The sequence below is a fragment of the Diabrotica undecimpunctata genome, chromosome 3, assembly GCF_040954645.1.
Source record: "Diabrotica undecimpunctata isolate CICGRU chromosome 3, icDiaUnde3, whole genome shotgun sequence".
NCBI classification, from domain to species: Eukaryota; Metazoa; Arthropoda; class Insecta; order Coleoptera; family Chrysomelidae; genus Diabrotica; species Diabrotica undecimpunctata.
The window spans coordinates 21,706,668-22,170,644 of NC_092805.1; the positions used below are offsets into that span (position 1 = coordinate 21,706,668).

Here is a 463,977-nt window from a genome sequence, read left to right on the forward strand (position 1 = left end):
TGCACGGGCTTGGACTAATATTTAGCGTGACCCGAAATATCGTAACCTTCCGGTATACAGTAATATACATACATATTAACTTTTTTATAACAACTCGGGAGTGACTGATTTGATTAATTTTGATTTTGAAATATTTGTAGAAGTCCAAGGAAGGTTTAAAAGGTGAGAAAATATGATGAAATGAAATTGCAAGGAGAATAGTAAAATCAATAATTTTATTTTCACATGCAAACAATTATATAAACTGCTTTGGATTGACGTCACTAAAACCGTGGCTATCTTACGTCTATTTACTTTTTTTTACTTTTTACGCGAATGATTGGAGTTCAATTTCCTGACGAGGAGAAATTTTTTTTTATTAAATCCATTATAATGAAATATATATAATGATAATCAAAATGAAGTAATTAAACATAAATACAAGATAATAATGAAAATGTAAATGTTGAGTAAATGCTATATTATATTTAACACATTTTGAAAATTAGTAAAATCATTAAACACAATTTTTAAAGAAAAAAATTAGAATTTTTAAATTTTAAAGAACGTAAATGTGTATAAATAAAAATATTAAAAATTCAGTAATAAGCAGACATAAAATTTCATTAACCCACATATAGTAAAAACGCGCTATAAGAAGTATTCGCTTCTGCCGGCACTTCCCAAGTGCCATGCGTGTTTTGTAATTCAAATATATTGTGAATATAAAATTGTCTTAGTCGAAATCAACCGTGTTCTTCATACTCCGTGATTCCCTTTTTATTTTTAGGCTTATAGGGGTCTTTCGTAAACTTTCTAATAGACGATGTAATACTAGTTCTTCGATAATTACTATTATCGATGCTGTTTCATTTTTATATGTTGAATTTGTAACGATAAGACTACCAAAGAGAATTGAAGTACTATTGTAAAAATAATACCTCAATCAACCATGAGAGCTTATCGTCTATATCTTGCCTAGCTCAGTATCTCAAGGGTGAGTTCGTCTTGGCTTAAACTAGGGATTGAACCTGAGTTCTCAGTTGATAGCAAATAAGACAAATTTTAACCAAACATATTTATTTAAATGAATAAGAAAACAATAATTAACCCTGCCAAAGCTTAACAGTTAGTAAGTGTTACTTATTGCTTCGATGGGCTGCTTGTGTGTTCTAGCTGTTGGGTCCTCCAATTAGAATTTGTGGCTTCTGGAGAGCTGCAGTCACAGGTGGCTGTATGTCCTGACCAATTGTTGAAATCCAAATAAGGTGGTTGATATAAAGCCAATAAAACCAATAAAATTTTGATATGTCCAATAAACCAATAAAATGTCCAATAAACCAATAAACCCAAGAGAATTTGTAGACCATAAAAATGAGTCTTATAATAATTTTTGCCTTCTTTTATAAATTTCAAAAAGAGGCAAAAAAAATAATCCCACTACAGAAAAGTTGTTTTGACAGAAAGTGGGAGACTGAATGAAGGGAGACCACGTTTCAGACCCGTATGTTAACACTGGCCTTATTAGTGTTTTCTATATGGTAACTTTAATTTTTCTGGGTAGTTTTGGGGCCATATGTTTCCTCAAGCCATAATAGCACTTATTGGCAAGCACTATTCTTCTTTTAATTTCTTCGCGGATATTGTTGTCTTTGGTCAGCAGCGAGCCCAGGTAGACAAAGGTGTCCACACCTTCCAGTTACAGATCATTAATTAATAGTCTAGTTATCTGGTTGCCTGATCTAGTACAATACATATACTTGGTTTTCTGTGCGTTTATTTTTAATCCCACTCTATCAATGTTAGTGTGCAATAATATTTAGAGTGTCACCACGCCCTGACAAGGGTTAAAGGAATGAGGAGGAGGAGGAGAATGCATTGACAAGATCCAATATTCCTCATTATATTTAACTGCCTTTTGGTTGCTATTAACAATTTGAATAGTAAAAAAAAAAGAAATATAATTATTAAACCTGATCCTAATTGCAGTGCATTCATTCATTCATATTATATATATATATATATATATATATATATATATATATATATATATATATATATATATATATATACACTTGAAATTTCCACAGAAGCTATATGTGCTTTCTGTGGTTTTTCGGGTCTGACTCCGCGTTGAATAATGTTGGTTGTGAGAAAAACCATTACTTTGACGACGTTTCGGCAAGGTCGACCTTGTCGAAACCGCCGACGAAATAGCAGTAAACAATGGATACAACGAACAAACTATAAATCAAATTTTAAATCAAAAACTACATAAGAAACCTCTGAAATTAGTATTTCCACCACCAGACAAAAAACCTAGTACCTTCTGCTCGATTACATATACAGGCACGATATCAACTAAAATAGCTAAACACATAAAAAAGAAAAAGCACTTACACAGTGGTGTATATAAACTTAAACGGTGCTGCCCAAAAACTTACATCGGCCAAATTGATACAACTTTCAACAAACGTATATCTGAACACAAAAGGGCTTTCAATAATAGAAAACAAAATTCTACATACGCACTTCCCCTTCTAGACCATAATCATTCTTTTAATGGCCAATTTCAAATTCTCTACATACAAAATAAAGACCTTAAACTATCTTTATGAGAATCTATGGAAATTAACAAATTAAAAAATACATACATAATTCTGAATGATTAATTTAGGACAAATAGTTCTAACTTCCTTAACTTATTCAGTTGAACACTATAAAGTACAAACGTATACCAAAAATTTATCACTTAAGAAAGGCACTCTGCCGAAACAGCTGAAGTGATAACAAATTATAATAAATTTTGTGGAAGTGTTGAAAACAAAAGTTTTCAGCGTTTTATTGTTAGATAAAATGAATTTTCATCAAGTAACGGTAGAATCCATCACTTAATATTGAACTATTTGAAATTCATTTGCACACTGAAATCTTACAGTATGTTTATGTATGGTTTATTTTTTAATTTCACTAATTTTTGAACTTTTCAATTTGATATCCGCGTTTACCTTTTCTGGTTATCGTGGTAACTAGCATTCTGAAATGACTTTCGTAAATTGTTGAATATCTTTCATAAATTACTGTGGTTTTGTAACTTTTGTTTACGTAAATACATCCGATATTGTAACACAAAGATTAGGAAATGTGCACTACACTAATTGTCTAAACATTAGTCTACAATACCACGTGTCGAAAAGTGAAAAATATCGACAAAGACAAAATTTATGGGAGATCATTTTGGTTGGGAACCAACCCATCAATTCAAAAAGTTTTAGACGTCTAAATGTTTTTGTCCAAATATAACTGAATATCATCAGACAGGCTAGACAAGGTTTGAATAAGACACACCAAACGTTATGACTATAGTACAGCTTTGACAAAATTATCGACAGTTGCAAGCCTGTCGCAATTAGGTGTAGAAATAAGGGTACATGGAATATAGACAATCACATCACAAAAAATTAAAACAAGAAAAAAATAATAAATCTGCAATAATTGGTAATATACCTATCGAATTAAAGATACGATCACAAGAATATACGACGTTCTTTGTAAAATTGTTAACAATGCTCAAAAGAGGGAACGATTCCAAGCGATTCGAAGAACATAATTAGTTAATTTCAACATATAAAAGTTAATTTGTAACGTTATAAACGTCACATCTCTATTAATTTATATTTAAATAATTATTTCATTTGAATTTGTTTATTAATTTATTAATTTCTTTATCTTCAGTTTAATTTTTACTATTTTTCACAAAATAGTTGGCGACCTATGTTTTTTCTTTTCTTCCTCTGTCTTTATTTTCTCTCTCTTTCTGCCCCGTAAAATAAATATTCGCCCTCTCTCTTTTTGTTCGGCACACTATTCTGTTCCGTGTTGACAGACAAGCTAGTTTCATGATATCTATAGCAACATCCTATGACATCTGTGCTAACTAATCATCATCACGTGCAATCTTCGTAAAAAAACTTGAACAATTATTTGAAACGAATTTTAGGTGAATCATATTTTAATCGTTTTCGTTTACTATCGTTTAATTATTTGCTTGTTTGGTATTGAAAATCGATAAAACGTTGTAATTTTTTATAGTTTCATTGTTAATCTTATCTGCTGTAATTACCACTGGTGTAGTTGAAAATATTTTCTACTAATACATAACACATGTATGATGTTGAACACAGGTTTAAAAGTATTAATCAACTATTCGTCATGCGTTATAAATCTTACGAATATTGATTATTAAATGCAATAAAATTAACTGTTGTTATACCTATTAGAAATTTCGCAATGCAAAAAATATCTGAAGCAATACGAACATTCGCTATCGATGTCAACTTTTTAAAAACCAAATAAATCATTTTGTGCCTGGATAAGGAATCAATCATGTGTTACGAATTATTGTAAAAATATAGAAAAAATGTATTCTGAAATGTATAACCTTGAATGTCGTAGATATGCAAAAAAAATAAAAGAAAGAAGAAAGCAACAAACAAAACTAAAACATGATCATTTATAAAAATATATAACCAACTAGGATATTCTGTTTTGTCCCATAATGTTTTAGACGTTGTCTTCATTCTTCCAATATTGGCCTCTGACTTTTCAGTATTCCTACTATACTGTGTTCGCTTCTAAGATACGCTTCGTCAAAATATAAGCACGCCTCATTCCTCCATTCCTGTTTGTTCTTCGCTTTTCTTTCCAATTACTTACATTGAGATACCTCAAGTCGTCATTAACTTGTAACAATTAACAAGTTTGTTGGCATTCTAACTTGTATCATTGTTTGGACATGTCCTATCCATCTTTGTGCTCTTTTTTTTTGTTTTTTTAAGCCCTTCTCTCTATTCGGATTGTCGAATATAGGCCTGTCCTGATTCTCGCCATTCATCTCTATTGTTTGTAATATGTTTCTACATTGGTCCTGTAGTTCTTTTAATATCGTCGCTCCAGCGCATTTGCGGCCTTCGTCGTGGTCTTTTGGCTTCATATGGCCGCCAATTTCCGATTTCTTTATTCCATCGGCCATCCTTAAGACGTACGTTATGTCCAGCCCATTTTCATTTCTTATTACTACAATTATATTAAAATTCATTCTTAATATTTTTGGTAAAACTTCTAGATTTTTTAATGCTTCTTATATGTGTTTTTTCCTTTTATTCTATCAAAAGATTAATAACTAGCGACACAGTTAAAACAATTCAAGATATATATTGCAGCAAATCAGGAAACCAGATGGGGAGGACATGAAAAAATCGAAAAGGACAATTATACAGTATGGTATGCAGGCGAAGAAAAACAGGGATATGGAGAAACGGCTTTTACGGTGATAGGAGAAATTAGAAATAAAGTTATGAAATACAAACCCATAAGTAAAAGAATATCATACATAAGAGTAAACAAGTAGTTATTATAAGAGGGTTCTGGATCACTTAGTGTCCTTTTGGAAATGCCGCCATCTTTGTATTTTATGTTAACGCATTCGTTACCCCCTCCCCTTTCCGACGATACCTCACACGTCACGATCGGACGAGCCGTCGCGCCTCCACAACGAAATGAGCCAAAAATGACCAGAATGGACCTTAGCGATGTCTTATGGGATTTAACATGGGAAAATACGCCGAACCCGTGCTGCCCCTTTACTACTATTACTTTACTATTTGGAGATCCGGGGTTCAGGATTGCAAACATTTTTCTCTGTCGTTTATAATAAATGATTTTTTAAAAATAAAAAATAGTATTTACAATAAACCATTTACTCATTTATAGTAAACAAATTATTATGAGGTTTGTCTTTTTAGTTTTGCATATAGCCGCTTAGAAGGCGCCACCAATAAAACCTTCCGTCACAAATGTAACCTCAATCTTTTATTGACATAAATCGAGAGTTGGATTGCGATACAACAAGTCGTGTAGATACAGTGGATTTTTAAAATTAGCAAGTCGGTCGAAAAATGGATCTTAGCCGAAAATATTTTCGAGCAACATTTTTTTACAATTTTCTGAAAGGATTATCACAACAGCATTGTCTTGCTGAAATGGTTTCTGTGTTTGGGAATGAAGCAACACACCAATCTATTTCCCGCTGGTATGGCGAATTTCAACGTAGTCGCTCCAGTCTCAGCGACGGATTTAGACCAGGTCTATCTAAAACAGTAGTCACACAATAAAACATTGATGCGGTTCGTCAGCTAATTAAGGATAACCGCCGTGTAACATACCAGGAGATAGAGCATCTTTGGGCATTTTAAAGACCTTGATCCAAAAGATACTACATGAAGAACTGGGTGTTACGAAGTTGGTGTCCCGTTGGATCCCTCACTTGCTCACAGAAGAGCAAAAAGCCGTTCACGTCAATTGGTGTCGAAAAACATCGGAACCGATGTGGACAATACAAGTGCTTACACTGCCCAAAAGACACAAGAATTTTTGGAGCTTCAAAATATAGAATTGTTAACCATTGATTTAGTTATGTACGCGACACATTAACAAGATGAGAAAAAAAGTGTGTTGTACATTTTAACTTTGTATTTAAACATTTTGTCAACGGGAAAATTGTAGCATCAATATACCTCTTGTTAATAACAGTTATAAATGTTTTAATCTTCATATTAAGTAGTTTAATTATTTATTAATTAAATATGAAATATTCATTTAGAGTATAAAAACTCGGATAAATTATTCTTCTCGATATTAATATCAAGGATATTCGAAGCGTATTTCTGACATTTGTGTTCCCGTCATTTAAAAATTGTGTTAACTTTTAATGCATTCACGGAAAGCGGAGAACAATGTATTGCCTTGAACTTAATTTGTTTACATTGTTTCGGGTTAGGATTCAGATTGCAAGTTAAATAAAAAAAAAAACGGGGAAGATCGAACTAAACTCTGAAAAATAAAAGCTCGGTACGTGTACCTACTATTTTATTGAAATTAACTGGCAAATATAAAGATTTTTTGTCGCTTTGTTACATATTAGCTAATCCAAGTAAATAGATTATCTTCTTCCTCACTGGCTTTACAACTCGGGATGAGTCTTCGCCGCATCCACTATTGCCCTCCATCCTCTACGATCTTGCGCTTCTATTTCCCATTGTTGTACCTTAATTCTAGATAAATCGGCTTCAACATCATCCTTCCATCTTTTTCTCGGTCGGCCTACTGATCTTCTACCACCTTGGTCTTTCAAAAAACACTGTCTTTAACACTCTCTCATCCTCTGATCGTACCACGTGACCTGCCCATCTTATTCGGTTTGCCTTGATATGTCTAACTATTTTTTCAGTTCCATACAGAGTCACCAATTCAGCATTGCGGCGTCTTCTCCAATCCCCTGTGAATTCATCTCTTTGAGGGCCAAATATTATTCTGAGAACCTTTCTTTCAAATACTAGAAGCTTATTGATTTCCCGCTGGTTGAGAGTCCATGTTTCACTGCCATGTGAAATTTCAGAGGAAGCTTTAACTTGTTATGTCGGCTTGATTACAAAATGAAAGCAAGCAAGCAATTTAATTTAACCCAGCCTGTGAACTCTTGTACTCAGAAGTCACTCCACCGCGCCCCAATGCTCCAGACCAACCCTTTCCCCACTATAGCACTCTGATGCGCGAGAGGGGCGCAACTATCAGCAAAGTGCTTGTCGTGTGGAAGTCCTGACTACAAGAACTCCAACACGATATCCTATCCCGATCAAAGCAGGTTAGCATAAGACGCTCTTGTCCTGCTATCTCTGGTGGCTTATCATCGAATCTGAAATTGCTTGCTCGGGCCCCAAGTCTCCGCTATGGGCTCGCACAGTTCGGCGACTTGGCGCTCGAGGATGTGGGCCCCTCGTGCCCAGGTTTAGGGTTTTTTGGGGGCTTTCGCCCTTTTATTAGTAATTTTGTAATTTTTTTTTTGGTGGCCGAAGCCGGTTTTTGTAATTTGTTTTTTGAGAGATGTCTGAAAAGTAATATTAGTCATTATAAAAATTGCCAGTGTTATGTGCTGGGTTGTCTTCTATTGATAGAGCTTCGATTTTCTAGACTTTATATATTGTCCAGGATTTTCTGTGTTTTGGCCTTTTTTGCTTCCATCGATATGATCTTCCATCATATCTTATTATCTCTCGCAGTATCGCTCTGGGGGGGTTCTCTAGCTCAGCAAACTTTGTTCTGGCTTTTTCTTCCATCGTGTCTGTCACCCTTACTTGTTTCAGTTCTCTGAACAGGACACTTCTCGGAGGCTGTTATTATGTGCTGCTTTTATCCTCTTTTTTTTATTTCCTTATATGTCCACATGCGAGAGATGCATGCGTTATTCTTGGAAGTATGATGCTGCTTATTACTGCTCTGGCTGTGGTTGTTTTTTGGAGAGTTTGGTCCACATGTTGCGTAAAGGTTAGTCCTTTTAATCCATTGTGACTCCTAGGTATTTTGCTTCTCTTTTCTGCTACCTGAGTTATTTCTGAGTTGATGGCTATTTTCCATTGGATACTCCATTCTTCTATGTTATCCAATGCTGTCTGTAAGTTGTTTACAGCTTCATCAATGTTTCTGTGTTTAGCCGCAATTGCTGTGTCATCTGAATAAATACTGAGACGCGTTCCTGCTGTTCTTGGAACATCGGCGGTGTATATTGTATACATTAGAGGTGGCAGAACCGTTCCATTTGGCACTCCGGAGCTCCGTGCTTGGACAGGACTTATTCTATCCGAACCCTAAACCTCCGGCCTCCCAAGTATGATGAGATTAGTCCTGCCATGGCTTCGCTGTATCCATAGCTTCTCATTTTCTAAATCAATCCTTCATGTCGGACTCTGTCGAAGGCTTTGCTTACGTCCAGGAAGGGTGCTCCTGTATACTAGTTGTGGCTAAAGCTACCTTTAAAACTATTACGTGTCCAAAACATCCTAAAAATTCCCTGCTCATCTCTCGGTAAGGTATCGGTCATATATACCAAGAAAAAAACTTCCGCACATTCCCACTAAATTGTTAAATTCTGTCAGCAACGAACTTCCTGACGAATACGTTGATATACTGAAAGAAACTGCACTTTTTTACCGTAATTAGATAAATAACTCACTTCGAGCTTTGCACGCGGACAGGGGTTGTCGGATTTCTATGTTTCTCCCATTGGATTGTACAATTAGATGCATATTAGTTGTTTGCAACAGCAAATAAATAATAATAACAAAATGTGAAGAGAGCTGTTTACTAACAATACGTGCTCTTCTTATCTCCTCCTCATGACATCAAACCAACCAACCACTAACGGTAGCAACCCAGTACACACAAGTGCTTACAACAATAACCGCGAAAAACATACCACGTAGAGGCAGGTGCATAAATGAGCTCCTAATAACAAAAACAAAATAACATCTACCCGAGTGATGATAGTGATTATGAGGAATCATCAGAATGATCGACAGAAGCAGCGCCGGGGTTACATTTAGACCCGCTCCAGCATCGAATTTGATAATGTCTGCCGCAGTTACAGACGAAGCGTCAAAAATAAACAATTCCAAACCATTACATATAAACCCTGATTACAGTGTATTATTACCAAACACCGACAGAAAACCTGCGTTCCTTGATATTCTTATATTAAATGCTTAATGGCTTAATAGTTGGTGAAAATATATCTGAAGGAAAAATATCCATTGGCCAGGTAATGGCCTATAGATAACTAGGTCACGAAATTCGCATGGGAGAATATAATCAAACCGTTGAGCTTCTACGCCGTATAAGACTGGCTTGGGCAGCCTTTAAGGCCGGTTTTCACGCTACGTCTTATTGTACGTTTTGTTGGATAGGACAAATCCTATACAATAAAACGTGGCATGTAAACAGCAAAACGTACGTCTTGTCGAATCGAAATGAAATCCAAGTTCAGATCGTAGAAATGATGGGAGAAGCATAGTTTTGCAAAAATTGATAGGATAAAACGTTACGTGAAAATACATGTTCAGACAAGTCGTCCGATCTTGACTTATTTGACAACTATTTCCACTGCAGTTCGTTTCATTTTTCCCAAAAAAAGCCTAATAATGTCAGATTTGCGGCAGTGCACCTACGATTTTCTCGGAGAATTTATTAAATTGTATAAAAGTTTTTAAGTAGTTATGTTTTAAAACCAAGTAGATTGCATTGCGGGTTTCAGGAATTATTTGGTGTAACGCTGGTTTGGATATTATGATTGTGAACTCCAAGTCCTTGACGCTACGTCCTGTTGTAAGATATCTGAGAGTTACTGTGAGTCTTTCATGGGGTGTAATGGCTTTTCTCATGAGGTGTCTTATTTCAATATGTATGGTGTTACCAACTCTAGCAATTGACAATAGGCTGAGGTGTCCATTCGCAAATAATTGCGCCAGTCATCTGGTTCGCCTCTTTTAGTAACGAGAACTGGCTTCTTTTTAGAATCCCAGTCTCTTGACCACCTTGTCTTTTCCCACTTCATCCCCTTTTCCTCAGTCGTAGTATCTTTATAGTTGAAAAAATAAAAGAAAGCAGTCGTGTTTCCTCCATAATAAAAAAAACACTAAACAAACTTCACACAACTCAAGACTGAATTAGAAATGAGGTAGAAAACGGAAGGAAAAACGTAGTGTGTATACACTGGACAAAACGTACATTTTGTCGTACGTTTTATATGACCCACAAAACGTACAATAAGACGTAGTGTGAAAACGGGCCTTTAGAGAGCTAATTCATGCGTTTAAATCGTCCGACTTCCCAATGCAAGGTACCAAACCATCAGCTACGACGAAGATCATGAGTTGCTCATGCTATAGAGAGAATTGCAACACTGGAATAGAACTGGGCAGATCACGTGGCTCTAATGACAAATATCATATGGACAAAGCGGATACTGGAATGGAGACCGAGAATTAAAGGTCGTCCACCAACACGATGGACTGCTGGTCTAAAACGTTCCCAGAAAAACTTGGATGCAAGAGGTACAAAATCGAAACAGATGGAAAATTATGAAAGAGAAAATTATGAGTGGACAAGGGAATATTTAATGATGCTTAAATAGCAAATATAAATAACCTTTAGAATATTATTTAATATTTTTAGTTTTCTAGAATGATCGTTATTCCCTTCCTTATAATTTAATCATGTCAGACCGCATGTCACTGTATTAAAAAATAAAATCTCTCCAATTAATGGGTACATTGAATTAAAAAATGTATTGAACAAGTCTGTGACATATTTAAAGATATTTATAGAAACACAATGACTTGCTCTTCTCTCTACTTTATATTTCCTATTTTATATTTCCTTAATTGGATTTGTATTTTTAAACCAAGATATTTGTACAGCTAAAACTGTACAATTACTGAATGTCTCATCATTATTATTTATAACAGCTTACAATGCAATTATTACTATTATTTTCGAATCAACTCAGATTATTTCTGCTTGTTTTTGTTGTTTTTATTAAAAAAAAACAGTGATTCAACCTTTTTAGGTTATTGCGTCACGCTTTATGATTGTGAATAATTCGAATATATTTCGTCTGAGTAAAAATTGTATTGTCTTTTTATTGTTGCAGAAAGTTGATGAAAATGGAAACGCTCTCCATCAAAATACCAACACAAAAACCAAGAAAAAGAAAGCCCAGACAGATAAAAACGTCGTCGTTCTTACAGCTGAAAGTGTAAGTATTTCATCATTTGTTTTATACGAAGCTATTTATAAACAATAGTTTTCAATGTTGAAGTGAATATTTCTTATCGCTCGGCATGCCTGTAGGTTTTCTCACGCTTGCAGTATAAGGTACATAATATACAATACATACATATTCACTTATTACTCTGCTCATCGACTTTATGCATAAAATTTTGTAGAATATAATGATAATCAAAATGAAGTATTAAACATAAATTTTTCTAATTTCTTCCGCAATTCTGTTCATTCCATGTGCAGTACAAACAAGTAAAGTGTATTAAGTTGGTATAAAATATTTTTAAAATTTGTTCTGCCTTGACCATATATGGTGCAACATCGGATAAAAAAGCAATAACTTATGGCTAGGAACAGCTGAAGGAAGAAAAAAATTTGATATTGTACAAAACGTGATATTGTTGCATAGTTGGTTTTTCTAATTGCTTGCATGAAATTAAATAGGATTTTCGTAATATCTGATCCCTTAGAACAGCAATCATTAAATGAGCGATATATCTTCCTGACGAATCAGTGGTTTCGTCAACACACAGGTGAAAGTAATTGCCATATATAATATCATAAGAAATAAAATTTTGCCGTTAATATTTTCGACTGGTATGAAAATTTGTTGCCTGGTAATTTTCGCGAATTAAATTTTCATAGAGGTGGGTACAAATATGCGAGCCGAACTGCTCGTGAGCTGTTCGTCCCAAAAACCGACAGGCCGTGGTTCCTGACGAGCAACGAACGAACAGCTCGCAAGCGGTTCGTCCCGTCGTGCAAATTAAAGGCGGGTACACATATGCGAGCAGAACTGTTCGCGAACCGTTTGTGAACGCTATATTCGTTAATTTGTACGACGGGACGAACCGCTAGCGAGCTGTTCGTTCGTTGCTCGTCAGGAACCACAGCATGTCGGTTTTTGGGACGAACACAAAGAATGTTCGCAGAACTATAAATTGTGTCTATAAATTGTTTCTGCTAAGTGTGCGATGATATCATTCTGTTAAACAAAATTGCTGAACGAGCGCGGCTTATCTAAGTAGCGAGAGAAATTAATAACAGATAATGTAAACAAAATACCGAAATGTTTAGAATAACGAAGTAAATTAATTCTTGGTTTGATATTAGATAGTTAGGGTATTGGATAGCCTGAACATAAACATATTTTCGACGAACTCTTCGCGAACAGCTCACGAGCAGTTCGCAAACAGTTCGGCTCGCATATGTGTACCCGCCTTAATTAACGAATATTAACGTTCACAAACGGTTCGCGAACAGTTCTGCTCGAATATGTGTACGCGCCTTAAGATTATTTTGAGATTTTCGATCAACTTCAGATATGATTTAAAGGTGGGTACACATATGCGAGCCGAACTGTTTGCGAACTGCTCGTGAGCTGTTCGCGAAGAGTTCGTTGAAAATATGTTTATGTTCAGGCTATCCAATACCCTAAGTATCTAATAACAAACCGAGAATTAATTTACTTCGTTATTCTAAACATTTCGGTATATTGTTTACATTATCTGTTATTAATTTCTCTCGTTACTTTGAATAAGCCGCGCTCGTTCACCAATTTTGTTTAACCGAATGATCTCATCGCACACTTAGCAGAAACAATTTATAGTCTCGAACACCGTCCAAATTTAACTGCGAACATTCTTTGTGTTCGTCCCAAAAACCGACAGGCTGTGGTTCCTGACGAGCAACGAACTCACGAAGCTCGCAAGCGGTTCGTCCCGTCGTACAAATTAACGAATATAGCGTTCACAAACGGTTCGCGAACAGTTCTGTTCGCATATGTGTACCCGCCTTTAGAGAGCTTTCATTTGAGTGACCCATTAATTTAATTAACTCCTGTTCAGAAACATCTTGCTTGAGCTAGGCTGACACAGCTGAAGATCGATGAGAATGGTTCGTTATTTTATGTTTTTTTTGTCCACTTGTTGATTCAAAGTGGACAACACTTTTTTCCAATAATTTCAATAATAATAATAATAATAATAAAGGTCTTTATTTTTCCTTCAAATTCATACAATACACAAAATATATAATTTATATATGCATAAAATACAATAAGAAAGAAAAAATGCCGAAGATTAGTTGGTGCTGATTTCAAGAAATCAGTACCTCTGCTTTTCATCTTAAGCAAGAGAGAAAAAAAAATATAATATATTTTTTTTGCATGTTATGTAACAATCAATTAAAAACCATAACCAATAGAAACATTTAACATTTAAATATTGTACAAAAACTATCACACAGTTTATACATACTTCATAACAGGTCATCAAATAGTTGCACATGTGTTACTCACTTAGCAATTTAGATTTAAGAGATTTCTTAAAAGATATAATCGATTTTAATTTTAATTCTTTAGCTAATCCATTATATACTTTTGATATTTGATATGTAAATGAATTTTTGAATTGTTCTGTACGATGTGGCGGAGCTGTAATTGTATTTTTATATCTTGTATTAACGTTATGTATGTCAGTTCTGTATATAATTTTTTTAAAAAGATATGCTGGTAGAGAGTTTTTGATAATTTTGTGGAAAAGACAAGCAGCATGTAGAAATCTTCTCTTTTCCATGTTCAACCATTTAACATGTTTTAATTTGTGAGAAATAGGCTGGTGTCTTCTAATCTATCTGGGCATAAATTTTTTGTTTGATGAATTTCTTACCAGCAATTTGCTGCTTACCAAACTTTTCAAACCGCCTTGATTTGTTTTGGAAAAAATGCTGTTGTATTCTATTCGGCCCGAATCTGACAATAGGAGACTATAACATCGAAAGCGTGAAAAATTTTACATACCTAGGTTCACTAGTTACCGCAGATAACAATGTCATTGAAGAAGTTAAGAGAAGAATACATATCGCTAATAAAACATATAATGGACTAATTAAACATCTAAGATCTAACAACATCACAAGAAAAACCAAATGCAAAATATACAAGACCCTGATAAAACCGGTCCTTGTATATGGATCAGAGACATGGACACTATCGAACTATCGAAAAGCAATGAAAACCTATTAGGCACATTTGAACGAAAAATCCTTACACACATATATAAGGAGTAAAGGAAAATGACATATGGCGCAAAAGATATAACTTTGAACTATACACAGCATACAATGAACCCGAGATCATAACATCCATAAAGATCGGACGTCTGCGCTGAATGGGCCATGTTGAACGAATGTTGGAGACTGAAACACCAAAACATATTATGAGGCAAACACCAGTAGGAAGAAGGTCAAAGGGAAGACCCAAACTTAGATACATGGAACAAGTGGAACAAGATTTGAAAACACTTAAGATTACCAACTGGAAAAACAAAGCAAGGAACAGAACAGAATGGCGGAAAATCCTAGAACAAGCCAGGACCCAGAAACGGTTGTCGAGCTACTGATGATGATGATGATGATTCTATTCGGCCCGTAAATTCTCCCATAACATCAAATTCATTCTGGAAAAAGTAAATCTTGCAGTTTACGGTCCCATTGCCTCTCCAAGCAAGTTCAAATGAGCAAAGGTGAAAAAACTTTTTTGTGCTCCGTCGGGGGTTTCCTCTTCGTAGCTTTGGATGATTTTTAATAGTTTTTCGGTGGATAATGCTTTTGAACTGAGTTTTCTTGTTTCTTGAACATTTTGGAGCTGCCTCCGCTTGGTATCTGTGGCTAATCTTGCACATTTAATCGACCCTGTGAAAGGGTCGATTTTATGCCGTACTCTGAGAAATCACGGGTTTTGTCAGTAGGAAAAGTGGCGTTGCTATGACGTTTTATCAGTTGGAAAGAGTCTAGTGAAATAGTCATCCATCCATCCATCCAATGGCGCTACAGCCCAAATCGGGCCTTGGCCTCCTTCAACAGGCTTCTCCAACCATCTCTATTTACCGCTGTTCTTTTCCATGAACGCGTTCCCAGGCAGTTCCTGGCATCCTCATCGACTTCATCTTCCCATCTCTTTTTAGGTCTTCCAACAGGTCTTTTTCCCTGCATTCTTGCATTTAATAATTTTCTGGGGATTCTATTCTCATGCATGCGGACCACGTGCCCTGCCCATCGTAATCTCTGCAGTTTAGTATGTTGTGCTAGAGGTGGTTCGCTATATTGCTCGTATATTTCTCTATTGTACCTAATTCGCCAGTTGTTGTTTTCACTTATTGGGCCCAGGATCCTACGTAATATTTTTCTTTCAAACACATCTAATGCATTGGCAGATTCGTGAAATAGTCACTAATTTTAATTTTACATTATCAATTATTGACGAGTACAACGAGTTGACATGGTTTCTCTTTAAAGTCTTTGGAATATTTAATTTACAATATTTTTTTAAAAAAGAAGTTAAGTTTTCATTGGATAATTTTGAAAGCAGTATATTTAAAGAGATTAATGCAAGGCATGTCTTCATTAAAAGTATCTTGTTAGTTTCCTTCTCTCGAACTTGACCGAAAGGACTTAGAAACCGAAGCTTGATATAAAGCAATTACTATTTTAATTGGGAATAAACCACAATTTAAGTTTAAAATAAGTTTATTGACGTTTTAATTTCCACTTTTATTAAATAATCATTATTATTGTTTTGTATTTTGAGAACGATTTCCGAAGTGGAAATTAAAACCTCAATAAACTTAGTTTAAACTTAAATTGTGGCTTATTCCCAACTAAAATAGTAATTGCTTTAAGATGCCACAAGAAAATAGCTTCAGAACAATATTAAAAAGATTCATATTTTTCTCCAGATTTAGTTTTATGTTTTTTTTTTGGCTAAATGTGACGCAGTTCTGACACGTTGATCTATCTGAAATTTCTTTTCGCATGCAGTCTAATAGATTTTTTAATATAAATAACTGCAGTTAGAACCGATTTCTTTTTAATCTTAAACTAAAGACATCAATAGAAGAAATTCCATTTAAGTAACTGCACGATTATTGCCTGGCAGGCACTGATATTTCAGTAATAAGTAGTTAAAATATTTATTTTATAATAAAATAAACATAAATACGTATTGGTATTACATTAAACTTTAATTATATTATTCCCGTTTTATTACCGTTAATTTATGCAATCATTAAAATATTTTAAATAACATATCAAATATAGAAAAGTATTAAATATTTAGTACTTAAAATTTTGCCACAAACTAAACGATAAAGTTTGTCCATATCCATACACAAAAAGTGTTAATAAACATTTTTATTCAAAATTCGAAACATTCAGCTTGTTCGTATAATTTTTAGAGGTTCAGTGTTAAAAATTGGTTGTTTTTGTTCATATAAAAATTTTCCACCTTTATATGGTTTTTGAAAAGTATAAAGAGACTCTTATTAGGTACATAAATAAACAACAAAAATGACGTATTTATTTTTCCCTATACGGTTACTCAGTTTTTAATAAAAAATTCAAATTTAACTATAAATTAATAGTTATTTAACCAACAAGTGTATTAATAAGGGCGATTAACAATTAAGATATTTCGAGATTGTTAATTGCCATTTTAATTCACGAGTTCGTTACAAAACTTTTTCGTCGACCGTACTTTTCAGAAATAAAGATATCTTAGTTTAAATATTTATTTACTTAACGATAAACGATTTTTTCAGCTTTCATTGACTTTATTCAAAGTTTCCTTAGTGGTAGTTTTATTATAGTAAACATTAAGATTCGAAATAGTACAATTACTGAAATTAAAGGAAGATATTGATATAATGATTATCTGCTGTATAGCATTTTGACAAATTTATATTTGAGTCTTCTTGGACCTCTGTAAATTCTGTGATAGAAGTTAAATTCTGGTGGAGTTTAATTAAATTCTTCGTCAATATCCATCCTTTCATTTTTCAAATACACAGAATTTTAAACAATAAAGTAAATAATGACATACAATGACAGATAGTACTAACAGCGGCTACTTCATTTTAAATTAATTTTTTAGTGGGAATATAAATAGGTATATGTTTGGTTGCCTACACCACAGGTCACTGCCAATCACAGAGCGTTTAATTTATGCAAGCAATGTATGTTGTGTTGCCTATAATAAAATCGTTTATTAATAGAAAATCATTCATTAATAGGGGTCATTAATCAATGATTTTGAGGGTGTTAAAATTGATCATAAATGGACGGTCGACGGAAAATAATTTTTTCCGTTGCAATTGTGTAGGTACATAATTTGACTTTTCGTTTTCCATAGTTATTATTTGTTTGTGTTTATTATACTATCTTAACGTTTTCCATTTGTAGTTTAACAAAATGTGATTTAATTACTTGAATTAATTGGAAAATACCACATCAATTTTATATAAGAGAAAATGTGGCCATTATTTTTGTTTACGGATTTTGTGACGAAATAATAATCGCTTATTATAAAGACCGTATTCATTGATGAAGCCCAATTTACGAAGAATGTAATAAGTAACTCACGCAACTCACACATTTGGACAAATGAAAATCCTCATGCGATCCGGGAATCTCGTTTGCAATATAGATTTTCAGTTAATATTTGGATAAGAGTAATTGACAAGCAACTAATAGGCAGCCACTTTTTTAATGAACCATTGACAGGTGTGGATACTTTTTGTGCAGTATATTTTGCCTAAGCTACTAGCCAATGTACCTATCCGAGGTATGTACTTTATATACGACGGAACATCACCACATTTGTCAGGTGTTGTTCGTCAACATCTCCATGCCACCTACGGGAATAGGTGGATAGGGCGCGGGGTCCCCATGCATATCCACGTAGATCCCTGACTTCAAGCGATTATTCCATATGGAGCTGATTGAAAGAAATTGTTTATCCAGAAAATATAAATACACTACAAAAATTAATCGACGGTATTATTGATTCTTGTAACATTGTTAGAAATGATCCTTTAACATTTAGGGAGACTTTGATGGTCCGACAAAGAAAACGTATAGAATCAGATGGATTTCATTTCAAAAACATAGGAATATAAATCTGAACAATTTTCACTTTGGTTTTCGTTATATCGTTTTATATTTTTGTGCATTTTTATTAAAAATTACACCCTTTTTGTTGTCTATTTTGGTAATTTATAAGAGCCTTATTAGAGTTTTAAAAAAGCATATAGGGAAGGGGGGGGGGGGCAAAATTCCGCTCTTTGTGTATATGCAATGTCACACTTTTTATCGCAGTATTCATATTAAAATTGTCGGGGCATTAGGGCAACGAAAGCCTTTAGCTGGAAATATAAAACGACAGCTAAACACCTGTAAAAAAAAACTATAGTGTAAAGTACAATTTTGACAAATTCCTTTGGATAAAAATAAAAATTAAATACAAATCCTTTATTTTGTCAAAAAAAATTTCAAAAACATGTAAACATAAATCGGTTGAAAAGCTCACAAAGTCCTTAAATCTAGCAGAACTACCTTAAAATTGCTTGGAAAGTTTCATTATAATATCAGTCTTTTAACAAATAAACTCTTCTTCAGTTTCTGAAAAACACATTGTATTGGGTAATTGCATCACTTTCAAAAAAATATAAATTGCTTCTATCATGAAGTGACAAGTTTGCTTTGGTTTGTTTTTCAAATACTTTTCTTATTCTATTTTTATTTGTGTTAATGCTCCCCTTCCTTTTTTCTCTTTAGTTTTGTATTTCTTCTCCAGGTCTAAGATTTCCATTTGCTCTTTATGTGGAGTTGATGTCAGACGTGTAGATTTCAATCCTTGTCTTGTTCGTTTTCTCTTTTCGGTTGGTTTTGGCAATGGAATTATATCTGACCTTATCGTAACAGAAATTTCATTTTTGGAGCTTCCGTTTTGATTTCAGGTTACTTGAAATCTTAACTCTATCTGACAGATTTTCAACGTTTGGTTCTTCTACTTCAACATGTGATTATTATGCTTCATTATTTGATACTTTACTTCATTATTTAGTTCTTCTGCTTCGCTATTTTCCTGAGTTCTGTCTTCGTCAAACACAATTGCATTTCTTTATATAATAATAATGTTTATTTAGGAAGCTTGCATTATAATATAGGTTATAGGCAACAAAAAGCATACTAAATACTAAAGAAACATAAAAACTCACTGACGTAGAGCTATCAAAAAAGTAGCAGCATAGTGCCTGAGACTTAAAAATATATATTCAAACAAAGAAATATTTAACAAATGTATAAATATAAATGAGGAGCGGACTTTCATATCGCACTTTGTCCATTTTGAACATTTTTCAAGAAGTGAGAAAAACTGCTACTCAGTTATTAATAAAGTTAAAATAAAAACACAAAATATGAATAAATGTACTTTTTTATTATCAATTTATCCTATTTATAAGTTTCATCAAGCTTTATTAGTTTTTTCAAAAAGAAATTATTGATGGACAAACCGAATTTGGTTGCCTTCAAATGACAAAATGTAGTTTGATTGTCCCTAAATGATTAAAATAAAAGTATGAAATGAAAATGTATTTCTGCGTCTATTTGGAATGCAATATAGTAAAAAAAATCTTGGTCTTTTTCAATTATTGTATTTTCACGATACTGCTCTTTCAAAATTGGATCTAATCAAGTTAACTCTGGATCGAATGCCTATTCTTTCCTGATAAACTAACTAAAAATGTTGATAAGCTATCCAGTTTTTTCTTTTTAACAGCATTCTTCATTGGCAATTCCGGCAGTACTATGTTACCTTTTTTTCTGTGGTTCTGTGGAATCCTATAACTTTTTTGAGTGAAAGCGCTGCATTTTTTAAGTCATACAAAGTCCAATCAGAGCCCAACTTGCGTACTTGTTCTTTCTTAGAATAGATTTCATAATATTTGTCTGGTGACTTTATAAAAGCATGGGCACGTAAGTCTAGCTCATCTAGACCAAAAACTCGATCAGCTGGCATAAACGAATGTCCACTAACGGGAAACGTCATCGTAATTGTTTTAATAGTTTTTGGGGAATGATTCAAAAGCCACAAGGTGAGTGCATGTACCATGTGGGAATTTTTATTCTGACCCTCACATCCATCCGAAAAAAATCTTAGATGTTTAATATCTGGGTCAAAATCAGTCTTTTTTAGAGAAAGTCAGTCAACGCGCAACTTATTTCTACCACACCTCTTCTTGATTCATGCCATGTATAAAAAACAGGAGTTTTTGTTAAAATATCTGTCACACAAAATGCATAAAAAGACAATTGCTGAGCATAGAATGCTTCCGTAATAGGCGCTTTTGGGAGATTTTGGACCTGTTGCAGATCAAAGCAATACGCCACGCTATCAATAGATTCTTTTAGACTTGCCTCTACCATAGTGGCTTTCATGGCTCTTCAAAGATGAAATAAATTTCATGACACTTTCTAATTTAAGCGCATTTTCTTGGATTTTCTGTCTCCACCACGATTGTCTTCTATACCAGTGCCAAGCATCTTTTTTCTTACTATATCGTATGAATCCTTCTTGGACCGCAATTAAAAATAGAGGAAAATAATTTTTGGCAAACAAAGACTTTCTTGCTAGTATGCCAAACCTAAAAAAATACTCAATCAGAGATATTACAAAGTATTCTCTAATCGAGAGATCAATATGTACTGATGCTGAAACTTGGTTTATTTAAATAAAAACTTTTACATAAAATTCTGTGTGAAAATCATGTGATTTACCACCTTTTCTCTTCCTTTGCCTTTTTATTTCCTTTATATTCATTAGTTTTCTTTTTCTCGTTCCTCTATTTGTATCACCCATAATATGCTCACCTCCACTCATTTTAATATTATTATTGGAATCCAAAACAACTTATTAAGCACTAATAATATCATATACTGTTGATTCCTACAATGTCTGATAACAAAATAAAGTCGTTACATGGTAAAAAATCATTGCAAGCAAAATATAAAGCGCTATTTGTTTGTCTCTCGCTACTGGACAAAGTGCGTTTTGTTTGTCTAGGTGATTTTTGAGGCCAAAAATGTACGTGAAATATTACGTTTAGAATATCTAGGAGTACCTATACTTAATCTAATTTACATACCGTTGCACGTAATCGACGTCATAGCCCGTGACGTCACATGATACCAACACGAAATATTTAGGCGGTAGGTGTGTTCTTTTTTAGAATCACTTTGCCGAGTACACTGGCATTACAGCCACTAGACATATTTTATAATATACGCGTAGAACTAATATTTAAAGATTTCTATTAATGTTAACTTAAAGAAATACAAAATAATATGATTCATTTAATTTGTATAAATGCATTATAAAGCGTTTTTATGAAGAACATTTGTTCGGAACACCCTGTAACTGTAATCGAACGAAGGTGAAATTTTGGCATAAATTGGTAACACTTATTTGACAGTTGCGGTGTTGACACTTTTTGTACTTTATTACTTTAAATTTTAAAGTGAATACCTCTTGTTTTATATTTTTGCCTTTTTAATAAAATCTGTTCTTTTTAGAACAAAATTAGTGTTTTATTTCAAAAATGTCACGTAAGAATTTAAATAGTCGTTGTAAAGAGTATAATAATAATTATGTGACCTATTTGATTTAAAATGGATTCAGGATTTTTTTATACTTTGGCAACTATATCAACTTCGATCTCTGACGTAGATAATGACGTGCAACGGTTTGTAAATTAGATGGACTGTATGTAAATTAATAAATGATGTTTTGACGAATCCAACGCCGCCAAGAAGTCAGAATGTCAAAATATGGTCAAAGTGCGATTTGAAAGTCTGCTCAATAGTTAGTTACATATGAGCACTTACAAAAATACATTCATTTTAATTTTAATGTAGCATGTGACACAAATGTGAGTACATAACATGTTATTACTGCAGTAAATTCAAGAAATGTAGTTGGTAATCAAAGTCTATTTTATATATTTATTACTATTGTCCATTAATCAGTTCTTCATAGAAATTTGTTGTTTTGTTTCCAATCCATTGTTTAATTTCATATTTATATCTGTTTTTTTATGATTTTTTTAATGTTTTAAATTCTCCGGTAGACAATTGCGTAATTTGGTCTTTATGTAATCAATATATCTCGATAACTATCATCTACTTCTTCTTGCACTTGTTCAGTTACCGAAGAAGGTAAAAATCTTCTTTAGTAACGATATTTTTAGCAATAGGAAAAATGCCTGTCATTTTAAACCCACTAACAGCTATTTCTATAGTAGCAGTTTTCTCATAGGCCTACTTGAATAATCCAGCGACGTGGTATTCTGTGACCACTTGCCCGGTATTAGATATCACACAATATCACAATAAGCTTTTAATTGTCTAAAAAAGTTTATCTCAAGTGGTTGAGTTCGATGGCTGCTATGAGGTGGGAGGCTGAGCAAGAGGATATTATTTTTTACGAAAATGATGGTCTCCAGAGTGGTATGAGATAATATGTGGTTATCCAAAATTAATGGGATGGGGCTTTCAGCGTAGAATTTGTATACTTGCGAAAGTGTTAAAAAACTGAAGAAACTTAACTGGGTGCATGTATGCAGAATCGGTTAAAGCCAAAGCAAAACTAGTTGGTGCCTCTTTTATCAAAAGAGGATTTAGTTTTCGAAAGAATGATTAAAAAAATTAAATCAGACAAAAAAATTTATAACTTTTCTCATATTTTTGATAAAATTAATGCCGCACTCTGTAGCGTCTTTCGCAAGGTACTGTACTGACCGATGCATGCGATAATCAAGTTCATATTATTAGCTATGTCTTCTAGAAAGGATAGGCGGATTTTTACCCCATGTGGACTTTTGCTTCCATCTACCCTACATGGTGAATTTTTTTTTAGTTTCAGTAAATCAATTTATTAGGTGGTAGTCATGTATGACTTTTTACTGAAGTATGAGACAATTCGAAATTACTATTCAAATGACCAAAAGAAATTCACAACTCGCCCTTTATATTATTAAACTACGGGAGCAGATACTTTCTATTGAGCATTTGATACATTCCCCCCTGACTCACTCTGTATAATCAGTTAACTCTATTGTTCTGTTTGCGGTAGTAAAGAAACTTGTCGAAGAATTTATTATTTATATTAATGTAGTCCATTATTAATTATTGTATTTTATTTTTTTAGGTTGAAGGCCATCGAAGTGACATAATAAACGATGTCGACAAATTGATCCAGTACATCGGTGGTGATAAAACTGATACGCCTTCAGGCAAAAGTTCAAAATCGAATGTCCACAAATCTAAACAATTACACAAACAACATGCGTCTGAAGATTCTGGTCGAGGTACTTAAAAATATTAATATTTTTATATTATATTGAACCTTAACTTTACTTATTTATCCTATATCTTCCTGCATATCGTTTATCGAGTGTTCCGCTATTCATCATCTTTACACGTTTTGACCATTATTAAATATCTCTATATATTTTATTTCTGTATCGCTTTAGGAAGCAGTGGTAGCTGTAAAAAGCAGCGCGCTCATTCGTCGAAAGGAAAAGAATCTAGGTCTGAAATAAAGAAGAGTAATTCGTTAGGTGAAATATCGACTGCCAAGTTGGACGATTTCACCTTTGCTGCTCCTGAAAACGATGATGAGAATAAAGTCGTTTTGAGAGGGAACAAGTACCAAAGCGATAGACCAAAGGAAAGAAGATCGTGGGGAAATGTTGAGGTAAGGAATTATTTTGTTTTTTTTTTTTATTCGAGTTTAAGATGATAAAAATTCTAGTTATAATGTATATATTTTTGTGGGAATATTTTGGACCAAAAAAGGTAACTATAAGTATCGTGTCTATGCACTTTATGGACTTGTCGTTGATTATCCATCATTTAGAACCTTATATTGTGGATACAACTATTTGTTAGTAGATGTTTAACTTGTTTCATATAAAAATATGCTAGATCATGCGATATAATGTTTTGAGTTGAGTGGGAAGTATATAAACGCAGTTTTTTTGCATAAATCGCTTAAAAATATCCCTAGAAACCATAATTTCACTATGCGTGACTTCTCAAAAGTGGGCTTAACTTTTTATTAAACAATATACTTAAAAAATTCAGTATTTTTCCTCGTTTTTTTTAATATACCTCAGCCTATATATTTGTTCTAAAATCAATTCATCATCAAAGCCTTTCATTCCTGATAGAATGTTTACCGCTCTTACTTAGAGCTCGCAGATTCGCTTATTGTGGGGAATCACTCCGCATTTTTCTTGTACATGTCAGAGTTTGTTGTATGACTTGGCTTTCGTTACTGTTTTCTTCCACCCATTTCGATCTGTGCATAGTTCCCTCCAGTTTCTCACTTTCAGGATTTTGATATCTCCCATGACCTGGTCCTCCAATCTCTTTCTGGGTCTTCCCCTTGGTCTTTCAGTTTCTAGCTACCATCTGGTGACCTTCTTATTCAGTAGGTCGTTTTGCCTTTGCTCTATGTGTCCCAGCCATCTCATTCTCTGCGTTTTAATAAATTTAACTATATTTTCTCCCTTCATTATGTCCCTTAGTTCATGTTCATTCTTCTGATTTCTCCGTTTTCCATTCTTATTGGTCCCATAATTCTTCTGAGGATTTTCCTTTCGAATATTCTTAATTTTTCTTCATCTTAATCTGTGAGTCACATTGTCTCAGCTACGTACGTAACACTGGTCTGATTGCAACGCTTTATATTTTCAGTTTTGTATTTCTGGATAAGTTCTTGTCTTTCATTAGCCTATAATATCTCCAGTATGTTCTGTTGCCTGCTAGTATTCGCTCTGGTACGTCTTCTGTCTGTTATTTTTGCCATTCACAATTACTCACAAATATTTAAATTGTTGAACTCTATCAAAAGTATCGTTTTCTATCTTGGTTTCTCTCGTCCTGTTATCTTCTCTTCTAGAACAGAGTAAATACTTTGTTTTTCCTTCGTTAATTTCTAGACCTCTTTTCGTGCTTCATTTGCCAGGTTTATTACTGCTTCTAATATTTCCTTGTCTCTTCTCATAAAAACTATGTCACCTACAGATGCTACTATTTGTGTTGAGGAGTGGGCTATAGTTCCTTTAATTCCGCTGACCTTTGTTCCTTCTACTGATACGTTAAATAGTGTGGTTGACAGGGAATCGTCTTGTCGCACTCCTGTTCCTACTGCAATTGAGTTTGTGCCTTCTTCTGTTGTTATTTTAGCTCGAGATCCATCCATGGTCATTTTTGTTAATTTGATTAGCTTTGCAGTTGCTAAGATATATGAGAAAAAACGAGGAAAACACTGAATTTCTTGTAATATATTGTTTAATAAAAAGTTAAGCCTACTTTCGAGAACTCACGCATAGTGATATTATGATTTCTAGTGATACTTTAAAGCGATTTATACAAAAAAACTACGTTTATATACTTCCCACCCAAATGTGGTCATTTTAAAACACATTCCGCCGGGTCTATGTATGCGAAGGGGTAGATGTCGCCTCAGTCACGCACGGAACGAATAGTGCTTTATTTTATACACTGGCGGTTCTTTGTAATTTAATTTAAAAAAGATATATATAGTATATTTCAGTGTTGTTGACGTATATCTGCAACCTTACAAAATATGTGCCATTTCCTTATGTGGGCTTGCCACTGTCTATTTTAAAAGTTACTATTTATCATACAGTTGCGTAGGTCAGTGTATCTTAATCTCAAGCCGTAAAATATATATGAAGTACAACCTGCATTTTGAGCACGTACGTTACCATAGAGAGTGATCCGATGACCAGACGGGCCACCGACTCGCTTCGGTCTGAGTAGTCCAGTGGGTTCATAGATCGAATTCTGGCGGGGGCCAGAAAACAAAAAGTTTAACGTAGTAGTATAAAATCCAAAATGGATCTACGATTTAAATTAGAATACGCCGGTGTATCGGGTCGACCTATGAATGAGCAGTACAGTGGAGATCGGGACTTACGGCTCGGTGTGACTTATTCCATTGATCCCTACCAGAAAGACCTGTCAACGCTACAAAAACCGGAAAACGTTTATTTAAACATTCCTTTATAAAAGGTATATATCACCCTAACAGATCGTTAATATATACTAAACATAGAATATGTATCGACACATGAAGTCATGGTAATTCCCTTTTTTATTAATTTCTATAATTTGTACTAGGGAAAAGTAAATAACATAATAGGGTTTTTAAGAACAATGATTAACAAACTAAAATCTGGTGATGTTGTAATTTTATCAAGATCTACAGATGTACTAAGACATGTTTAGTATGCTTAAAACTACGTGAACACATAAAAAAATCAGTAAAATTAGTACAAGTATACAACGTTACTTGCTTCAGAACTGTCATAGATGAGAGCAGGAAGGATAAGTACAAGTTAGATGCAAGAATATGAAAAGGAAATTAAAAGGCAGGAATTCTACCCAAATATTTAGATCAAAAAAGGTGCCGAGACGTACCAAATTGTATATAAATATATGGAAAAGAAAAATTCCAAGAAAAGATCTATAAAAGAAGAACCAATGCCCGGATAATAAGAATATTTAACGGCCCTAAGTAATCAAAGCAACAACTTTGAAATAGTTAAGACATTTAGAAAGAACGAATCAGGAAATGGGACCTATATTGATAAAAATAGTTGGACGATAAAGGAAGAGTGTACTATCAAAAAAAATGGAAAGAAAGTAGAAAAGAAAGGTGTTTAATGTTTAATTAATATTATAAACGTGATGCAAAGGTAAAAAATATCTGAATACATGTAATAATAAAGTAAATTATCAATAAAAGCTCAATTAATCGTGAAATGAACAAACCTTGTTAACCACTCAACACTTTATCCCGAGTATGCTCGGCCAAACAATTTTTAACAAAAATGATTAACCCGAGATATCTCGCGCTGAATGTTGACTGAACATCCGAACAGTAGCAAACCGTTTAAAATCGTATTAAATAGTGGCATAAAATATATTAAAACGTGTTAACTCGTCTAATTTTGTTGCCGCAGATTTTGTTGTCGCTGTATTATACACGATGGTGGGAAACTTGCTGTGCCAAGCCACCACCCACCACGCTGAGCGCAGTGGTACGGATAGCTAACGGTAACAAAGTAACAACGATTTAGTACATGTCTGATCATTGAAAAAGGTGTATCGCAGTTTGTTTCTTTTATTTACGAATACTGTGCGGCATTAATTTAGTGTTATAGTGAAGACGAACGATCAGTACGAAAGTAGTGGATTTTGATGAATTTAATGATTCAGATGATAGTGATACTGATGTAACAAGCAGCACGTGAATGGTGTGAAATAAATATTTTATCGCCACCACCGCAACCACCTAGATTTCCGTTTTATGGGAAATCTTCTATAAATTTTGAAATTCCTGAGCCAAATAACGTCTTATACTTCTTCAATAAATTCGTTGACGGTAGTATTATTGCTCACATTACCACCGAAACCAATCAGTATGCGTAACAAATAACTAGAAATGCTCCAGCTACGTCTAAAGGTTTACATTGGAGAGAAACTACAAATGCTGAAATACGTGTTTTCCTTGGTTTAGTTATTCTACAGAGCATCATAAAAAAGCCGGACCAACAACTGCATTGGTCAACACAATCCACAATATCAACTCCATTTTTCAGAGAAGCTATGAGCTATCGGAGATATTACCAAATAAAAAAATATTTACATTTTTCTAATAACGAAGAATATAAACCAAACGAGCATCCAAATCCTAAAGTAAATAAAATTTGGCCTATTTATAAACACTTTTCAAAAAAATTTAGGAAGTGCTATTCTCTCGTCTAGTGACGTTACAATAGACGAAAGTTTGTTATTATACAAAGAACGACTTGCATGGAAACAATACATTCCTCTCAAGAGAGCTCGATTTGGCATAAAAAGTTATATGTTGTGTGAGTCTAAAAGCGATTATGTTTGGTCATTTATAATATATACCGGCAAAGGAACTGTTATCAACCAAAATTATGCAACGTACGGATTTACATCGCAAATTGTACTATCTCTTATGGAGCTGCTATTCGACTTAGGCTATTGCCTCATAACTGACAACTTTTATTCTTCTCCTCAACTATCTGATTTTCTGATTACAAAAAAAACGTTACTTATGGAACCGCAAAAGCTAATAGAAAAGAAATGCCACCACTCATGCACACAAAAAAAAGTCCAAAAAGGAAATATCATTGGTTATCAACGTTAGAAATTATTAGAATTACGATGGCGAGATAAAAGAGATATAATTATGCTTTCCACTGTCCATAAAACAGATACTATGGTTTTAAAAAAACAAAATGAAGAAAGAGGTGGTAAATGACTACAATTCTACAATGGGAGGAGGTGATAGAGTTGACCAGCATATCAGCGATTACCGTATAACCAGAGAACGTGGAAATGCATACTACAAGAAAATATTCTACCATCTGATAGAGTTATGCCTTTGGAACTCTTATTTGTAATACAAGCAAAATGGAGGACAATACACACCATTACAATTTCGCATGAATTTGATTGAAATGATATTTGAAACCTATCACACCAGTATAATCGTGCCAAAAACTGGTTGCCCTGGATCGACTCTAGCGCCTCTTCGTTTATCTAATAGATGCTTTCCCAGAATATGTTCCTCCAACATAGAAGAAAAATAATCCGACACGTCAATGTGCAATGTGTAGCAGAAAAAGTGATAACACCGGAAAAAGAATTCGAAAAGAAACGAGATATATGTGTCCTAACTGTCAAGTGCCATTATGTGTTGTGCCATGCTTCAAAGACTATCACACTAAATCAAATATATAAAATATAACTATGCTTTTATTGGCAAACAACGTTTTTAGCACTTAATTTTCCTGTGACGAGATAACTCGGGTTAATAATTTTGGTTTTTTTAAAGGGTTCATTTTTTCTGTAATATGTCATATTTTTTATTTTTTTGTTAATTTACATTTTGCTTTACTTTTATATATTAAAATATGCCAATAAAAAAATTGTCACATTTTCACAGATTTCTTCAAATTCGTAAGGCAAGCAGTTAATAAAGGTACACAAAATGCAATCAGCGATAAATTTACAAATAATAATGAAATTGTGCGAGCTTCAGATGATGAGTCGAGATCGCGGGTAGTTTATTTTCGGGTGACTGCATCCCGGAAATCTAAGTGGTGTATTAGCGCCAGTGTCGCTTAATTTTTAAAGCGAGTGGTGATATCTTCTCCGGCTATTCGTACCTCTCGCATGTAGGTGTAGTTGCAGCTTAATTATTTAATAGTTTATGAAAAATTACAAAACTGCAACAAGGACAAAGCTGTATTTTTTATAAATCTTTGTTTTTCTCGTATGTGGCTACCTCGGTTAATAATTAGGTTTTTTGTGTGAATGAGGTGATGACGTATACATTCTTCTTCTTAGAGGGCCGTCTCCCTACGGAGGTTGGCAATCATAATGGCTATTTTTATTTTTGAACTTGCTGCTCTAAACAAATCAATCGATCTGCATTGATACCAATCACGTAGATTCTTCAACCATGAGTTCTGCTGCTCTAAACAAATCAATCGATCTGCATTGATACCAATCACGTAGATTCTTCAACCATGAGTTCTGCCTTCGGCCAGAATATGTATACATTATGAACGCCTAAATAGACTATAATTATAATAATATCAATATTTGCTTATAACAGTTAAATAATAATGGTTATTCCGTTTTAGGCGCCATCTTTTCAAATTTTGTCGAGTAACGTCTCCACAGAGAACCTTGAAGCAGCTGAAAATTGGGTTGTCACTAAAACGAAAAAGAAAAGCAAAAAGCGTCGCAACAGCATCAGCAGTGGCAGTAGGGCACAAAATTCTACGTATGAAAACAACGGCAAACAGCACTCAAATCGCGTTCCTTCTCCGGACTTCCGTGGAAAATCTGCTTCTTCTGTGCCTCAGAGTGAAAAGTCGGACACTTCAGACGCAGATTCCGTTCATTCTCTACCTATTGACGGTATAAATGTGCCTATATCGTATGCAGACATAGCCAAGAATACCGAGAAAGGTAAAGAGAAGAAAACTACTCCTGAAAAACCCGAGAAAGTGCCAAACAAGGACAGATCACCCAAACCCGAGACTGAATCAAATTCTAAGAAGGAAAAATCCAATATAAATATTACTAACGTTAACAAAAATTCTCCTCCGTCAGTGACTAACAATAACATAAAATCCCCAGAGGTCCACAGTTCTAAAACTCTCCCCGCCATACCTACCGATTTTCCGAAAAGTGCCCAACCGCCCGATTTCAACGACGCTAGAAATTTCCCAGCGATGTCCGCCGAAGTAAATGTCCTCAAGAGCCCTCCCGTCGTCAGCGAGACACACGTACCAATATTTCCTGTCTTACAATACACTGAAAACACTAGGCAATATCCACCAGATGTCAACGATACAAAATCATTTCCTGCAATGCCGACAGACAACGCAGCTAAAGGATTTCACGCCATCGGTTCGGACCTTAATAATACGAAAAGTTTTCCCGTTAATAATAATAATAATAAAGTATTAAGTGTGGAGAAGACGAATGTTAAAAATACTACGGTGAGTGGTAAAGTGAGAAACGTGTCGCCGACTACGAGAACCGCCCCCTCCAGAGGTACATTTAACAATAACAATAGCAATCTTAACGTGAAAAGTGGTGTTATGCAAAACTCTATAGGTGTTGTTCATAATGATATACAAAACGATTTGTCGGTAAGTTATCTTGTTTACTGCTCATTACTAATTTATAACATCTTTAAGTACTAAAATGTTTTGTCTGGCACGCCCATATGGGGTTGACTTAGCAATAATCCAGTTATAAGAGCATCATAATACTATCAATGTAATAAAAGTGAGGCTCAAAAATTATCAAAAAGTTAGAGAAAATGGTAAAAGATCAGTCCCATTTAGTAATCAGTGATAGATAAATTATTAATCATATCACTAACATTTGTTATAAGTATGAAATAGTTGCAAGTGATGTAATTTGTAGCTTGTGGAGAGTTGCTGTGTCTTATGTAACAAATATTTCATTATCGTTGGAGTTGAAATGGCCGTTTTATTAGAAACCGCAGTAAATAATATTATGAACATTTTTTTATTCATATTAATCCAACTTAAAACTATGTTACCATTTACCATTCTTCTCTGAGTGCCTATGTGTTCCGGATCTGGTGACCATACTAACAATTCACACATTGAATGTTGTATGGAACACTAACATGATTTTGAAGCCAGGAAATTCTAATGGCATCAAAAGAGTACTCATTTTATTCTCACTGTTCGTTTCTCGTAACATGTCCCATACATTCTTCTAAGATCTTCCACACTAGTAATGTGATCAACCAAAGAAATTCTCAGAATGTGTCAGTAACACCACATTTCAAATTCCAATTTCTTCAAGAATGACTGAGAAAGGGCCTAAGTCTCCACTCTGTAAAACAAAACCAAATACACAGAACACTGGAGCATGTTGTTCGACTTTTGAAGGTGGCACCCATTCTTTTGCTATATGCTGCTTCTATTACCATCAAAGAGCAGAATTTTGTTTTTTTATTATTTTATAACGAGTGATTGTACAGACAAGAAATTTTCCTTAACTTCTAACAGCTCTATTCTTCGTCCCACATAACCTCGCTCTTTCCCTAATCAAGTCGTTCCTGATACTGTCTCTTCCAGTCTTACCCTAGATCCACCATATTTTTATTTCAGTTACGTCCATCTTCTTTTCCTGAACCCTTTTTACAGGCCACAATTCCTTATTTGTACATCTTTCATTTCAGCCCATCATGGGTTTCTTGATCACAGAGACTCCCATTCACTTGCTTTGGTGTACACTCCCGTACAGATACCATACTCCCATACATATCATTCATGAGCCGCAATTGCTTCTCAAGAACTTATTTCTCTCTTATGCATCTCCATAGCTCTTGCCTAGAAACTGTGTTGTATGCCTATGACCAAATCACATCCTCTGAACCTGGAAAACTACATATCTTTGCAAAACACCAGTTAGCCTATACTCATTGGTATTAATTGTAACTATAATTGGAAAAGAAGTTGTAATTAGATAATTTAAATAATATAATTACAAAACATAAGTGCTATAGTTCTCAAAGCCCTTTTTTAGTACCCCATTTCTTTCTAATATGTGTACTAGATAGCCACAAAAAATGTCTGTAATTATTTCTCAAAAGAAAATAAACATAATATATTAAATAATCCAAATTGAATAAAAACAGATATTTTATTGGTTGGCATTTAACCACACCCAGTCTTTACTCTACACAATTGAATATTCAAACTGTCATTTCTTGAGTGAAATCATAATGCTGTCTAATTGCCAAACGTCAAAGTAAGCAGTTTAGTTGTCCAGGACGTTGGGGAAATAATTGTTCGTACTTCAAATATATTCGTATATATTCGTTATTCAAATATATAAAATATGCTAAACTATTCTGAAAAAGAACAAGAGTTAGAGTACTTGAGAGTGTTTTAAAGTGAAAAGGAAAATAACAAACTAACACCTTGTGCTGCTCTTCATCTAGTTAGTGTAATATTATTCTAAACTTACGAGTATTTAGCTAAGCATAACTGATCTTAAGACATGATACTTTCCAAATGTTCATGATCTTTGGCATATTGATATTCTTAAGTTGTTCCTTTTCTTTAGCATCTGCAAGATCCCCATCCATCTCATTTTTTAAATTAGCCATCCTTCTACAATAAGCCAGCTATTTTTTCTCTGATCTTATTTCTAATTCTTTCAATATATCTGCTGACAATATGCCTTGTTCTGTGCGTTTATTATTTTCTAGTTCTTTTATTGCTTCTTTTACCTTTTTTTTTCTCCATTGAGTCCCGAATTATTTTTGCTCTTGGTTTTTTCTGACTTCATTGTATTTCCATTATTGCTATTGTTTCCCTGTCGTTTGTCTTCGAGATATTTTACCGATCTGTATGGTTCTTTTGCTTTATTCTCCCAAAAGTACCCATTTTTTTTTTTCAAACATTCAGTTCTTTTCGCCATCTCTTTTTCTCATCCAGTTCTTTTCTTCTTTTTGACTATATATTTGTTTCCCATGTTCCATTGATTGTGATCATTTAATGATTATCATGACAACAGAGTTTAAATGCAGAATTAAAGTTGCAAGGTCAAGTTTTATCAAGGTGATCAAGGTTTTCACTACCAGTAAAAATCAGATTGTTAAAAATTTTAGATACTTCCAGTTTAGCTGTATGTTGTGGAAACATGGAACATGACATAACACTCCTATAAAAAAGTTATCTACCTTTGAAATGTGGATACATAGATGAATTAACTGTTAAATTAACAAAAAAAAATAACATTTTCATTAAAAAAGAACCAAAATCGTGTCTTTCTGCTTTTTAAACACATTCCCATAAAAATAGTGCGCCTCTGACAAACTTGAAAATTGTACACTTATAGACATGTGTATTATACTCAGCACTTTGAAAGGCATTGTTCATTCTTGTTCTTTTTATATCCTAAGCTGCAGGGTTATTGTTGATATTTCCCGTGTAATTAAAATTGTAATAACAACTATGTATTTGAAACAGCAAACCAATTTACAATAGTTTATACAAAATTAGCAAATGCACAAGTTTTGTTTTTTAATCAAAATTTCAATAAAACATGACTTTAATTTGATAACAATGCATATTTGGCTAATACAATACTGGCAAATGTCAAATCTGTCTCAAATTGCACACAATAAGTCTGGGCCACTTTTGGTCAGACACTCAAGACCATTTTTGGCATTCTTTTCCTATCCTTTTGCACATGCCCCATCCATCACAGTTTTTTGGGCTGTTACGAAATTTGTAATGTTGAGCCGCTCATACATAAAGATGTTTAATAGAGCTATCCCTCTGTAATTTTCACAGCAAGCTAAGTCCCTTTTTTGTGAACTGTGTGAGTGCTTTGGACCAGTCCCCCGTCGTTTATTCTTGTTCCCAGATTGCATATATAAGTTGGTGTATTTTCTTTTGTATCATTTCACCTTCTGCCTTTAGCAGCTTTGCAAAGATTCCACTCTCACCGGTTTTTTCCTTATTTTTTAGTTGATATTTGGATGTTTTCATTAAACTCTTGTTTTAACAAACAAAAAATAATCAGAATCAAAGGTGGTTTGAATTTATCTTTTTGAAGTCTGATAAGGTAGGTTGTCATATCTAGTAATTCGTTTGCTACAGATGGTACCAATTAGATACGTCAATAATAGACACATCTCATCTATACAACTTCATCAATTAAAGATAAAGTCATATTTTAAGTTTTTTTTTTTTTTTTGACGCGCATACATCTTATTAATTTGTCTGTAATCTGTGTCGATACCTTATAAGTGCTTAACCAAGAGCTTTTCACCTTGCTGATTGAAAGTACATTTAAATATTATTGTATAATATTAGTATCAACAATTCAGTGACTTTTAGAGTTACTCTAGTTACCTTATTAACTTTGTGGATGTCATGATGTAGTAGTTTATGAAACTTTTGAAATGATTTTCAGATACTCCATTCAAATGAAAAAGAATCAATCCAGTTCAACGCTCAGATGTTGCCCCCGAATATTCCTGATGTCCAGACCATTGAAAAAATGCATTTCATGAACTGCCATCCACAGCAGCAACAGCCACAACACATACCTTCCCCAATCGTCGTCACTCAACACGTCCCCCGCACGAACCACCCACATCCCGTCACTCAATCGGAATCAACTCAAACATGCACTGAAGTTGTGACATCACTACCTAGCAACAAAAATAAAGTAGACTGTGATAAAAGTGATCGAACAATGGTGAGCGATAGCAATAGTAATAAGGGTGAGGGTGGGGAGGACGAGCGGCCACCTCCAGTAGTGATTCTGAGCGGTATAGGAAATAAGGAAGTTACGGGTCTGGTGTTCGGATTCGACGTGAACGAACAATTATTGCAAGATGACGTTTGCAACAATTTCGTAGCAAGGTTCGTAGCTCCCGAAGGATACACGCACGTATCGCATAATCATGACAAAATCGTCAACTTTATTGGGTCAGGTGAGTCATTATTACTATTTATTATTCCAATATAATCATTATTGTTTACTAATATTCGGTATAATATCATTAAACAAAAAAAACAAACTTCGATAGATGGTGAATATATTAGCAAGTTAGTAAGGAATACAAGAATTAAAAACAAAAATTGTGTTTCAAATCATTAGAAAAAATTCTTACAATATCGGCGAAACCTAAAACCGATCATTTGTATCTCACAGTGACAGTCTTATCTTTCTATATTAACGCCCATTTATCCAAGAGCGCCTCTGTCATCTGTACCACTATTTGAAGTTCTCTGTATTTCCTAATCTAATCCTTTTGTTTGGGATATTCCATACCTACAGAGTGTATATTCGAACATCTAGTTGTCCACTCCAGTACCTGAATGCCAACATTATGTACCTACTGAAAACTTTTTTAGCAATGTGAGGTTGGACATTATCATGCATGAGAATGAAATGTTCTCTAACCAATGAAAAAATAGATATCACAAGTACTTCAACGCTTTCTCAAATGGTTCCAAATAAATTTCCTCTCTTCCAATACTAGTGTATCTACGTCAGCAAACTGTACTCTAGAAAAAATGCAATTCTGGTTATATCTCCATCCAGGATGTACATACATTGAAGACCATCAGATGAATATCTGCTGAAATTGAAATCATTCGGAGAAAGAATTCATCTCCATTAATCCAAGTTTGACATAAAGTTTCAAGCATTGTCTATTATAACATCCAATCAGAAGATTATTAGTGGCAGGTGGATGGGATATTAAATGTTATTCCCTTAACATTCTTAATAGGTAGCGCATGAAATCACTGTATTAATACCTGTCAATTTTCTAGCCAAAGATTTAACAGCAAGTGTTATTCTATTGTCCCATGGATTGTGGAGGTTGGCTATTCATGTTTTATCAGCACAGTTTCATTTTTTTTTCTGGAACTCTTCTCCTATGCAACTTTTCTGAAGAAGGATAAGTTGCTGGAGACAATATTTGTCATATCTCATCTGATAATCAAGTTATTCCATCTTCCTCTTCTTCATTGTAGACATAATTTCTTGTCGCTGCCATTTCGCTGAGAATTTCGTCCAAATAACCACATTTCCAAGGCAGTTAGCTTTTCCATTAGTTGTTCTGCACTTTTTTTGTCACTAATGATGCTTTTGTTCCTTAAACAAGTTTATTTGGGACATTTATTTCTGAATCTTCGAGCTAACATACAATTTGATACACAGAGATGATTTTTTGTGGCTTCAGTCAATATTTGCAGTTGACCTTCTTATGGTCTTTCACTTCTTGGAAAATTTAAACATGGTATTCCTTGTTCAGATTTAGCCATTTTCCAATAAATGAACACGAAAGATGTCTGGATCGCGAAAAAGGTTCACAATTTGACAATTTGTAAATCTGGGTGGCAAATATATTACCCAACTACCATGATCTATCTGTTAAAAATACTCTTAAATCATTGTCTTATAGCTTTGGCATAATGAAACTGACATCCGCCTAAACATTCATCATCGTCATAAAACCTGTGGCTTTCACTGCTGAATATAGGCCTCCCTAAATTGTCTCCTGTCCTCTAGTCACATGTGCCATGTAAATCTAGTACAGTTGAAACCATTATTATATGCATCATTGTTCCACCGTATCGGAGGTCGACCACTACTTCTGTATGCATATAATCTAGGACGTCCCTCCATTATATGTAAAGTTCACTTCTAGTCACACCTTCTGGACTTGCCTATATTCATTATGTAAAGGTTATATTCCATTCCATTGTGAACTGCGACAGTATTTTTTACAACCACGAGTCTAGTCACAGTATGTTGTTAAAGATGCTTCTTTTAGCAATAAACTGTGGTCTAGTGGTATGACCTAAAAATTTGAATAAACAGTAAACGAAGAAGACTTTTTACTTGATTTAAAAACGTATTGATTGAAATCAGTTCATAACTACAAATTTTACTGGGGTGTTTCCAATCTAAATAATATGTGGTAAATTCTTCAATATTAATAAATTTTGATTTTATTTTTCAGCGTGGGAAGCCATAATCAATCAGCCGAACGGTAAGGTCAAGTACTACATGGAAGAATCCTAAACGTGGATAAAGTGATAGTGTTGTACTTGTTTGAATAAAAAAAAACCGTTAAAATACTAGTCAAATCACTGACATTTCGTAGTTTAAACCCAATAAACTTGATACAAATAAAACTTAGTGAAATTTCGGATACACGGATACGGTAGCGATGAGAAGTACTGCCTTTATTAAATGCTGCTTGAACTGTATAGAGCAGATGATGAAGAAGCATGTCGTCGTCGGGAGCAAAGACAAAGTGTCAAAACAGGAAACCTCGAATTTTCCATGATAACAAAGACTCGATAGTTTCAGCAATATTACGAAATAGTTAACGAGGGTGGCCTCGAGATGTCCCGCTAGGATGATCCTTAAAAACCAAACACACTTTACTACTAATGTCACAAAAACAAAATAAAATATCAGGTTGTAGAGGTTAAATTATTTGTCGCCAAAATTATATAATCTTGAATTATTATATTAATTATATTTAGTTTATGTATTCAATATAAAATTGTTCGTAAATGTTTTCGAAAGTTGGGACTCACTTTTCTTAAATTATTTAGGTGTCCAAATCCCAAGTATGTACGTATCGTATATAATGTATCAAATTTACATGAAAATAATTATATTGCTTTGTTGGTTTTATGAAAGCCTTGTCTATCGCTAGATAGTTTCAATAACTATTGTCTTTCATCAATTATTCCTCATTTAGTTTAACTATCTCTTAGTTTTCTTAAGGTTTTTGTTAATTTTAAATAAGAACCGTAAAATAAACTGGACCGCTTGTTACTCTTTATTAAATAGTGTAAATTAATTCAAATGAGATCTTGTTGTTGTTATTCTTTCTTTATTACTTTCATATATTTTACAATATATTTAATTAAAAAATAATATAAATTTTAAAATATTTATATCATTGTTAAATAAGTTTCGTTTGTCTTTATCTACTTGTTAATCACAAATCACTTACCTAATCGTAATATTTCAATCCAACAAATTGTTGACATGGAAAAACAAAATATACACTTCAGTGTTCCTAATTGCAGTAAATGGTGCATTTTTGCATTTAAGGTGAATTTTTGTCGTGCAGATTTTAAAAGGCCTCTTTTGTCGACATTTGTTAAGTAAATCATGACAATGAATCAATAGCAGATACAAATCTATCTGAAGAGCAGATAACATTAAAACTTGACAGTAAATAAAACTTCATAGATACGCCTCTGAACAAATGTTGAGCTTCTGAACATCCGAGTCCTGTAAATCGAGGCGAAAGTACCTCATTTAGCGCATCCCACCATAAATAACGCGTAATGTACTCTGCAATCACTCCAGTGAATAAATATGCTTTATATTCCAATTTTATTGCTTTACAATTATTCGCTATATCTTTTTTGGTTATTTGAAATTTTTCTCATTCCTTTCCAAAATTTTGCTAAAGGTCATATCACAGAATAGGCATGCTTCGTATCATCTTCTCCCCCTACTCATATATATGTTATCTTAAATGTCTGACAATAGGAATTATCATTTCAATTCTTCGAAAGATTTTAAATAGAAATGTTTGAACCGCTGTTTTTTTTACTTGTTTATGTTATCAAGATGTAAAAGAATAAATATATCGATAAATTTGTTTTAATCCATTCGCTGCATATAGTGGGGTTCCATACCACTGCTCGAGGTGTACTGTATGATGAACTAACATACTCCCGTGACAAAAAATAACATTTTAGACATCCAAAGTAGAAGGAAAGTTTAATTTAATCAAACTTACATGAGGTATGAGATAGATACTAAGATAGTATTTATATCACACATCCCATATGAAGAGAATAAAATAAAATAAAAAATTATATGATTGTATTTTTTATGTTTTCACGCTTTATTTCTCTTTGAGTATTGTGTATTTTTTGTAGTATGAGCTGTATCATGAGTAATTGTTCGAAACAATACTTTTCTTTATTAAAAAAGTAAGCTTTTGGCTATGCTCTGTTCAGTACAGTATATTATTAAGGCGCATACTGACTTGAGCAAATTTACTCGCACGTACGCTGTGCGCGCACACACGTTCGTGCGAGTGATTTTAATTTACCGCAATTATTGTGCGCACAGGAGTGCTCCAGTTGTGCGTCGGTTTAGTTTTATACAAGATCTCAACAAGAAATGATCGTAAGAGCAAGTGCAGCCTACTTAGTAATTCATAGTATACTTAGACAAAATAAAAGCGGGCTGGTGGATAACATAGTTGTATAGAAGCAGGCAGACATATAGTGGATCTGTTTTGTTAAGAGATTAAAAATTTCAAGAAACCAGTGGACAATTTCAAAATTTTCTTCTTATGTCTTCGATGAATTTTAAAAAACTAATCAATATGATCGGTCCTAAAATAAGCAAAATGGACACTAAAAATGCTGAGGATGTTTGTCTTCCCATAAAATTCGATGTTACTGATATTCATCAATTAACTGCAAGCACTGTTCGTTACTCTACTCTATTCATTCTAAAAAAAAATTTGAATTAAACAATTCCCAACTAAAATTAATCTGTACGGTTTACGGACACAACCTCTACATTCACAAATACCGTTCAAACTGAGCAAATTGATGCCTAAATATTCTTTGATGTTGTCCAGAAATCGACTACTGACGGATAGCATTCGTGCAGGACACCTACAGACCTGAGCATTTTTGCGCGCATAGCGTTCATGCGAATAAATTTGCAAGTCAATACGCGCCTTTAGATTGATCTCATAACGATTATTTAATTTTCTTTAATAAAAATAAATCACATTTTTTAATATTTCGTCTTTTTTTTCTTAATTAGATGGTTTTGGTAAAGACCAATTAGTCAGACAATATTATTTCGCCTTACTTCATACTTTATCTACCTAAAAATCAATATTAACGAATAATAATCGTGGCATTAAAGTCAACTTATATAGAAAGACGTAGACATTTTCTTTCATGTTTATTAATTTAGTGAACTGAAGATTTTTTAAGGAGTTGTGATGGAAGATGATGAAGATAAAACCCAGACATGGTGAGAAACAGTTTAGGAGTTTGCTGGCTTAATTTACTGGTTTCTGTAACTTTGAATAATCTAATTCTTAACATACGGCTCTCAAGGGTACTGGAGGGAGATAGAGTAAAGAAGGAAAGGTCTTTATTCAAAATCTGTTGATTGAATGATGACGACCAGTTTCATAAAGCTGTTGGACTTGCTAGGCTTGCGTGAATCTCCCTGCACATTTAAATTTATGTTCAAAAAGCGTCCATTTATATATAAAAATTGACTGATATCAGCATTTTTTATAATTAAAAAAAAAAGGACAGAAATAATTATATTCCATAAGTGGTTTCCACCCTGGTCATATGCCACTACGTAGTCCACATTAATAAAATCGTTTAAAAATTGTATAAACACACGGTTGTAGGATTTTTCTTTCAGTTTTATGATGATTTAAGATTTATGTTGCTCACGCGGTCAAATTTAGTATTCAGTTTTCCACATAGCAATTTTTTCAGAATCTTATGAGTCTCTGGACAGAACTATATGACAAAACTGTTAAAGCATAAAAAAAGGTGTCACATTTTTCTTTAAATCATTTTTTGTAGATAACTTTAATTATTCAACAACTGTAAAGAGTTTTTCGATTTCCAAAACGTTATTTTTACTTTTTTTCATCAGTTTTTATTTCCATGCATTGGAATTTTTTTGTAGATATATTTTCCGTACTAAAATGTTTAAATATCTGGATCTATAACGTTTTTCCAGAATTTTTCACAATTGTTTTAGCTGTAACAGACTGTACTATTTAGTTTTCGAACAACAAATAATTATCAACACCTTAAGCAACTTTACTACTAATAATACAAACGACCCAGACCGATCTAAAAGGAAGAATAATTATGACAATATGTTTTAGTTTTATACACTGTTAGTACAAAGAAAAATCAAAAATAAGAGTAAAGTAAAAAAATATTTGCAAGTATTTATTATTATTTTAGGATATTTAGTAATTTACCATGAATCTAGAAAAGAAAGAAGTAAATAAGACATTACCTTCGACTATCAGACTGTAAATATACAACAAATCGTCATTATTCAGCGAATCGCGTCCACTTCTGGATATAGGCCTCCCTCTGTATCGTCCAATGTTCTCCACACTAGACCGCTTGTAACTACTCTATAACTGATCCTCCTCCTCTATCATTTATCCTTCGTAAGGATGTGGTGACGTTATGGTATTTGACATATATATATAACTGATGATAACAGATATTAAAAAAATAACTTTTTTGTGCCTTTAAACATGAAATCTTAACAAAAAAAACCCTTAAAAAGAAAGAAAAACGTTTATTAAAATCCATTTTAGATAGCAGGTTTGTAATATTAACTAAAAAAAAACATTGTTTCGTATAGTTACATAAATTATTTGTCGTTTACTTTCTAATGACGTTTGAAAATTAATAAGATAACAGGAAAACATAGAATAACCCTATGACTTGATGTATTATAAAAAAATACGGCAGAAATCCTAACCCGTTTTTAAGGATCGTCCGAGTAGTAACCCGACATTTCGGGGCCATAACAATAATTTATTATTTAATAATTCAACTGCATGTTGACACCAAAGTGTTACAAGATATCGTCAAAAATAACTATTTTTTTTTTCTTTTTAAAAAAGTGCTTGTGCTATCTTGGCGCTACGTTGAGCCTGTGGTGCGGGAATGTTTGCGGAATGAAATTTTTTACGTTTTATGTAAAAGTACAGAATGTTCCGAACAATCATAGAAATATATGTTTTGTTTAATTATTTATGAAGAACTATATGTATTGTTTTTGCTTTTCAGATGTTGTAAAAATTGACAAGATATTATTTTGTATAAAATATTTAAAGTTAATCCAGAATGAATTTAAATCTTTGAATTTTTATTAACACAGCTACAGCTTATTTGGTTTTTTTTTGTCAAAATGATAATTGTCTTGATTTAAAAATTGTACATATATACAAGTAACCTCCTTTAATATAGTAGATGGGTCTTAAAAAATGCCATCTTGTATTAATTCTTCTTATATGAACAGGCAAAGCAAAAAATATGGGATTAGGTTCCGGAACATTTTTTTAAATTAGAAAATAGTAGTGCCATTCCATCGACTATTAGTAGTATATCAGATCTTTTATCAGTTTCCGTTCCTTTTTACTTTGTTTCTGTCCCTTACAGATTTCTTAGTATGCGAAAAAACAATTTTGCAGTTCTCCTTGTAGTTTACGTCTACTTTCAGCTAGTGCGTTTACATCTAACTCAGCTAAGGTTACACATTCACTTAGTTTTTTTTATATTAATTTATCAAATAACATTAGAAAAGATTCTGAGGCTTCATCACTGTCAGTCTCATCAGAATCAACTTGCATTACATTTTTTAACGAAAGTTTCATTAAATCTAGGCCACCACTTCTTCCGTCAAAATTCGACTCGATTCGAGTGGACAGTTTCTAACATGCCATCAATTTCATTTTGTAAGGGTTCAAGCCTATTTCCGTTCCAGCCAAAATGTAATATTAGTGTTTTCAGTAGTGAGGCAATTATTTCAATAGAAACTTTAATTGAAAATTCCAGGATATCACTTTCAGTTGTATCTAAAATCTACTATAATGATTTTCTAATGTAATACTATTGAAGATAAAAGTGATTGGTGATGGCAAACTCAAATTTTTTTGGATAATCTGAAAAATTGTCCAATGACAGTAGTACTAAGGGAACCAAATTCTTTCTCTTTAAATCTTGTAAAAATTCTCTTCAACTTCTGGTAAAAAACAATTAAACTCAGTCCCTAAATAAATTCCATGGCCCCTAACTAAGTCAAGGAAGATTTAAAATTTGCTTACCAGTACACCTTTATTTAAGCTTTCTCAATTATGAACAAGCCTAAAAGGTAGAATAAATTACCATAAAAATAACAGTGGTAAAGTACCCTACACAAAAGCTCACTGTTAGCTATCTTTACCGCTTAACGACCTTCGGATTGGTGCAGGCATATGCGATTCGTGTGGTGCCTAATTTCACCAAAGATTTTTGCAACATTACTGTTTGTGCATACGGTCTATACATTGCTATAGGCTCGAAAAATATCCTTTAACAATAGTGGTAAACAGAGCTACCACTGACACTTAAAGGGGAATCCAGAGACTTTAAAATGTGTAAAGACTTTACTTATTTTTGGGATTATCCAGAATTTATACTTTTATATTTAGAGAAATTTCTTAAAAACTTCTTAATGTGCCATAGCCAAATTTGGGCGTAGGCAACTTCTCTACGTATATCTGTGCTGATTATCATTCAGTGTAGGGACCAACAGTTAAATGTTAAATCGGAATGACTAACCTTGACGACCTAAATATTTTTTTATTCTTGTAGAGGGAATCGAACCCACATCATTCAGCACCAATGGCAAGGACACTTAAATAGAAGCTACCTAGGCCGCTGTTATAAAAGCTTCTCGGCATAAAAGCTAACAAATATTTTTGCAAACCTGACTTTTACAACGCATACAACAAAATCTGGTGTGACCATATTACACCAGGTTTTTCCTTAATAATTAGACCTGTTAGAGTGAAACTGCGCTGTAGCGTTGGGGAGGGTTTTCTTGTTAGTTTTCGATCTCCAAGCCAAAGCATCAAATAAAACCCCAAAGAGATATTTGAATAAACTTCGATACCTGCAAAGAAACACTTTCATAACAGTACTTGGAAGTTTATATATTTGACATTTATATATTAAGATCTAAAAAAAATGTCTCTTTGGTATTATTGCATGTCACAGTGATCCCTGGTATGTTTCAGTTTTTAATTATACAAGTGTTTGTTTTCATCTTGCCGATTCTGCATAGCCAACGCTGATTTCCACATCTGTTGATCCCACAATAGTGTTAACGTGATATGAAAGTTGTTCCTGTCTTCCTATTTATGCTAAATAATAGTTAATTCTTGTATGTTTGTTCTAGTAGAATCTCAATGTCAATTTGAGGCTGATCACAAATGAACTTAACCTTACATAACCTAAATTTTTATAAAACTTGAAAAACCTGTAGCAAATTTCCGGAAACCACCAATGTTTATTGCATCCTTCTGTTATTAAATTTGATTGTAATTATGCAAACCAAACATATAACAGTAAATGAACTGTGTATAGCTGCGTTAATAATCTGTAACAATTTTAATATACAAATTGGGGAATATGTACAATTCGTACATATATATGTCCATCAATAGAAAACATAGATTTTTATGTACCGGAACATTCTGTATATAATGATAGAGGCTGTTGTTATATTCGATGTATCATTTAACAGGGTAAGGGTGCACTGAATTCAAAAATCAAACTATAATTGTCACCTCCAAACCTGTATCCTATGTATTTTAATTTTTAAATATATTTTAGGAATGATCATGTAAAAAGTGACTGATTGTTTAGTGATATGAAGAAAAAGCAGTTCCAACTAAAAAAAAACCATCGTATGTCGGGAGTTTTCTTAAAAAAAAAATTGTTTTAAACCACAAGACAGATTTTTGAAAGTATGTGGATGTTTTTCAAATTTTTTTTACGTGCGTAAAATCGTGATCATTTACGTGATTTTGTGCATCACGTGAGTGATGGCATGGCAGTGAAATTTGGCATCTATCCTTTGATTTTCCAGGTGTGGTTTTTTCTAGCCAATTTCAATGTTAGCTGGTTTGTAACTAAAGATTTCCTTGTTGAGCATGTATTAATTGTTCATAACAATGTATCAACAATTTTCATAACCATAGTTCATCATTGTAAGCGCTGTTGCCAGAGATGACTTCATTATGCCAAATAGAGTTACATAACAGTAAAAAATTTGCGAATATTTATAAATATCTGTTCCGTTTTGGACCACCTCACAAGCTCATGGTTATTATGACATGAGTACCCTTATTCCAAAGAAATATAGCTGAAAATATCACTATTAGGGAGCCCTTTACTCTTTAGGTGGGCTAAAATTCCAAGGTTCATTTCCTATGTATGTAGTAAATGCTTTTCATTTAGGCTGTCCTAAATGTTAGTTTGGTATTCCAAATTGTTCTAAATTGTAAACTTTGTAATTAAAAATTCGTTACTCTTTGTTGCCCTTTATCTCTTACATTTCACAGCCAGTAATTTTCCTACTTGCAGTGCCACATTAATTTTAGTCATCCATATTTTGCAGTTTTACATCTGAATTTTTTTATCCTAATCCTTTTATGCTATAGATATTTTTGATGATAGCTATTTCAATTCGTCTTCTGAGTTCTGTTGCGTTTCACTTCCTTATTTATATGAATCTTTAAACATATTGTCAAAAATAATGCAAAATGCGTGGCTAGAAATCATAAAATATATTAAGATGACTCCAATTTGTGCGATACAGTTTGGAACTGCTTCTATGTTACATAGCAGAAGTGATAGAGTGTATAAAAATTTCTTTCCTAGGACAATTGTATGAAAGGTACTCTTTTCGGAATAGACGTTGTAGGATAAATACTTATTTTTTGACGGTGATAATATTTTATAGTTTCTTTTCCTCTTTTTGTTAAAATAAAATAAACAAAACCATATAAATATGTAAAAAATGTGTAATAGGAAAAAAATATATATGTAACAATGTGTGTATGCTTTTTTCTTTACGAAAATATGCCGGTGTCACTTTTTCTAATTGCGCAAAAAGTGGCATTCGCTGTATTTGGATACATAAAGAAAAGTTTTATATATAATCTAGATGGTTTTATTTTTTTAATTCAGTGTGTTTCTGTTGAATTTTTTCACAAACGTAAACAAGTCACTACAACAGTGTGTTACTCGTAATATTTTCAATAAAACGACAAAAAATCATTGTACAATTATATCAAATGGACTATTAAAGTCGTGATGACACATGAGGAGTTTTAAACTTCAACATATTTACAAAGAAATTCATAAATGCAAATTTCCGCTTTGTCGTTAATATTTACAATACAAAAAGAGTAATAATTCTTTATATAGATCTCTAATGATCAGCAATCATATTGAACATTTCTCCAAATATGGTACAAATTATGTAATTTTTATCATTTGTGGCTGATTACAAATATTTGAAAGTTTTATTACGGTTATTGCAATTAATTTCCATAACATGCAAACTATTAAATAGTGATTAAGAAAAATGCAAATATTTTTTCAATCTCCGAAAAGCATTCGGAGAGAAAGAGGTAGATGAACTCCGTGACTTGATTACGAGAGTTTTAAACGTAGTTACAGGTCGAATTTACTTCTCCGACTAAGATACCTTCCGGTAATTTTGCTGTGCATCAACTAGGCGTGCCGATTGTAGGATTTTCAAAGTCATTCCTAGTCAACCTGTATCCGTAAATACTCTCCATCGCTGTCGATTTCGTCAGCAACCTTCACCTCCATCAAAATTTCCTATTCTTCTAGCCTCTTGCTCCACAGATTCCTTTCACATTTTTCTTGGTTAACATCTTTGTCTGCGTTCTTGAGGATTCCAATATAACGCATCTTTCTCAATTGAGCTGAAGTTATCCTTATCATAGATTCCATCCGGTTCCACTTTCTCATTAGAATTTCCTGAACACTCTTCTTTTGACCTCTCCAGTGATTGTACCAGGTCACATTCGGCCACCACACAAATTAGAGGCTGCAGGACGCAGGACTTTGTTAACAGGATTAGGAAGTTTTTTTTTCATTATTTAATATCAATATCTAGTTAGAGTTAGAGCTAGTTACTAGCTTTGAGAGATGCCTTGAGACCTTTACTGATTTTAAAATTATAACAAAGTGAAATAAACAACTTTAAAATCTACCACAATAAACACTTAACTTAAAAATTTCATAACGACCCATCTACGAACGTATCCTTTGGATAAATATTCCATATGATCAGTGTTTACAAGAATCAATGATATAACTCTTCTTAAAGAAAAATAATTATATGATACAATGTCTATAAATAAAATATCTATAATCATCAGCTAGTCTCATGTGTCAAATGAAACCTCTCAATCAGCAGGTAATATTTAAGAGTATCTCCTAATTGCCCAAGCAATACCTATGCATTACTATTAAGATTAATTCCTTGCTTGTTTAAAAAGTATATAAGATCCAATCCTAGTGAGCTATCACAATTTAATAGTCTGAAAACAATGGTTTCTTTTAAAACATATTTGTTGTTTGTTTAACGACAATTGAAAACATCTTGTGTCAGTTTTAAATAAATTACGACATTGTTTGTTTTAAATAAGTGTACCTCAGCATTAAACATATCAATTTTGTTAAATTTTTGCTATTGTTTCAATTTATCTGTGATTAAAATATATGGTTTAGAATTATATATTTTTTTGTAATACTCTTGGCACCTTTTGGATTTTGGTGTTTGTAGACCAGGTTTTTACTATAGAAGTTAAAATGAAAAATATGTTAGTAAACTACTCACCCAATATCGACATGTAAGTGCCATTTTTATAAGATTTATGTTCTAAACTCCTGGAGAATTCCAATATAACATAACCTAAAATAACCTCACCTTAATATTGTTTTCTTTGTCGCCATACGCTGGCTTTGTCTCATTAATTTTCCTAATTATTTGTTGTTTTTAACATCGTTGGCCGTGTACAATCTTGGTCCTGAACTCAGGTGTGTACACAGTTTTCTGTAAATTTTTGCTTTAAGTACTTTAAGATTTTGATAAATGTGTCTATTCTGTCCCTTAACCAACGTTTCCTCTTTTTTTCTCACTGGGTTTGTACTACAATTTCTGTCACTACTTGTGAGAAGACTCACTGTGTTTTTCTGATTTGTCATACCATACATATGTATTTTATTCTATTAATATTCTCATTGAATTGCCATTTATGTTTTTCCAAACGTATTTAGTAATAATATCCACATCAAAATTTTGAACATGATCTGATCTGCTAAAAATCATATCAAAAACTGGCTAAAAGTATAAATTTTCAGTAGTATGTATAATAATTTAATATTACAAGCCTGCATCTGGAAACTACTAATCCGTTACACATTACAAATTTAAATTCTTAATGTATGAGCCGACAAATCAATCTTATCTCGCTAAATTCTTTCATTTTATTAAATATAAATATTTAACGATATCTGGTGACGTAGTTTTACATTGATCTATGTTTATTAGCTAAATTGATGTTATTCTGTCAAAGCTTTAATGAGTTGACAATACTGAAAAAACAGAAACATACTGCAAAAGCTTTCTTTGAGCATAAAATAGATATCACTGTTAAAGCTAGAACTTTAACTATGTTTATTTATTGATTATAAAATAATTAGCTACATGGAATAGTCCCAGTGTTATGCAACTTGATCCACGGTCCTCAAATTGCATCAACTTTGAGAACTGTTCAACTCTTTGTTGTCCTATTAGTTATATGCAATATTTGAATAAAAAATATCATTTGTATTTCGGTTGTATATAAACAAACTAAGTCATCGTATTTTCAATTTGTGGTGTATCTTTTGTGCCGTATCAATTGTTTAAATTGTCACAGTAACTAAGTGTCACTTCATTTGTCAAATGTAACTTGTCATTTTTGTTTCATAGTGTATTTGTTTTGTAATATACTTTCAGATTCGATCCGTTTCGTACCATGTCTCCATGTTTTAATGGGAGACCCTGCTTTTTCCGGTTAACATATATCTGTTCTTCCTATTTTTATTCCGTCACTGTTTTTATATTCCATCTATCTAGTCATTTCCATTATAACCACTACTCCACAGTAATTTGAATTGTAGAAAGAATTTTATATTGAAATATTGCATAAAACTGCCCGATACAAAGAATTATTATGTAAAATAGTTGTATTATGAATTATAAATGAAAAAAGGCTAAGTCATTTTTTAGTTTTTTAAATAATACGGCTGAAATAGTTATTTTTGAAAATTTAGACAGATCTAGGTGGACCTATTGCTAGATTTTATATATACAGGTATTTTTTTCAAATTGTAAATTGTTAAAATATCACATTGTTGATTCATTTACTTCTATAGATATCAAGGCTTATTGTTAATGAACATTTGTAATGTGTTAAAGAGAAAATTGAGTGGTATATGAACAGGTTCTTTCAATTTAAAACAATTTTATAGGATTTTCTCATGATCAAAGTATGTTGACTGCAAGAGAGTTTGGCTCGCTATAAGGACTAAAAGGGAGAAGGCTCAATGCTATGTTATGTTAATTACATATGCTAATTTCTCTTTCTTTTACTTTTCTGATCTTTTGGATTGTTTTCCTTCATTCTTCATTCAATGTACTTTCAAATGATGTCACTTTAAGTGTATGAAAGTGTTTACTTTTTTTCACGTGCGGAAAATGCATATGTCTGCAATAGTTTTAGTAATTTTAGATTTTTTCGCGTCTTTATGAATATTTCTCTTATCAGTAAGAAAACTGGATGTATTAAGAAATAGTTGTTGTTTTTGTCGATCAAGTCCTTCAAGCTTTTCTTCTTGCATCTATAGATCTTCCCAATTTTTTGAATTCGCTTACTGTTTATGAAAATTCTTCCATTACTTATCCCACAAAAAATCTATCAGATTCCATCCCTTCTCTTTACACTATTTTATATCGTTTGAGCTTAGCATTTATTGGAATAAAATGTTCACTAATTTCAATTCTTTGATCTGCTTCTTACCGAATGTCTTTTGGTTTCCGGATATTATCTCTTCTGTCGAAAATATTAAATTTTGGATTTTATAATTTTAAAACATTTTTGCTTACAATCATGAGATGTAAGCATATATCAAGCTTCATATAAAAATGGAAAATTGTAATAATTGGTAATTGTTAGAATTTTGAAAATATACAGGGTATTGCACCTCAGTTTTCTCGAAATTGATTGCTTTTTCTGGTACAAGGTGCATTAATGGTACAACAAGTACTTTATTCACAAATATCAACAAAGATTTGAGCTGTCAAATATAAAACAATCAAAAATTGAATTTTGTGATGTTACTGTTAATATTTACTCAGTACTTCGTAATTTGGGATGTACAGTGATGTATAACTTCATTATAAATTTGTATTTTGTAAGTACATTTGATGGAGTAATTGAAATAATTCAATTAACTAAAAATAGCAAATTTTAGAATCATTGTATCTACTATGGAAAATATTGTATTTATTCCAATACAACATTATCAACTACATATCCGTTTGCTGCAGAAACTTCACAACAAAAATGGTGACTAAGAAATATCACAAAAGTTATTATTGTAATTTATTGCAGTGTAAAAACAACGTATCAATTTCCTTGATACTCAGATATGTGTAATAATCCTTCCAGTGCAAACTTAAAACTGGTTTCAAAATAATATACTGGATAGAACTAAAAATAAATTGAACATTTTTCATATTTTCACGATTAATGATTAAATTACCTGACTACTGACCACATTAGCAAGAAAATTAAATATGTATACTCATAGATGTGGTAAAAACTTAGTTATGTATAACTATACTTCAGGGCAGTGTTCCCATTGGCGATAAAAGCTTATTAACCTGGAAAGAGTAATCAGTGATGGCTTTTTTTAACTGTAGCAACATGCATGGTTAAGATGCCCAGAAATAAAGAAGGCAAGTAAATGTACATTTAACGGATGTATACTGAGAGTTATAAATCTATTAAAATAAAAAGAAAACAGGTATTCTGGTTCAAAGCCATTCTTAAAGCACCTTGTACGTTTGAACTACTATCCTCGGAGCCTTGATGTAGCGAGATATGACTAATTTGTAAAAAGTTGTTGTTTATTTTGTTGTTTTTTTATTTAGCTTGAGTTATTTTTTATTTTAGTCTATTTTGTAATAATAAAACTTTAAGATCTTAAGATATACTTCTTGTAGGACATTTATTAGATTGAGTGAATATATATAATTTTGTATTAAAAAGAAAAATTTTTATTATATTTAAAAAAAACATCAATTATCGTGGCAATAAAGATTCTATTTATCGAAAACTAATAAACGAATATGATAGATAACACTATAACGATCTAAATTTTGTAGTTGGATAATGAAAATGAAAATCGCTGCCAGTCAAAGATGGTTTATGGTTTGACAGTGTTTACAACTATTTACTTTTTTATGAAGGTGTTTCCTTCAGATATCATACCTCTTGCCGTTTTGTGGCAACAACTCCGTGTTGTCATATATATTACGCAGTTACCGAAGAATTTTTTTAAAAAGTATTTTTAAACCATATTGTTCGGCAGAGTTTAAATTTTTCAGATTTTAAATTCTAGCTCTAACTATACTGATCTATATGCCATTACATTACGCGTTTATAAAAATCTCATTCCTTTGAGCATGGGCTACCGTGTATAGATGTTCTGATACATGTCCTATTTGGAGTATATAAATTTCGTTTAAAATTTCACTCAATTCCTCTTATTTATTTTTCAAATCGAAATAATAGATAGATATTAGTATTTTTTAACTGAAACTTTTTTCTTTTGTGTATTTTCTTCTGGTTAAACATTGTGTTAAGTAGAAAAATGATTTTTTAATCGGTTCAGTTGTTACATTTTTAAAGATTATTTACACAAAATAAATACTTGCTTTCTAAATATATACATTATTTATTCATTTATTGTTTTATTGTTGCTGTACATGTAGAAGGCGCGTTGAGGCTCAGTGATAACCATGGAGAAGAACATATATTGGAAGAGACAGTCCAAATAAAGAAGAATACTCCCAACATCTACTGAAATAGCAACAGAAACAAAAGACGACATAACAACCTTACGATATGATCTGATAACAGGAGGAATATTAAAAAACGTACCACAGAAAGTCGATTAAGATGAACATTTTTTACAAAATCTGCCTTCAGGCTAAGATATGTTCTAAGACTCTGGAAAGTGGCCGAAATTATATAATCAAAAAAAAAACAGGAAACTTTGCAATGAAGTCATATTATAGACCTACCGGTCACGCCAAAATAGTTTGAAAAACTTATTTTACAAGACTTTTCAACTTATAGAAAAAAAAATCTAATGCCAAATCAACAAATTTACATTCATATACTAACTGATGTAGGTAATAAAGGAATTTTTGGAAAATAAGAAAGTCTTGCTCTACTATCTTCTTGTAATGCAAAACATTTAAATAAGAGTTGTTTTGATGACGTTTCGGCAAGGTCACACGTATCGTTTTCAAGTTTTTAAGTTTGCATAGACCATTTTCAGTTATTCTTGGTCTTTCAGTGGCGTACAATTTTTTTTGTAAGAGTGAGAGGTAACGCTGCTTTCATTGAAGAATTTTTACAAAGTATATGTACTACTATTCTCTCCCTAGCGCTAAGAAATTTCTAAATAATTATGTGGGTTTGGCCATAATGCAACTGAATAATTTACACATCGGATTATATGGACTAACAAAAAGGTTACATATTTCACAGAAAAAAGAAAATTTATAAAACTAAAAACTTAATGTCATGTAATAAATCATTGAATTTTACATTTAAACATAAAACAATAGATGCATTTGTTTGCTCCCAAACACAATTCCACTTTTTTAATTAATTGTTTGGTAATTCCCATTATATTGTTTATCAACATCTGTTTTATTGTTAAGGACTTTGTTTCTTGCTACTACTGAAATACAGCAGTACTATAGTTAACCTGAAGCGGTTATTGAGTTTTTATAGAGTTAATATTATAGTGATAAATATGAAAGGCGAAAAGAGTCAAAGGAAATGTCGAAGTGCCAAAAAAGGAAATTTTTGAAACGTGAAAAAACTATAAGGAATTATTATTATATAATATACAACGTGTATTGTGGACATGAGCATATTAACGTTTGTATTAAAAACGGCGTCAGTAGGTGTGACTAACGATCATACCAATATGTCGGTGTGATCAAGGCCGGACTCAATAATATTAAAACTACTATACAAATATGACTAGTTATTCGGAAGATTTAATCATAATCTAAAAAAGTACAATACATTTTTAATAAACTATGATTTATTTATCCCGCGGTAAACACTAAAAATACGACATATACATAGATAAATTAGTACAGTCAAATAACAAGTTGTATCTAAAAGAGATAATAATATAAATAATATTTAAAAGGGTAAAATAAATATACGGTATGAAATAAAAAAAATACTTTCGTTTTACAACTTATATATTTGATAACTACAAATTAACCGACACTTAAAAATTTAGTTCAATTAACAAAGTTGTTATTAAAACAATAAAATTGAATATCTGCCGAATATCACAATGGAAATACTGTGTAGAAATAAAAATATATAGATATATAGTTAATAAGAAATATATTTAGGATGAAGATATTTGAGTATTCTCAAGAATGGCACGATCTACCTTACTTATAAGATTTTTTATGAAACTATTAATTTATTCTCTTAAGTACGGGCCATTACTTTGTTTACATATTTGTATGCTAACCTGTGAACGTTATTCTCGAAGATTGCTTCTGCTACTACAACTACGTTGAGAACAAGAAACCATTATTATGCACTATCACAATATAATATTACAGTTTTTATAAAAGTATTATAAAACTAAAAATATTCGAAAAACAACAAACAGAAACAATCATACACGATCTGTCAAAACGATCATAATATTATGGCCGAAATGAGGTCGTTTTTAGTCACGTGATGCCCTCTCCATAGATTCTAACTCGATGACTCCGTGAAAGGAATGAAAATATGTTGGCCAATGACGTAACTATATGTAGCGATTTGACTAAAGGATTTACGAGAAGTGTTCACAGAATTCTAAAACAGTACAAACAACGTGAAGGTAAGTCGGATACGTCTGTTGAAGAAAATTGAAACCAGAGGAAGAAAACTTTAAGAGAATATTAAGTATGCCACTCGGAGAATGATCCATGCTTTCTTTTTTCTAAATGAAATTCCAACCGTAAAGAAAGTCGCAGCCGAAATAGATTCCGACGATTTGATACCCAAAATATCACGACGTATATTATTATTGCTAACATTAATGCAAATGAACATTAAATATCGCTGTTGCGGAAGTATATTGATACATCTGCAAAAACTGAAATTTTACAGGAGACGACAAAAACAAAATGATGTTGCTTTTTTTTTATTTTATTAACGCATCAACCACGCAGAGTCATTAGCGTATTTAGATTAATACAATATAGATACAATAAGTGAAATATACATTAGTTTACAATAATAATAATAATATCTTTGTGTGTTACAATGTACGTTTTAGATCTTTTGAAGAAGTTGGCAGTCTTTAAGATAGGAAAATATTTTTCGGGTGTCTGTATTTTCTTCTAGGGCATCTCTTAGGGAGTTGGGTATGTTATATTTGAGTCGTTCACTATTATATTTGGGACACTGTATTAAAAAATGTTTTACTGTTAGAACACTTTTGCACACTTCACACACTGGTTTATTTTTGCGCTGTAATAAATCTTCTTCTTCAAGTGCCATCTCCTTCAAGAGTTAATCATTGTTCCCAGGTATGCATATTTGTCCACTTGTTCGACGTTAGTTTCGTTTATTAGAAGACTCTCGTTATTTCTTTGAGTTTTCGATATTCTCATAAATTTCGTCTTCTTGACATTCATTGTTAGACCATACTCTTTTCCATACTCTGCTATTCTGGTCACCAGTCTCTGAAGATCTTCAAGGTTTTCGGCTAAAATCACAGTGTCGTCCGCATATCTAATGTTGTTAATGGGAACTCCATTTACCTTTATTCCAGCTGTTTCACCCTCAAGAGCTTTTTTCAGGACCTCTTCGGAGTAGGCGTTGAAAAGAATTGGCGACAATACGCATCCCTGTCTTACTCCACATCTAATTTCAATTTCTTCTGACAGCTGTTCGTTAACACGTACTTTTGCTCGCTGTTTATAGTATAAATTTGATATGATCCTGAGGTCGTTGTAGTCAATCTTCTTTGATTTCAGGACATTCATTAAATGTTCATGTCGTACTTTATCGAATGCTTTATTATAGTCAATAAAACATGCGTATATATCTTGATTGACGTCCAGGCATCTTTGTATTAGTATATTAAGTGAAAAAAGAGCTTCACGTGTTCCTAGGCTGTAATAAATAGTCATGAGTAAATCGTGTATGGCCGATACGGAGACGGGTAAGTATCACTTGCTCTCTCCTGTCTTTTATTTTTGGTTTATTATTTGATGTTGAATTATCTGTTGTAATCGCAGTAGACATTGGGGAATTTTTTGTTAAGTGGTTGGTTTGTTTACATGTTTGGCAAGCTTGGTTATCTAATGAAAGGAAAATTCTGTATGTCGTTTCCTCATATGTAATAAGAAAAGAATCAGGTAAGGGCTGGTTATTTAGTGGAGATATGTATGTTTGGCGTCTGAAACTCAAAATATATTGGAATTGTGGTGTTGATGTGCCTATTCTTAGGAATGTTATAGGTAACAGAAGATTTAATCCATGTGATTTTAATGCGGATATTAGGACTGAGTGTGGGATTGAGGAACAGACATTGGACAATACTAATCGCTGACTGGGGCTAATTAGTCTACGAGCTTGTAAGAGTTGTTGGTTTATTTGAATTTTTTCATTTCTGTTTATCCTCAGCTAGTTTTTCGTTTGCTAAATAAATACATACTCTATTATTTGATAATTTTGAACAGAAGAATATCTGGGCTGGTTGTATCAGATGACTCAAAGCGGACAAGTAATCATCTAGTTTGGTATTTTCAATTGAATCAAAAATAATTGCTTGTTTTCTTGATGGACATATATTGGATTGTGGTGTTTGATTGGTTACGGACGAATATGTAGGTGATCCGTTAAAATGATATGATGAGGAGCTGTTTGGTGTATTATTAGTTGTAGGAATTTCAGATTGAATAGAACTATCCATTTTTAATTATCATTTGTAACTGGAGTACGGTCCTGGCAAACAACCTTCTTAGTCTGTAGTGGAACAAGTTTGGTATAAATACCTGTCCTAGATTTTGTAGGTTATCCGAAATAATATTTGATAATAGTAAAAACTGTTGTAACTTACTATCTCTGTTGTATTTATTTTTGTTATTTCACTGCTGGATCACTAATTAACGAAAATATTTTTAGTATTTCACTAGTTTTTAAATTAATTTTGAGAGCTCGATTTTAAAACACGTATTAGCTACTATGCTCAGAGTCCACACAATCGATGCTGCTTTGCTTTATAGAATAGGCCAAAGTTTCAATTTAGTGCTGCTATAAAATTAATATATTGGCAGTATGGGATTCTTATGCAACTTTTAAGGAATTTTATTTGATAAAACAATATCAACTAGCATCACAGTACCCAATACCATGTAAATATGTCATTGTTTTTCTGGAAATATATTACACTCTTTTACGTTTCTCAGAATACGTTTAGTCAGAATAGGACTTGAAAATCTAGGTCAAAATGTAAATATAAGGTTATCAAACTGTTTATTAGAATATAAATATCATGAAGCGATTCCATGTATAGTACAAAAAGAATATTGTCAGAATGTGCACACGTTATTTAAGCTTTTAATCCCTGAGTCGTATTACCGATAACAGCCATGAATGGAAATATGTTTAATCTGCTAATCACTTTATCCGAGTTGGAAAGTTTGTAAGTTCTTTGTTCTTCACACGTTTCCAAATTGAATTTTGTTTTTTTCGGTTAAAATTATCTAGCCGAATTCCGAGTCTACTATACCTAAAGAACAAACAAAAACAAAGTGGTGGAAAACTAAACAATGTGGAAGTAATAAAATTCACAACTTATTTGCTAATGTAATAATAAAATACTTTAAATTGCACTGAAAGTTATGTTATGAGGGGATCATGGTTTTATTTGTGAGACTCAAATCTTTTAATTTTCTTTGCGGAAGGGAAATTATGCTGCTATAGACTGGGGTTAAAGAAAGGGTATTTATACCGCTTGACCTTCTTGTTTTAAATTTTTCTTCTTTCTACTCTACTTCCTTATAAGAAAAAATCCATGACTATCGTCGTGAAGGAAGAAAATCTATTATTTAGATGAAACTTGGCTAAAATAAGGCCATACTGTCTCAAAGGTGTGGCAAGATTTTAAAGTTAAAAACTGTCGCTACCCTTTATTGAAAGGTTACATCGGGTCTGAAAACACCAGCGGGCAAAAGGCGGAGAAACACACATAGGCAGTGATTCGGACTTTTTGGATAACCGCTTGTTACTCAAGAAACAAAATGAATATCATGAAGAATTCGACGCCCAAAAATTTGAAGGTTGGTTTGAATGCCAGCTTTCACACGGCTCGTATAACATCCGAGTATTTGATAGCGAAAAACATCGATTTGGTGAGCTATTTCTTTGCGATCTCGAGAATCAAAAACAAACTACACGGTAGGCGTGTTTAGACGCTAAAGTACATTCGTTTACCAAATTCCCATCTGTAAACATGAGCACGTGTTGATATTCGCCGTCTCATTCGTCAAGAGGCTATTAAATATAATTTATTACCTTAAGCCAGACAGATTCTCATGTTACAGATCCAAACTTGCCAGCATTTTAAATTCAAATTGTATCGTGTTGATTTTTAAGTTAATATATTGTGTTATATTTATGTTATAGTTATTTACTGGTCGTGTTATTTTTTAGAGTTAGTTTAATTGTGATATAATGATTAAATTTCAAGAAATTCTTACACTAACAGTTTCAAAAGTAAATATTTTTAAAAATCATATGATACACATCAGTACGACCCTGTTTGGCTTTCACGTGCTTCTATTGACAATTGGGAATTTGTAAAATGAATAGGGTTTAAACGAGGCGATCTGGATAACTAGCACAAATGTTTTTCTTCTATTATTTGTACATAACTGTTAGTAATGATTTTTATGTTGGATGATTCTTAACGTGCTTTGGTTTACGATCTGTTTTTTGCTGTTTTTTAAATATAACAATCAGTGAAGCACGAAAAGGAACATTTTAATGACTTACACATGCGTTGAACAGCTTTCTTTAATTGCATTGCAGAAAATTGGTTTCTTTACATCTGTTTTTTTCTCTCAATTTTTTGCTTAAAATCTGGATTCATTCTTCAAAATAACTTCGGTCAAAATAACTTAATAACTGAATTCGGTTAAAGTTTGTTTATGTTGACTTATACTTCCAATGTTAAAAGTAAATTGTATTCGAAACAAGGAACTTTTGCAAATATTTCACATCTTCACCAACGTTCTCCTCTTCAGATTTCTTTCATTATCCAAAGTTATAACTGTGAAAGCAGCAATCCGAGCGAGGTCATTCATATTTAGTAACTAGTAAAGAACAAGACATTTCAGTATGTACATGTGAGAAAGTTGTCTTGAAACATACCTATAAACCCTCCCGTCTACAGATAATCGCTCGACTTTGTATCCAGATGTGGTCCCAACCTCAACCCATCAAAAATGGTTTTAAATAATAAACAACAGTTCATTAAAACATTAATATCTATTCTTAAAATATAGAGAACATATTTTCATTGCCAACAAAAAATAGATAATAATAGCAATTGACAAAAAACATTTATGATATCACAGTTTTAAATTAAGTCTTGTTTCTTTCCACTTAAGGTTATGGATATCTATGGGCTCTTCCATAGTGTATTCGATAAACGAGAGATTCCAGTCATAATCTATTAGTATTATAGTGTGAGTTCTGAAAATAAAAAAAAGACTATTAGTAAAACAATTTCGTTATTGATGTGTTTTCTGTATGAGAACAATATCTTTTGTGGCGATTATAAGACGATAATACCATGGAGATATCATAAAAATGATGTACTATTTTTGGAAAGATATATGTGAAATAATTTGAACTATTTCGCTTAAACTTAAATATAAATATTTACAACTTGAGAATAACATTTTTGGGAATTCTGCGTTGATGCTTTTGACAGCATCTCGAGCAGTATTTCAGATGTACGGGGGCTACATTGAATTAGGGGACTCCCAACCCAGTCTCACTGTCTATCAAAATACTGTTAGAGAGTGCCTCGTTGAATTTAGACTCGGAATCTGTAAATCCTATTACGACATTAGTTGGAATGTTACTTCCCAACGGTACTTTTAAGTCCGCCTTATTTTATCGGTCATAAATTTTTACAATAAGCTAAACATTTTGTTTATTGCGGACGATCCTTTCGAGTACCTACAAATCTTATTGTCTATTTAAAACAAAATCGTTTGAATAACATTCGAAGTTTTAAACATCAGCTCAAAACTATGTGAGTGCAATTTTATGTGGTAAGTATTATTAAATTTTATGCCTGGGACATAAGGGTACCGTCGGGAGACTAAGGGAACTAAGTAAATGGGAAGTTTGATTTGGATAGGCTATTATCCTGGATAGGTATTTAATAGGAAGACTTTTAGAGATTAGATGTTGGTCGAGAGGAGCTCGTTGGCTTTGATGATTTAGAAGAATGTTTGCTATTGGCAAATGCTCGAGGTTCTTGATTATTTCGAAATATGAGCGAGAGCGATGCTGACTGTGGTGCGGTTGGGCTTACGCTGCGGATGGCAATTGTGGGATGATTGGAGTGGAGTTTGGATTTCTTGGTCAGTGACAGGAAGTTTAGGAAACATCTGTGAGTAATTCGGATTTTGGGCTGGGGATTGTGAGTCAGAGTTTGTGGCTCATGTAAAATTGTGACTCAAGGGGCACCGAGGGTATATCTATAGTTAACCACTATATGCTCCACTACGTCGAAAGGAACGTGAGGAAGTGGAGAAGTTGTCGTTATCATACGCAACTTGATCTGTGATGAGGGTTGTGGATATCTGGTTGGTGAATTCCTCACTGGATAGGAGCTGGAACTACCTGAATAGGAGATGCTAGGAATTATGTTGGGGTCTGACAAAAATCTGCAATAGGGTTGTTCTAAGGTTGGTTGCCTTTGGAGCGCTAGGACCTCGTGCGAACCATGATCAACGAGACAGAATATTTTTTAGACGAGAACTATTTTTGTTGTTCTTACCAATCCACAACCAGCAGACTCTCTGACAAAAGGGGCCTAGGTCCCTCAGGTCCTAGGTTCCCTCAGGTTCGTGATTTGTCTGGGCGCCCTTCCCAATCGGACGCCTTATCGCGATTTTTGGTGGTTTGTCCACACTTTACTTGACGCAGGGTTCCTAGGCTAAGAGAGAACTCAGTTCAGCACCGAGTTTTGACAGGCTTTCTAATCGAGTGTTCTTACAATACACTTCAGGTCTCGAAAGTAACTGTCAACACTTCACAGTAGAGGAGATTGATTGATGATATGGAAGAAGACCTAGGCTAAGATCCACAACGGATTGTCGAGCCACTTATGATAATGATGATTCTTAAACATAAGAATGGTAGTTCTCGTATTATAGTTTTTCTGGATATGTAATCATTTTATTCAGAACCGATAGTTTTGTTTACGTTTTAAGCAAGGGTTCGCGTTATTCTAGAAGCTCTGTTACAGGTCATCGAACGAATAAAGTTTGAGAAGCACTGTGTACATAATAACTGATTTTGAAAAATAAATATACCTTTTTTTCTCTATAGTGCTTACATACACAATAGTACAGTTTTAAAATAATGTAAAAGAGAATTTTCTTGAATGTTTTGGCACCATGTTGGTAGCACTATCTATAAGTACTTAAATAATTGCTTTAATATCAATTTACCTTGTTCCATAACCTGCAGGTTCCAGTTGAATAAAAATAGAACTCAAACTCTCGAAGGCTAAAGGTTGTCTTCTTTCCAATTCATCGTCTGGTAGGTGCCTGTAATAATAGAGAACTTTTAAATAATTATACCCGGCCATGTTTTGCTAATCTATATCGAGGTCTTTACACTAAAAAATCAAACGCAACTATAAATTTTCAAACTCTTTTGCAACTTTAATTAATATGTCTTTAGCAGTAAATGCATAGTACCTATAATTGTTCGTTAAAGACCAAAAATATCGGAATGTTTCTTCAGAAGTACTCGCATATGACATTTAACACGATAGTTAATGAGAAGCAACCTAAGAAAAACTTGGATATCTGGAACTAGATTTTAACGAAATACAGAATAGCATTAAAACAATTAATACTTGGGGAAACAGGAAATGAGTAAATATATATGTATATAACTAGAAACTGAATAGATAACACAGTATAATCCATGCCAAAAAAGTTATACAAAACGCTAGTAGTTAACAAAAAAAAAATTAAATTAAAATAATCTCATACCTGGTTTCGTTTTTCAGCAATTTCAGTAACTCTTTTTCTAGCTCCTCTACTGATAGGTTCTTTTTTAAAATGTCTTCGAACATTTGCCTTCCTTTCGTGACTTTAGCTAAAGGGGTGAATATTGGAGAATTACCAAATCCCAGAGTCTGCTTGCCTAAGTAACTAGAGTTAACTCTGGGAAAATTACTGTGGTGGTAAATAGTCTGGTCTTCTTTGCTTAAACAAAAATGGAAAATGAATATTGTGATGATAAATATATGAAAGGATATATCTATACTGTAGAAACTGATGATCTGCATCACGGTGAAATTACAGTTTCTAACCCGTCACAGGGCAAGTTTTGACATAAAAAGTATACAAAAACAAAAAAAAAGTGCAAAAAACGTCTGAAGCATATGAGCCGATGAGAATGAAAGTGGCGTAAGTCCAGTTTTGTTGATTTTTTTACTTTATTTATACGTCCATGATTATGACTTCCACTTTGTTATTTTGGTAGATGTTTTCGATAGTTTTTATGATATCTAGGGGAACTTCTCTATTATAGAGAAGATGGATTACATCTTTGAGTCTTACTCCGTCAAATGATTTCTTTAATATAGTGATTTCTCAGTAATTTGCTTTATGACGAATATTGCAACCTCTTATAAGCGCCATATTTCCTTTTGCAGACCATAAAACAAACATGATTTTGAATATTACGCCTCATCAGTATCCTGTCTCGCGTAATGGCAGTATGGCTTCATCACTTGCTACATCTGTTGTTTTTAAGTTGTTGAAAAGGTTATGATGTACAGGTGGTATTAAAAACTAGATAGAATAGATTCTACATGTCTGCTTTTTCAAAATACTCACTGATCTCTTGCCTGTGTACTGCTTTTCGATAGATATATTCAGTAGCTTGGCTACAGTGGATGCAGCAGCACCACCAATAAGCTCGAGGGGCGGCGAAATCCTAACTTTTCGTGTCCATTTTTAACTTTTTTAGCACAAATATTACAAACAAGTATACTCTGCTCCGAATGTCAAGTGTAATTTTTTATATAACGATCAAAATTTATACATATTCTTTAAAAAAAATTTAAACTTAACTTTTTTTACCTTAAACACCCAATACAATCGGTTAGTGGTTAGCGGTTAGATATGGCTAATGTTTATTCAAAAGGTGCAATTTTTGTCTTGAAACCCACACAAAAACAATCCTAGTCAAGCTAATGCGTATACTAGTCATTGTTAGGACTGGCCTACATTTTCTTTTGCTTGGAGCTATATACTAGATTTCAAATCCAACAAAATCTTGTAGGATTTTTTGTACTTTATTTCGAAAGGATATACTTTGTCTACTACATTGTCAACCAATTAAAAGGTTCTTTGTTTATGTTATGTTTCGTTCTGGTAATGGTTTTTTAGGGTTTTTTCGAAAATATTTCGCCACTGTTCATTTCAAAGATAACAATTTTTGCGCCGATAAGTAATCATAACGTCATGCCATTGGTGTGCGAGATATATTGTTTTGCCCTTAGCTGCTTATTCTACAGATCCAAAATCTGAGTAATTGGGCAAGAACGAAAGACCAGGTATAAAAAAATCCTGGTTAATTATCTCAATGCTAGTTTCATTACTTTGGACAAATCTCAGTAACGCCAGTGTCATTTTGTGATTCCGTTATGTCCGGTGCATACATCACTGTAAATAGTTACTCTTTTCTTGATGCTAGTCCGTAATTTTAAATGTTTATGATACGAGATTATGTTTCTTGGACACCTCTCCCGGCTACTGTTTCGTCCCATACATAGAAAAACGTAGATACGTCCCGTATTTGTATCAGGATCATGTATACCAACGTTGTAACAGTATAAATTTCTTTAATAATATGCATCTGATAAGGTCAAAACAGGAAAGTGAAGAGCCTTTTGTAAGTCGATACTACAGGTATGCACATTTTTTAGAACTGCCTTTTTTAGGAACAAAAAATGCAAATGAAATTTTGTATTATAGGTATCTATAATAATGCTGATTCACTGGTGATTTTCCATCTAACAAACAGACTTTAACTCCACGAAGATCTTCACCATTTTGAAGTGTAGCTAGAGCTCTAGTTACTCTTTCTTCAGACAAAATAAATATTTTCTAAACAAAAGTACTGACAAACTTCGATTGATACGCCTTCAATTGTTTTAAAAAATTATATATTTTAACCTTTTTTAATATGCTTGTTCTTGGACGCCTCTACTTCATTCCTTTGGATCAATTCAAAGAGATAAGAATTTTGTTTTCAAAAATCAGCCATACTCCAAAACGAGTCAAAAATGAATTTTCTCTTATACCTTAATATTTTGTTGTTACAGTTCATTCTACAATTACATGGAATATTTAAAAACTTAACATCACACACCTTTCCTGATTCCGTATTTGAAGGAGTGGTATGAGATGTAAGCCTTTTATGATGTTCAATTTGGTCCATAAAACATTGCTTTCAATCCCATTTCAATCTACATTGTAATCGGATCCCTGTTAACCCTCCAGAATCAGTGTCACTTGAAATTTCAAATCTGTTTGATTGGTGATTAATTATTGCAAAATGAAATTAAAATATACAAAAACTTTAGTACTTGAATACAAACATAATAACGATCACTATATCGTTCATTAAGAGAACTGCAACAACTAATGCTCAGTTGATACAGTTAAGCATTACCATTCTCAAAAGTATAAGGTTTTTACTAAGAAAAAAATATTTGAAGTGCTCCTGGTGGCAAATACTTGTACTATGTACTTCAATAATCCTTATTCTAAATAAAACAGTTGCTATAGATTGCGAAACCGGACTTACGCCACTTTCATTCCATTCTGTTCATATATAATCTAATTTACAGAAAAAAATTTCGGCAATGATGCACTGTACTTATAGGCCTGACCTGGGATTATTTCTTCACTTTTTCAAATTAGTGACAATAAAGCTTACCTTAATTCAACCGTAACAAAATTGTAGCCATTATATAAAGTTTGGTCCAACATTTCGGTGTATTCAAGAAAGTTTTTCTTGCTCATCAAATAATCTGTAATTATGTTACCCCTACCGCTGGCATTATCAACTTTCGCTCCAGTTACATTTAAAAGCACAGCCAAACAATGAACTTTGCCTTTGCCGTTTTCCTGATCTTTCGATCCTAAAGAAAGCCAAGTCCCACCTTCTCGACCTGGTTCCATATCTTTACCTAAAAACAATTTGAATTATTTTTTTATAGTAAATACAAATATATACATTTTTTGTTTCAGTTGAATTAAAATATTGAACAAAATACTCAAATTAGCTAAAAATCAACGAAGGAAAAATAAAATACAATAAGGGTAGATGGTTTCAATTTTAGTGTACATTATTCACAGTTGTAAGGTAAATTAACATATTCTATAAATTGACCTTCTTTCTGTAAACGTAACCAAGCTACAGCCTAAATATCCAAATAAATATAGGAAATGTTTTATAATTGGTTATAGGAAAATGTTTCTTTGTAATATGTCCATAACAGAGAAATACAACCTCATAAAGAGCAAAAATTGACTGGATACCACCAGATACAATATCAAAAGACAGATCTAAGATACGAAGGAGTGAAAGAAACTACGAGAAATTTGAAGATAATAAATATGTGAAAGTTAAAGATGAGAGACAATATATAGAAATGAGTTCCAAGTGAAAGCAGCTGCTGTTTCCATGATAGCGTGTACAGCGTACAGTGTGTTTGATGATGATTTGAATTCAGTATTATCAATGGTGTTAAAGATCACTACGAGTCAAAGTGTTCTTTAGAAAAACTCCCATCATTAAGCAAATCAATATTCAATTAATTCAGACATCAATACTTTTTTCCAGATCAATACGCCTTTGCAACAACGCAAGTAGACCCGCAGAACTTTCTTCTCTAGAACAAGCCCCGATCCAAAATAGTTACTGCGAAAATCATATCAATAGGATCATCTACAGACATCTATCTTCCGTTCAATCTCGTTCTAAACAACCAGACATTTATAATAACAATTTTTTTTCCATAAAAGGCGTCACCGATAGAATTTTCAAATCAAGGAGAATAAAGGCAATACACAGAATTTAGAAAATTCCTTGCGCCACGATCTGCGATCTTACACAGGCCAAACCAATCGAAGAACTCTAGCCCAACATCATCTCTAGATAGTTTACAAAATTGATTTTGAAAATTCCAGAACTATAACCCTCATCCACTTACATAAAAAGGATTATCCGAGAAGCCATTGAAATCGAAAAACGCTCTAACTGTTTCAATAAAAAAATGACGGCATTAAGTTATCTTCAACGAGTAAACCTCCTCTCAATCACAATAAAACACCGTCCGCTTTATCGGTCAATCCACCTCCTTTCGTCCAGAAACTTCGCACCACCTCCCACCCAAACATCATGACAGCGAACCATGTAACCGTTGATGGTATAAATGTACAGGTCTCTCAATATACCCATTAAAGACTAAGGCTGCGGCGCTTTTACAGGTTTCTTGCCTTCTTCAGGACCTAACCTTGTGGGAAAGTGGTGTAAAATGTTGAAATATACGCTACGATGACACAACACTTGTTACGTAGAAACAATATAAATAGACAATCACTTGGCACGATACATGTCAATGTTATTAAAATTATATTAGTGGGATGCTATTACGGATAATTGATAATGGCAATAACTGATACACCAACGTCCTGCAGCACTCACCAATATATTAAGACTTGCTTTTTAACTAATCTGCAAAGGTTATATATATATATATATATATATATATATATATATATATATATATATATATATATATATATATATATATATATATATATATATATATTGATACGATTAGGGTTTATAGAAAATAATTTATAAGTTATATACTACATAATATTTGATATTAAAAGTATTTGGTTATTTTAATAAGTTATATACTAGAAAATTTTATAAAAATATATTTATGTGAGGGCATTTTTAATAAATTAGCATATAATAATTGTAAAAAGTTGTAGTTTAATGTTGTAAATATATTTAAGTGAGCCATGTGCATAGGCAACCAACTATACATGTGAGTGATAGACAGATATACATACCCTCCAAGTGACATTTTAGGAAATAATTGGGAATATAAAGTGGGGTTATAATAATAATGTTAGTTTAAAATGTTTAATTTATATATATTTAATGATTTAAATGTTTATTCTGATCTGAAAAGCCTAAATGTCAACAAAATTATTAATAGAAAAGAATGGAATTCTCTAGATCACCATAGATGGCCATGTTTGCGAAATGGTTTGTTCCAGAAAATTTAGACATGTATTTAATAGAACAAATGGAACATGATTTATTGCCAGATGATTCTAGAACAGAAAAAAAAGATATAAATACCCGGTGATTTGGATTAGGATCGATCAGTTATGAGTTACAGTTACTATGAGTCCAGTTTATTATGAAAGTTAGTAGACACATTTAGTTAGTGAAGTAAATTGTTCAGAATTTTCAAGAAGTCAGTCAGAAAAGTTTAGTAAGAAATATGAAAGTTAGTTGGAGTCAGTGAATCAGTTACAAATAGTCCAATTGTTTAATATAGTGAGTTAAATGAAGATTAAAAATTATGCATATATTTACTTATATATTAATTATGCACATTTATAATTATACACAAATAATTATTGAAGATTAAAAAAAGTATATTGGAAGAAATTAAAATTATATTATGATTGGAGATTAGTATAAATCAACTTATAATAATTGGATATTGGTATATTGAAAAGAAGAATAAATATAAATGCTGTTTTGCTGGTTTGCTTGGTGGTTTATAAATGCTGGTGAAGAAAAATATATCTTAAATTGGTAGAAGCTGATAATTGGAGAAAGTAATTTCACAAAAACAAGGATAACCGAAGTACGAAGACATTCAGTGGTGATTAGAATCTATATAGTGGAAAACAGTTCATTTAGGCATTCAGTGAAAGAAAGGTACAAAATTTTGTTAATATAATTTAGTTAATGTCATAACAATTTCAATTTTGAAGATAGTTTGTTTAAATTTTACATTGTCTATAGAATTTAATTAGTTTTATAAGAGTATCAATTTAAAGATAGTTTATTTTAAATTTACATTGGCTAGGTTAGATATATAATATGTGTGTTTCATAATAGTTATAATAAAGATAATTTAAAAAAGTACTTACAAACTAATTCTTTGGGAACCGCGATAAAAACCCTATATTATTAAAATACTCATTGCTCATCATTCAAACAAACAATACATCATAACAATATATATATATATATATATATATATATATATATATATATATATATATATATATATATATATATATATATATATATATATATATATATATATATATATATATATATACAGAAGGGGTCAGAAGACGATATGGTGAAAGACGAAATTCACAGTGGGTTCATGGGGTGGGGTGCCAAGGTGCCATCGCTTATGGTTCAAAGTCACTTCTAATCTTCGGCAGAGGGAACATGACCACTCATCAATACGTAAAAGAAAGTCTGGAACCTTATCTCATACCCTACCTTCAGACGCTCCAAAAATCAATTTTTCAGCAAGATAACTCAAGACCACACATTGCGACAGCTACCATGTGGACTCCTTTGAACAGGATGGAATCAATCTTTTGTCCTGTTCTACAAGAGTCCAATTGAACACGTGTGGGGCATGTTTGGTCGGAGACTTCTTAATTTAGAGGAACCTCTTCAAACTTTTGGAGCACTTTGAGACGAGTTAATTAGAACATAGAACGAGATGTACCCCATGAGTATATTGACCACCCAAATCGGAAGCGAGTATAGGTGCATCCAAGAGTGTGCTACCCATCCAGGTACATCCAAACATTAATAATTGATTTACCCCTGTAAGTTGTTTTATTCACATTGTAAATTCGACCACTTGTTTATTTTGTTACCCTGTATAATTGTACAAAATATTTTCAGAATATATTAGGTGTTCGGATTTTTATGTCACTTAGTATATTCATTATTTCTGCTTTAATAGTGTAATGATTTATATACAATGCTGAATTTCACACACTGTATGTGTGGATTGTTTATAATGAAAAAATTATGCCTGACACAAATTATTGAAGGAAACAAAAATCGAAAACCTTAAATATTCATAGGATCTGTTATAAATATCACGTATAATCTACTGTACAAATGCGTATTTATGGTATAGTATATTTGAAGAATAAGCTGGAGTAAATTCTCAGAATACTAATCTTCGCACCTCGAAATACATAGGCGTGCACATCTTCTAACTAAAACGTAATCTTAAAAGAAAAGTTTGCGTTCAATTTATTTGGATATTTAGAACAAAGTAATTAATATAATCCAATACTGGTTTAAAATAAAAAGATATACATAAAAAGAATAAAAATTCTATTATTTGTGAAACATACAGTTAATGTAAAATAATAAAATACAATAGATTATACTGAAACGTAAAATACATACACAAAAACTGTAAGTTTTTATGTATTCCTATTAAAAATAATAATATTCTTAATACTAATAATATTGGAAAAAAGAATGAAAATTATATTAGCAATAAAAAATAAACAATGAAGTTGTCGGCAATTAGTTCAAATGTAAAATAAACTTCTGAGCTACAGTTTAAAGTTAAGCATCCTCATATTCTGTTTCAGACGAAGTGTTATCCGATCCGGGATGAATTATTATAGATTCCATACTGCTATCTATTATATGATCAAGCTCCCACATAGCAACGTTACTTTTAACTTCGGCCCATACTAATTCAATCGGATTTAGCTCGTAATGATACGGTGGTAGGCGAAATATTTCAATTCCTCGTTTTTTTGGCTATTTCCTCAATGACATATTTTTTATAATTTTGTTTATTAATTTTAGCAAGCTCTAATAATTCTGCTTTTGTCATTGTATCGTCAAAGATTAAATTCTTAGAAGTTAACCACATTGCAATTTCATCTTTCCTCCATTGAGTAGTTGGTAAACGTTCAACTAATCTAGAGTGGTAACTTGCATTGTCCATCACAATAACTGAATTTTTAGGTATGAATTCAATCATCTGTTCGAAATATTCTTCAACCACGTCTCCGTTCATCTCTTCGTGATAATCACAGGTCTTTTTTGATTCAAACAAAAGTAAACCCTCCTTAAGAAATCCATTCATACTACCTATATGGGTAACAATTAATCGTCGACTTTTACATGTTGGTTCCTTGAAACCAGGTGAATATCCTTCCAGAAATGCTTGTCGACATGTTTTTATAGTTTTGTCTTTCCAAACTCTCCCTACAGTATGCCCTTCATTAACCCACGTTTCATCTAAATAATAAATGTTCTTATTTTCTGTCCTCATTTTTTTTTTATTTTTCTGAGGTAGTCTCGTCTCCAACACACAAGTTCTTTGGAATCGATAAGCATTGACTGTCTGCCCACTTTTTCATACCTAAAGTTTAACTCATGCAAAACTTTCCAAAGTTTGTCTCTACTTATTGTGGGTAAATCGGGATCGTCGGTAATGGCTTGTAAAACTTTATCTAAAGTTGGTATTTGTTTGTTAAAAAAAAATGAGTGGACCATTCTACGAATTGCATTTTTGAAAAATTCATCCTCATTCACTTTCGACAATTTTGGTCTTCCTGGTCTAGGTTTGGGTGGCGTTATACGAGCTGATTTTTCCTCTTTTAAAATGTTATATACAGTTGATTTTGAATATCCCATTATTTTAGACGAAATTTCAACTATATTATTAAGAGTATTGGAAGGATTGTGTTGCTTAAAATAATTGTAGACGTTAAGGATAACACTCTTTTCGTTAAGTGATAAATGATTCAACTTTAATTTTTTAACTGATGTATAATCACACGTTAATTCCATATTCTATAAACTCACTATTCACGCTTGCAAAAAACAACTGTGTCAGATCTCTTCACTCGCTTATAATCGACTAAACAAAAATTTTCTGATATTAATGAATGACTATTTAAAGACCATTAACCATTTTATTAATCATTGGTTTTCCAAACAAAATCGAAATTTATACTATTTAAGATAGCGTTAACATTTATCAGAAACCATCTTTCGCTAATCGACTTTTTCTATCTAAACTATCAAAAGACCATTAACTAAATACCTATGTATTTTAAGAGTTTCTTTATTTCTTGTTATTTAATGGGTCATTATCATAACGACAAAAATAACCATAAATAACGTTACTAAAATAAACAGATTTATATAAATATAATGCTTTGAAAATGGTTTAAATATCTAACAAACCGAAACAAATAATGTAATACCCTTAAATTACGTCTATGACCAGCTGAATCATCCCTAGCCTACACAGTTCTAACAATAGCGGGTATTTAAATTTTACGATAGTCCATGTGAAATGAAAAAATTTCTATCTAAAGTCAAACCCAACGTAAAATAAGCTAAAATATTGACGTTGTACGAAAAGCACACGTACTAAAATATGCTTAACAATTTAGTTTTTTTTTCTGAGAATTTACTCCAGCTTATTCTTCAAATATACTATAATGCAGTACAAAGTCCACTTTTTTAAGGCTGTTTTAGCAGTTCAAGCCAACTGCGATTTGAAATGGGCGTATCACTTACTTTTCTACACTTCTTACGCGAGACCATCTTTACTCAGTGCCGCCGGCCGACGGGTAGTTTAATGACAACAAATACATTATTCTCCATTCAAATTAGTTTTAACACGAACTAACTGACCGTACGTTCATGAGATTTGACGTCACGAAGGCGATAACGATGAAACTAAGCCCAATGATGAGTAACACGTTTCACTATTAGATTTCAGTATTTTTTAGCAATTTTCTTTAAAGTTGGAACACGCTTTTCTCGATTATTACTGGACACAGAAAGGTGAAACAAAAATCAACGATTACAGAAAAAAAAACTCTTTCGAGTGATGGGCGTAAAAAGTTTGGTTATAATAGAACGTTAAACAGTATATTCCAATTTTTCAACAGAAGTTTAAAAAAAATAAAAAAAGTAAAACCATCAGTTTAAAGGCAACATAATTTCGAATAACGTGTCCAAATTTCGAGACATTTTGTCAGTAAATAACAGAGAAAACACTGTCCCTAGGTTTTGATGCACCGATAAAACAGCCTTAATTAATCGCTACTGGTGAATCAGTGTACACTTTTTACTTTAAAAATGACAAAATTCAATATTCAAATGCAAATGTTACATATTGGTAATAGTCCATTGAAGTCATGGACTTCATAACCAGTTACATGAGTCCATGTTACATTTTTTAGGGGACGAAATTTTATTTTTTTTGTTAAAGGGAGGGTAAGTATAAGCTCAGCTACATGACGAAGAAACTACAAGAAGAATATACCAAGACTGGCCTAGATATTAACCTCGCGAAAACAGAGTACCTATCTACAAGTGAAGACATAAAAGATCTAAAGGTTGATGACAACGTAATAATCAAAGGAAAGGATAAATTCAAATACTTGGGGTTTATAATCACCAAAAAAGCAACAACAGAGGAAGAAATTACACAAAGATTAGGACAAAAAAGAAAAGCAATCCGACAACTTAACTCAGTATGGTGGGATAGACACCTAAATATGAAGACAAAAACACAGATTTATAAAACATTAGTGCGAAGTATTATGACATAATGGGCTGAAAATTGGATCATAAACAAGAAAAACAGCAGTAAGATAGTAGCAACAGAGATGGAATGCCTGCGAAGATGCTGCAGAGTAACAAGAATGGATAGGAGAAGTAATGAAGAAATAAAGCAAAGAACATCAATAGAAACAGACATACTAACATATATAAAACAAAAAAGACTAAAGTGGTATGGACATGTAAGAAGAACAGTGACAGCAGATGGATAAAGAGAATAACCGAATGGAGCCTCATAGGAAGGAGGAAAAGAAGACAACCCCGAAAATCCTGGATTAACGAAGTAGACGACGCCATGAGTAAGAGAGGCTTAAACGATGGAGAATGGGACAACATAGAGAGATGGAAACGGTTGAGCGAGGAAGGCAGTGAATCCTGTAGAATCCCTGAATATATATATATATATATATATATATATATATATATATATATATATATATATATATATATATATATATATATATATATATATATATAAGCTTAAGTTCAAGTTTGTGGGGTCGCCACCCTTGTCGAAAAAGGGGTGCGACGGGTTTTCGCCCTATATCTCCTAAGCTAGCAATCGTATAGAAAATTTTATTAGACATTCTTTGTAGCAAATTAAATTGTCTACAACTTTATTCCTATTACTTTTTATCGTAAAATGAAAACTATAAAAGCTTTTAACAAATAACTCATTTTCGCAAGCAGATGAAAGTACCTCCATTGTGGAGCCGTTGCCAGTATCTGTCGTGAATTTCAAACAGGGTATGGCTCTTAGTGTGCAAGTAAAACGTGTGGTGTTAAATGTATTGAACTATTATCCGAACTTAAAAAATAGTGACAACTTGACTATTACAATGGAAAAAGTTTCGAAAATGTGCGGTGTGAGTGTTCGCAAAATTTATGACATCCACGAAGAGGCCCAGCAAAGCGAACTGAAACCGGTAGAGAAAAAGAAAGAAAAACAGTTTCCAGTCCAATTCACGTGAAAATACTTATGATGGGAGCGTGAAATCTCGAATAAGGAAAATTATCAATGATTTTTTTTGAAAAACATACCACCAACCGTCGACAACATAATGAACAGAGTGAAAAATGATGAGGACCTACCAGCTTTTTCAAAAACCACATTTCGTAGGATGCTAAATGACATGGTAAATATGGTAAAAGAGGTCGAGATTCTATAATAATGGAAAGAAAAGATATCATATCCTGGAGACATATGTACCTCAGACAAATAAAAACATTGAGGAAGAAAGATAATGTAAACCTTGTTTATACCGATGAGTCTTATAGTACAGATTTAGTACCGAGGCTGTATTCGCTCCGTGCGTGACCATGGTAGGGGTACATTGAAACGATGCCAGCGTGCGTAGCGGCGAAATATGACAAAATTGGAATCTTTTACGCATAAATTTTATCAAAAATGTGTGCAAATACATGTTGCATATTTAATTGTGCTAATAATAGCAAAAATAGTAAGTGTAGTTTTAATAGGTTCCCAAAGATTACATATAAATTAGAGAAAAGAAAAAGATGGATCCGTGCTATTAATATGAAAAAGTAAATATCACATAACCTCATTTTTATGCAATTAAAATAGGAAATATTTAAATAGTTTACCTTAAATGATATTTTATAAGGCTTCAAGCAAACTGCAGAGTGCCTGATGACTTTAACTTTTATATCATAACTTTTAATATTACTGTTTTTAATTATATGCTCTATCACGTGAAAAACTTGATTTGACAGTACTAGATTTTTCCCTTTCTTTTCAGTTTGTGGTTAAAAAGATATATTATGATGAATTTTGAGAAACCCAGTTTTTAATACTACATTTATATATATATATATATATATATATATATATATATATATATATATATATATATATATATATATATATATATATATATATATATATATATATATATATACCCGGTATTTAGGCGGCACACGCCCTTCCGGTAGGGATCTATGGAGGAGTATCACCGAGCCGCAAGCCCTTATCTCTTGCCGTACTGCTCCACCATAGGCCGATCAGATACCAGCATATTCTAGACTAAGCCGCAGATTCATTTTAGAATTTTAAACTGCTGCGTTAGCCTTTTTGTTTTCTGTCACCGAGCTGGGGATCGAACTGACATCTCTCGCAGTGAAGCGAAGGAGAAGCCAGCCGCCCAGCCCGCTTGGCTATCCGATCGACATACTATTGTACATTTGTACATTTATTTTGTACATAAACTGAACAAAATAATTAAAAAGTAAATTATTAATAATTGTCAATTTCGCCTGTATTTAACAATGTCAAACATATGTCATATGTTTAACCTGAAAATTGGTAGGTCCAAAACTGTCAGATGAAGGCGGTAGGTGTCGCGTCAGTCACGCACGGAGCGAATACACAAGTATTTGCCATGAGGTCCATTTAAGAATTCTCCTGGCTTCCTCTTGATATTGTGCGATTGTAGATTGTAAATTTCAACGAAGTCGTTTAGTTTTCTAGAACTTTCCACGCTGTGATTTGAAAGACGTTTTGTTCGTAACCTACATCTATGTTTTAGTCCAAAAGTTTAGTCTAATCCAGCTGTTTTATCCTTAAAGTTGTTGATAGCATATATGATTTTATCTATTATGATCTTCTGTCTCTTTGAAGGTTTTAATTTTTGTATTGCCTGCATTTCACCCCTTTCGTTTTGGAACTTCTTATCTTCTTAATTTCTTGGGTTATTCTCCGTTCTTGTCCCTAATGACTTATATTACCCATTCAGGTCACTTCTCCCATTTTTTCATGCATATTTCTCATATAATCGTTTTCATCTTTCTTGGCGTGTGCGTGTAAAAACACTTGCAATAAGTTGTTTCATCTGTCTGTCCTTGTCTAAGCTCGATTCGTTTACCTCCTTCAGTGGCGGAGCAAAATGTAGCATGTCAAACGAAATAATAGTTATAAAAGAAAATTATAAATTGCGAAGAAGTATTTTTCTAGCTTGCAGTACAATAGGACAGGATATAACGAAAAGTACATTTTAAAAGGATTTTGAAATATACCCAAAAAAGTGTTAATTATTTAACCCACTTTAATTAAAAAATGATACAGATTTTTTAAGTTTTAAGCACTGTAGCGAATTCTGAACTGTTACAACATACTGACCTTGATTAATTAGCTAATCAGTCAGCGTCTTCACTGGAACTGTCTTCATCATTGGAATATTCCGCCAAATCGATGATAATCCTACTTTCATTTTCATCATATGTGACCATATTTGCCCAGTCGTCCTGAATTAATTTTTCAGTATGGTTAACACAACTCGCCCACACTGCAGGTGTTGCCTCAGCTAATGCATCGCCCCAAACTTTTTTCACTGTTTCATCTCCACGTCCATGTTCTCCAATATGACGATCATAGTATTATTTAGAAATGCCCCAGACCAACTCAATCGGATTATATTGACAGTGATATGGAGGCAATCTCAAAACCTGATGCCTATGTTCTTGGAGTAGCTCGTCTATAACGTACCTGGTATTTTGTGGTTTATTCTGGCGACAAAGACTCAATAGCTCTGTCTTGCCCGAATCGTCGTCAAAAATTATTTTTTTCGCTCGTAACCATTCTTGTAAGTCCGATTTTTTCCAACTGGCATTCGGTAACTTTTCTATTAAAGAGCTATGGTATGCGGCATTTTCCATAATAATTAGAGATGGTTCGTCCAACATTGGTATCAGCTTTTCGGAGACCCACTTTTTAAAAGACTCTTTATCCATAGAATCATGATAGTCTGCACTCTTCGATTTCGTAGAAAACAGTAATCCACCATCTTTAACAAATCCTTGCCTACTTCCGGCATGTAAAACAACAAAGCGTTTACCTGTATTTTCGTGTCCTTTTCTGATGCTTTTCACACAGTCATCTTGCCAAGTTCGTTTATATGCCCCTTTTAGGAATATCCATGTTTCATCTAAAAAAACGAACTGAAGTGGGCTTAGACTTAAAAAATTTCTCATAGAATGTCTCAAAAAATACAGTCGTTTGGAGACAATACATGGTTTCTCACATAGCACTCGTCTACTATTTTCTAGTTTGTATGAAAACCCACAATTGTTCATAAGACGCCACAAACTTGTATCAGAATCGTCATAGAGATGCTTGTTTCTTAATTGTGTATTTAGAACTTTAATTGTAACGTGCTCTCCTTTTGCTTTCATGCCATACAGTACATTTCTAATCTCTCCTTTTATAGTATCGCTGACATCATTAGTCTTTTTTTTTGTACATTACGTGACTCCATACAGTACATTTCTAATCTCTCCTTTTATAGTATCGCTGACATCATTAGTCTTTTTTTTTGTACATTACGTGACTCTCCTGGTGTAGTAAGAGCTGCCCCTGTCTTGTATTCACTCTTTATTCTTGTCATTGTGCGAAGACTGATTTTCAAAGCGTCCGCTACACGTTCATGTACCGATGATAACGAAAGCAAAGGTCCGTTGTTTTCTTTTTCTTTTTTAAAATATTCCAATAAATGAATGCATTTCTCCTGTTATCGTTTTTCCCGGCATTTTGTTTTATTAAATAGAACAATTAGTTATTCACAACAAAAAATAATAAGTAAAACTGTTCGGAACAAATTCCAACAATGACTGATTAAAATCGACTAAAACAACATAAAATATCAATGGTAATTGCTACAATTATAAACCTATTAGCCAACTCATTCAAGAATAATGCCACAAGTCATTATTGCAATGGGTATCGGAAGAGAGAGAGTTAATTTATAATAATCTGGACTTTTTAAGGTGTCGAGAGTATTATTTTATGTAATGGAATTCCACACAGTAAGAGCTCAAACTATTAATTAATTAAAAACTGTTTACTTATAAAAACTATTTCATCAGCTACTTCAAACCTGCACAGATCAGGGTAACATGTTATAATAAAAAAAAACACGTCACTGCCAACTATCTGTATTCGTAAAGAGGCCGAACTTATCACCAACACCGTATCGGCCAAACGCATAGGTGTTATTGCTACAATACTGGGAGACGTGAGTGGTCTCTTCATTCCCTTCTCATCGCACTTTACCATGACGAACGTGACTCGCACAATTGAATTACGCATTTGTGTATCAGAGAGAGACGAATATTAAAAATTCCGTAGTAGCTTATTTCAGGCACACGCCAAGAACGATGAAAACGAGTTTACCATATTTTGCTTCTAGTTTTTTTATCTCTTTACATAGTTTTATCAAATACATTTCTTTAGTTGTTTTGAAATTTTCCTTAATTATTCGTTATATCTCTTTTTACTTTTGTACATCTTTTTCTTTATATATGTTCTAGTATTTCTTTTGGTATCCATTGTTTTTTAGCCTCTTGCCTGTTTTGTGTCAATCTTTATTGTGCTGCGTTCAGTAATATATTTTTTATGTTATTCCACTTTTTATTACCTTCATAATTTATCTGTTATCAGTTAGTTTTTTTGGCGTATTATTATTTTTATTATTTCCAGATAACTACAGTTATTCTAATTCTTTCAGATTCTAATATCTCGCATTAGCAGTTAACTCACTCACTAACACCATTAACATATGTACCTTGATTTATTTTGGAGCTCGTGTTTTAATGAAAAATGTAAATTTTAAATATTTAAATGTTTGCTTTAAGAATTGCTGAAATTTAGTTTTATGATAACCTTGATATGTAAAATACATTTCGAAATAAATATTTTAAGTTATGTATGCAAAAAACAATATACTTAAAAAATTCAAAACAAAAGTAGACAGCTGACCTAAAAGAGTTTAGAGGTTCATGGAAATAATAAAAAAAGGTTGTAAAAATATAGCCATATTCCAAGGTTGGTTGAGAATATTAATAAAAGTTTTATTAATGAAATTAGTTTAAATAGATAAGTAACTATTTATATCTATCTAGTATACCGGGAAAGACATTATGAACTCTTGAGGTTGTTGGTGGAGGAGAAAATCTTGTTCATTGTAATGAACACAAACACTGTTAAAAAAAAATCGGTTGCCTGTAAAGTCGGTTTTACGGGCGAAGATTTTACGTGACAACGTCTTTTTTATATATTATATATTATTATATTATTATTTTATATATTATTTATATTTTATATATTATATTTTTATATATTATTTTATATATTATTTATTTTATATTATATTATTGATCTTATTATTTTCTACAAAATTTATTTGAAAATTTTTTCGATATATCAATTAGTTGCGGAGATATCGATCATTGAAGTTATTGTTTGCTACCAGTATTTTATATATTTATTTTTTTCAGTTATAAAAAATTACTATTTCCAATTGTGTCTACCAAGTATGGTCACATGTATTTGCCTACATATTAAATAATAATAAGTACAGATAATGTTATGTGACGTTCACTTCTGATTATATATATTTTAATATTTTTAATTTTAAAGAATCAATTTGAAAATCAAAACACTTATTCAGATCGAAGGTTCAAATTTTTGCTAAATAAATTTGAAATTAATTAAAATTTGTAAATGTAAATGGTAAAGTTGAAAATTAAAACATTTACTAAAATTGGAATTTGAAATTCTTGCTAAACACAGTTAAATTCTAACTCCGCGCGTGGTCATTGGTCGGTTTAGTTCGTTTGTTTGGTCGCCCTGTTTTGACAGGTTAGAAGTTATAATTTGTTATTTTAAATGTTTAACTAGCAATACGCGCTGTTTCTTCTCAATCGACTGAATTACGATTGATTGCAGAGTGATTTAAACTAATAATTTACTTAACACTATCAACATTTGTCAATAGTATGACATAACCTATAAACTCAGTTTCTCAACTTTTGTGTCAATCTAACAATTAATCAATCAATCATAGTTTACGATAATGAAATATTAGTGTACAATTATTTACCTTTATTGTTGTAGTTGTTGTAAATGACGAATCTAAGCACTCCACATTTTCACTACAGACACAGCTGACGATACTTTCAACGATTTTCAACTTTAGCGATTCAACGCGCCTAATTCTCTAGTGCCGCGCGCAGCGGACCGATCATGTTTGAGTGGGAGAGAGACGCAAGGTATTCGCCGGTCCGGCGGGCCTCTCTCTCGTTCGGCGACTCACTGTAACAGACGTGAGCGGGCGTTACACTTTTTCTTAAATGACTCCGAGCCACAACCTAATTTAAGACGTTGTCACGTCAAAACAATTATTATCCTCACCATCTTATACATAAAATCTTTAAATCTAGAATGCAGAGACATTTCAATAAAACTAACAATTCAGCAAATAATAAACCAAATCCATGTTCCTATTTAACCTTGCCACACATAAAAGGTCTTTCTGGACAATTTCAATATTTAATTGCCAAACATAACAAACAAGTAACATATAAAGAATATAACCTTACTAATAAATATTTTGGCAAACTTAAAAGTAAAACTGTCCTATCAAAAAAAACACACATAGTATATACAATTCCATGTAAAGACTGTTAAGGAGTTTAAATTGATCAAGTAAGTCAAAACCTACATTCTAGATTAAACTCACATAAATATGATAAAAGGAATATGACAGCCCTTCCCCAACATGAAAGACAAGATCACATTTTTAACTTTGAACTTTCAAAAATGGGAAATATATGAAGCAATATACATAAAACAGTGTCCAAACGCCATAAATGACAAAAGAAACATGAATTTATTAAATAACATTTATTTTAACATTTTGTAACCGTCCCTGGGCTAAATGACATAAATACATTAAACACATTACTTTCTAACAGACCACTAATATAAGCAAATTGTTGATAGGTAGACATATCCACTAGATGTTGTGAAAATCTAGAATTGTTGTTGTGACAAATTGTGATTATGTGTTATATGTTACATGTACCTGAATCTCTTTTATTAGATTTGACCCATATGAACTAATTTACGTTTTATGTTAAGTTTTTATTAAATTTTTTTGTAAATAACTACTATGACACAATCAGTTGATGTATTTTAGATATTGTTTTGATAAAGACATGGAGTACCAGCCGAAACGTCAACTAAAATAAAGAACTTTTAATAATAATTAATTTTAAATAAATTTATTCCCAAAAAAGGTTTCTCAAAAAATATAAACGTAAAGTTCAAGAAAATAAAACAAACCATATACTTATATATACGTTTTGTGTCAAGTTTTTATTAATTTTTTTTTTTGTAAATACTATAACAAAATCAATTGATATATTTTAGATATTGTTTTGATAAAGGCATGGAGTACCTGCCGAAACGTCAACTAAGTTTTCTCAAAAAATATAAACATAAGATTCAAGAAAATAAAACAAACTATATATATATATATATATATATATATATATATATATATATATATATATATATATATATATATATATATTTGTATATAGTTTTAATATACTATATAAAAACTCTGTTGTTGCTTAGGTAATAGGCCTATAAGGGCTGTACCTGAGAAACACTGAGTAAGTATTACGATTTGTCTTACTGTTGAAATGAATAAACCTTGTGATAGTAGTCAAATAGCAGAGGAAGTAGCAATTCTTCAAGAGAGATTAGAAACGTGTAAAAATCACGGCTATCGGCCTTATCACGCCCAACCTGATACGATCGATAAACATTATCAAGATAGACATCGCAGCATAATCTACAAATAGAAAAAGAACGACGTATTTCGTTTTATAAACGTACGAAGCAGATATTTGATCGTTATCCAAATTTTGCCTCAATTTACAGACGAATATTTTTTCCTCATTGCCAAGTAAAATGCAGTTTCATTCCCTCTAAGGGGAAAATTTTTAGCATAACAACAGTAGAAAAGGAAATATTAGATACTATTTGGGTCCTTTCCAGAAAATGAGTTCATTTGTGGTAAAATGCAAAAATTGCATACGAAAGCTGCACACTTCACTTTTTAAGCCCATTTTATTTTTTGTCTCTTCAAACTCTGTTCAAAAGATTTTTTACCGACGATTTGATACAAATTTTATTTAAAAAAATTGATTTCGCGCTCGTAACTGATATTTAAAATCGCCGATCGCTTCAAGTGTAGAATGTAGATCAACATTTTTGTTTAAAATGATCTCAACTACATTTTTTGTATGAAACATTTTTCTACGGTGTACAGATTCTTGATAAATCGATGTCCGCCCCTACGATGTTGGGTTTTAGGGGGCAGCCCGGGGGTAGGAGTGGCAAACTTTTTTGCATCTTTTTGGGGTCCCAAAATTGACATTTTCAGCAAAATTCAGCTTGTTCGTAAGATTTTTGGGAGTCAAATCTCTGACGACTAAACTATTACATACATACAATAAAAAAAGTTACAAATCACAATAAGACAAGGAAACAGCAATTTGCTAATTAAGGAGAAGGATAAGCCAGGCATTCCGCCATAGTATATAGCTCAATGTTAACCAGGTGTTGAAAAACTTTTCTTTTAAAAGCTTTATGGTTTATTTCCACTTGAAGGTCAGATGATAGACTATTGTACTAACACACGCGAGAGAAGTCCTTTGCTCTGCTAGAGACAATTCGTGAAGTGGGAAATTCAAATTAAGGCTTCTTGTGTTATATTCATGATTTGGAAGCAGGTGATAAAACAAAGTAAAATGTTTAAAGAGGAACATAAAAGATACATTCAAATATATAGATGGCTGAGAAAGTGAGTAAATTGAGTGATTTGAATCAGCCTCTACTTATAGGATTTTCACGCCTGTAATCCTAAGATCATCCGGACTAACAAAACTAGCTTTATTACCCCAATAATAAAATCTGGAGATAATTCTCAAGTGAACAATTATCGGTCTATTAGCATTTTAAGTTGTATTCCCAAAGTTTTTGAGAGCCTTGTCTGCGACTATTTGTCGGCAACTTTAAAAGGCTGTTTTATCGACCAGCAATTTGGATTTCTCTCTAGCCGCTCCACTGAACTTAATTTATTAACATTTACTGATTTCCTTATAGAATCTCTTAAAGATGGCTTCCAGGTTCATGCTGTATACATAGACTTTGCAAAGGCGTTTGACCGGGTCAATCACAAGATTTTAATCAATAAGTTGAGGAGTCTGGGTATCCAGGGTGAACTTTTAGAATGGTTGTTATCCTACTTAACTGAAAGAATACAAATAGTAAGTGTTCAGGGTTTTTAATCGTTTGAGATTAAGGTAGTTTCAGTAGTACCACAAGGCTCACACCTAGGACCTCTTCTATTCAATAACTATGTTAATGGCATTGCCTCCTGTTTCCTCTTTGCTTCTTTCCTAATATTTGGTGACGATTTAAAATTATATTTGAAAATTGAGAATGATGGTGACTATCAAAAACTACAGTCTGATTTGGATCGGTTGAGCTATTGGTGTGACAGCAACGGAATGGAACTTAATGTTAAAAAGTGTCATTTAATGGATTTTGGTCGGCATCTATACTATTAATGGTTGCCCTTTAGACTCTGTATCTCAGATAAGAGACCTAGGTGTTGTGCTCGATTCCAGTTTATCCTACATCCCCCATATCTCATCTGTTGTCTCAAAATCACTTCAATGTTTAGGGTTTATCAAACGTTGTGCTAAAGACTTTCTAAATATCCCATCCATAAAAATTTTGTATTGTTCACTTGTGAGACCCTACCTAGATTACTGTTCATGTGTTTGGCTTCCTCACTATAAAACCCATATTCAAGCTATTGAGAGAGTTCAACACAAATTCTTAAGATTTGTTGCATTTAAACAAAACCAGAGGATTGAAGAAATTAACTATTCAAATATGGAAAGGTCCCACAACATAACTTCTCTCCAAATCCGACGCATGCACAAAGATCTTACTATATTTTATAGTATACAGCACTCTATTATTTTTGGTCCTCAACTATCGGAAAAAATTAATCTCCATGTTCCCAGTAGACAAACAAGGCTAAATCAACCATTTTATGTTAGACTTCATCGCACAAATTACGGACACAATTCCTTCACGTGTAGAACACCAAGGTTTGCTAATCAATATTCCCAAAGGTTGGATTGTTATAGTATTCCAAAAGAATTTAAAGCTCTGCTTAAGAAATGTGTGCGATGGCTTGATGTCCTTGTGTTTTGTACATTCTTTGTTAATGTTTGTTATTTACTGTTCCTACTTTTATTTTTTGTATGATTAAAATTTTTAAATTTAATTTAAGTAGGTTACATTAAGAATCTTCTGTAATTTATCAAAAATGTTTACATTGTATTTTAATTGGGCGATTGCTCGTTGATAAATAAATAAATTTAAAAGCTTTATAGTTTATTTCCCCTAGAATGTCAGATGGTAGACTATTGTTAAATTTTACACACGCATGCAAAGGACTTCTCTCTGTTAGATACAATATGTGAAATGGGAGATTCAAATTAAGGCTTCTGGTATTATATTCATGATTTGGAAGCAGGCTCTATTTAGTTTTTTGTCGGATTTTGTATTTGTTCCCCCAGTTTAGGTTCTGGTCAAAATGAAGACCAAGAAATTTAACTGATCTAATAGGATCTGTGTTTTATTACAGAAAATTGACTGTATCTGGGAACTGTTCTCGTGACTAACTGGTTCTAAAGTAAACAAAAACTATTTCCACTGAACCACTGTTCAGTCTTGCTTAGAGTTTGCTTTGCCACTACGAGGAGTGTTTCTAATGTTTTTCCCAGAACAGCGCGTTTAAGTCATCACCGAAATTTACACGGTTTAAATAACCACTAACCACCGTGTTTGACAGGTTGTTTATATAGAGAAAAAGAGAAAAGGTCCCAAGACGCTCCCCTGTGGTATGCCTAACTTTAAATTGATCGGTTCAGAGTAAACCTTACATCACTGTTTCTCCAAGCATACTTTTTGTGACCTATCTGTGAGAAATGATTTTATCCATTTCATTGCTGGTCCCTGTATTACTGTTTTCATCATTTGAAATTTTGTTTTATTGATAAGTGGGGGTGTTAAAATATTGATCTCAACTAAACAAAATTTAAATATTAGCGTCATATGTATTTTACCAGAAGTTAAGGTTGATACAATGTAAACTATAAATTGTATTCACTTTCGGAACAAAATAAAAAATAAAGTTAGTCTTAACTGTATACTCAACTGGTTCGTTACATTTAAAAGTTCTAACATTAATTGCCTCGCCTAATTTTACCGATTCTTCCTATTTTGTGGGAAGTATTCCAAATAATCGCATTGTAGGATTCTTTATCCATAAAGTTACTTTGTTTACTTTAACACTTAACAATAATATGCAAGTATAAATTTTGTAATTGAAGGCGTATATTACTGATTTTAAAAATATGCAAAATAATTGCTAGTTTGGGTTTTGTTAATCTATTTTTATGTTTATGTCAGCAGACTATAGGCTACTGAATATGTAAATTGTCTACAGTGGCGAATTTATTTAGATACACCTGTGGTTCTGAAATTATTTTTTTACGGCATTTCTATATTATGTACTTATTTAATGTGGTCAGACACATTAAAAACGTCTTTGAGCTCCTTTGATATTAAACCCTCCGTCAAAGACTATACACGCATACAAGGTAACAAAACATCCCGTATAGATAATATTTTAGCAAATCTTGACATATTTGATTCTGTCGTATTCAATTCTCTACATCTGATGATACTGCTCAAAAGTTAAAATTTCGATTAAGTCAAATATAACAAAAAAAAGCGAATATTTAGCACAGAGAATAAAGCCTTTTTTAAATTTATGTTAGGCAATATATACTGGTTATCTGTTTTTAAGACATTAGAGGTAGATAATCAGTGGGTTGCTTTCATGAATATATTTCAGAAAATTTTTATACAAGGTTTTCCACTCAGAGATAAATACAGCAAATAAGAAAATCACAAAAGTACTTAAAAATGATGATATAAAAAACTAACTGTACATCTAGACTTGATATTTTCAAGCCACTAAGTACATAAAAAAGGTAATGTGTCTAAGATGGTGAACTATAGACCAATAAGACTTCTTCCATCATTCTCAAAAATATTCGTAAAAGCGATGTATTCCAGACTAAAAAACTTGTTTTACTACAAACAACTTATTTAGTAGTTCTCAGCATGGTTTTCTAGCTAGGTGATCTGTTGAGAAAAATTTTAGAAAAACTGGGGGCGAAGATGAAAACACTATATGTTTTTTTTAGACATATCTAAGGCTTTCGATAGCCTAGATCATGTTCTTTTATTACAAAAATTACATCGTTATGGAATACAAAAACCAGCATTGAAATGGATAAAATCATTTCTCACACATATGTCACAAAAAATATGCTTGGAGAAACAGATATGAAAGATTTACTCTAAACCGATCAACTTAAAGTTAGATATACCACAAGGGAGCATCTTGGGGCCTTTTCTCTTTTTGGTCTACACAAACGACCTAACAAACGCTGTGGTTAGTGGTTCTTCAAACCTTGTAAATTTCGCTGATGACTCAAATGCGCTGTTCTGAGAAAAACATTAGAAACACTCCTCACAGTGGCAGAACAAACTCTAAGCAAGGTTGAATAGTGGTTCAGTGGAAATAGGCTTTTGCTTCGATAAGACAGTTTTTGTTTAATGTAACAAAACACAGAACCTGCTAGATCAGTTGAATTTCTTGGCCTTCATATTGACCAGAACCTAAATTGGGAGGAACAAATACAAAATGTGACAAAAAAAATGAATAGAGCCTGCTACTAATTTTTGGGGGTTTTAAGAGCTATCTAGACAAGAGGGTCTTACTGTCAGTAGGCTATGTGAACTTTATAGTTCATCTGTCTACCATCTGACATTCAACGGAAAATAAACAGTAAAGCTTTTAAAGGAAAGGTTTTTCAACGCCTGGTTAACATTGAGCAATATACTGTGGCAGAGTTCCTGGCCTATCCTTTTCCTTAATCAGCATATTACGGTTACCTTGTCCAGTTGTGAGAGATTTGACCTCTAATAGTCATACGGACAAGCTGAATTTTGGTGAGAATGTCAATTTTGAGACCTCAAAAAGATACAAAAAGTTTGCCACTACTACCCCCTAAAACCGAACATCTGTGTGCCGTAGAAAAAAAATGGTTCAAAAAAATGTAGTTGAGATAATTTTAAACAAAAATGTTGATTAGCACTTTTTTTGTAGAATGAACCGTTCTCTTAGAAAGAACGCTTGAAGTGATCGGCGATTTTAAATATCACTTACGTGAGCGAAATCAATTTTTTAAATAAAATTCTTATGAAATCTATAAAGTTTCCGGTCACTTCCATTAACCGGTCGCTATAGAATTTTCATTGTTAAAGCCTAATTTCAAAACCTATATGAGTTTTCGCAACAAATATGTAGCATTTGAAATATGCCTAAAAAATGCTGAATTTTAACTTTCACATTACAAATAGCAGAAGAAGTATAGGGCGACCGCGCAAAAGATGGAGTGACAACCTTCCATAGAGGTATTAATCCGCCAATGAACAAGCAGAATTGCTTATAAAGAGGAAGAAGAGAAGAAGACATTACAAATAATCTCACGTCACGGGAAATATGTACACGAAGGAGGCATTGGGTGGAATTTGTAGCTGAAATTGTGTAGTTTTGAAAAATAGTAGCAAATTCATGAAATATGCTATACTATAATGTTGCATGCATTGTATTCAAAAATCATTTGAGTAGATGACTAATTAGGCTACTTAGTAGTCTGATAAAATTTAATTGTTGTTGATTTCTTTGCTTTTTATAGTGTGATAAGAAGCTTGGAGTGGTGCATACTCAATTAAAGTGTTTTATTTGATTCGAAGTCTGGTAATCTATAACATGCAGTTCTATATGTACTTGATCTTTGTATCCCGTTTAAAGTTTATACACCAGGTATATTTATTAGTGATTTATACAGATGATTTATTTGGGGATATTATTGAAAACTGTTTTGTAAAGCAATCAAAAAGCAAAATAGTAGCAATTTATGTTAAATAAATATTTATTATCGTAGAATTCAGATATTTTCAGTATATTATCAGTTTCATCATATTTCTCTAAACAAATTGAATTAAGCAAAATCTATTTTGTTCCTTTAGATGTAATACATTTGTATATGCATTTTTTCTAATCTTCACAGCATTTTTGATAATAATATCCCTTTAAGCACTTTTAGTATGGACTTAAGATTTTCTAGATGTGGACTTCATGTCTTTAATTGTAGCTAATCTCTTCGCTTTAATCACCTTTTTTACAATTATGACCTATTATATAAAACTGCATCACATTATCAAACCGAAATGCCAACATATTCACAGTCATCTGAGAAGACGAGAAGAGTTTATACCCATAGATAAAATTACACCTAGATTGGTAACAGGGATAGCCAAGGTCAAATCATGTTCGGATTAGGCGCCCATTCGTTGGGTGGCGCTGCTAGTCTCGTTCCTGCGCGGAGGGAGTGTGCTGTGATCAAGTCAAAGTTGAGTTTAGAGGTTTAGACAAATACGGCGCCATATTTGTATTTGTTTTATTTCTTATAATTTATTTTATAATTTAAATTTTTTTATATAAATAGTGCAAAATCGTACAATTTTCGACGATTTTTTATTATGAAATCGAACACATTACATGGAATAACAATGTAGAGACGAAGAACTGAACAAAAAAAGATGTGTTCCAGATTGCATGGATACTACTGGTAAGCGATACCGTTTTTTAAGTCCAGGACATTATATGGATATGTTTGATAAATGGGTGAATGCTGTTAAGAGCCCTAATTAGAGAATGCTGCAAAAGAAACTATTTATAACAAATTTCGTGTATGCGCTAGTCATTTTAAAGAGGAAGATATAGTCAATGTTGGAAATAGCGGTATTACGAGACCAGCCGTTCCGAGTTTGTTTTTACCAGGACCAGGTAAGAACTATTATACCACTGACCTATATTTTTATTCACATTATATCTGACCTTTTACAAATTAGTTTATAAATTTAACCTAAAATTATATATTATAAAACCAGTCTTACTTAGCTTAGTATTTGAATTATTTGTAGGTAGTGGTTCAACAACTATCTTAAAAAGCATCACCTTAGAGAGGGTTCGGCATAAATTTCTACAGGTGTGCGCCTTTCAAAGTTGGATTAGATTAGCAGACCATGACTACACTATCATGGAGAGGTATATGAGCTTGCCTGCTTTAAGTGTGAGGAGGGATCTGTCCCTCTCTTGTGAGTGAGATTGGTCTTAGAGTACCATATTACCATGGTTTGCCTCATCTATGTACTTTTAATGTTCCATTTTGTAGAACAACCTATGGTGCTAATAGCCCACTGAATAGATACTTATCTTTGTTAAACAACCTAAATGTAAATATTTAATATGTCCCTCAATAAATATATAAATATTAGTAGAAGAGTTACTGGTACCATAGAGTTTGGAAACTTAACTGTGTAAAATACTTCATGTTTTTATTGTAACTAGGTAATACTTTACATATTTTTTTATTTTTGTTATGTTATTTTTCCACCTTTATTGTGCTGGATTTTAGAATCATAGAACTAACTGTTGGGTTTATAGGTTTTAAAATGTAATTACATGTTTAATTTATATATATATATATATATATATATATATATATATATATATATATATATATATATATATGTATATATATATATGTATATATATATATATATATATATATATATATGTGTGTGTGTGTGTGTGTGTGTGTGTGTACATGCATGTGTTTGTGTACATAATATATTTTTATTTCACATTATTTAATTTTATTATCGTAAAATACTGTGTACTTAACCACTATTTTGTATATTGTAAGTTGTAACATTTAATCGGCTTGTCCCGTATATTAGCCTGCATCCACACAGACAGTGGTAAGGCGTTCAGAGTTATGAATAAATAAATTTGAATGTGTCGACAGGGATCTTTCCTATTCTGTTGATGATAGGGATGGGATGACTGATCTTAAGGTGACATACTGGTGAAAAAATCTGTTGATTGTAATTGTGTTTGTCATTTCAGGCATAAAAACATTATTATCCTCTGTTGTTTGGAGTTTATACTGAGCAAATAAAGTTACTATATCAGGTTTTAGCAAAGCTTACATTCTGGGTGAAAACTTTAAGCATACCTTAGAAATAAATTATTTACCTTATCCATTGTTCTTTTTTTTTGTTCGTTTTTTCTATTTGCTATCATTCGGTTATTCCTCATTCTTGGGTTTTCTTTTTGCAAGAAGCAATATTTTGCTAATCTAATCAAAATCATAATTTTGTTGATAACCAGAATATTTTTCTGGAACTTATATTATGATTGTAAGGTAAATTTTCTGTCTCATCTGGTATTTATTTAGTAGTGGAATTCTCTAGTGTGTTATTTGGACCTTCATCATTATCTTGATTCAATAATATAACAATTCAACAGTAAACTTCGTATATAGTGCAGAGCACATGGTAAAGCAGTTTTCCATTAAGTGAATTCTAAATTTTTGGTTTTCTATGCTAGATTCACCAATTTCCATATAACTCATTGTATTTTTCGACTTAACCATTTCCTTCATGATTATATGGTGTTGTTCTACTTGAATATATTCCTTTAGAGTGTAGATAATTAATAAATTCTTGTGAAGTAAAGCTAGTTCTCCTTGTTAGATTTGATATATACCATCATTCTATATACACCAAATAGTGATTTAATCTGTAATTGGTTAGAATTGCTTTTCTACCAGATAATGTCTGCATTTTTTTTAATACTTCAACTCATTTGCTTTTTTTTCAATTGCATAATGTTTTCATTCAGAATCTGTGAGGGTATGTGTGAAAAAAGCAATTGGTTTTCCAGATTGATTGCTTCGCTTATGTAATCGTAGATTAATTTTTTAAAAGCATGTACTTATCTTTATCTTCTAGGGATTTATCTTTAGATTCATTCCTTTCTAAAAAATTCTTGAATGTTATATACTTACCAATGTTTGAATTCTTTGGTGGAAGTTTGACAGTTTGGATCAGCCTCTAGTTTATCTGGTCTAAAGTACTTCCCCATTGTAAATTTATGCGAATAAAATTGTAGTCAAATGTCTTTTGCAGAATTAGACTTTTATTCACATAAAACTTGATAAGAATGACAAAACAATTATTTAAATACTGACCAGTTCTTGTCACAACATTAAGAAAACTAAATTATACTACACGTGGCTTGTATTATTAATATTTCTTGTAACACATATAACATTTCTTGTAACATTTTTATAAATAAAGATTTTATTCTATATTTTATTCTTTAATTTTTTTAACCACTTTGGCATTTTAATGTAATGGAAAATAAATATAGTCCCAACATAACAAGAAAACCCAAAAAGTATACGAAAAATATTTATTATCGTATAGGATAAGGATTTTTCTTGTTATTTTAGGATTATATCGATTTTCCTTTACTTTAAAATGAGTTCACAATCCTAGGTAATATTACTAAACTTTTGAATTTAGCGCCATGTATATATAGTTACGCGCCCGATCACTAGGTGATGAGCCAATCATTGTTTTATTCCTTAACACGGAAGTTTCAATGCTGGGTGGTAGTGTGCTATGGTTTATACCTATGTTGGCTCAAAGGGGACTCCCAAATGGCATATTAACATTAATTGCATCTGAGATACATATGCTTGATTTTATAGTAACTTTTAGCCACTTCCAGTTGAAATCAAAATTTTAACAACATAGAACAACATCATTGCTAAATTTACTAGACAGTTAGGAATGATTTCAGTGAATATACTTAATATACATATTTTTCTAATTCATTTTTAACAAAACACTGTACAGGTATAGCAGAAAGAAATTTATTTTTTTTTATTCTCTTATTTATTATGTAGTACCTGCAATAAGGCAACTTTCCTTCGTAGCTCTTAATTGTTAATATTTTTATCAACACAACAGTCATTACAATTACTTTCTATTAAAACATTTGATTTTATAGGACCTTTTGTTTTATATATATTAAGTAATTAACTCTTAGGTGCATATTGATATAGGTATGTGCAACATACCCATACGAGAGCACACTTCTGACCTGATAGGTCACAGTTACTATTATAGTTTTTGTACTATCCTCTTTTTCAATATCTAGGAATTGATCAGGTCCAGAAATCTTTACAGCAGTTGACCATTATAAGAAAACATCCAACCTTTTGTAATATGGAACAATAACCATGTTTAAACCATGGAAAAGGTAATTTAGAAATTTATTGAGCACAATATATTTATAGTGTTGGTTTTAATCAACTTCCAAAAATTGATTGACCCTATCAGTCAGATTAGTAAATTATAGTAACAATGGATTTGAATATGTCTACAGAAAATTTGATTGTGATCACAGATACTTAGAAACTAATTTTATCCTATACAATAAACAGCATTAAAAATAAACTTATTAAAATCAAACACGAGGGTTCATAGTTATGCAATCAACAACAGGTAAGAAAATTTCAACAGAACACACACTGAATAGATCAAAAACAAATTTAACTTAAAAAAAATTATTTTGATGTTATTTGGAAAAGTACCATGTCTATATTCTTTGGTACCATCATCAAATAAAAAGGTAAAGTTTACAATTAGTATGTTCAATCTTTTTGTATATGTTTAACATCCAGTGATGAAACAGCAACTCAAGTAAAAACAAAGAAAACCTCAAAGAAAATTAGTCAAAACAAATCTGAAACCCATATAAAAACCAGATTAAAAAAAAACAATTGTTAAGAAGTCATAGTCAATGTAACAAGAGATTTACAAGCTTTCCAAAATAATACTTTCTCTTCTGTTAATTATAGAACTTTTATATTCATACAAAAAATTCTAAATAATTGTTAATTACCTCCAATAATTCCATTTTTATCGATAAGAGCTGACATTGCTGGCCTTTTATAATATTCATCTCTATTTGTGGCCACTATTAACCTAAAACCACCTTTTTCAGGATTAGGATCCACATTTATAAACAAAATACACATTATGTATCACTTGTCTGCTTTCTAACGTCTCACTAATTGTGCTTTTTGCGTACATTAGCGTTAGCTTCCCAACTCCCAGATTTTATAACCTAACTTTTATCTTCCTCTACCATGGAGTTCAAAGATCCAGTGGTAACAGATAACAGAAAAACTGATAACAAATTCCATTAACATTGTTGAGATTGTGTTTCTATTGTGCGACTAAAACTAAAATAAACAAGTTCGAAAAATGTAAAAATACAAGGTCAGACGTTAACCTTAAAGGTATCCACTTTTATAAGATTTCCATGGTCAAAATGTGATAAACCACATCGTATGGAGGTATTTCGCAGTATAATTCAACATTAATATGAATAGGAGTGTTTATATGAATAGGGTGTTTTGATAATTCTGGCATGATACCTATGGATGTGAAATAATAATGGAAGTATGTGTGAACGTCCTTAACCACGGTAAGATTAAAACAATTCCTTTTTTGATTAGGGATTTATAGATTTTTTATCAGATGGTAAATATTTTTATCCAATTTGATTGTTTATTCATTTTGTTTAACCCTAGTAAAATATTTGTTTACAATGGGTTGTTTACTATTTTCAGTGTTATTAGCTTTAAATTTTATTTACGCTGATAATGAGTCAATCAGGAGATAAGAATATATTTCAAATATTTTGAATTCGAATTATTGAGTTATTTAGGTATTACCTCCTCGATTGAAACTGCATAGCGATTGAAAAAGCGCAAGAAACAGGAAAATTATAGATTTTAGACATGAAATATTTCAAAATTATTTTTTTTTAATATCACTGGCTTCGGAATATATGCCCAATCGGTATATCTTAATTATTTTAATTCTATTTTTTTTTTTTTTCACCTTGGTAGTATTCGAATTAAAAAAAATAATTTATTCCAAATTCAAAAATAAAAATTTTAAAGATTTTTTAACAATTTGAAATTTTTTTGACATTTGACAGTAGAACGAATATGACTAATATTACGATACTGGTCACTGGAAGGTTTTCCCTACATAACCAAATACCTACGCAAAGGTATTCTGACTAATCTTCTTCGTGATCTTGCTATATTTACCTCTTATCTTTTAGACTTTAATTGTGGATGTACCTATTCATTTCCTATTATTTTCGACCGGAGGGATCTTCTTCATATGGTACCTATTGGAAAATTTTGAAGTCAGGAAATTTTAATCTAATCAGATATTTTAACTTTTGATCGTCATCAGAATATCACATTCCTTCCTCACTCTTCACAAGACATTGGTAAGCGAGGACATGCGTAGAATACGCCTAAATACCACACGTGAAAAGCCTTGAGCCGATTTATAAAATTGCCACAGTTAGTGTCCATGCCAGTCATGGCACTAACGACATACCTCCATTCCGTATTGAGATTTGATTTTATATATAGTAACTTCTGTGTTGCTATTGAAATTTTGATATTATCTTGCGTACACATCTTTATCAAATTATTATTTTGTCATCTGCAAATTATATGTTAGTGAGCTAATGTCGCTACTAATCTCCAGCTTTTAGAGGTATCGTCAATGTATATCTTGAAGGGGGTTGGGAGAAAGGCTGCAGCCTTGTCTTACTCCTTTTGTTTTTCGAAGCAGTCTGTTGTAAACCGCTCGTACTACAGCAAATTGGTGTGTTGGCTATACTAAAACCAAAAACACGCATAATTTACGCATAATCCAACCAGCATGAATCAAAAGATCTGTGGATTGATCAGTGAAAATGGGATAGTATGGAGATTCAGATATATCCAAGAGCTTTATTGACTGTTCCCATAAAGTCCTATCCATTCACTATTTTCCACAGATTTGGATGGTATTGTCACATAGTGAGATAATAGAACTTAGACTGTAGCACAATTGAATGAAGAATAAAAAAAATCGGTTTCTGTAGTTTCTTCAAACTTTGATGTAGATGGTATAACGGGGTCATAAACGCAATAGATTATTTTTGACATCATTTTATTTGTCGTTTTTTGGATGCGAGGCGATTAAATGCTCACATTAAACAGGAGTTTATATATATATATATATATATATATATATATATATATATATATAAGTATATTATATATATATATATATATATATATATATATATATATATATATATATATATATATATATATATATATATATATATATATATATATATATATATATATATATATATATATATATATATATATATATATATATATATATATTGATTTATAGTATCAGCAATCGGTCAGGAAATAAAACTCTATTTGTTCAGTCTCAATATTTCGTCACGATTTTGTGACTTCTTCAGGAGAAAACTGTAAATTTATTAGAATAATTAATGATTATATTATATATACAATTTTCAGCGAGTAGGTTAAAATAAATTAAAATTAACAACGGGAATTCACTCTATAACATATTGCGGTTACCATAACTCCTTAATAAAATCAAACAAATATGTCATTTATTTAGATATGCCAAAAAAATTTAAATTTTCATTCTTATAGTTGTAAGTATTAAAATATTCATTTTGTTTACATATAATCATTAATTATTCTAATAAATTTACAGTTTTCTCCTGAAGAAGTCACAAAATCGTGACGAAATATTGAGACTGAACAAATAGAGTTTTATTTCCTGACCGATTGCTGATACGTACGGTCGAAAAAATAATTTGAATATATATATATATATATATATATATATATATATATATATATATATATATATATATATATATATATAACAGTTCAATTTTCTGACACGTGGATATAAAATAAATATAAAATTATGTGAATTCATAAAACTACAATGATAGCGTTACAAAATTGATTGGTTAAGGTTAGCACAAGGTGAAAATAACAAATTATCTTAATTATCATACCTATATTGAGTTAAACAACAAAAGTTGCAGACGAGTTTTATGGAATTGATAAGAATCTACATGAAACGGAATATACAAGTAGAGGAAATGTAGTTATCTAATAAAATTAGTCAATAAATACGAGTGTATTAATTTTATAGATATATATTTTTTTATTAAAGTACTTGCGTGTTTTCTTAATTTTTTATTTATTTCATTTGTTTGCATACTGACAATAAGTAAAACACTTAAAATATAACTAAGATTATTGAAAAAAGACATATACAATTTATTAAACAGACAAAGAATGTTTTATATTAAAATTGTAATTATAACAATAGTTCAGTTGTTAATTAGAGATTGGATCTCTAAAAACTAGACGAACAAGCTGAATTTTGTTAAGAATATTAATTTTGAGACCCGAAAAAAGATGCAAAAAAGTTTACCACTTCTATCGCCCTGCTTTTCCTTAAAACCTTACCTCGTACGGGGAAAACGGAAAATATCGATTTACCAAGAATCTGCACGCCGTAAAAAAATTCAATAAACAAGAAATGTAGCTGATATAATTTTGAACAAAAACCTGTTCTTCCAGAAACAACTCTTGAAGCGACCGTCGATTTTTAATGTCCAGAAAAAGAAAAACTACTTTGACCGTTGCCTCTTAAGCTTTAGCAAAAGGATTCATTGACTCTGTTACCCCAATTCACATTCCAATTGAGACAATCATTTGTCAAACTGAAGAAGCCATCTCCAGTTTACCTTCCGAAGATGCTGAAATAACTAAATAAGACATCGCTAGATTTCTTAGAAACTCAAAGTCTCATACTTCAAATATTAGCCAATCCGAGAAAACAGCCATGAACGAACTTCAGTCAAATCCAAATCTAGTCATTCTTCCCGCCGATAAAGGCAATGCCACCGTCATTCTAAACACTTCTTCTTACATTAATAAACTCCCAAATCTCATTAATACTCCAGACTACAGACCAATTCCTAATAATCCAACAACCTATCTGCAGAGAACAACAAAAGCCATTATCAATAAAACCTCTCTTTCTGTTGACATAAAACAATCTCTAATTCCTCGTGAAAAGTCTTCCAGAGCACCTCGAATATATGGCCTACCCAAAATTCACAATCCCGATATTCCACTACGTCCCATTGTCAGTGCATACAACTGCCCTACATAACCATTTGCCAAGTAACAAAACTTTACAACCTCTCGCCGAAAATGCTTCATCATTCGCCAAAAATTCTTTTCATTTCATCGAACTTCTTGAACAATACCCTATATCACCGGCAGACATTCTAGTAAGTTTCGATATCGTTTCACTCTTTACAAAAATTCCTATAGACTAAACTCTAAACATTCTGAAAACTAAATACAGTATCCAGCAAGACCACTTATCTCTCATTAAACATTGTAAGTCCAACACTTATTTCATTTTCCAAAATCAATTCTACAGACAAATAAGTGATGCCCTAATATGCTCCCCACTATCTCCAGTAATTGCCAATATCTTTATGGAAGTCTTCGAGACCCGAGCACTATCCACACCAATGCTCAAACCCATATGTTGGCTGCGATATGTTGACGCGATACATTAGTCATTTGGCCCCATGGCAGGGATGATTTCAACAACAGAAGACAACCCCAAAAAGCAAAAATCTTATCTAGGGTATCTTCTTCTTCTTCAAGTGCCCTGTCCGTTGCGAACGTTGGCTATCGACATGGCAATTCTGATCTTGTTTGCGGCGCTTCTGAATAGTTCGATCGATGTGAGCCCGAACCACTTCCGCAGATTTTGGAGCCACCAGTGTCTTCTCCTGCCTGACCCACGCTTACTATCTACTTTCACCTGGACACTCAATTGCAGTAGACGGTACTTATCGTGTCTCAATATGTGGCCTAGATATTCAAGCTTTCTTTGTTTGATTGTGCTCACGATTTCTTTCTCCTTTCCGATTCTTTGGAGTACCTCTATGTTGGTGACATGTTCGGTCCAGGATATACGAAGAATGCGTCGGTACACCCACATTTCGAATGCTTCTAGTTTTCCCGTCAGCATCTCTGTCAGCGTCCAGGCCTCCATACCATATAGTAAGATCGGAAAAATGTAGCATTTAACTAGACGTAGTTTTAGGGGAAGAGACAAATCCTTGATTATGAGGAGCTTTTTCATATTGTTAAATGCTGCTCTAGCTCGTTCTATTCTCGCCTTAATTTCTGTGACCTTTCCCATTTTGCATTTACGTGGGAACAGGCCACAGAAATTAATTCGAGAATAAAGCAGGGAATCTAGGGTATAAGAGAGAAAATGGTATGGTGACACATAATATTAAAAGAGAAGCCAAGTCGGTAACGGAGCGATGTAGCCATAATATAACGCCAAAATGCTTAAAAAGAACATTCATTTAGATGTTCTCTAATAACGCAGGACGATAAACTACAAATTTTCAAAAAAATTTGGACATTAACGTCGTGGGAACATAAAAGAAATCATGTTAAAAATCTTTTTCGGACAAGAGCAGTGCGAAGGCGAAAGATACTCAAGATTTAGATAAAAGGTCCAAAAAGAAGAGTGCTCATGACTACTTTTTGGTTTCTAAAGATGCAACTTACCTCAAGGTATGCCGCATTATGTTTTTGAACACATTAAATTTAGGGGAACACACAATGAAACGATGGGTCTCAAAGGAGCCAGCCACTCATGAAATTGATACTTCTACAGAAAGTCTACAAGATTCCAGTATTCAACAAGCAAAAAACAAGATTACTCCCAGAAAAATGAATAAAATTTTCAAAGAAATAAGAAATGGTTGCAAGATATTCCTAAAGTTCCTTCACACTATTGTAGAGCATCTAATAGCAGGGTGTACGTTGACAACAGATTCATAATAAAAAATTACATGTACAGAACATGCTCTGCTCATATCAAGTTGTGTAAAGCTGTTTTAGAAACAGAGAAATCATCTATACATAAACAAAGGAAAGATCAATGTGATACGTGTGTTGCACATAAAATGAAGACAATAAGTACTGAATATTATGATCAGCACATGTCAAAGCAGAAAGAAGGAAGACGGGCAAAAGAATTATTAAAAAGTAGTGCAAATTTTGATAAATTGGTTCTCACGGTTGATCTTCAAAGTGTCTTAACGTGTCCAAAAGTATTAGCTTCCCAATCCTACTATAAGCTCAAGTTCCAAGTACACAACTTCACCATTTATTCTCTAAATGATGAAGATGTCCAGTTGTACGTTTGGCATGAATTAAATGGTGGAGTTAGTAGGAATGAATTTACGTCTTGTTTTATAGATTATATAAATAATATTCCTGCTAACTATCAAACTGTTGTATTCATCTCAGATGGATGCAACTACCAAAATCGAAATAGAACTCTGGCTAGTGCTTTAAGTGATGCAGCAAGAGCAAAATCCCTTACAATACAGCAGTTATCTTGAAAAACGCCATACTATGATGGAAGCAGATTCAGTTCATTCAACTTTGAAACATTACCTTCAGCCTCCAATTAATTCACCAATGGATTATATTGCTAGAACGCTATATTGCTCGGCCAAAACATCCGTATAATATTAAAAACGTAGATTTTACGTTCTTTAAAAAGTAAGCTATAGGCAGTAACTTTCGTTGAATAAAACCTGGAAAAAATGCCAAAGATCCACAAGTTGTAGATATAAGACAATTAAAATATAGCCCCAATGGAGAGGTATACTACACCACTGATTACACAGAAAACTGGAAACTACTATCACACAGAAGAGAAAGCCAAGACCCTTCGGTTTATGAAAAATCACTCTTTAAGACACCCCCTGAAAGAGTAGAAGACAAGTTTAAACACCTTCAATACCTCAAATATCAGTTATTGAAAAAAAACATCATTACTTTTACGATACTCTTCCTAAAATCAACAAAAAATAATACTGTCGAGGGTGTTTGTAAAAATATCATACACTGATACTACAAATCGAAATTTGTTTATTTAAAATAAAAATAATACACATCACTTTACTATTGATATTACTCTTTTTCCTTCAAAAATAACAAATTCATCGTTTATAGCAGGTCCAATGGCGGTTTTGTATTATTTTTTTTTATTAGTTTAATGTTTTTTACTGATTTAAGGATTAAATTTCACCTCGATATCAATATCGATCTGGTTTTGTCAAAAAAATCAAACACTAATTTAATAATCTATAGATTAGAATAAAGGTGTTGCCGGCACATTATTTTGCATGAAGTCTGCTTGTTTCGTATTTTACATTTACTTGTCATACACTTCCCTACAATAATGTAAAACTATACTAGATTTAAGAACAAAAAAATGCATTACTTCCTTTTTTATCGTTTTTCTAATCACCCCGTACATTAACTTGCACTAGTAAGGTAAAGGCATCTAAAAAATAATTACTTATGCCAGCATAATATTCGAAGTGATAAAATGACGAGAACAAAAATAATGTGACTATCTCACGATATAGTTGGAATTGATATTTATCTGCGTGTAAATATAGCAGTGTTTTTCATTCTAAGTTTCTTATCAATGTTAGGCGCGTGGTTGTGGTTTATCGATATAACCCAAATTTAGCGAATAATGTAATAAATCTACTCTGCATGTATACTTTGCAACAAAACTAATCAACTAAACATGTGGAAGAAACGGAAGGCAATCATTCTTGAACCTGGTATGTTATGTTTAACAGTCAGCAGAACGGTTTGCTTTTATTTAATAAGATAAGGAAGACATTAACCTGTTGACATTTATGTAAAAGGTTTTATTTTTTATAGAACAGCCAGAAAAACTACACATCCAGTTAACACATTATAAGCAAAAATGGAATTGGGACTGTGGTGTGTCGTGTGTTTTGATGGTACTGTCGAAGAAGAAGAGAGAAGAGTTGTTGGAAAACTTTTCGCAAATTTGCAAAAATGAAGGATTTAATAAAAGGTAAGAAATAGTTAAGTATTTAAGTAATAATAACTCTTCTTGACTTCTTTCTCTGTAAGCGCAGCAAAGAACTAGGGATGATGAATATTTTTAATTCTGCCTAACGATAAAAAATATTTAAGTTTGACTATCTAAATATTTACAGTGGAATCTACGACCTTGCAGATTGTTGATAAAGCAGTAGCTTGATATTTGGGAATTCGAAGTTTTGGTGACTACTTTTAAATAGTTTTCGGATGAATGAGGTTGTTTTGTTTGATGTTGATGCTGGTCTATTCTTGTTCCCCGAAAAACTAGGGAATATTATGGTCATTCTCATGCCAGGAAAAGGCTAATGGCACCATAGTCTCACGGCTTTCGGAGGGAGACATAATATTAATCTTAGTAAGATTTTTTCCGATAAGAGGTAAAATAAAAAAATTAATCCGTTTTTATTAAAAAAAACTCTTATTATGGTATATTAATAGGCCTTAAAAATAATTTAAACAGTATTTAAGCACATTAATAAAAATAAATTTCGTTATAGATTTTTAAAGCGGGCCCGTCAATTTTTAACTTTAGGGGGACTTTATTAAATATAATCATTCTCAAAATTTAACCCCCAATGCGAGGGTGGCTTTTATCTCTAAAATTTTAAGTAGAAAGTGATATATTGTGATACACAAAATGTATAAATACTAGTCCTGTAGCATTTTATAAACACCATCAGATACAACCAAAATGGGAAAGCCACGTATCTGTCCAAATACCATCCGACTGGCTCAAGGTTTTAAATATCCAGAATATCTCAGAGCTAACAAACATCGTAATTAGATTTAAAAACTGATGCCGTTTGCGTTCCAATATCCAATTTTAATTATAGGGTTGAATATTAAGTTTTGATAGCATCGTTATGAGAAGGTCGAACATTTTATTCATTCTCTCCATAAGCTTTTGGACCATTAATTCTAAATTGTTACTTGTTTCTGTTGTAATCAGTTTTTCCTGTGTGGTATTTGAGATAGATGCGGTGGTATGATTTTATCCCTCCACAGCGTTTGCATATGTAACAGATGGGCGATGAGTATTTGAGGAACTTAAAATTTGAGGTTACTGAAGCGGGTAACGAGATTGTATTTTCTCCCTCAACTTTGAAAATTGTTTCCTTTGGAGCTCTTTATAGACCAAACAGCCTCTGTAGTTAGCAGGATGATTCTCTTGACAATTTGTGCACTTCACATCTTTAATTCGTGTTGGGTTGGACATTCGGATGATAAGTGATTGTCTGTAACATTGCAACATTCTGTTGCAATATTTGTGAGTGCGTCCGAAATGGTGACACCTGTGACATTCCGGAATCTCTCTTTTGAGATGTGGTGGTTCAACTTCAACTATTAAGTTAAGTAGTTTATTGACTTTATAAATGTGTTTATTATTTACATTAGCAACCAATTCTATGTAGAAAAGTGGTAGTTGCTTTTTATCCTCGTTTTATGTTGGAGATATTTTTGACTGAATGTCGTAGTTCTTCGTGTGCCCTTTTAATATCATTAATTTCTGTTGAGGGGTGAATATTGCGGATAACCACTCGAAATACACAGTCCTGTTTTATCTGATATGTGTGAAACTGCGTTTTTTTTTTTCGCTGTTAAACTTTTAACAATATCCGAATAGTTTTCAGCTGAATATTCTTGAAGTTTAATTTGGTTATCCCTAAGACATTTAATGGTATATAGATTTGGTATTTTTTCATCAAGCAGTTCGCGTAGCGGTTTTATATACTCGACATTCTGAATGAATATTAGTGGAGTTTTTTTGGATTCGGCATTTTTATTTTCTTCTTGTGTATTATCACTAGCTAAGGGGTTATATCTATTGGTCGTTGGCGTAGGTTTCTGCAACCAATAATCCTGAATAGTAGATTGCTTTTTAATTCTATTCGAAGGGCTATCTTCTGATCGCTGACGCTTCTTATTTGGAATTAACGTCCAACCTGTATTATCATCATGCAGACGAGTTTATTCAGTGGCTCGTGTTTGTTGTGCTGGTTTGTTTTCTGATAAACATGTCGACGTTGTGACATTCTCATGACGATTCTCATGAGAATCATAAAAATCATACAATCTATCCTTTCATTGACTGGTCACTATGAAGTTTCAATTACTAGGGCCTAACCTTCAAAACCTATAGAATAATATAAAACAACAATTCTTGAGAAAACTGAGAGGCAATCCATCAGGACCAGGACCCTTATTCACATCCAGTTCTGATAATTTTAAATAAGTATCAGATATAGTTATGTTGAAATCGGTCAAGTTAGTAACACCAAGTGAAGGTGAATCACTGGGTATGTCACATATTTGAGTTGAATAGACTGTAGAAAAATATTCTGCAAGAAGATTTACAATATCTAGTCCGTGACTGGATTCAACACCACCATAACTTAACACAGCGGGCAAGGAAGGCTTTCCCCTCTGTGAATTCACAAACGATCAAAATCCCTTCAAATTATTTCCTAGTGATAATTCTGTTAAATAAATATGATTTCTGTAGCCTTCAGCTTTTAACAATTTCCAGTTGGCACTCAGCTGAGAAAAAGTGCGATAATCCAGAAGTGATTTAGATAAAAGATATTTTTTGTGAGCTTTCTTTTTCTCAACTATCAGGTCCTTCAACTCCGGTGAGAACCAAGAAGGGAATCTACGTTTTGAATACCTTTTTAGAGGGATAAATAATTCTATAGCTAAGTAAACTATATCATAAAAAATATTCACAATTTGATTCAGTGGTTTTCCTACAAAATAAATTATCCCAACAGAACTGTGACTACTAAAAACTAAATATTACTAAAAAAAACAAAAAAAAATCTATTTTGCGAAAAAGGAAAAAATGTTATATTCAAAAACTTTTATTAAACATCTGTTCAAAGATGTTTTTGTCGTTTTTTTCTCAGGATGTGTCTAAATACTATTACGACTTGTTTGAACTTTGTTAGCGTAATATTTTGCAAGGATTTCCTTGATTAATAAAGAAATAGCTTTTATCCTATGAATCCGAAGATACATTCTAGTCTGATGATCATCGTTCACAAGTTCATGTAATTACTCTGTGGTCAGTTTTTGATTTATGTTTATGCACTAATTCTTCGACATCACTGACATCACCTTGTCTACTCATCTTGTTTTATCTTCGAGACTTGTCTGATGAAAACATTTACAAAATAATCCAGATATGAATATTCCTGTTCATAGATACTTTACACATGATTTTATACTTTTATTAAAGTAATAAGCTGCAATTTTTTTACATGGCGGGTCTTTTTGGATGTTTCCGTGAAAACACCAAGCATCTACTAGTGACCTTCAAATAAAGGAATAGAAGATGTCATCAGATTTGCTGCTATTTTATCTATTTACATGTTAATAGTCTATTTATATGTTTCAGTACCTGGACCATAGATCTCTGTTACCTACTTAAAAGATTCGATGTGCCACATATTTTTTATACAGTAACGTTAGGTGTTCATGAAGGATACAGGGGAAATAGCTTTTATACTAGTATTTTAAGCAAGGTTTGTATAAATTCACGATTAAATGATATTTTTACCAATTTTCTCAATAACTACTACTTTATCTATCTATAAATATTGCTTGAAGTCTGTTGATTCTAACTTAAAGTGGAAAAAGACTGCCAATAACAATGCTGTCCTCACAGACTGCAGAAAAGTAAAAAAAAAAGACGTCAGTTTGAAGACTACAAGTATTTTCATACTATCGCTTCGTTCTTGGCTTAACATAATCTCCTGATTTTCACATCTACGCTCTGGCTCTGGTATCACTCCAATATCTTTTCTTGTTAGGACCAACTTATATTCACTTGTTGTGATACGTTTTTAACTCAACTCGTTCACTGTTTATAACGATATTTAGTGTGAGGTTGTTTTAAAGTGTGATATTGCCTTAGCTGCGTTGTGTTGTTCCACCAATAATAGCTGTTATATGTAAATAATAGGATGATTTCTCTTTCTGACATAGAACTGTATTCACTTAACGTTATAATGTTTACACGCTTCCTAGGCGTAATATCCATGATGGAATTAAACGAAACAAACTCACTAATTACCAAAAACAACACAAAACAGTATAAACCAAAACACAAACTTAGTGGGAAATGTCCTAAAACATCCTCAAATAAAAGGCAAACAAAAGTAAGGTTATGTTTTTAATGCTTGGTCAGTTGTAAACGTGTGGACAGTGTTGTCAACTTTGAATATTGAAAAATGTCACAATGATTCCATTATACGCACAATACTGAAGGTGTTGTTGGTTTTGTAGCTGCTCGATCGCAATGTAGCTTTCATTGATCCTTATCTCTTTGGTTTATCGGTTTTTATATTTTATGGCCTTAATTATTTTGCGGTATTTTCTTGAATTTCGTATTTTTAGTGTTCTACATTGATCAGTGAATTCGAGAATCTCGGTAGTCATCCGTTCTCTTCTCTTAAGGCCGTACGACACTATGCATTTTCTTGTATCATTTCTTATATCGTTTCTGATATAACAAAAAAATGGATAGTGTCATACAAGCGTATAGTTCTTATATCAGAAACGATACAAGAATTTGTGTCCGCTGCAGTTTCTTGTACAAGAAATGCGCCAATTGCGCAAAAACGTAAAACTTCTGTCATAATGGCGGCTGGAGGAGAACTTTAATATATAATAAAGATTAGAACAGCAGTAGCCAAATTGAAAAACAATAAATCACAGGGATTGGATCAAATAGCATCGGAACTACTGAAAGTAGAAGGAGATGTATTACTGAAAACAATACATAACCGCTTTAAAAATTCGTGATTAGTTTAAGATTATTTTATATCTCCAAATAAGAGAGTAGAATTTCAAGAGCATGCCATTCAAACACATAATTTGTGAAAAAAAAAACAAATTATTATTACAACCTAATTATTTATTATTTCTGTCTTCCATTGCAGCCTGTTGAATATCTTCAAAAATTGTGGTTTCCAATTTAGTTTTAATATTGGGACATTTTATTTCTTTCATTTTTGAACCACAGTATTTTAAAAAATAATCAGCATCTGGCTTGGGGTCCTCAGTTCTACTGCAGTTCTATTTTTATATGTGTCAAAATTTCGACCAATCATGTGCCGAATCACATACAATTTCCGGTAAAAGAACTTGCATAGTGTCATACAGAGCACAAATGTACGTGCAAGAAACGATACAAGAAAACATAAATAACTTTCTATATTAGAAACGATATAAGAAATGATACAAGAAAATGCATAGTGTCATACGGCCTTTAGATTTGTCCATTGTGTTCAGATGTTGGTGTGCTGTGTACTGTTTACAGCATCTTTGAGTTTACAACCATGGGTTGTCTTGGATACTTGGAAACTTGGATATATTTTTACTTTTAATATGTCACAACGATATTGTATATATTTATTTATTTATTTTTAGGATGAAAATAGAATAAACACTAGATTTAAAGAAGCAGAACACGCTGGAGTATTCGTAAGAAAAAAGTCTGTCTCAATTTTAGATATTATAGCTCACCTAATAAACGGTCCTGTGATAGCACTAACGAATGCACGAATTCTGAGTTGTGATATTTGCAAACTCAACAAAATTTCAAGCGAATTTCGTAAATGTATTCCTTGGCCAGCTACTTATCAAGGACATTACATCGTTATTTGCGGTTATGATGTTCCTACAAGGAAATTTTTTTATAGGAATCCATCGTTTAGCGATCGTAAGTTTCTTGTTTCTAGTCAATAAATAGTAGTAGAAAATATGTATTATAATAAAAAAAAACAGAGGCATACGGGATACAGCATACAGCGAATGAGTAAAACGAAAATATTTATGAACTTGAAGAAAAAATTTGATAAGAAGAATTTCTCGACTCCTTTATTATATTACAAAATGAATTTTCTTTTTTGTAAAAGTTTATTTAATTCTTGGACTGTACAAATGTTTTTTTTTTAATTTTCCATATTTTTTCCATTTAACACATTCGCTGCCACTTCGCCAAAAGGCATTTTGTGCTACTTGAGTCAGGTGCCGCTGTTGCCTTTTGGCATTCACAAACTATGGAATTAAATAAAATTCTTTTCATATTTTCTCCATACTAAAATAACTGAATATATAAGTGGCAGCGAAAGTGTTAATAAAGGGAGCCAAGTTCAAGGCCAAAAAAAAAGTTATTCGTATATCGCCGACAGTTAATATCCGGATTGGCAAGCCAGAAATAAAAATTCAAACGGTGTTTTAAAAAGGAAGGTTTCGCACATGCAAAATTATCTCCGTTTCGGGCCCCCGCATCGATTTTCCCACGACCAAACAATTTAGTCGAATCGTAATGGTATTGCGATTTGTTCTTGACTAAACTATTTCAGGGTGTCATCATGTCGTATAACAAAAGAGTACTTGCTTGTGCATTATTTTACATGGAAGAGAATAAAAAAAGGAAAAGAAAATTCTGTGTACATCCCATACTAAGCATTTAAACATGTTTAAGTTACATAACTTAAACATCCTAGTATTTATCATCAAAAGTGTAATTTAAAATAAATTTAACTATATTTAAAGCATTTTTACCCATATATTTAGTGACTTCAAACATGTAAACCTAGAAAGCAATGATGGTGGAATAGCCATTCCAAAAATATCCATAGTTCTGTGATGTAGTGTTCTAATATGCCTTTTATAAAGGATATTTTTAAATAATTTTTTTTTGTTCATGGTATACAGCCAGCTACAGGAATTCATTTTCCTTGTGGAGAGGAAGAAATGTTATCGTTAACAGGTTTAAAGAACTGTTCTGATGTATTTTCGGTAATTAATATCCGAATACTCTTTCGAATAACGATCGTCAGGAAATTCTTTAGTTAAGTGTATGCGCTAGGCCATCTAACACCATAGAAATTGAGTTGCTTATCGATAGTTGCCAAACGTGGGGTCCGACAGGGATGTATACTATCACCCTTGCTGTTTAACATATTATACTCTGACGAAATCATTCAAGATGCAGTAGAGGATGTTGAAGCCGGAATTCGAATTAACGGAGAATGTATCAATAACATCAGATACGCGGATGACATTTGCTGACAGTTATGAAGCCCTCCAGGAGTTAATGAATAGAATCACAGAAGTGAGTCAGAAATAGAGACTTTACTTGAACATTAAGAAAACAAAATGTATGATGATCTCTAAGAAGGAACAGCAAATTGAAAGAATCAGTGTGAATGGCCAACCAATAGAAACAGTAAAAACATACACCTACCTTGGTACGAACGTCAATGAAAATTGGGAAAATTCCCTAGAAATAAAATGTAGGATAGAGAAAGCAAGATCTGCATTTCAAAAAATGGCTAAGCTATTCAAATGCCATGATTAATCAGTACCCATAAACATCAGGACCAGGAAGGCGAAGGATTTCCTGGCTGAAAAATCTACGTACGTGGTTCAACACAGCAATCACAAATATTTTCAGACCCGCAGTTTGCAAAATACAGATTGTCGTGATGGTCGCCAACATCGGAAATGGATAGGCACTACAAGTGGAAGATCGATAGTTCTGCGATTTTTCTTCGTTTGATACATGGGCGAATTCGTGTACCCTCTGATGATAACGCATCAGCTGGACTCTGGTCTACCTGGCCTTTCGGCATACGACCGTTAGCTAACCACTGGCCCCTACGAGTCTGACACCATTTCAGGGTGGCGTGTTACATGAAGCAACACGGGGCTTCATCCTCCCCGTAGTACCTGTGTTGCGGTACGCACACCCGTCCGTTATCCCCCCCCCCCCCCCCCGGGGGCGGAAAGGTGAACGCAGGTCGAGGCTCGACCTCACACGTTTGACAGGTCGCCGCTGAGGAGCTCTCCTCCCAGGTGAATACGTGCCGTAACCTCACGCTTTTAATGGGGAAAGGGTGTATCAGGGACGCAGCACGTTCAACCTCACCTTGGTTCTGTGGAATGAGAGTAGAGTGGTCCCACGAGCTCTTCTCGGATACTAGGTGTGTAGACCGGTGACCGTAACGTCGAAGCTCCCTGCGTGCGTTTCTACAAACCCGACACCTCGAACGACGGCTCTCCACCTCTTCATTTCTTCCCATTAGTCGCCTCTTACGACAGGCTGGGAAAATTGCCCCGACTGTATTCTTAAGGTGGGTACACATATGCTCCGAATGCCGTCTCGAACCCCGTCGCGTTCTCAAGTGTGGACGGAGTCATGTAACCGCGTACCGTACCTCGACGCGTCAACAACGTACATCGAAGCGATCCATCGGTTGTCGGTAAAATGCCTTCGCATCAAAAGAAATTTGAGCGCGACAATGTACACCGCGAATTCATGTTTGGACTAGCTTGCGAATCTTTTATCGAATCTCCAGTCATTCAAAATAGTCAGTCTGCTATTTTGAAGCTTGAAGGTGTTTTTAAAGTTGAGTGCATCAAGATGGAATGGACGGAAGAGAATAGTTTACTCTTAATCGAAAATTATCGGAAAACGAGATATTATGGGATACAAATAATCCCAGATACTACAATACAATAAAAAAAACGATGCATGGGAAGAGATTGCTTCTAAAATGCAAATTACAGTGGATGAGTGTAAAAAAAATGACCAATCTTCTATCTGGATTACGGAGAGAAAATCTTGCATCTTGAACATGCAAATTCAACTCAATTACTGCTGGAACGCTAAAATGTTTGGTACAAAGTACGGAGCGGTGTTCGGTTCGTTACTTATTTCAATGCCCCCTGTAACAACGTCGCGAACTTCTGTTGATCGCGTCGCTGTACGCGACGGGATTCGAGACGGTATTCGGAGCATATGTGTACCCACCTTTATCTCCGCGAGCCGCACGGAGTCTTAATTTCAGTTCTGTTAATTTTGGCGAATATTGAAAATTCCGTATGTCCTCGATCACAGAATTCAATTCTTTATATCATAATTAAAGCTCTACTATATGTTTTAGGTGTTTGTATAATTCCAATGGATATTTTTGACTTAGCCCGAAAAAGTTACGGAACAGATGAAGACATTATTTTTATCGATACTTGACGTATACATGACAAAGCTTTCTGTAACAAATATAATCGACGTTGTTTGTTGTGTACTGCTCCCAAATTTTGTGAATTTTTTTTCTACGGTTTTTGATACTGAAATTGTGATTTTAATGTTGCTACGAAATATACACTTTTAAAATAATGAGTTAGTTTTATTGTTGATTTTTGTGAGGTTTGGGTACATACAAGTAGTGGAAATACGACGTGAAGTGAGGCAAGGATGTATTATATCGCCTCTACATTTTATTACCTACTTCTAATTTATTTTCAAAGAAGCCTTAGATGAAGATGTAGATATTAAAATCAACGGGATTAATATCAATGGTCTCAGTTACGCAGACGGCACGGTACTGATTGCTTCCAATGAAAAAGAGTTGCAACGATTTATAAACAGGGTGACCGTAACATGTATTGAATATGGGATAAAACTTAATACAAGATAAAACTAATGGTTGTCAGCAAAAAATAGTTACAGCCAATGAATATCAGGTCGTTTGGAATAATGTTAGAAAGAGTCTACAATATCACCTATTTGGGCGCCAATGTTAACGATAACTGGGATATCAGCAAATAAATAAGAATACGCATTGAAAAAGCTAGAGCCATTCTATAAACTAAAGAAAATTCTCATTAATAGAGATATGACATTGAACCTTAAAATCATATTAATACATTGCTACACATTCTCCACATTGTTGTCTGGCATGGAGAGCTGGACTCTTACAGAAACACTAATGAAGCAATTGGAGGCCTTTGAGTGTATTTATCGACGAATATTGCGAATAAGTTGGGTTGATTGAATTCTTCTTTTTCTTCAGTGCCTTAACCGGTCCGGATGTTGGAGATCATCAAGGCTATCATGGTTTTGTTGACTGCTCTGCGAAACAGCTCCGCGGAGGTCATCCCAAACCATTGTCGGAGGTTTTTTAACCACGAGATACGACGGCGTCCCGATCCTCTCCTACCAAATACTTTACCCTGCATAACGAGTTGAAGAATTTACTCCATCTGCCATAGCACAGAAATAACGAAAACAATAAAAATTCGAAAATTATAATATTTCGGTCATGTAATGAGACATCCAGAGAGGTATAAACTTCTATACCTCATAATCCACGGCAAGATCGCCGGAAGAAGAATCTCGGAGCGGAGAAGTACATCCTGTTTCGAGTTGTAAACTAAGTTATTATTGCCAATATTATCACTAACTTTCGATAATCTGACAGGTTACTGAAAGAAGAGAATATAGGTACATGACTTTCATTACTTAATTAAAGCTTATACTTCGCTCAATTAAAACATCGAAGACAGAAGGAATCTATCTATAGAATAGATATTAGTGGAGTTTGCTTATTAGAACATTTTGGTAATCATATAACAATTTACGATACTGCAGAAATACTTGGCAAAGTGTATATCTTATACGTTTTTCACTAAAAATATTGTCTTAGCCTTTTAAAAAACAGGTTTATATGTACCAAACGGGAACCTTTTTGATGAAAGTGAATTTATAGCTTTCGTTGTATCTTCCATTGTGGTGCCTTATAGAAATTAACGTTCATTCATTAGAATAAGCGAGTGATTTAAATTACCAAAGGTATTACACAAGATTTGAGAAAGATAAACACATTGATCATAAAATTGACCGCTTTCGGTATACCAGCGGAACAATTCACAGAACACATAAGAATAAGACAAAAAACGCTAAAATGAAAAAACTTTATGAGACAATAGCTACACCTATGCTGTTATATGGATGTGAAAGCTGGGTAATGACGCAAAAAGATAACTCTAGAATTCAACTAGCGAAATAAAATTTCCCAGAAAAGTGATAGACAGATTAATGAAGACATCGAACAAAAACTAAATTTGAAATGTCACTTGATCCGTCATTGCCGCTTCAAAATATTTCAACAATTTATTTGGTATCCCGTATTTACCTTACCTGCAGCTTTTCTGTTCTTAAGTCATGGATTTTAATTTTAGCAAAAAATTTTTTTCTAGTAAGCTGTCGATAAAATAATAGAAAAATATGAAGAAGCGTTTATTTCCGAACTGTGTAATAATAACAAATTAATGTAATTAAAGTAAAAAAACAGAAAACTTTAAAGTTAATGTTCAAAATGTCTACCATTTAGTTGAATACAGTTTATAATCCGGTTTCGCAAAGATCTTTTAATATAACCATTGTCTAGTATTTTTAATCACATTCGCTGCTTCTTTTATTCTCTGTCACAATTCTAAAAGAGAATTAATTCTTTTTTGTAAACTGCGTTTGCGACCAAATTGAAAAATCTAAAGAATTGAAATCAGAACTTCTTGGCGGTCAAGTAAACTCACTTCCACGACCAATCCATCGATGCAAAAACTGTTGATTTAAGTATTGTCGAACTTCTAAAGAATAATGTGGAAGTGCGCGTCCCATTCGTGCAAAAACCAGATGTTTTGTCTTAAGGCGAGAGGTATATCCTTTAGTAATTCGTGTACATGTTCTTGAAGAAAGTCTAAATACAGAAGTCGGTTGACAATTCAAAAGGACTTATTAAGTAATCACATATTACATCACACCAAATGTTAATCTTAAAGTCGAGCCTGCAACTGGGTTTCCCTCTCAGCGTGAGGATTTTCAGAATCTCACAAATGATTATTTTTCCAATTAAATATACCTCATCTGGTAAATGTTGCCTCATCAATTTTGTTTACCTTGTAAAAATTGAGCAAATTGCAGACGCGCAGGTAAATATTAAGGTAGTAAATTCTGAATGGGAGTGTATTAATAATAATATGGATGCAGTTTTTCCCTCTTCAATATTCTAAAAACAGACGATTGTCTTATCCCCGTTGCCAGACTTAATCGGCAAATACGTGGATTATCTGCAACAAGAATTAAAATTTCATCTTCTTCACCGAAAGTAATAGTTTTTGTTGCTCCGTGTTGATTTTTAGGCCGTAACTTAGCCGTACTTTAAAAAATGAACGTTAAACCTCGTTTAAATTTAAAAATGCATTGACAATGACACAAGTCTACTTGGAAAAGAAAAAAACAAAAAATAAAAGGCTAAAATCGCAAATGTAAGGTTCATTATATATATTGCAGGATCCAACTATAAATACAATACATTTTGGACGGCTATCGCTCCCGGTCCAAGGCATGCTCCTCCTTCAAACCTCTCGATTCCATCGCTCTTCTAATTTCTTCATTCTATGACCGTGGAGGTCTAATTCTTTTTCTTCTTCCAGGGGGCTTCCATCTGTGAAGTTTTTGGGACCAACGTTCGTCAGGCATTCTCAATAGGTGTCTAAACCATTTTAAACCTCTTCTTTCTATTCTGACAATGACCGTTTTTGTAACATTCATGTTATTTCTTATAGATTCGTTGGTATTCCTTTCCACTCTTGATGTTCTAGCACTTCTTCTCAAATAATCCATTTCAACTGCCAACAATCTTCTCTTTAGGTCTGCATTAATTGTCCATACTTCAGAGCCTTAAAAAAGAACTGATTCAACCATGGTTTGCCCTATTCTTTTTTTATTCCTTTTAGAAATTTTGCGATCCCACGATAAGGAGTTAATGTTAGAGAGTTCTATGTTCCTAATACTACATAAGCAATTTTTTATTATCGTTTTGAGGTTGTTGTATTCTTGTTCTACATCCATATTTCTTTCCATCTCATCTAGATTGAAAAAGATGTTTAGTACTTGGTTGGAATAAAAGGTGCAATTTATATCTCCGTTTTTTACTGTGTAGTATTGATTCTCTCACTTTCGGTGTTCTGTTTGTAGTATTGTTTAAAGAGGCACAAGATAAGCTAAAAGAAAGTAGTGATCTGTCCCACAGTTATACCCTCTTTCTACTCTGTAGTCTTGGTACTTAAATTTTGATTTCTGTCTCAATATTATATAGTCTATGATCGACTTCCGTTGGAGTGAAAAAAATTGTTTTACTAAATACAACCAAGTGTAACTAGCGCTATTTATAAGCAATGCTAAATTAGCAATCCTCGTGCCACAAAACATAAAATTGTCAATTTTTAAATAGAAATTGTGAAAATATACAAAATTATTGCGAAAATTAAAATCCATATAAACTTTAAATACTCGGTATCTCGAAAACTAGCAATATTTGTATAAGGCATATTGGGCCGTGTCATCATATTTTGTGGTCTAGAATCTGCAACTCAGAGATTGTACATTCTTAATGAATCACCCTGTATATATATTTTCACTCGGATTTTGCACAATACTAGCTTATGGTCGCTTTCTATCTCTGCCGATGTTAGTGAAGTTACATCAAAAATATAGCAAGGGAGCAGCTCTTTATTTGAAAGAATATAATCGATCATAAACTTTTGTAATCGGATATTTTAAAAGGTACCTATATTACTTGTCAAATGTAGGAACAACTTTTGAAATCTTGGCCGTCGACGCAGAGAACAAACAGAGAAAGTATTCGGAGAGACAGAGTGGGAACACGCAGATTGAATCCATCATGTATCAAGACAACCCTGTCTCTATGAGCGAAATATTTATAATCCATCAGTAGGGTGCTAACCTTGCTGAAGATTCCGGCAGCAGTACTGTTAAGCTACTCGATCCACGCAACAGCACTACTGGCGGAGTTAATTTAAAAACAAGTCTAGTAAATGATTACAGAAATTTACTGATTACATCAATATGACAGATAATCAAATTTTAACCGGACATAAGCAAACAATTGCTTACGTGCGTCATCTCGACGTCCTCCCCCTAGTAAGTACGTAGGTATACTTATCTAAGGACTATGTCTCAATGTTATTTACGTAGATGTGATAAGTATAACATTTTAGATATCGATTCATGAATGTATCACAATTTACAATAGTATATTAGGAAAATTTATTACTTTAATAAAAAATTATTAAAACAATACTAGCAATAAAACTTTTTCGATTGTAATATTTTTTTCTAATTTACCATAATTCTAGTAGGTATTATGTGAATGCATAAAAAATATTTCATTTCTATCATATCTCATCATCATCATTGGCTCCACAACCCATGGTGGGTCTTGGCCTGCTCAAGGAAAGTCTCCATTCTCTCCTATTCTTCGCCTTGGCTTTCCAGTTTCGTATTCTCAACATTCTCAAGTCTTCCTCTACCTGATCCTTAAATCGTGCTCTGGGTCTGCCTCTCCTTCTCACTCCATCTATTCTTTGATTATAAATATGTTTTGGCGACTCCATCTCATTCATTATCTCTATGTGGCCTAACTACCGCAGCCGGTTTATTTTGATGGACCTAATAATATCAGGTTTGTCATACAGGCGGTAAAGTTCGAAATTTTAGCGTCTGTTCTTTGTCATCGTCCATGTTTCCGACGTAGGTGAGGATGGGCTTGATAAGAGTTCTGTATATCACTAGTTTCGTTCTTTTTGTAACTAGGCTTGTTGTTAAAAAAATGTTTAATCTATAATAGGCTCTATTTGCCAGATATATCCGTCTGTTAATTTCTGCACTTACTGCATTATTCTAATTAATTTGTGAGCCTAGGTATATAAACTCTCTTACTCCTTCGAAAGTATATGTTCCGATCGTTAGATCTTCGGGTTGTACTGCTTGTTTATAATTTGATACTTTCATATACTTCGTCTTACTAGTGTTGACCTCTAATCCCATTCTTTTTGTTGCTGCTTCAAGCGCCTTGAATGATTCTTTTATCATATCTACTTTAGATAAAATTAACTTTTCTATACTTTTTATTTTTAATGGAAAATAACCATTTACTATTTTAGTTGGGAATGTCACAATTTTACTTTAACATTAAGTTTACTTAACGTTTCGATTTCAACTTCGGAAATTTATCTTCATAATTCCTTGATCACTGCGACGTCAACTAAAATTTATTTTTTATTTTCGAACCAGGCATCTCCGCGGAAGGTATATGTGAGACTTCCCAAAACGTAACACCAATGGTGCCTTTTACAATCCAAATCTGACATCGCTTACCTAACGGATTTGTTTCAAAAACTTGAAATAAATCCGTTTTCGAAAATAATCTTCAGCTTTAAGATGATGACGTAACTAATAAAAGCAAAATCTGCTAGTTCCGTATTTTACAAAACATGTTCTGCACAAACGAAACTTTAGACGAAGGTAATTCATACAGTTCCCAAATTTATCAGGAGCAGAAAAAAAGATGAAGATATACTTTCTTATTGTGAGGAGTCGGATGGTCTCCATTCAGATTTGAATCAACGATTTTATGATATTTTGAAAATGAACATACCTGATTGAATTTTGGATCATTTTTCAAGTGCGAACACAGAAGAATCTACTTCTTTATATTTCATATATATTTTTTCTCTTCTTTTCGTTCTTTTATGATATTTTCTTTTAATATGGTTTAATTTGTTTTAAATATCTGTAATTTACACTGAAGTAGAAATCTGCATAGAGAACGTAAATAAAACCACAATTAAAAAAACAATAAAATACAATTTTTTAATTAAAATCAAAGTAAAGCATATAAAAATTATTTACTATAATTACAACTACTCCCACTAAACTCACAAACTTTCACGTACCACTAGAATGTAGCGACATATGTTTCTTCAAACAAATCTTTCGTGTAAATCCCTTCGAGCATACGTGGCATGTAAAAGGTTTATCTTCCGAATGCGTATACATATGATCCCTTAGACAGATTTTCCTTTGAAAACTCTTTGAACATATGTCACATTTGAATGGCCTCTCTCCGGTGTGAATCAAAATATGGCATTTTAAGTAATCTTTCCTTTTAAAATGCTTCTGGCAATATTCACACTTATGCGGAGAGTTGATTACATGGGAAGTTTTATGTAGGTCCAAGTTTCTTTTGCTGGGAAATCGTTTAGAACAAATTTCGCATAGGTATGGTTTGAAGCCAGTGTGAAGATAAACATGGGCTCTCCAATTTTCTTTCTGAACGAAAGATCTAAGGCAGTATTCGCATTTAAATGGTTTGTCGTCGCTATGACATCGTTTATGAGCAGTCAAGTACGTTTTCTGGATAAATCCTTTAGAGCATATATCACATGTAAATAATTTTTCTCCCGTGTGGTTGTACATATGATATTTGAGACGATATTTGCATATAAAAGATTTTAAACATACCTCACACTGGTATGGCTTATCTTTCATATGAATATACATATGACTCTTCAAATACGTTTTGCGTTTGAATCCTTTCAGACAAATTTCGCATTCAAATGGTTTATCAGTAGTGTGGCACAATTTGTGAACAGTTAAAGTGGCTTTGTCTCCGAAACATTTAGAACAAATCTCACATTGGAATGGCTTATCATCTTTATGGCTCTGTTTATGGCGTTTCAAATATTCTTTACGCTTGAAACACTTCAAACAAATATCACACTGGAAAGGTCTGTCTTCCTCGACAGCTTCACTAGAGTCATCCTTAAGATCAATATATTCTTCAATAGCCATTTCATTTTTTATTCGAATCCGCGTTGGCATCAAATTTTGCTTCGAAAATAATTGGTTTTCTTCGGCAAACTGTCTATGATTGTGTAGTTTAGAAAATATGCTTTTCTTTACACAATGTGACACTAAGTGTCGTGTAAATTCATTTTTTCTTATGTAATACTTTCCGCATAAATGGCAAACAAAAACGACCTTGGTGTTGGAAACGTTTGATTTCTTCTTTTTCTTGCGAACATTTTTCAATTCTGAAACAAATAAACACAACATAAATACATGAATTAGTATCATATGATCGTATTATTAAATCATATATTAACGGTTAAAATATAGAGGTAAGCATTTATACAATACACAATATCAGTATACCAGATAAATCTGCCTAAATATCATCAGTGATCTGTCGTCTTCTTTATGTGGCACCCTCTCTAAGAAGGTTGGCAGTGATCATGAAAATTGTACCATTTCTATTTCCTTTCATCATCATGGCAATCTTTATCTTATCTGCAGTAGCGCGGAAAAGCTGCACAGATGTTGTATTGAACCAGATTCTGAGATTGTTTAATCAAGATGTTCTTCTTCTTCCTGGACCTAGTTTTCCAAATATTTTTCCTTGCAGGATGGCTTGAAGGAGAGCACATCTGGATTCATTTCGCATAATATGTCCGAAGAACTGTAACTTTCGAGATTTGATGGTGGTCAGTACCTCTCGGTTCTTATTCATTCTCATGGCACATCTCAAATACTTCCAGTTTTCTGCACATATCTTCGTTCAAGGTCCACGATTCAACACCATAAAAAAGGACAGAGAAGACGTAGCATCGCAGCATTCTTACTTTTGTATCAAGAGAGAGGTTGTGACTCTTCAAGAAGGCCCCCATCTGATTGAAGGTGAATCTGAGATTGATAATATAAGCAATTTTAGTTTTGTTTATATTAACACAGATTGGTATTTGTTTAGTATTTGTTTGATGTTGATTCCGATTAATATTGCGCGTAAAATAAATATCCACTTAGGTTGGTGGGGAAAGTGACGCGGGGAGATATGACATCACTCTGCAATAGACCACGATACGAGTCAGGTCATTGTTTAGTCCGAATTTTTCTTTTTTAAATTCGTAATGATTTTTTAGTCATCAGAAATTGGTTAGTAAGCAGTGAAGTGTAGTTGAGGAAGAGATTGATTCGGAAGAAATAGCTTTCGGGTGTAGTCTTCAAAGCCGGCATTTTTTTTAATTTGAAAGGTGAATTTGTGCTCAAAATGCTAAATGACAGTCTTTGTTGAGTTAATCACCGATTTTTTTTGTGCTGTGCCCTATCTGAGAGATTTGTAAGAAGGCGTTTCCAACCATTTGAGAGGTCCACATGGTTTAAAGAAGAAATTGAGTGGCCGAGTTTTAAAGATTGCAGTTTGTTGTCATCCAGGATAATCCGAGGCCCGAATCAGTTTCAACTTCCCAAGAATTGTCCATTTCCACGGTCCAATTGTCCATTTTTGTTCCATGATTTGTATGGGACACAGTTGTGTGTTGTTTGTAGTGTGTTGGTTCAGTTCCGATCCCAAAAACTTCTTAAAGGAAATACCAGCCAGAGTGATATAAGGTACTTTTTGTTAAAATTTTTCTAAGTAAAAATAGACATTTTTCATTAATAAAAAAAAAATTGCTTTCATGACTAACTAGCAAAAATTATAAATAAATAAAATTATAAGTTTTATGGATTAGCTAATTGTCAGATTAGTTTCTTTTAAATGCAATTAATTTTAAAATTTAATTATTATTTCAAAAAGGTTTGATATTTCATTTCGACAAATGACAGTCGGTATTATCCTTTTTCGGACATTTGGTACATAACCATAAATTTCAATTGTTTTGTTTAAAGGTTAACCTCAATGCAAGCTCCGTTGAAAAATTTAGATAATTTTCATTTTTAATAATAATTCAAATTCCTACAAGTATTGCCCAACGTCTGGAGCTTGTTGTAATGTGAAGTAATAATAAATATGTAACGTTTCTCTCTAAACCAGGAGTTGTAGAATTATTTCCTTTAAAAAGATTTTCACCCATTAAATATTTTTTTAGGAAAGAAAAGCCTTTATTTCTATCCAGCAAGAGGATTCTTTTAAACGGCGTCCTTTTCAAATAGTTTAGGAACCTTCTTATGTTTTGTTGCCCAGGAAATCTATGCAAGTATTTTCTTGATTTCTTTCTTTGTAGTTACCCCTCCCAGTCACTCCTTTATTCACTTACTTACGACCCAGCTCTCCAACGAAAACAAGAGTGGCCGTTCGCAAACGTTTCGGTTTGTTTGCTTACCCTATTTCCAGCCTAGTAATTGCTTAGTCCCCACTTTCAACCCCCTTTAAGTGATACCCATTGTGGTAGGCAAATATATACCGTTACAAAATTCGTATTTTTGATGTAAACAAAACTACATCCAAACCAGTCCTCCAATTGTTCAACCAGGAAATATGTAACTTATCTTGATTTTTTCTTCCCTGTATTATCACTGGCAATGGGATTATTTTGTACATTTTATGCTGAAGCTCTAAAGGAGTGCTCCTGGCTTTCTCCTTGCTTGTTAGGTAGGTACACAATCATAATTCTGTTCTTATTTTAGAAAGATATATAATTAGTTGTTTTTTATATATTCATCCTATTTTGTACTGTTTTATTTTTTTATGTTTTATAGAAATAGATGACAAAAACTTAAGAATTATAAAAAATGTCAGAATGGACCTAGACACTTCTGAATCAATTAAAATTCGCCATAAGCAGGGGTGCATCTTGCTTTTTAATCTGTACTCCGAGCATATTCTTAAAGAGATACTTGCCAGGGTTGATGTCGGTATCACAGTCAACAGAATTAAGATCAGTGATCTGAGATATGGGGATGCTACTGTGTTGCTTGCGAGTTCTGCTGAAGAACTACAGTTATTAATTGACAGTGTTACTGGAGAAGGTGTAGAATATGACTTAAAAATAGAAAAAAAAACGAGAACAATCACTTATCTCGGTTCAAATATAAATGACAATTGGGATATGAGCAGAAATAAAAATCCGCATTGAACATGCCAGAGCAGTGTCTTTCCGATTTACGAAAAAAGTATTACATGGACGGAGTATTGTTAATATCTTGAAAATATGACTAGTCAAATTTTACACCTCCTTGACATTATTGTATGGAGTTGAAAGCTGGACGATCACTAAATCACTATTAAATAAACTTCAAGCTTTCGAAATGTGGGTGTATCAAAGGCATCAACAGATAAGCTGGGTTAACAGAGTGACAAATGAAGAACGAAAGTTGGAGTATTTTGCCTATGTCATGTGGCACCCAGAACAATATGGAATCCTCCATCTTATTATTTAAGGCAAAATATAAGGAACCAGGAGTCCCGGTTGAAGAAGAACATCATGACTTCGTAACCTACATGAGTGGTTTAATAAGTCTTTGTCATCCCTCTTCAGAGCTGTGGTGAATAAAATTATGATAACCAACATTCAGTAATGGACATGGTACAGAGAAAAGAAGTATATTGTACTATGTAAGTGAACCAATATTTCCTTCTGATCTTCTTTTATTAATTTTATTACCTCTACTGATCGACATCCTGATAGGGTAAAAGGAAGAGGAGAGGGAATTATTTCTACTGGTACTTGATGGCTTTGCTTTTTTTTGTTTTATTGTTTGTAAAAAGCACTCTTTCCTTTCTGATCTCTGAACTGCTATCGCTAAGTGTTATTTTAGTACTAGTTCTGGTCTTTTGTCTCTAATAAGATCCTGAATATAGCCTTGTTAACCTTTTAGTCTGTCCCTGTTGTCTAGAATTATTTTCCAGTCTTCTAAAAAAGGCATACAAAAAATGATATGTGTTGTTTATATCCTCCCATTTAGTCTATATTCTGAAAGTGTTTATCCACTTTTAGTTTTGAGCATATGCAATTATTATACAAACTTTATAGGAACATGTCGAAAACTAGTAATTGCTGTTAGCACTCGAAGGCATATAAGCATGTCGTCCTGAGCATGTATGTGAAACCACATTTAGATACAATCATTAACCAACAGGATGACACAAGAATACATGTCACATCAAAAATTGTAGAAGCCTGTAAAATCCTTTTTAGCATTGGGTCACTTCTGGCAAATTGCAATCTTCAAATGAAAACAAAACAAACCATAATCAAAGAGAAAACGAAAATTAATTGATGTCATTAGAAAATCAAACAGTCGAAGTAAGTGTTAAATAAAGATACCAGAAGTTATTAAGTAGTTTATGCATTAAAGCCTGTATTTTGTAATGATACATGGTTTGCCAGGCTTTTATGCCTTGGTAGTTGTCTTTTGCTCAATTAGCAAAAGACAGTTATGATCATTGCTACATTGCCTTTAATTATGTCTACTCCAATTGCAAAAAAATCGCTATGAAACTGATTTCAGACTCACAAGGTTGTGGTATATTTGCATTTCACAGCCATGAAGTGTGGTTTTCACAATTATGAAATTTCTCTACACAATATTGAAGAATAAGAGCTAATAGAAATAAAGGATATAAATTCAGAAAGAACAAATCTACACCAGACACACTGTTAACAATAAAACCAATTTAAGAAATATTTATAGTATAATATAGAGGTTTGATTTATTTTTTGTTATTCTTATTGATAACATGGATATTCTTCATAAACAATAATTACAACTGAGAAATCAAAATAGTTTTCAAATACAAAAGACCCAAATCTAATAAAGAAGAAAAATTGATGAAAATTTAATAGGAGTCATTGACAACAAACTGTGCTACACATAATTACAACAAAACAAATAAAGAGGCATATTTTAAACATTCTTGCAACTTTCTCTTTTTATATTTTGAACAGTATTTGCAGATTAAAAACAGAATTAATACTGATATACTAGATGCAGATGCAAAATTTAAATGAAATCATTGATGGTCAAACATCTTTCATTACATAATGAAAATAACTAAGCATTTATCATGTAAACAGCAAAGCAAGTATTGATCAAATTAAAGGTTAGTTATGCAGCAGTTTGAATTGACCATAAGTTCTTCTATCCCCTACCAGATATTTGTTAATCTGTGATCTCAATTAGATTTATATATATACAACACTATGTATGATCTTACATTGATGATTACATAAAAATTGGAATCAAGTATATATAGAAGTAAAAATGTACTTAATACTAACTTGATTTAAAAGTTGGATATAACAGTCGCTTTTCAAATTTTCCTTTTCTAAATTGCTTTTTAAGAAATTGTTTCGAGTGCTTTTTAATACTAGGTTCGTTAAAAATAGTAATGTGCCCCTCAGTTTTAACTATATCATCTTGATCTTTCGATAAGAGTTCACTCTTTATATCACAATTAATAACTTCTTGCTTAATATTAATAAAATTATCATTTTGAATATCGAACGGATTTGCAGTATTTTCTATTATAAAATCATCAACAATTTCTTGTTTGATTTCAACTTTTAAAGTCTTATCAGTCTGTGAGGAATCTTCAATATAACAATTTCTTTCTTCAATATAAATAGTGTCTGGAGGTTCTTGTTTCACTTCCATTCTCTATATTTATCACTTTAATACAACAACCGCATATAAATTAGTAAGTAAATTTTTACTGTAAAGAAATAAAAATAAATAAAATTGTTGTTTATAAATCTGACAGTGACAGTGACAGCAGGATGGATAAATATACTGAAACGTGGCAACATGGCTTTTAAGTGAATTGAACTCTTACAAAAGAGGAACTTCAGCAAATCCAATAAATTCCTTTACTTTTAACATAGAAAAATTGCTTATAGTTTTTATTTTTCTTATTTAGAATAGTTTTTAAAATAAGGTTAATGTTCTTTAACTATTTATTAAATAAGATATAAATGAAGATATTTTAAAAACTAAAAAGACATTAATAATTATATTGAATATTTTTTAACCTTAGGGTACGTTCATAACGATGGTTCATAGACCATCCTATCGTATCATCGTACCTAGATCATAGCACTGACAGTGAACGCTCGCATTTAAAATAATGCATTTTAAACGCATTTAAAGTAATGCAAATCTTTTTAAACTATTGGTAAATTTTTAATTAATTTTTCATCTAATAAATAATTTAATACGGCTCTTTTAACTCAAGATAAATATCGTAACTATAAAACAGTGAAAACTTTTCTTTCAAGATTACCTGACATGACATGCCTACAACTACAAAATTCAAAGTGGAATATCTTCTTGAGAATATTAATGAGTTAATCTGGCAACAGTGTAACCTTGCTGTCGTCATCTGTTTGAGTCGTCATTATCAATGTCAGATCACTGTCAAATGAGGGGGGTTAATTATAATCAGCGAGCCACATGAACTTTTATTTTTCTTAAATTTCTGTGTTTGAAACAAGTGTTGTTAACAGAAATGAATTAACCATATACATGAGACGCTGAAATCGAAAAGAAACGTGTTTTCCCTTATCGTTGCCAGTGATTTTAGCGGTGATATAACTACTTAACGAATTAAGTAAGTACATTTGAATTATATTACTTTAAACAATAAAATAAGTTCAACAGATAATTAAAAGACATTAACTGGTGGTATCAATAAATCTTTGGGTTATTTGAATATGTATCTGTATGGTAGATCTATATAGAATACTTATAAATGCAGTGAACTGAACGTAAACAAAATTAAAAATAACATTTTTTTGCGCGAAATATAAATTTTTTGTTTTCAGCTAAGTAATTAAAAATTTTCAAATGCCAAAAACGTTAAAATCGGTTTCTTTTTCTCAAATTTATATTGCAGCATCAGATTAGAATTGAAATTAAATAAATGTATGGAAAATACAAATATTGGATACTATATTTGCAGGTATTGTTTTAGTAGATATTTTTACACTGAGTTTTATTTAAAAAGTAAAAGTCAGTTTACTTAGTAAAAGTCATTATCTATTGTTTTTTAATGATTGGTTGTATATATTTAATTTTGAACCTGAACATGGTATAAAAAAATGTAAATGTTCTCCACTTTTCAGGTTCATGAAGTCCAAAAAATTGCACATTTTCAGTGATTGTTGCTAATTTAAAATAAACAGTTAAATGAATTTTAAAGTTTTTCCTCAATAATATTGTATCTATAATTAAAATTATTTTATCATTGCATCATTCTATATATTATATGAATACTTTTTCTGGATATACTTATTCAGTTTATTAGATCTTCGGATATTGCTAAGTTACTATTTAACCAATTTGTCTCTTGTCCACTAGGACTATAGTGCTGTTTATGTATAATGGGTCTCATAATCTTTTATTTCTCTGAAAGCTATAAATATGGGATGTTGTTTTTTAACTTTTATTGTTTGGATTTCATACCATTGCACTATTTTACAGAATTCTCATTATTTCTTAGTTATTATTAAAATTTGCTTTATTGTTAATTTATTTTTGGTACTTAAAATCAGTCATGCAATTTTATGGCTAAGGTATAATGTCAAAAGCTTTTTGTAAATGTGTAATGTTCATTGTTTTGATATTTTTTTATATTTGTTTAGTATTTTTCAAACAGTATTTTGTTCAGTGCATAATTTGGGGCCTGAAACCTGTTTTACTAGTTACTTATGAAACATCTACTGCATTCTTTTTAGATGATATATGTCAAGGTCTTTTTGTCCCTGTTCAATAAACTAGACATCTTCAAGTTTTTTTGTTGTTGTCTTTATTAGGTATTTTGTTAAAGGCATTATTTATTAGGCTTTGTCTTTGAATAAGAAAATTATAATAAATAGTTAATGGACTTTAAGAGTATACTCAGCATGTAAATGAAATTAGAATCCTTACCTCCTTTTTAACTTGTCTTTTATCTCCCATTTGTGAGCTAGTCACATTTGTCAAGCTTTCAGTATTATAGTTAAACAATTGAATATTTGATTTTTGATTATGTAGTTTTCATTTCCCTTAATAACATCATGCATATTTTCTATACAAAATAGTTGCTATGTTTTGCATCTACCAGACTTCCCACCATGGCTTATCTTCCCACTATACCTTCCTTTAGGAACTATTAATATGTTGTGACTGGCTGTGTAGTAAGTACCAATGGCAATAAAGAATTAACATTGTATAAATATTGTGTTTTTGTTATTTTCTTTTAGTTGCTTATCTAGTGAATGTGTCAGTCCTTATAGAAGTGGTTTTGTATGTTTTTTTGTAGTTTTTGCAATCTATTTTTTCTATATATTTTGCTTTGTGTTTTATATCAGTCAATCTTTTCTCCTTTTTATTTTTTTAATAAACATGTGACATGTAAGTCATTTTTTCGATAGTTCTTGATTATCACAGACATAAAAAATTTTTCATAGGAAATCTTATAGATGTCAGGAAATATATTTCTGACAGTTCTGCACTAGAGAATACATCTAAGGTTAAATCTTGAAACCTCATAAGTCAAACATTGGTCATTTTAGATTTATGGGGATTTGGGTTGAAAAATTAAAAGAAGGACACAATTGTCATGGGCTGCTTTTGCTAAGTTGAGCTTCATTTTAAGAGAAACTATGGCAGTAACAAGAAAAATTGCAGAACAATTAAGAGTAACACAACGGGCCATGGAGAGGGCCATGTTAAATATAAGCCTCAGAGACAAAATTCCTAACATCGAAATACGTTGAAAAACTAAAGTAACCGACATCATGGAAAAAATAGCGACATTGAGATGGCAATGGGTAGCACATGTAGCAAGACAAGACACCAACAGATGGTCTCATAAAGTGACATTCTGGAGACCTCGAGAAACAAAAAGAAGTGTGGGAAGACCCAAAAAGAGATGGATAGACGATATAACAGCTGTAACTGGAAAGCATGGATGAGAATTGCAAAAGATAGAAAAGCGTGGAAGCAATTGGTGAAGGCCTATGTCCAACAATGGATAAATGAAGGCTGAAGAAGAAGGGTTGAAAATATAGTTCTGAATGTTTTGGCAAAACCCCAGATTCATAAAAACTATGTTTTTACATGTTTTTTTCAAAAGTAATAATTAAATAAATACTAAAAAGGAAAAAATTTGTACTGAGCATCTAAGGTTTCATCCTAAAAAGTTTTGAATTATGAGGTTTCGATATTTAACCATTGCCTATGCCTATGGTTGTTACAGGTATACATAATATTTTAAGTTCCATAAAAAATTCCAATAGCTTAAGCCCATAAATCAACAATATTCTTGTCCTTGAAATATGAAACACAACAAACTAGGCGAACAGTTAATGCTACCAATATCATTATGAAGCTATATTGGGTCATTATGAACTTAGCATTTTACAACCGAAAATAGGTAAATAACATTAATAATTTTTAAAGTAAATACAAATTACGCGGTGACTCTATTTTATAACAATTTCGGAATTTGAATTATTATTAGAAAAAGTTTATTTAAGTACTTACGAGAGCACTAATAAGAAGTTTACCCATTAAAACCACCATGTAACCTACCATGTAACGATTTCATTGTGAATTATACTTCCGATTTTTTTGCCAGATTAATTTTGTGGAAATATTGACACTCATTGTCTCATGTCTCATCCTCATGTTATTTTTTTTTATATATTCTCTTTTTTGTTACTTTTTTCTTAGACTAACTTGATATTATATGTACGGCTGTGTTGAATATTTTTTATTTCTTGTAGCAGTTGTTCTTTTGCGTAAACATCGCAAAATAATATGCAGTATTTCGAATCATATGTAAACCCACAATCTGTACATAAATCTTTAATTGCTTTTTGTATTCTGTATGTGTAGGATCTGAATGATTAAATAAAATATCAAGCTTTCACGTCAGAGATAAGCATTTTATCCATTGTGACGTCGTTCTTTCTGCCTCCCATTTATTTGGACACATCTCTAAAGATCTCGAATCTCGGTTCCTACCCTTGAAAGATTACTGGTTCCGCTTTTGTATAATAATTGTCTTCCCTTTGAATACTTTTAAAAGAAACATTCTTTGTACTTCAAAGAAACACAACAAGTCAACTTTGAAACAAGCGTCTTGAATATAGCATTGTATATAAAACAAAATACAGCAAATAGACTTAGAAAAAAAAAACAATATATTCCCACAATAAAACTGATAATAAATTTATGCAATTATTTCTGAATTTCTTCTTAGGGTGCCGTCTATCTCCGGAGTTTGGCAATCATAATGGCTATTTTTAATTTTCAAGCTGTTGCTCATCAAATTAATCTATCTGCATTGAGACCTATTACGCAAATTCTTCAACCAAGAATGCTGCCTTCGGTCTACAGATTTTGTTCCTTGAATCTTTCTCTGTATTATGAGTCTTAATATTTCAGTTATTCCAGTTATCGTGTTTGTATAGTGTTGTACTTAATTATATCAGGGTATGATATTTTTAATATGGTTCGATACGACCTGGTAAGGAGGAAGAAAGAAAGATCAAGAGCCGAATTTACAAGTGAACAAATGGCCGCAGTAGTCACAGAGGTAAAAAAAAAATGCCGCGTTGCGGCAGATATGTTAGCACATTAAGGCGATATCCTCTAAAAGAAAAAAATGATCCAAATGCAAAATGGAGCCAAATTATTTTGTTAGATTAGTATTTAACACAGAGCATGAGACGTCGGTGTGTGATTATATCAAGAACTGTAGCAAAATGGCTTTTGGGTTGAATATTCTAAATGTCAGAGAATTTGCATATGAAATGGCTGCTAAAAACAATATCACTATACCAGAATCTTGGAAGACCAGCAAATATGCAAGCAAAGATCGGTTAAGGGCATTTATAAAAATAAATTCATCATTAAGCCTCAGAACGTCAGAAGGATGTTCACTGTCAAGGCTTACTTTATTTACGAAACCAAATGTTGACCGATTTTTGTTAAATTTGAAGAAAATATACGTAAGATATCCATCAATTGCTGAAGATATTCGCACCTACAATTTAGACGAAACTGCTACTATGACTGTCCAACGACCATATAAAGTTGTGGCACAAAAAGGTGTTAAACAGCTGAACCAGTGCGTAAGTGTCGAAAGAGGATTACTCGCTACTACTTGTGCAATAATTCCAGCAAATGGAACAGTTTTTTCTCGTTTAATAATACGATCATGCTAAATGGTGCTCCGCCAGGAACATTAAGACTAACTAATCCAAGTGGATGGATGACCGCCGAACTATTCACGCAAGTATTAGATCATTTTATTAAGCATACTGGTGCTAGAAAAGAAAACCCGTGTATGTTAATATATGACAATCACGAATCCCGCATGTCTCTGGAAATAGCAGAGAAAACAAAAGCTATGACGTACAAAAAGCTATTGTTGTACTAAGAGATTCTACCAATCACGAAGAAAATGCATAAGTATCTCCATCTTCAGTTATTATAGATTCTACTTCATCTAATACAACCCAAGAATCTGAACCGAACTCAACTCTTAAAATACGTTCGACATCAAAAAGTCCTTTTATTACCTGTGATCACTTGAGAAAGGCAATCAGCCGAAACAGCTGTAGTGATAAGAATTTAAAACAAATTTTGTGGAAGTTTGAAAACAAAGTTTTCAGTGTTTTATTGTTACATAAAATGAATTTCCATCAAGTAACGGTCGAATCCATCAAATATTTTTTATATTTAATCATTGATTTAACACGTTTCATTGTGTACTACCTTATGTTTCAAACTGTACCACCGGTGGTACACATTGAAACAAATTAATTATTGCATATTTTTGAAAATGTCTTCTTCTTCTCATTGCGCCGTCTCCTTTCGAAAGTTGGCGATCCAAATGGCAATTGTAGTTTTGGAAACTGCTGCGCGAAAGATCTCTGCGGATGAGCGGTCGAACCATCTCCTCAGGTCTTTCAGCCACGAGTTCTGGCGTCTTCCTACTGATCTTTTGCCCTGTACTTTTCCTTCCAGTATAACTTGAAGTAATTCATATCTTTCGCCTCTCAGCACATGACCCAAGTATTGCATTTTCCTCTCTTTGATTATTCTTAGTAATTCTTTTTGTTTATACATGCGACGAAGTACCTCAACATTAGTAACTCTTTGTACCCATGGAATCCTCAACATTCGTCTGTATATATACATCTCAAAGGCTGATCATTCGGATTCTAAGCTGTAGACTAAGGTCTGATCTTGTAAAAAATGTTTTAATGCTCATGAATGTTTTCCTTGCTTGTTCGATTCTTGATAGGATTTCTTTTTTTGGATTACACTGACTATTGATATTTGTTCCCAAATATTTTATGGAATTTACCTGTTATATTATTTGACCATTGGCACCTGTACGTTTATTGGTGTCTTTGAAAATACTAAAGTTTTAGTTTTGGAAACGTTTAGATGTAAACCGAACATTTCGCTGTGGTGAACTACCGCATTTATTATATTTTGTAGTTCTTGTGCGTTGCTTGCTATTAAGACGGTATCATCAGCATATCTGATGTTGTCTATGCTGATTCCGTTAATCTTAATTCCGCCTTGGACCTCGTCTAATGCTTCTCTGATTATAGACTCCGAATACAAATTAAAGAGTAGCGGTGATAAGACGCAACCCTGTCTCACTCCTCGTCGGATTTGTATGTCTTCGGATGTTGTGTGCTCTATTTCAATTGTTGCCGTTTGGTGCCAGTATAGTTCTGAGATAATTCGCAAGTCTTGTTCGTCAACTCCAGTTGTTCTCAGAATTTCGATCATCTTTTGATGGTTAACGCAGTCAAATGCTTTTCGATAGTCAATAAAACATGCATATACATCTACATTCATGTCTCTGCATCGTTGCGTTAACACATTTAAAGCAAAAAGGGCCTCTCGTGTTCCCAATCCGTTTCGAAATCCGAATTGAGTGTCACTCATCTGGAACTCGCACTTCTTGTAAATTCGTGTATGGATAATTCTGAGAAAAGTTTTAAGGACATGAGACATCAAGCTTAATATTCGATAATCATCGCATTGTGAGGAATTCGATTTTTTTGGTAATGCTATGAATGTTGATTTTAGCCAGTCTGTTGGTATTTTACCTGTGTCATATATCTTATTGAATAGTGCTGTTATTAAATCTAGGCTTTTACTTTCGTTATCTGCAATTAGTTTAAGTATTTCGACATTGATATTGTCTGGACCAGTGGCTTTTCCATCTTTCTGAGATTTTACTGCATGAATCACTTCTTCTTTGGTTATTTCTGGGCCTTTTTCATTTATTCGATTATCTGTGGATGGTGGAGAACAAGGTCTATCGTCGTCAAAAAGAGTTTGTATGTATTCTTTCCATCTATCTAGTTTGTCTTCTGTACCCATAATTATTTCGTTATTATCATTTTTTAATATTGTTGCTTGTCTCTTTTTGTGTCTACCTGTCTTTTCTTTTACTTTTTTATGAATATTAAAGGTGTCGTATTTTTCCTGAAGTTTTCCCTGCACTTTTTTCTAATGATTTTGTTGATTCGCTTGTATTCTATTGGGCTTGTTTTATGTTTTCGTCTTACGTCCATGAGGTCCATGATCTCTTGCGTTATCCATTCTTGTTTTTTGTTGTGTTTTATGAACCCGATGTCTTCTTCTTGTATCTTTGTTATTTTTGTTTTTAGAGCAGTCCATGTTACTTCAATGTCTGTCTGTACCAAGATTTCGATCGTTTTTATTTCTTCCTCAAGCTTGATACTTATTTCTTTTTTCTGTTCAGGGTTCTTCAGTTGTGAGATGTCTATTTTTCTTGTCACTGTTTTCTTTTTGACTTTGAGAAATCTTTTTAATCTAAAATCCATTATAACTGGATTGTGATCGCTATGTATATCAGCTCCAGGGTATGTTTTCGTAGATTGTATGTACTGCTTAAAGGTGTTAATGTCTAAGTTACTATTTTTACTTTAGTCGTAATAACTATCAAATTTTATAGACAAATGTACACAGATAACAGAACTCTAAATAGAGATTTTTTCGAAGATTGCATTCCGACGTTAGAGTAATTTTCCTAAAAAATGTGTGATTGTGTACCAGTCTTCCCTACAATTATGACGATTTACAAATATGTAGAAAATGCAGTTTTGATCCCTCAATTACAATAAAGTCATTTTTCAAAATTTTACAGTTGTGTCAATATACTTCCGGAACAGCGATATGTGTATTTTATTTTTTTCGGCATTTCCAGGTTTTTGTTCTACCCAATAACTTTCCCAATCATTTTTACGTTATTTTTGGTAATTTTTTTGGTAATTGTCTTCGTTAATTATCGTTTTGACAAGTTTTGATATTTATATCTGCTTATTCCATTTTGTCATGTCACTCCTTGAAATCGGACTTAGTTCTTAGTTTCAGTAATACTCTATGCTACAACCAACCTGAGTATTATAACCAACTTTAGATGACCCTAATCCTCTTGAAGTCGTTTACCCATTATACTTTAATCTCTCACTAAAATTTTTCGGTCTTCTTTTCAAACATTATATGTATATAAAGGTTTTAAAGAGTATCTTCTTCTTCTTGTGCCACTCCTATCGGAGATTGGAAATCATCAAGGCTATCCTGACCTTATTTACAGCTGACCAACAACTTTACTAGCTTACAGCTGAAGAGTTCATTAGTGGTACAGCCAAACCACTCTCTCAAATTACGCAACCATGACATTCTTCTACGGCCTGGATTCCGTTTTCCTTCGTTTTTTCCTTGCATTATATTTTGAAGTAATCCTTCGCACTACTTCAAAGTTTGTGACTCTTTCAACCCAACTTAACTTCAGCATTCGACGGTAGCACCACATCTCGAAACTTTCAATATTTTTTATGTTGTTTTATTTGAGAGTCCAGGCCTCTACACCGTATAATAGCGTGTTAAATACGTAGCCCCTTAGCATTCTTAATCGTAGAGATATGCTTATATCTCTGTTGCAGAAGAATTTCCTCATCTTTATGAAGGTGGCTCTGGCAATTTCGATACGTCTTTTTATTTCATTGTTTTGGTCTCCAGTTTCGTTTATTGAAGTCCCCAAGTATTTGTAACTCGATACTTTTTCAATTTGAATGCCGTTTATACTCATGTTATACTATACTAATATGTGCTGAAGAGTATATCGACATTGTATAACCTAGATTTGCATGTCTGCACAAACAACCATTTGCAGTATTATTGTGGGTCCAAGATAAGAGAGATTAATAAAAATACACAAATTTTAAAGATAATACATTTTATTGTGCTCTAATTATAGGATATTTAAATTATTTTGTCATTACAATAACCTCTTGTAACTTTTATTTTAATCATTAATGTTTATTGTTTTGTTTTAATTGGATTTAAGCCCTATAGTTGTAATCAAGAAAAAGTTTGAGATATAATTACCACAAACGTACAAAGGTTTCAGATAATAAACAATGTGAAATTGCGTCTAGCGCTAGATAATTACTTTAATAAGAATTCCGTTGCCAAGTATAAAAATTAGTAGTCACTACAAATCAGAATTGGTTAATTATGTACTGGGTGTCCCAATTGGAAAAGAAAATTCACTACAGTTAGAAAGTAAAGTTGGAGCAAGTCTAAATAATTTAAAATTGCAAGAAAAAACGAATTTTTTTGAATTTGAAAAATTTTAATTTATTTGTTTTTAAGCAAGTTACTAACTTTTTAAAATTTAAAGGTTCAACCCGACAAAATTTACGTCAAAAATAAAATGATCCCTTCTGTCTTTAACGGGTTCTGGTAAAGTTTTTACGATATCGTCTTCAACTATCATATCCGTGTCTTCTATATCAGGCCAAAAAAAGGTGTTACTACTCTTTTTTATATCTTAAAAAGCAAATTTTCCATTCATTTTCAATCTTGTTATCAATTCTTCCAATAAAATGTTTAATATTTTTTTTTAGATGTGTACTCTACAACAACCCAAATACCCAGCGCGATTTGGGTCTTTCCCAACTCTCCAACTGTTGGCACTTCTTTCTCATTATTTGCTCGTTTTCTTCAAATATTTCAGGATCTAAATCATCTTCAGAGTCAACATATTCTACCAAATCTTCTTCCGATTGTGAGCTACTAAAAGTTTCTTCTCGTTTCTTAATCCTCTTCGGTTTTTGAATTTTTGTTTCTTTTTTCTTTCTGCGTTCTTCTTCTTTTGTTTGTTTTTCTATTTCTTTTATGTTCTTCAATCTATTTTCTTCTGTAAGTTTATTCAGAACTTCTTCGGAAGTAACGACTTCTGCCCCTGTAGCTACTTACTTTTTTTCATTTTGAGCCCGAAGGACTTTGCTTATTTGTCTGTTTAACAGTGTTTAATAGCAGCTCATCAAAACTTATTTTTGAAGAACTACTACTTGGAGTTGCATCAGAAATATTGGTTGTATGGTTTTCCACAATCTATTCTTTATTTACCGACTGATCAATATTGCCGGCGGGTATAGCATCCATATTAGTATTTGCGGTTTCAGCTACAACTATTGTTTAGTCTTCTAAACTTTTTTGTTCTTTCCAACTTTTTAGTCTTTCAGGTTGGTATTTTTCCTCTGGTATGACATGACGGTTAAATGGATATATACCAGCTTTTCTAAACCCGTTGTTGATAATTTCTACGCTTACGTTTTTCCATATAGAGCCTATCGTCAGAGAAAACTCTTTTTTTGAAATTTTAAGGCCAGCATTATGTCTCCGCCAGCTTACGAGTTGTTGGTTCCAAGCATCTTTTAGAGACTTAAATATGGCTAAATCCAAAGGCTGCAGAAGGTGGCTGGTATGAGGAGGAAGTTTGATTATTGTGATATCATTCTGTCGTGCTAATTCAACTAGTTCAATACTAATATGGGTACTATGACCGTCATATATCAACAGTACCGGCCTATTTTCCCCTAATCCGAGAATAAACGGTTTTTTAAAATAATTAAAAAATACGTCACTATCTATCCATCCATTGGAACTGGCTGCATAAGCAGTTCCCGGAAATGAGTTCTTGTTATCTGGTAGTCAGGAATCCCAAATATTTTTTCCCTTGAATACGATTAGTGGTGGTGCCTTCGACCCTGATGTAGATACTGCTGAAAGAACCGTGGTGTTTTCTCTTCCTGGACCGGAAGTAATTCTGGAACTTGGTTTACCTTTAGCTCCCACGACTTTGGTTTTTTTGGAGTCGTGAGAAATGGATGTTTCGTCCATATTCCACACGAGTTGCGGCTTGTCCTCTAACTTTAGCTGAACTACTAAATTTTTTTTAAGAATATCAAAATATTCTTGGATGATGAAAGGATCTGTCATTTTTTTCTTGAGTACTCCACAGCTTGGGGTTTTTTATGCTAAGTTGATGACGTCTTTTAAAACTCCCGAACCACTCATCCCCAGGAGTGTTATCCTTAAATAGTTTTTATGTCATTTTTGGTAACAAATTCGCGAACAATCTCTAGTAGTTCCAATCTGGATATTCGAAATCCCCACTGCTCCATAGTTTTTAGTCCATGGGCCAATCTAGTCTCATCTTGGAGTGGAATTGCTGGAGCCCTCCCTTGCGATTTTCTTTTAACTCCTCGAGCTCCAGTCACACGGTAGAATAATGTTGTTTTAGGAATACATATTATACAATTTATGTGCCCGGTATATCGAACAAACCTCTCTTTTTATCTCTGACACTGCGTGATTTAAATCATCTTGGGTATATTTGGTTGCTAGATCCGACTTCCGTTTATAGTTTCTCACCATGTTCAATCTAGAATTAAAAATTGCAAGTTCACAGTTGCCCCAGTACACGTGGTCACATTTATCCCAGTAGGCAATATAAACGAGGTAAGTGTGACCTAAATCATAATTCACTTGAAAATTAAAATTGGCAATTTTTTTAATTCCTAAAAGGTACCATAAAATATTTACTTAAGAGCGTAGGCGCAAAATTTCGGGCCAATGCTTTTTAAATGCATTCATTTTTTTTCGAATCCTGAGAAAACTAATAAGTATTTTTGAAAAATTTAAACTCAGAATGAAAGATTACATTATTACCGAGGGCCGGAAGTCCCTGAAAACTTCTATAATGTTTATTTTAGTAAGATACAGAGGTGAAAAAGAAGAGAAATTTAAGTGTGATTTTTAATTTCAAATAACTCATTCAAAAGAAAGATTTTGTTCATTCTAAGGGACTTTCGGCCCTCTGTAATAATGTAATCTTTCATTCTGCGTTTACATTTTTCAAAAATATTTATTAGTTTTCTCAGGATTCGAAAAAAATGAATGCATTTAAAAAGCATTGGCTCGAAATTTTGCGCCTACGTTCTTAACACCTAATACTCGCCCCTCACAAAATTTGTAAACAAAGTCTGCACACTAACATCAACAAGTTAATTTGTACTAACATACGCCAACGGTCAAATATCAAATTACTTGTTTTCTACAAACTGCGTATTTGCTTAGATCGATGTTTCAAGAACTTAAGTTTCTACTCACAAGCGTTTGAAGATCAAAATCGCAAGGAAATTTCCTCATTTGTTGAAGAAAAATTGTTTTATCATTAAGAGAATGCATCGTTTTAACAAGTTGATGAAAACGATGTCAAAAATGCACGAATTGTGCTTTGAATTGCTTCTGCACCCACCGTATAGTCCAGATCTGGCCCCCAGCGACTACAACCTTTTTTCCTATCTAATAAAAAAATGCTCCGTGGCAAGAGATATCGCTCCGATGAGGAGATAATCGCCGAAACTAAAGCCTATTTTTAAGACAAAGATAAATCGTTTATAAAATTATACAAAAACCCTAAAAATAAAAAAAAAATTGGAGAAAAAAGCATGAAGCAGGCTTGGCCTGGAACAGGCCAAGACCCAAAAAGGGTTGTCGAGTCAGTAATGATGAATTCTTCTTCTTAAAGTTCCATCTCCTATCGGAGGTTGGATATCATAACGGCTATGGTCACTTTGTTGGCTGCTGCTCTGAAAAGTTGTAGTGAACTACAGTTAAACCATTCTCTAAGGTTCTTCAGCCAGGAGATGCGTCTTCTTCCTATGCTTCTTCTTCCTTGGATCCTTCCTTGCATAATAATTCTCAGCAGCTCATATTTTTCTCCTCTGGTTATGTGACCCAAATATTCTAGTTTTCTTCTTTTTATGCTGTTCATAATTTCTAACTCCTTATTTAGACGTCGTAGTACCTCAGCATTGGTAATCCTTTGAACCCACTGGATTTTTAATATTCTTCTGTAACACCACATTTCGAACGCTTCTATTTTTCTTATGTGCTGTTTCTTCAATGTCCAAGCTTCCATTCCGTATAGTAAGATAGAAAATATGTAACATCTTAGAGCCCTCAATCTAAGATGCAACTGAAGGTCTCTGTTGGTAAGCATTGTCTTCATTTTCACAAATGCTTGCCTTGCAGTTTCAATTCGGACTTTGATTTCTCTGCTTTGGTCATTTTTGTCATCAACCGAGGTACTCAGATATTTATATGTCTCTACTTTTTCTATTTGGGTTTGCTCTATCATTAATCTTTCATTTCTATGTTGCGTTTTTGAGACAATCATAAATTTAGTTTTTCTCTTATTTATTTTTAGTCCGTATCTAATGCAATAATCGTTAATTCTATTTACCAATTGTTGTAGCGATTCCAGGGTGTCTGCCATTATAACGGTGTCATCAGCGAATCTTATGTTATTTACTATTCTTCCGTTTACAGAGATTCCATCACCCAGATCCGCTATCGCTTCCTGGAATATGGCTTCACTGTACACGTTAAACAGTAATGGTGACAGAACACAGCCCTGTCTTACTCCTCTCTTTATATCTATATTTTCGGACTTTCGTTCTTCTATCTTTATATTGGCCTTTTGATTCCAATACAGATTGATAATGATTCGTAAGTCTCGTCTGTCTATATCTTTGTTTCTCAGTACTTCTATCAGTAGTTTTTCATGTCGGACCTTGTCCAATGCCTTCTCGAAGTCGATGAAACAGGAATAAATATCTAGGTTCATATCTAAGCATCTTTGAGAGAGGACATTAAAAGCAAACACTGCCTCTCTCGTTCCCAGTCCCTTGCGGAACCCAAACTGAGTATCATCCATATCATCTTCTAGTTTTCTATATAATCTTCCATGAACCACCTTTAGAAATATTTTGAGGGTATGGCTTATTAGTGATATTGTCCTATAGTCTGAACAATCTTTGGCATATACTGTTTTTGGTATTGCTACAAAGGTGGACACCAACCATTCCTGTGGGATTTTTCCAGTTTTATATACTTCATTAAATAGGTCCAGAAGTACAGGTAGAGTTTCATCGTCTAGACATTTCAGTAGTTCCGCAGGTATTTCGTCTGGACCTACAGTTTTTCCGTTTTTTGCGTTTCGTATTGCTTGTTCGATTTCCTCTATTATGATCTCTGGCCCCGTTTCGCTGTCGATTTCTTCCGGTTCTTGTCGATTATCCTCAAACAGATCTGCTATGTATGTCTTCCATTTTGTTAATTTCTCTTTAATTTCTATAATGATTTTTCCATTTGCGTCTTTCAGAAGGGCATCTTTCTTTTTTCTCAGTGTATTTGTCATTTCCTTTATTTTCTTATGCATGTTAAAGCTATCATATTGTTTAGCATATGCCTCTATTTCACTGCATTGATTAGCAAGCCAGGTGGATTTGGCCTCTTTTATTTTTTTTCCTATCAATCTCTGTAGTTCCTTGTATTTTGCTTTACTCCTGCCTTTATGTTTCCTTCTTTCCTCCATTAGATCTAAGATTTCTGAAGTCATCCATCTCTGTTTTTTTCTTATTTTTGTCTGCAGTAGCTTTTCTCCTGCCTTTAATAAAGTTTCCTGTACCATGTTCCATTTGTCATTAACATCTCTTGTTTTTATCACGTCTTGTTTGATTTTCTTTAAGTTATCATTTATTTCTTGTTTTAAGCTCTGGCGTATAGGTTCTTCTTTTATCTTCGAGACATCAAACCGTGGTATATTTGTTTGTTTTTGGATCTTCTTCAATTTTATCTGCATTACGCCTACTAATGGATTATGGTCTGAATTTATGTCAGCTCCGGGGTATGTTCTCAGAGACTTTATAGCGTTTTTATATCTAGATTTTATTAAAATGTAATCTATCTGGTTTCGAACAATGTTGTCTTCTGAATCCGCAGGTGATTTCCAAGTATAAAGTCTTCTTCTAAATGATGAATAAGTTCTTTTAAAATCTGCAAAAATATACAGGGTGTTCCATTTAAACTAAATAAGTTGAGGGCATTTCCGGTGAAACCTTCAATAGAGTAGTAGCAGAATATGTGGCATCATATACGTTACTGTACTGTACGGTACTGGACGTTATTGTACTCGCATACAAAGTTTCATGAATATCGTAATTCTCGTTTTAAAGATATTTACTTGGTTCGGTATTTTATCCCAACTCTGTATAACAGATCTGCAGAGATCCCGAGGACTTGTACGTTGTACGTTAATCGAAGATCTACAATCTACGAGAACTCAATCGGCTGCGGTAGTACCGATGTAGACAACAGACGGCTTTCAGGAAAGAAAAAAAAAATAATAAAAAATAATTTTATAACAACAAAAAATGATTTTAATACCTAACTAAAAGCTCATTTCCGTTATAAGGAAATGAAAGTAGAAGGCTATCTCATTGCGTTCTGTTCCTAAGTGCTTATTAATAAAAAATGTAATTAAAATGACCTTATTTTCATCGCGTTTGAATCAAACCTAATATAAATATCTCATACCAAGTTTTCTTTCATAACTTTCATGTTGTTATTAATCGGTATAGGAATATTAGACAGAAATGTTTAATAAATCGAAGAATTTCTTTTGTGATTAAACAAGGTAACCATGAGATGTAATAACGCAGATTATTAATAATTTTTTATTAAAAAAATTAACATATTTCATGAAAGTTTAAGGTCGCACATGATTCTTTCTTCTGGGTTGTAACAAATGTGTACATCCAGCGGCGACTCTTAGGGGCTATCCAAAAGAGTGTAATCTTCATGTAAATATTAAAAATCTAATATTAAAATACTTACTATGAGGTCAAAACTTATAACGGTATAAAATTTATTAAAAATTTTAAAAATTATTCAAAATGGATTTTTAGAACGTTTTCAGTCCTATCGGACCATCGTCAGTGAAAAGCATCTATGTAGGGGAGAGTTAAACATATTTCGAATTTTAATTTGAATAATATATGTCATATAACTGATAAAGTATCATATAACGATAAAATAATTTTTAAAATTTTTAGTAAATTTGATACCATTGTACTCAAGAAGATTTTACTTCATAGTAAGTTTTTTAAAACTATGATGTACAGCCAACCACTGGAAATTTAAATTTTAATATTAAATTATTAGAAACATTAAAAATACTACATAGAATTAATGAAAATTTTATATAAGAAAGTAAAATATCTGGCATTTAAGATAAAATCATTTAATTAATTTATTAATTAATGACTTTGATCTTAAAAATAAAATGTAGAACAATGGAGAATATTTAATACGGTCTGGTAACTTATTAAAGTTACTGAAACTTTTAAAAACGAGAGATTTCATTTAACTATAACTATTGGTTCTATAAATATGTATCTGGTTGATTGATGTAGTGAAATGTTAATGCAGATCTGAATTAAAAGAAACAAACTCATCAAAATAAGATGGGGCTAGATTATTTAGGATTTAATATATAAAAGTCATTGACAGATAATGAAGCCGTTGCTTAATAGATAACCAATAAAGTACTCAACATAGTTAAAATCGGTGTTAGTCGACTACAATGTAAAATCATGCACATTCTTCGATTTTGGAGCTTTTGCAATTGAAAAAATATGATTCAGTGTAAAAATATGTAGGATAGAAGCACAGTAATCAAAATGTGATTGAATGATAGTCCCATACACCGTTATTCTGGAATGCACAAATAGACGAGCAAACATACGAAAGACAAAATACATATAGTTTTTTTTGATATTTTTTGAGTTATGTACTTAAGGTGATCACTAAACAGTAGATGTTTGGGAAAGTATGTACTATTTCTTTTCATATTTTTACTATTAATATTTCTGTTACGGTACTGTAATGTGATCTAAATTCAATACTGTATTCTAACGACTTTGGTAAAATATATTGTTTCCTGTTATTTCGTAAAATTGTAAAATCTGGTTGTCTCATGTATTATGTTTAAGTACGAAGAATTTGACTCCTTTTGTGTCGCCAATATAGAAACGTGTGTACGGTTTCGTATTACAGTCTCAATTAACTTAAAGTATCGCATTCTAAATCGCAACACAATAGAGTGATTTATGGGTTTGTCCTCTTGCTACCGACCACCTCGAAGCGTGGTCAGAGGGTGGCTTTTGACCGTCTTAAGTCTCAACTCAAAACACTTCATCAACAGACAGCGAACGAAACACACGACGTTTGTTGGCTCTCGTGCCATAGAGCCGCGCCGGCCGGCGCCTCGACGCAGTACCAACGAGATTTCCTTTGCTACGATTCCAATATTTCAAAGGGTAAGTCTATATTCTTTGTACAGACAACAATAATGAGTAAGACCAGTTTCTTTCCTAATTTATTGACAGTTATATTTGCTATTTTTCGCTAATTGATTTACAAACAAATCATTTCATTTTTTCGTTATTATTATTTATCGAATTCATTTAACCAGCGACCTCATTAAGTTTTATACAAAACAGTAGATAACTATCTACTTGTAAACCAAGGTATTTGATAGAGTTGACAAATTCAATTCTCTACAAATGCAACATTTATATCACTACTATAACAAGTTAACAAAGTATCATCTGCAAACAGATTCACAAAGTCACAATCTGGCCCTTTGTTTTCATCCCAAGTCAGGAAATAATGCTACTACATATTTATTTCGGTCATCCTCTGCCTTAGAGCTGCTTATGGTTAATTGCAATGCTGTTTCACATGAATGATGTCTACGAAAACCCGACTGATTGTTAGATTGCTAAATAAAATGTGATTTCTGGTAATATGCTCATAAGATTTGATGATATACACTCAACTCAATTACCTTTTCCATTGGGGGTAAAGTATTAATAGGATGGAGTTCACTAGCTTTGTAGTATTTTTGTTATCTTAGGTACGAACTATAATTACTGACCTTTCATGCATCAGAAAAGTTACCGGCCTCTAGTGAAATATTAACAAATTAAAAATGTCATGGCCTATCGGTTTAGAGGTCTATTTCAATATTTTACAGTTAATAGTTTCATATGCACTACAAATATTATCAAAATAATGAATGATTTGATTTAGCTCACACATTGTGAATATTTTAAATATAGAAAAGTTAAGATATACATTAATGTTACGAAAACTCATTTCACTTCGGTCTATATTGACAATAATGTCCTCAATACTATTTACAAAATACTTATTTAGTTTGTTAGCAATCTTTAAAGCATCATGTAAAACATGATTTCCATTAAAAGTCTCAAATTCAATGCAGTTGGAAAATTAAGTGTATATCAGATTAACACGCTGTTTAAGGGTTCTCCAGATAGGTTTAGGATTATTCTAGAACCTATCAATCTTATCAATAGTAATACCACTAGTGATTCAATTTTCGCGATAAGTCTGTCGATTTACTTCCAAACGAAACTGAGTTGCTTGAAAACACCATGAGTCAGTAGGACGAGTGGTGCTTTCTTTAAGAAACTCAGTTGAGTTTAGAAATAAAAGACAGACTTATAAGCTAAATTAAATCACGAGTGGTATTTTATTAGACTATTTCATGAAAAAAGTGATAGGTCAAAAATTCAGTAGAATGAGAGGAAGGAATTTAATAATAATACTTACATTTGATCTAGGTAACCCAAATCTACCCATTTTTTGAATAATTCACAATTAGTCATAATCATGAAATATTTATTATAACTATAAATAATTTGTTATAATTATTTACTAATTGTAAGCACATATTTTTATATTCATCCGAAGTCATAGCGACAGAACTCATTTTCTCTTACTATCAAGAGCCGCTCTCGCTTCCTTGAAGGTTATATCTTTGAAGGGATCAATATGTCTCTGATACTCACAGAAATATTTTTCTTGTACCAATTTTGCAGTAGTGTTCCATATGGTTTTAATAACACTCTCCTCGTAATCACTACCATCAATTTTTCGCATGTTGAAGGCCCAGTCTTTTAGAATGAATGCTAGTCTTTCGTTGTTATTTTCTGCATCTAATTTGTAGTTGCGATCCACACAGAACATCATAAATTGTCTCCATATATAAGATTTAGATTTTCTTGTGTTATTCGGTATATTTTCTTCAATGTTTTGGTTTGTAACTTCGTTTGAAGTACCACCGAAACGACTCATTTTGACGTATACAGCTACAATATTTTTTTTGGCAAACGTCAAACTTTGCTTTGCGATCATTATCCATGGTTACGTCGTTGAAAACACGAAGCTGATAGACCAATCAGAATTGAAAGACAGTTGGTGTTTTCGCGATAACACAAGCTGTCTTTGGTTTGTGATTGGTCAGATTATGTGAAAATTTTAAGATGAGTGAAATAGTCAAGTCAAGTTCCATTACGTTATTCTTCGTTGCTATGGTAACGCAATATTTCCTTTAACTCTAATAGCAATTTAAGAATTTAGGACCTTCATAATTCGTTTAGAAATCTTTATTACATAATAAAACAATCTACCAAATTTCATTAAAATCGATTTAACAGATTTGGCATAATAATTTTCCAATCTAATTTTTTTTTATTTGCATTTATTATTTTAATTGAATTTTTAAAAATTTTCACAACAAAAACTATACGATATAGAAGTTTGCCAATTTTTTTACTCACAAAAACGTACTTAACATATGTAACGTACTTTATGGAATTGAAATCGGATCATTTGGACGGCCTCGGGAATATTTTAAATTTGTAACCAATATTTTTGTTTATAATCAAATACGGTAACTATTAGCTTAAATTAAAAATTCAGGAAACGGCGTTGGAAAATACTCGTCTAGACATTTCTGATAAAAGAAAAAAGTTGAATTACGAGCAGTGGTTCCTGAGATACAACATATAAAAGTTGACCGGCATTTGCGACGAAGTTATAAACAATAGGATGATAATCTTTCAACTATTACCTTTTTGTTTCGGATCTCTTTCTGGATAAATTTTTTTACATTTTTAAGGCATTTATAACATATTTATATTATAATAGTAGAAACCATCGGTATTGCGCCTGAAAAATAGCAAAAACATTGAAATTCAAATATGAAAATCGTATACGTTTAAGCAATTTTATTAATATTTTTTTAATCCAACGTAACTCGAATAGAGCCATCCAAAAAACGCAAAATATTGAATAAGGAAAGGCTTGTTTCCTTTTCTTCCTCTTTTTTGTATTTTGCAGCAATGCAATAAATTAAAACATTTTTAACCAACCGTGAAAATTAAACTTATAGAAAATTAATTTTCGCTATTTTATTTCCTTACGACTTTGCTCCAAAAGAATTGTTTTAAAAGTATAAACAAGGAACGTTAAAAAAATCGATGTTTTTAGTAATTTTTATATATTTTAATTTTTTTATTAATCTTCCCGACCTATTTGAGAGGAAGGATAAGTCAATTAATAGTTCTATAGTTATCACCTAACTATTTCTGCAAAAATCCAAATGCCACGTATCACATCCAAATTTAGTCGTTTTTTCGAAAGCACAGTATATTTATCTAGATTTGTGACAGATCTACTTTCGCGAGCCGACACTGCATGTAACGCAGGTTTATTTTTTGGTTTAATAATATTATTGATATATCAATGACGAATAACAATCAAAGTAACAGTCGAAGGTCAGAATTGTGCAATTATATTTTTTGATATATATATTCTATCGGTTTATTTTGAAATTATATACACTCTATTGTAAAAACTAAATATTTAAACGTCAACCTTTCGTGTAGGTGCGAGAAAAATGATGAACGATGCACATTTTGGGTTTAATCACCCGAATGCTGCTACATAATGCTAAGTTCTACAATCTACAGGGTCTATAGGGTGCTCCAAATGTAATTATGTTTTTAAATGAAACAGTATTTTATTAACAGGTTATATTAATTTATTCAGAAACGATTCTTTGTCTCTTGAAGAGTTTTATCTCATTTTAGTTGCTCTTCTAATCAAGAGCGGATTAAGGACCGATTTTAGGGGGGTCATGAACTTTTTTTGGGGGGTCTGTAGGAATCTTTTTAAAAATTAGGGTTAAAATGGTGAGTTTTAAGGCACTTATCACACATTTTTGAGTGCCATAAAGATATTCAGCAACGAAAAATCAGCAAATTTTAATTAAAAACCCCATTAAGTCCAACAGGTGCAAAGAAAGAAATGTAGTTTAGTTTATGAAATTAAAATAGCATAAAAAAGGTGAATAATATTGGTCGTTTAGTGATGCACGCGGGACGTCCCGTCCCGCCCTTTGTCCAGCATTTTGTCGATGAGAGCGATCATTCTGCGGGTAAATAAATTTATTATTTGACTACCTCGACAAAAAAAATGAAATTAATACTGACCAAAACAAGGACAAAGAATGCAATCTTATTAAAACTTTCTTTGCAGCTAGATCTTCTATCTTTCAAAGTCGATTTGGCATTGAAAACAGCCTTAGTCGCCAGGTTAGCATCAAGAGATTTTTTAATATTTTTCTGAAGCTATTTTCTTGTGGCATTTTAAATTAATTACTATTTTAATGGGAATAAGCCACAATTGAAGGTAAAAAGAAGTTTATTTGAAATTGAATCGTCAATAAACTTATTTTTACCTTCAATTGTGGCTTATTCCCATTAAAATAGTAATTAATCAAGAGATTTTGTTTGTAGAAGCTGGTTTAGTGGCAATGTTAATTTTAGTATGTCAATCAGTAACATCATTGACACTAGAAACTCAGATGTGCATAAAGAATTAAGTAAAGTTAATGCAAGTGTATAAATCCTTCCATGTTGGGATTTAGTGCTTCAAGAAGAATTTGCAGAAGTTATTGTCAACCTTCGCTAGAAGGGGGTACCCGAAGAAAAAGGAATAGTAAGACAACTGATGACAAGACAAATTGTTGAATGGTAACTAAAAGAACACAAAGGACCAGACACAGATCTCAAACCAGATGGACAGATGACATCAAACGAATTGCTGGTCAAGAATGGATGTAAAAAACATCCAATAGAAAATGAAACACCTAAAGGAGGTTTATATCTGACAATGGATGGAATAGCTATAAATGACGATATAACTCTGAAGTACTACATCCAACAGCAACATTTAAATTTTGAAGCAATTCCTGCCTAAAATTCTCAGTATGATAATTAACGCCCTGTTTTATGTTCCGAATGATGTGATAACTCGAGAACTAAAAACCAAAACGGTAAAAAAATTCCCAACTTCTCTAAGAAGCTAAGAAATTACCCCAATTCTATTACCGATGTCCCTCATGATAGAACCTCCAGCACACAACCTAAAGTTGACAAAGCCCCGCCCCCAACTTGACCTATCCGAAAGATTTTATGATTGTTCCTATTGTTAAAAATAATAATTTAATTGTGAAATTGACATAAGAGTAATATGTCACTGAACAAATTCTTACGTAGGTATCTATTATTTTATGTACTAAATAATTTGTTTATTATCATTAAATTTACAGATCACAAATACATTGGGATATTCCAAAAATTAAGATCTAATTTTGAATATTTACATCTTTACATTTTGTGAATTATCCTCTTAATAAATAATATTGACGATTTTTTCCATGATAAATATTTTTATTTTTGTCCTATCTTTATATGGTTTTAAAAAAATTGTACGTCATAGTTGTTTCCAAAACACTCATTAGTCAACTATTCCAATTATCTGTAGAATATCAAAAATGTATGAGCAACTACTTATCTATTTCCTGTTTTGATCTTGATTTCGTTAGAAGTGAAATAAGACCATTGATATGCATCGTCATCAAAATCTTACAATTTACACTTCGATTACAATCTTACACTTAGATTTTTAAACTTGTTTTAATATTTACCTATATCAAAGTTTCGGTATTTCGATGAAAATGCATCAAGTGACCACACCCTCATTTTTTTTAAATAGCAAATATCATATGACTCTTCATTTGAAAGATTATCAAAATCTGATTTCAAAAATACACTCAGGTGAAAAAATTCGATCTATTTTATAGAAAAGAAGACACATTTTTGGAGATGCCACTTATAGATTGGGCATAGATTTAAGGAGGAACATTAAATGTAAATGAGAAACATAATTTATGCGAAAAAATTACTTATTTATAAAAACATGGCATTATTCGAAAATTGAAAAAGCGAAAAGTAGCTTTATTGTTAAAAAACAGTTATAACTAAATAATGTTTATTTCATTTGTTATTAATGCCTAGTATTTCCTTCTCGGGAGCTTTTAACAACCTGCATACGTCTTAGCATTGCGCTAATTAAATTTTGAACATGAAGTTGGTCCAATTCGTCCCATATTGTGTGAAGAGCCGCACTAAGCTCAGGCAAGTTGTTTGGGCGTGGTAGCCGAACTTGAATTCGGCCTCTCATTGTGTCCCATGTTCAATTGGATTGAGGTTGGGGCTAGAAGCTGGCCAATTCATACAGACAATCCCGGCGTCTGCTAAATATTCATTGACGATTCTAGGACAGTGGGGATGCGCGTTATCGTCTATAAAAATAAAATTAGGACCTATGAATAGCGCAAAAGAAACCACATGCTAATCTAAAATGACCTCCGTCTACAAGTACTCTTCATCCACAAGTTTGCATATCATTTTGGATTCTTTTCAATTCAGTGAATTAACCACAACTTACCACAAGGGTACATTTTGGTGAGTTTTGATGTTATTTAACTTTTTACCAACTTATCTTTGTCCAGCATTATCACTTATTTAAAAACCATTGGAGTAATCTCCAATCTAACTATCCTGTCTCTTGGGATGTGTTTGATCAACAACTATTTTTGCTATGTTGCTAATTTTTTGGTTTTGAAACAGGACCTCGGGCACCCTATCAGTGTTCAATGGTTTTGATCTCCATTTCAGTTCACTGGACTGTGAACTAGAGAATTGCACCACCAATAGCATTTCTTTCTTGGATAGATATGCGAATCATCAGGAGCGCTGGCAACATTTTGGTTACAAGTGGGTATAGTAAACCAATGGCTTCCAAGCGGTTTCTTAATTTCCGTTCTTGTCATCCATTTAAACATAAAATCAACCTCATCCAAGCCCTTAGTTTTAGGTTACACAGGTTGACACATGCGTTTGATCGAAGCGAACCCCTTCTTTTATTAAAAAGTATTCTTGAAAACTCCTACCCACCTTCCTTAATTAATAAATACCTTTTTTCTAAGAGTTATGATACTTTACCTAATGATTTACTCAATGCTAACTAATTAAGATCAATTTTAAATAATACTGTTCTGCTGGCGACAACACTTGGGACCCCTTAACTTCGTCAACTCCCCATTATTCATCCATGTCTTAATTTTCTCAATTTACAGATAAATTTATCAAATGTTTTAAAAATTTACCAGTTAAAATAGCTATAAAGAATGCTAAAACCCAGGAATTTTTTTTCCAAAACCTAAACTCCCTTGCCTCCTCTTGAACAAATCGTTGTTATTTAACACATACCTTGTGCAGAATGTAACACTTCTTGTTACATAGGGCAGACTGTACGTTCACTGAACGGTAGAAAAACTTCACACTGCAGTGACATTAACACATCTAAAAATTATTGTGTCTTGGCACAACAAGCTAAAGCTAACTTTGAAGAGGTGAAAATTTTGTGTAGTGAAAAAAATTATATAAAAATGCAGCTTTTGAAAATGTATCAAATAACTAAGCACTCTACTTCGCTTAAAGAAAGAGCTGACATGAATAACAAATCAAATTTATCATTCTTTAATTTTACATAATTAAATGAACATTTTGATTTACCTTACAGATTCCGTAGAAATAATTAATACAAACGCGATACAGTAATAAATGCGAAACTATTCCACTACCCTTCTCGTGATAGTGACAAACATTATGAAATGTTGAAGGACTGAATAATTAGCCCGAAATATAAATATAAAGCCCCAAAACGAATTAAAACAGTTTGATTTAACCTTCTCAACTTTAAGTTCTGTTATTTTGCTATAATCGTAAAATTAGAAGATGCTAGATTTATTCCAAGTAATACAGTGTTATTTATACTTATATATTTTGGAGTAAGGACCAGGAAAAAGTGGTTTATTTTAAGCTACCGTCGATAACAAAAAATGTTGTACGTAGTTTGGTTAAATTTATATTCCATTTCTATTTCCATAACGTCAATAATCTTTTGAAAAATATGCTAATAAAAAACGGCTCATTAGGATGTAAATACACTGCTCGTCAAAAGTTAGAGATGTTGTTTAAAACATAAAAGAGAAATATTTGTTTTTCGTTTTGAAATAAATTACCATCTATTTATATTACTTTTTTTATGCCAAACATTGTCCATATTTTACCAGCTGTAACTTACTCAGTTTACATGCAAATGACTTTTTGTAGTGCTCATTTTAAGTCTTCTCATGGACTATAAAAAACTTTAATATTATTACCCTGGAAAAATAAACCCTTCTCTTCCAATTTAACGTTGAATGCGTTGATCCAAATATTCGCAAAAAAAGTCTTGTTTCACCGTCCATATCTCACTTTGTATTGTATCTAGAATATCTTGTAAAAAATGAATCTCATTCTTCTTTTATAGGCTTCATTTTTGTTTTGCATACTTTCTCGATCAAAGACATATTTTATGAGTTATTCATGAAAAACCATTCAAAAACGTGACTTTTTTCAATGAAAATTCGCTGTTTTCAACCATAAATAACTCAAACAGTATTGACTTTCTGAAAAACTCTATAGAACCAAAGTTGCTTAGAATTTAATCATCTATCGATTCCCGTGATTATTTTAAGCAAAAGAATTTTCTCCCCCGTGAAGGGGTGAAAACCACCACTGGGGCGGAGGGCACACATCGGCGTCGTATAACTTTTGTTATTTGAGGACTGTCCCATAAGTCACCAAATTTTAAGTGAATAGCTTCAGTCCGACTGTGCATTAAGATGTGTCTTATTATTTTTGTTTTTTTTTTTTCAATGAGTTCCTAAATTATGAATGTTTTTTCGGAGAATTTTTCTGCTTCCAGTGTAACCCATTTCTTCTACAAACGTTGTATGTAATCGTTCAGCTGTCGATAAATAATATTCAATAAAGCACATTATGAATTCAATAATATTAAATGTATATTAACGTTTTATAATGATGCATTAGGTTTGCTTTTTTCAGAACTACTAAAAGTTTATCTATTGTAAACTTGAACACATTAGAAATAATTTTTCTCTTGCTTAGGATCCTAAAAATTTATTTTTCACTGAACTTCATTTTTAATTCCAATATATACCGATTCCGCTTTAAAGAAATATTTAAATACTTGACAACGCTGCGTTAAATTTAACGTTAGGAGCTCGATCTTTTCCACTTGACGGTCAGAGAAGAAAAGAATTATGTACTAATATAAAATTTGGTCAAATCGCAACAAGCCACTTGTCACTTGTCGTACTTTCCCTATCTAGATAGTTAGTCAGAGCTTATTAGTTTTGCAACAGTGCAATTTATGCAACACCCGCAACTAATGTGGATCCTTCGCAGGTTACTAAAAATTTCATGGAAATATTTTGTAATGAAAAAAAAAAAATTGCGAAGAGCAGGCACAGAGAGGCAGCCTTTGAAGAATAGAAAACAAAGAAACGTGTCATATTTGTGTTACTTGTTGGGAAGTTAACGGTATTTCATACTGAAGCCAAGATACGATAGACCTGGAAGAATGTCATTGATATACAATAGCCATGATTGGTGTGAAATTTCCAACATAGCCAGACATAAATGCATAACGTAATGAGGAGAAGGATAACGAGGGCAAGGGACAGCAGAGATAAACCCTGTTGTCGTCGAGCAAATCAAGCAATTCGAAATAGAATACCGCGCACGAAAAGAGAACTCTATACAACAAATCGTACAGAAAAAGAAGGCAGTGGGGAGAACTGTGTGACAAGCTGGATGAGGACATCTTTGGTCAGGGATATAGGATCGCAATGAAAAAGTTCCATACGTACCCCTCATATGAAATTCCACTAGACAAAAAGCTTGAGGTAATACGAGAGCTTTTTCCGTTCGACAGATGACATGGAGTGTGGAGGGACGAGCGAGCTGAGCGGGCCGTACCCTTTACCATGGATGAATTAGTCGAGGCATTAGATGCAGTTAAGACGCGTATTTCCCCCGGACTAGACCGAACACCGCCCGAAGCGGTAAGGGGTTTAGGACGCGCGGAGCCTGGGTGGCTTTTGGAGCACATGAATGCATTGCTTGAAGCACAGATATTTACTGATGCCTGGCGGACATTAAGGTTGGTACTGCTTCCCAACAATGGGGAGAAGTATTGCCCCATATGCCAGCTCTCATGCATCGGGAAGTTGTACGAGAAGACACAAGTTTGAGTGTACTAGAGGCATTGCACAACATTTGGGACGAACAGCGCTGGATGGCTCTGCTGCTCTTCGATGTTAGAAATGCATTCAACACTCTGCAGTGGAAATTAGTGATGCGGGCATTGGAGAAGAGGGAGTGTCCTGGCTATCTGATGAATGTGATGGCGGAATATCTTTCCGAGAAAAGGTCATGGTTGAGAATGGTACATTCATTGACGCCTTGGGTCCGACGCTATGGAATCCTTTGTGGATGATGTCGCTATGCTGGTAGTAGTGCGGGACGAGCCGGATCTCCGATTTCGGGTAATATATATGGGCAACGCCGTGAAGTACTTGGATGGCAGATGACGGACTGGAACTCGCGGAGGGAAGTCCCAAGCCATCATTCTTGAGGGTAAACGGAAAAGAGAAGGGATGGGATTCCAATGTGCAGGGGCACAGCTAACATCAAAGAAATGCGTCAAATATCTGGGAGTGACGCTACAGAAATATGGCGAATGGGGGGAGCAAATACGGGTGGTAGCGCGGAGGGCAGCAAAGAGTGCGGTTGCGCTGGAGAGGGTGGTGCCCAACATTTTGGAACTCAAATCTGAAAGAAGGAGGGCTCTACACGGTATTGTGCAGTGAATCATCCAGACGCGGCATAACGTCTGGATGATTACAGTCTGGAGTGGGGCGGTAGAGATAAAGATCTACAAGGGGATCATAATACGAGTCGACAGAACAAGTCTGTTGCGAGTAGCATGCGCCTACAGGACTGTATCTGGGGCGGCCTTGTGGATTATCACGGGTTCCGTTCCTCTGCATGTGCTAGCAGTAAAAAGGACACATCTCTTTGAAAGAAGAAAGCATTTGACTACAGCCATAAAAGACGAAAGAGAAAGATCAATGGAAAGATGGCAAAAAGAGTGGAACAGCACGGAAGATGTTGCCCAGTGGACCAAGATGCTGATCCCGAGTCTAATGGACTGGGTAGACTGTGGTCACAGGCAACTGGATTACTTTCTGACGCAAGTGCTCACAGGAGATGGGTGTTTTAGGGCGTATCTTCATAGGTTTAGAAAGACAGATAAAGACAAATGCATATAGTGTGTAGTACATGGACAGTGGAGAGAAACAGAATGTATAAAGTGATAAAATAGTGTACACAATACATCCGAGCACTCAATAAGTAGAAAAATGAAGAAGAGAAACACCAAATGGACCAACGACAGAGATAAGATCTAGATAAGAGAAGGGAGTGTTCCAAAATGTCGTCATTATACAGCGTCCATCTCACTTTTGGAGTACGGTACGTTCGACAGTCAACTGCGCACAAGTAGGAGAGGGTGGTTTTTAGTTGGTAGGCAGGATAATAGGAAGGCATCGGTTTGCACTACCTCCTTTTAGGGGGAAATGGATTCGGATGTATTCCTCTACACTGACTCCAACCCATGCCACCATTCCTAGGGATGAGTTAAACTGGTACGGTTTTTAGAAAATTTCCACCCTCAGAAAAGAAAAAAAAAACATAAAATAACACCCTCATATTGCAAAGGCATAAATTAACAACCCCATATTGTTACTTCGAAAATGAATGGTAGTCCCTCACTTATTGGAAGTACATCCGACTAGAAGAAGCAGTACTGATAATTTTTATGAACAAAAAGCATTTACTGCGATTGCTTACTACTATTGGATCTGAAAATAACCACATTTTTTGTTAACAACAGAAGACAAGCTTCTATAATAGGGTTGTATTAATTTTTCTTTATAGTAAAATTCTAAGGCGAGCGTCACGAAATTAGCGACATGAAATATTTGGAAGAGTCCATTTACTCGACGAGTGAGTCCGTTATACAACATGTAAACTTTATAACAAGGATATTAACTCTTAATAGGTTTGATGTACTTTCGAATGTACAAAAAATTGTTAAAATAAATAAATAAAATTAGGTCAAAGTCACTCACATGTGCAACCCATTCATTTAAATAAATGAATTTTGTAAATCGATGATTGTAAAAAAATCGTAAAAGAAATAAATAGTATAAAATTATTTTATTCAATTTTAAAAATATTTAAAATTTTAGAACAGAGAAAACATAGTATGAAGCTTTGCGTTAGTCTACAGTACCGCCTACAGTACATCTTTTTTGTCGAGCAGTTTAATATCGTTCAAAATAATTTATTATTCATAATATTATTTGTAACTATTTCTTTGAGACATTTTAGTGTTATTCGATAACTACCTTACTAAAGAAGAATTTTTGTGTGTGCTTATTCATCTATATAAGTCTATTCCGTATCTTATATTTGGAAAATGATAAAATGTTCTCCTGTTAATGGGTACGTAGCAAAGAACTTACAATAATCTAAGGTACCTATGTAAATAGTTTTTGATTAGTTTCTGTTTACAATTCAAACTATCCAGTTAAACCAGTAAATAATAGATAACAGTGACGTAACCAAAATTTTATTTCGGAGGGTGTCCACTCGTTTAAGTTTAGAAATTCAATCTACCAATGAATTATTTAAATTTTTTTATTAATTATTTTTATAATTTTTTTTTATAACAAGAATACTTATTCTTTTTAATATTATTTTTTGAGAAAGAATTAGTTTGTCATTAACGAAAAAACTTGCACAGAAAAATAATGACAATATAATGATTCTGCTAAAGTATTTTTGTAACTATTATTAATAAATATGTAGTTATATGAGAAACAGTATTTGTAAGAAAAAAAGTTGACTTTTAATTAAAAAAAAAATATAATACATAAAAATTTATAAATCATGTTTTTTTTCGACATTAATATATTACTTTTAAATTGCAATATTTGAAATCTTGGGGTGCCAAAAATAATATCGTGTTATAACTTATAGAAATAGTTATTAAAATCTGTCAATACCATGTAAATTGTTATCAATTTTTTCTCTTTTATGTTTACGATGTAGTTATGTATTGCGGTATGTAGTAAGTTATAAGTGTTCAATAAAACACAATCTGAAAAGTTATCAAGATATTCTCGAAAACCAATATCTGGACACTATTTAAAATAGTTTAAGAGGCATTACTTCCTAATAAAGGTTTTGTGAACAGAACAGATATTACTCGATTTGCATCTTAACAATAATCTTCATAAAAATTAAAATATTTGTTAAATTTAAAATAAAATTGTTCAATTTAATATTTTTTATGTCATTATTGAATTTAAAAATAATCAATATTTTTGATAATATGTATTTTGGATACGCCACTGACAAATACTCACAGTATTCAACATGTTTTAAATTCTTGTTCATTGAAATTTATCAATGAAACTTTTAAAGTCAACATTTCTTTGTATGTACCGAAAATTTTCTATTTAGGATATACTGCTTGTGCGGGACGGTCGAATATTTCGCGAAATTAACATCGGATTGAAAAACTAAACAACTAATGTTTAATATTTTTCAAAACTGTATCGAGTACCATCAAACACGATACCCACCAGTCCCCCCCCCCCCCCCACCATTAAAAGAGAATGATAGCTTAGGATAATTTTTATTAAACTTCTATCAAACTCGATCTAGACTTATCTCTTAAGGCATGCAACAGTCTCCATCTTTGGCTTATAGCGAAATGTTTAATTTGTAGATTTTATTCCATTATATTAAATGTGTGTTAGTCTATTTTACACTGTTCCTTTACTATCAATAATCGAATAAACATTGAAATCTTGTCCAACATTTTCATTTCTTTGTTTAATCTAATCTTGCATTATCAACAAATATTTTTAAACATATTTCAATGAATTTTCAATTTATTTTTATTTCAGAATGGCCATAAAATCAAATATAACGTCCCCGAATGGCGGAGACGGTGATGCAGCTCAAGAACAAGATTCAGGTACATCTTCAGTAACTTATAGCCCAAAAACAAACTCGAGACCGAACGAATCCACCCAGTTGTCTTCTAAACAAACATATTTTGCAGACCAAAGAATTAGGATACCAGAAGTCGAAGGGGTAAGTCATTTTTAAATCGTAAACGTTAAGAAAAATATGTAGTAAGATTTCTTTGGTTTGGAAATCTTCAAAGTATTTCGGGAATGATAAGTCCTTTTTGAGAATAATTCTCTCTCCTGTTGCCGACAAGAATGTAGCGTAGAATAGTTTTTAAATAATTTTAAACTGTCCTTGTTTTAGTGTAATGTTATGTACAATTTATGTTTAATATCATGTTTATTACATTCTGCGCTTGCTGGATAGCCCAAATTTGACGAAATGCCCCTGATGATGCTGTAGAAAGCGAAAGTACTTGGGCAAGATTTGATTATTAAAATTGTGCTCGATATTTGGCTTTAATTTTTCAAAGAAAGACATATTATCAAGAGTTTTGAGGAAACGTGGACACAATATTTGAGGAATGGTACCGTTATGTTCATCTGTAAAAACTTGAGAAAAAATAACGATAAACATATCGAAGATTAGAAGAACATAAAGACCCTTCAGCTTTTTGAAGTAATGGCATGGAGACTTTAGAAGATAAAGATGTGCGAATGTACCGATAAACTTTTTTACTATTACCACTTGCAATAATAGATTCATCAAATTGTATTCTTTACTTTAGCAACGACTGTTTAACTCAATTAGAAAAATTACGGTGATCGAGAAAATCATCAAGGGAACTAGTGAGTTTATTTGTTCGCCCAAGGCTTTCGCTTATATCGAATTAAGCGGGTAGCTGAGGGGTTAATCCAAGGTTTTAGTCGATTTAGTGGTCAGAAAGACCCACAGGACACTTCAAGTGTAGAAATTAATTGATCACCATTTCGAGTCTAAAATTGAAGGAATATTGTTGGCTCTAAACCTTGTAGGTTCAATTATCAGTTGTATTAAATTTGAGTTCATGATAAAGTTTTTAAACAAATTTTGGGAATTTATAGTATCAGTTTTGGAAATAATGGGCCAGCTAATCTCTGTAAAATTGAAATCTCCAATAACAATGAGATTTTCAAGTGATGATAATTCCTCAAGTTTGTCAATAAGTATATTGTCCTGACTACGTACTGCATCCGGAGGCCGGTATATACAAACTATATTAAATATATAAGAGTTATTGGTAATAAGTAAGTGGATAATTTCTATACCTGGTACGTCTATTATTTTATTACTGATTTAAAAAAGTATTAGTAATTTTATTTGCTAAATAGATGCATAATCCTCCCCCTCGACGAGTACCACTGTCTCTATGACGTATAGTAAAATTATCAATGTTTACAATAGCATCGGTATAGAAGAATTAAGCCACGTTTCTGTTAGGAGAATAATATAAGGTTTTAAAAGTTGAGCAGTACTTACAAATTCATTATCTTCTATTTGCTCCAACCGTCTTTTCCCGAGTTCTGTATCTTAACTTCAGTGGAATCCAATTCGTGATTATTTTTATCATTTCTGGAGGTGTTCTTTCCATTATATGGCCTACCGATTATAGACATCTTGTAATGTCTTGCAATTTCTTCTTCCAAATACAGATATGTTATGTCGATAAGTCATAAAAATAACGGTCATACAACAGCAACAAAAACTAGAATATATTAATCGACAATAAGGCCAATATTGTCATAGACTGCGCAGTAACGCACCTAGAATTTGCCTCTGGGGGGGTTTTGGTTGATCACCAAAATTTGTTTTATGGTGTTACCTCCATTTTGAGTCCTTAAAATGTGTAAGTAACAGTGTCGGAATATGGTCCTGGGGGGTGTTTAACCCCCAAACCCCCCCTCGGTGCGCCACTGAGACTGCGAAAAGAAGGCAGATACAACGAAAACACAAAGAAAAAAAATCAACATATAGAAATAATGATAGGAAGAAAACAGATCCGTTAGAATAGGAATCATCTAGGTTTGATCTGCATTTCTTATGTTATTTATAGTTTCTCCATTCACCGTAATACTTGCCACGATATCTTATGGAATTTAATGCCTCTAAAAATATATTCTAATCATAAATTGGCAGTAACTATATTATCATGCACCGTTGACTGTTTTTCATAATGTACTTACCTTCATAGACTTTTTAAATTCAAATCGAAAATTTTTTTTTTCATTACTAATTATGTATAAAATAATCAAAATCCTGTCTCAGTTGTTTATCCATAAATTTTGCGTATTTATTATTTATGAAAAGTCAAGGATTTCTGGTACTTTGTATAAAATTTCCTACAAAGCAGTAATATTAACATTTCTGTGAAAACCCCTGTTAAAATCGAACCAATTACCATGTCCGATCGATTTAAATTCTTAATTGTATATTTAAATGCTAAAATATTCAAAACAAAAGAACCAAAAAGAATTTGCAGATCTGAATTCCAAGAAATATAAATGCCATGTATATAGTTTATGTATTTTTAAGACGTTGTTTTATTTATCAGACGCACAAGGAAGGGTAATGAATGAAATCATAAAAAAATTCCTACTTGATAACGGATATCATTTAAGCGACAATGATAGTTAAAGTTCACTGGATTTTCTTTAATTTTTGTATTTACTCGTATATTTATTTTTATACAATGGGCTTTCGTACATAACTATATATAACCTTTTTATTTTTCTAATTATATTCGAAATTTTCTAGTCAGGGGTCAAGTCAATGAAATCATATTCTCTTGCATTTTTTATTGACTTTTTCAAAGTGAGAAAATTGAGATTTTCAAACAGTACTTGTTAAAATAGAAGGAATGCTAAATTCGACACTCCTTTCCTCTCTTTCCAATGATCCTTCCGATATGAATCCGCCTAACAACTGCTCACTTCTTAATTGGCCGACCAATCAATTCAATCTTTGTACTGTAATCTCGTCTACCAGTAAACGAAAAACTCCAATTTCTTCAGCAATATTTCTGGAAATGTTGGTCTAAAGAATATGTTTCAGAACTTCAACAGAGACAGAAGTGGACGGTGAATCGTTCAAACCTTAAGGTAAATACATTAGTTCTCATCAACGATCTCCAGTTACCATCCAAGAGATGGCTTATTGATGGAGTATGAGATCTTCATCCTGGAAATGATTGCGATGTCTTGTGAAAGTGCAGACTTCCAATTCTATTCTCCGCAAGGCAGTGTCAAATATATATCCCCTTCCGGTTGAAACGAACTAATAATATGAAAGTACACTTTTTCGAGTAGGTCACTCTATTTCACTTAAGATATATTTATTTTGTCATAACGTAATTGTTTTGAAAGTGTCACCATAGGGAAGTTTGGGCTTTATAAAGAAACAACTCCATATAGGCTCCCTAGGTGCTCTACAGAGGACTTCGGCCAGTCAATTCAGAGTTTCCTCTGCGTTTCCATCCCAATTTGGTGGGTTAGTTAATTTCTCACAAATAAAACTCGGTTTGGTGGTGAAAAGGTCCTAGCAAAAGTGTCTAAGGACAAGCAGGGAGCCCCGTGAAGGAGGCTCCCAGGGTGTAGGAGACCCTACATGGGAGCCGGAGTAAGGCTAGGCTTGACTACCCATGGCTAGGAAAATGCACTCTTTTCATCGACGTGCTCGTTGCCAAACGTTACCCCTTTCAAGGTGAGCATGTCTAAAATTCAAACCTCTTTAAATTACGCTCCAATCAGCGTAAGAGTGCCCGAATGGCCGCGTTGTAAATCATAAAAGAGACAAGAAGTTCAAACCAGCGCAAATATATAGTCCACCTTTCATGGTTTCTTCACATTCCTTCACTTAATAACGTCACTAACATATTTTCTGTTCTTCAGAATATAGTTTCCAAATGCTGCTAGACGGTATCTTTTAATTATACCAATCTTATACGGAACCTTTTTTTTCAGACGGGCTTCAGTTTTAGAAAATTATGGGCGTTCACAGGACCAGGGTTTCTGATGTCCATCGCCTATTTAGATCCCGGCAACATCGAAAGCGATCTACAAAGTGGAACCGTCGCCCAATATCGGTTGCTATGGGTACTTCTTAGTGCAACTCTTTTAGGACTTTTAATGCAGCGATTGTCGGCCAGACTGGGTGTTGTGACGGGTCTACATTTAGCAGAGATGTGTTATAGACAATATAGGAAAGTACCGCGACTTATATTGTGGATAATGATAGAGATAGCGATTATAGGTAGTGATATGCAAGAGGTGATTGGTACTGCCGTGGCTATATACCTTCTTTCGAATAGAGTGTAAGTATAAATAGTTAAACTCTTAGATTTAAGATTCTATAAATGTATATAAACCATATACTATCTCATCATCATCATCCTGGCTTTACAACCCTGCGTAGGTCCTAGCCTCCTCAAGAATTTCTCTCCAGTCGTCCCTATCCATCCCTTTCTCCGCCAAGCACGTATTACCATATTTCTCATGTCTTCATCGATGTTATCAAGGAACCTTGTTCTGGGTCTTCCTCTTCGTCTCTGACCAATGGGTCTATCAAGGAGCGTTTTTCTAGCTAGGTCATTTTATTCCAATCTGCATTACATGCCCTATCTACCTCAGACGTCCTATCTTAATATGTTTCACTGCTCCATAGATTCGTCTTAGTACTTTTCTTTTGAAACATACTAACATGTTTTCATTATTTTTTGTTAGAGTCCAGGTCTCTGAACCATATGTTAGGACCATATATTATTGTTTTGTAGAGTTTTATTTTTGTATTTTTCGATATAATTGTGGATTTAAGGAGAATATTGAGCCCAAAATATATTAAACCCATTTTTGTAGCTGATTCTTTTAATGCTACATACGCCTCTCGTACAGCGTTTTCCGTTCTCCCAACAATATTGATATCATCGGCATAGGCCAGGATTTGCACTGATTTATTATATATTGAACCAGTGGTTGTGATTTGTGACATATATATTACTTTTTCCAGAGACAGATTAAACAGTATACGTTATTTGTTTTAATATGTTCAGACAGTGCCCCCTGAATTCGTACTCTACATAACTTTTTCAAGAGTTAGTTTTGTTAAATTTACCAACTGATTTGGTATTTCTAGCTCTTTCATTGCTTTGAACATTTTTCTTCTATTCACAGAGTCGTAGGCTGCTTTGTAGTCTATAAATATGTGATGAGTATCAATGCCATATTCCAGTTTTTTCTAAAATTTGTTTCAGGGGTGCAATCTGATAAATTGTCGATTTAACACCTCTGAAACCAGCCTGGTATTTTCCTACTATTCGTTCTGCATATGGTGCCATACGGTGACATAGTACTGTGGAAAATATTTTATACGCTGCATATAGAAGCGTTAATTCCTCTGTGGTTAGAGCATTCAAAGATATATCCTTTTTTGTGTATCGTGCATTTCTTTTATAAGCTGCTGTAATGCCATTATGGTATCATGACCACTTTCTTTATATAGTTCAGCTGGGAGATTATCTATTCCGGGTGATATGTTTCTGGCTAGTTTTTTAACTTCATCTTTAACTTCAAGAATCGTTAGTGGTTCCTCTTCCCTTTCGTCTGTTCCCCTTACATCATCTCTTTCGTCTTCCAGGTTTTCTTCTTCCTCTATATGATGATAAGTGCCTGGTTATAGTATTCCACCCATCTATTCAATACATCTTTCCTTGTTATTACTAGGTCGCCATTCTGACTTCTGCATTGTCTTGTGATTTCCTTGAATTCTTTTCTGTTGATGTTAACTCTCTTATAGAATGCTCTGAATTCTTTGTCTCTGTTGAGGTTTTCTATATATTTAAGTTCCTTATTTAAGTGGTTTCGTTTTTTCTTTTGTGCATCATATTTCCTTCTCTTCTCTTTGTGTTGGTAATTCTCTACAGTTGTTCTAGTTCCATATACTATCTTCTTCTTCTTCCTATGCCGTCCCCATTAACGGAGGTTGGCGACCACATTTTTAAAGGCTTCTCTATCTTTTGCAACGTGGAATAATTCGTCTACAGTCATGTTTGTCCAGTCTCGAATATTTCGCAGCCATGACTTCCTCTTTCTACCTATTCCCTTTTTGCCATCGACTCTACCCTGCATGATGACCTGCAGAAGACTATATTTATTATTTCTTAGTATGTGTCCAAGGTATGCAGTCTTGCGTACTTTTATCGTTCTCAACAATTTTTTGTCTCGACCCATTCTTCTCAGCACTTCGTCATTGGTGACCCTGGCAGTCCATGGGATTCTCAACATTCTCCGGTATATCCAAAGTTCAAAGGCTTCAATCTTTTTAACTATTTGCGCTTTTAGTGTCCATGTTTCTACCCCGTACAATAGTTGCGACCAGACGTAACATTCAACAAACCTCAGTCTCAGCGCAATATTCAGATTTTTGTCAGAGAACAATTGTTTGAATTTTAAGAACGCTGCCCTTGCCATTTCTATTCGTACCCGGATCTCTTGGTCTGGATCTAATTCTGTGTTGATGTAAGCTCCCAGATATTTATATTTTGTCACTCTCTCTATTTGCTGTCCACCAAGAGTTAGTTGTTCATTATTTATTGGACTCCTTGATACTATCATAAATTTGGTCTTATCTGTGTTGATGTCAAGTCCCATTTGAATGCATTCACTATTTATTGCATCTAGTAAAGTTTGTAGATCTTCTATACTCTCAGCCATAATTACCGTGTCATCTGCAAATCTCATGGTGTTTATGATTTCTCCACCAATTCTTATTCCCTCTTTTCTTTCCCATAAGGCTTTTCTGAATATGACCTGTGAGTACGCGTTGAAAAGCGTCGGAGACAAGACGCATCCTTGCCTAACCCCTCTCGCAATCGGTATATTATTTGTTTCTATATCGTTCACCTTTACTACTGCTTTCTGGTTCCAGTATATAGCCTTAATAAACTCAATGTCTTTTTTGTCTAAATTGATGTTTTTTAATTCATTTATTAACTTCATATGCTGCACTCGGTCAAAGGCCTTCCTAAAGTCTATGAAGCATACATATGCACTCTTGTTATATTCCCGACATTTCTGCAAGAGTACCGTCAACGCAAATAATGCCTCTCTTGTACCCATGCCTCCTCTGAAGCCAAACTGAGTTTCATCTATCTGCTCCTCACATTTCTTATAAATTCGGTTTTGAACAATTTTCAAGAGAATCTTTAAAGGGTGGCACATTAGGCTTATCAATCTATAGTCATTACATGATTTGGGATTGTTGTTTTTTGGTAGAGGTAAAAATATCGATTTAAGCCGTTCTTCCGGGATGTTGCCCTCTACATATATGTGGTTGAGAATTCGGGTGAGTCTCTTTATATTACCGTCATCTAAGGCTTTTAACAGTTATACTATCTATATATACTATCTAAGTAATACTATATATACTATCTAAGGGATAGAATTATGTGACAACACAAAGGGTAGCTTTATATTTTATTTGTCTTGTGCTGCATAGATCATTTTATGGACTCAATGTTGAAAGAATCTCATAAGAGATCATGTAATAATCTTTGATATAGTCATTTGATGTGTTAATAAAAAAATATTAGTTAGGAGGTATACGATCATTAAATATTGTGTTTATATGGGATTAAACCGCAATTGAGTGTAATAAAACTTATCATTAAGTTTCAAGTCTTAAAATTTAGTGTTGTATAAAAAAAAGAAACAATGATCAAAAATTATAAAAATATTACGGGATGTACCCCTTTAAAAAGCACTAACACTGCACGACACAGGGTATATAAAATGTTAAAGAAAATTATAAATGATAGCAGCCGTTTTACCCCTGTATAGTTCACCTTCTTTAAAATATTTAATATAGTTATTTAATCTGCAGTATTAAAGGCAGTACAAAGAAGTTAAAAACTGCGAATTCTTTGTTTTACTGTACTTGTTTCCACTCTAGACATTCTTGTTCTTTTAAATAGAATAAGGACGGTTTCTCCCATTGCTCTTTGGCAACCAAACGAAGAAGAAATTTTTACTCAAGTTGCAATGGACTAAACTCGAAATTACTAGTTTTAAGGACTCAAAACCCTTAGCACCCGGCGAAAACATGCCAGTATTACGGTCCCATTTGTTTGCTTGGTCGGTACTGAATCTTAATTCCCACACATCAACGAATTTTTAGCCGCAAAAATTCCCCCACGGGCTAAAAGTATTCCACTTAGCATGCCATTATCACCCGATCTTAATTGAAAACCAATTAAAAGATAATTTGGGCTGTTAAGATATTTAACAGCCCATTTAACTTTGTTAAGATAATTAACTGTTTATTAATTTTAAGAGACACTCAAAGTTTGTTTTTACAGTTTAAAATTTTAAAACGCATTATATTAAGTGCATATTAGGAACTGTATAGATTTTTAAGGTATACAGGGTCGCATAAAAGTTACTGCTTTCTGTTACAATTAGAGTAATAATGGCATACGCGGGATTCTTTAACTGGAAAGATTCTCTTTCACCATAAAAATGCACCTGTCCCACAAAGCTTTTCGTAATGAGAATCTCTTTGGGACCAATGGGATTTGAAATAGCAGTTATTGCAAAGATTTTCAAGAAACCATATTGAACCAAGGAGAGTATATATTTAGAAGCAAATGCATGTTTTTAATAAAATGCATTTTTTATCTCTAGGCCAGGGGCTTGCTCACGTAGCATCATATTTACCAAAAAACTGTTCGTAGAGCGTTTAGTCCCATAGTATTGTTGATTATCCCTAGTCCTTTTAGTTGTTTGCTTTTTTTTTCTTTGTACTTTTTTGCTTAAAAAATGTTTCAGAACTTTCTTCCAAAATTTCCTGTTCTTCATCGTTTTCGCCTAACATTTGATCTTATCTTCAATATTAAATTTTATACTGTCTCATTGATCCACTGTTGATATTTTTTAATAGTATTTATTTCAAGGCATGAGTCTATTTTTTCCACTTTCTTGTTGATGTGCATAGTATGTAGCATATTGATGGTAGTTAAGATGGTTTACTTCTTTAAGTGTGTTTCATTAATTTGGATTTTCGTTCTTTGTTGCCCTACCCGTGTTTTATGCCTATTTGCAGTTCCTTTATTTTACGACGCATATATCTTAATACATCTGGTATTATTTCCCAAAATAACTATTTTGAACTTAATTTTCTTAATCCATGCAGTTAAATATTTATTGTTTATGAAATATCAAACCAAAAAATACCGTTTACGTAATAAGAAGATAAACATAGTTAATCTTAGGATTATTTGGTCGCTAAATTTTATACCTTGTTATTGTGAATCTCTAACCTTGGGTTAAATATGTTTTACATATTTACATCTACAAATTTCCTACACAAGAAAATGGCAAATTTTGGAAGTAAGTTAAGATTTGAAATATAAATTACTAATTTAAAAAATAGATCGATACTGTTCAGCTAATTATACAGGGGACAAAAAAGAACAATATGACTGTTTATACGAGGCTTGTGCAATTGAAACCCATCTTTGGTACAGAAAAAAATTATTGCTTCAATTAAGGCACATATCCCAATATTTCACTAGCCCATGTATATCCTGCTTAAATAATTGTTGCGGCTGTTGCTCGAAGAATTCTTTTACAGCATTTTGTACTTCAAAAGCAAAGATCGTTTGTTATCTAGCAACCAAGATACTGGAATTTTTGTACGGGTTCTATCTGTTTGTTGTAGATACGAATATTAATGTCGGTATTTGGTGCACGTGTAACGGCCATCACTTTTGTTTTATTTGTGTTTATATTCAGCCCCAAGCTATCTCCCTCTCTGGTTATGGCATTCAAAAGTCGTTGCAAACGATCAGCACTGTCCGCAATAATGACGGGGTCGTCTGCGTATCTTAAGTTGTTTACATATTCTCCGTTGATTTTTATTCCTTCTTCAATATTTTTGAGGGCATTTTGGATGATCTTTTCGGATTATATATTAAACAATAGTGGAGAAAGTACACAGCCCTGGCGAACTCCTCTTTTTATGGACATTTCTGCTGCCATACGATTGTCTATTTTAATCGACGCCATTTGATCCCAATATAGGTTTTTAATAAGGGACGCCGTGTTTTGGTCTATACCATGTTGTGTTAGGGTTTCTATGAGTTCTGTGTGTTTTACTCGATCAAACGCTTTTTCCTAGTCGATAAAACAGAGAAACACGTCTTTTCGTTGATCTCGCTTGTTAAATACAACGCACAAATACAAGCAAATTGCCAAATACAGAGATCTTGAGACATAAATGAGGAGGCACTGGAGAATGGAAAACCAATTATCATCTCTACTATTGGTGTCATTCTGAAAAATAATCTTATAAACAACATGAAACAGCCGAGTCTTGATGAAAATCTGTACAAGACTATACAAAAGGTCTTGCTACGTCTTGCCACGTCCAGGTGCCTTCGAAAATTTTTGGATAATACAGAAATTGCTCTGCAACTGGATATGTCGCTCTGATGATACCTAATGAGGTTGAAATACGTATAAGCGACTGGCGGATGCTCTGCATCGAAATTAAATCTAATACCGTTTTTCTGTTTTAGTTCTTTACTCTGTTTTGAGTACTAGAAACTGAATTCACTAAGAATTTTTACCGTGATGAACGGTATGTGGAATGCAAATTATTGATTCCCTTGTCGATTAATTTATCAATATGTCTGCTTTGCAAGTTTTAGAAAACACAGTGGTAAGAATTTGAATTCAGTTTTGTCTGTTGATGTTGCTGATTTACTGTTGTTTTTGGATAATACTTAGGGCTCGATAACATGGAAAGAGCTCAATTCTTTTGATACTGTGAATTTTTACCTTGAGAGGAATTGAGAGCTGTATGGTTTAAATCTGGATAATTGGAATATTTTAGCTGTTTTAAAAACATGCCTTTTTATATCTAAACGATATTTATCAAAAATATGCCACTTCTACAGAATTGTGGCAATGAGAAGTGACATGACACAGCAGAGCTGCCAACAGACAGACATATTGCCCAGTGAAGTAAGGCATAGAAATTAATATATGTTCTATCATCTCATAGAATATAATAGCGTCTGAATAAAGGAATTTCAACTAAAATAAATGAAAATTGAAAATGAAAAATAAAGATTAAATAGGATATTTAGTTGATTGAAGAATTGAGCGCCAATTATTTTTAGAATAAAAATAGTAAAATGAAAGAAAAAGTTAATAAATGAATAAAATCAAAAGAAAATCGTAATAAAATAATTATTAAAAGAAATTTACAAATTTAACCATTCTCAATGAATATTGTTAAAACTTTAATGACACAATTATTTTACTTTTACCAAAACTTTGTATGTTATTATCTTTATTTCAATCTTAACATCCACATCTTTTTTTTTGTTTCAGAATACCAATTTGGGGAGGAGTTCTAATTACGATCATAGATACATTTACATTTTTGTTCCTCGATAAGTACGGCCTGAGAAAGTTGGAATCGTTCTTTGGCCTTCTAATCACAATAATGGGAGTTACCTTTGGATTCGAATACGTAACCTCAAAACCCAACGCTGTGGGTGTTTTAGAGGGTATGTTTATACCCTGGTGTAAAGACTGTGATAGTAGGGCATTGTTACAAGGAGTTGGAATTATAGGTAAGCATAATTGACACAACAATTACAATTGTAGTTAGTATATTTTTTGCATTCATCAAACATTTAAAACGAAAAGATTTTATTACTACAAACGATTTTTTATTTGTTTGCCTGTAATACTTATGTATGTAATATATACCTATTAGGTTTAATAATGTCACTTGTGTTGGCTGGTGACTTTTGTCAGACCCACACATGCTCAGGGTTTCGAATAAGGGCCAATATTTTTCCTTTCGAATAAATCTGAAAACTTCTACATTATGTCGGTTTAATTTTAATCATTACTAACTTTAAAATGTAATTTAAATATTTTTATACCGGTTTGTGAGAGGCTTTTATGCAAGTACTCAATTTTTCACTGATGATGGTATGATAGGATCTAAAACATTTTGAAAATTTTAATCCGTTTGGATGTTTTCAATATTTCAATATTTTAACAAATATACCAATTACACTAGAAGATTTTTTAGTTCATTATAAAAGTTAATTAAATAATGGGTTATCATGGAATTAGTGGCAGTTATCCAGCATATTCTGATGTAAACTGTGTTAGAATAACTTTTATAATGATAGTTGTCTTTTTGAGAAAAATTCTTGTCCACGACAGTCATAACTAGATGAAAGTTTATCTGAAAATCTCTAACAGGTGATGTTAAGATTGGTAGTGGCATTACATGATTTTCTGAAGTCTGCGGAGATTTTTATATCTCTTATAGTCTGGTGGAAGTCGTGGACATTGAAAGGTATTACATTGATCATGACTTACTCTATAACCTAGATATTACAGACTCACATTGCACAGTTTTCATTATTTTAAAAACCAGCTTCTTTATTATATATTATCTGCTATATATTGGCTTATTCCCAAAATTAATATTTCATTTTCAGGCGCTGTGATCATGCCCCACAACCTCTACCTCCATTCAGCGCTTGTAAAGTCACGAGCCATCGATCGAACAAAATCAGAGAAAATTAGAGACGCCAATAAATATTACTTTATAGAAGCATGTATAGCATTGCTTGTTAGTTTCGTTATAAATGTATTCGTCGTGGCTGTTTTTGCTCATGGATTGTTCAAAACAACCAATAGGCAAGTGGTAAGTAGTTTATTACTTTAGATTATTGGATACATTATTTCGTCATGGTAACCATTCAGCCTCATTAAGGTTTTTCTTTTTTCTACCGTGAGATTTTAAACTTACTATACTTCATTCGGTATTATAATGACAATTTTGTACTGTGATAGGTTTACAAGCTGAGCCCATCTCAAATTGGCTTATGCTTCTACGCATCAATATGGAAGAATTGTGCATGCCACGATAAGAAGTAGCACAATCGAAAGAAGCCTACATTTTATGTTAGTTAGGATGTTCTTTTTAACATACGAGTAAAAGAAAACACTCTGTGTCAACTGACAAGTCATAGAAACATAATTTTAGTTTAAATTCTAATGGGCTTCATCAATACACAATCTAATTGGATACAATTGTCATAGCGCTTACGAATATTTCTAATTACATTTCTTAGTTGTTGGACAGTAATTTCTGCACAGTAATTTTTGCACATGCCTGTCGAATTCTTGCACCAAGTTCGTCTATGTCATTTGGGCGTGTTTGGTAAACGTTTTGTTTGATAATTCCCCAGAGGAAAAAGTCTAAAATTGTGAGATCTGGATATCTGGGTAACCAATCTATCAACGGACTACCACAATATTTGCAGAGGTTTAAAAATTTTCATTAAGCTATTGATTCAGTTGTGGCGTAATAAACAGAACATCCATTTAACTGCTTATTCAAATTTAATTGTTAATAGGACTCCTCAAAAAACACATTATAACATTTTGTTTGTGGTTTATTTTTTAATGTTTTTATTGTGTAGACACATGCAGAACAAGTACAAAATTGTGTGTGGAGTCAAGTGAAAAGGTATGTGGCTTTAAACAACATCGATTTTAAAGAAAAAATGGTAGAACGGTTGATAAAAGAAGCTTACCAACGCGTATCTAAAGAGCAGTGTATTATTATGTGAACCACGTCAAGAAAGTAGAAGAAAAAATGTTTGCGTAGGCAATTTGCAGGAAGATATTGAACCGGTGATAATTTATATAGGAGATGATTCAGAATTAACGATAAATATCTCAGATTTAATGCTACAGTACTATACAAACTACCATACACCTACCACTGTACTGACATGAGCTGTGCGATGTCAGACCAACACTGCATTCTAACTGTGGATTCTACTTTAGGAATTAAATTTTTACACACTTCAAAAATACTTTTCTTTTCATGGGTGCATGAAAATTGCATATGAAAACTGCCCTTTAAACTTTACTGACATTTAAAACGCATTTTGATTTTTGTCGATAAGACCCTCTGATCAAAGTATATCGATTTAGCGGAAAAATCGCTACAAGAATTTTCTATTTTGAATTAAGAAAAAGTATCGAAGTATGCCCTGGAAATTTGAATAAACATTTTGAATTCTGTCCAGAAAGAAGTAAACCTTGTATTACATAACATTTGAAAAAAATTGTTAAAATCGGTTATAAACGTCAAATTTTATGACTGTTTCCAATCTAAATGGGTCACACTGTATATAGATCTATTTCAATACATTAAATTAACTTGAATCCAATTATAGGTGATTCTAAGTACCTCGCTGCTCGAGTGTATGAGCACTACGTATGAGTGTATGGTGGTCCTACAGTATATATCAGGAGCACCACTTAAGTACAGTCTAAAGGTTGCCATATACGCTACGATAAATCGACAACGATTTAACAAACTGTACAGTTGGTCGTTCATTCCACTACCATACACGCTACAATAACTAGTTGCGATTTAACGGTACCGTTAAAACTGTATAGTTCTCTTCATATCAATAATCAACAATTTTCATGTGTAATTTTCATTGTTTGCGTTAGCGGTCGTGGCATTAATATTTGCCTTGAAAAAGATAAAAAAGTGGAAAAACCGTAGCATCTGGTGTATAGACTGGCTGATGAACGGAGAAGTTTATTCTTATGTGAATTTGTTGAAAGAATTAAAAATGTTTCCAAAATATTGGCATAATTTTCCAAGAATGGGTAATGAGACTTACTTACAACCGCTGTCTATGGTAGCGCCAATAATCTAAAAGAAAGATACTGTTATGAGAACTGCTATTATATGAACATACACATATCGATAAAACTGCGTAGTTCCTCTGATTCCGATAAATCTTTTGACATTTTTGTACTGTTCCGTTCGACGGTACCGTTTTTAAAAATCGTAGAAAACTGTGAAGTTTTACCCCATACACGTAGTGATTATCGGTGTAATTTGAACGGTACAGTTAAATCGTAAGATTTATCGTAGTGTCTATGGCGTCTTTAAAATCACTAAGTCTGACACACGTGACAGATATTAATAGGAACCCAGAGCTTGACTTCAAACCAAGTACTATGCCCATAAATACAAGCACTTGCTCGCTGTTCCAATATAGACCCATTTGTAAATCAAACAAATGTTTTCTTTATTTATCATTATGTATACATGTTTTTGAAATAATTAGATTACTAAACTACCATGAAGATAAACATGATAATTAAAAAAAATGCCATTGATTATTGAATAATATACTAATGATTGTGTTTTATTATTTCAGCGTGACCTTTGTGCCAATCATCCGACCCTCAATTCAACTGTATTTCCAGTAAGTTTTTATCTTATATAAAGTCTAGAATTATGAGACAGACAGCGGATTTTGTGATTAGAACAGTAAAGCCGTCATATCCTTTCACTATCTTTCCGCGAAATCTTAATTTATACGATAGTTAAATATTTAGAAGATAAATACAAGGTATGAACAACAGGTAACAAAAAAAAATGCTTATCTCAAAAATAATATTTATAAGAAGTACAGGGTGTCCCAAATTGGTGTGTTTGCAGAGTAGGTATACCGATAACTAGATGAGATAAAAAAAAAGTAGTTAAGATGTCATGGCTTCTTTTTTCGTTAAAGTAACGATTGTCCAATCAAATCATCAATACCTCCTAACATTAGCAAGATACAGGGCGATTATTGAAAAATGTCGAAAACAACAGGGTTATATATTCTTCATTAGGAAAAACTAAAAAAACTTTATTAAAACTTTTGATAGAGATATTATAGAAGGGTTCAGTGGCGTTCACGAATTTTTTTTAGGGGGCCCCGCTACAGAAATATGATACCAACTTGGGTTTTTTTTATATGGGGCACCCCATATATTTTGACATTTTTCGTATACATTTTTATTTCTCTTTCACCTAATATGACATAATCTATATCTACTTTCAGTCGTTGGAGGTACTCTGCAAATAAAATGAGTTGATCTCATGTTAAAGGCACTTAAAAATAAAACACTCGGTAGCATATTCATCATCATCATCACTGGCTCGACAACCCTTTTTGGGTCTTGGCCTGTTCCAGGATTCTTCTCCATTCTGATCTGTTTCGTGCTTTTTTTCTCCAGTTTTTTATTTTTAAGGTTGTTATATCATTTTCTATCTCAGTTTCGGTCTTCCTCTTGTTCTTTTTCCTACTGGCATCTGTTTGAATATTTTGTTTGGTATTTCGCCTTCTTCCATTCTTTCTACATGTCCTATCCAACGCAGCCGTCCTATTTTAATGAATGTTATAATATCCGGATCCTGGTATATTTTGTATAGTTCAGAGTTATATCGTCTTCGCCATATTCCGTTTTCTTTTGTGCCCTTATATATGTGTCGCAAGATTTTTCTTTCGAAGGTGGCTAACAACGTTTCCTCTCTTTTAGTGAGTGTCCAGGTTTCTGAGTCATATGTGAGTACCGGTCTTATTAGGGTTTTATATATTTGGCATTTTGTCTTTCTTGCGACGTTATCTGATCTTAAGTGTCTAATTAAGCCATGGTAACATTTATTTGCAATAAATATTCGCCTCTTCACTTCCTCCGTAACGTTATTATCAGACGTGACTAGGGATCCCAAGTATATAAAGTTTTTTACCCCCTCTATGTTGTATTCTCCTATTGTTATATTTTGTGGCTGACTTATTGCTGCGTTTTTACTTACCTGCATATATTTTGTTTTGGTCTGATTGATTTTAAGACCACTATTTTGTGCAGCTCGTTCTATTTGGTTGTATGCCTCTATCATTTCTCTTCTTGATCTTATGATTATGTCAACATCATCTGCAAATGCTAGTATTTGCACGCTTTTATTAATGATTGTTCCTCGTGTATTGACTGTTGTGTCCCTCAGTATTTTCTCGAGTACGATGTTGAACAAGATGCATGATAGAGCGTCTCCCTGGCGTAGTCCCTTTTTCACATCTATTGTTTCCGTTAATTCATTTTGTATCCGGATTCTACTTTCTACTTTTAACTTTTACTTTTAGAGATTCTTTTATCAGTTCTATTAGTTGTGTTCTCGGTAGCATATTATAACATTTTATTATGAGCATACTAATCCCTGACAGTTTTATTTAGCAAAAATAAAATCGCTACATACCTAACTCAAAAATAAAGTCAATAATTAACTGCTTATTGTTGTTTTAAAGTGAATTTAGGGTTCATAGAAGGTATCATTTTTAAATTATTAAAGAGAAGGTTTTTTGGCAGCTATTAATTCTCTCTTTTTATTTATAAAAAAATCCATTGACTTACTGTTGTATTCTTGGTGCTTCAATTCCAAGTGCCGCTTCAATTTTGAAGGTTTCGTAGGCTCATTTGAAAGTGCAGCATAACAAATAACGCATACTGGTTTGTCATTAGTAAACTTTATAAACTGAAAACCGAACTGTAAGTAATCTTCAGATTATTTTCGGGTCCAGGACTCCTTCTTCGTTTTTGTGGTAGTTGTAGACAGCGCATTGAGCGGCCGTTTGTAATTACCACTCTGTTTCTGCAAGTTTGTTGTGTTTGTGCAAATCTTAGAACTTGTACTTTGTTTCATAAGAAATTTATTCATCATCAAATTCAAGTTAATCAATATGCACGAAAAATACACGCTCTTTGGCTTGACACTAAGCTTAAACTGAATGAAATAAAAGAAGTAGCGGTGCAAGAAATTTGTAATTTTGTGTATGTGGTTGTGGATGTGGAGGTTAAACTAAAAGCAGTGGAGTCAGTCAGAGCGTAGCTTTAAAAAGCAAGATGTAAAACGACGAGGCGAGGCGACCCAGCATTTTGCTTTCGTGGCCCGGTACCGGGTCACGACCCAGCATATGGGAAACACTGCTCTAGAGGATGAACAAAAAATCTAAAGTTCTGATAAGTCCTTTTCAGACAGTGGATAATAGGTTCTGAGAGCGATTGAATATAAGATCCGCAATATCCAGGTGTTTCATGTGCGAATAAATTTAAAAGGTGGTATATATTTCCAGTTGTTGATATGTACCGGAATAATTTCCTTTCTTGCTTGAACTCTAGGTAGAGGAAGCTATAATTATTTATCAAACCTTCCTTTTTTATGTAGAGCCAGATAAATGACTAGTAGCTCCTATAATTATCACACCAGACTTTAAATCTAATCCGTTCATTACAGAAAGTTACTTTGCTAGTTCGCTGGAATTCATGTGTGTACAAGGTTATTAAATTCTTTTCCTATACCTCTACCTATTTTTTTGGGCAGCTCTGCTCCTTTTCTGTAAAAAAACGAAACTTTTCCCACGTCTTCTTCATCCAATTCAGCAACGAGGTCTTTACCTGTTAATGGTAGTCTACCAAGTTTGGCAAACGTTGCATTAGCTATACCGATTCGAATTTTTAACCTCATTGGCACATTCCCCGTTGTTGTAAATATTAGAGCCTATGTCCTAGGTAGAAGCTAAGTTTTTTCAGTAGTAATTTAATAATATAAATTTGTTTTCAATTTTTAGGCAAACGACGAGTATGTAGATGCAGATCTATATCGCGGCGGAATCTTCTTGGGTTGTATGTACGGCGTTCTAGCCATGTATATATGGGCCGTAGGAATTCTAGCTGCAGGGCAGAGCTCCACAATGACAGGTTAATTATTTTTAATAATTAAGTTGATATAACAACTTCTCCAGAAAGACTGCACCGAATTAGATAATTTTTTTTTGTTGTACATATTTTTTATTGTCAGGACAAGGTTTGTGTAAAAGATAATTTTCAAAAAATTGTACAGAAAGACGTAAAAAGGAGTTTTTCTGTTTCCCATCATTTTAAATCGCAATATAACTAATAGATGGCGCTATACTAGGATTCACCAGGGAAGCTACGATTAAAATATCAGTATTGATATATTGACCTAACGACATAGCTGTATTTGGTATTGCGGCTCCAAATAATAACGATGAAGTTTCAACATTTCAGATGTTAAGATATGTCAATGTTGCGGTTTGTAGAATCTCTTCATTTTCCATACACAAGCGTCATCCCACTGTAGTTAATTTATCTGTTCACCTGGTGAATGGACAATGACTTTATTTCACGAGAGAACACCCAACGCAAAGACTGAACGAGCTGAACGACTACCAATGACAAAGTTACCTTTTTTAAGGAAAACTATTGTTAGGTAGATTTTAAGTTGATCGAGTCAGAAAGTGTTTATTTAAATAAAATAACAAAAAAATAAAATTAAAATAAAACAAAATAAAATTGTATTAAATAAAAATAAAATAAATTAGAATAAAATGGAATAAAATAGAATAGAATACAATAAAATAGAATCAAATAGTAGTAGTAAAATAAAGTAAAATTAAATAAAACAAAATGAAATTAGATAAAAATAAAATAAAATAATATAAATTATACATACAGTAAAATAAAATTAAATTAAAATAAAATAAATTAGAATAAAATGGAATAAAGTAGAATAAAATAGAATATATTACAATAAATTAGAACAACATGGAGTAAAATAAAACAAAATAAAATAAAATTGAAACTAAATAAAATAGAACAAAAATATTATAAAATAGATATAAAATATTAAATAAAATTAAATGAAAATAGAATAAACTAAAATAAATAGAATAAAATGGAATAAAATAGAATACAATAAAATGAAGTTAAAATAAAATTCAAATAAAATAGGGTAAAATGGATTAAATTATGGAGATAATATTAAATGGAATTTAAATAAATTAAGTTAAATTAAAATAAAATTAAAACAAAATTGAATAAAATAAAACTATAAAATTCAAATAAAATAAAATAGAATAAAATAGAATAAAATAGAATAAAATGAAATAAATTGGAAAAAAATTTAATAAAATGGAATAAAATAGAATACAATAAAATGAAAAAGAATAAAATAAAATCTTAAATATGACGAATATTAATAAACCCTCAATATGATAATTCAATTGTTTGGTCTTTCTTTTATTTAATTTTTTTATTTTAGTTTATTATCAAGACATAGTTTTTTTAAAGCTTAATATATCTTTTAAAGAAAATTTATAACGCACCATTAATATTTGACAGTAAAAAAATGTTATTCATTTCCTTTGCAAATTTATGAAAGAGAACAACAGCTACAAAGAAAACAGCAGTTTAACACTGCTGATCAAATATCAAAGTGCAATTGTGTTTTCGAAGCAGCTGTTAGATATTGGAAATAGTAAAGTCGCTATTAACACGTCGACTGGATTCATGTCATTACACAGAGATTTGTTGACAGACGCGAAAGAGGAGCTTATTAAGCTTTGGATATTATTTAATCCTAAGATGGTACGAAGTTTGCGACCGTGTCAGCTAGTTAATAATAATAAACAGTTTAAATTGTTATGTTATTACATTAGCGTTTGCACAATAATAGCAGGATTTAAATCTACATACATCTTTTCCTACAGGTACATACGCTGGTCAGTTTGCCATGGAAGGCTTTTTAAACCTACAGTGGGCTAGATGGAAGAGGGTGCTGTTCACTCGTACCATAGCCATTATTCCAACATTCTGTTTGGCATTTTTCAGTAATATTAACGATCTGACAAATATGAACGATATACTAAATGCCATCATGAGTCTTCAGTTGCCTTTCGCTACCATCCCAACCATTGCATTCACCAGCAATCCACAGATTATGGGAGAATTCGTAAATGGAATGTAAGTACACAATTCGTTACTTCAATTTCTTGTAATGGTCTTCTATTTGCAGGTGGTTTTAAGATATATTGTAGAATTTCTTTAATGACGGATGCTTTGTACTTTTATTGCAATTTGAATAATATGAAGAAAATGTTGAAATGTGTCATGTAGTACGATTTTATCGCCCTAAAAATTCCATGCTCTTTGATTATTAACATGGTAGGGAAATTTTAAAATCTAAGGCCTTCGATAAAGAAAAATATCTTTGCTCAGTTTTTAGCCTGAAATCAACATTTCTTTGATTATAAATATATATTGGTTTAAAAAAGCCCACTATCTCTTTGAGATTTAAATCAGGATGGTATGGAAGAGGCCTAGAACAGTACCAGATTCGTCGATATAAGTTATGGAACGCGTTTCATATCTGTTCAACTGTTTCTTATTTCGCAAAAATTTCTCCTTAACCGTTGAATATGTAGTTTTCCAATGAGTAGTCTTCTATCTCATTAGTTTTTCTGTATTGAAATCCATGCCATGTATGATTTCGTATCCTACGTATACTTAGCTATACTATCTTTGAACACATTGTTTCTACACAGACTATACACAACAGTCATCAATCAATCAAATTTGTCACAGTCAAATTTGATTGATAAAGATAGCGGCGTGTTATTATTTGCCAGTTCTATTTTTCTTTTGTATACTGGAGTCATACAATGATTGCTTCTTATTCGACAAATAGTTTTGATGAAGCCCCTGTTGGAAAGTTGCTTGAACCATGTCTTGACGGAAAGTGTAGCTTGGATGTTTTATCATATTTTCCTGTGTCTGAATTTTAGATTCGATTAATATACAAGTTAATGATGTTTCATGTTACAGCTTCAGGTATTTCTATTTCCAACATTTTCGCATATAGAATGTGGAGATTAGCATTGTCATAAGCTAGTTTTACTGCTTTCTTATAAGTAAAGGAACTATAAATGTCTGTCAATAAGTGGCTGATGCTTTCTTGTGTGGATTTACCTTTTCTAAACTCAAACTGAGTTTTTGGTAATAGGTCGTTCTTTTCTAACCAAAATTCCAGATGGTTTTTAATAAGTCTCTCATATGTTTTAAGTATACATGAAGCCGGACCTACTGGAGGGTCCAATTATTTAACGATTTTCCTGGTTTTAAGATCGGGAGAATAGTATAAACGTGCCAATCGTCAGGAATCTGTATGCAGCGTGACCAAATTTCATTATATAGATTCAGAAGCGCAGTCTTAGCTAATTTTTGAAAGATTTGATGACATCGAGTAATGGATTTCATCAGCACCTGTTGCTGAATTTGAATTTTTCTTCAACGAAAAGTAAAGTTCAGTGTCAGAAAATGGTTTGATTAAGAAGCGGATATGTTCTGGATAGTCGTATTGAGCATTCATTTGTAGATCAGGAATTACTAATTATGCAGACAGTGAAGTGATATTTTGGTGGAACTCTTCTATCCACGAAGCTTCCGACAGCATTATAGGGATTTTGTTCTTAATTTTTCTATTTTTTAGTCGATTAACTTTTGACCATACATCTTTAATAGGGACCGACCTATTTAAGGACCTCACATAATCTCCCCAGGTGTTTCTTTTAGCTTGTTAAGTGATCTTCTTGACGTGGGCATCATCTTTTTTATACTTAAGTAGGTTTTCTTGGTTTGGATTATACAAAAACTTTCCTGTCTATGTTACTACTTTGACAAATTGTATATGTATGCGATACACTCTTCGTTATTATTGACATGCAATGAAAGTTGTAAAAATGCATTAAATAATCTTTTTATACTTTTTGTTACAGTCCGAACAAAGTAGCTGCCATTCTGCTGAGCATCGTAGTAATTATGATAAACACGTACTTCGTTGTAAACACCGTGGATGAATTGCAGCTAACTTGGCCCATTTTGGTTGTAGTCGTAATCGTTGGCATCTTTTATTTGTTATTCTGTTTTTATCTCGTAATACACATGAGCATATCTATGGGTAGCACTAACTTACTAAGGTTTAATTTCGTGAACAAATATATCATGGGCCCCGTAGACGCCACGTTGGATATTAGTCCCATCGGTTATGCCAGGTAAGGTTTAACATTTTATCAGTAATATTTGTATAGTTTTTTTTATTTCATAATTACTTTTCAAACTACAGTATGTGCCAAAACAGAGAACTGTGAAAATATTTTGTTGGATTTTTTTTTGAAATATGTGTCTTAACTGCTAGTGGTCATTGACACAGGTACAATTTATATTTATATTTACATTTTTAATACTTTTACATTGGGGACAATATTAGGTACAGTACACGTTTTGGAAATTTTTTAATGAAATTCTAAAGCTTTGTGTTTCTTAAAAAGTTTAATACATTTTTATAGTTACTGCTGTTTGAGATAAGTACCTGTCATTTAGGTTGTTACCAAGGTTGTATTTACTTCTGGCCGTTTTAAGAAAGTCGTGGTGTTGCAGTACTGACATAAAGTCTGATTGCTGGAATTCATTAGGTGTCAATGTGTAAGGCGTGTGTGTGTTATTCTTAATCTCCGAATATTAGATTTGTCTTTTCTTTTCATTGGTGGGAGCTGGTGGTAGAAAATGTTTGGTTGGAGAACGCTTAACTTGGTATTGCTTCTTTTCCAATGATCATTTCAAAGGCCTATTATTTTTTGTTTGAGTGTTCTTTTTAGATCTGATGATGTTGAAATCTTTGTTGTTAAGTTTAGAGAACAGGCTTGTTTTGTCGCTAGATCGGCTTTTTCATTACCTGGAATATCAATGTGTGATGGGACACACACAATTATTACTGTAATTATATTAGTTTGAAAACGAGTATGTACATATAATCTGGATTTCTTGAACTATTGTGTGGATAGAATGTAATTTTTTTATGGAGTGCATCGATGATAGAGAGTCAGTATAGATTGCTATAGTTTTATTGTCGTTGAGTGGATTTTTCACAGCTTTTAATATTCCATATAGTTTAGCAGTATAAATACTGCAATTGCTAGATAGTCGAAATCGGTTGACAATAGTTGTAGTTGTTGTAACAGCAAAGCCAACACCTTCTTGACTCTTAGATGCGTCTGAGTAAAGGATCTTATTGAAGTTGCATTGATAGAGTATTTCATGGAATCTATATTTGATTATGGAATATGATATCGATATTAAGATTCGGAAGTTTGCATATCCATGGAGGAGTTTGAGGGACCCTGAAAGGGGTGGTGGACAACAGATTTATATTGTCTAAATAAGGAATTAACATTTGTATAGTGGACGGTACCATTATAGATGAGATTTCTTGTGGGGTTTGTGGGATTTGCTCAAACTCTAGCGAAAAACGGCAATAAAATTTGCTGTCTTAGATGAAGTGGAAGTTCGAAACATTCTTCAAGAATGCTTTCCACCGGAGTGGATCTGAATGCTCCTAGACAGAGTCGAAGAGAAGTATTTTGGACTATATTTAGTGAAGGTAGTAGTGATTTACATGAGGACATGTATATTTTTAGTAGTGTTTCCTCATCGGCTCCCCAACTATAATTAGCGAGTGATTTAAGGAGATTCATTTTTTAAAGGCAGCTGCCCTTAAGTTCTCGAATGTGTGGTCTCCAGAAACTTTTTTATCGAAAATAATGCCGAGAAGCTTTAATTGATCTACTAATTGGGGAAAAATTTCCATTCAGAGAAATGGTTGGAGATTGCTTGTTTTGACTTCTGTTAACATGAATAACTTTGGACTTGGATGGGGAGAAGTTAAGGCCGAATTGACTGGCTCAGTTGTTTATTTTATTTACCATGTTCTGTAGTAAAGTGTTTGTGGTGGATGTGACCTTTCCATGACAGAATAATATTATGTCGTCAGTATATATTCCATATTGTACAGGATCATTTATGAAAGAAACTTAAATCATTTATACCAAGGAGAAAATAGTATGCTGCTTAGAACAGACCTTAGTGGGACTCCGTTTTTGGTTGTATGATGTGAGGTTGTTTGGCCGTTAGTAATTAATTTAAAGGATCGATCTGTGAGAAAGTTTTTTATAAAAGAATATATATTACCAGATAGCTTGATCTTATTTAGTTTGTTTAGTATCACAGAAATCGGTATAGAATCAAAAGCGCTTTCGATGTCAAGGGAGATTATTTTTGTGGATTGAAGAAGTAGAAGATTGTCCATGGTGCATTGATTCGGTCTGAAGCCTGATTGAAATTGGTCGAGAATATTATTTTGGTCAAGGTACCAAAGTAATCTAATGGGAATTGTTGGGAAGACCAAATGTTGTTAAACAGTTGGAGTATTTTGTTGGATTAAAAATTAAAATTTAATATATACCTACAACAATTTTGCAAAAAATTGTAAAGGCCTCTTTCAGCAATATATAACTGAAGTCGATGCGCAAGTTGAGACCACTAAGAACAAACAAAAGAAAAAAGTAATACCTTTTTGTCATTAGAAAAAAGATAATATAAATGATAGACATAATTAGATTTAGATAGATTAGAAGGATCTCTTTATTATTTTTTAACTTATATTCATTTACTCCTGAACATAAATATCACCCAAGTTCCTCAGCAGATTGTCACAACATGGCAATTTAAATTTTTTTAAATGTGAGAGGTATTTTTTCTTGAGAGGTTTTCAATTTTTTCTTGAAGCTCTTTTATAATACGAATGGGATAAATACGACCCGGTATAAACTACTACTGGGACACTAGAGTCCCGTTTAAAAATTATGGTAAAATCGATGAAAACTATATATATATATATATATATATATATATATATATATATATATATATATATATATATATATATATATCACTAACCTGTGTTAATCAGCAACTTAATTATATATAATCGCTTAAAAAACAGAGCAGCCACTTTTTCTTTACTAAAATTGTATTATTTATGAGTTGTTGATGCACGTGTTTAGTTGACATTTATTTTTGGTTACAGACGTGATATGTAGGTTGCATAGTACTAGGTAATGAGTAAGGAATGTCTAAAAAATATGGATGCGTTCAGTAACATGGGCTTTGGGGACAAACAGATGCCAGCAGATTTTTTGAAATCCGCTGGGGCATAATGTCCCCACAGTAATGGAAGGTTACACAAATCACACTGTTAAATAAACTAATTGAATTTTTATAATCTATGCAACGAGGTATTCAAAATTTAAAGCAACATAAATTTTCGTTAATTAGAACCAGAGATATAGCAACTTTTATAAATTTGAATTTATTACAGAAAGACGGTTTTAGATTCGCCAACTAGGAAATCTTAGGATTTCTAATGTTGAATTTATGAATTCAGTTCTTGAAATAATAACTCGAAAAATATAAAAAGGGCTAACTCGGGTTCTAAGGGTTGTAGGACATTGTTTTTTTTTTTAATTCTTGTAAAAATGTCAACATTAAAAGGCTTTTTGTATTTGCCAGTTTCTCTAGTCTATCATAACTATTTCTAATTTTGCATGAAAAATATGCTTAATTTTATTTTAGATGTATGTATTTATATTTTAGTAAATTCTAAATTTCATATTTCTTCGTTTTGGCGGATACTACAGATATATTTTTTATACTAACTGATTGGAATGAACATCGAGCAGAATTTGGGTAATATAAACTTGTAAATTAGGTAAAGCATGGTAATTACTAAACATATATTTTAGAATAATACCTTTCTTTAAACATCAACTTGATACTGAAGATGATTTTGTTTCTTTTTTGAAACGTTTTTTGTGCTTTTGCGTTCTATTTTATTTATTTTTTGGGGCTATGGAAGTCGGTGGGTCGTTTTAATTTTAGCAGTACCTATCTATAAGTTAATTGGGGATTAGTATTAAATCTTTAAAATAAATTCAAGAGTAATAGCAAGTATTCCTAAAAAGTCCATAACGCGCAAATTATTATTAAAAACGTTTATATTTTAACAAAATAGTTAATTTTAGTAAAAGGCAAACCGTTTGATCACATTTTGTATCATCAAGTGACAGGAAAATAGTCACCTGCAAGTAAGCGATACTCTGCAGAGTTTTTTAGAAAAACGCAGCTTACTTTTATTCACATTACTTTCATTATTGACTGAAAACATATTTGATACACGTACATTAGTTTGTATGTTGATATTCCATGATTTATTTAATTATATACTTTCAGGGAATCTTCCAGCAACTTTGAAGAATAAATCTTTGTTATGTAGGTACTGTGTGTGTAGAAGTAGATAGTTTTTGTTTACAGTGTGCCTTATAACCACAAGTAATGTCACAAAATAGATTACATAACTTTCTATGCGGATCATAAGAAAGCGTTTATTGCTAGAGGTCTTATCCTCTAAACTAAATGAAAATTTTGTATAAATGTATTTGGAATACTCACAACAACCGAAATATTAATTTATGAACTGATTACAATGATATTTAATATTAGTTCTGACCTTGACTAAAGAGAATTGACAGTGGTATTTCATATTCCATAGATGGCGCTTGTTGACAGTTATTTAATGCCACGTCCTCATTTTTAACAAAATGATATAAAAAATTCTTAATTAATGAAGATCATTTAATTTTCTGACTATATCAAAAACATAATAATCAAAGTGTCATCGTTGCAATCTAAATTGTTCAGTGATTCAAGAAAATTTGCTACCTTAAGGCCCTTTACAAATTTTTATTGCAAACTGCTCGACTTGTTAGTGAGAAATGAGTTTTTCATTAAAAATCATTTATTGCTAAATGTCGTTCCTCTTTAGTTCAATACACTTGGTTCAACATTTCTCTAATAACTATTCATCCCTGAAGTCCTCATACATGTCTCTCACAATCTTCAGATATTAACTTTCTTATTGAACGTCCACCACAGAATCTCTTCAGGAACTCTATCATATGCTTTATCAAGATTAATGAATATCATATGAACATTTGTTTAAGAATGGAGAAAGAAATATCCTAAGTGATACAGCCTCAATTTTAAACCTATTCAACCCAAACAAAAGACCACCTACCACCTCTGAAGAGGTTGCCCATAGCATTAAAAAGCACTGCATAAACTTTTACTTCTTGTCTGGCAAAATGAGACCATGCCCTGTGAATGGTCTTAAGGCGTAATATACCCGTTACATAAAAAAGAAGATCAGCTCCAGTATGACAACTACAGAGGTATAACCCTGTTAACAACTACTTACAAATAATAGCAAATATTCTCTACGAAAGGCTACAAGTTTACACAGTTGGCATAGTTGGACAATACCAAACCGGTTTTACTCCAGAAAAATCAACAATTGTCCAGATTCATTCAATAAGACAGATCTTTGAGAAAACATTGAAATTTAGCATTGAAACCCATCACCTATTCGTCTACTTGTAGGCCACATACCACAGTGTCAAGAGAACAGTACTATACCAATCAATGCGTGAGTTTGGTATACCAGAAAAACTTATCCCATTAACGAGAATGACAATGTCTAACCTAAAAGCCAGCGTTAGGATACAGGGAAAATATTCTCGATCTTTTGAGATAAAGGGGATGCCCTGGCTTGCCTCCTATTTAACATTGCCTTGAAAAAGGCAGTCCAAGACACACGAATTAGAGACGGCGATACTATTTACCATAGATCGATACAAATCTTAGCATACGCTGATCACATTGACATAACAGGATGTAGCAAGCGAAATGTTGAGCAATATTTCCTAGAATTGGAAACGGCGGCGAAACAGGTCGGTCTAGTCATATACAAAAACAAAACCAAACAAAGTACATGTTGGTTACTAAGGATTCTATAGCAAATGAGGAACGGGAAAGAGCATTTGGAAATCATATCTTTGAACGTGTTGACAGCTTCACATACCTTGGCTCGCTAGTGACTACTATCAATAAAACAAGCGAAGAAATTAAAAGACGAATAAACCTTACAAATAGGGCATACTATGGACTCCAAAAACAGTTCCACTCAAGAAATAAAAGAAAGAAACGTGGACTCTAACGCAGAAGGATGACAGACTTCTGGGTATATTCGAGCGTAAGATACTCCGCAAAAATTTGGAACTATAGAGGATCAAGGGCAGTGGCGCAAAAGATTTAATTTCGAATATATACCATATCTTTAATGAACCAGATGTCGTAACGTTCATTAAAATACAGCGACTTAGATGGACCGGATACAATACGAATGCCTGACAACATTATTGCTAAAAAGCTAACGACTGGAACACCTATAGGAAGAAGAAACAGAGGCCGACCGCGAATTAGGTGATTAGATGGAGTTAAGACCGAATTAGGGATACTAGAGATCAGAAGAGGACAACACGTTGCCAAAACTAATGGCGACTAATCTTCGAGCAGGCCAGGATCCACAGAAGGATTGTCGAGCCAAAGATGATGATTTGTTTCGTTATTTGTATTTTTCCATCAGCTCATTTTCAGCATTATTCGTCTATCTGTTACCCCCTCCCATATTTTTAAGATGTGATTATATAGTTTTATGGCCCTGTCCTATATGCTTTGCTGTATCTATCTCTCTTTCTCTATCTAGATAGGTTGAGTTCTTTAGTTACTGAAACAAACAACTTACCCTCCTTGTATGCTTTTTTTAATTATCTTTTACAATATTGTCAGTGCAACGAGCTGTGTTCTAAACCTGATATTAAGACTAATTTTTTTGACTAAATAAATCTCAAATCTTATATTGATAGAGATTATCTATTTTGTGACATTATTCTAACCCTAGCTCTAATATGTCGTTCCTTTAGTTATAGACATGTCACTAACTTATTATTAACCGACTAATACTGAATCCAAGATATGCGTGGATCTTAAAAGTTTACTTTTCTTTCTACAGATCTCATTCGGAATGCTCAATAGATTCTTTAGACGAAGAAGAAAAAAAGCTTTAATTTAAATCTCGAATACGGTACATATAATGTACTATTTTGTGTAATATCATTGATGACTGCCATAACATAAAGGCTAATATATAGATAGTAACAGAGATGATATTGTTAAAGAATTGAAATTTTATTGTAAAATTGTATTTATTTTAGGTATCTTGACCTATTCGTTTAAAGTTTAGGCTCTAAACAGCATGTAAAATATTGTATAAATATTGACGTGGTTTCCTGTGTGAAATTCCTAAAAAAATAACCAAAAGCATCTAATTTGTAAACAAATCTATGTTCTTACTAAATAATGACAATGTAATTGTAAGATCCATCAATAGGAGGTTTTATAGCAAATCTTTAAAGAGAACATTTGTTAGTAGGATAGCGAATAAAATAAATAGTGTACACTGACAGTAAATTTATTATTTTCCAAAATATTTATCAATGAGGATCAATACTCATTTGAATGTATTTTTATGAACGTCCTAACTCTGTGATATATCCATTTCTTCAAATTTATATAACAGCCTTATTATAAACTCGCTTTATAGAGTAGCTTCGCCTTTAGACTTGATATCCGCTCGAATTCGGTTGGGCATTACTCGTTTGAGGATCTGCACAGTTCAAACGTTAATTCTTTGCAAATCTGCTCCATTTTGGCTTGAAGTTCGTGTAATGTCCGCTGTGTATTATTCGTTAGTATCTGTTTCATGTTATGCTGTAGTGTTTCAATGAAATTTAGGTCAGGATTGTTGGAAGGCCAAGAAATGACATTTATATTGTGGTTTCCAAACCAGTTGTTTGTGGTTCTGGCCATATGACAGGCCCTTGGTCCTATAATTCTTGACCTTGTCCTGTTAAAATATAATTCCCGCCAGCATTTAATTTCACAATACCTGGTAATATGCTATTTTGAACTATTTGTTGATACTTCGTAGCATTTGTGGTACTCTCAATAAATTAAAAACATCCTAACCTTGAAACTGCCACAAAACCCCAAATCATCACTTATTTGTGCCACTGCAATTTCTGTAAGAAACCGATTTCAGGTGTTTCGAAATGTGAATGTATTTGATCGAATGGTTAGAAGACGCCGCAACGAAACTGGAATAATTGAGAAATCCAGAAAATGCAAGGAAACGAATAATGTTTCTTCGACAAATCACCAATAGGACGTACAGATGGGTTTGGAGATAATAAAATGTAATGAAATGAAAGATATGTCCAAACTTGTATGTCCCAAAGAAAAAAGTTTGTTGAATGGTTTGAACTGAAATTTTATTTGAAGCTTGATGTGAACAGCTCATCATCTACGACCTCTTGAATGCTTACCGGCATATAGAGGATGTTTTGGTAGAAGCAGTTGATACGTTTGGCCCATTTTTAGGGGATAATTTCATCTTTATACCTGATTTACCACGACATACTATAAGAATCGTGATGAATTACTTGAAGAAAGAAGGCATCAATTCCCTAGAACTATAATGGCTAGTTTGCAGCTCTGTGCTGAATATGATCCGAAAAATTTGGTATGAACTTCATCCTATCATTAAAAATCAATCAAGCCAGCCAAAAAGTCTTGCTGAGCTACAGAACGTGCTTCGTAAAGAATATGATTGTCTTCCTCGAGATTTTATTCAAACTTTGTTCCATTCCAAGATATATACAAGTGATTATCGAACAGAATACCCGATATTATATAATTCGCTTTAAGTTCATTCGTAATTTTTATTGTTTGATATCGTATCGTTTTATAGGCTAATTAAATAAAGACTCTAAAGAATCAATTAATTTAAAGGTAAAAAATATTGAGGAATATTTCTTTATTCCAAAATATATAGGGTGACCGCTGTTTTTGCCCTCCAGTGTAGATTGTAACATATTTTACAGCTTGTGTTGTACTAAGAGCTTACGAATCCTTTTGTGCGTATCGCTTTTGTGTTGTTTGTACTATATGTATTGAGTAAATACCTTGTTAATATGTATAGCTTTGTTGTCTTTATGAATAGCCGTGTATTATATCCGAACGACTGCGGCGTCTCGGGCGACAAACCGTCTTAAGAAGATGAACATTTTTATTTCGACCGACCCAAATTTCAGTCGAAATGTTACCACTGGTTTTCCGAGCCTATATCCTGAAATCGTATTGTGAGAATTTAACAAATTAAAAAACACGCATAAATCTTCCTCATACTGAGTTTTCTCCGTAAAATATGCTGTATCCTGTATTTGTCTTAATATTTGTAATTGTCTCTTCCCGTTTTCGTTAACCAGTGGAATAAACCATTCAAAATGAAAAATTTTATTATATAGTTGTTGTATAATTGTTTCTATAACACTTAACTGCTTTCTGTTTATTTGTAACAGATGTGGTATCCAACAGGAACATAATTTTTTTAATATACTTTTCTTGCAAAATTTTTTGAATTGAGTTCTTTGTAATCCCGATGTCTATTCCTTAAACACCTGTGTAGGTTAGGTTAGATAATTGTCAGTTAGTTGGTTAGTTAGTTCAAATAGGCTTTGTTTTGGGTTTAGTACACCTGATAACTTTTTTCATTGTACCATATCATCATCAGTGGCATTACAGCTTATTATGAGCCAAAGCATTCTTCAGAACAATCTTCCATTCGCCCCTGTCTCTGGCAACTCTTCTCCATGCTTTTTCTCCAATGGATTTTAGATCATCCTCTATGTTATCTTGATACCTAAGTTTTGGTCTTCCTCTGGCTCGTCTTCCCACTGGTCCTCTTCGGTCGAAAATTTTTCTGATCGTTGCCTCTTCATGCCGTTTCATCTCGCCTAATTACATGCCCTATCCATCGAAGGCGTGCTAATTTAATACATTTTACAACGTCAGGTTCCCCAAAACTTCTGTATAACTCAAAGTTGTAGCGCCTACGCCACAAACCCTGTTCTTGGATTCCTCCATATATTTTCCTTAGAATTTTTCTCTCGAAACGTTTAAGCATTGTACCATATATGTATTTATATTTAAGAATGTAAGCAATTTGTCCATATCTTCCCTTTCCCCTATATTATTATTACCTACTTTATATTAAAACATAACTTTTTTCACTTATCCTATTATTGCATATAAACTTGTAAACCAAACATTTTCACGCTGGTGAATTGCTCTCAGATATTGCTATTACTGCCGCAAATGAATATACCATACCTTCCCTAACTAGCTAGAAAAATGTTTTTGTTTTTTAAACGTTGAGGCCAAATTCCATTTGCCATTAGCGATGCGCTGAATTTGAAGTATTTATATTCTCTTCAGTTACTCTTTTGTCCGGTTTAAGTAGCTTATAGGTGAGTTTATCAGCGGATGATGTGAATTCGATTCGCAGTACAAGTAGAAAATGAAAAAATATTGTTAAAATGATCTCTCCTACCAAACTAGGACAAACTACGCAGTAGTAGGTTGTCTATAACTATTTCCAACTCCAAGAGTGCCGTCAAAACAATAACGTGTTTGAATCACGTGAACTCCCCAAAGATCTGTAAATATTACTCAACGAAAGTACACAGTTTCTTTACACTTAGATATTCGGAATCGTCGTTAAATTTTAAGTTTCGTATATCCATGTACCCTTAATAGTATGCACTGTAGATATATGCATAATATCGATCTACACCCAAAGTAGAAAGCATATGTATATTTATATTTTGAAAGTCACAGTAATGAAAAAATTCTGAAATCCAATAGATCCAGACTTGAACCCAACCAACGACTGTAGTGAAATATGGGTAGAAGTGCTTCTAATCGTTTTATTCAGTACATATAAAAAGAATAATATTTTGTAGTAGGGTATTCACATACATCACTATGTATTTGTACATAAAATGCAATATAATTGATGATTTGTATATAAAACCTTCTATAGATTAATTGACAATTATATTTATTATCAGTTTTTGATGGGGGCGCTAACAACTGTACAAATATGACTAAATAATTAGAATGTATAAAGCTAGGGCAAATCTTTCAAACCATTTAAATATTTACTAACACAATATAAACATTTTTTACATGTGTCAGTACAGAACTATCAAATAGAATCGGATATTTTATTGTAGAAATATGTAATTTTTTTACTACCACTATTAGTACTATAAAGTATTAAAACGTTGCACGGGTTCCTATTTCAAGCCCTAATCTCTAACGTCTCAGATTATCAGCAGAATTTCTCTGTTTTTCATTGTTATCTCAAGCTACTTGTGAAAGAAAGCATTTGGCAGAGTAAGACTCAAAGATGTAATCCATCTTCTAGGTAATAGAGAAGTTTCCATGGATATAAAAACGATTGAAAACATCTGCCAAAACAACAAAATGGAGGTCAGAATAGATGGACAATGTACAGAAACTATAAACATAGACAACGGAATAAGACAGGGGGACTTATTAAGTCCTAGTCTCTTCAATTCAATCATGGATGAAGTGTCAACAAAGGAAGAGGATCAAGACCAGTCCACATATTTAACACAAGAGCAAAAGAATTCAGCTAATTCAGTTGTCATAACTTATAAAATCAAAACAATAGTAGTCAGCAAAGAACCAACCAGATGTAAACTCGAAATCGATGGCAGTAGTATTGAGCAAGTAATGGAAATAAAATACCTTGGAATTACACTATCCAGCTATGTAGACCTGGACAAAGAAGTGAGAGATCAAGTTCAAAAACCAAATAGACTGGCAGGATACCTTAATAACACTATATGGCGAAACAGACACATTAACACTGAGATGAAGTCAAGAATTTATAAAGATACTGTAAGACAACAGGTCTTGTAAACAAGACCCTACATAGCAACAAGACGAAGGCTACTGGAAACGGCAGAGAAGAGAGTACTGAGAAGAATTACAGGAAATACGCTGAGAGATCGAAAGAGAAGTGGACATTAGAAGAAAATGTAACGTGCAGTGTATAAATGAATGGACACAAAATAGAAAAAAAAATGGAATAACCACATAAGCAGAATGAGGAACCGTGTGGTCAAAGTAGCAAGAGATATATCACTAATCGGTAGAAGAAATATCGGACGACCGCGCAATAGACCGCATTCCATAGAGGTATCAATCCGCCAATGAACAATAACGTATACGGGGAAGTATTGAAAATGCTGTGCGAAACAAACAGTCAATTTCTAGACTCACTCGTCAGACTCTTTAACAATATTTATAACAGCGGGGAGTTTCCTGAAGACTGGCTAGAGTCAACTTTTGTTGCCATACCGAAAAAACCAAAAGCAAAGTCTTGTGATCAACATCGGATGATAAGTCTAATTAACCACATTTCGAAGGCATACACCAAGGTTATTTACAACAGAATAAGCAAAAAATGCGAGGATAACATTGGAGATTTGCAGTTTGGGTTTCGGAATTCTCTTGGGACAAGAGAAACACTTTTTAGTCTACAGGTACTCATCCAGCGCTGCAGAGATATGAACAAAGACGTGTACATATGCTTTATAGACTACCCAAAAGCATTCGATAACGTAAAGCACGAAAAGATAATTGCAGTTCTCCATAAGATCGGAGTCGACTACAGAGACATTCGAACAATAGCGAGTCTCTATTGGGGCCAAACAGCTAAAGTGAAAGTAGGATCTACATTGACCAATAAAATTGAGATCAAGAAAGGGGTACGACAGGGCTGTATCTTGTCTCCTATTCTCTTTAATATATACTCAGAAGAAGTATTTAAGACAGCGCTGGAGGAAAGCACAGAAGGCATAAAGATAAATGGAGAAATAATTAATAACATAAGGTATGCTGATGACACTGTGATTCTAGCAAGTAGCATGGAGGAACTGAGTTACCTAATGAGTAAGATACAAAAAACAAGTGCACAATACGGACTCAGACTAAATATCACAAAAACCAAATGGATGTTAGTAAGCAAAACCCAACAACCACCACAGCAACTGATATTAGACAATGAAAGAATTGAACACGTGGATTCGTACATCTACTTGGGAACAACAGTTAACTCAAATTGGGATCAAGCGAAGGAAATACGTATAAGAGTAGAAAAGGCAAGAGCATCGTTCACTAGCATGAAGCAAATTTTCACCTCTAAAAGCCTCACCCTACCTCTCAAAATTCGACTTCTGAAATATTATGTATTCCCGGTTTTGTTATATGGAATGGAGGCGTGGACAATGACCGCAACATTGATGAAAAAAGTAGAGGCCTTCGAAATGTGGGCTTACCGACGTATATTACGTATATCCTGGACTGAGCACGTGACCAACGAAGAGATACTACGCCGGATAGGTAAGAGAGAGAGGTAGGAATAAGTATAAAGAAAAGAAAGTTGGAATACTTGGGTAACGTTATGAGACATAATAAATATAGAGTACTACAACTGATCGTTCAAGGGAAAATAGACAGCAGAAGGGGTCCAGGGAGGAGAAGACACTCGTGGATCCAAAACTTGCGGCAATGGTTCGGATTGTCATCTGCTGAACTATTCAGATCTGCCGTAAACAAAGTCAGAATAGCCATGTTGATTGCCAACGTTCGGAACGGACAAGGCACATGAAGAAGAAGAATGAACAAGCAAAACTAACGAAGATTAAATTTCATATTTGGAAAATAACTTTTTCGTCTCATAATCAATATATACAGCATTCCTGTACTGAAACTATAGGAACTCAGATACCATCAAAATGACAATATTGCTAATATGCGTCTATACCGATATTGCTATATTTCGAAACTTACATGGTAATTTAATATACTTAAAAACGAGAACAGTATTATTTATTTACTAAGTACCGAGCTTATTTGCTGAAATAATCAATATGTTCCATAACAAGTTGTTTGTTTGCAGGAGATGATTTGCATCTACAGCATTTTATATTTCTTTAGCTTGCAGTTTGCGTTTAAGTAATACTTGACATATTCTATAGACGTTTGTTTTTATTGCTCTTCTCTAATTAAACTACCACTTTAACAGATCCATCAATTTATGACAAATTTAACTGTAACGAACCATTGTCCTTAAGGTAATTTTTAACACGAGTTGCTTCATGAATTTTAATTGTCCTATTAATTTCTAGTTATTGTTATGATTTACAGACTGATATTCAGATAGACCCGTCACTGTTTCATTGTTAAAACGGTACTTTCAAAAATTATGAAACACTTATTTCTACAATAAAAATACCATACATGGATATGACGACATATTAATAATGAACCATTGATATTATCATTATATTTTAGTTTTACCGATTCTGGACATTATGGTACCATATGAAAACAGTAGAAACTATCACGTAGAAGATATATACACCATTTCTTTAAGTTTTTTTAAAGGTCTCTATAAAACCAAATATTTTTTAAACTTTGTTTTTTTAACAAGCTGAAATATTTTTTAAGTGAATACAATTATATGTATATTGTTAGATGTTATAAAAACATAGATTTGTATGATGTATGTTTTTAGGTTATGTAAAATAAAACCAGTTGTTAAATATTTACGTTTGGCCTTTCTTATCTAAATTTATTTTATCCTATTTTTTTAAATCGAGGACTTGACTACTTATTTGAGTCTGATAACCTCTTTTAACGTGTCTTATGTATCAAAAACTGAGAAGAAATACAACAAAGACAAGAATTGACAGATAAAAACTATCAATACAAATAGATAGAGATATAATAGATACTACAAAATAAATTTCCATAAATTACTAAAAGCAACAAAAATAGAGAATGTACGTTTTAAGAAAAGAATGACATCTTTTGAGTGGGTTCCATATGAAACCATGCGCATCTCCCACTGTAAATTAAAAACCCTCAAAGATCATCTGTGCCTTGTTGTCACATTGTTCTGAAGCTATTTTCTTGTGGCATTTTAAATTAATTACTATTTAAATGGGAATAAGCCACAATTAAAGGTTAAAATACGTTTATTGACGTTTCAATTTCCACTTCGGAAATCGTTCTATTTTTGTTAAAAGGTTTGTATTTTGAGAACGATTTCCGAAGTGGAAATTGAAACGTCAATAAACGTATTTTAACCTTTAATTGTGGCTTATTCCCATTTAAATAGTAATTGTTGTCACATATCGTAAAACAGTTAAATATTATTTTATAAGGGATTAAACCACAATTCATTGTAATGAGAATTATATTTTAAATTTATTTTGACGTTTAGATTTCCAAAAAAAATTTAAATGAAGAAATGATTAAATGTAACCTGTAAATCTTTATAAATTGGCGCTGGGTGACACAAACAATTTGACAGTTGACTTACTGGGCCTTGATCTTGTGGACAAATAACCATATTTTGAGTGAAATTTTGAGAGGTGTTGTTGTACCCTTCGATTGAGAAGTGAAGAAAACTTATGAGATTTATAAGTTTAAATTTAAGCTTAAAATTCTCTGCAAGCCAGTTGTTAAAAATAGGGAAACTTCTCTTCTTTTTTAAAAATAGGGGAACTTTTTAAAATGCTAAATTGTATGTTTAGAGAAACGTAGGGATCGCATAATTTACTTCGAGTCCGAGTTGCGAGCTATTAAGATATTTATCTATGACCAGTGCCAATTCGCAATTTGAATTCTAAATATTTTAACAATGACGAAGGTGTGATTTTATAGATTTTTGGTGAAGCATTCCAAAAATTATACTGGGATGTGGAAACTTAAATTTAGTAGTTTAGTATATTAGAATAGTTCCATGTTCTAATAAATGATGTGAGTGTTTTTGTGTATATTCATATGTAATATCTTACGGTCTTTGACGAAAAATCTCACGAAAAATTGAGCCGCCATTTAATCGGAACTACGAGAAAATTCACTCAGTTGGTAATCCAAACGATTCTTAGTTAACATGCTTTCGAAAATTTCCGTTTGGCGACATAGTGTGCCCTGTCAAATCTTTAAGAGTGTATCAGAATTAGTGAGGTATTTTAGAAATCAAAATTTCCAACGATATTAAGTGACGATAGTATTGTTTATGTTGGATATATTAAAGTGTTTATTTTTTTGTTGTAAGTTCATTATGAGACTCATTTGCACATGCTATTTTTAAAAGCAAGTCCTCCGACACACCTAAACGGTACAAGGAGTTTTGAGAAACAAAAGGAGGGTAAGTAAGTTTATCTGAAGAGAGGAAGTACTAGTTATCTCAAAAGTGGGAGTAGTAGTTCATTGCCATGTTTTTTCCAATCTTGTTTTATTTTTATATCGATATGTAATGTGAACAACGGTTTTTTTAAAAAGTAATTTCGACTTTCATCACACTAACAAGTATAGTAATTCTATTTTCATTCCTTAGTTCATTTATTTGTTTAAATTTGACTTCATTGATTTGCCTTTCTGCCTGCTCTTCTTCTTCTTCTAGTGCCGTCTCCACTAATGAAGGTTGGCTATATCCATTGCAAATTCGTCTCTATCTTCTGCCTTTCTTAAGAGCGTCTGTGTGTTTAACCCGGTCCAGTCGCGAATGTTTTTAATCCAGGATATTTGTCGTCTACCAGGACCCCTTTTTCCTTCGATTTTACCCTTCATAATCAGCTGCAACAACTTTCGCCTTTTAATGGTGGTCAAAAGTTCTGTCTCTTCCCATTCTGTGCAACACCATTTCGTTCGTAATATGATCGGTCTATTTGCGGCTATATTCAGCTCGTACTTTCGGTAAACTCAACCCATTATTTATATTTTCACCTTTTCTGCTTGCAAAGTTGAAATTTATTGTGTTCGTTACAGTATTATCCATATTTTACTCTATTTAATAAAAGTCCAAGATAGTGTGCTTGAGTGATATTAATTTTCTGTTCTTCTAGAGAAAGGTCCAAAGACTAGTCCTCTTTTTATTTCATCACGATGCGTGTTTCTAACCATTTATCTCGTCGAATATTTCTTTTCATACTTACTAGACACTTTTTTTATTATTTATTATTTGTTTTTAGCCTCGAAAATATCCATAATGGAGGTTTATTTTTAATAATATTAATAAATTGTTTCAATTTATTTAATGATGCAGCTGTACAGATTATTTACTAGATTATGGACTTCAAATAGCTCATTTGACGTCATCAACGTTTCCTCATTCGATCTGAAAGATCTTGTGTTGGTACCCTACATCTATGATCAGATGCTCCATTTTGTCCATTTTACAGAGACGATACTTGAATGGGCAGTATCCAGTGAGAACATCTTCTGAAGCTTGAGAATAATATGGTGTACGTTCAACCGTAGGTTGAATAAAACAAAAAGCACATCAGTGTGAGCGGTATAATTACAGAAAAGAACAATAAAATAAAAATACTTTAAGCAAAGTTACAGTAAAGACAAATCCATAACTTTGAGTAACCATGAATGAATACAGTCATACCATCCCACATGACCTCTTAAGTGGCAGCGCTCCCAAATATTAATTGTGTTATAAGATTACGAAATATGTCATAAATCTTTGAAAATATCAGCAAAAATTTTCGAATTTAAATACATTGCTTAACATTAGTATAGTTCGAATTATTTATATGTATTTTATACTGTGTGTACATATTGTAAATAACAAAAATATGAAATGTGATCCACAGAACAAATTTATATTTTATGTACTTATCTAGGTATACAGAAAGCCTTCTTTAACAAACTTATAGTTAATAATATATTTTATTATGTCAGTTGACGAAAATACAATGCTGTATTAATCTTTCATCGTAAAAAAATGTAAAATTGTCTAAGGCATGAGACAATTATGCTGAAGTGTGTGAAATGACGCATTTTCACACCGGACTTTTTCGACCAGCGAACCGATCGGAAACAATCGTTTTGCTGGTATTCATTCCGTGGCATTGAGGCAGACTTGCGCACACGACTGTATTCTTGCCACGATCTACTTACCAAATGCGGTCAAAATGAGCTCTTTTAAAATCAGAGCAACAGAACTTTAGAAATCTCAGTGAAATTGCCGTTTGCTGTACATGCGAAAGAGAAGAAGACAACAATGAAATCTAAATCACAAATTATTATGTTCAATAAATAACATTTACACTTACACCATAAGGTTTAGTTTTATTCTAAACTATAAATTGTAAATTTGTAAATTTTGTTATATTGTCAACATGAATTTTGACAATTTATTTGCATCAAAATAGCATGAAAAATAGAACACGTTCTAATTTTTCGACTATCGGAGATATTGCATGGACTGCAATATCTCCTGCCGTGGGCCTGTGCAGTTGCATAACATGAAAATTGCATAATGTAAAGTGGACTTATAATATATATATACAAGCATGATATTCAAAGTAAAAATATTTCAAAAAAATCAAGTTAAATATATTGAGATGGGCAGAACGCTTAGTTAAAAAGTGTTAAACTAAAACTACTATGCAATATTTAAGAAATAGACTCAAGTTTATCATGATAATGCATGCACAATCGATGCCCTCAATTTGTAAACCCAAGTAGATACAAAACGTCATGAAATATCGAAGTTTCTTGATGGATCTAACGCTAAAGAGATCTTAAAAATATAATGAGGCAATGAAAATGTTTTTGTAGATATAACTGTGTCTTTTCTATATTTATTCGACATGAATTGATTAATCGGAACAATCTTCAAATGTCGTGAACTGCTACATACGCCATACCATAAACAATTGTGCCATAAACTTATTCTTTTATAGTTTGTTTTAGAAGGTTGTCTGTAATTTTTAAGATGTTTGTTCGCAGAACCGATCCGCGTTTCTTGTTTAAATTGCATACATTTAGGCTAATTTTTATGCTAGTCTCCTCCGGACTAATGATTTAGTCTGGGTCTTCCTCTTCTTCTCTGACCAATGGGTCTATCAAGGAGCGTTTTTCTATCTGGGCCATTTTGTTCCATCCGCATTACATGCCCTATCCACCTCAGACGTAATATCTTAATATGTTTTACGATATCAGGTTCCTGGTATATTCTATAAAGTTCGAAGTTGTATCGTCTTCTCCACACTCCATTGACATTCGCTGCTCCATAGATTCGCCTTAGTCCTTTCCATTCGAAACATCCTAACATGTGTTCATTATTTTTTGTTAAAGCCCAGGTCTCTGAACCACATGTTAGGTCTGGGCGTATTATTGTTTTGTACCCGTTCAAAAATTGATCATGAACTGATCCCACTTAACCTTGAACAAGATCACTAACTAATAGATCTCAGCACATACCTCTGTAAATGGTATACGCTCATGATGCAAAGAATAAGTTATTCTTTGTATCATCGTATATGCGATGCCGAAGTTGACAGAAGTTTTGCGACGCGAATGAAAAACACTAAAATGCGCATGACCGACTTATCAAAGATCCGTTCAGCGAACAAACCTAAAACGGCAGAAACTAACACTAAAAGTGTTACTAGTACTGTAGTTGCCAATAAAATAATCATTTTAATTGTTTGTTTTTAACGTGAATAGTGGTGTTTACATCCCACTCTAAAAGGGTGGTAAAAATCCAAGCTAGAGTCCATGAACCGACTCTGACATCGAATCATCTTATGAAACTAATAAATTTCTATTTTTGACTGTTAGTTTTTTTCATTTACCACCTATCCAACAATCACTCAGTAATATTTGGTCCAAATTTTTTATTTTTACCTTCATAAATATTTATATAAGCATCGACAGTTAAGAGCCAGGATTCTTCATTGGCTTGAAGGCGTCTGAGCGGCAAATCTAATTAAAGTTCCTAAGTGATCTAAGAAAATAAAGCATTTATATTATTACAGGAACCAATTCAAAGAAACTATCAAACAAATAGAAAAATAACAAAGCGTCTGGCACAGGTGAAATAACTGCAGAAGATAAAGAATGGTGGACATGTGCTATGGAAGCGTATCCATAAACTAATCTGCCGCATATGGACACTAAAAGTCAGCCCAGAGGAATGGAAAGTAGGAATCATACACTAAAGGACTAAACTACATTACGATTATTATTCCTTTCTGTTTGCCTGTTTATAACATCAGGGTTATAATACACATTAACTCGTTACTAGGCCAAGTATGTTGATAAAACTGCTGAATCTACAAGGTTAAGTTAAAGTGTAGCGGAAGTGTTTTGAAAAGACACGCTTGCTATACAATAGGTCTGCCCTAGTTTTCTAGTGAAAAACAATTATTTATTGCAGTAGAATATTTTTGATATTTCTAATATATTTGGATTACTGTATTTATCTCAGTATTTTTGAGATACGTCTTTTATACTACTTTAACACTACACCACAAAGGTTTGTAGCGCTATTAGAAGAAGAAGAACGGTAAAAAATCTGAGAACAAACAGAAAACGAACGAGTAGAATAGATTTAATAGAAGAAAGATCTTGGATGAAACATTACTCACAACTGACCGAAACAAAACCACAATTCACGAACACCATCACAACAATATATGAAGTGGAATACGATGAAATAATAGTACAGGAAGTCGAAGATGCAATAAGGAAAACAAGGTACACCGAACAAATTATTAAAACAGAGCCCACGATTACTACGGGAATTACTGGCGTACCTATGTTTTCACTTTATTCTATAAAGGACATGAGCGGAGTGGACAAAAGCATATATTAACATCTACAAAAAAGGAGTTGTTGAAACGTTGTTCAAACTACAGAGGGCTAAGTGTAATAAATTCACTCTCAAAATTCTATGGAAAAATAATGAAAAAGGAATGACAGATGTAAAAGAAAAAAATGGCTTTCGTGCAGGCAGAACCTGTATAGACATTATATTTTCTCTAAAGCAGGTTATGGAGCATTGAGAAAAGATTAGTTCACAACCTTTCAACTCGTGTAATCTTTATACATCTGACAAAGATATTCGATAATGTACCACTTTCAATGCTCCGGGTATCAATGGAAAAATAAGAAATAAACAAAAAAATATATAAAAGCAGTACAATTTTACAAAAACAGGATGTGGCACTCCGGGAGTGCCACACGCACGGAGCGATGGTTTTTAATTTAATTGATTCGATTTGATTGCAATCGATTTAATTTAATTCGATTAGATTCCAATAGATTCGTTTTTATTTGATACCAATTTTATTCGATTTCAGTTGATGATTAGATCCCAATTGATTCGATTCGAGTAAATTCCAATCTATTCTATTTGATTTTATCCCAAATCGATTTGCTCTAATTCGATACCAGTCGATTTTATTCGATTTCAATCGATTCTATTCCAATCTATTTGATTCGATTAAATTCCAATCGATTCTATTCCATTTGATCCCAATCGATTCGATCTCAATTCTATTCCATTAGATTTGATTCGATTATATTTCTTTCGATTGGCTACCATTCGATTTTATTCGATTCCAGTAGATTGATTCGATTCGATTATTTTATTTCAGTTTATTTTATTTTATTAAGAAATACGCATGGGACAGCGTTCACTACTCCACGTAGTGACATGATCTCAAGGTTCATTGCGTTTCTTTTTTCACACCTCTACTCGATCCATTTCACCCATCAATACATTCTGTGCTTCTCCAGCGATAAGAAAGCTATCACGGAAAAATATCACGGATAACATTAAAACTGTAAACAAATTAACTATAAACATTTCTATTAGTAAGGGTTTAAAGCAAGGCTGCTACCTACACTCTTCAACATATCCGAACGAGGCACTCTCAGTGTGTACAAGAAAGTGCTGCAATATATCCCAATCGAAGATGAGAGATTGTACATGATACATTTCGCTGACGAAATTCAAGCAATTCTAGCTGAAGATGAGAGTGATATAGACTACATACTAAAAAACTGAAAAAGGAATACACCAAGTGGGGCCTTACAATTGATATACAAAAACCGAGGACTTAGTTGCAAGAGAGAAACCAGAAAACCTCTACAAATTGAAATGAGAACTATAAAATCAACTGAAACCTTCAAATACTTGGGAGTTCAAATAATATCAAAAGCAAGAAGTAACGATGAAGAAATACATTCTACTCGTAGGATTGGCTAAGACAGAATAGTCACTAGATACTTACATGGATTATTGTGAAGTAATAAAATAACAAAAGAAAATTAAAAATAATTTATAAAACATGCTCTAGTGGTCAGAGACCACTGAACCTCTAAAAAACCGCGGAAAAAGCGGAATTTTGCTGAACATGTTAATTTTGGGATTCCAAAAATTTACCACTACTACCCCCCAGTTTACCCCTAAAAGCACCACTTGTAGAGGGAAAAAATCGATATAACAAGAATCTGTATGCCGTAGAAAAAAATGTAGCTGAGATAATTCTGAACAAAAATCTGTATTAGTACTTTTATATAGAAGGAACCGTTCTCTCAGAAACATTTGAAGCGACCGGAGATTTTGAATGTCAGTTAGGCGAGCGAAATCAATTTTAAATAAAATTTATATCAACTCGATGGTAAAAATTCGAAATCTTTCGATCAGAGTGTCCTATCGACGAAAATCAAAATACGTTCTATAAGTAAAGAGAGCAGCTTTCGTATCCAATTTTTTATTTTGTAGCAAATGAAGACAGTTCTTATAAAGTCTAGTTTAAAATTAATTTCGCGCGCGTAACTGACATTAAACATCACCGGTCGCTTTAAGCATTGTTTCTGAGAGAACGGTTCATTTTACATAAAAACTGCTAATAAACATTTTTGTCCAAAATTATCTCAGCTATATTTTTTATTTTAAACATTTTTTTAGGGTGTGCAGATTTTTCTTAAATCGATTTTTTCCGTTTTCCCCCTATGAGGTGACGTTTTAGGGAGAAGCCCTAAGGAAGGTAGGAGTGATAAACTTTTTTGCATATATTTTTTAGGATCCCACAATTGTCATTTTCAGAAAAATTCAGCTTGTTCGTATGATTCCTCTGACAACTGGACTAACAATAATAGAAATTGTTCAGTTGTACGACGCCAAACTCTGGGATATAAATAAAAAAATAAGGCCATGGAAATGAACTATTGGAGACGATGTTGCCAGGGCTCACTACACTTGATAGAATGAGGAACAAAGATATTCGGAGAGAAATGGAAATTGATCTAGACATAATTGAAAAGATAAGCTGGTATGGACACCTGTCGAGAATGCCTGAAAATAGATGGCCAAAAATAATAGAAAAACGGACTCCGCACACTAGAACATGAGGTAGACCAACACGGTCCTGGAGAAATGTCAAAGATACAATTACAGCGAGATATGTATTTAAAAAATTAAGATTCAAAAGTTAAACAACATTATTATGTTTGCACACTTTCACTTTTAACTGTATTTTCTTAACCTGGAATAATTTTTATATGAAGTTCCTTGTAGCCAAATATGCACTTTATTTTGAATAAATTATATTAGTTATTCTTCCCAAAATCAATTTATGTATGATAATTTTAAATTGATTAGTGGTTTTTTGTACTTCAAATTATCTGTGAGCAATGCGCCATAGACTTTCTTGTAATAAGTGGTTCTTTAACATTGTACATGCATTTTACGCTCCCAAAATGCTTATCAATACAACCGAACCATCTAAAATTATAGAATTGGTCATTTCAAATATATAAATCTATAATTGTAACTTATAATTCACAGAAGAGTCGTAACAAGATGAATAGGGAGTAAGAAATTATCTTAGTTACATAACATAAGGCAGTAAAGTATGATATTGTTGACATGATACTAGTCAAAATGTCTGAAGATAAAACACATTTCAAAATATGCATACTCAAAAATAAGACATAAATACCTCGAATTGTTGGTGTATTTGGCAGTGGGTTTCCTATATAACATGCTACCCATCAGAATAGAACAACAAATAAAAAAAAAAGAATAAAAGCTTGATTGGATACTTGATCCAGATTGATCCAATGTCATAAAATCTTTTAACAGGGGCTACTAAAATGGATCAGTTTAAGAGATCCTCTGATTTTTAAGGTTTACAAGTAAAGAACAACCATAATATTACAACAAATTTGTAGGATATACACCAACATTTGGCGACATTTGACAACCTATTTAATTTGATCATGCACAAAATTATAGACATGATATTACTACACTCAGTGAATAGAATTAGCTATTCCAATAGGCCTTGAGGGATTAGTAATAAAATAAACACATAAAAACCATTTTTTAATTTAAATATAAAAACTTTTATTCAAAAATGAAATACTATGATATATAAATATTGTATATATTGCGTAAAGAACAAAATCACTGTTTAAAATAATACTTGCTTTAGTCTGAAAAATAGAGTCTATTTTTACATAATATAATAATCACAGTGACACACTATTTAAACTGGTTTACCTACAGGATGTCATAAAGGTGTCTTAAGATGTTAAGAATTCTAAAACATTTTTAAATTAAAAGAATAATAGGACACTTAGTAACTTTGAAGATTCACAACAATTTAATGTATATATTAAAAGAAAGTGATGCAGATCCCATAGATCAATTCAAAAAGTCATTTTAAAAGTATTCAATAGCAAGAGAATAAAAAAATTGGGATATTATGTATAGAAATAATTTTTTCACTTGAAATAGTTGTTGCAGTCTTGTTTCTACAATTATATTCTATATGTATACTCAAATTATTCTACTTTAAAACAAAATACAAAACTATTTCTATTTCCCTGTATGATTATTGAAAACTATTATTTTTCTTTAACATAAGTATTTCCCAGGCTACCTAGACTATAAGTTTGTAAAAAAATTAAGAGAATAAAGTCTCAGGCCCTATAATTATCCTACCTCAGCAGTTGTACTATCAATATTATGTTTCTTTTTTAAATGCATCTTCATATAATAGTTCTCTATGAATCTTTTATCACAATGGAGACATTTAAAAGGTTTTATTCCAGTGTGAGTACAAAGGTGTTTCTGTAGTTTATTGTTAAAAGCAAAAGTTTTTGAGCACAGAGGACAGGCGAACTTCTTTTCTGGTTTTGGAATGTTAATTGATCCTATATTATGAATAATTTTCAAGTGTTTCTTCAAACCATAATGGTTTTTATACTCTTTGTCTTGACATAGGTTGCATTTGAACTGCCTTTCATTATTGTGTGACCTGAAATGTTTGGACAACTCAGATTTATCAAAAAACTTCTTATCACATATGTGACAATCAACCTCTTTGATACCTTCATGTCTCTTCATATGAGTAACCAAGCTCGAATTTATGGGAAATCTCTTTTCACAGTATTTACAAATATATTTCCAGTCTTTTGGTTCAACATGCATACATATTTTATGAGTTCTTAAAATACTTGTAGTGTTAAAACTTTTATCACACAAATTACACTTGTACTCTCTTTTATTCAAATGTATTTTGCTATGATGGTATAAATCACCAGAGCATACAAAACATTTTCCACAATAAGAACACACAAATGGTTTCTCATTGTTGTGATTTCTTTTATGAACAAGGAGGCTATGTGAGTTAGTGAACTTTGCATCACAAAGATCACACTTGTATGGTTTCTCAAAAGTATGCTTGGCACGAATATGAGCAGTATAATGCTGCCTTCTATTGAAATTCTTGCCACAATATTCACAGGTCAACGGGACTTTAAGTTTGTTATATTTTTTCTTTAATACTGGTTTCGGTTTTTCTTCTTCTTCTTCTTCTTCACTAGAATAGTTATTTCCTTCTGTTTTCTCCTCATTTATAACACATTCACTAACTTTGTCATTATCTATTTCTATTGTATTATCTTGGGAATCGAAATGTTGCTCACTTTCTTCAACTTTTTGCTCATTGTGAATTATAATTATATGCGTCAATAGGGACGATTTCTGTAAAAACTTTTTATTGCACTGATCACAGGGATAAGCCTTTTGTTGTTCTGATTTTATAGATTTTCTCAGTTCTTTGCTTTTAAAACAGGTCTGAATAAAGTTGTATGCCAAATTCAGTTGTGCAATGCAGTTTATGCATATTTTATATTCTCTTTTCCATTCCTGTAAAAAAATATATTATAATTCTGAATTAAACAAAACAAATGAGTTTTACCTGGTTATTGTCACACAAACACAGTTTTTCACTATACTTAATATCATTCTCGTCACGATTTTCAATGTATTCTAAATGTAAATTTTTTTGAACACAAACGCAGCAGAATTCATCTAATTCCATTATTTAATATTTGTTTATTTTTTATTTTATAATGCATCAAAGTAACAGAAACACAAGATTAGAATTTGGTGTAGCAAGGAGCCCATCTCTATATATATTTGTGACATTTGACTTATTTTGCAATTTGCAACATTTATTTTTATCATAGGCATATACATTTTTTATATTTATAGCATTTTTATATATTCTGTGGTGTATAGAAAGTAACTTTTAAATTATTTTCTTAAAAACCAATAAACTTCAGTCAAATAAATGTTGCTCTATTAAAAGGTAATTTTCGAGAAATGTGTTATTTGGAAGCTGTTTTCTTGTGGCATGTTATTAATTATTGCATAATGTATGATTTTTAAACAGGAAATCGAAAAGACAAAATAAACATAATATTTTCAACTGAAATTGTTGTCAATTTCCAGTAAATACAATAAAGAAATGTATTGATTTGAATGTGTACTTAAACTGATCAACATTTATAAAAAATTAGTAAATTTAAAATCACAGCTGAGAAAAACGCATATATGTGATATACGAAAACTTAATTTTAAAAATTATAAAACGTTTTTGTAAAATTATGTTTATTTTAATATATTGGATTCTTGTAATAACAATCACCACATGTTAGTATTTGGACATATACATAACGAACAAACTTATCTATAAATGTCTTTGCGACGTTTCTTCTCAGCTGTCAGAAAGTGGTCGGTCAAATGTCAAAAAGTAGGTCAATATTTTACATTTTACCTTTCAATACGTGTGTTCATATGTTGTTTTTTTTTCAGACTTTTTTGCGATTTAAATTATTTTCGACCATGTAAGCGAAGTGCTGTAGGGATTTTTAAATAATCGACGTCAAATGAATTAACCTAGCGTAGGAAATATTTAATTTTTTTTATTCAAAAACCTACCTACCATAGGATGGTTTAAAAAGTGAAATATGGCTGAAAAGTTAGGATTAGGCACTGAGATTAGAGAATTAAAGATTGGACAAAGCTTTGTTAATCCGAAATCTAAAGCATTTCACACAATGAAATGTAAGTTTCCACCCTTGGCATGCTTTGAATGTGACAAACTAATAAATGTGTTTTTTAGATGATTTCAAACCAGCTTCAGTTGATACTAATAAAAAGGCGACTATAGAAGTTCCTGGAGTTAATCAAGTTACTGTTACAGTTCCTCATTTAGGTAAACAAAATTTTTGTTATAATAATCTCCCTTTAGCATGGCCAAAGAAATTTATGGTTAGAGCTTCATATGATTAGACTATTATTCAGTCTTAGAGAGTTTATACTGAATGTATATAGTCAGTTCTATCCTCTAATCATCAATTGTTCTCACCAACTTTTCCTCACCCACAACACCTATCTTATTCAGTCAGGAGCAACCTGGGCCGTACCATTTTAGGTGCTTCAAAAACAAACTAAATATTTTTTATTTTCTCCATATTGAAACAACTTGATTGGTAGACATATTTCAGCTCTAAAGCTAAATTTTGTATGTATAATAAATACTTTCTGTTGTATTTATCTACAGAGTTATGATTATTGTAGTCTAGCAAATTTGCTCAAACAAGGGTGATAGAACTACATGTTTTACCACTATTCTTAAGTTTATAAATATTTTATACATTGCAAATCCATAATGGAATATGTGATGCAATATTTTGAATTGAAAATTTGAAAAAAAAAGAACAGAATAGTCTTAAATGTTCCTATTAACCATGAACATCCAAAAATAGTAATGAACTAAAGTGACTCAGTTATGAAAAGAAGATACTGATAATAGCAATTATCTAAAAAATATTTAAAATCCTGTAATTTACAGGTAAGTTAAAAAAGAGGTTTAAACCCAAAAGGCTATTTTCAGATAACTGAAACTGCAAATCAATACTCAAAAGGAACATAAGTACAGAAATAAATAAAATGTATTGATGGAAAGCCACCAGATAATATGGAGGACTTTGCTACATGAAGTACTAGCAATAGAGGGGTGTAAAACTTCATATAAAACAGAATAAAAAGAATAATATAAAAATAGAACACATTTTGTATGATAAGGTATTTGTATATAAGGAAAATAGGTTAAAGATTTAGATTATTCATATTAAAATAGAAAGAAACCCAAAAGGTTCACAGATTTTGGACTGAAAATAACTAAACAAATTATGATGAATCTAGAAATATCTTAAGAAAAAGAATAAATCATAAAAAATATTGGTAAGTCATAAATTACCAAAATTACTGTACATTACAAGTTAGGCACTATACGGCGTTCCACGTTAAGAAAATAACATTGCGGATATAGGGCCATGTATTTCTTATGGACGATAGAAGCACAGCGATGCCATGATGAACGCAAGCACGATTCAGGGTTGTATAATTTGTATTTTCGTTTTCACAGACATGAATTAAATTAATGTTTTTTAACATAATTGACCAAAAGTGCCCATTCGAAACAAGAGATGAAAAGTAGGGAAAATGATTTTAATTATAGTAACGACAGTTTATTTGTTTTTCTGTAAGAATATCATATACCATGAATCATAGAAATCAGTAGAAAATATTGCTTAGTTAAATCATGCACTTTGCCGGCTATTAAAGATTTAAAAGCAAATAAACAGACGGCTTGGAATGCATATATCTAATTATTAATTGCAACTTAAAATAATACGGTGTGCATATGTCAGCGATTTTATGTCGTTCTCTGAGACTACATAATGATAATACGGCTTTGTGGTTCTTCAGTTGTTATTCTGACTTTACAGTTAAATGTTAATTGAAAATGGAAATTCGAAAAATATATCGACAATCTAGTAAACCGCATTACTGAGAGTTTTGGCAACACTGATCTCTATAAGCCTAATGGTATTTTCTTAACGTGAAACGCTCTATAGTGTTAAATACAACAAGAAAAACTAAATAGAAAATACCATGCTATGGATGTTTTTTGGACAGAATTATGGAAAATAGTCCGGTACATGTGCAGAAAGAATATTTGAAAATAGTCCGGTACATGTGCAGAAAGAATATTTGAAAATACAATAAGCAAAATAGACTTGCCTTTATTGCACAAAATTTTTGTACTTGGCATCATCTTGGCTACTAAAAAAACATTTCTTTGCTTTTGTATAGAGTCGCAGGAAAAGGAAAAAGTGAAGGAGTATGTGGATTGAATTATAGAAGCACTAGAAAATGCAAGATTTCACCAAATTATATTTCATCATACATTTTGTAAATCTACTATTGGCATAGGTTTATATGAATGTTATCGACTGTTTTTAATGTACTGGTCAATTTGGTGATAGAGATTGGAAATAAAACATTTTAAGATTTGGGATTAGGACAGTATTGTAAATTTAGAAAAATTAATAAATTTTTTAAACTATTTAGTTTTAGCTAAAGCCAATTTATAAACATTGACATCTCTAATTATTTAGTTTTACATAGATCATTATGTGCATTGATTGCATCTTTTCTATTTATATCTAGATTACTTACAGATTACTCATAGTATGTGTTGTCTATTACAGATGGAGCGGGTATTCCACAAACAGTCTTTAAAGGCTCTCAAAAACCATATACTAAAGAATGTGTACTCATAATTGACAGGGTTACTGGAGAGATCACTTTAGAAAAATTAAGTTGTAATATTCAAGTCAAGAAAACTAGGAGTGAATATAACAAACCTCATATGTCAAAAGGTAAGATATTATTAATTATTTCAATGAAAAACAATAGTTACAAAATATTTTTAAACTTTAAGACAAAATAGTTATAAGAATTTCCTATACTGATTAGTATAAAAAAGTAGCTGAAATTAAAGTAAGGAATGAGCCAGTGTATCTTCTCTGAAAAAATTTGTTTAAATCATCTTTTTCTGAAAATATTTGTTTTCCTTTTTGTTTTCAAAGTTTGTTTATATAGTTTGAGTGTAGTTTTTTATGTTATGTATGAGGGTCATTTGTAAAAAAGTTTCCCTATGTCGCTGAAAAAGAATGAGATATACTGGGAGAAATCTGGCAACACCACCTTACACATCAACTCTCCCTCTCTCTCGCCCCACCACTCTTGCCTCGCTGTTACCACTGTATGTGAAATTCGTGCTGTGATAAGCTTTTTAAGGGCAAAACGGGTTTCACCTATTGACATTTACTGTCAGTTGATCAAAGTTTATGGAGAAAAGTATCTGTTCAATATGTTGACAAATGGTGTAGAGAATTCAGTGAAGGCTGAACAGAAATTCACAAAGAAGATCAGAGCGGAAGACCTTCACTTTCAGACGAAAATATCAAAAAAGTTGAAAGAATATTGCTTGAAAATCAGAGGTTCACCAATAACGACTTTGCTTTGCATATTCCTGAGTATTCCCACACCACAATTCATAAGATATTAACAGAAAAGTTAGGCTATCACAAAGAGTGTGCGCTGTGGGTACCGCGACTGCTTACAGAAAATGCCAAACAGCAATGTGTCAAGTGTGTCCAGCAGTTTTTGCAACAATGTGAAGACAAAGAAGAAATTTTGGATTCCATTGTTACAGGTGACGAAACATGGCTGTTTCACTTTATCTCCAAAACCAAGCAGCAATCACATGAATGGCATCACTCAACGAGAAAGTCATGGCAACTGTCTTTTGGAACAGGAAAGGCCTCCTGTTAATCGACTTTTTACCTCATGGAACAATAGTTAAATCCAGCAGATATAGTCGATTGTCCAGTGGTGTGAGGCTACTCCATAACAGCGCTCAACCTCATGTCTCACATCAAACTGAACAACTACTGAGAGACTTTGTCTGGACTATTGTGCCCCCACCTACAGTCCGGACATAGTACAAGTGATTATCACTTATTCCCAAAATTATAGGAATACTTGAGTGGCACATGCTTCAGTATTGATGATGAAGTCAAGGAAGAGGTTACTCAATTCCTCAAAGAATTGGTGGTAGAATTCTATATCATGGGGAGAGAAAAGTAGGAGCATCGTCTACAAAAGTGTTTGGACAGAAACAGTGATTATGTAGAAAAATTGCATAAGTTTTAAGTTTTAAAACGATGTATAAAACTAAGAAAAAAAATAAAGCAGTGTATTTTTAAAATTCATGGAAACCTTATTTTATGAATGCTCCTTGTAGCAAATAAAAGAGAGTTAATTCAAGTTATCTATAATATTTTTATATACCTACAATACCAAGTTATATACCTACATGTACAGTTTAGAGATGACAGATATCATTTTTATTACCATGTTTTTTACTATATAATTTATTTATTTATTTCCAAAAACAAATACATTTTATAGTCTAAGATACCACTACAGGATCACTACGTTCAATTTAAAATTAGGAGAATACATTGATAATAGGTTGCCAGTCAAACAGTGGCCGCAAATATTTTGAATTCAATTAATAGTATCTAATCGTTTTGTTCATTTATTTTTTAAATAAAATACGTTTCTCATGACATATATGCATGTTTTTTATATCAAAATAGAGCTAATTTTTTTTCTTAATTTTAATAAATTTTTTTTCAGCTGATAGGTTAAGTCAACAAAGCAATGACAGATCTGGTGGTAGTAGTATGCCTTCGAACAGCTCCTCAAAACAACAACAGAGTCTCCCAATGCGATCTCAAACACCTCCAGGAGGTACGAACTCCACGGCAAGCGCCGTTCACGGGGGCGTAGGTCATCGGGTTTCGAACAAGACGAAAGTCGCTAGCGGCAGTCGTCGAGGGGCCGATAGACAAATTACACATTTGGTGCCAAAACATTCGCCACTGCATGCGAGTCCCAGTTACCCCTCTCCTGGACATCCAGTCAAGAGTCCAAAGAGAGATTTGCACAATATCGCTAACGAGTATGTATTTATCATTTTTGTTACATTTATTCAGTTATTTTTTATGTCTATATTACTAAGAAATTAATACTAGAGTCATCTTCAATGCAATAATATCTTTATTGATGTAAAATCTATACGTGAATAATAACTAAATTCACAAAAAAAAAAAACACTTAAGTAACTATAACTTGTAACCTCGGAAACCTTTTTTGGACGGTGCTAGAAAGGTCACCAATGGAGACACTGGGAACGGCAACTAGATGGTTGGTGGAGAGCGAGTCAGAGTTCTAAATTAGAATTTGAAACCGGGAATGGGCCCAACAGAAGAAATAAAGATAAGATGGATTATAAAAGACAGAAAAATAGATAACAAGAGAGATAGGTAAAATTACCAAAGATAAGAAAAAGGGCGCTACTTAACTTTTTGGGGCTGCAAGGGGAGAATTAAGAAACATTAGAAACGAAAAGAGATAAAGAAAGTCTTAAAAAATGCTTGATACCTTTGCTACACTATTAATCGTTTAAAATAGTAATGCAGTGTTCTGAGGCAGTTATCTATGGAATTATTTCGGCGCATTTACCATACAGCTAGTCTAAAAGTGACGTAATTGTTGTTAATAATAATTTATTTTAGATCACATAATCATAGTACTCTTGCCAGCCTTCCGATGATAGGCATAGACGACTTTTCGGATCTTCGACCTCCTTCTAGAAATGCTCACAGCTCTTCTGGTATGCACAGTTCCAGATCATCTCAAAATTCGAGCAACCAGCGACCACCCACGGAAAAACGGCCAAATCCCACTCCAGTGCCCACTGTTAAGGTTAGTATAAAAAATTATTAGGTTGTGAATCTTTTCTATACCACAATAAAACAACTTTTACAATTATAATATAAATATTTCAGATGTCTAGAACCGTATATAATATGGATGGTGTTATGCAAAAAAGAGTCAACCCACACAAGACTGATTTGAGATAAATAGCTTCAAAGTCTATAATCTGTTGCAAATCACATTATTTATTATAGTATACTTATGATATATCATTATATCAGTAAAAGTTGGAATTATTTTTTCAACACAATTAAAAAAAATACTAATTGTTTCTGTGTAAAAAAAAAAATAAAATGTTGGATAAATCCTTTTTGCTTTCTAGGTTATACCTTAAAGAAAGTAAGTTTTTTTAAACACAGTAACTCACATACTTAAAACCTGTTTTATTAATACAAAGTGGAGGACAAAATATTTGATTATAAGTAATTAAAAATTTTAATATTATTTAAAAGTGTTTCAAATAATTTTAATCCTCTTCATCAATGTCAAAGTCCACATTTTCTACTCCAAAACTATCACCATCATCAAAAAAGTCACCATGTTCAGCTGTTCTAAAGAAATTATAAAATGGTTTTAGATCTCGTTGTCTTTAGCTTAGCTTTAATATTTATTTGAGATCTTTCATTTTTTTCTTTGGATAGTGGTTTACCTTTTGGCCTGCTGATCCAACTCCATATCTTTGGTCGATTTTTGCAGTCGACCTTTCTTGTCTTTTTTCCAAATCTACTGTATGCACGTTTTCTTCGGTTGTGTCTGGTTTCATATAGAGCAAGAAAACTCACTCTTTAAAACTTTGATTTCATGAGTCTTGAACCAATTCACTTTCTCTTTCTCTGAGTCACCTTTGCTGTTTGTGATACATTCCAATAGTTTGTCAATTGAATCCATTTCTCCTCTTTCTATTTTGTTAATGTTTTTTCTCCTAGTATGTCCTGGTAATAAGAATGGTAAAGTCATAGAATTGAGAGATGGATGGTTATGCAATTTAAAGTTTCTAATCTCTTCAATATGTTTGGAATGTTTTCATTTTAGTTAAGTTTTAGAATGTTAGCTTTGCCATACTTCATATAGGTATCGTTTTTAGGTTTCTGTGGAAGTGGAAAAGCTAACTGAGTTATCACCGTCTTCTATAGCATTCTGGTAGAAATTGTACATTTTGTGTAAGTTCACATTAGCGTCAAGATAATGCGATTCTGTATCAAGCCTACAGTAATGCGACATATACCTAGAAAAAGCTTAATGTGATTGATGGCATTCGTTATTCTTTCATCAGGAAGTTTATTTAATTACCCTTTTTTTGATCCTCGTAAGTCTTATTAACCAGATAATACAAGATAAGGACGATTCTCCAATTTGACCAAACTTAAACTTAAAATAGCTGACTGTGCGTTGAGTGGTTTTTAGCTTAAATTAATGGTTAAACGTTTTTCTGCGTAATTGCAAGTTTAACATTCAGTTTGTTGGTTAAAATTTCACTTGTATCACTCTTTTAAATATCGATGTGAATAAATCATTTTGCATTATTTAAATAGCAATATTATCTACCATTTGCTTAGAATCAATTTTTAATGTTTTGTGGTTTAACTCCTTTTTGCATAACACCATCCATATATGGTTGAAAAAACAGAACTAGAAACAAGAAAAATAATTGGGGAGCAGGATTTAACTGTTAGATTGATTCTATTTATCCTTGTCAAGTGTTCCATCTTTAGATATCTGTAGGTCTAGGTACTTATATTTTGGAAAACATTCAATTTCTTCTCCATCTTCCAATAATACCTTTTCGTTGTCTCCTCACGTACACATTTTTTTGTCTTCCCTGTGTTTACTTCCAGACCTCATCTTCGATACTCTTCTATTAATTTTCTTCTCGTCGTCTGCAAAACAAAGTGTATATAGGGTGCTATTGTTGTTTAGGAGTATCCCCATTCCACTGCATTTTTCTTCAATGTTTTTAGAGCTTATATCAAGTAAACTTTAAAAAAGGCGACAGACAACATTCTTGTTTGAGTCCTTTGTTTACTGCAAAGCCTTGATACAATCTCCCTATTATTTTTACTTTGGAAGTTGTTCCTTTGTAGAGTTGTAAACAGCTTTATATATATAAACGTAAAACTTTAAATTTTTTATGTATAAAAAGTTTTGAATTCAAAATTGTATACAGTTAATTGTTATCAATATCCAAGCGATAAGAAAAGATACTTATAATACAAGTGTTACAAGTATTGAAAGAGGTATACAAAAATACTCAAAAAAGATATTTCTATTTTTAATATCTTTATTTGTTTATAATATTTAAAAAATTCATATCTGTGATGAGGGTTTTTTATTTTACAGATTTGTCGCATCAATTTTGTAATATGTACATATTAATTTATATATAAACATTAAATGTTCCTTTAAAACATTCATGTCTGAGGTATTTTATTACTTCGAACGAATTAATAAAATACACTTGGCGATGGCCGCCTGACTGTCAGTTTGAAGATTTCCGAGTGACTTCACAACACAAACATTTGGTACCCTCCAATAGACCTTTACAAAAACATTTGTTATGTACATTAATCACGATTCGTGAAATTTGTTAAAACTAATACTAATTGTATTGATAAACTAAAAAAATTTCCATAAAAATTTTGTTTAGTTTTAAAAATTTTAAAATGAGAAACTATGATACAAAATGTAAAAAACTATTAGGAATTAATTATTATCTTTGTAAGCTTTAAAATGCAGTGGGAAATATCTTTGACGTTGGTACTTTTGCCATGCAACTTATTATCATTACTTAACAAATCGTTTGGTTATAGATCGACAACGGCGTTGGAGTGATGAGCGACTCATCGTCATCGAGTAGCGGCAGCGATTCGGATAGTGACGAACCCTCCACAATAGTCAATCCAATATTTAATAACGTTCCAGCTGGCAAGACGAACGGTTACAGCAACGGTAGCAATAACGCTCCTATGAAAATTGACACGAGGTTGCTCAATGATGATTTGTGCCTGTCTGAAAGTGGGTCTGATTCAGACTGATACGTTATAGAGGTAATTGTTACATGATCTTTGCTACCTCAATATTTTTGTAACTTTTGTTAAGGATAATACCAGAGTATGCATAATGAACAACTAGTGAAGTGTCTCGGTTCTTGACTAAATCCTTCAGATATATCTAAACGGGTGCAAACTGTACACAAAACGAGTACTAAGACTATACACATATGTCCAAAAGTTTGGAATATTAGAATATTTCATCTTTTTTTATATATAAACTCTTCTAAATAGTTAAACATCATTTTGTTTTAATTCTTAACAATACTAAACAAATATTGTTCTGAAGCTATTTTCTTGTGGCATTTTAAATTAATAACTATTTAAATGGGAATAAGCCACAATACGTTTATTGACGTTTCATTTTTTTTTTACTAATGTTTGTATTTTGAGAACGATTTCCGAAGTGGAAATTGAAACGTCAATGTGGTTTATTCCCATTTAAATAGTTATTAGGAGTGAAAAACTTACAATGTACAACTTACATTTATAAGTAAATTAGTATAGAAAGAAATTATTTTTAATAAAACTAATAATAAGTAATTCCTCCATTGGCCTGTATGCATATCTGTAGGCGATTTGGCATGCTGCCGATTAACTGGTCGAGCTGGGCTTGCGGAATTATCTCCCATTCTTCACGTGCAACATCTTTTAGTTCTCGAAGTGTAATAGGGGGATTTTTTCGCTTCTGATGCGTGTTTTGAGAATGTCCCAAGCTGTTCAATAACGTTCATGTCCGGTGAATTCGAGGGCCACTGTAATGTAGATATTTCTTCTTCTTCCAGAAAATTTTGTACTGCTGCTGTTCGATGAGGAGGTGCGTTGTCATGCATAAACACAAATTCATTACCTACTGCCCCTCGGAATAGACGTACGATAGGATTTAAAACTTTCTCGATGTACATAGCATCAGTGAGTCCTCTCTATAGAACCAGCAGTGGCGTCCGTGTACCACTCATAATACCACCCCAAACCATAATACTGCCACCTTCAAATGGGACACGCTGTTGGGGTGTTTCTAATCGGGTTTGTCGTCCTGGGGCCCTCCAAACCAGTGTTGTTCGCGAATCAGATACCAAGCCAATTTCTACGAGCTATCAATGGTATTTGCTTGTCTTGTGCTGCTGTTGTACATCGACTTCTACCACTTCTGGGACGATCCTTAACGTCATTTGTATCTTGGAATTTTTTTTTAAATATTCAATACAGCACTCTGAGTAGCATCAACAATATTCGCGTTATAACTTTAACTAAAGCCCTGTTGTAACAAATAAATTACTCTAGATATGTCAAAATGAGATATCACGTTTCTAGGCATTTTTAAACGGCTCAATTCAAATTTAAACAAACTGAAAAAATGTGTAAATACCCTAATCAGCGTATGTGTATCGGAATGTGATCAAAATCATACAAAAACGATTAAAATTGTTTATCATTTTCATTTAAAAATGCTATAGAATGAATATTAATAACAATTTTAAAACCACCATAGGCGTAGATATATTATTTGTACGTATTCCAAACTTTTGGACATGTGTGTATTTCGACCATCGTATATTCGGTTTTACTGTTTTTAATTTTGATTGCAAAATAAAACATTCACTATGCCATTAACCAAACACTCTTTAAAAAGCGTTTTGAGATCACTTGTCACACTTTCACGCTCTTGCTTGACTTCCGCATTTATCTTGAATGTCGATATGGGGTGGGATCCATAAAAAATTAGGATTAATCTGATTAATCTTATTATTTTGGACAATCTGTAGCTCGAATTTTATTAACTTCTTGACTGAATGGTTAATTGTGCTGCATTTCGAGAACAGAATTAAGTAACACTAATTATTTTTTTTGCTAAAAAGTGTGGTATTACTCCCAACAAAGGTACAAAATTAAAGTACTGCAAAAACTACATCAAAGAAACTTTTTTTCTGTTTCAGGCTTTTATGATGTTCGTTCCGTGTCTTTTGTGAATAAGCCGATTTGGCAAAGTTTATAAGGTAACGATATTTAGTATTTGTAATAAAATAATATATATGTACTATATTTCCAGAAATATATACTGCAAGTGATAGACTTTGTTTTTTTTTGTTGTTAGTGAATTTTTAGTTAGCCTTAATTGCACAATACAAATAAAGAGGAAGTGGTTTTGGTAATGTATATATTTGTAATGCTCTAACAGATAACAATGGAAAGAATATACAGAGTGGCCCAAAAGTCTGGAAACGACCAATTATCTCGTAAATTGCTTGTCATAATTTTACAAAATTTGAGGATACACCTATTTAAATGTAGAATGCTGTGATTTTGACATTTGTTCACCATGTCCATTTACATTATTAACTAAAACTGACAGTAGTTATGTTTCGAAGAGTTTTACAAGATAAATTGCTTCTCTAAAATGGCCCTTAACGAAAAATAACGAATTACTATTCTAATGATGAGACAGAAAAAAGATCTTATTGTGAAGAGTAGCCAACTTGTTCAATGATACTTTCCCAAACCGCTCTTCTATTCATAAGGCGACGGTACAAAAAACTGTTAAGCGATTTGAGGAATCTGGAGAAATAAAATATAGGTACCGATCAGGTAGACCGAAAAGAGTTATGAATGACAACAGAACTTTAGATATAATTCAAAGTTTTGTTGAAGAACCACATACATCCTCACGCAGGGTTGCACAAATACATGATGTATGTCATTCTTCAGTCTAACGTGTATTACGTAAGAATAAATTTAAACCATACAAAATTAACTTATTGCAAGAAGTAAGTGAAGATGACTTCGATCGTAGATTAGAGTTTACTGAGGTAATGATGGATAAATTTGAAAATGATGAAAATTTCGTTAACAGAATATGTTTTTCCGATGAAGCAACCTTTACACTGTGTGTAAGTGTAAACAGACACAATTTAAGGTACTGAAGTGACGTAAATCCACACTGGAAGCGTGAAGACCATACTCAAAGACCACAAAAATTAAATGTATGTTCAGGTATAGTAGGTACTCAGTTAATTGGACCATTTTTTATCGAAGGAAATTTAACGTCAGATAGTTACGAAATGTTACTTAGAAATGAAATTGTACCTACACTGAGAAACTTGTTTGGGGCCAATTTTAATCAGATATGGTTTCAGCAAGATGGAGCTTTAGCTCATTTTGCGTTATTTAGATGAGGTATTTCCTGGACGATGGATTGGTTAGACGAGGTAGAATTGAATGACCTCCACGTTTACCTGATTTCAATCCTAAAGATTATTTTTATTGGGGATACTTGAAAAATTCAGTTTACAAAACCAAACCAGCAAGTCTTGCGGAGCTAAGGCAGCGAATTATCGATGAATCTCGAATAATTTCTAGACAATCATGGAGAAATGTGGTAGACGCATTCTACCATCGATTACGGTACTGTCAACTCACAAATGGAGCACATTTTGAACACTTGATAAAGTAACCATTATGTTAAAAAATCTTGTAATCTATCAATTATTACGTTTTAATGTAGTTGAAAATAGTTAGTATGTATTAAAAAATTTATTGAGACAATTAGGCGTTGCCAGACTTCCGTTTTATCTATTTAAGACTTTCCAGACTACATAAAATAATAAGTATTACATATGGTTGAACTCGTATTGAATAGGAGATTCCAATAATGACTGAATATACAGGGTGATGAATTTGAAAAACCAAAGTTACTAATAATAAAAGAGAAACGTCAAATCTGACAACATTGCAAATATCAAATATGGAATCTCCGTATCCCAAAATAGGTGTACCTCAAATTTTGTACAATTATGACTAGCAATTTACGAGATAATTGGCCGTTTCCAGACTTTTGGGCTACTCTGTATAGAAAGATTATTCTAGAATGAGACAAGAATCAAAACATCAAAAAAAAAATCAAAATTGGCCCAAAAATAACAAAAGAAAAAGTAGTAAACACATTTAAATACAATATATAATGTGCATAATAATAAAAATAATATGCACTGAATAATATTAATACATATGTAATTATCGAACTATTTATCGCAATATATAAATACAAAACATAAATGTTATACCCATCGAACAAACAAGAAGAATTGGAAGTCCAAAAAATGTGAACATCATTAATAAGGACTTAATTATATTTCTGCAATAGTCTAGGAACCTGAGATGCCCTATTTATTTTAAAGCACTGCTGCATGTATATACAAAGATGTACAAATGGACCACTGGATATTAAAATCATAGAAAACCTATACTATAACCAAAGAGCAAAAAAAAATAGGCAATATAACATCTGCAAATAAAATAACCAAGGTATGGAGTAAAGATGTATCCTCTCCTTATCCTACTGCAACCATCACAGATTATTGCTTGTTCCCTTTAAATTTTATCACTCATTTCATATATATATTTTTTTTTTTTTTTTTATTTATTTAAAGGCAGCCGCATCAACCATATTGGTTATTAGCGGATGAATTTAATACAAACAATAATGATTACAAATAACAAATAAATAACATACTTATATGTGGTTCAATATGTTACAGTCTCTTAAAAATTTCACAATATTTTCACTGGTACACTCACTAAAAATGTCCCTTATAACTGATGGGAATTTCATATATTTAATTCATACAAATGTACAGAAATCAACTAAAACCCTTAACCTTACAGCTTCACACTTAATTTGACATAAAACTGAAGCTTTGGCAAACAAACACACTGGTTCCCTTAATCATTTTCTCATTTACTGTAGTTTTTCCAATAGAGTTAAAAAATCTTGGACATTCTTAAAAGGAATTTTAAGTTGCTCTGAAGTTTTTCCTTTCTCCATGCATTGAAATACATTGGCAATTATCTCACAAGTTTGAGGATTTAAAATATTTTTATGTAGTTTACTTTTACCACTACCTATTGTGGCACTGTTCTGATACTATTATCACTTAAGCCAGCTTCCTAGAAACAATTTTCAAAAAATCGAAAAAAAAAAAAATTTATTGTTCAAAAATTTCTAGAAAATAGTCTTAAGAATAGTATAGAATTAGTCCCAAAGGCTGCGCGATCTTGAAGTAGGTAGAAAAGAGGAAAGAGCAGAGCGATCCAAGTGGTTAATCCATCTATTCAAGCGGGCTGGATGATGGTTAATGAACTTTTCTCGAAACCACATTTTTTCAACTGGGTGTCACTCGTATTTTGAAACTATTACTTATCAAGATGAATTAAATGGGATTTTACTCTTTAGATGTCTCTATGGTGGGTGCTTCAACCAAAATATTTATTGTTATTTAAAAGTTATTAACAATTAATATACGAAAAATTCAAAAGTCCACACCATATTGTTTTTTTTTTCAGTGAAAATGTAGTATTGACCATAGCCACTTCAATACAGAATATGAAACTGTTTCATTTTTTTTCTTTCGGGTGATTCGTTTCCAAGAAATGATGACACAACAAATCAGATGAGCTTGGGCAGCCATCTTCAAACCCACAATTTTGGAAAAAAATTTTCAAGTAGTTTAATATGTACTTTCATCTGTAAAAATTTTGATTTTCAAATATCTTTATAAATAAAATTTATTAAAAAAAAACAGGGTTTTTCGAGGAACCTGACCTTAAACATAAGTAATAAAATGCAATCAGGGGTTCTAAATGATATGAATTTTGTGCCCAATTAGGTGGTGGCCATAGTTCGTTCTTTGTATTGTACTTCTTTGAGAATTCTATAATAAAAATTATGTAAGTCTCACATCTTGTTCACATATGCCAAAAAAGTGTCTAAATAAAAGAAAATAGAAGTTGTTCAGTCTTTTAATACAAATATATAATTTAGATTTTTATTTATTAAAATATAAAAATATTGTAAAGATATTTAACTGGATTGGAATTTGAATCCTAGCCTGCTCAGTTCTTCTTTTGCTTCTTTGATTTCCTGCAAAATATATACTACATAATATCTGTATGAATAATTGTAAAGTCAATGTTATAGTTGTTTTCAAATATACCTATTGCTGGAACAAATCAAACAATTATAACAACTTCTAATACCACAATAAATATTATAAGATTGGACATATCTTAGTCAGTTTATTCTCTCCACAGAAAGACAACAAATTGACGTAAAATTTATCAGAAAGCGCCCTAGAGGAAGATTTTAACATGATTAACTATATCATTGCGATTAAAGGACTTTATGTTTCATAACAAGTATAACATAAGTTGATTAGGTTTACAAATTAGGTAACTTACTTCTTGTAATTCAGCAGCTGCTTTCTCACAGTCATTAAAAGTGTATACTCTGTATAAGACAACAGTAGCCGCGTACAACTAAAAGAAAATAGTTAATAACATACAAAATATTATCTGTTGATGACTTACCCCAAACAGAAGTACAAATATAATTGGCGAATATAATATTAAATCATATTGTTCTCTAACAAAATTGTTGGGTTTATTTGTTATTAAATAAAACCACACGGCAAATAATACACCGGCTCCAGAGAGCCATTCCATAAGTTTCGTCATTGTAAATATATTTTCTATATTTGACTTGACAACTCAACTGGTTAAGTTTAAAGAATACTAATAACCTTCAATTTCGACACATCCTTCTTCTCTCAACTATATTTCGTTTGTTAACATATTCAGCAACTTTATTTTATTATTATAATCATGAGAAAATTTCACGAATCTTTTAAATATATTTCTAAATTATTAACAAAACAAAATTAAAGAATGAATGAATAAAAGAAACTGTTAATTATTGTCCACCTGCACTATTTCTTAATTCAACTTCCTATGCTACATTAGTTGAAATATTAACAACTCTAAAAGAAGAAGAACTTATTTGTTTATTTTATTATTTATTCTTAATTTTATTTTAGGTATTTAATCATAAAACGATGTAAACGTTAGAATTTGACTAGAATCATGCATAAAGGAATCAAAAAGTGTTTCTCCGAAAATGTTTATCTATTTTTGGGCATTATAATCGGACTCTATATTTCAACTATAATATCTAATAGTGTAGAATTAACTTGTTCCAAACAACCCTTAATGAAAGATGAAACGGCCCAAGAAATTATAAACTCGTCCGTTAATAAGTTGGAAGTTAAACCACCCAAAAAAACAAGTCCTAATCCAGATAAACCCAAATTAGTAAGACCTAGATACTATTCAACAGAATTGGGAATAAGGGAGAAACTGTTTGTTGGTATATTTACCTCAGAGGAAAAAATAAATACTCAAGCTATTCATATTAATAGAACAATTGGTCATTTGGTGGATAGAATCAAATTTTTTATAACTGCTCAATACAAACTGAAGACCAAACACAATTTAACTGGTTTAGTAGGATTTACAGATGCTAGGCATAAATTCAGACCTTTTCAAGTTATTAAGTATGTAGCTGACACATTTGGACAAAATTATGACTATTTTTTCTTTGCTAATGATTTCACTTTCATCAATGCTTATGAACTTAAGGATATTATCAAAAAAATTAGTGTTAGCATGGATGTTTACTTAGGGTCAACTGTGAAAGATGGAAGCTATTGTAATTTAGGTAGGTATATTTTCTCTCTCACAAAATTCACAATCGGTATTTTCCCCACAGGAACAATTTCTACATATTTTTCTTAGATATCCAGAGAAATGTGTTAAGTGGAGGGAAACCTTGTCCAAAAGGAAGAATAGCTCTAGAGCTATTATCACAAATAGCTCTTATCACAAAACGAAGACATAATAGTGTAAGAAATCCACTGTCAATTAAGTAATCTAGCAGAGATATGCTATGAAATATGTACTATAATATTGAAATATAAAGTAATTAAATGAATATGTGATAAATAAAGATACACTGTACATTCAGACCTTTACAGAAAGTCTTTAAAGATTGTGAAAACAATAGTAGTTGAAGCAAGATAAGTATCTGTAAGTTGAATCTCTATTTCTAAAAATAATAATAATGAAAACTGTAATATACATAAATAGGAAGGTGGAGATAAAGATAATCATAGGAGACAAAAAGGTATTTGAAATGAAAAGTAAAATAAAATAGAGGGGGTTTTACAGTATAATACAGTAACATCATTAAAGTGAGGCCATTGCCACAGTTTAATGCTAAAAGAATTTTTTAGCAATATACTGTGCTATTACCATGTTATAGTAATGAATAAAGATCAATTAGCATATATGATCATTAGGTTAGGAAAGTTACAAAAAACCCTTTTAGGATGTCAGAAAGAGCTTCAGGGAGAAAAGGGTGGATCAAATTGAATTATTGAAAGAAATAATGAAGATAGATTAGTCACAGTAAAACCTCAGCCTATAGACAGAATAATATAGAAAAAACAGATAAAAATTGACTGCAAACATAATCTACTGTATGAAATTTCACTTATAAGTACAGTATTATCTGCATTTTTATTTATTTGTATAATATTACTTTTTTAGCTTTACTTTTCACTCTCAGAAGTGTAGATATTTAAATATATTCTTCTCTGGTGTGAATAATCCAATGTTCTCTTATACCTCGTTAGTTAATGTCAAGTCTTTTGTTTCAGATGCAGGTATAATTTTAAGCAATTCTGTTCTAAAAGCCATGCGAAACCACCTGGATTGGTGTATCATGAATGCCGTTTCAGAGGATCCTAGTGAAAACATTGGAAGATGTGCCTTCCACAGTCTAGGAATTTACTGCCAACAGAACATTCAAATGGAAAGTATTCACTCTTTTAGGATCAAGCAATTTGAATTGGCTCCTTACTTGAAAGATTTATCAGAAAAGGCAGAATTTAATAAAGCTATTACCGTATATCCAGTTCTACAAAAAGAAGACTTTTATTTATTGAATGCTTATTTTCTTAGAGTAAGTAATATTTTAGACTAAAGTGTAAAAGGCTCAGTTCTTGCTGAAAATTTTCAGTTGTGTGCAGTTTTAAACCAGGTCAAGTGAAAAGTATGCACACTTTTTTAAACTATTTTTTGGTACTTCTTTTAAAGTGGAAACACCAAGGGTAGGATGTAAGCCAAATTTAGGATAGTGTAATTTTTCAATATTTAGTTTATAAATGACAAAATAAGTATAATATTAATTAATTATTTCTTTATTATTTAGAACAACATATTACAACCATCTTGTCTTGCTTACAATTTTTATTATTAGTCGTTAACTTTGACATGAGTCATAAGTACACTGTAGCCAACCTACACTATTGTACCAACCTATTCTTAACACTCCTCCTCGATTTGAACTTCAATACATTACATAGGAGGAAAAATCGATTAAACCTAAACAATCAAAAATTTTTCTTTTGATAAAGGCTTTGTCAATATATCTGCAAGATTAATTTCAGAGCAAATGTAATCAATACATATCAATCGTTTTGAAACTAAATCTTTTATATAATGCTCCTTAATGTCAATGTGCTTGGCACATTTAGAATTTTCAAAAGACTGACACATTGCTATTGTACTCAAATTACCAATTAAAAGTTTTGATTTACCCTGTACATTAAAATCAGATGAAATACCTTTTAAGTAAATCAGTTCTTGAGCTGATGTAGCCGCAGCTATGTATTCAGTTTCTGCAATTGAAAGAGCAACACAGGTTTGTTTCTGGGACAACCATGAAACTGGATTGAAACAATGAAATACAATACAACCTGTAATACTTTTTCTATCAATTTTATTTGATGCCCAATCTGAATCTGAATAACAAACTAGTTCCGACGGTTTCTTTTTATATGCCAATAAAAAATTTTGTGTCTCTTTTATCTATCGACATATATGACATAATAAGTATATTATTAATGGATTATTTCTTTATTATTTAGAACAACACTACAAATACTGCTTAATAACTAAATTATAGATGATAGGAACTAGTCTTTTACAGCTAAGTAATAAAATTTGAGATAAATCAGGCAAACAGTAATCTATTTGACGCAGGTGACATCATCTGGGCTGTCTATAGGTATTGTAGCAAGGTATCACTCAAAATAAAATCCATTCATTCACTGAAAGTTTTCAAATTCAAAAACCTGATTTTAAAATGAAGAATAAAATCCATTCTTGTATTTTTTTTCTATAATTTTGTCATGCTGAGTTACGCAAAATATTTTATTTTCAGCAAAGGTTAACAAAGATAAATAAAGAAATTAAACGGATATCAGAACCTCTAATTGATACATGGCCACCAGGGCAAAGACAAGGAGCAAAAGCAGCTACTCGTTTTGATTTGCCAAGAAATTGCTATTTTAATCAATCTCATGTATTTTTCTCAGACGATTTTACAATATTAAGGAAACATACTAGTGAGGAGTTAGTGGATCTAAAGGTAAATATGATTATAAGTTTAAGTATTCTATTTTGTACCTGTTTTATACATATTAAAATAAGAGGTTAAATGATGTTTTTGAGAAATACAGTTGATAAAATTGGAGCTTAGATCCTAAAATTAGTGATCAAGTAAACTATTGAACTAGTGGTTCACCAATTGTGGACACATTTCATGGTGACTAGATAATACACAAAGAATTGGATAGAAGTAGAAGGAGGTATTCCATATATTACATAATTATTCTTCTCATGGTCATATTTTGGTCGATTTTTAATAACAATAACAAACAAATATTCTTTGTTAGTAAAAAAATTCATATATACAAAAAACTAATCTAATTTTTTGTTTTAGAACATTATTGAAGAAATCAAACTAAAAACTGCCAACAACTATTCAAATCTTTTGGAATATGTAGATCTTGTTAATGGTTACAAAATATTTGATTTAAGTAGGGGAATGGATTATACAGTTGATTTAAAATTTAAGGACTCAAGTAATGGAAAGGAAGTAATAAAAAGGTACATATTTTCAAAAAAACATACTTTTACTTTTGTATTTTTATAAAAAAAACCTCAATTTTCTTGTTCATGAAACATACACATCAAAACGAAATGTACCTACTGGGGAAACAACTGCTGGTATATGAAACTAATATCAAGCTTACTAATTACACTTTGAACTTTCAAAAGCTTTCTTAAAAGCTTTTTAAAATCAAGTGTGAATTAGTCAGAAGTTTCACCTTTTTGAGTTCACCCTGCAGCACTATACTTGAGAATCTGCTGAGGCTGTGCTGCATTCTGATAACAAATGCAGTGTAAAAGCTATGCCTCGGCATAGTAATGTGGCTAGTAGTGTATGAGCTTTTTGGTGATTCAGGAGGTGGTTCCTTTTTGGAGGTAATGGAGTGCCTTGATTTCTTTTTTTGAGACATATAGACACTTTTGTGATCTCGATGGATTCTCAGATTATCTATCTGTGGTTTGAGATAATGAATGAGGTATTGTAATAGTGTCTGAGGCAGGATTTCTATGTAATAATGATGGAGAAACATGGAGCATCTCCAAAACAGATGCAGATCCCCTGCTTGTCTTCAAAAATAGGTAGGGTTAGATGGGCTGGACATGTGTCGAGATCAAATAAAAATTACCCACCCATACGAACCCTATTAACAGCACCAGTAGGCAATAGGAGTAGAGGTAGACCAAAAATGAGATGAAGGGAAGGTGTGGACAAAGTTGGCGATGAACAACGGTGGTGCTAGGGCTGTAATACCACCGATGACGATGATTAATGGTGGAGAAAAGGCACTTCTTAAAAGAAGGTTCTGCTTTTATTCAATGTTAAGTGGTTAAGAGGGAGTAAGGACACATCATTATTTGACAAAAACTATATTTGTGCTAATTTGTTAATAAAATGTAAATACATAATATGGCTTCATATGGAACACTGAGAAATTTTTTTTTTTAATTGAAGAGAATTGAGAGTTACACGTGCAAAAAAAAATAACTAAGGTGAATGACATCATAGAGAGGTTTGCAAGACAGAAATAAAGGTGGTATGGGCACATAGCGAGAATAAAGAACTATGCATGGACTGAAAGGTTATTAAAGTGGACTAAGAGCAGGAGTGAAAATGCTTATGAAACTAGGAGACTACGGCAGGACAAGAAAGATGTGGGACAGCTCATTACACAATAGATGGACGACTTGAACAATCTTAACAAAAACTGGATAAGAGCTTCGCAGAATAGATGAGGTGAAAGCTAGAAGCAGGAGGCCTATATTCAGAAGTGGAAGTGGAACTGGATGGTGATGAATTTGTAACACTGTTATACATCGTAACTAATTTTAGTTTGCAGCTGCTATTGATTGACTTATTTCTCCTAAAAGAATTTTTATTATCGTTTTTTTGATACGCAGTATGATCTTTTTTGTTTAATATGGCCCCATTCATTTCTTTTATTTATTCTAGGTTCGAGGTTAGCAAACCTCTTGGAAACATCGAATTAATTTCAGTCCCCTATGTCACTGAAAATTCAAGAGTTCATATTGTCCTTCCCGTTGAAGACACAGAAACAGCAATGGCAATGGAATTTTTAAAAAGCTATTCTGCAACCATCATGGACAGGAAAGAAAAAACTTTTTTGTTATTAGTATTGTTTTACCAATACAACAGTGATAGCAAAGGAAATACGGATCCATATGTAGACTTGAAAAGTTTTGTTACGTCATCTCTAACAAAATATAAGAACGACGATGTCAAAATTGCATGGTTATCTATAAGACTACCAGAAGCTCCAAATCCGTTGTATATAGAAGAATATAAAGCTTTAAATTTTGCTGTAGTGGATTTGGCTTTAAAGAAAATTGGTCTAGACAGTTTAACACTCGTTTTAGATGTGTATTCTAACGTTACTGTAGACTTTTTGAATAGGGTAAGTATTAAAGATTGATTGACATGGTACAGTGATCTAATCCAAATTGTTTTATCAGCTCCCTATAACGTTAGCGATCACTTTGTGTTCCGTCAAATGAAACTGTTTTACGTTATCATAAATTTCTACCCTCATTTACATTCTTCATCCAGATGTTATCTGCTTCTAATTTCTGTGTGACTTTTCCATGATTTATATGTTTTCATATATGAAGCCATGAATTAATTTAACATCTCTGACAAAAATAATGAAACTTGTAAAAGTGACAATAAGTAAAGTAGCCTTTAGAGTGAAAAACAAGTTTTTGTGACACGTTTGAGGTTATGACAAGGAGATTTTAACGTGTTTTTTTTCAAAACAGGAATGGAGAAAGCTATAAGAAATTGTGGTTTAGGCAATAGAAAAATTTTATTAAAAAATCTGACACAGGTGATATGGATTTGATCGCTCACATCACAGATCAAAAGTTTAAAGAAGCGTTTACATCCTTCCCAACTGGTGTACAGAATTTTGGCTTCACAAAAAAACAGAGAATACTAGTTGAATTTGGAACAGTAGAGTTAATTTTGCTCTGCAGAATTTGTTCCGCATTATCTTTGTAACTAATTTCTGGTCAAATTAAGTAAAAAATTAGGGATGGATGGTTGTGGTATAAAACTGAAAACAACTGAATTTACAATTTATACCACAAACATCAACCTTCAAATATCTGGGCGTACTGTCCTGCCTGACAATATCTTGTCCCAACTCGTGAGAATCAAATGGACAAAAAGATAGGGTCCAGAATTGGACTCGGAAATTAGTGACTCTTGACTCATGAGAATGAGTAGAGAGGTGATCCCTTTGCTTGTTCCCTTAAATATACTAAGCTAACTATTTACAAAATATCCAGTGCTTCAGCTTATTAGACATAATATAATAATTGATAGTAAAAGACTTCCATGTAATCTCAGAACTTCTTGGCTGAAAAACTTACAGCACTGGTATTGAACCAACACAAGAGAGAAAGAGAGAGAGAGAGAGAGAAAGAGAGAGAGAGAGAGAGAGAGAGAGAGAGACCATATGGTGCTGGATACAAAATAGAAAAATAGAAATATCTCACACTAACGGTTCAAAGCGCTATCCAAAGGTACGAAAAATTTATCCATGTAAATAACATAAAACCAGATCCTATAATTAAAATAGTACTTACTCGATAATAAAGTCTTTGGAATGCCGTGCACTATTGTCCATCCAAGTCACTATAACACAGATCTTGATGGTAGAGATGTGGCAACCCTGGGTATCTAAGGCTACTAAGAAACATACATACACTTGCTGGTTTACACAAAAGGAATTTTTGTGGATACTAAAAATTTACAATTCCTCTTATGTTAAAAACAGGGACAAATATTTGACAGATCGAAAAGCCCTATATACATTATATGTGGAATAAATCCTTGACGGATGGTGTCCCTGGTGTTTGGGGGGTATTTTGATACTCCGAAATCAAAATTTGTCCAACATAGCACAAAATTAATTATTAAATTTACTAATCACTTTTGACTGAGTATAACTAGTTTTAAAATATGTTAATGATGGAAAATAAAACTTATGTTCCTTTTTAGGTTAGAATGAATACAATTCAAGGTTTTCAAATATTCAGCCCTGTACCGTTCCGACAGTACAATCCAAGGGTGTCACAAATTTCTACCTTCGATGTTAACAAAATATCTGGGCATTTTGATCGGGAGGAGTATAAATACATATCTTTCTATGGCAAAGATTACGTATTTGGTAAGTGTTATGTATAAAGTATTTACTTAGAAATATTTTAAAATTTTTAATTTGAAAAATTCAACTTTTTGTAGTTTTGGCCTACTTTACTATATTCTTCATTATAGTAGTATTGTTTTGCAGTGAGCAGTATTTCGTCACATGGTTTTGTTTTGAGGCACTTCAGTTCTTTCTTAAACATGGTCGCGTGTTTGCGATCTATTTGTTGCCTAGATATTAAGGCAATGCGTAAAGCTACTGAATTGTGGGTTATAGCAGTTGTTTGACATTCAGGTTTTTTGTTGTCTCCAAGTTTGCGTAGAAGGGTCCACGCTTGTCGACTCGATGTTATGGAGTACACAGCTACAGACTATTTTGTACGATGCGTATTGTCATAGGTGTCATATGAGTATTTCCACTACGTTTTGTTTTACAAAAGACACTGAATCATAACCACAGGAATGCTGAAAATTATCTGATTTTACAGTTCTCTTCAATCCTTGGCCGGTCTTTGGGATATGATTTTGCCTATCCGATCCGTAACAGTTTTAATATACGATCAGAAAGCTGTATTTTTGGTTCTCATTGTTGTTCTATGTTGCGGTTGACTCTTCCCAGTTCCCAGACGTACCGAAAATTGTATTACTAATTCGGAACAACCGTCATATGGTCGAGGAAGATCACCTTTGATAATATCTGCTGCAGAAGGAAGACACTCAATTTTTATAACAATTTTATATAAAAAATTATTTCATCAAGTTGACATAAAGGTTATGAAATGTATTATCTAGTTTCTTTTTTTATTTTTAGCCAGGAAAAAGCATCAACATATCATCCCATTAATAAGAATCGACAACGATATTACAAAGATTCTTGACGAAGATCATAAAAATATTGGAAACGTTTTTGAGATGTTCGTTAAATTTCACGAAAAGCTACATTGTATGAGAGCAACGGAAATGAACCTTAAAATTAAATATCACGAAGAAAAGGACCTCGAAAAAAGAAATTTGTTTTTAGGAAGTGAAGCTCAACTCGCTAAAGTGTTATTACAGAAGGATAAGATTACAGAACTTTTTTAAAAATTTGTTTTTGTATTTGTAAAAATATTTTGTATAGTATTATATTTTTGAACGTTGTTTTTTAAATTGTAGATAAATGTTAATAAACGGAGCTAATATTTTTTACATCTTGTTTTTTTTTCGGCAAATATAACCTCTACATAAAACCTCTGTGAGTAGGGGTAAGGATTTCTTTCATAAAACAGATACGGATTCGACTCTATTTGAAGGGGAAAATTATAGAGGCTAAAAATATAGATAAGCATTTACTACAGAGACTGTAATTGACGACCATATTGGAAACTAATTTCTGGTGTATACTCTATTGACTGAACTCAGTCACAACTCTCTAGTTTTATTAATTAATTTTGTATTGTTGGTTACATTTCTATTTCTACTTCTAGGTTAATTTCCAAATTTTAAACACTACCCCCTACATACATAGATGTCACAACAGGTAGCATATATAATTGGTTGCCTAATTATTAGTATTCTGTGGAACCATCGATATAATAATATATTATATTATATGTGTAAAGTAAAACAAAATTCTGCAACCATGATAGATCCTTGCGATATAATATGGAATAATACATTTTAAAATAAAATATTATCGCTGATTTAACTGATAAAGGCTTTCAAAAGTTATATCCTTGTTGTATCCATTGTCACTGTCACATTCTGTCTTATTATTTGTCGTCGTTCTGTTCTTCTAAACATATATTTTGTTTTATCTTTGTTGATTAGGAGACCAATTTATTTTATGGCATTTTTCAATTTGTTCCTTGTTCAGTCCATAGATAAAGAATATATATTACTGGTTCAGTCCCAGCCTAAAGTCTAGTCTAATAAATTTGATATTATAACTGACTTGAACGATTTTAACTACTTATAAATTGCAAGAATAAAGTGCAAGAAAATTTAAGATCTTTCTCAAACTACTCACTAATATTTTGTCTGAGATAGTGTTTTAATGGTACATTCAACGCTAAATAAGCGGAATTTGAGATTTTATGTATTAAATATCCAAGAATTATTTAAAAAAATAATAATTCTATATAAAATGAGATCATAGAGTTTTATTACTATAGACAAATTCAATGAAACCAGAAGTTTGGATCGTAACGATTTTGAGTCTGTCACTTGTGGTTGTATTTGTATATTGAGTAGCCAAAGTGATTAAAATGAACAGCTTTCTATTAGAGGATGACTGTTGATCTACGGGAAATCTAATTTACCAAAAAACCAACCATCAAAAAGAAGATTAGACAAATATTTTACTCTCTTTCCTTGTCTATATTTTACGTCATTGGGCGCGTTCAGCAGACGGAGCAGCTACCGCTCCGCTACTTCCGAATCCATCGGTTAGCGCTGGACCAAATGTCATAAGTCAAAACCTGCTGGATTCCGCTACCGCTACCTTATCTGTCAATGTCAAATAATTTGTCATTTTAAAAATTAAATATTTTTGTTCTTTGTTTATGTTTGTCAGTAGATTGCCAATTTAGCTTGACTTTTAAATATTATTTAACTTTACGTCACATTCATATAATAGGAATATAGAAAGGAATGACATAATTAGAGTATTAGTGGAAGAACTTGCGGACGAGGAAAATAATATCCAGCTAATTGGAAATGTTGTGGATCAGTTGACACAAAATGAAGAATTGGAGCTAAATAATGTTGAGAGAGCTCAAGTGCCTCCTAATCAAAATTTTTATGAGGAAACCATTCACCAATAATATATGGGAGATCTTTTTGTAAAGCATTTTCGCATGAGTAGGGAATGTGATGAAGTAGGTTTTAATAAAGATTATTAGTTCTTTGAAAACTACATATAAATATTTTAGGTAATTACTCAGCAACTAGGAAATTTAGGAGTTATACCCATTTCAATTCAATACCCTACAATTCCTTTAGATAAAAAGTGGAACATCTATTAATGTGGCGAAAAGGCAAATAGAATGATGATACTTGTATATATTTTGGTTCATTAATATTTATGTTATATTTACAAACTTTTCTTATTTGGCTTATAAACACACTTTCCTCTGTAAAATAGTTAATTTTAATAAAACAAAAGCTACTAAAAATATATCATTTTATTTACAACATTTTACAAGTTTTATTTACAGTGCTATAAATGTAGTTAATACAATAAACTGATTTGGAAGAAGAATATATGAATAGTATGATTACAAAAAAAAATAACATATACAGTCACAAAATAAGATAACAAATCAATTCAGAAAAAGTCACAAGGTATAATGGTATTAAGTTATCTAATGCATGCAGATAATGTAACACTAAACACAATACAAAAGCTGAAGTCGAAAGTATTACAAAGTTGGATCAGAATTATCACTTTTGAAGGGGAAAACTGATAGATTAAAAATTTGGAGCTTCTTTGAAGAGTTAGCTAATAGAAGAGTTCTGGGAGTAAAGCTGTTATAAGAGTAATTGAATCTATGAAAAGAATATAAAAAGTCTGCACATACCTAGTTGCAATATTGGAGAATAATAAACAAATATTTTGGAGAGAAGTTTGAAGCAGGTGCACAGGCTGTTGATAATTTTAAATAGAACTATTAAGTCTCTTTGATTTCTATATACCTCAAGAGAAGTTCAGTATACATTCTAATGCAACATATTCACAGTATACATGCATCCATACAATGGCATGACAGAAAATTGGACAGTCTTAAGTTTCAGTTTAGATGCAATGTAATAGGGGGACAAAACTGTAGACCAGTAAATGAAAAGGGATCTAACCATGGAGAAGGAGATCAAATAGCAGAGATGTAAGAAAAATCTTTGATGGTTCTCTTCACAAATCCAAGTAGCTTCATAGATTTCTGTATTGTTGTGGAAATGTGTGATTTATAGTTAGAGTCAAGGTTCACACCTAGATCCTTGGTTTCAAAAGTAGAATATATGGTTAAATTGTATTTACTATATTCGAATATTATTGGGGGATGAGGAAGGTGCAAATGAAAACTATGACATTTTGACGCATCCAAATACCATTTTGTGTGCTCCACTTAGAGGCGATCAATATCCTTTTGCAGACTTCGGCCTGGCATTTGTTTATTTTAAAGCATTTTAAATCGCCAGTAAATATATAGTAAATTTTCACTTACTTGGAAACAACATATTAGATAGTTGACAATTAGATTAAACATTACACACAATTATCATCTAAATAAGGAAAGCTATATAGTGCCTGAAAGAAAGACTTTGATATGTAAGTAATAAAACCATCAACGAATTGAAACAATAATTACATCTATAGGCATGATAACAACAGAACTAAAAAACCAGAAACAGAGAGGAATAACACCAGCTTTCAGAACAAACAATTACTTAAGCAAATATAATAAGCACCAGAGCCAACATAAAAAACATTTATACAGTGGGGTATAACAAACTTAATCAAAAACCCAACTTGCAATATTACATCTGTTAAACCGGTAGAACCTTAAACAAATGTATACCAGAACACAAAAGAGCTTTCAACAACAAAAAACAGAGTCTACATGCACACTTCACCTTTTATATCATAATAATTCGTTTAGTGAACAATTTCAAATCCTTAAATTAAGAAATTTATGAACCCTCACACTGCACCATAGTGAAAAAAAAGGACCCTTCTGGCTGTATATCTTTTTAACTCTATATAGACACAAAATTAAAATCTAAGTATATATCTACACATTTCTTTAAAAAAAACCTTAATTTGTGTTAGTTAGAGGTGAGAATCACTATATGATTCACGCAGCCTTGTTGACTGATATCGTATATTACAGCAGTGTGCATCACATGCCGATTCACACAAAAACAAGTCCATATGATTCATGCGACCGTGTTTATCAATGTAATATCGTTTATTACAATTATATGTCCATTTCCACAATATAGGCCATTTTACAGAAAAATACAATTTTGCTCTAAATGAATATTATTTATTTCCAACTGTTAGCCCGTAGGTGTTTGTTGATTTCACGGTGTACTCTGTGCAATTCTTTATACTGTGAAAATGAGTTAAAAAAAAAACAAGAGAAACTAAATAGTGTAATGAAAACAATATTTTTTTAATATATAAAGTTTTTGTTAATTTCTTATTAAAATAACAATGTATTTAATTTTATAATAGTTTTCGTTAAAAAATAAATATATAATAGTTGACTTAAGTAGTTTTTATCAGTAACCCACTTTTCAGGCTGTGAGAATCAAACATTGGTTCACATATTTCAGAGGCCAAATATAGTTTCTGTTGCTTACAGCCGACTACGTTTAAACTGCATTAATGATATGTACTTTGATATGAGAGACCAAAATTGCTTCTCAGAGCTTTCATAATTTGTGATGTGTGAGCATTACAAATGCGTGTGTATTCGATATTTGATTCTCGCGGCTGTAAAATCGTATTACCCGTGTATCACATTATGCTTCTCATGGCAGTGAGATGTATTAAAATATACAGATATAATTCTGAATGACCAATTTGAGACATACAGCTTTCCCCTCCTTTATTTGTTCAGAGACTATAAAGTGTAAAGCAGACATTTGTTTGTCAATTGAGAAAGACAAAATGCTGAAATAGCTGTAGTGGGAAGAAATTATAATAAAAGTTATAGAGATGTAGAAAACAAAAGTTTTCAGAGTTCTTTTTAGATAACATTAACTATAAGTAATGATCAATTTCGACGTAAACATTTTTAATAGCTAATATATAAAGTGAAAAGAAAGTATGAACAAAACATGAAGGAATGGAACCAAACAGTCATTAAATTGTAAATATAAATAATGGATCACCTTTTTGTTATTAGGAAACAGCTGGAAAGGAATTAGAAATCCAATCAAGAAATACCTCTAAACAAGTTAAATAAATTCAATGGATATGTCCATATAATAAAGTAATATATGGCTGGAAGTAAAAACGTAAAAACAAAACAAACAAACACCTAACCCTCAATTTTAGTACAGAAATGTCATGAATGACATTTCTCTCAACATGTTGGATGGAGGTAGCGATACATTTTTACGCTACCAAATTTGACAGGCCGCTCCGGAAGTAGCGTATCGGTAGCGGTTTGATTTTGCAGACTTTTACTCAACAGTTGTGGAGCAGCTCCGTCTGCTGAACGCGCCCATTGATTTTACTAAACGATCGAATTTTACTGTCAGTTTACTGAAAGTCAGTTGTCATATGTCAACAACTTATCTAAAAACAGGTGTAAACAAATAGTAAATATTATTTGCAATATTTAGCTAATAATAAGAAACTACAAACGCTAGATATCTGACTTCTAAATAATTATTATGAAATTGTAAAGATGGTTGTAGAAGGAGAATATTATGACGGACCCTGTAAATTATTAGAATTACCCCATGATGTATTAAGAATATTATTTTCTTATTTAAATGCAACTTCTCTTTATCATTTAAGCAGGTATGTAGATCAAAGAATTTATTATGTTTAAATTTGTGTATCATCTGTAGACCTTTAATAATATATAAAAACTTGCGAGTAGCCTATGATTAGCCTAATTGCTGTAATCTTCAAAATGGTATATTCCAGAGACATTGATTATTGGACAATTAAACAAAAACGTCATCTTAATAACCAATAAGGATCTTAATGTTCAATTAGGATCTACAAGATGTAATTTCACTATATATGCAAATGGAAAATATAAGTAAACAATGCACTTGATGCTAAATATATATTTTTAGAAATCCTACTTCCTTGATGTGTTCACTAACTTTTATGAAATGCACTTTAGACTGCAGAAACCCTTTATTTATTATTATAAAATACTTTATTAGAACTTTTTGCTATAATTTTTCTTCTATGTATTTGTAAATCTTTTCAGGACTTGTAATTATTTGGAGGAATTTATTTTGGATCCTTTACTCTGGAGATATGTAGATGCAAGGGATAACCCAAATGTTTGTGATAAAATACATTATTGTACCCATAGAGTACATAAGAAAACTACACATTTGTATTTAAGGGGAAATCTGTGTATAAAAGACTTACCAGATCATTTTTTTATTAACATTAAACCTTTTGATAACCTGAGAGTTTTGGCACTGGAAAATATAAAGTTAAATGGATCTAAGGTAATTATCAAATTAATAAAATATTTATTTTGTCTAAGATGTTTTGTCACGGGTGGGCAACATACTGTCCAGAATGATATTAAATTAATTATTCATCTGTATACATGTATATTTTATTCTATGCATACAATTTTTCAATTTTTGATTATTTACTTAATTTTATATTTTTGTATTCCTGTAAACAAACCATTAATTGGGACTCTATTAAGCTTTTGACTTTTGTCAAAAAACAACATGGAAAAAGTTACTAAAGTGTTACAAGTAATTTTATTGTTTCATATGATTGCCTGATTTCTAAAAATAATAAAATTGAAGAGTGCTACAAAATAGAGCCTAGCATTTTTGAGATTAGGGTAAATTTGTCCACTTTTCTGTTGTTTGGCTATAACTTAAAATGCTATGACTCAAAAACTATGCATCTTTAATAAATATTTTATACAAGACTTCGTAGATAATCAAATTATGTGATGAAATGACATTGTTTCTTTAACAAAATGGATAAAAAAACTCTCCAGTGTGTTTTCTAGTTTCCTATCATTTCCAGGTGATCTATGTATTTTTTTTACTTCTTTTACATTCCTGAATTCCTTCTTGTTTTATCTTCCGTGCTATAATTGTCACTGTCATTCTCACCTAGTGTTAAATGGATATACCTATTTGAATCACCCGATGGTATGCCAACTTCTCTTTGTACCAAAATTGTTTCTTATATTTTTGGGATGTTTTTTCTTTTTTTTTTCTGACAACACCACCTGGAATTTGGGCTTTACTAGTTTATCTGATAACCTCACTTTTTGCCTCTGTCCAATGTTTTGTATCACTCACTTTAATGTACTGTTTATATTATTTTTGTCACACTAGGAAGAAACTGCTTTGTAGTGGTACCGACACTACACTACTACTTAAATAATATAATAAGACATGGTTTCTAAGTTAGCATCTGAAGACAGTCTAGGTATAATTTCATATTGTTTGATAGAATGTGGTGCTACAGTTCCCTGAATTATATACTGACTAACTACAAGGAAGTCATACTTTTCGAGAAGTGTGACCACATCATATACAACTGTGCCTGGGGTACGATTTGATTGTGCTGTAAAGAATCTTATATTTATTCTTTTTGACATGACAGTAAGGAATGTTTTTAAATCTCAATTTTTATGTAACTTGAATGGTTACATTTAAAAAGCCATGTTTGACTAGTGTGTCTTGACAGATTGGGTAGGAGGTGATGGGAAAAAAGATAACAGTTAAGAGTGATTTAAGTGTAGACATAGTTTTCCTGGCAATAAGATAATATATAAATAATGTACTAAGGAAAAATATATGTACTAAGTTTGCTATTTCTGAACTTAATCTATCCACTCCTGGAATCACAAAGAGGTATCTACCCACTAGGGAATGAATGCAAAGGACAATGGGGTAGGTAGGGCTGTAAATGACTAACTGTAGGATATATTTAATATTGAAATCACTATGAACCTTAAAAATATATATACAATCAATATATAGTATTTTTCATACAAAAATGTGTTCACATCATTCAAGATTTATGACGTCAGAACCCTACAGTGTTACCAAAACATCAGAATAGTTAGTAAGTGAGGAATTTTTAAAATGTCAACTATTTGTCAAACTATTATATAACAGTAAATACACTTAGATTTAAGACTACTGCAACACACTAAAATACATAAGAAAAAATTTTAATACAAAATTATATATTCTAAATTTTAAACTTACCTCTATTTAGAGCATTAATAGTAAAAACATCCCGCCATTATTTATGGTTCAAAATAATCTCTCTTATATGAAAGCTTATCAGCTTTCTACAGACTATTTAGTTGTTTTCATGATACACAACAATAATTAGTTTTTAAAGCAATTAATTAATCTAAATTTAATATGTATTTATAAATACAATTTATTAATATATAATATATTAAGATCAAATTGTGTAAGAAATCAAAACATCAACAAAATTCTTACTCTAAAAAAGTGGCAACACTTTAAACAATTTTGCCACACGCTGAACTGTTTGAAGTATTCCTGTATCAGTTGCGTACAATTATCTAATATATTTAATTAAAATTATTATTTTGTGGAATATTAGATGTAAAGAGTTATTTGAAAAAATTTATAATATTAATAATAACAAATGTTTTTGGTTATTTAATCAATATAATTCTAAAATTCCCAATATAATGATGATTACATTTTTCTGATTAATATACAATGTTGAAGCCTAGAAAGATTGAGCAGTTCCGTATGGGTTTTGTATTATTAGCTGTGTTAGGAAAATTTGAACTCTAGGTTGACGTTGTGGAAATTTTAAATATAAGTGACGTCACTTTATATAAATTGTGACGTGCACGCATTTTTATATGAAAAAAAATTCTATATGCATCCTGTTATAATATAGGGACTGAAATGTTAACTGTGGTATATGAACTTAAAGGCTATTCAAATGGAGTGAAGATAGAAGAAACCACTGATTAGATGGACAGAGGATATAATCTGAAAATTTGTAATAAAACAATAGTTTTCAATGCTTTATTTAACATTTAATTTTGATAAACAGTTTATATGCATAATTAGAACTAAAAAATATTCTGATTATTTGTTTTTTTTGCAAATTTTAGATTTCACTAAAGGATTTTCCTTCGGGATTAGAAGAATTAAGTCTGAGAAGAACATATGTGAAGAATTCTACCTATTTTTTCCAACACACTGTTAGGAATATGCCAAAATTAAAGGTAAGAATGTATTTTGATCAATGAAAGATGTTTTTATTAACATTTTTGTATATTGTTATAGGTACTAATTTTAGATGATTGCTCATGGGTTACTTGCAGTTTCCTCCTCTCTGTGGCCAAGTATGAGCATTTGGAAATTATTTCCATAGTAAAATGTCCACAAGTACACGTGAATATGGTTCCATACCTGAATGTCGCAAAACTGGGTTGTAAAAAGCTTAAAGTTTTTGATTGCAGGTTTACAGGTTAGAATTTTCATACATTATTCTTTTTCAGAATTTTTTTGAAAAAAATACACATTTTTTAGATTGATATCATATTTTTTGTAACATCATTCTGTATTTATAACTAATTGTTCACACCTATTATACCGGCCTTGGATGGCAAAATCCAGCAATCAATACAATAGACATCGGAAGTAGGGGATGCTTTTTTATACACACAGAGAAATATCAGAACATCTAAGGGTGAAACTAATTTAAACGAATTTTTGGACAAAGAAAAACTAATGCTTGGACAAGGCGTGGTTTTGTGTTTTTGTAATGTTTCAGTAATGTAACAGTTAGTGAAAAGCCATTACAGTATGTTTTTTTTGTTTGCAAAGAAAAAGAAAAGTAACTAGCTTTTAAACTTTTTTTTTCAGGTATTGGTGGTGAGCTCTTACGAACGTTTTATTCAAAACAAAATCTTCAAAGATTATATTTTCAAAGTTTCGCTTCTGCAAAAGTGGATTACAACGAAAACGTTTTCGACTATATAAAGAAAATTGAGAAACGAGAGGGAGATGACATGAGTATAACCGATATACATTTACGAGACTATCTTTCGACCACTGCTAAGCCTAAAAACGAAGTAGAAGAAATTTTCGATAGTGTACTATATCGTGACCCCTATCCGGAATGCATTTGTGGAGGGGAAGGGTTCAGAGAAGGGATAAATATAATGGGTAAGTGAACATATCAACGATTTCTATACCCAATTTCGATTTAACATGTGATTAAAATGACAAAAGGTACAAATGCTACAAGTTTGGCATTTTCACTATTAATAATTTAGCTAATAGGGAACCAATTGAAATAAATTATTAAATTTATTGTCTTGTACAGTTTGGATAAACAAAAAAAAAAATTAAAACAGCTATTACATAGCCCTAGTTCAGACTCAACTTTCCTTAATTTGTTTTGCTGGTCATTTTTGTCCATTACAAATTTGCAATCTTCAAGTTTTTTTCTGGTCCTTCGAGCAGAAAAACTTAAAGAAACTGCTTCTATTGGAATGTACTGTATGTTATGCAGTGGCGGCTCGTGGCTTGAGAGACAAGGTCGGCAAGGTATTTTTTGTCTCCTCAGATAGGTATACCGTCTAATAAAGACTTAAGTAAATCATCATAGGAGATTTATTGTTTTCTTGTTTTTTGTTTTTTTTTTTTGTTTTTTCCTATAAATTTAGAACCTAAACATGTTTATAAATTAACTCAAGTCTACGTTGTTTGGAAGTAGCAAAATGGGTTATAACGTCATCGTAAAATTTATTAGAGTTTTGGAGGGATTTTAAAAGTTTTTTTTCTATTGACATTTGAGACAAGCTTGACATTCTCTCTTGTTTCATGGTATTTCGACAATAAGTTTTGATTCTTTTGAGGCAAGAGAAATATCGTTCATTTGAGGCAGACGTTGGTGGTAATGAGAGAATTAATGACAATAATTTATTAATTTCGGTAACAGTTTGTTGTAATGAATTGCAGTATATAAAATTATACATATCTTGTAACTTATCCCATCTTCCGAAAATATTTGGATCAGCATATAAAACTTTTAATTCATTTTCTAATTTTATTTTATTAAAGAATGATGGATAATTTTTAATTAACCTGTCTAATAAATATCTTGGAAATTCTTTGGCGTAACTTTTAAATTTTGAATCGTCAAAGAGGTCAAAAATTTGCAAATCTTCAAAATTCGAAAAACGAGTATCTATTTGCATAATAATAGTATCCAAAATTTCAAAATATACTCGTTTTTCGATATCTGTTTCTGTGTCATGCCTTTGTCTTTTTTTTTTGGGGGTTCGGAAATATCAAGCGAGTCCAAAACTTCACTGCGTATATACTGGAAATTACTATCATTACGAAAATCTCTGAGATTTTGCACCAGTCTTGTTATTCTATTTTTGGAATGAATAATCTCAGTTAACTGATTTTGAACAACATTAAATATCAAATCGGTTTGGGTAAACACTTTCTTAAAAATATTTAAAAGTATGTTAAAAGAATAATCATTTAATAAAGTTTTCAAACCGATTGCTTCACGGATCGAGATATCATCACTTTGAAAATCGCCGCATTCAATAATAAAATCAAAAACTTCCAAAAGCTGTTCACGAAAATCTGCTACAGTGAAAACTAACCGAGATTTAAAATTCCATCGCGTCTGACAAACTGTTGGCATTTTTTTCGAAACAAACCGTTCTAAAACATTAGTCCGTTTAGGTGAGCTTGAGAAAAATAAAGCAAATCCGCTTAAACTGGCAAAAAAAAGACGACATTCTTTAATTTTTTTACATGTATCCTGCAAAACTAAATTCATTCTATGCGCATGACAGTGAGTAAATAAAGCTTGCGGTGCAATAGTTTTAACTTTTGCAACTTTTGCCTGGAGACCATTTAATTCACCAGACATCACGGCAGCGCCGTCATAATTTGCCCTACCAATTTATTTTTGATATCAAAAAATTTTAATCTGTCCTTTAAAACACCAAAAATATATTCTGCCTTATGGCTTTTACTCACGTCTGTAAAACCTAAAAACCTCTCATAGATATTACCACGTAACGCGTATCGAACAACAATTGATAATTGTGAATGACATGATATGTCGGTAGTTTCATCTACTTCTAGTGAAAAGCAAATGGTTTCCTGAATCTCAGATTCAATAACGTTACTCAAAATGTAACTAATTGATTCTATTAATAATTCATTCTGGATTGTTTTAGATACACCGCTAAATGTCTTCGAATCAGAAAGTAAATTAGAAAATTCCAAATCGTATTTTTTAAACATTTTTATTAGTTCTCTATAATTACCTTGATTTAACGAATGCTCCGATTCATCGTGTCTCCTAAAAGATAATTCCTGACAACCTAAAAAAAATACAATATCAATTAAACGACGTAAAACTGCGTGATTATTTTTTACAATTTCGTTATGTTTAATAGCATTTTCACGTTGGGCATTATCTAATGAAACATAGATATTTTGTTTTCCAAATAAATCTAATTTAATCTGGCTGTAAGTATGATCTTTCGAAATATCATGTTTATGTAAAGCCCTAAATAATTCCTTTAATTATCGTAACCAGATTCACACCACGGATTTTGATGTTTGCCCCTATTTGTCGAAAATAAAATGCAAGGCCAACAAAAAAGTTTGTTTTTTATTTCACTCCCGGTAAGCCATGAGTACTTGCTGTACCAATTATCTGAAAACTATTACTTCCCTTACCCGCACTAATATTTATAAGCCGGGACATTTTAGGCAAAGGACGCCCTTATTTTTAATAACAATTTGTTCTTCGTATGGAATAGATGAAAACGCATTATGCAAAATATAATTTACAATATCAGACTTATCAATACTTACAGTTTCTCCCATGGCTTGTATTTTTTAGGCTATTTACCTGAATTTGTTTACACTTTAATTTAAAAAAAAACTTCTATGTCAAACCCTTTAACCTTTAACTATTTACGGCAGACGTAACGTATCACAGTATTACTTTAGAAAATAAAAATAAATAACATTAAGAAAGGCTAATTCGTTCACTGAATATCACTTCACTTTACTACTTACGTTCTTATATGAAATAACATTTCATCCCGCGCTCGCAATGTACAGTTCGCGACCAATCACTCATCTAAATGAAGCATCGGCAAATTTAATTTTGCCGTACTTGGTAATTAAGTTCATATGGAAAGAAATGTATATTTGGTTGCTAATCAACTAATATTCCGTTGATTTTTACAAGTAAATCGTCAAGGTTGGGATCGGCTCGCCGAAAACGCAAAACGTGCCTTTTTAAGAATCCACAGGCGGATGGAGGTCTCCGATATCGGATCATCAATTCGAAAAGTGTCTACGCAGGGATCACTTAACGCTCAGATTGGACGAATTCTTTTAAAAACCGTGAATAAAATTTAGTCTGGTCGAACTGGACGAATTCTTTTAAAAACCATGAATAAAATTTAGTGCTTATTATCTCATTATCTCACAGATATTTTTTTATTTCACAAAAACAAATGACATCAACTGATTACCTGCCACAATTAATTATTGAAATACTGATTAAATTAAATATTAAAAAAATCTATAATATCTATAAAGGTGTGGGTCGGCACTGCCGACCATGACCGGCCGCCACTGATGTTATGCTGGTTAAGAACTTTTCTTGAAGTGTAGAATAACCAGACTTTGATTTAGTCGGATGATTCTTCAATTAGTCTGCCTGGCGGATTCAATATGATTCTGCTGCCTGACTCTAAAAATATGATCTGCTAAAATCTATTTTTAATTTCAGATAAAGATGGCAACATCCCCGAAAAAGATCTGATTCATTTCTCTTTGGGGCAGTTGGAGTATAGATTTATCTGTGGTAAACATTTACAAGATTTCATAACATTACCTACAGATTTCAAGAACTTTTATCAGCAGCAGTTAGGTAAGTGTTTGTTGCACTTTTTACAAAATTTATTGTTTTATGCGCCTTTATTTTTGTCTTATAAAACCCTAGGAGGTCTTTTCTCTTTTCTACTTGTCTACTAGAGATAGTATAGCATTACTTCCTTGATTTTCAAAAGAAATTCAATTTCTTTTATAATTTTTCTTCATATACCTAATAATTTCAACATTAGTCTCATGCTTTGTCCAGAAGATTCTAGCATTCGTCCATAGGCGTACACTTCTAGAGCCGTAATCCGTTTTTATGCTACTATTTCTTAGATTTGTTTATATAAAGCCTGTATCGCTCATTATGTTCCACAAAATGATCCATGAAAGTTTGTGGTTCTGGTAGGCTATTACCAACGCATAATCAACTTGGAGAAGATGAAAGACTGTAAGTTTGTCCCATTCTTATTTGCATCACTGTTTCAAACGACCTTTTTGCGAGAGATAGCTTTATGTGTGTACATATGATTATAAAATTACATAAAAAATAATAAATCTTGTATTCTATAGACACAAACTTGGATTCCGATTCCAGTACAGATAAAGAAGATGACGAGGATGACGACGAACCTGAAACTTGCTGCCACTACGCCAACAGCTACGTGAGTACTACCAATAACCTGCTTACACCTAGTACGCATGATCGGACACCCTCAGTGCGTGAAGAAATGACTCTTCCAAACGAAGGAGCAAGAAATCAATCGTTTCCAGGACGTATCCGTGTTTTCAAACCACAGAGAGAGGTCAAAGTTAAACGCAAGAAGCAGAGGTAAGCGAATAAATGATTAAAATGTGCTGTTTATAACTATTATAGCTATTTTCTTGTGGCATGTTAAAGTAATTACTATTTAAATGGGAATAAGCCACGATTAAAGGTTAAAGTACGTTTATTGACGTCTCAATTTCCACTTCGGAAATCGTTCTCAAAATACAAACATTAGTAAATTAAACAAATTTTTTTTTTTGAGAGCGGTTTCCGAAGTGGAAATTGAAACGTCAATAAACGTACTTTAACCTTTAATTGTGGCTTATTCCCATTTAAATAGTAATTACTTTATAACTGTACTACATTATGTATTAATTTCAACAACTACAGGATATACACTCGCGATCATAAAATCCAGGTCACCTTGAAAATTTCAAGTTTCTGGAATATTTTTGCCTCTGGTGCAGTAATAACCTTTTTTTAGGCTAACGTATTTTTTATTTGTCATCAATGTTTGTTTTGAAAGAAAAAAACGGTTTTTTATTGTTTTTATTAAAAAAGCAGAAAACAAACCAAATTGTTGATGAAACAGGCATACGAAAAAAAATGGAAAATACAGAACGTGGTAAAATGTCAGTGAAATTTCAATGACTAATATCGTGTATTGCCTCCACTTGCTCTAATGACCTCTTGCAGACGACGGGGCATACTCTCAATTTTTCTCTGGATTACATGTTGTGGTATGTTATTCCACTCTCTCACTAACAGATCCTTAAGCTCCTGTCCGTTGTTAGGAGGAGATGTTAGGGGTTGAATACGTTTTTGCAAATCGTCCCAGATATGTTCGATAGGATTCAGGTCCGGAGACCTAGCTGGTCAGGGTAACCTTGTAATTCCAACCTCGTCCAAGTATTGCATACTGATCGTGGCAACGTGCGTTCGAGCGTTGTTCTGCATAAAAACCGTGTTTTCTCCAAGCCTTGTCATGGTATGCATAACTTGTTCTTCCAGAATCTCCGTAATGTCCCTTCGTGCAGTTAAGGACCCATTTTCGATGAAAAGTAATTCTGTGCGGAAGTCGGAAGATACACCTCCCCAAGCCATGACCGAGCCTCCACCAAATGGCATTCTTGGAGCAATGCAAGCTTGTGAAAATCATTCACCGGTTCTCCTCCAAACTCTTACACGTCCATCGGATCCAGTTAGGCCGAAACGGGATTCATCTGAGAATAACTCTTTGCTCCAATCGTTAATTCCCCAATGCGCGTATTGTCGAGTAAAAGCTTGTCATGCAACTCGATGCGCCAGGCGAAGTGGCGGTCCTGTAGCCGTTACCCGAGATGATAGTCCAAAAGAACGAAGTCTTCTCCTGACTGTTGCAGCGCCAACATTGCGATTTCGTACTTCCTGTAGACGATTTCGATGCATAATCGCAGTTGAGGTCCGGTTTTGTAAAGCCGGAAACAAAAGAAAACGGTCATCTCGTACCGTGGTCATTCTTCTTGGTCCAGAGCCAGGTCGTCTGGATAGCAAACCCTTCTCCTGAAAGCATTGATGCACTCGTTGAACCGAAGAAAGGCTTACGCCAACAGTTCTTGCGACTTGCCGTTGAGTGTGACCGTCTTTCACAAGCGCAACAATTTGTGTCGTTTCAACGACAGTCAAGGGTACTTTTGGCAAAAAATAAACAATAACAAACACTAATAATGGCACTAATAAACACTAATGGTGGCAATAATAAACGTTTGTTCGTTGCGTTTGAACAGAAAGTCGAAGCACAAATGAGACATTTAAAACAAGCGGCAGTTACAGGTACCGTTCATTTTGGGAAGTGTGCGCTTTCCCGCGAAATCGGCACTATTGAAATTCTTTGTTGCAAAGGAAACCGCGAAGCAGACAACAATTCCCAGAAACATGCATTAGTTTGTATGTAAGCATGCATTAGTTTGTATTTGTGTTATTATTATTTACGATAAAGCTCGTTAAAAATGAAATATCGGTGATTTTCAAAGTGACCCGGATTTTATGATCGCGAGTGTATTTAAAAACAACTACAGGATACATTTAAAATGTTGGCAAATATTAACCTGTTACATTTATTTTGCACATAAGTGTAGTTATTTCGAGAATTTAGTGAAAAGTCTTTTCATAAGGTCAGGTGATTTTTTTTTATTATATTTCATGCAAGCATTCTTTTATAATTTTATTATTTTGGAGAACAAAAGTTTCAAGTTTCTATCAACATGATCAATAATTTTAATCCCAATTAAATTGCATTACAAGATGATTTACAGATTACCATCATAAAATCTTTAAATTTGATAACTATTCAAATTTCAAATCTGAAACTCAAACATTAGCAAATTTTATAAATTTAAAATGTTCTCCGTATGATAAAAGTGCTAATAGTATTAGTTCGGGATCAAGGCCGATTTTCACCATTTATTACTAACAAGCTAATTTTTATTGAGTAGCTTCATTTTGAAGAGACGCCTAACTTTTGTCCTTACAACAATTTGCGTTTTTGGTAGCTGAAATATGTTGATTTAACGACTCTCAAAAATTTATTTTTGAGAGCCGAAACATATTTCATCCCTACTAGCTACTGGTAGCTACTCCTGTTAGCTACCACAAACGCAAATTGTTGTAATGGCAAAAGTTAGGCGTCTTGTCAAAATGAAACTACTCACAAAAAATTGGCTTGGTAGTAGTAGTAATAAAGGGTGAAAATGGACCCGGATCCCGAATTTTTTTTCACTAAAATTTATTTTTGTTTGGTTAGCATTAGAACTAGACTACTCATTAACAATAACCGAAATTTATAATTTTAGATCGAATGATAATGCTTTTAGACTATATGTACAACATTCTTCGATGGACAATAACAACGCAAGCAGTTCCAATAAAAGAACCAATGATCAGAGTGATGACATCGACCATTTCAAGAAGCGAGCCCGTGATCAGAGCGATTGCAATATACGAACCCACGAGCAGTGTGATAATAGTAGCGATACGAATAAACCCACCCGTGAGCAGAACGACAATGAAAACAATTCGAATACACGAACCCACGAGGGGAGCGACAATGAAAGCGATTCCAACAAACAAACACATGAATGTCGCGATAGTGACAGCTCTAATAAAAGAACCCATGAACAGAGCGGTAGTGGTAGCGGTTCCAATAAACGAAGCCATGAGCAGAGTGACAGTGGTAGCGGTTCCAATAAATTATCCCATGAGGAGAGTGATAATGATGACGATTCCGAGGCAACAACTAGTAAGAAGTCTAAGAGAAGCCCAGGTCCGTTTGAGGCTCTTCAACCCGAGACACAAGCACAGTTGATCGATCATCTGATAGAAAGCGCTGATGACATTAGTTCGAAGATAAATAAAATAATGACGAGCAACATACGTAGGGGGTAAGTCTTATTTAGTTAATTAAAAAATGCAACAGGGTTTGAAAACTGTTTGTCAATGGGATTTTGGTTGTTCAAATATTTTATAGAAAACAATTGTAATAACAGATTGCTTTTTGGACATTGGATTATGAAATAAAATTTATATTTTTCTGATTGTGTGACTTTCCCATACCATATTAAAAACATGTTTAGTAAATTGTGAAGGAAGACAATCCATAATTTCGGGGTTTAAACCGAGAATTAACAAATTCCTTTAACCATATAATCTATTCAGTCGTATTATTTTGATAAAGAAATAGGCTCGAAGGACCAAAAATGGTTCCGGTAAGTAGAATCTAAGCACATAATATATACAGTAGATCCGTTGGCTCCAGTAAAACTTGACTTCTGGACTACACGCACTAATGTCTTGACACATCCAATCCAATACTCTTTTTATACATGGATCATCTGCTTGAGCGTGGTGACTTACACAGAACGACCAAGAATTGCTTAAACGTTTCGAGAGAAAAATTCTAAGAAAAATATATGGAGGAATCCAAGAACAGGGTTTGTGGCGTAGGCGCTACAACTTTGAGTTATATAGAAGTTTTGGGGAACCTGACGTTGTAAAATAAATTCAATTAGCACGCCTTTCGACCGAAGAGGACCAGTGGGAAGACGAGCCAGAGGAAGACCAAAACTTAGGTATCAAGATAACATAGAGGATGATCTAAAATCCATCGGAGTAAAACCATGGAGAAGAGTTGCCAGAGACAGGGGCGAATGGAAGATTCTTCTGAAGAAGGCTTTGGCTCATAACAAGCTGTAATGCCACTGATGATGATGATCTGCTTGAGCGTCTTGTAACTGTTGAGGCTGCCATTGATCATTAATGACGGTGGTTCATCTCACGGTGCAAAATCGTTCTTCTAATTTAAGACAGTGATTAAAATTTGCACTGCACGGCCGTCTTGACTGAGTATCAGCATTTGAATGACTTTTTCCAGCCCAGTGTTTCTAGCTTTCTGACTGTTGTATTATTTTCTTGCAATTTGCGGTGAATGTGACCTACGTCGTTACCATTCCAACATCTGGGTTCGCGTCTCTTCGGCATCGTGTTACCAACTACTTTTCGTACGATTTCCTCCAGACGTTTATCGTTTTGTTCGTTTATCGTTTTTGGAGGACAGTGCTCCTTTTCACCATAATGCATTGATTTAAGGTAAGGTGAACTTGACGATCAATTTCCTGATAGATTGATTGGAAGTAGTGGACCACCCAGATCACCAGAATTTGATAAAATGGGGTTTTACTAAGAATGAAGTTTATAAAATACCTATAAAAACAAGGGATGATATGAAAGATAGAATACGAAATGTATTTCGAAGTGTTGTGAACAAATGTATAATGTACTTATATAGGGCGTTTTGACTCGCCCTGTATTCAATATAAAGAAAATTACCATATCAAATATCAATATTTTTTTAATTATATAGGGGGTTGAACTTGTTAAAATTTGAATAGAAAATTGGTTATAATTTTGTAAATACCTTGTATAACATAATAAAACACTATATTGTTGTAATGGGGAAGTTGAGACAATTTCGAATATAAAATAAAATATAGGGTGTTCCATTAAAAAAAACACCACTGACCTACCACTGTGTTAGCGAACAGCCTGTAACATTCTATCTAATTTTGTAATGTGAACCTCAAACTTAACTACAGTTTTTGTTATTAACTTTTATTGCTATCTATTATTATAGCGGATCTACTGAGCATTATCATATTAATCAATTACCTTGTATACATATAAACACTATATATGTTGAAAATTGTAATAGTTATTATATAGATGTTTGCTTCGGGATCTTGATGCCTTCTCTCTCTTGTCTACGGCGAAAACCCCATTTTGTGGTGAAGTCTGTTAATAAAAAGCGCAAGGTCTGCTTAAGGTCGGTCAGAACAAGTGGAAATTGACTTTTTGTTACGTATTTCAATATTATAACCAGTTCTCAATTAGATATCTATTAAAAAATACTATTATTATTCTTCATTTTATTATAAAAAACCTCAAGACTACGTGATGTAATATGTTTCAATATTTTTAGATTGGATCGTATAATCATGCGTCAAAGTGTGCAGGAACAGACTGAAAACGCTAGAAAAATTGAAAGGTAAATACTTACTTTCAGGTATCTCGGATTTATCCCACATATCTGGGATATTTTCAAATATTCCAAGAGACAGTTATGAGACTATGAAACATTTATGAGACTACTCTCATGTTTGTATAAACGTTCTAATTGACTATGTGTCCATGCATGTTTTGCATGTCTCCATTCCGATCCATTGTTATATTGTCCTATTATTAAGAAGGGTAATCAATTGGTTCTGTTTTAGGGAAAATCAACCCTCGACCTCTAGAGATACAAATGGTGTATCGTCATCGAGTCCAAGCACGTCTTCCGCAAATAGTGACGCAGAGAATAGACCCTCATCCTCAAAAGCCAGGGCTCCAGAAGGTGATAAAAATAGTAATAATGTGTTGGAAGGTCTTATTGTCGTCACCGAAGCAGGAAGACCGCAGATAGAAATCAATCCGACTGGACCAAGGTAATTTGCTTAACGAGAGTATAGTCTAAGAATATATCTAAGAGAGTCATGAATATTCAGTGTTAGAGGTATGAAATTATATAAACAAGGGATTATTTCATAAAACAAATAGATCCATTGTTTATGGAATTTCACACCTCGGAACGATAGCACCCAGCTGAGCTGAATATTCATGTCTCTCGGAAGATATCTTGTTAGACGTTACACAAAATTTAGTGATCTTTTGTATATATATATATATATATATATATATATATATATATATAATGTAGTTAGGTATTTTGACTGACACATTATGTAAATTAAAGTATTATTTTGAGGTTGCAGTCATTAATAGGGCAGGATAACGAAAACTCTTTGTTATTAGCGTTAGCTTTCGCAAAATTTATTTGCTTCTTCAGGATATGCTAAAATATGATTATACAGTAGACTCCCGTACGTTCGGCCACCTCGGGACCGGACCCTAGGCCGAACGTAAAAGTAGCCGAACTAGCCGATGCTTATCTAAAAAATGCCCATTTATTGTTTGTATGGATCTAGCAAAAACAAAACACTTGTACATTAAGTAGACGACAACACAGAGGAATACTCTGACATATATTTAACACATATGAAAAGATAGACCGTTACAAAAATACTATAAAACAATACGTACAGAACTCTAGGCCTAATATAATTTAAAAATATTGCACATTGGTGGTTTGGCTTCTTAAACACTTATTTTTTTTCTGAATTTTCTTTTCTAATGATTTTCAGTGTGCAAAGTCACGCCACTTTTTAATAATCATTACATTGATGACAGTTACTTCTTTTTGATGTTCGACGTAGGTAGCTGCCAGTTGCAAAGCTGCTTTGCCTTCAGCGTGGCTCATTTTATTTTCTTCATCTTCCTCTTTATTCTCAGCAGTATCTGTTTCGTTATTCTTCTCATTTTCTTTTGGCGTATCTTCTCATTTCCTGTAGCCCAAACAAGGGCTACAAACCTCGTTTTGTAGCCCCTTTTCAAAGTTGATCCATTCCAAAACATCTTCTTCAACAATGGGACCACAGTTCGGTAGTTGCTGAAGGTCATGCAATAGAACTGCATTGTCGTCAGGTTCGTTAACAAGAATGTTGTTTGACTCATCTGCTGATGTGTTTGCTTGGTCAATCTTATCTTCTATATTTGGCCAAAGTTTTTTCCAAGACTTTACAAACGTCGACGGTGGTATTTCGTCGTATGCCTTGGCCGACATGTACACAACATCCTTCATATTAACTGACTTCAGCACTTTTAAGAGGTCTAAGTTGTCATCAACCCCCAGTTTGAAAATAACTTCAGAAAACAGTTTTCGGCGATACTTTCTCTTGAAGCACTCAATGACCCTTGGTCCATTGGCTGTTGAAGACTGGTTACGTTGGGTAGCACGAACAGTAGTTTAATTTATTTTTCATCGTCACACTGACTACCTTCCTGGTGAGTAGGCGCGTTGTCAAGCAGTTGAAGTGCTTTGATGGGCAGATTTAATTTTGTCAAATGGTTTTTCACTTTCGGAACAAATTCCCATACAAACCATTCCCTGAACAAATATATGTCAATCCATGCTGATTTTTGCGACCGGTAATACACTGGTAGGTAGAGTTTCCATGTTTGTGTTCTTAAACGCTCTCGGTTTTACTGCTGTGCAAATGACAAATAGGGGTATCTTGTGGCTCCCCGAGGCATTTGAACACAAGGCGACCGTTATCCTCTTTTTCCTGACTTTAAATCCTGCCGCAGATGTTTCTTGTGGGGTGGCAAAGGTTTTTCTGGGCAGAAGTCTAAAATTTAACCCAGTTTCGTCGATGTTGTAGATTTGCTCTGGACTAAAGTTTTGGTCACCAATAATTTTTAAAATTTTGCAGAAAAATTTTTGGCCGCTGTTGGGTCTGCTGAAAGCTTCTCGCCACAAACTCCAATAAAATGGACCCCGTGTCTCTTTTTCCATCGGGGAGCCATCCCTCACTAGCCGAGAAGGCCTCTTTTGGCTGAAGCTTTGAGTACAACCTTCTCTTTTAGGATTAGTCCACTTAACGGGGTTCCTCGCCTTCGTTCTTGAACGAACCACAACCACAGAGCATCTTCCACCAATTCGAGTTTTGCATTTCTCAGTGTGCAACGCTTTTGTACAACTTTTTCAGTTTCAATCTGCGTACAAAAGCCTTCGATAGTTTTTCTATTGCGCCGCCAGTCGTTGATTGTACTTTTGCCCACGTTTAAATCTCTGCAAATACTTTGCATGAATTCTCCTTTGTCCAATCTTTCCAGAGCTTGTAGTCACTGTTCCATTGACTTGTACTTACGTTTATGCGTTTCACTCATTTTGAAGCAGTTTAATTTAATGCACGACGCGAAACAGTTATTGTCCACACACAAACACAACAAGTATACTGTCTATATAAACAGTAAAAATCGCAACTGAAACAAGACACACTGATGGTAGTCCCACCGTAAAGATGGGCGCTTTACCTGCTCGCGTCTGGCTGGCGCTCGCCAAGTGTGTGACTAATGCTCAGAGAGCCGGTCGGACTAAGCGGAGACCGAACTAACCGAGGCCGAACTTACGGGAGTCTACTGTAATTATTTTATCGGAAAATACAATGAAATTAAAATTAAAAAACATTGTATAAAATAAGCACAAAAACTTACAACATAAGGTTAATCCATTAAATTTTGAACATCACAAAACATTAAACTTAACTTATTAAAAGTATATATGCAATTACAATGTTTTAATTTTATTTAATTTGAGGAAACATCATTGATAATCATTTATTTATGTCAGAGATAGACTCGTTTCTGTTTATTATATTTTTCGTTGTTGATAACTAGTTTTCGATTGTTATATGGCTGCGTACTATACATAATAGAATGATGAAGTATTTAACTTGTCATCTGATTATTTAAACAACTAAGTAAAGTGGCGCCAAATTTGAATATTTTTTTTTAATTTAGTCAAGAAATTTAATATTAGTTTTCGTAAGAGAGAATGTAATTATAGGTATAGCTTAGTTCTTAGTTTATCAATATCAGTTTTTTTATTAACACATTGATATTTATTTATGCATACAATTTCTAAGAATTCCCTTTTGTTTAATTGGTATTCATGTCTGGTTTCATTGAAATTAAATAATTGATTCTTACTAATTGCATGATCTATTAATGCATATATATTTTTATTATTTCTGAGATCACTCTTATGTGATGTTAGTCTGCCTATTAGATTTCTAGATGTGTGTCCGATGTATGACTTATCACAATTTTCGCATGGTATTCTATAAACTACATTTGAGGTTTCCATAATGCTAATAGGTGATTTAGTTTTTGTATACAATGATGCCAATGTTTTAATATTTTAGTTTCAATTTTAATCTGAGAATAGTTAGCAAAGACTTTAGTTATCTTGGATGTTAATGTTGGTATGTAAGGTAGTGACGTGAAAGTAAATTGAGATTGCACAATTTGGTGATTTGGTTCTCTTGTTTGATTTATACCAATCATTCTATTACTGTGGTTGTTAAATAAATACTGTACCTGCAGACAGAAAAATGAAACTTTACAAACTTTTAATAATTATAATGAACATTTACAGTTTACATATGAAAAAAAAGAGATGGAAAATAGCATCCCATACCTTGACATAAGAATCAAACGAAATGCACAAAATGTAAAGCACTGAATGGTACAGAAAAGCTATATTTAGTAACAGATTTATTAACTATCATTCACAACATCCATCTCATATGAAAGTAAATTTGATAATATTGGCTTTAAAAACAGAATAATCAAATTATCACACACAATAACATCAACAAAGGGTTAATGGAACTGAAAGACATTTTATTGGAGAATTTTTACTCAATTAAACTAATTAACAAATTTTTATTTGTTGATAAGATAATTTTCAGTACATGGCTCATCAGACTGATGGTGCGATGATCGCTACATTGTTTAGCATTTATTTTTTTCGGTATCATTACAAATGTTAACAGGAGATACTCTGTTGGTATATGCCCTGTTTCGTATACTTCATTGAAGAGGTTTAGAAAAGAATATTTACCTTTATCGTCGAGTAGTTTGATTATCCTATTCTTTGATAGTTTTATAGCTTTTTCCATTTAATCGAAGCTTATTTTTGGACCAGTCGATATATTTTCCATTTGAATTTTTTCTTTTTTCGTCATCAAATAGTTTTTTAATATATTCCCACCTCTCCATTTTGTCCTGTTCATCAACTATAATATTTCTTTGATTGTCAAGAAGACTACTTGCAGTTGACCTTCTCTATAAGATCCAGTTATTTCTTGCGACTTTTTGTACATATTAAATGTGTCATTATTTTTCTGCAGTTCTTCTATTTCAAGACATTTGCTGCTGTACTATTTTTCTTTTGCATCTCGGATTTTCCTTCTGATTTCTTTGTTGATTTTGCTGCATTCTTCAGTGTTTCTATTTTTCTGTTATAGTCTGTTTTCCATTAGTCTCAAGATTTTATCAGCCATCCATTGTTGTTTGCGTTTATTAATAGTTTTATACTTTTAGTTGCAATGATTATTTTAATCTGATTCCAATGGTCTTCGACGTTATGTGTTTCTTCCGATTTTTCGAAGTTCTTTTCCAATTCGTGTATAATTACTTGACTATTATTTCGAATACAATCGGTATTTATTCGGTTAGTCGATTGTTGGCGTTTTACTTTTTTAAGTTTGAGTTTTATGTCTCTGATCAATAAGTTATGATCTGAGGGGACATCTGCTCCAAGAAGTGGTTTAGATATCTTGATTGAATTTCGATATCTTGCAGTAATTGTTATATAATCGATCTGATTTCTTATGATCTTATCTTTAGTATCTGCTGGTGACTTCTAAGTATATAAATCACGCTTGGGTAGTTTTAAAAATGTATTTGGGACACATAAATTATTTTCTAACGTCTAAACGATCTCCTCTGTCATTACGATGTCTAATTCATGCCTATCTTTTCCTACTTTGGTATTGCAAGCTATCTAAAAACATCCAATTTGAAAATGTCTCACGGTAGTAAGATAATACACAACTAAGATTGCTATTATTGTCTTCTTCTTCTTTTGGTGCCTATTCGTTTCGAATATTGGCGATCTTTCTCTTTTTAACCGTATACATCACTTCTCTTTCTTTCCTCATTCTTCGTAGTACAGTCTCGTTGGTTATCTTGTCCGTCCATGATATCCTTAGAATTCTTTTGTATAGCCACATCTCGAATGCTTCAAGTTTTTTCTCCATGGTTTCAGTGAGTGTCCAGGATTCAACTCGTAGGAGCCTTACTTTTATCTCCATATTAAGGTTGTGGCTTTTAAAGAGTTTGGCCATGTTGTTGAATAGCCTTCTCTATTCTACATTTTACTTCTTGTGAGTAATCCCATTGTTCGTTTACTATTGTTCCAAGATAGGTAAACTGTTTTACTCGGTCCACTGGTGTATTGTTGATAAGCAGTTGGACGCCTCTAATTTTATTTTTGCCGATGACCATAAATTTAGTTTTTGATATGTTTACTTGTAGTCCAAATCTTTCACTTACTTCATTTACTTTGTTTATTAGTTGCTGTAAACTGTTTAAACTGTCTGCAAAAATAACGGTGTCATCTGCATAGCGGATGTTGTTTAGGCGTTCTCCATTTAAAAGGATTCCATGTTCGCAATTTTCCAAGGCTTTACTAAATATTTCCTCTGAATATAGGTTGAATAATATAGGTGACAGTATACATTAAACGATCGTAATAACGCTATTATTGTAAAACTAATATATAAATATTTTTTCTAGGGTTCAAATAAGATGTATAAATTTTCCTCGAGAAGATAACGATCGATGGAAGATTAAGTGGAAAATTCCTTTGAGGAGATTATCATTACGTGGATATAAAAAAATTAGTGATAATACGTTGAACTATCTCAAAAATTTAGATATAGAATTAATAGATTTAACATATACTAGCGTGTCCCAAAAAGGAATTGAAAATTTTTTGGTTCATAATCCAAACTGTAGAGTGATACATCCTTTATATTGCGTATGCAAACCCAACAACACGCTGTATTAAGGATGTCAGTAATCAACCATACATTTTTCAATGAATTGTACTATAGTAAAAACGTTTTCTACAATTTTGCTTGTTAAACATTCATAAAATAAATTATTGAAAAAGTCTTTTGATTATTAACATAAACTTACATTTCATGCGCTCCTATTAACTTATTTATTTTTAGCCCATAAGCAAAATTTCAGGCGACAGTCATAAGAAAGTATACATCCCTTATCTTTAAAATCTTTTAGAATATTGATTTCAAAAATATATAATAAAAGTTTTATTTAAAAATCATTTATAAAAGACAAAGGACAATTCAAACAAAAGAACAGTTCAAATGGACGATTTGGTTACGGTTATTATACTTCAAAACAATCCTTAAGAGGTCAGCTGCAAAAACTCAAACCGTGGCCTTCGGCTTAAAACCAGGGGGAAGAGGGACGGGAGTACGAACGGAGTTATTTATTTCCACCCTTAATCAAATTTCGACGCCAATGATTTGCAAACTGTCTTTTTTTTTGTTTTTTACACAATCAAATCTTTATTTTTAATATATTAAATTGTTAAAGTTTTAATTTTAAATCTTAAAAAGGTATAAAATTTAGAATATTCAAAGTATTTATTTTTTTTTATTATATGTAAATAAAATTTTATAACTATAATTAAAAATAAGTTTGTTCTAACACTACGAAAAACCGTCACGTAACTTTTTATTATACTGTTTTCCTGTCCAAAAATTTAGGAAACATTTTAAATAATTTAGCCTCTTTAGACGGATCCTCATGGTTTCTTCATCAAGCTCTTTCTCGGCGACGCGAGTGAGGACCATGGGGCGCTTGGGCATATTATTTGGATCAATTATATTTAAGTTTGCTGCCTCCCATAGGCTCTCAATAGTCTTTACCAATTCAGTCGTCCATTTTTTTGTACTCGTTAACACAGTTCACCCACAAGATTCCTTCGCTAAACGATGTTTTATGGAACTGCAGAAGTTCATTTTGACCTCCGATAGGAGCCTCATCAGAATAAGTTATATCTAATATTGCAGAGCTTTAATATCCCCCAAAAATACATCCGACTGGTAAAAACAACAATGGATTCGTCAATAGCAACTGTCAGAGTCCAAAATGAGCTCACTGAAAACTTTATGATAGCTTAAGGATTAAAGCAAGGAAACGGGCTGGCACCGACACTATTCAACCTGACCTTGGAATATGTGATAAGACAGCTGAATATAGAAAGAGGTAATCTCCTAACAAATAAATCAATACAGATTGCCGCCTATGCCGATGATATATCAGCATCATGTCTCGCAGAACAGAAGAGGCGGCAGAAATATACTCACAATTAAAATCAAAGGCAAAAGAGACCGGACTAGAAATAAATATTCAAAAGACAAAAAAGTTAACACATGCAAGAGCTAGGGAAAACAGACGCACAGTTGAATTAGAGGACGATATTGAAACGGTAGAAAGTTTCACATATTTAGGAGTTACATTAAACACTGATGGAACAGAAGAACCAGAAATCCAAAGAAGAATAGTACAGGGAAACAAAGCTTATTTTTCACTCGATCATGTGTTTCGCTCCAAAAACACACACTGGAGATCGAAAATCAGGGTCTACAAAACTATTATCAGACCAATACTATATTATGGATGCGAGACATGGGTGATGACAGAAGAGACAAAAAGAAAACTGGAAGTCTTCGAAACAAAAGTCCTAAGAAAGATATTTGGACCTATTAACGAAAACTGAATATGGAGATCCAGGTATAACCATGAACTCTACCAACTGTTCAAAGAGACACCGATCTTAGAATTCATTAAACTTCAGAGACTTCGCTGGGCTGGTCATGTAGTAAGAATGGAGACAGAAAGATTGCCGAAAAGAGCCCTTGACAGTAAAATGCAGGGCGCAAGACCAAACGGAAGGCCACGGAAAAGATGGGAGGATGAAGTGGCAGCGGACGCGCATAATTTGCTAGACGTGAGAACCTGGAGAAGATCGGCGCGGGACCGACAAGGTTGGAGGCATAGTTTGGAGGAGGCCAAGGCCCGACTTGGGCTGTAGCGCCATTGGAGAGAGAGGAGCCTCATCAAGTGCTTGCTTTAGTTTGTTAATGATCAAATTTGCTTGAGCCCGATCTAGTTGAGTATCAGGCTGGTGTCTGTGTGCTACCACAATTCTGAATGCTTTTGTCACTGTGCTTTATGATCTAGTTTGCGCGTTAGAGCCCCTTGGTTTCTTAGCGACTCTGTTACGAGGGGGGTGATGGTATTCTCCCGAAGTCTCTTTTTATCCTCGGGTGTTGCTGATTTGGTTTTCTTGGGATTTGCTATGGTCCATGTCATAGCAGCCATTTTTCTCATCTTCCTTTGTTGAGCTCCAGTGAGGCGTTATTTGAGACTTACTTATTATAATTTAAAAATCCGAAATTATACTTCATAATTTCGAATTTTCAAACTGTAAAAAATAATTCTTTGGCATATGTGCTAAAAAGCTATTTTAGCGTACTAACAAGATCAGGAATTTTGTTTTTTGATCGAAACACCTTACAATTTTTCGAGCTTTCTCTCCCTGTGATTGACTTTTAATTAATTTTATTTATAGTTTATAAGAAGAGAGTTTTAATTATAATTTGTAGATTTGTACATATTTAAATTTAAAATTTATTTTTTTCTAAAAAGATTAATTTATTAAAAGTTAAAATAATATTTTATTTTTTTCAAAAAATGATATAAAACGCAAAAATGTAATGCTATTCTACGACCACGCGGCATCTACATATAAAAATATCTAAAGTTGCATTTGTTGCCACACTCTTTCTTATTTTAGAAGCAGTAATAGCGCTGACATGACCGCTCTCTGGTGGTACAAATAAGGAACTAAAATCATGATCAACTTCTCATTGTTTTGTGTATAAGCCGACGCTAAAAAATGACAGTGAAAGATTCTTCTATGTGCGTCTATATTCTTTGTTAATACTTTGATATTCTTACCTCACAAATTCATGAACAATAAATAATACCAATCCCACAGAATGAATGTTCATAACCAAAAGTCCTTATTTATTCTTCAAACAATTAAAAAAACCAATATTTCCAACGTCTTATGGGACAAATACACACACATTATGTTTGGAAAGGTTTTTAACATCCCCGCTCATTGTGACGCCAGAGCTTAGGCAGTCCATTAAAATCTTGAGTCATATTTTTGTAGTAGGTTTACAAGAATGGATAGGAGAAGTAATGACGAAATAAAGCAAAGAACATCAATAGAAACAGACATACTAACATATATAGAACAAAAAAGGCTAAAGTGGTTTGGACATGTAAGAAGAACTAGCGACAGCAGATGGATAAAGAGAATAACCGAATGGAGCCCCATAGGAAGGAGGAAAAGAGGACGACCCCGAAAATCCTGGAAGAACGAAGTAGACGATGTCATGAGTAAGAGAGGCCTAAACGATTGAGAATGGAACACATTAACACAACAGAGAGAGATGAAAACGGTTGAGCGAGGGAAGGCAGTGAATACTACTGTAGAATCCCTGAATATATATATATATATATATATATATATATATATATATATATATATATATACATATATATATATATATATATATATATTTAAGGAATATGACCGTTTAATTTAATATAAAAAAAAGTGCACTCGGTAAGTTAATGGGATGTTTTCGGTCAATTTGGAGATAAAAAAAGACAAGAGTTGTGCTACTTTATCTATTTAATGAAGACGTTTCGCCCAGTGTTCAATGAGCATCATTAGTTCATCTAAAAGAGTGTTATTAGCGATACATCTAATATGAGAAACAAGTAAATGATCTTACCTTTAAAAGATCTGTAGTATTAATTATGGTATTAATGTGAAGAAACATCAAAAATTAATCTAATAAATACATCAGCAAAAACATAGAACGCCGGAAGATTTCCAATTTAAGTAATTTTATATTAATTTTTTTAATTTAACTTTTGACATTGATTGATTATAAAATCTATCAAAAAATGTAATTGTCAATTTTAAACTGTTATATTAACAACGGCACGGCTAGGGTTCTTGACTGTTATGACCATATCATGCAAAATGAAGTATTTGAAAGCTCGAATGTCAGAACTGACAATCAGCTGGTGAGATTGAAGGAAAAGTTTTGTAGATGCCAACATAAAAGTTATGATATAATAAAAGAAATTTGGCTTAAGTTGCTGATATCACTATATATATATATATATATATATATATATATATATATATATATATATATATATATATATATAACTAACAGCAAATAATGATTTATGTCAAGCAGAAGACTGTACAAATTTCAGTCTCTAGTAACTTTGCTAAATTCCTAATTTAAAAAGGTTATAGTACCAGACGAAAATATCTGCATAGATGAAACGATGGTACCCTTTCGCAGGCGTTTAAAATTTCGCCAATATGTGAAAGGAAAGAAACAACAATTTGGAATCAAATTCTTTAAGCTATGCCTCAATGGGGGGTATACGTATCATTGCAAAATTTATTGTGGTACAGACAAAATTGATGGCATGTCTGTGGCAACTAAAGTAATATTTGAACTTATGGACGAATGTCTCGATAAAGGCATGACATTGTACACTGCCAACTGGTACACCAGCGTAGAGCTAGCTGAAAAGTTATAAAGTAGACAAATGCACCTAGTAGGAATACTACGAAAAAATCGGAAGGGTATTCCAAAAGAAGTACTGGTAAGCACACTGAAGAAGGGTGAAATTGTAGGAAGCGATAGAAACGGCATTGTCATTTTTAAATGGAAAGATAAGCGCGATGTCCTGATGCTTACCACCAAACATAAACTGAATTTTATTGATGTTCCAGGTAGAATTGAGATCAAAAAAGCCGGAAGCTATTGTGGCTTATAATAATGCAAAAAGTTTCATTGATTTATCCGACCAATTGTCGTCTTATTCTACCTCTATTAGACTTAGCATTAAATACTACAGGAAGGTGGCAGTTGAACTACTTACTGGAACAAGCATAGTAAATGCTCATTATTTATATAATAAGAACAAAATTGTACCAGAAAGAATAAGTATAATAGATTTCAAAAAAAAAATGTGCTTGAAACTACTTTCAAAACGTAAACAAAGTTATACTCCCCACAACACACCGTCAGAAAATAAATTTATTCAAGCAGGTAAAAGAAGTCGGTGCGTAATTTATTACCAACGAAATAAAGATGACCATGAACGACAGTATGCAATAAATAAAACTAAGCAAGTTACCACTAAATGCCAAGTCTGTGACCAAAAATTTTTCTGCTTAGAATGTTTTTTTGATAAGCACAAAATTTTGCCAAAATAGTCATTTGAGTATAATTTAAAATATGTATGTGTTATTATTTTATTTTATAGTGTATTATTGTATCTATTATTAATCACAATAAACACTTTTACATCAAAATTAATTAGCGTTTAAGTTATAAAAAAACTACTATAATTCAACTGCTAATAGAAAAATGACGAAGTATTTTTTTCCTAGGCTAAGATCATTTTTAATTTGTCCCAGGTCACGCTAAGTTAAATCCTATTAGAAATACACGTAAAGTGTGCTCCTGTGGAATACACATGGCCAAGCGATCTTTACTGACTGTGTATATGTAATGTATACGCAACGTATACACGTGGCGGTTTGAACTCAGCCACTATGTATATTCAGGTATACACATGGCAGTCAAAGTGTTAAAATATTTTGCTAATATCTAGCAATAATAAGCATAAAACCGTATCCTTTCAAGAATAAAATATTATTGAAATGCCAGTTGGTAGGTGGCGCTAGGAGTTATCTAACCGGACAAACATTGTGTGATAGATTGGGATCCCTAAAATTTTCACCCACAGGGTATCTGAATTTACAATTATGAGGTGAAAATTGAGTTTGGGTCGGAATAGTCGTTCGTAGGAATTCGTTTTATCAATTTTTTTTATTTTTAGAAAAGTAATACCTCATTTCGGTGCCCCTTCTACATCGCGTGTGGGTGCCACGACACCAACGGTAAACATGTCTATGATTTGATTCCATAATAATAATAAATGAATAAGACGTATCAATATACTATTTTAATACAAAATACATATAGATAAAATATACAAAAGTTTAATTTTGAAACAATATATCATCTACTTTTTGGGTTTTAAGCATAACCATGGTTTTTTTTTATAAAATAAATCTAAAGTAGTTATATACGTATAGCAGGAGGTGATGGCACATTCAAACGTTCTTCTGGATCAGAGCAAACCATTTCCAATCCGTTTCATCTAAAAATCAAAAAGAATATTTAGTGATACGTGACAACTTCAAAGAAACAGAAAATTTTGTTAGTTCTACATACTCGAATCAAGGCATCTAAGTTACATGCAACGCCTAAAGACATTATCAATGTACAGAAAAACTGAAGATTTGGGTAAAAATAGAGAATAAAGATAAACAATTGTTGTTCAAAATGATCTTTTCTTCATTTTTTCATAAATAAAACGATAGAAAACAAGTATATATCAATCATGCAATCTAGACAAAAACAATATTTTATCTGCGAGAATATCTGTTAGCGATTTTATTTCTTTCACATGAAATTATACATAAAAAACTAGTATATGCTACACAACAATCATTATTTACTAACTATCTACATCAAGGTTGAGTATTTTTTGTAAAATAAGATGAAACGTGGGTAGGGGTAGGTTCAATGTTACAAAAATATTCTCTATATTTATAGCTATAACGTTCTGCTTGCGTACTGAAAGCTTTTGAATCAGAAAAAACAGCAGGAATAAAAGTGAATGGGCAATATTAGATATGTCGATGACACCTAAATATATTCGATAATTTAGAAAAGAGTAATAAAATTTATTAATACAATATATAAGTACAGGGAAGAATATGGAATTTTATTGAACATTTATATAAAAAAAGTCCATAAAAATAAGTAAGAACGATAATACTAATGGAACCCTAATGGTACTAGGCCAGCACATCGAAAGAATAGGCAGCTTTAACACCATTACCAGAAAATACCGACTGCCCAAATTAAAAGAACACATGCAGCGTTTATATATGCATATTTCGAACGGTATATAATTTTATCCGACTCACAGTCCGGCCTTCTCGTACAAAGACACTCCTTTAAACATATATACCAACAGACTAATTGTAGATGCGCTTGAAAAGCTAAGGATTATAAGTTCTCTAAGAAGAATTGTTAGCTTTGTGTGGGTAAAAGGTCACTCTAATATTCCAGGCAATGAAAAAGTAGACCATTTGGCTAAATACGCTACTTTAGTGAGTATAGAATGCAACGAGTTTCCCAAATGGGATTTATTTACAGCTAGGAAAAAACATGTTAGACTTAATTGGGAAATTGAGTGGCAATCCTTTACTAACAGTAGCAAAAATACATACTGCAGTATATATCCATCTACTCCCCCAAATAAGAAAAGTTCCATCTCTTGGAAAATTGATACCATGTACGTTAGATACCTTTTTGGTCATGCTACAGTGAACGCATACCTCAATAAAATAAACCTTTCGGAAACAGATACATGTGAATGTGATGGCAGTTTTGATGACCTTAACCACTGGATGTTTCAATTTCGGTATAATTAAGAAGCCATTTCAATCCATCTCCCATCAAAAAATCACACTGCCGCAGAATGTTGTTTCCCTTCTCTATTTAAGTAGTCGAAATCCAACTATTATATCGATTTTATGGGAGTTTTTCAAACGCACCAAACGGAAAATTTAAACTGACTTTTCCAAGCAGTGATGTGTGAATACTATATGTTAGGACTTTAGTTGTAATATTTCCGACTGTCTTTCCTTTTATACCATTTATCTTTAACCGTTGCCTGTATTGTTTCTTAAAAAAAAAAGTCGCTATGAAGAGCACCTTAACGTGAAGTATGTGTCCTTATTCAATCCTTTTTGTGTAGTCACCCAATAGTGTTTTCAATGGGAAGGTTAGGAAATTAAGTGAATGAAAGAAATAGGAAATTGTCTGATAGAAATTTAAAGGAAGTATCAAAGTTAATTGTTTTTACTTATCCAACCAATTGTCGGGCTAAATAAGTCTTAACTCCTTTGAGATGTGAACCTATAGCAGATTTTTCAAGATCACTTGGATCACGTTATGAACGTTGAAGTGATATCAACTAGTGAAATCAAATAGTGCTTCTCTTGTGTCTGTGAAGAACAATTAAGAAAGAAAACGAAATTGAACGGACCATATAAGCAAGAAAACTGTAATATCTCGAACAAATAATGCGTGGAGAAAAATACGGCATCTTGCGGCTCATAATCCTGGCAAAATAGAGATTAGAATGGTATGGTTTCAGCTTAAACAACTCTTTAGAACAGTTTCTTACGATTATTGCCAAACTCAGTAAGAAGATACTTGGAGAACTATACTTGAAGGAATTGTATAAAAACAACAATAATTAGAAGCAGTGGAAAAACGACATATTCCAACGAAATGTTAATAGTTACTTAGAAAAAGAATTAACTCGATCTTTTAAATACTCTGTGAGTAATATAAAATAAATACGATTTACAGTCAATTCGTGTTGTAAAAATGAATTGAGTGTAATAAAATCCATCTTTTTCTTCTTCTTAGCCTTCTCTAGTCCATTTTTGGACATAGGCCTCTCCCAACTCCTTCCATCGAACCCTATCCTGAGCAACATACTTCCAATTTGTTCTGCCTATTTTTTTGATGTCACTTACCCATCCCCTCTACCGTCGTCTACCTTTGTAAGGTTTCTAATGTTATATTGTGGTATGAGGTATTTTATAGAGAGAACAAAAAGAATGTTAGAAAGTCGGCAATTACACCGTCGTGTACTGGAACTTCATTATTTTTTAGCTCTTTTAAAGCTTTTTTTTATTTCGAATCCCCCTCTATAGGCGCAGAGGCGTGAAAAAATAAAAACAAAAGAAACGCAATGTAACGACAGATCGCACGTTTTTTAATAAAATAAACTAAAATAATTGAATTGAATAGAAATAAATTAAAACCATCGTTCCGTTCTTAGACGATAATAAAGTTATGCTTCCCCCCCTCGGTCACTCCCGGAGTGCCACATCACGTTTTTTTTGAGTATGGCGTTTGTAGTTATCTTCTTTCCTTCGTTAGTTTGAGTTTCGTTGCTTATTTTGTCTTCTTAGTTCTTGTTTTCTTTGCGACCTGTAGTCCGGCTTCGAGAGGACACTTTTGTCGTCAATTTGGTCCTGATTATATGAAGGATCTGATTCGAACTTACTCGCTAAGAGCCTTTAGAATTTTCCATTTGTTTTTACTTTGAAGGTATCATCATATATAATCTTAATTAAAAAGGGCCAAATGGAGACTTGTATTTTTTGTCTATTATTGTTGTAGTAGTATTAATGTCTTTTCATTATATCTACGTAATATATTAAGAACGTTTAAACTGCCGTTAAAGCGTTTGCCTCTAAATGAATTACACAATTTATTGATAACGTATACAAATGGATTATTACTGAGGGATATCTAACATCAAAGTTCGCCTAACCAACATTAAAGTGTAGTCAATACTAGGTATTGTATGTTTTACTTCAATACGGCATCGAGGTGGCCAGAGAAGATCCTCGACAGCTAGAAATGATCGCCGAATTTTGGTAACAGCGCGCAGAACGCAAAGATTTAGTGCCAAAATAATTAAAAACAAGGTTAACCTAAAACGAAAAGCAAAAGACCTGCTATAGATCCGAAGTTAACGAAGTAACATACAGTTGAAAAGCTAAACTGAACAAAACTTATAATGGTCTTTAGAGAATTGGCAAAATCGTCTGTTCATTGAGTATAATTTTTATCTTTTCAATTCGGATCAACGATCCCATGTCTGGAGAGAGCAGGCCAACGATATTTATAAGAAAACTTAGATTCTAGTGCAGCATACGGAGGTGGTTCAATCACAGTATGAGATGGAACAAGATTTGATGGTAACAGAGATATGTCCATTTGAACTGAAACGACAATGAATGCTGAATTATATGGGGAGTCTACCCATTATTGTAACATTGTCTCATCAAATAGGAGAAAACTTCTAAAACCCAATATTGCACTGCCTCACTGTCCTCGGATATTTAATGAAATCTTGGATGAATTGGCTTACATTTTCTCATTAGTCTCATCATATGAGATATGAATCCTATACAACATGTTCGGAACTATTTGAAAAGACGGATTAGATAAAGACAAAAAACGAAAGAAAAATAGATGTAATAGAACGATTGACCAATATTTTACTAGAGGAGTGGGTTGCAATGTCTCCCCATTTTGTCTACATGTCTATGTCAAGCTTGACATAAATCGAGAGATTCTCTATCCCGTCAAACACCAAAATTATAATTATCTAATACTGTAATTACTGGTTAAGACGTTTATTTCATACCCTAGTATAAATAAAAAATAGAAACAAAACGATAAACCTAACATTGCAATGTTGTAAAACCAGTACAACTATCAAATTTCTTATTATATTAATAAAATAGATATTAGAAATATGTTGTGACTCATTTTATATACAAAAAAATATGTAAATTATTCTAAAATCTACCTAAGGAACATTTAAAATTATTCTACGGTTGACCTTCATCAATAACATAGAATAAACCAATATTAAATAAACACTTAATTGCTATATACATATATTTTGATTCTAACAAACGTTTAAATAATAATCTTAAAATTACTGCGTTTGCTAGAATACAGTAAAAGCAAAATAAATACCGTTACACGTCATATCTCACTTGTCATGTTTTGAGTCTGTCAGCAAAAGGCGGGAATAATATGTGATTGTTAGCATGGCAAAGGTCACAGTGTGCATTTTGTGAAGTAATTATGAAGTCAATGTTTCAGATGGAATCATATGGTTTGTTTTAAATTATCACGATGTTTACTTTTCAGCAAATAGAAAACAAAAAAGCCATTAAAAAACAAAACTTGGGTCGACAAGTTCGTTTTTAAAATAGTTCCTAAATCCGCTAGTAATTATTTATATTGAGATTCCCAGAAATCAAAATCACAACATATTGGACAATTCGATATTAAAATAAATCCATCACTAGTTGTTTGTCCTTGTCAAATATCCATAGATCTTTTTTGTTTGGCAACAGTTTTTATGTGCAGAAATTTAGGTCTTGAAATTAAATAACTGATGAAAGAGAAATTCAACGTCAAACTACTCTATATGAAGGAGTAACTTCGGATGTAGAACATAATTCCGATAGTTCTATTGTTGACGATGATAGAGAATAGTTTAGCGATCATGATACGGAATCTGAGCAAGAGGATATTCCGGAAGCAATACCAATGATTGAAGAACAAACAATTAATGAAGAACAATCTAACAGGAGATTATATTATTATGCAAACGATGGAACTAAATGGAAGAAATTTGCACCACCTACAAATATTCGCACACGACGGGGAATATAGTTTCTCACTTACCAGGAACTATCCGAGAAGCAAAAAACACGATGAGTCAAATTGTAGTAGAATACACCAATATTTGTATTAGAAAGATATCTGGAAGATACAGGAATCAAAACGACGTTAAACTTACATCTGTTCTGGAAATGAGAGCTTTTATTGGTTTGTTATATTTAGCAGGTTTGGATCACTGCTCTCGAAAAAATTTAGAATTTTAAGCAGACGATGGCATGGGATCAGAAATAATTGTAGCGACCATGGCACAAAGACGATTTAGATTTTTGTTAAAAGTAATACGTTTTGATAATAAACAAACCAGAGACGAAAGACTCAAAATCGATAAACTAGCTCCGATAAGAGAGATTTTGAAACATTTGTAAAAAACAGTCAATCTTGTTATACAGTTGCTGACTATATAACTCTCGATGAGATGCTAAAAACTATAAAAATACTATAAAGTAGATAATTCATGTACAGCAGTTACTACAAGGATGTGTGAACCTCTCTATGGAACAGGAAAAAATATTATCATGGATCGCTGGTTTGTTACTTGCAACCTTGTTATCCAACTAAAAAGAGAACACTTTCAGTCCCAAAGGGTACTATTCAGTCCCAAAGAAAAAGATTGCTCCCAATTATTAATAATGTGAAAGACCGCCCTGTAGGTTCCTCTGTTTTTGGTTTTGGAGCACATATGATAGGGACATCGCATGTACCCAAAAAGAATAAAAATGTGTTACTAGTTTCATCCTTTTATCACACTGATACAGTGAACGAAACTAGCAAGAACCAGAGATAATTTTATTCTATAATGATACCAAATGTGGAGTAGATATTGTAGATAAAATGGCGTCATCTTACGATGTGTCTAGAAATACTAAAGGATTGGCCGCTTTTGTAATTACCAAACATAATAATCCCAATACGGAATATACTAAACAACGAAGACAATTTATTAAAAAATTAGGAGACCTACTAAAAAGTTATTTGGAATCAAGGGCTACAACGTCAGGAATACATTCTAACATTCGACAAGCTGTTACGAAATACTCTGGAATGCCGACACAAAACCGACCTAATCCACCACCAGGTAAAAGAGGGCATTGCAAATACTGCAAGAAAAAAACCTAAGAAACGGTCCGCATGATTAATTTTTCTGTATTTTCTGTGCCATAGAATTTTTCTGAACTCTTTGTGTTTTTTAATATAGTTTAATTATTGTTTTAATCAAATTTGGTAAAATAGAAGAACAATTTAATTTTTTGTAAGTGTGGTAAGCTGTCAAAATTATTATGTCAAATATATCACTTATTTTTGATCTACTTTAATTTAATATAAGGTAGGCATAAACCACGGTTCGTAGACTTACTACGGTTGCCTCTTCCGCCTAACCAATGAACATTAAGCCCGAAACTGTACTCTCGTGACGTAATTCTTCCCCTTCATGCAATCGACCTGCCCTCTACATTCAGTTTCAATCGCGAATAAATGGGTTTTGTATTCTTGTGTACTCTGGTGACGTAACTCAAGCATCCCCACTCCAGTCGGAAGAGGCAACCGTAGTAAGTCTACGAACCGTGGGATGTACCCTCTATTGTACATTAGCTGCCAATATAATTTCTCCGATTTAGCCACAACCCACGGTTCGTAGACTTACTACGGTTGCCTCTTCCGCCTAACCAATGAACATTAAGCCCGAAACTGTACTCTCGTGACGTAATTCTTCCCCTTCAACCAATCAACACTGCAATCGACCTGCCCTCTACATTCGGTTTCAATCGCGTATAAATGGGTTTTGTATTCTTGTGTACTCTGGTGACGTAACTCAAGCATCCCCACTCCAGTCGGAAGAGGCAACCGTAGTAAGTCTACGAACCGTGGGCATAAACAAACAAAATATTTCTATCAGATGGAAGAAAATATCCTATAAGTACAAATAAAAATATTGTGTTTTAAAAATACTAATTACAAGAAAATAAAAATAAAGCCTTATTTGTGGTCCCAATAGACCACCGTCGTGTGGACAACGTCGGTCGTCGATCGGAGTGTTAATAAGATAAATATAGTAAGGTAAACAGGAGTGAGGATTATCAATGTAGATGGGAGGGAAAAATTATAACAAAAGTGTACGGAGGCATTCATGTAAGCTATAATAAGTAAGAATGAGTTAGTCATGACGTATGGAGAATCTAACTTGTTCGAGAAACACAACGAGATTAAGACAGGCAGATCACATAAAGAGTGATCAGTACGGAAACTTTACCGAATAATCCTAAGAGACAGAAGGAAACTCTTCCTGGATCGATAGGGTTGAAGAATATTTAAGAAAGCTGAAAGTCACTAAATAGCGAATAATAAGTCAAGATAGATCTGCCCCGAGGCAGATAATTGATCAGACCGGGTCTCCTAGCGCCACGGAGTAAGTATTGCAAGTTAGAAAGGGGAAAATATGCAAATAAAAAGAAAATATACAGATAAAAAGATATATTTACAGATATATACATAAATCAATTGAAAAACCGGTACCCCAGATCGAAGAGAAGAGAATATTATTAAAATTACTTTACCTGAAACGCATTTCCTCGTTGAATTACTGATAAATTTATTGCGAAGATCTGTTTCCAAAATTGAAAAGTTGTTAGACTGTAACTTTCTACTGATATGGCTAATAAAAACTACCATTTAAACCTAAAACAGATTAAACTAAATAGGATATACCCTTCACAATATTTAAGAATTTCAATTTGGAGGAAGCTTGGGCTGTATTTGTAGAGACATTTCACATCTGAGTTATAGATATGGTGCATATATAGAAAAATAAGACGGGAACTCACCTACTTAACTTAGCAGACACGTTATACTAAATATGGGGGTTTCTTCAAAAAATAATACCAGGTTCTATTGGATATTTTATATTACATACGGGTCTTCAAATATTGCAGTATATTACAAGTTGTTCTTAATTTTTATATTGTTCCTAGTTTCTACGAATCATTTGCCGGAAGTGGTGGTCTGTATATGTAATCTACAACATAAAATTTATAAAATCTTTTAGTGTTCAATTATATAAAAAGTAGACACACCAAATCATTTTATCAGTCCTAAAATGTCTAGGCGGTTTCCGTAATAAATTATTTTTTGATTTCGACAAATTATATCTGATAGACATAGTGAGAAAGCAAATTTTTGTTTTCACTTGAGCAAATGGTTTTTAGAATAGTTGAAAGTTTATCACTTGTACTACAACATGGAACAACAATCATTTTGTGTGATTTGTAATAAAAGTGATAAGAAAATAATTAGTTTTATTGAAAAAAAAACATTATAGAAGAACCTTAAGGTGTTATTGATGCACCATAACATAGCTTAAACCATAACACATTAAGTTGTCAAAAAATGAGAATGAAAAAAATTATCACGCACAGCTTACGATAATTTCCCACAGCTACACTATATCTGCTCACGTGATCTTAATAGAGAATAGCTGGCTGTATGGTGAAATAAGTTCTCTGTCTCTCTCTCTCTCAAACAATTGTACCTACTCATAGTGATACTCTCTTGCACTCAACGCAAACATTCACGACCATCTGGTAAGTCCAACTAAAATTGATTGTCTTCTTTAATTGTTGTTTAATTCATAAATATTCCATCCAAATCACAACTTGCTTCAAATAAATTTCTTCGAAATCAAAAGTATAGATATCGCTAACTCGAATGGCACAGTGCAGAAACCGAAATTTGAACTTCGGAAGTCACGCCGTAAAGAATTTAATATGACAATTTCATCTCAGAAAACTAAAACAATAGTAGTCAGCAAAGAACCAACCAGATGTAAAATAGAAATTGATGGCATCAGTACTGAACAAGTAATGGAAATAAAATACCTGGGAATTACACTGTCTAGCTATGGAGACCTGGACCAAGAAGTGAGAAATCAAGTACAAAAAGCAAATAGACTGGAAGGATGTCTTAATAACACTATATGGCGAAACATGCACATTGACACTAAGATGAAGTCAAGAATTTATAAAGCAACTGTAAGACCAATAATGACACATGCCACAGAAACAAGAACCAATACAGCCATAACGCAAAGGCTACTGGAAACTGCGGAGATGAGAGTACTAAGAAGAATCACAGGAAATACGTTAAGAGATCGAAAGAGAAGTGAAGACATTAGAAGAAAATGTCACGTAAAGTGTGTAAATGAATGGACACAAAATAGAAAGTGGAATAACCACATAAGCAGAATGGAGGAGAGCCGTGTTGTCAAAATAGCAAGAGATAAGTCACCAAGCGGCAGAAAAAGTATCGGACGACCGCGCAAAAGATGGAGTGACAACCTTCCATAGAGGTAATAATCCGTCAATGAACAAGCAGAATTGCTTATAAAGAGGAAGAAGTCACGCCTTAGCATTAGATAATTTCAATATCCATTAGATTCAATATTCAATTTAGAATGACTTATGGCGAATGTGTTCGTGCATAAAATATTTGAATAAGTTTATTTTCAAAGAACTTTATTGGAAGTGTTAAACGAAGTGTTTTTTAAGAGCAGAGTAATTATTTTAAAAATACGAAAAATGTAATGGACACTCTGTCAACGGTAAAAAATAACTAACGGGTAAGGATCTTTAATGCATTTAATATTAATTTTTTGATATTTAAACCTGTAAATTGATGATAATTTATTATTTATCAGTAGATTCAATATTCAATTTGGAAATGACTTATGGCGAATGTGTTCGTGCATAAAATATTTGAATAAGTTTATTTTCAAAGAATTTTATTAAAAAGTGTTAAACGAAGTGTTTTTAAGAGCAGAGTAATTATTTTAAAAATACGAAAAATGACACTGTGTTAACGGTAAAAAATAAGTAACGGGTAAGGAGCTTTAATTCATTTAATATTAATTTTGTGATATTTAAACCTGTAAATTGATGATAATTTATTATTTATAAAGCTCAACAGCCCTTGGAGGCCCAAGGGCAAAAATACATTGATTTAATTATTTTAATTCCATATACTTATATCCAATGCAAAGATATGCAGCATGTGCTGCTCTTCTACCTCTCTTCTTTAGTCTATCTTTCCTTCTCTTTGTTTTGGCTTTCTTTAGAGTACCATTTTCGTCATACTTCTTTTCCCATTCTTTCGATGTTTCCTAAATATTTATTCTCTGCGCTTTCATTACAGTCGTTATTTTTGGCTGTTATTTATTTCATTTACTATTTCTTGCCCTTAGTCATTTTTATTACTATGTGATCATCTGCAATTTCATGGTTTATTTTCAATACAATTTCGTTTTTATTTACCAGTTGTGTAAAATAATTCTGCCAATTTCTCATTATTTTTTGTGATTCATTTATTAATATCCCTTCGACATTTTTCATATATGGGTTTCCTCGTAGAAAGCTCGTATTTTACTTTTCTTATTTTATTAAAGGTAAAGTAGGCTTTTCTCCAAAGAAACATAGGGGAGGATGGGGCATCATGGACCATGGGGGTAATGTAAACCACATCGGTTATTTTGTTTAAAATTGGCAACACTGCATCTAGTAACTACTACAAATATGCGTAGACATCTTATCTACTTTTAGTATGAGTGTGAACGCACGGGGAGTACGTTCAGACGTGTTATAATTAAAAACACGTGTTTCGTCGCTGCTGATCTAAGGAATTTACTACTTTTGACTAAAGATTTCTCGGTAAGTAGACATGATTATTTTAACTTTTTGATACTGTGGTGTTGCTTGTAAAATGTGCTTTTAATAATTAAGATTTGCTTTTGATACGTTGTGAACTGGTACGTTAATTTCCATATTTTGAATGTGTACTACGCATGGGGCAACGTGGACTAGGAGTGGTTCACATTGCCCCATTATATTTTCTTGACACTTTTTTAATTATATGCTTCTTTTGCAGTTAGAAATGGTACGAAATTATGTGAGGAAAACTGAGCAACAATCCTGGTCTCTTGTTGCCTTGAAGAATGCTATCCGGACAGTTAAAGCTGGGGAAATGGGCTATTTAAAAGCTAGTAAAGTTTATGGTATCCCGAAAGCAACGTTAATTCGCAGATGCAAAGAAAAAGTAACAAGAATTTCTCCTGACGAAAAGGGTCTAGGTTTCTACAAAACGGTTTTTACCAAGGAACAGGAAGAAGAATTGTATAATTATATCTTAGATATGGAGAAGCGTTTATACGGAATTACTTTGCTTGATCTTCGTCACCTAGCTTTCCAGTTAGCCGAAAAAAATAACATAGACCATCCATATAATAAAACAAACAAACTTGCAGGTTTAGATTGGGCGTACGGATTTCGAAAACGGCACCCAGGGCTTTCATTACGTAAACCCGAATCAACATCTGCTGCAAGAGCTGAAGCTTTTAATCGTTACAATGTAAAACAATTTTTTGATCTGTATAAAGCTACTTTGGATTCTAAACATGTCAATCCAACGCGTGTTTTTAACTGTGACGAAACAGGTCTAGGTACAGTCCCCAAATGTAATAGTAAAATCTTGGCGCATAAAGGACGGAAACAAGTTGGACGGCTTACTTCTGCTGATAGAAGTGGAATAACAACAGCCGTTATTTGCATGTCATCATCAGGAATCTTCATACCGCCGATGTTAATCTTTGCAAGAAAGAGAATGAAAGTTGAACTCCAAGCTGGTGCACCTCCAGGTTCAATATTCGCCTGTAGCGATAGTGGCTGGATAAATAGTGAACTCTTTTTAATATGGTTTCAACATTTTCTTCAACAAACGAAACCAAGTGAAGACGATCCGATCTTATTGATTTTGGATGGACACAGCAGCCATACAAAAAACACAGAAGTCATTAATTTGGCTAGGGAAAAACATGTACATATCATTTGTTTGCCTCCACATTCCACCCATCGAATGCAGCCAACCGATGTTGGTGTCATGGCTCCTTTAGCACGATATTATGATATGGCATTAGAAAAGTTTCTTAATAACAACCCAGGCAGAGTGGTAACAGCTTTCCAAATCTCTAAAATTTTTGGTGAGGCTTTCTTACAAGCTGCAACACCTTTGACTGCTATTAACGCTTTTAAAAAATGTGGGATAGTACCTTATGATCCCAATATATTTACAGACCTCGATTTTGCACCATCTGCTACGACTGAAAGAGATTTGGAGAATAATAGTCTACCAGTGTCAAGTCAAGATGGGGCAATTTCTTCAACTTCAACTGCAGAGCCTCACTTAAGTCAAGATGAGGTAATTGCTTCAACCTCAGTTGCAAAGCTTCATACTGGTAACGATTTTCAATTGACAATTTCCCCTGCACACAATAGAGCAACAACTTCATTTGGAGCAAACAGCCCTAAAGACATTCGTCCTCTGCCAAAGAGAAGTAAATTAATGGAACCAAAGAGGAAATCCAAAAAAGGTAAAACGGCTGTACTGACATCTAGTCCGTATAAGCTAGAATTAGAACTTGAAATAAACACGAAGGAGGCAATAGAAACAATGAAAAAGGAAAAAGCTAAGAAAAAAATAAATGATGATAAGCACGAAGATAGTGAAAGAAGTAACAAAAAAATAAAAGTTTGTCCTTCCAAAGATGGTAAGGGAAAGAAAAAAAATAAATGTAACCATCAAGTACAAGATGATGGCAATGGTGAAGATGCTGAATGTTTTTACTGTAACGAGTGATTCTCCTCATCAGCCAATGAAGAAGTATGGGTACGTTGCTCGGCCTGTCTGAAATGGGCTCATGAAGCATGTGCGGGAATAGATCCAGAAGATGATGAAGAATTTCAGTGTGAATTTTGTATTTCTGAATAAATATAACATGTGTCTATTTTTACTAATGTTCTGTTACCGGTTTTCTAAGTATTTTTAATAAAAAAATTCTTTTTACTTGATTTTATTTACCAAACATAGCCATTAGATAATGAAATAGTGTGACTTTCCTCAGTAGTTCACATTGCCCCACCCTATGGGGCAATGTGAACTTTTGACATATAGTCAGTTGTCATTTTTTTGTTGAAAATACGTTAAATAAATTATGTTTCAATTGGAACTAAATGACAGTTAAATGTTTAATGAACGTCCCTAATTAATTAAACAAAACAAAATCATTTCTGGTTTAACAGTATGTGCATATCTTCCTTAGATGGTTCACAATGCCCCATCCTCCCCTATATGAAAGTCAATTGTCACAGATTTACCAGAATATCAAATTAGCGATATTCGGCGTATAATACACCATTTACATAGAACAGAAAATTGTCATGTTACTGTTAAAAAATTAAACAACAAAATTGAAAAATAATTGGCTCATCAGAAACGTCGCTACGAAGAATCCTTCGAAAGATAAATTTCTGTATTATTATTATTATCAGTCACGAAGACCAATCACCTACTTCAAAGGCGGATCTTGTACAATTGTCAGATGCGCAAGATTATGAAAATTAGTACCATCCGAGCTGGCGTTACCTCTATCACCATTATGTCCACCTAAATATCTAATTATCTAATTTATGATTTTCCCTTTAATCTCAGTTTGCATCTTGTTGATTTCTTGGATGTATTAAAACCAGCTGTTGATATTAACAATAATTCTAATCTACTCCCAACCCCGGCCCTTTTTGAACCGCAACTATCAAATTTATAGGTTATTCGCCCTTCGCCCTGATTTAGAAACAAATGATTTCCTTTTATTCCCACTAAACACAAATAAATTGTAATATCAACATTTCACGACCCTCGAAGAAGAGGGTAATATAATTTGAAGTTACCTTTCAGGAAAGAACAAAATCCTTTGAAACAAATTCAAAATTTGGTTAAAACAAAAACTTGGACTTATCTCTCTCAATGATTAAGATGCCAACATCTCGTATTAAATACCTAATCGATTTAACATATCTGGCAGCTATCAACCATAATGCAGTAGTCAGCGAAGTGAAATATCACACAAACAAATCTGTAATTTTATCAGGATGCTTAAGATAGATTAGGAGAAACACATATATGAATATAATTAAAAACAAGTTCTTAGATTATTTCAGTTGACAATCAACACGAACAAATTACTATGATAATTGCCAACATTTAAAAGTGATAAACATGAGAAGAAGAAATGCCCAAAAAATGTTCTTCACGATTGACTTGTTGCATTTGGTGATAACAGAATATCTTTCATTCTTTTACAGTTATAAATGACGTCCTGCTTTTAATTTATAGTCATATAAATTGATACCCAGATAATTCAGTCACTTTTACCTTATAAAGCTTGCAATGCTTGGTAGTTATGGAAACTTAATAATTTTTTCACCAATTTATGTCTTCCGCCGTATGTATCTGATACCATTTGGTCTTTCCAACATTGATATTGTAAACATATACTTATGTCAAAAGATAACTGAAAATCAATGCTACAATATACTTTTTACATGCCCCTCTTCTATCCTCCACGCATCGTATAATAGTTATTCAAAATATTTTCTCGTATTTATAAGTATTTAAGTATGGTACCCTAGAATTTCGCGAGGAGATACTTTAGAATACGATGGTCCCCTACAGTTTCACGTAAATCATTCGCCTGCAAGGCTAAGTACATTTGTACTATCCACGGAAGAAAAGGTATTTGTGCTAGAAGAACAGTATCATCGACATATCTACCTGTGTAATACAATTTTGCCAATAACTATGATACTCTGTTTAGTCATTTATTTTACCATTTACATTACATTCATTAGTTTTCTAATTAATGAAAAATGAAAAGGTATAACAATAAGCATTAAAACAATTCAAAACTGTACCAATGCATTCGTACTTACAATCATTTTAGCATGCCATAGTAAAAGCTAATACAATTAATATAAGGTGTATTGTTTTAATTATGTAGATGAGAAACAAAGAGAATGCATTTAATTTCTGGGAATAACAAATAATGTCGTCAAATTTGAAGAAGTTTCGTTCATAAAAACTGTAAACTTATTAGGATATATCATTCTTCTTAATTTCATTGTCTTAATTCGGCCAAAATATGTATTGCCTGTAACAGTCAAGCTGCACTTAAAGACTTTGTAATTTACAACTTATAACAGTTAGAAACTGCAAACAGTCCCTTACGCAAGAGATACTGATAGTCTCACAATCGGCAATATACAAAAGACACATCGCTATCAAATCTAATTATAACGACCCCGCTTAAGCTTTCGCCTGTTCAAGTTATGGCTGCTCCTTTTTTTTATTTAACGGGAGTCAGGAATGGAGGTCGAGCGACTTTAGCTTCTTGAGAGTGGCAGAGTTGCTATGAAGAAGATAGAAAGGTGTACGTTAGCTTTGTTAGTTGCTCAGAGAAGGAATCTGCAGTGTAACCAGATATACAAAATTAGAGAACGGCTCTTGAATTTAGTATTTTTGGGTTTGCAGTTTGTTATCTGCGATATTTTATATGTGTAGCTTCTAGAGCGTTATAGTGCTCATCAGAAAGTTCATGGCCTGCTAAGTTGAGAAGCAGAGATAACAGGAATTCAACCTTTCGCTTGGGAAATTTGGTGAGTACTTGCTCTGACAGAGAATTTTAAGAACCTCTTTTGCTCTGGTGTTGGAGCTTTCCATGTACATATCTCTTGCTGAGAGACAGTATCCTACTTTCAATTGTAGGGATGTTGGTAAGTTGATAGATATATGCTGACGGGAAGTGTTAACGTTTGTTCAAATTCTCCTTACGATTTTCCTTTCAGTGACCATTAGTGTTCTAGCAGCTTAGTGTTCATAACGTAGAGGCAGGCTCTGTATTTGATTATTGGCTTCATGTACGTTTTATAGGTGTGCAAGAGAGTGAGTGGGTTTCCTAGTTTACCACAAACGACTGTTAGGAGATGTCTTCTTCTTACCCTATTGAGAGTGTTTTTAATGCCAGTGTCCCAGTTAAGCGTTTTTGTAAATTCTACACCCATTTACGACACGGACTGTCTGAAGTTATTAACTATTTCAGAGCAGAGAAGAATGAACTACATCCCTTTTGTTTCTTACCTACAATGTTAACATACCTAAAAGTACTTACTTCGACTTCTGATGTATCTTCATATAAATATTGGACATTTGTAGAACAAGGTAGTAGGATATTAACTAAACATTCGTTTTATTCTTCATCTAAAAACAAACCTATGGTTCATCTTGTAAAAGAAGTTTTAATTTCACTTACCTTAACAACGATTTTTCTTACTACGGAATCTATGTATAGGTATATTTCTATTATTTTCAACCCCCTCATGTTCAATTTATATAACCGTAAAACTATATCTTAAAATTTTTAAAAACTTATTAAAACAAGTAGCGTTGAAAAACTGTTGTTCAACATCGGGGTCGACAGAGAATGCCCGCAAGGGAGAGTTCTGTCTCCAGTGCTGTGGATTCTGGTGATGGGCGGACTAATAGGAACTTTAAAGGGAAATTATCATAAAACAATTGGATTTGCAGATTGCTGGGTAATCATTTCGCAATAAAAGTATAATACTGTAGTCAGGGTTCGTATGAACGGGGCCCTAGAACTAGTGGGGCTAAATATAAGTCACTACAGGCACCTTCACAGGCAGTCGAAAATTAGATGGATTAGATCTTCTAAAGCTGCAGGGAAAATAAATTCAGCTGAAGCGAGAGGTAAGGTATCTCAGGGTTAAACTAGACTAGAAACTTATCTGGAACCAACAATTAGAAAAAATAACAAGCATCGCAGTCACAACTCTTAAGAGTGTTAGACGTATGTATGGAAAGAAATGGGGATTAAGACTACACATGAGGCATTGGGTGTACAACATGGTGATCAGACCAGATCAATTACCTAGGTAGCGACGATGTTGTAGACTAAGACACTTCAAACAGATTCAAAAGCTAAACTAAGCAAGTTGCGAAGACTTTTGTCTGAGGATAACTGGTGCCATACGCACCACTCCAACAGCAGCTATGGAGGGTCTACTAGGCTAAAATAAAATACTCACTTAAAATTCACAATGAAAGGACAGGACATACGAGTATCACAAAGGTCTGTGACGAAGGACATCTTTAATGTGGAGTAGGATCACATGACAAAAAGATACAATTTTAAGAATTTATACAGGATGTCTATTCCAGACAATGTATGGAGAAACAAGGAATACCACAACCAGCAGGGTCAGAGCTCGTATAGAGAAGGATGAAAAAATGGAGAGGGTATGGGAGCAGGAATATACTACAAAAATTCAACAGTTAGCGAAAGCTTTGCCTTGGAGAAGGAATTGTACCGTTTTCCAAGAAGAGATTTATGCGATACTGCAATGCTCAATCGGAAATAATGAGAGAGCAGTTGAAAAGGAGTAGATTCATATGCTGTCAGAAGATTAAGCAGCTCTTAAGGCACTGGCATGTTAGGAAGTGGCATGCAGACTGGTGTGGGACTGCACCAAAGAACTGAATGAACTGGGAGATCGGAACAAGGTTGAGCTTCTCTGGGTACCAGGGCATCTAAAACGCAGATCAATTTGCAGAAAGAGTATCGAACGAACCAACTGTGATCCTACCAAAGTAACAGTCGGTAGAGTAGTTCGAAGGAATGTAGAGGACTGGACCAGAGAAACTCATGGTAGATAGATATAGGGAGAGAATCCAAAAAACAAACATAAAATCTCAATGGTGGACCATGTACAAAAAGAACAAAGGAACTGCTTCATAGGGGCAGGAATAAACTGAGAACAGCAATAGGAATTATGACCGGACACGGACCATTAAGAGGATTTCTAAATAACATCGGCATTTACACTGGAGACCTTAACTGTAGACAAGTGATAAATACCCAGAAACTGTGAAACATGTATTATGCGAATGCGGGAAGCTGGGCCGCAAAAGACAAAAACTGTTTGGGTAACCAAGTTGAGACCCTGGTATATAGAGGATATAACCTAAAAAATGATATCAAAAGAAAATAAATAACGTATTTTTGAACAAGAACTTTATTCTATTAAAAAAAGAAGGGACGCCCACAAATTATTTGTATACTACATTTAGTTTAAATATTCTGATTTTTTTTATATATATTAAAAACACCATAATCTTTGGTATACCCTGTTAAAAACGAACATTTTTAATAGAGGTTATGTTCTTGCTTTTATTTTTAGTCATATACAAAAAGAAAACAAAAAATAATGTATATATAGTAAGCATATATAGGTTGGAATAAATTAGATAAAATATGTACAAATTTAATACAATGCTTTCTTAAATTTTTATCTGTACATTCCCATGGAGACAATGTTTATGACTCTTTGGATTTCTACAACAAAACATCAACAGCTCAGATGTGTATAAGTTACTACAAATTGACTTTAAATCAAACTAAAATGGATATTCTCATATCTGACTCGAGATCTTCATTAACGAAAATTAAAACAATTACAAAGACGATTAATTAGCAAAATATACCATTAAAAATAATAGATTTTAAAATAATAACACCATTAGAGAATTAAATAATCTAGTTATCGGTAGAAATCATGAAAAAATTAGGAAGATGTAGTTAAATATTCACAAAATCATTTTTTTACTCCCTTACTATGCATTTAAATGTAAAACCAGCGATTTACAGAACACCTAGCGAAACATGATCACTTGTGACACTTGAGGTATGAAGGATTTATAAACCATTATAATTAACATTACCAAAACATCTGGAACAAGACTGCAGTTGTTTAAATCGCTATAATAGGTGAGCGGTTTACCCCTAAAAAGACGCTTACAAAAGGAATATACCGACTAATTTTTTTTTTTTCATTTCTACCGCACCAAGCGAAGTAAATACTGTTTCTCTCTTGGCAATTTTTCAAAAAATGGTGTCTTTTCGAGTTATTTGCAATTTTTTGTTGAAAAAATGCCTTAATTAGTGATTTTTGGGATTTTTTTTCTAAAAAACTACTCAATGAATTACAATTCTACAAAAAGCGTGGATGATCTTTGGACCTTCGCGTTATAACCTAACATCTACTTTAGAGATCTTCAGGACAGCATTGATCAAATCAAAACACACTCTTCAATAGTCCGGAGGAGAGATTTCTTCAATATGTAAATATTAAGTCCATTCAGCTGCTTGAAAACATAGATTTAACAAGAAGATGAAAAATCTTTCGAGTTGATGATTCGCTTACTGAGAATTGCAGATCATGGTGTGACTCAGCGTACACAGCAATTTGCCTATAGCTTAAAAATGAACTACTCATTATCAAACGTTATTCAAGTTTATAGTCACAGCAACCATATATGTAGTCATACGATAATGAAGAACATTAGAAAACATGCGACATAACAATATCGAATATTTGTATCTGACATGAGAAAAATTCGTGTAGTAGATTGTTGAAGTGTGTCGTTTATTGCCGTATTTTACAAATACACGAATAAAAGCAGATGCCCAACAAATTTGAGAATTCATTGGTTTATAAATAAGGATGAAAAAAGCTGAAAACATTGTCTCCAAGAGAAAGCATGTAACTAAAAATTAGAATCGATGTTTAAATTGTAAAAATTCTATAAAATTTACTCCAACCTCTACGAACTCACTTTATAAATATAAATAATATAAATAATATGCATTTATCGTTATATATACTATAAAGAACATGCAGTCACATTTAGATATAATATTTATAGGAGGAAAGTGCTAAAAAATTTAAAAATTGCAAAAATATTTTGTATACAGTCACAGTACATCGACTATAATCTTTATTTACATCCCCCTGGTTATTATCTAAGTCGATTGAGGGGCTGTAACCTTTGAAACATATTTTTTTTTTTCGAGACTACGAATATTTTATACTATAAAAATATTCTGATCATACTGCTGCTGTAGTTGTTGGCATTTAAGGAACTTAGTAGATTTAGTAAGTAGAGCTAGATAAACCAAATTCGCCACTGGTGATTAGTATATGTCATTTTTGTCACATAAGTTTGAGAGAGGAATACGCAGGGGCAAAAGGGTATTGAACAAATAGCACAGTTTAAAGAAACTTGGAAAATGAAAAATATGAAATGAAAGTAGGCAACCGCACACAACTACATTCTAAAAATAGTTCTGATTTTGTTGCAATTATCTCATGAACATCTCCTTAAACTACCAATTTATTTGATGGACAGGTTTAAAAACGTAAAAATGACCAAGATCAAAGGTTACAGCCATTTAAATTATTAATAATTAATATACATTTGAATATTGGTTTCGAAGAGGAATAACATTAAAAATATATAAAATATTGGTTTACCCTATGTTATTGATTATTAATCAACGTTTAAAGTAAATATATTACACAAGTTAAAAATGTACACAAGAAGCAATTCTGTGTTTTTCACGAAAGGGGACCCTGTAAATAACAGTAGAGCTAACAAAACAAAAAACATAAAATCCAAAAAAATATAACGTCATTGCACGGTTTAAATCCCAAGGACTACTCGCAAAAAAAAACGAACAGAGAAAATTACAGCTGTCTACAAAAGCTCTTCACCAAAGAATTCTGGATCCCGAAAGGGAATTTTAACTTTTTCAAATCGAATTAAAATCATCTCCAGCATACGCCATATTGTTTGTAACGACGCAATATTTTGATCATGCATTGATTCTAATAGTCTATTTCGAAATAGCAACCATTCCCAATGAAATTCATAACTGTAATAAATGACTCTTTTGCAATAAACCAAGAATTTTTCAGAACATTATTTTAGCATAAAAAAACAAGTTTTCGAAAGGATTATGATCGAAGTGGAAACTGTTTTGCGAAATATGTTTAATTTTTCATTTTCTTTATTACTCATGAACAGTTCTGTGCAACAACAAATAAAGTGCTGTGGGAATATTTTAGACATATCAGATTGTTTAAAAGCAACATAACCTCCACAATAGCATTGTGATGAGACATTAATGTGGCGCAATTTCTTTTGTGAAGTGAATTTGTTGACATTCTGTAAAACTCCAATTCTAGTTTTAGGAAAATGATTAAAATTTCGGTTTCACTGGCTAAATAATTAAAATCACCCACACACATGAAAAGCAATCTAATATTTTTTAAAATATATTTTTATCGCATATTAATCAAATGTGTTCCAAAAGAGAGCATTATATCAACAAGATGGGCCATATCAAATCTGCGCAAACTCAAGGAAGTGTTGCACATTATCCGATGATTTCCTTTGTTCACAGCTGGTGGAAATGCGGGAGAATTCCTTATTTATATCAAATTATTTAGGAAGCATGATCTTTTATTAAATATTTTAGCTGCCAAACAGAAAATGATACAAATCAATGAAAGCTATCCAGATAAAACATAAGAATGAGGGAAAATACAAAAAAAAAATATTTAACACAATCTTATGTACGTAAAAATGTACTTCAGTGAATGTTATAAACTATCTCGTGTTGGAATAAGCGGTTAACATACGTTGTACATTAAATAGAGAAAGAAATTCGTTGTTTTATATTAGTGTGTTTAGAAAGATGTAGAACTTCTCTGTTTGTTATGTTATCATATGTATGCAAACAAAAAGAAATCTGGTTGAACATTTACATGAAACTCTTTTATACTGGAGCATGGACAACGTGGAAATATACTAAGTACTGACATTTTTCAAAGCTCAAACGATTTACAAGAATAGAGAGTATTGTTGTTAATTGTGAAATCGTTAGTCATGTGTTTGTCCCGCAGAAATAGAGAAAGAAACGCTAGGAGGATATTAGCTGATATTAAAGAGCAGATCCGGAGAAGACTAATCAGGCAATCAAATATTAAAAAAAGTCGTCTTACGAAACTTACCAGACCAGATCGCTTCGATTTGAAAGCACAAAACTCCAATAAAAGTTCGTTTTTATAAACAACAGACTTTGAAGAAACTTTTTATAAAATATATGATAGTAATCAAATCGTTCCGGATATTTCAAACATTTTCCAAAAAATAAAATTCATTCTCTATTACAAAAACACAAAAATATTTTAAAAACATATACTTATTTTGAATGTTTGTTTAACGAAAAAGCTACCTACCTGTTTGAATCAACGCGGAATTCCAACAGTTATCCAATAAATATTGTTACAGATACCCTGACATGGGCAGTTTATCGGCGATTATTGTTTCAATAAGCTAGAATATCATGCCTGGTGAGTCATTAGCAACACTACAGCTCGAACCAATCATAAGATATAAAAAATGTGATATAAATTTGGTCAAATAGATATATCCATTGTTGTTTATCGTTAGTGTCATGCATACCTACATAATCAAGTCATATTACTAAATGTGTGCCATTAAAAAGTTCTTTTTTTTATAAAAAAATTCATCTTTTTAAAAATATCTACATAAAAAAGGAAGAAGCAAAGTAAGCAGCAAGGTTCTGCGGAAATTTTGCGAAATACAAACTATTTTCAATGGACCACCACGTCACAATGAGCGGGACTGAGCGGGGAAAGGAAAACCTTTCCAAATATTTCTAATTCGTATGTATTTGTCCCATAAGAAGTGGAAATATAGGTTTTTTTTAATTGTTTACATAGTAAATAAGGACTTTTGGTTATGAACATTCATTCTTTGCGATTGGTATTATTTGTTTTTCATGAATTTGAGAGGTAAGAATATCAAATTAATAAGATATTTACTCTTAATGTTTATGTTTCAAGGTATGTTATTCTTTGATTAAAACTTTAATTATTTTTTTACTGTATTTCAAGATATTTTTTTGTTGTTTTATCAGAGTTATTTTAAAATAATTCAATAAATCATTGAATTTATTTACGAAGTTGGAAAATATTTAAATTAATGTTTTATTCTTTTTTCGTTGCGTGTGGCAACGTTGCCCGTTGATTTTATCCTATAAAATACTAAATATATTCGTTCTCCCGTATAAACTTACTTACTCTTACCTCACAAATTCGCGAACAACAAATAATACCAATCGCACAGAATGAACGTCCATAACCAAAAGTCCTTATTTATTCTTCAACCAATTAAAAAACAATATATCCAACTTCTTATGGGACAAATACACACGAATTAGAAATTTTTGGAAAGGTTTTCTAAGCTACGCCCATTGTGACGTCAGAGCTTAGGCAGTTCATAGTTCGCTAGCTTCACCTAGTGACGTTATTGTTAAGATGACAGGTGACAAGGATAGAGTGTATTAGTTGACGAGTAACAAAATAGTTGTTTATATTCGTAAAAAAACGTAGACAAAACGTTAGAACACTACTTGCTGTTACATTTCACGTACGTTTTTCATGTTCTTCACTAATATATACAAGTAATTAGTAACTCTTTAACTGTTATCCACTAACGTGGTCGCTGTCAACTGTCATTTATAAATGACTATGCGGGGCGGTACTACATTATGCTCTTAAGATAAATAATTAACAACAGATTAGCGATTCAATACCTATTACAGTGTCTTTATTTAATTTAGGAAAAAATCTAGAATTATATTTTAAATATTTCAACATAACGAAAATATATTATAACTTTGAAATAGCACACCATGTATTATTACTACAGTACTTTTTAAAGTGATCAACAATATCAAAAAAATGTATAGTTTCCAAATATAGTAAATTGTATTTTTATCAAAATCAGCCTTTTCTTTTTCTATTCATAAGTTATTATTCTAATTTGTCTATCGATTTCTCTTTTAAAATATAAAAACTTTTTGTGCTTGTAATTTTTTGAAAATTTAATAGTTACAGCTTGGTATTTGTTACTTGTGTCCTAATAAACAATTTTTTAAACTGTTTTCCAGTCATATTGCACATAACTTAACAGCTTACAATTAAGAAAAATAAATTATTTGTATTATTTTTTTTACAAAAGTTAAGACAATACTTGCCAAGGTTTTCTTTAAAAATCTCTTTAATAAATACACAAGTTGGCTGTGGCAACGAACAAAAATTGTAACTTAGGGTAATGATGTTTTAAAAAGATCATGTCAAAATTTATCAAAAACTCAAAATCATATCAGCTGCCTTATGGAATTGTATTTTTTACCCATTTTTAAATATAATTTAAAGTGTGTCACTCAAATTGGCAATAGATTATTGCACACTTTATTTGTTTAATGAAATAACTTACATGGAAGTTGAAAATTCGTGAAAAATAAATAGCAATTTTTATGACGAAGGATGTTACTAACTAACTTCCACTGTCACATCCTTTGGCAAATCAAAAAGCAAGTCATAGTTCAGTAGAGCAGTTTACAAAATTAAAGTTCAGAAGAATACAACGAAAAAACATTTTAAGTTCATTTGACTCAATTTTGTTAACTAAAACCTTCAGGTAACCAAATACCGTCTTCACTACTTTGTAGAACTAGATATTAAGCAGCTTATAAGACAAAATGTAATGTGGTATACTGATTCGTGGAATCGTAGTTCTCTGATAATATTGATGCTTTCATAATAGATACGTTATAAAATCGTTTTCATGAAAGCAAAACATTAACATTATGGATACAGTGAGGCAATGACTAGACTGCTCTCTTCATACTTGAGCTACCGAAGCTTCAGAGTTCGAATAGGATAAGTTCTGGCCGAACTCGGAACCCTGGAGGCTTGAGTACCACAGGGAGCGGTCCTGTCACCACTACTGTATATACTATACACTGCGGATATTCCAAGAATACCTACAAATGTACTCTAAACATAGAAAAACATAGAAGACATAGCAGTAAACAACCTGCAAACAGCGTTAGACAATATTGAAGAATGGAGCATACAACGGAAAATCGCCATAAACTCCGAGAAAACGCAAGCGGTGCTCTTTAAGAACAGACAACAACACCCAGAGGATCAACTGACGGTGCAAAACAATCCCATCGAATGGAAAAGTGAAGCTAAATACCTGGAAGTTCTAATGGATAAAGGACTAACTTTCCAAAAACATGTAGACGCCACACTATAAAAAGCAAATGTGGCAAAAGCGTCAATAAGAGGACTCGCAGGTAGAAAAAGCAAATTAAGAACGAAACCAAAGATAAAATTAATAAATAGCATCATACCGATATTAAGATACGCATCTCTCGCATGGGGACATGTCTTTAAAACAACTAAGAAAAGGTTACAAGTGAGCAGCTTACACAGCAGCCTAAGAGAAGCAGTCAACGTACAACTCGTGGAGCTGGAGAATCACATAAGTCGTATACTGCAAGAGATAATGAGATATGATGCGTTCCATTACTGGAAGCACAAACGTCCGAAACAGCACCAGAGAGAAAATAAATAAACAAAATCAGAAGGATAGTTCGTAGCTCTATCAACGCAGACAGTCACAGTCACTGTGTAGGTTCATTACAAATGATTATCTTTTCAGGACATCCTTCAAAAAAACCACAAAAAACGGCTTCGGCCATCAAAAAAATACTAATAAAAACCTGCGAAAGCCAACAAAAAATCCCCTCGAGCACCAAATCGCCAAACTGGGCGTAGCCCGGACCGGAGAATTGAGGTCCGAGCAAGCAATTCAGATTCGCGGATAAGTCACAAGATGATAGCAGGAATAAAGCGCCTAACGTTAGCCTGCATTGATCGGTTAGGGAACCATTTACAGTTCTTGTACCTAGGACTCCCATATGAAGAGAATTTGGCTGATTGTTGTGCCCCTAGGCGCATCAGAGTGTTATAGGAGGGAAAGGGATGGTCTGGAGCATTGGAGCCAGGTGGAGTGATTCCTGTTTTTACACGAATTAATACACCTCGCTCCAATAAATTGTAACATCCGAACGTCATTTCAAGCGGTGTACAAGTCTCTCGGGCTGGGTTCAATTAAATTGCTTGAAAACTTTAACATGGTAATTTTTTTGGCAACGTGGTCGCTTACACTTATGTGTCCGTGATTCCTAAGTTGGCACCGTTCGCGGTTTCAGTTATTTCAATCGGAATAAAAATCGACTTTTTTATCTTTCCTTTGAACCAAAAAATGTCAGTGGTTGGCCATGAACAGAAACGACTGGTAAACAAAGTAGGGAGGGTCGAGGCTAAACTATAACGATAATGATTTTTTATCCTCCTTACGTGTGCCTACGTCTTTCTACTTTCAGTACACGAATCAACTCTTTAGTGGGACTAACGCGCTTTTAAATATCAAAACTTGTTCGTGTAATATAATGATAAACGAGTACTGAAAATATTATGTAAATCTGGATAAAAAAATAATTAAGATACAAACTCACAATTTTTATTTAAAAAAAATGTCGAGTAAACTATAAATAAAAACTGGTAAAATGCGATGCTATTGGCGAAACCCGAGGGAATTATTGTTGTTGAAGCATAGGGTATCATCCTAAAATGAGCAAATGCCCTACTGAACATTATAATAATTTTTTTCTCACGTTCAAGGTGTTTGTAGTGAAATGGCACTGTTAGTGATGTAAACTGTTAAATTAACAAGACTAGCAATTATCAAAAGCACACAAATACAGAAAAGTAGTTAAACTAACTTGTCTAACTAATCCTTTGAGGTTAACTCTTCTTTTCAACGGATTTTGCAATCTTTCCATGTAAGTATTGACATAAAAAAATTTAATAGTATTTAAAAAATATAGCTGCCTAAAAAATACTCGTTTTTTATTAGTTAAAACCGGAATACAAGTGGTAAGCTGAAAACCTAAGTAAAATAAACCTGTTTCAAGTACATTTTTTTGCAAAACATCACTAGCAATTGGTGAATCTTTGCAGTTAATACAATTGGATTGTATAGTTGCAAAAGAACGGTTTGGGTTTCAACGAAATAAAATGAAGTAACACGTGCTGACAGATATGAATTCCTAAAACTAATAATGCAGGGAAAGATTCAAGGAAAGCGCAGCATAGGTAGAAGAAGAATGCCCTGGCTGAGAAACCTCAGAGAATGGTTTGGATGCAGCTCAACTGAACTCTTTCGGGCTGTAATGTCAAAGGTTAGAATAGCAGTGATGATTGCCAACTTTCGTAGCGGAGATGGCACGTAAAGAAGAAAGATGTAATTACTGAACCAGAGCACATAAAATTGGAAAGATAATAATGATGCCAAAGCCTAGCTTAAGTCTAGACGTCTCATTATATCCTCCAGTAGCCTACTACGGCGATCTTCAAGTTTTTAAATGACTAATCTACTCCAAAGAGACTGGTGACACATTGTTCTTCACATGCAGTTATACTGCCTTTTTATATATCCACTATTTCTTTGTAAAGTCTGGCATATTAGCTTACTTTGTAAAGTAAATATTATTGCAGAAAGCTTTTGCTCTATATTTAGAGCTTATTCGATATTATCCGATAGTCACTGTAGACATAGAATTTGACAAACAGCTGTGAAAACAAATGAAACACGTGCAGTTAACAGTGATATGAAAATTAATCTGTTATACCAACCACAGGAGCATCAGTTTTTAAAAAAATGCGAGATGATGAAAACTTAATTCCAAAACATTCCACATAACCTTTATTTTTCGAATTGGTCATCCGTACTATCAATTAAATTGGTATACCTAAAATATTTAGGACTTTATCTCGAAAACACACTTAACTATTTATGTAAAAGTTATGTACACCTTCCAGCAAAAGTTTGCTATCTTATTTGATATATTAAAACCAGTATGTGATACAGGAGCACAATGTTATGACGTCATTTCGACCTCCTATGGCCTCATCAAACGCGGGGACTGAATACAAAATCAAACATACAAAGAGTATATTCAAAAAAGATGCAAACGACCGGTAGAAGACTAAAAACAAATGAATAAAAGAGTTAAAAAAGACGTTTTCTAGAGAATGAACAAGACATTCAAATGAGCTGACAATTGAAGGAGACCTAACGCTATCTATTGAAAATATCTCCACAATACAAACACCTCACACAAATGTGAAAGAAACTTAATGGAAGATGAACCTAAAACACTATTCATTCCAGTAAAGAGTTCAATAAATTAGAACGCATGTGCAAAGATTCCCCATTTACTAACATGCGCAACTTGATGCAAGATACGGTAATAGACGGTAAGCAACAGAATATAACTCAATTAAATAATATATTACTAACTCTTAAGTCATTGGTATTAGATGGACGCCATCATAGAGAAAATCAAAATAAGACAGCAAACAGACGTTCACAAAGGTTGTTAACAAAGAGCCTAATATCTACTGCCATATTAAGAAGTGACCTCAGAAATAGTACTTTCAAAAAGATTATGGCTGCTAATAATTCCGATTGCAAACAAAGTCCCCGAGGATAAAAAGCTTAGACACTCTAAAATTCGATACGGTCTAATACTTTAGAAAAGGTGTTTTAGAAATACCGAAACCTGACAGAAACGGTTATAATTTGAGTCATAAGATTCAGACTCAGTGTCTTCTGTTGCAAGATACTAGACCGCATCATAAATAAATTGGTTCAATCAGTAAAATTTCTTAAAAAGAGACACGAGACCCATAAAAAAGATAACAACCATAATAAGTCTAGAAAATATGTTGAGTTTCTCCCTTTTTTATTTTATCACGTTGAAATATGTATATGCATATTATGAATTGCAAATATATCATATTTGGGCATTAGTATGTTAATGGTATTCCAGAAATGTCGCAATTTGTATGCTTAATGATAACATAAAAAAATCTGGGTACTTAAATAGGTTAAATATTGACAACATCGCAAAAGCGCAATTACCGATGGAAAGATAAATGTTGTATACAACTTAAAATATTGTAAGAGACGTGACAAAGCAGGTGCGAAAACTTAAATAAGAATACAGAAGGGGAAAAGGTAGAACTCAGATCATAAACATGCTGGAATAATGTATACATGATAACTAATAACAAATATTACTAAGGACTTCCTCAGTTTTCATTGAATATCATCTATCTATCGTTGTATCCAGCTCTTCCTTTCCAAAAAACCTTTATCACGTAGGTTTCTTCTTTCCATTACCTCTCCTACTTCATCTACATAAAATGATCTTTGAGATCGTCCTTTTTTTTCTTCCATTCCAATCCATTTCCAGATTCCATTCTGTAAATTTTCTTACTAAGGTTTATGTCCAAAAATGGATAGAGGAAGTCATTATAGGCAGTATACATTACAGTATTACTTATCCAGAAAACGATAAAGGACTTTATAAGAAACTAGAGGACCATGCTACAAAATATTTGGAAAAAGATGATATTATCATCAAATTTCGGTATCTTATCGACGTTAATTCAAAAATAACATAACTTTAGTTAGTATTCCAGCATACTATCTTGTATTCTTAAAATATATATGTTCAATCGTATAAAACATATCCACGTACACGAAATAGCAATTATTTTTTAATGCAACACCACATGGACACATTTTGGAAAAACTTAAATATACCAAGTATCAAAACAAACCTCGTCTTCAATGTTTTGTAAAAATATTAAAATTATTGTTTTTAAAACAAATTCATAATATAAAACGTTAAAAATCTGAAATTGTTCACAATTTCCTTATAGTTTCACTTTGTACAAAGTAATGTTTGGCGAACTCCATCGCTCGCGCTCAAAAGTTGATTTTGAACACATTTTTTAGCATCTACTCAATACAAATACAAAAATCAATCACATTCTACATAACATCAACAAACATCTCGCATGGATTGCCCATGGCAATCTTAAAAGATTGTCTACTACCGGCAATGTCTTTAGACTGTGGATTGGTCGCTACTTGCGTTCCACTGCTCTGCTCGGAACCGTTGGAGCTGCCGTTGCCGTTCCCGCTCGTCTTCGGACCTGCGGCGGAACGGGGACCCAACGAGGTGATGTCGCTGTCTGAAGCGCTGCTCTGACCAGCTGCCGTGTCTTTCAAGTGTTCCGAACCACCAGATGAACCACCTTGAAACAAAAAAGACTTATATAAAATATTGTCAATAAATTATGATTTCTTTCACTTATTTTGAGTATAGCGACCTCCAGCAGATAAAGGAAAATTGAATACACATTGCAAAATGGGTATTCTGTCAAAAATATACTGTTGGTGAAATACACTGTCAAAAACTCCCAACAGTAATGGTAAAACATAATCGTGGTAAATAAAAAAATATATTTCTGGGACTTAATTATATTAGGGCCGGTTGTTCGAACGCTAATCAAAACTTGATTGTAATCAACTATTTAATTAAAATCAAATACGTCACATTTTGAGGTTATGTTGACTGATTTATTTTATTCAATTTTATTATTTTGCGATTTGCATAATTAAACTTTTTTTGATGTTAATTTCGTGTTTTTATTTACAAATCAATAATAATAATAAGCAATTTTTAATAATTTTGACAGCTGCTGTGACGTATTTGCTTGTAATTAAATATTTGATTACAATTAAGTTTTGATTAGCGTTCGAACAACCGGCCCTTAATGTTAGAATTCAATTCAAAACTTATATTGTCTAATGGAGAGAAAATCCAAATAATTGCCAGTAATACTATGTAATAGTAGTAGTAATACACCCATCTAATATGTACTCTTTCGAGAACTCCAGCTTCTTACTGTCGCTGTACAATGTGCTCGGAAATTCGAGAGCCGATGAAACCTTGTTATGGTGGAGGGGTGCATTGTGCACCCGGTTAAGGCCGCTAATTCTGAGCACGATCCAGTGGAAGCTAAGGACGGCCCAACTCCATGTATCAGGCTATTTTCACTCAGGTGTGACCATCCAACCCTAAGCTTATCGTGAAACATAAGTGGGGCAGAAACAAACGAACAAAAACCGTGTTGAAACTGGTTAAGGAGCGAAAAATGTGATAGCTAGTTAGCATAACCAATACGGCCAGAATGTTGAAGTACTTGTTGAAGTAAAGCCTCAACAAGAGGCTGACATAGATGAAGGAGATAAACAAAAGATTTTTGAGATCGCAAGGAAAAGGTCTACAGAGCTAAATAATCCCTTTATCAACAATATAAAATAAAGCTTGAAAACATGACATAGGATTCAATCTCAGACAAACCAAAATAAACGTTACGGACAGAAAAGTATCAAAGAAAACACCTGCATTTACATCGTTATCTTGTATATAGTAAAACCTTACCATCTCGAGGAATAAAAAACTGGTCGCTAAAGAGGAGTGGTCGTTTACGAGAGAACATAGGAAAATTAAAGCAACTGATCTTCATATTACGTTGTTTATTTAAATATTATAGTGATTTGTGTACCAAGGGCATTAAGTGGATGTTTATACCTGAGGGCAACTATCTTTATCACTCATTATCTTCTTCTCGTAACACTACAACCTGGAGCTGTTCTTGGCTGACTGCACAACTCGCTTCTATCTCGAATGATCGTCCATGATAGTTTTGTTAGATTGTTTAGATTGTTCTTAAATCTGATCCTAATGTTATCTCTCCATCGCATTCGTGGACGTCCTAAGGGCTTTCCCCCTGTCGGGGCCTCCTCCCAGATTAATTTGGTAAGGCGGTTATTACGGAGTCTGTGGACACGATCAGCCTATCTTAGACGTTCGGATTTAATAGTTTGGACTACATCGCTAGTTCTATACATATGTTTGACCTCTAGTGTTCGGTTCGTGGTAAGGTCAAAAGATTCTTCTAAGGATTTTCCATTGATTTTCTCAGTAACCACGTCTCGCACCCATACATTAGCACCGGTCTAATCACTGTTTTTTATATCCTAATTCTTGATGTACGTGTTAGGCTCGTGGATTTATTACTGTTGTGGAGGATATACATACATCTGTTTGCTGCCTGAATTCCCCTTTTATCTCTTCCGTGATATCGTTATCTGCGGTGATTGTCGCTCCTAGATATTTAAAACTCTCCACTCTTTCAAAGTTATATGGGTCTATTGTTACATTTTGCCCTATTCTATCTCGTCTCTTTTGTATGTTAATGCACATATATTTGGTTTTCTCTTCATTTACCTTTACACGGGATTTTTTGCCTTCATCTCTAATTTATTGAAAGTTTCCGTGTGTTATTAGTTTGTATAATTATCTATATAACGTTTCTCATCAGTACTTAAGGAAATCGGCCGGTATATTGTCGGAGCCTGGAGATTTGCGTACTTCAATTTGTTAATTGCTTGCAACGTTTCGTCTATTTTTGGATCCTATACCAGTGGGTCCACTCCAAGATATACATCCTCTCCATGTTCTTCCTCTTGACGTATGTTTAGTAAATTTTTGAAATATTCCTGCCATGTTTGAAGCAGTACCTCTTCGTTGATTAGTAATGCATCATTATTTTTCCTAAGTACAGACCCGCAGTTAGGTCTGAAGCATATCTTTTCGTTTGACACCAATTTGTAAACAGCTGGACTATTTGACTGTGTATTTCTTTCCATTTTTTCATGTTTCTGTTGTTCGTATTTCCTTTTTCTTTCTCTAATTAGTTTTCTTGTTTCTCATCGTGATGTATAGTTTTCTTTACTTTCTGTTGTTTCTTGTTGAAGCATAATGTTTCGCTTTTTCTGTCTGTCTTTTAGTCCTTCTTGCCATTCTTTATCAAACCATTTCCTTGTTCTCGTCCTGCGTTTTCTATTATTAATTCCGCTGTCTCTGTAATTGATTTTTCCATTTGTTGCCACAAGCTTCCGACATCATTGGTCTGGTCTACTATATTTAGCTGTTGTTTCATTTCCTGTACGTAATTCTCTCGATATTCCACTGTCCCAATCCTTCGTTCGTTGTAATTTAAGTGTCTGTGATGATATTCTCAACCCGATTTTTGCTCTCACTAGGTAATGGTCTGTATCTCCATCTACTCTCCTTAGGCATCTTACATCCACAACATTACTTCCATGTCTAGCATTGACAATTACGTGGTCAATTTGGTTCCGTGTGGAGTTGTCATTAGAGATTCAAGTCTGTTTATGAATGTTTCTATGTTGGAACGTCGTAGACTCTACAAGCATATTGTTTTGAGATATTTTTGCCATTATCGTTTAAGATATCGTGTAGCCTGTGTTGTTCTATTGTCGATCTTAGGCTAGGTTCTTTGTCAATTTTTGCGTTGAAATCTCTACAGACTATTCACATGTCTTTGATCTTCTCTTGGAGCACGTGCGGATATAATTGAGTATTGTACCATATTCCTTTCAGTCCAATATAATACAGTCTCTCACTGATGGGAGTAAAACTTATAACACATATATTTATTATCTGAGATGACGAATTTGTCTTTCTTTAATTTTAAAGGGTCAAAATCCATTCATTTTTGAGTGACACAATTTTAGTACTAATCGACGTTTCACTTCGGAGGAAGGCGATGGATAGACGTGACTGGAAGAATTCTTGAGGATACTTGGACCCACGCACGATTGTAAAGCCAGAATGATGATGACGACGACGTTCCACTTCAATTATAAACAGATTCCTCAACATTTAGTTCGTAACTTACACAATTGAAAAAATAACTAAAATATAAACGTTAACAATGGTCAACGCATAAATTGCTCCTTATAGAGCAGTTACACGAAACGTCTTTGTATGAAGTTTATGAATTCTGTAGGCAGGAAACATGTACATGCCATAAAAGCCGTATGTAAAGTGTTGCATGAGGATTTCTTCATTCCTTCCTTTCATTCCCACTTTATAAGTGTTCTTATTTAAAGTTAGGTTCGAACTGAGTTTTCAACTTGCGTGACTTTTTTAAAAGTAATTTGTAAAGATTATAGATCTACACTATACCACGTGTCCCGAAGCAAGATTTTGCCTTTTTTCATCCTTCTGGACCTAGTTTAATGGAACCACATAATCTAACAAGAAATAAAAGCACGCATTAACTCTTTTAAGCCGTAGTAACCCTTGTAACATAATTTAAGTTATGGCGTACGCATCATCCGAAAAAACTTATTATTATTTCAATACCTGTGGAAATTTTTGTAGTAGAAATTATGTCCAAAATCGTGTGTAAAATAAAATTTTTTGTAAAAGTAAGTTTAAAAGGTTGTATTATATATTTTATTTCATACAAGTAAATTTTTTTGGGCTATTTTCTATGGGTGTGAAAAGCTCATTGAAATCGGGTGACTATTAAGAATAACATATTGGATATACCAATTTGGATAACCAAGACCAAGATAGACCCGTTGAGAGAGCATCTAAACGTGTAAGATGTTATATTTGTCCACGTAATAATATCAAACAATCACTTGTACGAGCCCTAACAACTATATGTTGAAACAATTTTGCGAATATAATAACCAATTTACGGAAATTCTTTTATTTAATTTTTTTTTAATTGTAAATATGAAATTAACAATATTTTTGAAGTTATACTTCTATACGCTCGTTCAACGATGGAAATTTGTGCGGGAGTGAATCGGCAAAATCATTACATATGTAAGATATAGGTAAGAGAGAGACAGAAAATATATTTTCTCTCTCTTTCTCTCATAAAAATGTTCCTTTTGTAAATATATTTAATATTTATTAATATTATTATTATTTTATATTAATTCGGTAGATATATACATTTGGCCAAAGTCTTTTACAAATAAATATTCTTCCTGGAACTTCTATGATTCGTAATAACCTTTTCATTTTTGGAATACAATAAATAAATAAACACAAATACAAAATACAACCAAAAAACTGACATCTTAATAATGTTCTTGCCAAATAATGACATTGATTAGCTACCTTATTATTTAAGGTAACTGGTCGAATGAGTTAAAGCGCGGTATTTATAACCAGAAGTCGCGAGTTCGATCCCAATGAGGGAATATATTTTTTTAATTATTATGTTCTGATTTTTGTCACTTTGGTTTTAAAAATCAAAGAATGGAAAAATCATAATATCTTTTTTAATATTGTTTCGATAATTTTATACATTATTTAATTTTCCAAACTATTTTATTTATCATTGAATATTTAGTACATATAATAGCCATGGGCGTAGAGATGAAAGGGACAAATATAATGATTGTTATTTTAAATTTCTTTTATATATATGTTTATATGTATGGAGGTAAATCTCAAAAAGGTTGATTTTATTTTAAATTAAGATTTTTTGGCATATATATGATACTAGTGACATCCATCGTGGAAAAAAGAGTTATTCTTTCACCGAGAGTTAATTTAATAAGATTTTCACAATTTAGTGGGGACTTTAACACGCTGCCACAAAGAGTCAAAAAAATCCAGGGACCTAATGATTTATACAAGTGCTTTTAAATAATATATTAATTTCTCCATGGTCCCATTTAAAAGTATCTTACAAAATGACGCCAAGACGCTATTAATAAAGCTGAGGCTTAGTTCAGTTACCTAAAAATTTAGTAATTCAAGTTTTAAGGTTCAGAAAAGAGTTGTTTGGGTTATTTCGTTTTTTTTTTCACGTTAGCATATTGAATAAATTCATTCATTTTCGCTAGAATATAAGTTTAATATGTTGTAATTATCTCCACAATTTATGAGAACAAACTATATACTAAAATTTTTGACCCTTTTACTATTTATTATTAAGGACTGATTATTGTCTGTCTGTTTTTCTCCCTTTATGTGCTATAACTATAAAGGAAAAATCCTAAAAACTTGATACTTGTTCCAAAGCTTGGTCCAAGGTCGAACCCTATTGAATTTCTTCTTCTTATTCTTTATAAGCAATTCTGCTTGTTCATTGGCGAATTAATACATCTATGGAAGGTTGTCAATCCGGCTTTTGCCCGGCTGTCCAATACTTCTGGTGACTTACCTCTTGCTATTTTGATGACACGGGTCTCCCTCATTCTGCTTATGGGGTTATTCCATTTTAATTATTCGCTTATACATTGTACGGTACATTTTCTTCTAATGTTTTCGATTCTCTTTCTATCTCTCAGCGTATTTCCTGTAACACTTCTCAGCAATCTCACTCTCATCTCTGCCGTTTCAAGTAGCCTTTGTGTTGTGGTTGTGTCGGGTTTTGTTTCTGAGGCATATGCCATTATTGGTCTTACACTGACTTTATAACTTCTTGACTTCATCTCAGTGTTTCGCCATATAGTGTTATTAATCAATCCTGTCAGTCTATTTGCTTTTTGTACTTGATTTCTCACTTCTTTGTCCAAGACTCCATAGATGCACATTAGTAATAATGGTATTTTATTTCCATTACTTTTCATCAAAATATTGATTCAATTCTTCATTTACTATACTCCTATTACAGGTCAAATGTTGTTTATATACAGCAAACGATGCACCATATACCTATATTCCTGATTCTGCTTCTCTTTCTGCTCTCTTTTACCTATAGCATTACATATGTAATGATTGTGCAGATTGACTCCCATATAAATTTGTAACGGCGAACGCGTGTATGGAAGTATAACTTCTACCGGCAGTACCACTGGACTGCCACACCCGTTTTTTATGGTGTTTTTGCGGCTTAATTATATATTTTATATTGATTACTATTTAATTGTTTGATAATGGAAAACTGCTGACTATATTGGAATATTTTTTGCTTTTCCTCATGTTTCTTGAATTTTATCAGCCTGGCACAAAGAAGGCTTTGAAATCAAACATACGAGTAGGTAGTGCGTTGTCAACAATAATTTTCACGCGTATTTGAGTATGAATAAAGACAACCGTCAGTTTTATTAAAAGTAAAATATAATAATGGCACGTGGAAAACCTATTGATACAAAAGTTCGAGAAATTATTATTCATCAGTACCATGAAGGGAAAAGAATGCGTGAAATTTACAGTGAATTGACTGTAGCAACAACTACTGTGTTTAATATAATTAAGAAATATGGTGAAACTGCCAGTATTGATGTTTGCGGCAAAAGCTCATTCCGTTCAAAAGCTGTTTCTAAAAGGAGTGTAAAGCATTTAATTAGAATACGTAAGTCGGGAAGAAGTAATGCACTACGAGCAATAACTGTTAGAAGAAATAGAGAAACTTGGATGAATGTTTCCAGAGAATCCTGTCGCAAATATATCCAGAAAAGCGGTCTTAGTTTTTATAAGGCATGTTTGATAGGTTCTTCTTTGCGATATAAATTTTCTATTTTTTGATTTATTCGAGTAGGATAAAGAAAAACCATAGTTAACAAAAAGTCAAAAAAGGAATCGTTACATTTGGCTAAATCAAAACTTTCGTGGACCAAACATAACTGGGACAAAGTTATCTATAGCGACGAAAGCAAATTTGATGTCTGCGTGGAAGATTATCGAAAGCGTGTGATTCGGGAAAAAACAGAAGCATTCCATAAGTTTTTTTAGGAACCTTTTTCGATAAGGATTTCTCAAAAGAACTGTAAAATTTCTACTGGGCATCATGGGGTAGGGTTGTATGTCAGCCAAAGGGTTGGGAACTTCATAAATTTTATTGAGGCCATAGTAAACGCAGGAAAATATCAAAATATCCTTGAATATTCGTTTCTACCAAGTGCGGCAAAGTTATATCTATCCTGAGATTACATCTTTCAGCAGAACGGAGCCTCACGGCTAAATCTACCAATAAATGTATGGGATAACATAACATTAAAGTTTTGTCATATCCTTCTAGCATCCTGGAACTTAATCCAATAGACACTTTGGTACAAAATAAAACAACGCCTAAGAAATAACCCTCAGCGTACTTTACCACAATTACGTGCTAAATTACAAGAAATATGGGATAGTTTCAATTAAGTTCAGGCTGTTATTCAAGCTAAGGGCGACGTTATGCCTTATTATTTTTTATTTTAATTTGTTAAAAACCTCGTTCCAATTTTTAGTTGTCAGCATTTTTTCGCTATCAAACAATTAATTAAATATTAATCAACACAAAATATATAATTAAACTGTAAAAATAATTCCATACACAATAAAAAAATGTTGTTAATTTCATATTTACACTTGAAAAAATTAAAATAAAAGAATTTCGGTAAATTGGTATTTTATTCGCAAAATAACTGCTTGTTCCAAGATATTAGTTGTTAGGGTTCGTATGTAAAAATCATTATATCAAAACAAATATTTGTAATATATGTAAGGATTAGCAATTTGTTTGTTGATTTGTTTATATTCACACATTAAATTTTGATTTGAATTTTTTAAAGATATTTGAACATTTCTAAATGAGAATTCTTTATTTTCGACGCAATAATGTGTTTTTTTTTGTTTGTTTCAAGATTTTCAACATTCATCTAGTTTTATTACTGACCCTGTATATTTTGTTCCTGAAACATCCGTAGTAATATATGTTGTTTTTATAGTTTTATTATTAACAATATATTATTTTTTCACTTTTGCATATTTACTTTTTGTTTTATTTACACAAAAAATTCAAAGGTCTAACTTGACCCCGCCATACCTGGTTATGTTGACACCTTAAACTGAAATTCAGATATGTACTATATTATAATCCAGTGGAATGATTATTTCTGTGTATTTTTTTTCTACTCCACCATGGAATGGAAATATTGGATTTTATAAAAAAGTAGAACAAACATAGGCGAACATCGCATACTGATTACAAAAATAGACGAATGAGAGATATATACCTTTCGCACGTTGACGTAAATAAAAAGAGGCTGTTACGAATAATGATGCAGCGCCTTAATATAGTACTAAGTAATAGTAATCTGAAAACCTACTTTGCACATACGTTACCGATTGCTCCATAAATAATTATCATAATGTTTGGTTCTGAAACTATTCTGTTCTGACATTTTTATATTAAATAATTTCCATACCATTATTTTTAATGAAACATACTTGCAAGAGACGAACCAATAGTTAGTGAACTATTGCTGTGTTTAGACAATTTTTAATAACTTGTAATATTTATAAACTATTAAATATACAAGGTGTATGCCCACTTTAAAAAATACCTTGTAAAACCTTCTTGGCATCATCTTCTTAGACCAGGGGAGACAAACAGTTATTTATTTTTGAAATATTTTTTTCTACAACGCACAGATTTTTGGTAAATAGATTTTTTCCCTTTTTCCCTCCTGCCCGGAGGGGTGGTTTTATGGGAAACCCGGGGTAGGAGTAGTAAACTTTTTTGCATATTTTCTGGAGTCCCAAAATTAACATTCTTAGCAAAGTTCAGCTTGTTCGTATGATTTTTAGTAGCATTTTCGGCTTTTACAACTGGAGTATAACTAAATTAATTTATTTATAACAAAACTAAAGCATCTTTAGTTTTGTTTCTCAAATTTCTCCATTGGAAGCCGAGAGAATACATTTTTTACGTATACGATTTTGAACTTTGAAATTCAATTTTCGTCAACCTAATTTTTTTGGTATTTTCACGCATAATACCGATGGTTCTTATTATTATAATACATATATGTATATGTTATACATATTTTGAAGGTATGAAAATTTTTCTGTGGGCCGGTTGTAGGGCAGAATATTAAAGAAGAGGGTTGAAAGACAGATACAAGATATTGAAGAACAAAGCGGCTTTCGTACCGGGAGATCCTGCCTTGATAATATATTTATCCTACGACAAATAATTGAAAAGCGTGTCGAAAGAAGTAGAGAGACCCATTTGGTATTTATAGACCTTGAGAAAGCATATGATACTGTCCCGTTAAAGAAAATGTTTGAGGTCCTCGAAAGGTCCGGATTGGATTCGACGTATATCCGAGCGATATATAAATTGTACGAAAATGCAGTTAGTTGTGTAAAAATTGGAACCAGAACCTCAAATGAATTTAGAGTCACTAAAGGCCTAAAGCAAGGATGCTGTTTGTCACCGACACTCTTTAAAATATACGTCCAAGAAGCATTGAGGAATTGAAGAAATAAATGTAGATTTATGGGCATCGAAGTGGGACAAGAAACTCTGTATACATTGTTGTTTGAAAATGATCAGGTGGTGGTTGCAACCGATGAGGAAGATATAAATTATATGAATCGAAAATTATTTGAGGAATATGCCAAATGGGGGCTTACTGTAAACATAAGCGAAACACAATATTTAAAACTTGGAGGAAATACCACAGATCTGAGGCTTGAAAACGCAGTCATAAAAGGCTGCAACCAGTATAAATATCTAGGAAGCATCATATCAGCAGATGGCAGAGTTAAGATAGATGTACAAAACCGAATAACCCAAGGGAAAAAATGCATCCGAATACTGAATTCATTACTGTGGTCTAATAAAATAAAGATGCATACCAAACTTCGCGTATACAGAGCAATTGTAGAACCAATTACCACATATGGTGCCGAATGTTGGACGATGACAAAGAATGAACGAGATAAAGTAGACGTTGTGGAAATGGATTATCTTAGAAGGTCATGTCGAGTATCGAGAATGGAAAGAATCAGGAATGAGGAAATACGAAACCGTACAGGAATTAGAGATACTCTTTCAGATAGAATACAAGGAAGGCAATTACAATGGTATGGTCACGTGATGAGAATGGAGGAGGAGCGGTGGCCAAAGAAAGCCTTAATGTATGTTCCACCAGAAAGAAGGAAAAGGGGAAGACCACCAAATTCCTGGAGAAGAGAAATTACAAAAACAATGCAATCTAGAGGCTTAGAAGAGGGAGATTGGAGAGATAGGAAAAGATGGAGGCTGTAATTGTTCAAAGATTATCATTCTATTGTTTATAACTTCGTCGCAAATACTGGTCAATTTTGACCGGTTGTATCTCAGGAACTACTGCTCGTAATTCAACTTTTTTTTTTCTTTTAAAAGAACCGTCTTGCCGAGTCTTTTCTCCAACACCATTTACTGAATTTAATTTAAGCTAATAGTTACCTAGATATTCAATTTGTTTATAAGCCAAAAAACTTAAAATCTAAAAAAATAGAGAACACACAGATTAAATAAAAATACCAAACCTTTCGACAAAAACTGTTTCTCACTTCGGTAATGACCTGAATAATATAATTCACAAGTAGAAGCACTCCAACAAACGAGTAGATTATTGCATATTTGCTGACAACAATGTTGTATTTGCAATCGATAAATATATTGTAATAATATTTATGATCGCATTAAGGATTTAGGTAACATTAAAATTTTTAACAATAATGGCAGTTAGTTTCTGGAAAATAAACCTAGACAACACACAGGTTGATATTGTAATAAGTAACTAAAGAAGTAACGTAAACTGATTTTAAGGAAACCTACTAAATATAAGACATCAATACAAATCAGAAGCTACTTTAAGCTCACATGAGAAGATCACTATAAGGTAATAGATAAAATTAAAGAACGTTTAAGATACCTTGACTGCAGAGGAAAGCTATAAAAAAAAATTCGGCCTAGCCCATAGGCCCATTGCTACAAATGTAATTACAATTTTGTTACCTTGGAACACTTGTTGCGTAAGTAAATGTAGAGTGTACATTTGATTAGACAAATTATTTATTTTATACAGTTGTTTATAAAATGCTGTTTTTTTTTGAGAAAAATATTCATCTCGATATTTTCTTCCGCCTACTATTACTTACTATTTTATAGTGAAAAACCACCACTCTATAAGTAAGAAGACAATTGATCAGCTCTTCCTATAAACTAAATTCTAAATAAATTGAGTAAATAAGTTGAGAAAACCAATTCATAATATTTTTATTGATTTCAAACAATCCTATGACCCAATCTAGGAAAGCTAGTTATATAACAGCTACAAAAAACAACATCCCCTCGAAATATATTTGACTAGAAAAATCAACGATAGACTCAACAAAAGCAAGGGTTCGCATACAGAATAAACAATTAGTGAAATCTTATAAATAGTCAAAGAGCTAAACTTTTCAATCTGGCTCTTACGATAACTAAATGTCAAAAGCGTCAATCACCTAATAAACAAACTAATACATCTTGCGTCTTATGCCGATGACATTAACATATACCGCAGAGCGAAGGGAGCGACGAAAATATATTCACCACCGAAAAGAGCACCCTAGGGGATCCTTCTTGTGGCCTGCTCGGTTATCGTGCGTTGGCTATTAAATTGTCTATACCAATTTTGTCAGTCGGTCAGATAGCCAAGCGGGTCAGGCGGCCGACTCTCATTCGCTTCACTGTCGAATGGTTAAGCGGATGTGCGTTCAAGCCCTGGTTCGGTGTACAGAAAAATAAAAAAGGCTAACGCAGCAGTTTAAAATTATAAAACGAATCTGAGGCTTAGACTAGAATATGCTGGTGTCTTGAAATTAGACTAGAATATGCTGGTGTCTTGAAATTTGTTTGGTTAGGTTCTTCTTCTTCTTCACGTGCCATTTCCTCTAAGAAGGTTGGCAACCATCATGGCAATTCGCACTTTCGACGCCGCTGCTCTAAAGAGGTCAGCAGAAGTGCAGTTAAACCAAGCAGTTGGTTAGGTTATTTGGGTTCAATTACCTAGGAGTAGAGATCACTAGTGACAGGGATATAAGAACAGAGACCACAAGGCAAGCATCAAAAGCGGCAAGAGTAAGCGGTTGCCTCCGGGAAACCATATGGAGAAACAAATATCTAACCACGGAAAGCAAAATGAAAGTATACAAGACCAATCCTAACATATGCAGCGGAGACAAGGACCGATACAAGAAAGACGAAACAACAAATCAACAATATCGAAATGAAAGTATTAAGATCAATAGCGGGCAAATCATTAAGAGACAGACAAACCAACCGAAGTATACGCGAACAATGCAAAATTCAAAATATTAACAGGTGGAGAAAAACAAGAAAAAAAAAACTGGAACGAACATGTAAACCGAATGGGACCAGATAGATTAGCGAACATCTGTAAAAACAACAAGCCATATAGCAGAAGACCCGTTGGAAGGCCACCAAAAAGGTGGCAAGATAATGTACAGTCAACAACGACTGAAACAGAATAAGAGGCAGACAAACAGGAGTAATCCTAGTCACGCGAAGAAGAAGAAGAAGAAGGTTATTTGGGGTGAGGATATTACCAGATGACGTCACATATAACTACCTGCTTTGGGGACAAGAATCGGTCCGAAATTCTAGTTTTTGAAATTTTCGTTTTGGCCAGCTTTTTATGTAAAATACCACTCTGTGCAGTGGTCATAACTTTCACCAGTTAACTTGGTTGCTTCTCAAATATGTGCAATATTTATAGCCTTCGTGTGCTTTCTTTGATCCGAATCGATATTGGAATTGGGCTAATCACAGAGACCGTGGAACACACGGAAAATATAAATAGTGCACATATTCGAGAAGCAGTTCCTCAGTTAGCGAAAGGCAGTTATGCCTGCAGTATCGACTTAAATACCGCCATGCTTTAGTCCTAGACGAAACAATTCCAGACCACAGCCTATAAGCCCGAAAAACGATGCAACATTACAAATTAATTTCAGTGAAGTCTAATGATTCTTTTTGATAATATTAGTATTTCTTATTTTCGGATGTACTATATGTAGGTACCAGACTGAAGTACCAGGAAGCAAACATGCACTAACATAAACGCGCATCTACCAATATTTTGCGACATGCATACATTCGTGTGACACAAATAAATGAAAGAGGATGCAACACTTTATTTTTATTATTAACAATATAGTTTATTATTAAGTTAACAAAATATAATAATATCATTGTACAATGTATTTGGCACACCTATATAACATTTTTAGTTATCATTAATAGTACTATACATTAAGTCTTTAAGGGTTTACAAACATTGGCACATTCTAAGCATCCAAATTCAATTTCAACTAAACATTAAATACGTACATAAGGCTTTTACTACATGTTGGGAATTGCGTCACCTTTTATTCTTTTCTTAATTAAAACTTCAACCAGTTATTACCGAAAAATATTTCAAATTTGAAGATGCCATGTATGGGTCTAATATTTTGTAACTTTGTCAAATACTGAAAAGAATATTGTTGACTTTTAAAAAATATGTTTTCAACAAATAAAGAAATAAGTAAAAACGTAAGCAATAGTGTGACAGTTTAGTTTATGTTTTAAAATAGCACGACTAAAAAAATATTCATGTATTTATTAAATAAATTATTTCTAGATTTTTAGGTCACACATGTACATTTAATATTGGTGACAAATCCATCATATTTAATTAATTATGATTATGGATATCTAATCTAAGATCTAAAATCCCGCTTGAATTTGGGAATACTATAGTCGTGACATGAAGCAATAAACCTACCATTTTTTTAGCAGTTGGAAGGAACTCAATAAAACTTGTTGCGTTCGATTCGTAGGAGCGTTAGGAAACTTTGTGGACTAAAGTGATGATGTGGAAATGAAAATTGCATGATTGAACAACGAAAATGCATTTTTTAAAGTGCATGAAAAATAATAAATTTGTAATTTGGAAATGATTGACGAAAATGAGTTGACATTACTACTCGGGGATTTTTGGGGTCGCTGAACACGAATATCATCCCAACAATGGTCTCCGAGGCACCAGGACGGGCCTCGTTTCTTGGAGTTTTGTGGAAATTCGATACAAAATCAGTGCAAACTCGTTATTCGAAGGCTTTTGGGATCGCTTAACTCGAATATTATGTCGGCGATAGTCTCCGAGATACCTAGTCCCCAGGAAGATACTCATCTCATAGAGTTTTATGCAAATTCTGTAAAAAATCAGTTCAAATAAGTCACTCGGGAGTTTTTTTTTATAAAAAGTAACTATTTTGAACAAATGTCTTCATTTTCTTGATCCACCGTCTCATTTTCTTTGTCCATCGATTAATTTTCATGTTTTTCGTTATTTGTGCAATTAACGAATGCACAATTTTTGCACTCGACACTGCAATGTCACCTGTTTCCTACATACACAAGAACACAAACGGTTTTGCATCCGAAAGATATCAAGCTGGTGATGCTTGGTTACGAAAAGTGTCATTTTTCTGAGAACTAAAGTTCCCCTCTTCTCCAGTCTGTGGAGTTAAGCCATTTTGCTCTCAATAAAGCCAGTTTTGCACCTGCAAATAAACTCTCTTCAAGTGCTGGGTAAACGCATCGGCTGTTTGACCGGGAGTATTTTGCCCTGAGTCGTACTCTGTTTATACTCTTCTGGTTTGTTGGATTTTCTAAAGCTGAGACATTGCACATTGCCAGAAGTGGTTGGTCGCCATGTTCAACTAGTTCATCTACGTTGTTTAAATTTTTGTGCATTTAATATTGTCTGAATTTTTTTGAAAGGTATTAAAATTTTATTTTACCTTGGCCCAAGGTAGCAGATACCGTATAGCAACCTGTTATCGCACGCAGCAATAAAATATTTTCTTGCACAGATAGTAGGTGCTCCAAACTCTTAGAAGAATAAAATTCTTCCGGTTTATTTTGTCGGATAGGTTTCATGAGGCAAACTTCAATGTCCGATGGAGTAAGGGCAGTAAGTAGCACGAGTATGTCATTATCTTTTGAAACAATAACTATTTTTTTACAAGTATTTTTTGTCATTTCTATTGTTGTGGCTACTATTTGCATCTGTTTGCATCTGTAAAGCACTGTATGCTAACAATACCTACTTCAGTCAATGTACGTTGTAGCATTTTAACAATATGATTTAATTCTTTGTATTAAGTACTCATGTTTCTTGAGATATTTTTAATGGTATAGTTTCAGTGAAATTCACATCGGCTGAGGCTACGTGGCGTACAGGTCGTGTTCTTTCTGATTTTTTAGTTGTTATAGTTTCATATTCCTCAAAAGCTAGATAAATTTATTACCATAATTCTTACTAATGTATTTAATCTAATTTGTCATAATAGAGGAATAGTCCTGACCTAGTGCCCATTTCACTTTCTGAAACAATAAACCTCCATCAATTACATTCTTCTTCTTCTTCAGTGTCTTATCCGGTCCGGATGTTGGCGATCATCAAGGCTATCATGGTTTTGTTGACTGCTCTACGAAACAGCTCCGCGGAGGTCACTAAATTAAGCACTTCTTTTTCTTTTATCAATTACATAATGTGTTCTAATAGGATCGCGCGTATTAATAGTAACTTTTTAAAACATTGCATATAAATCAGATTTTGTATTTTTACACATTCCTAACGCGATCAAATATGTCTGTGGAAAGGGTGAAAACTCCCATTTTAGGTATTTTTGCATTTCTTCATTTTTTCCATCACACAAATCGTATGAAATTGTACATCAAATTTCTACAGTCTTTTTATCTAAGGTGATCTTTGAATTCGAACAAGCAATAGTTTTCAAAAGAAATATTGTTACGATTATCAATGAATTAGTGTTCAAGATACCCAAGTAACGAGTTTGGTCTAATTTTATATCGAATTCCCATAAAACTTCAGGAGACGAGGTTCCTCACGAGATCAACACTGGGTACTAGGAACCATGGAGACAGATTTTGTATCGATTTTCCATAAAACTCCAAGAGACCAGGGCTATTTTGGACACGCCTCGGAAACCAGCGCCGACATAATATTCGTGTTCAGCGACCCTGATAACCCCCGCGTGTTAATATTGAACTCATTTCCGTCAATTATTTCTGAATTACACACGTATCATTTTTATCACTTCGAAAGGCACTTTGGAAAATGCATTTTCCTTGTTCAATAATGCAATTTTCATTTCGACATCATCACTTTAGTTCACAAAATTTCCTAACGCCCTTGCTAATTGAATGCAATAAGTTTCATTGAGATCCGTCCAACTGCAAAAATTGGTAGGTTTTGGGCTTTTTTTACTGTTTCATTTCCTCTCCTACATGGGTACAAGAGAGGCACTATTTGGATTTAAGGCGCCAATTCAAAGATTTATGAATTTTAATCAATCATTCTATATTTGTGTCATCGATTGCAATAAAATAGAACTACTTGTAAGAAAAATATATAGATAAAAAATATATTGGAATAATAACCTATTTATATTTTAATCAAACTGTTAATGTCAGAATGAGAAAACAATTTTCTGAAGAAGTGGAGCTACATTTCTGAAGAAATGGATACAGAGAAATTAGACAACACGCACACTTTCCTCATTATTATTCAATTTATATTCAGAAGTAATAATTCAAAAACCACTTAGAAAATAAAGATTGGAATAAAAGCTAACGGCAGATCTACTAACATTAGTTATGCCAATGACACCATACTAATTGCACACATCAAACACGACTTAAAAACACTCCTGGATCAGGTAGTAGATGTCAGCGAAAAAAGTTAACACATTAAAAAGATAATTACACAAGCCCAACATCTATGAGGTAAAAGTATAAAAAGTGAAAACAGGTGCATATACCTTGGTACGATGGTTCAATGACAAAATTGTAAGGTCTGACAAGATATCTAAGGGAGTCATGAATATTCAGCTCAGCGGAGTGGTATTGTTCCGAGATGTGAAATTTCATAAACAAGGGATATGAGGTTTTATGAAACCATCCCTTGTTTATGTTTATACGCCTCGGAACAATACCACCCCGCTGAGTTGAATATTAATGAGTCTCTTAGATAGATTGCTAGACTATAAATAAGGAGATAATGAGAATAACGGCCATACAGAACAAATAAGGTGGTAACTAGACAAACTAGAGCTATATTTGATAAAATGAGAAAAGTGCTACGCAGTAGTGACCTTGGTTTACGAAATAGAGGCCAGGATTTTAAAGCAGGAAATAGTGAATGATTAGAAGCATTTGAGATGTGGACCTACAGAAGAATATTAAAAATAAGTTGGGCGTAGAGAATACCAAGAGTTGAGGAATTGATACGAATAAATAAATAAAAGGAAGTAATGAATATTCGTAAGAAAAAAAAGTATTTGGGTCATGAGATGAGAGAAGTTAAGATCAGGATAAGGGGAGTCAGAGTCATACTTTGTCAGACGTTATAATGATAACAGCTTCGTATTCCTTCCTCTTGTAGTAAGATATTTCTGTATTTCTGTAATTACAGCTCTTTCGAAACTTCTGATATTCAATTTTATATCGCGATATTTTAACTCTGGTTTTCCTTATCCTCATGTATCCCGATTTTCTGATTTGACATATTTATTTGTTTGTTAACTGCTTCTATGCAGTATCTATCGCAACATGTCTCTATTGCTAGATAGCGAAGTTCATAAATAAGTTTATTATGTGTTACCTACTTAGGTCATATTCGAGGAGGAGACTTTTTGTTAGTAATTTGCTTCAAACCCATAATATACGAGGTATATTATTTTCTTGTGTTTATTAATTATTACTTTCATGCATTTCAGGTGTATTACATTTGGCACACAAGATTTCTTCATTGACTTATTTTGACACAATATATAGTACACATAAAAAATTGTAGGCTTCGATGTATTTTAAATACTGACATATTAATACTGCCTTTATCTTTTAGTGACGTAATTCCTAACTTACCGTAAAAACCATTTATAATGCAAATATTGTATATCAACACATTCAATTGCGATTTCCATCAATTTATGGACAAATAAAAATTCTGCCTCATTGTTAAAATTAAATAGATCGTTAACTATAATTAATTTAGTACCGCTTCCCACGAATTTTAAAATTATTACTAATTTAAATAAATATTAATTTAAAAAATAATTTACTAAGTACACTAACACGATGGGGCAAAATCTTTAAAAGTACTTTAAACAAACCAAAATGAGACTGAACCAGTTTTTGTAAGTGTCTTTGCGAATACACTATAAATTTCCGATGTGTAATTTGAAACATCAGATAATAAAGAATTTCTTTTACAATTTGAGCTTTTTCAATTTACTACTAGGATCTCTAATGTAAAAATAAAGTTTTAATGTGATGAAAATAAACACGACGGGAATCTATCTGTCACCACAAAAATCAAATCTGGCATGAACCCAATTTCTTATATGACGAACTCCTAAAAATTTACTTGAATAACCTTAGCCCCTATATAATAACCCACTATAGACGGCATACAGTTTCCAAATAGCCAGTTCCTGCAGGATATCTATAAATCTGTGCAAAAAAAGTTCATTGATGCAGTGGCTCAACCAAAAATAATTATTTCTTAATACCAGAGGCACAAAACAACAGCAGAAAACTATTGTCAACATTAAATAATATTATCCATTACTCACAACATACAAATGATACAGTAACAATTCATGAATTACAATATCATAATAATTCTACATTCAATAAAGTTCAATCTATGAATCTATCACATATCTAATCAATTAAATCAATACTTTTCGCAAGTAGGAAAATCTCTAGCAAATAACATACCACCTCCATCAAAACCTCCGGTAAATATAGCGGCAAGAAAATACTGCTTGAATGGCAACAAATCTCGGAAAATGGATCAATTTCAAACTTTATGAAAATGGCAATAGTAGCACCATTTTATAAAGGAGGGGACTCAAAGCACCCTGGAAGTTATCGGCAAATATCTCTTTTAACAGCCATGCCAAATATATTTGAATAATGAGTAAATTACCAAACTACAATTATTTGATTCATCCAGCTAATGGCTTAACAGGCAATATAATTTTAGACATAATTCAAGCTCAGTCTCTTTCTTCTGCTACTGATTTAATTACACACATATACAACACAATAGATGAAGAGTTAAGCTATGTATTTGTATCACTAGAGTCGTAAAGAGCGTTCGAAACACTTGACCATGACACAATTTATTCAATGCTTATTTCAATGCTTAAACAATCTGGGATTGCTCTAGCTTTGAAGTGGTGGACAAATTCACATACTTAGGCTCCCGGATGACCAAGACAACTCCATAACGGAATAAATCCAACGAAGAATAATTCTAAGTGCTGTTTTGAGCTGCATAGACATATGAATAATAATAAACTTAAGCCAGAAAACAAAAATAAGAATATACAAAAACTGTACACTGCCAGTGCTGACATATGGATGGGAAACATGGACCATCTCCAAGGCAGATTAAAAGCTCTTGCTTATAATTGAATGAAGAATCCTGATAGGAATATTCGGTGGCATCCGTGAAATCGGTATAACTGCGAAATATAACACAAAGACAAACAGATATCTGGTGGTAAAGACGGGATATCTCTCATAAAAATAGGAAGACTAAGATGGGCAGGATATCTAGCAAAATCACAGCAGAACAACCCTCCTAGATGAATATTTATGTCACAGTCGATGGGAAGAAGACGGAGAAGTAGGACAAAACTTGACGAAAGGGTGGTGTAGACGAAGATGCTAGAAAAATAGGTCCAGCAAACTAACAACGATTGGCAATAAACTTGAAAAGGTCGAGCCTCTACTATGGGGCTGTAGCACCATTGATGAAGATAATGATGGGAGTATTTCAGTTACCAAATACAAAAAGTGTTATGTAATAATTGTGTGCTGCAGAAGATACTGCATGTGAAGTTCCTCAGGTTCGGACCAACACTTTTCCTGATTTATCTTAATCCAGTATCCAATTTACCGATACAATCAATGTTGTATCTTTATGGTGATGACACTAGTCTTCTGTATGCCAATAACGATTCCACAAAATTAGAAACTGGTGTAGAAAAGGACTCGATTAAAGTAGATGAGCAGAAGTATTACAAACTTGCAGAACAAAGTGCAGTTAAACTTTGGAAAATTTAAATTTAACAGAAATGACATTACCAAGTGTCTCGAATTGTATATAGATAAACGACTCACTTGCGAATAACACATATTATATATATATATATATATATATATATATATATATATATATATATATATATATATCTCATAAAATAACTCCAGCAGTACAATAATTGGAAGAATTGCTAAATTTATAAACCTTCCTCTTCTTAAAACGGTGTATTATTCTCTAGTAAACTCACATTTGTCTTATTTAACTATCATATGGGGTAAGGCTTATTACAAACAGCTTCTCCCTCTTATGGTGTTACAGAATAGGGCTGTTAAATATGTTTTTCAACGGTCACCAATCCCTTCATGAAGACCTGTACTGTCCCAAAAAAGTACTGAACACTGGACTCATATGATATATATGCCTTTGTAAGTCGAAAGCGCTCAACTAGAAAATACATGTTTACGCACTTCAAAAATACTTTTCTTTTCCATTCTTTGGTTAGAAAAAAACTCCCTTACATAAAACTTCAAGTTACACAAAAAAAGTATTACTCCAACAAAATTAGAACAAATTTGGATTCCGATAAAATATTTTTGATACACAGAGGAGAGTAAAAATAACAATTAAGAAGCTGCACCAGATATAAGAGTATACTGAAGAGGCACCAAGAATGGGTTCACAGCTTAAAACTATTTCAAGTCTCTTATTGATTCGTTTATTAAATTTTTTCTAAAAACTAAATTTAGGCAAGTAGAGACATCTAAGTTGATAGCACATGCTAAAAAGTTATAAATAATGTAAACAAATAAATAGAAACGACATAAAAAGATGCTGCAGCACCATGCAACGTCTAGCTTAATAAACTTTAAACCATTTTTCTTATTTTTAGAGTTAATTTATATTTTTTGAAAATTATTGTGAAAAATTATTGAATGCTTGTAATTACAATATCATATAAAAATTAATAGGAAAATCTCAGTAGTTGGCTGTATACCATCGTTTAAAAAACTTATACAGAAGTAAAATACTTCTCATTTGTATGTATGTATAAAACATTTAATTTAAAATTTTTTTAAAAAATGTCGTCAATATTTACACAGGTGCATAACGTGACGTTTTCGATCTCGTTCAGATCATCCTCAGTGCTTTCTTTTGTAATTGAAGCTAACACTAAAAAAGTAGCTGTGACATCAACATATGGTTTTACATGTTTCAAAATTTAAATTCTAATGTGACTCTAGGTCGATGACATTGGATAAAGATTTAATATTTAAACAGCAACATGTTTCTTTGATCGACTTGAACACATGGTGCTTGTAGGTTAAAACGACTTGGTCTGTGTGTGTTTTATACCTACATACAAATGTAAAGTGTTTTACTTCTGTATAAGTTTTTTACAATATCATACTTTTATAGTGTCGAAAGTTACTCCCACCTAGTTTTGTTATACCTCATCTCAATATCTTACTTCCCGTTTTAGTGAGAAGAATATTTTTTACAAGTTTATACGGTAGGCGCCAGTTACGAAGATCCAGCGCAAATCCTTATTTTCGGACCGATTCAATCCGAGCGCCTTATTTACATAATTATTCACGAAGTCAGTAGCGCAGCGGTAACTATTCAGTGCCGTTAATTATATAAAAAGCATAATAACGCCACTGTTCACCTCTTCGGATACAGTCGGCACACGCAGGTTGGATCTTTCTATATGGCGTTTACAGTAAATTATATTATATCTCACGTCAATGTCTCAACTTCTTTGGCGAGAAGAAGCTTCTTTAATATCTGTCTCAATACACAAAGCACACAATACAAATCCAAAGCATTTCCTTCAATGAGAGGGCGGAGAGATAAATCTACCTTTACCTCAGAGGTATCTTGGAGAATATAATAAGGTCACTAGTCAACAAAAAATAACGTATTATATTATGTAGAAGACGAAACCCTTTTCTTGTCCCATTTCGTCTGCTCGTCATCTGTTAATGATTTTTCCGATTGCGTTATTTTTGACTTAAGCTCTTTTTCTAAATGTTTTATCATATCATTCAATCGTAATGTTTCAAAAAGCATCTATATAATTGGTAGAAACACAATCCGACACTAAGAAAAGAACAGGAACAAATCATTGAAAATCGAGATTAAATTATGAACACTGTAGATAGTTTTTACAGCCAACTGTACAAATAACAAGTAATATGTCCAGACTCGACCATTACCAAAGATAATTAATCAGGGATCTGAAATTTTACCGCCAAAATGAAGTTCGAGAGAAATGAAAATGGAGATCAGTGCACCAAACAAAAAATGAAGTTCAATGCCAGAAATGAAAAACAAAGTCCCTCGGATGCGGTGAAATAGATGCCTTGAAAGTGAATATAGAAATAAAAATATGGCGTACCCTTGCCAAACTATTTAAAATATGTCTACAGGAAGCAGTAACACCAGTTAACCTGTAATTAGACCTCCAATACAGGTTAGTTTTAGAAAAGGCTGCGTAACAATCTATCATTTGGTAATAAAAAACCTTCAATAGAAAAGTTTACTGAATATAGTAAACCACTAGCTTTAATATTCGTGGATTATGAAAAGGCCTTCGACACCATAAACCAACAAAAATGTTGGAAGCCTTGACAGAATCGTATCGGTATATAAATATTATTCAACACATATACCAAACCTCCACTAGAGTGGATTATTGTCAAATATAAAAATTCCAGAGCAAGTCAGGGGGACACGATATCACCCAAACTGTTTGGAATATATATGTAAAAAGTGCAAATCTGACCGACAAGGCATAAATATAAACGGAGCAAAGCTTAGTCATCTGAGGTTTGCAGATGATATTGTGCTAATAAATAGATGAAGCCAAGGAACTTCTAAATTAGCTGTACCTTTCCTGTTTAGAATGGGAATGGGAATTGAAAATCAATATGTCTAAAACCCAGGATGACAAATCTTGTAGTCAGTGAAAACATATGTGTAGAAACAAGATCCATAGACCAGGCAATTGCCTATAAATAACTAGGTGCCGAGATTCACGGAGGAAAAGATAATCAAACCGCTGAGATTCTCTGTCGTATATAAGACTGACTTGGACAGCCTTCGAAAAGTTGAACCATGTTGTCAAAACTCGCTCGACTTACCAATATGTATGTCTTAAAAGAAAAACTTTTAATTAATGTGTGTCAATGTTGACCTATAACGTTGACCATGACGAGGAGAACAGAGCATAAGGTCCGAGTGGCTCAAAGGATGATTAAGCCTGCTATGTTGGGCGTTCTTCGATGAGAAAAGACTCCAAACCGCCAGCTACGAAGAATATCAGAAATTGATGATGCTTTACAGATGATAATAACAACTCTGAAATGGAACTGGATAGGTCACGTGGCTCGAATGACATAACAGATGGATAACGCAGATACTGGAATGGAGACCGAGAGATGATGCCTACTGAAGTAGAGGTCATCCACCAACATGATAAACTAACGATCTAAAACGTTGCCAGAAATACTGGATACAAGAGCCACAAAATCGAAACTTATGAGAGAAATCTATGTCCAACACTGGACAAGGGAAAATTGAAGAATGTAATTGTGGCACGCGTTGGAAAGTACATATTATATGCACAAAAGATCCATAATAAACAGTGGACAACTGTGTGAATCTTAAAAATCTGTTTCTGACAACCGATACATAACATCAACACATGTTAAAACACAGAACTGTCCAATCTGACTAGTGTTTCACTATGTTTTGGGCCTCAGCAGACCTTTCAAACAACCAATTATTTCGAGCAATGAAAGTATGGAAGACTTGGTAGCAAGTCACATTTTTTATTCAAGATCGAAAACAAAATGAGGGATCAATTTTTTTAGGTCCTTGAAGGAGTGGTTGGCGCAATTAAAGCGCGTGTTTTAAAATTATATCTGGTTAGAGTGGAAGAATACTTCGAACCTTTATTTTGACACATGTCAAAAGTATAACGATCTCCATGGAGAGTATTTTGAAGAATAATAAATGTTTTCGGTCCAGTCTTCCTTGCTCGAAAGGTAAGACGTATGTTCCTTTTAGGTGAAATCCTATAACATCGACCAAGTGTCACATTTAACCATGATTATCATGCAATTTAAATGTTTTTACACCTATTTTCGCAGCTAGTTTCAACTAATCTTAAAATGGTTCACTGATGATGGTGGGATTGGACCGAAAAGGTTTTGAAAAATCGGAATCTAGAAATCTTTACTTCTTTGTAAGATTTTTTAAACTATGAACTGTGATTTACTTAAAGTACTTTACTTAATAATAAATCCATTTTCAAGGATAAATATCTGTTTTTACTTGTCCTCAAAACTTAAGTAGCAAATCTAGTAGATGATGAATTTTTTGAAAGAAACGTCTTTATTACAACTATTTCTCATGTAGCATTTAATATGTCAAAATTTCTGTGTTAGATAATAAGTGATGCAATAATAATTTATGCCTAAAAGAGGCACCGTTTATTTTGTGACTTAGAAATTAATCTGGTTCTATAAAAACATTGACTAATAAAAGAAATAAATAAGAAAAATGGTGAAAGTAATAAAATTGATTCGTAAAGTAGCATATTGAAATAAAAGTCATCCGCCATTTCAATATGCTACTTGTACTAAGTGATCTTAAGTTAATTCAATAAGTTCCAGGCAATAAAAGTTGAATTTTCAATATCGTCCACCTCGACCCCTCACGAGGACTGAATCAACAGAACATCTGAAAAAGAAGGGTTTTATATTCTGATGTTTTGTTTGCCAAACATATTACATACCTATACTAGAAGGACAAGTATGTCCGAAAACTACAACTAGCGTTTACTGTTTTTATCACCAAAATATCACTGAAATCACTTGTATATACCATCAATAATTACTACTTATCTACGAATATTAAAAATAAAATTTAAGTATTTTTAAAAATAAGTCTTAAGCATATTAAAAACGGTGTAAATTAAATTATTCAAAATTGACATTAAAATTCAAACAATACAGAAAAAAAAATGTTTAAAATATTTAGAATGTTAATTACGAGGACAAATATAAAATTATAAAAAAATATTTCGATCACTTCCTTCCGAGAAATCTTTAAGCCCTACATAAACTGATTTTTGCGTAATCATATATAATTAAAACCCTGAAAAATTATATGAAAATATTTAGCTAAATATGCTGGTTTATTTTAATTTTTATTGGATTTTTGTGGCGGTCGTGGCACAGTGGCTATGTTATTGGCTTTACAAGCTATCTACTCCGGCCAATATAGATATTTAAAATAACAAAAATTCCCGGAAAGACATGGGGTTTACCATTACAAATAAAGTTTTAAAAATCATACAACAACAATGGGCGGGGGTTTTAAAAACCTTTTCAAACATTTCTAATTTGTGTGTATTTGTCCCCTATAAAGTTGGAAATATTAGTTTTTTTAATTGCTTGAAGAATAAGGACTTTTGGTTATGAACATTGATTCTGTGCGATTGGTATTAATTCTGTACCCTGGAGTCAAAATTTGTCAAATACAAAAATTAAGAAAATGTACTTTTATGGTGGGTAAAAACCTTGAAAACGAGTCTTCAGAATATTAATGTTCAATACCAAGCCAAATCCATATTAACGCTTACAAATTGCCCATAGTATAAAAATCAGTGTGATATTCAAATTTAGTCAAATTCTGCCAATTTCAGTTTCAATATTGGGCAAGTCCATTTCGACCAATAGTAACACGGGACTTGCTCACGTGACTATACCATTCTGAATCAGTTATCTGGTACTTGTCGATTAACGACCACGCGGAGAATTTTTTCTAATTTTCTGTTGTAAAATTAAGTTAATATTACTGAAATATGGATAATTCGATAGAGGAAACAACGCCAAACAAAAGTAGAAAAAGAACAAAGCGACAGGAAGATACTAAACGTGTAAAATTGCAAAGACAAAGGTAAGAAACTTTCAATCTTACAACTGTATACTAGCAGGGCTGTACTCAAAATTATTTTATACGCGAAACTTCTTGCATTAAAACATTAGATCAATTTAGGGATATACTAAATCAATGTAAACAGATATTTGTTTTTATGTTTTGTTTGAAGAGTTATAAAATATACAACAAAAAAATCCCGTTTAAAATAATGTTTACAAGGTAATTATACCGGAGAGATACCATTAAAAATGGTATCTCTCCGGTTTCAAATATTATTATAAATTTTTTCTTACAGATACTCTGCCTCATCATTGCCAGAACAGACAACTTGTAAACATAATTCTAAGACATACTCTTGTCAGAAGCTTACAATGCGAGATATAAAACAATTCCATAATGCTTGTTATGGACAAAAAACGAAAAGTTATCAAGACAGTTTCATTGTTAAATTTGCAAGGCAGTTCCAATTCAACGAAAACGTATTGTGAATGGACACGGTAATGAACGATTATTGTCATTTACATATTTTGTTAGAACTTGGGAAGCACAAATTATAACCGTATGCAGAAGTACATTTTTAAAAATACTTTTGATAAAGAAAGGCCGAATAAGGGGAGTCCTTCATCGTTATCATCGTACCGGAGAAATGCATACTGAAACTAGAGGTGGTGATAGAAAAACAACGAAGTTTCAAAGTATGAAAGGTAATATAATACAATTTATTAAGACTTTTAAATGTGTTGAATCTCATTACAATAGAGCAAAACTGATTTAAAAATATTTACCTTCTGAACTCAATATCTCCAAAATGTACAGGATGTACAAAGAGTCATATCCAAATACTCTTTGTAACTCTCATATTTTCGTCATGTATTCAATACAAAGTTTAATTTGGGATTTGGAAGTCCCAGAACAGACGTGTGTTCTAAGTGTTTGAAGCTGGACGGAAAAATTAAGTCTGAGCAAAATGCGCATGAAAAGACAAATTTAATTGTGGAAAAACGAGTCCATAAACTAAGGACAAAAGCTTTTTATCAATTGTTAAAAGAGAAGAAGCCGGATTTGAAAATAATAACGTTTGACTGCCAGAAAAACCAAGTTCTCCCCAAAGTTCCTGACCAGTCTGCCTATTACTCACGCCAATTATATATTTATAATTTTACCATTGTGGAAGGTAGTAGCTTTTTAAAAAATGTTAATTTGCAGGGTATAAAAGTTTTGCGTCTTGCCTCTGACGGTTTCGGGGGGCAAAGTAAAAGCTCAATTATTTTAACAATGTGCATGAACTGGTTGACTACAGAAGTTCCTTATACAATTGACAAGATAGAGTTGATATTTCCAGTAACGGGACATTCGTATCTTCCCCCTGACAGTGTGTTTGAGGTTATAGAAAAAAAAATTTTAAAAATGGAGACCTTTATATCTCCAGACGAATATGTGAAAGTTTTTGAAGAAACTGCAACAACGTACGATGTTTCAAATATATCTATAATAGATTTTAAAGATATGGCGAAGGCTGCTCTGAAAAACACCCAAAACTTTCATTTCCAAATAACAAAATGTAAAAGATATATTATTACACTTTCTAGCAAATATGTAGTCTCCGGCGAAGATTTTTATAAATCCGATATTAGCAACGCTTTTAAAAAAAAGTGTAACAATTAGCTTCATTTAAACTAAAAAGACTAACAACTGGAGTTTCAGTTAATGCTGCTAAAATTGCAGATGTTAAAAAGCTGTTAGAGAAACATTATGGAGTGGACTGGATTGATAGAGGAGTCGAAAATACAAAATTAGCATTTTATTTTAATATTATTAATAACACTACCTTGACAGAGGTCCTTGAAGAAGATGAATCTTGCTGCAATCATGATCAAAACGACGAAAGTGTATGAGTTTGATATTTATGAAATGTTGATTTTTTTTTTAATTCGATAAATGTTTGTAGTACTAGTTTGAATTTATTTAATAATCTTATTAATAAATCTGAAAGTATCACGGCATGATACCATAGATAAGAAATAGCAGAATCCGTACCTGTTTATAGTGGCATTTTGTTAGTTTCAGATTTAGGCAAATCCATTACTGTAATTTTCAAAAGGGGTCAAATCCTCTGACATCCAGTGCCAAATTTTCAAAACTGGTCAAATCCAATTTAGTAGTAAAAAAAGATATTTACTATGAGTGTTCATATTTTAAGGTTATGTTATGATTTAAACTTTAATTATTTTTTTACTGTATTTCAAGATATTTTGTTGTTTTTATCAGGGTTATTTCAAAATAAATCATTCAATTTATTTACGAAGTTGAAAAATATGTAAATTAATGTTTTATTCTTTTTTCGTTGCCAGTGATTTTATCCTGTTAAATACTAAAGATATTCTTTTCTCGTAGTTTAAGTTGTAATACAACATTTTGTGGAAACCTTTCTACAGTCGGTTCGCTATTCATAGTCCGAACTGTCTAGTGAATTGAGTAATTATTTTTTTGCGAAGTTAGTTACTTTTTGACAGACTAAAAGTGGCTGGAAATTACTATACAACGAAGCACACGTACTCATAGCCAATATTAATAGTAAACAAACTAAATAGTAAATAAAATAGAACTTTACGAATTACCAACAATCAATATTTATTTATCTGCACCATATAATAAATAGTTATGTTGAATTATAACAACTTAAATATATTTTTTAAATATATACTAGCCAAAATTTTATGGGTTTAGTATACACTTCCATTATTTATACTAATTTTTCTTTTTTAATGAAAGGAGTCTGTAATAAAAGTTTATTTAAGCTGTGTTCCTAGCTACTGTGCGCTAGGAACTTTTGTGTTGTAGGTCTCCAGCTATGAATCTGTCAAAATATGCCCGAGTTGAGCGAATGGACCTTATCAAATTGCCATAATGAGTGTGTAAAAAATGTTTTTTGAATGTTTTAATAGTTTTTGAGCTTATTTTTTAGATCTGGGCATATAATGGGTAGTAAACATGTGTTAAAGATATCCAGTATTACTAATTTTTTTAGTAATGACAACAAAACTACTAATAATTATTTAAACTACGAGAAAACTAATATATTTCGTCTTTTAGGGGATAAAATCACAAGCACTTAAAAAAGATTAAAACGTTAATTTAACTATTTTTTAACTTCGAAAATAAATTCAATGATTAATTGATTAATTTTGAAATAACCCCGATAAAAACAACAACAAAATATATTGAAATGCAGTAAAAAATAATTCAAGTTTTAATCAAACCATAACATAACCTTAAAATATGAGCATTCATAGTAAATATCTTAATACTTTGATATTCTTACATCACAAATTCACGAACAACAAATAATACCGATCGAACAGAATGAATGTTCATAACCAAAAGTCCTTATTTATTCTTTAAACGATTAAAAAAAAACCAATATTTCAAACTTCTTATGAGACAAATACACACAAATTAGAAATGTTTGGAAAGGTTTTTAAAACCCCCGCCCATTGTGACGTCAGAGCTTAGGCAGTCCATTACCCGCAGTTTAAAGAGATTATGGTCTGAAAACTAGTTAAAATGGGAAGGAATACCACTATGTCTAAGAGCAGCCCAATTCTAAAGTCAACGTTTTAATTTATAGAATGTAAAATATTCTGATTGTTAAATATATTAAATGTCATCGTATCTAACAATGTATATAGCACTTGAAATACAACCTTTTCTTATGCAACTAATACACTTTCAGTACAACAGTACACTTTCATGCAAACCTCTGTTGTCTAGCCACTGTTTATAGTAGCCGTTAAATATAATTTTTTTCAAATTTTTAAGATCCACCACCATTAAGTGAACCTATTCTTCTACATACAAATCACCAAATAATTCCGCTTACAAGTGTATAGAAATACCTGAAACCTCGAAGGTCACTCAGCTAGAAAATCAAGGAGAGGAAACTTCAGTTGAACGACTTCTTGCAAAGAGTAAACATCCATTTCAAAAGGTACATTAATATTTTTTTAATAAACATGAATATTACAAGTGCCGTGAAAAATAGGACACTAAGTGCACAATCCCGTGAAATTATACACAATGGTTTAGCATTATAGATTTGTTATCAATTTTACTGTGAAACAAGTAACAAATAAAAAACCGAAAATCCTTTGAAATCCAGATTGATCTGACAACGTCGCGTAACCAAAGTTCTCGATCGGTCTGACCTTATCGGTTTCAGATATTTCTGTCGACCTGTACTTCACTTATTTATTAATTCATTCTTTTGCAAATACATTGTTATATTCAATAATACAATAATATAGATATTATTTCGCGGTTATTTTTTATCTATTTCTAATACATTCAAAAATAAAATTCATCCGAACTAATGAATTTGTCTTACATTTTAGTACTTTATAAAATTTCGATTTCAAATTTACGTTCAATTGAAGTGATGTTCACATCACTAACTATAAAATGACATTACATCGATTACACTAAGGCACTGATAAAGAATGTGTGCAAGACACATTGCCAATATGTATCAGACTCAACCGCGTCGAACAGTATTTACAAAAATAGATACATCTACTTTATTTCCTAGTCAGTGGTGGGCCATCTATCGCGAAAAAAATTGCACAAACAATTTTTAGTTACACATTTTGTAGTATGTTGTATGTTTTAAATAAAAATTAAATTTGTAACATTACAATCCTGGCTCTACAACTTTTTGTGGGGCGTGGACTGTTCCAAAGACCACTTTTCATTCCTTATTATTTTTCATATTGGTTTTCACGCGGTTCCAATTTCTTGGTTCTAAGACCAAAAACTTAAAGTTTTTAGTCCTTAAATCTTGTTTTGAGACTACCTCTCCTTCTATTCAGTCTGTGGTTGTATATGAATTTATATCTCGTTGATTATTAGAGCTCAAAATTATAGCACTGTGTCGTTTTATGTTCTATTATGCAAGCTAAGCGTTCTTAATCGCGTTTCGTCATCCTTTAAGTTAAATTTTTATGTTACTTGAAATCTCACAGCGATCTACTAATCAATTCCTTTTTTCTGACATGCATGCGTTTATTTAGCGCGACTAAATACATCATTCAGTGCGAGAACACTACAGAGCACTGTTAAATGCCCGTTGTTGTATAATTTCGGTATATTAAACACTATTTGTTTAATGTACCGAAATATTTTAGCAAACTTTCAATGTTGCGAAGTTGCAAAAAGGTAAAGCTACACCAGACGGAAAAAATGATAAACAGTAAATCCTAAACTTCATTATAAAAGGAAAAATAAATTTTTCATTAAAGTAAATAAACAACAAAAGAAATAACTTACCGCTTCCACTTAACACTGATTCTTCCTTATTGTAACCGTATACTGTATTCTCACTATAAAATGGCATCGGCATGTACTCCAGTGGATTGTATGTACCGCTATATGGCATGTAGTTAGGAACATTTGGTAAAGGTCCCACACTATCTGTATCACCCTGTATTTTGAGGTTGGTAATCGCCGAACAAAGGTCACCGAATATGTAATAACACTGAAAAAGAAAAGTCAACAATAGTTGAGTCATAGAAACTGCATAAATTTTAACATATATAGTGACTCTATTTTTATGTTCACTGAAGTGACACGAACGAGCACCGAATTCATGTGGCAGTTGTACTAGTAGGCGAGCGGTTTACCCCTATAAGCAGAGCATCAACCGACTAAAATTATTTTTGCATTTCTAATGCACCAAACCTTTTTTATTCGATTCTATATATTTTTCCAAGATGAAATGTATTTTTTTTTTAATTTTTACAAGTGTGCCGGCAATTGTTATTAACAAATAACTTATACAAAAAAGCAATTTCACCGAATTGTTTCGGAATCAATTTTTTTAGGTGTATCTCATCAAAATAAACACTTTTTCTCTCTTGATAATTTTTCGAAAAATGCTTCCTTTTCGAGTTATTTGCATTTTTTTGTTGAAAAAATGCCCTAATTAGTGATTTTTGGGATTTTTTTTTCTAAAAAACTACTGAATGAATTGCAATTTTACAAATAGCTTTATAATCTTTAAACCGTCGAGTACAAGTTAAAATATTTTGACACGGATAAATGGTTTCTATCTCGCTAAAAACGTGGACCCAAATTTCTGGTGCTTTCGAACCTCGAAGTAAAGCATATGTGATAGAAAATAATCAGTATTATGATTCAAATTTAGAATGTAATCACTTAGAAGCAGATACTATGGTTATTTTTCACGCTTTTAAATTACAACAGCAGCATTTGGATAAAAAAATTCAAATTATTGTTAAATCTCCAGACACAGATATATTTATTTTACTTTTATCTCATTATCATGATTTCACAAGTGAACCACTTTTATGGTTTCATACAGGAAATATTGTAAAAAATGTGGATCGTTCTCGATATATACCTGTACATCAAATTGCAAAAGAAATTGGAAAAATAATGTGCAACAGTATCCTAATAATGCATTCTATAACAGGTTGTGATACCACAAGTTATAAATATTATTTCATCTCTTGATCCATTAACCCATGGTTGGACAATGGAAAATAATTGTTTCGATTTTAATTATTTTGAAGGCGAAACTAGTTTAGATATGTTACAAAAGTATTTCTGCTCATGTACCGGAAAATTTTCTACGAAAAATTGTAATTGTATTTCCTATAATTTAGAATGCTGCGCAGTATGTGCATGTACACCAGAGAATTGTAAAAATGTTAAAGACGACTCTATTGAAGACAATGAAATCAGCTTATTAGATGGAAATCCTGTTGCTGCTGTACACACTTAGCGGTAGACTGCTCGAAAGGCATATTCGAAATATTTGGGTCCACGTTTTTAGCAAGATAGACAAAAATTATCCTTGTCAAAATATTCTAACTTGTACTCGACGGTTTAAAGATTATAAAGCTGTTTGTAGAATTGCACTTCATTTAGTAGTTTTTTAGAAAAAAAAATCCCAAAAATCACTAATTAAGGCATTTTTTCAACAAAAAATTGCAAATAACTCGAAAAGGAAGCATTTTTCGAAAAGTTATCAAGAGAGAAAAAGTGTTTATTTTGATGAGATACACCTAAAAAATTTTATTCCGAATCAATTCGGTGAAATTGCTTTTTTGTATAAGTTATTTGTTAATAAAAATTGCCGGTCCACTTGTAATAATTAAAAAAAAATACATTTCATCTTGGAAAAATATATAGAATCGAATAAAAAAAGTTTGGTGCATTAGAAATGCAAAAAGAATTTTAGTCGGTATATTCTGTTTCTAAGCGTCTTTTGAGGGGTAAACCGCTCGGCTATAGGTGTCAGTTTGTTTCAGCTGTAATAGATGTAAAAAATTCCCTTTCGGAGAATCACTTCCCTTCCTGTATAGCGGTTATATGTGGTTTATGCATTAGTTTGTCACTCTAAAATTAATTAAGGTTTCTAAGTTGGCAGAGGGTATGACCAGAGTGTATACGAAGTGAATATTCACAAATCACTTGGGAGGTTACGATAGGGGAACGATATTTATTCAAAGAACAGAAAACTTCGACCAAACTAATAATATTTGAATCGGAAACAAAAACTATTTCTAAAATAAAAAAAAAATCATCTATTCCTCTGCGAAAGAAAGATCTAAGAAGAATACTTCGAAGTCATCTAGAGAGGATATAAGTTTTAGATTTAACAGAAATATAAAGAAATATCAGACGGGAGAAATGTAATATTCTTCAGAAAAATATGTAGTCTAAGATGGGCGGAACACTTGTCAAAACTGGACGTTTCGGATGAACACCACTCAGCGAAACTGCTGCGGAGATTTGACCGATATATCTGATATTCCATACACGCATAAGAGTAGTTTCGACCAAATAAAAATTTTAATGATATCTCACACATATTGTGTGTTCACACAACATACATCTCTGTCAGCAGAGATTATTCCAGTTAAGCAGAAGTTAGAAGAACATCAGTCATCAGTGACCTTGCCGAAACGTCGTCAAAACAGTGGTTTTTCTAAAACGGGGGAGAAATTCTAAGAGATCTTAGATACAATATAATTAACCTTTACTTGAATGAAATTCTACGATATCTTAGAAGATATGAAAACCTACAGTCAAAGCGAAGTAAGTTGCTGTGTAATCTCAGTTTTTTAGAACGCTGCTGCGATGAAACTATAATACCTACTTGTACGAAGCTGAGTTTCCACAAAAACAACTAAAAATATCTTAAAAAAGAGCAAGACTAACACTTATTAGAGAAGCCGAGTCATCGATAAAATAAATTCAGAGCTGTTAATGCTATACCTCACACTAAGTAACAAATTCCATCTTACTCTGTGGAACATCTTCGACAAACTCACAAGCTTTCAATCAGAAACAGATGCTGATAACAACTTCTTAAAACTTACTTTGGATGAAGCTACAAATAGTGTCATTTGCAAAGGATTCAATTTTTCTATTGCATCGGCACAGATTTCCGTCGAAAATATCATTAGCGAAGTGGAAACTACTATCACTAATCTACTATCCGAAATAGCCGAGATCATAAGACAAGATGTATCACAAATATTAAGAATAACCAAACCACCGAAAAAGAACTTAATAGATAATATTGTTATAATATCTACTAATTACTTACTTGTTCCGAAAAAGTGATCTTATTCACGGTGTGTCTGATGAACCCTGCTTTGAGAAGGTGAGAAGCATATTTTCTGGCGTCCCTCCTCTCTGTAAAACCTTCGACGTGTGTCAATAACCAATCGATCATGTCGGTGCCGATAAATGCATTAGGAATCGTTATTTTCAGCCACATTCTGTCCCTGATTTCCAAACCGCTGTCGGGCCTCTGCATGGCTTGCACCACTTGAGACATCGGAGAGTTGACAGATAGTGGTTCTTCCATGTCTGAAATGTATTTATACTTGCTCACATTAAGAAGGAAAACAACAAAGGTTAGTGTCATTAAGGTAAAAAATATTTTAGCATCCTACATCCTTTTAGCTACAGAAAAAAAATCAATTGGTTAGTAATTATTTCTCATGACCCCGTTAATGATACATATAAAGTGTAGGATAAATATTTTTTCGGCTAATTATCTTGAGAATAAACAAGAAATAACCGAGTTAGTAATACATTTTTGAGAATCGTCAAATCAACATATTTCATCCCTGCTTCCCCTGTTAGCTACCACAAACGCAAATTGTTGTAAGGAGAAAAGTTGGGGATCTCGTCAAAATGAAGCTACTCACGAAAAATTAGTTTGTTATCTAATGGGAATTTGTTATCAATCTACCAAAATGGGAATAAGTTAAAATATAAAAATTATCGAGACACAACATAATTAAGGCCAGAACTTGGAGGTGAGGGGTCTATTTGGTCCCCAAAATACCTTGTCCATAATTGAATAGTGGGAGTAATTCAAGAGGAGAGGTTTGGTTGTTGCCCAACTTATTGTTTTTATTTGACCTGTCGTATTTTTGAGCATTTGAAAAATGTGCTAGGACAATCAAATTTGCGCGAATTGATTATTGTAGCTTACTATTGTTATCAGGAATAAGCCACAATTTTACTTTAAAATAACTTTATTTTAACGTTTTGATTTCCACTTCAGAAATCGTGTTCAAAATACAAAACATAAATAAATAATATTTATTAATGTTTTATATTTTAAGAACGATTTTCGAAGTGGAAATCGAAACGTTAAAATAAAGTTATTTTAAAGTCAAATTTAAATGAGAAATGTCAAAGAGAAATGAAAGTGAATACATACCCGGACCTATGAGGCATTCCCGTTCATTGGCTGGTATTGTACTGGCAATTGATGAGCTGGAGACTGTTGAACTACTAGGTGGTCTTGCTACTGGATCGCCTCGCACTGCAGCTGTGTGTGCCACCCATGCACCTATAGTTATACACATAATGCAGTATTTCCAAAGATATGCCTTTTTTTAAAATAGATTGAATATAAAATAACACTTTAATTAATATTTTTTATTATATCGGCGATAAAATAATCTATGAAGCAAAAATGGATCTTACCCGGGTCTATAGGTCTAACAGGTTCAGTTCTCGGTATTGTAAAGTATCCCTTGGGATTCGGATCCCAACATTTGGCAACTACTAACTTAATGGGTCTAAAACATCAAATAAAAATGAAATATTCATCTACAGCTGTTGATTGCTACATCTCAATTTTATAAAATATGTATTATATGGAAGTATAAAATTTTGTTATATAGTTGATAGTTAGATAAATTCCTTAATAAATTCATCTAAAATTAAATTGAATATTTTTAATTTCTCTCTATTTTTAATGTAAATGTTCTCTCGAAAGGAATGATTTGTATTATATAGATGAAATTATTATTTATCGTTAATATATTTTGGTTCATCTTTCTTGTTTCTTGTTCCGCAATCCCTTGAACAAAAACATGCAAACATTTGGTAGAAACTTCAGTCAAACAAAATTCCTTCAAAGAAAGCATTGGACTACTTTGTTGACGGATCAGTTTGTAACAACGGAAACTGCAGCCTATAGACGTGGAAAAGGACAAAAACGAGTTAGGTTATGCTGAAGATCATTTCATAGTCAAATGCAAAATGAAACAGAACATGCGAAACTTCAAGAATAAGCAGATTCTTCAGGATAAACTCCTGGAAAAGCAATTAGTTGTCAGGCTGCCAGCCTGACAAGATCATTGCATGTGGTCAATTTAAGGGCTAAAGGAGGTGCGAAGAAGCGTTCGTGGAGATTACTGAGAACAAGAGATCACAATAACAATAACGGGAGTTTTTAAAATTGGAGGCACTGTCTGCTTGGAAAGAAAACAGTGATGTAAAGAGACGTTTCAAATTCATTTATTGGTGTAATTTTGCCAATAGCCTAAAACACGTCAAAATAAAAGGAGAACAATAGTTCTATTAAAAAATCTTAAATTCTAATTACATAAAAACTCATATCAGTTTGTGTTAAAATAGTTTAAAATTGAAATTTCAGATATTCCTCACGACAATAAAATACATTTCTTATTAAAATTTCCTTAATTTTAGTTTTAAACTGAGTTGTGGGAAGATCCTTTAAGTTGATCCAGTTTGACACCTCTTTAGCCTCCAGTAGACTGGAACAAGATCGCATGTGTGTCTAGTGTTATGGTCGTGCACCTCTTCATGAGTCTCAAAGCGCCCCCCGCTCCTCTTAACAAATATATGGTTCTCATAGATATACAAGGAGGGCACAGTAAGAATTCCCAGAGTCTCATAGGCCAATCTGCAATCATCCCTAAACCCAAGGCCTGCAAGAACTCTTATTGCCTTATGTTGCAAACCAAAGACTCTCAGCATTTCCGTCGGACGCCCCAAGACCAAGATTGCATATGTCAGATGAGAGTGAAAAATGGCATAATAAACTATTCGTAAGACCTTGTGTGAAACGCCCGATCCTAGATTTCTGAGCACATATAGTTCTTTGATAGGTTTTTGCTCAGTCAATATGTTGATCCCATTGAAGCTTGGGGTCTAGGTGTACTCCAAGAAACTTCACACTTATCACATCTGCGTTTTCAGCCTGGGCATCCCTAAGAGCAAAAACAGCCCTGTTGGTCTTTGCTTCATTAAGCAGGGGCCTGTTAACACAGAAACACTCTTTAGTATCTGTCAGTGCATACCTGGAACCCCTACGGGAGTCCTTAAATGTGTTAGCTGGGAAGGAGACTGTGGTGTCATCGGCGAAGAGTGTGTGTGTATGTGTAGCGTTTGATTCAGTGCTTGTAAGCTCATTAATATATTATAAATAGTATGGGTCCAATATTCAATCAACAACTTGATACTCTGTGGACAAAAGTTGTACCTCTGTAGTTTCTTCAGGAGTACCCCATGGTCCATACAATCAAACGCTTTACTCAAGTCACAAAACACAACAGTGTTGAAGTGCAATCTATGAAAGGATTCCAAGATGCGGGACACTAGGTCAAGAACGCCAAGAGTTGTGCTCCTTTCCTTGCTGAAACCGAACTGTGATCCTGAACAATAATTGTTACTTTCGAAAAAGCTTGTGATTTGCAAAGCCATGGCCTTTTCTACTATTTTAGAGACGACTGGGAGCAATGCGACAGGCCTATAGTTCTCAGGGACGGCGATTTCTCCTTTTTTAAATATGGGTGTTATAATAGCGTTTTTTAGAACTGTGGGAAATGTATTCTCTTTAAAGCATTGATTTATTAAGTGTTTAAGAGGGCTTATGTTAATTTTTTTATGACATTTATAAGCAAGTTTTTTTTAGCGGAATGGTTTGAAGATGGCGAGGAATATGTTTTGCACTAGCTAAGTAATTCTTTTCCTGGAGCAATAGGTGAGATTCCTTTTTATCCATGATATCCGTTGCCATTGCATGCAGAACGAGAGAATATCAGGGAATAACAAGAATAGAGTAGTCATCCTACTTTCCACAGATGAATTGTATTCACGATTAATTGTTTATGCTGATAAATCGAGGCAGTTGGATCAGATCCAGCATCCTCTCAAATATTAGAAAATCTGGCAAATAAATTGCAAACAACTTGCACAGCTATACCTCAAAACTTGATCGATAATTTAATACGAATCATTCCAAATAGAATACCAACAATACGGAGGGGTCCTAATGCGTTAGTTTTTTTTAAGAAATTTGCCCAGAAATGAAAACTATACAATAAAAGGACTCATCCTCAATCCCACTTTTCGTGAGCTGTATATTTCTTTAGAAAATTGATTTTAATGATTCAATTGGCGGTCTTATATTGTAACAGAATGTCAATGGGGGTTTCTTTTATATTAACTGCTGACGATCCAGTAATATCAACTTCAACTGTTAAAGAGTGTATTTGACTTACAGTCTGATGGAAAAAATATCCGTAAAAAGATATTCGAAGAAAAAATTATACATTCAATGGTAATTATAAATAAATTAATATACAACAATGTTAAATATATCTGTGGATAAATAATTTGCAGTAATTTGTAAATAAAATCGACAAAAAAACTTACCCTGGTTTTTGTACAACTTCCCTTAATACTTTTACAGCTTCGTCATTTGACATATTTTCAAAATTTACATCGTTCACCTGTAATATCATATCACCTGGCTCTATCCTACCATCTAAAGCTACTGCCCCCCTAGAAAAATTAACGGTCCTTAAAAAGTAGATCTCTACAAGATTTGCAATGTTCCAATATACAAAGTGTGTGAAAAACGATAATCCGTCCGCATGTTACCCAATGCAGAATTCAAATGTAAAATTTTGCAACATTAGAAATCCTAACATTTCCTACTTGGCAAGGAAGTAGGAAATGTTAGGATTTCTAATGTTGTTAGTAGATGGCGTTATAACGTCTATGGATAATTATTTTTATAATCATTGTACTATGACGGGAGAGACTTAATTTCGATTAAGCCTCTGCATATGATGCTCGATGATACCTAATAAGGTTGAAATACATATACGCAAATGGCCGAGGCCTCTGTATTGAAATTAAATCTAAACCGTCTTTTTGTTTTCTGTAAAATTTTGGATTTCATTATTTCGAGTTTTTGTCCACATATATGGATTGTAATACTGCGCATATATGACATTCCGTACCGGATTCTGTAGGTATGTGATTTCTACATTGACTTTACCAGGTAACTAGTAATTGTATCACTATCTTGCCAGTTGGTGATTCAATTAGCTATTACTGTGTCTGTTGAGATTATTGCTGACCTTGACTGACCTTTTCTATTTGGTTATCCTGTCTCTTGTTTCTCATTGATTGTGAAACGGAGTTTCTTATATTTTTGTCATTTTTTCACTACGATCCTTTTTACTGTAAGATCGATGTGTAATAAATTATTAAGGTTACTATTCATTTCTTTTATCTGAATCAACACTGCAACATTATCTATCACATATTGCACAATGAAGTGCACATGTGGTTTTTATCAAAACAAGAAACCAAGAACTTTCACAGATTGTTCAAAATTTATCGTCTGGGCATTATGAACATATGCTAGACAAAAAGTTATTTAAAGACTTCCGGTAAAGCTAACTTTATTGAAACGCAGGGAGACTTACTTTATATGCACACATCACTGTATGATGATAAAGCATTCCGATAAAGCGGCCTGAACCCGAATACAAAGTTGTTTCTATTTTCTGAAATCAAAGATAGATGTGTCTTCATACTATTTACTTCGGCGTTACGGTCATATGGGTTGAGGGCCTATCTTTCTGTCTTCTGAGTTATCCTTCGACCCTAAGACTATCTGATGAGCCCAAATAGAGCGAAATTTCAGACAAAAAGAACGGGATATTCATGCCTTCTATAGCATATTTCAGACATGCGATGTAGTGTACGAAGGATACGTCTACGCAAACTAAATGAGAATTTTCTTGACAACGTTGCCGCTCTTCACGGCAGCAACCGTACGAACAACATACAATCAGAGATTCTTAACAATTCCATTACAAAATTAGATTCTTGGTATATATTAGAAGAAAACTATCATTTGGATCGCCGTGGCAATGATTCATTATCAAATATAATAACGCTTGTGTCTGACATGTGTGTTGTTTCTGAAAGAAGTAGTCCTAGCCTCCTCAAGAAATTCTCTCCAGTCGTCCCCATCCATTGCATTCTTCTTCCGCTAAGCACGAAATGTGGATTCCCACATTTCTCATGTCATCATCGATGTTATCAAGGAACCTTGTTCTGGGTCTTCCTCTTCTTCTCTGACCAATGGGTCTATCACTGAAAATTTTATCATCTCGTGGAAATAAATACAGAAGAATGTCTCGAAATAGAGAAGAGCGGTATCCGTACAATAGTGCACCACCGACAATCAACTCTGTTCTGGCTACAGTAAATGCTGCGGAGCATTTGCCCAATTTTTCAAGAAGCACACTATGTCGTTTGTTGTGCAATATCGAGTTTAAGTTTGAAAAACGCTGTAGAAAGTCGATTTTAATTGAGAAACAGGAGATAATTTCATGGCGTCATCGTTACCTACGATTCATTCGTCGATACCGCGAAGAAGTCTACAATATTGTCTATTAGATGAATCATGTGTAAACGTAGGTCACAGCGTATCAAAAGAATGGGTAGACACGTCCATTAAATCGCATAGAGATGCATTTCTTCGTGGCCTGATTACAGGTTTAAAAGCTCCTGCAGCTCGTGGTCCTCGTTTTGTCCTCCTACATGCAGGATGTGAAAATGGTTTTGTTAATGGAGCAGAACTGACTTTTCTGGCAAAGAAAAACATCCAAGATTACCATGACGAAATGGATGGTCCACTATATGAAAATTGATTCAAACATAAGCTAATTCCTAATTTGTCAGAAAAAAAAACAGTTGTGGTGATGGATAATGCTCCTTATCATAGCAGGAAGTTGTCAACAGTTATAGAGCAAATTACGATCGATCTATAATTGAAGATATTGCACAATAACACAATTTCAAAATTCTCCGCCTTTCGCCCTATCACTGTGAGCTCAACCCTATAGAGTTGGGCCATTTTCTTGTTTCCGTCTGCCATTTAGATTTGTGGGAAATATAATGGGGTGGTTTTCCCGTTGATTTCTCCATCGCAGTACCACAACCACTCAAACTGCTCCAGTCACGCTCGTAGTATTCCAGTTTCAAGCCGGTCCAGGATCATTTCCTCTGCGCCTTGACCTGGTTCTGATGATCGCTGCCGCCCTTCACCAGGGAGGTATAAGAAATAGGTAACTATATTTTGGAAGGACAAAGGGATGGGACATTATTCTCTCGATAAGGAATTTAGAGTAAAGCATGGCTCGCGTGGGCAGGGTCGCTTCCCTGAAGTAGGCCTATTCTCTACCGAGATCGTAAAAAAGTGTCTACCTGCTACCTCCAGAATAATATATATGACTGATGTTTATTCTTTTTATAGCACTAAGATGGATTCCGTAGCGGGTCCAAGTAATGTACAAAGAAAGCGGAAGTTTATATCGGTAGAAGAAAAGCAGATTGTCCTGTAGAGTGTATAAAAATTAAAAAAAAAATACACTTCTTACAGTAGAAGCTGTAGCTCAATGTTCATTTTTAACGGGAGTATCTGTGTCGACAATTGAACGCATTTTACGTGAAAAAAAGGTGACTGGGACTGTGTAAGCTCCAAAAGTACATTGTCGTTGTAGAAAAAAAATTGTATTGGAAGAGTACCAGAAAAATTTTGTATGCACTACTAATAATTCGTTCTTTTTTGAGAATAAAGCGCCAACCCTAGAATCCATTAGGACAGAGGTAATGGTGAATGACCTCATTCTCCATTACCTCTGACTCATGGAGAAGAATAATAATAAAAGAAGATTTAAAATTTATATATGCCAAACGATCCCGTTATCACATTCAATTGATAATTGTTCTAGTCATAAGAGAAGCATATTAATACCTCCGAAATTTAACAAGTTGGTGTAGAAGCCAAAAAAGGCAGACAATTGGCGAACCAATAGAAGTAGTATTGAAAACACACTCTTCTAGGAATACAAGTCCACTCTTTGAAAATTGGTTCAAACATAGGCTAATTCCTAATTTCCCAGAAAAAAAAAACAGTTGTAGTGATGGATAATGCTCCTTATCATGGCTCTAAGATTTTCAAAATGGTCTAACATAAAATAGTCTGAAACTTCAACACTATAAATGTTTTTTATTAACATATTTTTTTGTTGAATGTTCATGAGTGAATTGAAAGAAAATTGTTTGATGACCACTGAGAAAAAAGCAAATGAAAGTATTAGGCAAGTACTTGTAGAGAGTTATCACTGTTAACTGCTGTTGAATACAAAAGGAGGATTTATTTATGATAATTCACAGAATGGGCGAAATATTCAAACCCGCCTGCAATTTAAAACCACACTAAATCTAATGTTTAAAACGCAGTGTAGATTCGTAATAAGCCGCACTCTATAAACCATCCTTTTAACAACAATTTTAAAATTTTATACCCAAAAAAGAACCTCAAACTTAATTCGTTAGTTAATTCATGGAAATCAGTTCATAAGAAAAAACAAAAAATGCTAACACTAAAATATCATCATGTTAAAAAAATGAAAAGAGAATCTTTGTTTTTTTTTAGTAAAATTAACTTGATCTGCTAATAAATTAGAAACTGAACTAACCCTTTCATTATTGATCCGACATATATACCACCATCTCCTCCTTTATTGCTCTGGCCCACTATAGATATACCAAGAAAATTCACTGTATCCATATTTAGAGTAACTGTAATTATATTTAATGACATGGTAGAATCTGTTATACTTGAGTAAGAACTTGTTCTGGACATCGGCTACAAATAAAGTATTTTATTGTATTTCCAGAACACAAAAGAGTACAATAAAAGAATACCTGTAACCGCTGTTTCCGTCGTCTTTGAGGTCTTTTCCTACTCGCCACATGTAACCTACTAACACTGGAACATTCTGATAGGACAGTATGCCTTCCTGTGGTTTCTGACTGAAAACTGGTTGTTTCCAAATCTGAACTTAGCACAGACGCAGATTCGTACACTCTGAAAAAGTAAAGACAGTAATTATTAATTCTGTTCTATCCACGTAAAGAAACAAACTTTATACAAGAATGATTTTAATTAATGAGTATATTTACCTTGGAAGATGTCCATTAATACGAGATGAGTATTTGTGATGTCTTCTACCCTGTCTTGAGCTTATAATACTTTCTGTATCAGTACAAACTGAGTCTGCTATCGCAGGAGGTAACCTAGTTTCTGATTGGTGTGTAACACTGTCTGTACATTGGGAACCGCCATCTGATTGATTTGAGCCTTCGGCTGAAACCAACTGAACAAAAAATCAAGTTTAACCTTGATATTCCACAATAAATATTTATATTTTTTTAAAAATACATGTTAAGCAACAGAACTTACCCAACTAACTACTCGTCCATTAAAACATGGCAAATTTGCAGAGTCTTCAATGATTTCTTCTTTTACGACACTAAAATAAAATACAAACAATTTTAGATGATAAATTTTAAGTCAAAGGGTAAAACCACTGTAAAATTTTCAAAAAATCGATTTTTTTTGTTATTGGCTTAACATATGCTTTGAACCTTACAGAGAAAGAGTGAAAAAGTTTTTTCTTTAAAATTCCAAACGCTTTCCCGAGGGCACTACCTGTAGCCACAATACCTGCTAGAAGAGTACATTCTAATAACTTTCCTATTGATTTTTAAATTCTCTAATATAATAAGGGATGTTGTTAGGAGCTTGTGTTTATTTGAAGTATTTTAAGAAGAAAGTATGTAAGTATATTAGTTCATAATACGAGGGTTACTACTTGATTATGGGATGTGACAAAACTGTAGTTAGTACATGATTGACAAATAAAAAGCTGTAAGTTTAACGTTATGGTTCAAACTGAGTAGTGATGCACAGTATAGGACACAGTATCCTGCTAGTATCACTTAGCCTATCCTACACAATTCTGTCTCCCACTTCAAAGCTGTAAACTCTGAAAACCTGAACCCAAAGACTGTATTAACACCAAATCCAGAGGAAAACAGGGTTAGGGCTACACCTGTATCCTTAAAAATATATTAATTATGTCATTTGACAAAGAGAAAACCGGACGGACCTTATGACGATGACAACTAACTGGCAAACGAAATAAGGATATGAAACTGGGAAGATGGAATGTAAGTTAATGTACCTGTTGTATACTGAGTATTATTTGATACATCGGACCTTTAATAAAAAAAAAGAATTAACCCAAAAATTGTACTTTTGGGAATTTAAACAATTCTTAACAATGCTTAACAACAATTTTTTTTGTATATGGATATTTTTTATTCAGTCATTAATGAGAAAAAGGGACATACCAGGGGTTTGTATTTTGAGGTTCATTTATTTAAATATTCCATTATTAAAATACTGAATATGCTGTGACATGATGTGCCAAGAATACCTAATAATATATCGTTATTGACACAAAAAACTTACAAATTTTAACATTATTTATTACATAAAATTAGCTTGGAACAGGGATTTTCCATTTAGTGGAGAATTGCCCATACATCAGTTTATTATTAATTTTTTTCCAGTTAAATGTAATGGTTCAATTATTGCAGTTTATGATGTATCCATTAGTAAAATTTTTTTGGTATACACTAACTTGTTTCTCTTTAAGATGAATCTTGAATCACTTTTGAAAGATATTGTCATGGAAATCTCAAAAAATTTTGAGTTTACTCCAACAATCCAATCTGTCTCAAAGAGAAGACACAGTTTCAGTACATACAGAATGTGATGCTGAATCAAGGTCACCAGAAGATGATTCCCTTCAAAAATGTTGTGAAATAAACAACTTTAATGATGGCATAAGTTGTGTTATAATTATTGCTGTTGGTATGATAGTGTTCAATGATTACTATATCTGAAAAATGTTTCAGCATTCTCAACTACTTAACTACTCAAACATAATTTGGTAAACAAATCTATACCAGACAGAGAATTAAAAATAAATCTTGAACCAGATGATAGCGATGGTTATTCATATGAAGATGGGCTGGAAAATACCAAAGAAGTTGAAACCAAAGTGCTATCAAAACATATAACTTCTTCGAGTTAACTAAAATCGTCCTCCTCATTTTCGCATTCTAAAAGCTCAACATCTACAATATATTTCAACTAACGAAGACCCTCAAAGAGTAACAAACCACAAAGTGACCTGATTTCGCCAATTATCTGTTCAGTTGCTGCATTAGAAGAACATGCTGTGTAGTACAAGGCAGAGCAATTAGAGCAATTGTGGATCTAATGTAAATATTTTTATATTCTCATTAAAAAGTTTCTACAACAACTATTACATGTTTACCTACTTAATTTTATTTAAAAATGGTTTCTATTTCAGGCTTTGACTGGCATTAACTGGCATAAGATTTTGTGTGATGAATCACTTCCTATATAAATGATGGAAGTGACTGACAATACTCTAAGGCGATCCTACTATTAACTTTGAGGATCAATTAGGTTACTAATCTGAACATGGAAAAAATTCTTTTATCATTATGCTAGGATTCTGTGTGCCCTGATAGTGATACTTCAAACCAGGAGATAAATAACAAAGGTCTTACAAACGCTTACAGAATCCTATGAGATGGAAACAAAATAGAACAAAAGGAAGGTGAAATGAAGCATATTACTAAAGCCAAAAATATGATATACATTACACTACAGGTCAGAAGAACAAGAACATAATTGGAAGAATACTTCATAGTGAAACGAAGAGAAAAAGGGGGAACTCACTAGTTGAAAAAGAGAACATACTTTGAAAAATAGCTAAAATATATTATAGATCTGAATAGAGAAATGGAATATGGAGTTTCCAGAAAATTAAATTTTACAAGAACAAGGCATGATTAAAAAATACCTTACTGTAAAGGCACGGGTCAAAATTTATCAACACAAGATATAATAAACCACTATGAGGGATATTTTGAATCATTTTGACAAATTCCACAATATAAACAGAACAATAACTGGCAATCAGAAATAGAATTAGATACATCTTACCAGCAGAACTGTTTAAATCAGTCATAGAAAACTATAATACATTTAATTATTGTACTTTAACTACTGGATTTTGCTTAAGTGGTACAATTTCTTTAGACATAGGCCACGGAATAAGACAGAGTACTCATTAAGCTCTATGCTCTTTAATTTAATCATAGATGAAGTCATCAAAAGCGTCAACAAAGCAAGAAGGTGTAGAAATGGGAACAAAGAAGTTAAAATACTCTGTTATGCAGATCACACAATATTGATAGCTCAAGATGAAGATAGTTTACAAAGGCCAGTCCACAGATTTAACATAAGAGCAAACAAAAATATATGACTAATATGACTAACTCAGAAAACCAAAACAATAGTAATCAATGGCATCAGTATTGAACAAGTACTGTCAAGAATTTATAAAGCCAGTGTAAGATCAATCATAACATGCATCAGAAACAAGACCCAACACAGCCACAACACAAAGACTACTGAAAATATCAGAGTTGAGAGTACTTACTGAAAATAATTACAGGCCATATGCTGAGAGATCAAAAGAGGAGTTAAGACCTGAAGACATTAGAAGAAAATATAACACACAGTGTATAAACAAGTGGGCAATAAACAGAAAAATAAGAAGTGAACTACCACATTAGCAGAATGAGGGAGATCTGTGTGGTCAAAATAGAAAGAGATAAATTACCAGTTGGTAGAACTATAAGATGCCCATGCAAAAGATGAAGTGACAATTTGGGGTTATGTATATTGTCTTCACTGTCATGGTTTAACTGCAATACTACAAGCATAGCAACAAGACCTATGGTTATGGTTAAACTAAACTAAATAAATATCTTGGTATAATTAACTATTTCATTATAACTATCCTGGTTTAAATATTACAAATTTTATTTCATAAACAAAAAATTTGATTTTATTTATAGATAACTACAACAATCTTCATATGCATCTGTTTAATATTATTTTTTTTAATAGAGAATAAAAAAAAAAAGAATACTTGCTGCCCTATCCTTTATTAAAGAAGACATTTAGTATATGAATCCATACACATCATCAGTTCATTTAAAATCAGTTAAACGAGCAGACATCTATAGAAAATTTTCCAAAAGGTTTACTTACAAAGATATGCAGCTATAAAAAGATAGAAGTGAAGCAAAAGTTTAATGTATAAACCATAAATAATTAAATTTTTCAGTTTTTTATAAGAAAAAACAGATTTAAGTCAGTTTTTATGTAAAAAATGCTAAGTACATCAGTATATAAGTAAACTTTTTTAGGGTAAAGGAACAATACTGTTATTTATATAAACATTAATAAGTTTTATATTTAACTTTAGGTATTGTTATTTGGACCACATTGTTTCAAATTGTGTGCAATGAGTGAGTTTTTTTACCAGCGAGATTACCAAGCTGAAGGACACTTCAAAAGTCAACCTAAGAAAGGTAAGCCACACGTTGTTAATTATATAAATGTGTAGCAAATAAATCTAGAATGCACCCAATCAAGAGTGGCATTTAGTAAGAGTCAGGCTCAGACTTAGCAGATAAGACATCTGAACTTAAAAAAAGGTTGAATACTTCAAAAAGAAGAGGTGCAAAAAGAAAACTCTTAATAAAGATGAGGGGGAACCTATCTGGCCAAGAACCTTGAATTAATTTAATTTAATATAGATACCCCGTATACATTTATTTAGGCTGCTTAAGACATGCCTTCTAAGGAACAAGTGCAGCCTTTATGTAATACCTCATCTGGAGTTCCTTTTTCATTTTTTGGAGCATAAAAACTAACAATTTTTTTGGGTTGGTAGAAGGAAATATCTCAATAATAACTTTTATTATTCTGAACCAATATGTCATATTAATACATTTTATTAATATTGAATAGATTGTATTAAAAGAGTAGATATGTATATAAACAACTAAATATCAATAATATAACAAAATAAACAAGTTATTTGATGTTTCAGTGTACAAAAATACATTTTTTAATCCAAAATACAGTTAAAAATTTTATTTTGAAAACAACTGCCAACATCTTGAAACAAAATATGAAATTAAAAAAAGTATATAATTTGCGATTTGTTGTCAACAACATTTTTGATAAAAACTTTTCATAAAAATTTTTACATTCAGAGCCAATGAGAAGGGAAAACTTATCATTTACATAATTATTTATTTTGAAGTTAAATATCAACATGTATAAAATAATTCTTCAAAATGCTTATGGTAGAACTTGTCTGGAATTAGAATACTGAAGGAAAAAATGAACTAAATAAAAACAGGATTTGGAAAATCTTAAAATAATCCCTATAAAGGAGTTATATTATAAAATAGTAATAAGATATATAATATTGAAAGGGAGATTTAATACATTCTATGTCACACTTTTCTACAACAAAATCATCAATTATATTTCTGAAGCTCTTGTACAATTGAAGTAACAATTGGATCAGAATTTTGAATTTGAACTCCTATGTTTTATGCTTCTAAGAAGACCTTTAGTTTTTTTTATAACTTATTCTCATGTATAAATTAATGTACATGATAAAATGCAAGATGTTAACTCTTAATTAACATTAATTTATATATTTTACAGCTAATAGTTTATATGGTAATTGCTTTATCTAAAAGGTAATGCATCCTACAATGAATACAAATTGATAGAAAATTTTCTATTTCTAATTATGGTATTGATGTTCTTACAGATGGGTGAATTATTTTTAAACTGCACATACTTGTGTAAAATCAATAAATTTCAATTCAAGTAAATATTTAATAACGTTTTAAAGATATATGAATTGTTTATTTTAGCAAAAACGTTTAAAATATTTAGGTGGCAGCTATGATCTAATTGGGAATATGTTTTGTTTACTTTGAAAGGATATTATTGATTTTGAAGAACATAGTGCACACTTTCTCTCCTTACGTATCTGTAAAATTATTTTGGATACGCAATAAAATTGTAGTGTTATTTAATAAGGGAAGGAAAAACTCACCCAAAATCATCGTCCATCGATTTAAAGAAAAATTTGTAGTTAGGCCTGTTAAGAACATTTTTAAAATCCACTAAAGTCACTTTATCCGGGGCTATTGGTATTTTTACTAAATACGGGGTTTCTTCATCGTCTATGTGATAAATAACTTTCGTTTCTTCCATTTTTTCATGCACTATTTTACAAAATTATTACTTTTCTGACAGAAGCAATAACACACTCAACATGGCGGACACAATAATATCATTGTGCGATTTAGGGACTTTTTAAACTGGGTGATGGTTCCTTTCACCAATAGCCAACATATTATCACAAAACTTACTTTACTGACAGCTTGAAGAATATTTTCGTTTTGTGAATGATTTTAGTTTGGCCCTATTATAACATATTACGATTTAAATAAGTAATATAGCAATAAAAAAATTTCCTAGAATTACACAATTTTTAAAAAATTGTATTCTTATTTATAAATATTGCACACATTACTAATTTGCACTCAGCGCTCAGTTCACCTACTCAATTCAAGGCTCGTACAGCGTCGAACGTATGAATCATTCTACTCGAACAGTTCTCAGAGATTTCTTTATGTCAAAAGATGTATATTATTTGTTATTGAGAATGACATTAATTTAAAAATACTTTTAAAAATTACTTTCTACATTTTTTAATATATCTAACATATCCAGTGAATAATTGTTATGAACAAGTTGACCGGAAAATTAAAACGCGTTCGAATAATATTACGACAGTATTTAATATTTACGCGAGTTTAAATAAAGTATTTCAATATTTACAAGATTAGATAGCACATACTTTACACATTAACCCTTATTTAAAGCATTTTAAAAGTAGATCTTTTATATTAATATTATAAGAAGAATGGACAGCACCGTTCGATTCATACAAAAAGGTAAGAATATTTTTTAGCAATTTAATAAGAGGTAAGAAATGAAGGCCTTTCACTATTTGTTTGTCAATTTTTATTAACATCTGATTTAGCTCTGAAATCATCTTCCAAATTTACGTTATTTATTAACAAGACAAAACTATAATAATACTCCAAAAGTTAAATTTAAATGGTATAACAACAATTACAATACAATCTGGTACAGGTCATACCCAATGTTCTCATCCTGTTGTTTGATTGTTATCTAGTTTGTAAACTTTGAATTGTTGATGAATAAAAGAGTTGAAATTTGAATCAGTCTAATAGATATCTTTCACATGCATCTACATACATTCTAAATAAACAGTATTTCTAATTTTTTAGATATGGAGTTGAATGACCTATTAACTATGAAAATCACTTCCTATGGATTTTTAATCATGAAAGATGAATTATGCAATAACTATATACATTTAAATACAAATAATTTTGCTGGTCTTTTCTGTCTATTACTTGTTGATTCATATATTTTGCTGAGTCATATTTATGGTTGGGGGAAATCTCACATTTAAAGAAAATTTTTAAACACTGATTCATATTATATATTTTAAGCGATAAATGGCATGTATCCATGTATTTGTTCAAAAATTCTTCTTACTAGGCTAGTGTCATTCTTTATGACTACTAGTGTGTTGATCTGTATGGACTATAGAATATTAAAACTATATAAAAATTATTAGATATTACATAAACATTATATCTTTTGTATATTTGTTTAGGTTCATTATATCCATGGATTTTGATTTTTTTTATAGACAAGAAGACTGTGGATTTAACTTTCTTGTCATTTAAATATGATAAATTTATTTTCTTAAATAACTGTGAATGTATTGTATGAAATAAGCTTTACTTAGTTTAGGGGTGTATTTTAACAATGCCTTCAAGCTTTATTTAATAAAGTTTACTACAGAAATTTAAACAAGGTCTTACAATGATAAAATATTATAGATATTTTACAAATCATTGTGTAAAACAATATAAATATCTGGGTAAATACCAATGTCCAGTTTATCTTATCTTTTTTATCTGACAATAAGTTGCAAAACTTATTTAACAAAAGGTTATTTAAAGAAGGCATCTCATAGTTTTTTTTTTCTATTTATAAGGTGTTAGTACTAACAATAAAGTAGGTCACATCAGGTTGTTTTAAGAAGTATTTCTATTAGTATATAAAACATTTTAAAACTATGAAACAATGAAAAATAATTGTATCACAAGATTGTAAACTTGAGTATCATTGTATCTGGATGTTATTTAGTATATCTTATCCAGATCATTTTTAACCTTTGTATCCTTCCATCTACCTTGGTTTGGTTTGTGATTGATTTTGTGTAAAACTGGTTGCCTACATTATGGTAACATTTGTACTAATGTAATATGAATTTAATTTATGTTAGGAATTTATTTGCCTGAAACAACTGCTAATGAAGTGGCATTATTTAATGACAAATAATTAATATGGATGTTTCGCTTTTGCCTTAAAATGCAGGAGCCAGTTTGTTTTTATTTGTTGTAGTTTATTTATCAGTCATATCACTAACATAATTGACCTTCAGGAAATAAAAGCATGTAAACCATGCAAGCTATCTATATTTAACATTTTAAAAGGCAATAAAAATAATTATTATCAAGAGGTAGTTAACAAGCACTAATAAAATTTATTTGGGGATTGGTAGAAAAAGAGCCAATGTCCATTTCATGCCTTTGGAGAAAAATGGGATTAATTAACTGAATCAATAAATTCTCCTTCATTTGGATTTTTCAAATTCCAAAATGTCATTGTTTTAAAATAATACATGCTAATTTTTTCATAAAAAAATAGATAAGTTCTAACAAATTTCAAAGGCTGGTGGATATTGGCCTAAAGACGGGCTAAAGGTAGAGTTAATGCGAAACCGAATGAACTTTGGAAATATTCATGCCCGAAAAAAATGAATCCTTAAAACATGGACCATTGATCATACTGAATTGCGCGGCAGGGTCGGATCTGCACATAGTGTCTAGTATATATCATGTAAATTGCAAAATTTTAAGTTCAAATTCTGCAAATTCAGCAAAATGTATTTGCATTTATAGGTCGTTGTTCTGTTCAGTTCTATTTCAGACTCGCTATCATCTTCTAAATTTATGATAAATTAATTCACTTCATCCATAATGAATTCTCAGCTGAAATACTCTTCTTCAGTTTTTTCAATATATCTGCAAGTATTTGCCCATATCTTTGGAGTGGTTTCATGTAGCTTGGTGTTTGTTATCTTTTAAATATCTGCTAATTTAAAAGTGGTGCTCCTTGCCGCCATTTACACATGCACGAAATTTTGTCATTTTTTTATCAAAGAGAATAAATATATAGTTTTCATATTGAAATTTTCTGTTGCATAAAAATTTAAATATAATTCCCCCTATCGTGTTTCTGGAATTAATACATGACAATTGTTCTTACATAAAAAAGCAAAAATTTCAAATACCTACCTTAAGAGCAACTATTTTTCCATGTGTTGTTTTTTTACACTAATACTGAACATATTTTTTTTCTTTTTGAAGAGAATACTTCTTAGCGCTCGGTATGATGTTTTTAACGGTCCCGAAATCCTGTTTAGCATGACTGGAAAAATCGAGACGGGTGAAGTAACCTTGCAGTATACTGTATTTTTATTTATTGTATGGCACTTGACACATTTACATTTAAATTTACATATATTTTGTATAAAACATAATACATATGTTTACAAACGAACATCTAACTTATTAATGTAGTCTATCATTACGAAATCCTCTGACCTGCCTTGATAGGATCTTGTGGGGCTCTGTTCTGTAATGTGACAGCTGTTTTGTGGTTGTCCACAGTCACAGAGTGGGGATGGTCGTTTACCCCATTTGTGCATCATGTAACCGCATCTGCCGTTTAGGTTTTGATCCGGTTCAGCATAGTCCATATGTTGCGGCCGAGTCCTAGAGTGGTCGTTAAGTTGAACTCATTTTCCACAGCAGTCTGTGCTGTTTTCATTGACGGTCGTCTGGAACGTAGACGGTTACCGTTAGCAGCATCTATATCTTGATGGATTGGCAGGATCTCTTTACTAATTATCTTTCTGTACTCACTAGTGAGGGAGTGTATGCGCCATAGTTTGGGTGGTGGAATGTGGCTCAGTACTGGGAGCCGTTGCGTAGGGGTGGATTTGAGAAAACCACCAATCATTCTTATTGTATTGTTTAATTGGGCATCTACTTTGTGTATATGTGGGCTGTTAAGCCAGGTTGAAGAGCAGTATTCCGCGGCAGAGAAGACAAGGCCCAGGGCAGATGATCGCAGGGTTGTAGCCGATGTTCCCCATGTTGTGCCGCACAGCTTATGGATGATGTTGTTTCTGGATTTAAGTTTTTCTGCTGTTTTGACAGATGTTCCTTGTAAGATAGAGTTCTGTCAAGATTCACCCCAAGGTACTTTGGTGTTTTATTGTAGGTGAGTGTGGTGTTTTCGAATTGGTTGTTGAGTGTTTTTCATGCAATCTTGTTGTTTAAGTGAAAACTGGAAACCTCTGTTTTGGTAGCGTTTGGTTGGAGCCTCCATTTGCGGAAATACTTTCCCACTGTGTGTAAGTCCGCCGTGAGGATTTCTTCTATTTGTTCAAATGACTTACATCTTGTTGTAAGGACTCAGTCATCGGCGTAACCAAACTTCCTTGATCTGGTTTCTGGTATATCAGCGATGCACAGGCTAAAGAGAAGAGGACCTAGGACAGATCTCTGAGGCAGTCAATTCTTCAGTTTTCTTGGGGTGCTGATGTCGGTTCCCATGACTACTTGAACCGTTCGGTCGGCTAGCATGCTGTTGATTATTCGAGCGGTGGTTTTACAGGAGATTGTACGGAGGATCTTGTATATCATGCCTTCTCTCCAGACTGTACCGTAGGCCGCTAGGTCTATGAATGCGGCTGCAGTTTGAAGTTTTCTCCGGAACCTTGCCTCAATTAATGTGGTAAGTGAAAGAACCTGATCTGCGCAGCTTCTTTTCGGTCGGAAACCTGCCTGAGCAACCGGTATTGATTCAAATAGCTTTGGACGGGAAGTATTCAGTTTCTGCAGATTGGAATTTTAAAGTTTTGATCTCTCGTTTGCCTTGATTGTATGTGGCTTGTCTTTCGGGGCCCTAGATGTCGATACCAGATGTGAGGCAATAGTGTTTGGGTTAATTGTTGTTTTGTTCCTTGTTATGGGAGTTCCGCTTCCTAATTTTCTTAGTAGTGTCCATGTTTGCCTACTTGATATTTGAAAATTAAGACTTTCTACAGTTTCCGTCCATTTTTGTTGTCTCGCTGCATCTAGGCTATGGAGCAGTCCATCGGCTAATTCTTGATCGCCGCTTTCAAGGGAATTTTAGTACAGTTCTTCGATGTTATGGGACCAACCAGGAATGTATTCTTTTCGGTAGCCTCTTGGTATATGATTTTTGGTCGTGCTTATTACGACTCCAACGAATCTTTTGTAATTTCTGATGGTAGGGGGTATCCAGCCTACAGCCTACAGTTTCGCAGAAAATCTACCCCACATGGCTTTCTTTAGATTCCACCGTGGGCGAGGGATGGATGTGATTATAGGAATCTGAGTTCCTGCCTCTATGATCACGGGGCGGTGTTGGCTGTGTGGTAAGTCGTCCATTACTATTCGAGAGACTGCTAGAGGTTGCCCGTTTTTATTAGTAGAGACAAAACATAGATCAGGATTGTATTCCTTCTTCGATGCTGCTGACATGAATGTAGGTCGGTCTTTAGCATCAAACTTAAGTGACAGATGTTCGTCTTCCGCCTATTTTACTAGTGAATTCCCATTGCTGTTGTATTGTTTATATTTCCACTGCTCATGGTGACTGTTGTAGTCTCACACGTATATTGACGGGTGCGGATGTGTGTGGATGACTTGGTATACTATCGTAATATACATAATATACATCATCATGATAATCATTAACATCTTGGCAGATATGTTGTGGTTCATCATTGAGCTTCAGCAGCTTGGATAGTCCGATCAATGATATTTCTCCTTTGATTGCGATCATCTGTTACATGTACTAACTGAGTACACTGCTTGTCGAGAAACTTTTTCTGCCCATCGCTGTGGAGATCTGCCGCGTTTTCGTTGATTCTGAGGTCTTCTTTGGACCACCAACCTCTCTATTTTGTGATGACTTTGATTTATATGACCAAAGAACTTTAAAATTGTAGAGTAAACAGTACCGGAGAGACGAAGAAGAAAAAGTCTTATAAGAAGTAATAGATAAATTTTTGCCGAGTTTTTGAATAAATAAATAATTATATCAATATTATTCATTGTGTGGAATTACACATTTACTCGTAACTCCATTTTATAGTGATATTTAACGTGTTGTTTTTATTGCAGATGACACCAAATCAACAACTGAAGATATGGAAAATTTTAAAATCCAAATTCAGAAAATTGATGGATCGGTGGTGAAGACACCAGAAGATCTCTCCTATGTTGATGTAACTGTACCAGAAGGTCATTTCAATTTAATCAGGTAAGATTTTGCATAAATATAACATGTTTCAGAGCATCATTTAGTCCTATTTCTGCGTAGACGATGTTAATGTTTTTCTGAAATAAAAAGTTATTGTAGAATGTATGAAAATGGTTAATAAGATTGTGAAATAATTGTATTGCTTGTACTACTTCTATCGGTTCACAGCGTTCTCCGACGCCTTCCGACTCCTAACCGCCATTCTTCTCTATTCAACCATAGGCCTGGAGGGATTTCTGTTTCCTCTAGTTCTTTTTCAATTCCCTCTCTCTAGCTTCTTCTCGGCCTTCCTCTTTTTCTTCTTCCTTGTGGTGTCCACGTCAAAATCTGTTTCGGAATCCTGTCATCTGGCATTCTCTGTACATGGCCGTACCATATTAACTGTTTTGTTTTTATGTCATCAACTACTGTATTGCCTACTGCTCTTCTCCAGAAGTCCATTTCTGTTGCTAGTAACAGTTTCTCTGTTCTTTGTTTCTTTGGCCAAACTTCACTGCCATATGTGATTACACTTTTAAGTATGGTATTCTATATGAGTTGATTGTTTGGTCCCACAGAATGCCGTTCATCATGGATATGGCTTTTCTACCCTGTATGTTTCTGTCTTTTATAGCAGCATCGAGTGTTACATCTTGAGTTATCTTCATACCCAGGTACTTGTATTCATCACAGTGTCTAATTTCTACCCCATCGTCTAATATAATGGACTTCTTTGTTCCTCCAATACACATGGTTTCAGTTTTATTAATGTTGACTTCGAGACCCCATTTGTTATATTTTTCTATTAACTTCCGAGTCATGTAACTCAAGTCGTCATGATCCTGAGCAATCAGTATTTGGTCATCAGCGAAACATAAGGTGTACAGTGTAGTCTCGTCGTTGAGAGGGATTCCCATGCCATTACATTTTCTTTTCCACAGCTTGAGTGCTTGTTCCAGATAAATTTTTAAAAGGGTAGGCGAAATACAGCAACCCTGCTTTAGTCCTTTCGTGACCTTAAATCCCTCAGATATCTGATCCAGTTTTAATTTTTGCAGTCTTTCCATTATACAGACTTTGGACTGCTTTGAAAAGACCATGTATTGCTTGTATATTTATTTTAATACTAAAGTAAACTCCACATTGCGTGCTTCTATACCTACACATTACACTGGCTGTGATGAAGCTTAGCATCTGGCGAATACACTGCCAAAGGATGAGCATAGAATTTTTAGGATTTTTTGAGCTCGAATATTTTGGTCATGCAAGCTTTTTAGGTTGTCCTGCGGAAAGAATTCGATGAACGTTTCGAATAAAATTTGGCAGTTGCCTTGGGTGATGGTTTATTCTAGTCTGTAACGCTTATCCTTCGCAGTTGCTAAGTTCTTCTTAAGTTTTCCTCTCCTACTCCTCCCAGGAACTTGCAAATAAGTAAATCTTCATATTGGGTGATTAGCATTTCGACGTTTGCTTTGCTCGACGATTCACGAGTCTATGTTTCCTTCCGGAACATTTTACTCCAGGAGATGCCATTATTTAATATTAATATTTTGTGTTACAATGGAGAGGGTCTCTTCATTATTATATCCTAAAAGATTTTCGTACATTTGATGTCTGAATGCCGTTTATACCAGCATCATGTTCTGCACGATTTAGCGAATACACCTCCAATGCAACCAAAGTGCAGCATTACCCCACATCCGCTTACATTTTTCTGTTCAAGCCAGGATTCCTACTGTGAGAACTGCCGTATAAGCTAATGTATTGTTTATGACATACTTCATAGGTACTTTCTTTAATGGCCTTGGCATAGCCAATTGACCAGACTATTTTGTAATTTGTATTCACAGAACAACAATCAGAGTTCGAGTTAGTACTAAATGTAAGTTAAAAGTAAATTAAAAAATATATATTTTTTTTTATTTTTATTTTTATTTTTTTTTATTTATTTTTATTTATTATTTTTTTTTATATCCCTATATTACTTTTTGATATTGTATGTAATATGTATATATATATTTTTTATTTTGTTTTGGTCATCTTTTATAATAATTTTGTTTTACATATTTTTTTAAATTTTTAAATTTTTTAAGTTTTCATAAAAACATGTAATATTTCCTTGTTGGTTTACACATTCTAATAGGATATGTGTTAAATCTCCATATTTACCACAAGTACAATTTGGAGTGTCTGCTAGATTCATTTTGTACATTCTTGAAGGTGTTAGAACATGATTTGACCTTAGCCTATTAATAGTTTTAATAAAAACTTCTGTTGGACTCTGAATGAAACCACCTTTTTTTAAGAAGTGTGGGTTGCCAATATTTAAAGGATGACTGACTTTCGGATTCCGTATAATTGGCTTGCCATTTTAATTTGGGCCGATGTTTACTACATACATCTATATCTGACACCGGTAGAATATTGTTGTCTATGGTTTCTCCGCTTGATAATGCTTCGTTTGCCAAAGCATCTGCTATTATATTACCCTTGATCCATGCGATAATAACTTCTTCTCCGAGCTTTGAAACCTCGTAGTACAATTTTAAAATCTCTATATCAAGATGACTCAATGCTTGGATTTATTTGTTACACATAATCTTTCTACTGCACTTTTACTGTCTGTAAATATTACACAGTTCTTTATTTCCTTTGTCAAAGCGTGAGAAAGAGCAAACTTTAAACCTAGCATTTCGGATGTGTAGATGGTGGCTTCATCAGGTAACTTATTGTAGCGAGATTAAATAAAACGAGCGGTTCGAATTTATATAAATATATTTATTTATAATTTACAGTTCGGTACTCTCTTATCAACTAACTCTACTTCTAACATTGTTACCTATATATACCAAAAGTATTATGTTCGAGAATATTCTGGCGTAGTCCCACCTCTAATTCGCCTACGTGGCCGGTTATTCTCTCTCGCACTCGATACACCGCGAAGCTTCTCGAGATGCAGAGTATTAGAGATGCAATGCAACCGTTACCTGGGCCATGCCGAAAGCATGTTCGTAACATTATATTTATGCTGTTGTCCAGAATTCTGTTGGTATACTGCGCAAGCAGTGTTATTTCCTACTTCATAGGTATGGTATACTCTTTTTCAAATGTATCATGCAAGGTTAAAATGTTATCAAGGCGAGCTTACAACCCAACCAAATCAAGATTAGCTTAATCTTGGTTTGGGCACAGTATAGAGAGGTCTTTTTTTATACTGTGGTTTGGGTTAAAATAGATATCTAAAGGAGTAGCTTTTATGATTTATCTTATGCTTTTATAAGTTTCTGATCATTATACTGTAAACAAAGTATTAAATATTAATATTAAATAATGTATTTGACTTAATAATTCTCTTCTGGAAAAGTTTTAAATACCGATAACCTATTGTTACGAATTAATAAAAAATTGTTTGTTATGGATTTACCCAATTACTATGACATATTAATTGATTTTGAATCGGAATATTAGAAAATAAGCATTTTATGCATCTATTTGGTTTTTCCATGTAAAAATAACACGCGGTTTACTACTCTCGTGGCCAGAAGATATGATTTTAATCTCTAACACTGTTGCAATATCAACTCGAAAGAAAATCCTTGACTATTTTATATTAAAGTTACACTTGTATAAAATCTAAAATATGATTGCTATGCAAACACTAATTTTTTATTTCCTGTGCAAACTACTAACATTTTTACACGTTAGCGTTACCTCGAAAATTCAAGCTCGTTCTGATCGTTTCGCAGGTATGTGTATGGTGCTTTATTCAGGGAAATAAGTTTTTTCAGGACTTTGAATTATCCAGGTATCTAACACATTTTTTACTTAATGTATACCTATATCAAGAAAACCTATACGTTTTCTGCAAAGATTTCAGCGTTATTTTTTTACTTATTAATAATTAAGTGCAAAAATTTTATCTTTTAAAACATTTGGTAGGATAGGTTAACTTAAACTTTCTAATTACATATTCATATTTTATAATGGGAACATCCGTTGAATAAATAAATAAATGTAGCTTAACCTGAAGAAAGCATTTATTAAATATGCCATCTTATCTACGGCTATTCCTGACGTTTTTTTTAAATAGTTTCCCTGTTATGAGATCATATCTTTATAGCCTTTATAAGATGCTTTTCTAATATTTATATTCTCTTATCTCTCTTGCTTCTTTGTTACTTCATTAGGCGATGTTATGATTATTCTTTTTTTTTATTTAGACTGTCTTTTAATCTCTGCTTTTCTCCCAGTTGTTATTTTTGAAAGAAGAGAGAAGAGAAGAGTTCCTGAAGTAAAATTAAAGAAACACCAGAGAATTCAAATAACTTAATATATTGATACGGAAGCAGATAACGGGGGATGTTAAAAGATATTAATAACGATGTGTAAAGGAAGCCATATAGATATAAGTCTAAAGGTCTAAAATGCACTAGACCAAAAAATGACTATGAAAACTTAAGGACAGCTTCAAAGTAGCAAAACCCATATCAAAAATTTAATAAAAATACTCTAAAGTGACCTGTGCTGCTCAAAAAACGATCAAATTATCTCCTTTGTGCAGAATCGGGTAATATCAATAATAAATTTCGACTTAGAAATAATTCCCGAAATAAGCACAGCAGAAATACACTGCGCGTCATTAAAAAGAGGCCATATAGAATTTTATAAGAAGTTTTCAATAATTTTAAGTTTATGCAATGCTATTGTAAATAAACTCCCACAATGCAGAAACACTTTTAAGCACCGCCACTGGGTGCCGACAGGTCATTTAAGGGCAATAAGTTCGCAAAATTGATATCAGTTTTACGACTTCGGAGAATGCACTTGTTGCTTGTACGTTGTTTTTCTTGGAATATGACTGTTCTGTTTTTTAAAAACCGTTCATTAGTATGCATTTGTTCAAAGAGTGAACTTGTGTAATTTTTAAATTTAAAACGGCTGAGAGATTTGCTAGATCTGTTCAAATTGTTACTTTGGTTGATAATGTAATGAGTCAAAGAGAAGTGGCCATACAGCTTGGAGTCAGTCGTTGTATGGTCCAAAAAACATACCAACGATTCGTAGAGGCTGGGTCTCACAAACGACGACCAGGATCAGACGCGAGAAGAATCACAACAGTCAGAGAAGACCGTTCTTTACAACGCAAAATCTTTGCAAAATCGGTTCTTTACGGCTAGAGCAATCCAAAACCGTTTTTAAAATTCTCACGGGTGGATATTAAGCACTTCTACAGTGAGAAGAAGGTTTAGGGAATTTGGTCTAAGGGCTCGCTGCCCAGCAACAGGACTTTTGTAACACTAGCACATCGATAACGCCGACTTGAGTTTGCTAGAGACCACGAGCATTGGACGATAGAAGATTGGAAAAATGTTTTGTTTAGTGATGAGTCCAGGATGGTTCTTTATGGCTCAGACGGTCGCATCAAAACGTACAGAAGACGTGGGAAACGATATGCTGCTTGTGCTCGACGAGCACGTGTTGCTCTTGGAGGAGGCTCTGTAATGTTTTGGCAGGCATTTAATTCGAAGACAGTACTGATCTCGTGTTTATTAATAGAAGAGCGTTGAATGCTCACCGATACATTACCGAAATTCTAGACAAGCATGCATTTCCTTTTGCTGGATTTGTGGGCGAAAACTTTATTTTCATGCAAGACAACGTGCAACCACACGTAGCCAGGATGGTAACGCAATACCTGGAAATTGTCGGTGTGCCAAAAATGAATTGGTCGGCCCAAAGCCTAGATTTGAACGCGATTGAGCATATTTGGAACCAACTCAAACGAAGAGTAAGAAACAGAATACCTACTCCAATAAATTGTGAGCAGCTTCGATTGACGCTCATGGAAGAATGGGAAGCTTTTCTCAAGACAACATCCAGAATTTGATCAATTCAATGCAAAGTCGAATGAGGAGTGTAGTTCAAAATAGAGGTGGTAATACAGAATATTAAAAATCACGACGAAAGCAGAAAAAATTTACAATGTTAATTTTTAAAATTTTCCATTAAAATCATCATTTTGGGAGAAGCTTTTTTGAGATTTGTTATTTACGAAATGGTTGCATACTGCTTTAGAACATATTCTTAAATATTACACAAACATCTAATGACAATCAATTTCTTGTAGGGTTTCTAAAATTTAAAAAATGCCAAAAATTTTAGGTGGTTTCTATTTAATGACGCACAGTATAGAAGGCGTCATCAAAGAAATAAAAAGGAACGAAACACTTATGCGTTTCTCCTATCGCCTCCTTAACATAATGTATCGTCTTCCTATTATAGGCGGTAGCTTGTTTTCAAGCATCGTGTTTTCGTGTAATCTCTTGCGCTGTCAGTTTCCATTTGTCTCGACCATCCCCTATTTTTATTAATTGTGGTAGAGTCTTAAGGTCGAATAACACTATGCATTTTCTTGTATCATTTCTTATACCGTTTCTGATATAACAAAAAAATGGATAGTGTCATACAAGCGTATAAGTTCTTATATCAGAAACGATACAAGAATTTGTGTCCGCTGCAGTTTCTTGTACAAGAAATGCGCCAATTTGTGCGCAAAGCCGCAAAAGCAAAAACGTAAAACTTCTGTCATAATGGCGGCTGGAGGACAACTTTGATATACAATTAGACCAAGCAGACATCAGAGAAAAGTACCCACCAACAATAACCAAGATTAGAACAGCAGTAGCCAAATTGAAAAACAATAAATCACAGGGAGTGGATCAAATAGCATCGGAACTACTGAAAGTAGGAGGAGATGTATTACTAAAAACAATACATAACCGCTTTAAAAATTCGTGATGAGTTTAAAGATTATTTTATATCTCCAAATAAGAGAGTAGAATTTCAAGAGCATGCCATTCAAACACATAAGTTGTAAAAAAAACAAATAAATTATTACAACCAAATTATTTATTATTTCTGTCTTCCATTACAGCCTGTTGAATATGTTCAAAAATTGTGGTTTCCAATTTAGTTTTAATATTGGGACATTTTATTTCTTTCATTTTTGAACCAGAGTATTTTTAAAAATAATCAGTAGCATCTGGCTTGGGGTCCTCAGGTACTGCAGTTCTATTTTTATATGTGTCGAAATTTCGACCAATCATGTGCCGAATCACATACAATTTCCGATAAAAGAACTTGCATAGTGTCATATAGAGCACAATTGTACGTGCAAGAAACGATACAAGAAAACATATCAGAACGATATAAGAAATGATACAAGAAAATGCATAGTGTCATACGGCCTTTACGTTTGAGTTTAATAAAATCTGTATATCTGGTTTGCGGTCTTTCTCGACTTCTTTTCTCGTGAACTATGTCCCCCAGTGTTAGTCTTTCCAGAATATATATTAGACTGTATGATACTTATTTAAGAATGTTTTAAGATTTAGATTGATTGATTATTTAAACAATTGACAACGCTGTAGATACTTTAAAATACATAATATGTGTATCATTCGTTATTGTGAAAGTTGATATTCATTATAAATTATTGTAACAGATACGGGTCTCCCACGAAGGCCAATCGAAAGAATACTGCAGGCTTTTGGGTTTATAATTTTTGCGTTTCCACTTCCTGTACATTGTCGTTGGTTGGTTAATTTATTTTATCCACCTTGAACCTTGAATTACGTAAAATGAGATCGTGGTAAATATGCCATTCATAATCGGGTAGATAAGCTAAATGAGAGATTTATCTGTTATAGTAATTAGTGTTTTAGAAATGGTCATGCTTTACGACTTAACCAACACTTTTACTTTCGAGGTTATTGATACACGCAAAGCACTTTAACCATTTTTATGTCTTAATGTACATGAACATTAATTTGCAGTTACTTTGTTTCAATGTGCTCCAATACTGTTTCTATATTATTATTTTTTAATGTCTTTATGATAAATAAAAAGCTTTAAAAGTACTTATAATATTGGGAAGTTGTGAAGGAGAAAATAAGGTAAATTAAATCATCTTGGACAACGTCAGGTATTGTTAAGAGTATATACCCTAAACAATGACGAGAATGATGTTCAAAAAGATAAATGCTAGAACAGGAAAAGACCAGAACACTACATCGTAGGAAGATATGGAGAACATACAAATTATCATCTTTATTATATATTATGAAGAACATAAATTTCGCATCATGAATCATGAATGGATAATACAAATAAGAGGGCATCTACAAATATACCTAGAGACAATAAACTCAAAGTTTAAAGATAAAAATCTAAAACTATCTTAAACAAGTACCAAAAATCCTATATCATTAACATGTTCTTCATGTAAACTTGGAACCTAGAACCAAATAATCAACTTACCATCGAACAAACTGGCTCTAGACCAGGCAGATCTACAAACGACAACATTATAGATCTAGGAAACGCTATTCACGAAGCTTTTAAAAATAATCAAAAATGTACAGCAATTTACTTTGACATTGACTAAAGCATTTGATACAGTACGGAAACACCGTATATTGAACATTCTAAAAAATGAGGTATATTTTGGCTTACATAAACAATTTTTTAACTCAAAGAACATTTGAAGTCAACGTTAATCGTATGGTGTCAATATTATAAGAACACTTAAATAAACTAGTAAATTGGTCCTTAAGTACCGGTTTTAAGTTTTGCTCTAATAAAACAAAATGTATAATATTTTCAATAAGACATATCGATGATCGCTGCACCTGCACATATCGCTGCACCAATCAGGTTTAGAAACTCAATCAAAGCCGTAAAAACTTACCCCGGTGAGGACGTAGCATCAGACCACAATCCGGTGGTATGTAAGTTTGAAGTAAAGTTAAAAAAGCCAAATGTAAAGAACAGGCCCGAAACGCTAGATATTAGGAAGCTTTCCAACAATAATATTAAACAACAGATGCAGGAGAATTTAAATACCGAAATATCAAAAATCCTTAAAAATAACAATGAACCGCTGGAAAAGTGGAGTGAAATTAAAGAAGAGATTAGGACTTCAAGCACTAAGTTTTTACTACCTGATAAGAGAAAAAAGAAAGTATGGATGACTGCAGAAATCCTTGACATGATGGAAGAGAGACGGATATATAAAACTAAAGATACTGCCAAATACCGTGAAACCCATAGACGAATAAGAGCTGAGATAAGAAAAAATAAAGAGAAATGGGTATCCGAAAGATGCGAAGAAATCGAACAGTGCGAAAAGGTATACGACTATCACAATATGCATAAGAAGATAAAGGAACTCACAACAAAGAAAAGCTACAATATTTTATCGAAAGGGCTGTGCGATGATAATGGAAATCTACAACTAGATCCCGACAAAATAGTTAGAATCTGGGAAACTTATGTGGAACAACTGTTTAATGATGACCGTCCTAGTGGGTATACACTGAGCAATGATGATACTGGCCCTTCTATTCTAAAAACAGAAGTGGAGAATGCTATAAAGGGTCTTAAAAATAACAAAAGACCAGGCAACGATAACGTATACGGGGAAGTATTGAAAATGCTGTGCGAAACAAACAGTCAATTTCTAGACTCACTCGTCAGACTCTTTAACAATATTTATAACAGCGGGGAGTTTCCTGAAGACTGGCTAGAGTCAACTTTTGTTGCCATACCGAAAAAACCAAAAGCAAAGTCTTGTGATGAACATCGGATGATAAGTCTAATTAACCACATTTCGAAGGCATACACCAAGGTTATTTACAACAGAATAAGCAAAACATGCGAGGATAACATTGGAGATTCGCAGTTTGGGTTTCGGAATTTTCTTGGGACAAGAGAAGCACTTTTTAGTCTACAGGTACTCATCCAGCGCTGCAGAGATATGAACAAAGACGTGTACATATGCTTTATAGACTACGCAAAAGCATTCGATAACGTAAAGCACGGAAAGATAATTGCAGTTCTCCATAAGATCGGAGTCGACTACAGAGACATTCGAACAATAGCGAGTCTCTATTGGGGTCAAACAGCTAAAGTGAAAGTAGGATCTACATTGACCAATAAAATTGAGATCAAGAAAGGAGTACGACAGGGCTGTATCTTGTCTCCTATTCTCTTTAATATATACTCAGAAGAAGTATTTAAGACAGCGCTGGAGGAAAAAACAGAAGGCATAAAGATAAATGGAGAAATAATTAATAACATAAGGTATGCTGATGACACTGTGATTCTAGCAAGTAGCATGGAGGAACTGAGTTGCCTAATGAGTAAGATACAAAAAACAAGTGCACAATACGGACTCAGACTAAATATCACAAAAACCAAATGGATGTTAGTAAGCAAAACCCAACAACCACCACAGCAACTGATATTAGACAATGAAAGAATTGAACACGTGGATTCGTACATCTACTTGGGAACAACAGTTAACTCAAATTGGGATCAAGCGAAGGAAATACGTATAAGAGTAGAAAAGGCAAGAGCATCGTTCACTAGCATGAAGCAAATTTTCACCTCTAAAAGCCTCACCCTACCTCTCAAAATTCGACTTCTGAAATGTTATGTATTCCCGGTTTTGTTATATGGAATGGAAGCGTGGACAATGACCGCGACATTGATGAAAAAAGTAGAGGCCTTCGAAATGTGGGCTTAGCGACGTATATTACGTATATCCTGGACTGAGCACGTGACCAACGAAGAGGTACTACGCCGGATAGGTAAAGAGAGAGAGGTAGGAATAAGTATAAAGAAAATACTTGGGTCACGTTATGAGACATAATAAATATAGAGTACTACAGCTGATCGTTCAAGGGAAAATAGACAGCAGAAGGGGTCCAGGGAGGAGAAGACACTCGTGGCTCCAAAACTTGCGGCAATGGTTCGGATTGTCATCTGCTGAACTATTCAGATCTGCCGTAAATAAAGTCAGAATAGCCATGTTGATTGCCAACGTTCGGAACTGACAAGGCACATGAAGAAGAAGAAGATATCGACGATAAACCGAACCTAATGCTTGAGAACCAAAATATTTTCCATACAAACGAAATAAAATTTCTAGGAGTGATATTTGATCAACAGTTAAATTGGAAAAGTCATATCCAGCAGTTAGTTTATTTATGTCGAAATAGCCTTAACTTGTTAAAGTACCTAGCTCAAAAAACTTAGGGTGCCGAAGGTAAAACACTACTCATGTTACACAGATCCTTAATTCGTTCCAAAATTGATTACATATGTGTTGCATATACATCTGCCAGCACAACGACGTTAAAACCTTTGGATACGTTACATAACACCTCCCTAAGGATTATACTTGGAGCGTATAGAACAGCTCCGATAAATAGCATACAAGCTGAAATAGGTGAACCCACGCTAGAACGTAGCGTAAGTACGTACCTTCGTAGGCAGCTATTATCCCTTAATTATTCTTAATAAATAACATTTTAGACATATCCATATCGGACACATGCATATCAATACAAAAATATATCTTCATCTTCACCTTGGATTATAAACATTCCAGCAGTCATAACATAATTTTATCATACAACTCTTCAGAGATGTAATTAACTCCCATTCCGATTATACAGTATACTATACAGACGCGTCTAAAACTAAAAATTGAGTCGGAGATTAACAGGAGAACTCTATGCAATTTACCAAGCGATACTGCACGAAAATGCAAATAAGATGGAACTGTGGAACTGTGGCTTTTTTTTGTTAAGATTTTAAGATAGAGATGCGGCTTAAATATTCTGAAAAAAAAAAATAAACAAAACAGTGCATAAACTAAACGAAATATAATAAAGATCGTTCAAAAGAAATTTACTATCTGGATATTTGGAAGCACAAATGTCATATCGAAATTCATATCGTCTATAGCCCTTGTTTGTTCAAATAAGAATAAAAATGTTTATTGCCCTAATAATATTCTTCTTCTTGATGGTCCTATCCGTTACGAATGTTGGCGATCATCATGGCAATCTTTATCTTATCTGCAGCAGCGCGGAAAAGCTGCACATATGCTGTATTGAACCAGATTCTAAGGTTCTTTAACCAAGATGTTCTTCTTCCTGGACCTCGTTTTCCAAATATTTTTCCTTGCAGGATGGCTTGAAGGAGAGTATATCTGGATTCATTTCGCATCTTATGTCCGAAGAACTGTAACTTTCGAGATTTGATGGTGGTCAGTACTTCTCGATTCTTATTCATTCTTCTGAGGACCTCCTCATTTGTGACTCGGTCAGTCCACGGGATCTTAAGTATTCTCCGATATTCTTCTTCTTCTTCTTAGTCGTTAACCTGATGCAGGTATCGTGATATCATGAAGCTATTAGCTAAATTTCCCAATGTTCCTCCACGTTTTTCTATCTTCTGCCATTATTCTCCGATATAGCCACATCTCAAATGCTTCCAGTTTTCTGCACATATCTTCGTTCAAGGTCCACGATTCAACGCCATAAAAAAGGACAGAGAAGACGTAGCATCGCAGCATTCTTACTTTTGTATCAAGAAAGAGGTTGTGACTCTCGAAGAAGGCCCCCATCCGATTGAATGTGGATCTAGCTTTTCCGATGCGTGCTCTAATCTCCTGGTTGTTGGTCCATTCTTCATTTATTATGGTTCGGAGGTAGTTGTAGTGCGTCACTCTTTCTACAGGGGATTGGTTGATGTAGAGTTGACCTTCTGTTATTCTTTTCTTGCTAATTATCATAAGCTTTGTCTTCTTAACGTTTATATTGAGTCCATATTGTTGACTGTAATACGTGATTTTGTTCATAAGAACTTGTAGGTCTTCTAAGTTGTCCGCAAATACTATGGTGTCATCTGCATATCTGATGTTGTTTTGCCGGCAACCATTTAGTAGAATACCTTTTTCAGTTTCGTTCAAAGTTGTTTCATGCCTAATAATATATAACAGGTCAAAAATAATATTCATGCTCTTGAAATCCTAACAATCTTTTTCTGTTGGTTAATATCTTAACCTGGTTAGACCCTGATTAGATGATCAATCAGTCGGAGTTCTTCTCTGGCCATCATCTGTATTCGGTTTGTGTTGAGGATGTCATCACCTCCCTCAGTGGTGTGTACTGGAGCCTTTTTCGGATACTTGTATTTGATATTTTTATGTCTTTATTAATTCTAATTTATTGTTCTTATTTTAATTTACTAAAACACGATAATTTATATCAATTTATTAAACCACTGTACAACAATTTATTTGACTAATAATTACATAATTTATCTATGCGAACGTTACATTTGAAATTTTCTCCAAAAAGGTCCTGTTATATGCCCAATACCGTTAGACTAGAAAAGTCGATGGCCTTCTCGACTAGACAGAGCGGCGAATGGTCTCAAAACTGGTATTTTTATATCGGCTCGTCTCCAGAAAGTTCGATTGTTGTTTTTATAGCGGAGGGGGACCCATCGTGTGTCAGGTAGGTATTACCTAGACCTAGAAAATACGTGAATGAATGAGAATATTAGTAATAAATATATAATATAATAGGTTACGGTTTTGGGTCAGAATTTATCGTAACAATATTCTGTCCTACCATGTCGATCCGTTGATTAATCTATAGCAGGACGTTTCTGTATTCTCTAATCTCTTCCAGTTAAATTCTGCTGTGGAACTCTAAACTGGGACTGCATACAACATCACTGAACTAATGTAGACCTGGTATAATTGGACCTTCTTGGTCTTCGTTAGGGGGCTAGACCTGAAAATATAAGGTTGAATTGGTCTTTTTGCTACATTCGCTATTTTTCTCGACTTCTTGGGTGGGCGTCGTGAAGTTTAGATTTCTCTCGAGGGGGATATCTCTCCTAGATACTTGAATAAATCTTCTGATTGGATAACGTCTCTCATCGTGAGTTCTTCTACTAGTGGATTATGTTCCTGGGTAAAGATGATAAATTGTATTTTTTGAGCGTTGATTTTGTCTCCATTTATTCGTGAATTCCGAAATTCTTTCTAGATGATTTTCCAATGTTTGGACAACTCTTCTATCTTCTTTTCCTGTTGTATATATTGCCGTATCGTCTGCGTATAGAGCTGTATTCGTTCTTTGCATTTGTGGGTAAATCTGAAACACAAATGTTTTATAAAATGGGCGATAAAATACTGCCCTGAAGCATCCCTTCTTGAACATCTTGCATCCTGGACAAAGGATTCTTCTAATCCCCTGGAACTTGAAATGTTCTATTAGTTAAATATGTGTCGCATATATTGACTAAATAATGAGGCAATCTAGCTCTATCTATCTTATAGATGAGGACTTTCTTCTAGACCGTATCGCATCCCTTTTCTATATTGAGGATAGCCATTCCTCTTTTCTGCTTCCTATTAAAGCGGATTTTCGTATCGCAGACTACTCTTGCAAACTGTAGTTCGCAGTTTCTTCCTCTTCTGAATCCGAATTGGTATTCTTGTATGATTCTTCTTCCTCCTGCATGTTTCATTAGCCTTTTGTAGATGATTTTTTCCAAGATTTTTCCTAGAAATTCAGTAGTAGTCCAGGATATGAAGGTTAAAATAGTAGAAAACGTCTTCGCGGTTTTAGGGAGGTGTAACTATTACCTTCTAAACTAAAATTATTATTAATTGTAATTAATTCAAATTTATAAAACAATAATAAAAAGTAATGGGTTGTACAGCGATGTAGTATATCTTTTCTAAGTAAAAATATTAAGAGAATAACGCCCAGTTCCACCAACGCGATTTAAGTGAAAATTTGATCTTAAGAAATAATTTTCACTTAAGTCCGTTGAGTTTCGTTCCACCAACTAAAAATATTTACTTGAGTACAAATATTTTTGCTTAAGCTTAAGTCACCTACTATGACGACTTAAGCAAAAATTTTAACTTAGCGCATGCATTGAAATTCATCTTCTGTCATATATTGACACATAAGTGAGGTTAAATTTCATCTGTTGATCGTCGATGTTGGTTAACGCATTTTTTCGGTCTAATGGGATTTTTTATTTTTATAATCTTATTTAATCTATAGTAATATCGTAGTATAGTAATCTATAATATAAAAGTAGTAGATAGTATATAATAGTTTATAGTGTATACATAACGTACGTAGATGTTCTTGTGTTGATAGCATTTTTATTTTTATATATTTTTTTGTTGTTGTAAATTCCACCAAAGTGTGTAGTTTATCGTGTGTGTATATATACAATATAGTGTGTACTATAGTTTAAACTATTATATTTAATTTATACTAGCTACAAAATAAAATATCAAAATACACAAGAACACAGATCACCATTTACATTTACAATAAATATTGAAATGACATTGGATTAAATACAGCATCAAAAATGACACAAATGTTCATCTTTTTCTTCTTTTTTTGTTGTTTCTGCATTAATAACGAGTCAACAATTTAAGAATTTCTGACAATTTTGCAAAGTTGGTATTTCTGAGAACTTAAGTTTTTTCTTGGTTAAGTTAAGTAAAAACTTGTATGGTGGAACGCAAATTACAACTAAGAAATATTTTTCACTAAGCAAAACTTAGGTAAGATTTTACTTAGATCACGTTGGTGGAACCGGATGTAAAAGTTTTGATTCTAAAAGTATGTCGAGTGGGAGATAAAAAAAAATTGAACGTATTAAACGAGCACTGAAAGATGTATGTGGGTGGCATCCTTCATCATTTTTAGTGGCGAATTTTGATTTCTCGTCCCAAAAAACTCCAGCTTACCAAATTTCGTGTTGTTATCTCATGCCTATCACGAAATATTTAAAACTAAAAGTTTAACTTTGACCCCCTTTATTTTGGTTATTATCAACTTTCATACTAAAGTAAGTTAGTTTAAATCGGCCTATTTTAATCTCAGGAATCTAAGATTAAGTTATGGCCATTCGTTACCAAACACCATGTATATTATATTAATATATATAATAACCCAAATGTCAACAATAATCATATTAAAATTAACCTAATTATAAATAGGTACATATTTATTTAATACAAGTAGCTTTGTCGTAACTTCTTATGATATTTTTCGTACGCCATTGGAAGACCTACAATAGCAATGAACCATCATTATTACTTCCAAGAATTTACTGCCTAGATTTCTGGATTCTGACTATAGAATAGTAAATTTTAAGTCAAAAGTGTTTTTGAGTTTGAGTATTTTCGAAAAGTCAATATTTTTGGAGTTATTCGTGACTGAATGTTCACAAAGTACACGGCAAAAATGAATGTTTTTAAAAGGTTTTTCGCGAATAACACCAAAAATTCAGATTTATCAGGAAAACTGTTTGAAAATATAAAATGAAGCAGATAAAATAAAGATATTCGTTTTTTATTATTACCGTAAACTTAATATTAATAAAGTTATGGCTGTTGGAGAGTAGACTTTTATTCATCGAATACAAGAAGCCTAACAGATGGTATTGAATAATCGGAAAACGGTAAGTTTTCATGGAAAACTTATGAAAACTTTTTTAAAGATCTTAAAAAATCTTTAAAATGACCACTGGTAAAAGTGATTTGCATGCAAATTAAGGTATAACTAAAATAAAAACCGTTATATTTTTTGTGAAGAAAGTAACAAACTTACCCCCACCAAAACCACTCGGGTTGAAACTTTTGGTTGTTCATTTATAGTTAACCTCATTTATGCGCAAATATAAAAAAGATACAGAAAAAATGCTCTAGTACAAAAATCATCTTTTTTTCTACTAAAGATTTTAATTTCTATAGATTTTACGATTGTTTAAAGGTTGTATTTAGCACCATCTTTACGTCCTTTCAACGTAACTTTTTTTTAAAACGAAGAGTTTGAAAAAAAATTTACTATACTTTGTAGCTTTGAAAATAAACTACAAAGTGGTGTACATTAAATTTTTTAGCCCTTCGTTTAAAAAAAAAGTTACGTTGAAAGGACGTAAAGATGGTGAAAACCGCATGCGAATACAACCTTTAAACATCATATCTTGTTTATTTTATAGTCTCTAGAAATAAAAAACATTTAAACCTTCAGTAAAAAAGCTGTTTTTTGTATTTTAGCATTTTTTTGCATCTTTTTTAGTTGTTGAATTATTTTGAAAACAGGGGATTTTTTGAGTTATTCCGAAAATAGTGGCTTTAATTTAAACTCGGATTTTTTCAAAACTAAACTTTCTAAACCAGTTAAACTTTAAGAATGTAATGTTTGTATATAAGTAAAGTAAATTTTAAATGAACAACGAATAGTCTCAAACAGGGTGTTTTTGGCGGAGGTGAGTTATTAGTGCTTCTGTCATTTTTCTTGCGATAGACGCCACTTTTTTTTGAGTATCGTATCGAGTTCCTTCATCGTCGAATATTTGTGGCATCTTCTGTTTCACTCACTTCTAGGCTTTATCATTTTCCATACATTTCCGTGGTTTTCATCTGCTCTTCTGATGATATTGTGCCATTTATTTTCCGTAAGGCTTCTTAGTCTTACTCTCTTTGGTATGCCCTTCTCGTTCTGTTTCTTTCCTTTATGACCTCTTTAAGCTCGTTAGGAATTAATATTCCTCTGTTGTTCGTGAATTCTTTTGGGATGTTGTTTTCTATAGCTTGATGATTTTCTTGATTGATCTTTTATTTTTCTTTCCATTTCTTCTGTGGATTCGAATAAGCTCTTAATGTCCATTTCGTTTAGCTGTTTTCTGTAATTTGGTCAATTTGCTTCTTTGCAGTTTAATACACTCGCGATCATAAAATCCGGGTCACCTTGAAAATCACCGATATTTCATTTTTAACGAGCTTTATCGTAAATAATAATAACACAAATACAAACTAATGCATGTTTCTGGGAATTGTTGTCGACTTAGCGGTTTCCTTTGCAACAAAGAATTTCAATAGTGCCGATTTCGCGGGAAAGCGCACACTTCCCAAAATGAACGGTACCTGTAACTGCCGCTTGTTTTAAATGTCTCATTTGTGCTTCGACTTTCTGTTCAAACGCAACGAACAAACGTTTATTATTGCCACCACTAGTGTTTATTAGTGCCATTATTAGTGTTTATTATTGTTTATTTTTTGCCAAAAGTACCCTTGACTGTCGTTGAAACGACACAAATTGTTGCACTTTGAAAGACGGTCACACTCAACGGCAAGTCGCAAGAACTGTTGGCGTAAGCCTTTCTTCGGTTCAACGAGTGAATCAACGCTTTCAGGAGAAGGGTTTGCTATCCAGACGACCTGGCTCTGGACGAAGAAGAATGACCACGGTACGAGATGACCGTTTTCTTTTGTTTCCGGCTTTACGAAACCGGACCTCAACTGCGATTATGCATCGAAATCGTCTACAGGAAGTACGAAATCACAATGTTAGCGCTGCAACAGTCAGGAGAAGACTTCGTTCTTTTGGACTATCATCTCGGGTAACGGCTACAGGACCGCCACTTCGCCTGGCGCATCGAGTTGCACGACAAGCTTTTGCTCGACAATACGTGCATTGGGGAATTAACGATTGGAGTAAAGAGTTATTCTCAGATGAATCGCGTTTCGGCCTAACTGGATCCGATGGACGTGTAAGAGTTTGGAGGAGAACCGGTGAATGATTTTCACAAGCTTGTATTGCTCCAAGAATGCCATTTGGTGGAGGCTCGGTCATGGCTTGGGGAGGTGTATCTTCCGACTTCCGCACAGAATTACCCTTCATCGAAAATGGGTCCTTAACTGCACGAAGGGACATTGCGGAGATTCTGGAAGACCAAGTTATGCATACCATGACAAGGCTTGGAGAAAACACACGGTTTTTATGCAGAACAACGCTCGAACACACGTTGCCACGATCAGTATGCAATACTTGGACGAGGTTGGAATTACGAGGTTACCCTGACCAGCTAGGTCTCCGGACCTGAATCCTATCGAATATATCTGGGACGATTTGAAAAGACGTATTCAACCCCTAACATCTCCTCCTAACAACGGACAGGAGCTTAAGGATCTGTTAGTGAGAGAGTGGAATAACATACCACAACATGTAATCCAGAGAAAAATTGAGAGTATGCCCCGTCGTCTGCAAGAGGTCATTAGAGCAAGTGGAGGCAATACACGATATTAGTCATTGAAATTTCACTGACATTTTACCACGTTCTGTATTTTCCATTTTTTTCGTATGTCTGTTTTATCAACAATTTGGTTCGTTTTCTGCTTTTTCAATAAAAACAATAAAAAACCGTTTTTTTTTCTTTCAAAACAAACATTGATGACAAATAAAAAATACGTTAGCCTAAAAAAAGGTTATTACTGCACCAGAGGCAAAAATATTCCAGAAACTTAAAATTTTCAAGGTCACCCGGATTTTATGATCGCGAGTGTATTTTTACAGGTTCATTTTTGGCAGAATTCGAAAATATTTTTCTTTTTGCTCAGTTTATACTTAAGTACTTCTAGACTCTTTTAGATCGTGATCATCGTCATAGTAGTCAATCGAATGTATTTTCTAACGTGATCCCTTTAAACAGTTTATGGTTTTTTAATATTAAAAACACAATAGATATTATTTTAAAACTGAAAACAATAACTTCGAAAACAAAAATATACTGCTACACAATATCAGTTATCAGTGGGAATAGTGGTATTGCGGCTGATTTGAGGATAATATGCTTTGTGTTTCGTGAGATATTAAAAATGTATAGTGAGGTTTCAGCCGCCATGTTAAAACGATGATATTTTCTTTGTCTGTTCCATTATTTGCGAATTAGAGACTGTGGAGAACTGTATCTTCGGAGGATTTATAATCATCTCATTCTTTATGCCAATAACTTTACTCATCATAAATTTAGTTGTAACGTTTCCCAGAGTTGACTAGAAGGCTGCGGTATAAATAGTAAGGTTGGTATATATTTTCAATAATTCAATTTAACATCATGTTTTAAGGTTTGTTATGATTTTATGTAAATCTAGCTGAAACATGTCGAAAAATTAATATTTCAAACACCGTTTCAAAGTGATCTGCAAATCAGAGAGTATCCATAGAGAAAAGTGTTGTCGCTGAATTTCTAATTCCTCATTCCTCATGGTATTTTCAATCATTCTACTTGTGGATAATAAATTTATTTTCACATTTAGACAGAATTAATTAGTGAGAAGGTTTTGGTATAATTAGTAAACTCGGTCGGTATTTTCAATAATGCAATGAATACTTTTTACGATTTTATAAAAATGCCGTGCTGAAAACCTACTAAAAAAGCTTCATTAAGTCTACTCATTTCAAAAAATATATTCATCATAACAATTACTTAGATAAGGAGTTAAAAAAATATTTAAAAATGATAAATGTGTACTTATTAAATATTTGGCTTGTTTGCTCGCATAAACTTTTTTTTATTCATTTGTGCACACGATTTAACAACAATATTTAATTGCTATTTACTATTTGTGCTGGGAATAAGCCACAATTTTACGTTAAAATAACTTTATTTCACTTTTCGACTTCCACTTCGGACAAAATACAGAACATTAATAAATTAAACAAATTTTGTTTTTGTTAAAAGATAAAAAAATTCTTCTAATAACTTAATGCTATCTGACTCATTCATATTGACAATTCAGAAATATATATTATACATTAAAAAGTAGACGACTTTAAAATGATATTGGCAATATTTTTGAGTTGCGTTCCTGGGACGACTTTATTGAAAGATAGTTCATTCGATTACATCTACTGTGGTCTATGAGTACGATTCAGCCCCAGTATAGCTTGCATTTGTCGTTTTCAAATATTTTGTCAAGGACGTATTGATAATAAGGGAGATGGTTATTTTGGAGAAGTCCCAGTTTGTTTTCTTCATGAAGAATATTTACTATTGAGTAATGCAGTTCAACAAACGCCTGTCATCCCCGACACCATGTTGGATGGTTTCTTGGGCTTGACATCAATATCAGCATTTGTCGTTTTGGACCTAAGGTCCTTTGACAATATACTTTAGGTAGTTCAGTAGTCATTTTTGGTTGGAATAAACTGATACTGAATGGCAAGTAGAAACTCTTTGTCCCGGGAAACATCTTTCTTGATGTCCACCAATAATTCGACACTGCATTGTCGATATGTTCTTAGCAAATGTCGCCCATGCATAGGTTTACTCATCCAGGTGCGAAATTTTTCTTACTTAGAAATGTGGTTTATGCACATTTCTTGTTCCCTCAGTTTAACCGACATTGTGTCATATAGTTGTGTCATGTAATTGCACGATGTAAAGTAGATGTCCTGCATCCTGCTTCTGAAAATAGATATTTAAATTAGCAACTGGTTTATCCAGTTGCTCACGTATATACACAAGTCTCCTTCCCTGTATTCCCCGTTCTCTGTATTGCACTGCGTGGACGATGTAATACAAAATGAGTAACTAAGCGCATAATAAGCACCCATATTTAATGCTTTTAACAAATTTTAAGATATAACAGATTTGGCTGTCTTACTCTTCGTACGAACTCGGAAGTTAGTTCGTTTTCAATTTCTTGATGGTCAATTTTTCGCGCTTGCTTTACTCCGAGATATTTATACATATAATTTTCACCCATTGTCTCGATGTTTTGGCCATTTTGCATATCGAATCCTCCAAGCTGAACCTCTCCTCTGACGACATTTCAAACACGGCACCTGTCTAGTCCAAAGTGCATACTGATATTATTTGAGAACGTTTCTACAGTTTTTAGCATCTGATCTAGATGGTTTCGAGTCTTCTTCTTCAAGTGCCATCTCCGCGGCGGAGGTCGGCAATCATCATAGCTATTCGGACATTTGAGACGGCTGCTCTGAAAAGTTCATTTCATGTACATCCTTACCACTCTCTCAGGTTGCGCAGCCATGACATTCTACGCCTCCCTATGCTTCTCTTTCCTTGGATCTTTCCCTGCATAATCAGTTGGAGCAAGGTGTATTTCTCTCTACGTGTAATATGTCCGAGATATTCAAATTTTCTTGTTTTAATTGTATTTAAAATTTATATTTCTTTATTCATCCTTCTCAGAACCTCTTTGTTTGTGACGTGTTCTGTCCACGATATTTTCAGAATTCTTCTATACACCCACAGCTCGAATGATTTCAGTTTTTTCATTGATGTCGCATTCAAGGTCCAAGATTCCATTCCATCAAACAAAGTCGAAAAAACATAGCACCTCGCCAACCTAACTCTTAGTTCCAATTTTAAATCCCTTGTACATAGCACTCTTCTGATTTTGTTGAAATTCGCTCTAGCCTTTTCTATTCTGATTTTGATCTCCTGAATGTAATCTTTTGTGGAGTTAATCATTGTTCCCAGATATGCATATTCGTCCACTTGTTCGACGTTGGTTCCGTTTATTAGAAAATTCTCGTTATTTCTTTGAGTTTTCGATATTCTCATAAATTTCGTCTTCTTGACGTTCATTGTTAGACCGTACTCTTTTCCATACTCCGCTATTCTGGTCACCAGTCTCTGAAGATCTTCAATATTTTCGGCTAAGATCACAGTGTCGTCCGCATATCTAATGTTGTTAATGGGAACTCCATTTACCTTTATTCCGGCTGTTACACCCTCAAGAGCTTTTTTCAGGATCTCTTCGGAGTATGCATTAAAAATAATTGGCGACAATACGCATCCATGTCTCACTCCACGTCTAATTTCAATTTCTTCTGACAGCTGTTCGGTAACACGTACTTTTGCTTGCTGTTTATAGTATAAATTTGATATGATCCTGAGGTCGTTGTAGTCAATCTTCTTTGTTTTCAGGACATTCATTAATTGTTCATGTCGTACTTTATCGAATGCTTTATTATAGCCAGTAATATTTATTATGATGATGACATTGACATAATAGGGCGTAGCAAGCGAGATGTTGAGCAATATCTCCTAGAATTGGAAACAGCGGCGAAACAGGTCGGTCTAGTCATCAACGAAGACAAAACCAAGTACATGTTGGTTACAAAGGATCCGATAGCAAATGAGGAACGAGAAACAGTTTTTGGAAGTCATACCTTTGGACGTGTTGACAACTTCACGTACCTTGGGTCGCTATTGACTGCTACCAATAAAACAAGCGAAGAAATCAAAAGACGAATAAATCTTACAAATAGGGCATACTATGGACTCCAAAAGCATTTCCACTCAAGAAACATTCAAAGAAGAACTAAAATTATTATATACAAAACATTGCTGAGGCCGGTCCTCACATATGGAGCAGAAACATGGACTCTAACGCAGAAAGATGAAAGACTTTTGGGAATATTTGAGCGTAAAATACTCCGTAAAATATTTGGAGCTATAAACGACCAAGGGCAGTGGCGCAGAAGATATAATTTTGAATTGTATCAGCTCTTTGATGAGCCAGATGTCATAACGTTCATTAAAACACAGCGAGATGGGCTGGACACATAATACGAATGCCAGAAAATACGATTGCTAAAAAGCTAACCACAGAAACACCTGTAGGAAGAAGAAGCAAAGGCCGACCGCGAATTAGGTGGTTAGATGGAGTTGAAACCGACTTACGGATATTAAAAATCAGAAGATGGCAACATGTTGCCAGAAACCGAACAGAATGGCGACGAATCTTAGAGCAGGCCAAGATCCACAGAGGATTGTCGAGCCAAAGATGATGATGAATATTTATTATAGTCAATAAAACATGCTTATATATCTTGATTGACGTCCAGGCATCTTTGTATCAGTATATTAAGTGAAAAAAGAGCTTCACGCGTTCCTAGGCCTTTGCAAAAATCAAATTGTGTATCATTAACGTCTATGTCCAGTTTGTGATATATTCGGTTATGGATGACTTTTAGTAGTAACTTTAGCACATGAGACATCAAGCTAATGGTGCGGTAATCGCTACATTCTCTTGCGTTTTTCTTTTTGGGGAGACAAAAATCGACGTTAACCACTCTTTGGGTAATACGCCTGAACTATAAATTTGGTTCAAGAGTGTCACTAAAACATCAATGTGCTTCTCATCTGGAATTTTTAGGATTTCTATAGGAAGCATGTCAGATCCAGGGCTTTTCCCACTCTTCATTGTTTTTAATGCGTGTAATATTTCTTCTTTTGTAATATATGGACCTTTTTCTTTTGACGTAAGTTCTATGTGCTCCAGATCTCATCTTTCATCATCGAACAGTCCGTCGATATATTCTGCCCGTCTTTGTACTTTCTCTTCCGTCTGTGTTATAGTAGTCCTGTGTCTATCCAGAAGTGCACCAGTGGGATTCTGTTTTCTTAGTCTTGCCAGTTCTTAAACTATCTTGTGTTCTTATGAGAATCGTAAAAAATAGCAAAAATCAAGCAATGTTAATTTAAAACGTAAAAATCCATTAGACCTCATATAAAAATAGGGATGGAAAAACATTGGTTCGAGTATTGGTGCTTAAATTCTGATATATTAAAGTTAAATTATTTGTCTAACATAAAACATTGTTTGTATTAAAAGTATTTAGATATAAGATTACTTTTACTTTTTCGCTTTTATCAGCACAATGTTTTGTGTTTTTACACTTTTCACCAAATATTTAATCATTCACACTGTATATTACGCAATTATTTCCTTATCAGTCTTTCGAATTATTTCATCACCAATAATATTGGTGTTTATCGCCATGCCAATAAAAATTGTTAAAACGACTAATATTAAAATAGTTTTTGAATGATTTATACGATGGTTTTACAATGTAACAGCTTTGTGAATAATATTTATGATTAACAGAAAGTTCAAGCAGCTATTTCATTATTACTATGTTTGGTCTGTATGCGTATTATTCACACAACATTTTAACTAACAAACTATAAACAAAGGCATAAAAACATTAAATTAACCAACAACGAGAAGCCAATATTATAAATAGGTTCTATCTTTCTAGGCAGCCGAAAACATTCATCTTTGGATGTTTTCTAATATGTCATTCTGTTGCAATATGTACTAAAAGTGCATAGAGTTCACCAAAATTCACCCTTGCATACGGACTAATGCTCTAACCACAGAGGAATTACGCTTCTAAATGCAGCGTATAAAATGTTTTCTACAGTACTATGTCACCGTATGGCACCATATGCAAAACGGTTAGTAGAAAAATGCCAGGTTGGTTTCAGATGTAAATCAACAATTCATCAGATTGCAACCCTGAAACAAATTTTAGAAAAAACACTGGAATATGGCATTGATACTCATCACATGTCTATAGACTACAAAGCAGCCTAACGACTCTGTGAATAGAGAAGAAATATTCAAAGCAATGAAATAGCTGGGAATACCAAATCAGTTGGTAAATTTAACAAAACTAACTCTTGAAAAAGTAGAATATAGAATACGGATTCAGGGTCAATTGTCTAAACCTTTTAAAACAAAAAAAAAACGGGTGTGGCAGTCCAGTGGGACTGCCGGTAGAAGTTATACTTCTATACATGCGTTCTTCGTTACAAATTTATATGGGAGTCAATTTGCACAATTATGTAATGCTATATGTAAGAGAGAGCAGAAAGAGAAAAAGAATTAGGTATACAGGTATATGGTGCATCGTTTGCTGTATATAAACATTTGACCTGTAATAGGAGTATAGTAAGTAAATGAAGGATTGAATCAATATTTTAATGAAAATGTATATTTTTATTTTCATATATGTATAAAAGAAGTTGAATGCAAAAATTTTTTTTTATACATACTCTGCAGTAAAATTCATTGATAATTTTGTTATTAATATAAAAATACAATACAATACACTGCCACATAATTCAATATGATAATACAATACAAATTAAAATACAATATTCATAAGTATTTAAAATAACAATATACATAACTTACGCATATGTTAAATTTATCATGATAATAATATTAATAAAAAATAATAATATTAATAAATATTAAATATGTTTACAAAAGAAACATTTTTATTCTCGAGAGAGAAAATATATCTTCTGTCTCTCTCTTACCTATATATTACCTACATATGTAATGATTTTGCCGATTCACTCAATAATATACGAATATACACAAATTTCCAACGTCGAACGCGCGTATAGAAGTATAACTTCAAAACCAACAACTGGGATTTTAATAAGGAAGGCCCTGTCTCCTGTATACTGTTCAATCTGGTTCTGGAAAAAGTAATACGTATGTCACAAATCACAACCATTGGTCCTTAATGGGACGGTACCTATCTGACCCACAAGCTATAATCAACCACCCCTCCCCACCGCAGGACATAGCGAATGGGGGGACTTTTGGATTGAGCGTTACTTTGGATGACCTGGGTAATGGGATATCCTCTGTTTTACTTTGTGTGGTTAGGCCACCTTTTTTGTCTCTGTAGGTGGAAATTTCTAAAAACCGTACCAGGTTAAACCATCTCTAGGGATGGCTGGCGTGTGTTGGATTCAGGGTAGAGGAGTACATCCGAGCCCATTTCTCCTTAGAAGAAGGGGGTTCTGCAAACAGATGCCTTCCTGTTATCCTGCCTACCAACTATAATCACCGTCTCCTACTTGTGCGCAGTTCGGAGCACTACCTTCTCTTATCTATATCTTATATCTGTGGTTGGTCCGGTTGGTTAGACCACCTAATTTTAGGGGTAGCTAGAGGAGCTTTTTTCCCTATGACTGATTGAATTTATTATTTGACTTGAGTCCTGAGGGGAGTCTTTATGTTTGTGCCTTAGAATTCACTTGATGTGGTTGCATCGTTGGCATAACTGCTGTAACAGAGGGTGGTTAGTGAAGATTAAGATGAAATAATAATAGAAAGAAAGTAGCAATGGGTGGGTGGGCACTCCCAGGAGTTACGGCCATCACACACCTCGTGTATATATTTTTTTGGGTTTTATCTGTTACAGTATAACTGGTTAGTGATATAAAACAAAACTAAATAAAAGAAATAAGATAATATAGGGATTTTTTTTTCTGTTACTGCGGACGTTATGTTATTTTAATGATCTCATGAGAAGTCTATAAAATGGCAAAAATCGCACAACGTTTATTTAACACCTTTATAAAAACTAACATTATTTGCGGCAAAATGCAAAAATTAGATATGAAAGCTGCACTCTTCACATTTAAAATGCAATTTGATTTTTGTCGATTTCACACTGATCAAAAGATATCGAATTTTTACCGCCGAGTTGATCTTCTTCTTCTTAGAGTGCCATATCCCTAGGAACGTCGGCGACTACCATGCTTATAATATTTTTATATTGATCTCGGTCTTGCGCTACGTGTAGCAATTGGTCCGCTGTCAAACCTGTCCACTGCCGCAAATTCCTCAACCAAGAGAGTTTCTTCCGTCCTATCCATTTCTTTCCTTCGATTTTACCGTTGAGAATACCGCCGAGTTGATACAAATTTAATATAAAATTGATTTCGCGCTCGTAACTGACATTCAAAACCGCCGGTCGTTTCAAATGTTGTGTCTGAGAGAACGTGAGAACGAGGTAACTACCCAAAAAGCACTATTAACATTTTTGTTCAACATTATCTCAGCATCATTTTTTATTCTAAACCTTTTTTTCTACCGTGCACATATTCTTGGTAAATTTCGATTTTTTTCTTCCCCCCCCCCCTACGAGGGGGGTTTTAGGGACAGGAGTAGTAAACTTTATTGCATCTTTTTTGGGTCGCAAAATTGACATTCTCAGCAAAATTCAGCTCGTTCGTATGATTTTTAGAGTTTCAATGGCATTTTCGTCTCTGACAACTGGCGCATAAATAAATTAATTTATTTATAAAAAAAAGGTAAAGCATCTTGGGGATTGGGTGATGCATTTTTGAGTTATTGTAGTATAGTATTTTTTGTATAAAAATGCGTACACGTCACTCAAGATTTACGACGTCAGAACCCCACAGCGTTGCTAAACATCATAATAGTTAGTAAGTGAGGAATTTTTAAAATGTCATCTATTTATCAAACTATTATATAACAGTAAATACACTTACATTTTAATATAAAATTATATATTCTAAATTTTAAACTTACCTCTATTTAGAGCATTAATAGTAAAAACGTCCCACCATTATTTCTTATTCAAAATAATCTATCTTATATGAAAGCTTATCAGCTTTCTACAGACTATTTAGTTGTTTTGGCATAGCACAATTTCAATACACAACAATAATTAGTTTTTAAAACTATTAATCTAAATTTAATATACATTTATAAATACAATTTATTAATATATATTATATTATGATCAAATTATGCAAGAAATCAAAAAATAAACAAAATTTTTACTCTAAAAAAGCGGCAACACTTTATACACTTTTGCCACACGCTGAACTGTCAATAAAATTTGAAGTATTCCTGTATCAGTTGCGTATAATTGTCTAATCTATTTAATATATATATATATATATATATATATATATATATATATATATATATATATATATATACCCGGTATTTAGGCGTTCGACGCCCTTCCGGTAGGGATCTATGGAGGAGTATCACCTAGCCGCAAGCCCTTATCTCTTGCCGTACTGCTCCACCATAGGCCGATCAGATCAATCTATTTAATTCAAATTATTATTTTGTGGAATATTGGACTTAAAGAGTTATTTCATAAAATTCATAAAATTCCCAATATAATGATGATTACATTTTTCTGATTAATATACAATGTTGACGCCTATGAAAGATCGAGCAGTTCCGTATGGGTTTCGTATTATTAGCTGTGTTAGGAAAATTTGAACTCTAAGGTTGACGTTCTGGAAATTTTAAATATAAGTGACGTCACTTTATATAAATTGTGACATACACGCATTTTTATATGAAAAATACTATATATATTATAAATATCTTAAAGCGATAATTGAAACAAATTGATCCAGAAAATATAGGCTGCACAGATGACGAGATTGAGGTGGTTTCGACTCAATTATTTACTATCGGTATTAAGAACGCGATAAATGAAGATGAAAACTATTCGGCAGCGTAAGAAGCTCTAACAACTTAAGTTGGCCGTTCTTTATTTACAATTTTATATGTGTGCGTGTCTATTTCAACTGCATAATATGTTATAAAGCTTAAAATTGTGTAGTTTAAAAAAGTTATGTTGTTTTTGTTTCCGTGAAACCTAACCTAACCTAAACTAATAAAAAATGTGTAAATAAAAATAATATTTTGGCGTTATGTATGTCAAAACTTTTAATTTCCCTTATTTAAATGAACTTCGAAAGAACTTCGAAATAATTTTCCTCTGTAATTTTTATTGTTACAACTTTTGTATTTCACCAACAATATTAATGTGTATGCATATTTAGTTTTATTCTGAAAACCTTGTATAAATAAATAACCTCTTGAAAATCGAGATTAAGTTTTTTACCAAGTTCGAGGTCGCATATATTTGCGCGATGTTTACCTGGTGTCTGCAAAAATTGACGACAACGATCCGTAGATGGAATTTCCATTTTACCATAATAGTTCTTAGAGAGCTTTTAATTTATTGTTTATGGAATATACAATTTTATACTTTGTCTCTCGGTTAATTTCATACATTTACGGTTTTTATTTTAAATTGTAAGTATTATTGATACAATCTTAAACTCATTATTACGTCCTTGCCTTTATCGGTAAGGGGTTGACTTCTTCACAGATCTACAGTAACTCCATACTCAGCAACTCTTTAGAGAATTTATTTTTAAATGTCCAACATCTAGTGCCGTACATCATACATACATAAATAACATAGAACTCGCAGATGAGAACATGATTAAAACAGATAATTTTAAAAATCAAAGATAATTATGCGTGCAAGGCCTGCCGCCTAAAAATGAACCGAAAAAAACTAAATTTATGATAATCACAAAAAATAATTATGTGTAAGGATCTCTTACAGTGAACAATACACTTATATAGTAGAGTTTGAGTAAATATAAATATTTGAGCAGCTTTTTCACCAAAACTCTAGCTAGACCAGTTACTGGAACTAAAAGCGCGAAAGCGCGCTTCAAATACTAATCCCAGAATTCAAGATCACGAATGCTAAGGTGCTATCCTTTATTAACCTTGCTTTACTTTAATTTATATTTAAATGGGAATAAGCCACAATTAAAGGTTAAAATACGTTTATTGACGTTTCAATTTCCACTTCGGAAATCGTTCTCGAACAGAATAGAGGTAAACAGAATAGAAGTGTGACACGTAGACAGAGGTACGCAGAGATCATCTAACCTAATACATTTACCATCTTAAGACACACTTTGACCTTTGACCATGTTAATTTCGTATGCGTGAAATAATCAATTACGGCGGGGAAGCTGTACTGGTAGATAAATTTAACGACTTCGTTAGGACTCTTTTAGTCTAGTGATACAGTTTTGAGAGTTCAGTTCTTTGTTCTTAAGCATTCCCGTTTTGGCAATGTCTTTACGTTTTATTTTTATCGTAACATATTCATTGCCCCTCCCCTTTTCATCGATACCTTACACATTGTTGTACGTTGAGCCGTTTCGACGTTACAAGCTTAGTGCCCTTTTGGTGTGTTTATGCGTTTGATTTTTATCTCAACCCCCTGCGCTTTCCAACGATACCCTTCACGTCACGATCCGACGAGCCGTCGCGCCTCCACCACAAAAAGAGACAAAAATGACCAGAATCGACCTTAGAGTTTCTTATGGAGATTTACATTGGAAAATGACAGATTTTGGGCCAGTTTTCTTGTCGCTCTTTTACTAACTCTTGTTTTGTTTCTATTGATTTACATTAAATATTAATTTGTTTTGTTGTGTAATCCACTTTTGCAATAATTATGTGACCGATTTGATTTAAAATGGATTCAGGATTTTTTTATACTTCGGCAACTATGTCAACTTCGATCTCTGTCAATGATAATGACGTGCAACGGTAAGTAAATTAGATGGACTGTACATTTAAGCTTAGGAAAATATCATAAATTAGTAAAGAAAACCATCACACACCAACAGATATCTAAATTACAAATCAAACAACATCAATATTAAAAAGTGAATCCTTAAATCCTTATATATGATAGAACCAATATTACGGGTTCTAACGAAAATTTGTTCTTAGAGGAGAAACATGTTTTATTAAAAAATGATTACCCCTTGTCGTTTATAAATAAGTAATTTTTAAGAATGGGCTGAATGGAACAGAACAACTTAGAACGGGATCCTATAAAATTCACAAGGAATAATACGAGGAAAATAATACCACACATAAAAGGATTATCGTAAAAACTTAAAACGATAGGAAATAAATTCGTAAATAAATTGAAAAATAAATAAATAAATATTAATAAAAACATATCGAACATCACCTAAGGCCTACTCCAAGGTGACTGGGCACTCTGAAGTCTGCTACCGTGATGGTCCAAATGAGACAGCACGCAATCATGATCACATCAGCGTATGTCTGACCACAGGATCTGGTCCTTAAAGAAGACCTTAATGCCATGTTAAATACAGACATAATGGTAGATTATATATTTACAACATGCTGTAAACGAGCTTGTAAATGGATGCATACAGTGTAAAATTGAAGTAGGTAAATCGCGAGAAATCCCAGGCCGTAATATTTAAAAAGAAGAAAATCTCCGATTAGTACCACCAAGTTTCGACTCCCAAATTGAATAGACAATAGACCAACGAAGCTATATATCTGGCAGTCTCGTTATACATAGGAATAACATTTAAATCCTATGTAACTAACACTATAAAGGCAAAACACATACAAGTCAAGATTGGAGGATTAGTGAAAAAGCTAGCAAACTATCATTTAAAACTAAATCCAGACTGATATACAGCATACAGCGCGACATCATGAACAGCACACAGCGCAAATAAAGAAAACGATAGAAAATCGCCTCACTCTACCCCAAACAAATAAGAAGAAGACAGAAACAAGGTAAATATCCCATTACCCAGAGCATTCATACAAAGTAGTAGTCCCCGACGGTAAAACAGAAGTCTTCATCCTGACACGTCGTGTGTGAGGGATGGAGGAGCATCTGGGGAGCATTGAGTCGGAGAGGATTCGTCTCTGGCTGACAGGTAAAGATAGTTCAAACACTCCTGACCATGGAGCTGCGCAAAGGCGGAGTCAAGTTCACGCAAAGGCAGAAAGGTTCTATTGTAAGTGGAATTATACAGTGCATAGTACAATGCGTTTCGCATGGAAGTGGGGACTAAAGCAAATTTCGTCTACTGCGCCGTGGTCAGGAGTGCTTGCACTATCTCTATCAATCCTCCTTACAAGTTATGGATTTTCGAATTTTCTCTACGGATATCTCCCGAGGCGGAGAACAGTATACTATTGTGTTTGTCTTCTATTATAATTAATGGATCTCACTGATCTACTAAAACCCAATGGAGTCTTCTCTTCTTCACGTGCCATCTCCGCGACGGAGGTTGGCAATCATCATGGCTATTCTGATCTTAGATTCTGCTGCTCTGAATAGTTCAATTGATGTGCATCCGTACCATTCCCTCAAGTTACGCAACCATGAGATGGAGTATGGAGTAATTTTCACTATTAAATAATTGATCAAATAATTAAAGGAAAGACACGTTTGTCTTTATTTCTAATAAATTAAAAAAAAATGTGAAGTATAGGCAGAGTTATTTTATTTCCGTTGTTAAAATTATTGCCAATTAACATTTTTTTATTTTTATTAAAAATGCTATTCTTATAATACTTATTCTATTTAGAAAGTTAAATAAAGAACAAATAGTAAATTAAACGGAATACCCGACATTTCATTCTTCATTGGAGAAAGTTTGGTAAAAATAAACAACTGAACTAGATAATATTTTATTTTCAATAGTTACGAGTAAAGATAATGTTGTTTATACAGGGACGGAAGAGAATGAAGTCATTGGATTTATCGAAATTATATTTAATATTTAATTTTAAATATCGCTAATATTAAAGATACTGCAATCGAAATAATAAAATGACTAGTGGGAGAAAATTTTATAATAAATAGTACGCATGCACGCGGGACGTCCTGTCCCGACTGAGTCTTTGTCGCAATTTACAGGATTGCGAAAAAGTCAGGCAACAAGGCTTTATCTTTGAAACGAATTAACTTAAAATTATGAAATTTTGGGATACTAAATGACATTGTATTCTACATGTTTTACAAGATAATTTAAATTTGTATAACGTCATTATTTCCGGTATCGCCGCCATCTTGATTTTTTTTTAAATAGCAACGTAGGTTAAGTGATATGTCAAAGAAAAGCTTATTTCATCCACTTTTCAAAAATGATAGTAACTTGACGCAATAATAAATAATTAACCAAATAATGAAGGAACTTTGTTAAAAATATTAATTTTTTACACATGGTATTTTACATCTCATAACATTAGTATACGATTGAACTAAATTGTTTCTTTGCAGTAAGTGCTCAAATTGTTGTCCATTTGTTTGTTGACAATGATACAATCTATCGTGAAAGCTGCAAATAGAATTGTTACTAATTTCTACAGTAATTAACTGCGTTTCACGATGTATTCGATCTTTTAATTCATTAAGGTTAGTTGGTCTGTTAATAAAAACGCAGTTTTTTAAGTAACCCCACAGAAAAAACTCAAGTTGTGTCAAATCGGGTGATCTTGCTGGCCATTCTTATACCTTTTCGACCAATCCATCTCTGAGGTAAAATTGTATTTAAATATTTCCTAACGTTCCTTTGTACGACATAAACATTTAATGAATGTCCTGAAATCAAAGAAGATTGACTACAACGACCTCAGGATCATATCAAATTTATACTATAGACAGCGAGTAAAAGTACGTGTTAACGAACAGCTGTCAGAAGAAATTGAAATTAGATGTGGAGTAAGACAGGGATGCGTATTGTCGCCAATTCTTTTCAATGCCTACTCCGAAGAGGTCCTGAAAAAAGCTCTTGAGGGTGAAACAGCTAGAATAAAGGTAAATGCGGACGACACTGTGATCTTAGCCGAAAACATTGAAGATCTTCAGAGACTGGTGACCAGAATAGCAGAGTATGGAAAAGAGTATGGTCTAACAATGAATGTCAAGAAGACGAAATTTATGAGAATATCGAAAACTCAAAGAAATAACGAGAATCTTCTAATAAACGAAACCAACGTCGAACAAGTGGACAAATATGCATACCTGGGAACAATAATTAACTCCACAAATTATTACAATCAGGAGATAAAAATAAGAATAGAAAAGGCTAGAGCAAATTTCAACAAAATGAGAAGAGTTCTATGTACCAGGGATTTAAAACTGGAACTAAGAGTTAGGTTGGCGAGGTGCTATGTTTTTTCGACTTTATTTTATGGAATGGAATCTTGGACCTTGAATGCGACATCAATGAAAAAACTGGAATCATTTGAGCTGTGGGTGTACAGAAGAATTCTGAAAATATCATGGACAGAACACGTCACAAACAAAGAGGTTCTCGGAAGGATGAACAAAGAAATGGAAATTTTAAATTCAATAAAAACAAGAAAATTAGAATATCTCGGACATATTACACGTGGAGAGAAATACACCTTGCTCCAACTGATTATGCAGGGAAAGATCCAAGGAAAGAGAAGCATAGGGAGGCGTAGAATGTCATGGCTGCGCAACCTGAGAGAGTGGTACGGATGTACATCAAATATGAACTTTTCAGAGCAGCCGTCTCAAAAGTCCGAATAGCTATGATGATTGCCGACCTCCGCCGCGGAGATGGCACTTGAAGAAGAACGTTCCTTTGATAATGTGGAAGTGCACCATCTTGTTGAAAATATACATTCACGTTTGGAAACAAACGGTTGATTTCAGGTATAATTTGATTTTGGAGAAGGTCGAGATATTTGGCTCAGGTCAGCGTACCTTCAATAAAAAATGACCAATTAAATGGTTTTTACCAAACCATCCCAGACATTAATTTTGTCTGGATATTGTGTATGAATCTCCTCCATGCAGTGCGGATTACAATGTGACCAGTATCGAGAATTATGCCTTGTCACATGACCATTTAAACAGCATGTCGCTTCATTATTGAATACAACAAAATCTAAAAAAAATGTGTTGCGTCTTTATTTTCTCTGTTACCCTTTCACAAAATTCTAATCGACGATCAAAATCATTTTCAGATAATTGTTAGTGGGTCTCAATTTTGTATGGATGAAATTTATGTGCATGTAAAATGAACTGTACACACTTCTACTAATATCATGATTTTTTGCCAGTTCACAGACACTTTAGGATTCTCCTGAACAGGATATCTAAAATTTTATCGTCATTAGTTGCTGTTTTCGGTCTACCAGACCTTGGACGATCTTTTATACTACCAGTTTCATCAAATTTCTTTATTATTCTGGATACTATTGATTGATATTGATATACCTATAGGAGGGAGTTCAGGGTTTAAATCGTTAAAAAGATTACTTGCTTCTTCATACGTTCGTTTCTGATCACCAAATCCGACTAATATGAGTACTTGAATGCTTTCTTTTTCTGATAAATTTGCGATTATTCTATTACTTTTTAAAGTCTGTAGGTATCAATTTTAAATAGTCAGTTTTGAAAGTTGTCAGAAGTCAGAAAAGTTGATGAATTGAATATTTTTAACGTTTCTCCAATTATTTGGTTAATTATTTATTATTGCATCAAGTTACTATGATTTTTGATAAGAAGATGAAATAAGCTTTTCTTTGACATATCACTTAACCTACGTTGCTATTAAAAAAAATCATATACTGGAAACGGTGACGTCATACAAACTTGAATTATCTTATATTTATGGTTTTTCTTTGTTTATCTGTTTCATCTGGAATTCTTCTGTATTATTTACCCTTAGCTGTTTGATGTATTTTTCTAGTTGTATGAGCTTTTACATTTAATACTGAGGTTTTCCATCTTTTCCTCACGAGTATGTATTTGATTTGATTTTTATGTTCTTTCTTTGGAATAGTCCATGTTGAGAGCCTTCTAGGGTAGTGTTTAGAAAGTGTATTTATAATCACTAGATTGTCTTCACTGGCAAACTGTAGGAGACGTTCTTCTTGGTTGTTTCTAATGCCCAAGCCAAATGACCCGACAATATCTCTCAAATGTGGTTCATTTTCAGATTTTCCAGCCTTGGCGTTAAAGTCTCCAATAATATACACTGCCTCTTTTTGTTGAATTCTCCTCAAGATCATGATGACGGTATTAGATTTTTGTTTCGATACAGGGCGGCAGCGACAGGCCGCTTATACGTATTTCGACCTCTTTAGGTCTTTTCAGAGCGGTATAGCCACTGCTCTGAATCCAAACAAAAATCTTTCCCATCCTAGACAATAGTTATCAAAATAACTATATACGGACGTAACTACGCCATCTAAAAACAAAAAGAGAAATCTAACGATTTCTACCTGGCTAAACCGAATTCAAATTTTTACCACTGTGCCTTCTAAAACTTGCAAAGCAAACAGCTTGATAAATTACTCGGCAAGGGAATCTAAAAATTGCAGAATATGCAGAAATGTAAATGTAAAACATGCAGAATATAATGCCATTTATTATCCCAAAATTTCATAATTTTAATTTTATTCATTTCAAAGATAAAACCTTGTTGCCAGACTTTATCGCAACCCTGTACATATTATACGTACTATGCGAAAAATTCCCAATAAATATTGACATTTATTAAAATTTTGTAATAATAGTACCTACACAATAAATTTCAAAATCAACTATGTTAATAATCAATTACAAAATTTTAACAATTGTAAATATTTATTAGTGTCAAGAGTGTGGCGAGCTGCCGCCGCGGTGGCCTAAACATCGAGTGGACGCGCATAATTTAGAATTAAAAAATAACAGTCTAAATAAATTGAAATTAAGCTCTTCAGAAACTGAATATTTAAACTTCAATTTAAGGACTTGGTAACTTCAATAATAATAATTTACATGAGTTTTCAAGCCTCGAAAATTCGTATTTTCGCATTTTTCAGCTTTTAAATCGCCGATAACTCGAAAACTGTCAACTGTCAAGAAAAAATGACAACAGACTTTTTTTTTAAATGATCCAAAAAAAGGTAAACACATCAGAAACATTTTTCCTACTGGTGCGGTCTCACAACATGGACTAACCTTAAATTCTTTCCTATACAGTATACTTAGCACCTGTAAAAAATACAGTTTTTCTGGCTTATCCTGTAGGTTTGCTTATCGCAAGGATACCGTATTCGACGTCCACGAATAGTTCTAGAACATCTTGCTCATGCTTAGTAAGGAAATGTGACATTACAGTTCTAGAAAAACGTCGTAATCACGCACAGTAAAGAGATGTTGCTAAAAGAAAAGCTGAGTTAGGAATTTGTAGGAGTACTTGTAGCTCTGGAGATTCAAAAATATCATCTAGCGACTCAGCTGATGCATTAACAACGGTGCAGTAATCTTGGTAACCTTTATTACTAAACTCACAGCTATTTGGATATTAAACTGAAGAAGTGAATATATGATTCGGTAGTAAACTACTCGTTTACTCAAACATATTAAACTGATCGTTCAGTGATCGATATTATATGTTATCTTCTTCTTCTTCCTATGCCGTCCCCATTAACGAAGGTTGGCGACCACATTTTTAAAAGCTTCTCTGTCTTTTGCAACGTGTAATAATTCGTCTACAGTCATGTTTGTCCAGTCTCGAATATTTCGCAGCCATGACTTCCTCTTTCTACCTATTCCCTTTTTGCCATCGACTCTACCCTGCATGATGACCTGCAGAAGACTATATTTATTATTTCTCAGTATGTGTCCAAGTATGTGTCCAAAGTATGCCGTCATACCTTGTATATACCTTTATTATGTGTTATAGTGGCAAATAATTTCAGTAGACATTACTAAAGACTATTTTCTATGTTCATGTACTTGTAAACTGAAATATTATTACAAATATCTAAAATTAAATAACAATTAAAAGAGGTTTCTCAAGTTTCAGAGGAAAATAATTAAATTGAGGGTGTCAGGCTTTATTACGAAACATTGTATTTTCTGTTTATACCCAATTTGATAATACTGGAAGTAGATAAATGTGTTACGCTGTGGTCTAACCAGATTTGAAATCGTCATTTCCTTTATGTTTTAATATTTAGTATTGAAATAATTATTTTTCTTGAATAATATCTTTAGATCAATACAGATTCTTGTTTAAAAGACATAAAAATAACCAATTAACTTGTTGCAGCAAATTATGCAAATGACGGATTTCCCCGTCACTACTTAAATTATGTCGAAGTCGACTTTCAACTTCATTAGGTGGTCGTATTTATACAGTTTATTCACTTCAGCCAGTATGGTAAAATATATTTCTTTTCAAAACAAAGTAGTAAACTAAATGCCCAATTAAAAATAGTCCACGTTTGCTCAGTCTGTCGCATGGACTTATCTAAATTGCCGATGATAAACTTACTGGAATTGTATTTTGACATCTAATGTTGTTCGTACAATCGTACATCAGTTAAATAAGATATTTGGTTCAGTTCGGTGCGAAGGTGAACGTAAACGCTCGCTATCTATGGTTTTCAGTAGTTCGGCTGTTGAAGTGTATTGGTGCTTAAAATTTGTGTAATTTTCAATAGAGTGAACTATGTCGGACGAGATACCGTTGTTGGACGATGATGATGAAGGGTACTAAAACATTTCATTTATATTTATTATAAATCTTAATTATGTCATGTAAAAAATCCTGGGTGAAATTATTATCACATTACGTTATTCAAACAATAAATTACGATTATCATATGAGTTATATGTTGCTCTGGAAATTGTAACTTCTTTCATTTAAGTCCTTTTTTATTATAGGGACATATTAGCACATTTTGATTCTTTTTTATGATTTTTGGTGTTTTCCTGCTTTTTATTGGGGAATGGATCTAGTAATCCGCAGTCATATTTCCAACCACACACATACTGCTTTTTATTTTTCTTCATTCTTTCCTGTCTTTCACTTTCTTACCCGTATCTTGTATCTTCATATCTTTTATGTCTTCTTCTATTGGTTCCGTCTGGCGTATTGGAAGTAGTCGAGTTAAGAGGATCAGGGAGATTAGGATTATAAAAATTCGGTACTATATTTTCTAAGAATTTATTTTAAAATACAAACTATTACCTATTAATTATTACAGATTTTTAAAAGAAACATTTTTTAACAAATGTCCATCTAGATATTACTTATGCCCCATATATCCCAGTCAAGGAAGAAAAAAAGCTGAAAAAATCTTATACAGGTATTTAAAGGATCTAAAATGTATATGAGGGATAGTTGATGAAAACTACATGAATACTTACAGTTGACTTTGCTTTATTTTTTTTTATTAACAATCGTAAAGAGTGAAAAAAATATTTTTCGCCGTCTTTACTACTCTATTTATTATCATTCGGCTTATATGATCGTTCCATTCTACTCTTCTATTTCTTACCCGGTTTTTGATGTTCTCCAGCTTGCATCTACGTCGTAGATCTGATTCTAGCTCTGTCCCACATTATCTTACCATCAATTTTTCAAGTGTTTTCATCTCTGTTGTTTCTAATAACCTTTTTGTCCTCTCTGTGTCAGGTCGTGTTTCTGCCCCGTACGTATGTCATTATTGATCTGATGACAGTTTTGTAAATTCTGCCTTTCATTTCTTTCCCAATATTTTTATTTCCCCATATTGTTTCATTCAGATAGCCTGCGGCTCTGTTTGCTCTATTTATTCACTTGTTCTTCCACTTCAGTTTTGAGCTTTCCGTAGGTAGATAATGGGATGCCTAGATATTTAAACTCCATCACTTGTTCTATTATCTGACCTTCCAGCTCCAATTTACATCTTAGTAAATTTACTGTTATAACCATGCATTTTGTATTTTTTGGGGAAATTAACATGTTAAATTTTCTGGCGGTTATATTAAATTGGTGCAGCATACGTTGTAAATCATCTTCACTTTGAGAGAGTAGTATCGTGTCGTCTGCATAGCAGATTATTTTAAGTTGTTTTTCTCCCATTTGGTATCCTTTTTTTAGTTCTTACTTTTTTTATTATTTCATCCATAATCAGGTTGAACAATAGAGGACTTAGGGAATCTCCCAGTCTTATAACATTGCCAGCTTCAATAGAGTCGGTTAGTTCTTCTTCTACTTTTACTTTTATTGTATTGTTTTGGTAGATATTCGCGATCGTTTTGATTATTCCTAGAGGTATCTCTCCTGCATACAATAAGTGGATAACGTCCTTTAATTTGACCCGGTCAAATGCCTCTTGAGATCCACGAAACATATATATATATATATATATATATATATATATATATATATATATATATATATATATATATATATGCCGGTTTGTTGTATTGCATTGATTTCTCTTGCACTTGCCTTATTATAAATATAGCGTCGGTGCATGATCTTCTCGACCTAAAACCTTGTTCACAAGGAAACTAAGTTCCTGTAGTTGGCTGTATACCATATATTAAAAAAAAAATTGAAGAGAGGTATAAGGATGCTTGATCTCCATTCTTGAGGAATTCTGATTTGTTCTATTATTTTTTGGATTAGTTTTAATAGTTGTTTGGTCAGATCTGGTTCTCCGTACTTTGGGAGTTCGTTTGGTATTCTGTTCTCTCCAGGTGATTTTCTAATTTAAGTTTCCAAATTAAAATACATAAACAAATGGATGAGATAATTGCAAAAAACTCTTATTTTGTAGCTGTAATTTATAAATGTTAATAACTTTGTTTTTTGCATAATGATATGTAACATAACCACTCAACATTGTGGCAGTTGATCAGTCATTAAAGTGTGCTAAATTTCAAACAGATCGACTAAATACCTTATAAGTTATTCATTTTGTTTATCCCGGAGAGCTTTAAACAACTGTAGGTATTTGCGCAAACAGTCACCCTAGAGGTATTTAGTAAATTGCAATCGATTCTTGCAGGTTTAATTTTTAAGTTAAAGTAATTTTTTAGTAAAAAAAATTTACAACATTTTATTATTTTTTTTTATTAAAAAACAGTTTCAAAAAGTAACATTGATATTTTTTATGTCACACGCTTATGATTAGGTTCAATAAAAAGCTGAAAGAAACATAATTGAAAAAAAACAGAATGTTATATGACCAATATCAAGAAACAAGCCGAGATATTACAGCGGAAAGTTGTGCCTTCCACTTTTCCCTGAGGGTACTTTACGAGTACCATCACCTTAACGGGTTATAACTTTTTACTTCTTCCCTGTATATGCCACTTATAAGTTGGGTAATAAAATTTACATCTTTATTTAGAATCTGTTCAATTTTCAGCTCTTAATGTTAATAAACAATGGAAATATGATTAAAAAAAAATGCTATCTTGTTTCCTATTGATCATAGAAGGTTCTGTTTTTCATTGGAAAGTGTGTTTCTTCACCAGCTTTTCATTACCAGCGTGTGACAAAAAATGTCAAACTTTATTTTAAATGTTTATAAGCTAAAAAGTCAGCTTTTTCGAACTATTTTTTAATAACAAGTTTAATAAAATGTATTGGGGACTCAATATCTACCTATTCCCTTTTTGCCATCGACTCTACCCTACGTGATGACCTGCAGAAGATTATATTTATCATTCCTCAGTATGTGTCCAAGGTATGCAGTCTTGCGTACTTTTATTGTTCTCAACAATTTTTTGTCTTGACCCATCCTTGTCAGCACTTCCTCATTGGTGACTCTGGCAGTCCATGGAATTCTCAACATTCTCCGGTATATTCAAAGTTCAAAGGCTTCAAGCTTCTTAACTATTTGCGCTTTTAATGTTCATGTTTCTATCTCGTACAATAGTTGCGATCAGACGTAACATTCAACAAACCTCAGTCTCAGCGCAGTATTCAGATTTTTGTCACAGAACAATTGCTTGAATTTTAAGAACGCTGCCCTTGCCATTTCTATTCCTACCCTGATCTCTTGGTCTGGATCTAATTCTGTGTTGATGTAAGCTCCCAGATATTTATATTTTGTCACTCTCTCTATTTGCTGTCCACCAAGAGTTGTGTGTGCTGTTGGTTTCTTTTGACTGTGGACTTAATCCATTAGCCGAACTAAAACACCAAGAGTTAGTTGTTCATTCTTTATTGGACTCCTTGATACTATCATAAATTTGGTCTTATCTGTGTTGATGTCAAGTCCCATTTGAATGCATTCACTATTTATTGCATCTAGTAAAGTTTGTAGTTCTTCTATACTCTCAGCCATAATTACCGTGTCATCTGCAAATCTCATGGTGTTTATGATTTCTCCACCAATTCTTATTCCCTCTTTTCTTTCCCATAAGGCTTTTCTGAAAATGACCTGTGAGTACACGTTGAAAAGCGTCGGAGACAAGACGCATCCTTGCCTAACCACTAACCCCTCTCGCAATCACCTTTACTACTGCTTTCTGGTTCCAGTATATAGCCTTAATAAACTCAATATCTTTTTTGTCTAAATTGATGTATTTTAATTCATCTATTAACTTCATATGCTGCACTCGATCAAAGATCTTCCTAAAGTCTATGAAGCATACATATGCACTCTTGTTATATTCCCGATATTTCTGCAAGAGTACCGTCAACGCAAATAATGCCTCTCTTGTACCCATGCCTCCTCTGAAGCCAAACTGCGTTTCATCTATCTGCTCCTCACATTTCTTATAAATTCGGTTTTGAACAATTTTCAAGAGAACCTTTAAAGGGTAACACATTTGGCTTATCAATCTATAGTCATTACATGATTTGGGATTGTTGTTTTTTGGTAGAGGTAAAAATATCGATTTAGCCATTCTTCCGGGGTGTTTCCCTCTACATATATGTGGTAGAGAATTCGGGTGAGTCTCTTTATATTACCGTCAACTAAGGCTCTTAACAGTTCAACTGGAATTTGATCGGAACCCGGTGCTTTTTCTTGTTTTGCATTCTGTAGGGCATTCTTTACTTCTGAGGGTAAAATTTGTAGGTATTGTTCTTCTTCACCTACATCTTGTTCATTTTTCCTCTCGTCATGAAACAGATGGATTATATATTCTTCCCATACTTCCTTTATTTTACTCTCTTCAGTAAGTATTCCTCCATTATTACCTCTTGTTATGAGTGTTCTTCTTTGTCTGGTGTTGCCTGTAAGTTCTTTCATTGTTTTTATGTAAGCTTGAGGTGTCATGTTTGTTGCTGAGTTCTTCCAGTTCCTGGCATTCTTTGTTCATCCATTCCTCCTTAGCCTTTCTGATTTCATATTTGATTTTATTCTTGATGGTTTTATATTTATTTTCATCTTTATTTTTGTATTTTCTTTTTTCAGTTATTAGCTCAACTATTTCCGGTGTCATCTAGTCTTTTTTAGTGGTTTTCTCTTCTTCGTCTGGGACCTCTTTTCCCGCTATTAGTATAGCTTTTTTCATAGCTGCCCATTCAACGCTTCCTTCAGTTAATTTATTTATCTCTGCGTTTAGTTGCTGTTGGCAGTTGTCGTCTTTTAGGTTTTTGATGTTTATTTTGGTGGTTTTAACTTTTTTCTCCGGTTTTCTGAGTTTAATGTTGACGTTTGCTAGTAATAGATTATGGTCCGTATCTGTATCTGCATGCGTATCATTTAAACTATTGCATACAAGAATTTATTATCAAGCAGCTATGGGATTATAGCATTAAAAGCATAAAGATTGATAATTGTCGGCGCCTTTTATATGGAATTTAACCTATTTAATATAGTCATTTAGATAAAATTTGTTATTGAAATTCATCGTCAATTCAACACTTAATAAATACACAATATATATAAACAAAATATTTAAATTATAACTCTCGCAAATGGTCTCATTATAAATTAACAAATTAAGAAACTAAATTTCATATCTTAAAAAAAAAAGATTTTACATTTAAAAAAAAAACGGGTGTGGCAGTCCCATCGAGCAAAAAGACAAAAGAGGGAATCTAATCGTTATGAAAAGGCGACCAAAAAAGTGGCCTCTGATGGCGGACATATCCGGAAATGCGAATGCGCCAAATTTAAATTTTCCGACACTTATTAACAGTAGCTATAAAATAGTTTTCAGAATGTGTCTTAGACGAGAAAATTTTAATTAAATATTAACGATAACAGTCTAAAATGTGAAACAATTGTTAAAAAACTTCAATATAAATAAGATTTCATGTGACAGTTGGGACAAATAATAACATAACCCAACTAAATTTGATTTCTTAAACAAGGAAAGACTCTCTTTCCTTGTTTAATTTGGCCTCTCAAGATGGCACTTCCTGTCTAACAATATTTTTGCCCCCACTACCTTTACATTCCCTCTTTTGTCTTTTTGCTCGATGGGCAGTCCAGTGGGACTGCCGGTAGAGGTTATACTTCTATACACGCGTTCGCCGTTACAAATTTATATGGGAGTCAATCTGCACAATCATTACATATTTAATGCTATAGGTAAGAGAGAGCAGAAAGAGAAAAAGAATTAGGTATATAGGTATATGGTGAATCGTTTGCTGTATATAAACATTTGACCTGTAATAGGAGTATAGTAAATGAAGGATTGTATCAATATTTTAATGAAAATATATATTTTTATTTTCATATATGTATAAAAGGAGTTAAATGCAAAAAAAAATTTTTACACATACTCTGCAGTAAAATTCATTGTTTATTTTGTTATTAATATAAAAATTACAATACAATACACTGCAACATAATTCAATATAATATTACAATACAAATTAAAATGCAATATTTATAAGTATTTAAAACTGCCAATATACATAACTTACTTTACGAAGATAAAAATAAAAAACCAACAACTCGAATTATATTGTAAATTTTCATTTTATTTTAAAATTTAGCATTTTTGCGTATATTACATATATTTAATAACATTAACGTGAGGTTTTTAAATATTTCAAAAATAAAAAAGGAAATTCATATTGGGATTCGAACTCAGGTACACCAGCGTATGAACCAAACACGTAAAAAATATGCCAATTAGACATGATACTAACGGATTTTAAAATTGACAGTTGTCTGTCATACAGTGATTATTTTGAAATACAAAAGCCTTAAATAATTATGAACATTTAATAAATAATACAAAACATATCACATGAATAATAATATTAATATAATATATTATATTATATATAATATGTTTTATATATATATATATATATATATATATAATATATATATATATATATATATATATATATATATAATATATATATATATATATATATATATATATATATAATATATTTATAATATTAAATATATATACAAAAGGAACATTTTTATTCTCTAGAGAGGAAGAGAGAGAAAATATATCTTATGACTCTCTCTTACTCATTATCTTACATGTAATGGTTTCACAGATTCACTCCCGTGCAAATTTCCAACGCCGACCGTTCGTATAGAAGTATAACTTCAAAAAAAAGATTTTATTTATTTTTTTAAATATGGACGTTTGTTTTCAAACCACTTTAATTGAAAAATTAAGATAAATAATAATAATTATTTTCTATGTCTATCCTGTTTCTAGATATAAATTGTATACCGGAAAATATGAAAAATTCTTAAAAAAGAAGAAACGAAATATAATGGGTTTCAGTATTTTATTTTATTGTCAAATAAGAGTTTGGATCTGCTCTGTATATGTGGATTTAGTTGTAAGGATTAGGTTATGGATTATAAAATAAATATTTTTCTTAGTGTGGCTTATTATTTAAGGACGATGAACGTGGCGATTATCCAGGACCATTTTACTCTCTCTCTCCATTAGTTCTAAAGAGTTTTCGTTTCTACGATTTTCTTTAAATTCATCTTTATTCCGTATATCATCCATGTCTCAGCTATATATTCTCTCATATTATCTAAATCACTTACTTATCTAAAATTACAACTGTAGTAACATAGTAACGCAAAGTATTGACATTTTCTCCATTTATTATGATGCCTTCCATTCGTTCAAATATAACTTCTTGGTAACAATAAAACACTGAAAACTTTGTTTTCAAAATTTCCACAAAATTTATTTTAAATTCTTATCACTACAGCTGTTTCGGCTAATTGCCTTTCTCAAGTGATCTGTTTTTGGTATGGGTTTACACTTTATAGTCTCTAATGAAATAGGTTGAGGAGGGGAGAACTGTTTGTCTCAAGCTGGTCATTCAGAATTATATCTGTGTTTTTTAATTTGTTGATTTCCATAGATTCTAACAAAGATAGCTTAAGGCCTTTATTTTGAATGTGTAGAATTTTAAATTCGTCATTAAAAGAATGATTATGATCTAGAAGGTGGAGTGCGTATGTAGAATCTGTTTTTCTATTATTGAAAGCCCTTTTATGTTCTGCTATTCGTTTATTAAAATTTCTACCTGTTTGACCAATGTAAGTTTTTGGGCAGTCGCCACATTTAAGTTGGTACACACCACTGTGTAAGTGTTTTTTATGTTGGCTCTTGTTGTTTTTAATATATTTGCCTAGGTTGTTATTTGTTCTGAAAGCTGGTGTTATTCCTTTCTTTTTTATATGTTTGGCTATTTTTGTTGATATTTTGCCTGTATATGTAATCGAGCAGAAGGTACTGGGTTTTTTCTCTGGTGGTGGAAATACTAAGTTCAGGGCTTTCTTGTGTAGTTTTTGATTTAACATTTTATTAATTGTTTGTTCGTTGTATCCATTGTTTACTGCTATTTGCTTAATGATATTTAATTCTGTCTCAAAATTGTATTTTGACATCGGAATTGCTGTTAATCTATGTTACATACTATGACAGGCTGCCAGTTTATGTTGTGTGGGATGGGATGATGAATTGTGAATAGTCGTGTCAGTATGGGTAGGTTTATGAAATATGGAGAAGTCATGTTTGTTTTTAAGTCTGGTAATTTTTAAATCTAAAAAATGTATGGATTGATTTTGTTCTGTTTCTATTGTAAATTCAATATGACTATGAAGAGAATTAATATACGATAAAAATTGGTCGAGTTGCCTGTTAGTTCCTGTGAAACATACCTCCTGTGAAAACAAAGTTTTCAGTGTTTTATTGTTACATAAAATGAATTTCCATCAAGTAACGGTCGAATCCATCAATTATAACTTCTTGGAATAAGGCTAAACCAACTAGCCTGTATCCCGTGGAAAATTTCTCGATCTCGTGTTCCAATTTCTCTATTGCTAGTTTTTCCCAAGCAATTCTATGCCCCCAACCATTCCTGTTCCTTCCAACCACATATACTCCGTTTTCGACCTGCTAACGTTTAGTTCTCTCCCTTCGATAGCCTTTCTCCAACATATCTTTACTTTCCTCCACTAAAACGATATCATCTGCAAAGAGCATTGATCAATGAGTCCCCTTCCTTTACTTCTTTGTCAGTACAAAGTAGTGATTCAAGTGGTGATAATACAAGTGGTAATGATACAAGTAGTGATTCAGTGAAGAAGCCGTGAAGCAAACCGATCGTCACTAGAAAACTTTTGGTCAATCCGACACAAGTTCTTACTTTGATGTATGCCCTCGCACTATTGAATCTAATTTTATAATGTAGAATATTTCTTTAAAATGTTATAATTTTTATTTTTGTGTCCCACCAAAAAAACTTAAAAAAAAATCAAAAGAATAACTTTTGTCTTAAAGTTACCCAAATTATCAACAAAAAATGGATTCGAAGTCAAAACAGCAATTTTTTATAATTTTTTTAAAAATAGTTTTTCCGTGGAAAAACCGGCCTATATACTACAATCATTACTATCTATATTTTAAACCATCACATAGAATTCAATACATTACCAAACATAATATGTGGGATAACGCCTAGCATTCTAAGCATAATAATAAAGATTGATAATTTTCGCCGTTTTTTGTATCTAATTTAATATTTAATTTATTCATTTAGATAAAATTTGTTATTGAAAAACTCCAACACTGAATAAACACAGATCATATAAAAATAATATTTAAACTATTATTGTCAAAAAGTTCCTATTTTCTTCTTCTTCTTTTTATGTAGACATAACTCTGTCGGTTTTTCAATGTGCCTCCAGTAAGTTGTCGTTCCATCGTTTTCGTGGTCTTCCTGCTGATCGTCTTCCTATTGGGGAACTGTCTTTACTACTCTATTGTCAGTTCTTGATGTTCTCCACCTTGCATCTACGTCGTATATCTGTACTTCTAGCTCTGTCCCATCCTGTCTTGCCATTAATTTTCAAGTGTTTTCATCTCTGCTGTTTCTAACATCCTTTTTGTCCTTTCTTTGTCAGGTCGTGTTTCTGCCGCGTATGGTCTGATGTCTGTGATTTAGTACTTATTATAAGGCTGTAGTCTCTTTAATGAGTATTTTATGATATTTTGTAGATATAGACCGACGAAATTCAAAAGAAAGTGTAGTTTACATATTGCCAATTATAAATATAATGGGTATTTGATTAAGAGGTTTCTACTTTTAAATATAAAATAAAACAAAGGGTGTGTAAGATATCATCGAAATTTTTCATTCATTTGAAAGGCCTTTCGATACAATACCGGAAAAACCGACTCTATTCCCCGGAGGAGACGTACTTCCAACACATATGGACTATTCTGCATAACCTAGAAATACTGTATGAAGTACAATCCGTATCAATAGGAAGTGAAAACCACAACCCAATCATACTATCTATAGAGGAGTGAGATCAAAATCCACTCCACGTATATCAAAAAAAGAAAATAAACTAGCAAGTGGCAAACGTTCAAAACGACAGTCAAAGAAAACATTGACATAATTCCAACAATTAACTCTGACAATCAACTGGAAGAAAAAGTAGAAGAATTGGAAAAGTGTATACTAAATGCAGTTGAAAGAAGCACAGTAACTAAAGAAAAACCAACTATAAAAGAAAAATTTCAATAGATAAGCAACGGCTAAGTGAAAAAAATAGGGTGCAAAAAAGAGAAAATATAACTAGAAATCCAGAAGTAAGAAAAGAAGCAAACCAACTAAACAGGGAGGTGAGAAACAGCTACAAAACCTCTTCTTCTTTATATCTAGAGATGACTCTGTCTGTTTTTCAATGTGCCTCCAGTAAGTTGTCGTTCCATCGTTTTCGTGGTCTTTCTACTGATCGTCTTCCTATTGGGGAACCGTCTCTTGCGGTCTTTACTACTCTATTTTTTGTCATTCGGCTTATTTATATGATGATTAGATTTCTACTCTTCTATTTCTTACCTAGTTTTTGATGTTCTCCACCTTGCATATACGTCGTATATCTATACTTCTAGCTCTGTCCCATAGTGTCTTACCATTAATTTTTCTAAGCGTTTTCATCTCTGCTGTTTCTAACATCCTTTTTGTCCTCTCTATGTCAGGTCGTGTTTCTACCGCGTATGTCATTATTGGTCTGATGACTGTTTTGTAAATTCTGCCTTTCATTCCTTTCCTCGATATTTTTATTTCTCTAGATTGTTTCATTCAGGCATCTTGCGGCTCTGTTTGTTCTGTTCACTTGATCTTCCACTTCAGTTTCGAGCTTTCCGTAGCTAGATAATGTGATGCCTAGATATTTAAACTCCATCACTTGTTCTATTATCTGACCTTCCAGCTTTAATTTACATCTTAGTAAATTTGCTGTTGTAACCATGCGTTTTGTCTTTTTTGGTGAAATTAACATGTTAAATTTACTGGCGGTTATATTAAATTGGTGCAGCATATGTTGTAAATCGTCTTCACTTTGAGAGAGTAGTATTGTGTCGTCTGCATAACAGATTATTTTAAGTTGTTTTCCTCCCATTTGGTATCCTTTTTTAGTTTTACTTTTTTTATTGTTTCATCCAAAATCAGGTTGAACAATAGAGGACTTAAGAAAGTTCTTATTTTGAATTAATAAATCAAGATTATAACATCAACTACTCTCTCTTTTGTGCCCTTTCTCTTAGCATACATCAATTCATCGTTATTAAATCACTCTCCACATCATCCAACCACCTGGTTCTAGGTCTTCTAATCTTTCGTTTGCTTGTTACAAATGTACGTTTTCCTAGTTAATTTCGTGTCTTATCACCTCTGAACATATCTATACATCTTATAACCTCTGATTTTCTTCAAATCGTATATCATGTCATTCACATTTTCTTCACACACGTTTTTTCCAAATATCCTGAGCTCTTCATATTTTTTTGTCATATTTATGCGTAATGTTTATGAAGCTGATACATTCGCCAGTATGAATCAGGTCTTTCTGGTTTATAACTGTGTCAAATGATTTGAACAAAACAGCTTTCCTCGAAGAAAATTCTGAATGGTCGCATTAAGATCATCGACATCTATATTCTTTGCCACCAATATTCCTCGTTTAGTCAACTAATTATGGTTGTTGAACTGTTGACTTTACCATTTCCAATGTCTAACAACTCCTTTGAAAACACAATTGCACTTTGATCTTGTTGCAAAAACACCCACATGTTAGTTGTGAAGCATGTTTAGTTCGTCCGCAGCAATTGATCGGGGAATCATTAGCAGTTTGTTTGGTTTTCACGAATATCTTTCAAAGTTCTGTCCAGTGCATCCAATAACCCCTTCTGGGACATCCTACAAGTTACAGCTATTCCAGATGAGAAAGAAAAGAATCAGTGAATTAAAAAACAAAAAGTTTCTCCAACGGGGACTTAAACCCCGGTTCTTCACGTGCAACGTAAAAAAAGTAAATAGACGTGATGATAATCACGGTTTTAGCGATATCAATCCAAAGGAGTATATACAACTGCCTTTATGGGATAATAAAATTGTTGCTTCTATTATTTTCGTTACAATTTCGTCATATTTTCTTACATTTTAAACTTTCTTAAACTAATCTTCTACGGATTATTTCAAAGTTAAAATTAACCAAATCAATGCAGTCGTTCCCGAGATGTTAATAAAAAAATATAAAAAAATAAAATGACGTTTGTTAAATAGATTAAATTACTTAAATTTGCGTTAGAATCGATTTAGTGGTTTCGGATACTAGCGTAAACAAACATCGCGACACGAGATTTTTATATATAAAGACATATATTTGTACAAAAATTTAAAATATGATTTCCCACTTACACTACTTGTTTGTTGTTCCAGAGACATTTCAAATACTTTGGGATTCGTACCACTCCTCAGGCAAGTAGACAATGAAATTCCAACGTATTCGTCATGTGCTGGCGATTATTCATCTGATGATAAAAAACGAAAAGCAGAAGATCTGGTTAGAGTAAATATTATTGGCATGACTTGCATGTCATGCGTACGGAGTATAGAAGACACCGTTGGCAAACAACCAGGAATAATAGATATAAAAGTAAGTGTATATACGACATATACTCTATACTGTATTTTCATAGGCTACTAAAGTTCTTTTTTCAATGATAAAATAACTTGATTTGCGTATAGGATTTGATATAATGCTTTTATTTTAGATACTTATGGACTAGTTTATTCAAACATTATGTCGGTGTACGTTGCATCTATAGATTTGGAAAATTGTTCAGCTCTAGACTGAATCATTTTGTTTTGAACAATTATTTTTAATATATTAGGTGTAAAAAATAAGTTCCAACATTCCAGTATGGCAATTGCATTCTCAGCATAGGTTCTAACACCAGGAAGTGCAGTGATGTGCATGATGATGATGACGTCTTGTTTTGACATTTCTTTTAGTGTGATATTTCTTCCAATCTTCCATTTTCTTCTATTCTATTTCATCTCTAATTCTTCATTTTCTAACGTTTCTCAATCTTCCTCATTATCGGTATTTTCCAACCTCTGCTCATAATTATCATATTAAAAGTCGGATTCTTCATCAATTTTTTTTAATTGGAGGTTATCTGCTTTAACTTCTTAAAAATTCAAAAAAAGACGTTCCGACTCCTTTTCATAATTCATCAGAAGGATGCTAATTTTCCATTTGAGAAATGTTAAATACTGTAGATAACCTTAGAATTTTTATTCGAAGGAAATGGGTCTACTGTATAAAACATTTACACAACTACTTGCAAAAAAAAATCAAAACAGCTCGGGTCTGACCGACTGGGCACGGGTTCCTTGAAATGGGAACCCTCTTTAGTAGTGGTACTTTACATGTTTCGTGAACGCATTACAAAACTCGAATACAGCATATCTTGCTATATTTTTACATGTTATTTACACCAAATGTAATATTACCGAAGAATTGTGTTCACTGATTCCAATGCAAGGGACTACAACCGGCAAAGACCTGTACGATGAACTAAAGTCTGTGTTGGAACATGTTTCAATTTTATTAGAAAATACACTACCGAGCATAAAATTAGGGTCACCCCGTAATTTGAATTTATTTTAGAAAATATTATTCTGTTTTAACTATTTTCGGTTGTAACATAGTTTACTAACGGATTGCTTAAAGAAAACAACGTTTTTGTCGTTTAAAGTTTGTTAAAAATAATGGAAATGAATTTTCCTTTAATATACTAGATATTGAAAAGGGACAATTTTAATTTGATGTGCTTTTTGTTGAAAAAAAAAAGAAATTTTAAGAACTTCAGTAGCGAGTATTCCCTCCGCTGGCAGTGATAACATCTTGCAAACGACGAGGCATACTTTGGATCAGATTTTGGATCACATTCTGCGGAAGATTATTCCATTCTTGCACCAATATGTCGCGAAGCTCTCTCGAATTTCTGGGGGCCGGCACATGACTCCGTAAACGTCTCTTCATCTCATCCCAAACATGTTCTATGGGATTGATATCTGGACTGCGAGCAGGCCAAACAAATCGTGTGATTTGAACCTCGTCAGAATACTCAGTAACTATCCTAGCAGTGTGGGGCCGTGCATTATCATCCATAAATGTTGCGTCGTCTCCAAGAATAACCATAAACGGTAAAACATGGTCTTCCAGAATCTGTGTCAGGTACCTATGCGCTGTCAATGTCCCATTCTCGATAAAGACTAACTCCGTGTAAGCATCAAACGATATGCCTCCCCATGCCATAACTGACCCTCCACCAAATGGAAGACGCTCGGCAACACATGTTTGAGCATATCTCTCGCCTGGACGTCGCCACACTCTTACACGTTTGTCTGAGCCCGTAAGACAGAATCTCGATTCATCGGAAAACAATACACGACTCCAATCCTGCATTGTCCAAGCCAAGAGTTCTCGTGCAAAATTCAATCTGGTAATTCGGTGTTCACGGGAAAGCGGCGGCCCAGTTACTCTAGTTCGAGAAGATAAACCAGCAGCATGAAGTCGTCTCCTAACTGTCCATTCACTTATGTTTACATTTCTCACTTCTTGCAGATGATTTCGAAGAGAAACTGCCGTGACCGTTCGGTTTCTCAAAGCACTAGAAACGACAAAGCGGTCATCTCTAGCTGTTGTAAACCTGCCTCGACCTGAACCAGGTCTTCGAGTAAGCAGACCGGTCTCTTCGTACCGTTGCCATACTCGTTGCACACTCGAGAGACTTACACCAACGTTTCTCGCAGTTTCGCGCTGACCGTGACCATCTTCTAACGCCGCCACAATTCTTGCCGCCACAACAGAATTAATTGGTATTTAATAATAATTTTTTGGCCTCGGGTTTGTAAAGGTTCTCTATGGAAAGCCTTTAAATTGTCATCTGGTATAGACATAAACAAGATTTCAAAATATATTTGAATCTTACAAAACAATTATCATGTTAATTGAATTAACATTCTATTATTCGAATTTATTTAAAAATTTCCGTACAAGATTTTGAAAGTGTTGATCTTATTAACATCGTTTTTTTGTAACCTTTCACAGATTAACCGTTTAATCTCATTTTATTGAGTGTCTTATCTTAGAAATTATTACATAATTGTCTAAGAACCATCAAAAATAAATAATAAAAAAATGTTTATGTAAACACCATATCTACTTGTCAAGATGACAAACGATATATTTAATTTCAATGTGTACTACTGAATTACAAACATTGATTTATTTAATACAACTCTTGATAATTGTTGAATTTGATACATAATCTTATTTTTAAATTATGTTGTGTCACTTCATGACTAAATTAGTACATTGAAAAGTTACATTAAGATAAAATTTTTGAGATGAAGCAATTTCATTTTTGTGTGTGTGTGTGTGTGTGTGTGTGTGTGTGTGTGTGTGTGTGTGTATTATGTGGGGGGGGGGGGTTAGTGCTTAAATTTAAGTTTGTGGTGTTGCCACCGTTGTCCCTCGGAAGGGGGGCAAAAGGTTTTCACGCTGTATTTCGTAAATTAGCAACTCTACAGAACCTTTTATAAAGTATTATTACCAGAAATTGCCAGAAGAATAAGGTTAGCATGGGCAGGATTTGGAAAACTGAGTTGGATCTTGAAAAGCACTAAAATAGAACAATATTTGAAAACCAGAATTTACGATCAGTGTATTCTCTCTATACTCACGTATGGTTCACAGACGTGGACACTCACCAAGTCTACTACGGATAAAATAGAAAAAGCACAAAGAGTGATGGAAAGATCAATGCTCGGGGTGAGACTTATAGACAAAAAAAACAAACAAATGGATTAGAAGCAAAACCAAAGTAAAAGACGCAGGAGCAAAATAGAAAACACTGGATTGATTTGGGGGAGGCCTATGTCCAAAGTTGGATTACTTAAGGCTGAAGAAGACAGAAATTTTTTATAAAGTATTATTTGTAGCAAATTAAATTTACTACAACTTTATTTGTATTACTTTTTATCGGAAAACTGAAAATAAACAATTTATAAACAAAAATAACTAAAAATTTTTCAACAAATTTTCTTTTCGGCCTTATAACTTGTTTTCTGGGCATTTTAAAATAAAATGACAGCAGAGCAATATTATAGAGGGTTTTTCATAGAGTAATTTTCACTACATATTTGTTTAATTTCATTAATTTCTCTGGATTTTACATAGATTTTTAAACCTTATATAGTTTTTTTTGGAGACCAAAATTTTAATCCCATCCCCCTTCATTTATTTTTCCAGTGGTAATTTCTCAGAAGCCATTGAAGAAAGAGAAATTTTTTTTTATGAACGCTTTTGGCTTTTCCAACGTCATTGCAGTAATTGGGTTCACCTTGGACTAGAACATTTTTGTCTTTTTTGTAAAAAATAAACCACTTTGACTTATTAAATTCAAAATGCCATGAACTAGGCAGCTTAATAATTCGTTTTATTTGTGTTCTCCAATCAAACACATCCCAATCTATACCGATTTTTCGTACAATGGAATGCTTTCTGATTAAATCGTCGTAGCCACCAATTTCCACAATAACAGGCATTTTTTTTAATGTTTTTTTCTATGAGACCGAAGATGCGATTACGCGGAATAGGGAAATGACCGACAATCGGAAAAATTAATTAAATTTGTTTAATATGTTCGGCGATTCTTCTAGAAGCCAGTAAGCCAATATTGTTATTATATTCGTATTTTTGTTTTGTCCGCCGCAACCATCAGCGAACAAACGTACTGTTTCTGTCCTGACATCAAAATCAAAATTCCGTATTGTATTAGAATATTTTCGAGAGTCAATTTCTGTGCACACGTAAGAAAACACATTTGTTGTTCTTAGTTTATCAGTAGAAGTTCCAGTAACAACAACAGCTGAAATTTGCTGCTTGATCAGGCAGTCTAAGCAGTGCCAAGTTTTTTTGGCCGTCGATGAAAAGTAAGTGAGTTTTATTGATTAGAATAGGCTTCCCTGATAAGTTTGCACAAAATTTTGTGAGACTCATTCTAGCAAATAATTCTTTCTCAGAGCGCCTTTTAAAAATCCCCGCGACCGTCACAATATCGCCTATTGCCATGAAATACTCAGATACATGTAACAAGTGGGACAAAACTTAAACTTTCTGAATGTAATCTACTGAAAAAAAAAACCTAAGTGGAGAAACATCTTAGATTAGGCCAAAAATGATAACGGTTTGTCCATGATTTCTATTTAGGTAATAATGAAGGTGATGATAATTACTATTTCTGCAGAATCATTTAAAATTCGCTTTCGATAATGAACTTGTTGTTTAAACATTCCGATTTAGTGATAAAATTAGTAATTTGCAAAACTAGTCTTTAATCCGTAATTTATATATGAATATGTCTCGATTAATTATTTTTTATAACTCGTGTAAGTATTCACTAACATTTGATTTTTCTTAGGTAAATCTACAAGAACATTACGGTTTAATAAAATACAATACCAAGATTCTTACACCACAATCAGTATGCGACTATATAGACGAAATGGGCTTCGAAGCATCACTTCCACTTTTGGAAAAACAACAAAAAGAGGATAAACATTCTTGTATTGTGGAAATCAAGGGTATGACATGTAATTCATGCGTACAAAGTATAGAAGGTATGATTTAATTTAAAATAATATATGTAAATTGAGCTTTTCTTTATTTACTTTTCTTAAATAGTATAGTAACCGGCAAAAAAGGCTCTATTCTGAAATATTTCACATACACTTCTAAATATCTTATATATTTTATATTTATTTAGTAATTTGATATAATACTTGATTTGTCTTTTCATCATCGTCCAGCCTCAAGAGTCCACTGCTGAACATAGGCATCTTCCTCATGTTTCCAACCCCGTCTATCTTGCGCCGCTTTTATCCAGTTTTTATTGAGTCTTCTTAAATCGTCAGTCCATCTTGTAGGTGGTCGACCGACGCTTCTCTTGTCTTCCCTTGGCCTCCATTCCAATAACCTCTTTGTCCATCGCCCATCTGTCATTCTGGCTATGTGTCCTGCCCATCTCCATTTTAGTCTGGCTATCTTCTCGATGATGTCAGTCACTCCGGTTCTTCTCCTGATGTCTCCGTTGGTTATTCTGTCTCGCAGAGTTATTCCTAACATGGACCGCTCCATTCTTCTCTGCGTGACTCTCAGTTTGGTAGCTGCTGCTTTTGTTAAGGTAAGTGTTTCTGCTCCGTACGTCAAGACTGGGAGGACGCACTGATCAAATACCTTTCTCTTTAGGCATGTGGGCAGCTCACTTTTAAAAGTTTCTCTCAGTTTTCCAAATGCTGCCCACCCAAGGCCGATTCTTCTCTTCAGTTCATGAGTCTGGTTATCCCTGCCAATTATAATTTCATGTCCCAGGTATTTATATCTATCTACGAGTTCTATTTCTTTCCCACCAATACTGATGTTCTGGTTGGGTACCAAATGTCTTTTATTAGTTTTGAAATGTATCATGTCCGATAGCTTCTATGTATCCACTGTTCATTTTCCTTGTATTCATCACGCTTTTTCGTCCTAATGCTATGAATTCCGGCACCTATTTCCCACCTATATGTGTTCAAGGCATTGTTTTTGTTAGTTCTCTTCTATTCGTAGTATCGAGGAATTTTTTGAGGACAGTTGCGCCAATTGATAGCTTTGTTATTATGGAAATTTTATAATTAGTATTTTAATGTATTTTGTACTTTGTTTGTACTGTCTCATGTTGTGTTTTATAAATGTTGAAATAAATGTGTTATAAATGTGTAAACTTTTTTTTTATGACAATAAATTTTTCTCTCCCTTTCTCTATATTCATCGCTTGTTCTATTTCATCGTTCTCCGTGGTTCCTTCTTAGTTCTATAGGTATCCATGTAAATGTTCTGTGCGGCCACCTTCGTCCGTCCGCATCAAATATCCAACCACTTCTCAGTATTCGTTTAATACTGTATGCTGAGCATCCATTTTGTCTCTGATATTCTTGTTTGTCACTCTATCTCGTCTAGTAATTCTAGCATTTAGTTCTTATTCCGTCAAGTCCATCTCTATAGTGTTAATTTTTCTTTTTATTTCAGTATTCGTTGTCTAAACTTCACATCTGCACTACAAGATCGATTCAACAATACTCTTTCCAATTCTTCTATATGTTTAACTTCTTTTCTTATGTCTTTAACCCACCATACTTTATTCAAACAGCCAATTAATTTCTTACTTTGCTCTACTCTTATTTTTATCGCTGCCTAGGACAGGAATATTAATAAAACAATTAAAATATTTAAAATTACTAAAAATGTCGTTTTTTTTCCTTGCTTATAACTTTAAAACGATTAATTTTGTAGCAAACTACTGAAGATGGAATATTTATTCTTAAAATTTTCTGTAATTTATCCCGAAAGGGTCCTTTTAAATAAATATACCTTTTATAAAGGATTTTTTAATAAAAATTGTTTTTAATTATTCTGTTGTATAATCTTCTAATTTGGTACATATAGACCCATAATTGGAAGTATAATCTTTTTTCCCTTGATTCAATTGTTTCCTTACTAAAGTTGGATACTTCTTTTTCTTCAGGTTCCTTCTCCTATCGGAGGTTGGAAATCATCATCGCTATTTTAATTTTATTGGCCGCGCTTCTGAATAATTCTAATGAGCTGCAACCGAACCACTCTCTCAAATTTCTTACCCAGGATATTTTGCGTCGTCCTGGGTTTCTCTTCCTTTGTATCTTCCGTTGCATAATTAATCTAAGTAATACGTACTTCTCGCCCCTCATTATATGACCCAGATATTAAATCTTTCTAATTTTAACAGTTTTTATGACTTCACATTCTTTCTTCATTCTTTGTAACACCTCTATATTAGTTGCTTTTTCAGTCCACGTTATTCTGTGGATTCTCCTGTAGCACCACATCTCAAAGGAGTTTAATTTTTTGATTTCAGACTGTTTTATTGTCCACGCTTCCATGCCGTATAGTAAAGTAGAAAAAACGTAACAACGTAGCATTCTTGTGCGGATCTGTAGATTAAGGTTACGGTTGCAAAGTAAGTTCTTCAATTTTATGAACGTGTTTCTTGCCATTTCTATTCTAGATATGATTTCTTTTGTTTGATCTCCATCTTCGGTTAGCTACGTTCCTAAATATTTATATGTTGTTACTCTTTCGATCGTTGTATTATTGATGACCAGCTTATCTACATTTTGTGGTTTTTTTGAGAATATCATTGATTTCGTTGTCTTGAGATTCATTTGCAGTCCGTACCTTTCACATGCATTGTATACATGTTATATTATGTACTGTAGATCTTCCATGTCACTTGCAAATATGACCGTATCGTCCGCATATCCATTATTATTAATGCTATTTCCGTTGACCAAAATACCTTCCACAATATCCAATAAAGCTTCTTGAAATATCACTTCACTGTAGACGTTGAATAAGAGTGGTGAAAGTATGCACCCTTGTCGAACTCCTCTAAGTATACTTACTTCCTCTGTCAGTTCTCCGTCGACCCTTATTCTTGCTTTCTGATTTTGATACAGATTCGATATAATTTGTAGATCTCTACTATCTATGTTTTTTGTCTTAAGAATACTTAAAAGCTTTTCATGTTGAACTCTGTCAAAAGCTTTTTTCAAAGTCTATGAAGCAAGCATATATGTCCTGATTCATATCCAGACATCGTTGTGTCAGAACATTGACTCCGAATAATGCTTCTCTAGTTCCTAGACCCTTTCTAAAACCCATCTGTGAATCACTTATTTCTTGTTCTAATTTCATGTGGATTCTGTTATGTATGATTTTAAGGAAGGTTTTCAATGTGTGGCTCATTAATGCAATTGTCCGATAGTCATTGCAATCTTTACCATTTGTGATTTTTGTAATCGTTACAAAAGTTGAGAGAAGCCATTCTTTGGGTATGTGTCCCGTCTTGTATATGGAGTTAAAAAGCTCTACCAAGACATTAATATTATCTTCATCAATTATCTTCAATAGTTCAATTGGTATATTATCAGGTCCTGGAGCTTTTCTACCTTTTGTGTGTTTTATGGCATAAATAACTTCCTCTTTCATTATTTCTGGTCCCGTGATTTCTCCGTCAACTTCTAATTGTTCTGCTTTTTGGTCATAAAATAGGTGTTCAATGTATTCTTTCCATCTACGTAATTTGTCTTGCGTTTCAGTTATAGTGGTTGTATAGTATAAGTTGGATACTAGTCATCTGCTAAACTTTCTAACTAGGTTGACCAGGTTTTTCTGTAGGAGTTGTCTGCCTGATCCTATAATTTGCATCTTTACTTTTGCAAAGTTGCAAAATTGCAACTTTTTTCTAAAGGCATCTACATGTTTTAGGAATGCTATCAACAAAGGAAGGCATACAAAAAATTCAAGTAGATTTGCACAAAGGAGAGGGCTATGTTGAATTCCAGCCTAGTAAAGCAACACCTGAACAAATAGCAGAAATGATAGAAGATATGGGCTTTGAAGCGTACATTAAGTCTATTAATGATAAGAGTGTAGAGAAAAATATAATAACCAGTTCGAAATCTAGTAAGGCATCCACTAGCCGTGGGGTCGACGAATTATCCAAGTCTAATTTATCGAGGTGTTATTTGCAAGTAAAAGGAATGACGTGTGCTTCGTGTGTAGCTGCTATTGAAAAACATGTTTTAAAGATACCCGGTAAGTTCTTTTAATTATAATGCCAATACCCGGTAATATAATCGCTCTGGCCAGTCTTTGCACTAACGCTATCATTAAAATTTTACGAATCAAATCAAAATGTTTAATTCAAACGTATTTCGTCGATTAATAGATAAACAAGAATGCTTTTATTTTGTCAATATTAAAACTTAAAATTACTAGTACCAGACACATCACACATATTGTTGTATTTGTTAATTGCAGTCTATTGTGGACGAACAAATGGCTCAATTTAATGTTTTTCGGGTCTTTGAGACATGATAATTGTTCGCATTATACATCTATTTCTAGTGCTGATATTGATGCAATCAATTTGTATGAAATTTTTCCTTACCTATTTGCATTTACAGGTGTTGACAAAATTGTGATATCATTACTCGGCGCTCGAGCTGATATCAAATACAATCCAACGGAGGTGAGTCCGCCAGATATAGCTACTTCCATTACAGACCTGGGCTTCCCTTCTACAGTTATACAACAGTCCGATTTAGACGAAGCTGAAGTTGACATAGAAATCACTGGAATGACATGTGCTAGTTGTGTTCATAAAATTGAAACGAATGTAATGAAACTTCCAGGTTTGAACAGTGCCAAAGTTGCTTTGCCAACGAAAAGAGGAAAGTTCAGGTATAACCCTGAAATAACCGGACCGAGGTAAGTTTTACTACCTAAAATCAAGACATGAAAATGTATATTTTATTCTCAATTATTTCCTTATGTTTTTGAGTTATTTCTCTATGCAAACAGACTGACTCTTGTTCTAAAACCATTTTCTTGGGAATTTGTAGTATTGTTTATTATCTTCAACGTGAATTAACCATAATTTAAATTTAAAATATATTTGTTTTAACATTTCGATAAAAATTTATTTAATTTGTTTAATTACTATATTTATCATTTGTATTCACATCATCATCATATAACGGGGGTCCTACGGCGATTGCCGCTTCCCGCATTTCAGCCTCCATCTTTTCCTATCTCTCCAATCTCCCTCTTCTAAGCCTCTAGATTGCATTGTTTTTGTAATTTCTCTTCTCCAGGAATTTGGTGGTGTTCCTTCTTTCTGGCGGAACATACATTAAGGCTTTCTTTGGCCACCGCTCCTCCTCCATTCTCATCACGTGACCATACCATTGTAATTGCCTTCCTTGTATTCTATCTGAAAGAATATCTCTAATTCCTGTACGGTTTCGTATTTCCTCATTCCTGATTCTTTCCATTCTCGATACTCGACATGACCTTCTAAGATAATCCATTTCCACAACGTCTACTTTATCTCGTTCATTCTTTGTCATCGTCCAACATTCGGCACCATATGTGGTAATTGGTTCTACAATTGCTCTGTATACGCGAAGTTTGGTATGCATCTTTATTTTATTAGACCTCAGTAATGAATTCAGTATTCGGATTTTTTCCCTTGGGTTATTCGGTTTTGTACATCTATCTTAACTCTGCCATCTGCTGATATGATGCTTCCTAGATATTTATACTTGTTGCAGCCTTTTATGACTGCCCTTTCAAGCCTCAAGCCATTTGTATTCAAATTGTCTCATATTTCTTTCCTCCAAAAGTAGCAGACTCTACTACACTGAACACTTCTGGGTCCATACTTGAGTTTAATATCACAAAAACTTTGTTAATCGTGGACTGTATTAATCCTACCATATTCAAATATGGTAACAACTGAAATATAACGATTATCTTATTTGTATTGATTTTACCAGAGTAACATTTGTCATAAAATCTTAATTTGTATTCTTTTTAGAAACATCATAGAAGCTATTAAAACATTGGGATTCGAAGCTCAACTATTTTTGAGGGAGAACGCCAACGGTGATTATTTACAACATAAAGAGGAGATCAGGAAATGGAAGAGGAGTTTCCTGTTTTCCTTAGCTTTCGGTGCACCTTGTATGGTTGCCATGATGTACTTCATGATTAAAATGTCCTCCGGAACTATGCCACACGACGAAATGTGCTGTGTAGTACCAGGTATGAACTCATTTTATTTAATGTCGCCAAGAAATTTCATGTGACACCAACAATATCCGAGTGACGTCACTTGGGGATTCTTTTTTCGGGGCAGATGCTTAAATGCTTTCAACAAAAAAAAATGTATGGTTGGCAACAACACGGCAACAAAATTTTGTAGATCTGCTAACAGATGGCGCCAGTGTTAAATATATTAACTAATTGCATTATATTTTAAAACTGTTTTGTGTTTTAACATTATTTTTCCGATTTACGAGTGTGTTTAATACATATTTTGAATAATCTCGTATATATTAGGTTATTTATAACATTTTAATGAATATACTGTTATTGTAATAATTATTTTAAATTTTAACTGTTTATTTTTAGGTCTCTCTATGGAAAACCTCATCCTCTGGACCCTCTCCACCCCTGTTCTAATATTCGGAGGCAGACATTTCTTCATACAAGCTTATAAAGCTCTGAAACACAAAACGGCGAACATGGACGTACTTATTGCGATGGCGACTTCGATTTCTTATGCTTACAGCGTTTGCGTGGTGATAGCAGCTATGATATTACAACAACACAGTTCTCCACAAACGTTTTTCGATACTCCTCCTATGCTGCTGGTTTTTATCAGTCTGGGACGTTGGTTGGAACATATAGCTAAAGGAAAAACGTCTGAAGCATTAAGTCGGTAAGAAACTTTTGTTACAAAATGTCACTTCTAAAAGGAGCTGCAGTATTAATTTACAAAACTTTATGGATCGAAATATAATAAGAGGTCTTCTAACATAGAACTGCTCAATGCTCTAGCTATCATAGTTTTTGTTAGTTTCTTGGAACCAACAATAAAACCCTCTAGCTTTATAATTTTCTCCCAAAATACTTATAATATTTAATTCGAATCCGTCATAAGTTTTTACGTATCTGTGGCAGTTTTGGCTTCATGAATTCTTAGTCAGGCACAAGCAAATTAACCACGATCTTTATTTCGATTCAGTATACATACTAAAACAACTTTTTTTTAGGTTGTTGTCTTTAAAAGCTACTGAAGCTGTGATAATTACTTTAGGACAGAAGGGAGAAATTTTGACAGAAGAACAAGTAAATGTGGATCTGGTACAGAGGGGAGACATTTTGAAAGTGGTACCAGGTTCAAAAGTTCCTGTAGATGGAAAAGTGTTACAGGTAAGACATTTTCTTTTTTAATCAAGTCAATCCACAGATAGTTGTTTTGTATAAACAAGAAACCTCAACTATTACAACTTAAATAACTAGGACAGTATAAAGCTCCAAGAGAGACTGGTTCAACGGATTGGACTCTTATAGACCAGAAATTTTCTTTTAGCAAACGTTTAATGCTATTTTTTTCTTATAGGGCCAATCGATGTGTGACGAGAGTCTTATTACAGGCGAAAGTATGCCCGTTCCCAAAAAAATCGGCAGTACTGTTATAGGCGGCTCAATAAATCAACATGGTCTTCTCATAGTCGAAGCAACGCACACTGGCGAAGCCACAACTTTATCCCAAATAGTTAAACTAGTAGAAGAAGCTCAAACCTCCAAGGCTCCCATTCAACAGTTGGCCGATAAGATAGCTGGTTATTTCGTTCCTACTGTAGTACTTTTAGCAGTTTTGACGCTGATAATTTGGTCGATAGTGGGTGCTATCGATATCAACTATCTACCTCTGAGTGACATGGAGAAAAAAGGATTTAATAACACGGAAATTATTTTACAATTTGTTTTTAGATGTGCTCTAAGCGTACTAGCTATTGCATGTCCTTGTGCCCTTGGATTGGCCACACCCACTGCTGTTATGGTTGGCACAGGTAAGTCTATGAAACGAGATTCATAAAGACAATAAGTGGTGGCTCTCAAAATAAGCAAGAAACGCGAAGTTCACGTTCGCACTAAGAAAATTCAGTAGATGATGAAAATCTAATTCTCTGTTAATACTCCACATCGTTAGCCTTTCATAACGTTGCTTGAGTATAATGTCAACTAGTGATACAATATGGAAAGTACAGTAAAATGATTTAAATTCAGTCCAAAAAATTTTCCATTGCTAAAAAATTTTATCATTTCTTTTTTATTTTAAAGTAGAACTTTATCAACGATAAAACTACTTTCCAAGCGAGGCAAAGACAAAGTGAAACTGTATAAATTCGATGAGACAATTCATCTGCACAAAAAGATGAAAACATTAAGGAAGAAAATACACAATTTGGGTTTTTGCTGAAGAAAAAAACGGAACAAACTGTCGCATTTTATTGGAAAAGCATGAGACAAATACTACGACTAGATTATTTATGATAGATAATCATCTTCACCGATGAGACTTATGTATATGCCAGCTGAGTTAGGGAATGTAATAAGCGTTGAAACTACAGAAGGACTTCGACAATCCCCTTTAAGGTCAAATGCTCATAATAGTAACGACAATTATTTTGTGTAGAGAATTTATCCAAGATGGAAAGTCGTAAAAGAAAATGGGACTATCAAGATGACATGAATTTTGAAAATTATAAATAATGTACAACTGTTCGTGATTTATCACTTAATATACTGGAAGGCAAGGCTCTCATTTTGAATAGTAAAAAAGTATAGATGTATTGATCTGGCCATAAATCTTTTCCTTGATTTGAGTCTTCGTGCTGTAAGCTGGTGATCAGGGAGTGAGTTCGTCCCAAATCTGTAGCAACTTCTCTTCTGATATCAGATGATGTATACCAACGATAGGGTAATGCTAAGTGATGCAGGTAGAGGCATCCACTAATTATCGTTGCAGATTGCTTGATAATTTCAAACCGTGTTCTTTGAATGAGAAGAAGCGATCCAAATAACCTCAAGATATTTAGGGGACATACAGCGTTAAAGGGCTTCTCCACACTATTAAAGGTTCAGTTTTACCTGTATTTGGTTTAAGTTAGTTTGATTGGTTAGGTTGTTATTATTTTTAAGGCTATAGTTAGTACTGTCACCACTTTGACAAAAGTTTCTGCTTGTGTAAGAATAGCTATGTACATATATAAAAGTCCTAGTATCTGACGGTATAGATTAGTCGTTGGTGTTGATATTGTGCAGTGTAGGTTAGGTTAGGTTAGATTACACTGCCTTGACAGTAACATTCTTCTATGTTCCTCATCTGAGTACTTTGGATGAGTTTACTGTGTCCTATGATATCATACAACTTTTAAAACGGCTTCCTGTTCCCTTACTGTTCCGGGTACGTGTTGTTTTTCATATCCATCTTCGATCTGTTCCACTTCAATGTTTTTTAATAAGTTTTTTGTCGATTCTCGATGAAATTTTATTGAAGATCATGCGTTAAACTAGTTTGAATAAGTGACAGAGCAAAGATACCGGTGATACCTTTCGGGATCGTTGTGATCTTTGTCCGGTTTAAGCAAAGAATAGCTTTGGCTTGTCTACATACTTTGGGTATATGCAGAGCTTGGACACAACTGTTCATCATCTAGAGAAGCCACTCTAATGTTTTCCGTCCAAACTTCTTATCTTCTTGATTTATCTGTACGCAGGCCGTCAATACCAGGGGTTTTGTTATTGTTCATAACAATAGCGAATAAAAGCTCGGCATCATTGAAAGGTTCGCTCAACTGAGTGGATCCATCTTCTCTCATTCTGAGTGTTTCTGTGTTTTTCAATCTCAGCTCTTGGTTGGTAGGCCACTTGGTTTGGTGAGATCTTTGAGAAACTATTAGTATAAGTTACTTTCGGTGGTGTCTATGTTAAGATTCTTCAATAGTTTCCTATCCGGTCTACTGTGGCATGTTCTGGTTTACCAGGAGATTGCACCATTTGGATCGTCGTTTTTCTGAGATGCCAGCAAGTAATATTTCTCCAGCTTGGTGAATTTCACAAATAAAAGGGTCTTTATTGTATAGCTTTTGATACCGATTAAGTAATGGGACAGTGTTTGGAGTTACTTTTAAATTTTTGGAAATAGTTTTCACGATCTTGATGAATTAATCATAGTTTTCAGGTATTGAATGAATTTTACCGAACCCTTTATGAATGTCCCAGTCAAATTTATCCCAATTTGCTTTTTTTGACATATAATCTCAATTTACATGGTGTTTCTTGCAGTTTTGCCACACCGTTCAAACTATATTTCCCCATATCGAGCTACATAGGTTCGGAATAATGTTTAATTTTTTTTTTTAATTTAATTTTTTAGCTACTTTAGTTAGACTCTTAAAGTTACATCTAAAGTAACTCCCAAATATTTTAGATATTTATTATAATTTACGTGTTTTCAAAACAGATGTTAAGTGTTCTCCATTTTCGACAGACGGTTCCAATATCTTATCAATATTTTGTCAGATTTTATTAGACTTTTTTTAAGGATTTTATTCGATTTAGATTAGATTAACAGTCATGGAAAAACAAATCGAACAGAATAAGAAACGGCGTCAGAAAGTAACTAACATTAAGGGAAAAATGAAAAGACCGAAACGATTAGACTGAGGAAATAAGCGGAATAAACTGAAAATACCGTCCAGAATATTACTGCAAATATTGTCCGCAATCGGCAGAAGAAGAATCGGATGACCGCGCAAAAGATGGAGTAACAACCTTTCATAGAGATGTTAATCCGCAGAATTGCTTATAAAGAGGAAGAAGAAGAAGATATTGTCCTCTAATACCGTACTTTCAAGATTTGCTGCGTTACCAGCATATTGAATGTTGTTAATCGCTTCAGTCAACCTTTATTCCCAACTTAATATATTTAGGGGCCTTTCCTTGTGCATTTTTGTCACATACATATTTTATAATTATTGGTACAGAATTTGTGGTTATTATAGACAACGTTGTTCTGTTGAATAACTTAAAGAAGTTATATAATTCTGATTATTTTGATTTCTATTACGATCTGCACCAAAGGTTCATGTTTGTCATTATCAACTATTCCTTAGTAATTTTTAAGCATATAACAAACCATAAATGTAATATCGGGTCATACTGTGTAGAGAAAACAGTCCATACAACCCTTAAACTAGAAGTTAAGAACCTTCCATATCTTTATACAAGGGCAGTATCAAAAGTTTTCGGTCTATAAGTGAAATAATGACTTTTTCATTTAAAATGGCGTTTCTTTCCCAATTTAATCTTTTTTTTTTTAACTCAATTATTTGTACCCAGTGTTTCCCCAGTTATCAGATCGCCATTTTGACGAATTGTGTTTTGGAAGCCTTAGTGTTTTCTATTTTTTACATGTAGCTGATCAACAGAATGCGTACACTATACTTCATTATTGTTGTGTTCTTTAGCAGGTATCAATTAAAAGAAATTTCGTGCACTTTTGTTTTAATGGTAAATTCACACCTCATTCTTTACTACAATTCGAAACGGAAGATCGAAGATCTGTCTTAAAACGCTTCAAATACGCTTCCCATTTGTTTGTAATTAACATATAATAATTACTGAATTCTTCGTGTAAATGTGAGTTGTTATATTTTCTATTTTAGGGGTGGGCGCAATCAACGGAATCTTAATTAAAGGTGCAGAACCTTTGGAAAATGCTCATAAAGTCAAAGCAGTGATGTTCGACAAAACTGGTACAATAACAAAAGGTACACTGGAAGTAGCAAAAATCTGGATGCAGGGTGACAGTCTCAGTCCCTCCGTAGTTCTAGCTGCTGTGGGATCTGCAGAAAGTAACTCGGAACATCCCATAGCTACAGCTATAGTTAAATATGTTAAAGATGTGTTAGGTAATGTTGATTTTGATGTTTTTGTACTTATTTTTTAATATTTTCCGACAATTTATCTCATTTTATACATATATAATTTATCCATTTCCAAATGTTAACGTTTAATATAACTGAATAATAAATTGTTGTTTTATGTAGGCACTGAACAAGTTGGCAAATCCACAAACTTCCAGGCAGTACCCGGATGTGGTATGAAGTGTACCATTTCTCACCTTGCAGATGTACTTAAAAGCAAAGGAGGCAAAGACAATACTGAATTAATTAATTTTACTAATTTGGTCAATGCTGGTAGCTCCGGAGTGTTCACTGTTAAAGGAGTACAGGTACTACTTTTTTGTCGTTAATGTGTTTTACATCGATAACCACATTTAAATATAAGTTTTTTATATAAAATATTTAAATGTCGAGTAAATGACAGGTTACGTGTGACAGTTAAATAACTAAACGATATTAATATACTCGGTTCGCTGATCCCACTCCCAACTGTCTATAATTGGTTTCAAATGAGTGTAGAGTAATAAATCATGAAGTGTCATAAAATTTGCCTGAATTTCGGTGTCGTCATGGGCGTAGGCAAATGGACGGATGTCAACTTCGTCGTCAAAAATTGATGTACCTCAAAATATCATATTTTGGATATTTTGTGATAACCAATTTTATTTAATTTTTCGATTAACTTATTCTTCAAACTCGTATTCCATTATATGGTCATTAAAGCTAATTACATTTTTATTTATAAAAACAAATTCACTTCCTTACTGAACGAATAAAAGCATTAGAAGAAACTGATAAGGGTATGACGCACCTCCTAATATTACTAAGAACTAAAATAAATCAACATGAAGACTAATAACGCGTAATGAGGTTTTACTTACACTTTCATTATAATCCCTCTTTTATTTTATTATTATCATTCGACATTCGAGTTAGTAATTGTTGCTACACCAATTAAACGTACAGTAATATTGTGATATAGAAATAGTGAAAAAGTTATAAAATGGCGACATTTACTCCAAAGAAAAGAGGTGTAAAAAATTCTCCGCTATCTGTTAGTGAAAAAGTTATAATTTTAAATGTATATGATTGCATAAAACACGATCACCCTAGTTTGTCTGTGCAAGAAAGTGTTGAGCGATGTGCCCGAATGACTGGAATTGGACAGTCCACGATTTTTAAATTATTGCGAGAAAGAAAGGTATCAGGCCAGTTAAGTCCATGCAAGAGAAAATCAGGAAGACCAATAAAAATCTTAGGTGAAGACACCAAACGTGACATTCGAAGAAAAGTTCATTCGTTTTATTTTAAAAAGGAAATACCCACCCTTGACAAAATACTAATGGAGATAAGCCAAGATAACGATATTCCTTTGATATCCAGAAAACTTTTATGGAAAACTTTAAAAAGTATGAATTTTTCCTGGGAAAAGCACAATCGAAAGGCACTATTACTGGAAAGTGATGAAATCATTTGCTGGAGACGAAAATATTTGAGAACTATAAAACAGTACCGCAGAGAGCACAAGAAAATTTTTTATCTTGATGAGACGTGGATAAACGAAGGTTATATAGTCCAAAAAATGTGGCAAGATAAAAATGTAACAAGTGCTCGCCAAGCTTTCATAGAAGGCCTTTCGACGGGTATTAAAGTGCCTTCGGGAAAAGGGAAGAGGCTTATAATTGCTCACATTGGAAGCGAAGAAGGATTTTTAAAAGAAGGTTTGTTAAGCTTTGAGTCGTGTCGGACGGGAGATTATCATGAGGACATGAATTCGGATGTCTTCGAAGACTACTTCGGGGAAATGTTAAAATTTCTTCCAGCTGATTCGGTCGTGGTTATGGATAATGCAAGCTACCATTCAAGGCGCATAGAGAAGGTACCAACTTCAGCTTGGAGAAAGCAAGAAATTATTAACTGGCTGTCAAATAAAGGTATTCAGTTTGAGACGAATTCAATAAAGAAGGAACTACTAGCCGTAGTAAAACAACATAAATCTCGCTTCATAAAATATGCCGTAGAAGATGTAGCAGAAAAGTATAAAGTAACTGTGCTACGCCTACCGCCATATCATTGCGAATTAAATCCCATAGAACTTATATGGGCACAAGTTAAAGGATATGTTGCAAGGCACAATACCACATTTAAAATGAAAGATGTCAAGGTATTGTTTGATCAAGCCATTATGGAAATCACATCAGAAAACTGGCAAAAAGCAATCCAGCATGTTTTAAAAGAGGAAGATAAAATGTGGGAACTGGACAACTTGGTCGATCAGGTGGTTGACCCTATAATTATAACACCAGGGGATGATGACAGTTCTTCGGATGAAGACTATAGTGATGTAGAATTGTAATAACGTATCCAGTAAAGTTTTTGTAGTTTTTGTGAATAAATTGATTTAAACTCCCCACAAGTGTTTCAATATGTAAAGTTCATTCGTGTGTGTTTGTGAGTATTTCCCGATTTCGGTTCGTATATATTTTATTGTTACATTTTATATTTTTTTAATAACACTGTTCTGCTGTATTACATTTTTATTTCCTTTAATATGATTTTTAAGAATGCATATTCTTTTGTCAATTAACCCACTAGCGCGCCTCTGGCTCAGTGTTTATCTGTCGATAACAATGGACTAATCCCTTAAAACAGGGTGATACCTACCTGCTCTTTATGAAACGACAGAATTTTGCAATGCGGACGGAATTTATTGACGGATTACCCTGTAGCGCTTTTGAATACTTCATGAGATTTTATTACTCTACACTCATTAGAAATAGATTATAGTAAATTTAATAATGTATTTTTTGCTACGTTGCGTTGTTTGGTTAAATTTTGATCGACTGAAAAGTACTATACAACCAAGCATATGTACTCATAGTTATTATTTAAACAAAAAATATTCACATTCAGTTTATTAACAAAATAAAACTGCATTAATTAAGACTAAACGTTTGGTTTTAAAATTTTATGTCATTTATAGATTATTTACAAATAGAAAGTTTTATTGAAAGTTAATGAATATACACACCCATTATTCATAGTTATTCTTCTTTTTTCAATGAAAGGAGTTTTTACCAGTAAGTTTATTTGAACTATTAATAGTGAGAGGTAGGAATTTTTGTGTTGTATGATTCCGACAATGAATCTGTCAACATATTCCCAAGATGAACGAACCCAGTATAGTTATCCTGAAAGTATGACCAAGTGTCAAATAAATTGGCAGGTGATGTGACAGTTAAATGACATTACACCACAGAATAAGATACAATTTTATCTTATTCTGTGATGAAACTAAATATTTGCCAGTTGAATTGTATTATAGTAGTGTTTATATATTAACAGGATCTGCATAGAATATCACCAATGAAACTACCTCTGTAAAAGGATTACTTAAAATTAATAATAATTGTCACTTAAAAACAAACGATTTCCGCTGATTATTCTACTGTGGGATGAAAAAGTACCATTCCTTAATATCATTTTTAACAGCTTTATTACAGTTTTTAATTTTTGCCTATTTAGATTGACGTAAGCCATTCACAGAACATAAAACTAGGCCAGTTGATTGGAGTGAGCTCCTCTCTCGAAAACGATGGAGGAGATTATGACGTGATTGTAGGAAATCGAGAATGGATGAATAGAAACGGTTTTATCATAGCTCCGGAGGTAGAAAGAAACATGACGGCGGAGGAAGAACAGGGACGATCTGCTGTACTTTGTGCAATTAACGGTAAGTTTCATGAATGTTGTTTGACATCAGCTAATAGTCGAAATTTGTTAAACTGTAAATATTTGTTTATATCTTTCATTTAAACAGTGAATTGATTTAAAATAGTTTATAAAGTTGTTGATTCTTGGATCCTTCATCTTAAGCGCGTACATTTATGGAAGATTTGTGGGGATTCAAGACATTTCGAATTATTGTAAGCTGCGATAATAAATTCAGTTTTATTTAAAGTTAAGACATTTATATTATATATGTTGAAGTTCTTTGTAATTTTCTCGAAAACAATCTGCATGGAAGATTAATGCCTTTGCATATGCAGCGATACATAATGAATACAAGTTCGAGTGCCGTAATTCAATTAATCCCTTAATTACAAGCTCTTTAATCATTCGAGTCAGTAACAGGGTAACTGTATCGAATTTTCGTAGTAATCCAGATCCGTCGAACGGATTCTTATAAATGAACAGGTTTTGCTATCTCTGGTTTCATATAATTGAATGGAATAATAATTTTAATTTCAAAAATTATTATTAGAAAAAAATCTACATAACAGATGTTGAAATTATGGGAGGAGTCTATTGATATTATAAGATATTGTATTATAATGTTTTAAACATGAAATTTTTTATTTCAGGTAGCATAATAGCTATATTCAGTGTAGCTGACACTGTCAAACCGGAGGCTCATTTGGCGGTGTATACTTTGAAAAAAATGGGACTAGAAGTCATTCTTTTGACTGGAGATAATCGAAAAACTGCCGCCAGTATAGCAAGACAAGTAGGAATCACTAAAATATACGCCGAAGTACTTCCATCACATAAAGTTATACGAGTACAAAGGTAAGCAATAATTGAATAACATGTAAATGTACATAATTATAGCTCAATCTGCACATGTTTAGGGTTTCTTATAGTGAGTCAAAAGTTAGATTTTTGTAGAAACATATCCAAAAGTTTTTTTATGCATAAACACATCCAAGACACATCCAAGTTTTAAACATATCCAAGAGTTTGAATATGCTTCTGCTGAAAAAGTAATGGAAAATTCAAGATAAATTTTAGAACGATTATGAAATTCTTTTTTACAATCTTTTATCCTTAGTAACGCAAAAAGTATCCCCTCACGGTTAAGGTATAATAACAAGATTTGGAAAAAAATGGCTGTTTAATTTGTTTCGAAAAGACGTTTGATGGAGTAGACTGTAGAAATTAATAGAAATAATAAAAAAACAAAAGTATAGGTAGTCGAGATATACGAATTATCGTCCAGCCTTATTAGAATCAGGAGGCCAACAATAAAGTGAAAAATCAGAAATTAGACAATATCCACCCAAAGAGAGATGCAAGGTTGCGTTTTGTCACCGTCAAAATTGTTTACAGAGATAGTCCAGGCGGTATCTGTTTTGAAGTGCGAAGCATATAAACGCAGTTTTTTTTGTATAAATTGCTCCAAAATATTACTACAAATGAAAATTTCACTATGCATGAGTTGTAAAATGTGAGCTTAACTTTTTGTTAAACAAAATAAACTCTTGGACAAAATTAACGCACCACTCATATTTTTCTCAATAATCTTTATTTATTGATAATTTAATGTACGACAAGTTGCCTATGGACCTTGTTTGACAGTGACAGTTGTTATGTAAGCCAATAATAGTCTTGTTTTAACAATACTTTGTATTAAACTTCGTTTTAGACTAAAAGTCAGTTACTTTTCATAAAAAGTGCCGATTAAAGCAAAGTGCTTGTGAGGAACAAGATTTTTATTGTGATATTTTTCATCACATGCATGTTTGAAAGTTCATTTACATAAAAATCAAATAAAAAAATGCCCCGCCAAAGAAATTTGTCAATGGAGGAGACAGTGCGAGCATCGACTCTCCTATATGAAGGATATTCAATGCGATACGTTGCAGGAAGTTTGTTAGGGAGACATCATTCCAGCATCAGTCGCTAGGTGAGGCGTTATAATGAAACAGGGTCGTACCATCGAAGACCAGGACAAAGGCGAAATAGTTGCACTAATCAAATTGATGATCGTTTTTTGAGACAACCTACTCTCAGAGATAGGAGAGTCGTCACCAGCAATTTGCTAAAAAATGAACTAGCAGATGTTCGAAATGTCGCAATATCGTCTCGAACAGTAGAAGACGTTTACATGAAGCAGAATTGAGCAACAGGAAACCGGCCAAAAAATCCTTGCTTACCAGAGAACACAGGGTTCAGAGATTTTACAAGATTGCATCAAAATTGGACCATCGATGATTGGAAACTAGTTCTTTTCTCCGATGAGACTACAGTAAACCTAAAAGCTCCAGGTGGTGGTGAGCGTGTCTGGCGAAGGCGAGGAGAGAGGTTTTCCAGCTGAAATATCTCTCCTAAAGTACCTTTTGGTGGTGGCTGTAAAATGTTTTCGGGGGAAATTTTGGGGGAGTTTTGAAGCTCGTACGGAGTTGGTCCCCATACTTACGAGGTCTATGAATGCCCATTATTACTCAGACAACATCATTATCGAACATGTAATGCCTTTTTCTCCGTTTCTCGGACCTAATTTTTTATTCATGCAAGATAACGCTCGTTCTCATGTGACTCGACAGGTTATTGGCTACCTAAATGATGTTGATATTCCATTATTAGAGTGGCCACCTAACAGTCCGGACATGAATCCTATAAAGCATCCTATCTAAAAAAAAAAGATTCGAAGTCGTAGACCCTCTATTGCCAATTACAACCAACTCATTGAGGCCGTTATTGAAGAATGGGAGAATATTCCGCAAGCTTTAGATGTAGAGGAGGGCCTACACGGTATTAGTGTTGACTCAGATGCATTTTATTGTGTTACTTTACTGATTTTTTTCTTTTTGCAATTTGGAGTTATGCTAGCTTATTTACGCATTTCCGGCAAAAACAAATTTTTAAAGAAACAATAACACAAATTAAGGTCATGATAAAGTCATGTTGGACTTATTTGTAGGTGATTATTATTATTTCAATGTAACTTAGTTTTATTTTGTGTTCATATTATAAATATTTAGATTAATTAAAGTGGTGCGTTAATTTTGTCCCGAAGTTTATACAAAGAATTAAAAAAAATTCGATATTTTTCATTCCTTTTTCGCATATATCTCAAGAACTTAAGGTGTTAGAACAATTCTGTTTTGACATAAAAAATTTGTTATTGAATTTTTTTAAGATAATGCTAGTTTGAAACCTTAAAAGTTGCTATTATTGAAAAAATACTAAAAAACACAAATAAAAACAGGTAAAAAAAGGGTTTTTTTTTCGAATTAATTTCCCATACTAAAATGAACCTTAGGATCTTCATATTCCGAGAAAGAAAACTTTTTAATGTGTTTAATTGTCACACAAAATTTCATTAAAATCGATTCAATAGTTTTTGCAAAATAATTTTTCAATCTACAAGAAAAAATGAATAATTTTCAAAATTATACAGGCCAGAAACTAAAACTTCTAAATACTAGAAACATTTTTTACATATAGAAGAGTATTTAAACTTTTAAACCCATGTTGAAAAATTAAAATCCTTCGATTAGAAAAGCCTAGGAATTTTTAAAAAAAATGTTTAAATTTTAGGCTTATAAACAATTTGAATAACTTTATCAATTGTTTATCGATAGTAATTTTCAAAACGGATATTAAAAGTGCTTCGAAAGACACGTCAAAAGAAAAGAAAAAAAAAGATGATCGGTTCAGTAGTTTCGGAGTTGTGACCGGTCAGAGTTGACTGCGATTTACAATAAAAGTATAAGGTTCTAAGGTTTATTCTAAAGTTTAACGGTGGCTGAGTAATAGTTTAAACTCTACAGAGTGGGGTTGCGAGCTTGAAAAAAATTCCAAAAAAATGGAACCTTTTCAGAAAACTAACTGCCAGAAAATTTATTAAAAATGATTAGCTGAACTCCAAAGAAAAAGACTTCCCCAAAACATGCAGCTGCGTTGAAGATGGTTTGAAATTTTCTGATTATTGTACTCATTGCCAAGGCCAATTACGCAAACATGCAATAATTTTCAAGACAACTAGGGAAATCGAGATGGACAGTGATTATATGGAGATAGTCACTGAAAAAGGATGTTTTACTAGAATCTCTTGAAGAAAATGCATTTCAAGTAGAAAACGAAGAGGTCGTCGATGAAGACGATAGTGAAGAATACGATCTACTTCCATAATCGAATACAGGCGAAGATAAATGGAAAACTAACACAGTGTATACCAGTACAAAGTGGAGTCAGACAGGGTGACTCGTTAAGCCCACTTCCCTTGACTATAATAATGGATGAAATAATACAAGCATTACGTAAAAGTCATGGTTACAGAATGGGGAACAAAGAAATCCAAATTTTATGTTATGCAGACGACGCCGCATTAATCGCCGAGACAGAAGACGAGTTCCAAAGATTAACACATATCTCAAATATAACAGCAAGAAATACAAAATGATAATATCAGCAGAAAAACCAAATGTATGACAACATCTAAATGCCCACTACGATGTAAAATCGAAATTGATGGGAAAATAATAAAGCAGGAAGCAAGGTTTAGATATCTAGGAATAGATATAATTAGTTATGGAGATGTTGAAGAAGAAGTACGACAACAAAGCTTAAAAGCAAGTAAAGCGGCGGGATCTCTTAATGACACAATCTGGAAGAACAAACCCCGAAGACAAGAGACAAAAACAAGAATCTATAAAGCAGCAATTCTTCTTCTTCTTTGTGTGCCGTGCTTGTATTCAAGCGTTGGCTATCGTCATATTGACAAGCTGATGAAATGATTCTCGGTCGGCAGCTAGATGAAACAGTTCCTCAACCGTTCGACCTGTCCATTGTCTAATGTTACGCAGCCAGGACAGTTGTTTTCTTCCGAGCCAACGTTTTAGCAGCAATTAGACCTATATTAACATACACGGCGGAGACAAGACCTGACACATCTAAAACGAGACTACTACTAGAAACAACTTAGATGAAAATACTCCGACGAATATCAGGAAAAAGTCTGAAGGATAGTACGAATAGCACGAGATAAGTCACCAAATGGACGAAGAAGTATTGGCAGACCAAGAAAAAGGTGGTGCGATAATTTAAACAATTTATGAGGCTAATATTAAGAAGAAACAGGCTTTAAAGCCCACATACAAAAAGGAAGAAGAGGAAAAAGAAGAAATTATAAAAACTATAAAAATAAGAAAACTGTAATATATGGTCACATCACTAGAAGAGAAAGATATGAGCTACTTAGGATGATTAGTAAGAAAGGTAAAATAAGGGCGCCAAAAAATATAGAAAGGGGATGCATTTCGTGGCTGGACAATCCTAGATGATTCTTTAACTATATCTCTTTACAGTTATTCAAACCAGTACCTAGTAAAGTTGTCATAGCTTCGATGATATCAAATCTCCGACAGAACAACAAACTTTAGGAGGAAGGAGAAAAAAGAGCAAGATCGACATGGAGCAAGCTTTTTGCAAATCATAAATAAGCAAATAAATGGAATAGAAAAATATACTGATTCACCTACTAAACAGAGATTTTATTTATTTTTTTGTTAAGAGATTAGAAAATGTCCAATATTTCATTATATAAGTACTTAAAATAGCACTGAGAGGTGTTAGCAGATTGAGTAAAACCAGGGGCTATACTGTTAAAAATGCGCTTTGTTGTGAAAGAAAAGGTTTTAAACTGATGCAAATATTATTCCTGCTTTACTAGTTTGATTATACGGACAACATGTGCCACTGGACACAATGATAAAGACACTCTTCTAAGAAGAATTGGTAGTGATGCATATCTTAATATATAAAAAAGATTGCTTTCTTTTTTTCCTTTTCAAGAGTTGATTAGATCTATTAAAAGAGAAACAACATGTCTGCTTGAAATTAACACTTCTTTTCTATGCGAGTTTCTTTAAGTTGCACGTGTGTGTATGAGTTTGTTCAGAATGGCATTAAGGAGTGCCCACTATTCTGTAGTGGGTACACAAAAGCAGTTAATTTTTTTCATAGTTTTATTTTACTGTTTTTAGGTTACAAGCCAAAGGAGTAAAGGTGTGTATGGTAGGAGATGGCATCAACGATTCTCCAGCTTTGGCACAAGCAGATGTCGGTATGGCCATTGCCACCGGTACTGATGTTGCTGTAGAAGCGGCTCATGTTGTACTTATGAGGAACGATCTCTTGGACGTCGTAGCCTGTTTGGAATTATCCAGGAAGACTGTCAACAGGATACGGCTAAATTTCTTCTTTGCCAGTGTTTATAATATTCTAGGTGAGACTCTTAAATGTCCTTTCTAGCTTATAAATATTTTTAAGTATCTATCTAACATTTAATCACTTAAGCAAAATAAGGTTAAAAGTGTAATCTGTATAATATGTACGTTCCACGTACCAATATTCATTATCCTTTTTTAATTTCCATCTTCCATCTGTGAAACTTTTTATATCAATATTTAAACTGTACAAATTTTATATCTCCAAGCATATTTTTAGGTATACCTTTAGCTGCCGGCGCCTTCAGCATGATCGGATTCATGCTGGCTCCATGGATGGCCTCCGCCGCTATGGCCCTAAGTTCCGTCTCCGTCGTAGGCTCTAGTTTGTTACTTAAAATGTGGACGAAATCGACAAAAGAACAACTTGAAACTGCCGAATACTTAGCCACCAAAAACAACGACCATTTGGAAACGATTTCGATACACAGAGGATTGGACGATATCGATAATATCACTGAGAGTTCGTCTAAATTTTCAAGGTATAGCAAATAGAGGAATATGTGGTGGAGTGTATATAATTAAGTTTAAAGTTCATATTGCAGTAGATTTCTGGAATTCTTTTCAAAAATCAACGATTGCTTGCATTGCTATATGTATTTACTTCTAAGCAGTGGGTTCGGATTACCTTTATTTTTTATGTTTGATCTATATTTTATTTTTTTAATGGTATTTTCGGCACATTTGATTAGCTTATTCAATGTAATATATGCTTACATATCGGTCATTCCACATAAACGTTGACGTTGAGGAAAAGTGTTTCTGTGTAACTATATTGATATTTTATTAAATGTTATTTCAAAATATTTCAGTTTCCTCGTTTAATGAAAAAGTTGCTGAGGTAACTATATATTTTTGAATTGCTAGCACACTTGCTTCACAAGATAGACACTCTTCTAACAAAATATTGCTTATTTAGGTATTTACAAATACAGTAGACTCCCTCTATAATGAGAACTGAAATGGCAGACTAATTACCTCGTTATAAGCCGATCTCGTTATATCAGACAACAATAATACTGTGCATACATATGAATATGTAGTTTTCTAAACCAATAACTTCCTATAGTGAAGCCATTTGGAGCAATATAAGATGCTAATAAATATTGTTCGAATGGCGTTTTTGAAAAAAACTTATTTACTTTTATTGTCAATGAAATACATTACAACAAAAAAGAGTTGTTTACTTGTATTGTCAATGATATACGTTAAAACAAAAAATCTGTACTTACATTTTTTTCAAACTACATAATGTATAAAGCGTATTTTCAAGGATAGCATAAACTATTGCTTCTGCAATTTTAAGAAGTCTGTCATTTTTGACTGCTTTAAATTGTCCAGTATCATTATATCTATCATATTTTCTAAAGATGTGAAACAGTAGTTGAATTTATTCATTGTAAAGAAGTTTATTGAGGGGCCGTTTAAAAAGGTATTTACTTATAGCCACGGCCGGGCCAAAAACGTAAAAAAACATGTTTTTGGATCTTATTTCCCCTCGTTATAACCAAATTTGCCTCGCTATAGAGGGTTATAGTTAATAGAAATGTTACGGGACATCTAATGTATCCCGTTATAAGCGAAACCTCGTAATAACCGTGTTCGTTATAGAGGAAGTATACTGTATTCAGTATTTAAAAATTATTAATTAAAAAAATATTTTTTTTTATAATTTTTTTAGATTATTTTGGAAATAAAAGTTTCAAAAAAACTTTATATTTATAGCAAATATTCACTTTAATATAAATAGTGATTTATATATTATAAGACGGAGATTCTGTGAGGTGTCCTAACTAAGGACGAGAGAATGAATGTATGTTACGGAAAAAAACCGGCAATTTATAGGGATTTTAAACAAGGAGTGATTTAACGATCTTTTTTATGGCCGTTTGTAAGTTCAAATCAATAAAATGATTTTAATGATCGACTATTAAGGAACCTTCTTTGTGTGCCGTGCTTGTATTCAATTGGCTATCGTCATATTGACAAGCTGATGAAATGATTCTCGGTCGGCAGCTAGATGAAACAGTTCCTCGACCGTTCGACCTGTCCATTGTCTAATGTTACGCAGCCAGGACAGTTGTTTTCTTCCGACCCAACGTTTTCCTTCTATTTTACCCCGAATAATTAACCGGAGTAAGCTATATTTAGGTCCTCGCATTATATGACCGAAGTATTGGACCTTTCTCATTTTGATGATGTTGATCAATTCTCGCTCTTTGTGCACGGTCTCTAGCACGCGTTCGTTAGATATGTGTGCTTACATACTGATTTATGGCTTACAGTTTCGTAAATTCAAAAGCAATAAAATATTTTACGACCGGCTATTCAAGGCTTTTAGTGAAAATGAACATGCAAGTGGCGCTTCAAATCGTTCGTCAACGATGCGACGGATCAGCGCCAGAAATAACCTTTTCGTATAAAAGATATGAAAAGGTCAACGTAAATTGTTTTTTATAAAGATTCTATAAATTAATTGACGATTAGAGTTTGGCGATTCAAATTTACACAATATACAAAAAACAGTCAGAAATGCCGGTGGGAAGAAGGTTCGAGGTAATAAAATTTGAGAGATTTATGAGGTAAAAAACGTTTAAAAAGACATTTAACGAAATCTCGACCTTTTTGCGGTAAAGATACATCTACAAAGAAATAGCATAAATGGAATTATAGTACAGGATATTTAAGAAAGTGCCTATTATGATATGTCACAAGCTGTAACAGAAACTATGCTGCAAATTGTAGTACAACATAATATAATCATCCGAGAAACTAGATCATGATTTTTTGAAATTATGTACAAAAATGGAATGGCCGATGTAAATTTTGCTTTGGCTATGAATATCTTTCGATTATCTGATATAAAAATGTGGTATTGTTTTTATATAAAAAACATATAATAAATACCTTACTTATGTTATCGAACGAAAAAGGTCTAAAACTAATTTTTCTCGTAAAATGCGAAACTTTTTGTATAATATTCATCTAATTTATTGAAATATTTAAACGAAAAATTGGTAAACGTTTTTGTTTATTTTTACATATTTAGTTTTGAGTCTTTTTTCTTTTTTTTTTCTCTTCTTTTTTCGCTCTTTCTATCTGATTTCGTATATCCATCTTGTTACAATTTTTCCTCTTTTGTTTCCCTATGCTCTTCCGTTGGAACACTTGTTCTGCAAATATTTATTCTTACTTTCAATCGTTTAATTTATATTGGTTCACTTGGGCCAGAGGATCACTTCTGATCTAAATCTATGCTGGCTGCACAACCAGATATAACTTCACACCGGCCATCAAATTAGGAATCTGCATTATCGACATGTATGAACAGCTGTTCGTAAATGTTTATGTTACTAAATATAGCCAGCTCCAACTCTTATGCGATGAAATGCATAAGCTTAACATTCAGAAGTTATTACGGTATAACCATATACCGAATCCTATAAGAACTTACACATCCATAATGTTTGTCTTCGCTCTATATGATATAAGGCTTAATTAAGTTTATTCGTAAAATTTTTACCTCTACACGTTATATGCTTAATATCTGTTAAATACTTGTGATAAAAAATACGATTCTTCAATTATTTGCAAATATGTTCCTATTAATTATGCAACCAATAATACAGTACAACCACCACTCACGTAACATTTCGAATTTTATATAAGATCGGAAAGGTCTCAACCATCTAATTCAACGTCTGCCGCAATATTTTTAGCTATTGTGTAATTTCGTCTTTGTATCAACCATGTAAATTTTAAGCCAGAGATCCTTTGTTGCATTGAAGTTTCTTATAATTCTTGTCCCCATTTTAATGAATAAATAATTTTCTTTGTGCAGATTTTGTGTGCCATTCAATTGTGTTCATTGTGTATTGCTTCCCGCAGTTATAATCTCGGTACAAAGTCGTAAGCTTCATTTAGTCTACAAATACCATATTTATTTACTTGTTTTTTTTTTTTGCTTCTTTACCATTTCTAGTAATTGTTCTATCGTATAAATGTTTTCTATACATGTTCTTTCTATTGTAAATAAGTCTTCACCCATTTGCTTTTTGTCGCCTGTTTTATTTTTTCTTTCAGTATCTTTTCAAATAGTATTTCTATTGATGATATTACGCTTATTCCACGATAGCTGTTGAATGTTTTTCTATCTCCTTTCTTAAATATTGATGTTCTATTATGTGCATGTGTCGGTTACTTTGGGAGTTTTTTTCCATTGAGGAACGGAATGGAAGCACATCAGCGTGGAATTTAGAAAATTAGGCCGAAATTAATATAACTCATTTTTATAAAATCTTTTATTGCAAATATTGATTTAAGAACTAAATATGTAAAATAATAAAAATATTTATAGATCAATAGATCAGTGGCAACTAAAATTGTGATACATGACTGATATTAAATCTCCTTTTAATACTCATTCCAGAAATTTACACTGTATATATAATTGGTTAGGGTTTTATACATTTTCAACAGTTTTCAGAAAATTCTCTGTACAAGAATTGCAAGAGAATGTAATAAACAAAAGCGTAGTAAGTAGTACAGAGTAAAGTGTTTCTTTATGGTTTTTATTTTTTGCTTTGCCTTTTTTGTTTTTATACATCTGTTTTTAATATTACAATATTTTTATTTTTCGTATTTTTTATTTTATATGTTTGTGTTCGTCTAACCTGTCCATTTTTTATTTTTTGCATCAGCTGCGTATTTGTTAACAAAGCATGGATTGTATACAGCATGTTTTTCAAAAACGATCACACGATTAGATGTTTTGTACAGTTAGAATAATAATTTAATAGTCGTTTCGAGATAGTTTCGTTGTGCTTGTATTTTTATGGAATTAAAAACAGGAACAAAAAAATTTAGTGATAAATCACAAGCACGATATTTTACAGCACTAAAACACACTTTTTACTTATATATTTTCTTCATATACAATTTATCTTGAGCTTACGAGAATTTGTCATGTGAGATGTTAATTTTTACTATTAAAACATGTTTATGGAAAAAAATATCAAATTGATTACACAATTTGGTTTACAATTGGTGATAGCTGACTATATATCAATTGCTCAGAGAGAAAGAAGATCTAGAAAAGGAAAAGTGGAATATTGGTGCCACTTTTTTTTAACTGAACAACTCAGCGGATTGGCAAAATCAATTTGAAATTATTAATTTAGTAGTTTCTTGTTTCAAACCACACGCCAGCCAGAGATTCTCGAATACTTCAGTAAAAAGTATAAAATTATATGTGACTTTTAATTGTATTTTGCGACCGAATTAATTCGGCCGATGGATGAGTAATACCGCCAGAGATAGAGTTTCGTAGCTCGGTAAGATCATTAAGTAAAATACAGGAAGTTTTAAGTCGTTATCATTTTGCTCCACCTCTGATAATCTTGTAATAACAATTTGCGACATAACTTACTTTCAGTTTTCAAAGTAGTTTTTTTAACATCAGTACGTTTTTCACATGTATGTTCTAGCATTTCGTAAACTTCTCCAAAGCAAGTTATTCAACTTCTTAAAATCACTCATTCACTGCACATTTGACATCATTATCTGAAGAAAATCATTTCTTCACAAATGTTCCTTAAATTTTTTAAACAACCTGTAATCCCAGGAAGCCACATTTAGAAAATATGACGCATCCTTAAAAAATCAAAGCTTAATTGAGCAATTGCAGACCTCTAATGTGGGTAATGTTTTTACAAAAAGTGCTCTTCCACTATGTCAACGTACCGGATGACCTCCGTCGTCGCCACCTCCGCCAAAGTGGTCAAATTGGGCTACGAACTGATGCCCCATCCACCGTATTATCTAGATTTGGCCCCGTGTGACTTATTTTTCAAACTTAAAAAAATCGCTTGGTAGAAATTTGAGTCGAATGAGGAGGTCATCGTCGCAACAGAGGCTTACTTTGCAGATTTCGAGGAAACATATTTTTCAGACAGGTTAAGTAGTTGGCGTATCGCTAGGTCAAGTGTATCGAGCTAAAAGGACTATGTTGAGAAATATATCGCCACTTTTCCAAAATTTTCGTTTTTCTTTTGTAGGCTAACTTATCCGACGGCCCTCGTATAAGTTAATACATTGAAAAAATTTTTTCCTCGCGGTATGGGTATATTTGTTATTTTAGTTCCTTATTTCATCTTTGTGGTATTATTTAATTTAAACCATGTATTGTTTTTATCATAAGCATCCTTAATAAACTTGTAGAAAAATTAAAAAATATTTTAAAGAAAATAAAGACTGAAATGTAGCAGTCTAAGAGACAGGTGGGCTTCAAAGCCAGGTATTGTACAAACCACTATCTGCAATAAAAAGATCTTCTTCTGTTGCCCTGTCCAGTCCAAACCACTTGCGTAGGTTTTGCCACTATGATTCTTGAATAGATAGTAACTGACTAATGACTTTTGTATTCATATTATATTATGAAAAGTCTTTTAGCTCTTTTGAACCTTATTGCGAGTTACAGAATAACGTTGAATATACTTGATAACTAAAATATATATACGTATAAAAACTCCACATAAAAAATAAGATGACATAAAAAAGGAAAACTTTAGTTCATGGAGACAAAAAGGGATTTTACTAAAATTGTTCATAGCAGTTCTGAAATAAATATTGAAGAATACTTCAACCATCTATACAGATTAAATTTGTTTCATTTCTCGTATTTCGACCGCCATCATTTTCTGACCATCCATTCGTCTTCTTTCATGGCTCTATCTCTCATTATGTGCCGTACATTTTCTTCCCAGGCAAATGAAGGCCTTCCCCTTCCTCTTCTTTGTTGTGGTATGTAATTTAAAGCTTTCTTTGGCCATCCATCTTCATTCACTCGCTTCACGTGAACATATCACACTAGTTGTCTCGTTTCAATTCTGTCCACACTGGAATATACACTATTTGTCCTCCTTCTAATATCTTCGTTCCTGATATGATATTTTTTGGATACACCACACGCTCTCCTTAGAAAATCCATTTCAACTACTACTATCCTTTTTCTATCTTTTTTCGTGATCTGCCAAACTTCTGCCCCATAAGTCATAGTAGGCTCTACCAAGGTTCGATAGATTGTCAATTTCGTTTCTTGTCTAATATCTTTAGAGCATAGTAGAGAGTTTAAAATGTTTACCGCTTTTTTTCCCTGCTGCGTTCTGTTTTCGATGTCTCTTTAGGTAGTGCCTTCTTTAGATATTATAGGTCCGAGATATTAATATTCATTACATGTTTTTGTGTTTCTAATTTCTAACTCAGTATCTTCTTTATCATCTCCTACTTTAAGATACTCTGTCTTTGACATATTCATATTGACGCCCCATTTTTCATATTCTTCCTTTAGTTTTCTAAACATCTAGTCCATGTCTTCCTTATCATTCGCTACGACTACCTGATCATCTGCGAAAAATAAAGCTGTTAGAACTTTACCACCGCCTATGTCTATTCCCATTCCGGGGATGTTTCCTCCACTGCTCTAGCGATGATTGAATATAAATTTCCTTCTTTAACGACACTTCTTGCATTTTTGTATATATTTGCGATAGCATCCACATACTCTCTACTGAGACCTACTTTCGTCAGTGCTTGAAACAGTTTTTTCAAAGGTACCGTATCGTATGCCTTCTCTAAATCTACAAACAATAGGTGAGTAGATAGATTCCTTGCCTTCCGTTTTTCGATTACCTGCTGCAGAACGAATATACCATCAGTGCACGATCTTCCTGCACGAAATCCATTTTGTTCTTCTATGTCGTAGTTCTTCGTATTTTGATTCTATTCTTTCTCTTATTATTCGACCTTACAACCTCCTCACTGAGCTGATAACAGTTATTCCCCTATAATTAGAGCATTTGCGTTTATCCCCTTTCTTAAATATTGAGCTGATGTATCCAACATTCCAATCATCAGGGATATTTTGTCCTTTTAAGCATTTTGTTAAACAGTTGAATCAACACCTCATATAATATTTTTGGTCCATACTTTACCAGCTCAATTGGGATGTCTCCAGGTCCTGCTGCTTTACCGTTTTTCGATCTTTTGAGGGCATCGCTTAACTCTCCGGTTGTTATCTCAATTATTTGTGTAGGTTCGGATATTTCTTTCATTTTGATCTCTTGGAATTTACATCTATCCTCTGTCAGTAAGACCTTATAATGGTGTTTCCACTGTTTAAGATCTATTAACTGTAAGTTAGATTTTTCATTTCCTTCCCTCCGGAGAGACTTTATCACCTTCCACGCTTGCCCAACTCTTGTTCCACCCATATAGTTTTATTGGATATACTACCTAAAAAATCTCTATACAAAGGAAGAACAAATGACGCTAGAACCGGAAATACCAGAAATTACCATAAACGAAGAACTTAATATAAATGTACAGAAAGTTCGAAAAATACTTGAAAACTTGAACAGAAAAGCAGTAGGTAAAGACGGGGTACCAAACGAATTTGTACAGTAAGATCGTGTACAGATGCAATATTCGTTATAATGCAAATTACTGAGAAATTACTAGAGTATAATAGACCAGTATAATAAGACTTCTGAGATGCTACGTGTTCTCCGTATTATTTTATGGGTTGTAGGCTTGCATTTTAAAGAAAGATGTTTCGGACAGATTGGAAGCCTTCGAGTTATGGGCCTACAGAAGGATATTAAGAATAAGTTGGGTGGATAGAGTCACGAATGTCGAGGTTTTGAAAGAAATGGGAAAAGAAAAGAGATTTTAAATACAATTAAAGTCAGAAAACTGCAATATCTGGGATATGTCATGAGGGGCGAGCGTTATAACATGCTGCAATTAATAACGCAAGGAAGAATACAGGGTAGAAGGAGTCGCGGAAGAAGACGCATCTCCTGGTTGAATAATTTGAGAGCTTGGTTTAACTGCACTTCTTCTGACCTCTTTAGAGCAGCGGTGTCGAAAGTGCGAATTGCCATGATGGTTGCCAACCTTCTTAGAGGAGATGGCACGTGAAGAAGAAGAATAGACCAGTATTTCTGTGTCTGATTGACCTAAAGAAACCGTTTGAAAAAGTAAAACTCAAAGATGTAATCCATCTTCTGTATAATAGAGAAGTTCCCCAAAATATTATAAAAACTATCGAAAACATCTACCAAAACAACAAAATAGAAGTCAGAATAGATAGACAACTTACAGAACCTATAGAAATATGCAGCGGAATAAAACAAGTAGAATCATTGAGCCCCATGCTCTTCAATTTGATCATGGACGAAATCATCAAAAGCGTTAACAAAGGAAGAGGATACAGAATGGGAAACAGAGAAATAAAAATACTCTGTTACGCAGACGACGCAATATTGATAGCCCAAGATGAAGATAGTCTGTAAAGACTGATCCACAGATTTAACATAAGAGCAAAAGAATTTAATATGACAATCTCATCTCAGAAAACTAAAAAAATAGTAATCAGCGAAGAGCCAACTAGATATAAAATGGAAGATGGCAAGAATTGATGGCATCAGTATTGAACAAGTAATGGAAATACAATACCTGGGAATTATACTGTCTAGCTATGGAGACCTGGACAAAGAAGTGAGAGATCATGTATAAAAAGCAAATAAACTGTCAGGATGCCTTAATAACACTATATGGTGAAACAGACATATTAACACTGAGATGAAGTCAAGAATTTATAAAGCCAGTGTAAGATCAATAATGACATATGCCTCAGAAACAAGACCCGACACAGCCACAACGCAAAGACTTCTGGAAACGGCAGAGATGAGAGTACTGAGAAGAATTACAGGAAATACGCTGAGAGATCGAAAGATAAGTGGAGAAATTAAAAGAAAATGTAACGTACAGTGTATAAATGAATGGACACTAAATAGAAAAAAGAATGGAATAGCCACATAAGCAGAATGGGGGAGACCCGTGTCGTCAAAATAGCAAGAGATAAGTCACCAATCGGCAGAAGAAGTATCGGACGACCGCGCAAAAGATGGAGTGACAACTTTTCATAGAGGTATTAATCCGCCAATGAACAAGCAGAATTGCTTATTAAGAGGAAGAAGAAGAAGAAGAAGAAGAAGAGTTTTATATATCTGGTGTCGAGAAATGTTTCCTATGTATTTGGTCTTTCTCATCTTGAATAATACTAACAGTTTTTCACATTATATCCACATTTGTTAAGTCTCACAGCCTAAACCTCTACTTCATATAACAAGACAGAGTACATGTAGCATTTGATAAATCTGAAACTGGTTGTTATTTTAAGACTGCGGTCGCTTAGCTGAGTCTTTATGTTAAGGAAAGTTTCTCTTGTCACTTATATCCTTGTTCTTATATCTAGATCTAGATCTACGTTGTTTGATATCCATCACCCTAAGTATTTGTATCTTGTCATTAGTTCTAATGAGTTCTCATATGTCGGTATGTTTATCTGCAAGTTGGAGTTTCAGCCTATGACTATGACTTTTTCGTTAGAATTTCCTCTACAATTTCCAATAACTAAGAGTGTTTAACGTGTAAAAAGCTTTTGCGAAATCTATTAAGTGAATGTATACTTCCTTCCTCTGTTCTCTGCATTGTTAGAACCTTTGGGATAAACAACGCTCCTCTGATCTCGAGACCGGGTCTTAAAACAAGTTGTTCCATAATTGTATCGGTGTCGCATTTTTGGTATATTCCGCGATGTATGATTAGACGAAACTATTCGGTGTTTGCTGGTATTAGATTTTTTCGAGATAAGGACGAAAATCTGTTACAGTCAAACATTCGATATACAGATTCGGCAAATTTTCAACTACCGTATACGTTATTCAGTATGTGGAACAAAGATAACACTTAATTGTTTGAATAGAAGTGAGAGGCAGTCATCATCTCGACGGAGTAGGTATGACTTTTAAACAGTGTTGCTATTATTTCTGTTACATATTTCCTTCTAAATTTTAGTCCGGTGCATGAGTCTAAAATAATATTTAAATCCACTACAGTTCATTGTAGAATAAAAATTAATATTGTCCCAAAAAAATTCAAATAAAGTAGCCACGTAATTGTTATTTTCTAATCGATTTTATCAATTACTTTATTAGTTAACAAAGAACAGTGATTTAAGTCATTTATGTGTGGCAACAAAGCATTATTCCCCTGAAGAGTTTGAAATTTTAAGCAACGCCTTCCTTTACAGTGCGAAGCGGCCGAAGCGGCATAAAAATACACCGATGACCGACAGTAATTATCGGACGTTGATGGGGTGTAGTTCTTTGCATAAAATTATTTCGTCGCCAACTTTCCGTCAGTAAATCTTTAAGAAAAACTCAAACACTTATAGGAATTCGAGTTTTAAATGTAATTTTTGTAGATTTTTAGCTCTGGTAGCTAGGAAATAAAACAATAATTAACTTAACAAACATTAACTAAATATAAAAATTATTCTAAATAATTAAAATTAAAGGCATTTTTAAAAAATCTCTAACCAATTAAATGTTCAAACAAACCACCATTTTAAGCTAAACAAAATCCGAATCTATCAATTAAAGCAAGTCTCATTGCATTTAGCTGATTTGGTTGTACTCGACTACAAAGTTGAACAATTTTTTCTAACAATTCTGCTAAATTGGTGGCTCGTTCGAAATCATGCCGATATAATTTTGATTTTAGCATTCCTAAGAAATAAAATACCAAAGGTGCTAAATCTGGTGATCTAGGGGGCCATTTTATTGTTCCTCGTGTAGAAATTATTAGTCCAGGAAATGTTTGTTCCAAATAATTTGTAACTTCGATTGCATTATGTGCTGGGCAACCATCCTGTTGAAACCAAACATCATCGAAGTTGACCGCAAGGTTTCGAACAGCTGGAATAATCTGATTGCGTAATAAATCTAGATACTTTCGCCCATTCAGATTTCCCGTAATAAAAAATGGACCAATTATATTATCGTTATAAATGCCAGTCCACACATTTAATTTCTTTGGGAATTGTGTTTTCACAGCAATACTCAAATGTTTCTTTTCCCTAGACCAATAGCGGACGACAGATGGATTATGACGTTTATGGATTGTGAATGAAGTTATTGTTTTTAAAAAGCAGCAATAAATAACTGTATTATTTCTACAATAGAATGGTTCCCATAATACCATTTCACCATTTGAATCTTTTCTTTTTGAAAATACAGTAGAACCTCGATAGGTCAAACCTCAATAAATTAAAAACCTCTATAACTTCAAAAAATTATATGTTCCCTTCCCATCGGAGCCCAAAACCTCTACAACTTAAAATACACAATCTCGATAACTTAAATAAATAATATCAATATTGGCCCTCAGTAACTTAAAGAAATGTTTTCACAATCCCTATAACATAAAATTGTTTACCAATGACAGCTGAACAGCTTACTGTATCATAAGTTTTGATCACTGTTCTAGAAACATCGATTTAGGTACTGTGTGATACCTTGCTTAAAATGAGTTCAAAAAGAAAATTAACAACGCTAACATATGCTGATAAATTAAAAGCTATAGAAGCAGTGAAAATGGATTCAAAAGAAAAGAAGTTGCGGCTCTGTTTGGAATACACGAGAGTACATTATCAATCATCATAAAAAAAGAAACCGAACTATTGAAAAAACAAGAATCAGGAGACAAAAATTGCCGAATTCCCTAATTTGGAACAGTGTTTGTTTACGTGGTTAAAACAATATCGAAACAAAAACATCAGTATCAGTGGACCAATACTGAAAGAAAAGGCTATAGAGTTCGCTAATTCACTAAAAATCGATAATTTTAAAGCCAGCAATGGCTGGTTAGAGAATTTCAATAAACGAATGATTTAGCCTTAAAAAAATGTGCGGCGAAAGTACGAGCGTAAGCAAATCAGTCTGCCAAGAATGGAAATCTGACTTGCATAATTTAGTGAATAATTATGATCCCAATGATGTTTTTAATGCTGATGAAACTGGTCTGTTTTTTAAATGTCTTCCCGAAAAAACATTAACATTCAAAAATAAAAAATGTCATGGAGAAAAACACAGCAAGGAACGACTTACGATTCTGCTTTGTGCAAATTCTAAGGGCACAGAAAAACTCAAACCTTTAATTATATAGGTAAGTCAAAAAAACCTCGGTGTTTTGCAGGTTTAAAATCACTACCCATGGATTATGAAGCCAATAAAAAAGCATGGATGACAGCAGAACTTTTTAAAAAATGGCTGAATAATATAGATTAGCAAAGGGCAACTTGAAATAGAAAAATTGTTCTGTTCATTGACAACTGAACAGCACACGGAGGCATACCACCATTAAAGGCAATCAAAGTACAATTTCTTCCACCAAACACAACATCACAACTTCAACCTTTGGATCAGAGTATCATTAAAAATTTTAAAACATTATACAGAAAAGAAGTTGTTAGAAGAATGATAGCTGATATGGAGCAAAATACGATTTCTTCTATCAATGTTCTTCAAGTAATGAGGATAATGAACAAAACATGGCAAAACGTAACACTCCTCACAGTGAAAAACTGCTTTAGAACCTGTGGTTTTTCTTCAGAACCTCAAGAAATCATTTTGAAGAGGAAGATAATAATGATCCTGAATAATGGAATAACAACATGCACTGTATTTAAAGTTATAAAGACGATGAATTTAATGACGACCCACAAACTTCATCTAAGAGCATATCAATCAACGAAGCAAGAGTGCTATAACGACTGTACGATCATTTATAGAGCAGTGTAGAAACATAAAAGATAACGTATTTTCTTCTCTATGTTATTTAAAATCAAATCGATTTAGAATCTATGAATTGTTTAAATCAAAAGAAAATCTCAGACTTTTTTTAGTAGACTATACCTTTAATTATTGCTTTAACTTTTTGTAACGAATATAATAAATGAATGTAGTGTATGTAGTTTATAATAAATGCCTATATTTTAATGAACTTCTGACCTATATTAATCCATCACAACATAGACCCTTGATAACTTAAAACCTGCATAACTTAAAATATTTGGTTTTTCCCTTGGAATTTAACTTATCCAGGTTCTACTACTGTATACGCTTGGCATGTTAATTATTTGTTTTCAACTTTTTACCACGACAGCTAAAAATCAAAGAAATAGACCTTACCTTATTGACCTTAAACCTGCTGTACAGATAAGGACCGCCTATTCTTTTGAGGGGAAGTCGTAGAGGGGGCAAATGGTTTATACTATTTGTCTGTCTACTGAAGTGCGATATTTATTTAGCTCACGCTGTTGTCGCATCTCAATTTATCAATTCAGTATTCTTTGTTAATTAATGAAGTAATGATATAATCGTTTAAAAAATAATACTTACATGATTACTTCATGTAAGGTTTGTTGGGGCAATATTAATTTTCATTCTACAATGAACTGTAGTGGATTTAAACATTATGTTACACTCATGTATCCGACTAATGTTTTAGAAGGAGTTATGTTACAGAAATTTCGCAACACTGTTTAAAAATTAGACTCGCTACTCCAAGTGCGTGGATTGTGTCTCACTCGTATTCAAACAATTAAGTGTTATCTTTGTTCCACATACTGAATAACGTATACGGTATACGGAAAATTTGCCGAATCGGTATATCATTCTTAATATATTTTATTGAAACGCTTCACTAGTAGGCATGCGTATATTATCTGTATTTATAAGTTTAAACATTTCTATATTTCTATGTATATTTTGTTAGGTCGCGCTTGTTTTGATCCGTTTTGATTTGAGGGCCTGGACAGTTTTGCTCTTTTTATAGGTGGGCTAGGTTCAAGTTCTCTTGCTGTTAGCTGAATTGTGTCATTGTCATTTATAAATAACAATACGGAAAAATTACGCCTCGGGGTTGCTACACAATACTATTATACACATAGACGAAGCAGAAACTATGTTTTTGCAGTCATAATATTGTTAATCTTGTCAGTAGATAAGTAGAGAATACAGTCCCGCGAAAACTCGCAACGTGAACGTACACACCGGCGAAGTTCCAGACCAGGAAAATGCACTGCGCAAAGGAAAAATTAGCAACGGTCCAAGCCGGGAAACCCGCGGAACGGGTCGCGAAACGGCATACAAGTGTATCAACGGGCTCGAAAGCCGCGAACGGTATCACGATATCAACGGGTCGCGAATCTGGATGCGTGGACCACCAGAAACAAACTTTAGACGTGATATGATATTGCCACGTGGAGGTATAACAATAGTGCATGTAAGGTACCAAAACTGGCAATCTAGCATCAAAATCGAACGGGCGTGGCGCGAGCACGTCGATAATTCCTAGAACCGGTTATTGAAAAATATAAGGTGACAAGGAAGTATTGACTATTGGCGCTGTACTAGAGCTTCTCGACGTAGAGCCCTACCGAAATACGCAAGTGCACACTCAACTCAGGTAAAGTCAATACACACACACACACACACACAGGCCATCCTCTACACGACGGGTCCTATTCCTAACCTAAAAGAGTGGGAAGAGGATATGCAAGTCATCACAGACCACAGTCACATATCCATATCCAAGCAAAAACCCACAGAATACACAGACACAAACAACACAACACCAAGAATACTCACCACACCAAAAAAGCAGAAAAAAATACACACACAGAGCAACACAACCCCACCCCTTATACATCCAAAGCAGATACACTCTACTACGATCCTCCATCCCCTAATCCCTACAATCATACCCATTCACAAATACAAGACACACTCTCACCAACACACACTCAACCAACACCATCACCTATACACACACCCATACATACACCCACCCCACCTCAACAAACAACACTCTCCCAACCTCAAACCGCAAACACACAACAACCACAACACACCTATAACTACAGAATCGAGCTCATCCTCTTAGATATCTGCCAGCAGAGACCCTTCTACCGTCTCATCAATTAAAGTCTTCCCATCCAAAAAGCTAGCCTCCGTGCGAACTACCAAACTTCTAGACATCCACAACATCACGGCAAAACTCCGAAAAATCACTCGAGATGAACTCATCTTTATATCAGCACTAAAATCTAGCACACCCCGTAATCTGCATCCCACTCCAAAAGATCCACAAACCTTTCAGTTAGTCATAGCCGTAGTCGGAAAAAACCTTTCCCAGAAAACCATCGAGGATAACTTATCCGAAATCAGATTTCCTTTTACAAAAGTAGTTCGCATAATTGCCCGCTCCACAAACCAACCCACCTCATATATCAGAGTTTTCACGACCTCCGAATCTAAATTCGCCGATGCACTTTCGAACGGTATCAGAATAGAGGGAGAACGGCTAAATTGCGAGATTCCAAGATCTAGCAATTCCGTTCCAGTTCTAGTGAAATATTGTTCGAAATGTTGCAAAAGCGGACATCTCAGCAACAAATGCTCACAAAAATCATTCACGTCCATTTTGTGGACTAGAGCACAGGTCTACTGCATGCCCCACGATATCTGTACCCAGATGCCCGAACTGTGATGGACCTCATCCCGCCTTCTCACCAAGATGTCCACACCGCAAATTACAACCAAAAAACTATAAACAAATCCAACCTGTATACACTCCTAAACAAATCCCGTCATATGACCTTTCCTCAGATATGAAATCCTTAATACATTTCATGCCCATGATTCTTTTTAACGTCTTCCCTAAAAAGAGAAACGACACTATCCGCTACTTCAACCAAATGACCAACACCCTATATGGATACGCCATAACCACTTCCTGTTTTAATAACCTAATAAACCAAACCTTCACCCAACTCTGTACATAAACACACAACACTACACCTACATTCACACCGATATACACATACCATAACCCACACACATCATTCAAATACACATTATAATATACACGTTACCTACATATACACTTTACCTCCAACTAGCTCACATTCATAAACATAGAGAAAACGCCAACAACACACATCCAATAACTATATTAACATACCACATTAATAAACACAACATCAAATAACAAACAGTGAGCACCACACACACTCCTCAAGAGTCGAATTCAAAACACAAGGACAGGGGGAGATTGGTTTTCTGTGGTTTCCCAATCTCATTGCACAACGATACCTGATCCTAGGTGTGGACATAGCCACAGCTATCTTCCACGCGTTTTATCCAAACAAACAAAAGGCCAATAATCTGAAAAGGACCGTTTTCCCATGGAACTTGTACTTAGTAGCGGGCTTGGTCCACACGGCTCCAAGGCGGAAATCATTCTCCTGACACTCCTGCTTTACAGCGGTCACGCCCTGTCTCGGAGGACGTCAGTTTACAGCTCCCACAAGTTAAAATTAAAATACCACCCTTGAAGAAGCGCAAAGCTTAAACAAGGTAAAAACTCTAGCTCGAAGTAGTTAAGTTAGACATTTGATAAACAGCGCACTTTAACCCTAAAAAACTACAACCAACACATTCTCAGTGAAAAAAACAGTGAACGACTGTTAAAAAACGTTTAACAGTCACAAAAAGTATTAGTTAAGCGTTAAAAATGACCATGCAAAGCTTTTAAAACGCGTATCCGACGCTTTTTTGTTTCAAGTACAAATTTAGCTAGTTAACTTTTTGGCTCAAAATATATTCTTATGGACGAAATATCTAAATGAGGATCTACATAAATCTAATATTTTTTTTATTTTCCAGGTTCTTGGATAAAAACAGAAGCGTCCGCCAATTACTTCTGAGCAATGATCACGACGAGCCGATTATTGTATTTAAGAAATGACTGAATATTGACAGAATTCTTATTTAAGACTTAAATCTTCGACATAATATTTATATTTTATTTTATTATATATGTTTATTTTATGACGTTTTATTTGTATTTGTATTTTTTTGTTATACGCTCAAATGTATCTATTAAAAAATACTAATTCGATCCGAGGTTTTAATTAAAAAACATCCTTTATAGAAATTTATTCTTTACCGTTTGCCTATATTATAAAATAACACACGGATAATCGCTGAAAAAAAAATTCAAAATTATATTTCGCACTAATTGGCTAAAGGGTCAAAGAAGGCCTTGTTAATAAGCCAAAGATACCAAATTCAGATCAAAGAGTGTCAATATCTATCAGAAAGGATTATCTTCTTCTTAAAGTGCCTATCCGTTCCGGATGTTGGCGATCATCACGGCTATCTTCACTTTATTTATTGCAGCGCGGAACAGTTCAGTGGTAGTCGTGTTATACCACTTTCGTAAATTTTGAAGTCAGGAAATGCGTGTTCTTCCCGGTCCTCTCTTACCATTTACTTTCCCTTGGAGAATCAGCTGGAGAAGGCCGTAACGTTCTTGATTTCTCATTACATGTCCTAGATATTCCAACTTTTTAGTTTTGACGGTCATGAGAATTTCACATTCTTTCCCCATTCTACGCAGGACCTCCACATTAGTAACTCTGTCAACCCAGGATATACGTAAGATGCGCATATAACACCACATTTCGAAAGCTTCGAGCCGATTCATAGATGCAACAGTCAGTGTCCATGCTTCCATTCCGTAGAGCAGAACTGTGAATATGTAGCAGTTCAATAGACGGCATTTTGTTTTTAATGATATGTCTCGACTGTTGAAAATGGTTCTCATTCTAACGAATGCTGCTTTTGCTTTTATTATTCGCTGTTTAATTTCTGTTGAGTGGTCCCATTGGCTATTTAAATTGGTGCCTAGATATGTATATTGCTCGACTCTTTCGATATTCTGTTGGTTGATTGTAAGATGAGCGTTTAGTATTGGTTTTTTACTAATTGTCATAAATTTGGTTTTCTTTATGTTAAGAGCTAGTCCGTATCTGTTGCTGACTTCTGTTATGCGATTTGTTAATATCTGTAAGTCATTCAGATTATCGGCAAAAACTATAGTGTCATCTGCATATCTAATGTTATTCAACCATTCACCGTTTATTAGTATTCCTTTCGCACAACCGTCTAAAGCTTCCTTAAATACCCATTCAGAATAAATGTTGAACAACAATGGAGACAAAATACAACCCTGTCGTACTCCACGTTCTATTACAATTTTATCAGTTAACTGGTCTTCTATTTTGATTTTGGCCGTTTGATTGTAGTAAATGTTTCTGATAATTCTAAGATCTTTGTTGTCAATTCCAATTTCTTGCATTAGAGTCATTAATTTGTCATGTTTTACTCTGTCAAATGCCTTCTGGTAATCTATAAAGCATACGTATATGTCACAATTCACATCCCTGCATCTCTGAAATAGCACCTGTACAGCAAAAAGGGCCTCCCGTGTTCCCAGAGCATCACGAAAAGAAAGGATTATAACAAAGATAATAATGGCGAAGGAAGACCTGAACATCATCGGAGTATACGACCAAGCCTCAAACGATAAGAAAACCATTTTCTGAAACGAAGAGATCTAAGCGTGCTTCTTAATGTCTTGCACTTAGTAATAACGCTGTTGACATGTTGTGTGAATGTCATTATTTTCTCCATTAGCACTCCTAAATATTTTGCTTGGTTGGATCAGACTATCTGTATGGAACATCCTCACTTGGCGGTCCGCATTTCCGATCTTTTTTGGAACATGACTGCCTGTAACTTCTTTGGGTTGCCATTGAATTCACAAATCTTCCAACTGAGTTAGAGCATCCGTTAGATTTGCATACAGACTTTTCGCTGCTATTGCTGTGTCATCGCCATATAGATTGAGCATGGTTTAAATAAATGAATTGCAGTATCCAAATAGCTCATTTTGTGAGCAAACACTTCGTGACACACTTTGTCAAATGCCTTACTGGCGTCTAGAAATGCAGTAGTAGTGTATTTCTTCTAGTTGAATCCCTCTGTGATGCATTCGGTCAACTTTAAACTTGTAGGTCGCTGGAATGTTCAATTCTGAAACCAAATTATGCTTCTGGCATCATGCCTGTTGGTTCAGACTCTTTTTTTAACTTAGCTAGTATAACCTCCTCTATAACCTTGATATTTGATGATAATAGGCTGATTGGTTTGTAGTCTTCAGGGAATATTCCTTTTTTTCTTGATTTCCGAAGCATTATCGCTTGTACTTCTTTCCATTTCTTAGTAAATCCTCTTAGTCAGCATCGCATTTATGATTTTGATGATATATACCATTTCTTTCCTGGGAAGATTTTTTAGTGTCCTGTCCTGGTTCATGACCCGATCTTGTCCCGAAGTTTTTGCTTTAAGTATTTAATTACTTTTTTGGCCCCTTCTGGGGAGGTGTGAGTTATTTCTATTTCTCTTGGGTTTCTTAGTAATGTTCTTTGGCTACTTCTTATATGAAATCTTTATCCTAATGATAGTTTAGCCTGAATTGTCTTTCATTTTTCATCGCTTTAGCTTTTTCTTTCGTTGTGCACACTATCTCCTTTTAATGGTGCAATAGCTTTGTTTGCATTTCTTAGGATTTTTGAGATCTTACATATAGCCGGCTTGTCTCTGTCTAAATGCTGCTAAATTCCAGAATTTGCTCCTATGTTTTGTAGCTCATTAAGTCAGAGGGAAGATGATAATATTGGGGGATTTTGACACTCGAATAAGCAATCAAGTAATACCCGCAGTTAAGCAACAACATAACGAGAATGTTAAAAACGATAATGGAGAACTGACGATCAACTTCTGCACGAATAACAAACTTAAACAACACATTTTTTGTCCACAAAGACCAACACAAATATACATCTAATAACACCCGTGGACAAAGATCTATGATAGATTATGTTATATCCAACAGAAATATACATCCATCGAAAATAATCGACGTACGAAACCTCAACTCAGCAGAAGTAGGTAGCGACTATAGCCTAGTATTACGTAAAATAACAATCATCCTGAAATACTTCACACCCAAGAGAGCGCCGCCAACACAAACAAAAATCAAAGTCGAAGGACTAAATACGAAATCCACGGAATACTTATAAGTACAGAAAAAGAATATCATAGAAGATAAGTAGGAGTAAAATATTAGAAAATGATAATATCGAGGAAAGTTGGGAAAAACTCAAAAATATCATAATTAACGCAGCAACAGAATCACTTGAAGAGAAGAAAGTAACGAACACTAACATATCAAAAAAGAAAACACCATAATTTAGAGATAAAGTGAAGACAAAATGTGAAGAAAAGAATAAAGCCTTTTTACAATACAGAACACAATAAATACAACAGGCATATAACCACTATAAATGAATCAGAAATGGAACGAATACTTTAGTTAGACAAATAAAAAGGGAACGCTGGCAGAGCTTCTCAAAACAGATGGATCACGTCTTCTACGGAACACAAAAAGAAATATGGAGAATGATCAGAGAACAAAGAAAAGAGATGAACCAACCAAAAAAAAAAATGAAACACATTCAGAAGGGTAGGCTACTTTCGATCCCTACGATAGTAAACCACCAACACCAGAGGTGATGACAAACGAAGAAATAAATATTGAAGAGGAAAAGGTAAAGGAAGCATTAAGGAAACTAAAAAATAGAAAATGACCAGGACAGGACAGAATACCGAACGAACTCCTAAAGTACGGACGACCAAAGCTGACCAAACAACTATTAAAACTAATCCAAAAAACAATAATAGAACAAAACAGAATTCCACAAGAATGGAGATCACGCATCGTAATACCTCTCTTCAAAAAGGGAGACAAATTGGACCCGGAAAATTACAGAGGAATTAATTTATTAAACACAACACTAAAATTAACAACCAAAGTGATAACAAATAAACTGAATGAAAGTGTACCGCTAACAGAAGAACAACAAGGTTTTAGGTCGGGAAGATCATGCACCAACGCTATATTTATAATGAGGCAAGTGCAAGAAAAATCATTAGAATACAACAAATCAGCCTTGGTAGTTTGATAGACCTTAAGAAGGCATTTGATAGAGTTAAATTAAAGGACGTTATCCACTTATTGTACGCAAGAGAGATACCTCTAGAAATAATCAAAACGATCGAAAATATCTACCAAAACAATACAATAAAAGTAAAAGTAGAAGAAGAATTAACCGACCCTATTGAAGCTGGCAACGGGATAAGACAGGGAGATTCACTGAGTCTGAAATAATAAAAAAAGTAAGAACTAAAAAAGAATACCAAATGGGTAAAAATAATCTGCTATGCAGACGACGCAATACTACTCTCTCTCAGAGTGAAGATGATTTACAACGTATTCTGCACCAAATTTAAAATAACCGCCAGAAAATTTAACATGTTAATTTCCCCAAAAAACACAAAATGTATGGGTATATCAGCAAATTTACTAAAATGTAAATTGGAGCTGGAAGGTCAGATAATAGAACAAGTGATGGAGTTTAAATATCTAGCCATCACATTATCTAGCTACAGAAAGCTCGAAACTGAAGAGGAAGATCAAGTAAATAGAGCAAACAGAGGCGCAGGTTGCCTGAATGAAACAATATGGAGAAAGAAATAAAAGGCAGAATTTACAAAACAGTCATCAGACCAATAATGACATACGCGGAGAAACACGACCTGGCATAGAGAGGACAAAAAGGATGTTAGAAGCAGCAGAGATGAAAACGCTTAGAAAAATTAATGGTAAGACACTATGAGACAGAGCTAGAAGGATATATATACGACGTATATGCAAGGTGAAGAACATCAAAAACTGGGTAAGAAATAGAAGAGTAGAAATCTAATCATCATATAAATAAGCCGAATGACAAAAAAGAGAGTAGTAAAGACGGCAAGAGACGGTTCCCCAATAGGAAGACGATCAGTAGAAAGACCACGAAATCAATGGAACTACAACTTACTGGAGGCACATTGAAAAACAGACAGAGTCATGTCTAGATATAAAGAAGAAGAGGTTTTGTAGCTGTTTCTCACCTCTCTGTTTAGTTGGTTTGCTTCTTTTCTTACTTCTGGATTTCTAATTATGTTTTCTCTTTTTTGCACCCTATTTTTTTCACTTAGTCGTTGCTTATCTCCTGAAATCTTTCTTTTATAGTTGGTTTTTCTTTATTTACTGTGCTTCTTTCAACTGCATTTAGTATACACTTTTCCAATTCTTCTACTTTTTCTTCCAGTTGATTGTCAGAGTTAATTGTTGGAATTATGTCAATGTTTTCTTTGACTATCGTTTTGAACGTTTGCCACTTGCCAGTTTATTTTCTTTTTTTTTAATATACGTGGAGTGGATTTTGCTCTCACTCCTCTATAGATAGTATGATTCGGTTGTGGTTTTCACTTCCTATTGATACGGATTGTATTTCATACAGTATTTCTAGGTTATGCAGAATAGTCCATATGTGTTGGAAGTACGTCTCCTCCGGGGAATAAAGTCGGTTTTTCCGGTATTATATCGAAAGGCCTTTCAAATAAATGAAAAATTTCGATGATATCTTACACACCCTTTGTTTTATTTTATATTTAAAAGTAGAAACCTCTTAATCAAATACCCATTATATTTATAATTGGCAAGATGTAAACTACACTTTCTTTTGAATTTCGTCGGTCTATATCTACAAAATATCATAAAATACTCATTAAAGAGACTACAGCCTTATAATAAGTAATAAATCAAAGGTAAATTCTTTATTTATAAAAGGTCGCAGGTAGAAGACTGGTACGAAATTAAAATAATTTAAATATAAAGAATCTTAAACGCTTGCATTAATGTTGTAAATAAGGGATCATAAATCTTATGGGGCATTTAATTGGAACCAAAATCGGTAGGCAAGGATTATTATATGAATTTTTATATAAAAGGAATTAAAGTAATTAATGGAGCTGACTTTTAGTTTTAAAGTTAAAGTCTCGTTTTAGTCAGTTTTGTTATGAGTTTCTTTTAACGAAATAAAAGCTCTTGCTGTTGTATTTGTTGTGTTGTGTATTGTACAAAGGCTTTCTTCTTTTATTTACATTTTGTCTTCACTTCCTCTCTAAACCATGGTGTTTTCATTTTTGATATGTCAGTGTTCGTTACTTTCCTCTCTCCAAGTGATTCTCTTGCTGCGTTAATTATGTTATTTTTGAGTTTTTCCCAGCTTTCCTCAATGTTATCTTTTAAAATCGGATTTGAAATTTAAAATAAAATACAAGGTGTTTCATTTAAAAAAATATATTTTTCATGCGGTACAATGTTATGGAAGATCCTGTATATTTAATTTAATGTTACTAATTTAAAAATGTGAAGCCTAGAGCAGATATAGCTGACTTAAAATTGTCACAAAAGTTGATCACCCTGTATCTAGAGAGATTAAGATTATTTATTGATTTATTCAAAACTAGTTTATCTAACAACATCCAAGTATCTATAAATCGGTCACTTAGTACATGTACATCTTCTTCTTCATGTGCCTTGTCCGTTCCGAACGTTGGCAATCAACATGGCTATTCTGACTTTGTTTACGGCAGATCTGAATAGTTCACAAGTTTTGGAGCCACGAATGTCTTCTCCTCCCTGGACCCCTTCTGCTGTCTATTTTCCCTTGAACGATCAGTTGTAGTACTCTATATTTATTATGTCTCATAACGTGACCCAAGTATTCCAACTTTCTTTTCTTTATACTTATTCCTACCTCTCTCTCTTTATCAGTCCAGGATATACGTAATATACGTCGGTAAGCCCACATTTCGAAGGCCTCTACTTTTTTCATCAATGTTGCGGTCATTGTCCACGCCTCCATTCCATATAACAAAACCGGGAATAGATAACATTTCAGAAGTCGAATTTTGAGAGGTAGGGTGAGGCTTTTAGAGGTGAAAATTTGCTTCATGCTAGTGAACGATGCTCTTGCCTTTTCTACTCTTATACGTATTTCCTTCGCTTGATCCCAATTTGAGTTAACTGTTGTTCCCAAGTAGATGTACGAATCCATGTGTTCAATTCTTTCATTGTCTAATATCAGTTGCTGTGGTGGTTGTTGGGTTTTGCTTACTAACATCCATTTGGTTTTTGTGATATTTAGTCTGAGTCCGTATTGTGCACTTGTTTTTTGTATCTTACTCATTAGGCAACTCAGTTCCTCCATGCTACTTGCTAGAATCACAGTGTCATCAGCATACCTTATGTTATTAATTATTTCTCCATTTATCTTTATGCCTTCTGTGCTTTCCTCCAGCGCTGTCTTAAATACTTCTTCTGAGTATATATTAAAGAGAATAGGAGAAAAGATACAGCCCTGTCGTACCCCTTTCTTGATCTCAATTTTATTGGTCAATGTAGATCCTACTTTCACTTTAGCTGTTTGACCCCAATAGAGACTCGCTATTGTTCGAATGTCTCTGTAGTCGACTCCGATCTTATGGAGAACTTCAATTATCTTTTCGTGCTTTACGTTATCGAATGCTTTTGCGTAGTCTATAAAGCATATGTACACGTCTTTGTTCATATCTCTGCAGCGCTGGATGAGTACCTGTAGACTAAAAAGTGCTTCTCTTGTCCCAAGACAATTCCGAAACCCAAACTGCGAATCTCCAATGTTATCCTCGCATTTTTTGCTTATTCTATTGTAAATAACCTTGGTGTATGCCTTCGAAATGTGGTTAATTAGACTTATCATCCGATGTTGATCACAAGACTTTGCTTTTGGTTTTTTCGGTATGGCAACAAAAGTTGACTCTAGCCAGTCTTCAGGAAACTCCCCGCTGTTATAAATATTGTTAAAGAGTCTGACGAGTGAGTCTAGAAATTGACTGTTTGTTTCGCACAGCATTTTTAATACTTCCCCGTATACGTTATCGTTGCCTGGTCTTTTGTTATTTTTAAGACCCTTTATAGCATTCTCCACTTCTGATTTTAGAATAGAAGGGCCAGTATCATCATTGCTCAGTGTATACCCAATAGGACGGTCATCATTAAACAGTTGTTCCACATAAGTTTCCCAGATTCTAACTATTTTGTCGGGGTCTAGTTGTAGATTTCCATTATCATCGCACAGCCCTTTCGATAAAATATTGTAGCTTTTCTTTGTTGTGAGTTCCTTTATCTTCTTATGCATATTGTGATAGTCGTATACCTTTTCGCACTGTTCGATTTCTTCGCATCTCTCCGAGAACCATTTCTCTTTAGTTTTTCTTATCTCAGCTCTTATTCGTCTATGGGTTTCACGGTATTTGGCAGTATCTTTAGTTTTATATATCCGTCTCTCTTCCATCATGTCAAGGATGTCTGCAGTCATCCAGTCTTTCTTTTTTCTCTTATCAGGTAGTAAAAACTTAGTGCTTGAAGTCCTAATCTCTTCTTTAATTTCACTCCACTTTTCCAGCGGTTCATTGTTATTTTTAAGGATTTTTGATATTTCGGTATTTAAATTCTCCTGCATCTGTTGTTTAATATTATTGTTGGAAAGCTTCCTAATATCTAGCGTTTCGGGCCTGTTCTTTACATTTGGCTTTTTTAACTTTACTTCAAACTTACATACCACCGGATTGTGGTCTGATGCTACGTCCGCACCCGGGTAAGTTTTTACGGCTTTGATAGAGTTTCTAAACCTGATTGGTGCAGCGATATAATCTATTTGATTTCTGATTATTTTACCAGGTGAGTCTGCCGGTAATTTCCAGGTATAGAGTCTACGGTGCGGGAGCTTAAAGAGAGTGTTAGTAAGTACTAGGTTGTGTTCTTGGTAAAATTGAACTAGACGATCTCCTCTTTCGTTTCTTTCACCAAGTCCGAAATTTCCCACTACCTTTCCTGTTTTGCCTCGTCCTACTTTCGCATTGAAATCTCCCATTATAAGTGTTATTTCATTCTTTTTGGTTGCCTTAATTAAGATTTCTAGTTGTTCGTAGAAGTCTTCCATTATTGTTTCCTCTTTGTCAGCTGTAGGTGCGTATATCTGTATTATGTTCAAATCTTCTTTTTGGGACGCATACAGCTGTAAAAGAATCATTCGGTCTGATAGTGCAATGTAGGATTTTATTGACGATTTTAAACGAGGTGCAACGATTATTCCAACTCCATGATTGTGTTTAGGGGTATCGTTACCAGAGTAGTACATTGCATGGTCTAGGATATTACATTCTCCCGAGTTGGGCCAATGAGTTTCACTGATACCCATTATATCGATTTTGAGTCTCTTGACTTCTTTTACGATGTTATGTGCTTTGCCACTTTCGTACATACTTTTAACGTTCCAGGTGGCGATTTGTAAGCATCTCAATTTAGGTGTTTTACTCTTCAAAATTGTTTTGTTGTTGCAAGGATTTCGCATGATGTCGATCTGGGAGGCCTTGCATTCTGAGTTTAAGTATCCTCCCTTGCCGGATCTTGACTTCCGAAGTCCATGATCAGTAACATATTTCTTATCACTACCGAAAGCCATGATAATTTTCCTGGGGAAATTCATAGGGATCTTTAATGTAGTGGTTTCCCCTTGCCTTCTACATCCTTATGCCGTTGGCCAAATTTTGGTTCATTCGCCTTCGGAGCCGATTTCTCAACTCCAGGACAAAAGAGTGCCCTACCACTTACCAACTCATCCGTCCGAAGCCGTTGGTCAGCAAGTGGGGGATAGCTTATACCGGCAATTGCTCGGTAAAATTTTCGCCATATCTGGCTACCCTCACTTAGTTTAGCCTGCAGACCAATGCAGTTGCCCGGGGTGTGGCACGTGGAGCCATAAGTGAGAGTTAGCTGTCTTATGAGGACCAGTTATCAAGAACCATCTCCCGTCTATGACGCTCGATGTGGTCGTTCCGATAAAAGGTGCTACCTCTATAACACAACTCTACACCCCACATGTACATACAAACGTAATAATTATCTTTTTTAATAATGTACTAATAATTGTCATGGATGATTTCAACGCCAAAGTTGGGGCCAGCAAAACATCATCTGAAGTTGGACCATTTGGTCTAGGAAACCGGAACGATCGGGGAGATGCGTTGGAGATTTCTGCGGAAGCAAATCAAGTAGTAATAATGAACACCTGATTTAAGCTACACCCAAGGAAACTGTACACCTGGAAATCTCCACAGGATTCTGTAGGAAGGATTGTAAGAAATCAGATTGATTACATGCTAGTAAATAAGAGGTATAGGAACAGCTGTACATCTGTCAAAACATACCTGGGGGCAGACATAAATTCTGATCATGTACGAGTTGTAGGTAATTTCAAAGTCAGAATGAAGAAGGTTACAAGTAAGTCGATGAAGAAGTATGATGTTAGAAAACTGAAAGATCCCAATGTTCGACTGAAGGTGAGTGAAAACCTCAATACAAAGGTGCTAAAATGCAAAAATGCAGGAACTATAGAGGAATGGAAACCATTATACAAGAAACGGTGAGAGAAATAAAAGAACAACACCTGAAGAAAGATACAGAGAAACGGAAATCTTGGATGACCGATGAAATACTTGAACTTATGGATCAGAGAAAAAAAACAAAGAAAATTTCCAAGAATATAAGAAAATACATACCATCATCAGAAAAAAAATCAGAGAAGCCAAAGAGAAACAAAAAACAGAACAATGTCAAGAAATAGAGGAGTATCAGATTCGATATGATAACTTCAATGTTCATCGAAAGGTGAAGGAAATAGCTGGAAAGTTCCGAAAACGCAACAGCGGAAAAATAACAGATGATGAAGGCAATCTTGCCATAACTAAGGAAGATAAAAAGAAAGTATGGGAAGAATACTTGGAGAAACTTTTCCATGACCTTAGAACAATGCAAGAGCCCACCATTGAAGAAAATTCACAGGTCCCGAAATCCTACCAGAAGAAATAACGGCAGCCGTCAGACAAATGAAGGATGGAAAGGCACCGGGACTTGATGAAATTCCTGCAGAACTGTTGAAGCTATTAGATGCAGAACAAATAAAAATGATAACTAAAATATTTAATGAAATATACAAGGCAAGAAAAATACCAGTGAGTGGCTCAAATCGGAGTTCTTACCATTGCCCAAAAAACCAAGAGCAAAAGTTTGTGAAGATTATAGGAGCATAAGCCTAATTAGCCATCTGCTGAAGCTGTTTTTAAAAGTCATCCACAAAAGAATTTACCGGAAATGCGAGGAACAAATTGCGCCCAATCAGTTTGGATTTGTGAACGCCGTTCAGGACGCAGGACTAAGAATATCTGGACCACATAGTCAAAATCTCAATTGATTCTCCAGGAGAAGTAAATGTCAGAAGCGAACCAGGAAGAATACGTATTTCTTGGGTGCAAAATCTACAGACATGGTATAACACAACTAACACTGAGCTGTTCCGCGCTGCGGCAAACAAAGTAAGGCTAGCCATGATGATCTCCAACTTCCAGAACGGCTAGGCTGATGGATGTATGAAATATTGTATATTGTAGTAAATAAATAAAAAATAAAAAATTGTTTTATATAAAAACCTTTAAATAAAAGGGAAAGCTAATGGCGTCATGCGGTAATTAGTTGTCTATATTTAATAAAAACTAAGAGTTTGATGACTTTAACGACTCGTATTCCAACTAATTTTAGTTCATTTATGAAGAATAATATCCGAAAATTAAAAGACAATAATAATAACCCCCCAGAGGTTCATTAGTCGCCGTTTGTTTTCTAAATTATTAAATGAATCGAGGGAAAATTACTGACGTGAATGCAGAAAAACTACGCTGTTGCCACAAGCAAAATAAACTCTCAGCCCTGAAATTATTTTTTAATTAACGAAACAAGTTTCTTACGAGATATTCAAGTTTGTGGGAGAAAAACTATTTATTAAATAAAAGGCTGACTAATTTTGTTTTTCTTATTTAAAAATTTGAAAATATAAATAAAATATCGCATTTATTAAATTCAAAATATCGGATATAAAAATTGTTATTGCATTAAATTAAAAATATGGTATGTATTTATCATTAGTAATTACCTTGGTGACGCAGTGGTAAAAGCATCAACTTTCTGAGTGTAAACCCTCAGGGATCGTGAGTTCAAATTATGCAGAAATGAGAATTTTAAATAAAAAAATATTTCTCTTATCTTTCGGATCGGTACTCAGTCGAGGTACCGCAGTCGTTCGAATATATTGTAAAAAGCGATTCTTTGTAAAGACAATGAAGCCAACTTTACTTAGTAACGAGGCAATTACTCAGTACACACATACTCTATATAACCTACAGAATGTGTAATAAGCCTATGTAATAAATTCCTATGTACAGGGCCAATAACAGAAAGCACAGTAAAGTATTTAAGCAGAGCAGATAGCGGCCTAGAAATCAGTTCTCCTAGAATACCAGGAAGAAGAAGAACTAATCTGACCTGATAGTGGCATGTGTTACTTGGCAACGTTGTAATAGACAGTCCCCTTTCTCATTGCGATTTTCCAGACTATAGTTTCCCACATACTTTCTACTTGGTCTCTTTCCAATCTTTATATTTAGATTCCCTAGGACTATCGTCATTTCTCTTGTTTTTGCTATTTTCCTTTTTCGGACCTCTTCTATATCCTGATAAAAGATTTTCACCTCGTCTTTGTCCCCATTCGTCGTAGAAGCATACAATTAATTAAAATTCAGTTTGACGTGATTTGTCACTAATTGTCTCTTTGAGATGGGGAAAAAGCCTTCCACTGATCTATTACAGCTCGGTGTACAGAAAACAAAAAGGCTAACGCAGCAGTTTAAAATTCTAAATGAATCTGCGGCTTAGACTAGAATATGCTGGTGTCTGATCGGCCTACGGTGGAGCAGTACGGCAAGAGATAAGGGCTTGCGGCTCAGTGATACTCCTCCATAAATCCCTACCGGAAGGGCGAGGCGCCTAAATACCGGTATATATATATATATATATATATATATATATATATATATATTCTGCTACGTCGTATCTGTGTTAGTTGTTCTCGATACCTGAATAGTATATTGAGGCTTCATCTGTCTGACAAAAAATCTGAGTTGGGCCTTTTGGCTTCACTGATGCCCAGTACATATTTAACCTGTTAATTTCCTGAATAATATTGTGCATCTTACCAGGCTAAAGCATGCTTTGAACATTCCAAATCTCAATTCTAGTGTTTGACAGTCTTATCTTCTCTTCTTTGTCCTTTTAACAAGGAATTCGCATATTAACAACCTGAGGGGTCTTGTCTGTCCCTTTCTTGCCGAATCTTGGCTTCTGAGGACCATGATCAATAACGCACTTATATCCATAGGGATCTTTAATGCAGTAATTTCCCCTTGCCTTCTACTCTCTTATGTCGTTGACTAAATTTTTGTTTATCCTCCTTCGGGGACAATTTCTCAACACTAGGACAAAAAGTCGCCGTACCACTTAAACTCATCCATGCGAAGCCCTCGGCCAGTAAGTGGGGTATAACAAAAAAAATTGAGTTATTGCATCCGGATGCATAACTGAATACATCGCCTCCTGACGATAATTCTTATGGAACTACATCTTGACTTGAAAGAGATTGATTAATATTTAAAACTATGATCTTTGTATTTCTACTACTTATTTACAACGGGATAGCTACTAGATTATATAGGATAGGATATATATACTAGGATAGCAGATACGGCGAAAACACAAAGACTACTGGAAACAACAGAAATGAAAGTTTTACGAAAAATAACAAACCAAACTCTAAGAGACAGAGTAAGAAGTGAGGAAATACGAGCGAGATGTGGTATAGAGGAAATAAACGCGTGGACCAAAAGAAGAAAAATGGAATGGAATCAACACATCTAAAGAATGACAGAAAATAGAATAGTACGAATAGCAAGAGACAAATCGCCAAATAGAAGAAGATCATTGGGACGACCGAGGAAAAGATGGTCAGACAACGTCAATTGAGACTAAAAACCGAAGTAAAACAGGCATTTTGCTACTAGATGACATTACTTATTGAACGATATATTAATTACGTATGCTTATATCTTAAATACAATTAATGACTTACTTGCTTTACTTAAAGTTATAAACTTGCTTAATTTTATTGTTTTCAATATCCTACTGATCTTTCGATCAGTAGGTCAGCTTTTGTTGTGGGAATAGTGCGTTGTAAGCAAGGCTACGCTTGGACTATTTGCAAGTTTGTAAACTCAAGTATTTTATCAAACTTGACACACTCCGCAATTACTACGTGTGTCTCAGATCTGATTGAAAACAGTTATAATTAAGCCAATAACGCAATTTAAAAAATCGGGATTATTTATGAATTCTAATATCTTAAGAGTAATATTACAGGAGATTGCTTATACCAGCATTGATGATTAGTCAGATCGCAGACTTTAGCTAATTAGCCAGTGTTAATATGCTAAATATTAATAGCATGTTTATTTGATTAACTAAAAGCATTTGACTGCGTTAACCAACAAAAGATGATCGAAATTCTGAGAGCAACTGGAATTGACGAACAAGACCTGCGAATTATCTCAGAACTATATTGGCACCAAACGGCAACAATTGAAATAAAGCCCACAACATCCGAAGATATACGAATCCGACGAGGAGTGCAACAAGGTTGCGTCTTATCACCGCTATTATTTAATCTGTATTCGGAATCTATATTCAGAAAAGCATTAGACGAGGTTCATTAAGAGATCAAGATTAACGGAACCATCATAGACAACATCAGGCACGCTGATGATACCGTCGTAATAGCAAGAAACGCACAAGAACTACAAAATATAATAAATGCGGCAGTTCGTTATAGCGAAATGTTCGGTTTAGATCTAAATGTTTCCAAAACTAAAATTCTATTATTTTCAAAAATACCAACAAACGTACATTTGTATGCCAAGTATCAAACAATAAAACAGGTAACTTACATAAAATATTTGGCAGCAAATATCAACAGCCAGTATAACCCCAAAAAAAGAAATCCTATCAAGAATGGAACAAACGAGGAAAACACTCATGAACATGAAAACATTTTTTACAAGATCAGACCTTAGTCTAGAGTTCAGAATTCGAATGATCAGATGTTACGTTTTCTCTATTTTGCTGCATGGTTGTGAAAGTTGAACAATGGACTCTGAAACAGAAAAAAGAATAGATGGAATTGAAATATATATGTACAGACTGATGCTGAGAATTCCATGGATGTAAAAAGTTATCTCCAAATCATATTGGAAGGTAAAGTGCAGGGCAAAATATCAGTTGGACGACGCCAGAACTCGTGGCTGAAAGACCTGAGGAGATAGTTTGACCACTCATCCACAGAAATCTTTCGTGCAGCTGTTTCCAAAGCTACAATTGCAATTTGGATCGCCAACCTTCGAAAGGAGATGACGCAATAAGAAGAAGAACCAGTGTTAGCAGTTAAAGTTAGAAGTTAGAAGTTAAAGTTTTCTAAAGGATTGCATCTAAGGCAGCAATAAGGCACGATCGCATTGCTCACGTGATTGCACTAACACAAGCGAGTCTTTGCACTGTTTACAACTCTAATATTACCTTTTAATATCTTAACCGTTATACCAATCGATCACTTTAAGAAACTAAAATACTTCAAATTGTTGATTGTGGGTATCTAGAAGAACCTTGAGAATATCATGATTAGAGCAGACAAAAAATGAAGTCATAAAAATAATAAATCGATGAATAAAAATAGAAACCAACAAAACAAGAAAGGGTAAAAGCATGCAAGAGAAGTGTAGGAAGGAAAATAATCTCATGGCTGCGAAACATGAAGAGAATGGCCTGGGTACACATCAAACGAACTTTTCAGAGCAGCTATATCTAAGGTCAGAATAGTTATTATGATGGTTGTCCATCTCGTTCGAGAATAAGCTAAGAAAAAAGTGGCTTTTATGAGCTCTGCTTTTTTGAATTTTACAATTTATTTTTCATTTTGGCTTATATAAACCAAATTTGTAACATTTCAATATTTTTAGTTGAGTTTTACTTCTAGTAATGAAATTATTTAAGTTCAATAAAAATGTTTGTTAATTTCTCTCAGAGGTATAAATAGTAAACTCTAATATTTTTGTGAAATTGCCCTATTTCGTGCCAATAAACAGTTCTAATTAGATTTCCGGTGATATTATTAGTTTATTGGTCTCATTAGAAGTGAATCCATATAAATTTTGTTATATAGAGATAAAATTCTATGAAAAAAACTCACTTTCTTTTGTTATTTCCGCTTTGTCATTGGAAATATATATGTAAGTGTCGTTTATAAAAACTAAAACAACTGAAAAAAGTATTCTCTACATTACAATTTCTAATTTATAAATTATTTTACATCGTTTTATTTTGAAAATCCTTAGCATCTGAACATAACTTAAAGACGAATATGCACTGTTCGTCTTCATACTTATTAGAGATATAAAATCAACATTAGGTTTGACAGTGATGGAGAAACAGTTTGGGTTTTTAAAGCAGAGATCGGCGGATTTGAATATAATTACCTTTGTTGACTATCTTTCAGATATCGTAGATCAGGGTGGTGAAGTACATGCCGTTTACAGTCGCCACCAAATTATTGTAGAATTTATGATCTGCATGTCGTTATAAAGTTGTTTTTGATGGGATTACTAGCAAAAGCAGGTAACAGATATAACCATAAATAAATAGTCCTTTGTTTTAGTCTATTTGTTTATGGTAGATACCATAGACTCAGTGACATCACTCAAATACAAATGATTTTATAATAAGCTTCAGATAAGCAATAATTTGTTGAAAACTATACACAGATTTGTCCAAGGCGTTCGATAGGGTTAATAACAAAATTTTATTAAACAAGCTAAAAATTGTTGGTATTCAGAAAACATTGTTAGAGTGGTTAGCCAGTTATCTGTCTGAAAGATTCCATACTGTAAAAGTAAATAATTTTTTTGTCTAAAAAAAAATTCCAATCCCTCTGGAGTTTCATAGAGATCCCACCTGGGACCTATACTATTTGTACTATTTATCAATGATATTTCAGAGTGGTTCAGGTTTGCTAAATTTTTATGTTTCGCAGATGATCTAGAGTGCAACCTCTCAATATCATCCCCCGAGGAATGTCTTATATTTCAGACAGATCTGGTCAGACTGAACGAATTATGTAAGATCAATGATATGGATCTTGATATTGCTAAGTATCACTAAATAATATTTACAAAGAAACTAAAAAAAGGGAATTTACAAATTCATGAAATACAGTATAAGTTAGGTTAGAACAGAATTGTCTATTGATCACATTCCAATCGTAGAAAAACGCTCTGGAGGGATTTCATTATTAAAAAAGTGCTATTTCACTTTTTTAAAGTTTTAGATTGTTACTTAGCACTAATATTGGCAATTTTCCAATCAGATGAAATCTCTTGTGTCTTTAAATATATTTTTTGAATGCCATTTTAAATATTAGATGTAGCACAATGTTCTCTTAAAAATAACAGAATCTTAATCCTGAGGAGGACAATTTATTTGATAAAAAGCGTTTTGCAGCTTCTGTAATAAATTTTAGACCACACCATTCTTCAGTTTCTAATATATTTGTAATTTCTAATTATTTTATTGTCCAATTTTTGATTTTTGATTTTAGTAGATATCAAAATATTTTTATCCGACACTCTCAATATTTTTGTTTAGCAATGTGGAAATTGAATCAGTTTGGAGATATTTAAGTCTACAGTACTAGTCTTTAGTACTAAAATATATTTTCAAAGCCTCTTTGTTTATTTGCAAACACTTCCGGTGTTTATAATCAGCATTCTGCCACAATCTGTTTTGTAACTCAAAAAAGAACGAATCATGCGAACAGAACTGCCAAAAGATCAACACCTACGTAGGAGGTAGAAGAAGCACAGAGAGTTAGAGATTGATTAAAAGTATGAGAAATAATAAGAAAAAAGACGTTATATCACTAATAACAACAGAAAAATGGGAAGAATATTTCAAAAAATTACTAACAGAACAAAGACCAGAATTTACTAACATGGCAGACAACACGATAGGTATACGTATAAATTCATTACCATTACAAATAAGTAAATCAGAGATGGAAGAAATAACCAAATCCCTGAAAAATGGAAAATCCCTGGTCCTGGTGACATCCCTGCAGAATTAGTGAAAGCCGGCACAGACAAACTCCAGGAACAGTTAAGAAAACTCTTTCAAGACTGCTTGAATGGAGCCGAATTACCAAAAGAATGGAAATTTTCTATCATGTCAACTATCCACAAAAAGGACAGCAAGGATCAGTGTGAAACATACAGAGCAATTGCGGTAAACAGCATAATAAGTAGGATGTATGGGAAACTTATTAAGAACAAAATAGAAAATGACTATAGAGATTACGAAGCAGAGGAGCAAGCTGGTTTTAGAGCTGGGCGATCCATAGTAGACCACTTGTACTCTATTACGCAAGTTATTGAGAAAAAACAGCCGCCAATAAAGAAGTTCACCTGGTGTACATAGACTTACAAAAATCATATGACAGTGTACCCCTCAGTAAACTATGGTCAACCCTACAGCAAACCAACATTAAGCATGGTCTTATCAAAGCAGTCCAAATTCTGTATAATGGAACGACTGCAAAAATTAAAACTGGATTAAGGATATCTGAGGGATTTAAGGTCACGAAAGGACTAAAGCAGGATTGCTGTATTTCGCCTACTCTTTTCAAAATTTATCTGGAACAAGCACTCAAGCTGTGGAAAAGAAAATGTAATGGCATGAGAATCCCTCTCAACGACGAGACTACACTGTACACCTTATGTTTCGCTGATGACCAAATACTGATTGCTCAAGATCATGACGACTTGAGTTACATGACTCGGAAGCTAATAGAAGAATATAACAAATGGGGACTCGAAGTCAACATTAAGAAAACTGAAACCATGTGTATTGGAGGGACAAAGCAGTCCATTATATTAGACGATGGGGTAGAAATTAGACACTGTGAGGAATACAAGTACCTGGGTACGAAGATAACTCAAGATGGAACACTCGATGCTGCTATAAAAGACAGAAACATACAGGGTAGAAAAGCCATATCCATGATGAACGACATTCTGTGGGACCAAACAATATCTAAAGCGAACAAACAACTCATATACAACACCATACTTAAAAGTGTAATCACATATGGCAGTGAAGTCTGGCCAATGAAACAAAGAACAGAGAAACTGTTACTAGCAACAGAAATGGGCTTCTGGAGAAGAGCAGCAGGCAAATCAAGAAGAGATCGGATACCAAATGAGAGAATACGAGAAATGATGGGAGTGAAGCATACAACAGTTGATGACATAAAAACAAAACAGTTAATATGGTACGGTCATGTACAGAGAATGCCAGATGACAGGATTCCGAAACAGATTTTGACGTGGACACCAGAAGGAAAAAGAAAAAGAGAAAGGCCGAGAAGAAGCTGGAGAGAGGGAATTGAAAAAGAACTAGAGGAAAGAGAAATCCCTCCAGGCCTATGGTTAAATAGAGAAGAATGGCGGTTAGGAGTCGGAAGGCGTCGGAGAACGCTGTGAACCGATAGTAGTAGTATTCTGTCACAATTCTTTCTCGCAACTCTACAACATCTGCAGGGGGGGGTGGCGTATATTTTTGATTTTAGGTATCCCCACAAAAAAAATCCAAAGGCGAAAGATCCGGTGATCTGGCCGGCCACTCTATTGGACCCCTGCTGCCAATCCAACGCTCTCATCTCTAAAAGATTATTATCAGGTTATATTAATATTATTCAAACGTGCCAGAGATGAGCGGATAAATAACGTGTTCTAACAAATTTAAATAAGTTGTTTCGTTGATATTTCCTTCAAGAAATAATGGTCCAATAACGTGATTCCCTAAATTGCCAACCCATACATTTAATTTCTGACGTGTTTGTGTATGTGTCTCCATGAATAAATGAGGATTACTGTTACTCCAATAACGACAATTATGATCAGGATCATCTTCGTTTAATTGATGAAGTATTCATTTTTTATAAGGGTGAAATTTATTGGATTTTAAATTCGATAAACACTAGATGCTCATACACCAGATGCACGAGATAGTTGTCTGGTAGACTTTCGATTATCCATTTGTAAATGACCCAATACCGCCACTTCACTTAATTCATTTCGCACTTGACGGTCTACTTCGTGCTTTGTGTTGTTAACGTAATCTGTAGGTTCCAACTTATTAGTTAAATGTTTAACGTATTGATGACTTACGTTTTTTTCTGGATGGTTCGTATTAAATATCCTTGCCGTAGACTGAGCACACTGACTATTTCCATAGTACTTATAGCTTAATTAATTCTATTCGATCTTCGATATAATATCCCATTTTTGTAAGCCTTTACAATAAATCTTTACAAATCTCTGATTAATCAGTCGTTGACAAATCTCAAATCAAAGGTAACCTAGTAAACACTAAAGAAGATAATTAGGATTCATTTTCTTTAAAAAAAAATTCATTTGAAAAAGTGATATTTT

The 463,977-nt window shown here is 33.1% G+C and overlaps 12 protein-coding genes and 1 long non-coding RNA gene across 37 annotated transcripts in view; 7 read left to right on the forward strand and 6 right to left on the reverse strand.

The window, feature by feature from the left end:
• Positions 1 to 49,387, forward strand: part of LOC140436564 (uncharacterized) — a 158,581-nt gene extending 109,194 nt beyond the window's left edge. For 2 of the 3 annotated variants that reach the window (XM_072525488.1, XM_072525489.1), the window contains 6 exons: positions 11,522 to 11,626; positions 23,696 to 23,855; positions 24,021 to 24,244; positions 30,267 to 31,286; positions 35,107 to 35,632; positions 37,676 to 49,387. In XM_072525488.1, coding sequence (XP_072381589.1) covers positions 11,522 to 11,626; positions 23,696 to 23,855; positions 24,021 to 24,244; positions 30,267 to 31,286; positions 35,107 to 35,632; positions 37,676 to 37,737 — 2,097 coding nt within the window. In that variant the 3' untranslated portion in view covers positions 37,738 to 49,387. The remainder of the gene's footprint in view (positions 1 to 11,521; positions 11,627 to 23,695; positions 23,856 to 24,020; positions 24,245 to 30,266; positions 31,287 to 35,106; positions 35,633 to 37,675) is intronic. The other variant, XM_072525490.1, reaches the window with a different exon arrangement.
• LOC140436565 (uncharacterized) overlaps positions 1 to 49,517 on the reverse strand; it is an 80,374-nt gene extending 30,857 nt beyond the window's left edge. Inside the window, exon 1 of the long non-coding RNA XR_011950291.1 lies at positions 49,384 to 49,517. This is a non-coding gene — a long non-coding RNA (uncharacterized lncRNA). The remainder of the gene's footprint in view (positions 1 to 49,383) is intronic.
• Positions 49,518 to 59,214: 9,697 nt separating this feature from the next.
• Positions 59,215 to 92,832, reverse strand: LOC140436566 (transport and Golgi organization protein 2-like). The gene is made up of 5 exons (XM_072525491.1): positions 92,557 to 92,832; positions 64,952 to 65,204; positions 61,990 to 62,205; positions 61,438 to 61,536; positions 59,215 to 59,440 (listed from the first exon to the last, which is right to left on the reverse strand). The coding sequence occupies exons 1-5, from the start codon at positions 92,690 to 92,692 to the stop codon at positions 59,317 to 59,319; spliced, it is 828 nt and encodes a 275-aa protein (XP_072381592.1). The 5' UTR covers positions 92,693 to 92,832; the 3' UTR covers positions 59,215 to 59,316.
• Positions 92,027 to 109,760, forward strand: LOC140436567 (protein GUCD1). 4 transcript variants are annotated; one of them, XM_072525494.1, is made up of 5 exons: positions 92,027 to 92,156; positions 100,382 to 100,541; positions 103,965 to 104,091; positions 106,001 to 106,292; positions 109,528 to 109,760. In XM_072525494.1, exons 1-5 carry the CDS (start codon positions 92,141 to 92,143, stop codon positions 109,611 to 109,613), a joined length of 681 nt encoding a protein of 226 aa, XP_072381595.1. In that variant the 5' UTR covers positions 92,027 to 92,140; the 3' UTR covers positions 109,614 to 109,760. The 4 variants fall into 4 exon arrangements, with proteins under 4 accessions (XP_072381595.1, XP_072381594.1, XP_072381596.1 ...); XM_072525493.1 differs by lacking the exon at positions 92,027 to 92,156 and adding an exon at positions 92,915 to 93,144; XM_072525495.1 differs by lacking the exon at positions 92,027 to 92,156 and adding an exon at positions 92,916 to 93,144 and having other exon boundaries at positions 100,387 to 100,541.
• A 6,313-nt stretch (positions 109,761 to 116,073) lies between these two features.
• LOC140436571 (uncharacterized) lies at positions 116,074 to 122,774 on the reverse strand. The gene is made up of 2 exons (XM_072525504.1): positions 122,288 to 122,774; positions 116,074 to 117,322 (listed from the first exon to the last, which is right to left on the reverse strand). Exons 1-2 carry the CDS (start codon positions 122,661 to 122,663, stop codon positions 116,175 to 116,177), a joined length of 1,524 nt encoding a protein of 507 aa, XP_072381605.1. The 5' UTR covers positions 122,664 to 122,774; the 3' UTR covers positions 116,074 to 116,174.
• Positions 122,775 to 123,406: 632 nt separating this feature from the next.
• Positions 123,407 to 204,063, forward strand: LOC140436570 (protein Malvolio-like). Of its 7 annotated transcripts, none has more exons than XM_072525502.1 (11): positions 152,830 to 152,950; positions 154,423 to 154,612; positions 158,428 to 158,777; positions 165,856 to 166,100; positions 166,989 to 167,197; positions 169,749 to 169,796; positions 172,983 to 173,112; positions 174,924 to 175,176; positions 176,988 to 177,263; positions 181,336 to 181,374; positions 184,013 to 196,581. In XM_072525502.1, the coding sequence occupies exons 1-10, from the start codon at positions 152,925 to 152,927 to the stop codon at positions 181,361 to 181,363; spliced, it is 1,755 nt and encodes a 584-aa protein (XP_072381603.1). In that variant the 5' UTR covers positions 152,830 to 152,924; the 3' UTR covers positions 181,364 to 181,374; positions 184,013 to 196,581. The 7 variants fall into 7 exon arrangements, with proteins under 7 accessions (XP_072381599.1, XP_072381603.1, XP_072381604.1 ...); XM_072525503.1 differs by having other exon boundaries at positions 191,290 to 196,581; XM_072525498.1 differs by lacking the exons at positions 152,830 to 152,950; positions 181,336 to 181,374; positions 184,013 to 196,581 and adding exons at positions 123,407 to 123,615; positions 203,927 to 204,063.
• On the reverse strand, positions 201,166 to 203,238 carry LOC140435512 (uncharacterized). The gene is made up of 2 exons (XM_072524253.1): positions 203,028 to 203,238; positions 201,166 to 202,975 (listed from the first exon to the last, which is right to left on the reverse strand). The coding sequence occupies exons 1-2, from the start codon at positions 203,148 to 203,150 to the stop codon at positions 201,758 to 201,760; spliced, it is 1,341 nt and encodes a 446-aa protein (XP_072380354.1). The 5' UTR covers positions 203,151 to 203,238; the 3' UTR covers positions 201,166 to 201,757.
• Eaf (ELL-associated factor) lies at positions 203,871 to 214,933 on the forward strand. Its single transcript, XM_072525505.1, has 7 exons — positions 203,871 to 204,178; positions 204,237 to 204,329; positions 206,674 to 206,844; positions 208,673 to 208,997; positions 209,614 to 209,803; positions 212,623 to 212,859; positions 214,800 to 214,933. The coding sequence occupies exons 1-6, from the start codon at positions 204,082 to 204,084 to the stop codon at positions 212,845 to 212,847; spliced, it is 1,101 nt and encodes a 366-aa protein (XP_072381606.1). The 5' UTR covers positions 203,871 to 204,081; the 3' UTR covers positions 212,848 to 212,859; positions 214,800 to 214,933.
• A 3,709-nt stretch (positions 214,934 to 218,642) lies between these two features.
• On the reverse strand, positions 218,643 to 219,432 carry Dpm3 (Dolichyl-phosphate mannosyltransferase subunit 3). Its single transcript, XM_072524254.1, has 3 exons — positions 219,226 to 219,432; positions 219,097 to 219,174; positions 218,643 to 218,779 (listed from the first exon to the last, which is right to left on the reverse strand). The coding sequence occupies exons 1-3, from the start codon at positions 219,370 to 219,372 to the stop codon at positions 218,720 to 218,722; spliced, it is 285 nt and encodes a 94-aa protein (XP_072380355.1). The 5' UTR covers positions 219,373 to 219,432; the 3' UTR covers positions 218,643 to 218,719.
• A 232-nt stretch (positions 219,433 to 219,664) lies between these two features.
• Positions 219,665 to 228,565, forward strand: Chpf (Chondroitin polymerizing factor). The gene is made up of 7 exons (XM_072525506.1): positions 219,665 to 220,411; positions 221,412 to 221,716; positions 222,980 to 223,186; positions 223,541 to 223,707; positions 225,161 to 225,623; positions 227,231 to 227,399; positions 228,189 to 228,565. The coding sequence occupies exons 1-7, from the start codon at positions 219,778 to 219,780 to the stop codon at positions 228,458 to 228,460; spliced, it is 2,217 nt and encodes a 738-aa protein (XP_072381607.1). The 5' UTR covers positions 219,665 to 219,777; the 3' UTR covers positions 228,461 to 228,565.
• A 5,056-nt stretch (positions 228,566 to 233,621) lies between these two features.
• LOC140436574 (uncharacterized) lies at positions 233,622 to 254,954 on the forward strand. Of its 4 annotated transcripts, none has more exons than XM_072525507.1 (11): positions 233,623 to 233,891; positions 234,316 to 234,565; positions 237,208 to 237,321; positions 237,383 to 237,566; positions 237,965 to 238,267; positions 241,890 to 242,030; positions 242,549 to 242,807; positions 245,576 to 246,163; positions 248,257 to 248,322; positions 248,549 to 248,761; positions 254,580 to 254,954. In XM_072525507.1, the coding sequence occupies exons 1-11, from the start codon at positions 233,776 to 233,778 to the stop codon at positions 254,851 to 254,853; spliced, it is 2,508 nt and encodes an 835-aa protein (XP_072381608.1). In that variant the 5' UTR covers positions 233,623 to 233,775; the 3' UTR covers positions 254,854 to 254,954. The 4 variants fall into 4 exon arrangements, with proteins under 4 accessions (XP_072381610.1, XP_072381608.1, XP_072381609.1 ...); XM_072525508.1 differs by having other exon boundaries at positions 245,597 to 246,163; XM_072525509.1 differs by lacking the exon at positions 248,257 to 248,322 and having other exon boundaries at positions 233,622 to 233,891.
• A 5,991-nt stretch (positions 254,955 to 260,945) lies between these two features.
• dsh (Segment polarity protein dishevelled) lies at positions 260,946 to 341,518 on the reverse strand. Of its 8 annotated transcripts, XR_011950293.1 has the most exons (15): positions 341,263 to 341,518; positions 335,625 to 335,694; positions 335,345 to 335,538; positions 335,087 to 335,249; positions 334,858 to 335,027; positions 330,725 to 330,853; positions 327,743 to 327,837; positions 327,474 to 327,605; positions 326,343 to 326,608; positions 323,033 to 323,240; positions 277,542 to 291,207; positions 277,401 to 277,489; positions 269,182 to 269,372; positions 268,915 to 269,035; positions 260,946 to 261,158 (listed from the first exon to the last, which is right to left on the reverse strand). XR_011950293.1 is itself a non-coding variant. In XM_072525511.1 (12 exons), exons 1-12 carry the CDS (start codon positions 341,421 to 341,423, stop codon positions 261,112 to 261,114), a joined length of 1,836 nt encoding a protein of 611 aa, XP_072381612.1. In that variant the 5' UTR covers positions 341,424 to 341,518; the 3' UTR covers positions 260,946 to 261,111. The 8 variants fall into 8 exon arrangements, 2 of the variants coding, with proteins under 2 accessions (XP_072381612.1, XP_072381613.1); XR_011950297.1 differs by lacking the exon at positions 277,401 to 277,489 and having other exon boundaries at positions 291,007 to 291,207; XR_011950295.1 differs by lacking the exon at positions 277,401 to 277,489 and having other exon boundaries at positions 283,390 to 291,207.
• A 318-nt stretch (positions 341,519 to 341,836) lies between these two features.
• ATP7 (copper-transporting ATPase 1) lies at positions 341,837 to 443,563 on the forward strand. Of its 4 annotated transcripts, XM_072525514.1 has the most exons (18): positions 341,837 to 342,169; positions 347,603 to 347,741; positions 398,640 to 398,856; positions 403,697 to 403,895; positions 407,620 to 407,949; positions 408,321 to 408,624; positions 409,736 to 409,962; positions 410,332 to 410,641; positions 410,976 to 411,135; positions 411,326 to 411,779; positions 415,440 to 415,685; positions 415,824 to 416,008; positions 419,205 to 419,412; positions 420,044 to 420,248; positions 425,450 to 425,691; positions 425,913 to 426,174; positions 430,179 to 430,227; positions 443,329 to 443,563. In XM_072525514.1, the coding sequence occupies exons 1-18, from the start codon at positions 342,139 to 342,141 to the stop codon at positions 443,338 to 443,340; spliced, it is 3,780 nt and encodes a 1,259-aa protein (XP_072381615.1). In that variant the 5' UTR covers positions 341,837 to 342,138; the 3' UTR covers positions 443,341 to 443,563. The 4 variants fall into 4 exon arrangements, with proteins under 4 accessions (XP_072381615.1, XP_072381614.1, XP_072381617.1 ...); XM_072525513.1 differs by lacking the exon at positions 430,179 to 430,227 and having other exon boundaries at positions 341,838 to 342,169; XM_072525516.1 differs by lacking the exons at positions 341,837 to 342,169; positions 347,603 to 347,741; positions 430,179 to 430,227 and adding an exon at positions 367,317 to 367,488.
• Positions 443,564 to 463,977: the final 20,414 nt, after the last annotated feature.

Bases quoted from the DNA above. Each gene is read 5' to 3' on its own strand.
- LOC140436566 (XM_072525491.1), bottom strand. From the start codon at position 92,692: ATGTGTATTTTGTTTATAAATGTGGATCCTAATCCTGAAAAAGGTGGT. The intron at 61,537-61,989 runs GTATGAGATTAT...CTATTATTACAG, and splicing joins TTGCTGAAAAACGAAACCAG to GCACCTACCAGACGATGAAT. The intron at 59,441-61,437 runs GTAAATTGATAT...TTTTATTTTCAG, and splicing joins CCTGCAGGTTATGGAACAAG to AACTCACACTATAATACTAA.
- LOC140436567 (XM_072525492.1), top strand. From the start codon at position 100,242: ATGTGGAAGAAACGGAAGGCAATCATTCTTGAACCTG. The intron at 100,542-103,964 runs GTAAGAAATAGT...TATATGTTTCAG, and splicing joins AATGAAGGATTTAATAAAAG to TACCTGGACCATAGATCTCT. The intron at 106,293-109,527 runs GTAAGTTTCTTG...TATATGTTTTAG, and splicing joins GAATCCATCGTTTAGCGATC to GTGTTTGTATAATTCCAATG.
- LOC140436571 (XM_072525504.1), bottom strand. From the start codon at position 122,663: ATGGAAGTGAAACAAGAACCTCCAGACACTATTTATATTGAAGAAAGA. The intron at 117,323-122,287 runs GTTAGTATTAAG...TATTTGTTTCAG, and splicing joins ATATCCAACTTTTAAATCAA to AATTGAAAAATGTTCGCAAG.
- LOC140436570 (XM_072525496.1), top strand. From the start codon at position 152,925: ATGATAAAATGTTCTCCTGTTAATGG. The intron at 158,778-165,855 runs GTAAGTATAAAT...TTTTTGTTTCAG, and splicing joins TACCTTCTTTCGAATAGAGT to AATACCAATTTGGGGAGGAG. The intron at 177,264-203,926 runs GTAAGGTTTAAC...TTTTTTTTTCAG, and splicing joins AGTCCCATCGGTTATGCCAG to ACTTTTTTGCGATTTAAATT.
- LOC140435512 (XM_072524253.1), bottom strand. From the start codon at position 203,150: ATGGAATTAGATGAATTCTGCTGCGTTTGTGTTCAAAAAAATTTACAT. The intron at 202,976-203,027 runs GTAAAACTCATT...ATTTTTTTACAG, and splicing joins GTTTGTGTGACAATAACCAG to GAATGGAAAAGAGAATATAA.
- Eaf (XM_072525505.1), top strand. From the start codon at position 204,082: ATGGCTGAAAAGTTAGGATTAGGCACTGAGATTAGAGAATTAAAGATT. The intron at 204,179-204,236 runs GTAAGTTTCCAC...TGTGTTTTTTAG, and splicing joins AGCATTTCACACAATGAAAT to ATGATTTCAAACCAGCTTCA. The intron at 204,330-206,673 runs GTAAACAAAATT...TGTCTATTACAG, and splicing joins TGTTACAGTTCCTCATTTAG to ATGGAGCGGGTATTCCACAA.
- Dpm3 (XM_072524254.1), bottom strand. From the start codon at position 219,372: ATGACGAAACTTATGGAATGGCTCTCTGGAGCCGGTGTATTATTTGCC. The intron at 219,175-219,225 runs GTAAGTCATCAA...ATTTTCTTTTAG, and splicing joins TATTTGTACTTCTGTTTGGG to TTGTACGCGGCTACTGTTGT. The intron at 218,780-219,096 runs GTAAGTTACCTA...TATATTTTGCAG, and splicing joins CAGCTGCTGAATTACAAGAA to GAAATCAAAGAAGCAAAAGA.
- Chpf (XM_072525506.1), top strand. From the start codon at position 219,778: ATGCATAAAGGAATCAAAAAGTGTTTCTCCGAAAATGTTTATCTATTT. The intron at 221,717-222,979 runs GTAAGTAATATT...TTTTATTTTCAG, and splicing joins TGAATGCTTATTTTCTTAGA to CAAAGGTTAACAAAGATAAA. The intron at 227,400-228,188 runs GTAAGTGTTATG...TTTTATTTTTAG, and splicing joins TGGCAAAGATTACGTATTTG to CCAGGAAAAAGCATCAACAT.
- LOC140436574 (XM_072525507.1), top strand. From the start codon at position 233,776: ATGGTTGTAGAAGGAGAATATTATGACGGACCCTGTAAATTATTAGAA. The intron at 242,031-242,548 runs GTAAGTGTTTGT...TGTATTCTATAG, and splicing joins CTTTTATCAGCAGCAGTTAG to ACACAAACTTGGATTCCGAT. The intron at 246,164-248,256 runs GTAAGTCTTATT...CAATATTTTTAG, and splicing joins ACGAGCAACATACGTAGGGG to ATTGGATCGTATAATCATGC.
- dsh (XM_072525511.1), bottom strand. From the start codon at position 341,423: ATGGAAGAAACGAAAGTTATTTATCACATAGACGATGAAGAAACCCCG. The intron at 335,695-341,262 runs GTGAGTTTTTCC...ATTTTATTTTAG, and splicing joins TCGATGGACGATGATTTTGG to TGTCGTAAAAGAAGAAATCA. The intron at 327,606-327,742 runs GTAAGATCCATT...GTATAACTATAG, and splicing joins TGTTAGACCTATAGACCCGG to GTGCATGGGTGGCACACACA.
- ATP7 (XM_072525513.1), top strand. From the start codon at position 342,139: ATGGACAGCACCGTTCGATTCATACAAAAAG. The intron at 409,963-410,331 runs GTATGAACTCAT...GTTTATTTTTAG, and splicing joins AATGTGCTGTGTAGTACCAG to GTCTCTCTATGGAAAACCTC. The intron at 426,175-443,328 runs GTATAGCAAATA...TTTATTTTCCAG, and splicing joins AGTTCGTCTAAATTTTCAAG to GTTCTTGGATAAAAACAGAA.